Here is a 576,716-nt window from a genome sequence, read left to right as displayed (position 1 = left end):
ATATGGAAGGACAGTGGTTTGGCTAAAGGTTAAGTGTATAGTTGTGGGACCTGAAGGCGTGGCAGCATTGGTAAGATTGGACCCATCGTTGTACACTTTAGCCCGTGATGTTGGAAACATAACACCACACGTTACACTATAAGTAGGTCTTGGGTTTAAGGAGAGCGATGTTGGTAAAATGTTGATGAGAGCCATTGCCAGCATGTGGCTGCCTTTGTATGGATTAGGGAAAGGTGACGTGAAAGTGTCACAGGATAACACCTTAATGCAAATCAGACATTCAGGTCGCTTAACGGGGGAGCCTCAAGAAGTCAGAGTGATTGAGTGAGAGAGTCTGGGGAGTAATATACAATGAGTGAACTTTGCAGGAATCTATACTGTTTATATGATGGTCATGAAGGAATAGTTTTAGTTATTAAAATGTTAATTACATGGGTGTTGATTGAGGATTGTAGATTGGTAGAATGAAATTAGGGGTTTATCTTAAGGTATAGTGATTGGAATTGGATTATGAATAGGACTTAGTAGGAATAAATAATTGAATAGTTGGATAAAGTATGGCTATATGAATATTGGATAATGAATTATAAGGGTTGGTGATTGCTCCTTGCTAGTGGTATGTATTGAGTTTCACACATGGGATTATTAACAGTTTAAGAATATGAAATTAGGTTTACTGGGGAAATACATGTTAATGATGAAATGCATACTGGGTTGAAAAATGGATTTAATATTGGATAAATGCTGGAAGTTGGATAGTTGCAGCTAGAATACAAGAATGTGATTCTAATTACAATATAAAGATTGTGTTATATAGTTAGTTAGGTTAGGGGTTCTGGTTTAAAACTGTTTGATAATGATCTGTGTTGAAATCTCTTTGTTGCAGGCCAAACAGCAGGAGAGAGAGTGAAGGAGATTAGAATATGCGAGGGCATCGGGGGTTGTAGTAGAACGCTGTGGAAATGGTTGATGAGACAGAAGGGTTTATTTATAAGCAAGGATAGGAATTATATGAAGTATGCTATGGTGTAAAGAGTTGATGTTAGAATATGAACTAGGAATAAAAGATGTAATAAATAAGGGGGTAACACATAAGATAAATCCTGAAATAACATTAAGAACAGGGAAATTAGATGTGCATTTAAAGATAGAAGAAAGTGGACAATGGGTAGACAAAGAAAGTAAGAATGAGAGGGTAATGTAAAGTAAGGATGGGAAGGTAAATGGAAAGTTAAAAGAGATATAGAGAAAGAGGAATAGGAGATGTAATGTTTCGCTTAGTTTTCACATATAGATGAGAGGAGTTACAGCGAGAGAAGCTGTGCGCGAGCACAGTGGAACCTGGAGCCAGGTTGCGGGATGGATTGAAAATATTTAAGGTTGTTTTGTGAAACTATGTATGTGAAAATAACATTGTTTTAAGTGTCTTACAGGATTGGTGAAAATATCTCAAGAAAGTGGAGAGATGGTTTGTGTTTTCGTTGGTTGATGGGAAGTAGGAAAGAAATGGTTTGATTATTGATCCAGGTGTGAGTGGGGTACTTTAGTATTCGAGCCTACCAACGTCAGCCTTTGTAATTATAATGTAACTAAGGGGGGTGTGCCTTCATGCTTTGAAAGGCCATGTGTGTATGATGTCTTGCTAAAACAGTGTCCTCAACAATTCAGTTATAGCCAAGCTTAGTAGTAAATTATATTCTGTACATATGTGATGACATTAGGTCAGGGGAATAGACCAAACATATTTCAAAAGGGTTAAAATGCAGGCGTGTTAAAATATGGACTTGCTATTGTGGCCACATGGCAACTTCATACATGTTATCTGCCTTGTCTATTTACACACACTTTTAGTTTTAAGTGTGTAAGGGGGGAGGATACAGAAAATTAGATTTATGGGTTTTTGGTCATTCATTTATGGGAAGTAAAATTTTGCATAATGCTACGGTTGTAGCATCTATATTGATGAATAAAGGAGTAAAGATCGCACCTTGGGGCATGTTATGGGGTGTGAGTACAGGCATTACTCACTGATATGCTTCTTTATTCTTTTTATGGTTCAGGAAATTAAGTAAAATTTGATTACCTGAGCTCAGCGGTAAAATAAAGGTGAAAGCCATATATTGGGCCGCTGAATTTCATTGTTTCCTGGATGTATTATACTGAAAGGTATAAGTGTACAGGTAGTGTACTATATATGATAAGGTATAACTAACATAGACATTGCAGTAGAGTGATGGATATATTTATATGATGGGTAAAGGTATGTCTGATGACAGAACTGAAGCCAAGAGATGGTAAGTGTCATGAGCTGTGGTAGAGATACTGTAGCTGAACTGATGGTAGTTTATTTGAGGAACTGAAGTTATGGTGAGTAGAGACTAATTATGGATAAGATGAAATTGGTTTATATTTATATGTAAGGTAACTAGGTAAACTACTGGGAAGTTTTTAAGTCTACACGGAGCAGTCATGGTGGGACACGAGAGTTAATTGAAGGAGCATGTGAGTGGATGAACTGAATGTTTGTCAGCTGCATATAACAGAGGTGTGAATGGAGAGGAAATGCAGCTGGAAGTGTGAATGTCAAGGAAGGAATGGGGGTGTGAGTGTGCGAAGGGGTTACTGAAGAATGGTTCAGCACACTTGCAGGTAAGTATATGTTTTATGTGGAATCTTTGTTTTAATCAAGCAGTTTGGGAATATTATAGTATAGCAATAATACATTTATGGGAAATATGCAGTAAAGTAATGCTTGCTCTGGATATTGTACAACACACTTTTGAAGTATGTCTAGGAAATATGTGAAAATAATGTGTATAGATTGTTTTTAATCTTTGAAATTATGTATACACAGGTGGACGCATATGGACTGGTCCAGTCGGGAGACTGTTTATGGGTTAAGGTTCTTAAAACTGTGTAGCCTCCAGCCAATAGGGCTGGGAGGTAGAAGGATTAATTGTGTTGTACTGTGTCAACTGTTTTGCAGGGCGTAGGATCACTAGGCGGTGGGACGACCACGATTCAAAGGAGCTGATGCTCTATTGGGGACCATTTGGATGCAACTCGACCTGGCTGAGAGGTTGCCAAGGTCATGGATATGCTGCAGAAGATGGATGGGTCCCATCCTTGAGGGAAGGAGCCTGATGGGACATCTTCAGAGAGTGCTCTCTGGCGGAATCAGATGGAAGGCCTCATCAGTGGAGCTTGAGGGAGATGCTTGTTGTGAGACATCTACAACAATTCTACAACGGCGCAGAACATTCATACATATTAGGACGGATCGTCTGCATAACATTGCATTCACAACTGGAGCGGAATTTTTTATTCAAATATGTTTTTTGTTTTGTTTGTTTTGTATGTTTCTTATTTTGCACAATAATACAGTTAGAAATTGGTGTTCCGAGGTGCAGGGAGTTGCCGCTTGCATCTTGCGGAAAGCAAGTGTCGTCATAGAGAAAATGAGGTAGTGAGTCCATTTTTTCACCTTAAAATAGGTTTTTGTTCTCACATGCAAGGTCCAGGGACTTCGTCACCCCAAGAGATGAACACCAAAACATGGACATAAAAGATGATCACTTTCAAGAACATTCACTGATATGGAAATCACACATGCAAGGCTTTGCATTGAATTCTGTATTTCTGTAAACATTACTGTGTGCTCATTTAGGACTGCCCTAATGAGACCGATGTTTTGTATGGGGGTAATTATTGGACTGTTTAAAATAATGCTAAAAATGGGTTTTGATTTATAGGAGTTAAAAGGTAATTGTTTCATTATATAGGGGATTGATAGTGTGTATTTGATAGAGTAATGGGGATATTGTTTAGTGTGTCTGGTCAGACACAAAGGGGGGAATTATGATGGATTGTAACAATTAAGTAAGTAAGTAAGAAGAAATATAACATCATTTAATTAGTTCAAGGGGTTTTTAGTCACACACACACAGCAAACGTGTAAAGATGAGTTAGAAGGGGAGGGTCATTAGACAGCCTTCTGATTGGTTGGAGTTAGATTACAGGAGGTCATTTGATTGGGGTAAGGGACAGCCAATTATGGCTTGAGTGGGAGTGTCTGTTTATGTTTTTAAATATGAGCCCGCGAACGCAGCTCTGCAGAATTTCTGCCGGTGGTTTTTCTCTAATTGTAGTTTAGGATCTGCAATTAAACCGCACTGAAACCAGCATTTGTAATCCATCTTCTTATTGTGAATTAGTTTATAATACTCAGAATACTCCACAACAATGGCGTTGGAAGAAATAAGTAAATTGTATTTGTCGGAAGCAAGTGAGAAGCATGGCGTTAGCGCTGCATTTTGGTCTCTGGCTGATGACACAATGATAACGGGAGAAGATTATAGTCATATAGCAAAGGAAGATCTGACAAAATTGAGATAAAGATCAGCGCATCACCAGATAAGACTAGAGATACATTTTGAGAAATGGACAGAATCTGGTTGTCCCGTCATGTATCTGTAAGGTATGTGCCACGCCTCTAGGTAGGCTGGCAGCCGTGTTTGTATTTTGTTTGCGCTGGGGTGTTTGTACCTCGGGGTGACCCGTACAGTTTGAGGAGCTCTGATGTCAGAGATGCGTTGAATGAATCGGTGAGTGTGTGTTAGATGAAGGAGATAGATGCTGTGTGGAATACAATAAATCTTGCCACCATTACGAAACCTCCTTTTCATCTCCTGTGTTAAATACTTTGAACACCCAACTACCCGTCAACATAGATCACCAGAAAACAACGTAGAGTTTCAGTGGGCCGTTGACCAACTGGAAATATCAAAGAAAAGGGGGTCATTAACAAATACTATGAGAAGTTTTGGGGTAAGATAGATGAAATAATTGTTCTCATTAATGGATTTGTGATGGAAACAATAAAACAGGATTGCTCAAAGGCAGACATGGAGCACTTGATTACGAAAATTGTGAAAGAAGAGACATTGATTTATAATGCTTTAAGTTCAGGAAAATAGGATTAGGACAAAAGTTATTTGATAAAATGATAAGGCAATTGAGAAGTTTGTGGAGAATGCAGGCTGAGGTGTGGGGATGTCTGAGTGTTGGAGACAGTCCAGAAAAGGGAACAAGCTAAAAAGCATTATAACTTAAAGTAAACAGTAATTGATGGGGATCTGTAAATATAACTTCTGGGTAACTTTAATTCAATTCAATTTTATTTGTATAGCGCCATAACAATACAATTGCCTCTCGGCGCTTAACAGAGCCCAGAGCCTGAACCCCCTTAGTGCATGCACAACGGCAACAGGGGCAAGGAAAAACTCCCTGTTAGGCAGGAAGAAACCTTAAGCAGAACCACGGCACATAAGGGGGGACCCATCTGCTTGAGGTCGGCCGGGTGGAGACAGGAAGGTGGGACGGGGGGAAGGGGGGAAGGGGAAGGGTAGTGTGGCAGAAGGGGAAAGGAAGCAACAGGGGCAATGCACAGCCAGCATTTGGTCACTGGACATATGTGTACATACATCTGGTGGTAAATACATGATACAGACAAGACCAGATTACTGTGGCAATAGGGTTACTGTTACAGGGGTAGGGGATGTAGGGACAGAGAAACATTTCGGTGGAGGCAATAATGTATATTGTACATAAATGCTAGCATAGGGTATTGGGTAGAGTAGGTGTACGGCAATGCAGTGGCAGTGGGTGCGGTTGGCCGAGGGTTTCTCTAGGTAGACCAGGTAGAGAGACTACGTGCAGAGTGGTGGGGGTGGGGAGGGAAAGTTCCACATCCATCAGCGATTGGAACACGCCTGGCTCCGGGGAGGCAGTGGACCTTGCAGGGGCCGCTTGTTGAAGGGGGGGGGTGTGGACATCTCGGACCATGGAGCTGCCGATGACCAGAGTGGGGGTCGTCACATCCAGCGGGAGAAGTCGTCAAGGGGATGATGACAGAGTTGAGGGCCCAGGATGGGGAGCAGGGCGGCGTGGGCGATGCTGGTGTTGCTCTGGAGCCGGTCTGCAGGGGCGTTTCGGGGCGGGCTGAGGAGGGGAGTGATCAGGCCCAGGAGGCTCCTCCTGATCCATCTAACAAACAGGAAATGACGAATCAGTCTGCAGGTCTGTCAGTCGGGAATCAGCACAAACAAACACCCAGATGAATCATTTCACCAACCAGGGACATGTCACCTGTGTGTCGGTTTGCCTGTTGCATATTGCAGTACTTAGATATGTTTAGTTTTTCTGGCATTGAACATTTTGTTTTTTGTTGTGATCTGTTTGCCGGGGCCGTACATGCGTCCACTCGGCAAACAGGAAACACATTTGATGTTGTGGTACTAAATTACAAGTAGTAATTTAATTTGTTTTTTGTTGTGATCTGTTTGCCGGGGCCGTACATGCATCCACTCGGCAAACAGGAAACACATTTGATGTTGCGGTACTAAATTACAAGTAGTAATTTAATTTGTTTTTTGTTGTGATCTGTTTGCCGGGGCCGTACATGCATCCACTCGGCAAACAGGAAACACATTTGATGTTGCGGTACTAAATGCAAGTAATATTTTAATTTGTGTTCGGATATGTCTGGGTGGCTGGTACAGCAGGTGATTGGTTTGTTGGCGCGGTTACTTTTGGCTATAGGATGCACTAAAGAGGAATGTCTTAAGTCTTGATTTGAATATAGGCACGGTGTCTGCAGCTCTGATGGAGGCAGGGAGATTGTTCCAGAGGAGAGGGGCTTGGTAGCTAAATGCTCTCCCTCCTATTGTGGTCTTTGATATTCTTGGAATTACCAGGAGGCCTGCACTCTGGGAACGGAGCAGCATTGGAGGGCAATAGGGGACGACTAATTCCTTGAGGTAGTTTGGAGCCAGATCGTTTAGGGCTTTATATGTTAGCAGGAGTACTTTGAAGTCGATTCTACTTTTAACGGGGAGCCAGTGCAAAGAAGCGAGTACCGGTGAGATGTGTTCATATTTTTTAGTTCTGGTGAGTGTACGAGCAGCAGCGTTCTGTATAAGTTGGAGGCTCTTTATTGTGTTGATGCTGCATCCGGACAGGAGAGCATTACAATAATCGAGGCGGGAAGTAATAAATGCGTGGACTTTAGTAGTGAGGTGGAAGAGGACAAAGTTCCACAGCCAGATTTGTTAACACTAGTGCTCCCATTAAGGTTTAAACAGGAGTAAAAGAGACAGCACATAGTCCATTAGGGAAAGTGTGAGATAATTCAAGAATAGAGTAAAAACAGAGAAGGCAGTAATTAAGAATCAGAAATAGCAGGAAAATGCTTTATAACAGAGCTGAGTAGAAATACATTCTGAGGGGAGTGTAGATAGAAAAGAAAAAAGAAAGGCCAACACATATGAACTATTGACTTTGGGGACATCAGGTTGTGGCTGGGCTGACCTCTACTACCCATATGTGCAAGAAAGTGCTCCAATATAACTCGTCTGGAAAGAGAGATGGAAAGAAAACATCTTGCTTGGATCTATGCCTAAGATCTGAATGCAAAACTAACTGGACTATGTGAGAAGGACAAAGATAGCTCAGGCCCTTGCACCTGGTCTGAGACTGCAGCTCATGCCTGTGTCGGCGTCTGCTCGGCGTCTCACAGCAATCCCCTCCCAAAGAGTGTCATGGCATCTCACGCCCAGCCAATGAACAATCAAACTGGACACAGCCATCTCGACAGTGGCAGCAGCCCTCAGAGGAAAGAGGGAGAGGGGGTGAAGGGAGGTGGCAGGTGAATAGGCCTCCGACATGACCACCCACACAGCAAGGACTTCTCTCAAGTATATGTACTATATGGTGGGACGAGGATATGCTCAGCCATGAATTGGTGAAACCAGGGGGTCTAGTTTCCCTGTACTGGGGTGTGTAGTATTAATAAAAGGCCTAGTGAATTCTACAATTCCAGTATCAATTAAAATGAGTGGGAAGAAAGTAAGGATGCCCATTTTAATTTAAAATCATACTCATATTAATTTATTACAGAAATATGTGTTTTGCCGTATGAGAATTCAATTGAGTGTGCCCTGGATGGACTTTCTTTGACTAATCAGACACCATGCCTCACAATGGTTCTCCAAGCACTTCTTACGCCGCAAATGTAATCAAACCAAGCTGATAGAGAACTTCACTGCAGGTAACATGATGGTCCTTCAGACTTTTGTTACACCTACAAAAACACAGGTTTAGAGTAAATTATCCTTATTGATAGTGAGTATAGCCATAATATGTCATATAAAGATAGGGTTAATAAGGGGTTTAAAAGATGAGATGATGCTCAACACAAACACTTAAAATAGATTTAACTAGATATGCATTTAGAATTTGAAAATTAGACATGGTAAACAGGAGAGAAATACAGACAAAATAGAGACATGGAGAAAAGAGGAGTAGAGTATTGAAAGTTTCTCTTATCAGTATTCTTATTTATACAATGTGCAGGCGTCAGTGAAACTTAGAACTAGGCCATTATGGGTATGGAGTTATATGTTTTATGTGAATGAACAGGAGGTTTGAAGGAGTTTTGGAATGGTTGGCTTGAGATTAAGGGGGTGTCAGGTGAGAACACATATTCCAATAAGGAATCACAGTTTAGGGTGTATATTGGGAGTTTCGGTAATATGAGTGGGATTGTATGGATGTGTGTAATTCAAAGATTTGCGGGTATGCTTGTGTGTTTGTGTGAGGAAGATAGGTATGTGTGGTTTATTGTTCATATATCGCACACTGGATAAGACATGCAGCAGTAGTCAAGTTGCTGTTCTTCTGAGTGATAGGAAGGGGCGTGTCTGAGGGAAGCAGAAAAATGAGAATCTTCCAAACAGTGAAGATGTGAGTGAGGAATTGTGTTAGTTTTATGTTAACACATGAAGGTATATTTGAATATATGTGGTTTTAAGTGTCTCTTACAGGCTTGGCTGTAATATCTACACTAAGGGGTTTTTGTTGAGAAACAGAAATGGCATCAAGGGAAGGTATGCCACGGGTAATTGTACTTTCAGTGGGTGAGGGGCATGAGAAAGGAATGCCATGCCCTGTGAAGTATTAGTTTACTAGTGATATATCTTGGTATTGAGTAGGGTTGATGTAGTATGCAGATTGTGAACATTAATGTAAGCCTTTTGGTTATTATTATGTTACCAAGGGGGGTTAGCCATTATGTATTTGATAAGCCATGTGGGCTTTGGTTGTTTGCCACACAGGATTCAACAATTACTTTGCAGTAAACTTAGTACTAGAGAACGTACTGAGAAATATGTGATGAAGCTTGATGGAATAAGACCATTGGATAAAAAAGGGGATGAACTGCGGGCATGATAAAGTATGAATGTACTATGATGGCCACATGGTAACTTCATACATGTTATTAGCCCTGTTGTTTTGTACGCACTTTGATTTTAAGTGCGTAAGGGGGGTATATGAGAATAATTTTGAATTTGGGGTTATGGTCACCCTATTATGGGAAGTTTGGGATTACAATTTGTATAATGCTATGTTTGTAGCATCTTTAATCAAAGAAAAGGAGTGCGGATAAAACTTTTGGGTAATATTTTACACTAAAAGGTGTAATCGTATAGGTAGTTACGTACTACATAGATATGAAAAGGTATTGGAGATATGGGGCCCTATCTTGCCGATCAGAAACGCAAGTAGGACGGCGCCAAGCGCAAGTAGCTGTGTGGGCGGCTCTATGGCGCAGTTGCTATTTTAACGGCGGAAAAAACACACTTGCGTCCAGCGCAAGTGTCAAAAGGGTTGGTCCAAAGGAGGTTACTCAGCCATAGGTGTGGTTTGGGCGTAATATGCAATAAACCAATCGGAGCGTCATTTCACATTCCCTTTAAGAGCGAGAAGCGCATAGTCCATAGCGGCTTGTTATTTTGATGGCGGAAATACCTGGTGGAAGACCGGAGAAGTTCACAGCCGAGGAGACCGACGTGAGATTTACACCAATTTTTTGGCAAGCCATATATAATTACAAGGAAAATAAAGTATTTACCACTTGAGGAAATCAGAGTGAAATCCATATCCAAGATATTTTAAAAATAAGCATACATGTAGCCTACACATTGACCCAAATGATTCAGGTTAATTGAAGCTGCGTGACATTTGATTTATTGTATGGCTTTGTAAAAAGCCGGGAGATAGATATATATGGGGATGCGAGAAACCCTCCAAAAGTAAGCAAAGTCAAGCAAGCATGTCAAGATATTGCCGTGATTGTTTCTGCAACGGGGCACCCGAAAACGTTGCCGAAAACGCTATAATGACGTCCGGAGACGTGGGACATCCAAGCTGGAAGGTAACACACGTTCTCGTGCCTTCACGGGAGGTGGATCTGCCTCGACCCAGGATCTGACGGCAGCAGAGGACATCGCCACGTCTACCCTCACGCCTGAGAGCGTGCAGGGATTTGGGGGCATGGAAATCGGCACCCAAGCCAGTGCACCAGCTGACCAAACCCAAGGTACATAAATAAAGTCCACATACACAGAGATGAGTTTACAAGATTTATAATAATACTGGCATTAAATAAATGCAACAAAGCCATACAATAAATCAAATGTCACGCAGCTTCAATTAACCTGAATCATTTGGGTCAATTGTGTACGCTAGATGTATGCCTAGTTTTTAAATGTCTTGGATACGGATATCACAATGATTTCCTCATGTGGTAAATACTTTATTTTCCTTGTAATTATATATGGCTTGCCAAACAATTGGTGTAAATCTCACGTGAAGACGACAGAAGTAAAGTGTAGCCTACAGGTCCTATACTGTGCCGGCAAGCACATGCGCCCTTAAAATAGCGTTCTGAATACGCGTTACAGACTTTAGACATTGCGCCTCACATTAGACCAGCTTTTTTTTGGTCAATGGCGCACGGCGCACGGCGTTGTTTTGAAAACTGCAAAATACCACTTGCGCCAGAGAAACGCCTTCTCTGTTCCGCCCCCGCCCATGTCGACGCAAGTTCATTTCGAAGCGGACCTCTGGAGGGAAAATCGCGCTGTGCGCCGGGTGCAAGATAGGAATGATACTTGCGTCGGTGACAATGTCACTTGCGCTGGGTGCAAGATAGGGCCCATGGAGTGATTCATATGATTGATTGAGGAATGTCTAAGGACAGGACCAAAATTAAGAGAGGGTAAGTATACTTCTTAAATATGTGATATTATTTTGTTTTTAGCATTACAGCAATGCTTTTAGTATAACAATAAGAATGTATGGGAAGCATGGAATACAAGTACTGCAAATCATCAATCATAGTACACTTTTAGAGCATGTCTAGAGGGCATGTGGAAATTATGTGTGCCTGTCATTTCTAATTTTTGGAGATTATATACACACAGGTGGACGCATATGGACTGATCCAGTCAGGAGACTGGGGATAGGGGAAGATTTTGAACAAAAAGAGCTTCCAGCCTATGGTGATGTCAAGGTTCTAGGGCCCTATCTTGCCGATCAGAAACGCAAGTAGGACGGCGCCAAGCGCAAGTAGCTGTGTGGGCGGCTCTATGGCGCAGTTGCTATTTTAACGGCGGAAAAAACACACTTGCGTCCAGCGCAAGTGTCAAAAGGGTTGGTCCAAAGGAGGTTACTCAGCCATAGGTGTGGTTTGGGCGTAATATGCAATAAACCAATCGGAGCGTCATTTCACATTCCCTTTAAGAGCGAGAAGCGCATAGGCCATAGCGGCTTGTTATTTTGATGGCGGAATTACCTGGTGGAAGACCGGAGAAGTTCACAGCTGAGGAGACCGACGTGAGATTTACACCAATTTTTTGGCAAGCCATATATAATTACAAGGAAAATAAAGTATTTACCACTTGAGGAAATCATTGTGAAATCCATATCCAAGATATTTTAAAAATAAGCATACATGTAGCCTACACATTGACCCAAATGATTCAGGTTAATTGAAGCTGCGTGACATTTGATTTATTGTATGGCTTTGTAAAAAGCCGGGAGATAGATATATATGGGGATGCGAGAAACCCTCCAAAAGTAAGCAAAGTCAAGCAAGCATGTCAAGATATTGCCGTGATTGTTTCTGCAACGGGGCACCCGAAAACGTTGCCGAAAACGCTATAATGACATCCGGAGACGTGGGACATCCAAGCTGGAAGGTAACACACGTTCTCGTGCCTTCACGGGAGGTGGATCCATAGACATGAATACATGAATCCTATACATGTCTATGGGTGGATCTGCCTCGACCCAGGATCTGACGGCAGCAGAGGACATCGCCACGTCTACCCTCACGCCTGAGAGCGTGCAGGGATTTGGGGGCATGGCAGTGCCCAAGCCAGTGCACCAGCTGACCAAACCCAAGGTACATAAATAAAGTCCACATACACAGAGATGAGTTTACAAGATTTATAATAATACTGGCATTAAATAAATGCAACAAAGCCATACAATAAATCAAATGTCACGCAGCTTCAATTAACCTGAATCATTTGGGTCAATTGTGTACGCTAGATGTATGCCTAGTTTTTAAATGTCTTGGATACGGATATCACAATGATTTCCTCATGTGGTAAATACTTTATTTTCCTTGTAATTATATATGGCTTGCCAAACAATTGGTGTAAATCTCTCGTGAAGACGACAGAAGTAAAGTGTAGCCTACAGGTCCTATACTGTGCGGGCAAGCACATGCGCCCTTAAAATAGCGTTCTGAATACGCGTTACAGACTTTAGACATTGCGCCTCACATTAGACCAGCTTTTTTTTGGTCAATGGCGCACGGCGCACGGCGTTGTTTTGAAACTGCAAAATACCACTTGCGCCAGAGAAACGCCTTCTCTGTTCCGCCCCCGCCCATGTCGACGCAAGTTCATTTCGAAGCGCGCCTCTGGAGGGAAAATCGCGCTGTGCGCCGGGTGCAAGATAGGAATGATACATGCGTCGGTGACAATGTCAATTGCGCTGGGTGCAAGATAGGGCCCCTAGTGTCTAATATTGTACTAACTTTTTGTGGAATTTCAGGACCACAAGGTGATGGGACTACTACAATTTATTGTATCAGGGTTAGAATGGGAAGCATTCTGTTGCAGCAGCTCGACCTGGACGAGAGGCTGTGAAGGTCATGGAAATGCTGCAGTGAATGAATGTTTCTTGTCATTACAGGAAAGAACTGTTGTATGATATATACATGGGAAGTCATTCACATAGAAATAGGACATTTCATGTGGAAAAGGGTGTTGCATACACATTACGAGACCATTGTAAATTAGATGTACACAATTGGCCAGAAACTGATTTAGCGGAACTCTGTGAGTACACTGTAGAAGAATATTTCAATTACAAATGTTTTGACATGACTAATAAAGAGCATGTGGGTATTTTTGAAGGAAATTGTAATAGAACTTGGACACTGGTTACCAGTGGTCCTTTTAACACTTCAAATAAGAAATCCATGTTATACAGGCAAGCATGGGAGCTACGAGGACTTGTTCCTATCAGATGTAAACCGGGCATGACTAACTGTACTTAAATGGATAGATTCCTAGACGAACTTGAAGAACATTTATGTATGCATATCATTTCCCCCATTCTCCGCAGGATGCTCCATTAGCTGATATATGGTGGGCTTGTGGAAAAGAATATGGATTAAGAAACACTCTACCTCATGATTGGACAGGGAAATGTGCTAGAGTAGCCATAATGCAACGCACAAAAGTTATAGACGTGGACAGTAGCATAGACGGGGGCAGATTTGAGGTGAAGTTGGTGCTGGCTTTGAGTCAATTCTCCCTTGGATAAGTATAAACAAAAACACAGAATGGAATAATTACATCTATTACAATCAGCAAAGATTTATCAACTACACCTCAGATGCACTAGGTGCATTGGGTCAGCAGCTTGATGCTACCTCTAGAATGGCTATGCAGAATCGCATGGTTTTGGATTGGATGCTAGCAAAAGAAGGTGGAGTGTGTGCTAAAATAGGGAGTTACTGTTGTACTTTTATCCCCAACAACACAGCACCTGGTGGGAATTTCACAATAGCAATGAATAAACTGTTTAATTTACGGACAGAGCTGAAGCAGAATGCAGGCCCCCCTGAGATGGGTTCTGTATTAGCAGACTGGTTCAAGAGCATCTTCAGGGGATGGGGGACCTGGCTTGCTTCAGTACTTGGTATCATTGCACTAATCGTATTGGTGTTCAAAAAGAAACAAACAAAGTAGCAGGCCAAAATCAAGTGCTAGTCTGCCCTCGCCAGGCAGAGCGATAAGTGGTTTACCACTATCGCAACCTCTGATTCTACGGCAGACTCAAAGGAAGTTGAAGAATCACAACACCAGCATTCATGTGTTATGTATCAAAAGTATAATGCAGTAGTTGATTTACTGATGAGTATAATGTAATAACTCAGGGAAAATGTAATAATGTATGATGTGAACAAAGGGGCGTATTATTATTCTTTAGAGGATTTTCCCTCATATACAGAAAGGCCTCTCAAGGAACTATACTTCCTAGAGATGAATGTAAGCGTAATGTTGAAGTATAATGGGTAAAAAGAAATTGGATATCCATATTGACTTAACTTCTATATTAAAATTGTTTGCGTATCAGTTTATATAAACAGAGAGTGCCTTAGAAAAAATGGACAAATGTGCTTGTAGCTTTTTAGACAAAGCTATATTTCCATACTTGTGTATTTTTTATTTTTCATATGACAGGCCATATGGGAATGTTCCATGGTTTGTGGGTTGTAAAACTCTCCTAGGCGTACCCTAGGGAGGCATTATTGTTCTGTGATGTAAACTACTGGAAGTTGGTGACATAGCTGTATTGGATGTTTAGAGTAATGTGATGTTTAGTATAAGGTTAGTTATAGGCTTTGCTGTAGAAGTAAAACTGTGCTTGTTTGCTGTATAGTATAGTGATAAATGTTTGGGTTATAACATGTGCTAGGATAAGGTGTGGATTAATCCACAAAGGGGCGAATGTAGGCCTGAAATTATCAAGTTTAAGTTAAACCAAGCATCTCCTCTTTCTTTATTAATAAGTGTGGCTCTTGGGTGCTCCAGTGTACCTTAAATAGTAAAGCAGAGTTCAGAGTTCACTGTATTTTAGGCCTAACGGCTAGACAGAGAGTTTTTTACTTACTGTAACTTAAATGTAAATTTAGCAGAATGGCAGCTGTAGCCTACCTAGTCAGACACTCAGACTCTGGCTAAAAGGGGTTGTTTCCCTATTTGGGTAGTGTTAGAGACAATTCATATGTAGAGGTACAATTACATACTATTCTGGGATTTCTGATGGGTATAAGAACAGTTTGTATTCTGTGTCTAGTTAGATCTTGGATTCCGGAGTCCTGTCTCCTGTTCGTCTTCTGTCTCGTGTGTGTGGCATTAAAAGTACCAGCTACCAGTATTCTTCAACTTTGACTCTCACTCTCCTGATTATCGAACTCAGATTTGGCAATAAGTATAGTTTAATTCTCTCCAATACGATATGGAAGATAAGGGACAGAAATCATTGTTAGAGGCAGAAACAATGATGGGCACACCCTTGCAAAATGTATCAGTTTGAGTTTTAAAATTAGAGTGAGTGGTCGTGATCTAGTAAGAGATCGGACATGGTAAGGTCCGAAGTGGGATTGAAAGCCCAACATAACTCCATAGCAACAAATGGAAAAGCAATGTACAATCTGAAGCCTCCGAGGCTTTATCAATATAGCTACCATTTGTAGTGGTGTAGTACTCCACTCTTGCATTGTGATTTTGATGGCACCCAGCCCTTTATTCATGCTCTGACAGGTTTAATGACCCAGAGCAAGGCGATCACACACAGTATCTTCCGAATGACAGCCTCTCCCAGCCAGGGAAAAACACAGAGTTTATATTATTACAAAATTGAGAAAACAAAGTACACACGAATTACAACAGATACATCGGGACACATCGGAAAACCTCTCTCATTGCGTCAGTTGATGCATGACGCATGGTTACTGGTCTAGCTAACCAGCACGTTGAATAGAAGCTCTTATACGAATACATCAAACTACAATATACTACTTACATGGTAATGAGAGTTGGTTACATGCCAGGCCCATACGCATCAGCTGGGGTAACATCTATGACACGACTGTTCTATGACTGACATCATTCACGTTGCACGGGTCCGCCCATAGTGCCTCACTACCCATAGTGCCTCACTACCCATAGTGCCTACCGCAACGGTAAATACAAATATCTCGCGATCTCTGAATCAAAATCTTCAAAATCAAGGATGCACAGGTTCACGACATGCGTAAGCTACAAGCGAAATCTCATACTAAAGTAATTACCGTCAGGGAGATACGCCCTAGACGGACACACTGACACACAGAGATTTCTGGATTAATAGGTAGCTGCACAATGAAGGAGTTTATAATCGGAATGTTTAACCAGCGTGAAAGCAGCACAGAAGGAGGTGAAGTGAGACCAAGCAATGTCATAAGAATTCAGTGTTGGTTTGGCCATCCCCAACCTCATATAGTGTGCAGCTGAAGAGAGAAACGGCGGACTGAAGACTGAATCATTCCCCTATACGAAGTAATTTATCCTCGGGAAGGGAAGCCCGCATAGACGCTACCCAACAGACCCTACGCTGTAATATAACTTGCATGTGTTATGCCAATAATTTTTCAGCAGACACAACTCAAATCCTTCATTTGGCTTCCGACTTGTTATTAACAGTAATCTCAGCCATTTCAGCGATTTACATCGTTAAGTGGAAGAGCTAGTTGACAATACTTAATTGATCAAGTATCAAGCCAGTGAGAAGCTTGATGTTCGCGCATGCGCATTTGCGCCACTACGGGTTCCCCTGAAGATGAACAGACTGCTGCCTCTTCATCTACAGCGCCTCGTGTCGTGTGTGACACGCTCGTGATCTGCAGTAGCACCTGCACATTGGAATTTATGGTAATTAACTTGAAATTAAGAGTTCTGCTAATTTGAAGCTTACTTACTTCATTGAGTTTGCAATTGAACTTGAAAGTTCGTGAAATCGGTTGACTTTTAAATTTCAAGTTGCCCCATCTTTTAATTTTAACATTGTAGGAATTCTGGCTAAGTGCAGGGGCCTGAAGTCTTCCTGCAGAGAGCGGTTTTTTAGTAGCAATAGCCTAGGGGAGTTAGGAACTCCACCACTAAAATCGTCCAATAAATGGAGACAAGGAGCTTGTAATTGAAGTAAGTTGGACTGAAAGAATCTTTCGCAAGATTAGCCTGGTGAACGAAGGAACCACAGATGGAACAGGAGAGCTGGCGGTGCCAGTGAAGTGTCTACTAGTTCCGAATCCAGAGACGACCAGTCGATACGATGATTGAACTTTGGATGTACATGCTTTGCCGGAGACGACTATGATGTAAATTAAGGACCCCCCATAATTAAGCGCAAGGTCGGAATGATCGCTAATAGGTGTCCAGTCCCTGGCGCCTCTCGGGACTCTTCGCAAATCCGAATGCTACACAGAATTCGGCCAAGTAAGGTTTTTTAGAGAGCCTGGCGTGGCGCTCTTTAAGTAGAATAGAACATCCCCGCACGCCACTAGGCGACCACTAGGTACATCATGGCGGCACTGCAGAGTTTACCACTGGTCCCTAGGGGGTAGTATCCTAATAAGACACTGACCGGCTCATTTAAGTTAGGAGTCGGCCAGATTGATAGAAGAAGTGTAGAGCGAAGCATGGTAACATGACAGAAGTGCCTGTTACAAGTTTGGATAAAGCATGTAAACATAATTCATGTAAGTCCATTTTCATTCTTTGTTATCAGTATCATTTATCATTTTTATCATCATAATTAATTTCCTGCTGATAGTAATGTTAGATAGTGCATGTAGAATTAGGCTACTGGTTGTAGCTCATATTGTTATTTATTTATTTATTTAATTGCTGCAGGAATTCATCTTTGTCATTAAAAGTAACCTTACATTGAGGAGTGTATTTCTTCAGGCACAACAAAATCTTAACAAGATTGACATCGTTACCTGCGATTATCTGGCTGCGAAGCGCGTGTGTAATGGCTGCTGCAGAGGGAATGAAGGCTCCTGGGCGGCCATTTGGCACAGCAGACGCATAGGCCCTGCGAGGCTGGATGTCCGCTGGTTTCCGGAAGCGGCACTAATGCTTGGAGCCGCTGCGGTCGCGGGGACTGAAGTGCTTTCCAGGGTGGAGATGCTTACTTTTCGTCTTGGCTTCCCTCGCGTTGGTTGATGTGGAGAGGAGGGGAAACAGCATCAGAGGAGGACATGAACGGAACAGTTCCTCATGGGACATCGCTGGTGGGGGGGGGGAATCCCGCGATGGAAGAGATCCTCCAGGATCTTAGGCACGGGCCAGTCGGCGATCGTTGGTTGTTTGAGCGCAAGCCACTGCTTGGCGAGCCCGTACCGGGAAATCTTCCGGGTTAGGCGATGAGCCTACAGTCAAGTGGCGACATTTCGTTGTCTTCTGGATCCCCGGCGGAGGCGGAATCATCGGTCTCCCGAATCACCGACATAAGTAAGTAAAGTAATAAGTAAGAAGACAACTAGTACACTTACGACAAGAGAAAGCAAGCAAATAAGCTGCGTCATACTCAAGAGCTGAGTGAGCCTGGAGCCCGGAGGCTTTAAACTAGCGCGGGCGTATGAAAGCGAAGGTGATTGGATAGGTTGTGTTGTCACTAATTAGGGGCGTCTCTCCCGTTTCCTGTATGAACTTGGTCATTTCTCAGCATTTATTATGTAAACTTGACAGGCACATCTTTTAAATCAAGTAAGTAGTCAGGTGTCCTAGGGGTGTGTGAGGGGAGGGGGGCGCGGATGGGGGTTGAAAGCGTTATGGGCCTATAGATCATCACTTAATATGGTACCTGGAAAATCAGGAGATAGCATGGAATTTTTTTTCAAGACAAGCGTGGGAACCCTGTTTAAGCATACAACAAAAATTGGAATGTTCCACCTTGAATTGAGCTAAATGTGAATAACTAAATATTCATAACAAAGGAAGTGTTCCACATTGGCTTCAGCTGATCAGAATAACTAAGTGTCCACAAGTAGGGTGGAATGCAAATGCAAAACAATTATCAACACAGATTGTCAACTCATATATTTTTTTTTTTAACGTGACAAACATACACATGTAAGACAGAGGTCCCAGGACATGTCTTACTGTAGGCTAGGCCCTCAGCACCTGCCTTTGTACGTAGAGTACACAAAGTTGAGGTCTTTGGTGGATTTGGTCACCCGACCAGATCGCCTCAGTGCTGGTGATGGTTTTTCTGGAGGCACTGGTTTCAAGGGGACCGGGATGTTGACTGGACGGTCCACAGGCGTTGGTGCATGTGGAGTGGACTCGGTGGCAACCGGATTGGTCGCCTCGCCGTCAGTGGTGCCAGGTGGGGCATCATCGCCACTGTCAGGGAAGCTGAGCTCCGTGCGATGGGGTGCCGCTGGTGATGGGTTGAATGGATATCGAGCCTTGAGGTCACGTTGGTTGCGCCTGAGTCGACTGCCTGTTTGTGATATGATCCAGTAGGAGTCTGGATGCATGTCAGCAATGTCTATGTAACCTGCTTTCCACTCTGATGAGCAGTCCTCGGTGTACCAGATAGGCTGCTGTGACACGTAGCGTACCTGAGGAGCGTGCCGGGGTTTCAGGTGGGCTGCTCTTTTGTCTGTGAGGTTGAGTTTCTGTTCCTCAGTGAGGTGAGTGGAGTTAAGTGGCTGACCGAGCCGAGTGTTTATGCGTCTGTTGAGGAATAGCTCAGCAGGTGATGGTAGGTCTGAACTGATTGGGGTGTCAAGATAGGCCAGGATGGCTAGTGTGATTTCAGTATCAGTCTTGCACTTTTTGAGAATGTTTCGCACCGTTCGAATTGCCCATTCAACTCTGCCATTGCTTTGGTGATGATAGGGACTGGTGGTGGTGTGGTGTATCTCAAACAGCTCACAAAACTTCTGGAACTGGTCTGATCGAAAGCATGGACCATTGTCAGATATGATCTTCTCTGGCAGGCCGAATCACCTGAAGTTGTCATTCAAGCGAGCAGTTACAACACTGGTAGTGCTGCTTCGCAGTGGGTCCATGAAGACATAGCCAGAAAGATAATCGATGGACACCAGGATCGGCTGGCCTTGGAAGTCCATAAGGTCGCAGCCCAGAACCTCCATGGGTCTGGTTGTGGATATCTGCCTCTCTGGTGGGCGGGGTTTCTTTGCACCATGTATTTGACACTCCTTACAGCGGTTGGCGAGATCAGTGATTTCATCCTGAATCTTTGGCCAGTAGACTACGTCGAGCTCGCTTGAGCGTGGCAGATAAGCCTTGGTGGCCATCATGTAGGCGTTGTAGTGTGTCTGCCCTCATCGTTGATGGGATGACTACTCGACTACCCTTCATTATGAGGCCGTCAGTCCATGAGAGCTCGTCTCGGAAGGACCAGTAACACTGCAATGTATCTGAAAGGTCTTGCATACTCTCAGGCCACCCATTGCTAATCAGCTGACCTAGTGTGGAGAGCACAGGATCACACTTGGTCTCCTCCTGCAAGGTCGCCAGGCGCGTATGCCTTATCTTGAGGACCTGAGTGATGCTGACAACCAAGCCTGGAATTGTTGGGTCTGAGCCAGGTTTGACCAGCCTGGAGAGCGTGTCTGCGAGGGGGACGTGTTTGGCACCAACGTATTTGACATTAACATCGTAGGTGCGGAGTCTCAGAAGCATTCTCTGCAAGCGTGGTGGAGCCAGACTGATAGGCTTTCTGAAAATGGATTCCAGTGGCTTGTGGTCAGTGTGAATGTGTTTGGAAGACGCGTCGACATACACGTGCAGCTTCTCACATGCAAAAAGCACCGCCAAGAGTTCTCTTTCTATGTTTGAATACTCACTCTCAGTTGTGGTCAGTGACTTGCTTAAGAACTTCACTGGGCGTCCATTTTGTAGGAGGACGGCCCCAAGCCCTTTGAGGGATGCATCTGTCTCAATAACCACCTCTTTGCCAGTATCAAAGTGTGTGGAGCTTCATTACTTGTGAGATCCCTGTTTTGACACTTTCGAACTCAGTTTGCATTTCAGAAGTCCAGGTATAGCGAACATCTTTTTTCAGGAGGCCACGCATGCTGACTGTTTTCTGGGCCAGATTTGGGATGAAGTTAGACATGAAGTTGACTGACCCCAGGAAGCTCTGTAGTTCCTGCTTGTTTTCTGGAGCGCCCAGTTGTAGAATGGCGTTCACCTTTTTGGGGCAAGGTTCCACGCCATCTGGCGAAATTATTCTTCCGAAGTACTCAATTCGTGTCTTTTACACCTGCCACTTGTCTGGATTGAATTTAATCCCAGCAGCCTTAGCTCGGCTCACCGTCTCAAGGAGGTGGATGTCGTGTCGCTCTTCCATCGATCCCTGGATTTTGACATCATCTGCACAAGGAAATGTGCCTGGGACTCCAGCCAGGGCTTTGTCCATTTGGGCACAGAAGATTTCTGATGACACAGACAGGCCGAATGGTAAGCGAACAAAGCAGTATTTCTTGAATGGGGTGTTGAAAGCGGTCAATGGCCGACTTTCTGGGCTCAGCATCTGTGTCCAGTGGCGGTTCTACACGGAGGCCTGGGGTGGCCCGTGCCCCCGTAGACATGTCCCTGGCCACCCCTGCGGCCGCCCCGTGCTGACCAAATAAAAAAAATATGAATTTATTATGATTTTACACCCAAACGCCAAAAGCGGTACTAGCGACGCAGCGTTCTACACGGGTAAATTAAAGCGGTGCACCCAATCACTGTAGTTTGCCATGTGTGGTGCTTGTTGGAGAGAGGGGCTACGATTGTAATGTTTGGCTCACTCTCTTTCATTAATGGATCGCTGGTTCTTATAGTCTGGTTTAGGATAACTAATTCACTGATATCTGTGAACAAGATGCAATATTTGTGTTAACTAGTTCGATAACAGAGTTAATGAGGAGCTGTGCCTGTAGTGGTAACCATAGTAATCATATACAACTGTCTACCGGCTGAGCTGGTGATTTTTCTGCCACATGAAGGCAGAGAAGAAGGAAAAATAACCACAGCGTTATTTTCAAGAACCAAAAGATGGAAATATCCTATGCCTGTTGACTTTCCCAGATGTTATGTCATAGACGAAATTAACGAATCTGATTTCACAATTCACGATGACAAGAATGTGTGTGGGTCATACAGGCTTTCACGATAAGGTGACCATATTTCTGAGACAAAATCCGGGGATATTATCAGTTCAGACACGTAAACACCCGCAAAACACTTATTTCACGATCACTTAATTAATTCCAAAATAAAAAAAGTCAGTTCTCGTGACACAGTTGCTGTTATCTGCCAGTAGGTTCATCAAAAGTTGAATTGACGCTATTTATTTGCACCCTGTAGGCCTACTGTATTTTTCATTTGCATTTTGTATGGCCCTACCTCTCTTGCACCTACACTCATCTATCTATAAATCCAGGAATCTCTGTGTGTCTGTCAGGGTGTCAATCTGTCTAGGGCGTATCTCCCTGACGGTAGTAAGGTTAGTTATGAGATTTCGCATGTAGCTTACGCATGTCATGAACCTGTGCATCCTTGATTTTGAAGATTTTTGAATTCATAGTTTTCGAGATATTTGTATTTTACCGTTTCCCATAGGAAACAATGGGTTATCGTCTCCCATCCCGTCGGCACTATGGGTAGAGACGTCACAATCAAACGCGTAGCATTATTAAACTATCCTGCCTTCACTCAAAGTTCAGAATACCGTTCGATAGAGGAGGTGAGGTCCGCATTCAAATTCTTCTTGGTGAACAGATACAGACTTTTGCTCAGGTAATCTTAAGACAGTGATTGATTTTATCTATTTGTTTATTTTTAAGCTTCTTTATAATCTAAAGACAGTGATTGATTTCGTTTCGTTTATTTTTAAGCTTCTTTATATTAAGTTTCAAAGTTGATGCGTATGGGCCTCGCATGTAACCAACTCTCATTACCATGTTAAGTAGTATATTGTAGTTTGATGTATTTGTATAAGAGTTAGCTTTCTATTCAATGTTGATGGTAAGCCTAGACCAGTGACCATGCGACTATGCATCTACTGACGCAATGAGAGGTTTTCAGATGTGTCCCGATCTATCTGTTGTAATTCGTGTGTAGACTTTGTTTTCTCATTATTGCAATATTATAAACCTCAGTCTGCATTGACCCTGGCTGGGAGAGGCTGTCATTCGGAAGATACTGTGTGTGATCGCCTTTGCTCTGTGTTCCTTAAACCTGTCAGAGTGTATGAATAAACGGCTGGGTGCCAATCAAAATCACAACTCAAGAGTGGCCGCTACAAATGGTAGCTTATATTGATAAGCCTCGGAGGCTTTCAGATTGTACATTGCTTTCCCATCTGTTGCTATGGAGTCCACGAAATACGCGCAATTCTCGCTGTAAGTTATGTCGGGCCACGTCGTCATGTTATCCTCCCAGTTCTGCACTGAACAACAGCTAGCCTACAACTACGTCTGCTAACACTACAGAATGCATAATTCCTACGGGCACTGCACTAGTTGTTATAATGTTAAGTTAGGTTATACATGTTGTTAAAGTAATTCAAGTTTATAATCTTTAAATATCATTTGTTGTTTTTTTTTTATGTGCCCTGGCCCCTCCTTGGCCCCCCTAGCAAAAATGGTCTAGAACCGCCACTGTCTGTGTCCAGTAGCCACTTTTGGCATCCAGGGTTGAGAAATATTTTCCATTTTTGAAAGTGCGTATGATTCCTTCTGCCCCCATGCAATCTAATTCATCCTTGAGCCTGGGGAGTACGCTCACTGGAACTGCACGAGGGGGGAATTGTACGGGTGTGGCACCTGGTGTCAACTTTAATTCTGCCTCGCCATCGAACTGACCAACTGAACCATCAAACATATCAGGAAATATGCGTTTCAAATCCTCCATGGGATCGCCTGTCTCTTTTCCCAGGGGCAAGTGACGTCGCCATTTCTTTTGGAGAGACTCATAGTCTACATCAGACTCTTCTGTAACATGTACAGCCTCAACATTAATGTTTCGTTGAATGCACACATCAGATATTTGGACAAGTTTAAATTGCTTGCAAAACTCGAGCCTGAGTATAAGCTCAGTACCCACGTCTGTAATGATCATTTCAACAGTGCGGGTGATGCCATTGCATTTGACTTTTGTTTTGATTTTGCCACTGACTGGTATGCTTGCTCCAGTAACACTACGCAGTCGAATTTTGGCGCAGAGTAGGGATTGTTTTGTGATGTTCAATTTAGGCAAGAGTGAAATTGGCATGCATGTTGTCATTGCTCCAGTATCTACCTTTCCTTGTAGGCAATGACCGCCTGTGGTGTGAAAAGTGACATCAGCCATTACCTCACGTGCATGAACATTTGTGGGTTGAACAGTGCTTATGTCATAGGCGTGATCACATGCATCCTCATCTGCACTCAGGTCAGTGTCTGCTATTTGAACTGCGTTAGTGGTTTTGACTAATGTTTTAAGCCTACACACTTTTTCAAAGTGACCTGTTTTTTTTGCAAAAATTGCATCTCACATCTCGAGCTGGACATTTATCACGAGCATGGATTTGTCCGCCACACCATCTGCATTCCCTGTTTGAGTCACCTGTTGCAGGCTTGAACTCACGGTGGACAGCACGGGGATCGGTTGGCTGCTTTGTTTTTGGCTTGCCTCCCCGCTGCTGGGATCGGCGAGATGGATCGTGGGAATACGTTGCATGCACCTGTGTTTCGGTAAAACGCTGCATTGTTGCATCAACAGACTCGTATCGCCGTAACATGTCCAACCACGTTTTTACTGTGACTGTTTTTTCTTTAGTCATTAACTTTCGTTTGCATTCGACATGTGCAGCCATGAATTAATTTATCCACAATGAGGAAATCAGAGCCAACAGGAAAGTCAGCCTGTTTGTGCAGCTCAAGAATGCGACTGTAAAATGCAGTAGCCTAGTGTTCTCACCAGTCGTCTGCTTTGCATTGTAGAAGTCCTCTCTTGCCTCGCAAAAGTGTGTCGAGTGTGTTGAGTTTCCATCCAGGCAAGTTAGCAGCTCATCTACCGTGATAACACTACATGTAGGGTCTTCGGCTTGTTTGGCTTCAACGAGCCGTTCAACCTGCGCACCAGCCCATATAAACACATGATTAAGCTTAACTTCCTCAAATTCCTCGTGGAGGAGGCCATTAATAATTTGCTCAACTTCCTTGCGCCACAAAGGATATTGACTATAAGCATCTCTGGAGTTCCAGTCGACTAGAGTCTGAGGCTTGTAGTGTAGTGCCATGCTCAACTCGTACAGAGATATCTAGCTGAATATTTGCCTCGAAAATGCGATAGACAGTCCATACATATCCCTCCGAGAAGCATTACACACAGCATTCCATCAAGTTATACCCTCGTACTTGCCGCATAGCGCCACAATGTCCAAATTTTGGGGTCACCATGTTCAAGTTTGATGCTGGATAAGACAGCTATTTTATTAAGAGAGAGAGAGAGCGGGTAACAGTAGAGCAGCATTCTGGGTAGAACTGTGGTAATACATAAATCCAACAGAAGGTGGCAGAATATACAAGGTGGCAAAATGTCTAATAATACAACAATTACCATGTTCCAGGTTTATACATGAATTAACCCCATATGATATACTTTACTATACGAGTTAAATTCTCACACTGGTCCATACATACACACTGCTTTTCTGTATACACATTCCTAATAATCGCCTCCTTAATTACCTGTCCTGACTCTAAACAAATGTTATTAAGGATAACTGTTGCCGTCTGCGGCTGGTAGTTAGAGGTGGTCTCCCTGTCCTGATTATATGGCTCAAGGAACTCCAGTATATGGAGGTACTTCCATCTCCTCCTGACTCCCCCCTCGGCTTCACTCCTGGACTTCTCCTGCTCCTCTCTCTTCTCCTTCTTATACCTGTCCCTCAGGTATTTCCACTTTCTGCTGCATGCATGTGCTATGATAAGAACCTGGCATAAGTCTACACTCGTTATACCTATTGTGGCTATCGATCGTTATTCTAACACAACGGGAAATAGCGGAACACACGGTTTTCAAAAAAGTTCAGTTGAAATTCCAAACAAGTTACCCGTCGTAACCAGTCGTAATCTAGACACCCACCGTTACTAAAATATGTAAGATTGATTCATTAAATATTTTTCGATCTATAAAGGTTTATAACGTGTTGTCACTTTTAATAACTTTTAATAACTGGGGCGGATTACGATATCAATTAATAGGTTGGGTTACGATATCAATGAATACAAAGTTACATCAGTTGAATGAGAGTTCACGTGTACTTACCAGAAAAACCCAAAGTCCTGCCGATCTGTTCCCAGATTGACTCTTTGTGGTGGATGTTTGAGTACCTCAAATCGTACAATTCCGTATAATGAGCCACAGCAATTACGAGTGTCTCTACTGGTACCTTCTCCATCTTGGTCTTTTTTAGAGGGCACCGTTAACTAAGATAAAATGTTACTAGGGAAGGTACGCGTGTACCTACTCTCCTCGTCCTGATTGGTCAGCTGTCAAAAAGGCGCTTGACGTTACCCGGCGCCTTTCTGAAAAGTTGAGAAAATTTAACTGAAAACGGCGTCGGAGGTTGCGCTTTTTTATAAGTTTTTAAAAGGCGGCGCCTTTTTGCTTTTTCCCATAGAATTGCATGTAAAAAAGGCGCCGAAGGCGGCGCTTTTTTCTAAAAAAAAAAAAGAAGTCTAGTGTGAACGTAGCCTAATGAGAGACAGGGAAACAGACAGAGCAAGAGAGAGACAGGGAAACAGACAGAGAAAGAAAGGGGGGTACAGAGAGAGAGAGAGAGATTGATAATCAATATATATTTACAAAAAGATATATATACAGTGGGGAAAATAAGTATTTGAACCCCTTGCGATTTCACAAGTTTGGCCGCTTGCAAAGAAATGTGTGATCTATAATTGTAATGGTAGGTGTATATTAACAGTGAGAAACATAATATCAACAAAAAAATCCAGAAAAATGCATTTTATAACATTTATGACTTTATTTGCATTTGATGCAAAAAATAAGTATTTGAACCCCCAAAACTGACTGACAAAAATGACTTAGTACTTGGTGGAATAACCCTTATTGGCAAGCACAGACGTCAGACGTTTCTTGTAGTTGGTCACCAGGTTTACAAACATCTCAGGAGGGATTTTGGTCCACTCCTTTTTCCAGATCCTCTCCAAATCTTTAAGGTTGTGTTTTCAATGGGAGGGAATGAGGGAATGAGGTTCAAGCCCAATATTCCACGTTACATGGCCCTATCCATAGTCCCCTTGATGCGGTGGAGTCGTCCAGTACCCTTGGCAGAGAAACAGCCCCAAAGCATAATGTTTCCACCGCCATGCTTGATGGTGGGTATGATGTACTCTTGGGGTCATATTCAGCATTCCCCCCCCTGTCAAACATGGCAAGTCGAGTTGATGCCAAAGAGCTTGATTTTGGTATCATCTGACCACATTCTGTCTCCCAATCCTTCTGAAGTTTACCAAGTGTGCAATGGTAAACTTCAGATGGCCCTGTACATGCGCTTCCTTGAGCAGGGGGACCTTGCGAGTGCTGCAGTACTTCAAAAAATGACGGCGTGGTGTGTTGCCAATGGTTTTCTTGGTGACTCTGGTCCCAGCTGCCTTGAGATCATTCACAAGCTCCCCCTGTGTAGTTCTGGGGTTATTCTGCACCTTCCGAATGATCACTGATTCCGCACGAGGGGATATCTTGCATGGAGCCCCAGATCTAGAGCGGGTGACAGTTGTTTGGTGTTGCTTCCATTTATGAATAATCGCACCAATAGTTATCTGCTTCTCACCAAGCTGCTTGCCGGTGGTTTTTTAGCCCATTCCAGCCTTGTGCAGGTCTACAATCTTATCTCTGACGTCCTTGGGCAGCTCTTTAGTCTTGCCCATGGTGGTGAGGTTGAAGGTGTGAAGTATGATTCTTTGGACAGGTTTCTTTTATACAGGTCATCAGTTGAGATCAGGTATACCTTGTTAGACCTAATGAGGACTAATCTGTGTGCTTTTTGGGCACATAACTGGCCATTGGGAGCCAGAATTATTGCTGTTTGCTTGGGGGTTCAAATACTTATTTTTTGCATCAAATGCAAATAAAGTCATAAATCTTATAAAATGCAGTTTTCTTGATTTTTTTGTTGATATTCTTTTTCTCACTGTTAAAATACACCTACCATTACAATTCTAGATCACACATTTCTTTGCAAGTGGCCAAACTTGCGAAGTCGGCAGGGGTTCAAATACTTATTTTCCCCACTGTATATATAGAATGATCATCATGTAATCCAAACCTATTAAACTAAATTATTTACACATTATGTGCACTATTTACAGCTCCTTCTGGGGAGTCAAAGAAATTACAGAGGAACTCCCGAGTCTGAAGGGCTTCCCTGGGTCCTCTGTTACCACCCATGTGTCTGACACTTCGCAGACCATCTTCTCCATCCCTTTGACCCTCTACCATATCTCTGTCCTTAGGGTTGATCAGATAATTATGTAGCACACATGCTGCCATGACTACCATTTCTATATGACAAGGCAGCATGGATATTCTTGTAAAAAAAAACTCCATCTGGCTGCAAGAATGCCAAAGGCACACTCCACCGTCATACGAGCTCTTGACAGCCTGTAGTTAAAGTGACTGTTTTGCCTTGACAGGTTGCTGACAGTCACCTGCTATGACTTTTCGTGGCGGTACTCCTTGCCACTCCTTTTTTATTCCTCTTTTTCATCCCCTTTTTTCTCCATAGACTTGCATGGCAGAACTCTGTGCATTATGACATCATAATAGGCTCATTAAACTGGCTTGCACCTGTGCTTCTCACTGACACCTCCGCCAAATCCAAGGAACCGCATTTTCTCTGTCCCTCTCAATTCAACTTTGAAAAAGAATAAGAGGAACCGCATTTCTCTGTCCCTCTCAATTCAACTTTGAGAAAGAATAAGAGTAACTACAGTTTCTAACCTAGCTACCGTATTTCCACTTCGTTAAGGTGAGTTGAATGGCAGCATTTTCAGTGTACTGACTGAAATTTTAATGGAAACTGATAGTGTTAGCCGTAGCAGCTAACATATAAATTAACGTTACGTTAACGTTGGAGACGCCATTTTCCTTAATTCAAGTTGTGAAGTAAACCTTTGAAGTAATTCATGAATTTAGTTGTGTGGATATAGTGAGCTAAGGCTTGTATTCCCACTACGGTAACGTTAGCTATCCTAGCTGTGTTAAGCAGAGCTATCCTAGCTGTGTTAAGCAGCTGTAACATCTGAGTACGGGGCTAAAGGCTAACTAACACTACGTAACAGGAGTATCCACTGGCAGTTTCAGCTAGCCGTAACGGGGATCATTTTCCTTAATTCAAGTTGTTAAGTAAACCTGTGAAGTAATTCATGAATTTAGTTGTGTGGATATAGTGAGCTAAGGCTTGTATTCCTACTACGGTAACGTGAGCTATCCTAGCTGTACGGGGCTATGCAAAAGTTGCTTTTACTGAAAGAATGGTTAACTTGTTGTGACCGATAGCGTGAGTTAACATTAACCCGTGTCCTGGGAGTAATGATTCATGAGAGACCTTGAATCATTAGGTTAACTGAAAAACGTTTGAGGATGTACCTGGACACAGCGTAGCTGTTGTAGTGTGTTTTCTAAAACTAGACTGAAACTAAGAAGGATAACTATGACTAAATGTGACTAAAACTAATATGTAGCCTGACGATGTCATACTCATAATTCTAGTCAGAATATGAGTCTGAGACCGGACTATTGGGCTGTGATTATGGGGCGTGTTTCAACGAACCAGGAAAGAAAATTCCTCTTCGCTGAATTGGATACCTAGAACCAATCAGAGCAACGTAGTATTTCCATCTGATAGATTAAACTTTTACCTGATCCCGTAGGAAGGACGGCAAAAACATCTTTTCAATCGACAAATGCCTTGATCGCGTTTCTCTGTTCCTCTTTCAAAATGAATGCGCTGTCATATCTGTTGCTGTTACTTAATTAGCACTCAAGGCTAGAAGCTACCATTCGTTTGAATGTTTTTTTTTTCTACGCGTTAGCATAACCTATCAATAATGCTCTAGAGTGCTTCAGTTAAGACCCATAATCCTGGGCAACACTCGTTTTGCGTATACACAACTAACCGAGTCAATGTAGACATATAAAAGTCGTGTAGATAGCTTAAATCATATAAAATATGTCCCACTAAGCTTCCGAGACGGCGCCATCTTTGTTCGATGTATACCGGTATTCTCTCTATATCTGTCCATCAACGTATAAAGCCCGCCCTTACAATTTGAATGGTCAGATCACTTTTCGGGGCCGTTTAAACCCTCCCAACTAACTCGACTCCAGACTGAATCTCCAGACCAAAAATTTTGTGGGCGGAGTTCAGGCTGGTATCCAGGCTAACTAATATGCACTGAATCTAAAATAGCTGCTGAATCTAAAATAGCTGCCAAAATGAACACTGAGATGTATTCATTTTGGCAGCTATTTTAGATTCAGTCTTAATAAAAACAACCCCAAGCTAAAGAATCTTCTGTCTCCCTGCTTTTATTGGTTCCACCCAAGACATCTGATAACCTATGTGTATGTTGTTATTTTACTATCCATAACTGAATTCAGTATGAGCAGACCTTTCATTTGAGCCTAATATTAAGGCTCTCTGACGATTTTGAAAAATTGACATTTAAAGAGCCAAAAGTGGCAGCCATCTTGAATTTGAAGGTCAAAAATAGGTCAAATCAATAAATCTACAACATTTGTGAATTTCTTGACCCAAATAGTCTCAGAAACCATGTATCATGCAGCACTGTGGGCAAAACCATTAAAAAGTAAATTTCCAGCTTGGCTGGCAGCAGCCATTTTGGATATAGGGCTCTACAAAAATGTCCCCACATTTTTGTGAGGGGCAACCCGGCTCATTTTTTAATTTAACCTTTATAGATGACAAATCCCGTGAGAAACGAACCTTTCCTCTCCACGGTCACAGAACTTCTATAGATGACCCAACTAACTAGGGAGTGGGCTGCTGGGCTCATTCAGCGACAACATTTCTACTGATTCAGATTCAAAGGACTCAAAAGATTCGGATCTTTTTAGTGATTCACTCAAAGGACTATGAATCTTCTAAGTGAATCGAAATTCCCATCACTACCACCAATGAATGTATATGCTTGGTCCAAGTCAGGTCCTCAGTAATATGGACACCAAGATATTTAAAACTCTCTACCCTTTCCACCTGAGTGTCATTGATCATAATAGGCTGGTAAATCTTGTGCTGATCACGTCTGAAATCTATGATCATCTCTTTGGTCTTGTTTACATTTAAGAGGAGGTTGTTTTCCTTGCACCAGTAGGATAGTATGTCTACTTCACTCATGTAAGCCTGCTCGTTGTTCTTTGAAATGAGACCAACTACTGCTGTGTCATCAGTAAACTTGACAATGATGTTAGAGTCATGTACTGCTGTGCAATCATATGTGTAGAGGGAATACAACAGGGACGTGCAGTCATAGGAGGCAGGGGAGGCAGAGCCTCACCTGTCATTTTGAAAAGTAAAAAAAAAAAATATATTAAAAAAAAATATATTTTTTAAAATTATAATAACCATATATATTTATGTATTATAAAATAAATATTCATATTTCTCTAGTTATCTGTGTTACTAGTTTCATTTCTGCATGATTCCGATCATTTCGAGCATTTTTATTATCAAACTCGCTGAATTTGAGCATTTCCGGTTCCCAGTGACAGTGATCAGCCATAGACGTGCCGTGGACTGAGGCAAATGCATTTCTGTCTATGGACAGCTGAGCCAGTGCCTCAGTAGGGATTGCGCAATCACTCCAAACTGGGTTTTACGCATGCGTGCGCAAGCGCAGTTGAGCTCAAAATGTATTGAAAAATATTGCTACTGAGGCAGGCAGTAGCACGGATTCAGTGAAGGGGGCGAGCATGAGCGCAATTCTCGGACGTTGGACTTCTTCTACACACTTCTACTTGACCTTGACGGCGAAAATGGAAGATTTCATTGCTAACCTGAAGCAGTTCTCAAAACTGGACTTGCAGTCCAAACGTGAAATGATTAATAATGGGAGACCAATGGCAGAGCTAAAATGTTTGCTTCAAAACGACGGGACCGAAGGTATTGACATTGCATTGGAGTGTTTCATGTTTTCCAACGGGACATATTCATGCAGAACACAAACCTCGCTAAAGGCTGCTAGGTGCAGTGGAGCCGTGAATGGATTAGGAGCTTGCGAGTGCAGTGCACCAACTTTAAATTATAGGCCTACCGGTCAGTAGAACATTTTGGTATTGTGTGCTATGTCTGTGGTGTTTAACTGTTTGCTTGTTAATACGTTGTGTACATAAATATGTAAATGTCAACTTCGAATTCAAGTGTCCGAGTTGCAAAAAAAAAGTAGCAAGCTAAGTTACATAAACCTGTCAAAAGTAGTTTGATACATTAGAAGCTACTTTCAGTTAAACAAACTGCATGCCAAGTCAATGCAATTTTAGGGATCAACACAACTGTCAGTCAGATAAAAACGGTTGAATGGATGAAATTTGTGTGTTCGTAGCCTATGTTTGTGTTGGATGTCATTGACGTTGACAGGAACTTTTTCTTTGGATTACAAAGAAGGCATCTGAAAACATATTTAGTTTCACTCGTCGCACGGACTTTTCACTTTTTAACTTTCATCATCTTCAGCTGTATCTAAATATCAACATCATTCTAGTTATCCGGTTGTCTACAATCTGCATGCAAACTACCCATTTAAAATTAGGGGAGAATTCATTTGAAATGTGTGAGCAGCGTCTGGTGTACTTGAAATGACGATATCTATCTATCTATTTTCACTCATCTCGCCTAAAGTGATGTACTGCTTATTTTTTGTGTTTAATGGCTGCAGGGAAGCCTGTTATGAATAAACATCAGAAAGGTCCAGGATAAATTAGCTTTCGAGGACGCTACTGCGGTACTTGATCAATAAAAGAGCTTAGCTACTGAAAAGTTACTTGGTTTTGTAAATAGCGATGTTACTGCCAAGCTACTGACAAATGTAGTGACGCTACTGCCCATCACTGCCGAGTAGGGATGAGAACCTTTACGATTTTAACGATTCCGGTTCCTTATCGATTCCTGCTTATCGATTCTCTTATCGATTCTTATTGGGTAAGGGGTGAAAAAAGAGCACAAACGGGTTTTTTACATTAATGTTCTTTTATATAAATTTCTAGAATGCTGCACACACCATAAACAGAATGTTTACATAAATAACCAAAAACTTTTATTAAAAAACAGACATTCTTGCCACTAAATATAAAACAACAATATTGAAATGCATATGTGGTGAGAGTGTCAACTCTAAAGCTATACATTGACATTGCAGAGCACTGTTGATTGCTATTTCACTCATTCACTCATCTATTCTGTATAGATGAGTGTATGAGTGAAATAGCAAACAACCCCTATACAACCCTTCCTCTGCTACCTACTGATCTTTCTTTTCCAGAGCAGATATACCTCAGGAAATGTCTCATAATTGTTGGAACATTATAATGCATCCAGGTTTAGTTTAAGTTAGTCCAATCTAAACCCCTCCCTCATTGCACTCTTGAGATAAACTAAATCTGGCAATAAAATGGCACTAACAAAATCGTTGAATTTTCTGATCTGACATGAAGCCCTTGTTATTGAGTAAAGGACTGTATATTTTCTTGTAGGTTGCTTGGTTATATAGCTAATCGCGAACTATGCTTAACGCTTCTAATAGCAATGTAGAACCCATTACAAACACAATAACGTACTGAAACATACTTACTTGTATCATGCACACAATGCCTCACATACGTATTTGATCAAAGATGATTCGCAAACTAGGCACTCAGTATATTTAAAACTTAACTATTGCTGCCACTGAATTGAAAGAGAAACTTATCCATATCTAGGGAGCTGCACGGGGTCTTTTGCGCTTCATCCCTGACTTAGCTACCAAGGTAAACTCCTCAAAATGTTTTATCATAACGGTGTTTCTCGTGTGTTATCAGCAAACTTTCTAGAACCAACAGAGGGGAGGCAAGCACTGCCTCTGCCTCAAGCCAACGGCTGAAAATAGAAGATTCTTCAGCTAAGATAGCCTACGTTATGACAATGTCCAACATCGCCCATTCTGTTAAGAAATTAAATGCTAAGTTTAGTTATGGTTAACACGACAACGCAAACGTTTGCTGATAACACACGAGTAACACCGTTAAGATAAAACATTTTGAGGAGTTTACCTTGGTAAGTTAGGGATGAAGCGCCGTCGTTAGTTGAGCTGCTGCAGGCATCAAAAACATGACAATCTTGTAATTTAATACCATGTTGTGTGCTCAAGTGCTTATTCATAGTAGATGTACCTCCTCCCTTTGACGAAATACATGTTTTACAGACGTTACAAGTGACCATGTTTGCATTTGTTCGAGTGAAATAAAGCCACACTTTAGATCGCTTCTGTCTAGTTGCCATTTCTGCTGCGGTCTGATTTTTTTAAAGGAAGAGTTCGCGCATGCGCAAACGGCACAGAGGTCCGTTTACAGACCCGGTTATGAATTTGGCTAACGATTCCAAAGATTCGGCTCATTAGAAACCGGTTCTAAACAAGAACCGGGTTTCGGTTCCCATCCCTACTGCCGAGTTGTGTAAAAGGTTATATTTTCCCTAGACAAATTGAAATGAGCCATATCATTGGTGGGAGGGCTACATACGCTTCCTTGTAACGATTAATATCTTATTTGACACGGTGTAAAAGTTCAATTACCACACTGATTGTACGTTTAACTGTCGTAAAAGTCAGTTAACTATTGAGCCGCATAACTTCTTGTAATAATAATCGTTTAAAAGTAATAGTATTAGACAATAAGACATAACGTTTTTTTCAGTTCTGGTGAGATGACAATTTTTAAACCATAAGCATATATACATGTATGATGTATACATTTCTATTTTTTTTAAACAACTAGAGATCGGAAGTAATCACTTCCGGTTTCTGTGCCTCACCAGCTGTGAACCTCACCGCACGTCACTGGAATACAACAATGGACTTAAAAACACATCCTTGAGGCGCTCCTGTATTGAGGGTAAGGGATGAAGAGGTGTAACTACCCACCCGCACGGCCTGGGGTCTACCAGTCAAGAAGTTGAAAATCCATTTACACAGAGATGGATGCAGTCCAAGATTTTCCTGCTTAGTGAGTAGTTTCACAGGTTCGATCGAATTAAATGCTGAACTAAAATCTATAAACAGCATTCTCACATAATTCCCTGTCCTGTTGTCAAGGTGGGCTAATGCGGTGTGCAGTATACAATTAATGGCATCATCAGTTGATCTATTAGTCCGATATGCAAACTGCAAGGGATCTAGATTTAGAGGCAATGAGGAGGAGATGTCATTTTTGACCAACCTTTCAAAGCATTTCATGGCTATAGATGTCAGAGCAACAGGACGGTAGTCATTCAGGCCAACAGGATGGGAATTCTTTGGAACAGGAACAATTGTTGATTTTTTAAAACAAGTTGGTACAGTTGACTGAGCCAAAGAGAGGTTGAATATTACTGTGAATACAGGAGCAAGTTGATCTGTGCAGATTTTGAATACTCGTCCAGGGATGTCATCTGGACCTGCTGCTTTTCTGGTGTTCACGTTCCTAAACGCTCTTCGTACGTCATGCTCTGATAGCGTCATGAACGCATTCTCCGCTGGGCCTGGCAAGACTGATGCGCACCCAACATGCACCTGGGTGATGTCCTCTGCTTTTTGATCAAATCGTGCGTAGAAGGTATTGAGTTCATCTGCCAGCGAGGGGTCAGCGTTCACAATCGTGGAAGTTGGTGATTGGTAGTCCGACATCGCCTGAAGTCCTTGCCACATACACCTGGAGTCTGACTGTTCAAACTGGGACCGGATCTTTTCCCCATACCTTCTCTTGACTTCTTTCACCATTCTCCGTAGATTGTATGCGGGAGCTTTATACTCCTCCATGTTTCCAGATAGAAGTCCTGAATTGTAAGCAGCAGTTTGTTCATTAAGTAAAGGCGGTGCAATGCCCCCCTGGGCCTTGAGCCTCCAAATAGAGGCCCATTGAGCACCACCTTGCTCTCTCCCCAAAACCATAATAATCATGGCAAAAGCTTGTGTGTTGGCCTCAAGGCTTTGACCGCTTCACGGAACGAAAACGAAAACCAGAAACGTTTGTTGTTTTGCTAGGAACAGAAACGAAACCAGAAACTTTAAAACAAATTATGTTCCGGATCAGAATCGTTTACCTTAAATAATGGTAACCGGTTAATAACGTTATTTTTTCGTTCTTTTACAAGATTCCCAAATGCAATATGATTGGTGATTCACTTAGATAGAGAACCATGCTGCACACCGCCAGCTAGTAGCCTTATCGGATCAAATCTATGCACAAGCTGTAGCCACCAGTCTCTCGAACTCAATCTTAATCAAGTGATTGGATACTGAGGCAGACCGACGCAGTGCTTCAGTGCTCAGTTTAGTTGGCTAATGCGAAAAGTACATTGGTTTCAATGCTTATTATGCTAGTTGTTTCAATTGGTAAGACTAAATATAATTACATTAACCAACTCAAATAAACTAGATTACACCAACTTGATAATTCCAGTTTTTGATACAATTACAACCCAATTTTCAAGACGGAACTGTAGGCCTGAAATGATCAGTTCTAAGTTAATCTAAGCATGTCCTCCTTCTTTATTAATAAGTGTGGCTCTTGGGTGCTCCAGTGTACCTTAAATGGGAAAGCAGAGGTCAGAGTTCACTGTATTTTAGGCCTAACTGCTAGACAAAGAGGGTTTTACTTAAGATGACACTCAGCTGGACGCCACCTGCCGCTTCCCTTTAGACTGACTGTCTCCACCTATTTTGAACAAAACTCTCTCTTATTTGGAGGTAACTTGGGGAAATGTCATATGAGAAGTAGGCAAAGTTACATACTATTCTGGGATTTCTGATGGGTATAAGAACAGGTTGTATTCTGTGGCTAGGTAGATCTTGGATTCCGGGGTCCAAACTCCTGTTCGTCTGCTGTCTTGTTTGCGTGCATTAAACCAGCTCCAGTTCTCCTCAATCTTGATGGCTCTTGGCTCTTTTGATTATCGAACTCAGATCTAGTACAAAGTATTAGGCTACCAATTCTCTACATCATAGTTGGCGACCACGAAGGGACTGAATAAGGACAAAGAAAGCGTCAGGAGATGTGGTTTTCGCCGCCTGGCTCTCGTTCAGCTGCAAGCGCGCATTAATTGGTAAGAATGGCATACTTTTGCTAAAATATATGCAGCTGAGTGAAGTCAGAAGCGATTACGGCTATCCTGACGTAGTCCTCAGTTAAAGAATTCTAAATTAAAGAGTCTTAAGGTTGAGGAACATTGGAATACCTGGTAATAATATGTCTTATGTTTGTAGAACGTGTATGTTTGTATACTAATGTCTTGGTGAAGTTTGTTGAAGTGTATGTTTGTATACCAATGTCTTGGTGTGTACGTATTGTGTATATCGTGTCTAAAGTGAAAGTTTACGAGTGAGAGGAGTTCACAGTGCTTTCGGTTAAAAAGGTATGGTGTTATGCGCTGATAGTGTGTAGGACTCCACTTCCCAGCATGCTTAGAGTTACGCATGCGCAGTAGGAGTACAAACGCTACAGGCATATACGGTAGTAAAAACGTTGGTATAATTATATTTCTTTAGAATAAAGGTTGTGTGTGTGCAGATTGGAGAAGGTCTCTCTGCAAGAAAGAGTGTGCAGGTTGGACAGGAGCTCCTTGCATTGTGAGAAAGTGTGTGAGCCTGATTTACGAGTGGATGATAGCCTATAGTAAAAACGGATAGAAGAGGATCTCTTCGTGAATAACGTGATAATTAAAGAAAGGTGTTGATCAAAGAAAGGTGTAATTAAAGAAAGGTGGTAATTGTTAAAGAAAGGTGGTAATTGTGGGATCTCTGCGTTGACAAAGCGTGTTAAATTGTAAAAGTATTACGTGTAGGCCTATGTTGTTTAAGTTGTTGGTGAAAGTATAGCGCTATGAGTAATGCTCTCGTCGGTAAAGAGTGTGGTATTTATGTTATGTGTAGTTTCAAAGAATGACGATTCGGTGAAATATTGTAAGTTGAAGTATTAAGCATTTAAACTGAAAATAAGTTAAATACATCCAACACATAAGGTATAAAACAAAAGGGTGTTGGGAGATAGTATTGACACATTTCCTTAGGCAACAGACATATAAACACCACACACAGTTGTTCAGTTATGAATTGTCAATGAATCATAAATGAGAAATTGTCATTGAAATGAGAAATTGTCATTGAATATTCCGTTAAAGGTAATTTCGTGACTAGTGGAGAAAGCAGATAAGAGACTGCATTGTGAGTATAGTGAATTCTAGAGAATTTGAGATTGTTGTTGCTATAAAGTTTAAAATATAAGTGATAGAGTTGTTTTTAAGTTTTTGGAAGAAACATAAGCTAAAAAGAATACATTAGGAAATTGAATTTAGAGTTTAAAATTGGAAGACTTGTATGATGATAAGTAGTAGGCTACATTATAGGTTATTGTGAGTATTTTTAAATTGGCAAAAAGATTAGGTGATCGTAAGAAATTTAAATGTGGGGCAGCGAGATAACTAAATTGTTTGTTGAGAAAATTATATGTGGAAAAGACATTGTAATTAATGTTATTTAACAGAATTGTGAGTAGGGGAAAAAGGTTAGGGCCATATCATCCTGCCATACGAGTTATTTTCTGTCATCAAGGGAGAGAGACAGAGGGACAGCGCGTAGGAGAAGCAGAGAAAGGAGGGGTTAGCCCCTCCCGTACGGCTCCTTGTCACACAGAGGAAGAGGAAAAATCCTTGAGTAAGCTTTAAGCAAAGAATTATTTTTCAAAGTACAGTAATATAGTTTAAAGTATACGGCTGTGGTCAGGAAAGAGAGAGAGGAATAATTATAATACATAGAGCTGTGGTAAAATTTGAATTCAAAGGATGGCGTTGGAAGAAATAAGCAAATTGTATGTGTCGGAAGCAAGTGAGAAACTAGGCGTTAGCGCTGCATTTTGGTCTCTGGCTGATGACACACTAATAGCGGGGGAAGATTATAGTCATACTACAGAGGAAGATTTGACAAAATTGAGACAAAAGATCAGCGCACCACCAGATAAGATTAGAGATAAATTTGGAAAATGGACAGAATCTGATTGTCCTGTAAGGTAGTTTATGTGCTACGCCTCTAGGTAGGCTGGCAGGCGTGTTTATATTTTGTTCGCGCTGGGGTGTTTGTACCTCGGGGTGACCCGTACAGTTTGAGGAGCTCTGATGTCAGAGATGCGTTGAATGAATCGGTGAGTGTGTGTGTTAGATGAAGGAGATAGATGCTGTGTGGAATACAATAAATCTTGCCACCATTACGAAACCTCCTTTTCATCTCCTGTGTTAAATACTTTGAACGCCCAACCACCCGTTAACATAGATTACTAGAAAACAACGTAGAGTTTCAGTGGGCCGTTGACCAACTGGAAATATCAAAGAAAACGGGGTCATTAACAAATACTATGAGAAGTTTTGGGGTAAGATAGATGAAATAATTGTTCTCATTAATGGATTTGTGACGGAAACAATAAAACAGGATTGCTCAAAGGCAGACACGGAGCACTTGATTAAGAAAATTGTGAAAGAAGATACATTGATTTTTAATGCTTTAAGGCCAAGGAAAATAGGATAAGGAAAAAGTTATTTGATAAAATGATAAGGCAATTGAGAAGTTTGTGGAGAATGCAGGCTGGGGTGTGGGGATGTCTGAGTGTTGGAGACAGTCCAGAAAAGGGAACAAGATAAAAAGCATTATAACTTAAAGTAAACAGTAATTGATGGGGATCTGTAAATATAACTTCTGGGTAACTTTAGTAGTGAGGTGGAAGAGGACAAATTTCCACAGCCAGATTTGTTAACACTAGTGCTCCCATTAAGGTTTAAACAGGAGTGAAAGAGACAGCACATAGTCCATTAGGGAAAGTGTGAGATAATTCAAGAATAGAGTGAAAACAGAGAAGGCAGTAATTAAGAATCAGAAATAGCAGGAAAATGCTTTATAACAGAGCTGAGTAGAAATACATTCTGAGGGGAGTGTAGATAGAAAAAGAATAAAGAAAGGCCAACACATATAACCTATTGACTGTGGGGACATCAGGTTGTGGCTGGGCTGACCTCTACTACCCATATGTGCAAGAAAGTGCTCCAATACAACTCGTCTGGAAAGAGAGATGGAAAGAAAACATCTTGCTTGGATCTATGCCTAAGATCTGAATGCAAAACTAACTGGACTATGTGAGAAGGACAAAGATAGCTCAGGCCCTTGCATCTGGCCTGAGACTGCAATTCATGCCTGTGTCGGCGTCTGCTTGGCATCTGCTTGGCGTCTGCACAGCAATTCCCTCCCAAAAAAGTTTCATGGCAGCTCACGACCAGCTTATGAACAATCCAACTGGACACAGCCATCTCGACAGTGGCAGCAGCCCTCAGAGGAAAGAGGGAGAAAGGGGTGAAGGGAGGTGGCAGGTGAATAGGCCTCCGACATGACCACCCACACAGCAAGGACTTCTCTCAAGTATATGCGCTATATGGTGGGACGAGGGTATGCTCAGCCATGAATTGGTGAAACCAGGGGGTCTAGTTTCCCTGTACTGGGGTGTGTAGTATTAATAAAAGGCCTAGAGAATTCTACAATTCCAGTATCAATTAAAATGAGTGGGAAGGAGGTAAGGATGCCCATATTAACTTAAAATCATACTCATATTAATTTATTAGAGAAATATGTGTTTTGCCGTATGAGAATTTAAATTGAGTGTGCCCTGGATGGACTTTCTTTGACTAATCAGACACCATGCCTCACAATGGTTCTCCATGCAATTCTTACGCCGCAAATGTAATCAAACCAAGCTGATAGAGAACTTCACTGCAGGTAACATGATGGTCCTTCAGACTTTTGTTACACTTACAAATACACAGGTTTAGAGTAAATGATCCTTATTGATAGTGAGTATAGCCATTATATGTCATATAAAGATAGGGTTAAAAAGGGGTTTAAAAGATAAGATGATTCTCAACACAAACACTTAAGATAGATTTAACTAGATATGCATTTAGAATTTGAAATTAGACATGGTAAACAGGAGAGAAATACGGAGAAAATAGAGAGATGGAGAAAATAGAGAAATTAAGTTTCTCTTGTCAGTATTTTTAGTTATACAAAGTGCAGGAATCAGTGAAACTTAGAACTAGGCCATTATGGGTATGGAGTTATATGTCTTATGTGAATGACAGGGAGGTTTGAAGGAGTTTTGGAATGGTTGGCTTGAGATTAAGGGGGTGTCAGGTGAGAAAACATATTCCAATAAGGAATCACAGTTTAGGGTATATATGGGGAGTTTTAATAATATGAGTGGGTCTGTATGGATGTGTGTAATTCAAAGATTTGTGGGTATGTTTGTGCGTGTTTGTAAGAAAGGCTTGTGTGTTTGTGTGATGAAGATAGGTATGTGTGGTTTTTGTTCAGCTATCGCACACTGAATAAGGACATGTAGCAGTATTGAAGTTGCTGTTCTTCTGAGTGAGAGGAAGGGGCGTGTCTGTGAGTCCGTGAGGAAAAATGAGAATCTTCCAAACAGTGAAGATGTGAGAGGGGAATTGTGTTAGTTTTATGTTAACACATGAAGGTATAGTTGAATATATGTGGTTTTAAGTGTCTCTTACAGGCTTGGCTGTAATATCTACACTAAGGGGTTTTTGTTGAGGAACAGAAATGGCATCAAGGGAAGGTATGCCACGGGTAATTGTACTTTCAGTGGGTGAGGGGCATGAGGTAGGAATGCCATGCCTGTGAAGTATTAGTTTACTAGTGATATATCTTGGTATTGAGTAGGGTTGATGTAGTATGCAGATTGTGAACATCAATGTAAGCCGTTTGGTTACTAGCCTATTCTGTTACTAAGGGGGGTTAGCCATTATATATGTGATAAGCCGTGTGGGCTTTGGTTGTTTGCCACATAGGATTCAATAATTACTTTGCAGTAAACTTAGTACTAGAAAATATACTGAGAAATATGTGATGAAGCTTGATGGAATAAGACCATTGGATAAAAAAGGGGATTAACTGCGGGCATGATAAAATATGAATGTACTATGATGGCCACATGGTAACTTCATACATGTTATTAGCCCTGTTGTTTTGTACGCACTTTGAGTTTAAGTGCGTAAAGGGGGGTATATGAGAACAATTTTGAATTTGGGGTTATGGTCACCCTAATTATGGGAGGTTTGGGATTGCAATTTGTATAATGCTATGTTTGTAGCATCTCTAATCAGAGAAAAGGAGTGCGGATAAAACTTTTGCATAATACTTTACACTAAAAGGTGTGATCGTATAGGTAGTTACGTACTACATAGATATGAAAAGGTATTGGAGATATGGAGTGATTTATATGATTGATTGAGGAATGTCTAAGGACAGGACCAAAATTAAGAGAGGGTAAGTATACTTCTTAAATATGTGATATTATTTTTGTTTTTAGCATTACAGCAATGCTTTTAGTATAACAATAAGAATGTATAGGAAGCATGGAATACAAGTACTGCAAATCATCGATCATATTACACTTTTAGAGCATGTCTAGAGGGCATGTGGAAATTATGTGTACCTGTCATTTCTAATTTTTGGAGATTATATACACACAGGTGGACGCATATGGACTGATCCAGTCAGGAGACTGGGTATAGGTGAAGCTTTTAAACAAAAAGAGCTTCCAGCCTATGGTGATATCAAGGTTCTAGTGTCTAATATTGTACTAACTTTTTGTACAATTTCAGGACCACAAGGTGATGGGACTACTACAATTTATTGTATCAGGGTTAGAATGGGAAGCATTCTGTTGCAGCAGCTCGACCTGGATGAGAGGCTGTGAAGGTCATGGAAATGCTGCAGTGAATGAATGTTTCTTGTCATTGCAGGAAAGAACTGTTGTATGATATACATGGGAAGTCATTCACATATAAATAGGACATTTCATGTGGAAAAGGGTGTTGCATACACATTACGAGACCATTGTAAATTAGATGTACACAATTGGCCAGAAACTGATTTAGCGGAAATCCGTGAGTACACTGTAGAAGATTATTTCAATTACGAATGTTTTGACATGACTAATAAAGAGCATGTGGGTATTTTTGAAGGAAATTGTAATAGAACTTGGACACTGGTTACCAGTGGTCCTTTTAACACTTCAAATAAGAAATCTATGTTATACAGGCAAGCATGGGAGCTACGAGGACTTGTTCCTATTAGATGTAAACCAGGCATGACTAACTGTACTAAAATGGATAGATTCCTAGACGGTCAAAGAACATTTATGTATGCATATCATTTCCCCATTTTCCGCAGGATGCTCCATTAGCTGATATATGGTGGGCTTGTGGAAAAGAATATGGATTAAGAAACACGCTACCTCATGATTGGACAGGGAAATGTGCTAGAGTAGCCATAATGCAACAAATAAAAGTTATTAACGTGGACAATAGCACAGAGGGGGACCTGGTTTGCTTCAGTACTTGGTATCATTGCACTAATCGTATTGGTGTTCAGTCTAATTGTATGTTGTGTTATTCCTTGTTGCAGGTCACTTGCAGTCAGAGCAATAGCTTCTCAATTTACCCAGATGACAGTATTGGTTGATAAAAGTGAAAGCCGAGTGGGGTTAACAATGTCTTATGGTAACGATGAAGCGCTTGAAATGTTACAGGTTATGAGCAACTAAGACATTATGGGTCAGGGAGGCAGTCCTGACTCCAACGGTGGCATATGGGAACTAGGTGACTAGACCATATTAGCCCTGGAAAAAAAGAAACGGTAACGCTTCCTTTTACAGTCCCCTAATAACCAAGTAATTACCAGGTAAATACCTGGTAATAAGATATATTAACTAGGTAATAACCATTTAATTAAATACAATTACCAGGTAATTACCAAGTACATACCAGGTTATTACCAGGTAATTACCCAGTGTTTACAAGATATTTTCCTGACTACTACCAGGCATTTACCCAATAATTACCTGGTAGATACGCAGTAATTGTATATTGTAGATTTTAAACCCGGTGGTTAAAAATATTTACCTTTTATTTATCTGGTAAATACCAACAAGTTACCTGGTATTTACCCTTTCATTACTTGGTAGATATCCTGCTATTGCATATTGTAGACTATAAACCCACTGAATGTGTCTATATGTGACTTTGTTAGGGTGATAATAACATAGCTATTTACCTGGTAATTACCAGGTATATACTGAAAATGATCACACACTTACCTGCTAACTACCACTTATTTACGTGGTAGTTACCTAATATTTACCTGGTAAATACCACTTATTTACGTGGTATTTACCTGATAACTACCACTTATTTACATGGTAGTTGCCTGATATTTACCTGGTAAATACCAACTAGTTATCTAGTATTTACTAAAAATATACTGAAAACTACCAGGTATTTATCCAGGAATTATAGATGACGTATTACCAGCCAACCTGTGTTGTAAGTGACAGTGAGGGTATAACTTCCAACTATTTACAAAGTAATTACTTTCTAATTACCCAGTAGTTACAATTTACATTATCAGGTAAAACCTTGTGAATTACCCTGTAAGGAAGGTGGAACTGTACTGTAAAAGGAAGTGTGGCTTGTTTCAATGATATTACCATGTAATTTCCTGGTAACTATAGATTATAATCCTCTACCACCCATCAGGGTGTGTAGTTTTGAACATGGTACCTGGCAAGCACTCCCATATCTCCATGATAATTATCAGGTAAATATCGGGGTGATATCAGAGTTTCACAGTGTCGTTACCCTGTAAGGAAGGTGGAACTGTACTGTAAAAGGAAGCGTGGTTTGTTTCAATGATACAACCATGTACTTTCCTTTATATAAGGATACAATGCATTTTGTTACACTCCTTCACAAAACCTGTGACAAAAATGCAGAAACAGGTGAACTGTCAAAGAGACTAATTTTTATCTTCTTAATCTGCAAAACTTGACGAGAGTAAATTCAATACTCAATACATAAAGTGCAACACAGTGGCATAGCTTTCTAGTGTACTTTTATTGCAAAACAAGTGGGAAATGTAAATAAAAAATGCAAATGGAATCAATTCAATAACCGTATGTAACTATTCTGTCCTGAGGATACGTGAGCTGTATTGTAGACAGATAGCTAACAAGAAACGACTCAGTAGGCTTGATTCCAGGTTGACTGTTTACTGAAATCTTCTGGTACTTAGTATTTCTGCTTTTTGTAAAACTGCAACACAATGAATACACAGTATACACAATGTCACAACTAAAATAAAATACTTGCCACAGCAATGTCTACATTCCTTTCACATTTCTCTTCCTTTTCAGGTTTTAAATCAGGTAAGTATTACTCACTGTTATCTAAACTTGTTAACTTAATTATCTTTCTTACAGTAGCCTATGTCCACACAGATAAGTAACATAATGTCACTAAATGTTAATACTGTTCACACATAAATTGTAGCATGACTGAGGCTATAAGCCATGACAATGGACTCAAACATAGCTATTTGACTAGCATGCTAATGATTAGCATCGCGGTTAGCATAAACACATTTTACAACTTAAAATAAGTGTCCTGAGCATCACCTAAAACATCACAAGGATATATAGCAACTAAAATAAACGGTTACATTCAAAACTTACTGTTGGTTCCACTCCAAGCTCAGCTAACAACTCTTTGTGGAGGAGCACATGTAAACTCAAACAAACACTGGAAGTTTCTGGCAATTAAAGCTGAATTAATAAAGCTGCAGTAATTCAAACCACCACTAGGGGAAAACTCACTGTCAGGAGTCAGAACAGTAACAGTATTTCAATAACCCTATGTATGTAACGAAGTTTAAAGTGTATTATTTTGTTTGCATTTAGTTAATGAAATGTAACCATATTCTGATTTAATTATGCTTTTATTTTCTATCTTGTACATATTAAAGGTTGACAATACACACTGAGTACGTAAAACTGTACTGCCCCTTTAAGATAATTAGTTTAGTATACTCTTCAGTTTGCGGTTTCTGAACTGAAGACAGGTATGCTTGTTCCCATGTCAGACAAACTTAACTCATAATAAACCAACAAATATTAGATATAATGTTGACATAAGGGGGTTAATACTAGAGAATAGTTAACATGCAATTTACCATACTGATATTGTGATATTAAATATATATATTCCGTTTTGTATCATACCATGAGGTCTCTAGCATATGTTTTCCTTTGCTAGCAGGCTAATGTCCAGTGTATGGAATGACTGCATGTTCATGACTGTCTCTTGTGTGTTGACGTGTGCAGGTATGTTGGATTCAGTGTATGTTAATTGTCATGTATAGTTTCCTCTATTGTTGTTAGAATGTGTAAAGTGATGATGCTATATTTCATGTGCTTTCACATGACGTTCATTGTTGTAAGATGAATGAGTTTGCGGTTTCTGAACTGAAGACAGCAGGCTAATGTCCAATGTATGGAATGACTGCATGTTCATGACTGCCTCGTGTGTGTTGACGTGTGCAGGAATACATTCCAAAAAGATCATTTCGTGGCTGTTTATTGTTCAGCAAAGGAGACAATTAGAACACAACGCAGAAGAGCCCGTTACAATGGTGCCGTGACCCGGATATTCAATCAATTCAATAACCAATCATGTTCAATAACTGTTATTTCTACCTATTCTGACCCTGACACTTTTTTTGATGTTAGATTCCATTTGGTGTTAGGTTCCATTTGCACTTTTTATTTACATGTCCCACTTGTTTTGCAAAAAAAGTACACTAGAAAGCTATGCCACTGTTTTGCACTTTATGTATTGAGTATTGAAGTTACTCTCGTCAAGTTTTGCAGATTAAGAAGATACAAATTAGTCTCTTTGACAGTTCACCTGTTTCTGCATTTTTGTCACAGGTTGTGTGAAGGAGTGTAGCAAAATGCATTGTATCTTTACGTAAAGCAAAGTACATGGTAATATCATTTAATCAAACCACGCTTCCTTTTACAGTACAGTTCCATCTTCCTTACAGGGTAACGACACTGTAAAACTCTGATATCACCCCGATATTTACCTGATAATTATCATGGAGATATGGGAGTTCTTGCCAGGTACCATGTTCAAAACTACAAACCCTGATGGGTGGTAGAGGATTATAATCTATAGTTACCAGGAAATTACATGGTAATATCATTGAAACAAGCCACGCTTCCTTTTACAGTACATTTCCACCTTCCTTACAGGGTAACAACACTGTAAAACTCTGATATCACCCCGATATTTACCTGATAATTATCAGGGAGAAATGGGAGTTCTTGCCAGGTACCATGTTCAAAACTACACACCCTGATGGGTGGTAGAGGATTATAATCTATAGTTACCAGGAAAGTACATGGTAATATCATTGAAACAAGCCACGCTTCCTTTTACAGTACAGTTCCACCTTCCTTACAGGGTAAATCACAAGGTTTTACCTGATAATGTAAATTGTAACTACTGGGTAATTAGAAAGTAATTACTTTGTAAATAGTTGGAAGTTATACCCTCACTGTCACTTACAGCACAGGTTGGCTGGTAATACATCATCTATAATTCCTGGATAAATACCTGGTAGTTTTAAGTATTTTTCTAGTAAATACTAGATAACTAGTTGGTATATAAATATTAGGTAACTACCACGTAAATAAGTGGTAGTTAGCAGGTAAGTGTGTGATTATTTTCAGTAAATACCTGGTAATTACCACGTAAATATTTATGTTATTATCACCCTAACAAAGTCACATATGGACACATTCAGTGGGTCTATAGTCTACAATATTCAATTGCAGGATATCTACCAAGTAAATAATGGGTAAATGCCAGGTAACTTGTTGGTATTTACCAGATAAATAAAAGGTAAATATTTTTAACTACCAGGTTTAAAATCTTCAATATACAATTACTGCGTATCTACCAGTGATTATTGGGTAAATGCCTGGTAGCAGTCAGGGAAATATCTTGTAAACACTGGGTAATTACCTGGTAATAACCTGGTATGCACTTGGTAATTACCTGGTATTTGTATTTAATTAAATGGTTATTACCTAGTAGATACATCTTATTACCAGGTATTTACCTGGTAATTACTTGGTTATTAGGGGACTGTAAAAGGAAGCGTTACCAAAGAAACAAACAAAGTAGCAGGCCAAAATCAAGTGCTAGTCTGCCCTCGTCAGGCAGAGCGATAAGTGGTTTACCACTATCGCAACCTCTGATTCTACGGCAGACTCAAAGGAAGTTGAAGAATCACAACACCAGCATTCATGTGTTATGTATCAAAAGTATAATGCAGGAATTGATTCACTGAAAAGTATAATGTCATAACTCAGGGAAAATGTAATAATATATGATGTGAACAAAGGGGCGTATTATTATTATTCTTTAAAGGATTTTCCATCACATACAGAAAGGCCTCTCAGGGAACTACACCTCCTAGAGAAGAATGTAAGCGTAATGTTAAAGTATAATGGGTAAAAAGAAAGTGGATATCCATATTGACTTAACTTCTATATTAAAATTGCTTGCGTATTAGTTTATATAAACAGAGAGTGCCTTAGTAAAATAGACAAATGTGCTTGTAGCTTTTTAGACGAAGCTATATTTCCATACTTGTGTATTTTTTATTTTTCATATGACAGGCCATATGGGAATGTTCCATGGTCTGTGTGTGTGTAAAACTCTCCTAGGCGTACCCTAGTGAGGCATTATTGTTCTGTGATGTAAACTACTGGAAGTTGGTGACATAGCTGTATTGGATGTTTGGAGTAAGGTGATGTTTAGCATAAGGTTAGTTGTAGGCTTTACTGTATAAGTAAAACTGTGCTTGTTTGCTGTATAGTATAGTGATAAATGTTTAGGTTATAATATGTGCTAGGATAAGGTGTGGATTAATCCACAAAGGGGCGGATGTAGGCCTGAAATGATCAGTTCTAAGTTAATCTAAGCATGTCCTCCTTCTTTATTAATAAGTGTGGCTCTTGGGTGCTCCAGTGTACCTTAAATGGGAAAGCAGAGGTCAGAGTTCACTGTATTTTAGGCCTAACTGCTAGACAAAGAGGGTTTTACTTAAGATGACACTCAGCTGGACGCCACCTGCCGCTTCCCTTTAGACTGACTGTCTCCACCTATTTTGAACAAAACTCTCTCTTATTTGGAGGTAACTTGGGGAAATGTCATATGAGAAGTAGGCAAAGTTACATACTATTCTGGGATTTCTGATGGGTATAAGAACAGGTTGTATTCTGTGGCTAGGTAGATCTTGGATTCCGGGGTCCAAACTCCTGTTCGTCTGCTGTCTTGTTTGCGTGCATTAAACCAGCTCCAGTTCTCCTCAATCTTGATGGCTCTTGGCTCTTTTGATTATCGAACTCAGATCTAGTACAAAGTATTAGGCTACCAATTCTCTACATCAGAACTTTCAAGAAAAACTCGATATCGTGAGAATCCGGTAAATTTAATGACACTGCTTTGCAGGTGGGACAATGCGATGTTTAGTGGACAAACTTGTTAAAGCTCACATAGGCTACTTTCGGTGGACTTAATACAACTTTGTAGACTAATCTCTGAAAATCGCCTTTTATTTTTAAGTTGTGACAGTAATAGCCAAGCGATCATATAACTGAGAGTTTACTACTCTTAATGTATTGTTAATACGGGTGTATTGATTTTAAATGCTCCGGAAATATGAATACAGTCTGTTGTACTCGACTATGTTAAGGTGATGCAATGCTCACTTATACTGCCTTTCTGTATAAATATATGGTTCGAGAGCCATGGCGTCATAGTGATGGTATAAAGAGGTGGATTCACTCAGTTTAACATCGTGTAGGACATCGCTGAAGGCCTAGACGTGAAATGCACGGACCGCCACTGATTCTGTTGCAGTATAGGCAGAATCCTTTTTTCATTTCCCTCTGGGCCCTGATAAGGTTTTGGGCATGTGTTAATGAGTTAAATATTCACAATGGTAGCTTTGTAGATACCATTGTAGTTTTGTAATATTTGTATTGTCTCTGTTGACAAAAATGCACTGATAAGGCCCTGACGAGGTTTGGCCAAATGCTGTTTTGTTTTTGTTTGCCCAACAACATAGCATACATTTTCCTTGTCTTAACTCATGTATAATACTAACAAAATGTCAGACTTACAGTTATGCCGCTTACATAATGTAGCCTATAGTGCTTTTTTAAGGTTTAATAACAGGATAGAGACATATAAGATAATTTTAAAGTCCTAATGATCAGCCTACTTATTTGTATGTACCGCAGCTGACATGGAACGCTATTAACCGGTTTAGGAACTTTATTTTTTTGTTCTAACCGGTTCAGGAACGTCAATTTTAGGGTTGAAACGAAAACCGGAAACGTTAAAATACTGTTTCTGTTCGGAACGAACCAATTTGGAAAAAATTCTGGTTCAAAGCCCTGGTTGGCCTACCTCAGTGTAACCACAAGTCTTTGCTTGGGTTCGACTGCCAGTCTGTAATTGGTGTCCTGTCGCTGTAGAACTGCACCAATCACTGACAGGGGTGGTCCATCTGCGTTGGTGTCATACGAAAATATGCTTGATGGGTTTGAGCGTTAAAACGCAACTCCTCCACCAGGTTGTAAAATGCCCTTTGCTGTTGCCTGCGCTGGTTGATTGCAGTCACCCAGCTCCGTTTCCTCTTTTTAATCCTTTGGAGGATAACAAGTAAGGCAAGTGCCTTCCTCCTATTCACTGCAGGCACTGTAAAACAACCCCCTTAGAGGTTAGACACATCTGTCATCTATGCTAGACTATCTGCAACTAGCCTGTCTGCCATTATCGAATTAATCAGTTAGTTAGTACCACACTAACATACGTTTAAAACAACTCTGTAGAGGTTAGATTATTCACAGCTTTCATCTATGCTAATATGTCTGCAATACCGAAGTTTAACATAACTTGCTATGTATCAAACCTACTTAGTCAGACTAATATTATATTGATCTTTGAAGTGGAAGCTGGTTACCCTAGCTATTTCATTTGCAACTAGTTTGTTTGTATCAAATTAGTTAGTTGGTCACTTACCAACGTAACTTTGTATCAATGGTTTATGGTTTATGTCCGTTGATGGGTGCTTGGTAACTATGTCTAGCTCAAATTTAACGTTATGTGAATCTTGTTTGATTTACGGGTTGCTGTAGACTTAATGCTTACCCATGGTACTCTGATCCACTGTGAATGGACCTTTAAGAGAAAGCTGCAGTCACACAGGTAAAAGAACACCAACCAAGACCATGGCAAACCGCATCTCAGTGGCCAGTCTGGAGAACGTGTGGCCTCAACAGTTTCAGATTGATTTCCCAGAGGGAGGGAAACATGATGAAGTGGAGACGTCTGGAGAAGACCATCAGTTCAATGACATGCTTATGGATTCAGCAAATCGGGTCGATGGCCACTACACGATATGTTTGCCTCTCAAGAACAAGATGGTCAACATGCCAAACAAACGGATAATGGCCGAGCAGCGAACTCGGAGCTTAAGGCGAAAATGATTCAGGAATGACTGCTTTCACAAGGAATACACAGACTTCATGGACGGCATTCTTCAGAGGGGCTATGCAGTACAGCTGTCTGATGAAGAGATGACGCACAAGGAACGGAAGGTATGGTATACCAGTGACGTGCGGCGAAGTCAGTACGAGGGTAGACACTGAGTTATGAAAGCCAGATTACCTTATTTATTGTTTAGGCTAATAGGCTACGTCACAACAGTAGGTACAAGTGCGGCACGGTCGATCGATATATAAAAAAAAAATCCAATCACGATGACGTATCGTGTAGCCTACTACTCTGTCTCGCACACGCACGCACACACCAGTTAATGTCCATCATCAGAATGCAACCATCTTTATCCTTAATTATTGCACAGCGGCCAATTATGTATGTCAGTCAGCAACAATTAGAACACACACTGCTCAATTGAATATGAAAGCAAATGGCTTCCAGTCGGCAATAATTCAACCCCACACTTATCATTTCAAAATTAAGCTCAAAATAGTTTCTGACTCACCTGACTGGTAGCACAGCCACAATGCCAATATTTTTTGTCATACCAGTCCGTTTGAAACAACAATTTTTGGTCCCTTTTTCTGCAGAAGTTCATCTAGTGTTGGCATAGGCCTCCCTCTTGCCAGTTACTCTTTTTTTCTATTAAAGTCGAGTTTAGAGAAATGTCTAAGTTCCACAATATCGGCAGATACCGCTGTTGTCATTTTTACTTTGATTTTCGCGGGGATTACGCTTAGCTGGTGTAATGACGTCAGCTGCGCAAATGTCCAGTAATATTTCGATTTGAATTGGTCCATGTTTGATACGTAACGTAGATGATTACTGGCATAACATATTTACAGGCAAAGGCACAGGAGAGTTGTGCCTTTCGACGTACATGTTAAAGTATACAGAATCGAAGTGCGCATGCGCGACATGACTTTTCCGTTGCCGTTCACAATGAATGGACAGAAAAGGCACTGCTTATTCTACCGGTTTTTTGTATTTGTTTTTGCGTAACCGATACAATTGTCATCGTAACGTCTAAACAATTGTAATAATGTTAGTATTGCATGTATAAATCACAAGAATACTCGGTTCAAATACAAATACAAGTTTATTAAATACAATTATTTAATAAACATTTTTACGTTTGAATTTTGTCAGGGTAGGCCGTGCCTACCTTGCCTAACCTGACTGCACGTCACTGGTATATACCGCACCATGCTGTATATCACTCTGTGAAGCAGAAACTAAGTTGTGTTCGACTGTGCGGCATTCTATCAGGGAACATCACTGAACGAAAACACCTTTGCAAGGCCCAGATCTGACCAGCAGTCTAATTGGGGTTGTCATTCGATTCAGACAAGAACCAGTTGCGATCATGGCAGACGTGGAAGCGATGTTCCACCAGGTTAAAGTGCCTGATGACGACTCCAACTTACTGAGGTTCCTCTGGTGGCCAGGCGGGGACTACAATCAAGCTTTGACTGAACACAAGATGACTGTGCATCTGTTCGGAGCCACATCCTCCCCCAGTTGCGCTAGTTTTGCGCTGAGGAAGTGTGCCGAAGATCTGAGTGGACAGTTCCAAGCCGAAGTTGTTCAGACAGTCTTACAGAATGTTTACGTGGATGACTGCTTCAAGTCTGTTGCCACAGAGGAGGCAGCCATATCAATGTGTCAAGACCTCACAAGAATCTCACCTATGGAGGCTTCCCTCTCACAAAAAGGGTGAGCAACTGTTGGAAAGTGCTCGACTCCATCCCAGAGCCTCAACTGGCTGGAGAGATGAAAACCCTGGATTTTGAGCATGCTGAACTTCCTCTGGAAAGAGCCCTTCGACTCAATTGGTGTGTCGAGTCTGACACATTTAAGTTTAAAATCGCCATCAGAGACCGCACATTCACAAGACAGGGACTTCTTTCAGTTGTCGTTTCAGTTTATGACCCATTGTGCATCCTGTTGCCTGTGGTTTAATGGGATGGGATAACGACTTACCTGAACACATCAAGAAGCGGTGGTCCGGCTTGTTAGCCAGTCTTCCTGCTTTGGAGAACTTCTCATTTCCGAGATGTCTGAAGCCTGAAGGATTGGGAGACTATGTATCTGCGCAGCTACATCACTTTGCGGCAAACAGAGTTTCAGCTATTCTGAAAGGCTCTGATGTGGAGCAATGGAGACACATTGGCACTGACAAGAACCCGGCTGACTACGCCTCTAGAGGCCAAAGAGTGGATGAATTCTTGAAGAACACAAGTTGGGTGTCAGGCCCAGAATTCCTATGGAGTCCATGGCAAAGACTGAGCCCCCACATTGAGCCATGTGCTAGAAACCTCTGTCTCTCTCTCTCTCTCTCTCTCTCTCTCTCTTTTGTGGCAAAGATTGAGCCCCCACAATGAGCCATGTGCTAGTAACCTCTAGCTCTTGCTCTCTCTCTTTTGTGGCAAAGACTGAGCCATGTGCTAGTAACCTCTCTCTCTCTCTTTTGTGGCAAAGACTGAGCCATGTGCTAGTAACCTCTGTCTCTCTCTCTCTACTCTTTTTCTATCTTTCTCTCCCCAGGCATGGTTTGAAGATGGATTGACAGTGGACTTCATATCCCTTTTTTAAAGTTGACTGTAGGACATTGAACATTTAGTATGCCTTTTTTCATGTGCTTGAACATTGAATGTTTAGTAATGTAAATGTCTGTTCATGATATTCATTGAAAGTTTAAAGAAAAGTGGTAATTTTAAAGTGGTAAAGTTATTGCATTAATTGAACAATTAGGGGCCGGTAATGTAGGTGCCATATGTGCATTTAATGATTTTAGGATACAGGCCTCAATACATTATAGTTTAAGAAAGATATTTAGTATTACGTTTCATGATTTGATAATTGTTATTAACATAATTGTATAGTAATTGTACTATTTAGTATTCATTAATTTCATGATTTACCTCCATTGATATTGAATTGATTGATAATAGGTGTCTGTAGCTTTAAGGGCATTGTTTTGTTTTTAATACGCTGCCGTAGCTAGGCAATATACCCGTTGGATGGCTCGAGTGAGCTAGGAGTCTCACGTTTTTTCTGACCGTGTCGCGTAGAGTCGTGAAAAGTGTGTTTTAGATTTAATGATATTTACAGTGTCAGACAGGGATACAAGTCATATATAATATACGGTGGATCATTTAATGTTTATTAACGTCCTAGTTCGAAATAAATATTCAAAATCATCTCCTTTTGGAAGACACATATTTTCTGGACCACAGAACACGCGTCAGCCATAGGCTCCATACGGAAAATTAGAAGAGTTTTATTGGAAAACCCCTTCATTATAAAAAGAAATAAAAAGATCAGCATGCGATGAGCCCTTGGCAGTGGACATCTAAACCAGACAAAACTAAAAATGTAGACAGTCGTGGGTTTGTATCCCCCCTGCATATGTTCCCCAGCTTTATAGTACAATATATAACATAAGTGTATATAAGAATTAGCTATCAGGGCAACAAAATCAACTCTTTTTGTGAAAGAGATTGCCATGTCAAAAACAAAAGGAAAGCAAAAGGTTATTGATATATGAGCTCAGCAGCCAATGTAATTATACCCCTCCCTTCCATATTTCCAAAGCAACATGCTGATTAGCTGGAGTAGTATCAATCTTAGCCACGTTGTTTCCCATTAACAGAGCAAGGACTGGGTACACCAGAGTTTTGTTTTGAGGGCAGAAACAGAATGAGCAGCTAAAGGGCTGTATGAAGCATATTTTGGATCCTGGGTTCAGCCTGAGTAAACCTGACTTCCTCCAGATGTCGCCACTGGCTCTTTTGCCAATTCAGTCATCACTCCAAACTGGAACTGCTCTTTCAGCCTCCAGTTTGAGGTGACAGGTTACTGATCATGTACTGAGTCTCTCTATTTAATTGTGCAGTTGTTGAATCTTCAGCGTGAAGTTTAGCGGAAATGCCTGGAAATTATCATCGGGGCAGAGTTTTTACCTCCATAATTGAGGCTGGGGCTGAAGTATGGATGCAAAGTCTCAGTGAAAACAAAACCAGTAAAAGAGTAGATATGAGTCCCACTGTCCCCATCATAGAAGGAGACAAGACCCTCCTCATAATCCACAAACACTCCCACTATCTCAAGTCTGTCTCTCAGAGAAAGGGGGACCATAGTTTGATCCATTGCTGCATATTCATTACCATTCCGCAGCCACATTGTCCAATATCCATTTTTTGGGGAGAGTTCAATCTTCCCCTTCCTGTTGATTGATTCTGTGGCCACTCCTAAATCCCAATCTGTCTTCTCCTTGACCTGCACTTCGTAGTAAAACCTCCCTGAGTTCAAACCCTCCTTTCCCAGGACACTGACACAGTGGTCGAACCTCCTTAGGTGATTACTGAGGTTATGTCGAGTGTATCCATGCCATAGCTGTTTGCCATCTGATGACAGGATAAGGTCCGGATGTGCTGTGTCAGGATCTAGGGTCACGTCCACTAGAAGAGAAAATTATGTGACTTAGGACATATAAAAGAAACATTCAAATAATGTATACTTCTTATTTTTGCGTAACCGTGAAGTACCTGCATATTGCAGAATCCCCTTCATTTCTGTAGGCAAAAAAAAGCATGTTTAAAGTCTGGTGTGAAATATAGAGTATTTTATCACACAACTTAGATAAATATAGGTTCAACATTTGAAAGGAAGACGAAGAAAAAACATGACATCCATGTAACTCAACAAAGTAACATCAGAGCTTTGATGTATTGCAGATGATATGGACCCAAACTAAAATATCTCAGTCTTTAAACATATTATGGGCTACTCACTTTTCTCTGGTGCAGTTTTGTTCTCATACACCTCCTCATGTTTGGCCAAGGTTGTGTGAGTTACCAACATATTTGTCATCAAGACTCTTACCATGTTCGACAGGTTGCGAAGCTTTTTGTCCAAATTAGTAATGGCCATTTGCACATTCTGCTTTCTTCGCTGAGTCAGCTTTTCGTTTTTTTCATTCGTGGTCTTCACAGTTTCTTGGTTCTTAGAGACCATGTTAGTCGGGGCAGTGCCCTGGCACACGTGTGCTGTGTACCCGATAACCACAGTGAGAATGCAGAGCAACAGAAGTGACCTCCCTGCAACGACCCCAGTGGAGGTGATGGGAGGACTGCCTCGAGATGGTTCCCTGATCTCCACTATCTGCTCCAGAGCCGACCTCCTGAATCGATCCGTCAGCTTCGACAGCAGGACATTCACGCTGAGCCTGGGTCTACTGAGGAAGACCTCTTTACAGTTTGGACAGTGCCACTGCTGACTGCTATCCCAGCGGTCTGTAATGCAGCTCAGGCAGAAACTGTGTCCGCACGGGGTGCAGACCGGGTTAGTGAACACACAGAAGCATATGGAGCACTGGAGCTGATCTCCTGATGAAAGGGAACCCATGCCTGGAATGACATAATCAAAAGACTTTATCATGACAACCTAATTATAGCACTTGTTCTTGTACCACTGAAACTGGTTGACTCACTCATCAGCAGCCGGCTTTTCTAAAGCCATTGTGCACATTCCTTTCAAACCAACAATGTAGTCATACTTGCTTTTCTGGGATGCATTACCTGAAGGCGTGGTTGAACAATTACTGTAGTTAAAAATGTCTAATTCTCACTCCACGAGTACTACAGTGGTTGCTCAACGACACTTCTAGGAAACTTAGTCGTGGTCAACAGTTGCCCCTGGTGCAGTGGCATACAAAAGGTATGTCATTTCGTACTAAGCATTAGGTGATATAACTGTGCATTTAATGTAAGATAATATTAGAAATGTCCCATCTTTGGGCACATGTAGTGTCCATGAAACTGGTATGAGGCTGAATAAACTAAACACACTCGTTCAAACAATGCTTTGATGGTAAAACTAAATGACCTGTGGAAGAACAGTCTAAACTAAAGTTATGACAGTCCAGGTGAAGCCCACAATGACCCCTGACAACAGATCATGATTCAGTTTGTTACCCTTCAGCAAGACTGTTAAAGTCATTAACATGTGTCACTATGTTATGTGACATTCTTTAAAACACAATTGATTTATCTGCACTATATTAGAGTGATACAGTGTTTGATTCCCCCCCCCCCTTGCACAAAAAAAACCTAAGAATGATCATAAATTGAGAAAAAAAGAGACTTTTACATTGTTAAACTCACCTTTAAAAACTCTGTTGTCTCTGTGGTTAAATGGGCATGCAGTTGTTGAAGCTGGGGTTTTATAGTTCTAGAGTCAGGCAATGCAATTCCGAAGAGTAGAGAAACAGGAGAGACCTGTGCATGGTGACATCATCAGCCTGCCCCCAAAAGACAATGTGGGTGTGTGACTGTTGATAGCAGTTGTCATACAGCGCCCCCTAATGGTTTAAGCTGGATTATGCACAATTTTCTGATTTTGTTGAAAAACCTTTGTATTGTTTCCAAGTATCCATATTTTCATGGATATCGTTTTCCTTAAATATAAAGATTAATTTATGTAGACTAAGGCATACAAAATTGTTAACATGTTCTGAATAAAATGTTGTATTCCCTGTCTTGGATGGTAATGTGTGGTTTATATATATTATAACTTTTCATAAGCAGATGTCTTCTCCAGCTATTCTGGGAAGTCCCGCCCCACTTCTTCCGGCCAAATTGATTTTGCCTCTGCAGTGGGTCTGGTCAACTTCGGATAGCCGTTCATTTCAAGATTTCCAGAATCCTTGGAGCCAATCACAAACTGGCTTTTGGCTACCTGGCGCGCCATTGGCGGATTTAAACTTACCACGGCTACGTTACAAAATCTAATGCACGGAGAGTTTTTAAACATTGGACATGGTGGCCGCCAAAGCACCGCAAAACTTCGATAAGGCAAGTTTTCTTTGAAAACAGAACAGAAACTTGCCCTGGAACAATTCATACAGAAAAAATATGTGTTTGCTTTATTACCGATCGTTGTATCGTTGTATAGTATCGTTGGTCTGATTGGTTAAAGGCGTGTCCAATTACGTGAGTGAAGTGGATCGCTAATGAGTAGTTGGCCAGACCAACTGAACAAATGGAATGCAGTGAAGGGGCAGGGAATTCCCAGACAATTCTCCAGCGGCTTTCCTAGGGTTTCTGGTCCTGGTCAGCTACTTTGTGAAACTATATGAACGGAAACTATCTCTGTTCTCAACAAAGGTGTCTGTAGCTATTTATGGTTTCTGCAGTGACAGGAAAAAGACACATTGTATAAATAGAGATTTAGTTTGGACTAAAACGTAATGGTTTTTCTGTCGAACAGTTAGATAGATAAACTTTTATTAATCCCTTGAGGGGAAATTCAGTTGAATTCAGTTTAGTTTGGGTAAGAGTTAAGTTCTCCAACACATTGCAGCATCTGATAGATCCAAAAATGTGATAGACCCGGTGATCTTTAAAGGTTAGGATGCCTGCTGTGAACTGATGAAGAATTTGGACTCAACAAGATACACGATCTTCCCAACACCTGGACTACATAACCCAGATTTACATCATTGAATTAGCTGTTTCTCCTTTTTCGATGACGTGCTGACCCAAAGTGACCCTGGGAAAGGTAAGGCTTAGGCTTTTTAAAACTAATTTTAGTTTAAACAAATTTCAGTTATTAAAGAATGCCTGGTACATAGAAGCCTATAATGTATTTCAAGAAAACCTACTTCTCTGGTGTTAATATCTTTAGGTTGATTATAGCAATAATGTAAATTAATCTACATTAAACCTCAACAAATACCTCAATGTACAAACATACCCTTCTATGTACAAGGACAAACATAAATGTAGGCCTATGAACATGTAGATAGATAGATAGATTGAAAAGCCTTTATTGTCATTGTATTTACATACAACGAAATTTGGAGTGCTTCTCCTGTTGGTGCGACGAGGGACACCATATAACACAACAACAACATACAGTATAACACAACAATATTGCATATCTAAAAACGGTAGGAATAGCATAAAAATATAAATATTAAGAGTGCAACAAAGCGCCGTGGAATATATTAAAGTACTTATATATTTACATACAATATATACAGCAACAACACACAGCATAACAGAATATATATATATATATATATATATATATATATATATATATATATATATATAGTCAAGTCAAACTTTATTTGTATAGCACATTTCATATTTACATAGACTCAATGTGCTTATTAGGTAAAAGAAACACAATAAAAAATAGTAGAAAACATTTAAAACCCAATAAAGTAAATAAAAATGCAAAAGATCAGTAAAAAAGAGAGTAAAAGAGAAAAATCATGAATTATATGCCAAAGAGAATAAAAAAGTTTTAAGACCCTTCTTAAAAGATAATACGGATTGAGGTGACCTTAGTTCTATCGGTAGATTATTCCAGAGGATTGGAGCTCAGTAACTAAAAGCACCATGACTGTTTTTTGTGTGAATTCTGGGGACACTAAGAAGATATTTATTGGAGGACCTTAAGTGACGGATTGGGTTATGAAGAGATATTAGATCAGAAATATAGGGAGGGGCTAGATTATTTAATGATTTATGGACAAGAAGGAGTATTTTGAATTCAATTCTTTGTTCAACTGGGAGCCAGTGAAGAGATTTGAGAATAGGGGTGATGTGGTTATATTTGGGAGTTCTAGTGAGTATTCTAGCAGCTGCGTTCTGGATGAGTTGTAGTTTGTTTAACATTTGCTGAGTTAAACCAGCATAAAGTGCATTGCAGTAGTCTAAGCGACTGGAAACAAGAGCATGCATTAATTTTTCAGAATCATGCTGTGAAGAGAGTGTTGCGTACTTTAGAGATGTTTCAGAGATGGTAAAAAGATGCCTTAAAAATGTTTGATATGTGCTTTTGAAAATTAAGATCAGCATCGAGGGTCACTCCTAAGTTTTTGACCTCCTCCGAAGGTGTTGAAAAGACAGAATTAAGAGTTGGATAAAATGTATTTCTGAGTGTTTTTGGGCCAACCAACAAAACCTCTGTTTTTGCATTGTTTAAAATTAAAAAGTTTTGGGCCATCCAGGTCTCTATGGCAGAGATGCAGTGAGTGAGATCCCCCAAAGGATTGGGATCATCAGAGGAAATAGATAGATATAATTGGGTGTCATCAGCATATGAGTGGTACGAGATTTTATGTTGCCGGATGATCGACCCAAGAGGTAGCATGTACAAGTTAAAAAGTAAAGGACCAAGAATTGACCCCTGCGGCACCCCGTATAAAATAGGCTTTGTGTCAGAAAAAAGATTATCAATAGAGACAGTAAAAGATCTTCCGCTTAAGTAAGATGAGATCCAAGCAAGGGCTGTACCTTGAAGACCAACTAAATGCTCAAAACGTTGAAGCAGAATAGCATGATCAACCGTATCAAATGCAGCACTTAAATCAAGAAGAACAAGGACTGACAATTTATGATTGTCAGTAGCAATTCTAAGATCATTAATAACTCTGACTAGAGCAGTTTCTGTGCTGTGATTTACACGGAAACCAGACTGAAAGGGATCAAAGATGGCATTCTGAGACAGATAGGACACAAGTTGCTTGTAAACAACCTTCTCAAGAATTTTGCCAAGAAAAGGCAAGTTTGATATGGGTCTATAACTGTCAGGGGATCGAAGCTTGGTTTTTTTTAACAGTGGAGTAACAATGGCATGTTTCAAACAGACAGGGAAAATACCAGATAGTAATGATGTATTAACAATTTTAAGTATGTCAGCAGCCACGCAGCTAAAAACCTGCTTAAACAGCTTAGTGGGTACAGGGTCAAGGGAGCAAGTAGCTGACCCTAGTTTCTGTACCACTTCTTCAAGTTCATTTTGGAAGATTACTGAAAATTTTTGGAGAGTAGCTGTGCTAGTGGGTAAAGTTTGGCTAAAAGGTACATGACTGAGACCCACAGTAGTAGATGACATAATCTTGTTTCTGATGGTTGAAATTTTATCACTAAAAAATGAAGCAAACTGGTTGCACTTTTCTTTTGTGCGGAGCTCATCGGGTATCAGACGGGGAGGATTGATTAGTTTGTCAATGGTGTTAAACAGGACTTTAGAATTGTTAGAATTTTCTGATATATATACTTATATACAATATATACAACAACAGTACACAGAATAATAAATACAGAGATATTATGTGTGACTTGCTTGCAGTCAATAAGGTGAAAGTTTAGTGCATGACTGTATTTAGTGTTCTGATGGCCGTAGTGAAAAAAATATTCTTAAGACGTGTGGTCCTTGCTCTAAAGCAGGGGTGTCAAACTCATTTCAGTTAAGGGGCCACATACTGCCCACTTTGATCTCAAGTGGGCCGGACCAGTAAAATCATAGCATAATAACGCATACATAATGACAATATTTCTCTATGTTTAAATCATTGGTGAAGGCTTTTGGATGATAAACCCTATTTTAGGGTCTTTCTAATATATCACAAACATAAAAACAACAGCCCACTGTTTATGTCTCTCCTCCGCATATTCCCTCGCCTTGCGACGCGTTTGACGTCTGCAGAGGAGCAGACATCGCATTTACGCTGTTTTTAAAGCCATTACTGGACCGTTTAAAAAACTGTCAAAACTTTGGTACTCATAAACTTCCATATTCTTAAGAGACATTCTGATTCACAACCCTTGACATTTATTAAGAAAACAAGTTCAATTTCATATTGCAAAAGAGACTGCAATATGCAGTTGAAGGATGTATCCAAAACATCAAGATAAACAACGAAGTGGACACATCAATAATCGACGCAAAAGCATACAGGTCTCAATCAAAAACATTAGAAACCCTACGACCTCTTCATTAAATGCAACCAGCTCCCCCTTGCATATTAGTCATGTTCTTTCACCGCTGGGTAAGATCTGTATATAATATTTCAAACTAGCTAATTACCTTCAAAGATTCTTTATGATTAGTCTTTATTCCGTCTCTGGCGAGAAAATCTGGGGAGGTATCCATCTAGCATAGCTAGCTAGGGTGGTGGCAATCTGTACAGTGCAGTAACGAAGCAGTGTGGAGCAAGGTAGATATGTGCTGGTAACGTTATTGTTCAAGGGATGTGTGTTCATGGAGCCATTAACAAAATGCTACAAAGTTTCAAATAGAAAAGTTCTTAAAGGCCTTTTGGGACGTTTTTATACACATTGATACAGTATTAAGCTCCTTGCAACTACCTGGCATTTGCTAGGACAGCTCACCGTGCAATTTTAGACTTAAGATTAACATTTTATTTCAACATTAACACATTTGTTGGAGAGACTAGTTATATACTAGTAGTGGTAATAATACTAATTGACATGAACCATAGCTGTTCAGGGATGTTCTCTCAACTAGATAGTTAGCTAGATAGCAAAGTTCGCTAGCTAGCTGCTAGCTGCAAGCAGCTTAATTAACTGTTAGTTATGGTCCTCAGTGTAATGTTAGTTTAACAGTGCGGCCTCCAGTGGACTGATTAGGTATTGCAGCGACTTTTGCCATTTATGTCTTTCTTTTCACACTTAGCAAAGTCATCCGACGGGCCGAGCTGAACACCTAGGTGGGCCTGATCCGGCCCGCAGGCCGTATGTTTGACACCCCTGCTCTAAAGGATCTGTACCGTCTGCCTGATGGTAGGAGAGTAAACAGGTGGTGGCCTGGGTGAGAGGAGTCTTTTAGGATGTTATTGGCTCTGCTTAGGTAGCGGGAGCGGGCAATGGATTCCAGGGAGCAGCCAGTGATCTTTTTGCTGTGTTGATGACCCTTTGGAGGGCTCTTTTGTCTGCTGCAGTGCAACCGGAGTTCCCACGCCGAGATGCAGTATTTCAGTACACTTTCGATAGTGGTGCGGTAGAAGGCCACCATCAGTTTACACTCCAGGTTGTTTTTCCTGAGTACTCTCAGGAAGTGTAGTCGCTGCTGTGCTTTTTTAACTGTCACGGAGGTGTTGGCAGACCATGAGAGGTCATCTGTCAGGAGGGCTCCTAAGAACTTGGAGTGGACCTTCTCCACACAGTCCCCGTTGATGTAGAGTGGGGCCGGATCTGCACTTTGCTTCTGTAGTCCAGAATGAATTATTTCGTTTTTGTGGTGTTCAGTGAAAGGTTGTTGTCTGAGCACCACACTGTCAGGTTCTGTACCTCATCTCTGTACACTGATTCGTCATCTTCTGTTATGAGCCCGATCACGGTGGTGTCATCAGCAAATTTAATGATGGTGTCGGTGGGATGGGTTGGAGTACAGTCATGAGTGTACAAGGAGTACAGTAGTGGGCTCAGTACACAGCCTTGTAGAGAGCCAGTGCTAAGCGTGATGGTGGAGGAGAGGTGGGGGCCGAGTTTTACAGTTTGTGAGGAAGTCCTTTATCTAGGTGCAGATGGAGGGGGAGAGGCCTAGTGCAGTTAATTTGCTTACTAGTATGTCAGAATGTTAGTATATATGCATGTGTGCATGTACATGTGTGTGTATATTGATTGAAAATGTGTTTTGTAGGTTAAAGCATACTTCTAAACAACATATCAAAAAGTTTCCAAGTGTTTTGTTATTTAATTATAAATAAAAGAATTAAATATTCCATTTACATAAGTATTCAGACCCTTCACAGTACTTTTTTAAAGCACCTCTGGCATCAATGACAGCCTCATGTCTTCCTGATAAAGATAAAGAAGCTTGGCACGCCCATCTTCTGGAAGTTTCTCCAGGATTAACCACACTAGGCACATACATTTTCAGGTCTCTCCAGAGATGTACTATTGGGTTCAGGTCTGGACTCTGGCTGGGCCACTCTAGGACTTTCACAGAGTTTTCCTGAAGCAACTCCTGTGTTTTATTTGGCAGTAAGCTTTGTTTAATGTTATTGAAATGTAAACCATCACCCCAGTCAGAGAGCCTGAGCACTCAGGATTGCTCAATTGCTTTCTGCATCAATCCTTCTCTCTATCTTGACTAGCCTCCCAGTCCCTGTTGCAGAAATACATCCCCAGAGCATGGTGCTGCCACCACCTTGTTTGTCTGAAGGGATGGTATAAATTAGGTGATGCTCAGTGCCTGGTTTCCTGGGATTTAGTTTGTTTCATTCAGGAGTAGGTTGCTAACCATCTTGGACAATGTCAATTGACAATTTGCCTACATTTGCCATCTAATGAGATAAATGGCTTCTTTTTAACTTGGCAAGAGCAGTGAAGTCAGGTATATAAGTTGAAAAGATTCTCACCGGTTGTATGTCCCTCCATGGGAATAAGTCTAAGCAGATCCTCACGAAAACATTCCCTATCAAAAAATCGCACATAGAGGCACAGCTGTGCAACATCACTGTTATCGGTCGACTCTTCAGCCTTCCCTAGATTGTCCAAAAGCGTCTTGAAAACTTCCGTTGCAAGGGACTCCACTCTCCTCATATTTGATGAGTCAGATATTGGAACTTGCTTGATGGAATCGATATCGCTGTTTTAGGTTTTCTCATCTGCTACCACCTCCTCAATGGATGCTAGCTAAGGTGACCAGATGTCCGGATTTAGGCCGGACCGTCCGGATTTTCAATGCCCTGTCCGGCGTCCAGCGCAGCATCAAGCCGGACGCATATTTGTCCTCCTTTTTTGAGTTGCACTGGGCCTAAAGAGCTGCGCTCTAGAATATTAAAGCGGTGTCTGATTAATATCTGATAGCCTTAAATTAAATTCTAACCCTATATCATTGGTTAAAAATGTAAACAAGGCTCCATGTGCTGGCTACATTGACAGAACAACCGTTAATACATTGAAATAACGACAGTTAACACACAAAGAAGAAACATGCCTAAACACCAGACGTCTTTCAATCCAGAGTGGGCAAAAGAACACGACTTTATATCAAAGAGCGGTCGAGACTCCTTGCATGGCTTCTGCACTTTCTGTCACTGTGACATTGGGCCTCATTTATAAAACGTTGCGTAGAAACCATCCTACATTTTGTCTAAGACATTTCCTGAAATGAGCGTAAGTGAGATCCACAGAAAACAGACGTACACACAAAAAACACGTGTACGCCAATCCTTCGGTTATAAATCACAAATGGTCGTGAAATTGTGCGCAACTGAATCTCCGCCCTCAAAACGCCCCTATTTAATCTAATCAGCATATTATCAATGCACAAACAAAGCGCATCCTCAATGCACAAACTCTCTGTGACAGTGGCAAGCAAGAAAGAAACATGTAAACAGAAGAATTAAAGTGAGGCTGACATCGACGTTCTGCTGATGGAACAGCAGATGCGGGCCAAAACATCGTTAGAAAGCCTGTCTGGTGGCGTAATGGCAAAAGCAAAGTATTTGACATGTAGTAGACACGTATCCGAAGCACCAGCACCTGCGGCAGCAGCACCAAGGCTTTGGTGCGCTCCACTACCAACCTGTGCTGTATTGAAGTGGGCTTCCTAGGCTATCTGAGTGTGCAAAATCTGGATGAGAATACATTGGGAACCCTGTTTTACGCAGGGTTTTGCTGGGCACTGTATGGAAATCTAATAAATTGCGGGCATATGGGATAGTAAACTGCGAAGAACATCGGGCAAAATTCTGCTTAATGATGACGGGGATTGCTCGACTGGTCTCCAATTTCTCATCGGAACGTTCCTGTAGCCAGGAATCCAAGGACGGACAATACCTGAACGTGTATGGCCTGGTTGCCTCTGGTGCGCCTCTCTAGACGAGAGGCCATTTGGGCACAACACTCTCGGGAAGCGGTACCTGCTTATCAGACGTACATCATCCTGTTTCAAAAAGTCTGCGCGATCACAAAAAAACCCTCTCTCTCCTTATTGCCCAGTTGGCATTATCCTCTAACGCCAATGCAGCCATATCTCCTACTGAAAACTAAGCCACTATTAGTCTTTTTATAGGCTATAAGTTTTAGCGAAATGTTTTACACTTGTGAAATTAAAACGGAATACCTATAAGATGTGAATCTCATTCATGTGTAAATTATTCTAATAGTTTATTTGATTTTATTGAGCGAAACTTTATTTTGGCCTTTCACCATTAGCCCAAATGGTGACGGTGGTGCCGACGATGATGATGATGAAACTGCGTGTCGGCTGTCGGCGCTCGGAGAGTCCTGAATTACTGCAGTACTCCAGTAATGCCGCAAGGAAATGTACTTACACAAACTGAAACCAGACGTAGAGATATGTCCTTTTCTACGTCTAAGACGGTTTTTATAAATCTGTACTTATACGTGGATTTGATCGCACGCACAGTTTAAGATCAGTTCTGTGCGTAAGTACGTTTTATAAATGAGGCCAATTGACATAAGCAGTGAAGGTAAAGCTGCCATTTCCTCTTCTTTCTCGTGCCATCTGCTAATGCGAGTGGACGTGCTTTCAATGTATCATGCTAGCATAAAATTAACGTTGTGTTGCTGTGTGCGTTACCGACAATGTAAGTGTAATTCATGTTCCTGCTAACTTTACTTTCTTGTTTACAAGCACTAGCTGCTATAACTAGTAAGTTCTCGCAGACTTGATCTAGCCTGTATACAACGCTAATACGGAGATCCATTTGTTTTGATATTGCTGATAGCTTAGAGTTCAGACTGCCAGGCCATTCGTGGTCTTAGAGTGCCACCTTGTGGTATAGTAATGTAACAGCATTGCAATTACAGTGATGCTGATACACTGATATGCATAATAATGAATTATATTATACATGATTCATAACTGATAGGAAATTGTGTATATTGTTGAGATATGTATATATGCACGTATAGTACAGATTGCGAGTTATGTATATTAATGTTAAATTCTGTATTTCTTTATTCTACAGAAACCACACAAACACTTGATCAACCCGCTGGAGGTTAAACACAAATAAACCTGTTTCTACTACACCTGAAGGTTGTGGCTACTCTCTGACCGGAGTACGTAGTCAGATAAGGGCAAACCAGTGTGTAATGCATACGGACTTCACATCAAGGTTATAATAGTTTTGAATTTTTCATTAGTTTTTATTTTTATTTAGTTTTTACTTTTTTTTCAATTTCAGTTTAGTTTGAATTAGTTTTGTAAACCGGGTTTGCTAGTTTAGTTTAGTTTTTATTTTTTGAAAATGGTTAGTTTGAGTTTAGTTTTTATTAGTTTCAGTTTTAGTTTTAGTCTTTCCCGCGGAATGCAACAGACTGGTGGGGGGGGGGGGGGGGGGGTTGGCAAGTCAGGAAAGCTTAATTTTTGCTTCCAAAACAATCTGCTTAAAATGTATTGTAGATACAAGCTATGATAAATTAAGTAATACAAACTCAACAAAACATACCATTTAAAAAAATGTATTTAGAACAGATGCCATCCAGCCAACCACTGGACACAACACTATAAACAACAGAAAATAAAATGTAGAAATGGATACAAATATGAAACAATCTACACAAGATTTATTATAAGCATTCATGAGCCACACATGATATTGCATGGGAACCTGGAGTCTCAGGGTGCTCAATCTGAAAAATATTAATCTAAAACCCAATAAAAACTCTAGAGGTTTGATTAATTTAAATGAACCAACTCAAAATGAACTAATCAATGAATTGGACTGGCACTAGATGCTGGTGCTGCAGCACTATGATACTTAAAGTGCACATGTACCTGGTATTACACTGAGAGCCAGACAGCTTGGAGATACGTCTCCATCTCAGCTGGAAGCTAATGTGCTTTGCTTTTCTATGTTAAGATAAATAGCCGTGTCCAACATTGTAAACAAAAAAAGTCCCTTACATAATGAATGAATCAGCTGTTTCGAATACAACTTTTCAAGTGTGTGTGTGTGTGTGTGATGGGTGAGAAAGAGAGAGATGGGTGTACTTCAATCAAGCAACAATTTCTTGTTGCTCTTGAGGAAAACACGTTGCTCTAGAGATGTGGTTGTTCTGTTTCTCAGGCCAGATGACAGCTGTCCACACACAGAGAAGATGCGCTCCACAAAGGCTTGTGAGGCAGGGGCACTTACAAGATCCAATGCCACAGGGGCAAGGTTCGGATAGACTGCCTCTCTTGATCTCCAGAACTGCAATGGTGTCTCATTAAAAACACCCTGTTTGACGTTGTTGAGATATTTCTTCATTTCGGTCCACAGTGCATCGGTCATATTAGGCTGATTTGTGGATGACACATTGAGCCCTATACGGGATGCAAGGAAGCGGTATTTCTGAAAGACAGCAGGAGAGGCTCCTGTTGGATTTTGAGCGGCCCTTGCAGTGGCAGTGGCAGTGGCATCATCTAACTGAGAAGCAGTAGCTGGGTTATACTGAGCTGCCAGGTTCTGCACAAAGGACTGTGCTGCCTTCCTCAGTGGCTCTGTGTCAGGCGATTGGAGAACCAGCGAAACACTCGGATCCATTAGGCAGGCTCCTGCTGGTGTAGCACCAAACTGTGTGGAATCAGGGCTAAGAATGCCAGCGAAACGTTCTCTCAAGGACTTCATCAGCACTTGAGCCAATTGCTTCCCAACAATAGTCGTCAGCAGGTGTGCCTCAAGGTTGAGCAGGCATGGCACTACTTGTGAGAGTGACTGGCTGTCAATTTGAAGCTGGTCTGTGTGAATTGCAAAGGGCTCAAGCAGCTTGACAAGGTTCTCCATCTTAGCCCAATCGCTTGTGAGAAGATTGTCCATGCCCAAATCCTCAAGCAGTTGGTTAAGTTCAGCTCTGGTCTCCAACAGTCTTCTCAGCATATCCAAAGTACTGTTCCAGCATGTGCTACAATCCCGGACCAGAGTTTTGCCACACCTTTTGACCATCCCTTCATTTGCCACTGACGATTTCCTCACAGCGTGTACCAGCCTTTTGCTTTTGCTATGACGGAATCAGCACTTGGGTGCTTCATGGCATCTTTCAGTGTAAGCTTTTTTTTTTATGATTTTGTGCCATAATTAACTTTAAGCTTAACATTTAAATTAAACCTGTTTAAAGTAAATACATCATATATTATATTCATCCATATACATTAAATACAACACAAACCAGTTCAATAGGAAATGAAATTGATTTATTCACATTAAGTCTATTTAATCGTTTTAAATTAAACCTATTTAAAGTAAATACATCATATATTACATTCATCCATATACATTAAATACAACACAAACCAGTTCAATAGGAAATGAAATTGATTTATTCACATTAAGTCTATTTAATAGTTTCACTGGATCCACCTGAAGCACGCAGGGGGCACACCACTCTTTCATTCCATAACCAGCAATGCAACAGACCTCGTGCTGATGGATGGACCGAGTTTGGTAAGCTTTTTATCCGTTTAAGTTAACTAGAAACCGATCATTTATTAGATGTCCACATGTTTAATGGGTAACATTATAATAGATTTTCTGTTACTGAATATAAGCGTTTCTTTATTCATTTAGGCGAGTTAGCACTGTAACTAGCACTAGCTAACGATTTCGCTAACTAGCTGGGTAACCTGGCTCGGAAAATAGTAATGAAACACCATATGCTATGTATTGCTTTCACAATGGTATCGCAAATCCCTTGACTTAATGTTGTGCAACGGCTTGTGCCCTTAGCATTTTGGCATGGTTTAAGTCAGGTGGTCTCTTTGGATTTGCGGCACTTTGTGAAAACCAGGGCAACCTATACATAGTAAGTATGAGTGGCATTTTTTTGTTGGGTTTTCTCTACTAAAATATTGATCAGCTAATCTGTCCCTTCCACCCTTTCTTTTTTTTCTGCAGGTTGGTGTGAATTGTGAATTCCTTGTAGAATATCCGATATTAGCTTTGGCGAAGGGATAAGAAGAGTACCACTTGTGCTGAACACTGTATTTGCTTGTTGTAGCTGAATTTCAGCAGAATACGAAAACTGAGGTACAGTGAAGACTATTTAAGCCCAAAAGTTAAAATGTATGCATTTCAAACTATTTTGATCACATAACTCCAATGTAAAAAAAATGACATTTCAATCCATGTTTATTAATCATGTTCATGTAATCTAACCAAATACATTGGGTTTATGCATAATACCTGAGTAAGTCCAATGTAATTGATTAATGTTGAGTTTATCTAATTTATTCATGTTGAATGAACATGATTAATAAACATGGATTCAAATGTAATTTTTTACATTGGAGTTATGTGCTCAAAATAGATGGAAAATTGTCATGTAATTGAAATGCATACATTTTAACTTTTGGGCTTAAATATTTTTTTGAGCAGGGATCATATTTATGTAAGCTTACTTGTTTTATTATATTTCATTTCTTACACTGTGAGCTCCATACTTTTTTTTTCCACAGTTTGACACATTGTTTGAAATTGTGTCTCCAAATATTTTTTTAATCTTGGATATATGAAATTATATGAAATGACAATAACTATAATGTCAAAGTGTAAAATAGGCTATACCTTACAGGTGTATCATACTGTTGGCTACTGATGGAGGCTAATTGAGCAGAAAAGCATTGTTTGAAGGCAGCCTGCATTCTTTTCAGTGGCTTCAGAGCAAATCACTGTTGGTACTCACCGAGGCCTCCACTCTCCTCATCCTCCGCGTCTGACTCTTCCGACTCTGCCTCCGACTCCATATGAGACAAAACATCCTGCCCGTCTCCAGCAGGTCTTGGCTGAGCCTGAAAACCACCACCATCTTCGCTACTTTGCTCCCGCTTTCCCTCCCCTAGCAGCCGCACAGCCTTGACAATGTTGGAGCCGTTATCGGTGACAATGAGCAGCACCTTGTCTTCGGCTATACCCCATGCCTCCAATGTCTGTTCAATGCAGTGGGCAATGGTCTCGCCGGTGTGTGGGTGCTCTATTCGGTGCAGGTTAAGCAGAGCGTGGTGAACCTGGCCTCCAGGCGGATGATAAAAGCAAGCGGAGACACCCATGAAAGATGCCGTTAACCCTCTCTTGCTCCAACCATCTACACAGAGGGTCAGCTTCCTCGCCTCCCTTACAATATCCTTTAATTTTTGCTTTGCCTTGTCCATCTTAGCCCCAATAAGGCTATTGACCCTTGCAGCTCCTGGGGTTTTAAATTTGGGTTCCAGTGTAGTGGTGAACCTTTTAAAGGCAATGGACTGACACAGTTGTACAGACATCCCAGTTTCAATAAACATATTCACCAATGCTTCCTCCCGCTTGTGGTGTTCTGGTGTATTAACTGACCAAAAGCTATCAGGTCGCTGGTTTGAAGCACTGCTGAAGCGTTTTCTGGCCTAGGGTTGTCTCGTGCGCCATCGTGCTGCTACCTGGCCTGGGGTTAGCTGTTCCGGGGAAGGGGGGCTGGGCGTCCTCTGTTAGCTTTTCTAGGTAAGCTAAGTTAGCTTCCTTGTGAAAGCTTTTAAGATGCATTTTAAGATTTGTGGGATTTTTCCCCTTGATGAATACTCCACAAATCTTTCCATTCTCCATTGCAAGACACTTGCTTTTATTCTCGACACATTCATAATTAAAGTAATCCCAAATTGGACTTTGTCGCTTTCTCCCGACTTTTGCCGCCATGACTTTATCTTTATTATTCAAGACGAGGGGCGTGTATTAAAATAGATTTATTAGTATGTATGAAATACATTGACATCTATGACACGGACGTGCGGTCAGTGGGGGCGGGGCAGGCATATATAGATATTTTTCTTCTGATCTGTGGTATAAATTTAATTCCTCCATGATTCAAATCATTTCGAGCATTTTTATAATCAAAATCGCTTAATTTGCTCATGTCCTGTTCAAACAGTAAGGAAACAGCGAGACGTTGAGCCGCCGACGAGCCGTGCCTCAACTCAGATTGCGCACTCACTCACAAACTGGGTTGAGCGCATGCGTAGAACCTATTTAGTCTTGCTGAGCTGACATTGAAGCGCAGGGAAAAAACACAGAGTGGAAACGGTACATCTGCCTCAATGAAATGGGCGTGCAAAAGCCCAGCGGTCGGGTATATGCTTTTTCTCCCGTTGCTTTTCTTCTAGAAGATTCTACAGCTAAGCTAAAACATTTCTCAAATGTGGACTTACAATCAAAATGTGAAGTGATCAATAATGGGAGACCAATGCCGGAGCTTAAAGGTACATTTCAAAAGAAACGACGGGACAGAAGGAAATTCGATCGACTAGTAACATTCAAAGCCAAATTGCTTTGACCATTTTTGGAACCTCTAGAATAGATTTGGTTTCGGACGTAGGCCTACAGCGGAGACTAAATATTAGCAAGGGGAAGGGGAGGCTTCTCACCCCTTATTCGCTAACATTACATTGATATCAGAGTTAGCCCTACCGTTGATTTCCCATTATTTCTCTTAGGATTGTTTAATGTCTATGTGAAGCCATTTTACATCACACAAGTGGTTGTGATCACTTTGAATCCAAGACTGCTTTGTATTGGTGAGCTGATTTTGAGAAAATAAACTTAATGTGCAGCTATTCAAGTCTTGTTTCCTGGTTGTTATGATTATGAAGGTGCTACGCTAGCTAGTAAGCTAGCTTAAGACACTTGGCGATAATAACCATAATGATTTAAATGGAGGAGTTTAATTGGCATGAAATGAGTTGGTTATCTAGCTGATGTTATAGTCTCCTTCAAATGATTATGGAAAAATGTAGAAACCCTCATGGTGCCTGTGAAACTGTATGAAAGATTTCATATTCTACGTGCATATTCACATGAGTTCATCACAAGCTAGCAGCTGCCAACTGTTTGTACCTTACCTATGTTTGTGTAAAGAATGCTGATATGAAAAACAGCCAGTAGTCAGTGTGCAAGCTGCCAATTGAATGGTGATCTTAGATACTCTATTGGGTTTATGTGTTTGTAAATCTGACTCTGAAGGAGTCAGTGCCTTAGACACGAACCACACCGCACGTCACTACCAAATAGAATTCTAGCTTTTGCCGCATGATAGCAGGCGAGGGGCGTGTTTAAAAGTGTTACAGCGGAAAATCCCCATCTAGGCTTTGAATGAAATATATTGACATCTATGAAATACATTGACAAAAACGAAAACTAAGGACATTTTCTCTATAATTCTATTTTATTTTAGTTAGTTTTGTAAAGACACGATACGGTTTCAGTTAGTTATCGTTTTTTTATAAAGCCTTGTTTTTATTTTTATTTCAGTTAACGACAAAAAAAATCACACCTCGTTTTCGTTTTTTCGTTAGTTTTCGTTAACGATAATAACCTTGCTTCACATACATCATATATCAACTAGAAAATGCATTTCCTGAAGGAAATACCAGTGCATGAAATGCAAAAGTTAGGAAAGGAAGAAGAAAAGAAAGAAGAGTGAAAGAAGGAAAGAAGAGTGGAAGAAGGAAAGAAGAAAGGAAAGAAGAGTGAAGAAAGGAGAGAAGAGAGGATGAAGGAAAGAAGAGTTAAAGAAGGAAAGAAGAGTGAAGAAAGGAAAGAAGAGTGGAAGAAGAAAAGAAAGAAGAGTGAAAGAAGGAAATAATAGTTGAAGAAGGAAAGAAGAAAGGAAAGAAGAGTGAAAGAAGGAAATAAGAAAGGAGAGTGAAGAAAGGAAAGAAAAGTGAAAGAAGGAAAGAAGAGTGGAAGAAGGGAAGAAGGAAAGAAGAGTGGAAGAGAAAAAGAGAGTGAAAATATTGAAAAAAGGAGATAAAAATGGAGTGAAGAAGAGAGATTGAGTGTGAGAGAAAGTAGACTGAGAGGGATAGAGAGAAATATGGAGAGATGGAGAGAAAAAAAAGTAGAGAATGGAAGGTGTCTTAATGTTCCTAGTTACAGTTAAATTGAGAGGGACAGAGAAGAGGTTCCTTTGATTTGGTGCAGCTGTCATAAAGCACAGGTGCAAGCCAGTTTAAAGGCCCTATTATGATGTCATAATGGCCCAATGTAAGTCAATGGGAAAATTTAGATTCGTTTTTATTTAATATCTTAAAAAGTATAAAGTTTAGACAAGTGAAAAATACATAGCATAAGTGTCCTTTACAAGGCCTACGCGACAACGTTTGAAGAAGTTTCTACGTTAAGCGGTTCGGGCTGAATTAATCGCAGAAAAAGGTAAGAAGAAGAAGAAGAAGAAAATGCCTAGGAAGAACAATACAGGGCATTTCATCCACTATAACTAGATAATGCATTTCCTGAAGGAAATACCAGTGCATGAAATGCAAAAGTTAGGAAAGGAAGAAGAAAAGAAAGAAGAGTGAAAGAAGGAAATAAGAAAGGAAAGAAGAGTGGAAGAAGGAAAGAAGAGTGAAGAAAGGAGAGAAGAGAGGATGAAGGAAAGAAGAGTGAAAGAAGAAAAGAAAGAAGAGTGAAGAAAGGAAAGAAGAGTGAAAGAAGGAAATAATAGTTGAAGAAGGAAAGAAGAAAGGAAAGAAAAGTGAAAGAAGGAAAGAAGAGTGGAAGAAGGAAAGAAGAAAGGAAAGAAGAGCAAAGAGAGTGAAAATATTGAAAAAAGGAGATAAAAATGGAGTGAAGAAGAGAGATTGAGTGTGAGAGAAAGTAGACTGAGAGGGATAGAGAGAAAGATAGAGAGATGGAGAAAAAAAAAAGTAGAGAATGGAAGGTGTCTTGGTGTTCCTAGTTACAGTTAAATTGAGAGGGACAGAGAAGAGGTTCCTTTGATTTGGTGCAGCTGTCATAAAGCACAGGTGCAAGCCAGTTTAAAGACCCTATTATGATGTCATAATGGCCCAATGTAAGTCAATGGGAAAATTTAGTTAGTTTCGTTTTTATTTAATATCTTAAAAAGTATAAAGTTTAGAAAAGTGAAAAATACATAGCATAAGTGTCCTTTACAAGACCTACGCGACAAAGTTTGAATGAAGTTTCTACGTTAAGCGGTTCGGGCTGAATTAATCGCAGAAAAAGGTAACAAGAATAACTAGAAAATGCATTTCCTGAAGGAAATACCAGTGCATGAAATGCAAAAGTTAGGAAAGGAAGAAGAAAAGAAAGAAGACTGAAAGAAGGAAAGAAGAGTGAAGAAAGGAGAGAAGAGAGGAAGAAGGAAAGAAGAAAAGAAAGAAGAGTGAGGAAAGGAAAGAAGAGTGGAAGAAGAAAAGAAAGAAGAGTGAAAGAAGGAAATCATAGTTGAAGAAGGAAAGAAGAGTGAAAGAAGGAAAGAAGAGTGGAAGAAGGAAAGAGGAGTGAACAAGAGTGAAAGAGAAAAAGAGAGTGAAAATATTGAAAAAAGGAGATAAAAATGGAGTGAAGAAGAGAGATTGAGTGTGAGAGAAAGTAGACTGAGAGGGATAGAGAGAAAGATGGAGAGAGAAAAAAGTAGAGAATGCAAGGTGTCTTAATGTTCCTAGTTACAGTTAAATTGAGAGGGACAGAGAAAAGGTTCCTTGGATTTGGCGCAGGTGTCAGTGGAGCACAGGTGCAAGCCAGTTTAAAGACCCTATTATGATGTCATAATGGCCCAATGTAAGTCAATGGGAGAAATTTATATTCGTTTTTATTTAATATCTTAAAAAGTATAAAGTTTAGAAAAGTGAAAAATACATAGCATAAGTGTCCTTTACAATACCTACGCGACAAAGTTTGAATGAAGTTTCTACGTTAAGCGGTTCGGGCTGAATTAATCGCAGAAAAAGGTAACAAGAATAAGAATAAGAAGAAGAAGCCTAGGAATAACAATACAGGGCATTCCATGCACTGTAATAATAAGAAGAAGAAGCCTAGGAATAACAATACAGGGCATTTCATGCACTGTAATAATAATAATAAGAAGAAGCCTAGGAATAACAATAAATATTAAACATGAGGAGAACATGTATTTGTGAAATGCATTCAATTCAATTGTGATGCCTACTTTATGCCGACGGACTGATGCTGGTAGGCTACAGATGGCTGAATGGACGTGATCTCTCGTGCATATTCAATATCAAAGCCAGCCAAAATTCTACAAAAAGACTAGACCATGAGCTCGAGCTTGCCGCCCTGGCTGCTGGCTTGCTTGCGTGGCGTGTAGGCTACGCAACTAAACTTTTGTTCATATTCCCTTTCTAAACTATTTGTCCCGTGTCTGTTGTTGGTCACAGTGAAAACCAGGGACATTGCCGGGGACAGGCCACCAAAAACGGGGACATCTAGTCATCCTACAATGCTGTTATTTTACATTAAGCCTAGGCAGAAAAACCTTCAGCTCAGCTGGTAGACAGTTGTATATGATCACTATGGTTACCACTCCAGTCACAGGCAGACCATTAATGAAAGGGAGCGAGCCGAACATTTAAATTTTAAGCAGCCAAACGAACGGGGCTACTTAAGTCATCTCCATGATGGGGTCAGCTCATTTTTCCGACGCCCCATTGGTCCGATGCGTCAATATTCCGAAAATGTCCCATTGATCCTACAGCCCTTAGTCTTAGATAGATTTTCACCAATAAATTGAAACCCTTTGTCCCGACAGTTCAATGTTCCGACCAAAAGCTGCTTTAGATCACCGTCGCCTCATGATAAAATAATGCATGCCTACAGGCCTATAGTATTATTATTATTATTGTTACTATAATTATATAGGCTAAATCGATAGAAAACTGTGAATCTCAAAACCAAAGCGGAATCATCTTTCCATGACAGCTCTCGAAAAGCAGCGCAAACAGGGTTCTTTCCATTAAGCTATCCTCCCGTCCTCGAACTGTGCGTGGCTGCAGTAGACCTATGCTGCTGTTAGCCCATCCGTAGTTGGTTTGTTTTGTTTATTTTACATTTGCAAAGACGCTGCTGGCCTAGACTTCTCTAGCTCGACCAAAAATCGAAATAACTTGTCCGTATCTGTCTCAATTGCGTCTCTGGTGTCTGGGCGCAAAGTAGAGCAGCAACAACGTGCGTCTGTCCTTACAGCGGCAGTCTACTTGGCACCGGGTAAAAGAGGGGCGAGGAACATATGACCTGGGGAATTATGTTGACCGACCCCAAACAGCCATTGGTCGGAACATTGAGCTGTCGGAGCAATGGGTTTATGTTAATCATTTCGAATTAGTGGGCTGTAGGATTAATGGGAAATTTTCGGAATATTGACGGGTCGGACCAAAGGGGCGTCGGAATAATGGCATGCTACCCTCCATGATGACAGCCAGGATAACCCCAAGCCTAAAAGCACAAACATCAGCTCTAAAAATACTTAAAATGAGCATAATACTAAATGTATTTACAACAGTGTTGTAGTACTTTGTGTGGCGAACGTTACACACGCTAGCATCATCTAAGCAGCTGTGCAGTAATTAACGGATGCTTGTCGCCTTACGTAGGGAAAGTGGGGGGGACGGATCGGGGTCGCATGAATCTGGGGGGGACGCGTCCCCCCCGTCCCCAGCGCTATCTGCGTCCTTGGTGTTGGTCCACATAGGTGAGTTTAGCACTCAGAAACCATTTGTGGTTTCTACTAATTAAGTCACTTAGAAAATGACTCTATTCACCTAGAGCCAGTGGTGGACAGTAACGAAGTAAATGTAATTCGTTCCTGTACTTTGGCCCTAAGTAACAAATCTATGTATCTGTACTTTACTCAAGTATTTCTATTTGGTGAGACTTTGTACTTTCACTCCACTGCATTTCAAAGTGAAAATTTGTACTTTTTACTCCATTACATTTAGTAAAGCCTCTCGTTCCTTTTTCCCAAAGCGAATCAAATAATGAAAGGTCAGAGTGAGTTCACAATCACACCAATCAGGGATTAGCGCTATTTGCTCTGAAGTCCTTTCGGTTTTGTCAGTTTGGTTCGTTCGTTGAGCGTGAGCTATGTTGAATTCTGCTGCATTTTGAGGCTGTTTTATGCTCAAGCTTAGCCTACGTATCGCTTAATGATGGAAGAAACATACACAATCAACGGAGTTTCTGCTCAGGCTCACATTTGAAAATGCTTGCCTTTTATAAGGGCACAAGATGTCGCAAACTTTTATCATGCAGTTCTTGACAAACTCCCTCGGTAAGGTTTCACTACATACTTCTTTACAGTCTTCGGTGCAGACCGGTATGCTCTAGCCTGGTGACACCAGCCTACGTATTTCCGCCTGAATTGATTTCAAGCTCATACTCAGTCTTGCCCAGCCCCATTGACAATCGTTTCCAGAACTCAAAATTTTGCCGGACCAATCAGCGAACAGTTCAGAGCTGTGACGCAAAACTCGCCTTGCCGAGTTGCATGTAGTCCAGCCGAGTTTGTAGTTTAACAGTATAGCAAAAATGGCTACGGAGGAAGAGACACGAAAAGCTATCGGAGAAGTTGTCTCAACTCTCGAGAACATCAGACAATTAAAAGGAGAACAAGAGGATTGTCTTGTAAGTTTTATGATGAGAAAGGACGTCGTAGCTCTTCTCCCAACTGGCTTTGGGAAGAGTTTAATCTACCAGATGGTCCCCCTAGTAATGGAGAGACTGGGAAGACCGAATGCTGTTACTGTGGTTGTGTCCCCCCTCGTCGCACTTATGGAAGACCAGGTTAGAGAGGCCGGTAAACTTGGAATACGTGCCGGTCAACTCGATGTTGACGACGAGCGAAAGATCCGCGACGGTCATTTCTCGCTTGTTTTTGGAAGTCCCGAAGCTTGGCTCCTAAATTCGAAGTGGCGAAGGATGCTGAACACGACCATTTACCAACAAAACCTTGTTGGTGTTGTCGTGGATGAGGCTCATGTCACGTACAAATGGTGAGTCTGCATAGTGTTGTATTTAACTGCTATTATTACGTAGATCTTATTTGTCAAAGTTACATTTGTTCCTCGAAGTTTTGCTGTAAGTTTAACTTTCTATTACGTTGCTCCGCATTGCCTTATCTTACGATAAGGACAAAGGAGGTAGGCTAAAGATGTATAGACTCCCACTTTCCGTATCCCGTGTAGTTTGTTTGTTGTTTTATATGTATATGTGTATTCAGTTTGTGTGACTAAGTTAATTTGGGCCTGAACTTCCCACTGAGGATAAATAAAGTTTCTCTCGCTCCCTCCCTCCCTCACAGGGGTCAAGCTTCCAAAGGCGACAATCCATTTAGAGTGAGTTTTTCCAAGCTGGGTGAGCTGAGATCCATCGCTAAAGCTGGTACGTTGAAACATATGTATATTTGTTTTTGTTGTTGCAATGTTTGTGGGCCAGTGGTTCCCAAACACATGTTCCCAGTGGTTCCTATTGTGTAATAATGAGCACCTCCCCCACACTTGCATTCATTGCTGAGTCAGAATGTTAAAGTTCTCATTCAGTATGTCAATTATGATGTTGACAGTGTGTTTACTATGTTTATATCTTTCATAAATTGTAGGTATCCCCTTTTTGGCGCTGACCGCTTCTGCAGACCTCCAATCAAGAAGCCGGGTCACTTCAATTCTCCACATGGACAAGGCAGTTCATATTATTGCAAGCCCCAACAAAACAAACATCCGTCTCGGAATATCCCAGGTTCCCAAAGACAAAATTAACTGCCTAGACTGGATTATTAGGTGTGTGGCAGATAAGGGAACGACCATGCAACCAGTGCTGATTTACTGCCCAACCATGCTGTATGTTGGCAAGGTTTTTGGCTACCTGAAGGCTGAACTGCAAAGCCAAGCATGGGTTGACTGTGATCCAGAGCGTAAATCGGACAACCTCCTCATCGGAATGTTCCACAGCAAGACTCTGCAAAAATACAAGGACAGGGTGCTCTCCTCGTTGAGAGGGGAAGGGAATTGTCGTGTGGTTGTGGCTACTACAGCTTTGGGGATGGGGTTGAACTTCCCAAATGTATCACACATTGTAATGTATGGGGCTCCAGGAGACCTAGAGACTGTAGTGCAACAGGTGGGAAGGGCTGGAAGACAAGGTCAGCAAGCGCATGCCATCCTATACGACAACCGCCGGTACAACAATGTCGCTAAAGAGGTGAAACAACTGCTTGCTGTTAAAAATGCCTGTGTCAGGAAATACCTCTATGGACATTTTGAAGAGGAACCCACCAACGTCAGCCCAGGTCATCTCTGTTGCACATTTTGTCACACTGTTTGTGCTTGTTCCTCTGGCACCTGTACAGAGCCCACTCCAAATTACGAACAACAGTTAGAAACCTATGGAGACAGATTTGTCTCAAAATTATTTGTGCGCGCACACACCTTATTCGTACACGCACACACCGTAATCCACACGTATGCTATGTTTTGCAAGTTCAAAGTCAAAATTTGTGACTTGTAAATCGGGATTTGCAAGGGCAAAGACTACATTTGTGACTTGTAAATTGGGATTTTCACACAGGTGCAATGTTTTTGCTCGTGTGAAGTGTTGAATCTGCATGTGTGGATCATCCAACACGCGCATGAACCCCTGGTTCCGCTTGGGTAATTTTGAGACATTCTTCTCGCGTTTCCCCCAAGTTTCACAAGTTCACAGGACAAAATCCACACAAGCAAAGGACTCAATCTACACGCAATATGTGTGACTTGTAAATTGGGGTTTTCACAAAGGTGTAATGTTTTATTCAAATGTTTGTAAACTTGCAAATTAAATCATGCAATTTGTAAAAATATATCACGTTTCGAAGGTGCCTCTGTCTTGAAATTTCACTTGCGAATCTTCCGTTGCTCGTGTGAAGTGTTGAATCTGCATTTGTGGATCATCCAACACGCGCATGAATCCCTGCTTCCGCTTGCGTCATTTTGAGACATTCTTCTCGCTTTTTCCTCAAGTTTCACAGGTTCACAGGACGAAATCCACACGAGAAAATTACTATCTACGCGCAATAGTCCTAATCCTCCCAGTAGGTGGCGGTGTTCATAGACATAGAATTACTAGATACATTATCCGCGTTGCTGGCCAACGGAGTCGAACGTCCGCAGAGGTCGGCCATCTTACCCCGAGCAGATCGCTCACCGTAACATTGTGTTGGTAGTGAAAAATGTACTTTTTAAATAACCATAGCTTGCTCAATTTTCAACCGATTTTTAAAACGGGTTGGTTTGTTTTAAACGTCAGAGATGTAGCTATGACACTGTATACATATAAATACTTACGGGGCATTTCATTGTTATTCCTTCGTTTCTTTATTCTTTGTACCGACTTCTGTGCTTAATTCAGCTCGAACCCCTTAACGTAGAAACTTCATTCAAAATGTGTTGTGTAGGTCTTGTAAAGGAAACTAGGATTATGTATTTCTCATATTTTTAAACGTTATACTTTTTAAAATATTAAAGAAAAATTAATACAATTCCTCCCATTAACTTACATTGGGCTATCATGACGTCATAATATGTCTTTAAACTGGCTTGCAACTGTGCTTCACTGACAATAATGATCTAAAGTAGGTACAATATTTCCCTATACAAATATACATCAAGAAATGATGCATGTTGAAATCCCCACTCTGTACAGAGATGTATTTATGACACTGCATACTTATAACCATGGGTTTTCATGTGAAAATAACATTGAACAGAACAGATAGGTGTAATAAATACACACATGCACAAGGTGTTTTTATTACCTGAATACAGTAAAAGACAGTTAAAGACACAAAACTCAGGAAATCCATGACAATGTACAAGCACCGCCTCGCCATCGAAAGAGGCAGACACAGGCAGACCTGGCTGACCAGAGAGAAGAAGTTGTGGGGGCCGTGGAGACAAAGGTACACTTTCTGACGGGATACCATAAATATGAAACCATTAGCGATATCGATTTTGATTTTAATTTCAATTAACATATATTGGAAGCTGTTTGTTTCGTGTCGCTTTGACGGTATTGAACTGTATCACAGACACCGATGCCCTGATGGTACCGTGAGATTGAGTTTAGCAAAGTAATAAATAACCCTGGATTTATGCTTCTACTTTAACTAACTATGACTAACTAACTATCCTCAGACATGCGAGAATAATGCTAGACATAGACATATATATATATATATACACACACACACACACACACACACATATATGTAATATATATGTCTATGTTAAAAACAGAACATATACAATATGAACAAAAATAAAAATGCACACGACAAATTCACATTTACAAAGACCACTCGAAGTCCACGCCTCTCCGTCGAGCCTTGTTCTGAGTAAATGTCCAAGATGCACCTGTAAACAATAAGCAAAGACAACTTTCAGTTTTACAGATTTTATATTGCATTGTTTATCAAAGGCACATGCAGTGGTGCCCCTTTCCCTTTAACCAAATCGTACACCAAATAAATTAGTATTGAAAGCCAAGCCAGATTGATATAAGCAAGCAAATCAGGTGTGTAAAAATTGCCTTCCATCGTAGGGCAAAGACCTTAAAATACAGTTCATAAATATATTTTAAGAAAATATCATCCTTAAATATAAATATCAACTTTGTAGTGATTCATGAATATAAGCTTAATTTGATCAAAATGTAATTTGCTAGTTTGATGAAACATTCAATGACGGATCAGAGTATAATAGTAAAAAGAGAAACACTTATTTCCCCCCCCCCAGATGAAATCGTTTTTTGACCCTTTGGCAAGGTGTTCTTTTTACCTCAACAGCCTGCTCCACTCTTGTTAACTGCCTCTGAAAAAGAATGGAGAGCAATTACTGACAGATACTGAGAGATAGTAGTCTAGCAAATACTCATGCATATCCTTCCTATTGACATGTAAAGACCACCAAATGAAAACACATAGTTTGCACTTTCCTAAGATATAAAATACGTTATTGTCTGTGATGCAAGCTTTTTGGAGACACACAGCTTTGAAATGACTTAGTTGCTGCAGCTGGAGGCTAACATTAGCTCACCTTGACATTTGCTCATATTTGCACAAATAACTGCGTATTCTCGACCAAATAACTGGCACGTTATGCTTCTTAAAGACATCAGGGGACCATTACGAAAACACGTAATTTGAGCTTTCCAAAGATATGAGGCAAAGCTTCGCGGAGGAAAACGCCTTTAAAATTACTTAGCTGGTTACTGCAGCTGGTGGCTAACGTTAGCTAACTTTAACTTTCACACTAATTCGCGTATTCTTCATCGAATAACTCGCACACTTGATCCAAAACATCGTTCATTTACTAACCCAGACAACAAACATTATTATAAAGTTGTGACAAGCTGTCTGTCAAACTTACCTTCGAGCTCTTCCAACATGTGCTGTATCCTCGGTGCATCCAACTGTCTCTTCTTGAGCCCACAATGCAGCGCAGTTGTTCAACGTACAGTAATTTATTGGGTTATCTCAAAGGAGGATTTGAATAGAGTATTTTACTGTGGAATAACAAAATGCTGTATCATTTTTTTTCACAGTAACTTACTGTGTCTATATTGATTTCACAGTAAATTCTGCATTACAACATGATATTGTGATTATTACTATTAGTATTTCTATATGTCTATGAACACCGCCACCTACTGGGGAGGTTTAGGACTATTGCGCGTAGATAGTCATTTTCTCGTGTGGATTTCGTCCTGTGAACCTGTGAAACTTGAGGAAAAAGCGAGAAGAATGTCTCAAAATGACGCAAGCGGAAGCAGGGATTCATGCGCGTGTTGGATGATCCACAAATGCAGATTCAACACTTCACACGAGCAACGAAAGATTCGCAAGTGAAATTTCAAGACAGAGGCACATTCGAAACGTGATATATTTTTACAAATTGCATGATTTAATTTGCAAGTTTACAAACATTTGAATAACACATTACACCTTTGTGTAAACCCCAATTTACAAGTCACACATATTGCGCGTAGATTGAGTCCTTTGCTTGTGTGGATTTTGTCCTGTGAACTTGTGAAACTTGGGGGAAACGCGAGAAGAATGTCTCAAAATTACCCAAGCGGAACCAGGGGTTCATGCGCGTGTTGGATGATCCACACATGCAGATTCAACACTTCACACGAGCAAAAACATTGCACCTGTGTGAAAATCCCAATTTACAAGTCACAAATGTAGTCTTTGCCCTTGCAAATCCCGATTTACAAGTCACAAATTTTGACTTTGAACTTGCAAAACATAGCATACGTGTGGATTACGGTGTGTGCGTGTACGAATAAGGTGTGTGCGCGCACGAATAATTTTGAGACAAATCTGTCTCCATAGAAACCCCACCGGTTAGCCTGAGGTCCAGAAAGGTCAATGACACAGACAAATCTCTGATTGCCGATTTACTAGATGAGTACAGGGCTAAGCTAATTAACACCTCTCCACAGCTTGTCACCTCATTTGCTGCTTGCACCGGTTTCAGCCAAGAGTTAGTGGATGCAGTATTGACCCATTGTGAATACATCTTTGACCTACCATACATAATGCACAACCTACCTGTATTCAGATTGGAACATGCTAAGGAAATTTTAACTGTCATTGCTGATGTTTTTGGTGATTTTGATCTTAATGTGCAATCTGGTGTGGTTGAGAGTTTATGTGAGCCAGACCTTTACTTCAGTAATTATTTTGATGATGAAGACTTGAGTGATGCATCAAGGAGCCAGGTCAGCTCAGAGTCGGAGTATTAGTTATTGGTAATGATTGTTCTCAACTTTGTGCCTGTTTGTTTCTCCTCTTGCTCTGCACATGCATATCATGCAGTACTCCATTTCATACATAGTTTTTTCTGTGAAAGTACAATACAACTACTTGATTGTAAATAAACTTGCAATTCTGCAAAATATGTTTTCCCTGTGAAATTCTTCAATTGCATAAAAGGTACAAAGGATATCATGAATCATGTTTATTTTACCTAAAACATTACTGCCATTGAAAAAAAAGGATTTGCAACCTGTACTCGTATGACAATTACATGACAGTACTGTTAGATATAGGCATTTTCATAACTTCACAATATGATTACATCCCAACAAACACCTGCAAGATAGTTTGCACAGCACTAGGCCACAGCCATCAAGGTGGCACCTGGCCTTTTGTCTATGTTGATGGGCCATCAGACCTGGTTCCTGGCTTTTGTATGTCTTCGAGCCAGAGCTATTAGACTCTGATTGTTGACCTTTGTCTACAGCCATGACATGATGACTGAAGCAAAGACATTAGCATCCATATGGCCCTACCTGTTCATAGGTGTGTTCTAAGCTAGACCTCCACTTTTGACCTCAAGACACTCATACATTAATTCTTTAGTATAAATGTATGTACAATGTTTATAATGTTTAAGAAGAACAAGCAAGGAGACCGACTCCTCAGCAGCAGACGTGCCTTGTGCTGTATGGAGCTAACCGTGGCTTGGGACTGAATAAACACATTCTTTCACTAAGCCTCTTGTTTTTTCAGATCGCAAAACCTCTGCATGTCTTCGTGGAATCTCCTTATCCAAGCGAAGCATTTGCGGCAGATGCGAATCGATCTCAGAGGAGTGTAGTCGATAGTTATACCAAACCGTGCAACTTCACTACAAACATTCGTGCTTTTCGAGTTTTCAAATAAAAGTTTGGAGTTGTTGATTATCCCCCTTACTCTCATGTTAACTTTGCAAAATCGGCACGTGTCATTCACATCCATCTTTTTCAAGTCTCACAGTCACTACTATTATTACAGAAAATCGGTACAAACTACTACAGCGGTGTGTTTACTACTCAAAGAGGAAGTGGGTGCTAGAAGTTCAAGAACTACGTCGCACAGCAAACGTCATTACCAAACGTTGCTGATTGGTTAAGGGAACTCCAATGATTTTAAACCTCAAGATAAGCACCCGCCCATCTCGGAAACCAAAATGCATTGGGTTGGCCCAGACTGACTGACGGAATGAAATGGAGTCACAGTCTGGTAACGGCCAGGCTAGGTATGCTCTGTAATTTTGTGCAACTTCTGCAAAAAAATAGTTCCTGTAATGACATTTCTTTTCTTCACGTTTGATCTGAGGTCAAGTGTTTTGTTTTTGTACCTAGGGTTGTGTAGGGAGTATCACTGCTAACACTTGTCTTCAGCACAAACTAGCATAACTAGGTCAAGTGTTGTTGTTTTTGTACCTAGGGTGGTGTAGGGAATATCACTGCTAACACTAGTCTCCGTCACAAACTATTTCAACACCACATTCTCTGATTTTTTGGAACTAGTTCCTGTAATGGTATTTATCATACTTTGAAACATAGGCTACATCAGGAATGATGAGTTTTAGGGTAACACAGACAGATGTGATATAGTAAAGGAGCTTATGTTTAACTTCACATTTTTGTATAATTAAATGTGCAACTAAGTTACAAATAAATGTAAAATTAAATAATTGTTCTCTTGTATTTCATAACCACTTTGTCTTACCTAATGGCAAAAGATAGCTTTCAATGTTTTGTGCTTATACACTTTTAAATAGACAGTATTTTCATCTTATATCAGTTGATTGACCCAGAGCTTTGATGTGAAAATGATAAAAGGCCATTAGAACCATAATTCATTAAGGTACTTTTACTTTTAATACTTAAGTATATTTGAAGGCAAATACTTTTATACTTCTTCTTAAGTGGAAATTCAAAGTGCATACTTCTACTTTTACTGGAGCAATATTTTACACCAGGTATCTATACTTTCACTTAAGTACATAGTTAGTGTAGGCCCTACTTCGTCCACCACTGCCTAAAACACTATGCATATTGATGAGAGAGGTGTAAACACATTGGGGCACCTCAGTCAAAGGTGTAAAGACAATGGGCCTCATTCTCGACAGCAGTTGGGAAGACTTTCCGAAGGATTTCAGAAGGAACTCCACTTCGGAAACATTTATGAAAACATTTGCATTCTCGTTATTTTTTTCTTCTGTGCTTTCTTCTGAACTTCAGACAACTTTCAGAACTCGAAATAGCAGTCGTAACTCTACCGGAATCTTCTCAAATGGGATTCCACGGGCCATCTTGTGGTTATTTGAGGAATCGCGTTGAGGAATGACATTTGAAAAAACTCCGTATTACAGTAAAAGGGTTAACGGGCGAATTTGTGAGAACCCGTTGCTGATTGCATTCACGTCAACTCTACAGACATCCTCGGATTAAAATAATTATGATAATAATAAATACGAGAATATTTGTATCATTAACAATTACGTTTCACATTTATAGTCATAATTTTACGAGGTAGTGTTTATTGTTACACTAGGTCTATATGGCTCGTAGCTTGACTGTTCTCTCCCTTGTACGTCACTTTGGATAAAGACCGCGTCTGCTAAGAGACTGATTGTGAATGACATGAACACTGCAAATGTAAGTGAATAAATAAACACTAAGCTCAATCTCTAAGAACTAAGGAATTAATTAATTGCAATTTATACTACTACTGGTGGCCAGTCTTCACCCCTATGGTGGCCATTTCGAACGACAGGACGGACTACAATTTATACTCGTACTTGGGACCGGTCTTCACACCTATGGTGCTTATTTTTCGATTTAAAAAAAAAAAGTGACTACTTAAATGTGTTTTACGGACTTCGGACGTTCAACGTTATACAATATCTCCACCTTATTAATGAACACCTGTTACGAGGTGGATTCGGGAGATTGCGACAGCACACGTTTCTAAAATTGCGTCTCCTAATAAGGAGCTGGCAGGGCGTGTATGTATGCAAATCCACTTTCACGAGAACGCGCATCAATCTAAGAAGCTAATCGGAAGGAACCCAGCTGAGAAGACTTCGGCTGCTTATGAACACATTTTCAAGCGTGCAGGAATGCAGCGGAAGCGTTTCTCTTACGTTGTTTTTGCGAAGTCGTGTAAGAAACATTTCCGAAGAATTACAGAAAAAATTACAGCAGTTGGGAAGACTTTCCGAAGGAATTCAGAAGGAACTCCACTTCGGAAACATTTATGAAAACATTTGCATTCTCCATAGTTTTTTCTTCTGTGCTTTCTTCTGAACTTCAGACAACTTTCAGAACTCGAAATAGCAGTCGTAACTCTGTCAGAATCTTCTCAAATGCGATTCCACGGGCCATCTTGTGGTTATTTGAGGAATCGCGTTGAGGAATGATATTTGAAAAAACTCCGTATTACAGTAAAAGGGTTAACGGTTGAATTTGTGAGAAACCGTTGGTGATTGCGTTCACGTCAACTCTACAGACATCATCGGATTAAAATAATAAATACGAGAATATTTGTATCATTAACAATTACGTTTCACATTTATAGTCATAATTCTACGAGGTAGTATTTATTGTTACACTAGGTCTATATGGCTCGTAGCTTGACTGAATTAATGAACACCTGTTACGAGGTGGATTCGGGAGATTGCGACAGCACACGTTTCTAAAATTGCGTCTCCTAATAAGGAGCTGGCAGGGCGTGTATGTATGCAAATCCACTTTCACGAGAACGCGCATCAAGCTAAGAAACTAATCGGAAGGAACCCAGCTGAGAAGACTTTGGCTGCTTATGAACACATTTTCAAGCGTGCGGGAATGCAGCGGAAGCGTTTCTCTTACGTTGTTTTTGCGAAGTCGTGTAAGAAACATTTCTGAAGAATTACAGAAAAAGGTCGAGAATGAGGCCCAATGGTCAGACAATGGCCAGGGACGAACCTCAAAGACAATGGACAGGGTGATTTACACGTCTTTATGTGTTTTTGTGAGTGTGTATTTTCTATATCAATAACTTTTAAGAAATAAATGACATGGCTTGACCGTGTAGCTATTTGTCTGTTTTGTTACCGAATCTGTTTTGTTACCGACTTTCAACCACGAGAATGAGTAAGATCTTTAATAAGTGTCTCAACATCGTTTATCGTGACTTGTTACCGACTTTCAACCACGAGAATGAGTAAGAGCTCTAATAAGAGTCTCAACCACGTTTATAGTAGGCTATGTGCGCCGTCTCAACCACGTTTATAGTATAGGCTATGCGCCTCGAGTGACTCGCTTCGTGCGCTACGCCTCAGATCGCATGCAATGCGCGTCTCATTCACCAGGTGAGGCGACTCGCATCGTGCGCTACTCCTCTTATTGAATACCGGAACTTAGCTCCACAGTGTGATTAAAATTCAATGCTTAGGGGCAATGAAAACCTACCACGGGAGAAATAGGACACCACTCTGCACAGGATGAAGCGATTCACCATCTATGAATAGTGCAAACTTCTAGGCTTTTATAGCCACACCCAAGCAATGGCCACTAATTAAACAGGTGGGCTAAATGAATGCAGTGACGTGAGAGTGTAGGTGAATTCATCTCACTACAGTGTTTTGGCTGTGATATAGTTGTGAGAGGGACAGACGTTGTCTGTTCATATTTTGTTCACTATTTATTCAAAAGTTCTATTAAATTAGTTGAATTAAAGAGAGTGTTTAATTTGAATATAACAAAAATTAGATAAACCTCACCTTCTCAATGTAAGCCTATAGTAAAAGCAGTTATAGCCTATTCAACATATCACAACCAACCCTATGCACACCTACGCCCTTGGAAAGTACCTACGTACCCTATCTCAAGCCAGTGTTATGTCTTGTCCGTTCCGTCCGTCCGTACTAATGGCATTCTATAGGACAGCCAACTTAGCATTGTTAAGGAGAGGTATGACTTACCCTACACTTTCCCTAACCCTGGAATCAACAAAAATGATTGACCTGAGCTCGCAATGAAACAGCGCAAGTATGTTGTCAATATACACACTACAACAATGTAACTCGTCTCCGGCTCCACACTCGTCACCACCATAGGGAACAGGACAACATAATGATAAAATAAATAAGGCATTGTGCGTAGGTCTTGTGATGTGTCTGGATGTAAACTGAGCAAAGGACCTCGTATGTGCATGAGTTGTGATTTTAAAAGTGGTAGTGTGGTCAGTAGACTCATTTTTTAAAATTATAGCTGCAATGTAGAATATAATATGCAATTTAAGTGCCAAGGTGTCAGTACAGTGCAGGTAAGGTAGCAGCTTCATAGTGTTATCTATCAGAGCCACAAAACCAATGTCCTTCTCTGGAACTAGAGCATAGTGTGGTACGCTGGGGAAAGTGAGACTGTGGGTACTGTGGGACTGCCTCCCTTCTGTGTCTGGTGCTGGCGTGTGTCTGACCATTTCCTCTGTGTGTTATACAGATTCAAGACATGTATTGGTTCATGCAATACCCTGCTTTCTCTTTGGTTCTTGTCACGGCAACTCATTATCATCACAACCACAAAACCAATGTCTTCTTCTGGAGCTAAAACACACCAGTCACTCAAACAGAAAATCCCCACATCAAAACTGCAAAACTATAAAGATAAGCTCAGCCTCAGCCAAAACACACTTTCTGCACAATATCATAGTTCACTTTCTAAGACACACCAATCAGATGGTGAACACATGTGTGCTATTTCAAGGCACTACCCTTCAATCTAGCACTGACAATGTAAATGGCACACAGTCTATGGTCCGTACTGTTGAAAAATTGCTAAACTTTGTTACAGTACTGTTAAGGATGGTTATGAATTAAGTCTTTTGTTACCAGTTTTGTCAGAATACCTTACGAAGCACAGTGTAACAATGTAACTGCAAAGGGTATTAGCCTATGACAGAAGTGTTTTAGATTAATCACCAAGTGTGTAGTTAGTGATTGAAAAAAGTCTAACTAATAAAAGTTGTGTCTGTCATTTGGCAGAGTCAATAGATTTTTAGATGAGATGATCTTTGAAAAAATGTGTTAGTTTCAGAAGAGGTGTGTAATCAGTTGTAATGTAATTGGGCCAGCTGTGGTTTTTAACCACAACTCTTTGTAAGCGATGAAATGCTGTGTGACTTCCTGTGTGAAATTAGTTTCCACTTACAAGCGTGTGAAAGTACCTACGTACCCTTTCTCAAGCCAGTGTTATGTCTTATCCGTTCTGTTCGTCCGTACTAATGACATTGTAGGACAGCCAGCTGAGCATTGTTTTGGAGAGGTATGACTTACCCTACACTTTCCCTAACCCTCGAATCAACAAAAATGATTGACCTGAGCTCGCAATGAAACAGCGCAAGTTGGTTGTCAATATACACACTACAACAATGTAACTCGTCTCCGGCTCCACACTCGTCACCACTATAGGGAACAGGACAACATAATGATAAAATAAACTAGAAAATGCATTTCCTGAAGGAAATACCAGTGCATGAAATGCAAAAGTTAAGAAAGAACGAATAAAAGAAAAGAAAAGGAAAGAACAGTAAAAGAAGGAAAGAAGAGTGGAAGAAGGAAAGAAGAGTGGAAGAAAGAAAGAAGAGTGGAAGAAGGGAAGAAGAAAGGAAAGAAGAGTGAAGAAAGGAAATTAGAGTGGAAGAAGGAAAGAAGAGTGAATAAAGAGAAGAAGAGTGGAAGAAGGGAAGAAGAGCCGAAGAAGATAAGAAGAAAAGAAAGAAGAGTGAAAGAATGAAAGAAGAAAGGAAAAAGGAAAGAAGAGTGGAAGAAGGGAAGAAGAAAGGAAAGAAGAGTGGAAGAAGGAAAGAAGAAAGTAAAGAAGAGTAGAAAGAAGGAAAGAAGAGAGGAAGAAACAAAGTAAGGAAAGAAGAGTGAACAAGAGTGGCTCTGGATAAAGACAGTAAAGAGAGAGTGAAAATGTTGAAAGAAGGAGAAAAAAAAGAGTGAAGCAGAGAGATGGAGTGTGAGAGAAAGTAGAGTGAGAGTGATAGAGAGAAAGAAGGAGAGAGAGAAAAAAAGTACAGTATGGAAGGTGTCTATTAATATTCCTAGTTATACAGTTGAATGGAGAGGTACAGAGAGAAGAGGACCTTTGGAGGCTTGCCGCAGGTGTCAGTGAAGCACAGGTGCAAGCCAGTTTAATTACCCTATTATGATGTCATAATGGCCCAATGTAAGTCAATGGGAAAATTAAGATTCGTTTTTCTTTAATAACTTAAAAAGTATAAAGTTTAGAAAAGTGAAAAATACATAGCATAAGTGTCCTTTACAAGACCTATACGCGACAAAGTTTGAATGAAGTTTCTACGTTAAGCGGTTCGAGCTGAATTAATCGCAGAAAAAGGTAAGAAGAAGAAGAAGAAGAAGAAGAAGAAGAAAATGCCTAGGAATAACAATACAGGGCATTTCATGCACTGTAATTACACAAAGTTGTATTGTAGAGAGTCCTATGTCCTATGTAATTATTTACAGCACCACGAAATTCCGTGTTCCGAAATTCCGCATAGCGTCTCCTTTTTGGCGTTATGGATATGGTCTCGCTAATGCTAGCATACACTCCTTGGCCATCTCGGAGTCTGTGAAAGTTTTTTTCTTTTTAGCCAATATCCATGCCACTCGTGACTATACCACCGTCGCTCTCTCTTGATCCGTAGAGGCCCGAAATAAAGTTTGACATCTTCGCTCATAACAAAATTTAAGGCTCTATATCTTCTGCTTCCCAGCAGCAGAGCCCAGTGGGAAAGTGAAATTAAAGTTGGCATGCGCCGTCTTCAAATGCCTTCTCAAATTCTTATCTTTACAGACGGTGAGGCACCCATTGCAGATTAAACAAACCGGGTTCGTACTAGCCACGGCCTAGTTTCCCGAACTTTAAAAAGGACTTGAAATCGGTCGTAAGAGGGATATTGCAGAGCGGTTTCCCGACACCGCACTTACTGCTATGATGAGTCTACAATGTCGCCAAAATCCACGTAGGCCGTTAAGATACGTCGTTATCGGGAACGAGGCCCACAGTAATAAACTCGTATTTCCCTGTCCATTCATTTTAGAACTGCCTATTTTCTGAGTCGACTATTCTTTTTCTAAGGTGGAGAGAGACATTTTAAGGTACGAGTCGGAACGGTCACAGAACGGTTGACCGCTTGTAACCAAACCCAAGGGAAGTGGAATGCAAAGTTTTAACCTGAGACATAATAGGAAGAAATCGTAATCTCTTGCGTTTGTAGCGCGTCACCCAAGTGGAACTCCCTAATTTAGCTTCTCTGTGGTTTATTACAGTGCATGAAATGCCCTGTATTGTTATTCCTAGGATTCTTCTTCTTCTTCTTATTCTTGTTACCTTTTTCTGCGATTAATTCAGCCCGAACCGCTTAACGTAGAAACTTCATTCAAATTTTGTGGCGTAGGTCTTGTAAACGACACTTATGCTATGTATTTTTCACTTTTCTAAACTTTATACTTTTTAAGATATTAAAGAAAAACGAATATAAATTTCTCCCATTGACTTACATTGGGCCATTATGACATCATAATAGGGTCTTTAAACTGGCTTGCACCTGTGCTTTACTGACACCTGTGCCAAATTCAAAGAACCTCTTCTTTCTCTGTCCCTCTCAAGTTAACTGTAACCAGGAACATTAAGACACCATCCATTCTCTATTTTTTTTCTCTCCATCTCTCCATCTTTCTCAGTCAACTTTCTCTCTCAGTCAACTTTCTCTAACACTCAATCTCTCTTCTTCACTCCATTTTTTCAATATTCTCACTCTCTTTATCTCTTCATCCAGAGCCACTCTTGTTCACTCTTCTTTCCTTCTTCCACTCTTCTTTCCTTTCTTATTTTCTTCTTCCAGTTTTCTTTCCTTCTTCCACTCTTCTTGCCTTTCTTTTTTCCTTCATCCACTCTTCTTTCCTTCTTCCACTTTTCTTTCCTTTCTTCACTCTTCTTTCCTTTTTACACCCTTCTTTCCTTTCTTCTTTCCTTCTTCCACTCTTCTTTCCTTCCTTCACTCTTCTTTCCTTTCTTCTTTCATTATTTCAATCTTCTTTCTTTTCTTCTTCCACTCTTCTTTCCTTTCTTCACTCTTCTTTCTTTTCTTCTTTCCTTCTTTCACTCTTCTTTCCTTTCTTCTTTCCTTCTTCCACTCTTCTCTCCTTTTGTCTTTCCTTCTTCCACTCTTCTTTCTTTTCTTCTTCCTTTCTTAACCTTTGCATTTCATGCACTGGTATTTCCTTCAGGAAATGCATTTTCTAGTATTACTTATCATCGCCAACAACTTAGCTGCAAAGAGTGTTTAGATGTGTGAACACTGTGGGCTTAGTTTTGGTAGTTAGTTAAAATGCTAGCTAGATACAGTATATGCCTTACTTTTACACATTTACTACAATGTTATGTGTTTTTAGAGATAGTATCTGAAGGGATAGCTGGTTAGCATTGGCAGGAATAAATATAGCTTTGTTGACCTGCTGTTACACAACCACACAGAAGGAGGGACATGTATTACTTTGAAAACACTAGTATTTAATTCAGGAAATGCACATCCTGTTGCAAAATGGTTTATTGAATCTAGTCATAGGAAATAGATACATATCAGTCTGAAGTAATTCAATCATTTATTTGAAGTTGCTGTACAAACCAAGTAAATTGTAATATTGAGGAACTCTGTGCAGATACACAATACGGTGTGTGTAAATAATGCACTGAAAACATTCTGTAAAGTATGCAAATTAAGTGATAAAAACATTTAATAAAATATACAAAGTATTGCAAATGTTCGCCTCATTAGAAAAACGTGTAATGTTCTCCTCCTAAAGAAAAGCAGAGAGGTTAAAGGTGTGTGTCGGCTATTGGGATACGTCGCAGCTCCACAATCTGGGACTCAGCCATGGTGCCGTCCTGGCTCCCCTGGATGGACTCATTATCACTGATGTTAAGGCCAGAACCTGTAAAGAAACAACCCCATCCAAAGGTGAGAGATGATTAGATGGACAGAGTGAGCTAAAATTTAAAAGAATTGCTCAGCATAGGAGAAATTGGAGGACTTTGTCTCTCACACTATAACGGAAAGTAAAGGTTTTAGAGCTTAGAAACCTTCATAGTGCATACAGTATAGAATAGGGATGGGAATCTTCACCATCAAGGCGATACGATACACATCTCGATACACTACCAACGATTCGATACATTCACGATTCATGGAATTACCAGTGATAAGATACGATACGATTCTCCTACCTCCTGCGATCCGGTGCGATACAGTACGATCTAATTTTAAAACAATGCGATCCAGTGCGATACGATACAATACGATGCGATGCAATGCAGAAGAAAAGTACACCATGAAATACATAGTTCAAGTTATGGCACTTGAAGCATTAAAAATGGCTGTGCCTTTTATTTTAAAACAAAGGAAGTACAACTTAGAGAGTAATTCATTGTAGGTCTCTGGAACTTTAGGATACAAGTGTAACCTTTAACAAAAATTCAGATTTCTCTTTAGTGCATGTTGTAGAACAATTTAAGCCCTACACAAAGGCATGTTTTCCAGTTAAGCCTTTAAAAGTGCTTTACGTTTATACATGTGGTAAACCAAATAAAATGGGCTAATACAAAAAGGTGCAGGCCAGGAGATTCCATCCACTATAAAAACTAATAGGAAAGCATTAACAGGAACATATTGCATTTTCCCCAAAATATACAATGCACACCATTGATGAGTACACCCCATTTGAAAAGTAACATTCTGAACAACATTTTAATAAGCATAAGTTATTTCCAAAATGTGCATAGGTAAATGTTATGCCCAAAATGTGCATACAATACCTGATGAGCAAAGTAAGGTTAATAATGTAACTTAGGTGACATTTTTTCCATTTACTCAGTGCACATTTTGGAAATAACACGTGTACTTATTGAAATATAGTTCATAATGTTACTTTTCAAAAGGGGTATACTCATTATCTCCATGCACTGTAATATGATTCATCATTATGAACAAATGGCCATAACAAGGGAGTAACAGTTCCCCATCTGGAAATTAAGACAAGTGAATCCAAACACTTAACCCAGATGGGTCTTTTTCAAGTTCTTTTTAAGAAAGATCTCGTTTGTAGAAGCCAAAATCTTTCCATACCATAGACTTAAAGCCCACAACCGAATGTATTACCTACGTTTCGTTTCCCTCCATGCTAACGCGCTATCTGACTAGCTGGCCGCATCTTTTCAAAAGCACGTTTGTTTGGACCCGCCTATTCGCGCGAGCCTTGAGCCGAGATTTGAGCAGAGACTAGAGGGGAAGGGAGAGAAACACAACTGAAACTCAGACACGTTTCTAAAAAGTTATAATAATAGATAATAATCGGTTTGCATCGATGCAGATAATTTTGATACGATGCATCTCGGGTTTATGTGCGGTTTTTAGCGATGCAGACGTTTGCAAATCGATGCAACTGCATCTTACATGTCGTATCGATTTTCCGATGCGCATCGGTGAATCTTCCCATGCCTAGTATAGAAACATGTGTATTCCGGTAATTTTGAGACTAAATTCAAGTGTCTATGACCTTCAGAAGCTGAGATACAGATGCGCTGGGCGCGCCCTAAAAGGGCGTGAAAAAATCTTGCTGTTTGCTCAGGTTACGGTAAATGACAGCAGCCTAGTTTTCTTCCTCATGGTCAAATTAGCCAGAAACCGTTGAGAAAAGTCATGCCGCTCATACTTCATACTCAACCAATGGGCTGCTACTGGAGTACATATGTGTAGAAGCACTAAAAAAGTTACATTTTCATAATATGTCTCCTTTGAAATATTAGTATAGAGGTTCGAAAGTGCCTAATCTAGACCCAAACTTCTAGAGGTTACCTGTAATATTTCAGTTGGTTCTATAATATAATCTTACTACTTCATTTCTGAAGACAGAAGGGAGTGCAGAAAGGTGAAGATAGTTTGAATGAATCTTTTTTATAATACAATTTGAGAGCTACAGTGCAGTTACTGTACCTGATCAAACTGTACAAAAATATGTATGCCTGCTTTTATCTGTTTGAGCTAATGGAATTGTACAAATCGGTCCGGGATAACAGGATGCATATACCTCTCATACACACTCAAACAAACAACTCTAAACTGGGAGTTTTGGTGTCAAACCTTTTTGTAGGTAATTTCATCCCGATCCACAACACTACACATTGCATAGCCAGGGCAGCTATTGGGAACATGCATGTTTGTCTGTTCTGCACATGATCATACACCATGATCTATCTATAAATCCAGAAATCTCTGTGTGTGTGACTGTCAGTCAGTCTGTCTAGGGCGTATCTCCCTGACGTTAGTTATGAGATTTCCCATGTAGCTTACGCATGTCATGAACCTGTGCTTCCTTGATTTTGAAGATTTCTGAATTCATAGTTCGCGAGATATTTGTATTTTATCGTTTGCCGTAGGCACTATGGGTAGTAGTGAGGCACTATGGGTAGTGTAGTAATTCAGAGAAAGAGGGGCGGACCCGCACGACGTGAATGATGCATAATTCCTACGGGCACTGCACTAGTACCTATAAAGGTATGTTTGTCTGTCTGTCCTTCACATGAGTCATTCACCATGATATCTATAAAGATATAAAACATCCTCAGAAAGGGCAAATTGCTGCATGCTGCAAATTGATAAAAACATTTACACTAATAGAAGTGTGTGGTTGACAGTCTCACCAGTCTTTAAGGCAAATATAAGGTCATCAAAATCCTGTGACTCCTCATCAGCTGTGAGGGTGTTCAGTAATTCTTGATCTCCATGGTAAGGCTGGCTTGGGGGTCCTAAGGTGTACATGCCGCTGAGCTGACTGCTGCGCCTCAAGGATGCCTGTTCCCAGTCAGCAGATACCTGGGAATACAGAGACAGAGCAGTGTTTATATATACACACAATATTATGGGAACATCAATTTCATCACTGTGAACATAGGCCCCTTAATTCCAAAGTGCATGATGCGTGTACACACACACACACACACACACACACACACGCACACACACACACACACACACACACTAGTCACTAACTCAACAGCCAAGGGAGGGGAAGAGAAAATCTGCTGTTTGTTTTTATGCTCTCATAGATGCCTATTTTGTTTTTATGCGACATGTAACACAGCAGATTTGAGAGTGTGTCACTGGATTGAACAGAAACGCATCATCAGCCCAGTGAAGCACAGTAATGGCAGATTCATGCAGTGGAATGCTTCTCTGCATCCTGGAGGGCTTCTTGAGGTAGAACGTAAAATGAATGCAGCAAAATAAAGGGAAATCCTGGAGGAAAACCTGCAGACTGCAAGAGAACTGTGACTTGGGAGATTTGTTTTCTAGCCAGACTAGACTGGACTGGCCAAAAGCAGCCTGACAGCTTGAGGAATTGCTTGTATTGTATTGAAAGCTGACGAAAAGTCTACAAAAAAAGCTCTTGCATAGATGTTGGGATTGTCTAAATCAGGGGTCGGGAACCTTTTTTGCCTGGAGAGCCACTTTTACCATTTTTTTTCTTTTTTTATCTCAGAAGAGCCACAAAAAGACAGTTACAAGAAAAAAATTGGGATATTTAACTAACAGTTACTTTTATTCTTCATGAGTTTTTAAATACATTTTCTTCTAGTTTTAAAAGTTATTGTACTAGTAACTTGAAATGTAAATGACAATGGGAAATGACGAAGTTAACAACGTTACAGCGTAACAACGCCATGAAGTTAACAACGTTGACAACACAACACTCGAAATTGAACATTAGGCCTACCAGAGATTAATGCGACTTCTGGTGCTGCATATTGCTGATGGCCTTGTAGTCTGGCTCATATTCAGTGAGGTGAAGATGCAAGCATTGAGGCTTTCGTCGTTTTAACGCGAGCGCAGGTTCGTCTTTATATTTTTCATATGTGAGAAAGATTTCTCGCATGCATAAGTAGAACCAAACATGGGTAACACAGCAATACTAACATATTGCAATGTGCAATATATGGGCAGTTCATTCCAAGTTTTTAGAAGCAGTTCGTCTTCTTGAGATGGAAGCTTTCCCATGGCAGTCCACTTGTGTTCGCTCGCAAGCTGTGCTCGCTGACGTGCGATTCCTTCCAGCTGATCGTTCAGTGATTTGAACTTGCCCACCCAGATGCCAGACGAGGTCAGGTCGGCAACCTATATTTCGAAATCGCCGATAGAAACACCAGAGATGCACAATACGTGTTTTTTCCTTTTCGATATTTTTCTCTAGCCTATCAACTTTAACAATGGAAGTTTTGTCGTTGACGGAAATGGAGGGGAATCTGCGATTTTGTTTGATATTGGCATGGCAACCAGCCGCGAATGTAACAATATTTTGCAGGCTATGGTTACGGAGTCAAGTGAGGTGGAAAGTTAAATTAAATAACTCAGATAGACCTACGTATTTGCCACAAAGCCTTGTCATTTTAATAAAAACTAGTATTGACTGTTATTTAAGCCTTCTACTAGGCCTAGGCTGATCCCTTGATTACACGTTTTTTCTCCGTATTTTTCTCCAACCCATTTCGTCCGAGAGCCCCGGCCTTCAGCAAAAGAGCCAGTGGTGGCTCGCGAGCCATAGGTTCCCGACCCATGGTCTAAATGTTTAGCAACAGCGTCTTTTGACACCACTTGACTAGCAAGCGTTAGCGAAAACCCGTTAGCCACGATTAGCTAACTCAACTAACCATCATAATGCATGTTGTTGAGTAGGGGAGAGCGGGGTAATGTGAGACATTTGCTCCCCTCTAGGCGAGCTCAAATGATATATCAATAAGATGTACACATTTCCCTTTAATTCAGGATGTTGCCTTGCAATACAAATGATCAGAATGTCTTCAGGACAAAGAGCAGTGACTTGTGTCTCACTTTACCCCAGCTTAGGGGTAAAGTGATCCACTTACCTTTTCCACTTTAAAACTAACACAAACAACATATGTTGTAACAGTTGGAATTCTGACAGCTAGATTGACAACCCCACATCCCATAACTATTATCTGACTAGAAACAGAACCATGGGGATTGGTCAATTAAGCACATTTTTAAAACACTTGCAAATAACTCCGAACAAAATCATATACAACATAATATAATTCAAAATGTTTTTATTTACATTTAAATGACAGATATAACCAGTAAGATTAGAACACAGTCATGGGTTTTTGCTCTGGGGGGAGATAATCAGAACCAACTAGAACAGCCTGGGACTCGGAACACAGGACTAGACCCAGCCTGATTAGAACATCAGCCTCTATCCTCTATACTCTATAGCCAGGCCTACTCTCCATTTCAGCCATGAAGGTTTCAGGGAAAGGTGAAGAGTTGCTCTCTCTGTGTGGTTCCTCCAGGCCTATTGGGTTGAGGCAGCTTCTTCACCACATCACCTTTAGGATCATGTGCCACATCATTTGCTTTTATAGCAAATGTGGGTCTCTCCCACTCCTTGTTGGTTCCATGGATCCTTCTGAGGAATTGCGTAAGAATTTCGTCCCCCTCAATTTTCTCAACCATGCCAACGTAACGGAGACTCCTGGTTTTGGTCGCAAAATTGACTAGGACAAAGTCACCCACGGACAGATCCGTGTTTTCAGGATCACTTCTCTCATCCTCAGAGCTCTCTTTGTCATCATTAAGTGGGACAGGGACATCACTCCTCAGAGCTGCTATCTATGATTTTCTTTTTGGGTGCTTTCTTTTTCGGTTTTCCCTTTTCTTTATTATTTAGCTTTTTCCCTGGCCGTTTCTTTTGTCTCTCTTCATATGCCTTTTCTAGTGCTTGCTTCTCAGGAGTATAAGTAAGGATGGCTGTCTTCACTCGTTTGTTTTTGGTTTGTACTCTGGGGGGACATTTGGGTGGTGGTAGGATGTCCCGAGGAGACACATATCCTTGTCGGCTGGGAACACGTGGCACCACTGAATCAGCTGGCGAGGCACATCCATGTGGACCACGAGTAGTGGAAGGATTACTGAGTGGATCATCTGCAGGTGGTTCATAGGACGGGAGTGGACCATCTATTCTAGATCATCTGCAGGGCGTAGACCATCCAGATCATCTGCAGGGGATGGACCAGTGGATGCAGGCTGCAGCTCTATGGAGTTAGATTAGTTTCATAATTCACAAACCAACGAAACGCGATTCAAACCAACGAAACGCGAGTCACAAACAAACGAAACGCGATTCAAACAAACAAAACGCGATTCACAAATGTATTTCATGTTTCACAAATGTATTTTGTGATTCACAAATCAATGACAGCATGACATTTGTTTGCAACCTGACGAACACGAGTTACAAATCCCTGCATTCGTTCGTATGGATTTTTGGTACTTTCCTAACGCTCGTAGTTTCACAAATGCATTTTTTCTAAAAGATATTCTCTGCAGCCTATCAGATCTCTTCTAATTTCAGCCAATCACGTGTTTGTCTCTATATGGACTACAGCCAAGGTTATAAGATGGACGTTGGCTCGGTCCTGCCTGAGATCACGAGCAATGGCATCTGCCCACCAAATGTTAGTGAAATATAGCTTGTTCATTTTATTAAAAGGATTATCATATGTGGTTGAATCATTCTTGAGAATGGCAGGATCCATGTTTAGTCATTTTAAGTGTTTCCTAGGCTAATGTTTGGCAAGCTAGCTAGTCAATGTCTAACATAACCATGGCCATGCTAAAATGGTGAAAGCTACACTTGATGCATGCGTTTTCTCTCTAGCAAGGTAATATCTTACATGGTTAAATTGTGTGGCATGTCAAAATAATTAAATTGCATGCCAGTAGCTTGGTAGTTCAGCATTGGTAGCTAGAAATTGGTCTTTCCAAGCCCAATGTAAATAATAGCAGACATCTGAATGCTTGGATGGTCCATTCAGTTGAATTAAGGCTAATATTCCGTAGAATTCTAAAGCACCTTATGTGTTTCTGTGCATTTATTATCTTCTCATAGCCTGTCTCACCCTAGTATGGTTGGCATTGGTGGCATTAGGTATGGTAGTCGTTTACCCACAGGTGTCATAGCTACAGCCCCAACTATGCTCTCTGCTGCTCGGCTCCCTGGCATTTGGGAAATATTCCTAGCTAGGGCTTGCACAAGTACTTGCTGCTGACTCCACTTGACTTGACAGCCCTTGCTTCGGAAAACATCGTTTTAAAGATCTGTTCACTAAAGTCCCATGTAAGATGTTACCTGGCTAGAGAGAAAACTAATGCAGCAAGTAAGGCTCTAACCATTTTAGCATGAACAAGGTTATGTTAGACATTGACTAGCTAGCTTGCTAAACGTTAGCCTAGGAAACACTTAAAATGACTAAACATGGATCCTGCCATTCTCAAGAATATTCAACCATGTATGATAATCGTTTTAATAAAATGAACAAGCTATATTTCACTAACATTTGGTGGGCAGATGCCATTGCTCGTGATCTCAGCCAGGACCGAGCCAATGTCCGTCTTATAACCTTGGCTGTAGTCCATATAGAGACAATAACGTGATTGGCTGATATTAGAAGAGATCTGATGGGCTGCAGAGAATATCTTTTACAAAAAAATGCATTTGTGAATCTACGTGCGCTAGGAAAGTTCCAAAAATCCATACGAACGAATGCAGGGATTTGTTACTCGTGTTCGTCAGGTTGCAAACAAATGTCATGCTGTCATTGATTTGTGAATCACAAAATACATTTGTGAAACATGAAATACATTTGTGAATCGCATTTCGTTTGTTTGTGACTCGCGTTTCGTTGGTTTGTGAATTATGAAACTAATCTAACTCCATACAGCTCAGGATCTGGGCGGTCTGACACCATGGATGGAGCAAACGCTTCCTCAGGGAAAATATCACGGTTATATGGGAAAATCCCAGTGGACTTAAATCCAGAAGTGATATTTCGGGGTGTCACTGCTGACAAGAAGGCCTCATTTACAATTCTGCAATTTGGTAGATGGAGACTGTTTTGCCAGGGTTAGACCTCATCCACCCATCAAGAGCTGGGCTGTATAGGGTCTTGAACGGGCCATACACGTTCATGTCGAGAGGCTGTATGCGATGAGATGTGTGGGGTGGAAGGGTGAGCAGAACAATACCGTTGCTCTTTGCTTTTTCTACTGCCTTGAGTGAGATGTGAGCTTTAAGGTTATCAAGTATTAGGAGCATGGAGTGGTCAGGAGTGCACTGAGTTTGCTGTATCAGGTGATCAAGGAACTCAGGCCAGGTGTCTTCATTCATCCATCCTGTTCTGGTGGAGGCACCTTTGACTCCTGGAGGTGCTCCTGTCATGAAGTTGTGCTTACTCTAGGGAAGAAAAACATGGGAGGTATGGCATTTCCAGCAGCATTCACTGCACACACCACAGTCACCAGTTCTCCTCTCTCAGCTGATGTGATAGAACCAACTTGCTTTTTTCCTTTCTCTGTCACAACCTGAATCGAAAAGAAAATTTAGAATCAATGGCGTGTGCAATCAGTACGCTACTATTGGTTAAAAGGTAGATTGTATTGAGCTTCAGTCCATTAATTTGTTTCCAGTTCAGAGGTTCACAACATCACTAATAGCATTATTTTCAGCATACTGCCAATAGCTAGTTGGCAACCCAGTATCAGTCTAGTGCTCTCTAGTGTATCATATGTAGCTTACCTGCCGTGGCTTTTGTACTGTAAACACACCTGTTTCATCCACATTGTAAATCATGTGTGGAGGGAATGTGTGGGAAGAAGAGAGGCAAGGTAAAAACCTTATCAGAATCGAAACCAAATCTTACAGGTAAAGCCTCCATAAAACATTTGCAACTGAAGAATTACTTCTGTCACCTGTCCATCACTACAGCCAGATTATCAAAGAATCCCCCCACTGTAGTTTTATTGAAGGCTGTAGCCCTTCCCAGGGATGTTGCCTCCGGAGTTCGGACAGAGAGATGGTGACATGCTAGGAAGCTGCCAAACCACTCTTCTCCTAAAGAATATTATTATAAGATTATTATAAAATTTAGTTTTGTGGCAAGATTAGTTGGCCTCAATTTACCTACAGAATTATGTGATCTCTTGCACACCCTAGCCTACCTGCACATTGTTTCTCTGTCCAATTGGCAGGGACAGGATATTGTTTTCCCCTGTGTATTCAAATGCCAGTTCACGGCACTTAACTGGAGCAAGGCCATGGAACTGGTCAGCTATTTCTTTCAAGTGTTTGGCAAGCTTCTCCTCCATCTCATCTGTGAATATTCTCTTTGCCCCAGCTACTGCACCCCAGGCTACTGATTTCACTTCCCCTTTCTCCTTTTTCTTTATGAATCTTTGGAGGGTTGTCTTGTCAATATTTCTATCCCGTCCAGCTTTTCTTAAGGACTTCGTTCCTGCCATGACCTCAGCGGCTGCACTCTCCATCTCTGCGAGGGGTGTTTGACCCCAGGTTTTCTTTCTGGTGTAGTTAGTTTATTGGCATGATGGCTTTTCTACAATGATTCTGACATTTAAAATAAAACATATGTAATGTAATATTACACTAAAATATGTTTAAGACTTAACTTAACTTGTGCTGAATGGTGGGGTAAAGTGAGACAGTGTCTCACTTTACCCCGCAGCATTTGTCTCACTTTACCCAACAGCCACTATTTTAGAAAAAACACATTTTTTTAGGCTAATCTTCAGCTAGCATAAATCACACAGTTCTATATGTTGGAAGTTCATCAACATGTATGATATAAGTTTTTCTACCTGAATCATTTGCTTTGACACAACAGTTAATTAAGTTAAAAGCAAGAAAATGTACTTTTACATGCTAAAAACACATTTTTGTGAAAAAAACATACTTACCACAGCACCAGCACCAACTTCTCCTTCATGGCAAGGGGGGACTGGGAGGGGCTTGGAAACAGAGTTGTCACATGACCACAATTGTGTTCCGTTGCCAAGATACAGGGGGTATCTCACATTACCCGGTGTCTCAATTTATCCTGCTCTCCCCTACCTTGCAACGCATGCATCAAGGAGGTCTATCCCCCCCATGAAGGTGTTGTACTCCTTCACAATGTGTGGCCTACTGATCTCCTCAAAAGCTCTCTGTGCTTTGCTCCAGCGTCGAGCTTTGTCTTGGGGCTCGACTGCACAGTAGGAGGATATCATGGTGACAGACTTGTTGTCATACCACTTCACAATGGCCATGGTTTCCTCTCTTTCCACCCTGGCATCAACTGATCCTCTGCCTCTCTTGGCAAGACTTTTTTCATCTTCAAGCTGACAACCAGCCAAGCGATTGCTACGGATAGTAACTAAAAAATAGATCTGTCGCTGCAGAAGCTTTAACATCAGTGCTGCTGAAGAAAATAAGTTGTCTGCAAAAACCTTGTAGTTCTGGTCTGATGGAGTGCTTCAAACAGCTTGACCACAACGTCACCTCCCATGCCAAGTACGGTTCTTCTCCCAGTGCCACCGTCATAGACCTCAAAATCATTGAGGATTTCTGACGAAGAGCAGCGGCCCCAAATCTTCAATCCCCAAGGGTGGGGCTTGCCCTTCACATACTGCCTTATTGGGCTGTGTGTCCCTCTGAAAGACAACATTTGCTCATCCACAGAGTTGTGCTCCTCTGGGGTGATAGCCAGGCATTGTTTGCGAAACCTGTCAAGCCATGGGCGGATCTTCTAGCACTTATCGTCGACTTGCCTGTTTGACAAATCAGTGTTGTCAGTGAAATGTAGAGATGTCAGTAGGGTCTGAAAACGAAGCCACCATGGTACACCTTGTGTCATTTACCCAGTAGGCCCGATGTCCCGACATTTGGCAAAGACCCATGCGCAGGTAGAGGCCAGTCAATACTTCCAGTTCTTAAACATTGGTGTTAACATTGCTGAGACTATCAGATTTGTGTACACTGTACAAATTTGTTTGTTCCTTAACGCAAGCATTTCTACTGAAATACTCCAGGGGAGTGTGAATATTGTCTGGAAGTGTGACACTCTGTCCTTTGAATGCGCACTCAGTGGGTTCAAAAGGTTTCTTTCTCCAAGAAAATTGTTTCTTTCCTTGGATGGTGGTATTTTGCTGCTCGGGGTTTATGTTTGGTTGTGGTACTACTTCACTTGACTTACTACTTTCTGAGTCAGACCCACTTGACTCATCACTCTCCATGTCTTTGTTGCTGTCTTTGTGGCTGGGAGTGTAATCAGGGTCTTCATCTGAGCTACCTTCACATCCCTCAAACTCACTGTCATCTCCAGTGATGATCTCCAGTGCATCCTGAACACTTTATCGTTTCTTGCTATTCATACTACAAAAAAATAAAATTACATTCGAATAGGACCAACAAAATTCTGTTTGTATGTTGTATTTACCAAGAAAAGTGTCTCAGCTAAAGCAAAGGTGCCATTTCAGTACTGATATGCAAAAGTTGTTTCATAATACATTTTATGATATTTTAGTTAATTTCACATTATTTTTTATGTTTACATTTCTTAAAAATATGTTTGAGTAGAACAACAGAAAAAGTATTAATTTAAAATATTTGAATCAGCTTAAAGGCATAATATGCAGGATTCCCTTGGAGCTCCCCCTAAAGGTTTTTACTAGTATTAACGTTTACTCCAGTGTCGTAAAAACACATTCACTTGTATACCGGTGAGTGGAGTCAGTGAAGACGTGATCAGAAAACAGCGAATATGTCAACCGAGGTAAGAATATTCAAAGATTTTACAGAAATATGACTGCAGAGTTTTATTCATTGTGATATCGGAGATGAATGCTAATTCAACCAAAAGAATGACAACATTTAGTTTAGAAGAAATACCGATCGTGTTTTGAGCCTACAATGTTTTCTAAGTGTTTGAATGTGGAGTCGCCTACGTGCGATCTAATACAATATTGTAACACCAAAAAGCTACAAATTCAGAATTTACATTAGAAAGTGTAATGACATTGGACATGTAATTTATTATTAGCTAGCCAGAAAGCAGGTCGAACTACTTCCGCCCGAGCGGCGGGCATCGCCAAGAAAGTTACATAGCGTAGTAATTTGAGTACAGACCCCCGATGGCAGTGAAGGAGGCGGAAATCGCCCTATTAAAAGTCATTGTAGCGACACAATTTTTTTCAAGCTGTTATTTTAAGGTACAATTGTTACATACGGTACCTTTAATATATTGAGCGCGAGCAGTTCATTACCATTTTGCTTATTGTGACAAATATGTCACATGGCATTTTCCGAGACTATTTTATGATTAAAAGCCCGATGTAACCTATATGTCACAACAATATTTCCCTGACTTGTTTTATATCAATTTGTTCAAGAAATGTGGTCAGAACAGGTTAATTGTAATATAGGACATGTTATTAATGCAACATAATTCTTAAATGGGTTGAAACTTACCTTTAATAACAAAAACAAGCTTTTTAAAATGAAGCAGTTTTGTCATGTGTGATGACCATGCACACCACCATTTTGTAAATGTTGTCATGGGAACACAGATTAACAAATTGTCACATGACTAACATGGTGTACAGTAGATGTCATATAGGAACTTCATGAGTTAAAGTCAAGGATAAAGCTGCATAAGGAACTTTCCAGAACATTAAAAGGGTTCGCTCGGAGGGGGTCTCGCCCAGGGCGTAATTCGATGTAAAACCCGCACTGCATTTATGCTACCTGCTGTGCAGTCTCTCCCAATTCTTTTTCACTGTTTAATGTTTGCTGAGGTTTTTGCAACAACCTACATTTTTGCTACAAATGAATATGTTGTCCATGTCAGCACCTTTTCTGTTGGACTACACGGATCATAAATATATATATATAACCTCTTCAGCTTGTGAGGCTCTCTGTTCCCGGGAACCTTGCACTTCGGCAAACAATGAGAAACACATCTGGTGTTTACCTTAAGAGTCAGAGATGTACCTCTGTCTCTTGATGTTTGTTTGAAGGGATTGACAGAATTGTTTTCTTTCTATCTCTGTCTTTGCAATCTGTCTCCTACTTCCCCTTCACTCTCTCGGGCCCCCTCCCTTCTTCCTTTCTCCTGGGCTTGTGGGTCACACCTAATCCACATCTTAAGAGTGAAATCTATTTGATAAGGGAAGGTGCCAGCACATTGGTGTTTAGTACTATTAAATGGTTTCAGTGTACAAGGAGTACAAGGGTCTCAGTTGTAGAACAATAGGGTAGATCTTTATAAGGTTTCCAAAAATCTGGGAAACCGCTGGTCTTTTCTCCACAGACACACCCACCTGGGGTCACACTCCCGGATCCCACCACCTGCCACATTGCTAAGGAAGTGTCCCCCAATAGTTCAAAGGTCGCCAGATGTGTAACAAGCACTGTGGGCATAACCATGAGGGAAATTGAAATTTTATCACATGACACAATGCAAATTGTTGAAAGGGCCGCCTAGTAAATAATTTTGTCTCTATCTTTGTTCTGTGTATTCAAGTCTACCAGCACCATCCAGATTCCGGAAATCTGTCTGAGTCAATGAGTCCAGCTTCATACAGATACACACATACAGCTCAGACACATACTATTCATCATCACTTCCCTGACAGGAGATCAGTCTTAGCCAGAGTCGTGTGTGGACAACCCGGAGGGAGGGAACATACAGTGTTGGACTATGTCAACCAAACTCAACTGCATGCACCACCAGTGTGGATACCTGCCCCTGGACTGCAGAGCAGTGTTTCAATTTTACCACATACAATGTCCCAAAGCATCCCGTCCCTCTGGGCGGTCTCTTTAAAGTAACACTATGCAACAATTATACTTCAGGATTAGGGTTAGGATACGCAGTTTTACCTGTTTGAAAAACTGTTTGAAAAAAAATGTGGGCGCTACAATGACTTTTAATATGGAGGATCGCCTCCGTGCCATTGCCATACCAGGGTCCATAGGCATATAACTTCGTTCTGTAGTTTTGCCTGTGGCAGCCCGACTTGTTTACTGTCTGCCGAACTAGTAAGTAGCTTATTTGCCGTCTTGCTCTGTCTTGTGTTGCACTTGCTTGATGTTTGACTGTGTAAGGACAGTCGTTGAGTAACTAGTTTATCATAATGTCAAAGTCCGTTAGTCATTTAACTTTCAATTACATCTGTACCATCAAATGTGACTTGTACAAATGAGTCTGTAGGCAATATGCACAAGACCACTGGCAGACAGAAAATCCTGGACCTTCGTCTGCGTAAGAATCTTGGACTTATAAAAGTGGATTGTGTCAGACAAGCTGTTCATTTTTTAGAGTTACTGTCAACTTTGATGTCCACAGACACTGAATGTACCGATTGTATTGGGTTCTTTGCATTTTTCCACTTCCAGAACAGGTTTATCCAAATTCCACCACTACACACTCATTGGCGCTACGGTTCGGAATCAGGTGCTAAAATGGAACCACATTACATTACTGAGTAAATTACCTTAAAAACACTTCTGCTACTTTTGCACATGTGTCATGAAACTCCATGTTGTATCACATGTTCTTGAAATCTTAAAACCTTTTTAGCATTTAGTTTACATGCCAATATCACCCTTTTCTTCAGTGGTATAAAAGGTAATGCTCTTGGCAGGCTTCCGCCGTACATAGGATTGTCTTTAATAAAATGTAAATAATGAAATAGGAACAATGGAAAGTGTAATAAATGAATCCAAAAGTCATACAATAATTCTACAAGGTTCAGTATTTGGACCTCAGCTCTTCCCTTTGTACGTGCTACCCTGAAGCACTGTAAGGAATAATGGCATTAATTTCCATTGCTATGCAATATGATACAATACTATGATTCTATACAATGATGCAATATAACAGGCTAAACTAGAAGATACAAGAAGAAGACAGTGTGGAAGAACTGACGTGTATTGCAACACTGGTCCTACCTCTTCCATGGCACTAATGAGGTTCTGGGTGGATTTACTGATCTCACTGGCCACTGTAACTGCACCTGTGCCTGGGTAGGTGGAGTGGGTCCTGTTGTGACCATTCATTTCCACAGTATAGCTGGCTTTCGTAGGCCAACACAACTGGTTATGCAGGATGAAATAAACAGCAAACACATATAGACCCTGCCAAAGAAAAAACACAAAATAAAACACTGAGAGATAAACTAGATTAATCTTATTGATTTACAAGCAGAATGTAAATCATTCATCATCATGATCTGCCTGCCTATGACTCCACAGCACCTCATTCTGTTTCAATACCGGACTAACCCTAAGCAAATGGATGCCCCTTTGAGGTGGGTTCTGCATAAAGTTTCTTCCTGTTAAAAGGAGTTTTTTTCTTGTCCCAGTCACCTTAGAATTTGCAGGGGTCTCAAACTCAAATTACCCAGGGGCCGATGAGCGTCCAATCTGGTCAGTGGGGGGCCAGATTTTTTGTATCTGTTGGCTTGCCTATCACAATACTGTTCTAATCTACCATGTGTGATTAGTGGTACGATGGTTAGTGTTGTTGAATAACAATAGCTGACCTGGGTTTCAATTCCTGAGCAATGCAAGATGCTCTTTGGATAAAGGTGTTTGTTATAGTTGCGTTTTTGGATCATTTTGTGTCATTGATTGCCCATGACATACAAAGCAGTAATAGTGAGATAACGTCTTCATCGACAACTACTATCTATATTTTTCCTTTATACATGCACATTTCAAAGCAAATGCTGTACTGCACCACTTTTGTGTAGTTGGTAACAAGGCTGCAAACAAACAATAAAAACAAAGCAGAAAACTCAATAAAGTTTCAGCAAAAATCAGATTTTTTTTTTTTTTTATAAAATAAATGTATATATAATCAATATATTTCAAGTGTATACTTTCAGTTGTCTGTGAAAATACAGCATCTTTCCCTCTATAGTGATCTACATTTTTTTTTATTTTTTTTGGCACAAGTAATTTTTTACTTCCTACTTAGAAAATGTTACATCTTAAAAACTTAATTACTTTATGGATGTTAAGATAAAGTACTTATGACTTATGAAGACTGAAGTGTTCTTACCAGCAAGATGTTGAAGATAATGTAAAGAATCAGCATCCAGAGATGTCTGTAAGCCATATGTAGTCCTGCCCATAGCCACACGACAGAAACCAGAGCAAACAGATAGAGCACCATGGGAATCTCTGGAACACACAGAGAAAATAATATGACACACAGAGAAAATAATACAACACACAGAGAACCCAACACAGAGAAAATGAAATAACACAGAGAGAACCAAACCCAGAGAAAATAATATAACACACAGAGAACCCAACACAGAGAAAATAAAATAACACAAGAGAGAACCAAACCCAGAGAAAATTATATGTCACACAGAGAACCCAGCACAGAGAAAATAATATAACGCACAGACCTAACAAATGCATGTATATTCCTTTGTGATGATGTATTTTCTTCACAAACCAAATAAATACCAATGAATCCCCAGGAATAAATTGTTATATTTGAAAAACCATATACTGGCACACTTTTTTGGTCACTTGAGGTGATTCTCTAAGGTTTTGGGTATGCTGTAAGGATAAGGGCTCTTAGTCACTCCATTCATATGAACAAATGGCCATCAGGTGTTGTACGGCTGGGCAAATTGCATGATTGTGACAAATTGAAGTATGGTTAGTGTCTATCATTCTGTCTATCAGTTTATGTCCCAAATGTATATTAACCCATACCGACTCTCTCTCACACACACTCCATGCAGAGACCAACCTGAGCTGTTGGTACGGCCTCTGTAGATGTCATCATATGCCTTCCACTGCTGTGTAACCTGATAGGCATGGGCAAAGACCACCAGCACTCCCACCAAACAGATGAGTGGAACCAAAGCAGCCGAACACAGCGCAGCATATACATTAGGGATAAAACACCTGAGAATGAAAGATGTTCAGGTGACAGAGTTAAGAACACAGTGCAGCATATACATTAGGGATGAAACACCTGAGAATGACAAATGTTCAGATGTTCAGAACTCCAGAATGATGTGATAACTTTCAGAGCCCAATTCAAAATGGTTACCTATTACCATATATGCATTGCGTTATATAGTACCCAACAGTATGAGTGGCCAACATCTACTCTCACTAATTCACTTAGAAGTTGAGGAATTGTCCCTTACCAGGCAACCAAACCCTATTCAGCCATACATGTCACAATGATTATTAGTTCTGATTAAGAAATACGTTCAGATTAGATCCCTTATGACCTGCATTAAAAGGTAACCAATAGATCAACTACAAGTAACCACTGAAATTATCCTTCCTCTAGCAGCATGATAAGTTAAAACATGATAACTGCTTGGTCTGCTGCTTGGTCCTTTATAGGACAGGCACACTTGTTTTGATTGAGAGTCTCACATTTCACTCGCATTTCAGTTAGCCACTACTCTCTGTAACCCCCAAAATCTAAATACTGAGCATGCTGCATGTGCTTAACTATGCCTTATGGCCTCATGACAATGCCAACTAAATGTGTTCATATAGTGGGCTGTGTTTGTTTGTCAAAATATGTCAGTGAGGAGTAGCAAATGACTCACAGATCTCCATGAACAAGGCCATAGACATCATGGATACTCCAACCATATCCTGCCAGAAGCACAATGACCAGCACGATGATGACCAATGCAGGAAGTCCCCAGCTCAAGAGGAAGAACAGAAGATAACGTCTCTCTGTGTGCTCATCATTCATCACCAGAGTCTGCCAGAAATTAATTGCCTGCAGAGGATTGCATATGGTACTACTGATTTACTGCATATTGGTGACAAACAGCTATAGATGAAAATGTCATACAATCAGTGAGATCATTAAAGAATAATGAACATTTGGTTTTAAGGGATTGACAGGGATCTGACTTACCTGTCCAGCGACTAGCCACAGTTTTTTTTACTGATATGACTTGCACAATTTATAAAAGAAATATTTAAAGAAGCAGTGTGTGATTCTGGTGAAAGGCTGTTGGTATTTGAGCAGCTAACCAAATCACATCCCTCCCTCCTGTGCTCCTGAAGCAATGTATTGATTGGCTGTAATTTATGAGTTTAGAGTTTTGTCTGGATTATAATCACAGACTGCACCTTTAAACATATAAACAGAAACCCATGAAACATTATCACAATATTGTATTTGTATGGTTAAAAAGGGTTTCAGCTATTAGATTATGTTTAGCTATAATCTAAACCAGCACATAAAGCTAGGAAGAGAAAAAGAGAGTAACTGAGCAAGAGACTGGCCTTCCTCCTGTTGGACTAGTCAATAACAACACATTAGCAGTCTTGCTATTTTTTGTGTTGGACTAGTCAATGAAAACACATTAGCTGTCTTGCTATGTCTTGTGTTGTGTTTGCTTGATGTTTGGCTGTGTAAGGAAAGTTGTCAACTCGCTAGTTTTTCCATCATAAACACCTATGCCAATGTTATTTATGGAACAATGCAACGTATGCTGTAATCTTATCTGTGTCATCCCTGTCTCACAGAGATTTGTAGATTTTCAAGATGCCCAAAGTCATCGACCTCAGTCCCGTCTCAGGTTAGCATCAAATACATTTACCTCACGTCAAAAAGTTTGCTCAATCTCACGCCAAATAAGCCTTGTAAATTTGTAACCTTGAAAACCTAACTCAACTAGCTTGTGATAAATCACACTGTCCAATGTATGTTATGCACAATATGTGCCTTTATCATGTAGCCAACAGTATTTTATTAGATTACACATACTTTACTTCACATTCAAAAGTTCAGAGAACCATGTATAAAGACTGAAAACGTTAACAGTGTTTCAGCAAAACTAAATGCACCCCCCTGTCGGAAATGCACCCCTCCCACGAAGTTGCGAGGATATTCGTGTTCTATATAACATTTATAGATGTTTTACAAATGATTTCCTAAATATGTGTAAATAATTTGGGAACTGGTATTTCATTGTTTGTTAACATTCACTTAAGTTGAATTAACTATAATTTTACCATTTATTGTAAAAACAGCATTTTCTGACACCAAAAATACCAGTTTAAGAAAACGCTCTCTCAGGTGCAAAAATCCGAGTTTGCCTTTACTTCTACAGCATTGTTTTGTTTTGGTGTGAACATAGAAAAGTTGGAAAAATTATAGTGTGGATGTGTGGGAGAACATTTTTACATAGAATCTGTGTTTTCAAATGTACCTGGCTTAGGGTGGAAAGGACCCTGTCCTACAGCTTGATTGAATTCCCTATTTTGATGCCTTCTTTAAAATGACAAATACATTTTGATATTGGAACGCGTACGGCAATGTTCTTCTGAAGCACCTTTATCACAGATCCTTAAGTTGCTTTTCCACTCTATCAGTATGATGTATGTATTAAGGGGGAGAAGAATGATCACCTGTATAAGCATCCAGCTGAACTGGCTGAGATGAAAGTAGTGAGAAAAGAGGCCAAGGGCAGCACAGCTATCCTCAGAGAACATCTTCCCTCGGAACACTGACACAAGGAAACAGATCTGTATAGTTTGGAGAATAGAGAAAAATGAAGTGAGCAAAACAGAACGTGTTGATTAACTACAAAGCCATATACCAAGGTAAACAGGAACAAATCATGGCATACTACATTTCTCCAACTTTACAATTTTCTTTAAATCGCATTCATTCTGATGTGAATTTTTTTGAGATAAAATTAAATATCTCCATCCTATTACCTACAGAAGCTCCAACATACAGTTTTACATAATTTTCAGACTACCCTTGTACTGTTGTGGCTTGGAAGGGCATGAAAAAGTCAGTAGTGAGACGTTGGTAATTAATTCATCAAGTACAGACGAATGAAATATATTCACTGTGCTCACCGTGGAAGGCTGACTCTTACAGCCCAGGCATTGACTGCTTATCAGGCAACCGTTAATAGAGAATGAATCATGCCTTACACCTCACAGGAGCCCCCACAACAATCCCCACTTACACTCTTCACCTGTTAACTCGAAAAGGCCCCCTAACGGTTTTAATGCAACTGATTCGAAACTCATTGCTAGTGATGTCTTTTCAGAACACAGATTTAAGTCATTTTGAACAGTACAGTTGGTAGAGTACTCTTGCTGCATCACAGCCTTAAAATGTTTGAGGTAACTACCAGCTTTGCGCATTGTTCTGCCAAGATTCTTCCCTAATACTCCTATCAGAATTTATATAAATCATCTAGATTGGTGAGGTGCCAATTTTGGGACGTGGTTTTCAAACAGTGCCATAGGTTTCAGTAGAATAGGGCTTAGGTTCAGCAGACTGCAGCAGACAGTACACTGCAAAAGGTTCTCTCTTGCAACTCAAGAAAAGCCCCACACTCAAAGAGCTTAAGCAATTACTCTTTCGTGAATGTAATCAGATTTGGTTAAACAAACACAAAGAGCCAGAGAGTGTTGTAACTACATGGCACATTTGTAAAGTTGTAATAATATTGGCACAATCAGCTGAAAGATGACACTGTGGTTGGATAGGTTGCCCAGCTCTCTTTAACTCTTTGTTAAAATAAGCAAATCTTTACCTTTACTGCTCTACTTATATTACCTACCAAATTTCTTGTATTGAGGTAGATTAGATCAGATCACAAAGATGGAGACCAAGAACTAAAATAACTGCTGGGACCAAGTGTATCCTACCTGTGTACCAAGGCAGGCAACCATCATGTGAGTGAGAAGCTTAACAGCAAACATGGGGAACCCGGAGCACAGTGCATGTGATAGGATGGCCAAAGAAAACCCTATCAAGGAGACACAAATTTGTATTACATACAGCAATGGTTTCAGTGTGCACTACAGATAATACTCCAGAAGCTGAGTTGAGGTTTCCCCATCTGCCATAGGAATCCACAGAAAATGCATTAAAATAACGACGGTTATAAAAAAATTTTTGACGGTTATACACAGGGTTGTCTTGATCAGGGAAATGTCTTAAAATGTAAAATCCTAAATCTTATTTAACAGGCCTGGAGTCATGGAATGTCAAGTTATAAAATCTGATTTTGCCACATATAGATGTGATGAAATTAAATATAAACAGCAGAGGGACTCACCAGAGATGCATATGAACCCACTAGCATAGAATGCTGCGTTGTAGGAGGTGCGGGCAGTTTCATCAGCATGTATAGCATAGACAGACAGGTGGGAACAGGCACACTCTACAAAATTCTCACGGTCATCCACAACACGGCAGAACTTCCCATCTGAAAGCCAGCTGGTAGAGAGACAAAACTTGTTACATGCAAGGTAAAAGAAGACGGAATTATAGAAATTATAAAAAACAATCAACATTTAACATTTCTACTACCTCAATAGGGTGGAAGTGTTAAGTGTTAGCATTTTAATTTAACATTTTATTTAACAGAATCGAATGCAGGGTTCTCAAGAAGTTTACATTCCATGGACATTATTTTGACGATTTTCCTAAACCTCTTTCAATTCTCTGCACTGTAGCCTCTTCAGACGTAGAGGCCCACATTTCTTACATTTCTTACAGATGCAGACATTTGCCTTGTAATGTGTGAAAAGCACAGATGCATATTTGAATGTTGAATGTTAAGAAATATTTTGGCCCTGTTCTTGTTTGTCTTTGAAAAGGTTTTATTTTCATGCAATTGTGGTATAATTCTTTAATTTACCATGTTATTGAGGACAAATGTTTAACAGCGACGCACCGCAAAACACCTCTACAGTTACTGTACAAATCACAGTTAAACACTTTTTATTTCATATATGGTGTACCTCTGAACTAGTCTGGGAAGTCCCGCCCCTCTTCTTTCGGCCAATTTGATTTTGCCTCTGAAGTGGGTCTGGCAAACTTTGGATAGCCGTTCATTTCAACATTTCCAGAATCTCTGGAACCAATCACAAACTGGCTTTTGGCTACCTGGCGCGCCATTGGCGGATTTAAAATAGCCACGTCAACGTAACAAAACCGAAAGCAAAGAGAAAGCACAGCAAAACTATATACTGCTCTCGCGGCTGTCTTGGATGATTTCAAAGGCAAGTTTTCTTTGAAAATAGAACAGAAACCTGCTCTGGAACAATTCATACAGAAAAAAGATGTGTTTGCTTTATTACCGATCGTTGTATCGTTGTATAGTATCGTTGGTCTGATTGGTTAAAGGCGTGGCCAATTACGTGAGTGAAGTGGACCTCCATTTAGTACTTCGCCAGAATAACTGAGCAAATGAAATGCAGTGAAGGGGCGGGGAATTCCCAGACAACCTCTGAACCTGACTCAAGACTGTATGCAGTGCATATGTTCAAGTGATATATGTGTAAGTGTAGATTTGCATGATTATGTCTGTCAGGTGTCACCTCTCAGCTATGGGGCTCCAGAGGAGGCAGACTGAGGGTTGGGGTCTGACCCCAACATCTGGGGTGTGGATGCGGTATAAAACTTCAGTTCCATCAGCAAGAGGCTGAGAGCTGTGTCCAGCCAGACTTACTGAAAATACCTAAGAGAGCAAAAGATAGAGTAGTGGTGGTGTGTGTGTGTGTGTTAACATCAAAAAATGCACACGGTAACATCGAAAAAATTTGCTGACTGAAACATGGCCACAATAATATTTAGCGTTGAATGATTAATCCCCTAGTAACCTGCAATATGCCAGACCATACAGGCTGTGAATAAGGCAGGAACAATGTACCACCTTAACTTGTATGTGTTTCTGTAATGCCTGAATTTAGGTTTAAATCCTTTGAAGTCACACTTCATGATCCCTACACCAACTATGCTCATCTCTTCGTTATAATACTACTCTTATAAGTCTGCTCTAATACATCTAATCTAATAAATCTGCCCGAATGACTGGTGAGCCCTCAGAGAATAGGAGCCAGAATGGGGTGACACCCTTTCTTTGGTCTCTAGCCGGTTGTCTTTGCCTTCTCTCTGCAGCAAGAGATTGCAATCCAGATGTTTACTGTACCTCGGTAATGACCTCCCTAATTCAGTACTGAAACAGTACTGTCAAAAGCTTTATGTTTAAGAATCATTTAAAATATACCCATTTCTCCCACATCTCTTTCACATAGTATGGCCCCTATACAATTATAAATATATAATTGCTATCATATCATTACAGTATCAATATAGGAAGTTGAAGTTCATGTGTGCACTTACCCTTTGGGCAAGCAGTTATTCACTTCACTGTACTTTTCACAGACAATTGGACAAGGATTTTTGTCAAACTCTGTTAGGGGGTTAAGGGCACTTTGTCTATTTCCTTCCCCTTCATGCTCTAAATGAAATACTGCTTAAATGGAACTGGTTCTCAAATACATTTGAGTTTTAAAGAAAGGGCTGTTTACCTTTAATCAATGCACATGTATTGATTTGGTCTATTAAATGAGCTTTATTGTTGTGATCTATTTTCATAGTTATTAGGTAGTTGGTGTCGTCAAAGACAAGTTGATGTTAGTGATGCTGCTCTATTTAATGTTACACAAGTGTGAATGCTGCCAACCTCTATTCAGAACTCAACATTTAATTTAATTAGTGTGCTTGCCCGTAGGACAAGCACAACTATTGTTCTTCTTAAGTTTTCTTTATTCTCCTTTCTCCCCGTTTTTCTTGCATCGTATCAGGCCTCGCCCGTTTGAGGTAGAGACGCCTTTCAAACACCGAAACGTCCGGCCCGAACCGGTGCAACCTGTTATATCTTTTTGTGGCGGTACTCCTTGCCACTCTTTTTTTATTCCTCTTTTTCATCACCTTTTTTCCCCATGGACTTGCATGGCAGAACTCTGTGGCTTTGTGACATCATAATAGGGTCATTAAACTGGCTTGCACCTGTGCTTCACTGACACCTGCGCCAAGGTTCCAAGGCTCCTCTTCTCTCTGTCCCTCTCCATTCAACTGTATAACTAGGAATATTAAGAGACACCTTCCATACTCTACTTTTTAGTGTGCTTGCCCATAGGACAAGCACAACTATTGTTCTTCTTAAGTTTTCTTTATTTATTCTCCTTTCTCCCCGTTTTTCTTGCATCGCATCAGGCCTCGGCCGTTCGAGGTAGAGACGCCGTTCAAACACCGAAACGTCCGGCCCGAACCGGTGCAACCTGCTATATCTTTTTGTGGCGGTAGCCCTTGCCACTCTTTTTTTATTCCTCTTTTTCATCACCTTGTTTCCCCATAGACTTGCATGGCAGAACTCTGGGGCTTTGTGACATCATAATAGGGTCATTAAACTGGCTTGCACCTGTGCTTCACTGACACCTGCGCCAAGGTTCCAAGGCTCCTCTTCTCTCTGTCCCTCTCCATTCAACTGTAGACTTGCCTGGCAGAACTCTGTGGCTTTTTGACATCATAATAGGGTCATTAAACTGGCTTGCACCTGTGCTCCACTGACACCTGCGCCAAGGTTCCAAGGCTCCTCTTCTCTCTGTCCCTCTCCATTCAACTGTATAACTAGGAATATTAAGAGACACCTTCCATACTCTACTTTTTTTCTCTCTCCTTCTTTCTCTCTATCCCTCTCACTCTACTTTCTCTCACACTCTTTTTTTTTCTCCTTCTTTCAATATTTTCCCTCTTCCCTCTCTCTTTACTGTCTTTATCCAGAGCCACTCTTCTTCACTCTTTTCTTTCTTCTTTCTTTCTTCCACTCTTCTTTCCTTTCTTCTTTCCTTCTTCCACTCTTCTTTCCTCTCTTCTTTCCTTCTTCCACTCTCATTTCCTTCTTCCACTCTTCTTTCCTTCTTCCACTCTTGCTTCCTTCTTCCACTCTTCTTTCCTTCTTCCACTCTTCTTTCTTTTCTTCTTTCCTTCTTTTCTTTCTTCACTCTTCTTTCTTTTCTTCTTTCCTTCTTCCACTCTTTTTCCACTCTTCTTTACTTTCTTCACTCTTCTTTCTTTTCTTCTTTCCTTCTTCCACTCTTCTTTACTTTCTTCACTCTTCTTTCTTTTCTTCTTTCCTTCTTCCACTCTTCTTTACTTTCTTTATTCTTCTTTCCTTTCCTCCACACTTCTTTCCTTCCTTTACTCTTCTTTCCTTTCTTCTTTCCTTCTTTCACTCTTCTTTCTTTTATTCTTCCTTTGTTAACTTTTGCATTTCATGCACTGGTATTTCCTTCAGGAAATGCATTTTCTAGTTCTTCATCTTATTACAGTGCATGAAATGCCCTGTATTGTTATTCCTAGGCTTGTTATTAGTGTGCTTGCCCATAGCGACCGAAACGTCCGGCCCGAACCGGTGCAACCTGCTATATCTTTTCGTGGCGGTAGTCCTTGCCACTCTTATTTTATTCCTCTTTTTCATCACCTTTTTTCCCCATAGACTTGCATGGCAGAACTCTGTGGCTTTGTGACATCATAATGGTGTCTTTGAACTGGCTTGCAGCTGTGCTTCACTGACACCTGCCCCAATTCCAAGGCACTTGTTCTCTCTGTCATGGCCGCAAAAGAGCAAGCACACTCTCGCAGTTCGTTCACGAAACGCATTCTAGTTATTAATTTGGAGTTTCACATTGATAGTTTAGTATATTTTATGGGACTGATTTGGGACAGATATTTTATTTTGACCACTATGGTAAACACCTCACTTTGTGTTGCGCCTCCATGTGTTCACCTTAACTGATCTGCTGTTGTGTTTAATAGTTGATGGCTATACAATCTGGTGAGATTATCCACATTTTATTAGTGCTGTTGTCAAGATAGTACCAACATTATCTGGGTGGCCTTCGTGAGGAAAGTATTAACATCAATGCACAATTATTTTTCTCCCATCCACAGAGCTATTGTCCTAAGATTATTTTGGTGCCATCCATGTGTGGATGGTCCCACTGTACTGGCTTTGTTTTGATACCCCCGGTGAGGGAAAATAACATAATGCAAAGGTCTATCCATGCATAAATACAGGAGGCATAGTTATAAATAACGTTATAAAGTTATAGAAAAGTATGAGCACCTTGTCATTCAATGCGCTGACTTTGGTGTTTTTGATGAACCAGTGCTCAGTGCTGTATTCTGTGAACTGAACTCTACGGCAGGCGGACAGAGGCAGGCTGCTCAGTGGAAGGGCTGGCACCATTAAGAGGGTCTCTGGCATAGTGAAGGTGTCCAGGTTTCTGCCAGTAAAAGTGTGGCCATTGATCTGTGTGGGGTACCAGTGATGAGCTGCCAGAGTAAAGTATGGACAGCTGTCCAGAAGAGTCCTTCCACTGAGAAAATAAAATGAAAATGTAAACATTGCATAAAATAAACAACAAAAATAAACATGCAAATGACAAACATAAAAGCTATATGTTCATACATCCTTCATTCATAAACTTAAATTACAGATTAGTCATATCCTCTGATGATGTCAGGTTTGATCCAATACTATCCTGGGGCCAAGGTTTTGTCACTAGAGATGAGTGGTCTGTTTTCCCCAAAAGAGGAACTGTGTAGGTTACACATGGATGAATGAATGCTGGAAAGGGAATGCTCTTGAACAACAGACATTTTTAATTTGCAGTGACTGAAAAAACCCCAAAGAGAACTGACCTTTGGCCCTCAGAGCCACAGGCAACATTTGTCACCAAAGAGAAGGCGAAGCGCTCAGCCACCTCTGCCAAATGGTTCAGGCCACGGGTGTCCCTACGGCTGGGGTTGGCCAGAGAGCACAGGAGGTCATAGGTCAAGCTTCGAGTACTGTCTTCAAGAGGAATCCGTTCAGCTTCAGTCAGAATCTGTGGGTGGGGGGTAAGGAAAGAGGTTGAGATCAATCAAAAACACAATTAGAGAAGCGCTGTTCAGAAACATGATTTTTTTTTTAATCAGAATTATAGAATACTGAATAAATATGACATTTTCCCCCTTTTATCAGCTTGTCAACTAATCATGATGTTCATCTGTTTCTCCATCAGTTTTGTGGTGATTTGTAGTATTCCTCAGACCACTAGGTGTCAGTAGTGTTACTAATATAATATAATAGCTACTACTGTTGGGGCTAGGGGAACAAGATGTAGATCTAACAAAGAACATGTGATTCCCGTCATGAAAATAAAAAGATTATATTAAAATACAGTTCTTTATTGAAGAGAACAAAACAAGTTTTACCTTGTCCAGGGCATCCATGACAGCAGTGAGCTGCTCCAGGCTGAATTCACCAGTGGCGACACTGCTGGTGAGGCTCTGCAGGGCACGGTCAATGACATTCTGACTGAGTGGTTGAATCAGCTGGTCCAGCAATGCCCATATTGCTTGAGTCTCTGTGTCGGACACAATCGTCACATGGGCCACCCCATAGTGTGGGTGCACTTCAGCCCCTGGCCCTGCTAACAGTATCACTCTATAGCGCTTTGGTGTGGGCTGGGAAGAGGCCTGGCCAGGTGTCAGTCTCACTTGAAGGCTGGCAGTTTGCTGGCCCACCTTGAAGGACAGTGTTCCCTCGCTCCACACAAAATCCTCTCCTGCCACTGCCGGCCAGATGAGTGTGGGTCCCACTACTTCAGCCTTCTGCAGCATCTTTATGGTTCAGGAAGGTAAAACAAAAAGAAGTTTTTTCTTTTTGTGGTATACATACATTTTATTGTAAATACACAGAGGGAGACACTTGTTGATGGCTTATATTAGAGATTACTTAGAAATAAATTAGAGCAAAGTACAGTAACAAAAATGTGGCCTTGGATATCTGTGAATGTAGAGTGTGTTGAATGCAATTTGTTCCAACAGCCTAGAAGTACATATTTGATATGTTCACATTATATTATTATTATTATTGTGTTATTATTATTCTTCTGTGTGTGGTTGGTCATCTCTCTCTCTCACCTCCATGAGGTACTGAACTGTGAGGGACTCTGTGGTCGTGTCTCTTTGGACCTGAAGACTCAGTTGAGTAGACTTGAGGTGAACAACGGGCAGCCGAGAGCCCACAGCAAAATATACCAGATGCCCCTGTGTGACATCACTCTCCAACAGGGTGATGTTGGCAAACTTGGCACTCTGGTTGATGGCAGCCCCCTCCGTCACCTCATATATCTCCACGAGGAACCAGGACTGGTGCTCTGGGTCCTGTGATGGGGTGTTGCATTACATCACATTATGTAATTTGGTTTTATCAAAAACACTAAGCAAAGCAACTGCAACCTCACTTTGAATTGATGCGTAGATCCAATAAGAGTTCTAGGTGTTTTAAAGCCTTGATAATGAACAGCATGGGGATGACTTGTAATTGGCACAAGCAGTTTTTAATACAAGCATTTTTTAATACCTGTACCACTGTTGCGCAAATTACGTTAATTATTGTACGTTAACATTTAGTGGATTTAGTACCACAAAGGCCAAGATTGGATCTGATATACGTATATAGACAAACTATACAGTGGTTCTGGCTGATGGAAAGTGATCCGGGTTATAATACGAAATCTAGAGGCTGCAAGGACTCCTTTAGCCTGGTGTTTTGGCCTCTAGAGGCTGCAAAGGACTCCCTTAGTGTTTTGGTATTACCAATAGCTGAATACTTGGACAGAAGTTTGCATTCCAATGAAGGCAATGCCAGTACATTAATATAACACAATTTATCCACATTGGTAATTCAAAGAGCTTTACAAATAAGCAGATAAAAGTACATAAAATAAAGATGAAAAATGACACTAAAAGAACATAGAAAAGTAAAAAGTAAGTAAGTATATACAAAGTAGAGTGCATACGAAAAGTTAGCAAAAAGCATCTGAGAACAGTTGGGTCTTAAGTCTAGATTTCAAATTAGTTAGGGTGGGAGTGCATTTGATGTCATCAGATAGTTGGTTAAGAAAGAGAGCAGCATCTCGTTTCACCATGTTTAGTTCTGACAGTAGGTATTACCAACAGATTTTTCTCCAGTAAACTGTCAGGTCTAGCAAGTCTCTACTGCTGAAAATATCTGAGAGGTAATTTGGTCCTGTCCCATTTAGTGACTCAAGCAGCAGTGACTCAAGATAAACAAGCAGCAGTGCTTTAAAGTCAATTCTGTGACTTACTGGCAGTGTAAAGATTTAAGTAATGGGATAATACGGTCAATTCTTTTGGTTTTGGTAAGAACTATTGTGTTTTGTATGAGCTGAAGCAGTAATGTATGTAACTGTTACTTAGTGTGTGGATGTTGAATCACGCTTAATGAAGCATTAATAAATACAATATTAAGCATTTATGTAAGGCTTTATGAATGTGCTATGCAAACACGTGTATTATAAAGTGTTATCAATTTTACTAAATGAACTTAAGGAAAAAACACACCTCACCACAGGTTTTTTTTTTTTTTTAAAGTAGCCTAAAAATAGACACGCATGAACAGATTCACTCACAAACCTGGTCTGCTCTAACTTCCAGAGATATAGAACAAAGGACCTCTCCTCGTTTGCAGAGAGTTTTGCCAGACGTCTGTATTAATTCCTTGGTCAGGTTAAGCCCACGGCTGACAAGAGATACGCTGCTCATGCTTAACGTCACCCGCCAGGACACCACCACATCCTCATAAGCCCTGCAAACACAAACAAATCCTCTGATTGGTAAGGGAATTGATGAGATGACAATATTTCTAAACATTTTCAGTGTTTACTAATCTTAGCAGAAACCTTTCAGCCATATTCACTCGCCATCTAAGGTTGCAGTTTTAAACGACAGTAGGTGTAACTTTTGCTCCTTTGCAAGATCAGAAAATGTGTTCAGAAAAAAGACCATGGCCTAGGTTGCATTGCAATGAAGATAACAATACTTTCTTTTTTTTAAATGACCTGAATTTAATTTCTAATTTGAGTTTTTGTTATTCCTGAACAAAATATAGTATTTGGAGAGGCAAAGTTATAATGAATGTTAACACTATTATTTGGATGTTTTGTCTGTGACTTGTCTGTGTCTGCAGTACCGGTTTTCCTGTCTGTGGATTAGAAGTCCAGCAGTTCTATTTTCTGAGTCCTCATCTAGTGCTTGTCCCAACTGAGAACTTAGACCAAATCCAAGAATGCCATTGTGAAAATCACTCCCTGCAAAAAAGAAAAAAAAACATCAGAACCCATTTAGCATTTCTAAACTCTTTGGCTATGTATTTCACTGCAGATTGAAAAAAATATCAACATCAATGATGTTCAAATTAAAAAAAAATCAAAGGTCAAATTCACAGCTTACCCAGAATAATGATTTTGGAGAATGAGGTGAGGCCATTCTGGTAGACCCCACTTACAAGTTCGGCACCTCCATGTGGCTCACTGAGGAAGATGAAAAACACCTCCTGACCCTCAGGTTCCGTGTCATCCAGAATCCGAATGCTTACTTCAGCCTCACTCTGCCCCTCTGCCAGGGATACCAACACTGTTTCCAGCTCAAAGTCCTGTCCCTCCTCAGCCAAGGTGTGATTCTGCTCAGAGGTGGAAAAGTTTTGGGCGACGGCACTACCTACAGCATACACCCTAACCCTTACACTTATTACTCCTTGAAGTCCTTCTGTTCTCCGCACCCAAAGGATGACTTGCTGCTCTTCACCGTGACTGTCCTTCCAGTCCTCTGTGACATGCACCAATGCTGGCTCAATACTGAGCAGCCCACCTGTTTCACCTACCACATCATTGTCCAAAATAGTAATGCTTACTATAGCATTCTGTTGGTCCACACGAGGACCTGTATCCATGAAAACCAGTGGGGTTCCGCTATCCAGTTCTATGGCTTTTGTCAGGTGGACATAAAACGTCTCATTGAGCTCTATTAGTATATCATCCACTATGGAGACGTTGATCGTGGCAGATGACTGTTGTGCATGGAACAGCAGGCGGCCAGTGGAAATGGGGACAAAATCTCTTTCTGCTTGAGCAGTGCCCTCCATTGTTTCAAAAAAGAGATGAGACCGCTTACTCCGAAAGCCAAAGAGACGCCGTATGTGTAGAGTGACGGTCTGCATGTCCTCGTTGATTACAAGCTGCCGAGAGCCTGGGGCAAACTGGAATATACCCATGGGTTCAATTTCAGCCAAAGTAAAACCATCCCTGTGAGGGTAGTCGAGTACTACATTAATGACATACGTAAAAATGCTAACAATGTGTATATTTGCATTTGTTTTTACAAAACGCTTTTATCAAACCAAATCATTAAGGCACTCAAGGTCAGTTAAACCATACCTGAGTTTGGCTCCCCCTGCTGCATCAGAGTAAGCACGAGTTAGATGCAAAGTATACGCAGCAGAGTCTGTTGAATTGTCCAGAACAATCACAGAGATCACCTTAATCTTCTCTCCATGTGCCAGCAAAATACTTCCTATACATCGGACACAAATCCTTAATTTTAATTGGTAGAGGCTTTCAAATGTATGTGGCTTACATATTTAAACATTTTGAACATTAACAAAAACAAAAATGAATGCATAATGAACACAACAATAGCTGAAACCTCACCGATACAAATAACGATTATTTACAGCAATTACAAACTTTGATTGGATAAAGAATAAGGGGTTTGTGTGTGTATGTGTTCAATATTAACCTGCGTAGCCTATATTATGCATATATTACAAATATGGTAATGTGGTATATGGTAATATTTTGTATAAACTAGCATTGAATATAGATATTATCAATATACCCAGCCATAACTCTAACCACCTCTGACTTCCACCCATTTAGCCTGGCAATACTATATATCTACATTTTTCACCAAATATCACGTTTCTATTTCAATAAAGGCAGAAATAAATACATAAATTAAGATGCATCTCTACACATGACTTGACTACAAACCTGAGCTTGGGCTAATGAGACCTTGCTGGAATCCAGACGGGCTTTGTCCAGGCGGATACCCAGCAGTCCACTCCAGCATAACATCCCCATAGAGCCCTTGTCTTGCAACATGCGCTTCACAAAGGCCTGTCTCAGTGTTGGATACCTCCAGAGCCAGTGATTGAAATCCGACCTGTAAATATTCACATTAGTTAAGTGATACAGGAATATTCCATTTCTGCTATTACCTGTTATCTCCCTCTGGAACGAAATACTGTTTTCTGATTGGCTAATGGGGTGTACAATAAGTTCGTATAGATGGACACCTTGGACGTAGTCCCAGTAGAAAAGTTAAATCGCCGTTCCATATCAATGCTCTTGAATGGTTACCATTGACAACCAACGTAACGTTTATTTTTTGACAGCTAGGATAATTCGAACAAAGTTGGCGGCGTGTTGGGAGACTAAATTGACTCGGTTAGTTGTTTATGTGCTCCACAAATGTTGCAGAGTATTGTAAGTCTTAACTGAAAGTCTCGAATATTATTTGTAGGCGGCTGCTAACGTGTAGACGAAAAACTAATTCAAACAGATAGTAGCTCACACGGCTAACTCGCCGGCTCGATTGTGAGCCTTCGACCAAAATCACCCAACTTGACCTCCCTGTTGCTCTGTCCAACTTCACCATCAACGGAAACGTGGAGTTCAACTTTAAATAGTAAAACCTTATGAACAGCACCTTTGTCCGTGTGTCTGTTTACAGAGGAGAGCTCATGAGTGTCACTTTGCAGCAATGCCCGTGGAAACTAAAGGTCATATGATAAGACCAGTTCCACTCACTACTTTCTCTAACGGGAGCACTAGGCTTCAAATCAAGAATTCATCAGGTTATTATGCATATTAAGTTTCCTAAAGATAAAGGAAATTCTAAATCTATCTATAAATCCAGAAATCTCTGTGTGTCAGTCAGTGTGTCAGTCTAGGGCGTATCTCCCTGACGGTAGTTACGTTAGTTATGAGATTTCGCAAGTAGCTTACGCATGTCATGAACCTGTGCATCCTTGATTTTGAAGATTTTTGAATTCATAGTTCGCGAGATATTTGTATTTTACCGTTTCCCATAGGCACTATGGGTTATCGTTTCCCGTAGCAAGTCCCACTGACCGATTGTGCACCGAAAATACGTCACAATCAAACAATATACGCATAGCGGTATTAAACTATCCTGCCTTCACTCAAATTTCAGAATAGCGTTGGATACGATAAGGAGGTCCGCATTCAAATTCTTCTTGGTGAACAGATACAGACTTTTGCTCAGGTAATCTTAAGACAGTGATTGATTTTATCTATTTGTTTATTTTTAAGCTTCTTTATATTAAGTTTCAAAGTAATGTCTAGAGTTGTACAGTCATTTAACAGACAGGGAATAGTAATCCATCAAAATATTCATATTGTTTATTAGTATAGTGTATTTTTACAGTACATTTCTGCACTTATTTGACTTACAACTTGGCAAACTCATCTCATAAGCATGGTTGAAATGTAACTGTGATTACAGCACTTATTCATGGCATATGCAAAACGCATGAATTTTACTCTATACAACTCTCTCTCTGAATTCATAGTTTGCGAGATATTTCTATTTTATCGTTTGCATTAGGCACTATGGGTTATTGTTTGAGTATACACCGCTACAAATGGTAGCTTATTGATAAGCCTCGGAGGCTTTCAGATTGTCCATTGCTTTCCCATCTGTTGCTATGGAGTCCACGAAATACGCGCAAATCTCGCTGTAAGCTATGTTGGGCCACGTTGTCATGTTATCCTCACAGACCTGCACTGAATTCGGGTGGGGGATAGTAACGCCATCTCCAGTCAGCGCAAATCTCGCTGTAAATTATGTTGGGCCACGTTGTCATGTTATCCTCCCAGTCCTGCACTGAATTCGGGTGGGGGATAGTAACGCCATCTCCAGTCAGAGTATTTAAACTGTGTTCCCATTGTAAGGACATTTATTAGCTTACGATCTGTCTGAGAGTGGGCTGTCAAAGCTAGCATCATCGAAGTCATACAGTACACCTACATTTGAGTCCAACTGCATGACCATTCTTACCCTACACTTACCCTTACAATAAAGAAGTGATCCTATTTCAACCATAACTTCATTTTAAATAATTTCTTTCTTTATGACATTTAGTTCATAGTTTAGACAGCAACGTTGACATCTATATTCAACTGCATCCACTACATAATCTCAAACTTTATTTGTTGGTAACTCTCCAAAAAGGCTACCCTTAACACATTTCTTAATGAAAAGGAAACATGCATCACAATAATACTTCAGTGAAACCTGTACCTATGTGGAGTGCAAATATGTCTTGCCATTACACTACCCAACAGCTCTACGTCTGCTAACATTACATAATGCATACTTCCTACGGGCACTGCACTAGTAATAATAAAAACCTTTTTGGATGTTGTAAACGGGAGATAAGCGGGATAACGGCCTCCGAGCTGTACAGTTCTACAAAGATAATGGACTTCGCGGAGCAACACCACTCCGCTACGCGTCGTGGAGTTCTTTGCCCTGCAGCGTCCATTATCTTTTTAGAACTGTACAGCTCGTCGGCCGTTATCCCTTAATTACCTTTCTGTGCAGCTTTTTTTAGAACCTAAGAATCAAGATTTGATTCCTCCAAGATTGCCTGAACACTGGCCATTTTCATGAAGATGGGAACCCTGTCAGATGACAGAGATTTTAATAATTAATAGATGATAACACCTAAACCTTTTTTAAGGAAAGTAGACGGTCAATTATTCTAAACAGGAACCGTACATTATTCCATAAAAGGTGGTTTGGCTAAACACATACAATCACTGGCCATTCATTAGGTACACCCTACGATGTGGATAAAAGAAGGGCAACACGCTACAGATGACGCACCAACAGGAAAGCCGAAAAGGCCACATGAAGTCCGACATCAGAGAAAACGATTTACTTAGTCTTAGTAGGTGAATTATTAATTTTAAGTCTGATTGAGTTGCCCGTTGGCCTTATTGCCCCCTATCCGTGGTAGATGCCTAATTAAGTTTCAGGACCACGGATAGGGTGGAATAAGGCCAACGGGCAACTCAATCAGACTGTAAAACCAAACCTTATTAAGTTTTGCAGAAAATTCAATATGTCATGTATTTTATATATTTTAGTTTGCATTAAATGTTCAACGTTTCAAAATGTAACCTTATATGGCTACCGTTAACTTGAAGGAATTAGGCCGCTTGATTGCTTGTTTTTTCATGATTCAAAAAACAAAAACAAAAACATCCCACCTCTGTTTTTTTGGACCCCCTTTGTCCTTAGAAATGCCTTAGCTTTTTTTGGCGTATTCAACAAGGTGCTGGAAACATTCCTCAGTGACTTTGCTACTGTTGCCCTGTGCTTGATTTTAGTCTACGTATATTTGGATTGGAGTTGCTGCTGATTTGCGGGCATCTTCATGATGCATATCCACTGTTCCACAACGTCCCAACTATGCTCTATTGGATTAAGATCTGGTGACAGTGGAGGCCATTTGATTATAGTGAACTGATAATGAGCTTTTTTGACATGGTGTGTTATGCTGCTGAAAGTAGCCATGGTCAGCAGCAATACTCAGCTAGGCTGTGGCAGATACATTTTGCTCAATTGATGCTCAAAAGGGGCCCAAAGTCGGCCAAGAAATGATTCCCCACAGCATATGGCATCAAAATGAATTTGAAGATGATACTGTCTGGTGCAGGCCAGCAAAGTTTTCTTTCCACCAGAGGCTCTACAATGAGTACCAGATATCTGTAGTATATTGATACTATAACTGTGTAGCTAGACCTGCTATCTTATTGGTAGTTAAACAGTGCCATCTAGTGGTGATCTAGGTATGTGGTAATCCCCGTATGTTGCCTGTGTGAGTTAGTCTGAGAGTGGAAATAAAGAGAAGCAGACGTGTTTAAATTGGTCTCTGTCATCTTTAGCTGTTAGGAATATATTAACTGTTAAGAGCAGTCCGAATATATTACAGTGGCGACGAGGATGGGATATCTTTTTAGTGGAAAGGGATTCCCAGTTGCAGAGCTAGTGAATTAAATTGTTTTACACGAAAGCAACGTGACTACCATAGAACTAGCTGCTAGCAAGACAAGCCAAGCTAACGTGGAGTGTGTCGAAGTTAACGGCGGCATGGCATATTTCATCGGAAACATTGGCGAGTACAAGGAAGGTAAAGAGGACTTCGAGTCATACCTCGAGAGGTTCGAGCAATGGATGATTGTAAATGAAGTGGAGCAAGGTAAAAAGGCCAACGCTTTCCTGTCTATAATAGGCGCAGAAGCCTATGGACTGTAAAAATGGTCTGCATACCAGATAAACCAAGTAGCCTCGATTATGACGTGCTTAGCGGGAAACTAACGTCCCATTATAAGCCCAAGCCACTAGTTATCGCTGAAAGGTTTAAATTTCAAAAAAGGAACCAACAAGAAAATGAATCTGTGTCGGATTATGTGGTAGCGTTAAAGCACCTGTCCATACATTGTGAATTTGGTCCTCATTTAGACGATGCACTGAGGGACAGATTTGTTAGTGGTTTGAGGGTGGAGGCTATTCAGAGAAAGTTGCTAACCGAACAACAGCTAACATTTGCAAAAGCATGTGAATTGTCATTATCAATGGAAATGGCATCGAAGAATACGATGGAGTTTGCCAGCAAAATGAAAGGAGCTGCCGCGGTGAACAACATAGACCAGAAGAGAGCAAGCAAGAGTGCGTGGAAAAGTGGACCAGCCACCAGCGAGTGGAAAAGTAAGGTCACAAGTGACGGTTCCAGACCACAGAGAACAGAAACGCACCAGCCTTGTTACTGATGTGGGGGTAGCAGTCATGCAGCGCAGGTATGCAGGTACAGAACAGAGACATGTCACAAGTGTTCAAAAGTTGGACACATAGCAAGGATGTGTAAAGCTAAGAGTAGGCAGGGACATACACGGTATGTAGCTGAAAACAGCAGTCCAAATGACACATCAGGAAATGATGATGATGATGATGATGATCTGTTTGGGTCATAACCCATGAATACAGTGTACCCAACCAATACAGTTGGTAATGGAAAAAAGGACATTAGAGTAAATGTGAAGTTAGAAGGAACTCCAGTGGATATGCAGCTTGACACAGGAGCTGCTGTCACACTTGTGTCTGAGATAGTGTATAAGAAACATCTCTCTCATCTGCCACTGAAAGAAAGCAAAGTGCGGCTGTCAACCTTTTCCGGTGAGAACATTCCCTTGATGGGACAAGTGACTGTCAATGCGAAATATGGGAACCATAGTGGTGATTTACCCCTTGTGATAGTGAAAGGTGACAGACCAGCCCTCCTTGGCCGTAACTCACAAACTTCGAACTAGACTGGGCAAGCATATTCTCAGTTATAGCAGCAGGGGGCAGAAATAACGCAGACGTAGAGGAAATGTTGCAGAGACACAAAGCAGTGTTTTCTGAGGAGCCTGGCACTATTCGTGAGTTTAAGGCCAGCATTACAGTGAAGCCAGATACCAAGCCAGTTTTCAGGTTGATAAGACCAGTGCCATATGCACTAAAAGACGCAGTGGAGAAAGAGTTAGACAGATTAGAGAAAGCAGGCATTATCTCAAAGATAGAACGTAGTCAGTGGGCCGCCCCAATAGTAGTTGTACCCAAATCAGACAAGTCAATTCGTATCTGTGGCGACTATAAAGTCACGGTAAATCAGACTATCCACTACCGAACGCTGAAGATCTCTTTGCCACACTGGCCGGGGGCACTCTCTTTAGCAAATTAGACCTGTCACATGCCTATCAACAGCTTGAGTTAGAGAAGGACTCAGAGAAGTACTTGACAGTCAATACTCACAAAGGACTGTATGTCTATCATAGACTTTCATATGGGGTGTCCAGTGCGCCTTCTATGTTCCATAATGTGATGGACCAGATCCTAAAAGGCTTGGAGCATGTGACCTGCTTCCTAGATGACATACTGGTCACGGGCAGAACAAGAGTGGAGCACCTGAGGAACCTAGAGGAGGTACTGAGCCGGCTGGAGAGCTACGGGGTGAGAGTAAAAAGGGCAAAATGTACTTTCATGCAGGAGAAGGTGGAGTACCTAGGGCATCTGATTGACCGAGAGGGACTTCACCCCACTGAGACAAAGGTTGCCGCCATAGGAAATGCACCCCAGCCCACAAACGTCACAGAGCTACGGTCATTTCTTGGACTGTTAAACTATTATGGGCGTTTCATGAAAGACCTGTCGACCGTACTGCAGCCGCTACACCAACTTCTAAAGAAAGAAGTCGACTGGAAATGGACACCAGAGTGCGCAGCAGCATTCAAGAATGCAAAAGAACAGCTAGTGAAGACCTCAGTGGTAGTTCATTATGACACAAAGAAACCCCTGAGATTAGCTTGCGATGCATCCCCTTATGGGATAGGTGCTGTCATGTCACACATAATGGAAAATGGGGATGAGAAACCAATCGCTTTTGCGTCACGCACACTGACAGAGGCAGAGAGTAAATATAGTCAGATAGAGAAGGAGGCTTTGGCCATAATATTTGGCGTGACCAAATTTCATAAATATCTGTATGGCCGCAAGTTCAGCTTAATAACTGACCACAAACCCCTCCTTGCCATCTTAGGACCCAAGTCCGCTTTGCGTATGCAGCGATGGGCGCTGAGACTGATGGCTTATGACTACAGTATAGAGTACAGAACGTCAGCAGAAAATGCAAATGCAGATGCATTATCTAGACTGCCAGAGAAGGGAAAGGATAATACAGCGGAGGAGAACAGTATCTTTTATTTCTCATTAGTTGATGAGCTTCCCGTGCAGGCTACCGAGATTGCACAGAGCACACTAAAGGACCCAGTCCTATGCAAGGTACTGGAGCTGACTCGTTCCGGATGGCCGAGTTATGTCAAGGATGACACACTGAAACCATACTTCACCCGAAAGAATGAACTATCTGTGGAACAAGGATGCATTCTGTGGGGAATTCGAGTAATCATCCCACCAGCACACCGAGACCGACTACTGCACGACCTACACCAAGGGCACCCCGGAGGGTGCAAGATGAAGAACTTGGCCAGGAGCTACTTGTGGTGGCCCCAGTTAGACAGTGATATAGAACGTGCAGTACAGCAATGTGATGCTTGTCAGAGTGTGAGGAAACTACCAGCAGTAGCACCACTACACTGCTGGCAGTGGCCTACTAGGGTGTGGCAGAGGCTACATATTGACTCACTTTGCAGAGAAGGATCAACACCACTTCCTTGTGTTGGTGGACAGTCATTCAAAATGGCTTGAGGTAATTCCCATGGCAACAACCACAGCTGCCAAAACGATTGAGGTGCTGCGGAACATCTTTTCTTCCTACGGTCTTCCCGAGGAGATTGTTTCTGACAACGGTCCTCAATTCACCTCACAGGAGTACAAGACATTCCTGCAAAGCAATGGCATAAAGCAGACCTTGGTACCAGCCTACCACCCCGCTTCTAATGGAGCTGCAGAGCGAGCAGTCCAGACAGTTAAAGCATCACTGCTGAAACAAGTGCTCGATGAGAAGAAACAAAATTTCACCATAACAATTCAGCACAGGCTAGCAAACTTCCTGATGTCCTACAGGATTACACCACACAGCATTACTGGTTGCCCACCAGCTGAACTCTTCCTCAAACGTCGGATCAGAACCAGGTTCAGCCTACTGAAACCAGATCTCGCTCGAGTGGTGGAAGCCAAACAACAAAAACAGAAAGACTAGCATGATCAAACCGCCTCCAAGCTGAGACATCTGTCTGAGGGTGACTCAGTTCTGATCCGAAACTTCCGTGGAGGAAAGGAGAGGTGGACGAAAGGAACGGTGGAAAAGAGACTCGGTCCAGTCACTTACCTGGTGTGGAAAGGAGTGAGCCGACGCACTGTCCACATCGACCATCTGCTGTACAACCGGCCGTCCAGTCCAGAGACCGGTGAGTTCCAGGATAAGCAGTTGGACGTCAACGACGACTACCCTGCAGTGGTTCATGCGGATTTGGGGGGGAAAGGCACACCTGGAGCAGTAGGTAGTAGCCCGTACTCACCTGAAGCTACACCATTGCCACGGATGCAGGCGAAGGAGACACTTGCTACACTTTTACCAGGCTCAGTGGTCTTTGACAAGGCAGTGACACCGGCCAACCGAGCAGCCACTTCCGCTGAGGTGTCTGGGCGCAGGTACCCTCTGAGAGAGAGGGCGCCTCCTAAACGACTGACCTTGTGATCAGTCAGTTCCTGAGAAACATTGTTCCTGTTTATAAAAAAAGAAAATGTGAAAAAGAGTTCCTGAGACTAACATGTAAATGGGTTTAATGGATTGTGTTGGCAGTAATGATTTAGTTGAAATTTCTGAAAAGTAGTTGCCAGGGCAAATGTTTTGTTTAAAATTAAATAAATAAGGGAGTTATTATTAATGGGAACTTCATAGTTTAAGGGGGAGGAGTGTAGTATATTGATACTATAACTGTGTAGCTAGACCTGCTTATTGGTAGTTAAACAGTGCCATCTAGTGGTGATCTAGGTATGTGGTAATCCCCGTATGTTGCCTGTGTGAGTTAGTCTGAGAGTGGAAATAAAGAGAAGCAGACGTGTGTAAATTGGTCTCCGTCATTTTTAGCTGTTAGGAATATATTAACTGTTAAGAGCAGTCCGAATATATTACAATATCTTTTAGCCATTCCTAGCTACGTATGTCATGTGCTCAAGAGAAAAGTCTAGTCTACAAGTCAAGTCTAGAGATGGTATAGAGAGTATGTTTTCTTGAACAGAGATTAGGAGACACAGGAGAGGGTAGAAAACACTTTTGGTAATTTTAGTTGTTTGTGTAATAGGTTGTATAATGTGTTTGTGTAATAGTTTTTTTAAACTAGATTATTTGATTTTTTTTTGTTGCAGCTAACAATTGAATACCAAGGCAGCTAATCATAATCATGTTTTTGAAGACCTTTAACTGGACGTTGAGGTTGATGGTTACTTGATGCATTAGTCTGTGACAAGGTGATTAGATCATGGTAGGATCTCACTGGTACAGTGGTTTTAAAATAATTTCCAGCCAAAACTAGTTACCTCAAAAATTGTTGCTTTGACTTCTTGCTTGTGAATATTCTTGTAATTCCAAGAGTTTTAAAAAACACAGAAACCTTCGCTACTCCTGAGGAATCATTTTCCTATCTCCCTTTGAGAAGTGGAAACCCTCTCCATCTTTAAGTCTAGACAAGAAATGTTCCTCTTTGAGGAGCCTCAGCTGTTCTACCCAAATGGCCTATCCCTAAGTTAATTTTGCTATAGCCTAAGACTACCAAAGACGTCCCAGACACCACGCCACATGGAAGGATTTGTCTAATAGCTGTTTTCGTTATTTGACCTGCGTTACATACTCTTATAATAAGGGTGTGTTGACTAAAACTCATACTTCTTTCTTCAGGATGATAACAGATGATTCCTCTGTTTTTGTCATAGGTTGACGTTTTGCAGACTGGGGAAAGAACTGTTGGAAACACTAACCTGAGCATTAGCTGCTTGCTCTGGAACAGTTACAACAGCCATTTTTGATTCCAGCAAGATACGGGGTGGAGAAGTGAGCAGTGGTCCAATTAGATAAACGTCCATCAGCTCAATGGTAATGTTTGAGCCAAAAGCAAAAAACACCTGTAGTAGAGTCAAAGAAGTAGTAATGACATTTAGCCATGTTATAAAAAAAATAAACAAATCAAGTGAGTCTGACACTACATATATAAAAAGAGACACAAACCTGGATGTTAATGGACACAGCAGTGCTTGCAGCATCTTCTCCATCCATCACCAACATGCTTCCCTGCACCTCTCCACCATCCTCTACAATGGTTTGCCCTACAGCAGCATATCTTACCTCATATTGCACACTAACATTTCCAAAAGTACCTGCATGCCGTGTCACATTCAGGACAATGTGCCTTGTATGTCCACCCCCCTCCTTCCCCACTACAATATGCTGATGTTCAGAGAAGATGGCAAAAACTCCATAGGGCTCATCATTAGCATATACTCTAAGGTGGACGCTACTACGGTTGGTGTCAAGTTCAGCTCCACCCTCCACAGCAGTGAGCTGGACCGTGTACCGTTCCTCCAGCTCTGGGACAGCATCGGGCAGCAGTGTCAGCAGCACCTCTGCCACACGCTGGCCCGCCAGCAGAGAAACAGTTCCGCTCAAAGTAGAGAAGTCAGTGCTGGCATCAAAGTTGCTGACAATTTTCCAGAATACCTATGATAGAGAAAAGAAATACACTAAAACACGGTCACGCTTCAGTTTGCTCCAGGGACATTGAATGAAAGATTGTCACCTTTCACCTTTCATGTCTTGAAAGGTGTCTGTATGTATTAGTTCTCCTAGACCTTAGTGCTGCTTTCGACACTATAGATCATCTGATCCTGTTACAGAGACTTGAACATCACGTTGGCATCAAAGGTTGTGCCCTATCTTGGTTTAGATCTTACCTCTCTGATCGCCATCAATTTGTTCATGTCCATGAGAAGTCGTCAAATCACACCAGAGTAAGCTACGGTGTCCCACAAGGCTCTGTCCTTGGACCACTGCTTTTTTCCCTCTATATGCTACCCTTAGGTGCTGTCATAAGGAAACATGGCATTAACTTCCATTGCTATGCTGACGACACCCAACTCTACCTATCAATGAAACCTGATGAAATTGTACATCTACCCAAGATAGAAGCTTGCCTCCATGATGTAAAATCTTGGATGACTAGCAACTTCCTGCTCCTCAACTCTGATAAAACTGAGGTTATGCTTGTAGGCCCCGATCAACTGAGAACTACACTATCTACTCATTTACCCTCACTCAATGGCTTCCCAACACCCAACACTAACATCAAAAACCTTGGTGTAACTATCAACCAAGACCTCCTACTTGACTCACACATAAAACAGATCTCAAAGACATAATTTTTTCATTTACGCAATATTGCCAAAATTAGAAAGGTCCTATCCCTCCAAGATGCAGAAAAACTAATCCACGCATTTATTACTTCCCGCCTCGATTATTGTAATGCTCTCCTGTCCGGATGCAGCATCAACACAATAAAGAGCCTCCAACTTATACAGAACGCTGCTGCTCGTACACTCACCAGAACTAAAAAATATGAACACATCTCACCGGTACTCGCTTCTTTGCACTGGCTCCCCGTTAAAAGTAGAATCGACTTCAAAGTACTCCTGCTAACATATAAAGCCCTAAACGATCTGGCTCCAAACTACCTCAAGGAATTAGTCGTCCCCTATTGCCCTCCAAGGCTGCTCCGTTCCCAGAGTGCAGGCCTCCTGGTAATTCCAAGAATATCAAAGACCACAATAGGAGGGAGAGCATTTAGCTACCAAGCCCCTCTCCTCTGGAACAATCTCCCTGCCTCCATCAGAGCTGCAGACACCGTGCCTATATTCAAATCAAGACTTAAGACATTCCTCTTTAGTGCATCATATAGCCAAAAGTAACCGCGCCAACAAACCAATCACCTGCTATACCAGCCACCCAGACATATCCGAACACAAATTCAAATATTACTTGCATTTAGTACCGCAACATCAAATGTGTTTCCTGTTTGCCGAGTGGATGCATGTACGGCCCCGGCAAACAGATCACAACAAAAAACAAATTAAACTACTACTTGTAATTTAGTACCGCAACATCATATGTGTTTCCTGTTTGCCGAGTGGATGCATGTACGGCCCCGGCAAACAGATCACAACAAAAAACAAATTAAATTACTACCTGTAATTTAGTACCGCAACATCAAATGTGTTTCCTGTTTGCCGAGTGGATGCATGTACGGCCCCGGCAAACAGATCACAACAAAAAACAAATTAAATTACTACTTGTAATTTAGTACCGCAACATCAAATGTGTTTCCTGTTTGCCGAGTGGATGCATGTACGGCCCCGGCAAACAGATCACAGCAAAAAACAAAATGTTCAATGTTAGTACCGCAACATCAAATGTGTTTCCTGTTTGCCGAGTGGATGCATGTACGGCCCCGGCAAACAGATCACAACAAAAAACAAAATGTTCAATGCCAGAAAAACTAAACATATCTAAATATTGCAATATGCAACAGGCAAACCGACACACAGGTGACATGTCCCTGGTTGGTGAAATGATTCATCTGTGTGTTTGTTCGTGCTGATTCCCGACTGACAGACCTGCAGACTGATTCGTCATTTCCTGTTTGTTAGATGGATCAGGAGGAGCCTCCTGGGCCTGATCACTCCCCTCCTCAGCCCGCCCCGAATCGCCCCTGCAGACCGGCTCCAGAGCATCACCAGCATCGCCCACGCCGCCCTGCTCCCCATCCTGGGCCCTCAACTCAGTCATCATCCCCTTGACGACTTCTCCCGCTGGATGTGACGACCCCCACCCTGGTCATCGGCAGCTCCATGGTCCGAGATGTCCACACCCCCCCCTTTAACAAGCGGCCCCTGCAAGGTCCACTGCCTCCCCGGAGCCAGGCGTGTTCCAATCGCTGATGGATGTGGAACTTTCCCTCCCCACCCCCACCACTCTGCACGTAGTCTCTCTACCTGGTCTACCTAGAGAAACCCTCGGCCAACCGCACCCACTGCATTGCCGTACACCTACTCTACCCAATACCCTATGCTAGCATTTATGTACAATATACATTATTGCCTCCACCGAAATGTTTCTCTGTCCCTACATCCCCTACCCCTGTAACAATAACCCTATTGCCACAGTAATCTGGTCTTGTCTGTATCATGTATTTACCACCAGATGTACGTACACATATGTCCAGTGACCAAATGCTGGCTGTGTATTGCCCCTGTTGCTTCCTTTCCCCTTCTGCCACACTACCCTTCCCCTTCCCCCCTTCCCCCCGTCCCACCTTCCTGTCTCCACCCAGCCGACCTCAAGCAGATGGGTCCCCCCTTATGTGCCGTGGTTCTGCTCAAGGTTTCTTCCTGCCTAACAGGGAGTTTTTTCTTGCCCCTGTTGCCGTTGTGCATGCACTAAGGGGGTTCAGGCTCTGGGCTCTGTTAAGCGCCGAGAGGCAATTGTATTGTTATGGCGCTATCCAAATAAAATTGAATTGAATTGAATTGAATGTATTCTGTATGGAAAGTAGCCTGTATACATTGGTAGTATAACAAGGTCAATAACAGAAGTGGACCATCAGGCCCTGCTAATTTGAGCTCTCTCTAGGGCTCAACATTTTCAAAATGAAGGTTCCAGCTCTAAGTCTGTATGTCTGTAAGTCTATATCTGGTGTCAGTGTAGCTTGGAGGATGAGTAGGCTGCTTACAAACTGTTAAAAATGTATTGGACACAACAGGTCTTGTGTTTCTTGTGATTGGTCAGCGTATTTTCCCTGAGAAGCTGTAGAAAAAAAACTAGTAAAGCTACAAAGGAAACAGTTTTTGAAAACATGGCCTACTCCATTTAATTAAGATGTAAACAGAATGCAAAAAAGATGTTACGTGTGAACACTTTTCACCCTTTTCAAGTTGTACTAGAGTGTGTCATTGACCAAGATAAAAATGATCATCATTAAAGCAGCAATACAGAGTTCTGTTCCAAAACGAGTAAGCTAGCTACCTAAAAGGCATGCAAAATCCTTGCCAACACCACCAACAACCCAGCTGACACTGACAGAAGCTTGCCAACAAAATCACCGGTGTCTTTTGGCAGTATAACTGGCAATGTCATGCTTTTCTTCCATTTTTGCAGGGTGTTTCAGCCTGTTACACAGAACTACATAGGGCATATCTTGGATGGCTAGTGGGGAAGACACAGGTGTTTATCTGTCCTTCACATAACCATATGCCATCAAAATGAATTTCAGGATGGTACCAAAACAAGTTGCCTATAAAACCATACCTCAAAAAGTGTCAAATTGTTGCATAGTGTTACTTTAAGACAATTGTAATGAAATACAAAACATGAAAACATGAAGATAACCAAGGTGTACGGTGTCTTTTGGAAGGCTGTTTTTCTGTGGAAATGTTCTGGCAATTGCTGTGGTAAATTCTTGCAAGATCGCAAATTGCTGGAAGTACTGAATAATAACTGCTGACACTTTCAGATAGTTCTGATGCCATGTTTCCTACTATCACAATGCCACCGTGAGCAATGTTGGGCTGGTACTCATTATACATGTCTGCATATTTATTTACTTGAACAAGCCTCTGATGGGTAGATGACAATGAAGTCCATATGACTTCAATGCTTCAATAGAAGGGATAACCACAATATTTAAAATGTTTACATGTCAGAACTTTTTGTGCTTTTAAATGTTCGTAAATGTTTCAGATTTTTTCCTGGTTTACATAAAAAAACACAGAATTTTGATGTGGTCTCAACGATTAGTATCTCACTGTATATTAAAATGTTTCCTGGATATTGCTTCCTTACCGTGAGATCGCCCACGACTCCCTCTCTGCGGGTGAGGCCCAGGGAGATGTTGAGTGGCCCCTCGCTGTCTGTCGGCTCACTGTACAGCCGCTCAAGGAGATCCAGCTCAGAGAATTGCACTATGCCGTTGGGATCACCAAACTTCCTGATCTGCCTCATTCAGACATATATATCGGACATGTACATATCATGTGTCCTGTTCAGCTATGTTACATCACAGAACATTTGAGACATGTAGATAATGAAAAAGTGGGATCATTTAATGTGGAGCCACATCATGTTTGCTTATGAAGGCTCCTGGATGCAACTTTCTTCTATAGCGTTCCACCTGTAACTTGCTACTCTAGCTATGTAGAAAGGGGGGAAATATTACTGTTGGTTGCTGCCATTAGTGGACAAAAAGGTATTGCTGTATGAGTAAATTGGCTAACTTAATGTACCTACTGAATGGGTCGCCTTAATCATTTTCAAAAAAATTGCCCCCCCTGAGAATTTTTTCAGGAGCCACTGTTAGTAAGGTAAATACATTTCATATTTGTCCTTTATTAGTGAATGGTAAACAACACTATAAAAATCAATAAAGCTGAATTGAATTGATTTGAACATACCACAATTGTGATGCTGTTACCCCGCGGGTCAATGTCCATGTCCCCTTCCAGGAGGTGAAGCACAACCACAAAGGTTTCCTCCACCTCCACCTCCCCATGAGACAAGACTTGCAATGAGATCAAACGCAGCCCTCCTTCTCCATCTCCAAAATGAAATGTTCCATTTACTGGGTCACCAAAGTCTGAATTATTCGATGGTAAAACATCTTTGGAATTGGGGCCAAGAATGTCCCAAGCAATCTGAAAGGAAAGTGTACATTCATAAGCATTAGAGTGTGTTTACCCTTTAACACCAAAGAACATCTAATCTCACCACTGAATGTTCCACAGGATGCAGTCGTTAGATTTTAGATTTAGATGAATCAGATACATGAACTAAACAGAGTAGGCAGGGGCACTCACCGTAGCATCTCCAACCAAACCCCCAACTCTTTCGAGAGACAAGGTAATCCTTTGCGTGACATCTGGGTTGGTAATGAAAACTTTACTGTCGTTCAGGAAGTGCACCTTACCACTGAGGGAATCACTTTTCCTAATGATTACCTGAGCAACAAGGTAACTGCCCAGGACAGCGCCTCCTGTGGCAGCAGAGAGCTGGATTTCAAAAACTTCACTGTCCTCACTGTTGATGCAGAACATGTCAAACATTACAGGATATCATTCATTTGTGCAATCAAGTATGTAAGGCATAATGGACAACATTGTTGGGGTAGTAGAAAATACTTGGAAGGAGAGGCTGTTACACCTTGAAGTGCATTATATTCTATCACCTGAATGTTATGAAGTGCATTATCCCACTTATAACATAGCTCCTACACTTAAATTATGTTAATTTTGCAGATATAGTTTCTACTTTTTCACCTCTAAAGGAACTTGTCTGTGAAACTACTTCTTTCTGCCACTCATTGAACTTTCTCTTCAGTTACAGCCCAAACTTAATGGCCCCATCGTTCTGCTGTGCCTTAGCTTTGTCAAATCACTGTTGACCAGATGTAGTTGTAGAGCATTTGCATGTCACAAAGCAACAGTACATTTTAACTTGAGAATGAACTTGGCAAATGCACGTGTAATATGATTAAAATCCTGGAACTACTTCATACCTTGTGCATTTCATATACACATTTTGATTAGATTTGGAAGAAAAATAGGGATTTCAACCATGCAGTGGTATCAAATTTTTGATGACTATCTTGATTAAAAATATTTGCATTTTCATGGCTTGGGTATCTTTTTTCTAAAGGGTTAAATTGAAAGGACAAAGAGCATACCTATCCAGGTCATCCACAATGGAAACGTTGACATGACTCAGGGTTTGGCCGTGGATGAAGGTGAGTGAGTCATGGGAGATAATGTAATCTAGGTCAGGCAGTGCAGTCACGCCATAGGTGTTGAAGTTGACTTGGACCAGCCCATATGAGCCCACTCCCCTTAAGACAGGAATGGAGACAGCACCTACATCCTCTTCAACTGTTTATGGTACAGTTAGCACACAATGTGTAGATTGGGAATAAAATAAACATTTGAGGTGAAAGAGCAAGGTCATTAGCTTTGTTACTGGAATGAGTGTAATGTGTGAGCATAATATAAAATGATTAAGCAATATAGCACGAGTGGGAGTGGGGTAGGTAAGGGATAATCCCACGGGCGGTGCTCGGCCGTAGCCACCGAGGCCGGAGGCCTAGTGGCGTAGGCAACAACACACGTGGGATTATCCCTTACCTACCCCACTCCCACGAGTGCTATATTGCTTTTATAAAACAATTCTACAGTCAACAAATTAACATTTAAACACGAAGTTATTGATTAAAAATGGTTTATTTCGCCATTGTTTCTCCGCAACAAAAAATTGTTCCATTGTCAACGTCTTGGTTTGGAATAATACGAATTTTGAATTAACGGTTATTATCAATGCGCTATAGAATATTTCATCGCGGAGTGATTTATTATTAGCTATAATAATAACCGTTGGTATGTTGACGGATAATCTATAGCATGGAACGTCTCTCGTCCAATCAGAAACAGCTAAATAACGCGATAGAACCCAATTGTTTAATAATAAGGAATATAAGCAATTAGGTGAACTTTAGTTATAAAGCACATTAAAAAACACAACATAATACATTATACATGTAGTTTCATTAAATTGTTAAAAGTACTTCAACATAAAAAAATTTGCAAGACAAAGAACACAACTTTTTAAGAATTGAGTACCCTATCACTAACCCTTTAAACATTCCTCTTTACTCAAACCTCTTCAAAACATGTATTTCTCCGTAATCAAGCTGTTATTATTATTTGATTATGACAGCTTGTATGGTTACCAAAGAACTAACCTGTAAGGTTGACATAATCAGGGTGAAATTCAATAACACCCTCTGCATTGTCATTTTTCTGAATGACAACCATTACAGAGGAGATGTTCCCTATGGTTGGGGGTTGATCAAACTGGAGGCCATATTCTCTCACTTTGAAGTCCATGTTACTGCAGCCAGAAGAGACACACAATAGTCCACTTTACTGATGAGGCCACATTTTACCCACTTAAAAACAATTATTTACACTTCACCTTCTCTGACACACGCCTACATTGTGAAAGTAATTTTAGAGTAAACCTCATGACAATACAGAACAATGCATACTCCATAATGATTTGACAGTATGAGCTACATCAGGGGTCTCAAACTCAGGCCCCCAAGCGATTTTATCTGTCCGGCAAAGTTCCAATGATTTAAAAATCACCCCAACGTTAACCGTAAAATCTGGCCCCCCAATGACCAGAATAGCCGCTCATCGGCCCCCGGGTAATTTGAGTTTGAGACCCCTGAGCTACATTCTGTGTAGTATGGGAAAACACCAAGGTAAAATGCACATGTCTGAAACATGAATGCCTCAAATTACCTGCTGTTAATCAGTGTGACCTCAGTGATGTTGATGTAGAAATCCTCAGGACCTTCTGGAATTTCATCATCTAAAATCTCCATAATTAGATCATGTGATGTCTCACCTGGTCCAAACAGCAGTTGCCCTGACAGTGGAACAAAGTCCTGACCACTGTCAGCAGTGCCACTGAAGGTAAGGACATTTAACATCACACTGCCATAAGTGCCCATAGAGCGGACCACTGTAACATTCACCTGAAAAAGAAAGTGACAAAAGCTAATTGTCAATATTTTGTTTGTGTTATTACCCAATTGGACAAATATGACCAAAACCACATAACCAGCACCAAGTAGTACTTGTCATATGTACTGTACGTTTAGCAATGGCTTTACGCGGGCACCTTTTTAAGCAACATCATCAGAAGCAGGAGATCATTGAAGTTAAAAAAATGCAGGTTCTATCCAAAGTTTCTTTGCTCTGCCTACAAATGTTGCATTCATGTATGTGCACAAGCATGAACACATGGGTTACATTAGAAACAAAGGATTCTCTTCTCCACATATGCAGGCTGGACAGTCCCAGCAGCTGCTATGTCCAGGCAGATAACTGATGAGTTAGTGAAATCATCTCTGGTACCAAGATAAAAACTTGTCATGTCTTCTTCATATTTTCTCTGGGAAGACCCCATGTAAGAGAGCTGCCACTAACTTGATAAGTACAAGACAATGTCAGTGTGAGAGAGTAGGTGGGGAAGAGAGGAAGATTTGATTGACTGAAAAATCAGGTGAGTCACAGCATAGGTGCAATTATCAGGATGTGAAGGCAGTTCTGTCACTGTTGTTTCATAGTGAGAGTGCCATTTAGATTGCACAGAATGATGGAATTGGTTGTGGAATTCTGATTGCACCTACACATTACAGAGCTAAATAAACAAGTGCAAGACTGCTTGTCTACACAACATAGCTTACATCTGTCCTATGCTACCATTCACCCAATGATGAAACAAAGCATCTAGGTATGAATAGGTCCCAATCCCACCTTACTGTTCCCTTCAATAACTCGTAGAGAGCCCTGGGAGAAGGAGAAGATCCCATGGGGCAGGTCACTGGCTGCCATGGTGATGTTGGCCACACGCTTATCAAGCGTAACCTCTGACCCTGGGCTAGAACTGATTATGAGCTGGTAGGAACTTCGTATCTCAGGAATGTCATCATCGAGTACCTGGAGAGATAGAGATCATGAATTCATTAATGAATACTTCATACTGTCTGTGGGAATGAGGATGAGTAATGATCACACACTATAACATATATATTTCTTCAATCTCACTTTCAGCAGGATGGTTGCAGTTGACTGCTGATCTTTCATTGTGACTATTCCAGAAGTCTGCTCAAACTCAAAGGCCACAACTGGAGTGATGTTCCAGAGGAGATTGATACTCCCAGACACTCCTGGGCCTCTCACCAGACTGGGATGAAGAAACACAAATCCACTTGTCAGTAATTACATTTACTTTGGATGCACGTGTTGGCTAAATAAAAACTATAATGGTAACCATCAATGGGCAGCACAAGACATACTGAGCTTGTTAAGGGTATACATTGCAGGAATAAGCACTCAAAAGCACCTCTCACCAACTTGCTGTAATATGAAACACTTGTAATGTATGTAATAATGCAATGTAATTGAGGTCAAGACTGGATCTTAGTGGTTATTTCAATTAGTTTAATTCCAGCTGTACCTGATCACGGCCGTGCCGTTGTACTCTCCCTTTGGCTCTCCAATAAGTATATTCTGTGAGGATTCTAAAATCCCAACACTTCCTGAGGCTCCACGATCAGCCTGGATTATAACTGAGGCTACACCTGGGACAACATGCACAGGAAGAGTCAATTTATGAATAGAGAGAGATGCCTTCTGCAAATGAAAAAGAAGATTGAGGCACTGACCACTTGTTGGATCAATCATGACCCCATCAGTGATGGCCAGAAGTTGAACAGAGAATCTCTCCTCCCCCTCAAGAACATTATCGGCCACAGCATGAAGTGCCACAATCTTCTTCGACTCCATCTATACAGAAGTCAGAATTGTTCAGTTATAATCAACTAATAGACAGGAATTATGTTAAACATGTTGCATTTTCCTATACAGGCTTTTGCCATCCTGCCATCCTAAAATTGTGTTTTTTTCCCCCCGTAGGTAGATCAGCTGGATTGGTGGTGACCTAAGGTGCTGAAAAAAGGTGAATTGTATGGCCTCTTCAGACAAAATGGGATTTCAATAGAAATATCAATTTCGATATCATCATACATACAGCCCTCTGAGAATAGTATCCAGCATTCTTTTAGACCTGATTGAATGTGATTGTGCCATTTGGAGGAGTGAGGTCTCCCCATCCTTTCTCTTCCAGTAGCCATGCAAGATGAACAGTTCCTTCACCCAAAGGACTCCGCACCACTGTCAGAGTAGCCACAGATGCAGGGTCATCTCTAAACTGTGGCTCAGAGACCATAACCTGAGAAGAAATAGTCAAATGGTTACATTTAAACTGATGCAGGGTCAAGATGAATCTTTTAAAAATTGACCATTTACCATGAGTGCCTCAAAACCAAAGCTTCCCAGGGGTGAATCATTAGGGCCAATGCTTATTAATACTGACGACTCCTTCCCAAGCCTGGCTCCTCCAGACACATGATTCAAAATGACACGAAAAGTCTCCATCGACTCAACTGTATCATCATCAGTGATAGTAATGATGATGATACCATCACCCTATATACCCAAATAGAAAGACACACAAATCATATGAAAATGTTTAAAATGAGAATGAATTATATAAAATAACTTAATGAGAAATAAAAATGCTAATAGGACGAATCATCAGAGCCTAATTCCTACCTGATTATCATAAAACGTAATGTTCCCTGAAGAAGGACTGTAATCCTCAGAGTCAGCAGAGACAGGTTCAACTTCCCAGTATGCAACCACTGTGCCAAACCTCCCACCCCATCGCACAACTGGTAGGTATACGACATTATCAGGTGGAGGGACTTCATAGGCCATCATGCTCCCAGTTTCATCCTGGATGAAGATTAAACCATACCATTATATTATATTCTGGGAAAACATTTAGGGCCTCATTTACGTACATTTGGGAGTACAGCGTAATCAGCACCTTTACCAAACCGCATACAGCGCACAATATGTTTCTGAATTTTGCGTAGTATTTATCAAACAAGAACCTTGCCGCGTAATCAGCGCCTTACTCCTCCTTCTAGTGTTATTAGCGCACCGCTAAAATAGGGGAGAAGGGGCCTGCATGTTCCTGCCACCATGGATGATGAGTTAGAGTTAGAATTAGAGCTTAGCGCTTAGAGCAAACATATCCTGGCAGGCCCATAACCTATGAACTTAATGTTTGATTGATATTTAATATTGTTATACATGCTATACATATTATACATGTATTAACATACATACAAATGTTGCATAATACTTAATTTCTTATATTTAATTGATTTAACTTTTTTATTTAAAGGGCCTAATTTCATTGACGGGCAACTGGCAACGAGCAAAGCAAAGAGCAAAGCCTGCAGTGCATGAACTACAGCTTATTTAAGATCTTCGTTTTGCTGATTTAAAACCATGAGAAAGGTCTTAACAGCAAATATGAGTGGTTCAGTGCCATGCTCCCACACACCACACGATAGCTTTTAGTTAATGCAAAGCGGATGGCTCATTGCTCATTCCTGTTAGAAACTAAGATATATTCTATTGAAATTTCTAGCAGTTAATTAAGTGACCTTCAGAGTATTTTTAACTATTTTCCTAAAAGATTTCTATTTGACACGACATTGCTCATGCATGACCTGCCATTTGCACTCTCAAATAGCATCAATTGGCCATAAATTACCTTTGTGACATTAAACTCCAAGACTCCCCGTGGGTCATCATTCTCCTGGATAATTATCTCTGCCACTTCTTCGCCAGGCCTATTAATGGTTGGCTGCCCACCATCCACAGTCCCACCCACAAGTTCAATTCTTGTGATGTTCACAATAAAAGTTTCATTCAGCTCTGGAATTTCATCCTGTATAGAATTATTTGCAGAAGAAAGTGAACAAACAAGTGATACATGCACAAAAGGATATTCAAAAACAGTTGTTTGCTAGCATTTGTGGCAGACAGGCATGTGCATATCCCATAATAATGGCAGCTACTTCAAAACTAGAACTGTTACTGCAGTGGAGCCACACTGCAACTATTTACATACTTACAATACCTTTAATATTGGTCAATGTAACTCAGCCATGTAAAGGACAAGTATATTCTCTATGCTTGTTGGGATATTAAAACAACATCAGAGGACTACTTCTCCTTATTAACATGAAAACATCTGTTTATAGCTGTTTTCCCCTTTACTAGTAAAAAAACCGACATAGGCATACATCCATTTGGCCTGACTCACACTGAATGACTGTCCACTTTAGCTGTGTGCTGGTGTTTGATATAACCAAATCAATGGTCAAAATGACAGCCTCGTCAGCCAATAAGACTCATATTTCCATGTTTTTATCCTGTAACCCTCTCTGACTGGTCTTGCCTCCATTCATTAAAGAATACATACAACACTGCAGCCCTCTTCTGACTTTGTAGAAAAAAAAACTCCTTATGTTTGTCACTACATAATTAACATAGCGGGGTCCCTATGAAACTGAAATGGATCTGCAATGGATCTGCACCCCGGCTTCTGTTAAAAAATAATCATTATCTTCCTTTTAATCATCATTGCCCATTAAACCATATTCTGAAGGTTGTACATTTCGTAAAATTTTGTGAAACGCTTTTACAGATCGTCCCCCATTCATTTTGACTCCATCCCTCCTACCAAATAGAAAAACCTGAACTATTGCATGGGCAATCATTCATACATATAAATAACACATATGTGAAGATATGCAATTATGTGCACTATATATGTATATACATGTATATTATATCATATATCTCTCTCATATCTCTCTCTCTCTCTCTCTCTCTCTCTCTCTCTCTCTCTCTCTCTCTCTGTGTGCGTGTGTGTGATCACACAAAAACGTACCGGTAGGATGGTGATGGTCACCAAGGCATTGGTGGCACCTTCTCTCATAAAGACGCTGTTTGTTTTAGGCATATAATCTTCATTTGCACTGGCCTGATTGGCTGGAGGCTGAGCGAAGGCAGGACGGGTGTTGTAGTGGACAAACACATCACCCGCTGTGCCTTGATCGCGCACAATGCTCAGGGTCACATTTATGGGATCTGCTGGATCAATGAAATTAAGCAGAGAGGGCTTACAGTGCTTATCCTGCTATTGGCAATGTTCATCATTACAGGCATTACAGCATGCATTACCAATCAGTTGTGCAGCAGTAATAACTCAAGACCAAGTAAAATACTGTGCACAATGAAATACAGTATTATACAGTATACAAAAAGTTTAGGTGAGGCTGATAAAGGGTTTAAAGGAGTGTTTGTATCTGTGGCTAGATAGTTAGCAGGAACCCGGAGGGAGACTTAGTTATAGTCTTAGTTATATATTTACTATGATCAAAGCATTAAAATGTAGTTGTAATGGCAATCCATAAAGGTCAACAACCCTTCATATTTACTTACCCTAACAGAGATAAAAGGGAACAATAATGTATCTAAAAGTGTATCCAAGTGTTCCACTTTGACAAATAAGTATTTTTGGTTTACACTGATTTTCCTATTACACATACATTAATGATACAGATAATACATTCCAAGGATAAACTAATAATAATAATAATGATAATAACAAATAGTTATTTTCAAACATCAATGAAGAACTGTACTGAAAGTGAATGTGAGAGTGATGTTATGTCTCTCCCATAACATAGATTCAATAAGTTTACATCTTTAGTACAGGAGTGTCATTTCCTGTCCAAAGCAAAAATGCTGAAGCCAAATGCAAAAGCAAAAGCAAAAGCATAATAGGAGAATTGCCCACCACTTTGTTACTACTTTCTTGTTTCAGTTTTGGTCCATATCATTGTGAGTTACAACAACCATAACTTAGGATGAGTTGGTTCCTAGTATGTCCTTACTTACATGATACTATGTTTATGACCTCTTTCTGAATGAATCATTTTTGGAAAATGTGAGATTTCAGGGTGCTTGTCAGGGGGTAATGTCATTTGTTTCTTAATTATGTTTTCCTGTCCCAGGAGAGATACATGTAGTCCTCACTAACTTGGATTGTGTTTTCATTGCTAACATTGCTAAAAAATGATAATCAGCTAATCTTTTATTTTCCAATTTCCTATTTAGGTACTCATTTCCAAGTGTACTTTGAAAGCCTGTTTACCGCGAGGTTCTTGTGTAAGAATGTGTTTAGAATCCAAGTGCCAGCCAATCACTCCATAAGAGAAGCCATTGGGTAGAATGTGGATCTCTGCTAGAGAGCTGTGGAGATCCAAAGACGCGCCTCTGGACACATCAGTTATGCCCTCTGTGGTGATATCGGTGAGAATGATAACAACTTTTTCTGCAGGTTCAGGGATGTTGTCAGCAAGCACAGTAAGAGCAATGTCAGCCATAGCTTGGTTCTCTGCAAATGTCAACTGAGAAAAGACAGAGAGATACACAAAATAGAAGTAAGGGAGATATTGTATCTCAGATCTTCGGTCCATATTACACACATTTTGAGTACCTAGGAGGACCTGCTTACCTTGCCAGAGGTTGGGAAGATGTCCCCCTGGCTTCCATTAGCCTTCCAGTACACAATCAGGCTTCCAAATGTTCCTCTAGTTCTCTCTACATTCAGAACCAGTTGAGTGTCCTCTTCCACCTCTTTGAACACAGAGTCCTACCACAAAAAACGATGATATTGAACAAAACCATTCAAGCTCTTTACAGTCAACCTGAATTTGAGCATAATGCAGTAATAATTAAAAAAATCAAGGCTTTAATTCTAGTTGGTGGTATAAAGAGCAGCACAGGTGGCCAACATAGAATCCTGGTTAAATCAGTGACAAAATATGCCTTTTACATCCAGAGTACAATCTACTACCTGTGTGAAGCCAATTACACCATGGGCATCGTCATTGGAAGGGATGCTAACAATCACTTGTCCACTAAATCCGATCTCTGCTCCACCTTTTGGGTTCTTAAGTTTGATGTTGAAGCATTCCTTATCTTCTGGGAAGTCATCATCAATGACATTTACAGAGATTTCCAGCTGCTGGACACCAGGGTGGAATATCAGCTCTCCAAAACTTATACAGATAACACACAGAAAATGTGTGTAAAAATGCGTAAAAACAAATCAAGGACCAGGACATTTAAACTGTGCAATTTATTAAGTTTGTACATGGTCGTGGGAGTCGTAAAAACAACCTCTGACTAGTTAGCTTTCCTGTCACTTTCGATTTTTCTCAAAATGGCGGGAAAATTTGGCAGGAACGGAATGGGAATTCCCATTCCCACAAAACTGTTATATTGTTTTTCTGCTTCATATCTCTGCTCATCCTTATAATAGTAACTAAGCAGTTCTACAACCTATACTTTGAATGCTGGTTACAACTTCCATTTCTATTGACTATTTATCTGCTGCATTTACACTAATATGTATAAATTAATCTCCTTGCTTTTGATACTCTTCTCCTACTAGCTTCCCTCCTGCCCACCCCCTTTCTATCTCTCTACCCAGCCAGCCTTAAGCTGATGGGTCCCCCTTAATGTTTCTTCCTGTTTATTGGGAGTTTTTCCTTGCCACGTCTCCTAAGTGCTTGCTCTAGGGGGTTCATGCTGTGGGCTCAGTGAGGCCATTTTGATGTTATTGGTGTATAAATTCATATAAAACTGTTTTTTATGCAGGTCTATGAATTAACTTTTTATAACCTAGTTATAGTAAACAGTACTTGTCAGGTGAGTGGCCAGTGTTTTGCAAGTGTACAATGTAACACTACAATGGTAAAAACCTTGGACCCTGTATTTTTTGGTGCAATCATCGATTCATATATATATCACATCAGAAACGTTTGATATCCCCTCAGGGAGCAGCTTTGGAAATGTGCATGTACTTCCCCTCCCGAAAGGGATCTGTACCAAAGTCATCTGTAAAAAATAATTCCACTCAATTTATGTACTGGTGTCGAGCTATGGCAATCACCTTGCTTCACCTCCCTTTCTCCTTGGCACTAAAGCCACTAGATAAATAACGTGCAGTTTACAGACAAGTTGCTATTCATATTTAGTGCCTGTGTGTTGCCAAATATTCCCCTGACAAAGAAACTAGTATAATATTGGGATGTGATCACCTTTTCCGTATAAAACCTGATGACTATTGAAAAGATATTATACGTCTACAAATACGTTTTATAGAAAACATGATGGAGGTTTAGAATCATTTACGTAAAAGAAACAATATACAGTTAATTGTCTCTCAGGTCTCAGCACAGTACAAGCCTCCTCTTAGTTTACATATTATGCAAAAAACAACCACACAAGTTAGCAATGCTTACAGGGCAAGGGCTTCTTACTGCAAGGATTTGTACACATAATCTGAGAACACTAAGATAATCCAGTTTATTCATATTCATATCCAGAATAAGATTACCTGGGTATAAAGTCTGATTGGTTGGACAAAGAAATCATTTCATAGATAATGGAGTATGATTGGCTGGTGGTGATGATGAAGTTCTTGGTAGCATTAAAAGAGGAAACGGAGAGGAAAAAGAACTGCTCTGCTGGGAATGTACTGAGCATTTGGACGAACTGTGTGAGATCAGGTCTCCAGGAGTATAGCTGAGAGCCACTGGAAGCAGCCAGAGCCAAGTGAGCTGTAGACAACAAGACAAGGGTGTGAAAGATCAAAGACATTTCGGCATGGTGCAGAGAGTACAGTGCTGTCTGACACTTGAGCTTCGCCATAAGGTATGTACAGTGGGGAAAATAAGTATTTGAACCCCTGCCGACTTCGCAAGTTTGGCCACTTGCAAAGAAATGTGTGATCTAGAATTTTAATGGTAGGTGTATTTTAACAGTGAGAAACAGAATATCAACAAAAAAATCCAGAAAACTGCATTTTATAAGATTTATGACTTTATTTGCATTTGATGCAAAAAATAAGTATTTGAACCCCCAAGCAAACAGCAATAATTCTGGCTCCCAATGGCCAGTTATGTGCCCAAAAAGCACACAGATTAGTCCTCATTAGGTCTAACAAGGTATACCTGATCTCAACTGATGACCTGTATAAAAGAAACCTGTCCAAAGAATCATACTTCACACCTTCAACCTCACCACCATGGGCAAGACTAAAGAGCTGTCCAAGGACGTCAGAGATAAGATTGTAGACCTGCACAAGGCTGGAATGGGCTAAAAAACCACCGGCAAGCAGCTTGGTGAGAAGCAGATAACTATTGGTGCGATTATTCATAAATGGAAGCAACACCAAACAACTGTCACCCGCTCTAGATCTGGGGCTCCATGCAAGATATCCCCTCGTGCGGAATCAGTGATCATTCGGAAGGTGCAGAATAACCCCAGAACTACACAGGGGGAGCTTGTGAATGATCTCAAGGCAGCTGGGACCAGAGTCACCAAGAAAACCATTGGCAACACACCACGCCGTCATTTTTTGAAGTACTGCAGCACTCGCAAGGTCCCCCTGCTCAAGGAAGCGCATGTACAGGGCCATCTGAAGTTTACCATTGCACACTTGGTAAACTTCAGAAGGATTGGGAGACAAATGTGGTCAGATGATACCAAAATCAAGCTCTTTGGCATCAACTCGACTTGCCATGTTTGACAGGGGGGGGAATGCTGAATATGACCCCAAGAGTACATCATACCCACCATCAAGCATGGCGGTGGAAACATTATGCTTTGGGGCTGTTTCTCTGCCAAGGGTACTGGACGACTCCACCGCATCAAGGGGACTATGGATAGGGCCATGTAACGTGGAATATTGGGCTTGAACCTCATTCCCTCATTCCCTCCCATTGAAAACACAACCTTAAAGATTTGGAGAGGATCTGGAAAAAGGAGTGGACCAAAATCCCTCCTGAGATGTTTGTAAACCTGGTGACCAACTACAAGAAACGTCTGACGTCTGTGCTTGCCAATAAGGGTTATTCCACCAAGTACTAAGTCATTTTTGTCAGTCAGTTTTGGGGGTTCAAATACTTATTTTTTGCATCAAATGCAAATAAAGTCATAAATGTTATAAAATGCATTTTTCTGGATTTTTTTGTTGATATTCTGTTTCTCACTGTTAATATACACCTACCATTACAATTATAGATCACACATTTATTTGCAAGTGGCCAAACTTGTGAAATCGCAAGGGGTTCAAATACTTATTTTCCCCACTGTACATACCTTATGGCGAAGCTCAAGTGTTTTGAAATTCTTTATAACATAAGCTTATACTCTTTTAAACAAAGATGCAATATAAAAATTAAACTTATTACACTTGCTCAAAAGGTTCACTAGAAACATATTGCTATTATCTTTTGTTTTGTATTTTATTCATCACACCTAAGTGAGTCAGTGAAAAAGAATTAGTAATCTCAGTTCAGTTCATTATTCAGTCCATTCTCAGTCCTTGTCTCAAAAGGATCTGGAAAACCATGAGGAAAAAACAATAACAACACAAAAAATAGATTCCATTCAGGGTTAGAAAATCCTATTGCAACATCCAATGCAGAGGGGATAATTGACACTTTCCAGGTGAAAAGAGAAACGAAAAGTCACTAAAGCTGCAGAGATGGTTCATGGTCGACAATGAAGGCTGACGTTTTATTCATCCAAAGCGACTTACAAGTGAGGAACAACAATCAGGGAAAACGCAGACAACCGTTTGCAATCATCATGGTTATCAGTGGGAACTCACCAGGGTTGCTCTGTGTTGAACAACAACATTGTGGTAAAAACATAATTACAATGCTCTTGTGCCTGTTACTGCAATAAGATGGAACAATAAATTGGAGAACTAATCATATTCATATTCTCGAAAGTTGATTCGCGAAAGTTTGATTCACCAAAGTTGCCTGAGAGAAACGTCCATCACAGGAAAACGATGCTTTATGTCAATTTTATCAAATGTTGTCTCAGTTTTCATCGTTTTCCTGTGATGGACGTTTCTCTCAGGCAACTTTGGTGAATCAAACTTTCGCGAATCAAAGAGGTAGACTCTAGCGTATCGAGCGTATTGAAAATAGGGCCAAGTGATAACGAGGTGTGACTTTTTCCACTACAACGGTTTTGGGATGCAAATATATCACTCTTTTGAACACATAATGTTTTGGGAAGAGAAACGTTTTATTTTCCTGGGTCTAGAAACCTGCCGGACTACTTTCGGTTTGACCAAAACTGGACGAGAACTTTGCTCACAGGACGCTGTCGGAGGTAAGTCAGTGTGGATTGCATTACACTGGTGATGTAGATGCCATACAACTTCATGTCTTAAAAACCGAACTATCCCTTCAATAAGGAATTATATTACTTACCACTTCCAGAAGGTGTTGTGAATGCTTGCATTGAGATTAGGTCAGGCAGAGCTATTGTCTGAGTGTGCTGGAAGAAGTCGTGCTTGGGCCCCCACACAAATATCTCACACTTAGGAGCTGGTGCTAAGAAATTAAGCACAAATACAAGTTACTTTGCCTGGTATCCAACATCCTACCCACAAGAGAGCCCTGACAATTATTTACAGAAAATCAGGGAGAGACCATCAGAATGCAACTTGGTAGACTTATGAGTTTACCATCAGTGCTTAGCAGGAGGACATTCTCTGCCCCTACAGTCAAAACCTCGACTTGCTTTGCTGTAATTTCAAAGCCTATGGGTCTTGGGTCTTGGAAGTGTCCATCAGCAAAGACGAAAAGGAAGCAGCTATCAGATGCTGTGCTAGAGCACGCCATAAGGTACAGAGTGGTGCCGTGGAGGAACACAGACAGGCCAGATGCATCAGGTAGATCCAGCAGGTGGTCGAGCGAAAAAGAACCTGCTGACAGCATGAATACCTGAGGAGGGAAGATTGTTATAGTAAATATGAATCATGTTAACCATTCAATATAAAAGACCTGGGCCTCGTTTCCCGAACGCGCACTTAGCCTAAGAAGCACTTGAAATCGCTCGTAAGAGGATTCCTACGTTGCAAACGGGTTTCCCAACGCCACACTTAGCTTAAGTGTCTCTTTCGCTGAGAAGAATTCCACGTGTGGTCAGGACCAGTAGTAACTTCACACTTAGCGATTTAATCCACCAGGGGCGTCGTTCGACCGTCGTTCGGAAGAAACGGGAATTAAAAAAAAAAAACATGGCTACTTGAAGCGAGGAATATTTTACATGAATAAAGCTATCTACACAACTTTTTATATGTTTATAATGACTCGGTTTGATCGGAAATGTGCTACGCGACCAATGCAGAGTATTTAGGTCTTGACTGAAGCTTTCAAACAGTAGTTTGATGGCACATTTAGCGCTTATGCCACCACTCCATTGGCTTATATGGTAGCTTCTAGCTAGATGGTTGTATATTATGTAGAAGAAATCCAAACGATGTTTCTGTGTATAGCACATCATGAGAATGTCATTGTTTCACCTGCCTATTCCCATCAAAATAGAAATAAAGAATATTGAGTATTTGAAAATAAAGATTAGGCTATACAAAACTAGTGCATTGCCCGTAGGAATTATGCATTCTGTAGTGTTAGCAGACTAGGGCTGTTGGGTAGTGTAATGGCAAGACATATTTGCACTCCACATAGGTACAGGTTACACTGAAGTATTATTGTGATGCATGTTTCCTTTTCATTAAGAAATGTGTTAATGGTAGCCTTTTTGGAGAGTTACCAACAAATAAAGTTTGAGATTATGTAGTGGATGCAGTTGAATATACTGTAGATGTCAACGTTGCTGTCTAAACTATAAACTAAATGTCATAAAGAAAGACATTATTTAAAATGAAGTTATGGTTGAAATAGGATCACTTCTTTATTGTAAGGGTAAGTGTAGGGCAAGAATGGTCATGCAGTTGGACTCAAATGTAGGTTAATTTTATTGAATGTATGTAGCCTACTGTACTGTATGACTTTGATGATGCTAGCTTTGACAGCCCACTCTCAGACAGATCGTAATAAATGTCCTTACAATGGGAACACAGTTTAAATAGGCTTCTCTGCTGGAGATGGCGTTACTATCCCCGCCCCGAATTTAGTGCACATTGCACGTTCGATGCACGCATAGGCTAGCTAATTTCACAGCAATTAACGTAAACAGGTTAACCTGACGTAAACAGCTCCTAAGAGCTACTTAAGAACTCGTGCACGTTGCGCTCGTGCACCTGACTTTAAGTTGATGGTTGGGAAACGCACGTAAATACAAAGTGCTACTTAGTGTACGATGTCGCGAAAATCCACGTAGGCCGTTAAGATACATCGTTATCGGGAAACGAGGCCCAGAGCCTCGTTTCCCGAACGCGCACTTAGCCTAAAAAGCACTTGAAATCGCTCGTAAGAGGATTCCTACGTTGCAGACGGGTTTCCCAACGCCACACTTAGCTTAAGTGTATCTTTCATTGAGAGGAATTCTATGTGTGGTCAGGACCAGTAGTAACTTCACACTTAGCGATGTAATCCACCAGGGGCGTCGTTCGACCGTCGTTCGGAAGAAACGGGAATTAAAAAAAAAAAACATGGCTACTTGAAGCGAGGAATATTTTACATGAATAAAGCTATCTACACAACTTTTTATATGTTTATAATGACTCGGTTTGATCGAAAATGTGCTACGCGACCAATGCAGAGTATTTAGGTCTTGACTGAAGCTTTCAAACAGTAGTTTGATGGCACATTTAGCGCTTATGCCACCACTCCATTGGCTTATATGGTAGCTTCTAGCTAGATGGTTGTATATTATGTAGAAGAAATCCAAACGATGTTTCTGTGTATAGCACATCATGAGAATGTCATTGTTTCACCTGCCTATTCCCATCAAAATAGAAATAAAGAATATTGAGTATTTGAAAATAAAGATAAGGCTATACAAAACTAGTGCATTGCCCGTAGGAATTATGCATTCTGTAGTGTTAGCAGACGTAGGGCTGTTGGGTAGTGTAATGGCAAGACATATTTGCACTCCACATAGGTACAGGTTACACTGAAGTATTATTGTGATGCATGTTTCCTTTTCATTAAGAAATGTGTTAATGGTAGCCTTTTTGGAGAGTTACCAACAAATAAAGTTTGAGATTATGTAGTGGATGCAGTTGAATATACTGTAGATGTCAACGTTGCTGTCTAAACTATAAACTAAATGTCATAAAGAAAGACATTATTTAAAATGAAGTTATGGTTGAAATAGGATCACTTCTTTATTGTAAGGGTAAGTGTAGGGCAAGAATGGTCATGCAGTTGGACTCAAATGTAGGTTAATTTTATTGAATGTATGTAGCCTACTGTACTGTATGACTTTGATGATGCTAGCTTTGACAGCCCACTCTCAGACAGATCGTAATAAATGTCCTTACAATGGGAACACAGTTTAAATAGGCTTCTCTGCTGGAGATGGCGTTACTATCCCCGCCCCGAATTTAGTGCACATTGCACGTTCGATGCACGCATAGGCTAGCTAATTTCACAGCAATTAACGTAAACAGGTTAACCTGACGTAAACAGCTCCTAAGAGCTACTTAAGAACTCGTGCACGTTGCGCTCGTGCACCTGACTTTAAGTTGATGGTTGGGAAACGCACGTAAATACAAAGTGCTACTTAGTGTACGATGTCGCGAAAATCCACGTAGGCCGTTAAGATACGTCGTTATCGGGAAACGAGGCCCTGAACAATTCTTTGGAAGCCCGGAGAGTGGAGACCAAGTTTATTTGCTATACAAATATCCTCAGTGATAAATTAAGTGATTTTTACAGCAGAATTTTGAGAAATTATAGAAAACATGATGGAGGTTTAGAATCATTTACGTAAAAGAAACAATATACAGTTAATTGTCTCTCAGGTCTCAGCACAGTACAAGCCTCCTCTTAGTTTACATATTATGCAAAAAACAACCACACAAGTTAGCAATGCTTACAGGGCAAGGGCTTCTTACTGCAAGGATTTGTACACATAATCTGAGAACACTAAAATAATCCAGTTTATTCCAGAATGCTTGTCCAGTTTACTTCTGTCTTAGTGACTGACAAATAACTTACAATGTTTTACATTCTTTTTAAACATTTCACCATTAATTAGCCATTCACCCATTTCAAACCAACCTCCTTTGATATGATCAAATATGCCTGCGAGTCCCATGAAAAGTACTCCATTTCAAGAGACCCAGCAGCAAATGTTTGCTCCTGGAAAGAAGTGGACATTGTTTACCATAGAAATGATTTAACTACTGTCATAAGGAATAGATCAAAAGTTATTTCAATACTTACCAGACTTAAGTTGAAATTAGATTGTAGTCTGAAGATGCTTATACTGGGAGAATTAGTGTCACTTCCATGGGAAATGGCCACGTATGATGTACCATTAAGAGCATATCCCACACATTTACTTGGACTCTGTATTCTGATAGACTGTAGAGAGAAAGGATGGAAAAAAGATTAGGCTACAGATGATTTCTTACCTTCAAATCTTTTCTTGAAAATGATGGTAATAGATACACTTTCTGCAGTTAATACATCAATATTGATCTCCTAATCCTGAGGGAATTTGTATTGTAATGATAAATCTCACTAAAATGCTGTACTGTGGGGTTTAAAAAGTTCAGGATGAAAATACATTCATACATATTTATTCCCGCTTGAGAGGTCGACTTGACCAGAGTGACAAAAAACTGGCCACTTCTATCACCAATGATTTAAAGAAGTTAAGAGCCCTCTTTTCATTGCTTCACAAGTCCAAAAAATGTCATAAAGGACATGCTAGACAATGTAAAGTATATTCTGATATTCTGTAAAGATTGAAACAAGAATTGACCTTCCACAAGGAGTTTATTTCTTGTTTGTGACAGCTAACAGGCTTACCTTTCAAACAACAGCAAAGTTGGAACTTTGGCACTAACTTGGAGCTTGCTAACTTATGCATTTTGGCACTATCTTCATTGACATCCTGCTATAAACTCTGCTTTCTAAAACGGATTGTTCAAATCCTTGATTGTGATTGGCTAAAAGTCGTTGTAAAATCCAGCATTACCTTACAATTTGTCCTCATAACATTCTATGATAACATTCCATATAACTGCGCAGCGAATGGCAAGGCAAGGCAATTTAATTCATATAGCGCATTTCATGAGGAGCAACATCATCTGGGACACTGAAGCGTCAAAATCAGGATACCCCTGTCGCTGCATCAGCAAAGAGGAGCCCGTTTGAAAACTATTTCAACAATTGCACTATTAATGGCTATATACAAATTAATGTGAATATATAAGCACCCCTTTTTTGTCGGTAGCGCAAGTGTTCCATCTGGCTGTTGCGTTGCTTCAAGGGTTGCGTGGCAACGATGTATTTAGGAACCATACTTTGTTATGGCGGAAGAATGACGGTTTATCATTAAACTATTGTGTCTTAAATCTAATTGTTTTTATTTAATGAAACCATATCAAATATTTGTAGTGACAGTTTTAGAAAAGCAATAAGCCCCGCGAGTCCGTGCTTTGCGCTGATTTTAGAACAGGTAAGTGGGCTTCGCGTCGTGCCTAACTCCCCTTACCTGTTCTAAAATCAGCGCAAAGCACGGCCTCTTGGGGCTTATTGCTTAATTAAACCCCATGAAAGTCATAGTGGGATGGTATTTCTATGTTCTACTGATTTGTAGTTGTGAAGGTGTGAGGGCTTCCTCAGCATGAACTCAATGCATAGCAAAAGTGTTTGCGTTTAACACAATCAAGCTTTTTTTATACAACATCCACTGTATACAGATCATCAATAAACTTCTATTTTATAGACGCCATGTTGTATAACTGGCTCTGGTTATGTAATGATGTCTTGATATTTTTTTCACAATATGGTGGATACCATCTTGGATTTTGTCAATGGATACAATAAGATTTTTGAAAATAGTCTATTTGTCACGCCAGTGCGAAACCCTGCTTCTGGCACTCCCCCTACAACTTCAACTCTCCCAGCTGCACCACGTCCATGATCACCTAAATTCGAATTGCCACCTGTCAAGATCCAAAAATAAACTCCTCACTTACATCACTCAGTGTTTGGCCTTGTTGAACAAAGGACTAAAAACCCAATGACAACAAGTTCCCGACACTTGGATTCCAGGTCTGTATTGTACATCTGCGTTTATGTTCCCCTACGCCATGTTTTCCAAAGTTTGAATACCTCCTGAGTTCCTTTCTGTAATCTCCTTCGTTTATATTGAAATCTCCTGAATTCGTGTTATTCCACAGTTTGACTTTGACGAACAGTTAAATGAGTTCACAACATACATCTGAGTGTTCAACCCGTTTGTCTGTTAGTTTTATCTGTTTGTTTTACCATTCCCCTTTCTCTGGCTGTGTTCAAAATAAAGACAACAACATTACCAACGTGAAAAGCTGTCTTATGTACCTTACCTCTATAGGCACAAGGACCCCTGCCCAGCGATACAGAGTTGCCTGGCTCTGGCTTGTATGTAGAGCCAGAACATCACTTCCGTGAGAAAAAACGCACCAGCTTGAGGTGGCCTCATGTCTAATCCACTGATATTCTGCCAAATAAACATGTTCACCCCCTGTAAAATATATTTTTAAAGACAATGGCAACTACCATTAAACCATCATTTACAGTTGTATATAGTTGTAGTTAAGGTATTTAGTGACTTACATTTGATACAAAAAATTAGAGTTAAAACGACCATGACAAAATTAGGCAAGACACATAATGCTGACAAAGCTAATGCCTACATTCTGGATGTACTAGCAAGCAAGGTTTTTCATCAGGACTGTATTAGTAGACTGATAAAGTAATTTGAATCACATATTTATAGAGGTCATCTTAAAATGTAAGGGAAGGTTTGGCAGTGGAAATTCCCAAATAATTAGTAAACTACAAGTGATACACAAGCAGTTCAAGCAGAACAAGGGGATATTAGCATTGAAGCTACATAATCAAGCATCTAAAAACTATTTAGACCTCCAGCTCCATTTTGTAAAAATATTCTTGAAAAGGTAAATGACGCTTTAAATATAATGATATAATAAGATTTCAGACAGTGGTAATTTGCTTACACATGCCGACAGCAGAGTCTGATGTTGTCTCCCACTCCACACTCAAGGTCACGTCCAAACTTTGGCTGATGGAAACAGTCAGATACAGGGCGGTATCTCCCTCTTCCACTTCCACTGAAGTCAGCCTACACAACGTAAAGATATTAGTGAAAGACAATATACTCACAACATTTGGTTGTTGGTCAGCAAGAGGAGGCTACCACTGACGAGACGAAGCAGACATAGTGTAGGGTAATATTTTGTATAAGTTCAGAATTAAGAGATGTCAGAGATGTGAAGGAAATGCATTGTTTGTATGTGAGTGAGAGAAAGAGAGAGCATGTTTGTTGTTTAAGTAATTAAATAATAGATATATAGTTATTCAATTATAGTTAGAATTAAAATTAGCGGTTTGCCGGTAAGGTTCAGGTGAATGCATTTGATGCGGGTTAGGCAGATTGGCTCTCATAACGGGTCAGCTGGCTGCAGGTATTAAACATCCTTGACCTGTGCATCACTTGAAGGCAGTGTACGTTTCCCCTCCAAGTTAGTATCAAAGAATTGTGGGATGTCTGCTTCTGTTGTGGTATGGTAGAGATAGCCATTACCATTACTTTTAAACAGGCTCAAAAGTCTGACCAGCACCACCAGAATATTTAAGCATGTTTTGGCATTTATATCACTCAAAGGACTGACTTTTATGTCCTAATGTGATTGGAGTGTATGTACCAATTTGATGCATTCCTTAAATAGGGGAAAACATGAAAGCACAGTATAAAAAAGCATGATCATGATGAATACTTGAGAACCACTTGCCCACTGTCAGATGCTGAGATTCTGAAAAGACTGAGAGGGGCTAGGTTCTCCAAAATTGTGATGGAGATCTGCAGCGCCTCCCCAAGCCTGGCTCCACCCACTGGATTAAACAGCGTCACAATGAATGTCTCATTCATTTCTGGTTCTTCGTCTAGAACTGCCCAAATCTCTAGAATCTTGAACACAATTCAGTTTCCATAATCAAAAACAGTATAACACTTTCAACACATCAAACAAGGTACTTTCCACCAACAGCATGTCATTCATTGATATATATACAGTATATATATATACTGTATATACACACACAGTATAAATATTTCAGACTCAAGCTTCGGACTCATAGACACATAAGAGAAATCTATCCATTCAAACATACAAAGAAATTAAACACAACAGATTAAAACTCATTCATATAAAGACTTTTCAACACATTCATAAAACGACTTTTTAAGTGTTTCCAGAGTTTGGATGAAAAGTGAGAGCTGCTCAAACCAGGGTTTTTAAGAACCTCGATTAAGGAATTGTCTTCATTATCCAGTCAACACATAAATGTATGAATTAGAGTCTGATTATAGTTAAAGCAAAAGTTACAGTATTTAGCAGACACTTTTGTCCTAAACGACTCACAACACATTAAAGCAAAAACTTTTAAAGTAAAAACAAACAAATGATTTTGAGATTCGGCACTGAAAATTATGTAACAATTTTACCTTAAAATAACATATTCAAAATCATTTCCTAAGCACACTGATTTGTAATACAGAGAATGGCATCTGTGCCACTGCCACAGCACGCCTGGTACGGCTGGTATTGCATGTCATTTTGGTAGACAGGGCGCGACATCTCTTGCGAGAACTACGTAATGCTTTTATGGCACCACTTCACACAACAACTAGCGCAGCATTCTCTATATGGACATCATGGTGACAAAGAAACTAAGGAAGAGGTTATCAGAGTAAGCAACGGATAGAAAAAAAAGAGAGTAGCTAAGCAAGAGACCAAAAATAGTTGGTCTGACTGGCTTTTACTCGTTGGTGATAGCTTAAAGAAACAAAAGGATGCAAGTCCTTCTTGCTTGCAAGTGGCCTTCTTTCTGTTGGACTAGTCTGTAATAACTTATAAGCTTCTTGCTATGCTTTGTGTTGCACTTGTTGGATTGTACATTGTGTTGTACTGTAAGGGTGAGTGAGTAATTTGCGTTTTGTAGCTAACAATTGCATTTGAGGATGTGACTGATAAGAAAAGCAGACAGAAAAGTAATGTCGACAAGCACAAAAGAATGGTGTGCTCTCATTTTTTAAATGTAAATTTTTTTATTTTTTTTTATATGGTTATAGTAAAACTCACCTTAAATCTGACTCCATCCTCCAGCACCACAAAACCCTCTGAGGGCATTAGATCACTGGTGTTAAGTGAGCCATTGGTGTCAGCCACTGAAAACTGGACACTGACTGTGCCAAAGGTCCCTTGTGAAGGGTTTCTGAACACATAGAGTTCAGCCACACTCTCCCTGATCCCAAACTTAGAGGATGGCTCCCTCAACAGAAAGTGTTCACTGTTGTTGAAGGATATTACCCCGTGGCCATCATCACTAGCCAAGATGGTCACCGTCGCTATGGAGACAGATTGAAAAAGCACTATTGAAGCAGGCAGTGTATCCTCTCTTTTGTTATCAGCTCATTCAAAACATTGTAGCCTACCGTATCACACAGAAAAAATAACTGATCATATATAAACATACCAGCTAAAACAGTGGCTGTCAACTGGTTAACTATGACCCATAGTGGTCAAAGTGGTTCTCCTGTATGTAATTTTGTTTTCTTTTCCTGCCTGTCAGTTTATAGTATGTTGACACATGTTGGTTTGTTTTTGTTTTCCTTACCATGTGCTGTTTTGCCAAGCGTTCTTGACTCCGCCCCTGTCACCCTTTATCCTACACACCTGTTCCTTGTCCCCTCTTTGCCCTCTGCCTATTTAATCACTAAGTAAGGTGTGTTTATATTTAAAGTTTAAGATCCTAGTAATAGCATTGTTGTTAACCAAAGGGAATTATGGTGACAACTCTATTACTGAGATCTTACATTTTTTAAAGCCTAAGCAAATAAAGGTAATGCAGATTATCTGAAACAAGCTTCTAAACAAGGCCAACATGATCTCCAGATCTGAACCCTACTGAGGTTTTAACCATAAGGTAAAAGCCCAAAAAGGTGTGGGTGTTTTTTTTTGACCTGAATAAAACCAAATTCTGCAAAGCTGGAATTGCAGCAAATGTTTTTTTTTCTGTTTGACAACAACTGCTGAATGTTTGGAGTAAATTTAAGAACATTTGTAGTGTCAATTAAAGCGCCAACTGAATGTGCAATAAGTCTAACATCAAAATATTAGTCACATTGCCTTACAAGAATAAATGTGAGTCATGACGCAACACAGGTTGAGAACCATTGTGCAGCTGAGTATTGTCTGTGTGCATTTAAAACGGCACATGAATGACAGAAAACACATTTATGAATGAATGTGAGATTCAGTAATGTGTAGATGATTATTTATTTATTTTTCAAACTCACAGATAAACATTTTCCTGGGATAATTGTGAAGACACTTGTGCATGGACCATTTATGTGCGGTACCTGTTTCATTTGCACCCAGCTCCAAACCAGAGGATGGGTCGGCCAGAATCACCAGGAACTGCTCATCCCCCTCTGGGAGAGAGTCATCCAAAATTTGTATCTCAATTAACTTAAATCTCTCTCCATGGGCAAAGTGTAAGACCTACAAGAAGTAAGGAAATGGAGAGTGACTTTCAGGATGCATTATTTGTAATTATACTGTGTATGAATGTAAATAATTAATACAATAAATTAAAATTAAAATTAGAATGTTTGCCTTTTATAGTTTTTATAGTACACTCACAATCTTAGCATATATTGTGTCTTACCGTGGGAGTGGTGTTGAAATCCTGTCCCAACTGTGCTTCTAGGTTCTGGGTGTAGAAGAATACAGAAACGTTCCCATGGGCTCCTGCATCTCTGAAGGCCACTAGTGTCAGCAGTCCCACCGTTTCATTCACTTCAAAACTACAGAAATAAGAAAGTTTAATGCAGTTACTGTTCAATCAACAAGTGGGACACAGCTTTTACTGAGACCATGACAGGCTTGGAACCAGAGGGCTGAAAGTGACATTTGACATATAAAGGAGCAAATTATGAAATCATTACTAAGGTCCCTAGATAAGGAACAAGATGAGCTGGCAAAATGAATCACCCAACTTTCCACGAGGGGTGTGTTTTGATGGCTTTGGGGGAAAACAATACTATTCTATCCCTTAAGCTCACATTTGTATAAAACAATCACATCTTATCAGTTGACATTTCAGTTTTATCTACAGTATCAGGCATACATCATCATGATCCTTTGAAGCAACCGTTCACAACAATTTGCCACTTCCTGAGGTATGTCTCCAAATTCAGTTCCAAATTTGAGCTTTAACTTCATTTATTGCAGATAAATACATTTAGTACTCCCCTGAGCCAGTGTCTCAAAACATTTTACTGCTAGTTCTATTTAGATTTTTCGTTATTCATGCACATATGCAAAACAAATCTGACAGCTGGCGGATCAGGCCCACTCTCATACCCATAGAATATAGTACAGTAACTAACTAAGTGTTCCGAATTTGGTCTCTCTTTATTACCTCCAGCAAGGAGGTTATGCGATCGGGTCCGTTTATTTATTTATTTGTCCGTCTGTTTGTCTGTCTGTGGGCAAGATTTCTCAGAAACTACTGGGCGGATCTTTCTGAATTTTCACAAGAGGTGGATCTTGGTCCTGGGACATCCCCATTACAATTTCAGGATGATCCGGATCTAAAGTGACATTTCTCGAAAACCAATGACCAGATTTTAATGAAATTTACAATGAATGTAGACTTTGGGCTATTGTTCAGATGAACGTTTTAGATCTTGCTTTACTATCAACGTCAAGCCTTGCTGGAGGTCAGAAATCTCGGATTGCTCTTGTTCCATATGAGTCTTACCTTATACTTTGCCAGCTCATAATACCGTTGATGCCATCATTAGCTTCAATGATGATTTCAGCCACACGATCCTCAATGTCTGAGGAGAAATGTAAGATACATTTCAAACTATAATCTCAAAAATGGAATATGTTCCATTCTTGAATAATAAAGTATTTAATGTACACAAATAATCAAGTTTACTACCAGTGTATTCATAGTAATCAAGACATGGCTGCTAATCCGCCTTGATAACCCACAGACTGACTGAGGATTATGTTGGGGTTTGTGCATTCTCTAAATCCACCGCATTTATAGCCACGCAATGGGTTTCTTTTGTTATTAATGATGACATGTCAAATAAAATAAGTTTTCCTGCATTTACATGAAGTAAGATCACTTTCAACTGACATTCGCTGAAATTTCCTTTTTAGTTGATTTGCTGCTTGCTTTTGCCATTTTGGAACATAATAAAATAAGTGTAACTGAGGGAGGAGAGAGGGTAGAGTGTAATGACTGTGCATGTGCACAGAATTTGTTGTTGATTGGGATGTGCAAAGAAATGTGTATAGAATTGTGTGTGCTCAATGTTTCATGTATTGGAATTCGTGGGTGCTCACCTCACTTTCTGGCTTTGCACATACGCTATGTTTTAGTATAAAGTCTACACAAGGGTTTGCACATGAGATCCCAGGCTGAAAGTTGTCAAGTGTTGTGTTGATTGTTCTAGCCACAAGCAGGTTTTCTTCCCTAAAGATGCAATTACGTCGGTATACATCACTAGGTCAGTAGATACATCACTAGGAAGGTAGATACAGGACGGTAGATACATCACTAGGACGGTAGATACATCACTAGGACGGTAGATACATCACTATATTATTTACTTTGATTCACTGCCATGGGGCACAGCATTTCAAAATTGCTCTTACTGTAATTTATCAATATATGGGGGAGTCCAAGTCATGTAGAACTTGACCCAGCTTGGAAAGGTTTTTGAGAACCCCTGCTCTACAGCATTAGTAATGTATTTTGCACAGTCCAAATCTGCAGTGAGAGCCCATCTGAACGTTGACACTTCCAACTTCAGCTGAACAATGTTGGCATACAGTTTGACACTAACTGTTGTCCACTGAGCTTGACTAATTTGGCTAAAAATATTAGCATACTTCAGCTGAATCTCTGAAGACAACCAATGGTGCATTTCCAGGTAAAACATATACTAATTTCTGTTCTGCATACTTGGGTCGGCAAGGTTGACACTAAATGGACTCAATTTACAAACGCAATCATTCTATATGTTGAATAAAAACTGACATCCAAATAGTAACATTACTCATGCCAATCCTTAGTTACTACCTATGTATCTATCTTATCGAGTAAAAGCTTTAGAAAGTTTAGAAGTTTATTCAATGTTGTGACAATTGATGGATATGGTTGAATTGCACCAGAGTTTGACATTCTGTCCTCTCTCTGTTGTTGTTCCTCTGGCTCTTCCTCTCTGTACTCTGCATCTTGGACCTCTAATCTAAAAAAAAAAACCCTAAGCAATCATTCAGAAGCATACAAACCTAAATTCGCAAGTGAGGTTAGGAGTACAGCAGACATTATCTTCAGTAGGAATACTTCCTGTAATTCGGGAATGTCATCCTGGAAAGATAGAAATAAACAGGTGTAATAAGGTGGCTACAACCAGAACAAATGTATGGGTTGAACAACAATGAGAAAAATGTTTTTTTAGATTACAACATAAGTAAGCCTCTGCTGATGTTTCTACAATAGCCTGCTAGAGTTCAAAAGGGACATTATTCTACTATGCACTATCATTTTGAAGTTACATAGGAGAGAGATATTCCATGTCGCTTTAGGTAGAGCGGTGTCCCAGAAACTTCAGTGAAGGATTAATGGATCTACGAAAAAGTCCTCTGTATCCATCCTTTAAAATATTATTAGGTATTTTAGCTGGTCTTGTGTTTGGTAACTCAAACCTACTTATATCCATTAGAAAATAACTGCTCACATCAAAAAGATTCCTCCACACTCTTTTCAAACATTTGTTCATAAATCTGTGGGACATGGAAGACACACAGGAGGGAGAAGCATGCTAGTGTGCTGGTGAAGGTATAACCATTTTCCCATTATACTGGCATAGAGTATAGGCAGCCAGACTTTCATTGTGGGGGATTTTAACAGATTAAGTCAGAGCCTAGAGCTGCCAAAATAAAAACTACACATAAATTGTCCCAGCAGGGATGACAACACTCCAAACTACTGCTACACAGTTCTCAAGGACTCGTATCACTCTTTACTCTTCCCATATGCACTCTGTATGCATGATCATCTCCTCATCTATTGGCAGAAACTATCTGCAAAGCCTGGGCTCAGGTCAAGAAAATTGACATGTGAAGAAATCCTGGAGAGACAGGCTTGTTTTAAATTACTGACTGGAGTTCCTTTATACCTGCAAAAGCAAACCTGGTTAAACTTCAAGACTCTATGACATCATACATCAGCATCTTTGAGGGCATGTGTAGGTCAGGTAAGAAAAAAACAACTACAAGCTAGGGCTCACATCAAAGCTGACACCGTTTTCTCAGACCAAAGAATATACCTGCAAAGTGATTAAAAAAAAGACGAGCAACAATGAAAAGCTGAAAAAAGTGTCTTTCCTTCCAAAATTTCATGTTCTAGAGTTTAAAAAACCAGGCAGATTCAGCTTACTGGGGACAATCTTACTCCATTTTCCTCTCTATACTGTGGGAAATAGACAGGGACTGCCGGTGTTGGTTTTACTTGCGTGCTGTAAGATAACATTTCTTTAAAGAGTAAGCTGGTACTGCAATGTCCTTTATATTGTTTACATTATGTTTTGACTGTTTGTTATTTTGACTGTCAACCGATTTTATAGATCGATGCAGCACATGAGAGCTCATCACTGTAAGTAAATATTGAGTGCCATTGACATCAATAGAAATTCTGTGGGAATCTCCCATCTCCTCTCACACAAAGTTTCTGTTTACGTAAATTAAAATACATGAAGCACATGATATTTAAACATCTTACATCTATAATTTCAAGGGGAATGAATGTTGAGGTCTGTCCATCTTGAAGTATGATGGAACCAAAGACAGGCTGGAAGTCCTCTCCAGGTTCAGCCAAGCTCCCATCCATTTCAGTAAAATTTGTCAGGGAGCCACGCACTGTGGCATAACTGATGTTCACCGCTCCTGTGGGTAAACAAATCAAACACAGTGTCTTCAGAGGGAATTTACACCCTTGAGTTTATAACTTCAAATACTGGTTTCTCACAATATACATTTTATATACATTCAACACAATTTTAAACCAAAATATTTTAAAGACAGTATTAACATTGATATTCTTAAAGAATGACTTAATTTTCAGTCGAAAAGTAAGTACTCCCTAAGAGAATATGGGCAGATTATTCTTAAAGGTAAAGTCAGCGACTCTAATCCCATATAATCTTTTTATCGAATTCAGATAATTGCTAATTGCTCCATACAGTCCTTAGCTTTCTGTTGAGTGTTTGTGCTTAAAAAAAACCTCTGCTGTTCAAACACAGTCCTAGCTCTGTAAATGGGAAAACATGTTTGCCATTAACAATCCCAGCCAATCAACATGGTGCTTTAGTAGCAATGAAGGGAAGGGTGTAATTTGACTGTCATAAATATCAGCAACCTTCTGCAAAACTGAAATTGCTTGTCTGTCAACATTTTTTGGTCAGAATTTGACGTCTCTCTATCTGTTCACCTGAGGCTCCAAACTCTCGTCTGATGAAAATGTGAAGAGTAATATCCTCCTCAGGTGTGGTCACCCTCAGAGAAGAGGGCACGATGGTCAACACACTGGAGGGCGCATCATCAGCCTCCACACTCACTATTGCTTCACTGCCTTGTGGGGCCAGGATAGCTCTTCCACTGGATACCACCCCTAGGGTCCATAAAACAAAATTAGGGTATAACAGCAGAATACCAAAAGAAGGCTTAAAAAGATGATTGTCGACACAGATGGCATATCTCTCATTCTGGTCACAAGTTTACTTGCAAGTAAACTCACCAGTGCTCAGTATGCTCCCTGTCTGGAAGTTATGCTACGATGGACCAAAATAACACACATAACACCGCAACACTTGTAGTCAGTGATGTTGAGCAATAACTACATAGTTGTGTATGACTGATATGCAAACATATCAGTCAAGTAAAATCATGTTAACGTCTTATTTGCAGGTTCACTTGTTCCCAGCGAGTGAGCCATGGGACATTTCTGTGCCATTGACATTGATATGTTTTCATATCGTTCATACACAACTATGTAGTTACTACTCATCATCACTGACTACACATATTTATATATACAGTATACGTATTTTGCCAATGCTTTTGTCCAAGGGATCATGGTTTATACCACAGTGAACTTATCAACATGCAGCAGAGCACTAACTGCCAACCACCCCCTTCTACTATGGTTCACACCTGTAACAATGATAGGTACCTTCAGTAAAAATGTTGTAGAGAGTCACTCTATAAACCTCCCTCTCTTCTTGGACATTATTCTCCAACAGTTGTAGAACAATTGTGTCACTCAGCATGCCCTGAAAAAGAAACACTTCACATTTTTTATTTAACCCTTGTTTTACCAGGAAAGTCCCATTGAGCCACAATGGCTCTTCTTCCAGGGAGTCCTGGCCAAGAGTGGCAGGCAGCGAAAGTGAAAACATTAACAGAAAATACAAGGACAGAGGACAAAACTAACAGGACCACAGACAGAAAACAAAGTACAGAATCACATAGAAAAACTAGACAATTCTCACTAACACAATTGATAGTACCATCAAGGACAACTAAAGACAAACACACTACTGAATTTAGATTTTGTTTTAGCTGAAATTTGAATTTGTATGCTGTATGTAAGTCCTTTTTCCATTTAAATCAAACATTTTTTCAAATGTGCTTGCATGCATGTAATGCATGTACGTACGTATATAGACCTATCAAGTGAAATCCATTAGACTTAATACATAAGGTTTTATCATCTTATATCATACCATATTTTGGCTTGAATCAGAAGAATGCAGAATTGGCTTGAATACAGTATGCAGTCACCAAAGTCACCAAAATTGCTAAATGTCAGTCTGTTTTATGTGAACATTGACAGCATTACAGTAGACTTCGACTAGGAATGTACAGTCAAATTAGTTTACTTCAGGGAAGAAGAGTTGTCCTGAAGCTTCAGTGAAGGCTAGAAGGACATTGGCACCAAGGACTCTCCAGTCAACAGTAACATTGCCGATACCAGGAGCTGTTCTGTCCACATGTAGAGTCAGAGTTTCACCTAGGACACACAATCAATTTGACGTTATGTCATCAATACATTTTAAATCATACCTTTGCCCAGGCACTATAGACAGACATTGGGTAGTGGCCTGGGGCTCTGCTTAACAGGTCTCAGATGCTGCAAGTCATGTGCAAAATTTGAACACCAGGAAAGTATGGCTTTCATGTATCGCAGTCTATCTCAACCAAAACCTGGGAATTGATCTAACCCAAAGCCGGTATGTTGCCAATAAATAGCAGAAAGAATTAAAAATATTTTCCTATGTATAACTAAAATGAAAATTACCATGCGAGGCAACTTCTCCCTCTCCTTCCACCTCTTCCCCTCTCCATATATCTTATCTCCCTCTGAAACGAAATACTGTTTTCTGATTGGCTAATGGGGTGTACATTAAGTTCGTATAACCGGACACCTTGGACGTTGTCCCAGTAGAAAAGTTAAATCGCCGTTCCATATCAATGCTCTGAATGGTTACCATTGACAACCAACCTAACGTTGTTTTTTTTTTTTAAGGACTTCTCTAACGGGAGCACTAGGCTTCAAATCAAGAATTCATCAGGTTATTATGCATATTAAGTTTCCTAAAGATAAAGGAAATTCTAAATAATAATAATAATAAAAACATTTTTGGATGTTGTAAACGGGAGATAAGCGGGATAACGGCCTTCGAGCTGTACAGTTCTACAAAGATAATGGACTTCATGGAGTGGAGTTCTCTGCCCCGCATCGTCCATTATCTTTGTAGAACTGTACAGCTCGTCGGCCGTTATCCCTTACATATTGTGCTATGTCGGTGATACTGTTGAAGTGGCCATATTACTTGTCCTCTTTGGGCGCCTAAGCTCACCGGAGTTCCTATACCAGTTTTTCCCCTTCTGGGTTATTATCCAAATCATAACCTATCCTAAGGTCCAAGCTTGTAGGAGGTGCTATAATAAGCAAATTAACATTTTCAATCATATCTCCTACAGGCTTGGACCCCTAATAACACAAATATCAGTAATGCTCCATCGTTAGACTCTGACGTGTTAAAAATTCCTGCACTGCAGCCTGTGCTAATTTATACAGGGCAGGCACAACAGACTGATTTAAATGCACATTGTAGTGGGGCTCAAGTACTTTAAGTTTAATTCTGTATGTTGTATGACTAAGCATTGTAGCATATTTGCTGACAATGATCTCTAGCAGGTACAGAGAGCCAAAGAATCAGAATCAGAGGTAATCAGCAAAGTTATCAGTGCCCTCTATAGTTGATCAAAGACCAGGCACACTGCCCAAGATGCAAGACGCACTTAAATCGCAAAAGAGGCTTAAATAGATCTAATGAAGGACATCCACAATCTTTGTACAATATCGTAAATTTGCGACTGAGACTACCTTTATGTGTGATGACTGATCTGGAAGAGTTGCTGAAGCCCACAACTCCAGCTGCAAAATCATTGGCAAGAATAAGGATGGTGATTGAATCAGAGCCAGGCAGGATACGGCTGCCTCCTTCTGTCCCAACCAGGCCAATTATCAGGGTTTCATTTCCTTCTGGCTCCTCGTCATCAGTGATGAAGACTCTTATGGTCTTTTTCACATCACCTTTGAACAGAATAAACGGATCACAGTCAGTTCACAGGTTGTTAACAGGTACTTTATAGGAATTACATCAGTATGCATTCCATTCAGTAAATCCTAAGTGTCAAACGTCTTTCTCAAGCCCTACCATCTCCAAAAGCAAGTGTTTCACCACTTCCACTGAAATCCAGATTGGGCCTCGCACTACCTCCAACATATTTCCACTCCACCGTCACCTTCCCCAAACTCCCACCAGTCCTCTCAATGACAAGAAGGGCAGATGTCTGTGGCTCCTCGCTTATCTCTAGGTACAGGCCATCCTCTGTTGCTTCAGGGTTAAGGATGTACACCACAAACACCCCAAATGCATCACCATTCATACTAATGGTCACCAGGGCTGAATCTGGTTGTCCCACAGTCGGCAGGTTCTCGTCTTCCACCGACATATTGACCAGGCTAACGTTGAGGATATGTACATTAAAACTTTCATCCATCTCTGCCAATGAGTCAGTGAGGATAGCCACTGTAAGGTTGGCTTCTCCTGAGCCATCTGCCATGATAGCTGTTTGGGCAGTCACATGGGTGTAGTCAGCTCCAGGGATGGCCTGGGAACTCAAGAGCAACATGACAGATGTTGTGTTTTTTATGTAGGTGATGGTTTGGTGGTCAGGATTAAGTTCCCCAGTGCTGTCATCCACCCAGACACACGAGGGAGAACCAGTGGAGGTGTTGGTGAGAGAGAAGGCCATGCAAGCCTGTTCCAGGAGGCAAAATTCAGCACAGGTGCTGAGAGGGTTCTGAGAGGAATTGACACTGACTGACCTGGGGGTGGCACTGAAGGAAACACCTCTGATAGTATCATAATAGCTCAAAGGAGTATGTCCCTCCATCCGGGCAATGCTCACCACATCAAGCTCTGATGTGCTATAGAGGATCTCCAGGAGACCAAAATGACCACCTCTGGAAAACAAACAAACAAACAAACAAATGAATAAATACAATGTAATGCTAAATGTCTCAACCCCCATGAAAGTCATAACCATTTTCTGGAATTAAAATGTAATTACACATATTTTCCAGCCAATATTTGAATGTTTAACATGCTTTTGTGTAGTTCCAAAGTCCAAATAGGTTATGTGTCTGTGTCTAAAACTGAAATATGATAGACTACCCTTTTGCTGCCGTAACTGGGCCCTAGCCTATTTTTCAGAACAATTTCACCACATTTATTTCTTCACCTCTATCTTGGTCATTATAGGGTTGGGGTCCCAAAAAAATATTTGTCACTTTGGACGAAAGCGTCTGCTAAATATAATTTTCATCCTTCGTGTCTCAAGCATAGTTAGTATGAGTTAAAAAATATATACAAACACAAAATTTAATTATTAGGGCTTGGTGTATTCTTGTGGAGTGTGTTAAAACAAAAACTATGCATGTAATGTAATTATTCTGAAGGTTGATGAAAATGACAGCAATATTATTACAAGGAAATAGTGTGGCAGTTGAATAGAGTTGACATGTGAGCTGACTAACAGTTCTGCATATATTTGATTGTGAGCTATATGTGTACTGTACATTTATAATATCATATCAGGTCAAAAACATTTAATTTATGTATACAAATTCAGAATTAAACTACGATCAGAAACTACTTTTGGATTCTTACTTCCTTCGCACAGTGATGTTAGCAATGTAGGCTCCTTGTAAGGGTTCCAGCACACGATACACTGACTGATCAAAATGGACTGTTCCATAGGGATTGTCATTGGCCGGAACAACAATGTTTGCAACGCTCTGTGCTCCAATGCTCCCTCCGTTAGTAGCACCAATGAGTTTCAACTTGATAATCTGCAAACAATGCTGAATGAGCACACTGAACATAATAATGCTCAAAGTTGTTGTCATACTCATGCACATTATGCACTCTCACCTCTGTGATTTCTGGAATATCATCTGGAAGCACTTCAACCTTTAAGATTTTTATGGTTTCACCTGCTGCAAAGTTTAATTGTCCAGACGAAGGTAAGAGGTCTCCCATAGCTTCCCGTTCACTGACCATAGCCTGCCACTGTACAGTCACTTGACCCATTGTCCCAGCTTTCCGCACAATGCGTAATGATATCTCAACTGGAGTAAATTCAGGCTCTTCAATGGTAATGGTATCTGTCTGAAACACTTATAAAGCATTTAGCGTATACAGAGATAAGTAAAATTAGGATATGAAAAAAATGATATAGCAGCTGCTATATATAGCAGTATGATATTACAGCTGAAAGTATATTTGAACTATCCAGTTTCATAATTCATAATGATGTAGATATACTGTGTTTCCATTCAGTCCTTACCAAATGAACCGAAGGGGTCATCAGATGGCAGAATTGTGATAACTGCTTGTGTCAGTTGGCCCAGTTGTGCACCCCCTGTTGTCTGGTTGAGCAGCTCAATACGGAACGTTTCTGCCAACTCAGGCTCCATGTCATCGATGACCAGAATGGGTACAGCCTTACTCGTCTCCCCCTCCAGGAGAACAACATCAGAGGAGGCAATGGTGAAGTCCTCACCTGAATACAACCAGAGACTGTTGAATGCTCACAGATGAAAAATGAATGTACACTTCTATGTTTTAGTTATACATGTATTTACCTAAATACAAAGATACCTAAATAACCCACTGCTCTCTACTGTAATCAGGGATATCACTTTAATTTGGCATGCAGGGCTACAAATAAGCGCCTGCCACCCACCGAATGTGGGTAATTGTCTGTGAGTGGGTAGATTTGCTTGACCTACTCGCCACTGTGGCTGGTGAAAACCACAGCTACAACATGTGTAGAAGTGACACGTGTTCAGGGTAAAGTCACATCACCTTACCCTGATTATTAATAGTGAATTAGAAAGACTATAAAATGAGATTTATCAAATGAGAATTATTTACACAAACCTTTTGATATAACTTTGATATTACAATTTGTAATGTCCACAATTAACTTAAGATGTAAATCATAAAAGTAGCTGGTAAAATGTCAACATTTTGGTAAACCAAAAAGTGTATTTGAAGGTTGCTAGAAGTGTTATTAAGTTAGTGCACTTAAAACTACATATTTCAATATTGTTAATGAGGGCATATATATTGTTTCATATAACTGTCAAAAATCACTTCAAAATCATTTTTGGGAAATGTTCCATTTTGCAGTGAGTCAAACACCAAAATTAGCTAAATAACTACTTGTACTAATTCACCAACTGTACACAGAGATAATAAAAAAAGGAAACAATGCAATCACCCACCAAATGTGGCAGTCAAGGGTACTGCTATGAACTTGACAGACACATCACCAAAGATCCCTCCAACACGAGTCACATTGATAATGGGTCCAACATAATATTCCGCCACTGTCACTGCAGAAGCAGACAGCTGCAGCATTCCAAATGCACCATCACTGGGCTGTATTATAACCTGGGCAACAGTGGCAACTCTTGATCCAAGACTAGGTGCAACTGAGAAGTGAGAGAAAGTTATTTGAGTGTCACATACTGTACGCATTTACTGAGAATACAACGTACTACTAGACAATATTCTCACTTGGTCGATCTTGTCCTCCCTCTATGAGGATGACACTGACGAGCTCCATGAAGATAGATTCTCCCCTTTCTGAGTCTTCATCATCAAGAACCTGCAAGGTCACATTTGCCTCACTCTGGTTAGCTGCAAATGTCACTGAGGACCTAATTGGAATGAAGTCTCTGCCTTCAGTGGCTCGACCGATTCCTGGTGTGTGAAATGGAGCAACATCTGTTTCTTTCAGAGTTTGGTATGCTACCCTCACCCTCCCAATGAGGCCTTTTTGTCGCTCTATGGTCAGGGTGATATTAATGTTGGCCTCAGATATCCATACTGGACGGTTGCTCTCCAGAAAAACAAAGAGCCCATAGGGATCATCGCTTGCCAATATTGTCAGAAATGCAACAGACCTCTCACCCAAGCGGCCATGGGACACATTAGACAGTATCACCTTGAAGGTCTTATCTAGTTCTGGGATTTCATCTTCTAAGACCTGTAAAACAATGTCGGACACAATTTGCCCAACACTGAAGGTCAAGTTCCCCATTATGTGCAACAGCTCTTGCTCTGCAGCTGGCTCCACCTCCCAGAACAATGTCAAATTGGATAGTGCACCAAAGGAGCGCATCACCTGTGGACCAGAAAGAAAGACAGATCATCTATCAGCAGATACCAGGGCCACTTTAATCAGACCGATACAAAGGGGTATGAAAAAAACCTTCTCACCTGAAGAATTACAGTGTTGTGGTTCTGTTCTGGCTCAGTTCCATTAAGTGACAGTGAATTAGCACTGAATTGAAATACTCCATGTGCATCATCCGAAGCAGCAATTGTCACAGTGACGATTGAGGCAACTCCAAGACTAGCTAAAAGGTAAACATTGAGATCTTAAGATTTCCTTTGTATCCAAAGTTAAATACGCACACATAAAGTAAATGCTTGATTTGACGTATATTTTATCTATCACTGCTGATGTGACAGGTTCCAAGATGTGTACAGAAAAATGCACTTGCACAGTAACACAGGTAGAGAGATGCTTTTTTTTAAGTGACTAATGAGAGCATATTAAAGGAACTACAAGGAGTTTTAGCTGACTACCTAAAAGGTATACATAAGCATTTTAAACACTCAGATGAGGGACAAAGGTATACAAGTGTAGGTATAAAAGGTATGAAAGTGTGCTAGCATACTAACTGGTGGAATATGGCATTACAGTTGCCAATATTGTGCAGTAAAAGTATTTTTTTTTTTTTTTACATTTTCATAGTGTGTGCAGCCTGGGCTACTAGTGGTAATGATAGGTGTGTATCTGTCCTTCATAAGACCATACACTATGGAAGTGAATTTGGAGACGATGGGTGACATCAATGGTTTTGGGGCAAAGTGTGGTGGGGCAATTGGGACACCAGGCCATGGTGGAAAGGGAACTGGTGCTCTAGTATCACTTGATGTGAATATGTCCATCGTTTAAACATCTTAACCACTGGCCAAAGCACTTCAGTCTCTTACCTCCTCCAACTGGACTGTAGAGCTCCACTCTGAATACCTTCCCAAGTTCAGGCATTTCATTGTCAATGATGGTGATGTTTATGCACTTATGTCTCTCTCCTTGTATAAAGTCTAGTGTTCCATTAACATCCTGTTCAGGAAATAAAGAAGAAAAAAAGTCTGCAATTCACTAAATTATCAAATTCCCAAAGGTATTTTTCCAATCATGTCTTACAGTGTAACTCAAAAGCAAGTTAAGAAGCATAGATTTATGAAAACAAACAAACACATTTTAAACACTGTTAATGCTTGATGCTTCCTTGTGCATCACAAAGGACGCAAGCATAACATTGTATTTAAGGCAGTTACTTAAATACGTAACTCTTAAGACATAGCCTCATGTAAAAAATAACGTATCGATGCCAAATCAGCCTATTATTCTTTGTTAACTGAAAACATAAAAACCACCCAAGGTTTCTCTTGAGAAACCTGGCTATTTACAGACCTATACAACCTCCCTTTCCAGTCAATCACTAAGATTGCCTTAATTCTAAATGTTTCAATACTTGCATCTGATCATTAGTGCATTACAATACTGGTTCTTCTAGACCTTAGCACTGCTTTTGAACCAAGATAATCATATTGTACTAGAGACCTGAACACCTGTGTCTGTGTTTGTACATGTCCACAATGAATTATCCAGTCATACAAAAGTTATGTGATGGCGTTCCCTTGGGCTCAGTGCCTGGACCCCTGCTCTTTGCTTTGTACATGCTAACCCTAGGTGCTGGAATAAGTAAACATGGTATTAACTGAGTGGATGACTAAGAATGTAATGGTCCTTAACACAGATAAAACTGAGGCTATGACTAGACATTACACTATGGAACTAAAACAAAAACAAAAACCTAAACTGAAAAATAGGACATCGGCATTGAAACATCTGAAATATTTTTCTGACTTACACGAAGAATTAAGATTACTAAAGTTAAATAAAGATGTATTATTATTATTACTATTATTATTATTATTATTATTATTATTATTATTATTATTATTATTAATAAGAGATTTGTAAATATTTGTTAGTTCATGTTCTTGCAGATAAGGGCCAATTATCCTTGTATCCTTTAAACTACCATTAATGAATATATTACCAGCGGAACACCTCACTTATAGCCTAAAGAAGACAGAAACTCAGGGGTATGGGGACTTTTTATGCAACAATTGTAACCCATGTAACCTGCTATTTTGTATGTCTATTCTTGAAATTAGTCATTTTTTTTAAACCTGGTAATCCTCTGGGCTGCTGGCAGTGAAAGGAATGGAGCGGTATCCAACCATAACTTCTCCTATTAAGCCTTGTGCTCGGGCCACCATTAAGCAGACTACACCATCCTCTTCTGCCACAGCTATATGAGCATCCTGGAGCGCTGCTAGGATCATTCCAGTTGGTAATGAGCCCGTCTGGAACTGCATCAGCCCTGGCAGTCAGAAGGACAGATCAGACAGTAAGAGAACATGTTGGTATTGCTGTATTATAACACCAAGTACATGAAGTCTTTAAGATTGGTACAGTAAAGTAATAGTATGTTAAATGTTTTCATGAATGTGTAACAGCACAGTGGCTTTTATATACTGATGCTACATAGGTCTGATCTCTTAGTTTCACCAATGTAGAGGGTTTGCATTTTTGTAGGTACACATGTGGGAATAGATAAAGATCTATAAGCTTGGCCTTGGAATTTCCATGTTAATAAATTGACAAGTATGAATACATTTATGCAGGCCACATGCAATCACTGTTCCATGATTTCAGTCAAGGATACAATCTTCCAAATCCAAATCCCAGGTTGTATTTAAGAGAAACTTTAGCAATTTTGATGACCAGGATTTCTGCATGAGCTTTCTCATAGCAAGCTGTTAGATACACTCCTGATCCCAGATGTTGAGCAAGCCGTTAGTAATTCTACCAGGGTAGTTGCTACGGCTAGTACAGTAAATATAGATATAGTCCAAACTTCTTGACCCATTAACTGCAAAACATGGGGTGTCATATTTAATTGACTGGAAATACATATTCGCCATTGTTTTGGATGGATGTTTGAAAAAATTCTATGGTCAGTCTCATATGCATGTTGTCATTTTATCATTTATTGAGTATTTTTTAAACCCTTATCTTCTTAATCTACCTTAATTGATCTCTTCATCTGTTTATCAAATCTCATAACGTGGCCTTTGCCCGCAAATGCAGATGGCTGTTCTCAACTACAAAACACAGATATGTAGAAATATTAACTTCATATTAACATGAGTTCATATTACAACTTGCTGGTAAAAGTCAGGAGCTTCCTCACTGTTGGGCCGGGGCTGATGCATTATACATCTATTTCTGTGCCGTAAGAGCTACCAGGCGGAAGAAAATGCATTACCATGTATAGATCGCACCTGAGAATAAACCGCAGGGCTGCAGAAATTTGTATAAACCATGGTAAATAGTCAGGAAATACAATTAAAGGAGGCTGGCCTGAATTTTCAGACAGAAGGGAAGTGGAAGTTGTTCATATGTAAGGGCAACGGTGCTCTCCTCAACTGTGGATCTGCAATTCATGCAGGCAGATATATCAAGGAGGGCAGGGGAGTTAGGACATTAGGATATTTCAATAATATTGATATAATGTAGTATTTTTAGTAATCCCCAATAAAAACACTTATAAATGTTCACAGATAGGTTCACAGATATATACACACTGTATATACAAACATACAATATTGATATTATTAGGCAGCTGGATTCCAGTCATACCATAGGGATGATCGCTAGCCTTGATTGTAACCACGGCGACAGCACTTTCAGGGTCAATGCTTGCTCCACTTGTAGGGGTTGTGCCAGGAACTCCATCCCCAGACATGACAGAAACCAGGACCACCTGGAACTGCTCATCAAACTCTGGAATGTCATCATCCAACACCAACAAGTTCAAAACCTTAAGGAAAGAAAAACAATGTTTGCATTACATAACCATTTATTTTACATTACTGTTACATTGCAAACTGTTGCTATAAACCAGTGTAGGTATATCTACAGCTGGGAAACCAGGTGGTGATCTGGTTGTTAATTTTGTATGAGTTAACATCCTACACCATGCCAACCATCTTTCACGCTCATGGTCGGATATATCATGAGTGGAATGTGTCACTTCTCTCTTTAAAAAAGGCTGTGTTGTCTTAAAGACCAAATGCAACATGTTTCCAACTTTTTTATAAGTCTGCGTATTTGGAGGAAGACTAATTCATGGGCCACCTCTCAATTGGGCCTATGTTCCTGACCATACACATTGGAAAAACAAACAACAAACATTACCTCTAAGAAATCACACACGTAAGGGTGAAATGTCCGATAGATTTCAAGCAGTTACCTTAGAACGCTGTTCAGGTTGAAACATGACTATACCAGTTGTGTTGGCAAAATCTGAGGCAACATCAGTTGAATCAATCTGAATGACAGTGTAGTTTATGTACACATAATCCAGGGTTCCAAAAAAGCGTTCAATGACACAGGATATGACAGACCCCTCTTCAGATATCTGATAATAAAGATGCAAGTCAAAGAATTGGGAGAAACATACGTATGGTTATGCAGTAATTGGCACATTGTATGAGCATTGGTTTCATTTTCAAAGAAGACTATCTCTCATATCATAAAAAAAATGTCTGTTCTGGAATCAGTATGTTCAGTGTAACCCGCCAGGTTTTTTCTGTCAACTAGGGATGAGCATCTTCATCAATGAGCCCATTGCAATACACATCTCGAAGCAGCCAACGGTCCAATACATTAAATATAGATATATGGCAACTACTAATGCAATATAAGATGAGCTTTGCTTACTTCTGGCATGCAGTTCCCAGAGAACCCAAATCGCCCATTGGCATTGTCACTTTTCTGCACCCGCAGGATGGCTGTTGGGAATGGCACAGGAAGCCGAGCACCTCCAGAGACGGTAGCCAGCTGCAGGTAGAACAACTCTTCCCCCTCCACCTCCTGGTCGTCACGCACCTCCACCACAATCGTTTTCTTGCTCTCATCCTGTTGATACTCAAGGTAGCCAGAAACAATTTCCAGGTCATGCCTGGCTGGCTGATCGTAGAGCTCTGTGATCATAGTAAAACTCAATGGGGAAGAGTATAGACGTAGGTCCTGCATCAGCCCCTGGTACCTCTCCTCCCCAACTGGGTCTGATCCAATATGAACGGGTGCAGTCACTGAAATGTCAAATATAAAATGTTCACATATACATGTACATTATTTTATATAAGTCTAGTGTCAATTCAGCAATAAGAGGCAAAGCCTGTCTGGCTTACTGCTTTCTACTTTTTACCAAGAAAAACTGTGCTGTTGGGGCTGCTAATTGTTTTAGACAAGTTGTGTACAGCTATGACTTGATAAAAGCTAAAAGATGTCAAGCATAACAGTAAACCACACATAAGCAGTTAGTAAGCAGCAGGTCAAACATGAGGATGACTCATCATGGCACAAATAATGGTCTTCGTTTTTGAGGTTTAGAGCCAAATGCTGTACGTCAGTGTCACTGTTAATGAGAGACTGTACGATTCATATATAAAGGGTATATAAACTGTAATATGTTTCAGCATACCATCAATAATTGCGTCCCCCTTAAGGCTTTTCATTCCATCAGGCATGGGCTTTCCATCCAAAAAGAACTGAATGATCCCATCATCTACTGTGATGACAAGTTGGATCCATGTGTTGTCCCCCACAGATCTGTTTGTAGTGGCCCCCTCTACTTGAGTTCTGTTGGACCCGACCATCATGAAGAAGAACATCACATTCACAAGTGACTCATTGATATGGATTTTAACTCCATAATAAAGAGTTCCATTGCTGTCGCCCTTGGAAACGATAAATCCATTGGTGTTGTGCTGGGGCATTAACCAGGCTGATATGGTGAAATTGACAAGGCTTTGGAGCCCTTCTAATAACTGGACTTCTGCATCAATGGCACCAAAGGCTCCTTGGAGACCAGAGAAGAAAAAGGCATCAGTGCCAGCATGACGACCTCTGCCATGAGGTTGAACCTCCACGGACGGTGGAAAAGAGGCCAATAAAATGAGGTCCTTCATAGGTGGCAAGCCATTAGGGAAACCTCCTGACAAGATTTCCCATACAACACGCAACTTTCCAAACGTGCCCTGCAGTCTAAGAATGGTTAAGGAGATAATGTTTGACATGTCATCGTCAGGCATGAGGTCCTCTGCTACCACTTGATCCATGTCCTCCTCAGCAACGTATAACACCCCAAAAGGGTCATCATTATAGGGTATGATGACTGAGGCACTGAGGTTTGCTGCAGCCAACTGACCACCTTCGCCAGGATACCCACCTATATTGTAATATGAGGAAAAAACATGTTAGTTTGGAGAAAAATGGATAGAAGATAATGGATGAAAGAAAGGCTGTGACTTTACCTGAAATATTTACAAGTATCAGAACATAAAACTCATTGAACTCTGGGAGTTTATCCGATATGGCCTCTAAGATGATGGGCTTGATGATGACTCCAGTGGTGAATATTACAGAGCCTGAAGTGTTGAAGAACTCCATTCCAGGTTCGAGAGTGGTATTATTTGCAAAAAGCTGCCAGAATACGGTTACATTGCCAAAGTATCCCCTGTCTCTTAGAACACTTGAAAGAGAAGTAAAATGACATAACAACTTGATAAAATAATATTGATATGATGCTTTCGAATGTGTCCATTGTTCATTTTAGTTGATATGTTTATGTACAGTACTTAACAGAAATGGTTTAACATGTAAATGCAAAATGATAAAGAAAATGCTGGAGCTCCTCACTAGAAGTTGTTTGTTTTGCCCTCCTCTACAGTCTTCTCAGTGGAATCAAGAAAGAAGATCCCATTGGCATCGTCATTTGCCTCAATTACAACGGTTCCAGTATCCTTTCCATAGACCACTGCATCCCCTGTCCACATAAACAACAATGGTTAATTTATACTTTTGAAAAGGTTCAACTGCAAACTACTTTAGAGGCCAAGGAAAGTTTTGAAGGCTATTTCCAAAAGAAATGCATCCAGTAACTTACCAGTTGCATTAAACAAAATGATGTAAAAAAGTTCATCAGTTTCAGAAATATCGTCATCCTCCACCATAAATGAGATGTTTTTCATCCGTTCCTCAGCATTAAATATAAGAATTGAGTCGTTGCTTAAAGGAATAAAATCACCAGGTGAGGCGCCACCATAGGCAAATTGATACATTACAGTTGCAGTATTATCAGCTGGTCCCGTCCTCAGAAGGGAGAAATGAGCCATTCCTCCTTCTGGGATTATAACAACAACTGGTTCTGTTCGGGTAAAGACAAGGAGAGAGAGAGAGGTCAGTCACACCTCATAACGATGGGACAAGTGTACAGAATCACAGAAACTAGGAGTCAGAAGACATCCTTTGTGCTGGGTTCCACCAACAGAAAAGAAATGTATCTTAAAAGAAAAAATAGCAAGATATCTGTTTATTCTCATGACATTGTATATAAATCAGGAATGCACACTGTAAAGCAATTATTTGATCAATAATAGTTTTTGTTAACAAATGAATGATCATTAGTCAATAATACATTATTAAAAAATGTGAGAAAACCTGAGGAGGTCATGTGGGGACCTCAACTAAGTGATTTGGCATGGAATGACCCCTGTATGAAAGCAGTATAACGCATGGCACACATGGCATTGTTGGTGAAACCCATTTTTCTCCTTTAGGGGAGCACATTTTTGCTATTGAACGTTATTTTGCAAACTGACTTTAACAGAAACACTTTCCAGGAAGTGATGGCTGTACAGGAAAAAACACAAAGAAGACAATAATATAAAGGTACCAGCAAAGTGAATTGGGTAATCATTTTCATAGATCTGTAAGGTTGCATTCCGATTGCTTCCAACTCGAGCACCACCAGATGCATACAGGAGAGTAACAGTAAAGTTTTCCATGTCTTCTGGAACCTTGGGGAAGCAGTAAAGTCCATTTAGAATTTTTTTAAACAACTTACCAGAATCTATCCCACATGCTTTTATCCCATATGCTATCTTTCTGCATGTTTATGTGTGGGGGTGGGAGAGAGAGCATTACCTCATCAGGTTCAGAAAAGAGAGTGAGGTTTTTCAGATATTCCCCCTCGGAAAATTCAATATATCCTTCCACTGGTCTGACATCTTCTGATGTCCCTGGTTCAAGGACCCACGCAACGGATACATTTCCAAACCTGCCCCTGTTTCTCACGATAGGGTAAGACGCTGCGAAAGTAAAAGTACAATTGAAGCTTAACACTAGGGCTGGGCAACGATTACAATTTTTTATCGCGATTAATCGCATGATTTCCCTGATTAATCACGATTAATCGCATTTGTATAAGCAAAATCCGAGAATGAATTCAAAAGAAGTGTACAGCGCACTTTTATTTTATAAGTTCTGCCATATGAACGAAAGTGCATAAGATTTGTTGTGCAAACACTTCTAACATCAGCAGGTAAATACAATATTCAGTGTGAATCTCAAATAAATACAAAATTAAATACAAAATTGCCACTGCCAGGATGTTAATGTTATCTTGTTCGTCATGAAAAAGATAAAAATCTTGCCACAAAATCCAGAGCCACAACATCATCAACATCATATCATTAGAACAGGCAATTTCTGAGGTAAGAGCAAAAGCATTTTACTTTCAGCATAACCAGTATATATTCAGTACCAAATGTCCCTGTTAAAGTGAGAAACCAGAAAAAAACTTTCAGTGCAGTTTGTCAATTCCTAGAGCTTGAAACTGTTATTTTAAATGTACTGCCATATGAACTGAAGTGCCATAACATTTGTTGTGCAAACACTTAACATCAACATTTTTATATAGTAGTTACTAGAATTATTACTTGTTTGAACTAAACATGTAATAATTCAAAGTATTGTATTATATTAGCAATATTCATATTATAAAAGTATACATATATCTCATGTTGCCATTCTGTATGCTGAGTATATTGAATATATATTGATTTAACATAAACTAGACGTAACGCAAAGCGTTACAAAATATGACCGCCGAACTGTTCAGTAGGTTTTGGCACAGAATGAGTCATGGTTGTCAGTGTGTTTGTGTGTTTTTATGTGTTTTGTGTGTGTAAATTGGTTTGTAAATATTTTGTGGATTGTTTTGGTATATTTTTCTTTTGCAATGTAGTTTGTTAAAACAGGTCACATAAAGAGGTGTGGAAACAAAGTGAAGTTTCCAACCAACAACAAGTGGCGCTATAGGTGATATCAGTCAGGCATATGTACGCGTTCGGGCCGGATCCAGCGTCCATCCTAAAACATTTTCTCTGGATCAAACAATGAACGCAGGAGTTATAAGAGACTTTGTGTTTTGTGGCAAGCACTGGCAAGTTGGCAAAGTTTGAGGGTCTGCCACGCCCACACCTTCCGACTAATGAGAAAATCTTCTATAAATTTTAGTCGCCCATGGCTGAAGAGTAACCTGACCACATTTCAAGGCGTTACCATTAAATTTGTCGGAGGAGTTCGATCAGATGCGAGGTGCGCAAACGCCGTCAAAACGCATCTTCCACTCAAAATGGCCGACTTCCTGTGGACCTGCCACCATGGCGTCAAGAGACTTTTTGGTGCGTCCAAGCATTATGAAGACGTGTACCGAATTCCGTCAAACTACGCCAAAATAACCCCAATGCGCAGGTTTTTTTGCGATGTTCTAGGGGGCGCTACAGAGCCATTTTGCTCCATCCATGGACAAATACTCTACCGAAGATGGACGGTTACAGGCTTGATGTCCCTGGCAAATTTGGTAATTTTTCGAGCACTTTGACATATATGCGATTGAGTTATAAGAGACTTTGTGTTTTGTGGCAAGCACTAACAAGTTGGCAAAGTTTGAGGGTCTGCCACGCCCACACCTTCCGACTAATGAGAAAATCCAATATAACTTTTAGTCGCCCATGGCTGAAGAGTAGCCGGACCACATTTCAAGGCGTTACCATTAAAGCTGTCGGAGGAGTTCGATCAGATGCAATGTGTGCAAACGCCGTCAAAACGCATCTTCCACTCAAAATGGCCGATTTCCTGTGTACCTGCCACCATAGTGTCGAGAGACTTTTTGGTGCGTCCAAGCATGATGAAGACGTGTACCGAATTCCGTCAAGCTACGCCAAAATAAACCCAATGCGCAGGGTTTTTTGCAATGTTCTAGGGGGCGCTACAGAGACATTTTGCTCCATCCATATACAAAAACTCTACCGAAGATGGACGGTTACAGGCTTGATGTCCCTGGCAAATTTGGTAATTTTTCGAGCACTTTGACATATATTCGATTAAAACACCTCATTTTTGCTTTTACATTTTTAACTAGGTGGCGCTATACATGTAATGACTGGTTATGGTATGGGTTGACATGGCTCCTTGACACAAACATACAAGAACAATTTGGCCCTCCAAGGCCCTACAGTTCTCGGGATATTCGAAGAAAACTGTGTCGTGCCACCTACAGGCCAGTTGGTGTATAATCATATAAATCAATTTATTGCATGCCCCCCCATGAACGGAATTCCACGAAACTTAACGTGCAGTCAGAAGGTCTCATAATGATCCCACACCTCCAATTTCGTGCAGTTCTGACCTTCTGACCTTGTCAACTTACAATTAAAATGTTCTAAAACACTCCATTTTTGCTTTTTCATTTGTAACTAGGTGGCGCTATACATGAAATAAGTGGTAGTGGAATGGTTGATGTGGCCTCTTAAGACCAACATACAAAAAAAATGTGGTCCTCCTTAGCCCTACGGTTTTCGACTTATTCACAGAAAACTGAATCGCCCCACACTCTTTAAAACGGGTCCAGTCCGAAGGGGGTGCAACGGATCAAAACGAAAATCAATGGTTCCACGCTCATCTAGTGGGCTACATGCCCACCAAATTTCGTGCACCTCGGTGTTTCAGTGTCCCGGGAATCGTTGACAGAAAATCTGCAAACAGAAAAAAAACTCCGACTAAACCTATAGTCTCGCGCGGCGGTCATAATAACATAAATATCCCGTTTAGAAATAAATAGTTCTTCAGCACAAAACCCGTTGCCAAGGACAGCGGTCATTATCTTTTCGCAGCGGTCTGTTAGCAGGAATGAATGTATGGAAGAACGTTGGGATGGCCCATTCAAATCAACGGTACTTTTTGGAACATTCTGAAGAGCCGTATAGGAAGTAAGGGATAATGTATTGTCCGGAGGTCATTAGCCAAAAATAAATGTCGACGGGGCGAACAACACTCCGCTGCGCATTTTTTAATGACCTCCGGACAATACATTATCCCTTACGTAAAAAGTACATGTACCAATACCAACACAATGTTATGGGTGAGCGAGCTGAATGTGGCAAGATGCGGATGTTCGACTCCGTTGGCCGGCAACGCGACGAAACATCTAGCCTTTATATATATATATATATATATATATATATATTATGGCATGCCGTTCAGGAAATTAACATTTGAATATATATATACAGTACTGTGCAAAAGTTTTAGGCAGGTGTGAAAAAATGCTATGAACTAAGAATGCTTTGAAAAATGTAAACAATAAATGTTTTTTTTGAATCCATTTAAATGGTAAGACTGAGCACAGCAACAAGACACAACGTAGTTATACTGCATCAGCAGGGTCTCTCCCAGACAAAGATTTCAAAGCAGACAAGGGTTTCAAAATGTGCAGTTCAAGCTCTTTTGAAGAAGACGTAGAGGATCGTAGACGCAGTGGTCAGCCAAGGAAACTTAATGCAGCTGATGAAAAACACATCAAGCTTATTTACCTTCGAAATCGGAAGATTTCAAGCAGTGTGTGATGCCGCGATTCTAAAGCGCGTCCTCACCGCGTCCTAATGGCGGATGCACCAGACTTTCCATGTACTTTTAAACGTCAACGGAGAAGTTGACCAGTACCAAGACTTTGCTTATGGACCCTCACTCATGTACATGTAAACTGATTTATCTTGGCGGGCGTGTGTGCAAGCAAAGAGATGTATATCTTTCATTGTCTTCCTATGTCAAACATTTCACTACACACGCAGTTTTCCGTTGTTCAGCATTTACGGTTTATTGCATAATTATTATTCACTCGCGTCATTGTTATCCCGTTGTCTATGCATGAATAATAATAATGATATTAGACAGCTTACTTACTAGGCTTGTGCTCCAAATGCACGGGTATGAGTTCTGGCCTCCATGTATTTCTTTTCCGGTATTAGGAAGTGCGTTCCCGTCCTGGGACATATTTATGGTTAAGGCAGGTGTGCGTGGACTGTAGTTTCGCCTTCGCGAAATCAATTAACGGTATGATAAGGTTTCCAGTGTTGCCTGTACCTTATGACTATTGTGAACAGTATTGTGAATGTTTGATTGCATACTAATTATTGTCGGTTACGTTTTAACTCTGTTTAATGTGTATTTCGTATCACGCCTGAATTATCCCCTGTGTTCTTAGCTGATGGTGGTATGAGCCAATTGTGGGTATGTCAGCTACCTGTTAAAAGGGTGTGGGGGTTAGTTGTGGGGAGCTTGGGAGGTGAGAACGTCTTGTATAGAGTTGATGTTGAGCTAGTTTATGCTCTGCTCTAGAGATCTCAGAACGGGAGTTTCTTTTCCGTGAACTGCCTCAGTTTAGTGCCCAACGGTACTACATTGTACTTTTGACTGTACATATACAGTTTGTCTGTATCTAATTGTTTCATTTTATATCAGTCTTTTTTTTGTTTATAATTTTTCTCACTGGATTATTCAATTGTTGGTGGAGTAATAAACTCACAAAACGAGTGCCTTGTCTGCCTGCTGCCTTTTGTGCCTTCACTAAAAGACTGCCGACACGGATACCCTTTGACACAGTGGCATCAGCTCAGAACTGGCAGAAACCAGTGGCACCCAGGTACAGACATTTACTGTCCGGGGAAGTCTGGCCAGAAGTGGTCTTCATGGAAGAGTTGCAGCCAAAAAGCTTTACCCCGACAAGGAAACAAGGCCAAGTGACTGAACTAAGCACGAAAACATAGAAACTGGGGTGCAGAAACATGGCAGAAGGTGCTCTGGACTGATGAGTCAAAATTAGAAATATTTGGCTGTAGAAGAAGGCAGTTTGTTCGCCGAAGGGCTGGAGAGAGGTACAATAATGAGAGTCTGCAGGCAACAGTGAAGCATGGTAGAGGTTCCTTTCCAGTTTGGGGCTGCATTTCTGCAAGTGGAGTTGGAGATTTGGTCAGGATGAATGGTGTCTTCAATGCTGAGAAATACAGGCAGATACTAATCCATCATGCAATACCATCAGGGAGGCGTATGATTGGCACCAAATGTATTCTGCAGCAGGACCATAACCCCAAACATACAGCCAATGTCATTAACAACTATCTTCAGCTTAAAGAAGAACAGAAAGTCCTGCAAGTGATGGTATGACCCCCACAGAGCCCTGATCTCTACATCATCGAGTCTGTCTGGGTTTACATGAAGAGACAGAAGAATTTTAGGAAGCCTACATCCACAGAAGATCTGTGGTTAGTTCTCCAAGATGTTTGGAACAATTTACCAGCCTAGTTCCTTCAAAAACTGTGCGCAAGTGTATCTGGAAGAATTGATGCTATTTTGAAGGCAAAGGGTGGTCACACCAAATATTGATTTAATTTAGAATTTTCTTCTGTTCCTTCACTGCATTTTGTTAATTTATGAAGAATTGATGAAAATAAACTGTTAACACTTCCATTTTTGAAAGCATTCTTAGTTTACAGCATTTTTTCACACCTGCCTAAAACTTTTGCACAGTACTGTATACAAAACTCTGAATATATATACAAAACTCTGAATATATATACAAAAGTCTGAATATATATACAAAAGGCTGAATATATATATATACAAAAGTCTGAATATATATACAAAAGTCTGAATAAATATACAAAAGTCTGAATATATATATACAAAAGTCTGAATATATATATAAAAGTCTGAATATATATACAAAACTCTGAATATATATACAAAAGAAATACAGCCGCAGAAAAATTAAGAGACCACTTCAAAATTATCAGTTTCTCTGGTTTTACTATTTATTTGTATGTGTTAAAGTAAAATGTACATTTTTGTTTTATTCTATAACCTACTGGCAACATTCCTACCAAATTTCAAATAAAAAATATTGTCATTTAGATCATTTATTTGCAGAAAAATGACAATTGGTCAAAATAGCAAATAAGATGCAGTATCTTCAGATCTCGAATAATGCAAAGAAGACAAGCTCGTATTCATTTTTAAACTACACAATACTAATGCTTTAACTTAGGAAGAGTTCAGAAATCAATATTTGGTGGAATAACCTTGATTTAAAATCACAACTTTCATGTGTCTTCGCATGCTCTCCACCAGTCTTTCACATTGCCTTTGGGTGACTTTATGCTACTCCTGGCGCAAGAATTCAAGCAGCTCGGCTTCTTTTCATGGCTTGTGACCATCCATCTTCCTCTTGATCACATTTCAGAGGTTTTTTTTATGGGATTCAGGTCTCGAAATTGGGCTGGCCATGACAGGGTCCTGATCTGGTGGTACTCCATCCACAACTTTACTGGCCTGGCTGTGTGGCATGGAGCATTGCCCTGCTGGAAAAAACACTTCTCAGAGTTGGGGAACATTGTCAGAGCAAAAGGAAGCAAGTTTTTCTTCCGGGACAACGTTGTACTTTGCCTGGCTGAGGTTTGTAAAAGACCATAAGGATTGAAAAAAGCGGACTGGAGGTTCTTCTAAGTTCGTCTTCTCTGATGAGTCCAATTTCACAGTAGGTGCAAGACTCTGTGGCTTGTAGGCCTCTCCAGGTCTCCGTCTAACCATCAGACGACCATGTGTTGGGCAAAGCTGAAAATTGGACTCATCAGAGAAGACAAACTAGAAGACCCTCCAGTCCGCTTTGGGTCAATCCTTATGGTCTTTTACAAACCTCAGCCAGGCAAAGTACAACGTTGTCCGGGAAGAAAAACTTGCTTCCTTTTGCTCTGACAATGTTCCCCAACTCTGAGAAGTGTTTTTTCCAGCAGGGCAATGCTCCATGCCACACAGTCAGGCCAGTAAAGTGTATGAAAATGTACATTTTACTTTAACACATACAAATAAATAGTAAAACCAGAGAAACTGATAATTTTGAAGTGGTCTCTTAATTTTTTCCGCGGCTGTATATATACAAAACGAAGTCTGAATATAAATACAAAACGAAGTCTGAATATATATACAAAACGAAGTCTGAATATATATACAAAACTCTGAAGCTCTCAATCCGTCTGTGTCCGCCATATTGGATTGAGCGCTTCCTATTAAATCAATGGTACCAAAATGTTTGTAAATACGTATTTTCTGCTTCATGAAATACTGTTTTTCTGTTATATTGTAAAATTAAGACATTGATTTCTCACTGGAAATGCAATAATAACACGTTTATTTTACACCGTTTGACTTCACGAAGGATATTTTTAGAGGCAAGTTCCCCATTGACTTGCCTGGGGTCTCGTCAAAACCTTCGTAATTCCTTGTTTTCTGCTTCATGAAATACTGTTTTTCTGTTATATGGCTAAAAATAAACATTGATTTCTCGCTAAAAATGCAATAATAACACGTTCATGTTGCATCGTTTGACTTAACGAAGGACATTTTTACTTTTAAATGACATGCATCGTATCGTTTCGTCAACATGATCAAATAGAGACTTGACATTGGACAAAAAATTGTTACCCAGCAATCCTCATTGCATATACCAATGAAAATAAGACATTTTTCATTGAATTGAATAGTTTTTTAATAGTTTCCATAGTTAATGTAGGATAAGCATATAATTGTGTTATAGATTGCTACTGACTATTTCCCTTCTACAAATTAATACACACCATGACCTAGATAGGTTGGCCATTCCAAGGGTATATATACTGTAGTATAAGGTACTACAATCCGATACAACTAGTCATTGTTCACGGGTGTGTTTCCTCAAAGTTATCTATACTTAGTTACTCGCAGAATAACATTTTGTGAAACACCCGACGAGGCAAAATCCCGGACGATTTGGGAATCCCTGCCGGATGCATTTTTTAGGTCTCAAAAAGAGGACATGTCCTTAAAAGAGCACGTCTGGTCACCCTACCATATAACAGAAAAACAGTATTTCATGAAGCAGAAAACAAGGAATTACAAAGATTTTGACGAGACCCCAGTCAAGTAAATTGGGAACTTGCCTCTAAAAATATCCTTTGTGAAGTCAAACGGTGTAAAATAAACGTGTTATTATTGCATTTCTAGTGAGAAATCAATGTCAAAATTTAACAATATAACAGAAAAACAGTATTTCATGAAGCAGAAAATACGTAATTACAAACATTTTGGTAGCATTGATTTAATAGGAAGCGCTCATTCCAATATGGCGGACAAAGACGGATTGAGCGCTTCAGAGTTCAGAGTTTTGTATATATATTCAGACTTCGTTTTGTATATATATTCAGACTTCCTTTTGTATATATATATTCAGACTTTTGTATATATATTCAGACTTTTGTATATATATTCAGACTTATATATATATATATATATATATTCAAATGTTAATTTCCTGAACGGCATGTCATAATATATATATATATATATATATATATATATATATATATATATATATATGGTTGATCCGTTTCCGGTTTTGCGGCAGACTTTTACAAAATAAAAGCCTTTGGCCAAATAATAAAACCTGCGTTAACACGCGATAAAATAATTGTCGTTGTTAAATGATTGATGAATTAACGCGATAATAACACGTTTACTTGCCCAGCCCTACCTAAAACAAATGTCAATTTCAAATAGAAGCAAATTGTAAAAAATGTCTGTTCATCCAAGGAAAAATTGAGCTGTCTAGCAAACAAAAGAATAATTTGAATGATGTTTTATGAAGCAAAAAAAAGAGTTAATACTCATTGTGTCACTGACCTGAATAAAGATGCATGCCCTTGCTTTCACTGATGATGAATGCCAACCCAGGTTTGCCAAACTCTATGACCCCAAAAGGATCTTCATTTTGACGGACAGTAATGTTGACCATTCTGTTGTTTCCAAGATGACTGGCAGGGGTGCTGTGACTGCTGAGCACCACACAGAACATCTCATCCAACTGTAGACACAGATGGAAGAATATATGGCAATCAAACCCAATGGAGTGTGACATGTTATGAATATAAAAGTCTGAAAATCTGCATAAATATGACATACAATAGGATCTTAATCTAGAAAATAGAAATGTATCAAAAGAAGATGGTATATTATGTAATTCAACACGAAATAACCATACCTATAGATCAAGCACCATCTAATGACTGGTGTGAACCTCTTCAACAACAATGACTTCAAGTAAACTTTTCCAGTAGCTGGTGATCAGTCCCTATACATACATAACTCTATACAGAAGTACTTCAATTCTGTGATTAGCTTAGCTTTTTGTGGGACTCATCCCCTGCCATTACACACATACTACAAACACATAAGGTGGCCTATTAAAGAATGTCTATGAAGCAGGAGGTCTAGGCCACTAACATCACAGAATACAATTGGGAGTAGAGAATGAACAAATCCCTGTACAAAAAATATGATTAACTCTTTTCAGTGGTTTTGTTGTCACTGAACAATGGCAACTTTTAAAAGCCAGATTGGCCACTGGCTTTAATTTGAGAATGGCATGTTAGTAATGCATTTAATATCAGTACAGTTGTTTAATTACTGCTGATATTTACATTTACGGTCTGTAGCCTGGTGGTCTACTGCCACGTAGGCACGCATGCGCATAACACTCCCTATGAGTGGCTTACCTGTCACCACTAGCCCCATGTTACATCGGCCTTGTTCAAGAGGCTTACCGATCGGCGTAGACTACCTCTCTCGATCAGCTCAGACATCGGCGTAAATATAAGCGGCTTTTTTCGTTAGATACATGAGGCAATTATGAGTGGCTTACGAGCTATAAGCAGCCAGGGTTGATCAGAAGTCCACACTAATAAGTTATAGTTTTATGCATCACTTCTGCTACGTTTACGCCTGGCTACTCGAGAGTTTCCGAGCCCCTAAAACTGAGACCTTTGGAAACCATGATGCAGACACCCACATTTGCTTTAAGTGTAGACAATTACTATCACAATACAGTACACTGAAGGCCTGATTTACTAACAGGATTGCGCCCATTTCTGGCGTAAAATAGCGGTTGTAAACATAAAACGGTATTTACTAAGGGGGCGCAGCGCATATTAACGCCTGTGGGTGTGAACAGGGGAGGTTACGTGGACGTGGGTGGTAACGTAGGCGTGAAGCGCACTTTACATGGGAGGAGAGAAGGTAAGTGCGCCTAATGATGTAATGCGTGGTATTTACTAAACTGACTGTCGAGCGCACGTCTCCAATTTGCAGGATAATTCTCCGCCTCATAAAAGCACGTCTTAACCAGGAAGAGCATTTTCATTGAGTCTGAATACGTTGATATGGCAGTAGTAATAAGAGCAAGGCGAAGACATAGACAGAGGCAGCGCACCGAAAGAATTTTTCAACTCGTATAACACTTTTCAATTAAGCGAACCAGAAATCATTAGACATCCAACCCTCCACCCAGCGATCACATTCCATTCCATCAGTTGTTAAAACTAATTTGCAAATATTGGCCTCCGGATAATTTCAACCAGTTTGTGGAAAAGTGAATTCCCCTTTCCACCGTCAACATTAACATTGACTTATAACTCACGTTGCCCCGCAGACACGGGAGAAAGACACTTCACTCTCGTTGCCCGCAGGAGCAAGAGAGAAAGAGAGAGAGAGAGAGGCATTGAACTCGCGCACGCACACACCCACACACACACAGAGCCATGACTATCGCTACTGATAGTATCGGAGAAATAGAACATCATTTATTCAAATGTAATCCACAGTCAAAGCTATAACAATGTTAATTATATAGCTTCCTGTGTATTCTGTTAAAACCCAAATGGTCACAGCTGCTAGATGCCCTGATCACTGTGAGAAGAGATAACACTTCCGGCCAGGAACTCCTCATTTAAATATAGAGTTCCTGGCCCGTCTGTCTCTTAGGCAAATATTAGCATTCTAGTAACCACCCACTCCAACATGTTGTGTAGGTTAAATACAGGAGACTTCTCTTGTGTTAGTTAGTGAAATCAGCCTTGGTGAAACTAAATCTTTAGTGCAGCCTTGTCTTGCTCTCTCTCCTTTGATGATCATCATTGTAAGATTAAAACCTGAATCTTGACATTCCATATTCACTTGACTGAGTCTCCGTTGATTAGGAAGTATTCATATACTTTTACTAGCTACCCATACAATGCCGCGAGTTCGGCTCTGAACGCAATTGTAGACTTTGAAATCGCAAACTCTCCGAACGTAATCGGAACCATTGATTGCACCCACGTCCATATATAATGTAGTGAACCCATGTCCCTTGTAGAAATTATTAATCTCGCCATGTACACATCTCTATTGTTATAATAGACAGTTTATGCATTAATGCCACCAATGGCATATTCTTTATAATCGTGTTCTTTTAAACATCTTGCTGTAGGTGATGGCGGGCAGAACAACAATATAGCAGCGCACACATTGAATCAGGTTCAGTGATTGAGCGAACGTGAACCAATATACTGTATATATATATCTCCACCTCGCTGAACCTTCATTTTCTCTTCCTAAATAAATACCACGGAAAATGCGCAAAAACACCGTGCGTTAATGTGCGACAGCAGTTTAAGCAGCGGTCGCAGTGTTAGTAAATCAGGCCCTATATAGGGCGGAGTAAACACAGATTGCCCAGCGCGATCTGGTTTGATAAATACCAAGTAAAATGCGCAAAAACACAGTGCGTTAATTTGCGAACGCAGATTAAGCAGCGCTCGCATATTAGTAAATCAGGCCCTGAATGTCAACTTGCATAAACAAAGCGTTTATCAGACTAAATCACGAAATATGGAGAACTGGAGCTTTGAGTAAAAAAAAAAAAACATGAAACAGTAGAGACAAAATAAAAATGGCTAAGGCTTATTACCATTCAGTTTTGAAACCTTGGTCCAAAATACTGTGAAAATGTCACCATGGCACTGCACGGGCAAAACATCAGCCAGCAGCCAGGGTATATTACTAGGTCATTGGACAGTGCAGAAATTGAAGAAAGTATCCAAGTTGAGTATGGGGAAGAAAATGAGGGCAATAAAACATTACATTAAATGGGACTAATTTCAAATTCCAGTCATATGAGACTTGGATGCAATGTGTGAGATGCAGCAAATGGCCCATGGTGTTTGTAAGCTACCTCAGTAGAGAGGTAGAAGATAAGTTAGGTAGAGTTAGATTTAGAGTAAGCTACCTCAGTAGACAGGGAGAACAGAAGTTAGCTAGAGTTAGATTTAGAGAAAGCTGCCTGAGTAGAGAGGTAGAAGAGTTATGACTTAAAAAAATTATTTTCACACATTAAATGTAACATGTAACATGCCGATTTTCACACACTTGCCTGTACTTCAAAGTTACACTACTGATTCTCAAAATAGAAGCAGCCAAAAGCAGAGGTAAAAATATTCCCATTCTCTCTGATGTGTCTTATAGGGACGTACCTCAGGCAGGCCATCTGGCTTGGCCACCAATGCCACCACAACTTCTCTCTCCCCTGGTTGAAACTCTAGGATTCCCGTGGCACCGTAGAATTCCTCAGTCCCTCTGGGTTCCAATGTATATCGGATCAATTGTCTTAGCAGTTGACCAAGTGAGCGTACCACACGTAGCTCTACCGCCTCCCCCTCCTAGCAGTGAGAAAATATTATAGTTATATGAATGATATCCAAATAATATAGTTATAGAATGTTAGGAAGCAGCTACTGAGGGATGCACATGCAACTGAAATAGTTCTGAATTTAAGTCTGAAAAGAACACTCCGATGGCTTCCGCTGGAATGTTTTACAGCAATGTCTGATCACTGACCACACAAATATCCAAGGCTTTTTGCAGGGTCGTCTGATAGGTTGGCCACAGATTCTCAGTAGGATTTTGATCAGGGCTTTGAGCAAATCATTCTAAAATATAAATAAAACTGTTTTTGAGCCCCTCTAGTGTGTCTTGGGTAATTGTGCGACTAGTAGGTAATCCCTCTCCCAAGCCTTTGTTTTACAACGGACTGCAACAGGTTTCTTGCGATATTGTGGAGAAAATATATATCCAATCGTTCTTCCTTCAATTCTAAAATGTTCCGTAGTTCCTGCAGACTTGACCTGATCTGCCTTGGGACAAACTTGTTGGACTGACAACAAATGGAGCGCCTGCGATATGCAGAAAAGAGAGTCCACTGATATTTATTTTATTTAGAAATTTGATCTCTGTGTCTATAGGCAATAACTTATAGGCCTAAGATTAAGCCTGCTTGTCCCAGATTCAATAGGCCTATGTTAAACTTAAATTCATGTTTACATATTAAAAATTGAATATGTTCGGACCTCGACTTGGACAGAGTTTTTAAATTTGGCCCTCTGTGTATTTGAGTGTGACACCCCTGCATTATGCCATTTTAGTATGAAATGTACAGTGCATTTGGAAAGTGTTCAGACCTTTCAGAAGTTTTTTCACATTTTGTTGTTTCAGACTCATCTTACAGTAATGAACAATTCACTCATTTCAGGATGTTCCACAATCATTCAAAATAGCAGTGATCAAACCATCTCTAAAAAAATCTAACCTTGATCCTGATAATCTGGCTGACTATTAACAGTCCAAACACTCAGTGCTGTGTACATTCTGTGAAGCTAAATATATCATGTTTCAAATGTATCTGTTCAAGTTTACATTTTTGGCAAAGCACCAGCAAGCTTACACTTACATTGATAGTCCAGGGTCCTCTGGAAAATGCCGAAAACTCAAAGACTCCTCCAGGATCATCGTTCTCCACTATGACAATCTCAAGGGTGGTGAAGCCAGGCTTTAGAATCTGGTTCTGTGTATTTGCACTGTGCAATAAAAGCAAAGACAAACATATTCATAACTATTTGTAAATATGCTCTACCATAAACTGGTATGGTACTACATACTCAGCATAAAAGAAGAGGTCTTCATAATTTAGTCGACAGCATTGTCCTATGATGGACAATTGGACAATCTTGGAGTGCAAGAAGCAATTGCCTCGTCGGCCAATATTACTGACTGACATTGCTTCTGCTTGTGGTTGAATAGTAGGACATTCTCTAGGCTTATATTCAGGTCCAAAGCCTCATGTAAATTAATTGTGTTATGACAGTAAAGGGTGCCCATACGGTTAATGGATTTAGGTTTGCAATAATCAAGAATAGTGAATGGGTGTGATGGATGTCAACATATTTTTATGTAATGGGTGTCGAAATGTTTTTGACTAACAATCAAAAAATGATGAAATTCATTAGAAAGAATTTATACATTAATCGTTAACTGACAATAACTTCCCCGTCAAACCTACCCCAAAGATGCCAACATTTCTACATGGTCTTATTCAGGAACAACAAATACTGGAGTTTCTCCACTCAACACTTACCCAAAGTACACTACAAAACGTGCAGTCACTACCCTGGAAATAGAAGAGAGGGGGGATGATAACGAGTAACATGATCAAAATAAACATAAACAGATCAAAAAATCTTAAAAGAAGAAATAAAATCCACAAAAACATGTACATTTATTTACAATCCACTAATAATACCTCAATCTGCTTAAAAAAAAAAATTATATTATAGCAGATTAAGGTATTATTAGATTGTAAATAAATGTACATGTTTTTTTTTTTATCAAAGTCTGCACGAGCAACACTGCAAAAACTTAAGAGATGTGATCTTTCAGTAAATGCCTTAATTTCATTCTAAAACAACGGCTAAAATGTGACCCAACCATCAGTGACATCACCATAGCCAGCTTTTCTTAAATATCAGCAATTACCTAAACTGTTGCCCCTTATCCCATTTGACCCCAAACACTGGAAGGACCAGAGACTTCAAAGTCTGTATCAACAATTTAATATGGAAATCTCATATATATTCAAATCAATTTAACTTAAGGTCAATTAACTTAAGTTATTTACCTACTTTCCCAAACTACTCATGCTGAATTTCTGACCGCTGTGTAACTTCCCTAGCAGGAGACATTCTAAGTCTTATCTGATGCCTCAGGTCCGGCTGCAAACTCTTGTTTTAGTGGCTGGACACTTTGAAAGCTATTTGCTAGTAGGCCAGTAGTTGTTTTTAAACAATTGTGTTTGTGCAATAGATTAATATTAATGCCATTGATTTTGGTTTAGCCTATAGGTTAACAATAACATGAATATACACCACATGAATATATAGTCTTCAGTAACTAGTAAGCTTACTAAATAAAAAAATAATAATTATAAAATAATTATGGAAGCCATAAGCTAGACGATCAGACATCTCCATCTTATTCAGTAATTATGCATACCTGTCTAGAGTGAGCAGAGCAGTTTCATTGATCTCAGGGATGTTGTCAGCCAGGATGGTGATATTAATCTCTGCATCACTCTCTCCTGCCTGGAACATGACTGAGCCACTGAAGGGTGAAAGGTCATCAGGGGTCACATCTATGGCATTTTCCCCAGTGGGGTGCAGACTCCAGAACACCTCAGCCTGTCCATCTGTTCCATCCCGACGGAGTGAAAGAGTAACCTGGAGGGTAACACAGAATTCACATACTGATGCTCTATAAAGAAATAAATGGGATGAGATATGTAACCAATCTGCTGGTTGTTCTTCACTGGCTCCCTGTAGCTGATACAATTAAACTTCCATTTTTACTGCTCATTTATCACAAAGTTATCCCCAAATATCACAAAAATACATCCAATTGCAAGCTAGCTAGCTTTTAACCCATCAACAGTGCCAACAGTATGGTTGGTTTTGCAAGGAAAGTGTATGGGTTTCAGCTAGCTAGATTGTACAATTATGTAAAGTTTTCACTTAAAACTGGTGAGCCAGCTAGCTAAAAGTCTAATCCCTTGCATTGATAAACAACAGCTCAGTCACACCAATAAAAGCTAGCTGACATGCTGACTGATGTTGGGCCTCATAAACCAATTGACAATATAAAGATCTGGCAACAAACAAATTAGGTACATCCGTGTAGTTGAATTTTATACAATTTAGTTTAACAGTATTTTTTATGTTAGTCCTATTATGTCTATTTCAAACCTTGTCTGGCAAACCAGTTGACACTCTTTCTGAAATCGATAGCTGAAACTGTATTTGAAACCCATTTGACAGTTTTGGTTTTGACTGAAGGTAGATTAACATGTTTAAGAGTTGAAGGACTGAGAAATACTGGAATTTTTCATAGACTAAACTCTATTCAAAAGTAACTAGTACTTAGAAAGTAAAAAAGACTAATGTAGCCGACTAATTTTATTCTACAAAAACAGGATGAGGTTGACAAAGTGTGTCTTAAACTTACCTGGACATCTGACATAAAACAGGCTAACAGAATGAACACTACAAATGCTATGGCCATTAAATGCAGTCTTAAATTATTTTGTGGCACTATTTTGACTATTTGTAGCAGTGCTGATGTTGATAACAGCAATAGTATTATCCTAAATATTAGATAATCTGTAAACAAGCACATTCACACCCTGGATTAGAACTTGCCGCTTTTGCAGGCATAGGAGGCAGGCATGCAAGAGAGGAGGCTAAAACCCTGTGGGCGCCATTGTCTGTCGCTAGCATGTCTCTTAAGGTGTTGGGGAGTGAGGTTTACTCACTGCACAGAACTGTCCCCGCTGGCTACCTGATCTTCCCCATTACAGCAATCTGATTAACCATTCATTTATACTCTCAGCCACTAGTACTCTCACTCTCCCTTTAATGCACGCAGTTATATCCAAGTTGAGTCTATTTCTGCAATTCTAATCAAATACACTTTTCGATTTGGTCCACTGTCCGTTCAAAAACCTTAAGTGTTCATACACAGTCCTGGCGCTGTAAATAGAAAACAAACATGGTGGTTTGGACCAAGCCATAAACAATTCCAGCCAATCGACACGTTTCTTCAGGAGAACCGAAGGGAGGGATGTAATTTGATTGGCTGTTGAGCTCAAATATCAACAATTTTTCCCCAGGATTGCAGACTCCTTCTTTGAGCTAACTGGATAGACACTGTTCAGTCAGATCTGGCTGGGGTGTGCATTGGATCCTTTGGTGTGTTTGTGAGGGCTCAATGCACAGGCCCCTAGCCAGAGACCTTGTCAAGCATTCTTTGATTGTTTGATTAAGCTTGCAAATTCAGACAATAAACTTGTAAAGTATGTTTTACCAAACTGGAATTGGTATCTTCTGGTTCCAGTACCACCACTGTCAGGTTACCGGTAAAGCCAATCTCTCCATTAGCGATTTCTGGAGTGACAGTGAGGCTCATGTTGACAGCCCCTGAGAAACGAGGGCTAATTGATGTCACAGGGGGGGTAATGTTGTCCAGTTTTACACTGATCATCTGAGAATAAAGTAAAAAAAAAAAAAAAAATGACAGGTCAAAGTTTTAGTTTCCAATTAAATTCCTTAAAATCATACGATAAACATCCTAATGATGTATTAATCCAAAAAAACAAATAAACAGATTACTAAGCAATGACATGTCAGTGCCACACTATTGGATCTAGTTGGATTATTTTGCTTAACTCAACCTGAAGGGAAGACATAACAATATAGATTAGGGTCTTACATCTGTAATTCATTTCTCATCAAGAAAAAAGAAATTAGGAAGATCTAAAGTCTGTCTAACAATTGCTTGGATGTAGAAAAATGCAAAAATGCAAATGCTCACTATTGAGTATTAAATCTGCTGAAATATGGCTTTACTTCGTCTATAACTGTTATGGCACCAAGAAGTCAAATTACATCATTCTGTACACACTCAGTATGTGATGCCAAATACTTGTGATACTGCCTATATTTGGATTAATACATCATTAGGATACATTTTGTAAATTAGCAAAGTGTTAAAATACTCTGAATGGTACAACATCATTAAAAGGAGGCTAACAAACTAGAATTTACATGTCATAAAGACAGTTATTTTCATCTTTAGAAAGGTTTAAATCAAAATAGATAAAATCTATCTAAATGTTTACAAAAAGCATCATTAGCAGTGGTGGAATGTAACGAAGTATTTTTTGTAAATTTAAAAGTAAGTTCTTTTTACTTTTTACTTAAGTAGGATAGTTGATGTAGTACTCTAACTTTTACCTTACTTTTATTTTCCTGGGTACTTGTACTTTTACTTAAGTACTAAACTTCAGTACTTCTTCCACCACTGATCATTAGCATTTCTGTCAGACTGGTCAATTCTGACCACAAGTGTAACCATGTTGTGAACACAACATGAGGGTTAAAAGCACTCATTCTTTCCTTGTTCATGCAAATTGGTTAGTCTGTGGTAATGAAACACTCAGTCCATCCTACCTGAATGAGAAAGTGGGCACCATTTTGCAAGAAGGCATCGTTCCGTATAGGTAAAGCTACTTGTGCCAAATGCTGGCCCGGCTCAAAAATCACATTGGTGACACTACTGCCATTTAGCACTCCATCCCCGGGAAAGTCGATGGGCCGAACAGGCTGGTAAAGGACGCTAAGGGCCAGCTGTACTCTCCCCACTGTACCTCCCTCACGCAGGAAACTGAGGGACAAGAAGCGTCCACTAGGATCACTCTGAATCTGCTGGTCTTTATCTGGATGGAAGATAAAGCGACCATATACGTCATCACTGTCCTGCAGATAGAAGATAGTCTGAGAGAGAAGAATAGACAAGTGGCAAGTGCAAGGGAGGAATATGGAAGAAACGTTAGAGAATGAGGACAGTAAGATGAGGAGAAAGAGGAAACAGACAAACAAAGAACAAACAAAGTAAATGTTTAGCTATGTCCTGCTGTGTCTCTAGCACTATGGATTCAAATATGATTGGCCGAATAACACAACTCTTGAACACAAATAAAATGTCAATCAAATGTATCAAATACATTTACAATAGCTGCGATTCCACCACATTCTGGCTGGTGCAAGCTAGGGCTATCTTTGGGCCAACCGAGGCTTGGTGTATACGTCATCCATCCACTCATTTCAATATCGAGTGGTATATCATGCAATAAAGTATGGATGCCACGCATCTAGGACTTAAAGCGGAATAAGTTCAGAAAAGGAATATAATGGCAAATGGCGGTTCGCTGTTTCTTATCTTTTCTCCGTAGAATGTGCAGTAAACCCTCAAATAAAGCATATCCCTCATAAGCTAAACAGACTCATCAGAATCCTCTATTCCTTACAACTGCCATTTACTGGAATAGTTTAACTTTAGTGGAGTTAACACTAGCCTGTTTTTAAAGCACACCATGGCTCGAATAGCTGACCTTAAATCAAGAGAAATGACTGTCACGTAAAATACAACAGAAGCTGAAAAGTAACTTTAACTGACACTGACATTGCTTATGATAGTGATTAGCAATATCCTTTACATAAGATATTGGTATAGACCACTAACATATATGTCCACTAACACCATCCTAACTGCACTAAGCACTGTATATATATATATAATATAATCCATCAAAGAAACAAGCGTCACTATGTCAAAGCGTCATGAAAGAATAAATTTAAAAAAAACATGAAGACAGGCACCACATAAAAATCATATTACAGGACAAACATTACAAACACACAAACACACAAGAAAAGACAGGAACAAGATTTGAAAGAATGCCCAGGAGCAGTAACTGAAGAGATTCTTACTCCTCAACATTGAGGAGGACCTGAGCAGCCTGGGGATGGGGTGAGAGAAAAGGAAGTCTGAAATATCATTTCATTTAAGACTTTAAAAACAAAACAAATAACCCCTTCAAATCTAATGTGTACTTCACCAATTGTAAATGGAGGGCAAGAAGTAAAGGAAATATGAGGATGTGCTTTCTGTTCCCTGTGATAAATGTCACTATTGCAATCTGACCCAGCTGCAGGTGGGTGAAGGATGGTGGGTTTGATTTAATATTTGAACCCACCATCCTTCACCCACCTGCAGCTGTCTTTTCTTAATGTTTGTCCTGTAATATGATTTGTATGTGGTGCCTGTCTTCATGTTTTTTTAAATGTAATCTTTCATGTCGCTTTGACATAGTATGATGGTGTTAGTGGACATATGATGTTGTTAGTGGACATATATGTTAGTGGTCTATACCAATATCTTATGTAAAGGATATTGCTAATCACTATCATAAGCAATGTCAGTATCAGTTAAAGTTACTTTTCAGCTTCTGTTGTATTTTATGTGACAGTCATTTCTCTTGATTTAAGCCCTGCCATTAATGATAGCTGGACTGCAGTGCTCCTTAGACTGTGGTTGGTGTATCACCTTGAGAAAGCAGCTGCCTAGCTATCTGATGTAGCCCCAAGAACTTGTGTCCCTTGGTTAACAAATGAGTGGGATAAAATAGATTTGCATTCATTGCACCACACATCTTTATGCTTTTTCAAGGTCAAGAAATTCAATATTTTGTACACATCCCTTTAGTGGCTCTGATTCATTTAATGCTAGAAAACACATTTCTATGCTCACACAAAAGACCTATATTTATAGCATGGCTATTCACTGTCCAAGAAACAATTCAATTCAATTCAATTCAATTCAATTCAATTCAATTCAATTCAATTCAATTCAATTCAATTCAATTCAATTCAATTCAATTCAATTCAATTCAATTCAATTCAATTCAATTCAATTCAATTCAATTTTATTTGTATAGCGCCATAACAATACAATTGCCTCTCGGCGCTTAACAGAGCCCAGAGCCTGAACCTGAACCCCCTTAGTGCATGCACAACGGCAACAGGGGCAAGGAAAAACTCCCTGTTAGGCAGGAAGAAACCTTAAGCAGAACCACGGCACATAAGGGGGGACCCATCTGCTTGAGGTCAGACACTGATGTTGAAAACTATACTGAGATGACAAAAGACAAACCTCCATAGGTTCATCCACTTCTGCGCCACCCTGTACTGAATCAGGCAGCAGCCGAAGGAAAAAGACCTCAGCTTCCTCTGGGAGGTCATCCTGAGTGATATTGAAGGAAAGGACTGCCGTCATCTGGCCAGCTGCAAATCTCAGAACTCCAAAGGCAGGACTCAGGTCATCTGTTACAGGTGAGTCGTCGCTCACATTTCGGGTTACAGTAAAGTTCACGGAAACATCTCCATGTGTGCCACCATTTCTCACAACCGTAATCTGTTCAAATCTGTGGGGGACAAAGCCATGTAAAAAAAAGTCAAAACATTACGCAGATGCCAAATGTTGATATCAACATTGCATCAGCATAAGTAGTTTTTGTTGGATCACTTACTTCATGGTGAGGTCCTCATTAACAATAATGGGATCAGATGTAGCTATGCTGCTAACTGACAGCACCCCATGGGGCTTATCATTGGGCTCAATGGTGATATGGGCAGAGCTTAGTGCCATCAGCACGGCGTCCCCCTGCAGCGTGTTCTCCAAGAGAATCACCCGGAAAGACTCTGCAATCTCCGGCACGTTGTCATCAATGATCCTGAAATGCAATTGGGCTTTGTGGACTTTCCCAGGGAAAAGCACTACTTGTTCAGACTGGAGGTCCTCAAAATCCACCCCAGCAGTGGCCACACTGGCAGAACTGTTTCCACTGACAACCATATAGGCAATGGAGACCTCATGTTCATCAGAACCAATGAGTTGGTCATCTTCAGTGCGTCCACGGGTGATGGTGAGGTTGATGATACCGGCAGATTCTGGTACAGCCAGGTAAGGCTGAGATATACGGATTGGTGCATCATTACGGAATATAAGGATGTTTACACTGCTGCGGTTGGGGTTTAGGAGTGCACCACCTTTCACTCCTATCAGCTGCACCGCGAACATCTCATCATCTTCTGGGATCTGCCAGAGTTGCATAGAGGATCAATCAGGTCATTGTGTTCCTGCCACTCACTAAATGACACCTTACAAAACACAGTTCTTACCCTTTGGGACTTTCTGTGAACACTCTGTTTATTGATCATTAATTACGTTAATTAATCATTATCATTAATTAATACGTTTTTTTTTATATGTTTTTTTTACCTATTGGATTTAACTTTCAGTGCATATAAAAATCTAATGGGTCGAGAAATAACATGCTTCTCATGAAACTGGTGATATGCAATCCAATTTAAACAAATCTACATTACCTTGTCATCTTGTATTATTATACTGAATACCACTTCAGCCTGTCCAGGAAGGAATGTGATTTCGCCTCTTTCTGGACCCAGGTCCTCAATTACAGGGTTCGAACCGCCAGATATCTGACCAAGCACAAACCATATGAGAACCTTGTACTGTCTATCATAATGGAAATGAAATAAAAGCCAGCATTTCCACATTTCAAACTACAAGTGAACTATAGAAAAGGTGGGAAGTAACGTGCTACTTTTACTCCGTTGAATGCACTTAAATATTTTTTCCCAATATATTTGACTTATATACATCAATACAACATCAATTGATTTGCAATTTCACCTGAATAAAGAAGAGAATGTTTGTATAGACTGTAAGCGTTAACAATCCTTTTTGTGTGTGTGTGTGAGTTACTGTTTACATATTAATTATGACACATTTCAAAGCAATTCCGCTTAAGGCATTCAAATGGCAGCAGCTCCCCAGCTTAAAATTTCTTTTGTATTCTTATTATTTATTTTACTTGGTTTATTCAGAATGATTTACCTGAATGTGCAGATTGTTATTATATTAGACATTTTCAAATTTGATATTTTAAACATAACACATAAAAATATCGTCATGTGAAGTTACTGACTTCTTGAGTTTGCATTTTATAAGATAAATTTGTACTCTTACTCAAGTCATTATTTTGATGCGTACTGTAACTTCCACTTGAGTCATTATTTTAACTTTTGCTTACAGCTTTTGCTTACTCTACCTACCTCTGGAAACAATACATTATTATGTCAAAAATGTCTCACCTCAAAGTTCACAGTAACAGTTCCGTAAGTTCCCTTCTCACGTATCAGATTTAGAAAGACATTCTGGTTGCTACCCTGAGGCTCATTCACAGCCATCAGAGAGGACTGTAGGAGGACAACAGATATTGTGAGCAGTGATCATATCAAACTATAAGAGCAGGAACTGCTTTTGCAGTAGCCACAACATTTTACTGAACACCCTAGACCATTGGTGACCTTTTCTCACAAAAGGTTTTCCCCCTGATTCAGTCACATACTGTATGAATACCCTTACTCCATTTGTTTAACAACACCAACGTTAAAGATGTGCACATTTTAACAACCTGGGCATCACGTTGCAGAATTGTACTGCTCACAAGAAAATAGGGTGGGAGACAGTCAAAACATGCAAAAGCCGACTTAATCAATTGAGCAATATGACACAAGTCACAGTTTTAACAATCATCTATCCAATTATTTCATTTGTTGAGGCCTACTCTATAGTTATAGTTTTGGTATTTATTATAGTTATTGTTAATATTCATAATAATTGTATCAATTGGTATTGATTTTTCATTATATATCTGTTTGTTAATGTGCTAACATGGAATAAGTTGCGACAAAAGCATCTGCTAAATACTATAACCATAGCATCGACATGGCAATGGAATAAGTGTCCATGGCAATACTTACGGAGTTAAAGGAGATGATTCCAAAGGCGTTGTCATTCGATAGAATGGTGATTGTGGCTTGGTTGGGGGTTCCCAGAATAACACCATTAGATGAGCTCTAGAGTCAGAAATATACACATAACTCTCAAAGAAATCCACAAACTGCATTAAGTGTGCACATCAACATAAAATGGTTGTCTTAAATTTTGAAAATGTCCCCCTTTAGGTAACATTTATAGCAGACCATACATGTTTTCAGTTTTCCTTTTCAGACATCAGCCCCAAGTCATGAGAGATCTGAGTCATGAGAGGTACATGCATATAAGTTCAATCAAGAAACTTTCTCTGGCGCTATTAAGAGCCTATCATGTTCTTTATACCTCTAGTGCTTACTTTTTTTAAACGCACCTGCAGCTAGACCCCAAGCAGCGCAGGACAGCGCTATGACCTTTGTCGTTTTCCCACCTCATCCCCTTTCTAGCAGGCTAGGGATGGCTGTCTTGTTTGCACACACTATTCATGTTTCATATTGCTGCGTTCATGCAGCAGCAGCAGCTAGTTACGCAGCAAAACCCACAATGCCAGAAGCAGCTGTATATATATATATATGTATGTCAAAGTCAGTCAGGTATTTTCATATTCCCGCTTCTTCCACATCAAACATGTTAACCACAAAAACAATTGACTTACTTTCAATTATATCACAGACCTTCAAAATATGACCTTGACAAACACAGTAGTTAAAGTGGTGTTTGCTTCATCTGTATCCCCATCTGAATCAGGATACTTGCATCTGGGTGTATTTAGCAAATAAACAGGCAACATTACAGTACATTACTTCAGCAGAAGACTCACAACTACCTGCAGTTTAAGGCTGAAGACAAATGTTTCATCAGCTTCGGGTATGTCATCGTCTCGTATGGCAATGAAGATTGTCTTTCTGGTCTCAGTTGTAAGAAGGAAAGCTGCAGCAGTAGTGGCCTCAAAGTCCTCTGTGTCCTCTCCCTCCAGCTGCAAATATACCATGAGTTAGATCATGCTGTCTGCACTGCATTTGTGACTTTTTCACTTAAAGTGAACCTAGGCTCGTTGAACTAGTTGTGAAAAATAGTATGTTTAGTATTTTTTCCACTTCCATTCAGTTCACCTGCACAAATGTTTAAGGGCATGGATTTCATTATTGATCCAAGGCCATCTGTTTACAATTGTTTTGTTGTTGTTTTGAAGGAAGAAGAGTGTCTAAAAGTTTCATCATTTATAATGTGGGAACACACAACATCTGGATCACAGGAGGGATGTTTTGTGTGAGATGACAGATGTGAGATATGTGAGGCCTGAATCACATTTGCAAAGAGCTGAACATACAAGACCATCTATCATGAACAACTTGTCCTGAATGGCCACCACTTTATTGAAAAAAAATAACTGAACTGGAATACAATTTGGACTGTAAAGCCAGAATAGCAGGACTCAACAAAAAGGGCCATTTTGCACAAGAGGGTTTTCAGGTGATGTTTGTTTTCATGATTACTTGTAAATCACCTCTACATTTGTCCCCCTGTATTATCTGGTCCAAATAATATCATATGGTTTACCACACCTTGCTGAAAAGAGTGTGTGGTTAAACTGACTCCAGTTTATCACCTCAGAGACACTTTTAGAAAAAAAACGTTTTAAAAGGTTAGTGAAGTCAAATAATGTAGGGTAAATTACATAATGTTTACCCAACGTATCAAACTTATAAATGTTGAAGGACAAAGCTAACTACAAAATATTTCACAATTATCATGCAAGCAAATCAAATGAAAAAAGCAGTTGAGAAAATCACTCCATCAGGAGACCAGAGAAGATCTTACCAGAACAAGTGCCGTGACATTCACAGGGTCTCCCACCCTCTCCACTACAAGTCGTACAACAGTTTGACTGGTTTCATTCACTCTGAAGTGTGTCTGGTCCACAAACCTCAGCTCAGCTGACAAAAACTGTGCAGTCGGGAGGAAAAGTACAAGTGCAATCCCAGTTACAGTGAGGGCTGCTGCCATTCCTGTCCAAATGGAACACAAATAAACAAGGTTAGCCAGGGGGATTGATTTCAAATAATTTTCAAATTAGAGTGAAATATACTCACATACTTATATAATCACTTTTTCTTTTCTGATGATAGTTACATTTAGGATGGCTGGCAATGGTGGGCACAATAATTCAGTGTGAGGATAAAAGAAAATTGGAGGAAAAGTGTATGCGCATTTTTCTGAAATGCCAGACTGTTTGAGAAATGCCTGATCTAGTCGCATGGGTATTATCCTCATGTTTTGTTCGTCCTTGTTGTTTCCTCTCACACATGGAAAACATGGACTCGTCATATTTTTTGTCTATTTTATTTCCTTCAGCTGAAAATATATAATGTTTACATGCTTTACAATGCTTAATTCCCCTCTCCTTCTCGTCTTCTTCTCGTCCCTTTCCTTTAGTTTTTACTCGTCATCATTGCATATGCACTGGTCCAAACAGGCAGTTTAGAACTGTTCATTGTTAATGGGAATCCGCATTACTCCTTTACAAGGCTCATATGTCCTTCCGATTCTCAATTAAACTTTTTTTTTGCAGAAATAAAAAAAGTCCTAATCTGACAGTTTCTCCATGGTTGTATGGCCTCAGGTATGTCTGCATCAGTTCAATCTGAATGTCTCACACAGGAGGATCTAACACTCAAGGCAAACACAACTAAGTCAACCAACCTCACAAAAAAAACCTACTGAATTAACAGCAAGTCTGTGTACCATTGGTACATGGTTGTCATGGTGATAATCAGTGAATCATTCATGCTTTCATGCCCTCTGCATTTTTGAATCACATATTAATGATTTCCAATCTGACACACTGGGTTTGAACATGAAAATATTAGCCAACCTAATCTCGCCCCAAAAATGATTGCAATGTTAAGTCCCTAGTTGGTATCTGGTATTCAGGGCTGTAACTTTTGTAAGGCTTTGTCTGAAGATCATCTGTTTTCAACTAGATTTGTGGCCATAGAAATACAATAGTTAAATATTTGTGGATCATGGTACGAGCATTTACAAATAATATTGAGACATTTATCTCTCCATAGAACAAAGAATTGGTGAAAAGTTGGTGTGGTGTGAAGGATCTTCCTTGCAGCAGATCTCCACACACATGCTATGGTCCAGAGCTAGAGCAGAGTTTAGACTGGAGTTTATAATTTTTTTTAAAGTTTTTTTTAATTCAGTTCTATCACATTCTCTTGTTCCTTGACCACAGCGGTGTTTTTCAACCTCTTGTCACCCTTGCGGCTCAGGTGTTCTAAAGTCTCATCTCTCATGACTCAGGCTTCTCTCTGACTCAGCCATAAAACAGCCAAGTGTTTCCTGCATTATCTGCTGTTGGTAGCATCACCAGTGGCGGACCTAGTCATTTGGGGGCCTAAGGCGAACATAGCCAGGGGCCCTCTTCATCCGTCCTTTTAATGCAAAAAAAAAAAAAAAGGGCCACCTCAAAGCAGGGGCGGACTTGGGGAAAAAGTGGCCAGGGAGTTGTCTGTCAGAGCGGCCCACTTAATATACGGCGCGTTGCCCACTCAATGTATGCAAAATACCCATACACTTAACATAATTTTGGATGATTACAAAGAAATAACATTATATATGTTTTTTAATAACATTTGGATCCACAAATTTGCCTAGATGGACACATGGAATAAAATGATACTGGCTATTGTAACACTTCAAGGTAGGTATAGTTTGCTAGATGAATATGCTTAACTCTGGGCTAGTATCAGATGGTTATATGTATAACTACAGAGCCTTTAGGAATAAATGTCAGCAGAGAAAGAGTACACAATTTTTTTGATAATGATTAGGGCGACCTACATTAAGCAATATAATTTTTTTTGTAGGCTGATTAACTCATACAGCAATACCTTTTTGTATATGGCAGCACACAATCAAAATATTTCCCCTCTACCTACATAGCTACAGTATCTAGTTATATGGAAGAAAGTTGCATTCAGGAGCCTTCATAAGCAAACATGATTTGGCTCCACATTAAATTATCCCACTTTTTCATTATCCACATGTCTCAAATGTTGTATGATGCAACATAGCTTTACAGGACACATAAAATATGTCCAGTAACTACGTAAAGAAGGGGGCAACATATAAGTCAAAACCAACTATATTTATTGACTGATCTCGAAAGTATTGGCTTACAAAAGCTAAATAAGTCTTCACAAAGAAAATAACTCAGTGTTAGGGCAAAAAGCGAACATTCACACTGTACAACCTATGAAAAGTGACAGTGGTAGCATACAAATAAAGGAATACAGGCCACTTCACAGCGTGCTAGCCATGATTTTCTTTCATTCCAATTCTGATGTAGGATTCCACCCTTTGTAGAAACCTGTTGAATCGATACATTTGGTGTAGGAAGTCCTAATTGTTTTGTAGTCAATTTATCTTAATTAGTACGCCGACTAAAAATTAGTTTATTTCAAGGAGTGACTCCAGTTGTTGCACTGAATGTTAGACATCTTGACAGAATATGCCTTGACCGTTTTTTTTAAACACATACGTCCTTATACCTATGACGAAAGAATGGAGCATGCCGAGCCCTCCCGGAAGCCATGGAAAATGCATTGAGAGCCCTCTTTTATGAAAGAGAATGGATTTAACATTAGAGTGAGAGAGATCTGGGGCGATTTCCATTTAGCCCCAAATAGGGACGCCGCCTTCTGAAGCACAACTGTTGCGTGACTGTTGCCTGATTCGACATTTGGTAATTTCCGACAGAGAAAAAAAAATCTCCTTTTCCTGAAGGCAGTTCGTCGCCACAATCGCCCTTAAGGTCCGCCGCCACTGGTTTGAACTTTATTGTAGAAATGAACAGAACAGAACATACGATGGGGTGTAAACATCAGTGGTAATGGTAGTGTTGCATGCTGGGTGTGTGATTATGTGTGTGTGTGTGTGTGTAGGGTTGTTAAAGGTGTCTACGAGCGAGACACGCAAGTATTAGGCTAGAGTGATTGACATTTAATAACAAATAAACATAGTAAGACTGACGGAGATTAGATTAGTAAAGAAAATAGTAACCATGAGTGTGAATACAGGTCACTAGGAGTAGTATAAATACCAGACAGTGATTACTATTGGTTATCATTAGAGGTATATAATGTATTCTGTGAAGCAAGGAAAACTGTCGCGACCGAAGACATCTGCGGGAGGGCCGGTTGATTATAGACTTGGGCCATCCCATCGGTGCCTCGGTGGGCAACTCGTCGGGGGGCTTTCTGCTGGGTGGGGGCCTAAGGCAGTTGCCTAGTTCGCCTTACTGGTAGGTCCGCCACTGAGCATCACAGCTGTGTTAGCACCTTAAGGTCTTATCTACACGAGTCAGTTGAGTGGAGAATGGGTTAGTCTGAGTGCTGTCTGGAACTGACTTTTCCAGAACACAGAGATGATTGGTCTGCCTCTGCCCACCAAATCTTGAAGTTCATTAACTCAAACCATACATGGAAAATTATTTGACTGTAGTACAAGCAACTCCAACATGAAGCCAACAGCAGCCATTCAATTCAGTTATCAAAGTATTTTGTAAACATACCTAACTTATAAGTTATAACTCAAGTTATAACTCAAGTAGCAACTCTCACAACAACTATGTGTAAGTACCACATATTAAATAAGACTAACTTATATGTACCTACTTCACACACAATCTTTTTCAGTTTCATTTACACAGAAGGATGGGAAGTAGCAGTCCCCTTCTAAGTGACTGCCAATAGAAGGCCAAATTAAGACTCAGGTAAGCAATGGGGGCCAAACATTATCCTTTTCCTCCTATCCATTTCACAGTCAGCTCCCTTAACTTTTGCCAGTGGGCTTCTCCAAACATACTTTCAAAATCACCTACAGAGCCATCATGCCTTAAGCTGTTCTACGATGGACATATCTTGGGATGCCATACTGAACAGAACACTGCCATTTAAGTAATGAATCTAACTCCACAGGGCTACAACATACAGGCTTTAATGGATCCTTAGCATATGTTGTAAAGATGGCTTCATTAGGCATGATTTCTTTTAACTAAACAAAACAAACTTTAAAGAACTGCATCTCTTAACATTAGAGAGGCCTAGGAAAATTTATGAAAAGACTACCAAATACAGTACTTACATGTTAAGTACAGAAATGACATTTCGTTTGAACATCAAAGTGTTTGGGTGTTAAAAAATATATATCATTAGTGTTTGTTTGTTGAAGGGCACTCTTGATCTGTGTAAGGGATAATTTATAGTTCACCCATCATTGTTGAAAAATACTCAGCAAAAGGATGATAGAAAACTATACTATTGCAACTGTAATGTTTACCAGTGCTCAAATAATTAGGTACCATAAAAACATCTGAGTTACGACTTTAAATTAATTTTTGAGTTGGACTTAATTCATGGGAATAAGTGACTCCAATTTTGGGGATTAGGGTATATTTACCTCTTTTGTTAAAATGGGATTTAAGGGTTTGCAGTGCAATTGCACAGATGGAGCCCATGCAGCTCTACACATCTACAAAGCTAAAGGGAGAGAGAGACTCATCGTATCTTAGCCTTTTATCAAGTGAATAAAGATCCTAGATATCTCACCAAAAAGTGAAGAAAACTATAAAGCTTGGTATCGTTGTTAATTTCAAAGGTAGCCTATGACATAAAAGATAATTTTTCAATAGTTAGGAAATAGCTAAATTGGCAGATACTAAGGAGATGACTAAGCGATTCTTATGGGCTCTGTTCGAACACAGTTAGGCAACACTAAACAATTAAGAGACTTCCAAGAGTCATCATTTAGCAGAAACTGTAGGGGAGGAATCATGTGGAGTTTCGTGGAACATAGCAAAATGTGCTGATGTCACTTACATACACTTTAAGCTTGCATAGACGTGCACATGCATTAAGGCAAAACCAAATACTGCTTTCAAAACAATCCCCAAATCAACATCAATAAAACAATGTCAACTGAACAATTACTGAAAGCAGTCCGATAACCACTAAGTAAAGTAACATTAAACCTTACCCGTTGTCCAGGATAATCCACAGGGAGTGACGGAGAATTCAAGGAAGGAGAGTAATATCTAGGCAGCAGATTCTTATGCAGTGTTGGAGAGTCCGTCTGGAGACCAACGCATTCCTGTGCAATGTGGCATTTTCCTCTTAAAAAATAACCAACCACGCAGGAGAACTGAAATGACGCTGACTTAGAGGTAGCCGTTGCTATCAGGTATAATTAAGATGAGCACCGAAAGGTATTTGTTGAAGAGTACTTGCTGGCATAACACGCTGTAGCTGGTTGTAACTATTGAGCCAGAAGTGGGTATCTGCTTACGGCGTGTTAATCAGATTTAATTCAAGCGTTTTAATAAACACCTCCACGCGATGATTAAACAAACGTCAAACTATTTCGAGTTGCCTATAAAACGGTGTTATAGGCTATATAAAGTTATAGGCTCCCTAATTCAAAGTCACTGATCACCAGAATGAAATAGCTACATCTACCTGCTGACACTGGAACCTGATCCCAACTAGATCAGAGTCAGCTGCTATCGGGGCATATCCTCATATTACAAACAAACTCATATTACAACGAATTCTGCCCTCTGTCCTCCACATGCTGTTTCTAAAATGTCATGGGTGTTGCCCTAGCAACTTTAAATGTAGCACAGACTCTACTGAGTTAGTCTGCTCTGTGTCCTGTAGCCTACCTGATGGGACACTATGTGTAGACAAAGCTAGATGACAGCAATGTAAAGAATCAGTCGGGTTCTGTGTGGCTCTGATTCCAAAATGTCTAATCATGTCATGTCTGCATGTTATTCAATAGAAATGGCATTGTCTCTGTCACTTTACCATAAGACCATATATAACAACGTATATACTATAATAGTATATTTCCAGTCATATTTTACATTTTTAAGTTCACTTGTTTGATAAGGAACTCTTATGAGGTGAACCATGACTTCCGGTTCCACTGGCGTACAAATATGAGGTGACACAGGCCAAATTCCATAAGTCATTCATCACTATGGGAAAGACCCAAATAACAGTGATGATGTGCGACGAAAAGTTGTTGAGCTGCACAAATCAAGAAAGGGACAAAAGAAAATCTGTAAACAACAAATACCCATTTCCACTATCATGGAAATAATTAAGAAGTTTATAGCGACAGGAGATGTTAAGAATCAGCCTGGAAGAGGACGTGTCTGTACATTGACCCCACGCATCGTGAGGGGGATGGTTTTACTGGCAAAATAATCTCCAAGGATCACAGCTGGAGAATTGTAGAGGTTAGTTGAGTCTTGGGGTCAGAACGTCTCCAAAACTACCATCAGACGCCACCTACATCACCACAAGCTGTTTTGGAGGGTTGCCAGAAAAAAGCCTCTGCTGTCAATCAACAACAATTAAAGCGCCTACAGTTTGCCAAATGTAAGTCAGACTTTCAATGGGACCGAGTTATATGGTCAGATGAGACCAAAATAAAGCTTTTTGGCAACAAACATCAAAGGTGGGTTTGGCGTAGACAGAAAGATAGCAATATAGAAAAGCACCCCATACCCAATGTGAAGTATGGTGGCGGAGCTTTGATGTTGTGGGGCTGTTTTTCTTCCAAAGGCCCTGGACATCTTGTTAGGATACATGGTATCATGGACTCCATCAAATACCAACAGATATTAAATGAAAACCTAACAGCCCCCTCCTGTAAGCCTTAAAATGGGCCGTGGTTGGACCTTCCAGCAGGACAATGATCCAAGGCACACCTCAAAATCAACACAAAAATGGTTCTCAGACCACAGAATAAAGGTTTTGCCATGGCCATCACAGTCCCCTGACCTAAACCCCATAGAAAATCTGTGGGATGAGCTGTAGCCAAGTATACAAACGTTGACCTCAGATTCTGAAGGATCTGAAGAGATACTGCATGTAGTAATGGTCTCAGATCCCGTGCCATGTGTTCACTAACCTCATCAGGCATTATAGGAAAAGACTCAGAGCTATTATCTTGGCAAATGGAGGCTGCACAAAAAATTACATTAAGGGGTGCCAATAATTGTGGCACATGTGTTTTGGGGAAAAATATTTATTTAATGTCAATGTTTTTTTTTCTTTTAATAATTTTACTTCAATGAAAAGGTAAGATTTTTGTGTATATTTCGAGTGAAAGACTGAGAGGATAAAAAGCAAAGACATATTTTTTATAGCCTGTTTAGCTCATATTCACTAGGCGTGCCAATATTTGTGGAGGGCACTATAATACAATCTCAACAAATGCAATTTCATGAAGATAAGCCTATTTCCATCAACCTTTTTAACATTATACCCTATGTTAATCTAATCACACCTCTAACAAATGTTATGCTACATTTCAAGTGTTTCCACTTAGGATATCTTATTTTAAATTTGCATTTAAAAGTTGTATGGCAAACTAAAAGAGGTAAAGGGAATATTAACTAGATTTGTTGCTATATTACTATTCACTGCTACTATGTTCTTGAAAGTCAGATAAAACTGACATGAAGGAGAAAAAGAGTTGAAATTGATGAGCAGATTAATGGGAAAAAATTGGTAAGAAAAGTGAAAAGAATGGATATACATATAGACATGGTGAAGAGAGTAAAGATGGAAAGAAGGAGAGAATATTGAGTGATACAGAGAGATGAAGAAATGGGGACAGAGAGAGAAAGGTAACAAAATGCTCCAAAAAATGGGTAAACAATTAGGTAATATGATCACTTTATCAGTATCAGTATTAGCATAATATGATATTGATGTCCGGCAAGGTATATTTCAGTTTTATTAATATTGGGAATTTGATATTAACTACTTACTGGCCGAGAGTGAGGTCATGCAGGTAAATATCAGACAGAGGCCGTAACGTATCGACCGAGCGATAGCGAGGTTGATGCGGCGGGGCCGAAGTCTGATATACCTGCATGACCGAACGGTCGAGGTTAGTAAGTTGTTTATTATATGGCATTTAAGCTCTTTTCATTTTGAAAATAAATGGTAATTGTAAATAGAAAACATGTTGTTTTGTTCAGCTCTCAAGTCTTCTCATGACACAGTGTTTCAGGTGTTGCCTAGCAAACAATGACTTGCTAACTTCAAGTTACAATGATCAATAGAAAACAGACAACAGGGCTCAGCTTAAATGGCTTTAATTTACAGTTGAACACAAGGTTTTCAAACTATAGTAGTCAAGTCTTCATCATCACTTTCAATAACACATTTTCGCTGCTTCTGAAGTCCTATAAAGTATTACCCGATATCAAAATGTTTGCGAATTCTTGAGTCTTTATTCTTCAACTGTAACAACTGTCATGTTACCACGACATTCAACTGGTTTCCTGTTCTCAGATAATTTCATAATAGGAGTCCTGATTCTATCAATACATGCTCATGGCTGTTGATATATCGCTAATTTGGTGTAATGTTTAGTACTTGGTACATGGTATCACTCATTTTTAAGATTGATGGGGTGTGCAATAAGAATACTTATCAGACCACAGACCGGCTACAACGTTAATACGCGGCTGGCATGACTACCCATTAGCCAATCAGAATGCTTGTACTGTCGTTGCCATATAATAAGTGTTTATATTAGTTATTTTTTTATATCTTTTGTATTTATACAAGCACAGTATGGTTGGCTGGATACAAGAGTGCACAACTGGTTGGCGATAGCCGCAATACGCATGCTGTATCCGCAATCCAACCATACAACCAATCCATACAACCAATCCGCAATCCAATCCATACAACATGCGCTGTCTCATTGTTTCTCTCTGTTTGAGGATATAGCAGAAGATAGGGCCTGAAAAGATTATGATCACACTTTACTTATACAGAGTGTACTTTTGGGTAAAGCACAAGAGGCTTATATATTATTGACGGGGACCAAAAGGTGAAAAATGTGAGTCAAGGACCTGTTTTGAAAGCACATGAGTTGGTTCCAGAGACCTACCGTCAGTGATTTAGGAACTGGCATAGAACTGAGAAAACTGGCTCATGCAGAGGTAGCCATGACTTGATGATGTTGGAGCAGTTTAAAAGCATTGTTCTGGAGCATATAGCCACATACATCAATGAACATGAAGTGAAGTCTTCAGCTGAGGCCAGTTTTAGTGGATGAGTTTGTCCTAACCCAAAGGCTGTTATCAGACCGTAAGGAACCACTTCAGAAGATTTCCTGGGGGTGCTGGGCCTGGTATGCCTAGGTCTGATCAGAATCCTAGGTCTAAAGTTGATTCTGGCTCCACCTGTCATTATTGTCTTGAGAAGGGAAATTGGAAAAAAATGAATCTCCTGTATTGCGATCAAGAGATAAAGGTAGGCATGACTCTTGGAGGCCTGTAGCATTGGCCAGTGGCTGCTGGTCTGGTCAGGTGGAGAAGTCTGCCCCAGGTAGGCCTAAGTAAGCTAGGCCACCTGCATTGGCAACTCCAGTGGATAAGCAATATTCTGAGGTAAGTGTAGTGTCAGATTAATGTCCTGTTGAAAAGGGAATAGATGTTGATCATGAGTCTTTTCGATTTATCACTGAGGGTTTTAAGTCTATGCTTGGCAGCTCAGCTATGATCTCTCCAATTGGAGGCATGTTTACCAGAAACACAAGATCCACATGCCTCTGATAGTTCATGTAACCTCTGATGGTTCATTTGTAGCCTCTGATTGTTCATATGCATCCTCTGATTGTTCATATGTATCCTCTGATTGTTCATATGTAGCCTCTGATACTTAATGTGAATCTGCTGAAGCATTAGGTCCTTTCTTTAAACTCTCCTTTCAAAAATAATCGGATTCTTGTAGAATGCACCCCTAACTTTTTCGATCTTCCTCCTTGTTTGGCTTCTCCCCTCCTTAACGCAGCCAGTCTACTCGTTACTCTTTGAATTGATATATGTGATTAATTAAGATTAATTAAATCACAAAGCATGTACTTAGTTACATTGATGTTTTTAATCACTTGATAGCCCTGATTTTATGATTATTGTTTTCACTGTTGTTTTTATCTCAACATTTCTCCCACAATAAGTGTTTTTTGGTTGATTTTATTACTGGATTGAATTTGCTCTTGACAATTACATTTCTTTTGACCTCCAATAATATGCATTCCACCTCCTCAGTCCAATTGGGTTTTCTGTTCTTGTCTGTCTTGGCTTCTTAACGTTGTCACTGCCTACAGCTCATGACTAAATCATTATCGCTACATAACTAGTAATATTTGCATGCTAAATATAACATTTAAATAGCATTCATTGAATTATGTTAATTTAAGAAGGTGCTATAGTTATGAAATAATTATATTACTGCACATTTCTCATTAACTGTAGTGAATCCCTTAGAAATTGCTTAAATCATACTATTGGATGATAAGAAGAAATCATAGTGTCACACTTGCATATGCCTATGCTGAAACAGATCATGACAGGCAAATTAGGTGATGGTGAAATACCTCAATATGTAATATGTAAGATGTATTTATCCTCACTAGAATGTGATAGTGCTGGGGACTGCCAGTCAGTTTTAAATGTGTTTCATTTGTATGTATTAAAGGAATTATTTGTGCATGCGTACATATGTCTACTGTGTGTGTATGTGTGCATACGAATGTCTACTGTGTATGTATGTGTAACTGTTGCAGTTTTGACCATGCATTAGGGTGCAGTTTTGACCATGTAAGCCAGAGATACCTGCAATTACATCACCTCAGGTTTGCTTTTTCATTTTAAAGTAGGTGGCGCTATACATAAAATGAGTGGTTATGGGATGGGTTGACATGGCCCCTTTAGACAAACATACAAAAAACATGTGGCCCTCCTAAGCCCTACAGTTCTGGGATATTCGTAGAAAACTGTGTCAACCCACCTACAGGCCAGTTGGTGTACAGTCACATAAAAATTATTGTATGGCCCCCCCATCCACAAAATTGCAAGAAACTTGGCATGCATTCAGAGGGTCTCATAATGATCCACCACTTTCAATTTAGTGCACTTTCGACAATATATGCATAAGTTATAAGTGACTGGAGTTGTGAAGAGTTCATAATTTGAGGGTCTGCCACGCACACATCCTTCAAACTCTGTAAAAGACTCTCATAACTTTTAATTCCCCATTGCTGAAGAGTAACCTGACCACGTTTGAAGGCATTACCATTAAATCTGTAGGAGGAGTTCAATCACATGCGAGGTGTGGAAACAAAGTGAAGTTTACAACCACCAACAGGTGGCGCTATAGGTGATATCAGTCAGGCATATGTACGCGTTCGGGCCGGATCCAGCGTCCACCCTAAGACATTGTCTCTGGATCAAACAATGTACGCAACAGTTATAAGAGACTTTGTTTTGTGGCAAGCACTAACAAGTTGGCAAAGTTTGAGGGTCTGCCACGCCCACACCTTCCGACTAATGAGAAAATCCAATATAACTTTTAGTCGCCCATGGCTGAAGAGTAGCCGGACCACATTTTAAGGCGTAACCATTAAAGCTGTCGGAGGAGTTTGATCAGATGCGAGGTGTGCAAACGCCGTCAAAACGTATCTTCCACTCAAAATGGCCAACTTCCTGTGGACCTGCCACCATAATAACCCCAATGTGCAGGTTTTTTTGCAATGTTCTAGGGGGCACTACAGAGCCATTTTGCTCCATCCATTCGATTAAAACACCTCATTTTTGCTTTTTAACTTTTTACTAGGTGGGCTATACATGTAATGACTGGTTATGGTATGGGTTGACATGGCCTCTTAACACAAACATACAAGAACAATTTGGCCCTCCAAGGCCCTACGGTTCTCGGGATATTCGAAGAAAACTGTGTCGCGCCACCTATAGGCCAGTTGGTGTATAATCGTATAAATTAATTTATTGCATGCCCCCCCGTGAACGGAATTCCACGAAACTTAACTTGCAATCAGAAGGTGTCATAATGATCCCACACCTCCGATTTCGTGCAGTTCTGACCTTGTCAACTTACAATTAAAATGTTAACAACACTCCATTTTTGCTTTTTCATTTGTAACTAGGTGGCGCTATACATGAAATAAGTGGTAGTGGAATGGTTGACGTGGCCTCTTAAGACCAACATACAAAAAAAAAATTGTCCTCCTAAGCCCTACGGTTTTCGACTTATTCACAGAAATCTCAATCGCCCCATCCTCTTTCCTTTCAGAACGTATTGTCACACCGGTGTGACAGCAGCTAACTTTCCGTAAAAGCGTATTGTCACACGGGTGTGACTTAGAATCTGGCGACACGAGCGTTCCAATAGCAGCGTAACAATTAGCCTGTGTGTGGGTTACTACTAACTTTGCTAACGTGCGCTAACATTGTACATTCAGTCACCTTCATCCATGATGCCTCTTAAAATCGTCTTGTCTCTATCATTTTGTTAACTATATGTAGTCTTATGATATGTGTGGTCCACGTCCAATTGTACATGACAAAGTTACAACGTTCAGTCAAATATCATGGCCAACGACAGCTCGATATGAAAACAAGCATCGCAGCGGGAATATACCGTACATGAAATGCTTCACGAGAGCTGACTAGTTTAGAGGCATACACTCCTCAGGATACACATAATTGTAGTCTCATCATTGATGCAAACAAACTGCGCAGACAGTTTTTCATATTACAATCACCTGTCACTCACAAATCATATTTGCGAACTATCAGCGCATCCACAACATGTAACAGTTAGAAAAAAAATAACGACACACCGATTCCGGCATCCCATTCATTCATTATTAAAGAAAAACAAGTAGCGTAAACGTAAACTCACAAAACTAATAAACATGACAAGACATTCTGAAAGGAGGCGTCAGCTCACTGATGATAAAATTCGGGACATCTTCACCGTCGATCTTGAATATGCTTATGTTGATGCTGACTAAAATGACGAGCCTGAATCTGACAACTCGTCTTATGAGGAGCTGTCAGATAATTTGGCAGCCTTGGATGAGGAAATGGAGCTGGAGGACAGACTCCACTCCCCTCAACTGATCCCCTCCTTTTCCACCCCAATAATTAACTCTTTTTATCAGATTTTTTTACCCCATTGACATCACATTGACTGCTTAGTTTTAAGTGAAACTTTGCATACAAAAATGCTAATATATTAGATTAGATTCAACTTTATTGTCATTGCACAGCGTTCAAGTACTGAGACAACGAAATGCAGTTTAGCATCTAACCAGAAGTGCAAAATAGCAATAAAAGTGCAAAGAATGTGCATATGTAAAGTGGAATAAGTGAATAAATAAGATATATACAGTAAGAGTTAGGTATGCAATATGAACAGAATTGGGACTAGCAGCAATTGAGGTAGGAAGTGTAAATAGATATGAACTATATAAAGTGCAGGTGTAAGTCTAAGTGGTGGTATTAACTAAGTAAAGAGAAGTGAATGAGGTAGCAGTAATATATGTTGTAGTGTTGTAAGGTGTAAGTACAGTTAGTACAGTAATACAGCAAAGATGGATTGTAAGTACAGTTAATACAGTAAAAAGTGGGCCATATACTTATGTTACCCTTCAACTATGCAAACAAAATAACAGGATATGTCCACGACATAATTGTGCATACTTGCAAGTCAACAGACACAATGGTCACAGACCTGGGGATGTCAGGGTCAGTCGTGACCACTTTAATGTAGCCTTTCCTTGGCAAGGGTCATGTTTTGTATGTGGACCACTGGTACAGCAGTCCCACCCTTTTTCATAATTTACTGACAAACATAACTGGTGCCTCAGTGACTGGTTAGATCAAAAAGGAAAGGGATGCCAAAGTTCAGGGAAAAGATGTCCATGGGTGACCTGGAGCATTTTAATAATGGACAAATGTTGGCCAATGCCAAGATGCCCTGTGACCTTCTTGTGACAGGAACTGGAGTAGGCTACTCCAGGCACTTGGTGTCCATGAAGTACCATTCCTTCCGCACAAGCTTATAAATATCAGCGCCCATAAGGTTGCCCCCAAAACTCCTGAACAGAGCCCGGTCCAGCCCGGCCCACTACTGCTGCTCGCGGCGGTCATAATGACTGTATAACAGGGTTAAACGTGTTTCCCTGAATTTCCTCATAGCCAAGTCACATTCCCCCTATAAAGTCCATGCAACTTCGCTCTGCATAAACATCTCCCCATGTCTCTAGGAAAGGGGCAAGGGGTGCGGCATCAGCTTTCACTTTTCTCCCTCTTTAACCCATAGACATGTCTATGCTTTAACCCCCTCTTCTGCCTCTTTTTCAGGTAAGGCCAAAGCCGCGATCAGGCACAATTCGCATGGGTGAGAGTCGCCACTTCGCTTCACACTCAATTGAAGATCAATGTAAAAGGTAGCTGCTAAAATGCTATTAGCGCTGCACTGCAGCCGAATTTGCTACTTGACACTCGCTACATGACAGCAAAACATGTTTTTTCTGACCACGACCCCTAGGCGAAATATCACGTCACGGTACGTTTCCACACAGACGAAATTCGTCCCGCTCCTATTGGGAATGAATGGAGACGAAATTCCGTCTGTTGAGCACGAAAACACAGCCACCTGACTATCAAAGTTGACGAACCTTTAACTTTATGCAAATGTGTACCAGGCGGTAACCAATCAGCGCGGCGTGTGTCAGAATTGGAGCTCGACGTAGTGCAGAAGCCCGGTGAATTCAAACATTTTCAAACAAGATGGCGGAGCCTCGCAAGTCTCTTATTGGAAAATATATGATGTGAATCAAGCTGAATAGTCAAACAGTGCACGTTCATGTGTTTTGGAGGAATGACTTTGGAGCAGGTAAGGCCAAAAGCCGCGATCAGGCACAATTCGCGTGGGCGAAAGTCGCCACTTCGCTTCACGCGAATCAGGCACAATTCGCTTCACGCGGATCAGGCACAATTCGAGTTGGCGAGAGTCGCCACTTCGCTTCACGCGAATCAGGCACACGGTCAAGCAATGTAATTTATTACGTTCTACGAATCCAACTTACATTACCACTGCACACTCACAACCTTACAGATAATGTATTGTACTAGCATTTGTATTCAAAGTTTACACTTTAATCTACTAATCTACGCAGATACGATACCGGTACAGGTGAAGGTAGCAATATAAATTATGAATGAGGTAAGAGACATGATAATATATAATGAATATGAGGTAAGAGGCATGATATATATACAATGAATATGAGGTAGGAGGCATGATATGATATAAATACAATGAATAGGGACAACTATTTAAAATAAGTAGCCTAGATATAGATATGAATACACTATAAAATGTTAAGTGGCTGAACAAAAAAAATAACAAAATACCAATTCAACCCCCACAAGGTAGTTTACAAAGCACCAGGTTAGAACCATCAAGGCGGCTCCTGGCCTTTTGTGTAGGTTGATGGGCCATCAGTTTTTGTGTCTTGGAACCAGAGCCATTAGACTCAGATTGTTGGTTTTTGAAGTAAATTACATTAAATGACATGGCTTAACCGTGTAGCTATTTGTCTCTGTTTTGTTACCGGCTTTCAACCACGAGAATGAGTAAGATCTTTAATAAGGTTCTCAATAACGTTTATAGGCTACGTGCAGCTATTTGTTTTGTCTTTGTGAGAATGAGTAAGATCTTTAATAAGAGTCTCAACAACGTAGGCTATATGTCTCATATGCGACCGTCTCGCAATTCAGATCGTGTCCTAAGTGAAGCGCGCTTCATTCACAAAGTGGTATATAGTAGGCCAAGATTTTTAAGAGTCTCAACAACGTGTATGTCTCATAAGCGACCGTCTCTGTGCAATTCAGATTGCGTCCTAGGTGAAGCGCGCTTCATTCACAAAGTGGCGAGTCTCGCCCACTCGATTTGAAGCGAAGTGGCGACTCTCGCCCACGCGAATTGTGCCTGATCGCGTCCCGGACCTTAGCTCTCTTTTTGGGCTGTCACGCTACAGGTATCTCCCTGTTTGGAAATATAATGTATTTGTACTCTTGTAATATGTGATTGTGTTTATAGCGTATGTTTAGCTTATTTTGTTTTTCCACACCAGTTACCCCACGCCGCAGCCTGTTTTGCTGCAGGTGCAATGGGATAAAGCTAATTATCTAGTACAGGGGTCCCCAACCTTTTTTGCACCACGGACCGGTTTAACGAGGCAATTTTTTTCACGGACCGGCTTCAAGGTGTAATTTTTCACCACTTGTAAATCATGTCATCCATATTGATGTGAATCAATCAATTGCACCCGTGCACTCTAAAAAATACTGAGTTGAAAATAACCCAAATTGGGTTATTCCCAACCCAGTACCTGAGTCAATATAGGACAGAACACATGCTGGGTTGATTCAACCAAACCAATTGGGTTAAAATTTTAACCCAGTTTAAGGGTTGCTTCACCAAACCAAATATGGGTCATTCTGACACAAGTGTTGGGTTAAAATGCAACCCATTACTGGGTCAGACCCATTATCCCAATAAGGATTTAAATTGACCCAATTGTTGGGTTGATATTTAACCCATTATTTTAGTTATTCTTTAATCTATTAAATTACTATATTTGTAATAATAATAATATACAATGCATACCATTAATGTCACCGATTTTATTGAATAGCATATAACAACAAGCAATTACAATGATCAATATTTAATTTACTATTTAAAGAGATATATCTAAAAAAAAAAAACACTTTTATCACTGGAATATACACACTGGAATAATAATTACAATGATCAATATTTAATTTACTATTTAAAGAGATATATTTAAAAAAAAAACACTTTTATCACTGGAATACACACTGGAATAATAATTACAATGATCAATATTTAATTTACTATTTAAAGAGATATATTTAAAAAAACACTTATCACTGGAATACACACTGGAATAATAATTACAATGATCAATATTTAATTTACTATTTAAAGAGATATATTTAAAAAAACACTTTTATCACTGGAATACACACTGGAATAATAATTACAATAACAACAAGCAAAAGTATTCAAAAATAAATGATTTACAAATGAGAGAGAGAGAGAGAGAGAGAGAGAGAGAGAGAAAGAGCGAGAGAGAGAGAGAGAATTCACTTAACGCAATAGTGTCTGCAAAAAAGAGACGCATGGGCCCACATTACCCCCCCCCATTCCATAGACCGCCTCCTGGAGGAACTGCCAAGCAGTTGAACACTGTTTTGGAAAATTTATGTCAAACACATAAAAGGACTTAAAGCACACATCGACGGCTTGGACAACACTGTCCTGCTCCAGGGCCTGCCCATTGATGATGCTGAATGCCTGTGAGCAGCAATCCATTGTTCCCAACACAAGGGTATATGGGTATGCCCTGGTCTGCTCTGCTGCCTGAATGTATTCAACCAGGTTTGTTCCGACCTGCAAATAACAATATTCCACAAATAAGGTACTTGAATGACAAAGACTCTGACCAGCAGATAGCTGATGTTTTCTAACATATTTCACAATTACAAGTCCTGCATCGTACTAGATCTAAGGGGCTGTGTGAGTCTAGAAATACTCACAGGCTTAAGATCTATGAAGGCCATCATCGCGTCAGACACGGTAGTCCTCTGAGTCTTTCGACCCATCTTGAATACAGTTGGTGGCATCAGGCTGGGCAGAACCCTGAGGGCAATGTAGTCTTTGGAGGCTGTACAGAAAGAAAATTGTTTGACATTGTTTGACATAAGTATCATAGTTTATCGGATGAGTAGCTTATGGCTCGAAAAATGCACAAATCCAAAATATACAAATCTAAGGGTTATGTTGATGTTATAGTTTATACCTTGTGACAAAGACTCTGTCCGCACATGGAGCTTCCCCTCCTGCTCAGCCACATGGAGAAGCTTGTCGCTTAACCTCCTCCAGGTCACAAACATTTTTTCAGATTCCTCTGAATGAAGCACATTGAAGTCCTGTGCAATCTGAGAGGAGAGATGTAGACTAATTTATTACATCATATATAATTTAAACAAAAAGAATAAGATCTGTGAGAGAGTGAGAGAGAGTGTGCGTGCGAGAGAGAATGTGTGTGTGAGAACGTGAGACAAAATGAGAGAGAAATTGAAAGAGAGTGAGAAAGAGTGCCAGAGTGTGTGTGTGTATGTGTGTGTGTGTGTGTGTGTGTGTGTGTGTGTCTCAGAGAGAGAGAGAGTGTGAGAGTGAGAAAAAGATTAATATTGAAAGTGTGAATGTAAGTGTTTTGTGTCTGACCCATACAAAATTGCAAGACTGACAGAAAGATTTGAGGGGCACTGAGGTCCATACCATGCCTGGACACAGGAGTTGGGGGAACTCTTGTAGAGCCTCTGCAATAGATTTGCCAGTGTTAGTGCGCAGCCACTCGGCACGGTACACCGCGGTTGCTTCCATGTAATTTTCAACCTGGTTCCTCGGCGCAGAGTTATGCCTCAGCCATTCAACCATCTCCTCCGCTCTCTCCTGGGGAATGGGCGAGGCTGCAATGTCCAAATCAAAGAATTTAAATAAAAATTAAAGAGCCCAGCACATCTTTTTTGCCTTTAGCAGATAGGAATATCACCATGTAAGTACTGTAACAGTTCAGGATCAATGTCGGGGTTAAGGTTAGGATTAAGGTAAGGGTAAGGGTATCTTCGATATTGATCCTGGACTCTTAATTACTTGGTGGTATCAGATTGTGCGTTAGGACCCGTGTTGCCGGAGTGGTAAGCTGGACATTTGTTAATAAGAAAATTATATTTAAAGTATTGCTGTGCACAATGGTAGACAGAAGTGTAGTGGTAAAATAAGAGGTAGCTAAACTATACATTCTGTGGCCATGGTAAGGTTGATCTCATTATTCCAATCTCTCCACTCACCAAAATAAAGATAGTCAAAAAAGATGTAATGGTTGGTTCACCTGGAATAGAAGTAGGACATGATTGAAATCGGGAGTGTGAGTCCTCTCCTACTCTTTGAGGGCGATTCGTTGCCCTTATCCTTTTGCGGATGTTGCGCAGCCTTTCCTCCAGGAAACCAGTTGATGGCATGGCCTTCCTGCCCTTGGCAAACCATGAGTTCTTCACAAGGACAAAATAAAACACAATTACCCCCTTAATTGTTAATGAGCTCAGCTATCACATACATGAACAGGGCTGGAACAGATCATTATTTACAGCTATTTTAAACATACAGTCATGGTCAAAAGTGTTGGTACCCCTCCGGATTTGTGGATTTTTAGCAAAACTCACACACTTTTGAAGGTTTTCTTTGAAGGGACTGCTATTTGTCAGGAAAGCTACAAGATCTAACGCCTGACTACACATAACCTTATTACTGGATTTGAGCAATGAAAAGTGTGCTTTTATTAGTACAAAAGGCACTTGCTGTGAAGGGTGCCAATACTTTTGACCATGCAGTATTCACTTCCTGCGGCATTTTAGTGGTATTTTGTGTTGAAATTGGGGAAATCAAAATATAACAACATAAAAGTAAGGTACTCACCCTGCCAGTGTCAGAGGAATCCCTGAGACATGGGAATGTCTGGATCAAGGACAATGCAAGGGCAATTTTTGCATCAGTTGAGGGTCTGTTAAATAACAATAAAAAAAAATGCCAGGGATGTAGCCAAACAATCATTTTCACGAGTTGCTACCATACAACTTACAATACAGGTACAACACATTTGAAAAGGGGAAAGCAAAAGTTCATCTACTAACAATTTGAATTGCATACTAAATGTCAAGTTGAAAATGAGGTATTGAAGAACGTTATTGACATAAATGTACTTACGTTTCTCCAAGTTTCTCCATTATGTGAGAAACTAAAATTCTCACCAGGCATCTTCTCTCCTTAGAGAACAATAGACCAGAATGGTCTAAGGTGGCGAGAATTGCCCTGCCCTCTGAGGTGGCTGATATTATCAGTCTAATGTCCTTGAAAATAGAGAATTTACAAATAATACATTACATTTATACATTTATTAGTGCAAATAATCATATTTTGTCTTTTTTTAAACAACAGTCAGTCCAAAGGTTTTATATGGCTCACATTTGGAACTTGTTATACATTATAACCAGCAACCAAGATGGTAAAATGGAACTTACAAAAACAGGAATGATCTGTAAAACAAGGGGGGGGAAATTCTCCGGTAGGCCAGTATCTCCAGGAGAAGTATGTTGTGGTGGTGGCTCTTCTGCGAGGACTGCAGTTAGCACAGCACTATTAGTCTGGAAAGAATATAAAGAATTAGAAAGCAATATAGCACTTGTGCGAATGGGGGTTGGTAATGGATATTCCCACGGGTGTTGTTGCCTGCACCACTTGTCCTCCGGTCTCATTGCTACGGCCGAACACCACCCATGGAAATATCCATTACCAACCCCATTCGCACGAGTGCTTTATTGCGTCATGTACAGGTAAGTAGAGGTAAATAGTGGTACACAAGTAGAAGTCTACCATATCCCATATCACCAGGATTTACCACAAGTATATAAATGTTGTTATTGATATTTACTTACTTAAAGGAGAACAGACGAAAACTCATTCATGACCACTACTTACCTGTACATGTTTTGAATTTGGGGATGTGTAGAAGGGGGGGGGGGGGGGGGGGTAATTTGTAACTCAAAACAGAACAAAAAATAGAAACAATAGAACTAATTACAATGGCAATTTTGGCAACATTAAAAAACTCTGTAGCGGAGAGAAATGAACAGCCTGTCATCATTCTCTCTGTACGACTTGACCGCATGCAGTGGATGGTGATCAAGCAATTCTTCAATGTTTGTTGCTATTAAGCTTGAGGTGGGGACAACGGTGTACGCAAAAAAGTGCCTCTCAAAACCGGTTGTCTGCCATTTTTTAATGACCAGCTTAATTATTGGTGATTTTGTGCTTGCATTGAGCACCAGCACAGTTTTAATTAAACCAAACTGTGGGTCACCTTCAGAATCACAGGAGAGGAGTACCGTCATCCCTGATCTGTACTCAGTGCCCTTATATTTGAACCATGCTGGCACATAAGCCTCACTGAAAAGAGGGACATCTAAGGTACCCTGGATGTCTTTTAAGCCCTCAATGGTTGAAAGGAATGTGCTATGCCCTGGCCCAATCTCTGGGATATGTGTCAACACAGAGTCTGACATGAAATTGTAACATTGCATAATTTGATGCCGGAACGCCATGGTTTTGGCAATGTTTTTAAAATTGCATGTCACATGGCTGATACGTTTAAAGAACCCATGTTTGGCCTCAAAACGCATTGCCCAATACTGCCTTAATGGCCCCAACTGTTTAATGGCCATGGGGTAGTGAAGCATGAAGTGATGCTTTGGCCTCAAGTGCAACTCAGGGAAAAGCTCAAGGAAGAGGCTGTGGTGTTCCTGTATGATTTTCTCAAGAAACAGTATCCCCGGTGATGTAATTGACGGTGAGAAAATGAACTCCATGCAATTGAGGAGTATCAGCAGAAGCTCCCACTGTTCATTGTCCTCTGGTATCAAATCTCCAATTAGTAATGGTAACAATCGGAGTAGACACCAGGTTTGTGCAGCTGACTGCCGCATGGCTTTATCAACATTTTTTAAATCATGGCTACTCAGCAAGGAAGGCTTGTTCATCCTGTCTGAAAAACCGTAATCAAAGCTGGTTAGTCTATAATTGAGCTGATCTAGACTCATAACTTTTTGATCGATCAGTGCATTCAAGACCAGCTTGATTTCATACGGTCCAACACCCTCCAAAATGTCATGCATTATATCAGGTGTAAAATTGGCAGTGACATGATAAAATGACAATTGGTTCAGTACACTGTCCCTCTTGAGTCCTGTCATGGATGAATTTGCCAGATCTAAGTCTCTCTGATGGGTAATGACAGTGCGAGTGAGCTCAGGTTCCAAAACAGTCTGGACTCGCAGTGTCTCTCTGTGCACTTTGCACCACCTGCAGCAATGGTTGCCAGAAAAGCTCTCGTTGTACCCCAGCATAGCATTGAGTCCTAGATTATCCCCCAACATCTGAGCAACCGTGAACTTAACCACACCCCTATATTCATCTGTGTTAAGCACAATTCCTTCCTGCTCTAAGTGTTTGATCTCCTTGACAATGGGCTGCAATACAGCATCAATACCGTACTGTTTGGCGTCATTTGATTTATAAACTGCCAATAGAAATATTGACCGCAAATTAGACAGAAGGTCGCTTGGCAGACTTTTGATGGCAAAGTATATAAATCCTAATTTATGTGTGCCTGTTTTGGAACCTAATGGATTGACAGTTTCACAGTCGTCGGCATATAATATCAGAGGGATGGAAAACTCTCTTGAGAAGAGAGGATGACTTTTACAGTACTCTCCATCGTAAAGATCCTGGAGGACATCCCTTTTTTGACGCTGCCAATCAATTATAGTTTTCAGAATTCCGGGTATTCCAAGCAACTTTGTTAGAAGGGGCTGGAGAGGGACATATTGGAACGTGTCCTTCACAGCCACCTGTCTTACAGTACCTGTTTCACCGTCTGTCCTCTGAACATATGACTGTCCCGGGAATTCCTCCTCAATCGGCTCAATAAAATTACCTGACTCTGTGAAATATTGCATTTGTTTAAAATCACTTTCAAGCCCTTTAAAGGGCTGACGGGACATTAAAAAGTCCTGATTTAGAGCCTCAATTTCAGGGTCCTGCCCATGGCCAAACTTGGAGAAAAGGGCCATGGTTTTGGCTTGCAATGCTTTAACAATGTCGTCAATCAACTCTGAGGTGTGGTGTACGACGTTGTTCACTGACGACAGTGTGTTCGTGGATGACTTGAGGTTTGCTAGAAACATGGCTACTCTGTCTTGTAACCCCTTACTATCAATGGTGTCTTCTCCACCCCCCTCTGCTGCATCATGTCTTACTGTTTCAACCTCATGATGGCTGACATCCATCATTTGGACATCATCCTCACTTCCTACATGTTCACATTCGTAAGTCTGCTCATTGCCACTGTGGCTAAGGAGATGTCTCCTGTAGGACCTTATATATGAAAATGTCCGGCCACAGCCATTTTCACAGCATTGAAAGTATTTTGATGCTGCATTTACATTATGGACTGCTCTAAGGTGCCTGAAGATGCCCTCCACTCTCACTTTACATTTAAAACAAACATACCCCATTTTCAGTAAATACTCAATACACCTCAACTCAACTCAATACAATGCATTTCCAGATTTGTAAATACTCACCACAAATTCTCTGAATCTCTTTAGAAACTTGAGCCTCAACCCGATCCTGGGCACAAGTGCTACAATGGTTGCCTCATCCAACAGGAGAAAACTTTCCTGATCGATAGCCTCACCTGAAAAGAAAACAGAACATTTACATTAAATGTTTTTTTACAAAGATAACAAACATCATCACGCAGACACAGAGACTGAAAAAGGACTGATTAGTGACCTTTAAGACACATCTATTAAAACATAAACATGATAATAGGCCTATAGTACAACAATATAACATAATTACCTGAAAATGTGTCGATTAACTCTGAAAGCTGCCAATCGTTTAATTTCTCCTTTACAAATTCATCCATATTCAATTGCTATAGAGGAGAAGAAAAATATCTGTTTTTTGTCTATCTATCTATCTAGTCATTTGAAAATATAACGAAGTTGCTGTAATCTAGTGGTCTTTTAAAATACCCCATATCATTTTTGTCTTATTCAGACGCGGCTCACTCTAACGGTAACTGTAACATTTCCCAGGTTTTTCCTCAGGCAAGAAAAAAAAGGGGAAATGTTCGTGCGCTAACATATTCGTCGGTTTAATATTCGGAACAACAGTAACAGTTATCGTACATATTCAATCAATTTAATGAAAGCTATGATACAAATATTATCGTATTCATTATTTGTATTACTATAATTATAAAAATCCGAGGATGTCTGTAGAATGACTCAGCGCCCTTAGCAAGCTAGCAAAATACATTCCCTCCCCCTCTAACAGGCTATTATTTGTCTACCAACACTACATATTTAGTTCTGAAAGCTGTCAATCGGTTAATTTCTCCTTTACAAATTCATCCATATTCAATTGCTATAGAGGAGAAGAAAAATATCTGTTTTTTGTCTATATATCGTCATTTGAAAATATAACGAAGTTGCTGTAATCTAGTGCCATCTAGTGGTCTTTTAAAATACCCCATATCATTTTTGTCTTATTCAGACGCGGCTCACTCTAACGGTAACTGTAACATTTCCCAGGTTTTTCCTCAGGCAAGAAAAAAAAGGGGAAATGTTCGTGCGCTAACATATTCGTCGGTTTAATATTCGGAACAACAGTAACAGTTATCGTACATATTCAATCAATTTAATGAAAGCTATGATACAAATATTATCGTATTCATTATTTGTATTACTATAATTATAAAAATCCGAGGATGTCTGTAGAATGTCTCAGCGCCCTTAGCAAGCTAGCAAAATACAGTCCCTCCCCCTCTAACAGGCTATTATGTATCTACCAATACTACATTAAATGGGAAGATCGGTCAAGAGAACAAGCTTTTGGAAACAGCTTGTGACATTTCAACACAAAATATTATATTCTATACAATCATTATTTTATGTATGATATTATAATATAGACCACACAAAGTACATGACGGTTGTTCCGAATATTAAACTGACGTATGTAAGCACTACCAACATTTCTAACTATTTGATCAACTGCACATTAAACCACGCTTGCTTTAGTTTTACTGTCTCAACATGAATTTAGAAAGAAGAAGCCAGCAGATATAATAGTCATCTTAATTTACACCACTCAGACTGACACCATGGCATCTTACCTTCAGCGTAATGTTGACTGTCAATCCTCTGGCGTTTTGCCAACTGTCAATTCCCTGAAGAGTGATTGTTGAAACAACGTCGCGAGCATTCTGAACGCGTTGATCCAATGGATGCGATAGGAGGACTCTGGCGCGTGGGGTTGTGTTGGTAACGGAGACGTTAAAGTGAGACTGACAGGTAGTAGAGGGGTAGATTAGTAGCATGCTAACATTAGCTAGGTGTCTCAGACAACTTGTAAATCCTATCAGACGTATTTTTCAGTTACAATAACGAGGTTTTTACATTGTACGGTGTGTATTTCTCGGTAACTTTATGAAAATATAAGCAAAAAAAAGTAAAACAAACTCATTTTAAGAACAAATACGTCCATCTACGGAGTTTGGTCCGCCATGTTTTTTTTTTAGTTCCCACTCTTTAGATGTGAGCATAACCAAACCACTGGGTTAAAATAACCAGTGGTTGGGTTGTTTAAATCAAGGAAGCTTAAGGGTACAGTCCCAAACCATTAACCCAACAACTGGGTTACTGAAAGTAACCCAATATGGGTTGAATCAACATAATACAGGGTTACACAGCCTCAACCCAGTGGTTGGGTTGATAAAACAACCCAGTATTTTTTAGAGTGTGAGGAAAGCGCGAGTTTGATAGAATGGAGTCTATAAAAGCTTACATTAACGTGAAGTGGCGTTAACTTGCGACCAACACCATTGTATTACGAATGTTAAGTGCATGAAAAATACAAGTCACCATAACGCTGAATCAGTGCTTGGTCTCCCTGTGCCGAAGCAGTTTTGAAGGCTTCATTGGCTTATTTGCTAGCTTGTCGCCACATATTATACAGAGCAGACTTGTTGCGTGAGAATCACCTGTTGCGATAAACCCGTATTTTAAGTATGACTCCTGGTATTGTCTGTTAAAAGAAGCTTTATGTTTTGGAGGCCGTAGGCTCCTTAGTGGGCCTTTTCAAATAAACTCTCCAAAGATTTTAGTTTTGTACTCATTTTCGCTAGTTTGCAGGATTCTTTTTGAGTGACGTATCACTTGAACGAGACAAGCGTCTTGACGTGACAAGAGGCACAGGCGAATGATACGTCCTAGAAAATCCGGTAATTTTTCAAAATAAAACACCTCTCAGACGCTAATAATGAATACAGCAGAAATTATATAAATTATTTATTCTTTCTGTGCGGCCCGGTAACAAATGCCTCACGGACCGGGCCGCGGCCCGGTGGTTGGGGACCACTGATCTAGTACGTACCGTCTGTGCCTGTAAGCATTGTAAAGGGGAAATGTGTTAATTATATCATTAATACATGATCCTAGCGGTCACAATTGTGATCACCGATAAAACATGTCCCACCTACTTTTCCACGAAAAAAAGAATAATGATTTATGATTTCACAGGGTAGCTAATAACACGTGGTTTGGATTTTCAGGTCGGGTGAAATGTGCGATTAAACGGGTTTATTGTGGAAAAGGTTTAGAAATGTTTGTGGACCTATTGAACTATTTCTAACACTATCAATTCATAACTTGTTTTTTTGGGGGGAAAACAGGTAAGAGTAAGTAGGGTAGCTTACAGTATGAAAATACTCGGAAAATTCCAGACACTTTTGATCTAACCAAAGACCGTGAACCACAAACTAAAGATTGTAGAGCGCTCTGTGTCTGCTACAACTCTGTCGACATGGCAACCAGTAGCTCTTCGATGTTTGCGTGTATGATTGGGTATCCTATGTATAGCTAACTAGCAAACTCGGCTAAGCAAAGACATTCGCCCCTGCAAATCCACTGTAATAATACACCGCAAACGATGCCTAGCCGATTAACCTTTCTAAAGAATTGACAGTTTAATATGTCAAGTCGCTTAATCGTAATTTTTTGCTCGTACTGCCCTGGAAAAATCTAGATGATGGCCGAAACCCGGGTCCTTCCGAGTGGAGAAGTGTACCGGCAGATGTTTGATGCGCAGGTAACGTTAACTTGTAGCTAAGTTGGTTGTTTGAACGTTAACCGATAATATCCAAACTCTACGTTAGTCTCTACCATTTGAAACGCGAGCAAGCAAACGTTATCCCCACTGCGCTATCCAGATAATAACGTAACTTAGGCTCCTGCTTTCTCAGTCAAATTAGTCGCCTAAAAATAACTGTTGAGAAGATTTAAGTTTTATTTGTGTGCTTGTTTATTTTGGCCATGTAACGTTAATGCGACGACATTGTAGTTCATATGACTTGTGTTATTGTTAGTTCGTTCTATCAACAAGGTTGGGAGCGTGGCGTGAACTGCGTATTGCAGCCTGTCTTTGCAAAAACCTTCTTATCCAAGCAAGCTTCCATCATGTAAGGCAGAGCGAAAACAACTAAATTAAAAAAAAGCATTTGGTGGCCATTATTTTCCTCCCTTAGTTTGAGCCATTTCCAAGCGACATTGTTAAATAAAAAAAAGCATGTGGATTACAAACTGACCATGGTTCGGAAACAAAAAAAATATGGTCAAGGCCATTGCTCACTGTTTATAATTTATTTAGCCTATTTTTAACGGGGCACCGCCCACTGTCGGCGCCGACACCGAAGTTTAGAACACGGCTGAACGTCATCTCCATATAACTGACTTGGATCGGTGAAAATCACGTATTTTTTCTTACCGTATTCACACAATTTGGGCCAAATTCTATGGCACTGTGGATTAAGAGCATGACTTTTAACCGTTTCCACTAGTAAACAAAACTTACTAACGTTGCCCTGCCCTGCTTGTAGCAAGTTAGTTGTTAATAAAGCTAATACAAATGATGACTCAATGGTGTAGTACTATTGATCTAGCCATTATAAACTTGGGAAAAAAGTTTGGTCGATTATTTATCTGTTGCAATGCTTATTGGAAAGCCTGTCTATTTACCTTTACAACGATTTCCAACTTGTAAGGACCATGCATTTGTGGGATGAGCAGCATAGCTGATTATGTGGGTAGTGGCCCAAGTGACTTTTTCAAAAATTCTCTGCCAATGCTTAACAGTTTTCTCCTGTTGGTTTTGAGTTGTTTGGTGGATTGGCTGATTGCCTTGACACTGGATAGATTTGTGATTTTTAAGAACAAAAGACTGTTTTGGTGACCTGACTTACAAAAGTTTGAGAACCCCTGACATAATACCAATCTCCTCATTGTATAGGTCCAGCTGTCTTTGGCGCTTCATGATGGACGAAGTAAACGTGCTGCCAGTGGTGGTTTTCAGCTTAGCTGTGACTACCATGGGGGTCAAGAGGCACACCCTGGAGGGCTGCGGACTAGGGTTCAGACGGAATGTTCGGTGTGGTCCGAAGACACCACTGCAAGGTGAAATAGCTACGATAACCAAGTTCACTTCTGCAGTTCGTAGATACACCATGTACTATCTAACCTAGCCTTAGTCTATACGATTGCTAATTCTTTTATCCTAAGGTCACCAGAAAGGATGGAAGACATTTCTAAATGGTTCCCAGTCTTTTTTTTTAAATGCTTGAAAGCAGTATCAGAGGTTCAAACTGGTGCTGTACTATATCTGGCCATATAAACTCCTCAAAAAAAGTTTGGAAACATTTCTTCAGTCGATTAGCCCTCCCCTTTAATAATACCAATTGGTATTGTATTGTATATTGTTGGAAAGCCTGATTAGTCACCTTTACAACGAGGTACAACTTGTAAGGATCGTGCATTCGTGGAATTAGCAACACAGCTAACCGTGTGGGTAGCGGCCCACATTTTTTTGCCGAAATCCCCTGCAATATTCTTCTGTTGGTATTCACTCTTGTTTTGAGTTGCTTGGTGGATTGGATGATTCTCCCACAGTATTAAGGAAAAAACAACACATATTGACCATTTTTACACTTTGTTCATTTTATACTGTCAGGGATCTCAGTAGCATGTGGAAGATCCATACGCAGCCAAAACAGCCTGGCAACTCCTGTTGGATGGCATCCCATTCCTGAACCAGAATTTGTAGCAAGTCAGCCAACATGGTTGCGTTGGTCACTCTGGCACGTACAGAAAGCCCAAGCTCATCCCACAAGTATTCAATTGGGTTGAGGTCTGGACTCACGGCAGGCCTTTCCATCCTCTCCACTCCTAAGTTCTGGAGGTACTCTGTGATGATCCTGCCTCTGTGGTGTTGTCATCCTGGAGGATGGAGTTAGGTCCCAGATTCTGGAGGTATGGGGTCGCCATTGGCTCCAGAATCTCATTCCGATATCTCACTAAATTCCAACAGAAGAATATTGCAGGGGATTTTGGCAAACATTTTTGGGATGCTACCCACACGGTTAGCTGTGTTGCTCATTCCACGAATGCATGATCCATCCACTGAGGTCCCTGACAGTGTAAAATGAATAAAGTGTAAAAATGGTCAATATGTCTTGTTTTTTCCTTAATACTGTGGGAGAATCATTACATCCACCAAGCAACTCAAAACAAGAGTGAATACCAACAGAAGAATATTGCAGGGGGTTTTGGCACATTATTTTTGGGCCGCTACCCACACGTTTAGCTGTGCTGCTCATTCCACGAATGCACGATCCTTACAAGTTGTACCTCATTGTAAAGGTGACTAATCAGGCTTTCCAACAATATACAATACAATACCAATTGGTATTATTAAAGGGAAGGGATAATCGACTGAAGAAATGTTTCCGAACTTTTTTTGAGGAGTTTAGTATATATTTATTATAGTCCAATATATATATAAAATTGCGGCCAATATGCGATTATATTTTTTTCTCTCCAAGTCCGATTGTTGATTTGGTCACAAGTCAATACCAATGTGTTTTGTCAAAATGGTCCTTCAACTCATGTTAACCAGTTGTCCAGTTGATGTATAACAATGTATAGCAAAATAGAGTTGCAACAATTTAGTATGAAACTTTTGAAGAAACTGTTTGAAAACTTGATTTGGAAACTGCACCATGGATAAAATGGAAACTGCACAGGCATACTGCAACATCCTGACACAGTCGAAAATCTGTGTTCCTTTCAAGTCGCCTCTTAGACCTTCAGCAGAGCAACAAGTACTGCTGCTTGCTGCTATATGTGACCTTTTGTCTATTTTATGCCGCCTTTGGGTTTATATTATTTACCCAATTTATTTTGGATTTATTCATTTTAATATACCCAGTTTGGTACAGTGGTTAGCATTGCTGCCTTCTGAGCAGTTGAGCCGGGTTCAATTCCCAACCGAGGCAGGATGTCCATGTTAGTCACTTTTGGACAGAAGCGTCTGCTAAATACTTCACCCTTACCCTATTGAAATGTCATGTTGTGGTCTCTATCAGGGCCCAGCTGTTCTCAAGTGGCCTGACCGTACAGAACGATCATCAGCTGATGCAGGAGATCAGTGGGCTTCCAGATACAGTTGGTAAGTTGTTTTCAGATTTTGTCTGTTTCATGTTTTCATCTTTGAAACTTTGAAATAAACAGTTTTCTAGAGCTAAGGTCCGGGACGCAATCAGGCACAATTCGCGTGGGCGAGAGTCGCCACTTCGCTTCACGCGAATCAGGCACAATTCACTTAGCACGCTTCACTTAGGACGCGATCTATAGAGACGGGCGCATATGAGACATATACGTTGTTGAGACTCATATTAAAGATCTTAGCCTACTATATACGTTGTTGAGACTGTTATTAGAGATCTTACTCATTCTCACAAAGACAAAACAAATAGCTACACATAACCTATACACGTTGTTGAGACTCTTATTAAAGATCTTACTCATTCTCGTGGTTGGTAACAACAACAATAACAAAACAGAGACAAATAGCCACACGGTCAAGCAATGTCATTTATTACGTTCTACGAATCCAACTAATACAAACATGTACTGTTCGGGTAGTAATTTACAGCAACTCTTGTCTTCTATTGAAAGAGATTTAGAAATCCTCAAAACCAGGTTTGATGTTAATAGATTGTCACTCAATATATATAAAAAAAAAAATAATTCATGGTCTTTGGAAATCGAAAAGAAATAGGTAAGGACATTAAATTAAAAATAAGTGATGCTGAAATTGAACGAGTGACCGAGATAACATTTCTAGGAGTGGTCATTGACTATAAATTAACACGGAAACCACTTCTTTATTATATCAAAGGAAAGATTTCTAAGACGATAGCAATTTTGTACAAATCAAGAAGCATGTTAAACTAATATTACATATTATTACTGTTCATTTATACTTCCCTACATATCATATTGTGTGGAAGTCTGGGGATTGACATATAAACTGTCAATGAAATAATTATTTTACAAAAACGAGCCATAAGGATAATAAATACGGTTGATTATTATGCACACACTAACCCATTGTTTATGAAATCATTTGTTATGAAATTAGTAATGATCTGGTATATTATAAAATAATGCAAATAATGTATCGAGCTAAATCAAACCAACTCCCAGTCAGCATACAAAGGTTTTTCTCATTTCAAGAGACAAAATATAATCTCAGAGATGTCTGTAAATTTACTTTACCAAATGCCAAAAAAGAAATTAAAAGGAGATGTATATCTGTTGTTGGAATTTCATTATGGAATGATGCTAACATAATCTTAAGAAAGTGTAAGACATTTTTTGTTTTCAAAGGGATGGTAGCTAAAGCCATTTTTGAGGGCTACAAGTGTCCATAATGTATGCAGGATTGTGCGCTGTTTATTTGGGATCTTGCTTCATTGCTCTTCTTGTGACTAACTTTTTGGAGGCAATTCTTTTGTTTGTTTTTTTATTTCCATTACATGTATTACTTGTAAAAAAAAAAAATGCATATGTTAATGGGTAGCTTAAATTGGTCAAACAGGACAGGCTTAAATTCAAGCATTATGCTTCAGCTTGTGCCTTTTCAGTCACTTTGAATGTATTATTATTTGTGTTGAACTTGTTTGTTGTTACTGTGTGTGACTGAATACAAACATATATCAATATATCAATATCAACTTACATTACCACTGCACACTCACAACCTTACAGATAATGTATTGTACTAGCATTTTTATTCAGTATGATATGACAGCGCAAGATATATGGGGTATGAGCAGTAGTAACATTGGCAGCAATAGTAGGTCATTAGTGCAGATATGATACAGGTACAGGTGAAGGTAGCAATAGAAGTTATGAATGAGGTAAGAGACATGATAATATATAAGTACAATGAATATGAGGTAAGAGGCATGATATATATATATACAATGAATATGAGGTAGGAGGCATGATATGATATAAATACAATGAATAGGGACAACAATTTTAAATAAGTAGATATAGATATGAATACACTATAAAATGTTAAGTGGCTGAACAAAAAAAAATAACAAAATACCAATTCAACCCCCACAAGGTAGTTTACACAGCACCAGGTTAGAACCATCAAGGCGGCTCCTGGCCTTTTGTCTAGGTTGATGGGCCATCAGACCTGGTTTTTGTGTCTTGGAACCAGAGCCATTAGACTCTGATTGTTGGTTTTTGAAGTACATTACATTAAATGACATTGCTTGACTGTGTAGCTATTTGTCTCTGTTTTGTTACCGGCTTTCAACCACGAGAATGAGTAAGATTTTTAATAAGAGTCTCAATAACGTTTATAGGCTACGTGTAGCTATTTGTTTTGTCTTTGTGAGAATGAGTAAGATCTTTAATAAGAGTCTCAACAATGTATATGTCTCATATGCGCCCGTCTCTGTGCAAATCAGATCGCGTCAAGTGAAGCGTGCTTCATTCAAAAAGTGGCGAGTCTCGCCCACTCGTGGAGTGCCAAATCGCGTGAAGCGAAGTGGCGACTCTCGCCCACTCGAATTGTGCCTGATTTGCGTGAAGCGAGGTGGCGACTCTCGCCGACGCAAATTGTGCCTGATTGCGGCTTTGGCCTTACCTGGTTTTCTATGCATGGTAGAACCCTGAAGTAAGAAAAAAATTGTCTGTTGTCTGACAGTTTCTGTAGTAGGAAGCAGGTGAAGTTCCAGTCTGTTTTCTTGCAAGTCCTTTTAGACACCCACGGCCTGATTTACTAACAGGATTGCGCCCATTTCTGGCGTTAAATAGCGGTCGTAAACATAAAACGGTATTTACTAAGGGGGCGCATTTGAGTAGAGTCGCATATTAACGCTTTGAGGGTGTGTACCTGCCAACAGGTGGGATGGCACGGAGACGTGGGTGGTAACGTAGGCGTGAAGCGCACTTTAATGGGAGGAGTGCGCATAATGATGTATTGCGTGGAATTTACTAAACTGCCTGGCGAGCGCACGTCTATGATTTGCGCGCTAATTCTCCGCCTCATAAAAGCACGTCTTAACCAGGAAGCGCATTTCCATTGACTCTGAAAACGTTGATATGGCAGCAGTGATAATAGCAAGGCGAAGAAAGAAGACAGAGACAGCACACAGAAATAATTTTTTCAACTCGTATAACACATTTTCAGTTAAGCGAACCACAAATCATTAGACGGTACAGGTTAACCAGCCACGCAATACTTCAATTACTGAACCAGATCAGAGACGACATCGAACCCTCCAACACATTCCATTCAATCAGTTGGTAAACTCTGGGCAACATTGCAAATATTGGCATTGGATCATTTCAAACAGTTATAGCATCAGTTGGTATATCTCAGCCTTCACTCAGCCAAATATTCACCCAGGTACTCAACGCATTGCTACGGGGCACTGGTCAATATACATTTCCCCACTACGATAGCTGAAATTAAACTTTCCGAACGTAATTGGAGCCATTCATCGCACCCACATGCAAACAGCCCCATCTTCAATCCACGAACACGTTTAACGAAACAGAAAGCACACATATTCAATGAATGTCCAGGTCATATGTGATGCCAACATGACCATTACTTACGTGGTAGTGGTCTGTCCATGACAGTTTTATCTTCCGGAATAGTGCCATCTATCCATGATTGAGCAACAGTGATTTTGGAGAGGCCTGGCTACTTGGTAAATGTATTTGTTTCAGTGGGGATATATTGTAGTAAACCCATGTCCCTTGTAGAACGTATTAATCTCGCCATGTACACATCTATATTGTTATAATAGACAGTTTATGCATTAATGCCACCAATAGCATATTATTTATAAAATCGTGTTCTTTTCAACATCTCGCTGTAGGTGATGGCGGGCAAAACAACAATATAACCCATTGAATCAGGTTCAGTGATTGAGCGAACGTGAACCAATATATCTTTCTCCTCTTCGCTGAACCTTAGTTTTTTCTTCCTCGAATCTCCATGGTGGCAATAACTTGCAAGCAATTTCTCCAGTCTTTTAACGGTGCGCTAAATAATGATTGCCCATGCAGCACGGATCTGGCTTGATAAATATCACGTTAATGTGTGCCTCGCAAAGGCGCAGATTAAGCTGCGTTCGCAAATCAATGTTAGTAAATCAGGCCCTTTAAAGGGCGGAGTAAGCACCCCAGTGCCCAGCGCAGATGTGGTTTGATAAATACTACGGAAAATGCGCAAAAACACTGTGCGTTAATTTGCGAACGCAGATTAAGCAGCGCTCGCATATTAGTAAATCAGGCCCCTAGTTTTTCCACTATTCTTTGCTCAGTCAAAGCACATCATGCTAACACTGAACTTTTACACAGAACCCTGAATGTGTTTCTGCATTGACAATTCAAATTAAATTCTGTTCACACAAGATGGTCAAATCAGCCAATGTCAAAGAAGCGTCTCGTCGCAAATCTCTTTTGAATCTGTGTGTGTAAACTGGGGAATATAAGATTGTCCCACAACCATCCAACAGCGACATACACCTGTAATGAATGAATACATTTGATGAGTTAAATTATTTTTTAAATGAATAGAAGAGATTGGTCCCTGACGCCCGACTCACATTGTTGCGTTGGAATGCGTTGATCCAACGGAAGGCAGAGGAGGAGTCTGGCGCATGGGGTTCTGTTGATACCGGAGACGTTATAGTGAGATTGACAGGTCATCAAACCAATCAAGTCACTAGCAAGCTTTTCCCCTTTCAGTAGTAGCATGCTATCATTAGACAGGGTGCTCAGAGACCTCGCAAATCCTATGATACGTATTTTTAAGTTACAATAAAGGGGTTTTCACATTGTACAGTGTCTATTTCTCGGTAACTTTTAAAAAATCTAACCAAAAAAGGTCAAACAACCAACTTGTAGGTACAAATGCGACCATCTACGGAGTTTGGCAGCCATCTTTTTTTTTTTTGAGTTTGCCGCTCTGTAGACGTGAGCATATACGGGATATGATTGGCTCGCGCCTGTGCTGTCAATTATGCATGAAAGGCAATATGATTGGCTGACGCATGCAGTGCCTCTCGAGAAGTTCAACCTTCTTCAACTCTTGCCGCAAGCAAAGCATGAAACGCAACGCACGCGAACCAAACGGAGCCACAATTCAGTTCGGCAAAGGATGACGTCACCCCATGCAAAGTGAACGGGGATGCGTTTACCCTGACGCATCAACGCCTTCCAACGCAACAATGTGAGTCGGGCGTGACTTCCTGCCCAGTGGCTCTGTCTACCTAGCTTTCTCGTTTTGTTAGCTTGGCCAGCCCAGCTGCAGAGGTAAAAGTTAATTTGTGTTAATGAGAAATTCCAACACAGTTACAACAGGGCGTGGCAATCAGGCATCCCCAACCTTTCCACTACATGTAGCAGGTAGATTTCTTTTTTAGGTTTAGGTTATATTTTAGGTTGACGTGGCAAGGAGTAATGTCTTTGCCTTGCCATCTCCCAAGGTATCATCATACACAAAAATCATATAAATTGGTATTAGGCAAGATGTCTGTGTACTTTGGGTTTACATTGTAGCAATTTGTTTGCACATCCCCAGGAGAGGGTCCTGGGGTCATGTACCACGTTAGGTAACAACAAAGCATTGCTGAGAGATGACCTCCTCTCCTGTTTGGCAGCGCTATCCATCTGATAACATTTGTGAGGGTTCATTTCCATTTTCACTTCTCAATGGATAATGTGACCTATTCCTATTACAAGGAGCAACCAGTTTTGCGCTTTTGGAAGGACTTTCTTTATAGGAATAGTGGTTGAGTCTGCAAGGTGTTGTAACTTACATTCAGACAGCAGGTTCATTATTGTATTTATAAGTAGTATTTCATGAACAACAATGGACAACACTGTAGAAAATATATCCTATATGTTTAAAGACATGCATGTGTATTGCATTAACTGGATGCTATGGGACAGCCCAATTGACACACCTTGTTTTTGAGACCTACACTGTTCAGTGAGGTAACAAAGCTTCAGGCACGTGCACAGACATTTTGGGGGGCAGGTGCTCAAACCAAAAAAAAGGGCACCCATCGCAAAAATGATTTTTGAAATTAAAATGAGGACCAGCTGAAGACCGAGTTAAAGGTGTTCCACTCCAGCTTTCCCTCAAAGAACCTGCAAGAAATCCTTGCCATTGTGGAGGGAATACTCCAGCCACCCATTTCCAGAAAACCAATGCTTTTGGAACCCCAGCCCTTCATCATTTTTTTTTTGGGGGGGGGGGGGGGGGGGGGGGGGGATCTGGTTGAGAGGGCCCTACACTGCAGCACATAGCTATATAGCTCTCATTGCACCTGATGTTAAATGCGTCAACATGGGACGGATCTGTAAGATATGGCATGGTGGCTATTTTGGAAATCGCATCCTCACTTTCAGCTCTTTCCTCCTTGCTGTGATGTAGAGAGGGCTGCTGTCACTTCACCCTCTTATTCACTCATCTCCTCAGGCAACACTGTTTCTGTTGCTGCCCCTGAACATAACTTAGTCGTACACTTTGTCTATCCTTCCTCAACTGTGATGGTCTCCTCTGGACCAGGTAGGGTAACTGATTCTCCCTCACTTGATTGGCTCGTTGATGGCCTGATCCAAGTTTAAGGGAGTTGCTTGCTGCAGTTCCCTGTCCTTCTGCTTCTTAAGACTGTCTTTTTTTGGCATTATGCTGCAAATTTAGTAAATGAGATAAATTAATTTTGTGGATAATAATTGTACTGTTGTCTGAAGGTTAAAGCATAAGAAGCATTACACTAATTATGCTGTTCTCAACCTGTGTTTCCTTTTGGCAGGATTAGACAGCTTCATTTCCCTTATTTTACTCTTTTTCACCCTCAACAATTACTCATACAAGTTTGATCATTGTTAAACAGACAAAACGAGGAGATACTTAAATATCACGTTAAACAATGTGGGACAAGGATAGCATGACACCGAGAGTAGCATAGTTTACCTGCTATTTTCTAGCTGTGAATTCTCGTGACATTTATAAACATAAATTCAACATACTTTCGAAATCACAAAATATGCACTTTCAGACAAATAATGCCATTAAACATGACAAACGTCAGTAAACAGCTGGACAATGCTTAGAAATCAAGTTATTTTTTTTAGGAAACGTCAGACCAGTTATGTTTTCAAACGTAATGTTTTCAGCGGCACTAATGTTGTTGTTAATTTATAACAAACAACGTCGGGGGATTGCACAAACACTGTCATTACCTGTTTGTCTGCTGCAGGTCAGTGAAGAAGTAGGCTGCACCGGTTTAGGGGATGTGGGGAATGAGGAGGGAGAGGCGCAGCGGGGGCTTGTGAGCACCGTGGACGTAGGCATAGAATACGTATTCTATGTCTATGCCGCGGAGCATGTCGGGGCGAAAATTCTCACAAGAACTCAAATAAATGCCCCCCTCAGATATCAAAACACATTTGGGGAAATTGATGACAGAGGGACTAATTTGTATTCTAAAAATATTGATGAATGAAAAATGTTTTGGGCTCCAGCCAAAAAGGGCACTTTTTCTCAACCAGGGCACAAGGGCTGGCGCTTGAGCACCACTTGGGGTCTATCTGTGCACGTGCCTGCAAAGCTTCATTTCCATAGGTCACGTTACAGCCTTGTTTCAAGCCGAGCACTGTTTTGAAGTACCAGCGTAACTCAAGACGTATCGACACTTATCCGTAGCATAATGTATGCTAGTAATGATGATGGCGAACGAGTAGATAGCCTGCTAGCACCATTACACCAAATCCGATATATATATATTTTTTTAAGCTCAGCAACGACTGGCAAACCGAGCCAAAATTGTGATGGTAGCAGCAACACTTACACACTCTTCAAAACCATTTAAACGTTTAAAACCGCATAACACCAGAAAGACATGACACTTCTGAATATGATAGAAAAGTATGCATTTTAGATGGATGGCTAGCATATTGCACTTATGCTGGCATTGTCATCAATAAACAAGTTAACAGCAAGTTGATGAATACAGGATCCCCAGGTGATGACAAACACCGGGTGATGAAATGGTGCCATTGGCATATCAGAGAGAGCTTACTTTTCAGTACCTTTATGTTGTTCAAAGAGAATATGGTGCCAGACAGCTGCCAATTTCAGGGAGCTTGGGTCTATTGAGACATAAGTAAGGCAACTATCCTCCCTTCCTGTGCATCTCCCTGGACAGCAATTCCTTAGACAATGTACACAAGAAATAGAAATGTACACAAGAAATAGAAATGTGCACAAGAAATGCTAGACGTACATCATGGCGCCATGGTATTGTACATAGGCGGGCTCTTTGTGAATGAAAAAAAAAGAAAAAACCTTGTATGCAGTATGTACATAAGTAGCATTATCATTATCTTTTTTAATGGGTGTGATATAAAGAGCGGCATTAAAACATATTCACTTCATACCATCTTTGTATATATTTTAGACATGTCAGAGTTTCTGATATTTGTTCATGTTTGTATGAGAAACCGACACACAACTTTTACATTTCTTGTCTATCTATCGCCATCTTAGATGGTTTGGCTTTTGAAATAGCTATGGTTAGTTTGTTCATAATTTTGCCACAATATGTTCACAGAGGCAGAGGTAAAAGGATCTGACATTATTGAACGCCTCAAGGAGAAAAAACTAAAGGATCACGCAGAGGCTGTTGTTCAGATGCATCAAGATCTTGCTGTGATAAGCATGGTATGGATTGCTGTGTTGCCACCCCTTTGTAAAATTGGGACACATTCATGATGTTACTATATTCATACTTTATAATTAGTCAGTTTAAATGCAAGAGAGTTATTTCTATGATTTCTATTTCATTCTATGGTTTCAGAAATATGAATCCTGCCTCAGGCAACAAGCAGAGAACACCATGTGTCAACTTGCAAAATATGATGCCACTATTGAGAGTCTCATGAGAAAGATCGAAAGTGTGTCCGATTTGGAAAGCTTCAGCATCCAGGTATACATTTTCTTTCAATTATTTCATTTGTGTTTTAATATTTTGTTATTTAAACACTACAATTCAAAGCCTTAGGATTCTTGTATTCCAATGCAATATTGATTGCAAACAGGAGAGCATATGAAATGTGCACAGGTTCTGACGGTAGCCTGCATTCCTTTTAAGTTGGCTGAGGTGCATACATATTATTCTCCGAGACATTGAATAATTGAAGAAATCTGAATACATTTTTTATTTTTATTTTTTATCTAAAATAAGTAAAATGTAGTGGTATGCACCTTTGCCAATCACTGTGCAGGAAGGATAGTGTGAAAACCCACCCTTAGTGGCAGTTCTATTCACATGAATTCCAAGAATCCAAGAATTGGATTTCATAGGGACAAGGTCATGTGGGAGATTGTTCACAGTAAACAAAACATGAAAATACACTTTGTTATAAACTTAGGCCTAATCCTATTTCTGCAGGACCATCATAAGGTCTGGGACTTGGTCAGCAAGGAGTCAGCAAACAGAAGGGAGTGGATCCAGAAACTAGATGAGAACCTTGAAAAATACATTTATGAAAGAACAGCTGTGGTATGGTGAAACCTAAACAAACTAATTTCTATTAGCTCTGTTTTAATTATTACCATATTACTATTGTAAAAGTCTTTGTTTATTGTGTCCAGGTTTCCACATTGCTCAGAAAATACACACAGATTCTGAAGAAATTCAGCTATGTCTTGCCTTCTGATGTTCATCGACTAATGGACAGTGAAGCCATGGTATGTAGACTTTGCAATTCAGTTCGTTTTTATTAAGCTGTATATTGCCATTTAACAGTTGACGTTGTTTCAAGGCACTTTACAGAGCCTAAAGCCTGAACCCCCTGGAGCAAGCCCATATGCGTCAGTGGCAAGAGAAAGAAAATGTCCCTTTAACAGGAATAAACCTTGAACAGAACCCAGCTCAAAAAGGAGGGACTGATCTGTCAGAGGCCGGCCTGGTAGATAAGTTGAAAGATTGGAGGAGAAGGGAGAAGAGAGACGATTATCTGCCAAATTAACCCTTCTCTTTACCCGTCAGATGATAAACCAGGCTGTGCTGTCTAACAGAAGGGCTGTGGCCAAACTCATCTTGAACCTGATGGAGGAGGACCTGCAGAAAGAGGCCCTCCATCGTCTGAGATGGGAGGACAAGCTGAAAGACTGGAAAAGAATCAAGGTCCTTGCTGCAGTTAACCGATTCAAGTAAGTTTGTCTCACAGTTCTTCACTTTTTGGGTGGGTTCTGAGTTTAATTGCTTTTTTCTGTGTAAAATGAACAGTATTAAGGTACATGCTGTTCAACCCTCTGAAGTTGGGTTTTCAGATCAGATTCAGGACATTATTGGTCTACTAGAAGAAAGTAGAAAAGAGGTTATTGCCATTTGCAGTATTCGTGTAGTGCTTTTATTTATCACTATGCCTGGTAGAATCATGACTATATAGATGTTCTATTCTTAATACAATAGGACAATAAGACCGTAAAATAACCCAAAATGACTGAAGTTTTGCCATTGTGCTTTCCCGCTACTACTATGCTGCTGCTGCTTAATCATTCCCTAATTGTCAGTAGAGTCATGCAATTTTATATACCGGTAACTAATAATGAAATTTTGACGAGACTTGACCAGCAGAAATGATTCACTTGGCAACCTGATGGAACTTCTGGCTGCTGCTATTTTGCTTCTGTAACTTGACTTGAACTTAATATAATTAATAAAATCATCTGAGAATTAATTCCATTGAATTCATTTCATTTTCATTGAGATTCTCTTTTGCTCATTTGTCAGTCACTTTAGTATGTACTGCAATACTACATCTAGGCCAGTGGTTCTCAACCTTTTTTCAGTGATGTACCCCCTGTGAAATATTTTTTGAGCCAAGTACCCCCTAACCAGCGCAAAGCATTTTTGATTGAAAAAAAATATGTAATACACAGCGCTATGCCATCATTGTCTGATTTATTAAACTGTCAACACTGAAGATTGAACATTGTTGCATTGAACTGAGGGCGTTTGCAATTACATTTTAGTAAGAAACTTGTGCTTGTGCTTCACTGAAAATCTTTGTCAGTCTTGGTGACAGGGAGACAACTGCTGTGATCAAGCTCTTCTGCACAGTCTGTTTCTCTGCTTTGTTTTGATCACAGTCATTGCAGAGAAAGAGGCCTCACATAAATATGTGGAGGCAAAGGGTAGCTGCTCCAAAGCACTCTCTCCCAGGTCAGGTTGCTCCTGTGTGAGTGTGGATGTGGCAAACTTCATCTGGAGGCCACGGTCAGATGACACTTCCAGGAGTGTTTCCAGATTAGTGACAGGTAGCTTACTTCCACATGCTTCGGACAAGAGAAATGGGGTTTTCACCCAATCCAGCTGTGTAGACTTATCCTCCATATCAGGAAAGTAGGAAATTGAAAATTAAATGTTTTAACCAAATTCGTCAAATGTCCCACGATGTCCAACTTGACTGGAGCTCTGTCCACATCCTCACTAGAGAGAAAATCATCCATCTGAGGAAAGCAGGTAATATTCCCCTGTGCAGAGGCTCTTCTCCACAGCTCTGCTTTCTTCAGGAAGCCTCCCACCTTGTCATACAGTTTTAAAATGCTGGTGTCCTTTCCCTGCAGATATATTCAGTTCGTTCAGTTTGCTGAATATATCTGCCAGATAGCACATATTTGCAACTGTGTGGCATGCGGTGATCTGTGCTCAATCATAAAGGTGTGTACTTCAGATCGTAATTCCCACAGCCGTTTGAGTATTCTCCCTCGAGAGCGCCAACGCACTTCTGTGTGCAGCAGGAGTTGTGTGTGTTCAGGTCCCATGTTTTCGCGAAAACAATTGCGCTTACAATTTGAATATTGATGTTTTACGATAATAGTATGGATGTTTACAATGTTGTCAATACATATGTGTTCTATTCAGAGATTTCATCAACGGTCCAGACTTAAACGACTCTAAGGACATCCGGGACACATTGGAAACTTTGCAGATGTCACAAGCACAGTACAATAAGGAGAGGATCACTGTCCTACAGGCAATCAAGTAAGAGTATATTATTCAGTACCTGACCTTCTAAAAATGGGATGTGCTCAACTATACATTGTCATACTAAAAAATCTTGCATTGTTGGGTTTTGCAGAACGATGACACCACCAAATTGTTCCCAGTCCTTGATTACAGCGTGGTATTCCAATTTATCTGCAGTCAATGACAAAATTGGTTTGAACCTTACCCCCATTACCATATCTTCTAAATATTGTGAAATAGTTTTAAAAACGTCTTGCCTGATAACTGTGTTCTTCCACAGATTGCGTGCATATTGACACGATGAAAAAATTGCAATGCTACTATGAGCACATCTGGCAGAACTGCCTAGATAAGGTGGAGCGCTTCAAGGTAAAAGTGTTTTTTCCATTTTTGGTCTGGTTGAAGATGTGGGTCAGCAAATTCAATTGCAAACCTTCTTTTTAATATTTGGCACAATTCTTATTTCTTCACATTATTACAGGATTTGTAAAGATTGGAAAAAAAAACATTTTTTTGTGATCGATTTTTTATTGACACCATTTATGCAGTCAAGACATTCATGCAGTTACGACATGCAAGACAAAAGTATCTCAGAACATTAATTACCTTTATCATTTGGTGTACGATTGGAAACATTTTTGAAAGTTTTTAAATATAGGAATGCAGTTGAATTATAGTGCTTGCAACTACCATAGCAGCAACCTCAACTACCATACCAACACCCTAACCTGTAACCTAAAACCAACCATCCTGGTTTTGGTTGCTTTCTCTTGGCAAGATCTATGCCAAAGATCATGGAAATGTGAATGGGATTTATTCTCCTGCAAAGAAAAGTTTGATTTGTGCACAAATATCTATTTGTGTGTACTCAATTGCCAATGTAGACTATCTCGGACAACGTCTTTCTCCCTAACTTGATGCCTCTTCTCTGAGCATGCCCAACATGCCCTACATACGCTTGCTCAATTTAGAAAAGCATTAGAATTGTGCCACACATTCTCTTCTTGTGTTTATTCATAGTGAACACATAGATAAGGTTACCATATTAGCCAGGTAGAACATTCCTGACATACAGCAAGCAAGTGGCACTATATGTTTGATAGCTGTGGGCATAAATTAATTCTGTTATTTTTGCAATAGCATTTATAGTAAATGAAAGGTTTAAGTACCTTGCAAGTGCTTAAATGTTACTCTTTAAGCCCTTTACAAGCCCTATTCTCACCAATCAAGACAAAAATCTTCCTGTCAGGTGTGTCCTGACCAAGGTTGTGGAGGTGGTTGGTGGAGGTACTTGAGAGAGTGGCTGTCATTTTTTGGTATTTGATTTTCAGAACCAATAACTACTTACTTAATTGCAGACCTGGCTGTTCATTTACTGTAAAGCACTTGAGGTCAGTGCACAATTATAAAAAAAAACTGTGGTTAATTTGTTTAATTAATAAAAGCTTTTGTTGCTGAACATGAACAGGATGAAGTGCACACCTTTGGGTTGCCTGTGGAAGAAATTCAGGATGTTGTTGATACTAAACTACTGTCTTTGGTTGGAAAATGCCAGAAACAAGTAGAGGAGCATCTGGAAGTCTTGGATGTAAGTTCAACCAACTGTCCGCTAATGGTTATAGTCAGAGTAGTGGTGATCAGTTAATGAAAGGATTTCGAAGACAATTAGTTTAGCCAACATCTATAGACAGAGTTGCGAAAAAACTGTCTTGTCTGCAAGAAAGCCCATGGGTTTTAGTGTTTAAGAATACATTGGCACTTGAAGAAATGCTGTTTGTGTATGTTTAAAATTATTTTCACTCTTGGATGGACTTTGCATAAAAAGACATCTGCAAAATAACCAAAAACATAAAATAAGAGCGCTATAAAAATTGAATTATTAAAGGATTGAAACAGGTTCTGGTCGGCTAGCTAGTATTTCTTCATAACTTCTTCATAGTTTGCTGTGTTGGTTATTTTCACTTATTCCACTGGTTAATGTTGTTGAAGTAAATGTCCTGGGCAGACACAGAGCCGTAACCCTAACCCTAACCCTAACATTGTTAATTTGATACATGTCCACTTATTCCACTGTTAATGTAGTAATCGTCTTGGGCAGACACAGAGCTATTATTATCAATATTACAAATTATTTTTTTCTAGTAGTTGAGCGATAGATATTTCAGAGGAGGGTGAAATGGAATTCTTGAAGGTTGTAGTAAAGACAGCCTTCCGAACGTCACTTCACATCAAGGGCAAAACACGGCACTGACTGTGGCTTGGAACACAGCTTGAGAATCATCTGTAGAAGATAACCCGGTCTGCTGAGTTAAGGGAGGGGTAGTCTGCTGCAGGTGGGTGCTGCCACCCTGTCAATTGTCATCAAATGGGACAGGGAAACTAGCAGGAAACAAGGGAGAGAACAGACAAGGACAGCGAGAGAATGGGAGGGGCAAACAATGAACACAAGGCAAACATAGAGTGAGAGAGGAAAAACAGATGTCAAGGGATGTAGCATAGGATGTAACAATACCTTGAGGTGGCCATTTGTTAAATGAGTTTTAAAGTAGTGTACATTTCATTCTTAATGTTGATAAGTCTAGTTATATTGTTATTAAGTAGAAGTTTAACTCAGTTTAAATTCTTATTGTCTGCATCTCCATCCATCTGTATTTCTATAGAGAGCTTTTGAATATTTGGCCAAGCGGGCTGCTAGCCTGAGTAAGCTGCTTTTCAAGTTCATGCGCTCAGCATCTCATCTTTGGGAGGTGCATACTGTGGGGCTCAAACGAACAGAACAGCAGCTGCAGGGCCAGGTGGAAGAGCTGCTTCAGATTTACAAGCAGGAACACTTGGTAAGAAAGCCTCTATGATCCATCACAGACATATCAGGGAGTGGTCAATTAAAGGAAAAGATGAGATTTTACTAAGGTAGTGTGAAGTGTAGACTTAAAGAGCATCATCATTAACATTTAGCCAATTAATACATTATTATTATTATATGTATTATTATACAGTATTGTTCCCATGTTGACATGATGAATATATAAACATATTAATATTTAATATTTTTAACAGATCATGGTTGGTTTGCTGACCAAGAGTCAGTTCTCGGACTTCCTACCCGTAGTGGTTAAGATCAATCAAGTGCTTACATATACTGGCATTGACTGACGTCAAAAATAATAGCCTTATAATAGCAAGAAAGCGTTGTTAGTGTTTAAGAATACATTGGCACTTGAAGAAATACTGTTTGTACAGGTTTAAAATTATCTTCACTCTTGGATGTACTTTGTATTACAAAATGAAACGGTACGTCTAAGTCTACAGTGAGACCCTCTGTGAACACTGTGACCCTATCCCTCTAAGTGTGGACACACAAGGGCATGTTCCTATCACTGTTCATTTGATTATGGCCATGACTTGTGACTTGATCATTGTTTACTGATCTGTTTTGGGTGAATGTTGCCTCAAGTGAATTTCTTGTTTACTGATCTGTTTTGGGTGAATGTTGCCTCAAGTGAATTTCTTGTTTCTGATAGATTGAAACTTTAGCTAGCCTGCAACTGGTCGTATAAGAAACTAGGTCCTACTAGAAAGAATATGCAGGTCTGATAGGGGTATAAGTGGCCAACAGTTGCTCTGTCTATTTTCACCTGCTTTCTCTCTCTTTTGCTGGCATCCAACTAAAAAGTAATTGCTGTACTGTACTGTCAACTGTCTTACCGCTGTAATAGCATAATATAAAAATACTTCTGCAATAGTAGTTGTAATTCTTTATCAAAATGGAAGAGGGACCTAGTGTACTCCCACAGATTTGGAAAGACAGGGTTAATAGGGTTTAGTTCTCTACATCATATACAACAGGAGCCAGAAACTTCCTCTGGTGAAGGAGGACACGGGATTAAGGCTCTTACTCTAAACTTAGGTTTATCTTATTTGACAAAACCATGAGTAAATCCTCACAGTTGTTCAAAGGACTATAAGGATATTGTATGAAAATAATAATGATATATTATTAAATAATTTCCATTTCTAGAAAAAAGACACTCAGCTAGACATGTTGATGGACAAACTCAGACAGGAAAGTTCGGAGGATGTCTTGAAAAGCACCCTGGATAGAATTTATGGCATTTTGGGAGATCTTAAACAAGGGTAAGTCAAAGCATCCTAATTGTCAAGTTCAGAGAGGCCTATGTACTTCTTCTGTGCTTACTTCTACGTCTCTACTGTAGGTATATGACTCTTCATAAAGAAGAAATTGATACAGTGGAGATTTATCCTTCCTTGGTCCTAGAGGAATTGCAAATCTATAGCATGGCTATCAGCAGATTCTTCGGTGTCAAACAGGTTCATTGTCAGGTACTGAATACATTTTATATCTGTAATAAAGTGACACAAAGAGGAGTGGCTACGAAATAATTAATCAGCCCATGAGTATCTTCCTTTACTACCATAACCTGGGAGGAGTGGACCTGCATGACCTTCAAGTGTCAAGAAACAGAACCACACTCACCTTGTGCATTGAAAATTATTATCTGCATATTGCAGGTGTCTGAAGAATTTAAAACCCTTTATCCTTCTCTGCAAATGGGTAAGTGTCCTGAATTGAAAATTTGTTTTTTAATGAAAGTGTCAAGAATTTCTACAATTATTGTTTGAAATTGAGTTTGCTTGTCCTAGATGTCAGTGGCAAAGTCATCATAAAGAGAAGGAAGCCAATTCAGGTCCAGGGCAGGAAACACTATAATAGCCTTGGGGGGTCTGGCAGTCCAAATCACGTGCCTTCTCCTGAGGTATGTGTGTATACCATAGGAAACAACTTCTCTTTTTTCATGTTTATTTTCGTCTTACTCAACACAGCGTACTATACAGTATATTCAGAGTAAAAGCACATATCTCCTATAAGTTCTAGTAACCAGTGTGGTTTTGTTTTCTTTGTGTGGTAGGAGGATGTTGACTGCCATGAGGTGTTTTGTGACTCTCATAGTCGGGACTCCTTCACCAGTGCCAAGGGAAATTGTTATAATGCTGTGAAGTTTGTGGATCTTTCTGCGGAGGATGATCAGGAACCTGATATTCCAGAAGTTGAGCTGGTGAAGTATCCCACTGGCCTTTTCATTGAGCTCCTTGGAGAGTAAGGACATAGGCATAAGAGAAAACAGAGAAATAGAAATCCTTTTGAACACTTTCACAAAACTAAAAAAGTTTAACAACTTCTTTTGTTCTCACTTTTATATAGTGTACGCCTGGCCTTTTTTAATCACCTTGAAGAATGGTACAATTCAGTTTTGATGAACTCTGTTGACATTACCTCAGCTAAGAAGGTGGAGCGGGAAGCTGAACATGCTTTGCGCTTGCATCTGCACCAACCACGGGCAAGGAGGATAGAAATGGATATCTACTACGTCCGTGCAGGTGGAGCATTTAGTAGTACTAAAATATTTAGAGAGTTGATGCTTGTTTCAGGTTTACAGTCTTCTTCTTCTTTTTTATTTCTACATAGCTGAGCTGGTGTTTCATAGAAATCATGTAGACAAACACTGTAAAGCTGTGCTCCAGTCCCTGGCCAATTACCGCAGTGAATTCCAAGATCTTCAGGCCCAACATAACATGCTCACTTCAGACTTTCGGGTGCTTATCTATGGCATGGAGGATATGTTCAACTTAGCGACTAAATCTGATGTGTAAGGATGTCAACCATACAAAATACAGCGCTGGCCAAAGATGGAATTACTATTTCTGCCTCCTTTGGTGCAGCCAAACCCTTGCTGACTGGTTTTCTAATTTTAGATACAATTTTGATGTCAGGGTTCAAAACAGTTGACCTTTTCTTTCTTAATTCCTACAGCTTGGTTAAACTCTCTGGTACACTACAGTTCGACCTAGAGAAGCACACCAGTGCCATCCAGGAATCACAGAGACAATTCAGAGAAAAAATTGAACAGAAATCAGAGGACCTCAGAGGAGCAAATGCAAAGTTTTTGAAATCTATCAGGTCAGTAATTTTTGTCCTTTTTAGCCCCCAAACTGGCATACTGTGGTGTGCTAAATCTTTTTCCATACGGTTCCAGATTGTTTTCTGAGGGAGGAAACTTCGCACCCAAAGAAATTGAGCCCTATCAAAAACGTTTAGAGAAGATCGCTAAGCGCATTGACTCTACTGAAGAGGCCGTGTTCTTGGACATGGAAAATACCGAATACAAATGTCTAGAACAGGTAATGGAATGTTTTGCTTTGTTTAAGGATATTGGAACTGAGTGTACTTGATAACTTGAATCACTGTACGAAATATAGCTGCAAACAGCGATGAGGGGGCCAAGCAGTTCAGTAAGGCACTGTCGCCATGGCAATTGTCATTATGTTAAGGGCAGGGCTGCAATCACTCGCAGCAAGTTTCATATCAGTTGACCAAAGATGGAACAGGATATGACCTCGTTTTGTGAGGCTTTGTCTTGAGTTCATCTGTCCCGAATGTGATAATATTACAATAGGGCGGCCACAGATGGTTGACAAACACAGGTAATCATGTCCTGTCCTTGGCATGTCCCAAGATTACACTAGACCTAACAGTCGTGCCAATTGAATTAAAAAACAATCAAGGCCATTACAATTATATATAGGTTTAGAAGGCAATTTCTTATATGCAGTAATATAAATCATTCAATTTTATTCAATTTTATTTAAAAAAAAATAAACTCAAATAATCATTTAAAACAACAGCACTGAGGCACATCCTTAGCATCTAAAAGGCTCTTAAATAGGTTGACAGACACATACTTGGTTAGTTTCAAGTCCTCTTGAACAGTGTTCCATTTATGGGAAGCAAAGAACTTAAAAGCTATTTGACCGATTTTAACAACCAAAAATGTGGTTAAAAAGGTCCACAGTAGTCAATGCAAATATGAAAAAAGAATGAGGAAAGATTTTGCTCTGCTAGAAATGTTTTTCACGCCATAGAAAACATTTAACTTAGTCCTGTTTACATTCAGCCACTTACTAAGACAGACCAGTCAGACCAGTGTTTACTTTATCAGGGGACAAAGCATCTCTGTTCGTTGACATTCCCGGACGGTAGAGGGAGAAAGCGAGCTAGTGCGTGGTAGTTTCAAGTTAACATGAACAATGCATCGGTTTTTGCTACCTAAATGTCCAAGTTTGGAAGAATCATTGAGAAACAAGAGTAACGTAGAAGAAGAAGAAATGCCAGGGGTATTTGATGTGAATTCTGAAGAAGAGGAACATTGTGGTCAAGGAGGTCAACCCTCCACCGCTACTTAGGGTGCTAAAGATGGTGCTAGCAGCATTGATGGCATAAGCATGAACACCCAGGTTGGTCCGAGAAGACCAATACTCCAGAAATATCCACCTTGCATGTTTTGAGTCCAACTAAGGTTCTATGTGATTATTGATGATTGTGAACTGAAATAATACATACTTTTTGAACGCATTTAGTTAATTATATTTGCTTTTCTAATTTGCCCTCTTTAGTTTCAAATTAAATGAACAATTTGTGTTTAGTTTAATTTCACTCTGTCTGACACGGTAGTGGTGACCTGATGGTTACCTGGTGCCCAATTTTAAATTCCATTGAAGTAAGTGGAATATTTGGGATTGCGGAATCTAGTTAGTGACCGTCGCAAATTAACTCTGCTATGTGCGCGTCCGTCGGAAGGAGCCTAATGATAACTAGAATGCGTTTCGTGAACGAACTGCGAGAGTGTGCTTGCTCTGTGACAGAGAGAACAAGTGCCTATGAATTAACATGTATTTACATCTACTCAATCAGTGTAGTGGGGCCTTCTTCCAATATATTTTAGCAAGCAACCAAGCTCAACCATTATATTTTGGCTCCACTGACGTTTAGACATATGAGGGTATCTCAGAGTTTCGTTATACTGACTTACTGAGCTAAGTGAATTGTTGAAATTGCTATCTTGGTAAAAGGAAACATCTCTGCAACAATATTGGAATGAATGCGGTTACATAGCCAGCTTTACTTAAAGTTTATTGTAAGATAGGCCTATATGTTAGACTTAATGCAGTTAGAGTTAGACTGTAGGTCTAGTATCAAACGTAAGCAACACTTTTACTGTACAGCTAGAGAGCACGTGTATCACATTGGTTTATAGTCTGTCAAATTAGTTCTAGTTATTGGTGTTCGTTGGCATAAAAAGTTAGTCTTCTCTTATAAGCCTATAGTACATCTGATTAGAGCTAGCAACCATGAAAAACCTCTTCTGAAACTAAGAAGGATAACTATGACTAAATGTGACTAAAACTAATATGCATTTTTGTCTTAAGACTGAATCTAAAATAGCTGCCAAAATTAATACATCTCAGTGTTCATTTTGGCAGCTATTTTAGATTCAGCAGCTATTTTAGATTCAGTGCATATTAGTTTTAGTCACATTTAGTCATAGTTATCCTTCTTAGTTTCAGTCTAGTTTTCGAAAACTGAGCACACTACAACAGCTACATCCTCAAACGTTTTTCAGTTAACCTAATGATTCAAGGTCTCTCATGAATCATTACTCCCAGGACACGGGTTAATGTTAACTCACGCTATCGGCCGCAACAAGTTAACCATTCTTTCAGTATAAGCAACTTTTGCATAGCCCCGCACAGCTAGGATAGCTCACGTTACCGTAGTAGGAATACAAGCCTTAGCTCACTATATACACACAACTAAATTCATGAATTACTTCACAGGTTTACTTAACAACTTGAATTAAGGAAAATGATCCCCCGTTACGGCTAGCTGAAACTGCCAGTGGATACTCCCGTTACGTAGTGTTAGTTAGCCTTTAGCCCCGTACTCAGATGTTACAGCTGCTTAACACAGCTAGGATAGCTCTGCTTAACACAGCTAACGTTACCGTAGTGGGAATACAAGCCTTAGCTGACTATATCCACACAACTAAATTCATGAATTACTTCAAAGGTTTACTTCACAACTTGAATTAAGGAAAATGGCGTCTCCAACGTTAACGTAACGTTAATTTATATGTTAGCTGCTACGGCTAACTATCAGTTTCCATTAAAATTTCAGTCAGTACACTGAAAATGCTGCCATTCAACTCACCTTAACGAAGTGGAAATACGGTAGCTAGGTTAGAAACTGTAGTTACTCTTATTCTTTCTCAAAGTTGAATTGAGAGGGACAGAGAAATACGGTTCCTCTTATTCTTTTTCAAAGTTGAATTGAGAGGGACAGAGAAAATGCGGTTCCTTAGATTTGGCGGAGGTGTCAGTGAGAAGCACAGCTGCAAGCCAGTTTAATGACCCTATTATGATGTCATAATGGCAGAGACCTCTGCCATGCAAGTCTATGGAGAAAAAAGGGGATGAAAAAGAGGGATAAAAAAGGAGTGGCATGGGGTACCGCCACGAAAAGTCATAGCAGCTTGCACCGGATCGGGCCGGACGTTTTGGTGTTTGAATGGCGTCTCTAGCTCAATCGGGCGAGGAGTAGTTAGCTGCAAGAAAAACGTACGGAATAAACTAGAATGCGTTTCGTGAACGAACTGCGAGAGTGTGCTTGCTCTGTGACAGAGAGAACAAGTGCCTATGAATTAACATGTATTTACATCTACTCAATCAGTGTAGTGGGGCCTTCTCCCAATATATTTTAGCAAGCAACCAAGCTCAACCATTATATTTTGGCTCCACTGACGTTTAGACATATGAGGGTATCTCAGAGTTTCGTTATACTGACTTACTGAGCTAAGTGAATTGTTGAAATTGCTATCTTGGTAAAAGGAAACATCTCTGCAACAATATTGGAATGAATGCGGTTACATAGCCAGCTTTACTTAAAGTTTATTGTAAGATAGGCCTATATGTTAGACTTAATGCAGTTAGAGTTAGACTGTAGGTCTAGTATCAAACGTAAGCAACACTTTTACTGTATAGCTAGAGAGCACGTGTATCACATTGGTTTATAGTCTGTCAAATTAGTTCTAGTTATTGGTGTTCGTTGGCATAAAAAGTTAGTCTTCTCTTATAAGCCTATAGTACATCTGATTAGAGCTAGCAACCATGAAAAACCTCTTCTGAAACTAAGAAGGATAACTATGACTAAATGTGACTAAAACTAATATGCATTTTTGTCTTAAGACTGAATCGAAAATAGCTGCCAAAATTAATACATCTCAGTGAACATTTTGGCAGCTATTTTAGATTCAGCAGCTATTTTAGATTCAGTGCATATTAGTTTTAGTCACATTTAGTCATAGTTATCCTTCTTAGTTTCAGTCTAGTTTTCGAAAACTGAGCACACTACAACAGCTACATCCTCAAACGTTTTTCAGTTAACCTAATGATTCAAGGTCTCTCATGAATCATTACTCCCAGGACACGGGTTAATGTTAACTCACACTATCGGCCACAACAAGTTAACCATTCTTTCAGTATAAGCAACCTTTGCATAGCCCCGCACAGCTAGGATAGCTCACGTTACCGTAGTAGGAATACAAGCCTTAGCTCACTTGACCACACAACTAAATTCATGAATTACTTCACAGGTTTACTTAACAACTTGAATTAAGAAAAATGATCCCCCGTTACGGCTAGCTGAAACTGCCAGTGGATACTCCCGTTACGTAGTGTTAGTTAGCCTTTAGCCCCGTACTCAGATGTTACAGCTGCTTAACACAGCTAGGATAGCTCTGCTTAACACAGCTAACGTTACCGTAGTGGGAATACAAGCCTTAGGTCACTATATCCACACAACTAAATTCATGAATTACTTCAAAGGTTTACTTCACAACTTGAATTACGGAAAATGTCGTCTCCAACGTTAACGTAACGTTAATTTATATGTTAGCTGCTACGGCTAACTATCAGTTTCCATTAAAATTTCAGTCAGTACACTGAAAATGCTGCCATTCAACTCACCTTAACGAAGTGGAAATACGGTAGCTAGGTTAGAAACTGTAGTTACTCTTATTCTTTCTCAAAGTTGAATTGAGAGGGACAGAGAAATACGGTTCCTCTTATTCTTTTTCAAAGTTGAATTGAGAGGGACAGAGAAAATGCGGTTCCTTGGATTTGGCGAGCGGAGGTGTCAGTGAGAAGCACAGCTGCAAGCCAGTTTAATGACCCTATTATGATGTCATAATGGCAGGGAGCTCTGCCATGCAAGTCTATGGAGAAAAAAGGGGATGAAAAAGAGGGATAAAAAAGGAGTGGCATGGGGTACCGCCACGAAAAGTCATAGCAGCTTGCACCGGATCGGGCCGGACGTTTTGGTGTTTGAATGGCGTCTCTAGCTCAATCGGGCGAGGAGGAGTTAGCTGCAAGAAAAACGTACGGAATAAAGAAAACTTGACGATAACAATACTGTGCTTCCCTTCGGGCAAGCACACTAATAAACTAGAATGCGTTCGTGAACGAACTGCGAGAGTGTGCTTGCTCTGCAGTGCAGTGGCCGAGTGCGCATATGTTGTTGAGGGGCCTCACAGACTGATATCTGAGAACAAAATCTGTATAGTACTGTGTTTTCTGTGGTCATAGTCATAATAGTTCCAGAGTTTCGTTATACTGACTTACTGAGCTAAGTGAATTATTGAAATTGTTATCTTGGTAAAAGGAAACATCTCTGCAACAATATTGGAATGAATGCGGTTACATAGTCAGCTTTACTTAAAGTGTATTGTAAGATATAGCTTGTTAGACTTAATGCACTAAGAGTTAGACTGTAGGTCTAGTATCTAACGTAAGCAACACTTTTACTGTATAGATAGAGAGCACGTGTATCACATTGGTTTATAGTCTGTCAAATTAGTTGTAGTTATTGGTGTTCGTTGGCATAAAAAGTTAGTCTTCTCTTATAAGCCTATAGTACATCTGATTAGAGCTAGCAACCATGAAAAACCTCTTCTGAAACTAAGAAGGATAACTATGACTAAATGTGACTAAAACTAATATGCATTTTTGTCTTAAGACTGAATCTAAAATAGCTGCCAAAATTAATACATTTCAGTGTTCATTTTGGCAGCTATTTTAGATTCAGCAGCTATTTTAGATTCAGTGCATATTAGTTTTAGTCACATTTAGTCATAGTTATCCTTCTTAGTTTCAGTCTAGTTTTCGAAAACTGAGCACACTACAACAGCTACGATGTGTCCAGGTACATCTTCAAACGTTTTTCAGTTAACCTAATGATTCAAGGTCTCTCATGAATCATTACTCCCAGGACACGGGTTAATGTTAACTCACGCTATCGGCCACAAGTTAACCATTCTTTCAGTATAAGCAACTTTTGCATAGCCCCGCACAGCTAGGATAGCTCACGTTACCGTAGTAGGAATACAAGCATTAGCGCACTATATCCACACAACTAAATTCATGAATTACTTCACAGGTTTACTTAACAACTTGAATTAAGGAAAATGATCCCCCGTTACGGCTAGCTGAAACTGCCAGTGGATACTCCCGTTACGTAGTGTTAGTTAGCCATTAGACCCGTACTCAGATGTTACAGCTGCTTAACACAGCTAGGATAGCTAACGTTACCGTAGTGGGAATACAAGCTTTAGCTCACTATATCCACACAACTAAATTCATGAATTACTTCAAAGGTTTACTTCACAACTTGAATTAAGGAAAATGGCGTCTCCAACGTTAACGTAACGTTAATTTATATGTTAGCTGCTACCATTAAAATTTCAGTCAGTACACTGAAAATGCTGCCATTCAACTCACCTTAACGAAGTGGAAATACGGTAGCTAGGTTAGAAACTGTAGTTACTCTTATTCTTTCTCAAAGTTGAATTGAGAGGGACAGAGAAATACGGTTCCTCTTATTCTTTTTCAAAGTTGAATTGAGAGGGACAGAGAAAATGCGGTTCTTCCGATTTGGCGGAGGTGTCAGTGAGAAGCACAGCTGCAAGCCAGTTTAATGACCCTATTATGACGTCATAATGGCAGAGACCTCTGCCATGCAAGTCTATGGAGAAAAAAGGGGATGAAAAAGAGGGATAAAAAAGGAGTGGCATGGGGTACCGCCACGAAAAGTCATAGCAGCTTGCACCGGATCGGGCCGGACGTTTTGGTGTTTGAATGGCGTCTCTAGCTCAATCGGGCGAGGAGGAGTTAGCTGCAAGAAAAACGTACGGAATAAAGAAAACTTGACGATAACAATACTGTGCTTCCCTTCGGGCAAGCACACTAATAAAGAAAACTTGACGATAACAATACTGTGCTTCCCTTCGGGCAAGCACACTAATAATACATTTGATTTGTATAGAGCTTTTCATGGACCCCAAAGACGCTTTTGAGAGCAAGCATGTGACACGTCACCCTCATTTCATAACACCCTCAGTAAAACGCAGAGCTCCCCCATAGCACCTACAGAAAAAAAATCGCTGGTGACAGCACTGGACATACCTTGAGTTAAATATCAGAAATGAAAAGCACAAGAGGTTTGAAACATGCAAGTAAATTGGTACCAATTGCACAGAGTGCAATTTGTGTTGCGCAGGTAAAACTGCTTCCCTTGGATTCAACTTCTTCCCTGACCATTGGAGTAGTGTCATTAGACTGTGACGGTCTCTAGACATGGTCATTCCAAAACATTTTCCTATACTATGCCACGCCACTGTACCCCAAGCAATTTCCTAGTTGCCTTATTCATGTGTACAACAAAAAATCCTGACCTGTTGGACAAATTCTGAATCAGCACACATGCTTTAGTCAGAATCACATGTTCTGCTATTATTATTATTTACTTTATTATTACCATTGACCATTTTATGAAAGGGTATAGCAATGCCCCATGTATTGTATTGTGTTTAAACTCAAAGTTTGATCAGATAATTGTGGTGAGAGTTTTGTATATTGAATTATGTTTGGTCATGTGCATGTTTCATTTTGATGGGCAGTGGCCTGGTCCTGCACAGTTATTAAAGCATTGATGAAGCATTTCATTGATCCAGTTGTCAACCGTAATGTATGTTTGCAGGCCAAAGATGTTATTTCGAGATTTGAGGAGAAATTCCACTTTTTGACTGTGGATCTCAAGTTTCTGGAGAAAATCCAGGGGATACTAACCAACTCACAGGTTCAGATTAAAACAGAGGTATTCACAATATACTCTATTCTCTGCACCAATATTATAGGGACTAAATATAATCATTAATTTCTATAAAGACAAATGTTTCAATCACAGGTAACAAACAGCAACATGCAAAAGAAAAAGATAAGCAACCTTCTTGATGAACTGGAGGTGATGGTCCAGACCTGTTCAAATCCAAGCCCTGATAAGGTATGCAGCAGTAATTCATCCTAAGTGTGATATTTGTTGTCCTAAATAAAATGTTTTCAGATTTACCAAATGATGGCACTCTGAAATGGCACCAATGTCTTGATTCTTTGTGTCAAGTCTTTCTACATTTATTTTCATATTTTAGATACAGAAAACTTACATATATACAGTAATGTGCAAAAGTTTTAGGCAGGTGTGAAAAAATGCTATGAACTAAGAATGCTTTGAAAAATGTAAACAATAAATGTTTATTTTGTATCCATTTACATGGTAAGACTGAGCACAGCAACAAGACACAACGTAGTTATACTGCATCAGCAGGGTCTCTCCCAGACAAATATTTCAAAGCAGACAGGGGTTTCAAAATGTGCAGTTCAAGCTCTTTTGAAGAAGACGTTGAGGATCGTAGACGCAGTGGTCAGCCAAGGAAACTTGATGCAGCTGATGAAAAACACATCAAGCTTATTTACCTTCGAAATCGGAAGATTTCAAGCAGTGGCATCAGCTCAGAACTGGCAGAAACCAGTGGTACCCAGGTACAGTCATTTACTGTCCGGGGAAGTCTGGCCAGAAGTGGTCTTCATGGAAGAGTTGCAGCCAAAAAGCTCTACCCCGACAAGGAAACAAGGCCAAGTGACTGAACTAAGCACGAAAACATAGAAACTGGGGTGCAGAAACATGGCAGAAGGTGCTCTGGACTGATGAGTCAAAATTAGGAATATTTGGCTGTAGAAGAAGGCAGTTTGTTCGCCGAAGGGCTTGAGAGAGGTACAATAATGAGAGTCTGCATGCAACAGTGAAGCATGGTAGAGGTTCCTTTCCAGTTTGGGGCTGCATTTCTGCAAGTGGAGTTGGAGATTTGGTCAGGATGAATGGTGTCCTCAATGCTGAGAAATACAGGCAGATACTAATCCATCATGCAATACCATCAGGGAGGCGTATGATTGGCACCAAATGTATTCTGCAGCAGGAACATAACCCCAAACATACAGCCAATGTCATTAACAACTATCTTCAGCTTAAAGAAGAACAGAAAGTCCTGCAAGTGATGGTATGACCCCCACAGAGCCCTGATCTCTACATCATCGAGTCTGTCTAGGTTTACATGAAGAGACAGAAGAATTTTAGGAAGCCTACATCCACAGAAGATCTGTGGTTAGTTCTCCAAGATGTTTGGAACAATTTACCAGCCGAGTTCCTTCAAAAACTGTGCGCAAGTGTATCTGGAAGAATTTATGCTATTTTGAAGGCAAAGGGTGGTCACACCAAATATTGATTTCATTTAGAATTTTCTTCTGTTCCTTCACTGCATTTTGGTAATTTATGAAGAATTGAGGAAAATAAACTGTTAACACTTCCATTTTTGAAAGCATTCTTAGTTTACTGCATTTTTTCACACCTGCCTAAAACTTTTGCACAGTACTGTATATACAAAAATAAATGTGTTTAAAAGCCCGAAACAGACAATCAAGATGCCAAACAATATATTTCAATTGTGCTTTTATAATTACATTTTAAAGTCTAAAAACATTCTCTGTGTTTGACAACAAAAGTATATATTGTATAAGACAACGACATCAAATGAATGTGTGTATTCTTTCATTCAACAGACAGTGACGCTAGAAGAAGTTCTCACTTTTACTACAGTCTTGATGGGAGACCTGAGAAAGAGATGTTTCTACCTTGATTGCATTTTAGTAAGATACCATGATATAAAGTAAAACATGACCAGTATAACTTATTGTAATTACAATTTTAGATTGTAATTGTAGGTTTAATATATATTAATATGGGCCATTCTACCGAATTGGTGCAAAGTCAGGTCGGAAATAGTTTGATTTTTTTTATGTTTTATTCCCAAAACTTTGTCCGTATGTATATTGTACCATATCTAAAGTACACATATCTAGTAAAAGAACAGTCCATTTTTATATTGTATTTTCAGAATGTGTTGGAATGTTTTTCCTCTTCCAAAAATTGTCACTACCGAAACATTACATTTACTATAGTAAAAAAAGTATTATTGTTGACCTGTTCAGATTGTGTTTCCTTCCCTTATCTGAAGAGTATTTTTACAAATATTTCTTGAAGGTTTTCACAATGAAATCCATAAAAATGAAATTTTTACCAAATTTTCAAGTTCAATTTATACAATTCATCCAAATCTAAGTGCAATATTTCTTTGTAAAATGCAAAATACTGATCATATTGATTCCAGAGTTGTTGATTGATGAAATTGAACATACATTAATCCAATCAGTATCATAACATTTTAGTTGATTACTCAATATACTACATTTTTTTACAAAACATCCAGTGTTTCGGTAGATGCACTGTTTCGGTAGTGACTGCACTGTTGGATGGATGTTCATTTCTCTCCCAAAATTTTCCAAAAGGTGCTCTGGGCCGCCCTTTAGTCCACACAACACATTTATTTAAAAATGATGGGATTGAACTACTTACCATTTCATTTTGTCACTACCAAAATCATCAGGTCACTACCATATGTTTCGGTAGTGACTGTTTCGGTAGTGACAATTCTAGACAACTTTAAGCATAAATAAAGATTTCTAGCAAGCACACGGCTTTGAAGAGTTGTACACACATACAAACTTAAGATTTTGCATGAAACCCCAAAAGGTTTACTTAATTGAAGAAAACGTGGGTTTCGGTAGTGACAATTCTTCAGGTTACACGTCGATTTTCAGACAAATCTTTGAAGAGTTGTACACACATACAAACATAAGATTTAGCATGAAACCCCAAAAGGTTTACTTAATTGTAGAAAACGTGGGTTTTGGTAGTGACAATTCTTAAGGTTACACGTCGATTTTCAGACTTTGGAACACATTTATATAAAAACTATGGGATTTAGCTACTTACCATTCAACCATGAGGGACGGGGATGCAGTGTCACTGCATGGTAAAAAATGCAGGGTTGTGGCTAAAACACAGGCTCAGCCAATGGACTAAAACTCTTGTGTTTCGGTAGTGACATGAAAACTGGGGACATGATTTTTTGAGTATAGTTTATTTATTTAAAAATTAAACCCACAATAAATTTAAATATTCCAAGTTCTGTTTAAACCCAATCATAAAGATCTTTGAAATTAGATCATTGAAAAAAATTGGGGATATCTACTTCCCAATAGAAAGTACCCTATAAATGATGATTTTGTATATATTTAGCTTATCACTATCTCATTTAATGCATTAGGTTTATATAGACCATAACATTTTCTTCAAGGGACTGCATATTACACGAATTCGGTAGAATGGCCCATATACCGTATATGCTGATGTTATATATTATTCTTTTATTATTTGTATTAACTTTTCTGACACACAGTTGTCCTTAATAGAATGTAAGTGCAGTGAATACGATGCTGGCTTGAATTTGTGTGTAGGACCCATCCATGGCTGCTCAACTGCTAGATTCCCCACTGCAGGGACCATTTGCAGTAGCGGCTCGTCCCCATTCCCACAAGGAGGAGAAAAGCACTATGCTGGATGGTCTTTTAAATCCCAGCAGCATAGGAATATCCTTTATGGATGATGTGGCTGTGGGGGTGGTCAAGGGGCTCTTGAGGTGAGTAGAAACCCATGACCATGTAATTTATCAAGTTAAAGTAACTCACAGTAAAATGAAACAGATAAGAGAATTGTGGTGCACGATATATTCTCCTTGCATCCTTCTTGCATTTCGCCTCCTACTGTCAACTTCTCATTGTTATAATAATGCACAAAAAAATTACACACTGAGAAGAATCCATTTCTCTCATATCACTTCTTTTCTGAGTTGCAGATTAAGCAAACCAAAGGTTCTTCCGGATAATCACACTGAGTCTCCAGATCGGGCCTCTACTGCAATCACGGGTGTGTTGCTTTGCAGGGATGAATTGTGATATTTTCCAGCATGTTACTCCGTTCCATTTATACTGCTCTCAAATCATTTCCACTGAGTTTCTGCTGAATATAAGCGTGTGTAGCACAATGGGATCAATGGTTTTCGATAAGTGAGATATCTAAGAATTTCAAGAATGCCTGACGGGTTTAAAAACTCCTGAGGGTTAACCTTCTGGGGTTTGTCAACGAACTTGTAATGTATTTAAGGTTATATGCTACAACATTATGTCTTGACTTATGAGCATATGAAAAATCTTATATACTTATGAGCATATGAAAAACCAAATCTAAATAAAAAAGTAATCTAACTGTAAGTGGGAAGTCTTCATTTTGAGATGTTTACTCTCTATGCAGCAGTGGGTGGGCTCTCTCCTGCTGCCCAGAGATGGAGTAATATTGGGCTGGATAATCTTCGCAGGAGGTCTCAGGACTCCATAAGCGCACAGAGGTTAGATGACACTTTGGTTATAAGCTGTGCTCACCTTTAGTGTTGCATATCTTCCCCCAGACAGGCAAGTACAATTGAACATGTAACGTACAGACAGTCGAGTACAAATGAACATGTAACGTACAGACAGTCGAATACAAAAGAACATGTAACGTACAGACAGTCGAGTACAGATTAACGTGTACAAATAACCTCTCTGACTCAACTCGGCTACAGAGTGAAAGTATCCGTTGCTTGGCAACGTTTAATGCCGAAAAAGTACTTTTAAGGGTGGAAAATGAAAAAAACTAAATGGAAATCACAATTAGATGTCTTTAAACTCAATTACTTGGTAGTGGAATTGTATGAAAGGAATATGACACCCGAATATAACTCCACTCTCACTCGTGTCATACTGCTTAAGTATACAAAATGTGTAAAATGTTCCTCCCAGTATGTATCATTTACACCAATAACTTTTGCGGTTACTCTAAAATACTATTCATTTATAGTTTATACAGTTCCATTTCCCTCCTTAGTGTGAAGAGATTCATCAAGCCGAATCGCTTTGACAAGAGATTTCAGGTGTTGGGCTCCAGGCCTGTGGAACAGAACATGTAAGTACTTATCTGACATATCCTTTGGAATTGTTATTTACAGAATTACCATGTAAGTAATATCTTGTATGTGTATGTATATGTGTATTTATCTCAGAACCAGCTTTAAAGGGATAGTAACAAATATCCTGTGGAAAGCTAATGACAGCCTTCTTCTGGTGGCAGAGGTAAGAAAGCTTCTTCTCAAAGGATTCTTCTCACTTGGTTAGTCTGCAGAGCTTTCACTGTATATATCACAAACAGGAGTTCTACAAGAAGAAGGAACGACGACCGATTACACGGCCACAATACCTACAGGAGACATTTGAACAGTGTGCAGAGGAGATGAACAAGAGACTTTTGCAGTACAAAAGCCAAGCACAAGACTATCATAACTGTTGCCTACAAGGTAAGTGTTCAGTGAGATTTCTGTGCTTATTCAGTCAAATAGGTATATTTATATAGTTTTTTTTTTATTATGCATTTAAACTAGCAATAAGATGTTTTGTTCTAAATTTCAGTAAAAGGCATTAAGTGACCTTACAAATAGCTGATTTGCCACTGATAAAAATGTGCTAACGTGCTAATTGGTGTCTTTTGGCAAAAATTGGCAGTTTTGTGCAGTCTTACGTTTTCATGGGGTGTTCTGTCAACATGTTTTAGCAGCAATTTGAGAGTGGAAAAACCACATTTGCACTGCACTCTTAGCTGGAGGATTTCCCCCACCCCCATGACCAAGTACTAGAATGACTATAAATTTGTTCATCAGTACCTCAGTACATTAGTAATTTGAAAATGGTGAAATTCATGAGCAAATTCAGTGAAATTGATCCGATCTTCTCAAATTAAGCAGGGTGGTAACTGACATGTATGGGTGACTATAGAAAAACACAATATTTCATGAATGTATCTTTAACAACAAACCTTTTCTGTTGTGTTCTAAGAGTTAAGGGAGCAGCTGAAGGACTGTGAAGACAATTTGTCTACACTCCCAGAGAAACTCATCTCCAACCTCACCACACAGTGCTTCCACAGCTTAAGTCAGGACATGGAACTTGAACGACAGAAACTTGCAGTCGCCTTAAAGGAAAGCGAGGATATTAAGGTAAGATTAAAAACATAAGTCACTATTTCCATTTTGTATTTCATTACATGGGTAGGAAGGAGATGCCATATGACAAACAGATTTTCCCCATGATGAGACCTGCATGTTACTTCATCATTTTTATGTTTTCCTTTGAAGTTTACATCTATGTAGAATTTGGCCAAAGTTGAAGTTGATAACAGCAGACATATTTAATGACTAATATTCTGTATGTGATAATGCCGATGTCCGAATCAGGTGGACGGGACATTTTAAGTGACTCTACACTGCCAGCTCCCTAGTACAAAGTCTGTGTAATGCAGTGGTGGCTGATGGTTGAAACAGAGTATAAAGCACAGAAATCTGAACCCTTGAAAGCTAGAGGGTCCGGGGCCTATTTGCATGTGGTGAATTTGACTGAGGTATCTGTGATTGCAGTGATGATGTGACCTGTGATAGTGAATGGTACATGTGATGAAATTGTATGTGGTAATGTTTCCTCTTTGTCTGTTGGTGATTATATTGTGTACACAATGACTTGTCTTGATGTTATAATGGGTGTTTGTGACTGGTGTTTCAGAGAGAGTTGAGAACACAGCTGACTGTGCGTCTGAGCCACCCGGCCTGTGCAGGGGACCTAGAGGGACTGCAGAAGGTGGAGGAACTCAGGCAGGTGGAGCAGAGCAGTGCCATCAACAGCACCACCCTCCAACTAAAGGTTGGCTTTGGTTCTAGTGATTGTTTTATTATGTAAAATTAGGTTATATTTGTTATACTAATTATATTTAAATATATGGCCCTGACCCTGTAAAGCACCTTGAGACAATGTCATTGTTTTGGTGCTATATAAATACAACTGAATTAAATTGAATTTAAGGTCCCCACAGCCAGAAGCACAATCAACTACAAGATGTTCCCTTAACATTAGCATAGTAAATTACACTGCACTGTAAATTCCCTAAACATTAGCATCGTTAATAACACTGCACTGTAAGTTAGTTAACACACAAGCACAGCTAATGACTCTACACTTCAGCTTACCCCTGACATAAACACATGGAATCACATGGTATGCTTATCTGATAGACCTTTTCACAGAGTTGTTCAAATATAGTAGAAGTTGTGTGAAAAGAAAACATCACAGGACATGGAGTTCCACAGGTTTAAAAAATAATAATAATCTGCCTTAGATGGAAGTGTTTTTGGGCTTTTGTTGGGTTAAGAGAGCAGATAAAGCAGAAGCTGAGAGCAGGAGCTGGGATGTGTATTGTCCGACTGGCCATTTAAGGAGGGGGGGGGGGGGTATCATAGTGCTAGGGGAACCCAGCCTGGGATAACAATTCTTTGATTTTATCTGCAAGCCGGTTTGCCAATTAGGACTGAGGTTGGTTAAGACAAACATTATCTCTTGGAACAGGAGTCAGAGATGGTTGAATGCCCGAGTAAAGAAGAAGAGGGCCTATTAGATTTAAGACCAATTTAAAGAACTTTGAAAGATGAGATGCACACAGAACTGAATTGAGATCTGTTTTTATATGTTTCATGTCCTATATTTCTTTCTAGAGATCATACATTTTTCAGAGCTTGACCTGTGTGCCATGTGACAACTTAATAGATTTGTACAAATTGTTGTGCAATGACAAGAAACATGATGATAACAAATGGCAAGTGCCTACAAGTATACCAAACACTGAAATGCAAACTTAAAAGTCTTGAAACTTGAAATGTCACAGTGAAATGTCTGAGTTATCCACATTACCCAATTATTACATTTAAAAAATATTGTAGGCTATGTCTTCACCCCATCTCTGCCCCCAAAATGAAGTTCTACCCTGTTAATTCAATTAAGATCTACCCTGTTACTTAAATTAGGTTCTACCCTATTCATTAAATTAGGTTCTACCCTGTTTAATTAATGAAGTTATACCCTGTTAATTAAATGAAGTTCTACCCTGTTAATTAAATTAGGTTCTACCCTGTTCAATAAATAAAGTTATACCCTGTTCAATTAATGTAAATGAACATCCAGCTGACTCTTGTGGAGCTCCATGAGTACATACTAGTGCTGTCAGTTTAACACGTTATTAACGTCGTTAACTAGGGATGCTCCGATCTGATCGGCGCCGATCGTAATCGGCAGATATCCCCCTTATTGTTATCGATCGGAGTTCTCAAAACGGCCGATCAAACCGATCCGATCAGATTACTTAAAATCTGCGAGAGAACTACTATCAGAGACGTTTCAATAAAACGTTAGAGACAGGCATTTCAGGCCGCTACTGGTAGAAAATGATTCTTTAAAAAAAAAAGAAGCTTGTGATTGGCTGTGTCTCCATGTTATGAAATTTCATTGGCCCCCGTTGTCGGTGGCGGGTAGGTCAAAGTCAAAATCGAAAGTCGAGACAAAATGGCTTCGCCGTGGTGTCGGAGAAAGATAATACGTTTGCAATTTGCAACGCCTGCTCCAAAGCAGTTCTCCGTGGAGGCAGATTAAATGGCATCACGGAGAAAGTTAAAGAGAAACTGTCATTTGGAGAGTTTAAAATGATACTAAACGAAGGGAAATCTACTGTATGGAGATATTTCTGCTAAGTAGACGATGCAGATTCTTATTAGGCTGTTGGATATGTCCAATGTAGGAAGTGTGAAGTTTTAATGAAATATGATTGATGCAACTCTCGTTCTCCACAACAACATGGATTAAACCCCGATGATTGGATATAGATAGTTTTAGAACGAACGTCGGCGTGCTAAAAGATCTTCAATGGTAAGACTTGTCTGTTGTGCCTCCGCTGATGTAGCATAAAACGTGAGTTTTATTAAAGCATACCGTGTGTAATGTGTAGCTATTTCATTCCGTTTGTTAACCGTTCCTGCTGCCTGTATCTGAACGTAGTTGGAGATTGCAGGGGAGTAAAATGCTCCACGGCCGAAGTAGATTATATGTTTTTAACTTTGGGGTTAAATCCCTTTCCTTTACGTCTGCTGCTGGTTAGATACAGACAGCAGGAAAGGTTAACAAACGGGATGAAATAGCTACACACGCTATGCTTTAGTAAAACTCACGGTACTCGCATACTGGTTAACACTGTTACAGGGTCAAAGTGTCAGGCGGGAATCGAACCCGGGTCGCTGGCGTCGTGCACCAGCGAGCTACGGAGTGAGCTAATACACGGATCCAATCGTGGTCAACAGTTAATGTACTTGTTTTATTAAACAACAGAAATCCAACGCACAGAAGACAAACGAGAAAGTTCAAACAGTTCCAAAAGCACAGAAGATAACTCCAGAATGCAAAAAGAAGCAGCGCAAAAACGGCAGTTCAAAAATCCCAAAAGGTACAAAGTTCAAAAACGGCAGTCCATAAATCCCAAAAGATACAAAGTTCAAAAACGGCAGTCCATAAATCCCAAAAGATACAGGTGGTCAAAAACGGCAGTCAATAAATCCCAAAAGATACAAAGTTCAAAAACGGCAGTCCATAAATCCCAAGAGATACAGGTGGTCAAAAACGGCAGTCAATAAATCCAAAAGATACAGAGTTCAGAGCGGCAGAGAAAATCCACAGGCAAAAATACAATTGGTTCACGAGGCAAAAAGTACGGCAGAGAACCGCAAACCGAGAACAGAGAAACCAATTACTCACTTGCAGGGGCGTAGCACCAGATTCTGGGCCCTATGCACAGTAGGTTCATAGGCCCCCCCCCCCAAAAAAAGAGTGCCACGCCCCCTCCCCCCTGACGGTGAAACTTTGCAAATTGAAGGTAGTTAGGAAATGGCTTCCCTTCCTTGTCTTTTGCTGTAATTTTATTTGTTTTTATGTTGCTTGCCAGTCTGTGAACAATTGTGTCTCTCTCTTCATTAGTTCATTTCTCTGTCCATAGTGCTGGATCTTCTGGCATACACTCCCTGGCGCTGCTCTGACTACTTTCTGACCTCTCTTCATCCCTTTCACTTTTCTCAGAATCTTCTCTGCTATCACTTCCTTCACTTGTGTCATCCTCTACCACATTTTCTCCATCTTCCTGGACAGAACCCTCTACAAGCATGAAGCATCTGATAGATATTACTGTAACAGGCAATTCCAATGTAGCCTAATTTGTGTGACTGAACATGTTTAAAGGTAGAGTATGGGATGTTTTCCTGGAACACTTTTTACTATATTGCTTCAAATCCCCTTCACACCCTGATTGCAACAAAAAAAAGTCACCTTTGGATGGAACAGCCTGTGTTGCTATTTGCTCAACACATTAAGCCTACAGTATAAATAGCTAAAATGATGTACTTTCATTTTAAACTGCTCACCTTGCCTCAAGACCACAGTGTCAGAGGATGAGGGGTCTGCATCACTAGCTGCTTCTGAAACTGAGTGCCATGTTTCACAAGTTAACTTTGCTAGCCAACTAATTTGACAGCCTAACCTTATGAACTTATTGAGCCTAGACTAGCCCTACTTAATAAGGCTATTAGCCTAATTATGTTATGGCCTAACAAATATTAATTTAGCCAAATGTTCTAATTAGTATAGACCTACTATTGCAATGGTGTGGTAGGCTATGCATAAAAATGAAAGAATACCCGCACACTGTTGCTGCAGCTCCCGTGTATTTTATTGGCACAACGTTTCGACCATTGTTGGTCTTCGTCAGGTGTCAGCAGCAACAGTGTGGGTATTCTTTCATTTTTACGGATCTCTTTTTACCCTGCACCTGGATGGATGTGCGTGCAACACACTCTGCAACTGTGGAAGGCTATGCAAACAAACATGTATTTAGAGTTTACCTCAGATTACAGATAGGGCATGTTATTTCTAATTTTGTGTTATGCCGTTTTTAGCAATGACAATCGCGGTGGTATTGATTCGTTTTATTACCACATCATGAGTTCATTTAATGTAGGGTGTTTGCTTTCACATTCGGGCTCACCTTTCTTAGGAAAGAAGTCTGTTAGTAGTTGCTTTCCCTCGTCTCTTTTTCTCTCTCTTGCCTGCCTTTCTTTTCTTTTCTGAAACCCGGATTTAACGTTCTTGGACATCTTCAATGCGCACCGTTGCCTCAGTCGAATGAACGTTAACATTCGTCAAATGCGCCTATAGGTAAAAAGCACACTGAAGGCGGACTAAACCATTTTGTGCGTGAGCCGGGGGGGTGAGGGTCTCCAGACATTATATGTAGACTAGGACACACAATTCAATCCATCATTCAACCAATTTATTTACCCAAAACATTAAAATTATATTAGTTAGCAAGAAAATTTGGCCCTTTAAATGATATTAATATTTAAAGGAAAAATAAAATTCCACACTCCTCAAGGACCCTCCCCCAAAGAGGGCCCTGGTAACTCAGTCCCCTTTATCCCCCCCCTACGACGCCACTGCTCACTTGACTTGAGACTCCTAACATCGCAGAAAAGAACAAGTGAAAAAAGCCCACTACTTATACCCTGCTTAACAAGCACCAACACAGAACAGGTGAGAACAGAAAATGAGAATCAGGTGGGCAACAGGTACACAAAGTAAACAATCTCCACTAGATGGCGCCAAAGTCATAGAATCTGTCACCGAGCGTGACACAAAGACAAAACTAGGTTTTCAAGCCTCAAAAATATAAAAGTATTCAACAACTAAAAACTTTTTACAGCACATTAATGTTTGTCGCTACATCCAAATTATGCGTCACCGTTGTCCTTCCTTTTAAAGGAGCCGCACCATTTTACTAAACGTTCTCGCAATGTGGATCATTTAATTGAAATATGCTTATTGGCCTTATTGTGTACGCTTGTGCGTTTAACAGCGCTTGTTTGTGAGAGAGAGCATTTAACTGTTGATGCCCCAGTTTAATAATGCCAGGATATTCTTTAAAAAAACGTACGTCAATGTGGCATTAGTACTATGAACAGTTGAGAAATTGATTACGTCGGGCTCGGTTCGGATTCGAACATTTTTTAATGGCAGGTTGACTAAAAATGCTGAGATGCTTATATTTATCAAGGCAAATCTGCCAGTGATGCTGCTTAATCAGAAGTAAGGTTTGAATACTCTACTCTTTTCCCGGGAAAGCTACTTTTAAGTTCCAAGAGCGTCTAGACAGTGGAGTGTTGCATATGTGCTTCTATTGTTGTGATATTCATTTAAAGATTTATATTTTTATTACTAATAATATTTATTATTTATTATTATTTTCACATTTTATAGTAAGTGAGATCTTCTACACTGGAATGTTGCACGTTCCCTGCAATAAAGTTGATGGTTGTCAATTCATGATACTCTCTCGTCTTGTTATTTAAATACTTAAAATACAATACCAATGTTGTTAAAAATAATTCATTTAATAAATAATGCTACACAATAAATAGATTGCTTCAATCGACACCGTGATCGGTGATCGGTTTTATCTGATCGGCAGATACTGATTTCAGTGATCGGTGATCGGCACCAAAAAACCTGATCGGAACATCTCTATCGTTAACGCAAACCCATTTTAACACCGTTAATTTTTTTATCGCGCGATTAACCATTGTAAAAAAAAAAAAAAAAAAATGTTTTTTTTTTTTTTTAGATTAACGTTCTTTTTGCCCTCCCAAACTGTGTAGTAGGCTAACGTCACATTTCAGTGAATGATGAGCGCGATACGGCGAAATGGATGATATAAAGCTTCTGAATAGAAAGTTTACCTTTAAAAGTTGTGTTGTGCAAAAGAAGCGAGCTTCACTGTTGTCTGAAAATGTCAACATGCAGCTGGTTGAAAGCACAGAAGTAGTTGGCTTACCTTTTATTGGTAACCTAACTGTTACGGTTCATTGTTTTTGAAATAAGAGGCCTGACTCCTATGTTCACAGCAAACTTGAAAAAAAATATTAAGCCATGCTTTAACTGCACTATAGGCTGAGTCCTTGTTTATCTTAAATGTGCACTTTTTATAATTTTATTTTGTACCGCCCTGTTTGGCAATGTTGTTTTTCAATAAAATAAAATATTGCTTAAAGCAAGCCAATCCACTTTGATAAGAGCATTAAAATAAAATAAAAATGATGGAAAAAATAATTGAAGGGACATTTAGAATAGATAACATTTTGCGATTGCGATTAATTTAGATTAATTTAATCGCGATTCATTTTGAGTTAACTATGACAAAAATGCAATTAATCACGATTAAATATTTTAATCGTTTGACAGCACTAGTACATACATACAGTATATTCATATTATACTGCATAACCATACTCTAGCTCAGGGGTCTTCAACGTTTTTCAGGCCAGGGACCCCCAAACTGATGGCGAGATGAGCAGGGACCCCCTACTATATAAATTGCATAACATTTTGTTTATAATATACTGGGCCTAGTGCCAAATTAACATAGCTACCCTGTTATTGTGTATTCAATACTAAGCTATTCAAATAATACAAAGGTTAATATATTCATTAACATTTTTATTTTTTAACATTTGAATTTAACCTAACATTTTTGAACAACGAATTTAACTTAACATTTTTTAACATTGAATTTAATTTAACATTAAACAACATGAAAGGTACAGGGTGGCCGTGCCACTGCCATTTATAAACATACATCTTGCAAACAACTCTGAGCTAACAATTAATAACAACTTATTCAAATAATTCACAGATATGTATGTTTTTTTTTTCATCATACATAAAAAAGGGACAGTGAATCCTCAAGCATCTGTCGATGGTACACATCCTCCCACATCAGTGAGATGTATCTTCTTTTCAATAACTCCTGACTGACACGATCCAACGGATGACGGAGGAGGAGTCTGGTGCATGGAGTTGTGTTGACAACATAGATGTTATAGTGAGATTGACAGGTCAACAAACCAATCACACCGCTAGCAAGTTGTTAAGTTTGTAGGTAGTAGCATGCTAACATTAGCTAGGGGGCTCATACACCTCGCAAATCCTCTCAGACTTATTTTTCAGTTACAATTAACGTTTTTTGACCTTGTACAGTGTCTTTTTCTCTTAATTATTATTTTTTTTAAATCTAAGCAAAAAATTGTCAAACTAACAATTTATAGGTACAAACAAGACCAGCTATGGAGTTTGGTCCGCTTTTATTTTTGATCTTCGCGCTCTTTAGACTTGAGCAGAAACGCGATCTGATTGGCTAGTGCCTGTGCTGTCGTATTTGCATGAAAGGTGTTGTGAGTGAACCGGTGCCCAGCTTGAGAAGGCTCCTGTGTGTAGCTGAATGTATCGATTGGACTGAAAGATAACGTCCTCTCGATCAATTTATACGTTCGCTACAATATGTTGGATTTATGTTAATTAAAATTTAAAGGGAGTAAATACAATTCTGATTCGGAAGAGATTTAAGAATGTACTCATAGAAATATAAAAAAAAATTGTCTTATCAACCAAAGATTTCGCGACCCCCCTGCAGTACCTCCGCGGACCCCCTGTTGAAGACCCCTGCTCTAGCTGTTCAGATACTATTGCTGTAATATAACCCCACACTTTGAGATCACCCAATGGTTTGTATATGTATGACGTGCTGAGAGTAAGCTTACTGCCATCTCTTGTATCTCAGCACTGTCTCAGGAACCACGGGGAGAAGTTTGTGACCTCTCTTGCTGCACTGGTGGAGAGCCTGCTATTCCAGATGGATAATCTGCTGACCGCTGATGATGTTCACGGAGGGCGTAAGTTGTCTGCAAGGGCTAAGTGTACATAACAGATAGTAGAATTTCACAGGCTTTTGTAGCATCACAGGTAGGTTCAACACAACATGCATACTTTTCTTGGATATTTCTTTTTCATATTTCCCCAATGAAGTCTGCCTCAAATGGTGTTGTAAAGATAGCAAACACTCACTAAAATAATATTCCCTTGTTACGTAAGGGATAATGTATTGTCCGGAGGTCATTCTCCAAAAAGATTTCCCGACGGGGCGAACAACACCCCGACGCGCAGCGGAGGGTGTTGTTTCGTCCTGAAGGGAATTATTTTTGGAGAATGACCGACGGACAATACATTATCCCGCTTATTATACGGTTACTTGCCAAAAACGATAGAAGACGTTCCTCCAACATACCTATTTTTAATGATTTAGTTGCCGTTTCATGAGTCCCGTTTAGAAATAAATAGTTCTTCAAGCAAATAGAACTTTGAAGTTTCAGGTGTTGCATAGCAACCCATTACTTGCTGACTTCAAATTACCATGAGTCTGTTACGTTAAAATGACTGGACTTCTTGCGGAATGATATGAAAGAGGTGAATTAGAAGCACAAAACCCGTTGCCGATGACAGCGGTCATTATCTTTTCGTAGCGGTCTGTTAGCAGGAATTAATGTATGGTATGACGTAGGGATGGCCCATTCAAATCAACGGTACTTTTTGGAACATTCTGAAGAGCCGTATAATAAAGTGATGTAATACAATAACTAAAAGGCAAGGCAAGTTAATTTATATATCACAATGTATACACATTAGTAATACAAAGTACACACTCTCTTGTCATATTTAGTTCTGACAGTTCAGTTTAGTTTTCTTCACTGTTCTCTGAAATGTTTGCTGAATATAAAACCTGGTAGGACTCTTAGATTTGCTGGAGCTGGTCAGCCAGTGGTGCCCAAATTAAAACGAAACAGGGTGAAAGTGTAAAGCACATTGCAGTACCTCTGGGTAAGATGATGTGCTATATAAATAAGCTTGAACTTGCTGCATGTAGATCAGCTCAGGAGAGGCAGGTTATGTTTTGCCAGAATAAAGACAAGGACTTATGGTCTGTCAGCATTATTTTTACTGATGGGAATGATTTGCCATATTTTTAAGTTATGGTTGGTAACTTTTATGTTCACCTACAGTGAGGTGAGTTGAGCTAAGCTGAGTTCTCAGTTAATTGTGTGTTCTCAAATGGTTCAATAATCCAATGTAACAACTTACCCATTATGTGGGACAATTTACCCCTGAAAAAGTGGGAAACATGTCCCACCCTTCCCTATAGCTCAAAGTAAAGTTCTGTTTCCTGTGATTCAGAGACTGGACTGAAGAAGGACAATTTAACACCTGCTGGGGCGACTGCAGAGGAGGGGAACTGTGCCATGAACAGAGGCAGACAGTGAGCAATTCTAATGAATACAATTATAATGTATGATAGTTATGTCATGTTTTGATTGTCAACATATGGTTGCTTTCCAAAGGGTGTGGCAGGGGCTGGTCTACTTTGAGTCACCTGATGGTGTATCCATGGAGCAGTCCAACAGACAAACCACCTCAGTCACCACAGCAAAGACAACATTGGTCCACCTGCAAGCTATTCAAGCAAGAGATGCTGCATACCAGGTATAGCAATTGTATATATATATATATTCATATATTATATAATTGTATAGCAAGCAGGCAGACAGACAAGCAGACATATAGAGAGACTAACAGACAGGCAAGTGGATAGACCAACAAACAAATACACAAGACATTCTATAGTTTACTAACACATGACAATAGGAAAGATAAGAGTCGACAGGGAAAGAGAAGAAATTGATGGGGGGAATCTGTGTGAATTAAGGGAGATGAGATGTGCCTACATTGATGGGGATTGTGTTGAAGACTGCATGTGGGTGTATGTGAGAGAAGGGAGAGTAAAGCTGGAGAGAGAAAGCAGGTATAGCAATTTATCATTATCATACTTGGCATGGGATACCAGGTAGATCAGCTTATGCAAAAACAACACGCCATACCCGTCTTCACATACTACATACACCACGTATAGTTGCAAGGGACAATACATAATATACAGCACAAATGGAGACATTCTGGGAAGCAAACTTAAGCCTGACTGACAAACACATACACACCTTTATGCTACTCCTCTTTCCCTTGTGTTTTATATGTCATGTGTCATCTGTTCTTGGGGATTCAGTCTTACCTGCAGAGATACCAAGAGGAGCTGGCCCAGGTGAATGCAGACATGAATGCTCAGATGGCTAAACTGCTAAGATGGCAGGAACATTGGATGGAGCAGTTGAAGATCCTTGCCAGATTCAACTCTGAGTAACCAGAACACCCATATCTGACTGGAATATGTCTATGATGGTTAATAAGCTTCCATATTTAAATCTCCCAATAAAATATGCTGAAGCATGTACTGGTGCTAGAAAAACTAGCATGGATTACTAATGTCATTGTTTTCTTTATGATCTTGATTTTACACAGATTCCATCCATATTAACAAATAGTTTACAATAAACATGACCCTGTATCAGTTATCCTTCTCTTTTTTTTATTAAGAACTACTAAAACTGTACAAACAAGAAAAAAATATAAACATCAGTCAGGAGGTTTTTGGATCATACTGCAAGACAAGACAGGAGACCATTTTATAGCTATGGCATTTGAGCCAGATAAGCGCTAGTGGCGACCAGCCACTGTCCCCAAATTGATCAGTCCTCAAAGTCACTGCCTCATTTCTTTGCAAATGCACTCTGGATTCAAGTTTGGTGTCCATGTCCTACTCCATTAAAAGACAACCTTAGGTGAGCATTAGTTTGGTGTCCATGTCCTTCTCCTTTAAAGGACAACCTTAGGTGAGCATTAGTTTGGTGTCCATGTCCGACTCCATTAAAGGACAACCTTAGCTGAGCATTAGTTTGGTGTCCATGTCCTTCTCCTTTAAAGGACAACCTTAGGTGAGCATTAGTGTTTCCGGAGCAGGATATCCCAGCTGTCTCTCCAGCGCAGCGTGGCCAACTGATCCGAGGTCATCTCCACGTGACCATAGGTGAAGGGGGAGATGGTGTGGTAGGCCAGGAACATTGCAGACAAAGCTGCTGAAACCACCCCACCAAATGCCCAGCGCTGTGATGGGGACCTGAACGATGACAAATGATTCTTAGATTGACAGTTATACACCTTGGCACTACAGTAGTTTGGTTGGTTTCCTCTCTCTTTTAATCTGTGATGCCCAACCCTTTTCCTAAGGATGTCTCAGTTGATTGTTTTGCTTAATTGACTAATTAAGCACCCAAATATGTTTCACCGAATCTGTTACCTGCTTGACTTTACCAATATAGCTGGGGGTTCACTTACTTTTGAAAATACACTAATTCCATGTTTCATGTAGTTTTTTGGCTACTCAAACTATTTCCTCCAAACAAGTACATGCAAATGAAAAACATAAACCTGACATTTCATCTATGGAAAATTGGTGATAAAAAAATGAAAAATCATGGTAAAACAACAGAAAACGCTAAACTGCTCAAGGGGTTCACATACTTTAAAGTGGCACTGTATTAACACAATTCACCTAACCTGAGGATATGAGAGTGGATGTGTTCCAGCACAACTGGGATGAGTAATATCTGGAAGGTGAGTGCCGGCAAGTAGTGGTAGAGAAAGAGTGTTTTCTCCATAGTGAAGAAGGGGAGGTAGTTCACAGCCCAGCCTCCAGCACACACAGTTCCAGCCTGCACCATCTGAGTCCAGCTAGCTAGAGTTTGGGTTAGGAGATATCACATGATTAATTTGGTCACACTCTTCCAAAGCATTACAGCATTATAGCAAAGAATCTTAGTTATTATCTATCTAACTCTGGTCTTGGGCTGAAGACCCTGTGTAAATTGGGCTAATTTTTAGAGAAAATTCGATTTTTCATTTAATAACTCAACGTTATGCATAATCGCTTCAGGACACTCGAAGGTCTGAGCTGCAGTGCCATTTAACGAAAGTACTTATTATGCAACATTTGTTATCTGCTTGTAATACCTTCAGGAATATCTTGTATTTTTCTGCGTCTTCTCAAGAGATATACCAAGAACATCAGACCATACACAACCAATGCAATGTTTGCCATTGTCCAAGTCACAAAGTTTCCAATGAGGTGGATCTGAGCCTGCAACCAGGAATACAGAAAAAGGATAGGATATGATTAATGTCATGATTAAAAACAAGGTCTTTCAGACATTAAATATTAGTCACCAAACCTTACATTGTTTGAAGGATGAAGCCAGTATGCAATGTTGGTATCCATGGTGATCCATTCGACAGGTGAAGAGCTGTACTTGTGCTCTGACTCCTCAGCTTTTACAGACAGCATTCGCCACTATTGAAATACAGTTATCAACATTGATATCATAGACTACACAAGTCTCAAGCCAACCACCAAACAACCCAATTCTAAATGAGTTCACTATCCTTTACCTGCAGTTCTACAAATCTGGCGATGAAGCTGAGGTTGTAGCTGGTGTCAATATGAGTGGGAGAATTTAGTTCCAGTTCCCTCTCTTTCTGTTCATGACCTGTGCGCAATGAAGTGGCAAATGGACACAGTCTTAAAGCAAAGCATCTCTGTAAATCTAATAGTAAGCTTTGTGGTAAACATACACAAATAAGTAACACTGGTAAACATACACAAATAGCCAACACTGTGGAAGAAATACACAAATAGCTAACACTGTGGTAGAAATACACAAATAGCTAACACTGTGGTAGAAATAAACAAATAGCCAACACGGGTGTAACCCATAAGCTTATAACAGTAATTGCATACTCCTTCCGTAGCGGTGCTCCTCAACATTCCACATGCCATTCTGTTGGTAGCCCTTATAGACTTTATCTCCAATCACCTCCAGCTGCCTGAAACCCCAATCTGGCAAAGAAGTTCCACTAAGCTGTACAAAAACAATAACAGTATGCATCAGTAATAACTAAAGACTAGAGAGTATTTTTTTTCCTGACAAGGTACAAGAGAGAGATTGGGACTGACCAAACATGAAACAAGAAACCAAACACAGAATGTGGCCCACCTTCAGCACAGCTGATGTGTTGACATGGACCAACCGCACCTCTGATAAAATAGTCTTCCAGGTCTCTCTCTCTGACTCTCTGTTCAGTATATCCTAGAAAACAGCCATTCAGTCCTTACATTTTAAATCAGCTACCAAATAAGACAATTTGAATGCATTCCCCCACTGCTCGCTTATCTTTTGTATGTTTTGTGATAAAGGCCTTCATTCCTTACCTCCAACACATCTTAGGCTCTGATCACTCAGCAGACCATTTACATTTTCTGGTAACCTTTTCACCATTTTAACTGACTGTTATCACTGTTGTTTGCAAATGACCTGCAACTCTGATATTTTTCAATAATGAATAGTGCACATAATTTTAACGAATAATGCAAACAAATCGGTGCACAAAAACACATTAGTGTCTTACCACTCTCCAAAGATTCTGGACCTGCATGGACACATTGAAGTCTACGTAGCAAGACACCTCCTGGGAGTGAGGACTCATGGGAGCAGCAACATCGTGCCTGTGGAAGCAGCAGGAGGAGAAGAAGGAGTACAGGTAAGTCAGCAGGAGGAGGAGAAGGAGCACAGGTAAGTCAACAGGAGGAGAAGAAGGAGCACAGGTAAGTCAACAGGGGGAGGAGAAGGAGCACAGGTAAGTCAGCAGGAGGAGGAGAAGGAGTACAGGTAAGTCAACAGGAGGAGAAGAAGGAGCACAGGTAAGTCAACAGGAGGAGGAGAAGGAGTACAGGTAAGTCAACAGGAGGAGAAGAAGGAGCACAGGTAAGTCAACAGGAGGAGAAGAAGGAGCACAGGTAAGTCAACAGGAGGAGAAGAAGGAGCACAGGTAAGTCAACAGGAGGAGAAGAAGGAGCACAGGTAAGTCAACAGGAGGAGGAGAAGGAGCACAGGTAAGTCAACAGGAGGAGGAGAAGGAGCACAGGACAGTCAGCAGGAGGAGAAGAAGGAGTACAGGACAGTCAGCAGGAGGAGGAGAAGGAGCACAGGACAGTCAGCAGGAGGAGGAGAAGGAGCACAGGTAAGTCAAGAACATGATGTCCTATGCATGAATACTCTAAACCATAGAAGATGTGGACATACGTATTGAGGTACCGTGAGGTCATCCCATGGAGAAGTTGAATGATGTCCCCATGATGGACCACTCTGGGAGGACTGCTCACCACCAGATCTTGTCTTGGGAGTGTGAAAAGTATGGAGTTGTAATAGAATTAAAGAAATGAGAAGAATATAAAAACAGAAAACAAACCTCATATAACAATCTTAAAACTAAAGGAAGTACCTTCTTGGATCTTTGATGATCCACCAGTTGTTGACATCTTTAAAAGGGTAACAGGTTACCTGCTGCTGATGTGAACTGCCACGGCCATTTTCATACCTTCACAAGCAGAACATGTAAAGGGTCAGACAAAGCACATCAGACTAAATTAAATGGTTACTTCACTTTATCCATGATGTTATTTTACTTTATCAATGATCAATTACAAGCCAATAATATTTCAATATAATAATAATATGTCAATAATTATGTCAATAATATACACAAGTGTTGCACAGTGAACCTGATAGGGTAGTTGGCCTTGTGAGAATGTAGCCAGCATGGCACGGGTTTGCTGGAGACACCGCGGAGGGTCACCTGTGAACCATATGCCACCTCCAGAGGCTGACCCTTGGTGATTCTGGCCAGCCCACCCTTTACAGAAGAAATGCACAACTGCACTATACAATGTGTTGACAAGCAAAACTAAGGATGTTTCGTATCGTAAAAAGTGATACAGTCTCAGGGGTCTTGTACTGTGTGGAATTGAGTGTTTGATGCTGACCTCCAGGCTGGCCTGAAAGGCACTGCTCATCATCTGGTCATGGGGCCCACTGTGGTAGAGGAGGCTGAGATGGCCATAGAAGAAGGCCAAGTACAGGACCAGCGGAAGCACAATCAGGGCCAGAAACTGAGTCACACCCTGCCTCACAACAGCTGCCTACTGAACCACAGGAAGGAGGTCAGACATGTCAAAAAATAAAAGCAATTTACTATCTGAATCTCACTTAATTAAGCTAATGAATTCATTTGTTCAGATCTTACCAAGTGTAATGACTTGTCTCCAATGAGCCGCCAGACATGAACAGTTGCTAAGCCCAGAAGCAGCAGGTAGGTGAACAGACCCATGTATTTTACTCTGTAAGACAATAGAGGATTATGAAACCAGGAGAATGTTTTTTTTCCATAATGTTGGATTCTAAATGAACGTGTCTTTTCTAAATAATGTGCCTCTACACAAATAACCCATTATTTCCACACAAATCCCATTTTACAAGATCAACTCACCCAACTGCACAAGCACTTGCAACACCTGACAGTGTCAGCCACACCCACCTCATTGATGAACTAAACAGATAACACAGTACTGGTTAGCTCCAGCATGCTAGAGGCTATCATGTCATTCCATAATAGCATTTCAAACTGCCTCCTTCACAGAAGACCATGGTACCCACCCATTTGGAGCTTTACAAAAACGGAGGTAGGAGACCACAGCAAGCAGCAAAAAAAAGATGAGAATTGACTCCAGTAACATGAAGCGAGACTGGACAATCAGTGAATTCTCTGTTAAGAGATGTACAAAGAAATAAACACTTCTTGTGAGAAATATTAACCTCATGACATTCAAACAAATATCAAAGAGAATGGAAAGTTCTATTGTACGAGAGAGACCTTATTTTCAGCTTACCAAGTAAGAGAAGCACAGATGCCATTAAAGCAATAAGATGGGAATAACCCAACTCCTGCATCAACAGATACCCCAGTGGCACACATAGAGCACCTGCCACGGCAGGGAGTATTCTCAGGCTCCAAACAGGTACATTACTGGAGTATTCTACAAAAGAACATAACCAAGCAAAATCTTAGTAAAATAGGTACTGTGCATACAAAATGGGAACCGGTCTTAAACATTCATTGCTACTTCTTGTCTTGTCAGCAAATATATAGAAATAGTATTTATGAAACAACTACCATTTAAAAGTTTGGAATCATCCATACAATGGAGTTAGGAACACTCATATTTTATCCATGGAATAAGGTGCAAAATGAATAGAAAATATATTCATAATGAGTTTTTCAAAGTTGAAATCACATTTTTGAAATAAAATGTTTATCAACGAATTTACATACAGCAATTACAAACTCTGCAGCATTACAGTTTGACGGCTTCCGGTTTGAATAGCTCTTGCATAACTGGGATCACTGCTGGGTTATTGTCCTTTTATAGGATGAAAGTGGCTCCAGTGCAGTGATTTCAAAGTACTCCATATAAGAAACAAAGCTACAAATGACCTGGATCGAAATTGTAATCGAGGCCAAAGTGGGAATAAAGTCCAACGTAATGACTGCTGACTGGCAGTTCTCCATTTGACTTAAAACAATAGAATGACCAGGGACTTCAAAGACTATATCACAAATTGTCAGTGCCATACATTTTGTGTCAAATTGTGCAAAGAGCATACATTTTGTCCTAGTGTGTTGACAGTTTATTAAAAAGGCATGAATGACATCACATTACACTGAAAAATATGAAATATTTTCAACATTGTAAACACTGACCTGCTCCAATTCTGTTCCAGACAAAGTTGCCGTCAAATCCTCCCAGATAGGCTGTATGAAAGCAAATGGCAGATTTAGATTACTTGGCATTACCATCACATGGGTCTTTTGGCCCCACTGTCAGGTTTTAACATTAACATAAATGCCTTACAAATCATACCTCACAAAGTATATACAGTGCCACTTGAAAGTATGTGAACCCCTTGAGCACTTAAGAGTTTTCTGTTGTTTTACCATGATTTTTCATTTTTTTCATCACCAATTTTCCATAGATGAAATGTCAGGTTTATGTTTATCAATTGCATTTACTTGTTTGGAGGGATTTGTTTGAGTAGCTCTGCCTAAAAGTGGACGCCCATCAAGACCATCACCAAGAAGCACCAGAAAAAGAGAATAAATCAGGTAAAAGTCAACCCACACATCACCTCTAAAGAGTTTCGGACCTCTCTGGCAGCATCTGGGGTAAATGTACATGGGTCTACAATCAGACGAAAATTATTGGTTTTGATCGTGACCAAATAAATCTATCTCTGACTCATCTGTCCAAAGAAGGGACTTCCGGAAGGCCTTTGGTATATCCAAGTGCTCTCTGGCAAAGTTGAAACGGGCAGTTTTGTTCTTTCTTGAGAGCAGAGGCTTCCTTCTAGCAACCCTATCATGAATGTCATGTCTATTCAATTTCCGTCTGATTGCAGACCCATGTACATTTACCCCAGATGCTGCCAGAGAGGTCTGAAACTCTTTAGAGGTGATGTGTGGGTTGACTTTTACCTGATTTATTCTTCTTCTGGTGCTTCCTGGTGATGGTTTTGATGGGCGTCCACTTTTAGGCAGAGATGCGGTCATGTTGAATGCCCTCCATTTGTAAATAATTTGTCTTGGATGGATGGATTGAGCTGGAATCTTTTGGAGATGGTCTTATAGCTTTCCCAAGACTGATGGGCTGTCAGTACCTTCTTCCTGATGTTCTCGGATATCTCGTTTCCTCTCAGCATGGTGGATCTGTGTGGGTACACCTTGGCACTACAGTAGTTTGGTTGGTGTCCTCTCTCTTTTAATCTGTGTTGCCCAAACCTTTCCCTAAGGTTGTCTCAGTTGATCGGTTTGGTTAATTGACTAATTTAGCACCCAAATAAGTTTCACCGAATCTGTTACCTGCTTGACTTTACCAATTCAGCTGGGGGTTCACTTACTTTTGAAATGGACTAATTCCATGTTTCATGTAGTTTTTTGGCCACTCAAACAATTCCCTCCAAACAAGTAAATGCAAATGATAAACATTAACCTGACATTTCATCTATGGAAAATTGGTGATGAAAAAAATGAAAAATCATGGTAAAACAACAGAAAACTCTTAAGTGCTCAAGGGGTTCACATACTTTCAAGTGGCACTGTATGTTTATATTGTTGAATGCAAAAGTGTGGGCAACCCTGATCAAACTTCATAATTGTTGATTTTGAAAGTGAAAAAAAAAAAAAATTCCACAATCATTCAAAATAGCAGTGATCTCTCAACCTAATTATGGCATTAACTTCCATTGCTATGCTGATGACACCCAACTTTACCTAATCATGAAACCTGACAAAATTCTCTTGTTATGGCAATATGTTAAGGCATTAATACTGATAAAATGGTAATATTACCTGCTGTTATGGTTTATCTAAATTTCTCTCTTTATCTGTTGATGAAATAAGCTGTAACAGTAACCTTACGAGCACACTGTTTACCCACTCAGCTGTTGAACAATACTTGAATGCTCTCTCTGCCCTTTTTATCCACCATTAATCTGGTATATATTATGTCATATGAACTGGCCTCATTACCCAAAACCTCTCCTCCAACCTACGGCTGTGAGTGTTCTTCGAACAACCATTACATGTTTGCTTCACACTATGTGCCTTTGGGTGTCCCCCCTGAATGTATGTCTTCCCCATAAGCCCAAGTTCTGTAAATTAAGTTAAAAACAGAAAAAAAATTGTTTTTGTCGCTTAGCTTCTATGCTATGCTATGTAAAAAGATTCACCTCACGTTTTTTTTTTTAAACTCACATTTAGAAATATTAGTGCCTTAACCTTTGCACATGCCACATTTAGGCCACTTTTTAGTTTTTATCTAGTTTAAAGTTGCTAAGGGTTGTATTAAGGATACTCCTTTTCACTTCCAAAATCAACTATTTCCAGACTTTTAGAGAATAATTACCCTATATTTAAAACAGATAAAACATATGGAAATCAGACTGCAAAGGGTCCCTTTTAACAAATGCAGGGGTTTTGTACGATAACTGGGGGAGATCAACAGCATAGTGTATTGGGAGGATTCAGTGTTGTGCATCAGGCTCAGTGGTGCATGCCTATAGTGTATTAGGAGGATTCAGTGATGTGCATCAGGCTCAGTGGTGCATGCCTACCTCCAAGTGCCAGAATCATGTGGCCAAAAGGTGGTCCACTCTCGTCAACGAAAAACACTTGTTTCATGTACAGAGATACAAACTGTCCATAATACACTTCATCAAACCTACAAAAAGACAAACAAAAAATGCAGAATAAGTGTGTTCAAATAGTTTTTTAGTAAATAATGAATTTCCAAATTAGGGTGTGGGTTGGGGCTAGCTGTCTACTTTACTCTCTGAGATGAGGAGTTCTAGTCAGGTAGCTCATCACATTTACTCTCTGAGATGAGGAGTTCTTGTCAGGTAGCTTATCAATTTTTTTTCATGGGATGGGAATAGCCTGGACAAAAGCAAGTTTCTTTGTGTCCTGAAGAACTAAATTTTTCTGCTGAGAAAAATAATTATATATATGATCAGATCAATGACATTGTTTCATATATAACTTTGTTTGCCATGTGTATATCTACTATTTAAAAGATATTACAATTTCACATCTATATTTTCTATATGTTCATTTGTAAATACCACACTACGAGCAGCACTGCTCATTTTCAAATTGGTAAGTAGCGAGGTTTAATGTATAACAGGGGACAACCATGAGGAAAATTACTATTTAATAATACAAAGTATTGATAGTATGTGTCCAAGTAAACCTTCCCTTCTGGCATACGCACTAACGGGCAGACAGGGTGGGGTCAGAGTACTGTGAAATGTAGTCAGCTAATTTAAATTACATTGACATTTTTGTAATTAGTCAAGTGATCCATTGGATTACAAAGGAATATGTAATCATATTTTAGCTGAATATTTTTGGATTGCTTCTTAATCAAACACTGAAAATACTGCATCTTATACTAACAAAATAGACAAAATGTTAAAATCCACAAATATGTTTTCTCTTTAAACAATCCCTCAATGTTTGTTTCCTTTTCTGTCACTTGTTTTTTCATAAAAGAAATGTAAAGTATGAAAACTTAACAGGAAATGTACCAGGGATAATACTGCCTTAGTGATACTTTCCACAGATCATGTTTAATCAGAGCCACACACTGGATTAAGCACTCCCATTTTCCTGTATGGTGATATTTTTAGCATGGCTATATGAGCTTGCCACTGCTTGCTTATATGCATTACTCAGGACAACTATACATTAGAGCTCAGAGAGGTTGCGGCAATAACATTAGTAATAATAATAATAATGGGCCTCATTCTCGTTCATTTTCTGAAATTCTTCTAAAATGTTACTTACGCAACTTCGTAAAAACAACGTAAGGGAAACGCTTCCACCGCATTCCCGCACTCTTGAAAATGCGTTCATAAGCAGCCGAAGTCTTCTCAGCTGTGTTCCTCCGGATTAGTTTCTTTAATTGATGCGCGTTCTCGTGAAAGTGGATTTGCATACATACACGCCAGCTCCTTATTAGGGCATGCAATCGTAGAAACGTGTGCTGTCGGAATCTCCCGAATCCACACGAAAGCACCTCGTAAGGCAAGTCATGTCTAAGCGGAAAGTGAGCAAAAAACGCAGATTTAACTTAACCGGTGCAGACATGGAGGTACTGCAGGATATATATGTGTCCATTCTATTCCACTATGGCTATTTAAACGCGATTGGGTTTAGTGTTCATTTATTCATTCACTTACATTTGCAGAGTTCGTGTACATTTACATTCACATTCAGTCATTTAGCAGATGCATTTGTCCAAAGCAACGTACAAGGGAGAGAACAGTCAAGCTACGAGCAACAGAGACCTAGTGTAACAATAAATACTACCTCGTAGAATCATGACTATAAATGTGAAACGTAATTGTTAATAATACAATTATTCTCGTATATTATAATTATAATTATTTGAATCCGTGGATGTCTGTAGAGTTGACGTGAACGCAATCACCAACGGGTTCTCACAAATTCAACCGCTAACCGTTAACACAAACAGTTTTTTCAAATGTCATTCCTCAATGCGATTCCTCAAATAACCACAAGATGGCCGACGGGGCTATCTTGTGGTTATTTGAGGGATCGCATTTGAGAAGATTCCGGCAGTTACAACTGCTATTTCGCGTTCTGAAAGTCTTCTGAAGTTCAGAAGAAATCCCAGATTAGAAAACTATGGAGAATGGCAAATGTTTTCCTAAATCCACCAAAGTGGAGTTCAGAAGAAAGGTCTTCTTAAAGTCTTCTCAACTGCTGTCGAGAATGAGGCCCAATGATTTCTACTGTGAAATAGCGATTATAGCAAGCAATATTACAAGCTAGCAATAATCTTCCTTTAAAAAAGTAAAAGAGGGAATACTGTCAAATGACTTGTAACTGACCCAATGAGACAAAGAATGTGGTGCTTTTGTCCAGCGTTACCCCAAAAGGTTGCTAAGCTACCTGATTACAACCACTGGCATGGAGCTAGGAGAAATGAAGACAACATTTGAATTGGTTTACGCCGACAAAGATTTCAGTTGTTTGCCTTAACGAAAATTGCACATATTCTACAAAATTAAAAAAAAATTTTTTTAAAAAAGTATCAAAAGGGAATTCAGAATTACACTGTAGTCTGCATAGAGGTGGACTGGGGTATTTGATATGAGCTTCTCTTTATCAATTTTTATGACTGAGATCTGGGGCCGTATTCACAAAGCCTTTTATCTTACCACTAGGAGTGCTCCTAACTCGCGCTAAAACCTTTTACGTAGGAGTAATTTCTTAAAAGTGATTCACAACGGCTCTGAGACCTACTCATACTAAGGATAATACCAACTCCTAAGCTTAAGATAAAAACTCCGTTGCTATGGATGACGTCCATTCTCATGCACGAGTTTAGAAGCGGTGCGTACGGTGATTGGTTGCTGACAGGCGCTCTCATTCAAAACTCAGTCCTAACATCCCCCTAACGATCCCACTAAATCAACAGAAAATAAGAGAATAACCTAGGCTTCAAATGAAGCCATATTAAATAGTTATGGATAGTGCACTTAGCAGAATGCACACGCATGATGACAAGTTTGTGCATCCAACGTGAATGACGCTTTGCACGTTAGAGAAAGAGAAATTGCCGAAAAAAACACGGAAATTGCATGAAATCAAGGAAGTAATAATTAAAGCTCCCTGCAAACTATTAGGTAATCGGCATATTTCCAGCCCTTAAACACTTCAAATATCAGTCCATACGGCTCTTTAAGTCCTCCTGACATAATGGACGAAACGAGGGCGAGACAGAGAAAGTCGAACTGGTCCCAGGACCAACTGTCCATGTTGGCCCAGAGTGTGCTGGAGAGGAAAGGAGTTATAAAAGCTAAATTTGGCTGTGGGGTGACCACAAAAAAGAAGCGTGAGGCATGGGAGGACATATGTGTTAACATAAATGCTTCATTCCCTGCCGTGTGTCGCTCTGTCGATGACTGCGAGAAGCGGTGGTATGCGCTCCAGTCACAATGTAGGATGGAGATTGCGGAGTGGACTTTAAAAGAGCCGTCGCGGCTACAGGTATTGTGTCACCAAAATAGGCCTCATGCGTATACTTGCATGTTGTAGTTCAACTGTGCTCCCGGTTGTGGATTGAGGAAGGGTGTCAAAAGCCATGTCTTGCATGGTTGCCACTGTCAACAAGTGGCATCCAGCAGGTACACGGTGCCGCTCAAAAAGCTGGCGCAGACCGCGCTCTCCATTAAAATGCGCGAATCGTGAGTAGATCCAGGCCACTTCGCAACAATATCCATGATTGTGAAATTTGGATCAAACACTATCTGTGTATTAATTCAATGTACCTTTTTGCGGTTTACAAAGACGTCCTCATCTCTGGATGGAGCAATTATTTTAATGTGTGTTCCATCGATGGCACCCACGACACCGGGCATTCCTGCAAACGCCATGAAATTGACCTTGATCCTTTGAAGTAGGCGATTGTCCATAGGGAACCGAATAAACTGTTGTACAATGTGTGGTCTACAGAGTGCGGTGATTGTTTGATGAATGAATACGCTTACTGATGATTGCGATATTCTGAAGTCGTCTGCGTTGCAAAGTTGCATTTTCCCCGTAGCCAAAAATCTTAATGTTATCAAACATTTAACTTCCGGACTGATTGGGTTGTTTCGGATAGTTGGAGACGTGATTGCATGCCGCACTAATTCTAGTAAAATGTTGATGCCTTCACGGTTTAAACGATATCTTCTCAACAATTCAGAGTCGTTCATTGTCTCCAACACGTTACGTCTGGCTTCAGCCATTTTAAGACTTTTTGTGAATAGGTCTTAGTGATTTAGGAGTCCTCATGAGGAGTTTTAAGCTGTCCTAGACTTAGGTGCTACTTTTAGGGATAAAATATTTTGTGAATTGCTCTTAGTAAAAAAAAATAGGAGTCCTACATTTAAGACTGACACGCCCATTATTTTTAGGAGTTTCTCCTAAATTCGCCACTTATGAGCTACTTTTAGCCCTAAGATTCTTTGTGAATACGGCCCCTGATCGCTTCTCAGTTGAACTACAAGCAGATATTCATCTCCTGGGGCTTTACAACTTTTGTAACATCAATGGATGTGCCATACACATTAGAGTTGTATACAATTCAGCTATGAAATGCCCTTTCTAGTGTAGCTAACGATGCATGGCAACTCTTGCTACATAACTTTAAACCAATCTGGCTTTGTGGAAGTGTTTTACCTCCGCTTGCCTGTCTGGGGCCGTATTCACAAAGAATCTTAGGGCTAAAAGTAGCTCATAAGTGGCGAATTTAGGAGAAACTCCTAAAAATAATGGGCGTGTCAGTCTTAAGTTTAGGACTCCTATTTTTTTTTACTAAGAGCAATTCACAAAGTATTTTATCCCTAAAAGTAGCACCTAAGTCTAAGACAGCTTAAAACTCCTCATGAGGACTCCTAAGTCACTAAGACTTATTCACAAAAAATCGTAAGATGGCTGCAGCCGACTTGGAATTGATAAGACATTGCTTAAACCGTGAAGGTATTAATATTGTCGCAGAATTAGCGCGGGATGCAATGACGCCTTTAAACAACAAAGTGAAATGTTTAAAGATAGCCTATTTGGCTTCGCGGAAAACGCAAATGACGACACTGGGAATCATCAGTCAGCCGTTTAATTCATCAAACTATCAACGCACTGTAGACCCTACAACATCCAACAGTATATCCAGTTGCCTTTGGACAATCGCCAATTACACAAGATCAAAGTAAATTCCATGGCGAATGAATGTCCAGTGACGGGACACACATTACAATAATTGCCCCATCAAAAGATGAGGACGTTTTCGCCCACCGTGGCCTGGATGTACCGATGACTCGTGCATTTCAACGGAGAGCGGTCTGCAGCAGGTTTTTGAGAACTTACCAGCTGGATGCCGCTGGGGTGACAGTGGCTATTGGTCCTGGGACCAGTAGGCTTTCGCTTAGGCTACGTTTCACGTTCGTTTCGCTTGAAGGGCCGTATGTGCCGATATTTGAAGTGGTCAAGGGCTGGAAATATAATAGCCTAACAGTTTGCTGGGTGCTTTAATTATTACTGCCTTGATTACATGCAATTGCCATATTTTATATTGATCGCTTTCTTTTTCTCTTAACGTGCAAAGTGTCATTCCCGTTGGATGCACAAACTTGTCATCATGCGTGTGCATTCTGTTAACTGCACTGTCCATAACTATTTAATATGACTTAATTTGAAGCCTAGCTTATTCTCTTATTTTCAGTTGATATAGTGGGATTGTTAGAGGGACGTCACAAATGAGTTTTTAATGAGAGAGCCTGTCAACAACCAATCACCGTCCTCACCCCTTCTAAACTCGTGCATGAGAATCGACGTCATCCATAGCAACGGTGCTTTTATCTTAAGCTTAGGAGTTTGTATTATCCCTAGTATGAGTAGGTCTCAGAGGCGTTGTGAATCACTTTTAAGAAATTACTCCTACATAAAATGTTTTAGCGCGAGTTAGGAGCACTCTTAGTGGTAAGATAAAATGCTTTGTGAATACGGCCCCTGGTCAATATTTGTGGTGCTTCAGATTAGACTGAATTTCGACTGACTGAATTTCAGTCACACTTTATGTGGATGGTCCCATGTACATCATCTAAAAACACTCAGATTATAAATTAGCTCTGTTAACTTTTTCAGATTAACAGATTATGTTGAAACTCTGTTAACTACAATGTGTGATTAAGGTTAGGGTTAGGTTAAGGTGATGTTCAGTGAACTATTTGAAAGACTGAACTTGAATTTCAACAAACCATCAATAGTAGATTGTAGTGTGCTATACTATCTTTAGGTGGACCATCCAAATAAAGTGTTAACAGAATTCCTTTGTGTATAGTTCTGATGGCAACAAATGTGAAACTTTTATCTGGATTACTGTACCAGAGGTTTTAGAGGCTACATATGCAGCACTCCATCTTGGTGTCTGTGGTATAGTATGGTGTTGTCTGCACGTGCTGCCCAGAATGAATGTTTGGTTTTAGTTAGAGCTTATCGCCAACCATAAGACTATTGAATGGGGAATTGATGAGAAATGTGGATTTTTTTAATGTGTTCGTAGTTTCAGAAGGTTTAGATGACAAATTGTGAGTCTTTTTGCATCAGGATCCCACTTGTTCAAGCCAAGTTATGTCAGATATCTGTGCAGAGCAAGAAAAGGACGAGTATTGGATATGTGTAGGCTACTATGAATGTCACCTCACATCCATTGTCATTAACCTTGGGTCAATGAAAAGGTTATTCAATTAACCTGCCTCGGTTTTGTATAGCCTGCGCCAGGACGATTATTTTGCAGGCAGATGTCACTCGCAAACTAACCGATTGGTTTAAGATTGGTCACAAATTTCAGATTGGCAAACGACTAAACGTATGAGTTTTGATTGGATTAAGCCACATAGCTGACTCCGATCAATGACTGAACTACAACCTTAATGCACGTTTATTTTTAAAGATAATGTGCAACTTCTAAGCTTGCCAATATTGTTACCGTGTTCATAGCAATGTTCTCGATCTGTAAGGAAAAACAAGGTAGTTCCATGCCACGGTCGGGTGAATAATATGCCTCGAATGCTTGGCCACCGGTATAAACGAACATCACTGATTCCCCGACACGTTTCCTACTCACACAACAGCTCTTGGAAACTGAATCCCGCGCAGCCTGGTCAGAAGTCCGAGAAATGTAACAACCAGCAGTAACACATTGATCTCGATTTTAAATGTTATCGGTAGCTTGTGAAAACTGAACATAATGTAGAGCTACCGATACTATGAGAAGTAAATTATTGTCGTTGGCTAAAGTGGCCTCCCTATCTGTATTAGCTATGGCTGTAACTGTCAACCTGAAACAGTCGACCAATATTGAGTAGAGTAATGTATTTCCAAACTTAACGCATGTTGCTACTACGCCAAGACAGTAGTCTAGTTACACCAGCCTGATTAGAAAACCTCTTTTCCGGTTACGATTTCTGGATGGGAGACGGTGACATTTCAAAGTAAAAGCCCAAGGGTATAATGATTCGCTGTGGTATGATGGCTGCACGTAAAAAGAAAACACAGCTGCTTAATCAATGTAGCGGATTTTAAGAAAGAAAACGAAAATGTTTGCTTATTAAATTCCTAATGTTTTAATATTTGATGTCAATATAAAAAAAAAATGATACAGCCATAGCTAGTAGTTGGCAGACACTTTTGTACAAAGCGACTTACAAAATATTAAAAACAGACATTATAAAACAGTTATACAAAGTTTGGTGCTATTTAATGCATGCAGGGAGAGAGAGAAAGAGAGACAAAGGGGAGGAAGGTAAAAAAGGAAGAGGAGCGCAAGATGTGTGGGTGTGTCAAGCCAAAGTCAAAGTAGCTTTATTGTCAATAAAGACATGCAGACAAAAAAATAGGTAGATTACATAGATAGAGAGAAAGGAATATAGAGAGAGATGAAGTTATGGAGTGTAAAGAGAAAGAAATATAGACAGAGGTTGGGAAAGTGAGAGACATAACGATACATAGATAAAAATAAATATAGAAAGATAAATACGATAGAAATAGATAGAAACAAAGACAGATAAAGATAGGTTAAGACAGAAAAACAGGCAGAGAGAGTGAGAGGATATACAGAGTTTTAATAGCCTAGGAAACAAGTGTACCAACACTGGTATTTTACAACCCTAAATCAGAAAAGTTTGGACGGTACACAACACTAAGGATGTTTAGAGACTGAATACACCAAGTGATAATCGTTTCAGGTGTAAATTTGTCCCTTTCTTCCTGCAAACAAGCCTTAAGGTGTGCAAAGGTACAGGGTCTTCGTTAAAATGCACACATTCTCTTTTGGGGACGTCAGGACAGAACCACACACTCTTCTTCCTCAGCCATGCCTTTGAAATGTGTGAAGAATGTGGTTTTGTATTGTCTTGTTGAAATATGCATGGGCGTCCTTGGAAAGGATGTCATCTTGAAGGCAGCATATATTGCTCCAAAATCTTTACTTTCGGCATTAATGGTGCCATCACAGAAGTGTAAGTTATCTTTGCCAAGGGCACTGACACTACCCTATAACCATGACAGACCCTGGCTTTTTGACTTGTTGCTGGTATCTGAAAAAACTACAAATCTCCATGAGACAGGGATGACACCAATAAGGTTACAGCCTACGTCAAATTATTTCATAAATAACAACATAAAACAGCATCTGACTTGCTTGGTTCCTTGTTCGGTCAGACGCCATTTTCCGTATTACAAGTCAGTGTACCACCAAAATGATTTTGAAGCTGTTATTTTAAGGTCAAATTGTTGCATAATGTTACTTTAATACACATGTGCGGTCAATACACAGGGTCTGTTTCAGACAAAAATGCATTAATACAGTTTATATACGGAACAGTTTTATAGCAAGGAAATATATGGTATCGTATAGCCTATATTGGTTAAATGGTTGAGTAACTATTTTTCATCTGAAAAGTAGATAGATTATTATTATCTATTTAAATTACATTTCATGTATGTGTTTTTTTTTGAGTACTTGGTGCCCTATGCACAGCAGGTGACCAGGGTGTACAACGGTAGCCCAGGATGTATGACTTCAAAACTAAGAGTATTAGTACTCACGTATGACACTAAGTACACATTAGTACACATGTATGACAAGTAAGCTGCACTGGTATTGTTCAGCAACATCATTTAGATAATTGTATTGATCTTAACTATTTGACAGGTATTGACATCAATTACTGCAATGTAAAATAATGACACATACTTTGTGTTGTTACCAGCACTTAATATCGGTGCAGTAAACATAACTGGAATGTTCATAGATGATCATCAACTGACATTCACTGTGAGCTTTAAGCAGGAATCCTTTTTCCCACTCTTTAATATCACAAGCCATCTGTGTCTGTGTTGTCACTTCCACTGGTGTTGTCCAGCTCACAGGGCGCATTTACATTGGCTGCAGCTTTTGTCCTAAGAGCGCGCTTTCTGTTTAGGAAAAGATTTATGGAACAAGTTAGAGCAAGTTAAATCAGACATGTTAGCCTACTATTACACACACCAACTAATGAAGCCATATTCATTACATTTAACTATTTTGAGGTATGAGATGATAATATTATATTGTAGTGATTACCTTCTGTAGTAAAAATTTGCCCTTGGTCTCATCTTCTCCTGCAAAATACATCAATTGAAAAATGGATTGGGCACTGCTCAGTGATGTTTATAAAACAGTTTAAACCAAGGATTCTTATTTATGCGAGTTAAAAAAAAAAACCTGCTCTGGCCTTTAAAACAGTTTAAACCAAGGACTCTTTATCATGCAAGATAAACAAACCCTGCTCTTGCCTAACTGCATAACTGAATTTCTATAAAAACAGTGTAATGATCTAAATACAGTTATAAACACGTAAAACAAACAAAGAGGTTTAACGGACACGATTCCATCACATCTCACCGCGTCTTCATTTGCTTTCTTGTCTGAAGGAAGACCAACACCATCTGGAATAGCTGTGCAAACATTACGTTCCCCTGATGCTTGACTCTGCGACTCCTTTTTGGCTGCAAAAACACAAACATTAAAGTACACACTGAATTCTACACACCCAGTGACAAACCCTGTGTTATGTCTGTATGTCATCACATTGTGTGATGAAACAAAGGGAGAGAACAATTACCTTTAGTTAAGCACTCTTCCTCACTGGTCTGGCTTCTCAGCTGTAGAAAAACAACAATTCCACTGTTACTGTAAGTTGATTCCTTGGCTTCATGAACATTCCAGAATTTCTCAAAGGAAATTATATATATATATATATTTTTACCTCATAAGAACTTGCCAAGGAACTATCCTCAAGGTCTGATGCCTATGGAAATCTGTTTATATTATTCAAGATTTTTTTTATAAATGTTAAACTTATATTTGTCTAATTGTGTTCTTGATTAATCCCAACCCTGGATACATTAATTAACTACTTTAATTAGCGTGTTCAAGAACAGACAACAGAGGGCTTCTCTGAAAACCTGGTAAGTGCAGTTCTGTCGTCGCAGCTGGGTCTGTAGTGACAGAACCTTTCCTTGGGCACGCAGGAGCTGGACCTGCAGTTCATCACATCTCTCCCCCAGCTCACGGATCTGCTTGCGATACTGGTCCTTTTCCTGAAGGTTCTGGGAAATCTCCTTGTGGTATTCCTCTCTAGTCGACATAGCCTATTTACATTTTTCAGACATGGGATAAAATCATGGAACAAGTCACAATCAATACAGAGGATCCTTGGAAACAAACTACAGCTTGCGTAAAAGTGTTAATATGATCCTATGCCCAACCAGTCGCTGGGATCCTCCTTGCCAAACTGAACTAAAAAACACTGCACACTTTTGATTTCAAGTTGGCGTTTCAAGATGGAGACGATATTTTTTCATAGGGGCAGGAAACAGCCTAATCTGTTTCCCATATGTGATTATACCTACATTTTAGCATAGGTTGGCCACAATTTTCATTGTTAATTTTCATTCATTGTTTTGTTGTCACTGTACCTAAAACAGTACTCATCTATCCAACGTAAGTTATATTTGCGTTTACAACAATAATACAATTATGTGACAATAAACGTTCAAATTTGGCTGGTAAAATATTTTTTTCCCGAGTTTCCTACAAAAAAAGATATGTGTGAAACCCTGCCTCAGAAACTAGTTTTTGTTCATTTTTATGACAATTTTTGAGTGGTATCCGCTAACAGTTACTATTTACATCCTGTTCAGATTCCGCTGTGTGTAGCATTTCTCAAATGAGTGTTCAAGAATCAATTTTTACCTTATTCCTCTCATTAATGACTTGTTCCATCTGCTTTAAAATGTCTTCCATGCGATCGTGGTACATCTTGGAGTCTTTCCTCAACATGGTACACTTGAGCTCAAGAACCTCCTTCTCCTCTAAGTACTAGAGATCAAACAGAAAATGACACATTCCCCCACAATCATTCCAAATGAGTTTTTTCAGTATAAAGAAAGTCTAGTGTATATTCTCAATAATAATTTATTATTATATTCATATGATACTAATATGACAATGACACATTCCCCCACAATCATTCCAAATGAGTTTTTTCAGTATAAAGGAAGTCTAGTGTATATTCTCAATAATAATTTATTATTATATTTATATGATACTAATATGACAGACACAAAAAGCACAGAAAAGAGGTGCATGTGGAAGATGCTGGTTAACCTTGCTGCGCAGCAGTTCTGCCTCCTGAAGTTCTCTGCGTAATGTGTTGAGGCTGTTCACAAGTTCTTGGTACTGAGTGCAAGCGTGCTGCTTGTAGTCTTCCATTACTTGACGACTTATCTCTTGTTCATCGGGTTCTGGTGGTTCCTGTGGTAGCATATAGTAATTATGAGCATAATATGAGCGTATCATTCTATTTTCAATCACTCAAATTACTCCCGTGTTATGTGTATACAATCAAAAACATGTTCAACTTGTCTAGAATTTTCCAGCTCTTGAATGCATGCTGTGAGAAGCTCATTCTGTGTCTGCAGTTCCCAGATTGTGTCCTGGCTGGGTCTCTGTTCCATGGCGTTTTTAAGTGTGATTGTACGCTTGCGCTGGATCTTTGAGTCGCTTTCAGCATTCATCAAGCTGTGCTTAAGCTTTTCAATCTGAAAAAGAAAATAACATTCTGTGAGTATGATGTAGTTTCAAAATCAAAAATTCTCATTCTCGCTTTTTTCTTTATGTGAGTACACATAACATTTATGAAAGTAGGACTGTTGATGCACATTAAGCTAAAATAATTTGCAGTTAACATAATTATTCGGTGGCCAATATCTCAAGAACATTCCGGCTCTCTCACACTCAGCTGCAGGTCTCGGTTGCTCATGAGCGCACTGTTTTTCTCCTCGCTTAATCTGGTGAGGTCGTGCATTAGACTGTAGTTCTCATCCTTGAGTTGGCGGGCCTCGTCCCACAGACGGTCACGGTCCTCCCGTAAGCGGCGCACACGCTCCTGTTGCTTCTGGAGCTCCCTCTCTCGTACCTCCTGCTGCTTTACAGTGTCATCAAGTGTGGCAACACGCTTGGATGACTCCTGCAGCCGCCTGTGCTCCTCTTCCACCAGCTTCTGCAGTCGGGTCACCTCGCTCATCAAGTACTGGGTCAGGCCCGACTCACCTACTGTGTCTTGGAGAATGAAAAAATATGCACTTTGTTGTTAGAGAGCTCTCTAAGCATTGCTGATATAGTGGGACCACAGGTCTGCCCTCGCCGTTCCCTTTCACATCCCCCTTTTCACTTTGAATAAAAATTCTTGGAAAGTCGAAGATAATCAATGTATTGACCTTATTTATGGATACACATGGTTACAACAAGGAGAAAGAACTTATATAGAATGAATGTAGAGAAAATAATGCTGTCTGTGAAAGCTTTTTGTTATCCCATTTGTTTTTTTCTCATGTTTAAATGGCTTAAGATAGTTTATACTCTGAGAGGAATCTAATGTCTCTGACTTCCCTAGTTGTCATGATGAGGAACTAGACATACCGCATAGCAGTGTGTAATATGACTGCCTCATGAAGTGAGATAACGAGCAAGAATTAAATGAAACTAAAAAATAAAAACAGTGTTGGAATATATATATAGAGGCAGAATAATACACATGTAAGTTAACCCTGTAAAGACTGACAGATCCAATGTTAGCCAAAAAAAAATCAAATTTTTTATGTTGAACTGTTTACTGGACATTTTGACAAAATAACCATGACATTTTTTACCCGTTTTTGTATCATGTTTGACACATCAACCCAAACCAACCCAGTAACATTTTGGGCTGCCTAGGTTAGAAAACATGTGATTCAGCAAGACATTCAGACTTGGTTCGGCCTTGAATCTCACCATCCAAGCTCATTACAATTACAGCTTGAGAATTTACCTTTGCAAAAATCCGCCATGTTTTCCTCACAAGTACCGTAACCAGATAGCATTATCTAAATGAGTAAACTGAAATGGGAACTGCTCTGCTGTTGACTGAGCAGACCAGCACACATCGTTACATCGACAGCCCCAGAGGACAGAAGAGCTGAGTGGATCAAGTTCATTTTTTTATGGCAATGTCAAAGCTACAGTCTGCAAAAATCTGTTTGTCTGTCTGACTGCTTTTCCAACCTGAGTCCCTACAACAATTTGTAGTACATTTTAATATGTAATAAACAAAGACATGCATACAATCATTAGGTAAGAATAAATATTAATACATATTTGGGAAACCCTAGTTGGTGAATAAATTCACATTCCGAAATTATAAGTGATGTTTGTCCAAGGACAGCGTTTTTATACGTTAGCTTGTGGAATCTGAGTTGACCTCAATTGATCTTTACCAACGCCAGGTACCACACAAGAAAGTGTATTCTTCATGACGTAAACAGACTTGTCAAACTCCTCCATTGCTCAAAACTGTCATGAAATAGAAAATAAGTAAATTTAGGCCATCCTTATCACAGGTAGACTAAAGATGCAGCTCTAAGGCCAAGTTTACACGGAGCCTAGATTCACTGAATCGGGTTCACTTTTCACACGAATCAAATCTTTTAATTGTGAAAGGATGGAGCCTGGTAACGAGATTTGCGTAAGGACGAACCCCAGCCGATTGGGATGAACCGGCTGTAGTACATACCCCACGCCTGTTGGTGGCGCTTTAGCACTGCTCCAGACAACTGAAAAAACGTGAAAAAACGTAGAAGAAGACAGGAGGACACGGGTAAACAGCCAGTAGACAAACTACAATTAGCAACGTTTAGCCTAACCGCATAGCATACATTTAATCTGCACAGTAATACATTATGGTGGTTAATAAAATCACTGGTCAGCAGACTATAGGCTATGCAAAAATGAATTCTATTTTCTATCGTCTGATCAAGATAGGAGGCTAAACAAAAACCAGTAGGCTGGATTAATGAGAGTGAGTTCGAGACACACCATGAGTGAGATGTTTAGAGACAACAACTGTTATATACCGTAATTTTCGGACTATAAGCTGCGACTTTTTCCCCATTTTTCGACCCTGTGGCTTATATAACAGTGCGTCTTGTCTATGGATTTTTACAGCTAATGGCCACTAGGGAGAAACCTAAATCTTTTTAGAAAAAAAAAATGTACCATCCACAATGTTTACACATTTGCTTCAACACGCAGACTTCTACCGCGAGTGGTACGAGACAGAACGAAAGCGAGAAAGACGGACATTGCGAGCGCAAGACAGTTTGTGAGACACCCTCATTATGGAAAACAAACGTAGAAATGCATATGATACAGCGTTTAAGTTAAAGGCAGTCAATTTGGCAGTAAACCAAGGAAATAGAACAGCTGCACGTAACCTTGGAATCAACGAGTCAATGGTGAGACGTTGGAGACGCCAGCAGGAAGAATTGTCTCAATGCAAAAAGTCAAAAAAAGCTTTCCGAGGTCACAAAAGCAAATGGCCCGAACTTGAAGACGTTCTCGAAGATTGGGTGAACACTCAAAGAACAGACGGCCGAGGAGTTTCCACCGTGCAGATCCGACTGAAGGCCAAAACAGTCGCCACCGAAATGAAAATTGAACATTTTAGAGGTGGACCATCCTGGTGTTTCAGATTTATGAAGCGAAAAGGACTGTCCATCAGGGCACGGACGACTGTGTGCCAGCAACTCCCTCCCGACTACCAAGAAAAAATAACAAACTTTGGCGAATTCACACAAAGAAAGATAGAGGAATATTCCATCGGACCGGACCAGATCATAAATATGGATGAAGTGCCATTAACATTTGACCTGCCTCTCACTAGGACTGTTAACAAGAAAGGTGAATCGTCCGTCACGTTGAGAACCACTGGACACGAGCGAACAAATTTCACTTGTGTTCTTGGCTGCACAGCATCAGGAGTGAAGCTTCCGCCAATGGTGATTTTTAAGAGGACTACAATGCCAAAAGAAAAGATCCCAAACGGCATCTCCTTTAAAGTCAACAAGAAAGGGTGGATGATGGAAAGCGTAATGAAGGAGTGGCTGAATGAGTGCTATGTCAAACGCCCTGGAGGATACTTTCGGCAAAAAAAAGCTTTGCTCGTTTTGGACAGTATGAGGGCGCATATCACAGATTCGGTTAAAGCAGCCATCAAGAGCACAAACTCCGTTCCAGCTGTGATTCCTGGGGGCACAACGAAGCATCTGCAGCCACTGGACATCAGTGTCAATCGTGCGTTCAAAGTGGCACTACGCGTTCAGTGGGAGGCGTGGATGACAAGCGGCGAGAAATCGTTCGGGTCGCATGAGAAAAGCCACTTTCGCACAAGTTTGCGAGTGGATCCTGATGGCGTGGAGGAGTGTGAAAAAATCCACAATCACCAACGGGTTCAGAAAGGCTGGACTGCTGCGTGATGGAGAGGAGGACGCCATCACACCTGAGGCCTTTCAGAGGCTGTTCGATTCCGACAGTGACGAAGAGGAGTTCGTTGGTTTTGAGGGCGACATCGAAAGAGAGGGGAGAGTGGCTGACGAAGCCCTGAACCTGTTTGTTTCCGACACTGAAGATGAGGACTTTTGTGGTTTTAGTACGGAGGAAGAAGATGAAGATGAGGATTAATGACTTGACTTTTCTGGTTACAGCCGTGTACTTCACCAAAGATGAAGAGGAGGGTTACGGTAGGCTAATAACATATTTTAAGCAACCGTGTTACTGCAATTTTAGGTTTACTGTCGTGTTACAGGCACTTTATTTGTTGATGATGTTTATGAAGATGAAGAGGAGGATTACGGTAATAACTTTTCTGGTAGGCTGATAACCGTATATTTTAAGCAGCCGTGTTACTGCAATTTAGACTTACCGTCGTGTTACAGGCACTTTATTTGTTGTTGTAGTTTTATATGTTCTGTAGCTTCTGTAGCTACTATTGCACTAAATGGTTGAAAACGTTATGCAACTTGTTTGTTCAAATGTTAATAAATGGGAGCTTCCCCAAACAGTTGCCTCTTTCCCGACAATCCCCTCTGTGCACGAACCATATGGTAATTAAACATAAAATACCTGCGGCTTATAGTCCGGTGCGGCTTGTATATGTACAAATTGTGCAATTTAGCTTCTGCGGCTTTTATTCAGGTGCGGCTAATAGTCCGGAAAGTACGGTATATTGGTTGGAGATCACGATGCAATCACGTGGGACAATGACTTCATCAGGTTGCATGAATCCGTGCACACGAACACCAGCCCCCGTACCGATTCAAATCTACTCACTTTCTACCCCCGATTCGAATCGTTGCAGATACCGTGTGCGGATAGAGATTGTTCGTCTAAATGATAGGGCTATCTATATTAGTTTCAGCTCGGACGTAGACAAACTCGACTCCGTGTGAACTAGGCTTAATATAATCCAGAAAATAAGATCGGCATACTTAATAATGCAAAGCTCAAATCTCAATTGTTTACATAAGTAACGTTAAACACATTGTGGCCAGGATAGAATGTTTTTTTTAGTTTTTTTTTAAGATTAACATTCTTTTTGGCCTCGCAAACTGTGTAGTAGGCTAACGTTACGGTTTGAGTGAATGGTGAATGCGATACGGCGAAATGGATGATTAAAAGCTTCTGAATAGAAAGTTTACCTTTAAAAGTTGTGTGCTTAGTGTTGTCTGAAAATGTCGACAGGCAGCTGGCTGAAAGCACAGAAGTAGTAGGCTTGCCTTTTATTGGTAACCTAACTGTTACAGTTAATTGTTTTTGAAATAAGAGGCCTGACTTCTATGTTCACAGCAAACTTGAAAAAAAGAAAATATTAAGCCATGGTTTAACTGCACTATAGGCTGAGTCCTTGTTTATCTGAAATGTGCACTTTATAATTTAATTTTGTACCGCCCTGTTTGGCAATGTTGTTTTTCAATCAAATAAAACATTGCATAAAGAAAGCCAATCCACTTTTCCATGATAAGAGTATTAAAAGTAAATAAAAATGATGGAAAAAAATTATTGAGGGGACATTTAGAATAGATAAAAGTGTGCGATTAATCGCGATTCATTTTGAGTTGACTATGACCAAAATGCGATGAATCGCAATTAAATATTTTAATCGTTTGACAGCATTAGTTTCTAATTGTCTATCTGGCCGACTCCAAGCAGATGAGACCCCCTTATGAGTTTTTCCTTGCCCCTGTCGCCAGGCGCGGATTCGGGTTGTCTCAGCGCTGCCATCTCAAGAACGAACTGGTGAGTCTGATTTCTCTGCTAGTCTAGGTCCCCACTCTTACCTCCTCAAAGGCAGAATAGGTCTTCCTAAGGTTTTTAAAAAAGGTTCCAAGGTTTAGAAGAAACCTGGGTTGACACTGACAAGTGTCTCCAAACGTGTTGTAAAACGCCTGGGGCGTAACACAGATGACAAGGCCTGTGCAGGAAGAAAAGAAACGAAAGTGAAGTGGACAGAGAGAGAGAAGTATAAAGGAGATAAAAGAGGGGAAACCTAGTCAGACAGGGTCCTAGATAAGACAAATGGAATAGATAAAGGTAATTAAAAAGAGGGAAACCCTAGTGTCAAGATCAGACAAAGGTAATTAAAAACATAACGGATACAATTTTAACAAATAAAATGACTTAATATGGGAAATTGTTATAGCATTGAAACCAAGGACCATGGAGGTGTAGACTGCCCCAGTCTGAATGTAATGTTTAGGAGACAAAATGATGGGGAACTATCAATAAAACAATACGGCATATGATTGAAGTAAATGGCCTTTCCTAACAGAGGCAGTTTATAGTATGAGACAAATTAATCAGCTAAATCAAAGACTCATTGAAAAGGAAAAAAGAAGAGGGAAAGACTAGACCCGACTGAAAATCTGTGTGTGTGTGTGTGTGTAAGACTCAATGGAGGTATAGTTTACACCCAGGGGATTACTGGACTGGAGTACAAGTGATATAAAGGGGGAAAGGCATTAGAAATGATGCATATTGCCATCTGAAATATTAAGGCCTGGGGTCGTTGTTTTGGTCCTTGAGAACATCGTGTGCTGATATTCTGTGCCCTGTTGTTCTTATCTCTGTAACTCTGTTAAATAGACATTGCCTGTGAGATAATTAATCTGACTCTCACAGACTGATTGTCACTCTGTGTGTTTATGCTCCTTTTGCAGAAAACAAATAAACGCATAACTACAAACTTATTAAAAGACTGGTCTCGCATTAGACTGGTTATTATCAGATTTCCACCACAAGCCCTACGTAACCAATTCAGGGACTCAATAAAAGTTGTATTTCGTATGGATATTAAATGTCTATTCATGAATTGAAATATTAAAAGTTTAGGAGTCATTGTCTAGCCTACACTAGAAAGAAAGCTGCCTTTTCTTCTCCACTGCACCATGCAATCTCAGTGGCTTCTGTACGTTTCTGTGTCATACACGCAGTGGATAAGCTACCAGAATAAGCTTTAACGAACGATCAATAAACATGTGATGGGTGGCTTAGACATAATAAATGTTTTTTAATGATGCAAAATTGTTAGAAATGATGAATCTCGAGTTCATCCCAAATTGTATTTGTTGCATACTTTTAAATCTGGGAAATTGCATTGTGAATACATCTGCAAATCCCTATCAATGAAAATCCCTATCGGGCTCCAAGCACAATGGGCAAACAGCCCCAGGCGAAGACTGAATGATTTTGTAAATGTTGCATAAGGACAGACCAGACTGTCATAGGAACAGAGGAAAACATGGTGTAACTTGTTGTAGCAACATGATTTGTTTAACATTGGATATGCCATTAGATATGCCTTCTATATGTCATTATTAATAAGCCTCTCATAAGAGCATGTGTCCAAAGAATGTGCTAGTGATGCAGCGTGTCAAATTTGATAAACCTTTAACCTTTGTAACACAAGATATTGGTTAGTGAAGCGCTTAATATTTGCATTGAACATATCACTAGGTGGCGCTATTTCACACATGAGATGTAATGAGCTAGGATATGTGCCTCCTAGAGGCCAACTCAGAACATCCTCATAACATTTGGTGAAACGGCTGTCAAGCTATTGCCCAACTCACATCAACTAGGGAAACAAACCTTATATTCCTTATCAACCATGTCGGGCTACAATTATACCAAGTTTCATGTGAATTGGTTAAGTCTTACAATATGATATTGTCAATGAAACATCGATGGTGCAGTGATGGTCATAACAAAAAAACAAATGGGATGACTACATAAGGACCAACAAATAAGGTCATGATCTGCCTGCAAATTCTATGTTTACTACTACAAACACTCAAGTCAAGGTAGGTACTCACCCACTAGTATGGAAAAGACGCGTGCAGGCTCCTTCCCAGTGATCTTTTGATACAGTTGAGGATAGTCTAACTCCAGGCTCTCAAGAAATGCTGTATATCCCTTTATGCCAGTTCTTTGGAGAATATCTAGCAACACACCTGGAATTAAACAAAATAACTAAGCATGTTTGACAGAACTCAAGAAATAAGGTTACAAAACACCAACCATATCTTACCAACTTTTCGTCTTCGGATTACAAGATTGGGATCATTATAGATCTGCTCCTCGTCCTCGCAACTCAGTACCCGGCACTGGCGCAGGTATGGCGTTATTCGCGTTGGCTCAATGGTCTTGATGAGCAGAAGCCTGTAGTCTTCAAGCTGAGACCAGCAGTCATCCTCCAGGTCCAAAACATTCATATCGTCAGTCATGCCCACGGTACCACAAGAACAGTGCTCTCTTGTAAGAGGGCTTTGTGCTGTTTTACCATCAGTTCATAAGAGTTGAGGCCCCAAAAGAGGAAACTATGTTTTATTGAGCAAGCGTGGACTTCCCTTTAAATGGTTATTTCCGTTTTCACATTTCCCTTTATTCAACAGATGGACTGAAAGCTTTAACAATGTAGTCTTTTGAGTGATACCTTGCTTGACATGTTCTAACAATGCTATAAAATATGTTATATGTGAGTACATTTTATCCATTAAGAAAAAGCCATCAGGACTTTTTTATGGCCAGCTGTAAGATAGCCAACAGACTGCTTTGGGATTGCACAAGGGAGCTGCAATGGTCAAATATTATTCTCACTATACATTCTGACACTTGGGGACATTATTAGAGAACACAATGTTTCCATATGCAGATAACGTAACACTGTACATCTCTGCTGAACCAAAAAATGCTGCAGCTACAAACTCCATTACTACCTGTCTTTTGGCGATAAATAAGTATATGAGCAATCATTTCTTAAAGTTAACCGAGGACAAAACTGAGCTCCTACTAGTCTGCCCTAAAACACATCCTGTTTAATAATCTGGGGAAATTAACTGGGGGAAATCAATCTGAGGTTACGTCTTTGTTATCTTAGATTCAGATCTAAGAAGATTTACAGTGCCTTGCATAAGTATTCACCCCCTTGGATGTTTTACCCTTTTATTGTTTTTATAAATCATGTCATGGTCAATATAAGTTGTCTTTTTGGACAAAAAAATAAATCACAAAAAAGCCCTCTTTAATATCAAAGTGAAAACAGATTTCTACACAGCTATGTCAATTAAATAAAAATATGTAATGAAAACAAGTGATTGCATAAGTATTCACCCCTTTTAAGACTGACCTTATTCAACAGAGGTCCAGCCAATTGGTGCTAGAAGTCTCACAATTAGTGAAATGGGGATCAGTGTGCAGTGAATGTGTCTCAAGTGAATGTAGTATAACGACACCTGTGTCTGGAAGGTCCATTCACTGGTCAGTAATCAGTATTTCTGGCTACTGTTACACCATGAAGACCAAAGATCACTCTAAGCAACTCAGAGAAAAGGTTATTGAAAAGTATAGGTCAGGGGAAGGATACAAAAAAATGTCCAAGGCACTAAACATCCCCTGGAATTCTGTTAAATCCATTATCAAGAAATGGATGGATTATGGCACATGTGTAAATCTGCCTAGATCAGGCAGTCCTCAAAAAAACTGAGTGACCGTGCAAGAAGGAGACTAGTAAGAGAGGCCACCAATAGACCTATGACTACTCTGAAGGAGTTACAGGATTTCAGCAGCTGAGATGGGAGAGACTCTGCATACAGCAACTGTTGCCTGGGTTCTTCAACAATCAAAGCTTTATGGATGGGAGCCACTGTTGAAATAAAGTATCGACTACAGTTCGCCAAAAGGCATGTGGGAGTCTCCATGGTCAAGTGGAAGAAGGTTCTGTGGTCTACTGAGACCAAAGTAGACAATTTTTTCAACAGTGGCTCTCTTCAATGAAGCTTTGATTGGTGAAGAACCCAGGCAACAGTTGCTGTATGCAGAATTTTTTTTGTATCCTTCCCCTGACCTATACTTTTCAATAACCTTATCTCTGAGTTGCTTAGAGTGATCTTTGGTCTTCATGGTGTAACAGTAGCCAGAAATACTGATTACTGACCAGTGAATGGACCTTCCAGACACAGGTGTCGTTATACTACATTCACTTGAGACACATTCACTGCACACTGATCCCCATTTCACTAATTGTGAGACTTCTAGCACCAATTGGCTGGACCTCTGTTGAATAAGGTCAGTCTATTTAAAGGGGGTGAATACTTTTGCAATCACTTATTTCCGTTACATATTTTTATTTAATTGACATAGCTGTGAAAAATATGTTTTCACTTTGACAATAAAGAGGGCTTTTTTGTGATTTTTATTGTCCAAAAAGCCAACTTATATTGACCATGACTGAGTTATAAAAGCAATAAAAGGGTAAAACATCCAAGGGGGTGAATACTTATGCAAGGCACTGTAAGTCCCACATTAACAAGGTGACAAAAACATAATTTAAACATAATAAAGTACTACCATTTATAAATAAAAAAGATGCTGAAAAACTGATTAATGCCTTTATTTAAAGCCAGCTCGATTATTGTAAAGCAATTCTAACTTGCCTCCAAAAAAAAACATCTGAGACTTCAGCTCATTCGAAACTCTGCAGCTCAGCTATTAACCAGGACCAAGAGAAGAGAGCACATGAGTCCAGTTTTAGCTGCTCTGCACTGGCTTCCAGTACCATTTATAATTGATTTTAAGGTCCTTCTCCTTATGTACAAAGCCCTTAATGGGCTAGGACCAAGTTACATTGAAAACTCCCTTGTGAAATACTTGCCTTTAAGAACACTGGGATCATCTAATGCTGGTTTATTGGAGGTTCCCAGCAACAGCCGTAAGAAAATCGCCTTACCACATCTGATGGAGATAATTTCCAAGCACTGTTAATGACTTAAGAATATATGAATCAAGTGTCTTGTATTAATATATTCCTTGTATGAGTCATGTGCTTATGAAACAGGATCATGGCTTTTTTGTATGTGTGTAACTTAGGTGCCACTTAGTCTGCATATGTACAAGAGCATGTTTATACCAGAAGTGATAAGAAGGGTCGAACTGTGCTTCTTCCGACCTTGTGCAAAACTGCCATCCTTTCAAGACAGGGAGCCTCGGACGTGAGGAATACACCACGTGGTTATCCCTGCTGAAAGCTAAACTTCTGACTATATTAACCTTGTGCGATAGGTTTATCATTGCTTCACTTACAGCCTTGTGCTGGGATGGGAGCCCGATTGCAATTGTTGTTGTTGTTTGTCTAGTAAATATACTTATATGCAGCTCATGAGTCCTGAACTAACTAGGGTGCATTTTCACCTATCAACATCCATTGACAGGAATTGATCATTGAATTTAAACGGTTTTATTTACATTTTTTACAAATAGAATGCTGAAACACAACACCTGAAGCAAAAACTGTGCAAATGTTCAAAATATTTCTTGACAGATAGACACGAGGTAATAGGCCAGTGCAACACACACACACACAAACTCTTTAAACAGGGCAGTGAGTGAAAAAAACATTGCGAACTACAACATGCAAACAGCAAGATACAGACAATTATAATTAATACAACATATTCAATACAAGATCAATGTGTCTGTCTCTCTATTAACCTTACCTTAACCATACATCCAATTAAGTAAAACATAGAGGAACAACACCTGAACAATGCTGAATTGGTCATTGTGTACTGGTTAAAACTGACTGAGTCCCAATCTTTTTTATTTTAAAAGACAAACAAACAAACAAACAAACGTACACACTGCACAGGTCTGATTCCATAGTGGTATTCCATAGCTGTACACTGTTGAGCACCAATAATGGAAAAGAATCAGTTGACATTCCCATGAACTGGGCCAGAGAGGGAACCGACATTCACATCTCAGAGAAAACACAGGGCATGGCTCAGGAATTAATAAACATAGTTTTAAGGCTTGAAAGATTTTCAGGAGTATTCAATTCTATATACAAGAGCATTTATACAGTTGTTCCTGAGCAAAATGTCATGACATTTTATTGAGGGGTTTAAAAAAAACTAAATATTATACTTTGAGTTCATCATGTTCACTGGTGTCTGTGAAAGGAGGGTCGGGGTCTAGATCCTTGGCAGGATCAATGGTTGCAAGGAGGGCAGGTACAGTAAAGCAGGACAGGAAACGAGCCTTAAGGGACAAGTAGGCTGGATTGCAGCTAAAGCGCTCAACAACTATCTTTCTAACAGCCACCAACTGCTCCTCTGACATGCCATCACCCTCTGCCTCTCCTCGACTGTTGGGCAGGACCCTTAAGGAATGTTTTGACAGTGTCGTCGTGGCCTTAAGAAGACACTGCAGGGTGTTGATGTTGCTCACAAAAGGTGGAAGGTAGGGTTGAGGTTTGTCAGACTGAGGTATAACAATGCCATTTCTCCCCTTCATCCAGTCTTGGATAGTGACTTCATCCTCCAGGAACATTAGATTTGGGTCAAAATGGGAGTTTTGGGGTGGATTTTGATTTACCGCAGGTAGAGGTTTAACAGCATGCTGAGGGAAAGTGGCAGCTGTAGGCTGGACAGGTGCAGCTGGTGAGGGGGCAAGGAGTCTTCCTTTGGGTAGGGGCGCCCTCTGTACTGTTTCAGATGTTGAAGGCAACGCTGGCGATGAGGAAAGAAAGGGAACAGTGAAGAACAACGTGGATTGGGATCCAGAAGAGCATCCACTTTGGACACTGGGCCAAGAGGTGGTCACTGTGGTGCTGGGCACATTAGTATTGACTAAGCTTGGGATAGTAACCGCTGGCATCGTCATGAGCGGGGTAAGCACTGGGACATCAGACGAACCGCAGAAAACGGCGCTTGGGAAGACACTGGGCGGGTTTAGAGGAATGTTGGCTTGGGTAGTATGATGTGTAAATGTACCAGGGCTGGAGAAAGTGACACTGCCAGCTGCTGGAAGAGTTAGCATACTGTTGCCAGCCAGCATACTCTTGTCTTGGGTGTTCAGAGATGTTGGTGCAGAGGGAGTGATGATCCAGGCGACTGGTGAGACTGCAGGGAAGGTCTCTTCCAGACGCGGCCTCTTATGTCTGGATCGATTTTTAGCTTTGGTATCTTCCTCTTCTATGAGCTCCTTGGCTTTCACAGTTGGTTTCCTGGCGCGCTTAGAAGGTTTGATGGCACTGGCATCGGCCTCTTTTATCAGCTCCTTGGCTTTAACAGTAGGTTTCCTGGCACGCTTAGATGGTTTGGTGGCATTGGCATTAGACAAAGGCATGCTACATGTGGACTGAGGGGGTCTCCAGGACATTAGCACAGGCTGTCCTAGTTGGTTACTGTGTGGAAGCAAGAGCTGCGGCATCTGAGTAAACCTTGGCTGAGGCTTTGTGAGCTGGTCTCCACAGGGCTGTACATGCAGAGCAGTCTGAGGCTGTGCCTCTTTACCGTCTAAATGTGGAGGCGACTGTGTGGGCTTCGGCTGATGGAGCTGGACCTGCTGAGGGTGCTGAAGCTGAAACCATGTCAGCTGAGGCTGCAGCTGCTTTATGTGACTGAGCTGTGAGGACACTGACGCATTCTTTGTTGGCTTCTTCAGTTTCATGTTCTTGTTGAGAATCATCTGCCGAGCTGTCGATGGAAATACTCCTATGAGAAAAAGTTTGGTGGATAATCAGATGTATGTCATTCAATCTGCACAGACATATACATATATATATATATGTTCTTAAGATGGTACATTTTGCACACAGTGTTTAAAAAGTGCATGCCTTGTGTTTATACTTGGAATGACTTTGTTTAAAGGCACCCAGTGCAACATTAGAGGCTTGAGACTCGAAAAATAAACATTTCAATGCCCTAATGTTGCACTGGGTGCCTTTAAATTACTTAAATGCACAGTCGCAAAGCCACCAATTTGTTGTTCTTGTTTCTGTAATGAGCAGTTAAATACAAATTTTAAATGTGGGAAAAATATTTGGCACGAAATGTATCTTATGTTGTGTTGGTCATATTTAAATAATTCATTACGTAAAGAGGATAAAATACAAAAATCGCACATTAAATCGCGATCGCAATATTGGGGGAAAAGTTTGCAATTACAAAATAAGGTACCACTTTACAATAAGGCTCCCCTTATAAAGGTTTATAAATGGTTTATAATTAGGTTATTAATCAGGTTGTGAACATTCTATAGATCATTTTGTAAGAAATTTGTAGAAAGTCGTTGTGGTTTGACTGTTGTTAATGTTCTTCTTGTAAGTTTATGTGCAAAGATGGATTATTGAGTTCCAAAACTGTACCTTACTTCTATCTTACAAAAGCAACAATAGCGATGGACCACGCTTTCCTCCGTGTAGGAGAATAGCTAACGTGACTAGCAGTATTTCTACATTTGAAAATATTACATATATAATATTAACTGCCAATACAAACACAAAACACCTCCTTCCACTGCCCTGACGTAAATGTGAGCATAAATCAAGATATTTACAACACGCATAAGGATTGCAGATAAAAAGTGCTTTTTTAAAAGAAAGACAGAGGACATCAGGTCGATAGCTCTAAGGATGTTAACACGTAGCTACCTCCTGTACCATCAAGCAGCACACTCTATTTATTTAATAATGATCTATAGAGTGTTTACAACCTACTTAATAACCTAATTATAAACCATTTATAAATCTTTATAAGGGGAGTCTTATTGTAAAGTGGTACCCATAATAATTGCCACATTGGTGCTATAACTGTGACCGATAATGACCACATTGGTGCAATAACTGAATGAAATTTTTGCAACACTTCATGTACATTTTTTTATATGATTTAAATATATAGTCACCATGGATAAGAGGATGTGTTATGTAGCTAAAACCTACGCTCAAATACAAATAGACTATTTGATTGTTCATGAAAGGTCTTGGTTGGGATATTTTGTCAATGCCAATACCTGGGTTACGATGGGTTCCAGTAAGAGCCTACAGGAGAAAGACAAAACAAGGAGATTATAAAACCGCCACCACAATAATATTATTGCAATGTGTGTTATATATTTTTGTACTTACCGGAGTCTTTCGAGCTGAAATCACTTTCTTGCAACCCCCTGTATCAATATGAAGAGTCTAATGCAGAACAATAAGAAGTCACACTATTACAGAAACATGTAACCACACAAAGATCTCCAAAAAGTACTTTAGGGAGGCAGATAAACTCACCTTCAGAAGCAGCAAGAAAACTGCAGTACTTGAGAGCTCAACTTTAGCTGCCCGCTCCCTCACAACATCCACTATAAATACAAAAAGTGGAAATACAAAACCATCAACTGCAAATTAAGCATATGCCCTGACCTTCAAATCATGTGAAATGTCGATAACAAAATGTATTTGAAAAAAAAAAATGTAATGTCCACACACCTTCCAATGTTTGTGTCTCAGAAATTGGCAGAGGTAGGAGTACATTGCCCATCCATAAAGAAAGGGCTTCCTTGAGTTCATCCTGAAAGGAGATGAGGAACTTGGCCTCAACTCTTCTCTTCTCTTGCAAAGTACCGGCATTAGAACACTTTATGGCACCCTCACCAGCACCACGGTCTGATGGTTCTTGCTAGAATGACAAAACAGGGAAAGCTACAAGTGACATTAAGCAAGTAAACCTTATTTATATTTTACATAAAGTAACACTATGCAGCAATTTGACACTTTTTGAAGTACGTTTTTATAGGCAACTATGGTACCATCCTCAAATTTATTTTGATAGCATATGGTCATGTGAAGGACAGATAAACACCTTCTTCTTCCCCACTAGCCATCCAAGATATGCCCTATGTAGTTCTGTGTAACGGGCTGGAACCCCCGGCAAAAATGGAAGGAAAGCTTTCACAAGCATGACATTGCCAGCTATACTGCCAAAAGACACCAGTTAGTGTGTTGGCAAGCTTCTATCAGTGTCTGCTGGGCTGTTGGTGGTGTTTGCAAGGTTTTTGCATGCCTTTAAGGTAGCTAGCTTGTTAGTTTTGGAACAGAACTCGGTATTGCTGCTTTAACTATGTCTAGATTAAATAATGACAGCCAATCCTTGGATGAGCAACTGTAAATATTTCAGTTATAAGTCATACACCATTACACAGGAGATTTGCATGTTGTGTAGGCTTATGCTATTTTAAAAGCATTGCCAAGAGAACTAATGTGCGCACAGTACTTAGTATTTAAGTTTTATGTAATTTTGGAGGTGTTAGGAAAGAAGGTGACTTCAGAGGATATGCGCTTTCAAGAGTCTTGACTGCAGACAAGGACGCCCCTGCATTTGGTAGCTTATTCCATCACTAAGGGAACCACAGATGGGAACGGTCTGACCTGTGGTTGCCTTGTTGTAAGCCTGCCATCTAAGACAAACTGGCTTGTCAAAATGAGTGAATTTCTTAGGAACCAAATCGTCAATAAATCCACTGCAAACCTTCAACACCCAGAATATCTATTCTATGAACGATTGATAAATATACACAACTGGCAGCTATCCTTCCCCTGCCATGGAAAGTCAATATCAATCAGCAATCCATTGCTCCATGTGGTGAATGTTAAGTGTATGGGCTAAGTCTACACTAAAAGCCAAGAGGGATTGCTGACTGAGCACTTAATTGACAGCTTGTTAGATGTAAAATAACGTTCCAATTTTGCGTTCTCGTTCTTGGTTATGCCAACTTTATTTCTCACAGTAAGATCCAATCCATAAGCATGTCCATACATCCAAACTTGCATCTAATTAACATGTAACAGACCTTTGGTAATACAAATGAAGCGGTAAAAAAAGCTATGTGTGCTCTCCCTCCGTCAAGCAACACCTGATACCCGCATGAAGTTTCACACCTATATTGTGTGAGCCCAATTAAGGTGAAGCGCCATCTAGTGTACCAAACAAGATTAAAACATGAACCCAAATGGCTCCTACATTAGGACTTTGTTTTTTGAGTCAGTCTGCCAAAACTCAAACATACATACTAAAGCTTCAAGCTGCAGTGTACATATTGGGGTACCTGAATATCCCCATTTCCCATGTTCCCAGCGTCATCACAAGACAAATGTCATTATTGCTCTTTTGTAATTGAAAGATGACCCTCCACACCAGGTACTTACCAGTTTGAGAACTCTGGCTCCCACCAAGGGAAAGAGGTTTTTAATATCTGCTTGTGGAACTAGGATCATTTCTTCGTCGAAAGTCTTTAAAAGGACATGAAAGGGAAATGTGAGAGAACACCAAATTAACCAAAAATTGAGGAAATGTTGGCTTTCTAAAGAAATTAATTTGTGAAGGTAATCTGCAATGGTCAATGATATGTTTACTGTACCCGTCTCTTTGGAGTCTGATATTGCTTTGCTTTGTAGTGGTCAACAGGACGACCAGTACGGTCCAAAACAGTGTAATGAGCAGATGGCGTGTATATTGGTTTCATAGTCTGGCTTCTACTCTGGACCGGATCCTCACTGATGGGGGGTTTGAAGAAAATAATCCTGAGAATGTCTGTAGTCGCCAAGGCTGTGTCAGTTTGTCTAGGTATCCACCCAGACAAGATAGGCTGGACATATTTTGGCTTTGAAGGCTCTGGCTCTTCTTCTTTTTCTTCAGATTCATCGCTTTCCATGTACTCAATCTCTTCTTCTGGGTTTTGCTCTTCGTCATCCTTTTTTACAATACTCTGGGCTTTCTTCCTCACAGTCCTTCTCTTTGCCTGCTTATTCATTAGAAAGTGTCTTGGTCTCTGCAAAATCAAAACAGACCACACAAAGTGAGACAAAGTAAAGCTGATACCTAATCACTAAACACTTGGGTAGCTTTGGATAAAAGTTTTCAACTTTTTCTCTTTTATCAAGACAAAAGTTGTCTTAAAACACTTGATCTCCCCAAAATGGCTGAAAATGCCAGGCATATGCCCCAGATGAACACACAACAGGCACACAATAGCAGAGCAATATCAAAAGGCATATTACTTTGAGGGTGACATAATGTATTGGTGTCTTCTGAGCCAATCAAACCAAAAATGCAGACATAGGGAATATCTGTCATTGGTACCCTACTAGTTGTTTGAAAAGATAAATAATGTGAGTCATATACTTAAATATTACTATTGCAAGTTTGTGTGTGTGTGTGTGTGTGTGTGTGTGTGTGTGTGTGTGTGTGTGTGTGTGTTGAGAGTGAGGGCACACTTCCAAACTTACTTTATATTTACTTATTGATCGCCATTTGTGCAGGCACTGACTGTCAGTACGATGTGGAATCTCAGTTGCAATCTTAGCCCATTTGCCTAGACAGCAAAATAGACACAAAAAAATACGATTTTACCAATCGAACACACCAAATATGCTTTTCGCTACCTACAACTTCAAGAGGTCAAATGTGTTTGTTAGGATTTTCATTAAAAAAAAATGAACATTACTCTTAGTATAGGTCCTGGGGAAGATTTGTATGTGCTTCATTTAGCGGAGAATATCTCAACTGTTCTTTACTAATATGACCCCATTGAACAACGTGGGATGTGTGCTAGCTTTTCTAAGTATTGCTGTCAACACGTCATCACCGCCAACTTTTTTTTCACATTTTTGATGTTCTAGTTGAAACAGAGTTTTACAGTACTGATGTCATTAAGACCGTGATCTCCGGTTCTCACTATGCTAGGGCCCGCACTGTCCATTCAATGATACACGAGGTCCTCACATCCATGATCTTGGAAGCATTCCTCTCCAAATACCCTGACAGAAAAACAGAGATAGAGGCACTGCAGGTCAACTGGAAGTCCCAAGAGCCTACAGATGAAGAATGGAACACCAAAAAGGAGCTTTATGAAACCATCAATGCAGCCTTTCAAGTCTGCCTTAAGGAACAGGCATTGCAGACCCAGTCCTTTATTTACTGGAGCACATATGTTTCTGTCCTGTTACCAATATTGAGGGATCTGACCAATTCTCTGCACTCTGGAGATTATTCCTGCAGGACTGCTATCAACTGAAGGAGAAGTTCCCACTCCTCTACGACTCATACATAAATGGTGGATTTGTTGTGAAAACCACCAAGAAAGGTAGTGGAGTGCCATTTGACCAGGCACTAGAGCAGTGTTACAACCGACCTGCCAAAGTGAGTGGAGGCATAATTGGGGTCAACAGGAAGAAGGAAGCAGTAGCTCTTTGGGGAATCATCAAGCATAAAAAAGAAAGTATTTTGATCTCCTTGAGATGAGGGATGATGTTGGAAGAGAACTCTCACTTCATCATGACTTCCACCCGAGCACTACAACTAAAATAGTAAAAATGCTGCAAGAAATAGAGGAATATCTCCTCAAGGTTTGCAGTTCTTTAAGAGACCAGGTAATGCTTAAGAATGTTCTCACTGGAGAAATTGTGATCAAGGTAAATGTAGACAAGTTGTTGAGCTGTATCACAAAGGACAGTGCTGCTTGTGCTAAATTTATCGATGATCAAAATAAGTCGATATCAATACACTCAACTATTAGTAAAGTCAAGTTTACTTTGCCAAAGACCACCTTGAATTTGGCTTCCAAAGCAGACATCAAAGATGAGTCAATCTAAGCTCTGATGTTTATTGAGTATGGGTGTCACCGGGGGTTCACAGTTGAGGAGCTACTCCAGCATGAGATTACCAAATCTGCATTTTTCTTGGTTGACGAAGACGGTTAGTTGAGGAAGAGTGCCAAAACAGAACTTGGGACTGAGCTGTTGAAGTTGTGTCCACAAATAGATATAAAAGATCCAGATGCCCCCCCCCCCCCCCCCGTACGCCATCTTTATCGACTTCTTGGCATTGGTGAGAAAGGTCTCCTTAAAGAAACTTGATCCACCCATCAAGACATTCCACAACTTTGCAATTGCTTTGACATTTATGGTCCCACAAAGCTGGAGGCAACTGTGATGAGATCAATATCGTTTTTGACACTTAGAGAGCAGACAGCATCCAACATAGAGAGAGGGAAAGAAGAGGAAAATCAAAAAACATGGTTGTCCTTGATGTTATATCACCAAACCAAAATGTTCCAGTGTTATTAGAGAACTTTTGGTCATCTTCCATTAGCAAAACTGACTAACTATTACAAAGGCACCAAACCTCTATACCTTGGTATGATGATGATAAAAACTTTATTGCCACACAACAATGTTGGTGGTATTCTTTGTCATAGGTAGCACAGGCCAGTAGGAGGGGAGAGAAGGGGTTAGGGAAAACAAAAATAAAAATAAAACTCCAGGTCAGCATTGAGAGTTCAGGAGTCTGACAGCAGAGGGGAAGAAGCTGTCTGGTAGAAATTGATGAAGATATCTTTAAAGGATAAACGCATACAAATCTTCCCCAGGACCTACACTATCTTAATGGCATGCTACTCACCAGCTCCATATTTCTGCACAGCTATTGTCAGTTTGTTCTCCTCCTCTGGACTCCAGGGACCTTTCTTCACATCTTCAGAGATGCAGTCCACATATCTGCAAAACCATAACCAGAAGCTGTCTGTGAATTTCACATTTTCAGTCCAAAATCCCATTTTAGGATATTGTAATAGGCGATAATAAAAATAAGTATGTTTTCTTAGAGAAAGACCAAGCTACAGGTTCATCTTGATATTTTTAAGGAACACATTTCAGTCTTTAATGAAGCAATAACAAATGCTAGGAAGGATTCAAGCGTCTACGACCTTCAGAAGCTGAGATACAGATGAGCTGGACGCTAAAAGGGCGTGACATAATCGCTATGTTCCTAGTTTTGTTCCTCGTGCTCAAATTAGCCAGAAACTGTTGAGAAATGTCATGCCGCTCATATTTCATCAGCAACTTATGGGCTGCTACTGGAGTATTTGGGCTTTTTTGCCTTTTTAATCGATAGTGCAGTGAAGAGTGGGACAGGAAATGAAAAGGAGAAGAGGTGGGAAGTAGACAGGAGAAACGACAACGGGCCGGATTCGCAATTCCGTTTCCATTCGATGACGAACTAAGAGTATTCTCAGTAACCTGTACAACCTGAGATTACTGTGCTGTGCGGTAGATATTCCAAGGCTAAACTTTGTCTCAACTTTGTGAAATCAACGGAAAAAAACAGAGCATGTCACAATCTCCAAATGCCTGGATCTACCTCCAGGGGGTTCATAATTGAAGCACATGCAGAATGTGTGCAGCAGAATTTCCCCTCATGGAAATGAATTTACTCTAAAACAATATTGGGGATTTTCAAATTATTTTAATTAAATGAACAGCTGCAATCCTTTTGCATTGTCCTCTTTGCTGAATATCAATAGCTGAATGACAAGATGTCTAAAGAACAGATAACTATTTTCTACACACACTGTTTAAGTTCAGAGACAGCATCTTGAGTCAACACCAGGTATCACATAAGCTCCCTCCAATTGCTTTGTTAAAAGCCTTGAACCACTGCAACTAACCACCCAGGCATGGCCTTGAGAGTTACATTTATTTCCACTGTATTCTTTTCCTATAATTGTGTAAGCTGCATTGTTTATGTCAAAGCATGTCTGCTCTTTGATAAAAATCGCAGTTGAAGAACCACTAGCAAGTGTAAGAAATACTTACACAATGAAGAATCTTTCATTTCAGGGAAAGAAAGGAAAAAAAGATTCTTTACCACCACACTGGTTTTCTATAAAGTCTTTGCCCTGGTCATTGGACAGGTCCCAATCAATCAATGTTAAAAACACAACAGACTGCAATGGTATGTAGTTCACCATATTCCAATATGTGCAACATTGAATACATGAATTGTCCCTGTGTTACCTGTCCCGGCACTGTGCATCTGTCCGCCCTGGTACGTCATATCGGATCCTCCACCAATTTGGGACACCGTGCTTCTCTATTGCTTTCAATAATAACTGCAACAGAAACAAACACACCAGTAAACACACAACTCATCACTAGTAATGTTGAAAATGTTGAAGATGTTGAAAATCACTGAGAAACTTCTTTGATTTGCTGAAAAGTTAGTACTTTCTTTCAGAAACAATTTAATTGATCAAGACATTGTCAACTAAAAAGAGACCAACTTCTTCCTCTCTTTCAAGCTCTTCATCTCTCTACCATATTGATTTCTACACAGTTACCGGTATGTCAATTAAATAAAAATATGTAATGAATATAGAGCCACTGTTGAGCAAAAAAACCATATCAAATATCGACTAGAGTTCGCCAAAAGGCATGTGGGAGACTCCATGGTCAAGTGGCAGAAGGTTCTGTGGTCAGATTAGACCAAAGTGGATCTTTTTTTCAACAGTGGCTCTCTTCCATAAAGCTTTGATTTGTGAAGAACCCGGGCAACAGTTGTTGTATGCAGAGCTTTAAACTTCTTCAGAGTAGTCATAGGTGTCTTGGTGGCCTCTCTTACTAGTCTCCTTCTTGTACGGACACAGAGTTTGTGAGGGCAGCCTGCTCTGGGCAGATTTACACATGCGCCATATTCCTTCCATTTCTTGATGATGGATTTAACGGAATTCCAGGGGATGTTTAGTGCCTTGGACATTTTTTTGTATCCTTCCCCTGACTTACTTTTCAATAACCTTTTCTATGAGTTGCTCGGAGTGATCTTTTGTCTTCATGGTGTACCGGTAGCCAGGAATACTGATTACTGAATACTGACCAGTGAATGGAACTCTCAGACACAGGTGTCATTATACTACAATCACTTGAGACACCTGCACACTGATCCCCATTTCACTAATTGTGAGACTGCTAGCACCAATTGGCTGGACCTCTGTTGAATTAGGTCAGTCACTTTGAAGGGGGTGAATACTTTTGCAATCACTTATTTTACATTACATATTTTTATTTATATCAACATTACTGTGTAGAAATCTTTTTTCACTTTGACATTAAAGAGGGCTTTTATATTGACCATGATTGATTTATAAAAGCAATAAAAGGGTAACACATCCAAGAGGGCGAATACTTATGCAAGGCTGTTGATACAGATGAAGTGGCCATATTACTTGTCGTTCTCTTGGATACAAAGCCTGGTCAACTTGTGCACTCTAAATTTCTTCCCGTACCCTAATCTGGGGTTGTTATCCCAAGGGCTCTCTAACCTCAACCCATACCCTTACCCTAACCCTGGTTCAAGGGGAGATTTTCTAAAGCCACTCCAGTGTTTTCTTGGCGCTATAGGTTGTTGTCTTGTTGAAATGTAAACCTAAGCTCCAGCCTAAGATCCTGATCACTCTGGAAAAGGGTTTCACTCAGGATTGCTCTATATTTTGACGACTTCACCCCCTTCATTTGTGTCAGAGTAAGCCATTGATCTACTGATGTCCCATTATTTCTCTCAGGATTGCTTAATGTCTAGATTAAGCTATTTTACATCATCTGGAAGTGGTTGCAATATCCCTGGACCTAAGACTGCCTTTTATTGGTGAGCTGCTTTTGAGAAATTAAACTTGGTAACTATGAGTACATATTCCACGTGCTAGCATCTACTAATGGTTAAGATGGTTCCCTTAGATAGAGACAGCAAGTAAAGGTCATAGCTATATTAATAAGTCCTGTACAAATAAAAGATTGCTAAATTAAAACAAAGATTCAAGCACAAGCACAATTTAAGTAACTTCAGTTTTGAAGGGTAGCGCACATAAGAAAGAAAATATGAATGAATACCTCATCCTCTTCTTTACACCAGGTACCTTTCTTGATGGATGGATCAAGAACTTGAGTCCAACGATACATTACTTGGCCAGCGTCCCTCCCATCAATGAAATAGGACACTGCAAAAAAGGGCACAACACACATCAAGGCAAAGAAAAAAGGCTGTGAAACAAAACACATCAAGTAAAAATATGATCTAGAATTTTGAACAATAATTAAGAACAGCTCACAATTTAAACAAGCAATTTTATGTTGTGTACAACTTCTTACAATATGTTGAATATAACAACAGCAACAACAACAACACCGCTGGTAAACACTGCTCTTTAGCTCTCCCTTCTATCTTTTCAATGAGATTCTATGACCATGCTACCACATGACATCAGTAACAGAGTTTCCATAGAAAAAAAATATGTTTCAATGAAGTTGTTGGAAATGCAAATCATCTCCAAAAGATAAAGACCGACATAAGCTTTTGAAGGCATTTTACCACCTTCACAATTCAAAGACTTACATACTGTACATTTCAGAAAATATCAGTATCTGTGATACAGTGTCTTTTAAAAATCCATCAAAATTAGACCCAAAAGACCATTTGGTTCGGCCAGTATTTTCCAAAGTTTTTGTCAGAAAACTTACTCTGTGTGTATGGAATGAAGTTTCCAATTCGTTTCTTCTGCACCAAATCTCTGAGTTGAGCGTCCTCCTCTTTAGTCCAGGCTCTCCTCCTGAACTCTTTGTAGATATAGTTTTGATATGTCTGGAAGCACATGAACGCTGTTCTGTTGGTCTAAAAAAAAGGGATCGGCCAAGTTAGTTAGAACGATCCCTTACCAACAGTAGATACTTCTGACATTACAAGGATTTTTGTTATAGTGAATTAAAGATGTTTGTTCAGTCTGCCCCATGACATACCTCCATCTTCTCTGCAATCTTCTCCCAGTTGTAACCTTGGTACTCCTCCGCAATGCACTTGAGTTTCTCAATCTCTTCTGGCTTCCACGGGGACTTGTTAATAGAGGGATGCAAATAATTCTGCCAGAACGTTTGCAAGTCCTCTGCAAATCGCTTGCCTTCAAACTATATGTTAAGGATGGACAGCATGATTGATAAAAAGTTAACACAACATCCTTAAATATCCTAATAATATACTTATGTTCATATTCATTTGGAGTCAAACTATTCAAATACACTTATTACACTGAATTTAAAAATGTAATCTTCCATTTCTTAGTGGTTAACGGGTGAGTGTGTTGTAATGGATATACTGTGTGACGTTATTCTTGTGAGTGAAAAAGAAGTTCCAGTAAGTTTTGTGTAGCATACCATGTTCATTGGGATGCTCCCACTTATAACTCGATTAATCAATAAATCCTCTAAAGGTAATGTGTTCGTAACACTACAGCCAGGATCAGATTACTTACATCAATATTTGAAATTTTATCCCAGTCATGGTCATCATTAAGTTCTCCCATCAGGTCCTCTTCTTTCAATGCACTAAAAAGCCAAGAAAAAGAAATCACACAACTAAACAAAGAAACACTACTTATTCCTCCAAACATACTAGGCTTAGGTGGCATCATAACTGGGTATTTAGAAATTCAGAAGGTATGATTTTCAATACAGTAAAAAAAAAATGTAACTGAACAACTTCCAACTTTTCCAACTGAAGAATTATTTAGATGCAGAAAATAAATAGTTGGCTTGTGTTGACTACTTGGATGCAGGACTAAGATCTTCTATGATTCACTCTGATCTCACCCATGTTCTGATGTGGTTTTGCATTCACGTGTCTGTTAGTAGATTGGCTTACTACGTTTCCCATACAACCTAGGCGGTGATTACAACATTTTTTGCAACAGTCGAGTGGAGTTGAAATAACAATGGGTAATATATTTTACTCTTCAACAAGGAGATGTCTATCTTTCCCTAGCCCTCAATTTCCACACTGGTGGCCCTGTTTGTTCTGGGGCGAATATGGAGTTGAGGGTACATGATGGCTAACGCAGCTTCACTCAAATCAGGCCAGCAATATGACTAGATAGATAAGAAGCACGTATTAGCCAGATGATTTTATTCAACTGCCCACTGTGTGTCTGTATCCACTTCCGCAGTGAAAACACAGGCTACCGCCAGCAAGGTACGCTGCATCTATGGTAGAAGGGGGCTTATTCTATGAGCCCATAAGTATTTAGCCCCAGCAAGACTTCTCGAAGGAGGCAAATTGGATATGGAAGCTAGACAATGTCAGATATGCTACTAATTCTTTGTTGTTTTTACACAAATACCTTCACTACCGTATACCCTAGTGAAATGTAAGGAAGGTAAGACAGCATGAAAACAATACATAGCGCCTAAGCCTAAGCATCAGCTCTGCTTGACTAGAAGTGAAACTCAGTGGCTTGTGGTGCCACAGATTCAGATGTTAAGATATTTGGCGGACAGACACGTTTTTGAATGCCAATGTCATACTCCCTGAAGTCAAATAATAGAAACTCAAAACTGGTAACAATAACATTGCCTGTCTTTGAATCTATAAAGATTTTATAAAGTGTGTCATGGTGTATAATGTACAATTATGTGGCTTTTTGGAAGCTGGTTACTATGGTAAAAAACAATTGTGCATCTGTTCCGCAAATGTTGCAAGTCATGTCTAAATATTCAAAGTATTCTTTGGTTACAGTGGTAGCTTACTAGTAGTAGCACTAATATTTTTGATAACTTAAATGAGACCTCTACAAATATATTGTGATTTTCTGTCCAAATGCATACAGATGCTTTGTGCATAACTTACACAGAGGACATTGTAGGTAGAGCATACAGTGCCCTCCGCAATTATTGGCACCCTTAGTGAATCTGACCAAAACAGGCTATGAAAAAATATATCTATCTTCATGGTCTTTCCCTCAAAATATTCACAAAAATCTTACCTTTTCATTGACGTAAAATTCTTGAAAGAATAAATTTTTTTGACATTACATAAAATATTTTTCTCCAAAACATGGGTGCAACAATTATTGGCACCCCTAGAAAATCCTATAATTAAAATCTAACTGAAGTATATTAGCAGTAATTTTTTTTACATTTTTGAGTTCACCTGTTTGATTAGGAACTCTTAAGTGGTCAAACATGGTTTCCTGCTTCACAGAGGTATAAATATGAGGTGAAACAGGCCAAATACCCTTAGGGTGGCTTTACACGTCAACGCTCCCGGGTGAAACCGACAAAATATTTTATCAGATGTGTCTTTTGTTTAGACGGCGACAGCGTTTTTGGGGCTTAAAAACGCAAAAAAATGAACCCACCCTCCAGAGTGGAAATCTTAAAAACGCTCCACCGTCGCGTTCCCGTCTAAAGGGTTGAAAACGCAAAAGTGTGCTCTGAGCTGCTCACGCTGGCTATCCTCGCATACGCGTTGACATCATATCCATGTGCATACAGCCAAACAACAACAAACATGTCGGATTATTTCCATCAGTCGGAGATTCAAGCTACTTTGATATCTATCCAGGAGTCATTTCAGCAAATAAGCCGAGTAATCACAGATAAAACAGAACAGAGAAGGCGCATTAATTACACTAGGTCTCGAAGCTTGTCTGTTCTATCCCTTGTAGCCTACGTCGCTTTGGCCAAAGGCGTTTGCTAAATGACTAAATGTAAATGTACACGAACACTGCAAATATAAGTGAATGAATAAATAAATAAGCACCCAATCGCGTTAAAATAGCCATAGTGGAATAGAATGGACACATATACATCCTGCAGTAGGTACCTCCACGTCTGCACCGTTAAGTTCAATTTCACACACTTTTGCGTCACGGTCTGCATGCAGATTTCCACCCAAAGACTCTCGTCTAAACGCGAAATAAAAAGTGGGAACGCAACGCCACTTTTGCGGTTTGCGTTCAGATCGTTGTCGTGTAAAGCTAGCCTTAGTCATTCATCAAGATGGGAAAGACAAAAGAACTCAGTATCAAAGTGCGCCAAAAAGTTGTTGAGCTGCTGGAACCCGGATTTAGGGATATGAGAAAAATATCTAAACAGTTGGAAATACCCATTTCCACAATCAGGGCAATAGATAAGAAGTTAAAAGCGACAGGAGATGTAAGGAATCAGCCTGGAAGAGGACCTCTCTGTAAATTGACCCCACGCACCGTGAGGAGGATGGTTCGACTGGCAAAAGAATCTCCAAGGATCACAGCTGGATAATTGCAGAGGTTAGTTTAGTCCTAGGGTCGGAAAGTCTCCAGAACTACCATCAGACTGCACCTACATCACCACAAGTTGTTTTTGAGGGTTGTCAGAAAAAAGCCTCTGCTGTCAATCAACAACAAACTAAAGTGCCTACAGTTTGCCAAATGTAAGTCAGACTTTTATATTAGAGTTATATGGTCAGATGAGACCAAAATAAGGCTTCTTGGCAACAAACATCAAAGGTGGGTTTGGCATAGACAGAAAGATAGCCATACAGAAGCGCACCCCATACCCACTTTGAAGTATGGTGGCGGATCTCTGATGTTGGGGGGCTGTTTTTCTTCCGAAGGACCTCGACATCTTGCTAGGATACCTGGTATCATGGACATCCATCACATACCAGCAGATATTAAATGAAAACCTAACAGCCCCCTCTAGGAAGCTTAAAATGGGCCGTGGTTGGACCTCCCAGCAGGACAATAATCAGAAGCACACCTCAAAATCAACACAAAAATGGTTCACCGACAGCAGAATAAAGGCTTTACCATGGTCATCAAAGTCCCCAGACCTAAACCCCCATAGAAAATCTGTGGAAAGAGCTGAAACCTATTGTACCAGCGTTGACCTAGGAATCTGAAGGATCTAAAGAGATACTGTATGTAGCAATGGATCCGTGCCATGTGTTCACCAACCTCATCACGCATTATAGGAGAAGACTTGGAGCTGTTATCTTGGCAAAGGGAGGCTTCTCAAAACATTAAATTAAGGGGTGCCAATAATTATGGCACACCTGTTTAGGAGAATAATACTTATTTAATGTAAAATTAAAATGTTACTTTCAATAATTTTATTTCAATGAAAAGGTAAGATTTTTGAGAATATTTTGAGTGAAAGACCAAGAGGATAAAAAGCAGACAAATATTTTTTCATAGCCTGTTTTGGTCACATTCACTAAGGATGCCAATAATTGCGGAGGGCACTGTATATTGGACAAACAAAACAAACATGCAAAATAAAGTCAGATGAAGACACAGCCAGGCACAGTCAAACATACCATATGAACAAGTCATATCCTGAAAAACTACAGTTAAAAATGATTTCACAAATATCACTGTAATCAGCGAGACAAATACCTTATCTTTGCAATTTCCACATCTAGCTGTTGGATTTGCTTTTGTAGTATTTCTTTTTCCGTTTCTCCAACTTTCGTGATTTTGTCTCGGAAGTACTCCATTCTTTGAAAAAATGTTATGGAAATGAACAAGAAATAATAAAACAAATAAATGTACTGTACAGCATAAAATAAGAATCAGAAAGGTAGTTCATGGTGGTCTGTAACTCACTTTGACATTTTGGGCTGAAGAAGACGCTTCATTGTGTCCTGGACAATGGCACTGATTAATAAAGATTTCTGCCATCCCTCCCCTGAGCAGGCATATAAACATATCAGATTACAGAGCACTGAATCCATAGAAATGAGGAAGGTTGACTGAATAATGAAAACTTACATCTTTTGATTTTCTTCTCATCACAAGGCTGTGTCCCTGAAAGCATTTTCTCTCTAGTTTCTGGATTGGCAGGAGGTCCCTGTAGAAAAAATGATGTGTTATGGGTGCATTTATTTCACTGTTGCAGGTTGCTTTCATTTTCAAGAATGTCAATGTGACCGAAACACAAAAATACATCCTTCTGCCCGCCATCTCCAGAAGGTTACAGGTTACGCAAAGGTTCCAAAGTGAGGCTGCAGCAGCTAATCAATTTAATCGATTATAAAATAATTGGCAACTAACGTATTTAGTTAGTAGCATCACTGAGCACATTGTTGCATGCATTAACTAGGTCGTTAGACACACAAGGATCTTTCTAAATCTTTGGAGTAGCTAGACATGCTGTATTGAGAGACAAAACCCATCTAAACATGCTGGCTCATGACTTCACTTAGACGATTCAGTTGTCATAGACGCCGAGTGTAAACCTTATGATGAACCCATAAGATTATGTTATTCCTCACTTCAAAACAACATGTACAACAACGCAAAATTTGGTTGGACAGTCTGTTTTATTATACCCTTAACGGATGTGTCGCCAGTGTTTTGTGGGATCATTTCTGTTTTACAAATGTATTCAGTCGAGATGAGTTTTTTTATTACCATGTGTAAGTTTAAAAAGATACTCTTCCTATTTTGCATCATACATTTTGGTGTGTTCCTCTTTCTTATAAGTAACACAAGGAACATATCAGGACGATGGTGATTTCCAACCTTGTGACATACACGGCCTTTACATCTGCAAGAATGGTTAACCACACAAATAATGGAGACCACGGGATGTAGCATGCGACAGAGAAGGACAATAACAGAAAGGCTGAAGGAGCCATACAGTTAATTGTTTTGTGAAGCACCACTTGAGTCACCTTTTTTCTGAAGTCTTAATAGAAACCTGCCAAAACTAGTTTTTCTGATATAGGTCTGCATCCACGAGTATTTCACCACACATAGCTTTGGACTTTACGTGAGCCTTGTGTTGCTTGTTACTCTTCCCCAAGAGCTGTGAATAAAGGGATAGTCTCACACCTGAGGTGTCTGGAATTATTTACCATAATCATAACCCAGTGTAAATATAATCTGCCATCAAAAACCTTTACCAATTCACTTAAGTATTAGCAAAATTTGCTGTAGACAAAGCACCAGATTGCAGTAGACAAAGCACCAGATTTCTTTCATTTTGTCATAATTTTGTCCACAGATTATGCTAGCACCAAACTGCACTGCCCACATAAACACAACTGCAAGAGCATTTGTGCCTTGACCAGCTTGCACCCGTCAAAACAAAATCTGTCTCCTTCCCACACTCTGTCCCCTGGTTTACTGACGAGCTGCACCACTTAAAATCTAAGGGACGTCAGCTTGTGCGGCTCGCCAGGAGAACAGGTCTTACTGTTCATGCAAAGGCATAAAAAGAATACCAACATCATAACAAGAACACGCTCAACTCATATTACTCAGGAATAATCCTGTCTGGCTGTGATAACCCAAGGACACTTTTCTCCACCATCAACAAACTTACTTAAACCCATGGACAACCTCCTTACTCCTTCACCGTTGACAAATGCAATGAATTCTCATTTTCTTCAAAAATAAAATTGACACTATCCACAAACAGCTGGCTTCCCCCACCCCTCGTGGAACCAAACATGACACCCCACTGTGGACACATCACGGCTTCTCATCATTCAACAGGCATCTGACCTTTCCTCAGTCAGTGCGGTTACATGATGGCAAAACCCGATTTCGGTCAAAGCCAGACTTCTCTATCCATGGGGGGTTAACTGCGTTATCTCACGGTACATGGCAGTAACAAATCCAGATCTTGGCCGCGTCAGTTCAAATCAAATGTGGAATGTTTACAAGCGGGCATCTGCTACCGTTGATCATACAGTAAATAAGTTGTGAAATGAAACAAAAACACATCTCAGTTGTATTAGTATTGATTGATTCACATCGATATGAATGGATTACATGACTAACAAGTGGTGGAAAAGTAATATGAAAATATTTGTTCAGTGAATAAGTGCGTTCTGTCCAAAACAGTCGCAGTCAACGTTTCAGTTTCAACGTTTCAGTTTCGTTTCAGTATTTCAAAGTGAATGAGAGGGAGCACAAGAACAGTGAGCGTCTAGCAGCGATTATCATATTAAAGACATATATGATGCATGTATATATGTCTATGGGCAGGATCTCAAGCATGCGCAAAAGTTGTTGTTGTCCAGTTGTAATCTAGTTTCGAGAGTTACATGCGCGCGTTGTCCGATTTCCAGTGTAATCCGATCACTTATCTGAGGGTGTAAATCTGATTTCAGTCGGACACAGGAAATCTAGATTTGGGGAGTTACATAAATTGGATCTTCGATTGAAACCCGACTACGCTCGAAAACTGGACAAATGTAACCGCAATGATTGATAGCTGGTGTGAAGTCATCTACCAGTGCCTTGGACCCGTTCCCCTCCACCCTCGTCAAGGCCCGTCTCCCCGCAACTCATCACCAAAACTGTAAACTTCTCCCTGTCTTCTGGCTATGTCCCCTCCACCTTAAAGCTTGCAGCAGGTACCCCCATACTACAAAAAACCTGGACTTAACCCTTACTCCCCCAATAACTACAGGCCAATCTCCAACCTGCCCTTCCTGTCAAAAGTACTGGAGAGAGTTGTTGCCACTCAGATAAAATCCCACCTCAATTCCAATGACCTCTATGAGCCTTTTAAGGCTGGTTTCCGCTCAAAACACAGCACTGAGACTGCTCTGATCAAAGTCACAAATAATCTACAGTTATCATTAGACTCTGGTTGCATAAGCATCCTCATCCTTCTTGACCTCAGCGCTGCCTTTGATACCATTAACTATTCCACCCTCATCACACTCCTCAAATCCACCCTTGGTATAACTGACACTGCCCTCTCCTGGTCCCAGTCCAACCTCACCAACAGACATTAATTCATTTCAATCAACAACTGCAAATCGACCATAGTTCCTGTCACTCATGGCAGGGTTCAGTGCTTGGTCCCCTTCTCTTCATCCTCCACATGTTCCTACTTGGACAGATGGCAACCATGGCCCCCAGTTTCACTGTTACGCCGATGATACTCACCCCCCCTTAGCCTTATCTTCTTACCCACGATTCCTTAATTCTCACAAGATAATATTTTATATTTTTCAACTGCTTCTGCCGTAAAGACAATAAAAAAGCAAGTGATACTGGATCATCAGACGTGAACACTTACCAGAGCAGTGTCCTTGTCCTTAAAGTAGGGTTTCATAAAGTTTCCAATAAACAACCTTGAAGATGGTAGGGCTGGATCTGGAGTAGCAGAGCCATGTATCTGAGACTCCATCTCTCTCTGTAGAAACAAATAACAGTTACCAGGCACACATATTACAGTTAAGAAATGTACATTATTTTCAGACAAACAAATACTTAGAAGACTTTGGAGAGTTACCAGCCCCCATAACACTCTCACATTTATAACACACCAAAGGGGGTTACAGAGGTGAAATGGCTGGTTTCTGCAACTTTGAGAGGATACAATTCTCAAAATGACAATATGATGTGCAGACCTCATACCCTTGTTAAAGAATTTTAAGAAAAGACCCCACTCATGTCCTGTCTCTCTTCATAGTTCTATCTAAACAAAAAAGGCAAAAACCCCAAAATAATCTTAATTCTTTCTACTGTGATAAATCTCACAATCATTTCTTCACCTGTTGTTGTCGGTTACCCTTCAAAAGTTGTTCAAGTTCTGACAACTTCTCTTTCACCACTTCCTGATATACCAGGTTCATTTCCAAGCAAGTTTCTGTATCCAGAGGTATTTCCAGATCTTCCTCATCACTGTATTCATCACTCTTTAATTAAAAAAGGAGAAAAAAAGCAGTTAGTGTTTGTCTTGTATTTCTTCTCACTTCTAATAGCCACATTTCCACTGAACAACAGTTTGACAGTATTCAAAGGAGCAACTAACTGTGGACCTATCAGGCATAGGACCCTGGTTTGAGGGAAGAAAAAAAAAGTGTGTGTGTGTGTGTCAGTCACTTTTTTCAGGGCAGTTCTGTTTGCCATTTTTTGTTGTCCTTTTTGTCTCAAAAAACTAGACAAATGACTATAAAAAGCATACACAGCACATTATGAAGGAACGACGTGAGAACCCGTCAAAATGAGAGTTGCCATATTTTGTTCTACATGTAGATTTGTAGACCGTAGTGACGTGTGCTGTCGGAATCTACCAAATCCACGCGAAAGCAACTCAAAAGCGAGTCATGTCAAAGCTGAAAGCAAGCCGGTCGAGAAAACGCAGATCTAACTTCACCCTACGAGTTGCTTTCATGTGGATTCGGTTGTTTCTGACAGCACACGTCACTACGGTTGCATGCCCTTATAAGGAGCTGTTGGGGCGTCTATGTATGCAAATCCAGGTGAACGATAACGTGCGTTCAATTTAAGAAACCTCATTCGGGGGAGATTGGCCAAGAACACTTTGGCTGCGTCAGAACAAATTTTCAGGCGTTCATGAATCAGGCGGAGATCTTTTCTTACGTCGGTCTTCCGAAGTCCGTAAGAAAACATTTCAGAAAAAAATGAAAATGTTCGAGAATGAGGCCCATTGTTTTTGATTAATCAGATTATTAAAATGTATCTAAAAGGTTGCTTGTTACCTAGATTGGTAGCCTTTGTAATTTGCTAACTCTTGGTCAAAGTATGAGTTTTACACATTGTATACACTTTCACCTGCCACAGGGCCTTGTAGGTCAAACAAATATACCGGTCACTAATTGATATATACCAACATTTGGCAGGTGCTAATTTGCATCCCTGTGTATGACACGTTCCTGTACACAGCATTACACTGAAGTACTGTGTAGGTAACTACTGTACAGAGTAGGGGTGTGCATCGCTCCCTTATAAGCCAGTCCAGTGCATATATAGCCTTACCTTGAAGGTTTACGTGCAAATTTTTGGTGAGTCTCAACTCATGTAACGATAGTCAATGTAAAACACTTTCATGATTCACTAATTTGAATCATGCTCATATTTCAACACACGGTCCTACACTAAGTTGTATGCAAAGTAGGGCTGGGCAAGTTAACACGTTAATCTCGCGTTAATTCATCAATTATTTAACGCCGACAATTATTTTATTGCGTGTTAACGCGGGTTTTACTATTTTGCTCAAAGGCTTTTATTTTATAAAAGTCTGTAGCGAAACCGGAAACGGATAAACCATAGATATATGTCTCGTTGCGTTGCCGGCCATCAGAGTCGAACGTCCGCCAACTTGTCACAGTCAGCTCGCTCACCCATAATATTGAGTTGGTAGCGTACATGTACTTTTTAAATAACCATAGCTTGCTCAATTTTCAACCGTTTTTTTAAACGGTTTGGTTTGTTATAAACGTCAGAGATGTAGTTATAACACTGCACTATAATTATAACTATGGGTTTTCATATGAAAATAACATTAAACAGAACAGATAGGTGCAATAAATACACACATGCACAAGGTATTTATGTAATTTGTGTTAAATCAACATATAATCAATTTACTATTCTGTTTAGCATACAGAATGGCAACATGAGATATATGTATACTTTTATAATAGGAATATTACTAATATAATACAATAATTTGAATCGTTTAAACAAGTAATATTTCTGTAGTAGTAACAGCTACTATATAAAAACTGCACTGAAAGTGTCTTCTGGTTTCTCACTCTAACAGGGACATTTGGTACTGAATATACACTGGTTATGCTGCTCCCTGATGAAAGTAAAATGTTTCTGCTGTCACCTAATAAATTGCCTGTTTTAATGATATGATTGTGGCTCAGGATTTTGTGGCCAGTTTTTTTTCTTTTTCATAACGAACAGGATAACATTAATTTTAATTTAGTATTTGCTTTGATAACATTGTTTAAGTTGAGATTTACACTGAATATTTTATTTACCTACTGATGTTAAAAGTGTTTGCACAACACATGTTATGGCACTTTCGTTCATATGGCAGAACATTTAAAATAAAAGTGCACTGTACACTACTTTTTAATTCATTATCGGATTTCGCGTACAAATGCTATTAATCGTGATTAATCATGGAAATCATGCGATTAATCGCGATTAAAAATTGTAATCGTTGCCCAGCCCTAATGCAAAGATTTACACATTTGGTTTTATGCGTGTTAACAATGGAGAAAAAAACTGCCTTACAGTACAAATACTTCCAAGAGCCATTTCGGTGCTGCCCACATTATCTGTTGATACATAAAGACAGATCATTTGCATGCAATTGTTATGTAAAGGGTACAAACTATTTTATAAATGAAAGATCAGATGTTCTCTAAGCAGTGAAACGAAGTAAAACATTTAAACAGACAGTATTCACATAAAAAATAGGGAAAAAGAGAAATTTACCAGATTGAATATCCTCAGCACCCAGGCCAAGTGATTCCTCCAATTGTTTTATCTCTCTCTGAATTTTCTCATGCTTGGCATCAAGGCCTCTTTCATTCTGAAGACAAGAGCAGAGTGTTAATTAGATAAGCACTTTAACCATAGCTTGTTTAAATTTAATCTATACATTGTTCATCTTCTTTAGAAATGTCACTTAACTTTTGATATTTGCAAACCTATGTAATAGGGGTGTAGCGTATGTATATGGGTCCCAAACGGACACCTTAGAGAATTCACAGTTCAGTGAATGCAGGCGAAAGGAGAATATGCTGTAGCCTATGTGAAGATTGATGAACCTAATGCGGAAGCAAATTTTTTCAAAAATAGAGGAGTTTCCATTAAAATAAATACCATCTCCTTTTTTTCAAATAAGATTAAGGGAAAACTCCTACTTTGTAGTGCAAGGGAGGCCTTAATATTTTTTTTAAAATTGTGTTGCCATGGAAAATGCAGATTGTTCCATCAAGTGCCACACAGTACTTGTGTTCTGCATTACGCATTTTTACGACCCTGGCGGGTCTAGGCCACGCCCTGTATTATGTGCATTCCTGTTCTGTCTTCTCTGTTACAGGTGATTGGAGACAGGTGTTGAAGGTGATGGGAGACAGGTGTAGCTGATTGAATGGGCTACAAAAGACCTGATCAGCCGGCAGTCGAGAGCTTTTGGGTTACCTGCATTTGCGTATTGGATAGAGATTGGATTGTGGAGTTTGTTGTATTGGATTGGATTGTGGATTGACGTCGGCGTCGTTTGTTTTGCTTTAACCTTGTACTGACTTTACATTACATCTTTTGTTTCTATTTCACAACACTGACATTCACCACACGTTTTGTTTTTACTTATATATTTGTAAACCTTTAATAAATAACTAATACCAATATTATTATATAAATTCTGCGTGGCCTCCCCTTTGTGTTCGTGCCTTGAGCCGGTACGTTACAGCATTTGGTTACGCATTACGTTCAATCTTCACATTTTCAAATTCCATGTGTTTATTATTATACCAAATGTAGGACCAAATTAACTGGGTATTTAAGGGGAAGATAGTAACAAGCAAATTAAGAGTATTCTGTAGCCAGTAGTCCAACATGCTGGTAAGCCCCGTGGCAGCACTGTAGCCTCAGAGTTATTCTCCAGAACTAGTAACAGATTGCGTCTGTGGAATATGAACAAATCTAAAAAACGACCATGCCAATATCCTGAGCGACACCATTCCTATAAGGAACTAGTTAATAAAAAGTAATTCAACATAACAGTTTGTATACATCCAAAAGAAATTACCCTAGATCAGCCTACCCTAAAATATAACAATATAGCATTAAAATAACAGGGACTAAAGCTGAGTTATTAAGATACAGGATACAGATTAATCAAGTTTACCAAGATAGGGTCCTTTAAAAAAATATTGTATTTCAGCAAAGCACAGAAAGACAAAAATGCAGAAACCATCGCCCACTCCCAGTTCCGTCGTTGGTCTGGAAAGTGGTTCCATACTACACTTTTCTGCTATTCCGTGCTCTGTCAGACGCTAGCCTGCATTATGTTATTCATAGTGCTGTCAAAAGATTAAAGTATTTAAATCGCGATTAATCGCAAATTTGTATCTATTCCAAATGTCCCTTCAATTATTTTTTTCCATCATTTTTATTTTATTTAAATGCTCTTATCATGGAAAAGTAGATTGGCTTGCTTTATGCAATGTTTTATTTGATTGAAAAACAACATTGCCAAACAGGGTGGTACAAAATAAAATTATAAAAAGTGCACATTTCAGATAAACAAGGACTCAGCCTATAGTGCAGTTAAACCATGGCTTAATATTTTCTTTTTTTCAAGTTTGCTGTGAATATAGAAGTCAGGCCTCTTATTTCAAAAACAATGAACCGTAACAGTTAGGTTACCAATAAAAGGTAAGCCTACTACTTCTGTGCTTTCAGCCAGCTGCCTTGACATTTTCAGACAACAGTGAAGCACGCTCTTTTGTACAACACAACTTTTAAAAGGTAAACGTTCTATTCAGAAGCTTTTTATCATGCATTTCGCCGTATCGTGCTCACCATTCACTCAAACCGTAACGTTAGCTTACTACACAGTTTGCGAGCGGTAAAAAAATTGACGGTGTTAAAATGGGTTCGCGTTAACGCCGTTAATAACGCGTTAAACTGACAGCACTAGTTATTCATAACAGAATTTTCTCTGTCATAGAAAGGATTAGGTGCAGGACCTAAGCGTTTTTTGCAAAGCAGCTAAAGCCGAATGAACATTTAAAATACATTTACAGTATGAAGAAAAGCCAGCTGATTTTTTATGTTCAAAGAAAATCGGAAACAAATTTACAAAATTACTATTCTGAAGAATGGGAAACAGTAACATGTCTTATTTACACATTAACAGTTATTACCGGAAGAGGTCTGGGCAATTTCGACATGGCCAATAGGGAGTTTCTGTGTGCACGGAATGACTACATTGTAACCTCTGCCTTTCAGCATCAAACTCAGGGTAGGCCTAAAAATGTATTCTGATCTTACATCCAACACGTCATCACCACCTTCATCTTCATCATCATCATCCGAGTCAGCATCTGCCAGATAACAGAAAACACAAAATTGGGTTTACTGTTTGAATTCAATGGATGCAAGAAACCTTCTGGTCAACGGTATTCCATTCACAGACAACAGCATTGGCACCTTTTAAAACTCACCTGTGGAACTGCACGGTGACATGTCTGAATGCCCTTCTGCATCAAAATAACTTTCAAGGGCTGAAATTTGTTGTTGAATCTTATCCCTCTTTGTTATTAAGTCGAGTGATTCAGTAACACTGTTCACAACATCTGCAAAAAAAAATAAAAAAAATGCCAAATCAATCACCAGATCCACCAATCACAGATAAAACACTGACATTATTAACCTTATTTCAACTTTGAATATGGTTTGCAAGAGACCACTTCAGCTGTGTTAGCTAGCTAGCACCACCACCACCAAGCTTTATCAGAATTCTGCTAAGCTGTCAGATAGCTAGCGCTTGTTAAAGACAAATGTTTAAGGACCAAGATGTAATAAATGTACTGTACTAAATCATAAAATGATTCTTCAGAGTGCTAAAGTGCACACGTGTTACAGTAGACTACAGTAGATTATCAAATCAACTTCATATAGGCTACAAAATAGTTTTAGGTTTGTCACCTATGGAAGCCTTCTCAGTCATATTGTGTAAGTGCACCTAAACTTTCTCACCACCCCCTTTTATGCAGCAATAACAAATTGTCAGTTTCTATACCCATTGCTAAATGAAATACCGGTATGTTTTAAGGTTGTAATGTCGCTTGAGAAGGAGTACGAGGTGCTGTCACACACACATTGTTTTCCCCACCCACATACAGTGAAGTAGAATATCAGGGTAAGAGTCATGCCATCATGCAACCACAACTAAGTGTTTCACTGTTCACCCATGTGATGTGATGACCTTTCCACCCAGCTCCACAATCTTTCAATAGTACATACACTATCTGCCATTTACACATTTAAAACATGTTATTTGGAAAGAAATGGCTGTAGGAAATACCCGTAGCAGCCAGGACTTTGGGTACAGCCAGCTAAAAAGGGTACACTCATTATTAATAAGTTACCGGTTAGGGAGTTGTTCAAATTGACAACCCACTTATCTATCTGTGTATTAGGGATGGGAAGATTCACCGGTTCGCATCGAAGCACCGGCATAAAAGCTCACGATGCGATGGCCCGGATCAAAAAAGAGTGCACCGGATACAATGTGGGATGAATCCCGATGCACCGTTTCTAAAATGTTTGCATCGGTATAATCCTAATATAAGTCCAATCATCATATTTAGATAGATTCCTCCTCTCTAACTGTTTCTTACTGTAAGCGCGCTCTCATCTCCACTGCTCTCAATGGCCGATTCTCGTGAAGTCTACACTTTTTCTAAAATCTCTATCTGTCTGCAATACCGCTCTTGGCCTCTACGCAACTTTGGCGCTCTCACAGGCAAAGACCGTGCGGATAAAGGACTGATAATGGTTTATTTTCACCTGGAAGTCTCTAGAAATCTGGCACCTTATTGAACGAAATTAAAAAGAGTGAACTTGCCATTCACAGACACCAGATTGAACATGTTCACAGTATCGGCCATCAGGCAGTAATACAGTACGTTCAGTTCACGTTCAACAAAATTATGAACGAGTTCATGCACTTTCTTTTAATGAACGCGTTCAGACACAACACTGGCGCTTCATCCACGTTTCAAAGACCTGGCTTTCTTGGAAGCACCAAAGACATGATATTGATTAAGATAATAGCAGAGGCGGTGATGATGGAGGAAGAGGTAAGAATATACTCCATATAACGTAGCTAAGCTCTCTATTTGTTACTTGAATTTACCTGTCTTCCTTAAATAGGAAATGGAAATCTAGCAGCTAGTCTCCATTATACTGATTTTTGTCAGGCAAGTGACAGTGGCACACTGAATGATGGCCAGGCAGATGAAACAGAAGTTGACAGAAGCCCACTCAAAGAGGAAAATAGAGGTTTGTTCTGATAGGAAATGTGCCAAAAGTTATAAAACAATGCTTTCAGCCTTGGCAAAGAGCCACCTATCCATCCCAGCAACAAGTGTACCCTCTGAAAGAGTGTTCAGCACAACTGGTGACATAGTTACAGCCAGTGGCGGCTGGTGACATTTTTTTGAGGGGGGGCGCAGTTTGGCGGCGCGGTTTAAATAGCTCTCCACAGTGAGAAGAAAACAGGTTTTGAGTAGAATATTTGCAGTGATGGACAAGCTTCTTGATATTTGTAGTGAGCGAAGCTATCAGCTACTCTACAATACATTCAGCTTCACTACAAAGAAGCTACACCTCATAAAGAAGTAGCAAGCTAAGTTACAAAAACCTGTCAAAACTAGTTTGATAACTTAGTAGCTACTTTCAGTTAAACAAACTGCATGCCAAGTCAATGCAATTGTAGTGATCAACACAACTGTCAGTCAGATAAAAACGGTAAATTAAATTCAATCACCTGTACGTGTGTTCGTATGTTTGTGTTGGATTATGTTGACAGGAACTTTTCTTTGGCATTTTCCCAATTCGACTCCCTGAGCAGACAGCACGGACTTCCTTTATTTCTACTTTATTTTATTTTAACTTTCATCATCTCTAGCTGTATCTGAATATCCACAGCATTCTAGTTATCCGGTTGTCTAGAATGTGCATGCAAACTACCCATTTAAAATTAATTAATTCTAAATGTATGAGCAGCGTCTGTTGTACTTGAAATTACGATACCTAGCTTTTCACTAGTCTCCACTAAAGTGACGTACTGCTTAATTTGTCTGTTTGATGGATACAGGGAATGTATGAACATTAGAAAGGTCCAGGATACATTCTTTCGAGGACACTACTGCGCTACTTGATCAATAAAAGAGCTTAGCTACTGAAAAGTTACTTGGTTTTGTAAATATCAACGTTACTGCCAACCAAGCTACTAGTTCAGCTAGTAGCTTCGCTACAAGCATTACTCACTGAACAGCCCAGCTCCGGTCGAGGTACGTCCTCCCGCGGTCAGTGCTTAAATCCATACATTCTGGTCCCATGTCTTTTAGTCTCTTCTTATCGACATCTGATCGTCGTTTAAAAGGTGTTCCACGAATAGATACTAAGGAGTTTTCAGTCGCCATACTCTCAGATTCCAATTCTCTGCTAGCCTAGCTATGGTGCTCCAGTAGATATGTGATATTTAAATGAAAAGAGATGTGAGGGAATAACAAAAGGTCTCTGATTGGACAGTCCTGTCAGGATGATATATAAGAAGCCCTGTCATTGGCTGTGGGCGCAAGTGATGTGCGCCCCGGGCTCGAACTGTCATCTGCCAATGAGAAGCTGTCCTTGCTCAAATGTTCCTGCCCCTTTTTTTGGCTCCCATAGACTTCCACTTGGCCGGCGCCCACAGGGAGGAGTGGCTTCTCTCTCAATGATAACGAATGGCAATATATTATATTTGGTCACATTTAAGTGTTTTTTGACAGGGGCTTACGGTCTCCGGCACACATTTAACGCTTTAAAACGGTACATTTCTTATTAAATTATTTGATGTATAATGTTTTTTGACATTTAATTTTTTTTTTTTTCATCTCAAAAAATTGTAGGGTGGGCGGCGCCCCAGCGCCTTGTATTGACGCACCGCCACTGGTTACAGCACAGCGTAGTTTGCGTCATCCTGATCATGTGGATCAACTCATATTCCTAAAGAAAAACCTTATAATAGGACAAATTAGTTAAATTTAGTGTGTGAGGCAGTTGATCCACATGTTTAGGATGAAGCAACTGTGTTGTGACTGCCAGGTATAGTTTAAAAACATGTTCCATTCAGAGAACACTTACACACATACATGTTACCTTGTTGATGATTTGTTGTATGACAAATAAATGAATCGTTATGTACCATATTAAATTGCATAGAATTATATTATTTTGCATCGCATCTTGTTGAATCGCTGTGTGGCAAATCGCACTGCATCGCAATAGGGGTGAATCGTATCGTATCGCATTATAGCTGCTTTTATGTATCTTTAATGTATCGGATTGTTGGCAGTGATGAAGACAGGGCCGTAGCCACCATTGACGACACCGAGGTCATGTCCTCGGTAATTTTTTCCTTAAGTTTCGTTTCATTTTAATTTTCCCCCTTATACTTCAGCAAGTAAAAATGTTAACATAAAGCAGGAAAACCATAAAGCCCAACTGATCATGTTCTGCCTCTGCTTAGGCCAGCAGTAGGTAACTGTTGTCATGGACACGAATATAATTACTTATCATACTGTTATACACCACATGTAAGTCACCTAAGATGAATATCTACGAACTAGTGTTAGTTGTAATATAGGTTACGTTCGCGAGATAATATGAAAATTATTCTTTCATAATTCCGTATTGTAGGCCTAACAGTAACGCTTGTTAGCCAAATGTACGGCAATACTGCTGTAATCTGTAGACTACTTGCTCTGGTTCTCGATGTCATGATAACTTGTTCTGTTTTGTATAGGTTCTAAGTATTTTCCGTTTATTTTCCGAAGATATAACACGTAACGAGAATAGAACAGCAAAGATGCAACGTGGTGGCAAGAGGCTGAATCAGTCAAAGTTATAGTTTGCAAGAAAGACAGAGGATGATGACCAGGCAAGCAGAGGAAAGGTAAAAATTGGCAGTCGCAGTATGAACTAGAAAATGCATTTCCTGAAGGAAATACCAGTGCATGAAATGAAAGAAAGGAAGAAGAAAAGAAAGAAGAGTGAAAGAAGGAAAGAAGAAAGGAAAGAAGAGTGGAAGAAGGAAAGACAAAAGGAAAGAAGAGTGAAGAAAGGAGAGAAGAGTGGAAGAAGGAAAGAAGAAAGGAAAGAAGAGTGAAAGAAGGAAAGAAGAAAGGAAAGAAGAGTGGAAGAAGGAAAGAAGAAAAGAAAGAAGAGTGAAATAATGAAAGAAGAAAGGAAAGAAGAGTGAAGGAAGGAAAGAAGAGTGTAAGAAGGAAATAAGAAAAGAAAGAAGAGTGAAAGAAGGGAAGAAGAAAGGAAAGAAGAGTGTAAGAAGGAAAGAAGAGTGAAGAAAGGAAAGAAAAGTGGAAGAAGGAAAGAAAAGTGGATGAAGGAAAAAAGAAAGGCAAGAAGAGTGGAAGAAGGAAAGAAAAATGGAAGAAGAAAATAAGAAAGGAAAGAAGAGTGGAAGAAGGAAAGAAGAGTGAACAAGAGTGGCTCTGTTTGAAGAGATAAAGAGAGAGTGAAAATATTGAAAAAAGGAGATAAAAATGGAGTGAAGAAGAGAGATTGAGTGTGAGAGAAAGTTGACTGAGAGAGAAAGATGGAGAGTTGTAGAGAAAAAAAATAGAGAATGGATGGTGTCTTAATGTTCCTAGTTACAGTTAACTTGAGAGGGACAGAGAGAGAAGACGTTCTTTGGATTTGGCACAGGTGTCAGTAAAGCACAGGTGCAAGCCAGTTTAAAGACCCTATTATGATGTCATAATGGCCCAATGTAAGTCAATGGGAGAAATTTATATTCGTTTTATCTTTATCTGTAATTATCCATCAATAATATTGTTTGGATGGACAAGTAGTAATGTCACTATCTAAATATGGCATTAACATATTAGGTCAAATTATAGTAGCCTAATTATGACTCAGTAGTATAGTACTTAGACCTTTCATTTTAAAAATCCAACAGAGGATGAGACAGGAGAGAGAGATGAAGAGGTTGATACAGGAGGAGAGGAGAGAGAAAGAGCAGGAGAAGGAACCAGTGAAATGCATACAGAGTCAGCAAGCTCATTATCAGCCCATGACCCAGCTACATATAAAGGCCAGAGTCACTACTCTGATGAGGAAAAATTATTGGTGCAATGTACTCCATTGCTATATTGTTCTATTCTCACCAGAAGTCACAATTTAAAGGGTTATTTTTCTTCAGGGGGTGCATGCACCCAGACCCCCTATTGTTGCTAGGTTACTAACTCAGAGTGGAGTTAGTAAGTAAGTAGGTTTCATTTATAGAGCACATTTACACACAGCATACACTGACCAAAGTGCTGTGCGGTGTAAAATTAAAATAATAATAATAATTTAAAAAAAGTGAATATAATACAACAATACAAAAAGGGGAACATTCATTATCAGGGCACACCACATAGACATGAACAGGAGGTAAAAGGTCAAGGGGCAAGGAAGGCCAGGGAGTAGAGGTGAGTTTTTAGTCTAGATTTGAAGGCAGACATGGAGTGGGTGGGTCTAATGTCCAGGGGGAGCTGGTTCCACAGATGTGGAGCAGTGACGGCAAAGAGTCGTTACAAAAAAATATAGGGGAAACCCTTGACCTCGGTATTTAAAAAATCCTGGCTACTGCCCTGGATGAAGATGCACATCCCTACTGTGTATATGTTTGCCGGTTTCTGCATTGTGAGCAAGTGTCATCTGTGGGTATTTTATCTTATATTAGTCTATACTGGCTTTGACCACGACGTTTTGCAAATTAGGTGATTAGGTGAGCTTATTTGAGCTTTTGTAGTTGAGATATGAGATATGAAGCAGTTCCAGTTGAATACATTAGCAATTACAACAATTCTTTGCACTCATCCCGCAAGCTCTCTCATAGACTCGCACTCCAGCAGTAGTCAAACAGTGCACGTTCATGTGTTTTGGAGGAATGGCTTTGGAGGGGTCTAAAAGAATGTTTTTTCCCCCGCCTGTATGCTTTCGAAATCTAGGGTTGAGGGTTCAAATGCACATATTCCAGAAAATACTTTGTAAAAATGAAAAAACTGTCAAATAAAAATACCACAATATCTATGCTCAAAGCAAATTTAAACTTCAACGGTGTTAAAATCCTTCTACCACACAGCATCCCATGAGACCACAGGTGATCTCCCGACTCACCATTATGATTAACGTTATAGGACTCCGCAAGGCTGCTGTTAACCACCTCAAGTACATTCTTCTTTTCATCCCGTTGAGCAGTTAAAACATTTGGCTCCATATTACCTTAACACTAATGCTGTGAGGGACGAAAAGGAACAAATAATTCACACAGCAACAATGAACCTTTAGGTTTACATTAATTAACGTTAACGTGAGATCTGGCTTCACCTCGCCTCCAATTTAAATATTTCCAATTTTGAGAAGCAGGTGAAGTTGCACACCAGTTAGACCATAACCTCAGCTGTTTAAACAAGGGTCAATAACTTTCAAGCACAATTCAATTCAAGCACATATGCTATTGTTTCTACTGACTAAAGTTACTGGCAAGTTAAATCTGGTTAATGCAAGTTTCACCATTAGCATTACATTAACTTACCTGAGCACGTAGCTAAACACAGATGAGTAGCTAATGTTCACTTAGCTATCCTAAGTTGTTTGACCGGCAAGACCCAATTCATCAAATGTACATCTTTTCTTCATTCGATAGACTACCTACTTATCTGTCCACAGCTAGTGTATAGTTGTGCCGACGTGAGCAGGACGTAGCTGACAGCCATGAGTGGAACCAACCGGAAATTTCAGTATGACCATTCGTCATTTTGTCAAAATAAAAGTCCAAACATTGTCAGTGGTGTGCGAGATGGCAAATAGTATAGGGAGGGCCGTGAATAGAGTCGCCCCCTGGTGGTTTTGTTCCTAACGCTGAGCAAAATAAATGGGATGATCCTTTATATAGTATTTATAAGGCAGTCGACACCGTTTACTAAACGAAAAAGTAAAGGTCCAAGGTATGGAAGCTTTTCCACTAACTGTATATCTCGCTACACTTCGAAAAGTCAGTGGAATGGCTTCCATACTTTTAGATACACCTTTATTGATTTCATGAACCACAATGCAATATTAACTAGAAAATGCATTTCCTGAAGGAAATACCAGTGCATGAAATGCAAAAGTTAGGAAAGGAAGAAGAAAAGAAAGAAGAGTGAAAGAAGGAAAGAAGAAAGGAAAGAAGAGTGGAAGAAGGAAAGAAGAAAGGAAAGAAGAGTGAAGAAAGGAGAGAAGAGAGGAAGAAGGAAAGAAGAGTGAAAGAAGAAAAGAAAGAAGAGTGAAGAAAGGAAAGAAGAGTGAAAGAAGGAAATAATAGTTGAAGAAGGAAAGAAGAAAGGAAAGAAGAGTGAAAGAAGGAAAGAAGAAAGGAGAGTGAAGAAAGGAAAGAAAAGTGAAAGAAGGAAAGAAGAGTGGAAGAAGGAAAGAAGAAAGGAAAGAAGAGTGGAAGAAGAAAAGAAAGAAGAGTGAAGAAAGGAAAGAAGAGTGAAAGAAGGAAATAATAGTTGAAGAAGGAAAGAAGAAAGGAAAGAAGAGTGAAAGAAGGAAAGAAGAAAAGAAAGAAGAGTGAAGAAAGGAAAGAAGAGTGGAAGGAGAAAAGAAAGAAGAGTGAAGAAAGGAAAGAAGAGTGAAAGAAGGAAATAATAGTTGAAGAAGGAAAGAAGAAAGGAAAGAAGAGTGAAAGAAGGAAAGAAGAAAGGAGAGTGAAGAAAGGAAAGAAAAGTGAAAGAAGGAAAGAAGAGTGGAAGAAGGAAAGAAGAAAGGAAAGAAGAGTGGAAGAAGAGTGAACAAGAGTGATAGAGAAAAAGAGAGTGAAAATATTGAAAAAAGGAGATAAAAATGGAGTGAAGAAGAGAGATTGAGTGTGAGAGAAAGTAGACTGAGAGGGATAGAGAGAAAGATGGAGAGAAAAAAATGTAGAGAATGGAAGGTGTCTTAATGTTCCTAGTTATAGTTAAATTGAGAGGGACAGAGAGAAGAAGTTCCTTGGATTTGGCGCAGGTGTCAGTGAAGCACAGGTGCAAGCCAGTTTAAAGACCCTATTATGATGTCATAATGGCCCAATGTAAGTCAATGGGAAAATTGATATTCGTTTTTATTTAATATCTTAAAAAGTATAAAGTTTAGAAAAGTGAAAAATACATAGCATAAGTGTCCTTTACAAGACCTACGCGACAAACTTTGAATGAAGTTTCTACGTTAAGCGGCTCGGGCTGAATTAATCGCAGAAAAAGGTAACAAGAATAAGAAGAAGAAGAAGAAGAAGAAGAAGCCTAGGAATAACAATACAGGGTATTTCATGCACTGTAATTAATGTTTCGTTAAAGGCACCCAGTGCAACTTTCGAGGCTTAAAAATAAACATTCAATTTCTAGTCTTTTTTGCACGTAGTAAGTTTCAATAACTCCATACCATTACATACCGACATTCAAGCAGCAAAGATGAGACGTCGTTGTGTGGTGAGAACTAATAGAAAATCGATAACAACAACAATCGCCGCCATTTTCTTTATTTTTTGTAACCTACAATAAATAAACCAGGCTTCCAGTCAATGGAAAAATGGCTTCTCCCCACCAGCGATTGTTGTTGTTTACGATTTTCTATCAGTTCTAACCACACAACGACGTCTCATCTTTGCTCCTTGAATGTCGATATGTAATGGTATGGAGTTATTGAAACTTACTACGTGTAAAAAAGAATAGAAATTGAATGTTTATTTTTCATTGAATGTTTACATAAAGTTGCACTGGGTGCCTTTAATACCAGGACCTTTTCTTTTTTGGATTACCTTGAACAGGTTAATCTGACAAGAATCAATTCTTACTGTTAGATATTTTCAAACGTGAATAAATACTTCACTGAAATTTACTTTGTCCTCAACTTTCAGATCAGCAGTGGCGATGACTGAATAACGATCAGAACAGTGGAATTCCTCTTCAGGTTAATGATGGAAATGAGTCTCCTTTCACAGCCAGGTTATTTTATAAAATAAAAAATAATATTTCTGTGAGATGTTTTATTTTTTTGCAATGTGTTTGGTAGTAGCTATCTACATTAACCTACTAATTGAGCTATCTGGAAAATGTAACGTTATTACTTGGCTAGCATAGTACATTATTTTAAATGTTGATGAAGCCCCTTAGAGCTGGACAGACAGAGATCTGGTATGCGGACCCGTGCCGCATTTGGAACACGGAGGACCATACTGAAATGGAGCTGGACCAGTCCTGGCCTGTATCTGATGCAGATCGCTTGTGCGGATCCTGGCCAGTTTTGGGCCGATGTGCGTTTGGCAGATCCGTCCCAGTGTCTCTTTGCTATCTGGTTGGACAGACATGCAGAAAGCTCAGAGATTTAATACTAATGGGAACAGCAAAGGTAAGACAGACCCTTGCTATTAAAACAAAAAACTGTTAAGACCAATTTATGAGGTTTTATTATCTTAGTTGGTTTCAAGCTGGTTGAAGAGATAGACTGGCTGGTGACCAGCTCAAACCAGCGCATTCCAATGATGTGGTGTTTGTGCCACTGCCACATCATGTCTGGTGCGCCTGGTTGGGATCAAATGAAATCAACAGAAGGGAACGCAATTGTGTACAATGCAGAGACAACAAAAACAACACAGGACTGGAGGCAGACCAGGATCTTACTATCGATAAATTAGATGTATTGATTAAGATGAATTATACTCTTGTTATGGTTTGTTATAGTGGGAGGGACCAAAGTGCATGTCAAGAGAACATATGTCCAGAAATGAGGGTGTCACTGATTGTAAAGGTAATACCTCAATCATGCATGCCAAAATATTAAATATATACATAAATTGCTTTAAAATGCAGTGAAATAAAAGCAACCACATTCTGAATTGTATTGAAGAGCACTGCTACCCAGAGACCATGATTACTCTTCTAGATTCATGTCTCAGCTATGTTCTCAGTTATCTTGTCAATTGAGTTGAGCATCTGATTTACAAGACATAATGTTTCTGCTCCCGTCAATAATTGCCTAAAGAGAAAAAGAAAGAGAGAGAGAGAAATGGTCATATTGGTGGCAACTTTTTGCTCATCAGACAGCTCAAATGATTACATTGCATGTATTATGCAGAAATGTATTCAAACATACCAACATTTGAAATGCTTTTAGTCATGCTAACCTATCTATAATTTAGGAATGCTGCAACACTCACAAAGCAAATTACATAATTTTTTACATCTACAGATGTTGCTGGACTTAAACATGAGCTGTTCACTCATGATACTCATGCAATTGGACGAAGCTTGAGCAGTTTTGCAAAGAAGAATGGGGAAAATATTTGCAAAGCTGACAGAGACCTATCCACACAGGCTCCGAGCGGTAATTGGTGCCTAAGGTGTATCTACTAAATACTGATTTGAAGAGAGAGAATATTTATACAATCAATTATTTGTGATTCATATTTTTATTAAATTTAGATTACTTGATTCATCATGGTCGATATAGTTAGACTTTTATCGTTTTATAGTGTTTTTAAAATTCAATTGAATCCACCCCCCTTCCTATCTCCACCCGGCCGACCTCAAGCAGATGGCCCGTGGTTATGCTTAAGGTTCCTTCCAAACTAACAGAGAGTTTTTGTTTGCCCCTACTGCCATTGTGCTTGCTCTGGGCTCTGTAAAGTGCCTTGAGACAATCATATTGTTATGGCGCTATATAAATTAAATTGAATTGAAGGTTATAAAACAATAAAAGGTGAAAATGTCCAAGATGGGTGAATAGATGCCTATTAGGATAACATCAAGGTTTGATCAATGACAACAGGGATGTTGGCATTTAGCGGGTTTCTGCATGCCGTATAAGTAGTTAGCTCACTAGTTTTAAACTTAAACTCTTTACTGCTGCTTTAAGCAACATTGTAAAAGGAACATAAGCCGTTACTCGTTACCAACACTGTGGAAACCCCTTGAATAATCCAGCACTTACTGCTAAAGCACAGTGATGTTCTGAAATGACTGATTTGCTTGACTCAATTATACCCAATAGATCAAAACAAAGTTCATCTGTTCATACCAGATGGTGAGTGCTTAGTACATACTTGATAGAAGTTTCAGCCTCCCGTGTTGCTTTGCTGAGATACTCTGAGGCTACTTGTGCATTGCGTTTCATAGCATTCATGGCAGCCATTTTCCCCCTGTACCCTTCCAGTTGATCCTGTAAATCAGTTCATCACACATGAGACATTTATTCAGTCACTGTTTTTGTATTTGATTGCCTTTAGTCTGCCCGATATGCAATGTGCAACAATGACAAGTTGATATGCAAGGGACTCTGCTTATGATACATACTGTGTGCCAGCCTATTAACCCGTAGTATAAGCAAATGCCATCATTGATATATTTTTCTGCTTCATTGCTCTGCTTGTCCTGCTTGTATAATAGTAACCTTATGAGGACACTGTATACCTGATATATGTATGAATCCATCTTCTTGCCTCCCCCCCCCGCTTTCTTTCTCTATCTGGCCACCCCGAAGTAGATGCCCAACCCCCTCACAAGCTAATATTCTGCTTTTTCAAATGTTATTGGCGCTATATAAATACATTTCAATGAATTCTCAGAATAAATGTAGTTAAATTAAAGGTTGGATTTTTTTAGACTTGTGTTGACTCCAGTAGAAGGGTGTAACATGCCAAATGGACTTTTCTACCAAATTCATGGTGATAAATTTGGCAAAACCAATCCGACCATCAATATCTGGCACCAGGTCCTTTGGTCACAACTGTTACTTTACTATTAGAAGTGTAGTACACTACTAGACAAGAGATAAACACATGTTTAAACCTTGGATTGAGTACACTAATATACAAGAGATTAACACAAATTTAAACCTGGGATTGAGTACACTAATATACAAGAGATTAACACATGTTTAAACCTGGGATTGATGTACTAATAGACAAGAGAGATTAACACATGTTTAAACATGGGATTGCATAAGACTCTCAAACCTGTAGTTGATGCATTTCCTGTTTCAGTTTTGTCACTGTGCTTTCCGCCTTCGTTGCTCGTTTCTGAGAATCAGAAAACAGATTTACTAGAAATGTTATTCTATTAATCTCAGTTGAAAAAATGAAAGATTTTGTAAACTCAGGCTCCAACACCGACAAATAACTTCCTTACATTAGATCAGAGATTCCCAAAGTGTTCATGGCAGACCCCCCTTTGACAATGACAAAAGAAACGGTGCACACCCCGAAAGTGCCAAGACACATATTACCTGCAATTTAACTTCTAAAAAAAATAAAACAGACACCCATCAGCTGTTGCATAGCTTTTCTTAGACATGGTTTCTACATTTGAACATGTAATACAAAATTTAAAAAAACTCTCACTAAGTGATCAATCCATACAATGTTTATTTTAGGTGCATTTAGGTGCTGTATTAGTAATTTGGCTGTCCTTTCTATATAGGCTAATCTATAGGCCCTGACCATATTATGAAAGTACAAAGTAGGCTATAAACCATCACCATATAGGTTAGCTATGCTGTAAGAGCACTGCCATACAAAGCTGTGGTTGGTCATTTAGGTTTCTCGTATGTTTTTACACCCTTAACCCATGTCCACCTCGCTGAAACTCTGCCCCCCACCCTCAAACCATGCCCACCTCGCTGTAACTCTGCCCCCCACCCTCAAACCATGCCCACCTCGCTGTAACTCTGCCCCCCACCCCCAGAGGGCCTGCCCCACACTTTGGAAAACCCTGCATTAGATGTTCCCTGCATAACTGATACTAAACAGACTAAATATATTACAAATCAATATCTAACAACACACTTGACATTTGCATCTAGATATATGATTCATGCAAATGGCCAAATCCACTTGTAAGGGGAGATCAGGAATAACAGAAAGAAAGACAGAAACATTCCAATCCATGGAGTTCTCCACAGAGCACATGGACTTAATGGAGTGTGCTAGTGGCAGACAGAAAAAGTGCACTTGTGCACAATTTAACTCATGTTAGGAACATATGTTCAATGTTTTGTATCAACACAAGGACAAAGAAAAATCCATAAATATATGGGAATATAGGAACTTGGGTGCAATTCTTTCTATGCAATACATACAGTCATTAACTGAAGATTCTGCTCCACAGAGTGAACCATGGTCTCCAAAGCCTTCGCCTCCCGTTCATCCTGGACCTTCTTATTCTGCAACTCCTCAGTAAGGCGTCTGATTCTGTAAAACAGCAGTATTGACAGCACTGTTGACCCTAGTCCAATGGATAAGAAAAGCAGTGTGTGTGTGAGCAATCAGAATTCTACGAAGTAGACCCCAAAAGACAAGCCTTTGAAATTTTTGAATGAAAATGAAAACCATATTTACCATACCATTTTTGGAACCAAAACACAAGCTATTTATTATTTGGGGGGGGGGGGATATTCATCAAGAATTGACCATCACTGACGAAGGAACCATAAGTTAAGCATACTCCTCACTGTTTTTCTAGTATGATCAATCGCATTGCCCCCCCACACCGAGCCCCCTCTCCTGTGGAATAACATTCCTGCTACCATCCGAGACATGCTTTTTCATCTGCAAATTGAGACTAAAGACATTCCTCTTTTGTGTATCCCATAGTGAGGAATTATGCATCAAAACCGGTCAACTGTCTCAACATTCTTCATATTTCTTGTCAGCCATGTTGTTGTATTTAGCAGGAGTGAACTACAGACAGTGCATGTTGTACTGTAAAGGTGGGCCTTTACGGATCCCCGGTACAGCATGCGGTGCGTACTGTGGCTGTCGCCAGCCAGTTATGCACTATTGTTGAATCCTACCATCCTTCCTATGCTTGTATACAGTGCATCCGGAAAGTATTCACAGCACTTCACTTTTTCCAAATTTTGTTGTTACAGCCTTATTCCAAAATGGATTCAATTCGTTTTTTCCCCTCAAAATTTACACACAATACCCCATAATGATAACGTGAAAAAAGTATTTATTTTTTATTTTTGCTAATCTATTAAAAATAAAAAACGAAAGTAACATGTACATAAGTATTACCAGCCTTTGCCATGACGCTCAAAATGAAGCTCAGGTGCATCCAGTTTCCACTGATCGTCCTTGAGATTTTTCTACAACTTGATTGGAGTCCACCTGTGGTAAATTCAGTTGATTGGATAAGATTTGGAAGACACACACCTGTCTATATAAGGTCCCACAGTTGACAGTGCAAGCCAGAGCATAAACCAAGCCATGAAGTCCGGGGGAATTGTCTGTAGACCTCTGAGACAGGATTGTATCGAGGCACAGATCTGGGGAAGGGTACAGAACATTTTCTGCAGCATTGAAGGTCCCAATGAGCACAGTGGCCTCCATCATCTGTAAATGGAAGACGTTTGGAACCACCAGGTTTGGGTGCATTTGTGGTGTATTTAGACTGCATGGCTAGTAGGCAGGAGCGGTCTGTTTAATGATGATAGCATGCGTGTCAACTGAACTTAGTGTTCTCTGCAGTGTTCTGTCTCCAGTTGGCGTTTTGCTTACTGGTGCATATGGCGCTGCAGGACTCTGAGCGCATGATCAGATTTGTCTAAGGCTGAAAACGGCAACCCCTTCTGGCTACAGCCAATAGGAACATGCTTAGACATAACCTGTCAAATTTGTAAAATGGTACTGGCTTGCTGAAAGTGGCATTTTTAAATATAGCAGCCAGCCGTTTGTGTAGATCAGTATGTATCTTTCACTTCAGGAGTGGAAGCTTGACACCCTCTGCGATTTCTACGAGACCCTGACTATTACTCAGACCTTAATCTTTGTGAACACACACCGAAAGGTGGACTGGCTTACTAAGCTGCATGGAAGGGACTTCACCGTCTGCCTTGGTGAGTTGGATAAAGCTTTTTTGGAAGTGCATGTCGACTAGAATTATGTATTGTGATTTGAACTCCCCAACCCCTATCTACTGGGCAAGGCCATGTCTGTTTGTGGCATTGAGTCCTGTATCAGTTAGGGGGAGAGTAAATGAGCTCCATGTTCATCCCAGGCACCTCCGTTTAATGAGCAGTAGTCTGGTTCATGCTATGGACACAAGATATATCTTGCGCTAACTTAACAAGTTTTGTCTGTCTTCATTGGGTTTCATTCTTGAAGTTTGTCATTTTCAGCATGGTGACATGGAGCAGAAGGAGAGGGATATAATCATGAAAGTTCCGTTCTGGTTCCAGTAGAGTTCTCCTCACTACTGACCTGCTGGTAAGTGACGCTCTCCACCACCTACATACTCACATTTTCATGCAAAATACAATTGCACAGCATCATGCTGTGGGGATGTTTTTCAGCGGCAGGAACTAGGAGACATCCTTGATGATAACCTGCTCCAATGCGCTCTGGACCTCAGACTGGGGCGACGGTTCATCTTCCAACAGGACAATGACCCCAAGCACACAGCCAAGATAACAAAGGAGTGGCTTTGGGACAACTCTGTGAATGTTATGTGAGTGGCCCAGCCAGAGCCTAGACTTGAACCCGATTGAACATCTCTGGATAAATCTCAAAATAGCTGTGCACCAACGCTACCCATACAACCTGATGGAGCTTGAGAGGTCCTGCAAAGAAGAATGGGAGAAACAGCCCAAAAATAGGTGTGCCAAGCTTGTACCATCATACTCAAACGGACTGAAGGCTGTAATTGCTGCCAAAGGTTTTTCAACAAAGTATCGAGCAAAGGCTGTGAATACTTATGTACGTGTTATATTTTTGTTCTTTATTTTTTAATACATTTGCCAAAAAAACTAATCCTGTTTTTGCTTTATCATGGGGTATTGAGTAGATTGATGAGGGGGGAAAATGGATTTAATTTAGCATAAGGCTGTAACATAACAAAATGTTGAAAAAGTGAAGGGCTTTGAATACTTTCCTGATGCACTGTAGCTAAAATCCCCATGGACTTACAAAGTGATCCTTCAAACAGCCCAAGTCCACCACTGCTCATCTGTATTGATGGTACTTCATCACAACCACTGAGAAGTTTGAGAAGTTTGTATGTTTTTCTGGAATTCTCAAACTCGAAAACAAATTATTGCAATGCAGACTATAGCTGAGCAGTTTTAAGGTTGTACCCAGTTACCAAGTATTGTTTAACCAATATAGATTTTTCTCTGATTTTAACAGAATTATTATGAAACAAATTTCCATGACACTTTGGAAACATTTTGGCTTTATTCCTCTCCAGGCCCATTACTTTTCCAGGTTTGTCATGATGTGTAAATATAAGAGGAATCATAACAAATACAATAGAGATGCAGCAGCTTTTTTGCTTGGACCCCTAAAGAGGTAGCGACACAATGGCCCTCTGTTTTCTGTGTAATGCCGGTTAACGGAAAATGGGGCCTACAAATTGGGTAGCAGTGTAACAACCCATACAAGTTTGCGGCAAATTTAAGATTCAAATTAACTGCATACACAGAAAATGATCGGTTTTGAATAGGCTTTACTTTCCTCTATTTCCACAGTATGACAATATGCAATTTCATCATCTATATCACAGTAGCACATTGCTATGTGGCCTTGATAGTTACCTTTGGTCATCAATCTCTGATTGTTTCAAGAGCTCCTTAACGTGCTTCCTGAGCTGAGCATTCTCCTCTCTCAGCTGGAAAATAGTAAGCAGAAATCAGTATCCTGTTGAAAGTAATTGATATAATTTTGTACACTGCACCCAGAAAGTTCAGACCCTTTCATGTTTTCCACATTTTGTTATGTTTGAGATTCACCTTGAAATTGATTTATCATTGATTTCTGATCATTCTATACAGAACACTCTACTATGACAAAGCAAGGAAGTTCACATTCATAGTGCCCATTGGGTTCTTGATTCCCTGTCTGAGAAATCGTGGATGAAGGGCTTTGGTCAGTTTGGCTGGGCAGCCAGACCTAGGTAGGCTGCTGGTGTTCCCAGATCTCATCCGTTTGAGAATGATTGAGGCTACTGACTCTTGGGCACTGTCAATGCAACAGAAATGTTCTTGTATACTTCCCCAGATCTGTGTCGACACAATCCTGCCTCACGGGTCTACGGACAATTCTCATCCTCGTGGCTTGGGTTTCACTCTGACATACACCATCAACCGTGAGACCTGTTATATAAGGTGTGGGCTTTTCATATATATGCCCAATAAATTAAAGTAGGCACAGATGGACTCCAATCAAGTTGTAGTAGCATCTCAAGAACCATTGATACAAGAAGGATGCACCAGAGCTCAGTTGCAGGTGTTACAACTAAGGTTATGAATACCTAAATATAATACAAATGGAATATTTATTTTATTTTTTTAATAAATTAACAAAAACACTCCCAAAACCAGCTTTTGCTTTGTTTTTTTTAGAGTATTTTGAGTATTGACTAATGACATTGATTTTTTTTAAAGATGATTTTGAAACATAAAATGTGGAAAACTTAAAAGGGTCTGAAAACTTTCAAAATGCAATGCATAGAGAGAATACATTCAAAAACTTAATAAAATGTCAAAAATGCAAAAACCTTTAGTTGGCTTCCATTTCCAATTTCAGTATTGCTTTTACAGGTCTGGTGCGGTACGTCGGTCATGAAAGTCTCTTTATCAGCTTCATTATTCCTAGAGTTTGTAGAAGGATGACGGTCAGGGCAAGCATTCCAATCCATTGTTCCACAAAGACCCAGCTTGTGTGCCTCTTCAATGGCAAGTGGTTGATAACTCCCAACCCACTCCTCTTCTGGCTCATTGATCTCCGTGTGTGCTTGTGAGATGCTGTCAATGAAGAATTGTCCTTGTAGATCTTGATCAAAGCTTTCAGCGGTCAGTGAGTAGTCCCGCTCCGGTAGACACGCACCAGTCATCTGCAAAGATGATATAACACTGGTTTTACAAAAAGATTTTCTGTCTCATTCTTCACTCTTTGCTGTAAACCTACTGGAACTGGGGGCCTGATTTAGGCAAGATTGTCATTCTGACATGCTCCGATAGCCTTGCACATTTTTGTGATTTAGTGACAAGCTCACCTACAATAATGTCTATGTGTAATAGGCATACTTTTCTAAATCGGCTAGTGAACAATTATATGGTAGAAATCATTTTGGAATTCTTGGAGCTTTAGTGCTGGAATATATGAAAAAAGTCATACTGAAGCATAGTGACAAACTGTTTTGGTCACTGGAGGTGATCCAGAAGAGCTCATCCAGGTATGCAGATCTTGGTCACAGCACCGGTAGTAGGGCATAAACACCCACCCCTTATTAATTAGGTTTTTTCATGCTTAAGTCTTCCATCATTACAACATTTACAAAAGCAGATAGACCATGCAGGAGAAAGTACACAGTAAACAAAATGCCACCAATGTCCCTGCTCTAGGGGATGTTATTTCTTACCATTGTGTAAATAAATGCTTTGATTTACATACGCTCTAGTTAATGTTAATGAATAGTGCCAACCTCTTTTATTCAAAACTCCAAAGACCTTCAATCTTGCTATTAATAAATACATGCTGCCAAAAACATAAGGTAAGCTAAAAAGTAACCTATTATGAAAATCTCCAAGTTTGATAGAAATATTGAAAGAGTTATGCTTGAATCAGGTCCCATATCATTTCACTCTTCCCCAAGACCAAATCTAATGAGCCAGTCACTACCATGCGACTACAACAATTAATGATAGGAACAGCATATACACTGCCCTATTGATGGCAGAGAAATGTTCATGCTTCAATTATTTTGGGTACTTTATCTTAAGACAAATGACCACAAAACATGTTAGTGAAAGTAAACACTGGAAGGAAAAGGATCCAATGTTTATATGAATGTCAATGTCATCATGTATGTATATCAATGACACATGTATGATAGTGCTGAGAAGACTGGAATGGAGATAAAAGACAAATTTGGTCTCATTTTCTCCATTTTAGTATGTGTAAAAAAAAATACTAAAATAAACGCTGAATGAAATGGTAAAACTGTACCTTTTTTGTCAAATGACATTTCTCATCTGAGGCCTCTGAACTACTTCCATGCTGCTCTTTGCTTCTGATGAATTGCTTGTAGGAAAATGGATTTAACTCATCTTCTTTTTCTTGAAGGTCATCTAAATTAAATATATATACATTAAAAAGGATGAAATACAACCTGTTAAAACAATTTAGAACATTCAAACATTAAAAAGGCAGGCTAAACAGGACACTGTCAGTGCATAACTTTAGACAACAGCCTTTATGATGATGTAAATCTTGTCTGTAGGACAGTTTTAAAGGGAACACTGGCTATTGAAACAGGATGTTCTTATCAGGATTTTTAAGCTGATCATCGCCGATCTCATCTGCTGAAAAGTGGCTTCCTATCTGCACTTGTGCACGGCGCACAGGCGTAGGCTCCTGAGGCTCGTGCTGCGCCTGCAAGTGCAAGAAAACAGCTTTTATTGTCCTGCCAGAAAGCAAGGAGCTGTCCAGGTTAATTTGCACTGCGGTTTGGATGCTGGTCTCTCTGTCACCATGTTCCACACCTTCATCCAGTAATTCAAGAAGGTAATATGTCTTCGGAACCTTCCTCCTCCATCACAGAAAGAGGCTGACGATCAAGGCCAATGAATTCCATTATGTTGTCTGATATTTTTTCTGACTTATTACCGTCCCTGCTACATGGTTCCTTCTGCTTAAATGTCTCACTAACTGTCAATGGAGTAACAGATGACTGATGTGTAAAAGAGTTAGCTTGCTCTACTGATTTTGCGCTGGTTTGTCTTTTATACTCACCATATTCTTTGACCTGACAAATTCTCAAATTTCAAATAAGGATCGTAGTATTAAATTGTCGTTGTTGCTTTTCACCACGAGGGATTTATGCTTTATATTATTCTTTAAATTATGCTTTACATATTCTGCTTTAAATTGTATTGTCTTTTTCAGACACCTTGTAGAACTGCCAGATGGGTGAGGCCATTTTATAAAACTTGCCGTGCACAGAGAAAAGGGTCACGTATTATGCCTCATCTGATCAGCTATTCTGATCGACCATTATCAGCCAATTCATTCCAAAATAGTTAGGTCGGGGCACAACTGACTGCAAAACAATGGACTTCTTCATTTATCCATCAAGTGACCACCTTGCAATCTCTGACATAACACATTCAAGGCTCTGCAGTGCAATATTTTCAGCAAACAGGCGACTTATACTCTAATCCTAATAAATGTAGGATCAGACTACTACAATGACATCGCACCAATAGCTGTAGACCTTTTTGGAAAGCTTTACTGAACTAACTTATAAGGTAGGTGAAAACTACTAAATGAACCAGCACTTCCAGAGCTCTCAAAAAATGATGGGCAGACTTTACTTCTGACAAAGCAGTGACACCAAAAATGACTTACATTTAAGTGGTTTTCCTGCTTAACATTTCAGAGTGAAATCAATTTTGAACAGCCAATCAGTGTGATTTCACTCACCGACGGGCTCTGCCGCAGAATCAACATGCTCAATCCGTCGAAAATCCATCGGCAGTGGTCGACTACGGCCAACAGTGCAGGACACACTGCACACACACCGACAACTGACTATGTCAATCCTTTAAATGCAGGGGACGATCCGGTTGTTGAGTAAGATCCTGTGATGAGTGAAGATGAAGAAATTAGAGAATTTAAACTTAATTGAATTTAATTAAGAAGAATCCACCTGCTGCTGTACTTGGGAAACAATATTCAATCTACTGCAAAGGTGTGTTGGTGAGTTAGTGGAAGACCTGCACTTTTCATCAGCTTAAGGTCCTATTTTAAACGAGATTTTAGCACTGCTATGTGAGTGCAACCCAATTACATTAGCTCTAAGGAGTAATGGCCCTCTTTTCACATCCTAGAAAAGAAGAATGGATTCCACCATGGAAGAATACTCAATGCTTGAAATACTGAGTATTTGTAAAGTGTACAGTACATTTGTACCTATTTTGAAGACCTTACATGAGGTTTTAAAAAAGAAAAGAGAGAGAGAGAGTTCTAGGATTTGTACACAATTTTAAACTAGACAGGCGATCTGAAACTAAAGTAATTTTGTGATGGCACAAATCTATAAATTGCCTTTAAAGTGTGTAATCCACTTGGCACAACAAGAAAAAGCACAAAATTACTGCTGTGTTTTAGGTTTTGGCTAATGTGCCACTTTTGCTCAGATCCTCACTTACATCAGGGCAGTTTGGCTCTACCAGAGCTAAAAGATCTTGCCAGCCTAGAAGTGAAAGGATTTTACATTCCTTCATCATGGATTTAGGAGCTGCTACTCACTTTTTCTCCCCCTTTTCACAGAGCACTTTAACTTAACCTAGTTCATTTACTAATTTGATTTGTTCACTGAAAATGACTGTTGGAATATATTAACATGCTAGGTCAACTAGCCATCATGTCATATCAAGTTATTTAAACATTTCCTTTAGCTAGCCAAGTAACCCAAGTAACATTTGCTGCATAACCTGATGCAAGTTAAATTCATCAAAATCAGCTCACCAATAAAAGGCAGTCTTGGGTTTAGAGTGATCCAACCACATGGATGTTTAATGGCTTCACCTAGACATTAAAACAATCTTGAGAGAAATAACAAGACATCAAATTAACAAAGGCTTACTCTGATTACCAATGTACTGAATGAAGGGGATTAAGTTCTTTCAAATTCTATGAACACATTAATTCAGTGGTTGTCAGGGGATCTATTTACGACTTCAACATTTGGCATCCATTCCCACACAACACAATAACACATAATAAATGCATGGTTTTCATAGGAACAAGGTAGTGTGTGTGTGTGTGTGTGTGTGTGTGTGTGTGTAAATGGTCAATTTGGCTTCATTGTGAAATGTTTAAATGCATGGTATATTGAACACCTTAGAAGCTATGAGCTTGAAAACACAATAAGTGTTAAACTCACTAAGCCAAGTGAGTTGTCTGACATCTTCACAACGGCATCATGCTCAGTTTCAGGAAAGCGTATGGTGACATTAACCTAGCGGTACTAACCCTAACCCTTGAATCAAGACCATGCTGATTCTCACTGCAACTCATGGTATATTTGAAGGTTTATTGGTATAGTGCAATATGTATAAAACAGAATTAAAATGTCAACTCAAGGGGAAAATGTATGCTCTATACAAATTAGAATTTTGGCTCAAAGCTTCATAGACCCCCATTCATTTTAGACTAGCTCGCGAGCATCCCCGTGGAAACCCGGAAGTTCTCCTCCTAGTATAAATTATCTGGATGTACTCTAGTTTCCGCGTCAGTTGGATGACTTTGAGAAAGAAACCACAAATTAGCGTTGATGCGAGGACGTGGTTTTGAAGGTTTACAACGTTGAGAGAACCCCAAGTATAAAAACGTAACGCAAGGAATCTGGAACAACCAGTCACGTCGTCGATTCAACGTTGAATTAGGTTAGCTGGCGAAACCGACCAACAAAAACAAAAATCGACGTTGATTCAACGTGTTTTTTCTATCCTGGACAGGATTAGAATTGCTGGCTTCTTTATTTGTTAAACCAACCACATCACTAACGCTGGAGCCATTACCACAAGTTCCCATTACCACGAGTTCGAGTCAAAAGATAACACTTAGAACTGTCCCTACATACATGCATGCATACCATATAATCATGTGAGTTTGTGTAAACGAATTAACATTAACGATACTGAATGATAACAAATCACACACGACAGGCCAACTCTATTCTATTGGTAACATTGCATGTACACACCTTATGTGTGACATAACAACAAAGCAAAGTAGCTTGTAATAGGCTGCGACTTACCATCTGCATCAGCCAGTCTCTTGATTTTTGACATTGCAACAATCCAGCAATTTAGCTGGTCGCCTAACTTAATTGGACGCTTCACTAAATTAGCAACAGCTACAACTAACTAGTAAAAAAGTTTGCTTGTCCATTATATAAATTAAACCACCCTAGATTATATTTAGCTATATAGAGCAAATAGTGACATACTACGCGCAGCTTCGAAGAAGTGACTGATGCATACCAGAAACAACATTACTTTGAGGTTATTCTCAGTTTAAAAGTTACAGCTCTGTACCAGGGTTTCCAATATGGCAGCGGTAGGTCAAAATAAATGTTCTTCAAAATAAAAGTTCTTTATATAGTAGAAAAACATGTCAAACGAGAAAAAGTGTGAGACAAAAATAAACGATGACGAGCCTACTGCTTTTATCACAGTTCATGCAATTTAACTTTTCTTTGGCATGCAATGCACTGTATTGTACTGCTTTTCCATAGCATGTTTTTCTTGTCAGCTAACAACTATAAATGTATTCAAACTTGCAGCGCTTCAATTTCACACCCTCAGCGCTTATGATGTCCCAGCCAGAGCCAAATCTGAATGGCTTGCTGAATCAAATTATTTTTGACCTAGGCAGCCCAAAACAAACTATTTCAATACCCAAAAGTAATATAATATGGATATAAATATTTAAATTCAGCTGTGCATAATAATTAGGCAGCTGCTGAGAAAAAAATGGGGCAAAAAACTTACTAACAAAATGATGAAAAGGTAAAAATACTGACTTTCACAAAACAACTGAAATGTCAACACGTTGAGTCCTGATCACTACAAAGTCCACCGGGATGCAAAACATGCTTTGAAGAAAATACAAAAGATGCACAGTACTTTGCATGACTGGCAAGGTCAGAAAGATAGAAAAACCAGACTCTGTTTAATAAAAAACACAACTTGAAGACAGGTCTTTCAAAGGTTTTGTGAACGCATGAAGTAAGAGTGACACTGGAGTGATTGTTGATCTGAACCTCTTGCTCACCTGATTTGATCCCAATTGAAAACCCGCTCTCCTAAAGGGGGAGCTTTACAGCCAAGAAAAGCAGCATAAAGTATATATCTTTAAAAGCTTTAGCTAAAGTTGGGCACGATCATATAAAAAACTGACAGAATCATTGGATATGAGACAAATACAAGTACAAGGCGAAAATAAACGTACTTCCAAGAGTAAAACATTTTTCGGTAGCTGATCATTCTGAAACGATGAATTCAGTAGTTTATTATTAACAATCACGTAAAAAAACTTTTTTTTAATGAAATAAATTCAACAAAACCACTCAGGCTTCCGACTTGAATCCTGCCTGGTTCGTCATGTAGTGTTTCCATAGCAACCTGCCTCTGTACACCTTTCACCTGGTCTCTGCTCCAAGACCACACAGTAGACAGCAAGCCTCCATCTCTTGAACCTCAATGAGGATCATTCATCTCGAAAACTAAACACAACACAAGGCTTTGGGCTTGTGCTATTGAATATTGGGTGGGCCATAATGACCAGATGACCATAATAAAATTAAAAGAAAAGTTACACTCGTGTTGATAGACAATGATTCCAGTTATAGTAGTAGCCAGTGATGGACAGTAAGAGGTGGTAAAAAAGGTTTTGTAAATAAATGACATCACTGGATGTTCTGTCAAAAATGTTTATCATGTTTATAGACACACACACCCTACAAAATGCATTTATACAAAATATAATCAATTGTCAATGATCAATCCGCAGGTCTGGAAAAGACCTTATAAAAAAAAAAGAGCTAATTAAGCAGCAAATGGGTTTGCGTGGATGGTCACATCCTTTATGTGGCAATCAGTTAAGGGTCGAAAATTCTTCTCATTAACTGGGAGTTTCTCCAATTCATCAAGGGTTTCCAAACCATCTATAATCCTGAAAATCAAAAGATGAGGTAAAGTAATTATCAATGGCAAACTAGAAAATGCATTTCCTGAAGGAAATAACTTTTGCATTTCATGCATTGGTAAGAAAGTAAGAAGAAAAGAAAGAAGAGTGAAAGAAGGAAAGAAGAAAAGAAAGAAGAGTGGAAGAAGGAAAGAAGAAAAGAAAGAAGAGTGGAAGAAGGAAAGAAGAAAAGAAAGGAGATTGAAGAATGGAAAGAAGAAAAGATAGAAGAAAAGAAAGGAGATTGAAGAAAGGAAAGAAGAAAAGAAAGAAGAAAGGAAAGAAGAGTGGAAGAAGGAAAGAAGAAAAGAAAGGAAAGAAGAATGGGAGAAGAAAAGAAGAAAAGAAAGAAGAGTGAAAGAAGGAAAGAAGACTGGAAGAAGGAAAGAAGAGTGGAAGAAGGAAAGAAGGGAGATTGAAGAAAGGAAAGAAGAAAAGAAAGAAGAAAGGAAAGAAGAGTGGAAGAATGAAAGAAGAGTGGAAGAAGGAAAGAAGAAAAGAAAGGAAAGAAGAATGGGAGAAGAAAAGAAAGAAGAGTGAAAGAAGGAAAGAAGACTGGAAGAAGGAAAGAAGAGTGGAAGAAGGAAAGAAGAAAGGAAAGAAGAGTGGAAGAAGGAAAGAATAAAAGAAAGAAGAGTGAAAGAAGGAAAGGAAAGAAGAGTGGAAGAAGGAAAGAATAAAAGAAAGAAGAGTGAAAGAAATAAGAAAGGAAAGAAGAGTGGAAGAAGGAAAGAATAAAAGAAAGAAGAGTGAAAGAAGGAAAGAATAAAAGAAAGAAGAGTGAAAGAAGGAAAGAAGAGTGGAAGAAGGAAAGAAGGGTGAAAGAAGGAAAGAAGAGTGGAAGAAGGAAAGAAGAGGGAAGAAGGAAAGAAGAGGGAAGAAGAGTGGAAGAAAGAAAGAAGAAAAGAAAGAAGAGTGAAAGAAGGAAAGAAGAAAGGAAAGAAGAGTAAAAGAAGGAAAGAGTGGAAGAAGGAAAGAAGAGTGGAAGAAGGAAAGAAGAGTGGAAGAAAGGAAAAAAGAAAGGAAGGAAGAAAGAAAGAAGAGAGGAGAGAAGAGAGAACAAGTGTGGCTCTTGATAAAGACAGTAAAGAGAGAGTGAAGAGGGAAAATATTGAGAGAGAGAGATTGAGTGTGAGAGAAAAAAAAGTAGAGTATGGAAGGTGTCTCTTAATATTCCTAGTTATACAGTTGAATGGAGAGGGACAGAGAGAGCCTTGGAACCTTGGCGCAGGTGTCAGTGAAGCACAGGTGCAAGCCAGTTTAATGACCCTATTATGATGTCATAATGGCCCAATGTAAGTCAATGGGAAGGGAAAATTTGTATTAGTTTTTCTTTAATATCTTAAAAAGTATAAAGTTTAAAAAAGTAAAAAAAAATACATAGCATAAGTGTCTTTTACAAGACCTACGCGACAAAGTTTGAACGAAGTTTCTAAGTTTAGCAGTTCGAGCTGAATTAATCGCAGAAAAAGGTGAGAAAAAGGTGAGGAGGAGGAGAAGAAGAAGAAGAAGAAGAAGAAGAAGAAGAAGAAGAAGAAGAAGAAGAAGAAGAAGAAGAAGAAGAAGAAGAAGAAGAAGAAGAAGAAGAAGAAGAAGAAGAAGAAGAAGAAGAAGAAGAAGAAGAAGAAGAAGAAGAAGAAGAAGAAGAAGAAGAAGAAGAAGAAGAAGAAGAAGAAGAAGAAGAAGAAGAAGAAGAAGAAGAAGAAGAAGAAGAAGAAGAAGAAGAAGAAGAAGAAGAAGAAGAAGAAGAAGAAGAAGAAGAAGAAGAAGAAGAAGCAGCCTAGGAATAACAATACAGGGCATTTCATGCACTGTAATTAAATCCAAATGTGTCTAAAAGCTGCAGACTGAAGACACAACATACTTTCCAAAGACGGTGTACTTCATGTCCAAATGAGGCTGCTTGGCATAAGCGAAGTAGAATTGGGATGCATTTGTGTTTGGACCATTGTTTGCCATGGCGACCACACCACGGACATTATGCTGAAGGAAGAATCAGAGTCAACCACACCACAGACATTAGGCTGCAGGAAGAATCAAAGTCAACCACTATTCTGGCACTGTGCCTAATCAATCTCTTGACATAAATATTTCATTCCATACCTTCAGGTGTTCACTGAATTCGTCTTCAAATTTCCGGCCCCATATACTTGTTCCACCCTTTCCAGTTCCTGTAAGAAGTCAAATTGGAGTCAGTCAGCAGACCTTGCAAATAGAAAAGTGACTCAAAAATAATATTCTGCAAATGGAGTTATGACAACAATGAAGACTACTTATTGATCTTAAACACCACAATTGCAAAGGTATGATGCAATGTTTCACCATTTGTGTAAAGCAATTTTACATTCATGATATACAAGAATGACATTCTCAAAATATATTGTATTTTGTACTTTAATGTAATTATTTGAAAACATTATTTTTATTTTGTACGTGAGAACCATCCGTTTTTCTTTCGTTTAAATAAAATAGGACTTTTATATTTAGGCTATACAGAATGTATACCAAGGAAACATGGGATTTCATCTAATAAGAAGCCAACCCTGTTAGTGGTACAGATCCTGAACAGCCAGACCAGCTAGCTATCTACAAAATCCCTTAAAATGGTCAAAATTGTAAAAGACACAACTGCCTTAAAAAGACAAACTAGTCTTATGGTGTAATACTATGTTGATCAGCTCCACATCCTAACATTAACTGTATGCATACAAATCTCTTTAATAAGATTAATCCAATGGACTGCATGAACATCATGATTAGGCTGACCTTATCACTTAATTTAACCTAATTCTTACATACCGTTCCATGCTGACGTGAACCCTATCATTTTTAAAGTCAACATGAAGAAGGCAGGAGGGGCAGGAAACTGACTGGGAGTCCTCACCCAATATGGATAGGATTGGCACAGAAAGTATGAGTGCATTTGTTTAATTATTGCTAATTTCCTGACCACTGATTTGTTGAGACTTTTAAAAGATTAATGTTTTGCCATTTAGGGCCTTGCCCATTTTTTGCCCGCTAGTGTCTGAATTCCTTCTTGATTTTACTAGCGGACTGCTCTGCATTCTTTATTTCTCACTGCTCCTAGTTTCGTGAAGTACATTCTGGTGCCCATAACATTTGCTTAAACTGACCATTTCATCATCCTAACAGTTCAAGTCTCAGTTCTGTCTTTTCCACAAGTAGTGTTGTCTTTCAGTTGCCCACATCAAACACGATAATTATTCCAAATAACAAGATAAAGATGAGGAGACCACATCAGTTGTTACTGAAGATGAGACTGAAGGTCCAGGGAGACCCAGCAAGGTATATGGAATGTATAACAGGTGCATTGGGAGGAGCGTTTAAATAGTTTTCCTTCACGATATCACCTCCTTGTTACTGTCTAACGCAGTATAGCTGGGCAGTCTAATGTGGAAAACCAATCTTCAAGCAGCATTTTAGTACAGTAGGAAATCATTCATATTCACCACATGGCTGAGTAAATAAATTAGGCTATATTGACCTTCATGTCTGCAAAAGAGTTGTTTTGACATCTCCAGAGACAAATAAACATGTGACGTGGAAAAGCTGTTAATAAGGAAGATGAAGGTTGAGGCTGCTTGAGTTTCTGCTTAAAGTGGGAACCTACTGGGAGTCCACGGAGAATTTAAAGGAATATTTGTTGCCTTTTATTCTTGCTGGCAGATGACCCCCAAAATATCTTGAATGTATATTTATTTAAAATAAAGGTTTTTTTAGATTGTAGTGTCTTTTTCTAACATTTAAAAAATGAAAGGGAAAAAAACCTTAACACAAACCCCGCTGTCTACAGTGTCTGATTCCAGTAGAGGTTAAAGTTTCAGCAATGTTCAGCACGCTGCCTGTGCACTCCTATTGGTAGTCGTCGTGTCACGTCGCTATAAAATAGACCTCTCGCCTTTTTGGTGTTGGTTATGCAACGGCCACTTGTCTCTGTAAATCGACGACTCTCATTGAAAATAAACAGCAGCAGGTTGCTTTGTGTCTACTCTGTAACTAGTCTGACCAAGGAGTTAGAGACAAAAAAAGCATCTGTTTCCATAGTTACTACCCTATATTCTCCTTGAGTGACTCTTACACTTCATTTGAGTGGGTCTGGCACTACTGTGAAATCACAATTCATGATGGCATTACTGTCTCAGCCATCAGTTACCTGTGGGGTCCCCAGTCTGAGCCATAAAGCCTTTGATGTTCCGGTGAAAAATGCATCCGGTGTAGAAACCACCAGCACACAGAGCCAAGAAATTCTGTTGGTGAATGCAAAATTTGTCAATACTTAAGGATACCAACACATGCACAGAGTTTATACATAATTCCTTTACGGTTTTAAAAATAGATTATTTGAACACTTATTTTGTCTAGTATTTGTCTAGTATTCAGACTGACCATTTCACTTATTTAAGGTAGTATTCAGACGGAACATTCCATTTAGGTTATTTTATGGTCACTGACAACATGTCAATGAAACTACATACAAATCTAGCCTACTCCAAACACAAACACACCTCATCAACATTGCTGAGGGAAACAATTGTTCAGTTAGTAAAAAGTGTCACCAAAATGCATCACCTACTAAGAGAGATCACATTAGGCCTATCTATGAGCCAGACATATGAATGGCTAGTTAGCCATTGCTTGGGAATAATACCGAAAGTTGCATTTGTGCACTGATAGAAATACAACCAGAAATGAAATAACTAATAGAGCAGACCCTATGTCATAATTAAGAACTCCCTTGCTCACAGAGAATGCGATCATGTAACCAGACATCGGCGGTCGAGACTGAAGCTTATCAGTTTTACAAGGTGGTGTACTAAATGTAACCAATTGTTTTCAGTGTTATGGCTTTCCGTGCCAGGCGCCAATAGTAATTTGTGTCACAATACTAACACTGAGATCATGTGCACCAGTTGACTAGGTTTTGGGAGCCAAGCAGCAAAGCTGCACAGACACCCACTGTGTTTTGTTGTGATAAAAGTCCTGATATATGAGCATATATTGAGCAAAGATATGGTTGATTTCTTCATGTCCTCTTCCATTTTGCCTAGGCTAAAAGTAGTTGAGAACATAAGTTTGATAATTGATGGTAAACTGCATTGCCATAAAGGACGTCTGGATAAATGTAATTATATTATTATTTGTGTCCCACCGCTAATTACTGAAACCACGTAGAACAAGCGTCCAGCATTTTCAACTGCTAATCTTGTAAAACAAACGCTGTGGGTTAGCCCCATGGATAGGCTCACCTCGGGTGTGACGCCATCCCTAAAACATTGCATTGCTGGCTGGAGAATTCGCTTAAAAGTGTTACGGCCCCTATACATCATATAAATATATATGGTATACATGCCAGCAAAGTGAAATTCTATATCCCATTCATTTCTGTTGGAAGCAGGAGACGGGTCAACTCAAACTCGTACAACCCATTTGGATTTCTCAACACTCATCGACTATAGGCTACAACAGTGATATGACTAGCATCCTTCCAAACAATCCTTCCTTAGTTTGTGATGGTAGCCTTACCTCGCATGCCTTTGGAGCACGTTCACAAAACAATTCAATCTTAAAATCCCCCAGGTCTGTATTTAGAGTCACTGCCTGGAAAATAAGAATCATGCATACTGTTATAACAAATCAAGATGCAACAGTCAAAGTTAGTTAGCTATGTGCTTTCACTACCGGTTGGTGAACAAAACAAATGCACCAAATTGTTTGCACCTAATTGTTTGTTTGACGTACATAAGTGCTACACGTATTTTTTAAATTAACTCAAGCATGCTTAAAACAAACTGAATTGATATTAAACTTGCCATTTGGAAAAAGAGCAGCACAAGACTCTGACCATGGACTAACTAACTAATGACCCGGAAAGAAAGCTGCGCGAAAATTTCAATATGGCCGCCATTCGTCTTTTGTTTTTCAAAATAAAAGTCGACACTTTTTAAAATATTAGTTTTTTTTATTCCAGAACGAAGAAACCAATTATTGCTCTTCAGCCGAAAAAGGTCATTCATCACAGTAAATCAGTTACGCCACGTGCTTACCGTTGAGTCCCATCAGTTGGTGCACAGATGTTACTTTTAGCTTATTAAGCTGAAGGCACGAAGCAACCCCTGCAATGTAGCCTATGTCCCCTTTTTAATTGCTGGAGCTCGTGGCAAAAATGTGTGTGTGGGTGTCAGTGTTATAGTGGAGTCACAAAACCTTGAGTCCAAGTCGAGTCCCAAGTCTAGTCACCAAAGAAGAGTCACTCCATTACCTGAGTCCGACTCTGAGTCAACAGTGTAACTAATAGATGGATAAATAGGAATAAAGAAAATGGGCTCTTCATTAAATAAAGTTCATTAAAGTACCTGTTGTTAACCACAAAGTTACTATTACTCACATTAATGTCCAAGCATCCGACATGGAAAAACAAGTTTAACTTCCAATAGCGATTGAGTCCCTACTTGACTGTGGGCAATTTCATTGGTGATAGTTGACATTAAAAGAGACAGGCAAGTTACATTCTAAGCTATTTTGAGGTGGTAAATAGGAAAACTGTATCAAAAGTGTTATTTCTTTCTTTTTTTATCATCTGTCTCTTGAAGTGGACATAGGGTCTTGTTTGATCACAAAAATGTAATGCTGTGAAATTATATTGTACCTTTCATGAACATTAAAAAACTAGTTAATTGAGCCAAACACATCTGAACACTGAAACATAATTTTTAAAAATAACACCATTGTGGAGCTTTTTAATTTAACTACATTCTGAACTCTTGATAATCTTCTAAATCTGGGCTATAAGGGAATGTCACACAAGGCAATAACAAACATGCATGGTATGACAGGAAAGAGGTTTTTTCCTTTAACACACACACAAAAACATGTTACATTTAATACATTGACAAATGTTTTGCCTTTGCATCCTTCTCTCCTGCACCGTGATGCGTGCCGTCTCCTGCCTCTATACTATCTTTGGCAAGTGGAGTGCCCCATATTTTTTACATTGTAATTGGGCTGTGGTTCATCAGGCCTCCTCTTCCTTGTTGGAGTGTACCATTCATCATCAGTGCTCATCATTATCTCTGGTAACCTGTTGACCTCGACCACCCTGTGCCTGAGCAATCAACTGTTCAGCCAACAGCAGCTTGAAATCTAAATACTGCAGCCTCTCCTTCTCTGGTTTCCCAGAGGCTTGGTGTTCTGCTCTGTACTGAATCTGTTTGTGGCAGCCAGGTCAAAGAAATGCAGGACAGTGCAGACTTGACATGGGGTAGAAACTGATCATGAGAGGTCACACAACTCAACCCCTCCCATGTTTGTTGTAGCCTACTTAGCCTCAACAGTGGTTCAGTTATATGACACTTTTCATTTGCCATCTTACAGCTATGGTGCTCTATCGATAGAGCACCATAGCTGTAAGATGGCAAAAGAAAAGGCCATCAGAACGGCCTTATGTCCTGCCACTTTGTCACAGCAACATGTGATGGTTTTCCGACCACCGTTTCAGATGCACCTCTTCCTTGTTTTTGCATTTTTTTTCTCATCTGGCATCTTTGCTTTGCACATTGCAGGAATTCTATTTTTCATGATGGTCCCTGTACCCATCTGCTTGTAATTTATCCAGTAATTTGGGGTTTTAGGAGGTTAACTGAAATTGTTCTAGGTCAATGCCATGAGTATTAGAAAATGTTATCTGACAACAACAGTAAAATAAGTTGTCTTTCGTATACCTTAAATAAAATAACTATAAAATGCAAGAAACACATCTTCTTCTGTTTCCTGTGTTAAAACCAATAAGGAAAGACAAGCATTTTCTTTTCCTCATTTTGAATTTGAATACATTTACATTTAGTCATTTAGCAGACGCTAAAAAGCGACATACAAGAAGAGAACAATCAAGCTAAGAGCAATAAGACCTGGTGTAACCATAAATAGGCTACTGCTTTTTTTTTTGTGCGGGACTGTCAATGCTTAAGTGCAAGTTAAGCCGAGGTGCCATGAAGGGAGGTGCTCTCTAAAGAGTTTGGTCTTACGGTACGGTAGGAAGTGTTTAATTTCTATTAACAATATAATGCAGTAACAAAGGTAATTATAAAATATAGCTGCAAGCAGCGATGGCGGTTTCCTCCTCCAGACATTGCGAACCAGGGAAAAATGTATTTTTGTGACAATTTGTCATTGTATAGAAAGATCCATGCTGCAGACTTGCCAATGGGATATTACATTTCAAATGCATTACTTTGAAGATCCTCAAGGGCCATGGCTTCAAGCTAAGAGTGAGAAGGGGTGTGGTCATCCCTACATTTCCTTTAATGTTGTGTGTGTGTGCTTCAAAGGAGCCTGTCAGTGTGTGTGTGTGTGTGTGTGTGTGTGTGTGTGTGTGTGTGTTTGTGTGTGTGTGTGTGTGTGTGAGAGAGAGAGAATCTGGAGCACACACGCGCAAAGGAGCAGAGAGAGAGAGTCCTTCTACTGAAAATCACCCTAGAAATTAGCCAAGCATGCCTATTTCAAATATTCACCAAAAATCTACTTTTCATCTTACAGTCAATTTTTTTTCAGATTTGTGTTCTAAACATTCTCAAGTGTCTTCACATGAACTTGTGATTCAATCAGAGTATCACTTTTTGACCTGTTGATGTGTAAAGCATTGTTTAAGCGTTAACAATTTATCCAATTTGCTTTATATCAATCATTTTTGAAGATATGAAGTTGCCTTTGAACATGGCAACATGATGTAGTGTCTGCCAGTGACATATCAAGTTTGGTGTTGATTTGTCAAAGATTTGCCAAGATATGACTTCACTTCCTGTTTGGCGACTTTTCTGCTGAATTTGAGTTGCTGTACCGGACAAACGGTTGTGAGGATACAAATTCTGTTGATAACTTTTGTGAGGCTAGGTCTGAAGATCATCTCAGGATATTTTGAAGAAGATTTGCCAAAAATTGTAGGAGGAGAAGGCTTTCAAAGGTTTTTGATAAAACCGGAAATAGCGGAAAATCTATATAACCGGAAATTGACGCCATTGGGTGGGTTTAATTCGTCTTGATCCAGGGAATCCAATGGTACCTCATTTTTGAAAATCGGTCATACGGTTCAAAAGTTGTGTGTGTTACAAAAGTCCAACTTTGACCTGTTGGTGGCGCTAGAGTGGTGTAATTAGAGCCATGAAACTTGGTGAGAATGAAGAAGGGACTGTCCTTAATGAGTGTGCCAAATTTCACAAAAAGTTACCATATGGTTCTAGGGGCTGCCATTGACTTCCATTGCAGCAACGTAATAACTAGAAAATGCATTTCCTGAAGGAAATACCAGTGCATGAAATGCAAAAGTTAGGAAAGGAAGAAGAAAAGAAAGAAGAGTGAAAGAAGGAAAGAAGAAAGGAAAGAAGAGTGGAAGAAGGAAAGAAGAAAGGATAGAAGAGTGAAGAAAGGAGAGAAGAGAGGATGAAGGAAAGAAGAGTGAAAGAAGGAAAGAAGAAAAGAAAGAAGAGTGAAGAAAGGAAAGAGGAGTGGAAGAAGAAAAGAAAGATGAGTGAAGAAAGGAAAGAAGAGTGAAAGAAGGAAATAATAGTTGAAGGAAAGAAGAAAAGGAAAGAAGAGTGAAAGAAGGAAAGAAGAAAGGAGAGTGAAGGAAAGAAAAGTGAAAGAAGGAAAGAAGAGTGGAAGAAGGAAAGAAGAGTGAAAGAGAAAAAGAGTGAAAATATTGAAAAAAGGAGATAAAAATGGAGTGAAGAAGAGAGATTGAGTGTGAGGGAAAGTAGACTGAGAGGGATAGAGAGAAAGATGGAGAGATGGAGAGAAAAAAAGTAGAGAATGGAAGGTGTCTTAATGTTCCTACACTGTAAAAAAAAAAAAAAAAAAGTTGGGTGAACTCAAAATTTTAAGGCAACAAACTTCAGTAAAATTTTAAGGCAACAAACTTCTGTAAAATTTAAAGTTTTGCTTTTGAGTTTGCTCAACTCTGAATTCTGATTTTGGTCAACTCAAGAGTAAGTTCCACTAACTCATAATTGTACATTGTAATAACATTTAATCCTTACTTGTGCCAACTCTCCCCTAAGTTGTACTTACTTATTATTTAACATTGTAATAACATTTAATCCTTACTTGTGCTAACTCTCCCCTAAGTTGTACTTACTTATTATTTAACATTGTAATAACTTTTAATCCTTACTTTTGCTAACTCTCCCCTAAATTGTACTAACTTATTATTTAACGTTGTAATAACTTTTAATCCTCACTTCAGCTAACTGTCCTGTAAATTGTAGTAATTTATAAGTTTACATTGTAATGAGTTCTTATACAGAATTCACTTTAAATGGGTTTAATTAGTATAGCAGAATAATTTAAGAGGAATTTAAAATCACACACTGCAATAGTTTATAATGTAACTCAACTTTATAATTTATAACCAGGAACTTCTAATCAAATGTATAGATAATTACAGACGCAACATATACATTCAAAACATTTGTTTTATTTATACTGTATCAAATCCCTTCCAAAAGGGGCAAGTAAATGCAAACTATCGAGACCATGTAACATGTTTCAGAAAAACCAACCAAAAAAAAAATGTTTCAGAAAAAAATAAACAAAATAAGATGCAAAATAAATGTAAAGTGGGAGATCGAGATACACAACAGTTGATTAATTAACATGGAGTTGGATGGACAGAAGGGAACAATTCCAGATCCAAGTAAATGTAAAGTGGGAGATCGAGAATACACAACAGTTGATTAATTAACATGGTGTTGAATGGACAGAAGGGAACAATTCCAGATCCAACACTTTACTTCACTGAAGAAGTTTGTTTTTTAGGGATCTGACCGTTGCAGAGAGGTCCGACCCCAGTTCCATTATGACCTTTTGGACAGTTTCAAAGGTGTATTTCAAATCCTTTGGGTAACTAAGGTTTAATGTATAGATCAGTCCAACAAGGTAGGCAAATGCAGTTGGCAGGTAAGGGAGATCTTGGAGGACAATCTCTTCTTCCAACACAAGAGCAACATTCCTGACACTTTTAGAGACTGCTCTGCTATCATCCTCCAACACAGTGAGGATACCCACAATGAGGCCTTTCGTCTGTCCCTCTTCTGGGTCAGTGTCCTTGTGTTGACAGACAGAAAACACCAAAACATGAATTGCAAGACATTAGTAATTAAAATACTGTAAATCAGAATAAGCTCTTAATCTAAAATAACTCAAAATATTGTATAAACATTTTTTTTCCAAATAGAATTAATTATGAGTTTGACATATTAACTATTTCCATCCCATACACCACAATCAAAAATGTAACCCTCATACACACATCATATGACATCAATTAGGCTACATCAAGTCAAGGGCAGGACAGTGAAACTACAGAAGACACTCTGGACATGCTTAGGGAACCAGGAGGACAGAGAGGTTATGGTTGAAGACAACGTTAAATACAGCACTATAAATACAGTATAATAACATATTTACAATTTCTATTCATAGCCACTCACAGTTCCTGAAGAGCTTCTCCTGACTCTCACGGAGATACAAGGGAAGGCCCTTTAAAGCTGCAGTTTGTCTATGTGCAGTGATGTCAGATGTCTGAAACAAGAGTTGCATGAAACATTACAAGATGTAATTGACATATAAGAAGTAGAGTAAACATGCAGGCAGCTGTCCTTTTCAATATCCAAAATGATTGCTACGATTACGATTGCTCACTGTGAAGGTATATCCACTGGAGGTGCTTTTTGTGTCACTGACAGGCTCATATCATTATCAGTGTCTGACAACATTATGAAAAGGCTCCCCACAGAGCAATGTCTTTTTGTTTTTAAGATTACAATACCCTTTGTTTAACAAGAAAAAGGCGCTATATCACCTCGATTTGAAAACTGAATCAAAAACGTCTAAAAATGACCCATATATTCCACAATTCACACTACATGGACAAAGATGTAAACAGTGTTGTTGGACTGATCATTAACTTCACTGGAGCAATTCCAAGAACGCGATTGGATAACAACGACAAAACGTCACGATTATCGGACCCAAAGTGTAGCTGCCCTCTCCATTTGCCTCGGGAATAAAGTTATCGATAACGACTTAATAAGCAATAACTGCAAGTGGCAACAATTTTTGTCTAAACGTGAATACAAACGTAGAACATATTTACAAAAACATGGCTTCTCCATATCCAGGGAACGTTAAAATGCACGAAATCGCACCTCGGCCCACCACCTATTAGGGGAAGCCAAGCTTTAAAGAAATCGCCACTGGTCGTAAGTGTGAACTAGCCAGGTAACAAACTACACACGATGGCAGACAATGCTAATATTTGTATGATGTACGCAAAAAATGAGCTCCCCCTCTTTGAAAGATCAGCAGCTGCCACTGGTGGGGCAGGCAGCACACTGACTGCAGAACCGAGCAGCAACCTGTCGCTGGCCCCGCTCTCTCTCTGTCCCTACTAAACCAGCCTGCTCACCTGCTACCTGGAGCAGAGACGGAGCATGACTACCACTGTGTAGTAACACTACACTTCTGAAAGATGGCATAAAATGTCAGCTAATGTTGCAACCACAATTTTGAGTTAGCATTAATACCATAATGTCTTTTTTGTATCTGTAACAAGCTGGCAAACACGAATTAAAGCAGCACAACGGATCAATAGCTATACGCTAGCTATATGCTATCAGCTAAAACTGACGAAATCTCTTGAAATGTGCTGACTTTGACATTATTACAAACTAGTTATTCAACAACTGTCCTTACACAGTCAAGCAAGTGCAACACAAGACAAAGCAAGATGGCAAATAAGCTTACTAGTTCAGCAGACGGTGGAAAGTTGGGCGGCAAAACTACAAAACGAAGTTATGTGCCTATAGACCCTGCATAGCAATGGCGCGGATGCAATTCTCCATATTAAAAGTCATTGTAGCGCCCCAATTTTTTTCAAGCTGTTATTTTTAGGTTAAACTGATTATCCTAACACTAATCATGACGTATAATTGTTGCATTGTGTTACTTTAACACAATACCAACAGTCAGAAGATAACATGCCTGTCCTGTTTGAATAGGTTGCCTGACTGATGCTAGCTTTCGCTAATGACTGAAAAGCTTTGTGTAAATGTCTAGGTCGCTTTCTCCATTAAACGACGTACAACATAGGCCTACTGCACAACACAACTCAGAATAAAATTCGCGCATCATTTTAATTTAATTAAAGGTTGATTTAAAACGTACCTGTTTGGACTCCAGCAAGAGGCAGCAGCACAGCCAGAATGATACTTCAATTGACCTATCGCTAAGCCCCGCCCCCCATTGTGACTGTTGCTAACTCGGACACGTTATCAGAGCTGACTAGAGTTTAAAGTGCCAACGGACAGTTGGCTATTTGGCGCAGCTGTCAGTAAAGCACAGGTGCAAGCCAGTTTAAAGACCCTATTATGACGTCATAATGGCCCAATGTAAGTCAATGGGAAAATTTCGATTCGTTTTTATTCAATATCTTAAAAAGTATAAAGTTTAGAAAAGTGAAAAATACATAGCATAAGTGTCGTTTACAAGACCTACGCAACAAAGTTTGAATGAAGTTTTTTACGTTAAGCGGTTCGGGCTGAATTAATCGCAGAAAAAGGTAACAAGAACTAGAAAATGCATTTCCTGAAGGAAATACCAGTGCATGAAATGCAAAAGTTAAGAAAGAACGAATAAAAGAAAAGAAAAGTGAAAGAAGGAAGGAAGAAAGGAAAGAACAGTAAAAGAAGGAAAGAAGAGTGGAAGAAGGAAAGAAGAAAGGAAAGAAGAGTGAAGAAAGGAAAGAAGAGTGGAAGAAAGAAAGAAGAATGGAAGAAGAAAGGAAAGAAGAGTGAAGAAAGGAAATTAGAGTGGAAGAAGGAAAGAAGAAAGGAAAGAAGAGTGAAGAAAGAGAAGAAGAGTGGAAGAAGGGAAGAAGAGCCAAAGAAGATAAGAAGAAAAGAAAGAAGAGTGAAAGAAGGAAAGAAGAAAAGAAAAAGGTAAGAAGAGTGGAAGAAGGGAAGAAGAAAGGAAAGAAGAGTGGAAGAAGGAAAGAAGAAAAGAAAAAGGTAAGAAGAGTGGAAGAAGGGAAGAAGAAAGGAAAGAAGAGTGGAAGAAGGAAAGAAGAAAGTAAAGAAGAGTAGAAAGAAGGAAAGAAGAAAGGAAAGAAGAGAGGAAGAAACAAAGTAAGGAAAGAAGAGTGAACAAGAGTGGCTCTGGATAAAGACAGTAAAGAGAGAGTGAAAATATTGAAAGAAGGAGAAAAAAAGAGTGAAACAGAGAGATGGAGTGTGAGAGAAAGTAGAGTGAGAGTGATAGAGAGAAAGAAGGAGAGAGAGAAACAAAGTACAGTATGGAAGGTGTCTATTAATATTCATAGTTATACAGTTGAATGGAGAGGTACAGAGAGAAGAGGACCCTTGGAGGCTTGCCGCAGGTGTCAGTGAAGCACAGGTGCAAGCCAGTTTAATTACCCTATTATGATGTCATAATGGCCCAATGTAAGTCAATGGGAAAATTTAGATTCGTTTTTCTTTAATAACTTAAAAAGTATAAAGTTTAGAAAAGTGAAAAATACATAGCATAAGTGTCCTTTACAAGACCTACGCGACAAAGTTTGAATGAAGTTTCTACGTTAAGCGGTTCGGGCTGAATTAATCGCAGAAAAAGGTAACAAGAATAAGAAGAAGAAGAAGAAGAAGAAGAAGAAGCCTAGGAATAACAATACAGGGCATTTCATGCACTGTAATAATAATAATAACTAGAAAATGCATTTCCTGAAGGAAATACCAGTGCATGAAATGCAAAGGTTAAGAAAGGAAGAAGAAAAGAAAGAAGAGTGAAAGAAGGAAAGAAGAAAGGAAAGAAGAGTGTAAGAAGGAAAGAAGAGTGAAGAAAGGAAAGAAAAGTGGAAGAAGGAAAGAAGAGTGGATGAAGGAAAAAAGAAAGGCAAGAAGAGTGGAAGAAGGAAAGACAAAAGGAAAGAAGAGTGAAGAAAGGAGAGAAGAGTGGAAGAGGGAAAGAAGAAAGGAAAGAAGAGTGAAAGAAGGAAAGAAGAAAAGAAAGAAGAGTGAAGAAAGGAAAGAAGAGTGGAAGAAGGAAAGAAGAAAAGAAAGAAGAGTGAAATAATGAAAGAAGAAAGGAAAGAAGAGTGAAGGAAGGAAAGAAGAGTGGAAGAAGGAAATAAGGAAAGAAAGAAGAGTGAAAGAAGGAAAGAAGAAAGGAAAGAAGAGTGTAAGAAGGAAAGAATAGTGAAGAAAGGAAAGAAAAGTGGAAGAAGGAAAGAAGAGTGGATGAAGGAAAAAAGAAAGGCAAGAAGAGTGGAAGAAGGAAAGAAAAATGGAAGAAGAAAATAAGAAAGGAAAGAAGAGTGGAAGAAGGAAAGAAGAGTGAACAAGAGTGGCTCTGGATGAAGAGATAAAGAGAGTGAAAATATTGAAAAAAGGAGATAAAAATGGAGTGAAGAAGAGAGATTGAGTGTGAGAGAAAGTTGACAGAGAGAAAGATGGAGAGATGGAGAGAAAAAAAAATAGAGAATGGATGGTGTCTTAATGTTCCTAGTTACAGTTAAATTGAGAGGGACAGAGAGAGAAGAGGTTCTTTGGATTTGGCACAGGTGTCAGTGAAGCATACTAAGGCAGAAGGCAGTAACTTCTATGTTAAAGCTCAGTGGTATGATAACAATGGAATAATGACCCTATTAATTAATCAGTAGTAATACTATTTCATTTATCACAATTACCAATACAATGATTATCACACACACACACACACACCATTGAATTATCACATTAAGCACATAAAACAATGAACTTGAATTGTCACATGAAACACATAAAACATCTATGTCAGTCCATTGGGGTGTGTGTGTGTGTGTGTGTGTGTGTGAGAGAGAGAGAGAGAGAGAGAGAGAGAGAGAGAGAACGATAGAGAATGAGGCCCATTTTCCCCCTCCACATGCCCCCGCTCGCCAAGCGAAGTTACCCGATTTAGATGCACCTTTTTCGGACTAGCCACAGGCACTGGGTGGGGGAATAGCCCGATAGCTTAGCATATCTGCCATGCAATTCTAATGGTAATGCTACCTAGCTTGGTATGCTAACTGTCGGTAGCCTATACATCGTGAAATCAACCAAAATACTGATGTCACTGGCTTTAATTTGATAATGGCATGTTAGTAGTACATTTAATATCAGTACATTTGTTTAATTACTGCTGATATTTTACAAATACGTCAAAAACTCATTTTTGACCAAACTTGAAGTTACAGTCTTTTGCCTTAGCACGGCAGAGTAAAGCACAGGTGCAAGCCAGTTTAAAGACCCTATTATGATGTCATAATGGCCCAATGTAAGTCAATGGGAGAAATTTATATTCGTTTTTCTTTAATATCTTAAAAAGTATCAAGTTTAGAAAAGTGAAAAATACATAGCATAAGTGTCGTTTACAAGACCTACGCGACAAAGTTTGAATGAAGTTTCTACGTTAAGTGGTTCGGGCTGAATTAATCGCAGAAAAAGGTAACAAGAATAAGAAGAAGAAGAAGAAGAAGAAGAAGAAGAAGAAGAAGAAGCCTAGGAATAACAATACAGGGCATTTCATGCACTGTAATAAGAAGAAGCCTAGGAATAACAATACAGGGCATTTCATGCACTGTAATAATAATAGGAAAGCCTACAATAACAATAGGTTACCTCCTACCGGAGGAAACCTAATTACAGTGCATGAAATGCCCTGTATTGTTATTCCTAGGCTTCTTCTTCTTCTTATTCTTGTTACCTTTTTCTGCGATTAATTCAGCCCGAACCACTTAACGTAGAAACTTCATTCAAACTTTGTCGCGTAGGTCTTGTAAACGACACTTATGCTATGTATTTTTCACTTTTCTAAACTTTATACTTTTTAAAATATTAAAGAAAAACGAATATAAATTTCTCCCATTGACTTACATTGGGCCATTATGACATCATAATAGGGTCTTTAACTGCTTGCACCTGTGCTTTACTCTGCCGTGCTAAGGCAAAAGACCGTAACTTCAAGTTTGGTCAAAAATGAGTTTTTGACGTATTTGTAAAATATCAGCAGTAATTAAACAAATGTACTGATATTAAATGTACTACTAACATGCCATTATCAAATTAAAGCCAGTGACATCAGTATTTTGGTTGATTTCACGATGTATAGGCTACCGACAGTTAGCATACCAAGCTAGGTAGCATTACCATTAGAATTGCATGGCAGATATGCTAAGCTATCGGGCTATTCCCCCACCCAGTGCCTGTGGCTAGTCCGAAAAAGGTGCATCTAAATCGGGTAACTTCGCTTGGCGAGCGGGGGGATGTGGAGGGGGAAAATGGGCCTCATTCTCTATCGTTCTCTCTCTCTCTCTCTCTCTCTCTCTCACACACACACACACACACACACACACACACACACACACACACACACACACACACACACACACACACCCCAATGGACTGACATAGATGTTTTATGTGTTTCATGTGACAATTCAAGTTCATTGTTTTATGTGCTTAATGTGATAATTCAATGGTGTGTGTGTGTGTGTGTGTGTGTGTGTGTGTGTGTGTGTGTGTGTGAGATAATCATTGTATTGGTAATTGTGATAAATTAAATAGTATTACTACTGATTAATTAATAGGGTCATTATTCCATTGTTATCATACCACTGAGCTTTAACATAGAAGTTACTGCCTTCTGCCTTAGTATGCTTCACTGACACCTGTGCCAAATCCAAAGAACCTCTTCTCTCTCTGTCCCTCTCAATTTAACTGTAACTAGGAACATTAAGACACCATCCATTCTCTATTTTTTTCTCTCCATCTCTCCATCTTTCTCTCTGTCAACTTTCTCTCACACTCAATCTCTCTTCTTCACTCCATTTTTATCTCCTTTTTTCAATATTTTCACTCTCTCTTTATCTCTTCATCCAGAGCCACTCTTGTTCACTCTTCTTTCCTTCTTCCACTCTTCTTTCCTTTCTTATTTTCTTCTTCCATTTTTCTTTCCTTCTTCCACTCTTCTTGCCTTTCTTTTTTCCTTCATCCACTCTTCTTTCCTTCTTCCACTTTTCTTTCCTTTCTTCACTCTTCTTTCCTTCTTACACTCTTCTTTCCTGCTTTCACTCTTCTTTCTTTCCTTATTTCCTTCTTCCACTCTTCTTTCCTTCCTTCACTCTTCTTTCCTTTCTTCTTTCATTATTTCACTCTTCTTTCTTTTCTTCTTTCCTTCTTCCACTCTTCTTTCCTTTCTTCACTCTTCTTTCTTTTCTTCTTTCCTTCTTTCACTCTTCTTTCCTTTCTTCTTTCCCTCTTCCACTCTTCTCTCCTTTCTTCACTCTTCTTTCCTTTTGTCTTTCCTTCTTCCACTCTTCTTGCCTTTCTTTTTTCCTTCATCCACTCTTCTTTCCTTCTTCCACTTTTCTTTCCTTTCTTCACTCTTCTTTCCTTCTTACACTCTTCTTTCCTTTCTTCTTTCCTTCTTTCACTCTTCTTTCTTTTCTTCTTCCTTTCTTAACCTTTGCATTTCATGCACTGGTATTTCCTTCAGGAAATGCATTTTCTAGTTATGGTCTGCCACAAACAGAGATGCGCTGCCTTTTTCAGCTGAGATGAATGAAGGTCCCAGTCACTACTTGAGGAAATGCGATAGATAGACATTCAACGAAGGCGATGCTCAGCGCCACTATGTCTTATTATGCATAGCCTACCTTAAGTATTGCCTATACTCCAGCACCGATGGTGGCGGTACAACACCATTTAAATCATGTGTCAGCCGCAAGTGAATACCAGAAGGTTGAGAAAAACAAAACCTATATGCAACATGGTTGGAATTACTAACAATAATAACATGCTAAGATACTGCAACGATCAACCAGGGGTTTCTGGTTCAACCTTGCCAATGGGTTTCACATTTTATTTTCCTGGCAAATAGCAGAGTTGGACCACGTACCATATAACCCTCAAACATAAACTGGTGTTGGAAAGGTGAAAGACTGGGTAAGTTGAGACATTTTAGATATTGTTAGCTTGATAGCTAACCTATAATTAGCTAACGACCTGGTTAGACGTCTAGCTAGTGACCTCGTTATGTGGAAATAACGTAATGTCACTGGCTGTTTATACAGTGTGGACTTCTATTATAATCCTAGCTGTTACAATAGTTAGCTAGCGAAGTTTAAATATCCAGAACCCGCTACTGGTCCGCCTGTGCTCATTTTTGCTATCTGCTATTGCGATAATTTCCCGTTCATTACACGTTATTGCCCACCGTTATTTCACAAATGCCTGAACGATATTAATCGTTGAACGTTAGTACGATCGTTGTATCGCATCCCCTTGTGTGACACGCGAAACAGACCTAATTTGTGTCAAAATTTAAGAACTGGCTGTTGTATGGGTCAAAGATGAAAGCACTTAACAATGAAAAGGACAACAGAACTCAAGATGTTGTCTTTTGGCTACTGTACATTTCAATGGGCCTAATGTTAATTGAGCAAAAACTGTCTCTTGTATGATTTTACAAATTATGTGGTGCATTTGGACTTGGATTTGCCAGAAAGTAAGGCAAAAGAGGGACAGTTCCCATCAGAACAAAAAGGTGTAATATATATATATATATATATATATATATATATATACGTCAAAGATGAGACGCGGACACTATAATCGACGCATCAAAAAAGATTTTATATCCTAAAAAATATATTGTATGACACTACTGCTCCATTTAGTGTAACGGTAATACATCTTTTAATGAACTTATACAATACCAAGTGAAAGTGTATGTTTTACTTTTCTTGGCATTTTCAAATTAATGTTGACAGTGTTGTATTAAAAGGATAATGTCTTTAGTTTTTTTTTAGTATTGGAAAAAGCAGGGGACTTCTGTCCCAAATACGCAGTTCATTAGAGGTGTAACAAGGTCAAGAGACCAGTTTGAAATTATATAAAAAATTGATAGTCATGTGACTTCATGAAAAGGACCCCAGAGAAGCAGACAAGCTGCGTAGGCACTCATTGTCACCATCGATGTCTCTATAAAAGTTTGAAAGTTGGCGTGCTGATAGGGGACAGTCATCTGATTACACCAAGTTTCATGTCTGTGTTTTGAGCGCTCTAGTGCCATGAACGGGTCAAAGTTGCATGTGTGTTTATGCATGTAACCTTTGAACCAAGAATGAGGTACTGTTTGGATTCCTTTGATCACGCAGAGTTCAACTATGATGTCAATTTGTGCCATATTGGATTTTCAGCCATACTGGATTTTATGGAAAAGTCTTACACATTTTCACAGGCCACAAATATATGTATGTAGGCAAAGGTTACTTATAAGGCATAAGAAGGATCATTTCTAATAGGGCACAGCTTGTCTGTTGTAGTGTAAAGTTATAGATAAGTGATTGTCTTTTTATTCATTCTAGTTTTTTATTGTGGAATGTTATCCCCATTAACCAAAGTTCCTCATGGATTTGATTGATGAATTTAGTTTTTCTAAGACAATGTACTAATATTTATGTATATTCTTCCCTCTAGGTAAATCATGATACCCATTACGGAGCTGCGTTATTTTGTAGACACCCAACCGGCATATCGAATCCTGAAACCATGGTGGGACGTTTTCACGGACTACATTTCTGTGGTTATGCTGATGATCGCTGTGTTTGGCGGAACGCTGCAGGTCACTCAAGACAAAATGATCTGCTTGCCTTGCAAATGGGTGGTAAACAAGACGTGCAGGAAGTCTTTCAACTCCACCCTTTCTTCAGCTTATCTCTCAGAACCTAAAGGTATTCAGTACAACCTTGACCGTCACCAGTACAACTATGTGGATGCAGTCTGTTATGAGAATAAACTCCACTGGTTCGCAAAGTATTTCCCATATCTCGTGTTACTGCATACCCTCATTTTCTTGGCATGTAGCAACTTTTGGTTTAAGTTCCCATGGACAAGCTCCAAACTTGAGCACTTTGTATCCATTCTGCTGAAATGTTTTGACTCCCCTTGGACAACGCGAGCACTGTCAGAGACTGTGGTTGAGGAGAGTGACCCTAAGGCACTAGGAAAAATGAATGGGTCCTTCGACAAGAAAGCGTCGTGTCTCAGTGATGATGTGGAGGCAAGTGTTCCAATGCTGCCACTCATGTCTCGTTTTGAGCAAGGCATTGTGGACCACTCAGAGAATGGCGTTCTGGACAAGAAAGAGGGCGAACAGGCTAAAGCTCTCTTTGAAAAAGTGAAAAAATTCCGTATACATGTTGAGGAAGGGGACATAGTGTACAGACTGTATATTCGGCAGACCACCATTAAAGTAATTAAGTTCATTGTGATCATCTGCTACACAGGCTTTTACGTGCACAACATTCAATTCCATGTTGATTGCAGTGTGGATATCGAGAATCTCACAGGCTATCAAATGTACCACTGTACCCACCCCCTTGCAACCCTCTTCAAAATCCTGGCTTGCTTTTATATAAGCCTTGTATTTCTTTATGGCATTATCTGCATGTACACCCTAGGTTGGATGCTCAGTCGTTCTCTTAAAAAGTACTCTTTTGAGTCCATCAGGGAAGAAAGTAGTTATAGTGATATCCCTGACGTGAAAAATGACTTTGCTTTCATGCTTCACATGATAGATCAGTACGATCCCCTTTACTCTAAACGATTTGCTGTTTTTCTGTCTGAGGTCAGCGAAAATAAACTGAGGCAGCTTAATCTGAACAATGAGTGGACGCTAGACAAACTCAGGCAGCGAATCACAAAAAATTCTCAGGAAAAGCTTGAGCTCCATCTCTTTATGCTTGGTGGTATCCCAGATACAGTATTTGATTTGGTGGAGGTGGAGGTCTTAAAACTTGAGTTAATACCTGATGTTACAATACCTCCAATCGTTGCTCAACTCACCAACCTACGGGAGATGTGGCTTTATCACACACCAGCTAAAATAGAGGCACCCGCCCTAGCTTTTCTGCGTGAGAATCTAAAATCACTACACATTAAATTCACTGATATCAAGGAGATTCCACTGTGGATCTATAGTTTAAAGAATCTCGGTGAGTTGCACCTCACAGGTAATCTTAGTGCTGAAAACAATCGTTACATAGTTATTGATGGACTACGGGAACTGAAGAGGCTGAAGGTCTTGCGACTGAAAAGCAACCTCACAAAATTGCCACAGGTTGTTACAGATGTTGGGTTGCACCTGCAGAAGCTGTCAGTGAATAATGAGGGCACAAAACTGATGGTACTGAACAGCCTGAAGAAGATGGTGAACCTTTCAGAACTGGAACTTGTACGCTGTGATTTAGAGCGCATTCCTCACTCAATCTTCAGCCTCCACAATCTTCAAGAGATTGACTTGAAAGACAACAATTTAAAGACCATCGAGGAAATCATTAGCTTCCAGCATCTCCATCGGCTTGTTTGCCTTAAACTGTGGTACAACCAGATTGCCTACATTCCTATCCAGATAGGCACCCTGACAAACCTGGAAAGACTCTACCTGAATCGAAATAAAATTGAGAAAATACCAAGCCAACTCTTCTTCTGCCGCAAATTGCGGTTTCTTGATTTGAGCAACAACAACCTTACTTGTATACCAGCTGACATTGGGTTCTTGCAAAATCTACAGTACTTCGCTTTGACATCAAACCGGGTAAGGTTATTTTTTTTTCATATAGATTATCTATAATAGGGTAATGCTGTGATCACTTCCATCACTATACATACTGCTGTACTAATGTTTTTTCACCTTCCTCAGATTGAAACTCTCCCCCCAGAGCTGTTCCAGTGTAAAAAGTTGCGCGCACTAAACCTAGGCAATAACTACTTGCAAGTTTTACCGTCTCGCTTTGGTGAACTCACTAGCCTGACGCAACTGGAGCTCCGAGGCAATCGATTGGAGGGTCTACCTGTCGAGCTGGGGGAGTGCCACCAACTGAGAAGGAGTGGAATAACAGTTGAAGAAGACCTTTTTAACACCTTACCCACTGAAGTCAAAGAAAAACTTTGGCGCACAGACAAAGACGCATCATGAGTGTGGCGCAGGTCTGGTGTGAAGTAAGAATTAGCTATGAACAAGATATTAACTCAATTATAGCGATACTGTCCTTTTGACCTGAGAATTTATATGCAAAATGCATTTTTTTAATTTAGGCAAATGTACTGAAGAAACTGTGAAAAATGGTTTGGTCTTTGCAGGTCTCATTCGTGATGACGTGTCAAAGTGATTTGTCCTTTTTAGTTTTCGGAAAAGTTGGGTCAGCACATTGGATTGTTACTGTGCCCGTTTATTTTTCAGTGCATGCCAGGGAAGAGTTTGTGATTATTTCAGAGGATAGCATGGTAGATTTGTTTAATTGCTCTGGCCAAAATTCTTACAGTGTACGAAACTACCATACAATCGGTGTTAACTCTCAGTATGTGTCAGCTTGAAGAAATATAGTTATTTTTATAATAACCCCAGTGTGAGGACTCTTCCCTGGCTGTGAACCAATGTGAACCAATTCAATTCAAATGGCACAGATTGAACGTGTGTGATGTCAATTAAGGCTGTACGATTATGGCAAAACTAATAATCGCCATTATTTTGGTTTATATTTAGATCACGATTTTTTAACACATTTTCTAATTCAGTGTGTTTCCCCTAGGATTTTTTTCAGCAGTGGTATGATTATGCATGCGGACATGATCCCGCAACACTGGACCCTCAGTACTTTTTTTGAATTGTTTTTTACTGTATTAGTAGTATTATTATCAATGCATATTATGTTTACGATATGAGATCTTTTGTCTTGTACTTATTAGGAATAGTAAAAAGAGCAATAATACGAACAGACAACCGATTTTTTTATTTTGTAAATCGTTAATTTGTGTACTGAGGGTTATTTTGTTTGTTTGTTTGTTTTTTCAATATTCAGATGAAAAGATTATGTATGCCTACATTGTTTAATGGTGCACTGCCAGATGTGGGGATATGACATCATCAAGTATTTATTTTAGGACTTTAGCACTTGGTAAATAAATGTGGCTAAACACGTTGGTGACTGATGACAGATCAGACGAGATGCTAATGCTAATCTGGGATTGACTGAGGCTAGCCTTTTTAAACTGGTATGCTACTATGTTTGACGAAACAATGCTTCTACAAGGAAGATCTATCCACTTTCTTAGCATTATCCTCAACAGCCCTGTTCAAGACCAGATTTACTTTTTCTCAGAGTTGGATGTTGAAAAGTGTATTAGAACTGTTAATACTCAACATTACAGGAAGGGTAGGCATTTTTTGTTAAATTTCTTGAAGAAAAGAAAGACAAGAGAAATATTTTTTTTTTACGTTTACCCACATGCAAAATTAGCTGATACAGGGTTAACTATCAAGTTTTCCCCTTTTCCTCCCCTCTGTGAATTACCTTTGATACATGTGGTGAAAGGAGATTAGCCAAAAATAAGCAAAAACATTAGCGATATGATCAAGTATGATCTCTGTCAGGACCCGTAAACATTCAAGATCCTCTCCTAACTCTGTCGTTACCATGGTAAACAAAAATCCCCATCACAAAATCAAATTGATTTTATTTGTTCCACAGTGGTTTGTACCCACAGAAACGAATTGCAGTCTGGTACACTTAATTACGCTGTACAACTGTATTTGTTTGCACACATTTAATTTAAAAATCCATATGGGGCTGGAGTTTACAGTGTTCAAAATCCCTTCTCCTGGTTTGCAGAGAATATAAAGAATATTAAGTAGGATGTAATTGTAAAGGGGTAGAATTGGGGAAGGGGTGGAAATATGGCACTGTTTGAAATAACTAACTTTGAACTTACCCTTTTATATAATCTATAAGTGTATGTGTTTGCTGGTGTCTACATTGTAGTTGTGAGCAAGTGTCATTTGCAGGTATTAATCTTATGTTAGTCTTTATTGGCTTCGACTGGGTCGTTTTACAAATGTGATGATGCAGTTTGTTTTTGACCAGAATGAGACACTGCACTCCACTCCACAACACTGTCTCGTCCTCTGGAAGTCAGGCAGTGTGCGTTTATTTGTATTTAATTTTCAGTTGTAAAATCTAGCTTCCTCTTGCTGGTTTCCCCAGCGTTGACTACCCTACCTATAATATCTGTGTTTTAAAAATTCCAAGTACACCACTAGTCTTACACAGTAAGCTACTCCCTTGTTAACAAATGTAACAGTATGTTACGTCATGAATATTAAACCTTGTAAAAAATAATCCTTTCTGCATGTTTTGCTAAATTCATTGTTTCGTAAAAAAAGCATTTCAATTAACTTCTGTTTTTGGCTTTGAGCTCATGTTGTTTAAATCTGCTTTTTGACAGGTTTAAAATTAAAGACAAAATGTTTAATGTTCTTTTGTTAGGTTTAACCAGACGAACTATAACATTAGATACAGGCAAAAAAATCTAAGTTGTCTCTGATTTCAGTCTCTTTACTCTTAAGGTGTTCAGGTGTTACACAAGTCTAATTGGGATTTAGATGCATTGCTGGCCATTTTTATAACAGTCCAGTGTTTTAATTGAGGGTAATTAGGGGCTTTTGAATGTGTGTTTTGGATAGGGAAGGGAGGCACAGCTTGATGACACTTAGTGGAACTTCAACACTAAGGTAACTTTGTAGCCTCTTCATTTCATGATGATACACAAAGACTCAAGGCACCCAGTACCAAGCAAGGTGACCCTTAAACATAAGGAATCTCTTCTTTTCATGAAACTTTTTCCAAAAAACTCTACTTTGGTGTAATCTGCCCATAGGACATTCTACCAGAAGAATTTTGGCTTCAGATGTGTTACCCTTTGGATGTCTAAGATGTTTTCTTTTCACAATTAAAAGAGGAGGATGCAAGGGTGCCAATACTTTCAGCCACGACTATATGTGTGTTTGTGCTTTATTTAAAATACATTAAAAATTGACATCTACTTCTACCATCCTGTCTACGTGTTGTCTATCAGAGTCAGGTGGGAGCGGGAAGAAATTACATCAGGGTAATGCTACGGAGAACAGTCCCTGAACGCAGTTTAGAAAAAGTTCAGAAGAAATATATATCATCCTCGGATTTAAATCATTAAAATAATAAATACGAGAATATTCACATTCATAGTCATGATTCTACACTACAGTCTACACTGCAAACTGGGGAGCCATGGCAATTGTGGATGACATCCTTATACATGGCAAGAGTAAACGGGAGCATGATGAAAATCTCCATGCCATGCTGCAACGCTCCAGAGAGAGAGGAGTGAAACTCAACCCAGAAAAGAGAGTCGCCTGTACCACCTCCTCACCAAGGGCCTGATTTACTAATATGCGAGCGCTTCTTAATCTGCGCTCGCAAATTAACGCACGGTGTTTTTGCGCATTTTACTTGGTATTTATCAAGCCAGATCTGCGCTGGGCAAACTGTGCTTACTCCGCCCTTTAAAGAGCCTGATTTACTAAGATTGATTTGCGAACGCATCTTTGCCAGGCGCACATTAACGCACGGTGATTCCCCGCATTTTCCGTGATATTTATCAAGCCAGATACGCGCTGGGCAATCATTATTTAGCGCACCGTTAAAAGACTGGAGAACTTGCCAGCAAGTTACTGCAACCATGGAGATTCGAGGAAGAAAAAACTAAGGTTCAGCGAATAGATAGCGAATAGATAGCGAGATAGATATATTGGTTCACGTTCGCTCAATCACTGAACCTGATTCAATGGGTTATATTGTTGTTTTGCCCGCCATCATCTACAGCGAGATGTTTAAAAGAACACGATTATAAATAATATGCTATTGGTGGCATTAATGCATAAACTGTCTATTATAACAATATATATGTGTACATGGCGAGATTAATACGTTCTACAAGGGACATGGGTTCACTACAATATATCCCCACTGCAGTGACGTGCGGTGAAGTCAGTACGAGGGTAGGCACTGAGTTATGAAAGCCAGATTACCTTATTTATTGTTTAGGCTAATAGGCTACGTGACAACAGTAGGTACAAGTGCGGCACACAGGCACGGTCGATCGATATATATAAAAAAATCCGATCACGATAACATATCGTACTCTCAGTCTCGCACACGCACGCACACACCAGTTAATGTCCATCATCAGAATGCAACCATCTTTATCCGCACAGCGGCCAATTATGTATGTCAGTCAGCAGCAATGAGAACACACACTGCTCAATTGAATATGAAAGCAAATGGCTTGCAGTCGGCATTAATTCAACCCCACACTTATCATTTCAAAATTAAGCTCAAAATAGTTTCTAACTCACCTGACTAGCACAGCCACAATGCCAATCTTTTTTGTCATACCAGTCCGTTTGAAAACGACAATTTTTGGTCCCTTTTTCTGCAGAAGTTCATTTAGTGTTGGAATATGCCTCCCTCTTGCTAGTTACTCCTTTTTTTCTATTAAAGTCGAGTTTAGAGAAATGTCTAAGTTCCACAATATCGGTAGATACCGCTGTTGTCATTTTTACTTTGATTTTCGCGGGGATTACGCTTAGCTGGTGTAATGACGTCAGCTGCGCAAATGTCCAGTAATATCTCAATTTTAATTGGTCCATGTTTGATACGTAACGTAGATGATTACTGGCATAACATATTTACGTGCAAAGGCACAGTAGAGTTGTGCCTTTCGACGTACATATTAAATAATACAGAATCTAAGTGCGCATGCGCGATATGACTTTTTGGTTGCCGTTCAAAATGAATGGACAGTAAAGGCACTGCTTATTCTACCGGTTTTTTGTATTTGTTTATGCGTAACTGATACAATTGTCATCGTAACGTCTAAACAATTGGAATAACGTAAGTATTGCATATATAAATCACAAGAATACTCGGTACAAATACAAATACAAGTTTATTAAATAAAATGATTTAATAAACATTTTTACGTTTGAATTTTGGCAGGGTAGGCAGTGCCTACCTTGCCTACCCTGACTGCACGTCACTGCCCCACTGAAACAAATACATTTACCAAGCAGACAGGCCTCTCCAAAATCACCGTTGCTCAATCATGGATAAATGGCACTATTCCGAAAGATAAAACTGTCATGGACAGACCACTTCCACGTAAGTAATGGTCATGTTGGCATCACATATGACCTGGACATTCATTGAATATGTGTGCTTTCTGTTTCGGTAAACGTGTTCGCGGATTGAAGGTGGGACTGTTTGCATGTGGGTGCGATCAATTTCTCCAATTACGTTCGGAAAGTTTAATTTCATATATATGAATATATGAATTATACGAGTTGAAACAAATATTTCTGTTCGCTGTCTCTGTCTATGTCTTTGCCTTGCTGCTGCCATATCAACGTTTTCAGACTCAGTGGAAATGCGCTTGGTTAAGACGTGCTTTTATGAGGCGGAGAATTAGCCTGCAAATCAGAGATGTGCGCTCGCCGGGCAGTTTAGTAAATACCACGCAGTTCATCATTAGGCGCACTCCTCCCATTAAATAGCGCTACACGCCTACGTTACCACCCACGTTTCCGAACCATCCCACCTGTTTGCAGGTACACACCCTCAAAGCGTTAATATGCGCTGCGCCAGCTTAGTAAATACCGTTTTTCGTTACGACCGCTATTTTACGCCAGAAAATGGGCGCAATCCTGTTAGTAAATCAGGCCCCAAATACGGGGTCAAACCGGATCCAGGCAAAATTGCAGCCACCAAAGAGATGAAATCACCAGAAGACAAAGGTGAGCTAGCAACAATCTTAGGCAGGGTGAACTATTTGTCAAAGTTTTTCCCCAGGTCTTGCCGGCATCAGTGCGCCTCTAGCATATTTCGACCCCAGCAAAAAGTTCACATTACATGTCGATGCCAGTAAATAAGCTCTGGGTGCCGTTTTATTACAAGGGGGCAGACCAATTGGACCAAAAACACACACAGACTGTGAAGTAGATTATGCTCAGATTAAAAAAGAGCTTTATGCCATTCTGTTCGGATGCAAACGCTTCCATCAGTATGTCTATGCACATCACGTGTAAGAGTATTGTTTTGTACTCTCTGCGTGATGGTTAAGGACTTGGAAAAGTACGCCAGTACGAAGTTTTTGTTGTAACAAGGTACAGCTCTACTTGATAAGTTGAAACACAAATACAGTACAGTTGAGTTTAACAAGACCAATTTCATCAAGTCAAACACAACAGGAGTCTCCGGAGTCTGATCTGATACAGAGAAAGTCTCAGTTCTTATAGCCTATCTTTACAGCGGTCATCTGTGGGCATCTCGTGGTCAACAGAGTGGGGGTCATGGGCTCCTTACCCTGGTGTATCTGTTATTCGTAAGAATCGACATTAATGTCCCATCTATTGGTGTGAAACCCCTGCACTCTGCCTCTCAGGGATTAATTGACCATGCTATCTCCTGAGAGTCCTTCAATGTATCGAAAGTCACATTATATCCTGTCCTGGTCAGCTAAAAGCTACTGCTATGGTGACCCGACCTTCCCAGGCCTGTGCCTGCAGTGACCTGACCTGACTTAGGCCTGTTTTCCCACTGAAGAGACATTTCAAGGATTTCTAATAAACCTATACTGAACTGAACCTATACTGAACTGAAATTATCTTACACACGTCACAGTAGTAAGTGACCACAAACCACTTCAATCTATCATTCACAAGCCTCTTGCAGAAGCACTCCCCAGGCTGCAACGGTATGACTACCATCGTCCACAGACCAGGCAAGGACATCCCTGTGGCAGATACTCTATCCAGGAAGTCTCTGTCTGACCAGGATAAGAGCCTCAGAGTGGGCATGGATATGCAGGTACACATGCTGTACAGAGAAACTTACACGTCAGTGATGCAAAGCTGGAAGAAATCAAAGCAGAGACTGACAAGGGCACACAGCTACAGCAACTAAAAAGAACAATCAAGGAAGGATGGGCTGAGGAGAGGAAACTATGCCCACAGAGCATTGCAGAGTACTGGAACTACCAGATGAACGACATCGTATTCAAGGGTGAGAGAATTGTGGTTCCAACTTCACTGCGTGCCGAGATGTTGTCAAGGATACACACTGGTCACATGAGTATCGAAAAGTGCAAGCAGAGAGCAAGGGACATCCTCTTTTGGCCAGATATGAACAAGCACATTGAGGAAGCAGTTGGAAAGTGCTCCACATGCCTTGAACACAGACCATCCAACAGCAAAGAACCCATGATCAGCCATAAGATCCCTGATCGAGCAAGGCAACAGTTGGTACGTATTTGTTCACCTGAAACAATTAACAATACTTCATCACAGTCGACTATTACAGCAGGTATTTTGAGCTTGACAAACTGCACAGCACAAAAGCCTCCGCTGTAATTAACAAGCTTAAAGCAGCCTTCGCCAGACATGGCATACCTGAGACTGTTATTATTACACATAACTGCCCTCAATACAAATGCAGAGAATCCAAAGCCTTTGCTGACAAATGGGAGTTTACCCACATAACTTCCAGTCCGCATTATCCTCAAAGCTATGGCCTTGCAGAGAAATCTGTGCAGAGCAAGGTCAGTGGAAACCTGCAGTAGTTATCAGACCTGCTGAAACTGAACGTTCCTACCACATACATTCAGCTGAAGGACAGGAATACAGGAGAAACACTACTCCTTTCCACCAATGCGGGGCATCACACACACATTGACAAAAGTCCTGAGGACAACACACAACAGACTCTACACAACAGTACACTTACTTCTTTACAGACAGCAGATGAGATTATCCCTCATACCACCCCTTACACGACAAGATCTGGAAGAGAAAATCAAGCCTACAACTGTTCTGGACTTGTAATACCATGTAAAAGGGTGTAGGCTGATCGCTGCCCTTACAAAAATAATTTAAAAAAATTGTGATGTATAAAGACAAAACAAACAAACAAAAATAAATGTTGTGATGTATGGTTCAGATTGCATTCGTGTCAGTTTGCAATTTTGTGATGTCTGATATCTTGATGAATGTGTTCATTCACTTAAGTGTAAGTATTAAGATTTTAAACAGGTACTTGGCTGTAAGTACAACACTACAGTATTTCTTTTATTGGTGAGAACCTAGTAAATTATATTCTGTTCCAGTGACTAACCCATACTGACTATATACAATAATCTAAATTGGAACCTTTTACATTTATAAGGAGATGGATGCAATATTGACATTGAATATTATTTGAGTTCATGATATGTTCCAGTTGGACAATCAGTGCGCTTCTTGATTTGTATGTTGCATTCTTACTGCGCATCCTCAGTGTGTGCTCAGATTGAGACGTGACACAGCCAGGTCATACGTTATATTGCTCCCGCAACAGTTATAATAAAATACATTTTATAGCACGTCATTGTGCTCCTGTTTTTAGTACATGTACAGTGGTGGCCAAAATTATTAGAACACAGACATATTTAAGAGTTTTCAGTTGTTTTTGTTGAATTGGCCATTAAAATACCATAAAAACTAATGAAATATCTACAGTCATCATTATGCTCTATAAACCATAGAATAGAGCCATCATAATGAGATTTAGGTCATTTTCCGTACAAAAACAAGATAGGCCTATTTCACTGTCAATTTCACACAATCATGTTCCTGCACAGAAGAAGCCAAATTACTTGTGTAATCATTGTCAGGTGTTATTGTGGTTAAATGGATGGTGTTGCAAGAGTCTTAGGACACAGCTTGGCGATTCTTTTGAATGTACAAGGCCTATCCTGCTCATTAAGTGATTGGTAACATCAGGGTTTTGTCACTGAGGCCACACCACCAAATGGTATAGATCCAAAGCCTCTAGAAGCAGTCTTGAAGCACATGATGCTCTTTGAACATGGCTAAGGTGAAGAAGGAGCTAACAAATGAGCAACGGGTTCGAATAAAGGCTTTTTTTTATGCTGGCTGGAGTTACTGCCGCATAGCCAAGGACTTGAGATGCAGTCCAAGCACTGTAAAGTACACTTTAGACTACCATGGCACCAGAACCGAAAGGGGAGAGGTTTCAAAAAGAAACTCTCAGACACACAAGTGAAGCATCTCAAAATTCTCAGTCTTCAGGACCGAAGAAAGACTTTACAAGAACTGTGTGACGAGATCAACATCACAATGAGTAATGGTGCAACAGTGTCTTCAAGAACTGTCCGTCGGACACTGGGAGAAGAAGGACTTTTTGGCAGAATAGCAGCAAAGAAATATTACTGAAAGAGAACAATTGAGTGTAACGCCTGAAATTTGCAAAAGAACACAAGAAATGGACAAAGAAAGATTGGTTTAAGTGTTGTGTACTGATGAGTCCAGGTCTGAATAGTTTGGCAACAAGCAAAGCGTGTATTTTCCACGAAGTGAGGGGGAGGGATATAAAAATTAGTGTCTCTTGCCAACAGTTAAACAAGGAGGGGGTAGTATTATAGTGTGGGGTGCAATTTAAGCCTCAGGAACAGGTGACTTTGGCTAAATTGATGGCATCATGGATACAAAAGTATACCACAACATTCTGGTGAGGCACGGATTTCCTTCTTGGAGACATCTTATTGAGCCTGGATTTATTTTCCAAGAGGACAATGACCCTAAACATTATTTTAACTATTGCCGGATCTACTGGCGACAAGGAATCTGCTGGAACACTGAAAATGATGGACCGGCCCTCTCAAGGTCCGGACTTCAAACCCAGCAAGCAAATTCGGGGCAAGTTGGAAAATAAACTCGACAGATCTATTGTAAATTCCAAGGAAAGCCTTTGGCTTGAGTTGCAGAAGGCATGGGATAACATTTGTGTTGAAGTTCTCAAGAAATATATGACTCTATGCCAGAGAGATGTGCTGCTGTAATTGCTGCAAAAGGTGGGCGTACCACTTATTAAAGTTAAAAGTGGATAAAAACAGTAGGACTCACTTCATCTGATATTTGTTGTGCTCAGAACAGCCATCTGCATGTTTCATGAACATTATGAAATTAAATCATGTTTTGGAGGCAAAAAAAAAGGTAATTATTCTCAGATCTGTCAGGTGTTCTAATAATTTTGGCCACCACTGTATATCAAAACACCACTATGTTGTAAAACCATAATTCGGAATGATGTGCCGTGGTTCTGCTTAAGGTTTCTTCCTGCCTAACAGGGAGTTTTTTCTTTCCCCTGTTGCCATTGTGCATGCACTAAGGGGGTTTAGGCTCTGGGCTCTGTTAAGTATTTTAATGGCGCTATATATATAAAATTGAATTGAATTTAATTGAATTGAATTCACACTATAGCCTATCAGAAGAGGATTATTAAAGATTACAAGTAAAACATTACTTCACCAAAAAAAAAAAAATTGTTACAATACCCCCTGACAACAAACATTTTTTTTCTTCTGTGGTCGTCATTCTACAACAGACACAAGGAAAGAAATTTTCCTGAATGCAAGCACTGTTATGATGCGTAATAGGCCAAATAAGACTGTCACACAATCACAGAAAGGCAGTTAGGCTACATAATGTAGGCTAAGCTAAGAAAACATAAAAACGTCGGTGTCCAAACACAGATTCGGCGCTGTCCACAAAGAAATGGAAGAAACAAGTGTCTCAAAGCTATGGACTGTTGTTGGTCTTTTTATTTACACCAACATGATAATGGTGTGGCTCCTTTAATCTCTGATTATGCTCCTCCTCTTCAGTTCTGTGTCGGTTCATACAATCTGCCATTTTAGAATTTGAACGCAGTGTAAATTTCAAGTCGCATTGGTGTCAGTATTTACATAATTGTAGTTTAACTGAAGGCTTATCATCGATAGATAAGAGAGGTAGGTTGTAGTTCATCTCGGTTTCCTTTTGCACAGAATCTTTGGTTAACGTGAAACGTATTTTTTGGGTTGAGGCATCCAAACTGACATAGCCTACCTAAAATGACCATACCCTAGTATACAACATTTCTACATCGTGAATACGTTTTGAGCTACTTTAAAAATGAAAAATTAAACGAAATTCTACTTGCTCGGCTGCTAATTATGTTCCTCACTAGTGTTATCATCGCTGCCTTAGAGATTCGTAGACATATTTTAGCCTTTGGTTAACAGACTCGGGAACTCTTCAATCGTTTGAAGTATACCGGCAATCAAATTTGTTTGATGAAATACACGTGAATATGGGCGAAGTTTAGATGGTGTTTGTTGCTTCATCGTCGCAGAGGTAGGACAAATAGGCTAACGTAAACAGAGATTGCACAATAGACTAGGCCGGGAGACAACATAACCATATTATAGGATAAATAGTAATCTAAAATAGCATTGGTCTAGCCTAATATGCTGCCTTCAAGTGCTATCGGAAATGTCTCGAGACTAATTACCACACAATTGGTTTGTTGGACATAACAGCACTGTGTACATGCTAGCAACCTAGAAACACTTGGCTGCATGGGGCTGACGCAGAATTTCATCGTCGCATTTGACCGTCGCATCATTTGACATTCCTGTTGCCTTTACGCCACTAAATTAAAATGGCTATATTGGCATGACTGCATACAAAACAACATTTCCAAAGAATACTAACACAAAATACACAATCAAAATTAACATAAATAAATAAAAAATAAACAGTCCATAGGGCATGCAGAACAAGAGGGTATATGGAATTTTGGTAAGTAACATAATATAAACATATAACACGTTCATTATTAATTAGTAAACATTAAGTAGGCTATTAGTCATGTGGGACAGGGAGTTCACAGAGCTGTGGAGCTCATGGCAGCCTGCTACATATCTTGCTGCCAGTCCCAGCAGTCCTTCCTCTCCCAGTAGAGCACAAGTGTAACTCAGATAAAGGATTTTTTTTAAAAATAATGTTTGCCAAATATTGGTCTCTAAGACTTTTGTATTGGTTGCAGTGAGTTAGGAAGTGCAGCTCTGTCTCTACTGTTTCCTGGTCCCAGAAAGAACAGCCTATCCTCTCTGGGAAGCCAGGTCTGTCTGTGCCAGCCTACTTCTACTGCCAGGTTGTGGTCACTCAGTCTGTGTTTAGTCAGTGTTCTCCTTAGTTTTGTATTAGACATTGTGTGGTCAAGTAGGTTGCCACAGTGTACTGTCTGTTCAGAGTTTCAATGGTTTACTTTTTGGTCAGGAAGTTTCGTTTGGCGAGTGATCTCTGTATTTTTTTTTCTTTTATCATAATTGGGTTGGGTCTAATTATCTGAGTGAGTCTTGAGGCTGAGGTGGTGGTGGTGTAATTACCTGAGTGGTTGATGGTTCGCCCAGCCTCAGCTCAAGTAGGCAGAGGGGACTCCCTTGTGGGTTCAACTCCTGGCATTATAGGGCTTTGTAATACACAAAGGGATACATGGGCCCCCAGCCTGAATCCAAGTGTTCTAGAGTCTGATCCAATGGCGTTATTAGGTCTTATCAGTCAGGGCTATACTTTGGATTTTTTTAAGCCCCGAGTATTTTTGCCCTGAAAATAGATGTGTTCATAGCAAAACAACAGACAGACTGTCTAACAGAGAAGCTAGAAATGGCCCTGGTTTGATCAGCATAGACGTGTATGGTTTTAAATGTATTATTTGCACAATATGTGTGGTACTATATGTCCTTGAATGCCTAGCATGAGTGTCAGTGACAAGAGCAGTGGGAGGAATTCTGGAGTCCCTGACAGGATTTTCTGTTAGGACCCTACAGCGAGAGTTTCAGATTAAGATTATAAAGGTTTCTGAGGGCCTCTAGTGGTGATAAGGGACCTTCAGATTTAGAATTCCCTTTTCCCCTATAAGTCTGGTAAGTTAACATTTTGTAACTTATTTGCTTACACCTACTTACACATAGTTACCCAATCAGTATTTTTATTGTGAACATTCATGCTGCAATATATTTCCAAAGGCAAAATAAGTTATTTGTCTGCTAATATGAAAACTAACATTTTAATATTATCAATCTAACACTGTCCATGCCTCAAAAAAGACCTTCCCTTTAATGAAATATAGCATGGGTAACATAATGCTGTGGGTATACAGTATGTCTCATCTGCAGAGACTGGGACACTTTAGAATTGAATGACAAATTAATGGGAACACATTATACACAATATCAAGACCACGTGTTGCAGTCTGTTGCAAAACTAAGACTTGGTAGTGGGTTTCAGCAGGATTATTGCTCTTGGGCACAAGGCTAAAGAAACACTGGAGTGGCTTAAAAACAGTAAAGTGAATGTTCTAGAAAGGCCTGGTCAAAGCCTTAATCAAAATCCTACTGTGGATCTGTGGACCTATAGGCCAGGAGCACCATCTCACCAACTTACATTATTTAGCCTATATACTAAGAAGAATGTGAAAACGCTGAATTCATATTTAATCTATATACCAAGAAAAATGGGAAAACGCTGCCCAAATATGTGCAAAGCTCATCTTCAAAAGGCAAAGGGGTATTAATGTTTAGTGGTTGAATACTTTTTTATTTATCTATTTAAAATGAATTCAGTCATTATTTGATTGAATAAAATAGACTAGAAAAAAATATCTATTTTAGTCTATTAGAGTCTATTTTAGTAGACAAGTTACTTATTTTGCTGTCAGAAGTACAAAGCATAACTGTTTACAAATAAAATACTGCTGAGGAAAATATGTTTCACCATAAAATGGTGATGACTTTCAAGGGGGCTGAATACTTTTGCAAGACACTTTATATTAACCATGAAAGTCAGAAATTATTTTAAATGATGAACTTTGAATTATGGCTGAAGGTTAGGAGTCAGAACAATTTTGAATAAGGATTTCAAAATATGTTTTACATTCAAGATCCATTTTGAATTTGTTTCAAGTAATTATGTACTTCAGAAAACAAGTTGTGATAACAATGCAGTGCTTTAAACTGCTAGCATTGTTAATAACTTCACTTCTATAAATGTTTATACTTTTCATTATGAAAACTCATTATTCCTCATTACTCTTACAGGGGCACATCTCAGGTTAAACCATGGCTGAGAAGCAGGTGATCCTCCAGTTCCGCTTTGCCAACTTTGGAGAGTCAATGTTACAGAAAATGGATGCTCTGCGCAACCAAAGACGCTTTTGTGATGTACTGGTTCGCATTAATGATCTAGAGGTACCCGGTCACAAAGTGGTATTTGCAGCAGGATCTCCCTTTCTCCGGGACCAATTCTTTCTCCAGGACTCAACGGAAGTTCAGATCAGTACTTTGCAGGATGCAGAGGTAGGACAGAAGCTACTGCTGTCTTGCTACACAGGAGTACTTGAGTTCCCAGAACTAGAGCTTGTCAATTACCTCACAGTGGCAAGTTTTCTCCAGATGGGGCACATTGTTGAGCAGTGCACTCAGGCACTTAATAAATTCATTAAGCCACATCAAGTGAAGGACAATCAAATCACACGGGAACCTTCTAGCAAAATTGGACAGTTTCTTCCCACTGTAGAGGCAGAACAAAATAAGATGGAGAATGAAGAGGTAGATGAAAGGGAGGAGGATGACAATGCCATCATTATAGATCATATGATGTCTCCATCAGCCACAAGGAAAAGACACAAAAGCAAAACCTCTGAAGAATGTGAAAACAGCCCCCTCGCCATCATAAAAGTGGAGTCAGTTAGCGATAGGGTGGCGGACAGCATGCGCGATCTCATCTCCCAATCACCTACTCTTAATTCTCCTGAACCACAGCACTCCCTTATTAACTCCACTGTAGAAAGTCGTATTGGTGATTCAGAGACTCAAATGGTGCATCTTGCCGATTACCCTACAAGTCCTGTCCCAGCAGGATCCTCCCGTGTTTGGGGGGGTCTACGTACCAGTGAAAAGGGAATACAGTGGTACCACCAGTGCCCCAAGTGTTCTCGTGTCTTCCGCCAGCTGGAGAACTACGCCAACCACCTAAAAATGCACAAGCTGTTCATGTGCTTGCTCTGTGGCAAGACATTCACTCAGAAGGGGAACCTTCACCGACACATGCGTGTCCATGCAGGGATTAAGCCATTTCAGTGTAAGATTTGTGGGAAGAACTTTACCCAAAAGTGTTCCCTGTTGGACCACCTCAACCTGCACAGTGGAGATAAGCCCCACCGCTGCAACTACTGTGAAATGGTCTTTGCACACAAACCAGTGCTCAGAAAGCATCTTAAGCAGGTACACGGCAAGAATAGCTTTGATAACGCCAATGAGGGCTGCATGCAGGAACTTGAATTCAGTGGACTGCAGGAATCCAGCACAGAAAACAACATTGATCAGTTAGCCTCAGAAACAAGACAATATGGAGTCACACTGCAACACTGATTAATTGCTAAGAGTTTGTAACTTCACTTCCAAAGTCATGTATTTAAAGACATACTAATCACTGGTATGCCATGAAATGATTATCCAGTGTATTGAACAATAGGACTGGGAATTAAAGGCACCCAGTGCAACTTTATATAAACATTCAATGAAAAATAAACGTTCAATTTCTAGTCTTTTTTTACATGTAGTAAGTTTCAATAACTCCATACCATTACATATCGACATTCAAGGAGCAAAGATGAGAAGTCGTTGTGTGGTGAGAACTGATAGAAAATCGTAAACAGCAACAATCGCCGGTGGGGAGAGGCCATTTTTCCATTGACTGGAATCCTGCTTTATTTATTGCAGGTCACAAAAAATAAAGAAAATGGCGGCGATTGTTGTTGTTATCGATTTTCTATCAGTCTTCCGACGTATAGTCGCCCCAGCTTTGCACTTTACAACTTCCGGTGCAGTGGCTTCTGGGATACGAAGTCTTAGTAGGTCAAAAAGCGAAAATGTGTCAAAGTCGGAATAAATGTTACTGTACTCGGTTTGTTTTTGATAACACATTGATGGCACCCATACTTGATGCCTGACAGGACACTGTATTGTAAAGTCGTGCACGTTTATAGACAGGGCACGCTGGTTTTCTGCGTACGTTTATTGCATAGTCATCAAAGACGCTTGCATCCCAGTGATTTCGCGCGACCTCTGTTGGACAGTCAGTGTCAAGATATCAAACTAGAATTGCCTCATATGAGATGGAGAGACGATATGCATAGATGTCTGTATGACTGTTTATTGGGCGAGACAGTGACATCGTAGACTACGCAAAGCAGTATCTGAGGGCTATATGTATGCAGGCTAGAGGAAATCTTACATTCAGATTTGAAATTTGAATTTTGGCCCATATGCCCAAGGCTTTTTCCAGGTTCATAGTGAGCATTGGTATGAGAAACAGATGTTGAGGTAATTATGACAGGTCACAGGTGCATAGCTAAGTCAAAACTGTGCCGATAATCAGGGGAGCAGAAACCTTGTTGGATGGGGTGTAATGAGAATGAATAATAATAATAATAATAATTCATTTTATTTTTAACGCACTTTTCATTCAAAACAATCTCAGAGTGCCAGAATAAGTCTTTTCTTGCATTGGAATGTGAAAACATCAGAATGCTATGTTACATATTTACATATTAATGACTTTGTTAGCTCTGAATACCTTACAAGATATCAATATCCTGTTCACGCTGACATAACTAAATTCAGGACTAGGTAGAGCCTGCTATTCAGGTGAAAGATCAATGATGTTCGACCTCAACAGACAATGAAGTTACACCCCTCTCTTCCATTCTCCTGAAGCAATGCGTTGATTGGCTTTGTTTCCCCTTAACAGAACCGGTTTTTCTGAGTGCACACTCTAAATAGACAGCAGAGAGAGGACTGTAAGGATCAATTTTCTTAATTTGACAAGCTAAGTGTACTGGATCAGAATCACAGACTAAACCTTTAAAGATTTTTGAAACAAAGACATTTAATTGCAGAAACCAGGCCTATTTTGCACAGCAAACAAACAAGTAAATAAAACCAGAATAGACCCAAAAGATAGCATGCACTGAAAACAAGTGATGAAACATGCAAACAAAACCATTCAGCTAGGCCTAATTAGGAGTTGCTTCAGACGTGCAAACAAATAGGTCCAAATAATGATTCAAATCATTTAAATAATGATTTAAATCTGTTGCTGCAATCTATTATCAACATAAAATAGCACCAAGTATTCCTGGGCAGTAGTTCGAGTTGGTAGCTTTCCACAGAAAAGCATGTCCTCTCGTAGAATACCGCTCCAACGATAACGAATTAGAATTGGTTCTAACATAGAAAGGTTAAAAAAAATACATCATAGCTAGAAGCTAAACTAAAAGATTCCGGGACACTGAGTCCTGGCACTAAGTTATAGCTTAGTTATATAGAAACGGTATGACTGCAATAAAGCTAGGGCCCAACAGTTATTTATTAAACAGTGATCTGAAGCTCAAAACTGAGGCTGTTCTCTAATTTTCTAAGAGACAAAATATAGCAAGTAGCAAATTTTGGTCAACCCATACCAATCTCAGGCTTAAAATACCAATTTCCAACTCAATCAATCCATTTTCTATGTTTCAAATGAAATTGCAAAACAAAACAACTCCCACTTTAAGCCACACCTGCTTCTATAAGACACGCCCATTCCCTGTCTAGGGTGGTTTACTTGCCACACACAGAGCAATTCAACAAGCAGTGTCAGTGTTATTCAGTTTAATAATGATAGTTTTGTATCTGTTTAATGACCATTTCAATCAATTGAGAACCGTTTTTATTAAATATATGAAAATCTGTGCTACAGCAATACTGTATTGAAACAGGGACGTGATCTTCTTTGCCCTTTGCCAGCTTGCAAGAGGGCCATTTGTTTAGAGGTTAACTCAAACAGTACTGCTCAGTTTGACAAGAACCAGAACATATCTTTCAGGAACCAAGTATTTGTTCTACGTGTAACAGCTGCATTACTGTTCTAACCTGTCCGGACCTACTTGGGAAACAGACAAACACTGCCATGTTTACATATTGAAGTAGATGCGTTAGGTTCCCCGCTGGCCAGTGGCAGAGCCACTGAAGAGGGAAATGAGAATGCACCCACAAACACAATGTTTGAAATTTTATTCATATGACACGTTACACTCGTTTCCCAAAACTCATTTTTGTGGTTATGTACACATGGTTTTAAGAAAGTATTAAAAAAAGAAAACACCACCATATAATGGTTTATTATTATTTTTTATTATTTTTATGAATGCATCGCAGGAGGGGATTGGTAGAGATGGGAAGTGATGAGGGAGATGAAGATGGGACCGGGGGCAGTCATTTCATATTCTGTTCTTCATTTCACCAAAAAATATTCAAGGTCATAAAAGTGTCCCATTATGTACTCAAGGACATCTGCCACTTTATCTTCACTTCATATATTTTTCATATATTTTTTCTGCAGCACTGAAATCATAATGTATGTGAATAAGCTTGGCATTGATACATTGAGCTCCCTCCAATTGTGAGTATCTTAACTATAATGACTCATTATTAGAAACATAATATTAGACATGATAGATACATTGTAGGCTATTGTTTCTACCTATGACCATACACACATCTACAGTCTTTATGATATATACTTTCTGAAATCATCCACAGCAATCCCTCCAACTCTCCACTTTTTCTAAGAGAAAAGTTTCAAGGATGAATGAATGCTGCGAACTGTACTTACGAGGATTGGGGTGAAGCTCTCGTTCATGCTCAATGTCACATTGGTTACTTCCATTTTTATCGTTTCCAGGATTCATTCCACTCAGTCTTATGACTTTATTGCTAACGTACTCCTAGATAAAGACATGAGACCTTTATTGTAAATGAATTATCAAAATTTCACACAAAATATTAATGAGGTAATACCACCTGCTATCACTGTGTTTTCCCCCTTCATTGAGCCACATAAAGGTGAACTGACAGTTTAAGGTAGGTGTATCTAAGTGTTTAATAACTTCATATAACTGTGATATAATGTCCTTTATGAGAGTTATTTCTATTTCAGTTGTCCTGACTGAACAATACTAATTCAATCTGGCATCGGTGGGACCGTGGCAAATGCAATGCTGGTTGTGCTGAAAAGCATTAATCATTCAGTCATTCGTGAAATTTTACCTGGATCTTGGACAGGTCACTAAAGGATTTGAATTGTTCCTCAGGCCGTGGGTCTGTCCAAGCAGGTGATGCACCAGGCTTTTTGGGATAGATACCCTTAAGGATCTCCCAGCAGAGTTTAAATTTATCCTTCAGAGAAGAGGGCAAAAAAAATTGCTTTAATGTTAAAGTGGTATTATTTTGTAAATGGTTTATGTTGTCTAGAAAACTGACTTAATCACTTTCGTTTTAGCCATATTTTCACCCTTTTATAAAGTACACCTAGAGGCCGAACCTTGAGGTAGCTTTGCCTGTCACTTGGCTCGATGTGATGCGCACAAGTTAAGGTTTGCATGAAGTAAATAGATGGACTCGGTGTAGGTATTCCCGATAAAACCTTTGGGCCTTCTCCAAGGTCATATATCTTCCATAGCTCCTTGACCACAGTGTAAACCAGCTTTTGCAGTTGAAGATGAGGCTCTTTCACAGTCTCTTTCACAGTCTCTTTTTTCCCTTGTTGCTTTTTCACTTTTTGTCGCCTTGGTGTTTCAAGATGAGGCACCTTCTGCTGCTTTGGCCCTTCAAGAAGAGGCAATTGTGAGTATCTTGATTATACTGACTAATAATCAGAAACATAATATTAGATATGATAATATATTGTAGGCTATTGTTTCTACCTTTATACATACACACATACAGTCTTTATGATATATACTTTCTGAAATCCCCAGCAATCCCTCCAACTCTGAGAGAAAAGTTGCAGAGATGAATGAATGCTGCGCACTGTACTTACGAGGATTAGGGTAAAGCTCTCGTTCATGCACATGGTGACATTGGGCACTTCCAATGTAATTCTCATCAGGATTAATTTCACTCAGTCTTAAGACCGTTTTGCTTACAAACTCCTAGATAAAGACATGAGACCTTTATTGTAAATGAATGATCAAGATTTCACACAAAAAATGAATGAGGTAATACCACCTGCTACCACTGTGTTTTCCCCCTTCATTGAGTCACATAAAGGTGGACTGACAGTTTAAGGTATGTGTATCTGAGTGTTTAATAACTTCATATAACTGTGATATAATGTCCTTTATATAAATAAATATTTGTATTTATGTTTCAGTTGTCCTGACTGAACAATACTAATTCAATCTGACATCGGTGGGACCGTGGCAAATGGTTGCGCTGAAAAGCATCAATCATTCAGCCATTCGTGAAATGTTACCTGAATCTTGGAGAGGTGGTCACTAAAGGGTTTTAATTTGTCCTCAGGTCGTGGGTCTGTCCAAGAAGACCAATCTTCTTTGGCATACATATCCTGAAGGATCTCCCAGCAGAGTTTAAATGTATACTTTACACAGAAGACAAAAAACAAAATGTAAACGTTAAAGTGGTATTATTTTGTAAATGGCTTATGTTGTCTAGAAAACTGACTTAATCACTTTCGTTTTAGCCATATTTTCACCCTTTTATACAGTACACCTAGTGGCCGAACCTTGAGGTAGCTGTGCCTGTCGCTTGGCTTGATGTGATTCGCACAAGTTAAGGTTTGCATAAAGAGCATAGATGGACTCGGTGTAGGTATTCCCAATAAAACCTTCGGGCCTCCTCCAAGGTCATATAGCTCCTTGACCACAGAGTACACCAGCTTTTGCAGTTGAAGATGAGTCTCTTTCACAGTCTCTTTATGCCCTTGTTGCTTTTTCACGTTTTGTTGCTTTGGTGTTTCAAGATGAGGCACCTTCTGCTGCTTTGACCCTTCAAGAAGAGGCACCTTCACAGCTTCTTCATGCCCTTGCTGTTTCTGTTGATTGGATGCTACTTTCAGCTCTGCTAGTGACCGAATAAACATCTAGTAGAAAAGGGGAGAAAAAGGAATAAACAACAGATGGTTAATTAAACACTGCTTCATCAAGTGAAGCTTATTGTATAAATGGACGCAGCATGTGACCCTGAATGTTTAATAAGGGCTATATCAACGGATATGTTGCGTTCATTATGCCACACATATAAGAAGTTAAATCAGGTCTATGAGGTGAGTCCCATTCTATAATTCGGGCAGACTGAGAGCAAATGATATCCAGCTGAGCTGTCAGTGGAGCAAAGGGCGACCAAATATCCAAAATGTGCTACAATGTTTGGTATAGTCCTATACAGTATGAACACTCAAATGTGGAATTATAGGAGTTGCATTAAATCTGTAAAGACACAGTAATGAGTGAGTGAATAGTAAGCTATTGTGCCGGATGTGCTTCTTAAAAAAGTAATTCAAATGATAGTTGCAGGAACAACAATTTTACCGGTATGGCTGGTGGATACAATCCAGCAGCAGCTTCAAACCTCTTGATAGGTGAATCACTCTCAAATGTCTTGAGATGCTCCCAACTGCTTATATTCTGATTACACATCTTGATGTTCCCATGTTTAAATTGCACTTCTGACACTCCATGTTGGAGTTTCTCAAAGCTAGGAGGTGGCCGTGAAGTCTGCATGTGATTCACTTTCACCTCAGGGCCATTCACCTTTGGAGTTGTTTTAATAACCAAATCAGTGGCCTGCTGAATAGAGAATAAACAATCATTATTTCATCAAATACTGAAGCTAATTCCTTTGATGCTTAGCAATCCATTTCACGTTTTGGCTTTCGCCATTCTAAGGTAGTGGCCATCTTACTGTTGCTGGAGTAGACGTGAACATTTCAGAAGCAGAGAAAAGCTGTACAGCCTTTGGGGTCAATTCTCCCACTCCCTTCTGAGCACCTGGGAGCTTCAGTAGCTCAGGACCATCATTAGGACAGTCATTGAGAACAACAGCCATCTCATGGTTTGGCTTAATTAGGTTATCATGTATCTGCAAAATGTGTTGTTACAATGATCACATCAGTCATTATTAATGATACAGCTTTCAGCTAAAAGTATTTGCTTTCACACTAATGACATATGTATCATTTGTAATATGTCATATGTTTTTTGTAATGATGCAATATACTGCTAGGTCTTCTGATCTTGGTAAAGCTCTAAGGCGCTTCACTAACCTGTGCAGCCGCATCTTGGCCCCTCATAATCAGGCCATCACAAATGGTTCTGTTTCCCTCAGAGTGACTTCCCCCAGATGAAGACATTTCTATAACCAGACATGCAGGAAGGCTTGAGTCAACATGTGTCTTTATTCTATGATTCACCCAAATAATTACATATCCCTTTGGAAATGCTTTTAAACATAAAACAATCACACCTGATGAGCTGCTCCATGAGGTCACAGCCTTGATATTCTGAGGTTGAGTCCAGACAGGAATGCCACACAAGGGGGTGTTGGTCTCATGATGACCGTCTATTTCCTTTGGTTTGTTATTCAAAGGCACAACCTCAAGGTTTTCAAATGGCTGAGCAGCCTCCATATTTTGCTGTGGGCAATCATTATGATCCTAGCAAAGAAAAAGGAATTTTCCTCATTTTATGAAGGTTCCAAATAAATGTTTGTCCAACGTTTAGACGAGCAAAATTCTTCACATCTAAAAATAAAATGGTTGCCAAAAGGTGATTCCTACCAGTAGGACTGCAGAGGACAGGTTGGCATCATTTAACAGCACTGTTGACATCGCTGCATCCGTCAGTGCAAATTTGCACATATTTACCGGTGTGGCTGGTGGATAAAGTTGACCTTCAGATAACACTCCTTTCTCAAAAATCTGAAATCTGCTGTCAGGTGAAGCACTCTCACAGTTCTTGAGAAGGTCCTCACTTTCAACTGTGTCTATATTCTGATGATATAGCTTGATGTTTCCATGCTTAAACTGCACTTCTGTCTCAAAGCTAGGAAGTGGCTGTGAAGTCTGCATGTGATTCACTTTCACTTCAGGGCCATTCACCTTTGGAGTTGTTTTAATAACCAAATCAGTGGCCTGATGAAAAGAGAGAAATAAATCATTAGTTCATCTTAGCCATCCATTTCACATTTTGACTTTTGCCATTCTTAGAAAGTGGCCATCTTACTGTTGCTGGAGTTGGGGTGAGCATTTCAGAAGCAAAGAAAAGCTGTAGGCCTACAGCCTTTGGCGTCAATTCACCCACTCTCTTCTGAGCACCTGGGAACTTCAGCCCAGGACCATCATTATGACCAATAGACACCTCATGGTTTGGCTTACTTAAGTTATCAGGTATCTGCAAATTGTGTTGTTACAATGATCACATCAGTCATTATAAATAATACAGCTTTCAGCTAAAAAAGTATTTGCTTTCACACTAACGACATATGTATCACGTGTAATATGTGTCATAATGTAATTTGTAATGATGCAATATACTGCTAGGTCTTCTGATCTTGGTAAAGCTCTAAGGCGCTTCACTAACCTGTGCAGCCGCATCTTGGCCCCTCATAATCAGGCCATCACAAATGGTTCTGTTTCCCTCAGAGTGACTTCCCCCAGATGAAGACATTTCTATAACCAGACATGCAGGAAGGCTTGAGTCAACATGTGTCTTTATTCTATGATTCACCCAAATAATTACATATCCCTTTGGAAATGCTTTTAAACATAAAACAATCACACCTGATGAGCTGCTCCATGAGGTCACAGCCTTGATATTCTGAGGTTGAGTCCAGACAGGAATGCCACACAAGGGGGTGTTGGTCTCATGATGACCGTCTATTTCCTTTGGTTTGTTATTCAAAGGCACAACCTCAAGGTTTTCAAATGGCTGAGCAGCCTCCATATTTTGCTGTGGGCAATCATTATGATCCTAGCAAAGAAAAAGGAATTTTCCTCATTTTATGAAGGTTCCAAATAAATGTTTGTCCAACGTTCAGACGAGCAAAATTCTTCACATCTAAAAATAAAATGGTTGCCAAAAGGTGATTCCTACCAGTAGGACTGCAGAGGACAGGTTGGTATCATTTAACAGCACTGTTGACATCGCTGCATCCGTCAGTGCAAATTTGCACATATTTACCGGTGTGGCTGGTGGATAAAGTTGACCTTCAGATAACACTCCTTTCTCAAAAATCTGAAATCTGCTGTCAGGTGAAGCACTCTCACAGTTCTTGAGAAGGTCCTCACTTTCAACTGTGTCTATATTCTGATGATATAGCTTGATGTTTCCATGCTTAAACTGCACTTCTGTCTCAAAGCTAGGAAGTGGCTGTGAAGTCTGCATGTGATTCACTTTCACTTCAGGGCCATTCACCTTTGGAGTTGTTTTAATAACCAAATCAGTGGCCTGATGAAAAGAGAGAAATAAATCATTATTTCATCTTAGCCATCCATTTCACATTTTGACTTTTGCCATTCTTAGAAAGTGGCCATCTTACTGTTGCTGGAGTTGGGGTGAGCATTTCAGAAGCAAAGAAAAGCTGTAGGCCTACAGCCTTTGGCGTCAATTCACCCACTCTCTTCTGAGCACCTGGGAACTTCAGCCCAGGACCATCATTATGACCAATAGACACCTCATGGTTTGGCTTACTTAAGTTATCAGGTATCTGCAAAATGTGTTGTTACAATGATCACATCAGTCATTATAAATAATACAGCTTTCAGCTAAAAAAGTATTTGCTTTCACACTAACGACATATGTATCACGTGTAATATGTGTCATAATGTAATTTGTAATGATGCAATATACTGCTAGGTCTTCTGATCTTGGTAAAGCTCTAAGACGCTTAATATCCGCAAGCATGAAGTCACGTATTGAATTACAAGCCATGTCCATTGGCTTAAAATTAGGATGGAGGCAAAAATTAAATTCCAGCAATTATATTAAGTTATTTATTTTGCTGCTTAGCCATCCATTTCACATTTTGGCTTTTGCCATTCTAAGTAAGTGGCCGTCTTACTGTTGCTGGAGAAGGGGTGAGCATTTCAGAAGCAAAGAAAAGCTGTACAGCCTTTGGCGTCAATTCTCCCACTCTCTTCTGAGCACCTGGGAACTTCAGTAGCTCAGGACCAGCATTATGACCAACAGACACATTTGCCTCCTTCTCTTCAACTTTTTCCTCAGCATATTCGATATCCTGATCAGTCTGATGAAGAGAGAATGAATGTGCTCAAATTGAAAAGTGAGGCTACAGTACTTAAATACTATGTGGCTTCCACGACGCACCAACATTTTGTCAGAAAACTAATTTAAATGTTTTTTTCACCCTATTTTTCAGCAATATAGAAATGGTACATTAACCTCACAAACCTGCACAGCAGCATCTCTGTATCTTGTGACATGATCACCATTGATGTTTGTGCACCTTTCTGTGCCACTGCCCTCCAGTGAAAACATTCCTATGACAAAAATATGTATTCAAATGTCATGACTATACTTCTGTTTGCCGGCCACCACAAAGAGATGCTTATACACTATCTTATAGCTTAGCGCTATCTCTTATGGTTTCCCTGCCCCTCTGCCACACAACCCCTTCCTATCTCTTTCAGCCTGACCACAAGCAGATCAGTCCCCAATCAGTTGGTGGTGTCACCCCCCCTATGTGCCATTGTTTTCCCTTGCTCTTGTTGCCATTGTGCTTGCCCTAAGGGGTTCCAGGCAATGGGCTCTGTAAAGAGCCTTGACACAATTGTATTGTTTTGGCGCTATATAAATAAAATTGAATTGGACAAGTACGTTTATTCACAAAAGTAACACCATACCTGGTGATGCCTGGGATATCCTAAGCATGCACTCATGACAGAGATGCACCTCCTTGGCCTTACACTTTTCCAAAGCAATGTCTACCTTCTGATAAGGTTGATCCACTACTCCTTCCAAGTGAGACCCACTGCCTTTAACCACGTCCTTGAGGCCATACCTGGACGTAATCATGGCAATCTTACAAATTACAACTTAAGAGAGAGCTATGTGTTTTGTGTAACAGGCTTATGCAAGAATTACAAAGTACAAAAAGAATAACAGTACCTCTCAGTATCATCTTTAGTCTCATTCAAATGTGAAACCAGAATTAGAGGGCTACACGAAACTGCCTCCTGAAAGAGAGTTTTAGGTAGAACATACATTTACGGGGATTTTACAGGAAATTAGAGCAGCAGTGTTGGGTGTTTCCTGGAAAAAACATCACCTCTCCCTGAGATTTCATTTCCTCCTGCAGGCGGGATGCAGAGCTCATAGTCGTCTCTATGTGCTGAACCATCCCGGTGAGCCATTGTCTATTACTAGTGGCTGACTGGAGGAATTTTTGATAGCTCTGAAATAAATTCTAAAGATAAAACAGATTCACAATCAATATCTCCGTAAAAAAACATTTCCATGACAATTTCTATCAGCTCCATACTAGTAGTTCACATATAGAGACAGAAGGATCTTTACAATATCATCTTTCAAACATTATCAGTCATTCACAATGACCATTTTTACAATTGTAGTTCACATGATTTGGTTTAAATATCAAAGGTGCACCTGGTTCTTCTTGAACTCGAGTGTGAGGTGATCTATCTGCATTTGGATGACTCCTTCATCTGCTCCACTTTCCTTATGATATCTGCCAGTGAAGGGGGGAACAGTTACCAGCAGGACCACGTAGAACTACAAATACCGCACAGAGGTGCACAGCATTCTATCCCCTTGGAAACCAATTCTTGATGGTTGGGGTGTTACACCAATAACGATTTAAATCGGTCCAGTATTGAGTAAGAACACTATAACCTGCAACCAAAAAATTGTAAAAATCTGGACCCAAAATGAAAGAAACAAAACCTGGTTCTCCATAATTTCTGTGATTTTAAATATCCACTATTACAAGCTTCAGTCTGAAGAAGAAAAAAATTTGATTAATTGTGAATCCTCACCGCAAATTTGTCAATTCATTTGTAAGCCTATTTTTTGTACCTACAGCAGTAACAAACATACAGTACATACATATTAGCTCAGATATATTATTGATAAATAAACCACCAACTTTTTCTTCCTGGCGAGCTGACAGAGTTGGGCCTCTGTAATCCTCCTCTGACCTTTTTCTTGCAGCTGGAGTACTTCGCTCAAATGGAGGGCTTGCGACTCATCCATAGCTAGCATCTTCTTCAGCATGGTCGAGTGCAATAGGTCATCTTCATAACTGGTATAAGAGCCAATAGCGACTTCATTTACCTGAGGAGAAAGGTTGTGGAGGTTAGGCAACAGGCCTTGTTGTAATGCCACATAAGAACACACATTTTGGAGTGTTATGTGAATCTTCATTAACTGGACAGTGCTGCTCCAGAAGTCCTGATGTCATCTGCACAATTTGTATGCCACAAACATTATTTTCCCTCTCCTGTTTTGGCACGTGTTGTGTAGAAACATACTTGTTAAAACCTTTTTTATATACAAATCTTGATTTTGAATGGCCTTTAAAGCCATTTAAATCTATCTTATTGCATTTCTATCTCTCTGATGGGTCCTTTTCCCAATATTAGTGGCTTAGGACCCTTTGGTATGATGGCCAACATTGGTATCAGTGTTTTCTTATTATCATTGATATGGGCCAATCACTAAAGGTTATGGCACTAATACTTTTTATTCTTACTATGGACCTATCTGAGCCATGTAATGAGGTTAGGTAGTTTCACACTTTCTTAAGTAAAAAGGTCTTGTTCTGTTCAGACAATGCGTTTAACTCCTTTAGCATCTCATCATCAACTTATTTCATGGCCAATCTAGGGAAGAGGTAGTAGATTCAAGCATAATATTTGATCTCATATCCCTAGGTTTTGGCCCTTTCATTGGTCCTTGTTGAATATTCTTACCTTCTGTGCTGTAGACTGGTTCTTGCTATTGGCATCTCCAAGGCTTCCCCATAAGGTTGGCTTTAGTGGAAGTTTGCCATGTGGCTCACCTGAAAGCAAAATTATGATAGATTGTAGGATCATGTAGACATAGAAGATCATGGCTTATGGTAAATCTAGCTCTAGACCTAGGGTTTCAATTCAATTTTAAAAATGAATAAAACTGTCTTTAACAAAAAAAGATGTATTTTAACCTACTTCCAGTCAATTGCTCCATCCTGAGTATAACCACTCTGGAGGAGTGCTAAAACGAAACGTTCAGTGTAAAAGTTGGTTTGTCCGATCAATATTTAAATCTAAAAATATGACTAATTTCTAATGAAAATGAAACAAGTTGTCTGGACAGAAGGTTGCTCCAGAGTAAACTAAACTTTCTTACTAACGTTCTAGAGTGACGACATAATGTAAAAATTCTAACACAGCCAGCCAGGTAACAATAGATGTCATCTGTGGTTACCTTTGTGCTTACGTACGTAGCTATGGGCCTACGTGCTTAATATTACGGGGGAATGTAAACCCATACTGACATAGTCTTACAAAGATTTCCACTCATTTATGAAATACTGTAACAAAAAGCAGAAAAAACAGTGAATCAATTATATGAATTCGCTTCGCAGTTTCATAAACCATCATAATCACCCTGCAATCCTTCTTGGGGGTGCGGGGAGAGAGAAGTGACATCAGAATTGGTCTGACTCGCTATTGAACACCAAAGTTAGGTTTTCCTTTTCATTAGTTTCAAAATTAGAAAACATACTCAAGGATAACCCGCCAATTTTTACGACCGGGAGTGGAGTGGAAAACTGCAAAGAATGAAAGCAAAATGAAGAGAGAATATCTATTAACCGTTCTCGAATTGCTTTGTTGGCTAGCTGCTGACTTTACCAACATAGTCAGTATACTGTATGAGCTAATTGCAGTTGGTTTTATTAGCCACGATATGATAAGCTAGCTAGATACTAGCAAAATCTCCATTGCCACTATTCCTAGGCTCAACAACTTCACTTCTTAGACCATTTCTTAACTGTTCAAGTTGGTTATGTAATTGAAATCCCATTTTCGTCTGAGATTGAAAGGTGGTTAATAATACTGTACTGCCGAGGTCCGGGTGGGGACTACCAGTGACAGAGTTTCAAATGTGTTCTGGCCTGGTATATACGAACTTGATGAATGCATCTAGGAGAAATATGTTGACTCACATGACATCTAGCAGACTTCAATATGCTCAAACACAGGAAATAAATTAGCAACACCACTGCTTTGCCTTCAGATGTTTTACCGCACAATTTGTTGGATGAAGGTGTTCAAGTAGGTGTCTGCTGTTGTAGAAGACACTATACTGTGGCAAGAGAGGGCCAGTGTTTTAGCAACTTTGTTACAGCTATACCTTTTGGGAAATTGAATCACAGACTGCATCTCTAACACATATATTTGTTTTATATATTAGCATATCAATACAATTCACAAAACAGGAAAGTGTTTTTTTTTTTTTTACTTGACTTTATTTCGCAATTGACATTCAACACCAGTGAGTTACAATCTTACGTTTTCACAATTTTTTTTATTCCAAATCAGATTAGACTACAGAATCTTAGATCTTAGACATGATTTATTGTAACTAGGCCAAAAGAAATACGTATAAGTACAACAGATTTTAAATAATACTAGGGATACTAATGTTATCTTTGTGATCATCAAAATGAAGTGACACCAAATGTTGTTTACATCGAGTTGTTATTATCCTTGATGTCAATTTTATAGCAGGTTATAACAATTGTCAAAAGGCAGTAGCATAAAGCCGCTTGGTGAAACAGCCCAACAAATGAATCATGTCCCATTATAAACCTGATGTTAAACCATTAAAATACTCTTTGCTACTAAAAGCTGTTAGGGGCCATAATAAGTGATGCTATAGGCCTATATCCTGCAACAGAATTACTACATTGGTTGAATGTGTCTCACCTTTGTTTAATTACTGTGTCTACAGCACATTAGTACACAATGCAGATAAAACAAAATCTGAGGTTAACAATTAAATTAAAAAATTGAATGTGTCCTCATACACCTAGCCTTGCAGTCTGCCTTGGTTCTTAAGGCACTCATTTAGCATTGTGTCATAATACCACATCAGAGTGAACTCTCACCTTGCCTCATCTTTTACAAGGGTGCACACATCTGCAAAAGAGAAGCAAAAAAAAAGACATATTATGGTGTGTAAAGCTAATACAGTATGTGTTGCAGAAATAGGATATCAATGAGACTGCATTGTTCTACAAATTCCTGGGGGTGCACATCAATGTTATTTGGAGAATTAGCTTTCCAAATTCTGCTGCCTCTGAATTGCAGCCTGACCTATGAGACAGTCATAGACTCAGTCAATGTGGTGCATCCAATGCCAGTCTCGTCTATAGTACTGTCAGGCAAAGTAGATAGACTACAACTACAACATGTAGCACAATGCATAATTAAAAAGAAAGAAACTCAAATACCAGTTTAAATCGATTTCATTGAATGGGCAGTTCAATATCCCAAGGAGGTGAGCGCATTCTGTCCATTCACCTCTCACAATGGAAATTAATTGTAACTGGGGGTCAAGTTATTGCAAGTGATACGTTGCTACGCAACACCTGAACATTTAAAGTTCTATTTGTGTGAAGAACTATTTTTTTTCAGTGAAAGCCACAAAGCGGCAACACAATGATATTTTTAAGTTATTTTGGAGGCATGCCTTTTATCGTTTTGGCAAGTAACCAATAGTAACGGGATAAAAAGCATTAGAAAATGATCTGACTACAAGAGCAGTACCTCACAGATCTGACTACAAGAGCAGTACCTCACAGATCTGACTACAAGAGCAGTACCTCACAGATCTGACTACAAGAGCAGTACCTCACAGATCTAACATGACGCTGCACTCCCTGACATCCCTCAACCAGGTCTTGACAATCAAATCATCCAAGTGAGAGCTCAAACGACACAGCCCAAGGAGGAGCAGGCACTCATCCTACAGTGTCATCATGTGAGATCCACTCAGCAGTAGCAGCAGCAGTACCAGACAGGGAGTCAGGACACACATTTAAATCATGTGCTGACCAACTAACAGGGGTTTTCACCAGCATCTTTACCTTCTTCCTACAATAGTATGTAGATCCCATAGGTGCACCTTCACTTTATTCACCCATGACTGCAACCCCATCCACTCCTCTAACGCTATAGTGAACAGACACAGAGCCATCCATGCCCAAACTAATAGACTGAAGAACAGCTTCTTCCCCAGAGCTGTAACTTCCATCACCCTCACATGGCTGTTTAAGACTGAAGAATGCTGTAATATGTAGCTGAGACTATATGGTATGAATGTGAGTGTGAGTGTGAGTGCTAGTGTGAGTGCAAGTGCCAGTGTGAATGTGAGTGTGAGTGTGAGTGTGAGTGTAAATCTGAATATGGTAGAATGATGTGAGCTAGTATTGTCACATCAGCTGCATAGCAGCTAGGCAACCACCAGGGAGCAGCATCCAACAAGTCCTCCTGCTTAAACACCTCACCTGTATCTCTCTCACACCTATTTAAAGCCATGTGACTTCTGATTTGTGCCCAGTCATGATCAAAGACTGACACATTAAGGAACACTAGGTTCAGTTAAGGTCACATACATAATGTGCCTCCAACTTTGACCCATTGGCGAGACTAGAGTACTTGAGAGACTGACATCAAACTTGGTAAATAGAACCAGGGTAGTAGCCCCAATATGTGAGCCTAATGTGCCAACTGTTTACTGTATGGTTCTGGGGGCTGCCATAGGCTTTAGTGGCAGAAGAATAAGTTGTTAAATAATAATATGGGAGGGGAAAAACACAATGGATGCCTATGCCGCTTCAGTGCCTGGTTCTCAATAAAACAACATCCCAACCATTACACACATAAATAGAAATAATGGTCTTTACAGCTAATCTCTTCTCAGGTCCATCAAAAACAAAGAAGGCAAAATAACAACAGCAAGGTAGAACACACTTCTTGTCCACACAGATTTGCATCACATCTACGCAGAGGAAGGGAGGGGAGAGAAGGGGAGGGGGACAAAACAAATAAGGACCACAATACGGCAGCAGGGTGTGCAATCATGTAACAACTATTAGGGTGGAAGTCAAATAGAAGCCTTTCAAGGGTTAAACTACTAGGGTGGAAGTCAAATAAAAGCTATTCAAGTTGCTTTTGACTTCACAGTGATGCACAGATGGTCATTGTTTTGTAGCATTGACCTTTGTCATTCTGGCGTGACAGATGACAGATAAAGCAATGTAAAACATTTACTAGCAATCTCTTGCTATGTTTTTTATGGAAGACCAGGGATCACTACTGTGGCATGTGTAATGGTCGCATTACAAAACTGGAAGATAAACATACGATACATATTTGAAACATTTTAAAAATGTAATAATAAGTTGAAATACCACGCTACAGTGATAATAATCTAGGACTCTTACAGTACTGCATGCGAAGTTGCCACAGTGCTGTCAGAGTGTGTTCATAGGCCATTGATCTGTGGTACACTAGCCAACTCTGAAACAGGCTCTAGCAGAAGAATAGTCAGTGTTGACCTTAAAGTTATACTTACATACTTTAAAGTTATACTACATACTTTTGGTAAAAAGTGTGAAAAAATAATTAAGTCTATTAGTTTTCCATGCCACAAGGTGAGAGTGCACCAGCAGGACAGAAGTGCACACACCCCTTGCACTGGACTGCAGTGTGGTTCACAGCTGTTTCATAAACTGATGGTGGTGTTCTGGTGAAAATCAGCTATTTGAAAATCAGCTTTACATATCTTCTGATGATTACTGTATGCTACAATTTCAGTCTAGTGTGCTACAATGTGTATATTTGTGTGGATTTTGGTGATGAGCCTAGTATATCCAATGTTAAAGCTATTACAGGATCATTTGTCTGCTTATCTCACACAGAATCAAAGACAAGACAGAAAAAAAGCTTTGCGTGATGTAAGTACAGACATTGATTGTTATGCTACCTGATTTACAGTTTGCATATTTCCAAAGAAATTGAAAATGTATTACTGTATGTCCATTGAGAGACCTGCTCAAACTCATGGTTTCAAAATCCCACCCACTTAAATGGCAATTGTTGCACCATCAGAGTGTTTCCCTCAGAGCATGTTGCGCCGCAGGCATGTGCACAGGACAGTAACCATGGGATTGCCCTGTTGCCTAGTTCTTATCTAACATGCAGTATAACTTAAATTACCTCATAAAATCTCTCAAACAGCAGAGCTATAGTACAGCTGGGCTAGATTGGCAAAGGACCGTAGTCTCACTGTATGTCCACATAGTCCCTTGAAAGAAGGTAAGCTAAATACATTGCTCACTTCATTGGTAAATAGGTACATGCTTGATTCACACAGAGTCTTGCTGTGAGTGATACCTTCTCAATAACCTTTACATTGGTTTTCACATGTTTTTTTTTTATTGCTTGTGTTCAATCAACAATGTAACTTCCCCGAAAATCAGTTTGAAAATGAATCAAACCATAATCAAAAAATGTCTTATTTGTCATATAAATGTGATATTAAAATGTCCTTTTTAGTAGGCCTATGCATTTGTAAACTTACAGAAATCAAATGTACACAAGTAGAAACCGGGCGATGTATTTTATTTCGATACCATTGAGAAATGATGAGAAATAAACCATTCTATTCTATTCAAAATGTGTTTATTTACCTCTTCCAGGCTTCGTACTTGAGTAATGGAATGATTACACACGCACGATGTGAACGTTTCTTTTCGGACGTGTTGACATCCCAACAGCAGTCTAGCCTTCAAACTGAAACGTTACTTACAATATCTGCATTGAGAGGTCGTAGCATACAGGTGTGGCTGACACACTAGAATAAGAGGCCCATGCAACAGGTGACTGATTTTGGACACTGATCATGGCGCGATTAGCCAAGTTAGACGCGGACAGTTTAACAGGTGACGATCATAGTTTGTAAATTGCAGTCATCATCACTGCGTACAAACTATGTTTAACACGTGTTTAAGGCTTGAATGTTGAGCAGAAAACGCAAGCTAAATATCCATTTTAAATGTGGCTCTAAGGCTGAATCCCATTTCTCCCGCTACCCCTTCGTCTTTCCCCTTCCCCTCCGTTTTGCGCGTTCATGTGGAGCGGTAGGGCTGTCCCAATTCACGTTAAGACAGAGGGGTAGGGGAAGGGGAAGCGCTTTCTACCGCTCCAAACGGAGATTTTCCGAGGGCACACTTCAAACGGAGGGGTAGACTGATTTCCCTCAATGCATTGCGAACCCGTGATCATTAAAGAACAAACATCGCGCGAGTCCATTTAAAAATGTCGGAAACAGCAGGGAAAGCATCACACAAATGAAAGTATTTTCTTTGTAATTCATGATTTTAAAACTTGTTTGATGAAATGTTGCATTGTGTAAATAACAGCTGCAGGCGCCATGTTTGTTTATGTCTGGTGAGTGACAGCTGTCGCTCTCCGGTAACGTAACAGCCAACGCTTCGTACTGATGACGTACGTAATTGTTGAAGTGCTATCCCAATTCGAAGGGCTAGCGTTTCAACCCCTTCCGCTACCGCTCCGTTTGAAAAAGCGAAGGCGAAGGGGTAGGGGTAAGGGTAGCGGTAGAGATGAGAAATGGGATTGGGCCTAAGTGTTAACTGTTACTTTGTTAACCATATCTGGCTACATTGTACGTTTCTGTTACATTTTAATCTTCTGTATAATGCAAACAAGGAACTAATAACAGAAATAAAAGTCTCTCATAAACATAGAACAATGAGGTCACTCTCGGTGCCTGGAAATATCAAACTAAGGCTTTAACATATTCATATTTTGTAAATAAAATGAATGGTAATTGTAAATAGAAAACATGTTTTTTTTGTTCAGCTCTCAAGTCTACTGTCGTTGCCATATATTAAAATGCAATATCAACCTACACAAAACAAAAACAACTCTAGAACGAGGTTGGGTCATTTACAATTAGTGTAGTTTAACAAAAAGTAGCTTTTTACAGAAAAAGCTAAAGATAAAGTAGATGAAACTAATTAAGAGCTAAAGTAGTTCAACACAAGAAGAAAGAAACTGCTTATATATTCTTGGTTATCTGCTGTGTTTTTATTCTATTATTAACTAAACCATGAAAGCTGCATTTGATTAATGTATGCCAATACCAACCAATACATGTTTTGGCAAGTTATCTAACTAACTAATCAAAGTGTTTTTTTTTTCTGGCGTTTTCATTTGTGATAAATAGCGATAAAAAAATATTTTGTTAAATTATGATGGAGAAAATATTGTTTAGTTCTATTCACAGCACACAAAACTTTTCAATATTTAACTGCAGTTTTTTTTACTTGATTTGTGACGGTTTTCTGGTATTTCCTTATCAGAGCACAGTCACTACCATCTGTGTATTGTGTATTGTAATTCATATCTGTGTTATTTCTAGATGCACTGTTTGACTTGATGTTTGATGTTACAGAACAGCACAGATGTCTGTCTCTATGGCCATGGAGACTGTGACTAATCCTCCACATAACAGTAAAGGGGCAACTGTCAGCTTCCACAACATCCAGTACAGTGTTCAGGAGAAGAGAGGCCTATGCTGCTCGAAGAGCCACACTAAAAACATCCTCATTGACCTTAAGTAAGCCATAAACTTTCATCCTTTAAATACTAACCTCTACCCTTAATCATGTCATGCCAAGATGATTATGTCAGACAACCTCACTCTGCATGTTGCAAGTTGGTGTATGCCTGTGTATAACATGCTTACTGATGCCCTCTAAATCTCAGCATCAGCCTTTGGGGCTTCCCATGCAGCAGACCTCTAAGGTTGCCACAAGGCATCTGCCTCTTCGATTGATCTTTATCAGATTGGACTCAAAACCATGTCAAAATATAGCTGTGATGAAAGGGAAATCTCTCAATGCATGGAAGGAAGCCAAACACACACAAAAACACACACAAATACGGATCCCCTGCTGACTATGACCAATTGTATGAAAGAAAGATGAAAGTCAAAAGGACAACAATGCCTGAAACAGACAACCTTGGCTTAGAACAGGGGTTTTCAACTGATTTCGTCCCAGGGACCACCATTCTGACTAGAAAGTAATTTGCGGCCCACTGATGTGCCTGCACACGCTTGTAACCGCTGCCGCCCCACCCCCGCATAGATATTCTGCTTATAACAACATATATGAATTTATCAGGGTACATCGCTTGCCACCGCAAAGCCCCCTCCCCCTGTGCATATATTCTGCCTATAACACGATATTCAAGAGTAATCTGGAATTGTGTTACAAAATCAAAGCGAATTTATAAAAATTCAATGGTTAACTGATCAACATAGGCTCATGTCGCGGACCCCCTGCAAGGCCGCCTCGGACCACCAGGGGGCCACGGACCCCTGGTTGAAAACCCCTGGCTTAGAAGATCATATACTCTCACACTCGTTGCCCTTTTCCCTTACACATAAGTGTTAAGGTACACATTACATTAAGATGTTTAGCAGTAGTGGCCAACTGCTTTTCAGCAGTGTTAATATTATGGTTTGTGAAAGTGTTGTGTGTTTTAATGTACGTGTGTGATGAAGATGTATATTCTAAATGAGATTTATCAAACCTGATGATACAGTTGAACACATCATGTCAAAATGTCATGCTGTGAAATATGTGTTTCTTTTTTGGCACAGTTATGGCTACAGTTGCTGTTGCCCAGAGAAGACATCAATGTCTTAATGTTTGATGTCTGGGGAAATCATCTGAAAATGTATTGCATGTCAAGTGATGTCATCCTAAATGCTTTAAATGAAATAGCCGGAAAACCTGTCTAATGTAGCAGCAATGTTATTTTCCACACAAAATCAGTGGCGTAACTATAGGGAGTGCAGGGTGTACTCGCAGGAGATGATGAGCCTGACCACTATGACAGGAACATTGCGCCCACGTTTCCAGCGCAACTCCTATAGCTCAAACATGCTTTTAAAGGCACCCAGTGTAACTTTCGAGGCAAAAATAAACATTACATTTCTAGTCTTTTTTACACGTAGTAAGTTTCAATAACTCCATACCATTACATATCAACATTCAAGGAGCAAAGATGGGACGTCGTTGTGTGGTGAAAATCGTAAACAACAACAATCTTTATTTATTGGTGCCACCAATAAATAAAGCAGGATTCCCGTTGGCAATTCTCTGAGTTTTCCGATGAGTCCCGAACGCTTCCGGAGATTCTAACACACAAGGCAGTGCTGTCTGTTCTAAGGTATTTGCTGAATGTTACACAATGATATTCCGCAAATGTGGCCCATGCATTGAAAACAGTTGTTAGTACTTTCATGCATGTAATTGAATACAGTTGTTAGTAATTACAAAATGAATTATTATTATTATTATTATCTGTCCAACAGCACACGTGGAAGTTCGCTGTCCCTCTGCACCCCGAGCTTCTCGCTTCATTTCCTCCATTCGTCAAATGTGTCGCCCAAGAGCACACGACACCCATATGCTTCTTCGTCTCGGAACAACTTAGATCCGCCATCATGAAATAGAACCATGCGCTCGCAAATAGTGAAGTCACGCGTTAGGAAAACTCAGAGAATTGCCGACGGGAATCCTGCTTTATTTATTGGTGGCACCAATAAATACAAATTGTTGTTGTTTACGATTTTCTATCAGTTCTCACCACACAACAACGTCTCATCTTTGCTCCTTTAATGTTAATATGTAATGGTATGGAGTTATTGAAACTTACTACGTGTAAAAAAGACTAGAAATTGAATGTTTATTTTTGCCTCGAAAGTTGCACTGAGTGCCTTTAAACCAGCAATTTCTCAGCAGTCATGAGTGCAACAGATAGCAAAAACTCAAATTGTTGATAACCACTCGGTTACTTCAGCATTTGGCGAGGTGTGCACGGCTCTGCTATTGTTTCTTACCGTACCTGTGACCGTAGCCACAGCATAGCGATCATTTTCTAAACAAAAGATGATTTTAATTTTAATCTTAAAAGACCTACTTAAGAGCAGTATTGGGCAGTAGATACTGAGTGGATTAGCTACCATGTCCATCGAAAGCATCCGGGCCAGGGAGTTGAACATTTCTGAAATTGTTGATAATCTTGCTCAACGCAAGGCTCGTCCATTCTAAACGTCATGCATGTTATGTTTTTTTATACGCCTAATGGTACTTGAAATGTATTTTTTCGCTTCAATGTCGTTAAAAGGATAACTTACTTTGTGCATAGGTCTACGTGATATTGTTGGAGGAAGTTTGTTTTGTAATTGATTGCAGCAGACGAGGCGCTGTCGACGGCTGTTCCCATAAATCCATGTAAATGTTCGTAATTCACAATAATGTTTGATAACCTCCTGAAGAAGTTGTATAAATGTTTTCCCATGTGTTGTCCCATCTTCTCATTATACACTGTTTCTCCAAAATCAGTTTGATCGATGAAATACTGTGTTCATTGGTGTTTTCATGACAACATATTGTACCAACCCTTAATGTATTGTACATCATAGGTACATTTGCCTGTGCCTCTCAGAGTCTCACAATCATTGGTTTCACCTGACAATACGACGGTAACGGGGCCTCCGATGGTTTGCACTCGGCCCCGTTAAGTCGACATTACACTGCTGCACAAAATGACAATACATGATGACCCACAGCAGTGACTAAACAAATAGGGGTGAAAAAATGACGATTATGTTTTAACCAATGATACCCAACACCCAGGCAAAACAATATACAAACAGTAAATGAAAATGAAAGAGATCATAAACCCAAAAGGGGAAGAGGAAAGAAACTCAAGCTAAACAAACAACAAAAGCGATGTGTACGGACTAATAACAAAAGAACCACAATAAACAGAACAGTCTCAGCGCACTCTCAGTGGCGGTACCAATGCACGTAACATGCTCAAAACAAAGAGCCCCCCTTGGATCCCACCACAGGGGGTTGAAATAGTCCAACCGGACATTCAATCATACGGCTCATATGGCTCCGCGATAGATGGGGAACTGGCCCCTGTGCACGTCCTGTGCAAACCAAAATAGAAAAAAGAAAATGTATGGATATGACATAGAAAGCATATGGTCACGCAGAATTCACGTTCACCTGAATTAAACTGTTTATTAAACCCAAGAGAAAAGCAAATCTAAATAAAACAATTAACTATTAAGATCACGTCACATTGTCACAAGCGGAAATGCAGTACAATAACTTCAACATAAGAAAAGAGGTAGAACTGGGGTGATGGTGGGTGTTGGAATGACTGAGGACTGGCTTTAAAGGGCCAGAGGGTGACTGTGGTTGGAATTACAGGACTGGCTTTAACCCAGAAAATGACTATGGTTGGAATGACAGGACCATCTTTAAAGGGCCAGAGGGTGACTGTGGTTGGTTCTGATGGATCAGATCTGCAGTAGGTGGACCACCATGACCTGCCTGAACCAGTGCAACAGTGCATTTGTTTGAATTTTTCCCATGTATATCAATACATTAGTATCCAAGTATATTAGACATTTTTAACTAGGTCTTTTTTTAACTAGATTTTTCTTTCTCTCCAGTGGGATTATGAAGCCTGGCCTCAATGCCATTTTAGGAGCTACAGGCAGTGGAAAATCCTCGTAAGTTGTACATTTTCACATACTGGTGTTTGATCATTTGAATATTTTGTAATGTTTTCTGTGGAGTAATGGTATGGTATGCGGTGTAGTGCTGATTTGCTGAGTTCTTAATATTGTGTTGCTGTCTTTTCTTGCACAACATTGTTGTGGGTGCCGCTGTATTGTTTAGCTTTTTAGATGTGCTCGCGGCCAGGAAAGACCCAGCTGGTCTATCGGGGGAGGTGCTCATTGACGGAGCCCCTCAACCACCCAACTTCAAATGCCTCTCTGGATATGTGGTTCAGGTATACACATGGTTTAGATCCAGTGTGCATGTTTAAATGGATGTGTGGTTCAGGTAACCACATGGGTTAGATCCAATCTGCATGTTTAAATTGACCTTTCAAGTGTGACTAAGATCTGTTTTTATGAAAATGTGAACGGCTAAAGTAAATCCTAATTTGGCCCGCTTTTGTATCTGGCTTTGGAATTGAAGACAAAATCAGATTTGGGCAAGGAGACTTTCATTCAGACTTTCACGTCACTAAAGCTCAACATTCATTATTTTTCTTTTTTTCTTTCTAAAAAACAAACATGGAGAATACAGTGACTGTCTCACAGTGGTGACATTTTACACATTTTAACAGATGTGGGCCAAAGCCTCCAAACTCCTTTAACATCCTCTATGTGTTATCAATATCAAGTTGGCAGTAATCACACCTCTGCCTTATACTTTGTTTGATAACATCTGACTGGACTGAAGTCTTTTGTACAACAAAGTCAGTAAAGAACATGTGATATGTTCAGACTGTATTAGAAACAGGAGATATTGAAAAATCTTAACAACTCAAAAATATAGATTTGGATATTAAATCAAAATGTTGTATATACAGTAGGCTTATGGCGTGGGCATACTCATAGACTCAGTCACAAGCATACCAATATTTTAAAGAGACCTTGGCAGTGTGTTCATGTTTCATGTGTGTTTTGTGTCTAGGATGATGTTGTCATGGGAACACTGACAGTACGAGAGAACTTCCGTTTCTCCGCGGAGCTACGGTTACCTACTAGCATCACCGGGCAGGAGAAAGAAGAGCGGGTGGATGGACTCATCCGAGAACTAGGCCTAGAAAAGGTGGCCGACTCACGGGTAAGACCTTAACTGTTATTTGTTTATATCCATCTGCTTACTCGGACTGAATATCTTTGCCAGCTTTTTGACTTAATGAGTTCATATAGAAATAGTGTTGACACAACCACAACATAGAGATGAGACCCTGAAATAGTGTTGACACACACAACCACAACATAGAGATGAGACCCTGAAATAGTGTTGACACACACAACCACAACATAGAGATGAGACCCTGAAATATGACCCTGTTATGTGCTCTTTGTGTTCAGGTGGGAACTCAGCTAATTCGAGGGATCTCGGGTGGTGAACGCAAGCGCACTAATATTGGCATGGAGCTTCTAATTGACCCAAGTGTTCTCTTCCTGGATGAACCCACCACAGGCCTCGATGCAAGCACTGCAAATTCAGTTCTGGCATTACTTAAAAGGTACATGCAAACAACTCCCTTGGACAAACCTATGGAATCAGATCAATGCCATAAATATTTTGTAATCTGTAATATAGATTTTGTATCTGTGAAACCATCTACAGATACGGATTTCAAATACGAAATGTATCTACACTTTCAAAAACTATCTACACTTTCAAAATCTATCTGCAGATACGGATTTCAGTTACGCATTACGGATACGGATTTCAAACTAGAAAATGCATTTCCTGAAGGAAATACCAGTGCATGAAATGCAAAAGTTAGGAAAGGAAGAAGAAAAGAAAGAAGAGTGAAAGAAGGAAAGAAGAAAGGAAAGAAGAGTGGAAGAAGGAAAGAAGAAAGGATAGAAGAGTGAAGAAAGGAGAGAAGAGAGGATGAAGGAAAGAAGAGTGAAAGAAGGAAAGAAGAAAAGAAATAAGAGTGAAGAAAGGAAAGAAGAGTGGAAGAAGAAAAGAAAGAAGAGTGAAGAAAGGAAAGAAGAGTGAAAGAAGGAAAGAAGAAAGGAGATTGAAGAAAGGAAAGAAAAGTGAAAGAAGGAAAGAAGAGTGGAAGAAGGAAAGATGAGTGGAAGAAGGAAAGAAGAGTGAAAGAGAAAAAGAGAGTGGAAAATATTGAAAAAAGGAGATAAAAATGGAGTGAAGAAGAGAGATTGAGTGTGAGAGAAAGTAGACTGAGAGGGATAGAGAGAAAGATGGAGAGATGGAGAGAAAAAAAGTAGAGAATGGAAGGTGTCTTAATGTTCCTAGTTACAGTTAAATTGAGAGGGACAGAGAAGAGGTTCCTTTGATTTGGCGCAGCTGTCAGTGAAGCACAGGTGCAAGCCAGTTTAAAGACCCTATTATGATGTCATAATGACCCAATGTAAGTCAATGGGAAAATTTCGATTCGTTTTTATTTAATATCTTAAAAAGTATAAAGTTTAGAAAAGTGAAAAATACATAGCATAAGTGTCCTTTACAAGACCTACGCGACAAAGTTTGAATGAAGTTTCTACGTTAAGCGGTTCGGGCTGAATTAATCGCAGAAAAAGGTAACAAGAATAAGAAGAAGAAGAAGAAGAAGAAGCCTAGGAATAACAATACAGGGCATTTCATGCACTTTAATAAGCATTACGGATTCCAGTTACGAATTACAAATTTACTTTTGGCACTGTTTTTACGTCCTTTCTAAAGAGCCAATCAGGGCTTTTGGCAGATTTTCTAAAGCGCTAATCAACACATTGTATCCTGTACTGACTAGCCAATCAGCGCTAGCTTGCTGGCAACTGCTGGCCTGGGAGAGTTTAGTGAAACGGTACGGTATGCAGCAGTCATGTATCAGAGACCGAGAAATGGCACAAGTAAGAAGTCCTATATTTGGAGTTGTTAATAAGGTCATTGTAACCTTCGCGTCGTGCCTAACAACTCCCCTTACCTGTTCTAAAATCTGCGCAAAGCACGGCCTCTTGGGGCTTATTGCTTAAATCACAGTCAGTGGTTTTCACTCCACACTTCGTTCCACCTGTTTCAAAGATCCTTGTCGTTGTATGGAAGATATTAGGATCTGCTTTGGTAGCTAACGAAAGCTAACGTTAGCATTTTCGTGACATATCTCCTATTCACATTTAATTAAGTTAACCATGAACAGTATTCATATGACCCATTATCACGTTGAGAACATTTAGCAGACAGACTGCTATTGTCTTGTTCTCCAGACACATGCAAAGTGGTGGTTGGCGTATACCGTTAAGTGTATGCATCCTCAACAACTGCATAATGACCAGCCTGATTTCAAAACCACCTTGCAATGTCATTTTCGTTTCTTTTCATGGCACTTTGGGGTAGCCTATTTGTAACCATTTTCTGAAGTCCTTGAAAACGCTTTATTGTGTATTTTGTGTTGAAGCGAGTTTTATAGCGTCTCAGTGGAAGAGATATATGAGGCAGCAAGCTGAAGTTCTCGCCACACTTTCATTAGATTCTATTTGTTAGATGTGGCTGAGACCAATTCCTTAGTTACAATGCGTTCTGCAGCCAAGCGATCTCTGAATCGCCAGAGCCTAAGATTAACTAAATAGTACAGTTGTTCATCAGCTCTTACGTGTTAGAAGGCAGTGGACAGAGCCCTAAACGTTGAAAGGTTTGGAGTATTAAAAATAACTCTGTAGTCTGACGATCTCCAGAGCCTGCGGAGAGTTTTGTGCCAAGGAAAACTACACTTTGCTTGCATGCAGAGCTCATGTCAAGCACAGTAAAATTATTCCACCAAGCACCGCACTCCCACATGAGTGCCATAACCACTGCCCCTTTGAGCCAGACATAAGGCATGCTTGTTTAACTTTCCCCACGACGTTCGTACACCCAATTGTTTTCAAACCATGCGGGGCTAACCCCAGATCTCTCCCTAGGCAGAACCAGGGCTGTAGTGGAGGGTAAACGCACGTAAACGCAGTTTACGCACCTATGGAATTTTGGATATAGCGTTTACGCACCTGTTAATAGCGTTTACGCACCTATTAATAGCGTTTACGCATCTCAAAGTGGCATCTCAAAGTTCTCTGCGCCTTGTATTCTGCTAATAATAATAATAATAATCCGAAATAAATTTGGCTTCATTTTAAATCACCTTAGACTAAATTTCATATTGTTGAACATGTGAACATCAGTGCCTTGCGGCTGCGGCAACACCAACAAAGATCCAGGAAGTATGTAAAAACATACAGGTTGTGGATAAGCCTTTTCGAAATGGATTCATCAGCCATGGATATCAGGCGATTTTTGAAAAGACCATTTAGTGCTTTCACTCACACAGATGCCTGCAAAAGGCCTCAAGATCAAAGTAAGACTGAAAAAGATCAATTCACATTTTTTTTTTACGTTGCTTTGGTTTGCACAACATCGCATTAAGGGCCTGATTTACTAACAGGATTGCGCCCATTTTCTGGCGTAAAATAGCGGTCGTAACGAAAAACGGTATTTACTAAGCTGGCGCAGCGCATATTAACGCTTTGAGGGTGTGTACCTGCAAACAGGTGGGATGGTTCGGAAACGTGGGTGGTAACGTAGGCGTGTAGCGCTATTTAATGGGAGGAGTGCGCCTAATGATGAACTGCGTGGTATTTACTAAACTGCCCGGCGAGCGCACATCTCTGATTTGCACGCTAATTCTCCGCCTCATAAAAGCACGTCTTAACCATGCGCATTTCCACTGAGTCTGAAAACGTTGATATGGCAGCAGCAAGGCAAAGACATAGACAGAGACAGCGAACAGAAATATTTGTTTCAACTCGTATAATTCATATATTCATATATATGAAATTAAACTTTCCGAACGTAATTGGAGAAATTGATCGCACCCACATGCAAACAGTCCCACCTTCAATCCGCGAACACGTTTACCGAAACAGAAAGCACACATATTCAATGAATGTCCAGGTCATATGTGATGCCAACATGACCATTACTTACGTGGTAGTGGTCTGTCCATGACAGTTTTATCTTTCGGAATAGTGTCATTTATCCATGATTGAGCAACGGTGATTTTGGAGAGGCCTGTCTACTTGGTAAATGTATTTGTTTCAGTGGGGATATATTGTAGTGAACCCATGTCCCTTGTAGAACGTATTAATCTCGCCATGTACACATATATATTGTTATAATAGACAGTGTATGCATTAATGCCACCAATAGCATATTATTTATAATCGTGTTCTTTTAAACATCTCGCTGTAGATGATGGCGGGCAAAACAACAATATAACCCATTGAATCAGGTTCAGTGATTGAGCGAACGTGAACCAATACATCTATCTCGCTATCTATTCGCTATCTATTCGCTGAACCTTAGTTTTTTCTTCCTCGAATCTCCATGGTGGCAGTAACTTGCTGGCAAGTTCTCCAGTCTTTTAACGGCGCGCTAAATAATGATTGCCCAGCGCGTATCTGGCTTGATAAATATCACGGAAAATGCGGGGAATCACCGTGCGTTAATGTGCGCCTGGCAAAGATGCGTTCGCAAATCAATCTTAGTAAATCAGGCTCTTTAAAGGGCGGAGTAAGCACAGTTTGCCCAGCGCAGATCTGGCTTGATAAATACCAAGTAAAATGCGCAAAAACACCGTGCGTTAATTTGCGAACGCAGATTAAGAAGCGCTCGCATATTAGTAAATCAGGCCCTAAGACAGGGACACACGCTTTTAATAGGCTAGGTGCACGAAATACTTAGTGTGGGCTGTTTGTTTCCTGTTTAGCCAGGTGTGTTTGAACCTGCCACTATTCTGAATGTAATTAGTGTCTACAAGTCCTTCTTTATCGTAATGCTGATTCACTAGGTGCAACACCTAACCAGGTCCGTGTAGACGCTAATTACATTCAGAATAGCGGCAGGTTCAAATACACCTGGCTAAACAGGAAACAAACTGCCCACACTCAGTATTTCGTGCACCTAGCCTATAACGTGCTTTCAAATACGATGATGCAGGTAACAAGGCAGCCTTCCCGGTTCAATCTAAATACGCCTAATAAAACGTAAATTCTTTCAGCAATTGAAGATGCATGAGTAATTATCACGCATATCACTCTAATTCATTGAAAATTGTAGACAGATTCTTTGCAAGCCAGTTAGACATAGCTAAGTGAAATGTTTTAGCTAAGCTATAGAATCTACCATTTTCGCAGTCATGGTCAAATATAAGAGTTGGAGAAGAGCCTACATGAGTGTTCAATCCAACACAGTATATGAAGTCCTGGCTGGTGAAGCACAGGAGAGGCATGAACCCCAGAACACGCCCATTCTCCAATGGTTAAAGAACAGGGGAAGTGTTTAATTGCAGCATGGTACTTTCTTTTGATATTATACTTTTCAGCTGTAACACCCTGGGCCTGTTTCCAGAGGCTTTCATTTTTTATTTAGGTCCTATAGAGTTTCTTTCTTTTGTCTCCCCCACCACCCCCTTCGTTTTTGTGAGGCCTACACCTACTTTTCTTAACTGTTTTCTTGACATTTTATCACCTACAAACTCCAAACACATATATTCACTGTCATTGATTTAATATGACTTAATGAACATAATGAATATAGCCAGGTCAGCCTAACAGAGTTGCGACGCTTTGTGTTGCGTTGCTTCGTGCCGTGTTTCATCGGGTCGAGGACTGTCTGATCTCAAAATTCATAGTTTACCCACCTCTAATTTTACAGCACTGGGCAGAACTATTGAATAATGAGCGGACAAGCAGTTGCCAGCAAGCTAGCGCTGATTAGCTAGTCAGTACAGGATACAATGTGTTGATTGGCGCTTTAGAAAATCTGCCAAAAGCGCTGATTGGCTCTTTAGAAAGGACGTAAAAACAGTGCCAAAAGTAAATTTGTAATTCGTAACAGGAATCCGTAATGCGTATTTGAAATCCGTATCCATATCCGTATCCGTAATGCGTAACTGAAATCCGTATCTGCAGATAGATTTTGAAAGTGAAGATAGTTTTTGAAAGTGTAGATAGTTTTTGAAAGTGTAGATGCATTTCGTATTTGAAATCCGTATCTGTAAATAGATTTTGAAAGTGAAGATAGTTTTTGAAAGTGTAGATACGTTTCGTATTTGAAATCCGTATCTGTAGATGGTTTCACAGATACAAAATCTATATTACAGATACAAAATCTATATTACAGATTACAAAATATTTATGGCATTGATCTGATTCCATACAAACCTTCTCTCACAAAATGCAAACAAACAAACCAAATACTGAAACAATGTAGGAACTTCACAGTGAGTCTTGTACAGTACTACATACAGAACATAAAAAACATCATATTACAAAGACACTCACATACATGCTTACACATCTGACCTACAAACAGGTGCAACACACAACCTGGGTATGTACAGAGACCCATACTACAGCCATTTAAATACTACACAGACATAGATCATCACTGTCAAAGGACATACACCGTTCACTTGTTCTGATGCCAATCTTGCTATACACATCTTCAACTCTCTCCAACCCATCAGGATGGCCTGTAATGGTAGAACCATCATTATGTCTATCCACCAGCCTCGTTTCTCCATCTTCAGCAAGTTTGACCACCTCACTTTGTTGGTAGGGGGTCGACAGGTTTACCATGGCAATGCCAACAATGCACTGCAGTACTTCAGCGACATTGGTAAACAATCATACACTCATGCAAGAAAGCAAACACCATATAACCATGTTTGTTTTACAGAAATCAATACTTTTATTCACCAAGGGGGCATTACATAGATTCATATGTAAGGTGAAGACATTACTAATAGTATGTATAGATTCATATGTAAGGTGAAGACATTACTAATAGTATTTATACATTCATATGTAAGATAAAGACATTACTAATAGTATGTATAGATTCATATGTAAGGTATTCATATGTGCAATATATGTGATTGTGTTTGCATGCAGGTTATGAATGTGATTGTGTTTATTTGCAGGTTATGAATGTGATTGTGTTTACCTGCAGGTTATGAATGTGAGCCACACAATAATCCTGCAGATTTTTTCCTTGACGTCATAAATGGAGATGCCTTCAATCAGAGCACTTCAAAAGGCTCAGGTGAGTTGTGTCCATAATGCCCAGAATGGGCGTCTGTATGTTCTCTTCTGTATATTTAACCATAATGAAAGTGTACCACCTCACTAAATATTCTAATATAAATGTACAGTAAAGCACACTGTAACACTGTCTACACAGACAGCACAGAATGGGTGACTGATGCTCAATATGTTTTTGTTCCAGATACACTTTACATACAAGTCAAAGGCAAAGCAATGGGTGCTTGCTTTTCTAAGTTATGCAATTATACAAACCTGTCCCATGGCTTGTTGGACCAACATTCAATTGAATGATGGGACAGGTTTATTTATGATATATTTCAGATATGAAGGTGGCAATAATTTGAAGTTCGGATTGAACTACTCATTATCAGAGATAAACTTTCTTAAAGGAGTTTTGTGGCTCTCTTAACCATATCCATGCATTTTTGTTAACTGTATGTCTAAAGTGATATGACAAAACATTAATATAAAACCAGGGCCCCATCCTTGAAACAATTTGCTCATTAGAACAAATCACTGCACTTCAGGTCAGAATGGTAGTGTGTGTGTGTGTGTGTGTGTGTGTGTGTGTGTGTGTGTGTGTGTGTGTCTGTTTCCATTTTAATCCAGAGCTACATTAACAATAACAAACAGTCATTTCGTTGTGATTGTATAGATTATTTTAGCTAAAATGTAAAAATGTAGCCTGGCTATGCCTGCCTATCCCCCCAGCTCACTGTGATTATAATGTGGACACAGGTGATGAAGGGCAGTATCAGCAAAAGTACAGTTTGATATTAAACCAGGTAGCCGTGCTCTGGATTCAGGCCCACAAATGTTTGGCTTTTATAAAATTATACAGTAACTGGCCATTGGGCGGGTGAGGGAATATATGAATGTAGCAATATATAAATTAATACAATTGAATTTTGTGAGTGTGTAGTTTATTAATATGTGTCTTCTATATATGGGTGTTTTGTGTCTCAGAGACGGTTCCAGATGGACAAAACTCATCTCTGCAGTCAGTAGAGCACCACCTGGTGGAGGAATACAAGAAGAGCAGCGACTTCCGTCAGACACAACAGGAACTGCAGTGCATTAATCAGGGCAAAGCCACTGGACATTCCACCAAACGCACCGTCACTTACAACACCCCTTTCTGCCACCAGTTCAAATGGGTCCTCAGCAGAACCTTCAAGAACCTTATGCTCAACCCTCAGACTTCCTTTGCTCAGGTAATTTATTTTATGTGTATGATAATGTTTATGTATTGAGCAGATGCCTTTAACTAAAGCGTTTTTTAAAAAAAATACAATAATGCATTTACATTATTTTAAATTGGGGCATATCACAAATAGATAAGAATAAAAGTTTTGAAGAGGTAGGTCTATTTTTGAAAATAACAAAGCTTTCTCCAGAAAAGACCGTAATGGATAGAATTGGTTGGTCAGAAGTGAGAAATAAATGGCTTGTTGTTGAGAGAAGGCAAAGACAAATGTTGATCATTATAGGAACAAAGTGGTTGAGCTAATCCATCATTAATACCAGAAGCAGAAAGACTGTACCAATTGGAGATCACAAGTGTTTTCACAATAACCACACAGTTAACTTCAAGTTTTTTTTAACCATCTTTTTAGGTCCAACTTTTACTAATCAGTCCAGTATTGAGTTTAAACGCTATAATCAGCAACTGCAAAATGGCTATACAATGTTATCATATGGGCAAGCATCGGTGTCAAAGTAAACTGCTCACAATATCATTCTAAGTGTTTGACAATGTGGAAAGGAATCCTCTAGAGCTAGACCTGTGTCTGTGTGTCAATAACTCAAAATCTCTGTAAAGAAAGTGTAGGATAGGACGGATTCTAAAGTTTCAGTCATATAAGTTTCTGTTTCTGTAGAAAATGACTGTAGAAGTATGTGAGTAAAGAGTTGTGTGTAAACATGGATACCACTTAAGAGACCTATTTCGATCATTAAAGTCCCTAAGCTTTGGGGGGCACTGTGGCGCAACCAGTAGCCCCAACCAGATTCGGCTTGATGCCCATGGAGAACACAGGTTTGATTTCGGCCTGATGTCATTTCTCCTGTCCACTCCCCACCTCTTCTCCCTCTCGTTTCCTGTCCCACTCTGCACTAAAATCTATTAAAGGCCAAAAAATAAATAAAAAATCCTGAACCTTCCCTTTAATGCAGCCTTGAACAGTAGGTTTCCTCTTCCCTCCTGACATTTCTTGTTTACACATAGGATACTTTTTTAGCAACTAATAACTAGATTGCTGGCCCCATCTGCGTTACTCATGTTTCTATAGGCTACTATAGGCGCTCTTATGTTAATATACTCACTTGTAATTGGCACATTCTCTCCACCCGTTTTCTTTTTCTGAGCGTGACCTAGCTTGGAAGGTAATAGTACACCTTGAGTGGCCCATATGTGACACTTTTTGTGCGTAGGGTTTTGTTGTATGTGCAATATTTAGGCTGGAAGGAGGATGCAAAGGTTGAGGCCCATTGTCCAGATGTGATACACACATTGGGATTTGCTCAACTCAATGAGAGACTTTGCTATTCCAGTTCTTAGATAGGATCCAAACTCTAATCCATTGTATAGTGAAGAGCAATGCCTTCTGGCTTGGAGAAAGAATAGTCATTTATAAAAGTCATGTCTTGTGTGGTTGAATAATAATAATTTCCTTTAGAAATCTGGTTTTGGTCTGGATTTGGCCTTAGGAGTGCTTTGACAACGTTTTTTTTGCTTTTATCTCAGATCGGAGTAACTATATTCTTGGCATTAATTGTGGGAGCTATTTTCTTCAGTGTTAAAGAGGATCAAAGTGGAATTCAGAACAGGTAAGTGTTTTCCTGTCTTATCATTTCTCTTTCATCTTGTTATTTTTTTTAAATCTCTGAACAGCTCATTTTTTAATTAGTATCTGAGATCCTCCTCTAACATATGGCTTATTTTTGCATGTCATATTTCAGAATGGGGGCTCTTTTCTTCATTACAATAAATCAGTGTTTTTCCGCACTGTCCTCAGCTGAACTCTTCATCACAGAGCGTAAACTGTTCATGTAAGTCTGGAAATGAATATCACTGCTTTATGTTTACAAGATCATTGGTTAAGTGTATATTTTTAGAACAGGTTAGATCACATGGTTAGAGAAACCACTTACTGACAGGTGGATCTTTAGTGATCTTGCATGTCTTACATGTCTTAATGGCATAAATGGTGTCAATAAAAAGTTGATCACGAAATAAAAAGTACACCTGTCCTCACCACATGACTCACAGTTAGTTATGAAACACAGGACCCTGTTCCCTCCCTTATTAAGGTAGCTACACGGGACTCAGGGGAACTGTGGCTTTTCATCTAGCTGTTACTAGCGTTGCAAAGAAGCCACCAGACAGTTGGAGCGAGAGGTTAATGACCTCACTGGGTTCTGCCAAGCCGACACAAAACTCGTGTTAGCTCACATTAGCGCTAACTGTTTTGAGTTGCAAGCTGAGGAGGGCTATCTGTATTAGCCCGAGACAATGTAGCTGGTCATGCTTCCAAAAGCCTTCTTAACATCAGTCGTAAGATATAACCTACTTTTTCAAGGGTATTCCCAGACCAGCCTTTCCTTTGTTTATAATAATGTTGCATATACTGTATGTTTATACCAAATGTGACCCGGTTGTATATTATTGCTCACAAGTGGCACTGATTGCATATTTGTATGATGAGTTAGATATTTGATTTGTGCCACATTGATACTGGTTAGGAAAATACATTTGATATAAATTGGATATCTGCTCATGTGACCATGTTTGATTCAAATGTCCATTTCTAGAATGACGTGCAATGGTATAGACAACTGCTACCACAACATTTCAGCTGCTTCCCTTCATGTTCAGAGAGAGACAGCAGCAAAAAATCCTTTGCTTTAACCATTGCCTCATTATTTGAATTGAATGTATCATGAAATAGCTCTGAAGAAATAGATGTGTATGTTGAAATTCCATTTGTATGATGTCATCTCTTGATGTGCCGCAGACACGAGTACATCAGTGGCTACTACCGTGTGTCCGTCTACTTCTTCAGCAAGATCTTGTCTGACATCATCACACTGCGTACATTTCCAGCCATCACATTCAGCCTTGTGGCCTACTTTATGATAGGTAACAAACCCACCCATATGCAGTGTGTATTCATGGAAAAGAGTCATGCAAGGGTCTAGTGATACTCCATGTGACCCCACTGTGAGTAGTGTACTCGTGTCTCACTGTTTTTTTGTTGTGCTTCCATCCTAGGCTTCAAAGGCACTCCTGAAGCCTTCTTCGTGTTCATGCTGACGGTTGCATTAGTGGCATACACAGCGACTGCAATGACAATGGCTATCTCTGCGGACCAGACTGTTGTTGCTATTGCCAACATCTTCATGACCATCAGCTTTGTCTTCATGATGGTACATCCAACACACCATACATAAACATGTGTGTATCTGATCAATGCAGGATCAGTATAAAGGGCATAAAGTATCTGCAGTGCTGTAAATAGCTAGACTTTAATTGGCATAGCCTATAGAGAAAGCTAAATGGATGCCTTGTAGACTAACCCCATCAGGGTTCCAAACACAGCTGCCATCTTGGAATGAGGTAAGCACGATTACCAGCCCATGTATGGAAAGATTAGATGTAATAATAACACAACGCTACATCAGAACTTCTCACAAGATTTTGTGTTCCTTACATACATATCATTGTTGAACAGCTATTAATCAAAGGGAGGACTAGAAGTCTTAAGAGTGCTACGAAAGATAGAGTATAAATCCCATCAATTTAAGACAGCATTAAATGGACAAAATTACATTATGAAACCGGAATTTAAAGAAAAACTAAATTACATTTTATTTAAATAATTTTATTTATTTAATATTTTTCTAGCATCCTAAAACAGCTAGAAAATACTGTGGAGGGTTGCCTTTGTTTAGCTCTATCATGTTGGATTATGCACATATGTTGTTTCCTAAACTTATGCAATATAAACTTTACCATATACAGTACTGTGCAAAAGTTTTAGGCAGGTGTGAAAAAATGCTATGAACTAAGAATGCTTTGAAAAATGTAAACAATAAATGTTTATTTTTTATCCATTTACATGGTAAGACTGAGCACAGCAACAAGACACAACGTAGTTATACTGCATCAGCAGGGTCTCTCCCAGACAAAGATTTCAAAGCAGACAGGGGTTTCAAAATGTGCAGTTCCAGCTCTTTTGAAGAAGACGTTGAGGATCGTAGACGCAGTGTTCAGCCAAGGAAACTTAATGCAGCTGATGAAAAACACATCAAGCTTATTTACCTTCGAAATCGGAAGATTTCAAGCAGTGGCATCAGCTCAGAACTGGCAGAAACCAGTGGTACCCAGATACAGACATTTACTGTCCGGGGAAGTCTGGCCAGAAGTGGTCTTCATGGAAGAGTTGCAGCCAAAAAGCTCTACCCCGACAAGGAAACAAGGCCAAGTGACTGAACTAAGCACGTAAACATAGAAACTAGGGTGCAGAAACATGGCAGAAGGTGCTCTGGACTGATGAGTCAAAATTAGAAATATTTGGCTGTAGAAGAAGGCAGTTTGTTCGCTGGAGGCTGGAGAGAGGTACAATAATGAGAGTCTGCAGGCAACAGTGAAGCATGGTAGAGGTTCCTTTCCAGTTTGGGGCTGCATTTCTGCAAGTGGAGTTGGAGATTTGGTCAGTATGAATGGTGTCCTCAATGCTGAGAAATACAGGCAGATACTAATCCATCATGCAATACCATCAGGGAGGCGTATGATTGGCACCAAATGTATTCTGCAGCAGGAACATAACCCCAAACATACAGCCAATGTCATTAACAACTATCTTCAGCTTAAAGAAGAACAGAAAGTCCTGCAAGTGATGGTATAACCCCCACAGAGCCCTAATCTCTACATCATCGAGTCTGTCTGGGTTTACATGAAGAGACAGAAGAATTTTAGGAAGCCTACATCCACAGAAGATCTGTGGTTAGTTCTCTAAGATGTTTGGAACAATTTACCAGCCGTGTTCCTTCAAAAACTGCGCAAGTGTATCTGGAAGAATTGATGCTATTTTGAAGGCAAAGGGTGGTCACACCAAATATTGATTTAATTTAGAATTTTCTTCTGTTCCTTCACTGCTTTTTGTTAATTTATGAAGAATTGATGAAAATAAACTGTTAACACTTCCATTTTTGAAAGCATTCTTAGTTTACAGCATTTTTTCACACCTGCCTAAAACTTTTGCACAGTACTGTATGTGTCTAATAATACTGAATGAAGGCTGAATGCGAGAATTTAAATAGATAGGTCATGATCCAGTGGCTGTCCTGTAGGTCACTAAAGGGTCACTAGCAGAGGAGGGACATGTTCTTTTTGGCATATCAAAGACCAAACATGCTGCCGCACTCTAGATTATCTGCAACAGTTTCACCAAACACGCAGGCAGGCTTGAATAGTCTTGCTATGGTCTAGCGAAGAAATAGCCAACAAAGGTCTGAGATAGGGTCTGATCTTGCAAATATTATAGAGGATTAACTGTCAAGACCTTGACAAAGATTATGGTGTTATAATAAATTCAACATGAAATAAATGCAATACAAATACATGATAAATGATATTAGTTTCTGTACTTTTTTCTGTACATGGATGTATGTTGTGTGTTGTCCTGTGTTGCTGCCTTTGTGAGTAGATCTTCTCAGGACTGCTGGTTAACCTGCCCAGTATTGTGTTTGTTGTGTGTTGTCCTGTGTTGCTGCCTTTGTGAGTAGATCTTCTCAGGACTGCTGGTTAACCTGCCCAGTATTGCGGACTGGCTCCTCTGGCTCCAGTATTTCAGCATTCCTCGCTATGCCCTGACTGTAAGAATACTTAATGAATGTATTACTTTACTGAATAACAACAACAATTTAGACTTTACCGTATGTAGTGATTTCGTACTGCATGTAATGCATATAGTGTACATTTGTAATGAGCATATACTGTATGAGCTTCTATAATGTGAGAACACATATTCATATGTATACATGATCTGTAATTTTTGTATTTTGCTTTTGTTTTCCATTAGGCTCTTCAGATTAATGAGTTTACAGGATTGAAATTTTGTGACCCAGCACTCAATATCACCTTGCCACCAGGATTTGCGTGAGTGTTATCTTAATTGTGTTTAAATTATGTACACTACTATTTCATTTAATTACAAAACATCACTTAGTTATTATGAACCATTTATATAATGGAACATTCTGGAGTTTGGACTTAATCTGTAACGTCTGCATTAAAAGGAAACTGAAAGCCCGCTGAAAGTCCTTAAAATATCCTTAATTGCTTCTTAATTTTGCATTAGGTAGCCAATGACTTGACAACATTAATTTTAAAGTTAAAGTTAATTTTAAATCCTCAAATTAGCATATGAGTAGTTGAGCTCAATAGGGACATGGCTATTCCTAAGAAACTGAGTGTAGACCCATTTGTCTTGAACCTTTTCCAGTAGTGCTTTAGGCTTTGTCCTGCTCTTGGTCCTTGATGTTTTGCCTCCAGCCATCTTGCAGAAAAAGCTTCCTGATGATTTTTTTTAATTTTTAATTATTTTCTATTCAAAATATCTATGAAAGACTGAATATAGAAAATTACTTTAAAGAGAGAGAAAAAAACAAAATGGGGCCAAACAAACCCTTCAAAACATAGCTACTTCATTCTAATTTCGTTTCATGCTTCTAATCTCTGCAATGGGCAACCATTTGGGCAACCTTTATAATTAGTTATGTGTTTGAGTTGTCTGCTCTTGTCAAGTTTACTGCTCTGAAACGTATTATTTCGTTTACTTTCATTTCACGTATACACAAAGTTTAATTTCACGTAGACACAAAATAAATGTTTTATAGCAACAAAAATGGATAAATAATGAAAGTAGCTTCTGGCAACATCGGTACTAAAGTCACAGGTCTACAGTCAGAGGCAATGGATTGGTCTCCCATATGGTCTTCAGTTTTCTCCTCTGGGTTGCTGTGAGAGACAAGAGGAACTTATGTCAGTGGATTGAACTTTTGAGTATGCAGGGGATAGTGACTGTGCGACCCACGCCAGTTCTCAGACTCTGGGGCAGTTAGTGAATTACATCCAACTCTCTCATCCTCCACTCCTCCACTCTCCACTCGCTAGAATCCACCCTCTCTCCCTCAGAAGCATTTCTCCACTCACTTCATTCAACTTGGGTTTCGTCATAATTTGAGTCAGTGGATTGTAGTCTGGCCATACAGTGAAAACATGGCCCTTTAACCAGTGGCTGAACTTGTCACTGATGGCCCACTGCAAGGCTAAGAATTCCAAATGGCGAGCCGGAGACTAAGAAAGGGGCTTACTGGTTGAATGCGATTGGCCATACTTTGGCTTCACCCCTCCTTGATCTGAGATAGAACAGCACCAATACCATAAAGGGACGCTTCTACAGACAGACTTAAGGGACGGGCGAAATCAGTGTGAGCCAGGACAACAGTTTCACCATGCTCCATGTGAGGGGTCCTGGCCTGACCACAGAGAGAAGAGAGGCCTAGCGATGGCAGAGTAATTGGGCACAAAGTGCTGGTAGTAGTTGATCATTCCCAAGGAAGTTTGACCTGTCTAAACCAATCATATCATCTGCTTCCATCAGGTAAGCACTTGTCATCTTTGTGATGCTCTACGTCATTGGACACACCAGCTTCATTAACTATGCGCCCAAGGCTAGCTTCAGATTGTGACCACCATCTCCAAGCGCTCCAGAGCAGTGTCCTCATCAGGGAAAAAACTAGAAAATCATCTATGAAGCTCAGGTAGTTTGGTCTCCAAAACTGCAAATCATTATGTGCACAAAACCTCTGGGACCACTGTAGAGGCCTTGCAGAAAACGGTTATAGACCCATAGTCACATCACAGGAGTTAAAGTCATTCCCACTCAGTCCAACTAACTTGAGCTTCTCATCAGTAGAATATGCATCGTCTTCAGTGGGTCTGGCCTCTGGAGAACAACTGACCAACAGAACCTCTGAAGAGCTGGTGTCTCCCATGTCGTCATGAGTAATACAAAGGAAGACGTCAGCTGTCTTAGCATTGTGCCTCACCAAGACGAGGGAGTTTTCACTTTGGGAGTTTACATTATGACCCGCTCTGTCTCCCACTGAATACGTAGTTTCCCTTAGGCTGAAGCTCGGAGGAAGACACTTTGTGTGGCCTGAAACTAGGAAGCTACAGTAAAGCTTAGCTGACACACAAGGGGGGACAGTGGTGTGTCATTACAGACTCGTAAGGCTTTCTCACTGTTACCACCCTGGAATCTTTGAACACAAGGAGCACCGCTACGCTGCTGAACTTTACTCATCATCTGTTCCAGCACGGCCATCATGCAAGTGAGAATCATATCCTCTGTCTCCTAAAGGTACAGAGGACTATGAGGGGGAATATGGAGAGTCATGGTCCTGAGTTGTGATGGTGACAGTGAGGAGGGTCACTGCATGTGATCCACTGGACTATGAGCTGGAACAGAAGGGTGACACTGCTCAGGAATAGGCTGATTGTAAGTCTCTGGCTTAGACTGCATGCCAAGAAAGGTAGTGGTATGGCTCTTTAACTGCACAGACTCTGCCAGAGGCTCTCAGCTCCCTCTGATAATCATCAATCCTCAACAGTTTGACTCGATTGGCTTACACTATAAATATGTCAATAATACCGATTACAACTCTTTACATTCATGGGGACATTCAGGCCATTGCTGGCCACTATATCTAGAGGACTTCTGCAGATGCAGAAGGAGAGAAGGGTTGGGATTGCGTGGACAGTGTGCGGGAGAAGATGAGACATGGGTAATCGACACCAGTTTTTGTATCATCAGATGTGAAAAGGGAAAAGAAAAAAAACAATACTGGGACAATGTAAACACAGCCTTCAGACTGCCTTACCATATACATAGACAACTCTAACCGTATACAGTCAGCGATAACCACACAGCCTTCAGACTGCCTTACCATATCAACCGCTCTTGACCTGGGACACTTTATCTGGAACACTTTACCTTGAACACTTGACCTTGAACACTTGATCTGGAACACTTTACCTTGAACACTTGCATCCACAGCAACATCCACAGCAAAATGACAGTGCTCTTCCTCATTTATTCCTGGTGTGAAAGACAGACAAGTCTTGGTGCCTAATATAGCCAATCTAATATATAATCAAGCATACGTCTTCTGCCTTTTTCTTTATATAATGACGTGAAGAGAAATGTTTACAAAAAGAGTACAATTCTCTTTCAGATACCAGATACAATTAAATAAGTTGAACAAAATCCCTTTTTTCACAAACTTTTTTTCCAGTCAGAATGGGTATAGATGTCTTTACTGGTCCATATGTAAGGGTAAATATATATTATACACTGTGCGTCGGGGTCCTGTCCGTCCTGTCGAGGATTTATTTTCTGATACTGACCGGCGGACTATATATTTTCCCGCTTATTATATGGCTATTTGCCAAAACGATGAAAGACATTTGTCCAAAATGTCACTTTTAAGTGATTTTGTTGCCGTCTCGTGGCTACCACTTAAAAAAAGAAAAGAAGATTCCTTTACGAAAAGTGAATGCACAACTTGCGGAATGATATGAAAGATGTGAATTAGAAGCACAAAACCTGTTGCCAGTGGAAGCGGTCATTGATTTTAATCCCAACACCACATCAGTACACCTAAAGGGGGAAGTGATGTCCAAGAATGGTTGGAATGCACAGCCAATCAGCTGGACCCTTTCTAGCACACGGAACCAATCAACACTTGGGACGTATTGGAAATATAAAGAACAGAAACAAAACTAGAAACTGGGGTAGAGAGGTGGCGGCAAACACTTCAACTTCGTACTGGAAATATAGAGAACAGAAACAAAACTAGAAACTGGGGTAGAGAGGTGGCGGCAAACATTTCAACTTGTGCTTCTCACACGTAGCAGAGCGGAACAGAAGATTGTTTTTGGATTAATTTAATATAATTTAGTTTAGTTTGATACAAACTGAATATTAACCAATAAAGAGTTTTTTACTATGATACTTTTGCTGGATAGAAAGTGTGAGTTTGACATTTCTGGTTCTGACTGCTCCTATCTCCTGTCAGCTTTGATTGACAAGTTACTACAAATCTGAAATAACCCATGAACCACTCATGATAACCCATGTTAAGACAATAACCGAAATGTTGAAGTATTCAATATTACCTTTCATTTAGTTTGTTGTTGATGTTTAATGTTTTCTAATGAATTAACTGCTTGATCTTTTTTATGTGACAGGTGTACTGGGGAAGATTTTCTCAAAAATCAAGGCATTGATTTTTCAACTTGGGGACTTTGGCAGAATCATGTTGCCCTCACAGTAATGACTGTAATATTCCTGGTTATTGCCTATCTGAAACTTCGTTTTATCAAGAAATTTACATAAAAGAGAACAACACACTCTCTTTTATCTGTACCCACATTCATTATGTAGACCCACAAACATATTTGCAATGGCAATTAAATGTGCAGTACATCCTTGGGCAAAAAAAAAATAATCATTTCTACAAAATATGTAGATATAGTGACATATGGATATAATGACATGGATATATTTTCTTTCCCATAACATTTGACAAAACCTTCTGGAGATGCTCTTACACATTGTTGTCCATATCATGTGATGTTTGGATTGGATTTAAGGGAAACTTTAGGATTTTTCAACCTGAGGCCTATTTTTAGATCTTTTTGGGTCCAAATTTTAACTAAGGACAATTAACGATCGAAATCGGTCCAGTATTGGGTTGCTCACTTGCTCACATATACAGTATGCTCACTGAAGATATTGAGCTTGACCTAGGGAGAACATGTGTGCACAAGCTGTGATGGACACTACTCCTCCAGACAGACACTCCTCCTGATTGCGATTGGTTGTTTTGATTTGGTTGTGGTGTAAGTTTGCAAATGGCATTATGAACACTAGGAGCCAAAGGAGCCTGATTTTTTTTCTCAGATTATCTGTTTCATGTACTACTGTCAGATCATAATCATAATGACAGTTATAGCAAATACGACAAAAAGCTATTTTTATAAGGGTTTCTACTGCAGCTTTAATCATGGCAGCTGATGCCATATTGTCAGTATAATCTTGATTTTTATAGGTTTGTTATGCAATTCTGAATAGCCACTTAAGGAATATTTTAATTTCATTTGCACACCTTAATAAACCTCACATTACATACTTTTATTTATGAAGGGTCAAAATAAGAAAAGAAACATGAATGACACTTTTTTGAGTTTATGATGTCTGTTTTACATTTTGCATCATGTTTGTGTACATTACCTTTCTTCAGAAGATAACTATTTGCCTGTATTATCCTATTACTTTCAGAGGGTTTTTGATTATGTGTTGAAGCAAAAGAAAAGCCATTTTTATGTGAAAGTCAGCCTACTGTAGCCCTACCTCAAACAGCAATTCGTATGTCACTAAAGATTCGTTTTTTTATTATGAAATTGATTGAGTCAATCAAGTTTTATTTGCTTTTTAATTCATTAAGAAATACTTTCTGTTGGATTATTAAATAATTCATGTTTTATTGTATTATTAAATGGATTTTTACATTATTGTTTAGTAAATGTGACATATATGATTTTCAATGACTTCAATTAAACTAGATGAAGCAAAAGTTAAAGCAAATAGTTTTTGTTTATTAAGACTTTAACATTGTAATTACGCTTAGTTTGGTTGTTTGGAAAGAATTCATTATCATTCTGAATAACTTTTTGTGAGCTTCATATGAAGAAAGTGACTGGTGAAAAGTCTCTGCAAATTAAATATGACTTTTTTCAGACTGTATTTTTTGTTTAGATGTGACCAAATCTGATACTAGTTTGAACTGACAGCAATCTTGAAAAGACTGAAATGTAAAAACAGCATAAAAAAAATCGGTATGATCACAAATGCCATACTCTATGTGGAATAAACATAGTAAGCGAACTGTCTATCTATTTAATTAGTAACTTCCATACCGATGGGCCCAAGCTAATAACAGCTGAAGTTGAAGTGATACAGATATTCACCAATACCGTATTGTCTGCACTGTATTTTTCTTTTCTAATTTGTTGACATGATGTGTAAGGCTGCATTTTTTTTTTAAATGATTAAGGCAAACCATTCAATAGGTACATTAAGCAAGACAATTGTATCAATTTGGTGTTAGCTGATAAACTCATCCATCAATACCTTTTGTCCACTAGATGGCAGCACACAACAGAAAGATGTCCCCTCTAGCTACATAGAGTATAGTTACAGGTGGAAAGCTTTGAAAAAAAGTTGCATCCAGGAGCCTTCATAAGTAAAAATGATGTGGCTCCACAATAAATTATCCCGCTTACATTACTCAAATGTTGTATGATGTAAAATAGCTTGTGATGTCCAGTAACAAAATAAAGAAGGGGCAACATATAAGTCATAACCAACAATAATTATTGACTGATCTTGAAAGCATCGCAATTTCATGTTGAATCTGTTGTATAAAGACCAATGAGCTGTCATCACTGATAGTTGTATTATTGTAATCTTAAAGTTGACATAGTTTTCTGCTTTGTAGCTCTGCTTATACTTATAATAATGACCTTATGACACACTGTATACCCACTAAGCTGTTCTTCAACCAATACTTTGAATGTTGGCTTTTTCCATTTCCATCGACTGTCTATCTTGTGTGTACCCTCTTTATTGCATCCTATAGACAGCACTGTTGAAACTTCTGTACACATGGAGTAGGTCATGACCCGCTTTACAGTGGGGGGAGGCTGTGAGGGTGTGTGTGAGATGAGCCCAGATAGGCTTTTGGAGATTTGTCACCTAGGCTCCCCAGCCTGCCTGCCTCACTCCTGTCTCATCAGGGAGGTCAGTGTGGTGATTAGAGTCCCAGAATGACCAGTGGCATTGACACTAATTCAGTCTAAGTCAAGTCTTTCTTAATCCAAACCTGGTCATTTATTTCAACCCAAACCCAGAACGTCCCCAATAAAGAGCATGAGGAATAAAACATTGTTTCCTGTGAAAAAAAAAAGTTGTAGGTCATTGATACTGATGAAGTGGCTATGTTACTTGTCGTTGTTTTTGGGCGCCTAAAGTGACCAGGATTCGAATCCCATTTTTTCCCTTACCCTACTTCGGGTTTATAATCCTGAGGGGCTCTCCAACCCCTTCCATTACCCTAACCTGAACAACCCCAATTAAGCCCTTGAGGGAGGAGGTGTTTTTATAGTTTATGGATCTGGTTGGAGAGTAAGTGATGATGGACTCTGGAACATTAGTTCTGTGCATCAATATGATCCTCAGCTGTTTTGACATTTGAGTGGCATGGTGTTGATTTGCTGTCTGCTCATCCAGAAATCACCATTTTAGTATTTATTGATACATTTATATAAATATTTCTTTACTGAATGACATTTATTCAGACATCTACAGTTTGTCATTATTTATTGATTGAACGATATATTGACATATCAGCATGATATTTTGAAATATGGCCCTTTTAATCCTCTTTAAGGTGAACATCTTGTAGGCCTACATGTTAACGAGTGCCTAGTTGAACAGCAAGGCACAAGACTGGCCAATCATTATCACACCCCTTGCAGTACATTTAGTACATTTAATGAAGATAAGAAAGGAAATCAAAATCAAGCAAAAAATATTGTTCTGTGACTGTGATCTTGGATTTGACTAAACTACTTGGTACTAAAAACATGAGGGTGTGTTTTATGTGTCGATAAAGTGATCGTCTTTACAGCTCTGTATGTATTACCATTACAGCTCAGACTTTTCAGAGTGTGATTGAGAAGGGACTTTGAAAGCTACATATGGACACCACTTAGTGTTCAGGCATACCAGTCTTTCAAGTGAGGCAGAATTGACTACGTCAAAACCTGTCTGACCACCAAATGTGCTGGGTTTCCAATACTCAGGAGAACATATTGGATTTCCCAAAAGGCCTTTTAAAGAAAATGGAGCTCCCATCTCCACCATACTTTCTCCAAATATGGCCCCGGGCCGAGTCTTCTCCAGCAGGAGACCAGGGTAAAACTCAAGAGCATCGATGTCCCCATAGAGCTCCTCCAGCTCATGTGCAATCTCAGCATTTCCTGTAAAACATATAATGTCACAGAAAGTCAAGAGAAGTTCATATGAAGGTGTTTTTTCATGCCATCTACAGTGTAATTCATCCTACACTGGTACACTGATTTCCTTAACTGACAGTAATGCTCTTAATTACATGAACAAAGCTACGAATAATCTAAAAACACTAATGAAGTTTAGGGCTGGCTTTACAGTCAGGTTACCTTATAATAATACACTTATAATATTTTTTTTTCATGTTTAACATTCATTTAATTGACATGTCTTAATACTTTGTGTCAAATGTAGTTTGAGTGGTCAAAACTGTTGCCAGCTAACAAAGCTGCACATTCCACTATTAGCATGATCCACTATTAGCATATGGAGCCCTTCACCGCCCTATGTGCTTCTGGCAAACACACCACAACCCAGGTTGATGTTGAAATCTTATTACATTGTGATATCTGACACATTCAGTTTACAGCCAATGCTATCTCAAACCACACATTCAGTTTAAAGTCAATGCTATCTCAAACCACACATTCAGTTAAAAGCCAATGCTATCTCAAACCAAACATTTCACTAATGAACTTGGCCTGGCTCTGCCCACCTAGTGCATTTAACCACATCTTTAATATTCGGCTGAAGCAGGTTTATTCAGTTCTACAGTCTGTCCTATGCACATCATTCACAGTCTGGATTGAAGTAGGCATCAAACAGGACATTGACATTGCAGCCAGTCCACTGATCCCCGTAAAAAGTTCCTAGATTCCTGCTGCTAATTCCCACCCAACCTTCCAATTTTTTACCACACGCTACTTACAATGCTTCACACACACCCACACCCACACACACACACACACACACAAACAAACGGTGTGTGAAGAACTGTTTTCTTCAGTGGAACTTTCCCATGAAATGGCAACAAAAAATTATTAAATATTTGGAGAAATTCCTTTTATCTTTTTGGCAACTGCCAACTGGCACAGTGCATCAGGGTCCTGTTCGTCCTAAAACTAATCCAATTTAAATTCACTGAGTTCAATGTTTTGTTTTTTTTAAGTTAAAGGTTTTTTCTTACCAGTTAACTCAAAGAATGATGCATATGGCTCCAGGTTAAAACGTTTGCGGTACTCGTTGAAGGGTTGCACACGGAGTTGTCTCGATTCCCGAATGACCCCCGCTGTCACCTTGATTATGACTGGGTGAATATTTTTACCACCACCTACCTGCAAGAAGAACAATCACTACTTTAGGGTTTATGCAAACAACTGCAATACAAAGACTATTCAAAGCCCTTATATAAAAACTATTCAAAGCCCTTAACCATAAAGACTATTCAACGACTATTCTATACTCTAAACAAGCTTTCACTCATCGGTTCAGTTCCTCATGCACTGACTGCACCAAATAGCCTACAGTTTGTTCCCAGGATAATTCCAAGTAAAAAAGCAAGAGTAATATTTCAATCTAATTCAAGTTGAATATTAGTTAGAAAAAGTGAGCTTCAGGTCTATCCTCGTTGGTGAATAGGTCTAAAGTCTTAACTTAACTTAAACCATATTTGCTGTATGAGTTTTTTGAGACGTCTATGTCATCATGATCAATGCTTTCCTGTCACTGTTTTATTCTGCCCTCTGGTGGACTTTTGTGCACTGCAGGTAGTAGTGGGCCTTTGAATGCTATTTGGTAGGGAAATCTTCCATTATCCATTAAGTACATGTATGGATTTGAGGCAGCCAAGCTCTACCCACTCACTTTATGTCTTTCCTCCCTAGTCTAGACTGTCTCTGCTGCACTTGCAGAAACCCTTGGCCTACACCTACTACCCACCACACTGTTATGCACTTATTCTACCCCATACTCTGTTCTAGCATTTACCTGCAATGTAAATCATTTGCCATCACCATAGTTTTCTGTTTCATTGCTCTACTTACCGTTGTTAGGTTACCTAGGATTTCATATATGATTTCATATAAGTATCAGGATAAGCATGCTAGCACACGCGGTAAATGTACACGACACATACAAACATAAAGATGGTATATGTATTATACGTACAATATTAATATTAATTAATTAATTAATATCAGTGGATACAATGAGGAGAGAGCATTTAAGTACTGTATAACTGCATAGTGTATATACAGTTGTAGGTACAATGGGTACCTGCCTCACACGGGCAACAGAATAATGTAGGTACCTTATCCTATCCTGACAACAGCACCAATAATATGTTGGTGATCTCACATGACTGGACAGGCATCAACCACTTAACACAACAGCAGATCAATTCAGTTGAACACATGGGAGAAATCAGTCTCATAAATCAATCTAATAAATCTAAATCAGTCTCATAAAATATATTACACTATTAATTTGGAACTTTGATTATTAATTAAATTAATAACTACAACCAAGTTATCTTAGTAGTTAGTGAAGGTTGTGAGTTATTAATAGCAAGTGAAGGTTGAAAGTCTTAGGAGGTCTGATTAGAAGAGGTTGGCAGCATTTATTCTTGTGTAACATTAAAGAGACCAGCGTGCATTTATTCACAAAATGATCAGAAATAAAACACACCATATTTAATCTAACTAAATGTATGTAAATAATGTCTAAAGGGAGTGTGTGTGTATGAAAGCGAGGGAGTGTGTGTGTATGTGGGTTTGCTGTGTGGGGACAACGACCGCTACGTGGTGAGAGAACGGAGCAAGGAGTCATGCTGGGACATGTGGTACACTATGGTACACTATCTCCTAATCTCTCATTCTCCCTCTCTATTGTAGTGCGTTATTTGTGCCCCTTGTCTGTTCCATGGAATATACCAACACCCTAACCATCAGACTAACTAACTACTAACGCCAGAGCTAAAATAGAAGTCTGTTATATTAAAGTATAACAGGTGTTTTCACATGAAATCCATCGGAACACACCACTCTTTCAGTTGGAGTTTCCACCCAGCGTCAACAGTCTTTAAGTTGGGGTTGATCCAACTAATCTTTCAATACATATGAGATGAACAAAGGACAAGCCTATGTGAAGCGTGTAGTTTGAGTCTTCTCCTCGCGTGTGTGGCTATGTTAAGGCCAATGTAATGGTAACCTGTGTGATTATCATGCCAAGTTAAAGGAATGGTTAGCAATGCAAGCAAGATCCTATGTCTTTGGCAAGCATAATATTAATAACCCTTGTATGATGTGGCAAACGCAACTACCAAATAATCATCAATATATATCCCAAGAGTCACTTTCAGTGAACACAATAAATCAATGCATGTACAATGGCAAAGGTCAAACAGTCTTGATTATGCTAAGGTAGCTGTAAATGCGAAGTTACCAGTCCTTGGGGAAAAGGGTTTCTGATGTTTTGATGAGCCAAACTGAAGAAAGTATGTAGATGAAGGGGGTTGTAGCTCTGATGACGTCTTTGCTGCGAAATGTAGAACAGAGGAACCAGTCACTCCTTTTTTTCAGCAGGCAGAGTTTGCGGGTCGTCTTCGGGATCACTAGCTTTGCTTGCTTCTGTCGTAGAGTTAGCTAGCAGGCTATCTGTTGTAGCTGCCCTCGCTTAACTAGCGTACTCTCGGCCATCAGGGTGTGCCTGGCTACCAAGGAATCTTAGGCAGTTGTTGCTGTGAGACAAAGAGCACCTGCTCGAGGGCCTGCTCTTCCGAGCGGGCTGAGAGAAGAGAGTGTTCTCTCTTGGAGCAGGCATGAGAATCACTCCCCTTTAGGCGAAATTCGCCGTTTTGAAAACAAAATAGGTGACATACGTGAATCGTGTAGATTCGATGAGTTTTTATTTTTTTGGGGGGGGGGAACTGTGAACTGCGAACACGCAGACCTGCCAACCTGCACGCATTTTGTGTACCCGCGACAGAGTTTTTGGACATCTTTTTCATATTCAGATGACATGTACTATTGTAAGCATGCACCTAGTGGTGGCGACGGCAAAGTGCTCAGTGTTGCCAGATTGTAAAGATAAATAATTATATCTAGCAACACTGGGAAAGCGGCTGATCAATGACAGTTCTGTCTACACTCAGAGCTCGCGCAAGAAGGTGGATCGAAGATATCCTTTCCAAAACGTGTAAAGACGTAATAACTAATTTGTGAAAGACCCAGAGAAACACTAATATCCGACGAGGCAAAATTCCGGACTCGAAAGGAGAACATGTCCGGGTAAAAGATGACGTCTGGTCACTGGCATTTCTGAGGTACAATGGGGAGTGGGGGAGTAATAATCAAGCACATAAATGTGACCGTAATGTTAGCATATAAAACGTTGTGTTCGGTAACTTAACGAGATGATTCATTTCAAGGGGTAGCCTATAACCTTCAGATACATTTGTATAAAAAAGTTAGCCGTAGTAGCAAGCATATGATGTGAGTAGCCTGGTTACGAGACGGCTACGGTGTGAATAACTGATGGAGTAGGCTAATTTAGCTGCAGTAACGTGAACTCAAATGCCAAGGAGACTCCCTGTTCTAACTTTGAATCGCTCTGTTGGGGCAAAGTGACCATTGCAATAGTCTTTGCTAATGTAGCAAATAATTCCTACTATTGCAGCCAGTCAACCTACAAGCCTTGCAGGTATAAAACAAATCATGACGTCAGATGACGATTTTCAGTCTTGTTACCATATACAAGACCCAATACAGAGCAACCCTGAGCACTGACATGATAAGCACTTTGGTGACAAGAAAGGTGAGCATGGCTGCAAAGTCACATGGAAGGCTTCAGTTGTGCTCTGCTCAAAAAGGCCAATATATATATATATATATATTTACATATACAGTACCAGTCAAAAGTTTTGACACAACTTCTCATTTTTAGAGAAGTTTTTTCATTACTTTTCTACATGGTAGATAACACTTTTTTTATTGCATCATTCTATATGTGTTCTTTCGTAGTATAAATGTATTCAGTATTAATCAACAATGTAGAAAATAATAAAAGTAAAGACAACATTTCTCAAAATAATTAAAGGTGTGTCAAAACTTTTGACTGGTACTGTATACACTGTAGCCTATATATTCTTGAGAAGTGCTTAATGATGCAAAATGTAAAGATCTCTTTTCATTTATGGAGTTCTTGTCAAGAAAATATGGTTGTATCGTTTTCTTCGCTGCTGATTTATTATGTTGAATAACTGGATGATATGGCTGTGAGTGGGGAATTGACCACATGCAAAGCACCTGCCAAACTGAACGCGAAGGGCCTTGCCAATAAAATGTATTGAAATCTGAGATACATAACATTGTATAGGCTGTCAATCATGATGAAAGAGTAGACCAGTTAAGTTACAGCATGTCCAACATCTCTTGTGGGGGTTATGCATTAAGCCATTTGTGGTGCCCTTACCACATTGTGCCTCATATACTGTAAATGTTAGACCCAGTGACAGGCTGGCATGAAATGGCTTGCATAATACTAATAAGGCCATAATCATTTTTGACTCATGGCTGAAGTTAAGTTTCTCCAGCTCTCTCCAGGTTGGAAAAACAGCATCTCAAAATGCATCCGATTGATGCTTTGAAATATGGAATATTTAAATTTTGCTTACGGAGGAGCATGCCCCCGGACCCCCCTAGAGGGGTAATGTCCTCCTCACCTTTTTGACCCCTGACCCGTTTTCATGCCTGTTGGAGAGTCGGAGGGAGAGAAGAGGGGCCGTAGGTACGTGATTTGAGGTCTTTGTCTACTAGGTCATGGGGCATAGTTCAAGTAACCTCAGGCTAACATCAGGAAACAATTAGTATGATTGAAGGAGAGGCTGACTGCTTATGTAGGTTCCGGATTAATCCACATGACAATTCATGATTAAAATCACACAATGGACGAATTCAAGGGGTACCAGCACAGTGTGCTCGTAAGGGTACTATTATAAGGGTAAGTAGAGTGTGCTTGTAAGATTACTATTATCAGGGAGAGTAGAGTGTGCTCTTAAAGGTACTACTATAAGGGTGAGAAAAGTGTAAAGATTTACAATTTGTTACAGAGAGTGAGACACTGAAGTGTCTTTGATAAACAAACATAGGGACATACATAAAGAAAGAGCAACAATAGAAAGGTAAATAGAGAGAGTAAGTGAGTGAAAGAGAGAGAGAAAGACAAAAAAAATTAAACAGAAGGAATAGAGTGTTAGTGAAAGAGAGAAAGATAAAGAAATTAAACAGATCCAGACATTAGATATTAAGATGGAGAGAAAGAGAGAAAGTAAAAAAGACAGACAGTTAGAGTGATTTAGTGACAGTGATTGAGTGAGAGTGATTGAGTGGTAGGGAGAGAGCAGGAGTGTGATGGAGTGAGAGTGATAGAGTGGTAGGGAAAGAGCAGGAGTGTGATTGAGTGATAGTGGTACAGTGATGGTGTGATAGAGAGATAGGGTGTTAGACTGATTGAAAGAGAGGGTGAAAAAAAGAAACATTCAACATAAAACAAGTTCAATGACAATTAATGCCTATGTGATGTTATTATTTAATAAAACATAATTTTGTTGTCCAAGCAAAACAGTTATATAATATAAAACGATTTTAAGGCAGTGCCACTTTTCATGTAATAGCCTACCACCTGTATTAGGGCACAGGGAACCGCACAAGAGCCTGAACGTGCCCAATGTTTTGAAGCCAGTTCTCAACACTGTATTCCTTTATGTATTTATTGACTTACTCCTGCACTCCAAGCACTTTTTAAATCACACTCTGGTTCGTTTTCCCCCTTGGTGCGATTCGTTAGGGCAGTTGTGAACATAGGCATCGTAGTGTGGTGCTCAGTCTGATGTTGTTCCATGTTAAATTGCATAGCAACGTTTCTCTCACATACATATGCACTGCCTTTACTCTTAGAGTTCCACTTTCCCCATGGGGAATATTTTGGATGTAGTGAATTGTTGTCAACCCTCATGTACATCTCCTCCATGTCTGAAGTATTTGCTTGAGTCTATGTATGAATGACCTGCTTGCCCCATGATTCTCTTGTCTTACTTCCCTTCCCCTCTCTACCAATCCTGTCCCCCTGCCATGCTGACCTGAAATAGATCGGTCCTCTTTCTGTGCTGGGTTCTGCTCAAGGTTTCTTCCTGCTAAAAGGAAGTTTTCTGATTCTGCCGTTGCCTTGTGCTTGCTCTAGGGGGTTCAGGCCTCAAGTTCTTAAAAATACTTTGAGACAATACAATTGGATTCAATTCAGCCTAGTTTGGACTTTGTGAAAAAGACCATTTTTATGAAAGGTTATCTCAAGGTCACGTGTCCCACAAGATCAATTTCAAGGCCAAAAATGTAGGTCACATGTAATTACACCCAAGTGTACCTCTATGTCACATTTGATGACATTTGTATTCTTCTTAAAAAACATCATCAAACAAAGTCATGTTTCTAACAGCTACATCTGTAAGCCATATTTATAAGAATCACAAATCTCCATTTTCATTGCTGAGAGTACATATAAAAATACTTTAAAATGGCTACCTGTCCAGCGTGCTGGTTAGCAAAGGCCTCAACAAGTTTCTCCACTCCATAGTGGATGAGAATGGATGTATTAAAGATGAACTGGGAGTATTGGATCTCATCTCCATCGATGTGGAAGCTGTCAGGCATGAGAGGATGCCAGTGGTAGAGGTGGTTGAACTCCAAAGAGATACGGTTCTGGTACTGGAACTGGGAATTGAAAAGTAGTTCTGGATCAAACTTCAGCTTCAGTAGATATCCACTTAGATGCTGGACATAGTCTTCAATCACAATCCTGATGGTCTCACCTAACAAGTGGCACAAATGTATTATTAGTACCATGTGATATGCAAATGCAAGAAGGAATGTTGCACAAGAGGTTTTCTTCACAGTTTTATGATGGAACTGGATACATTTCTAATTTAAAGAATTACATTATGTAACACTCAAAAGAGTGCTGAGTACCAGTGATTGCATGAACGATGTACTGGAGGCTCATATCAGTTATAGGTTGCCAACTACCAACGCAACTGCCTCCTATGATTTAAATTTCACAGAACATGTGAAAGACAAGGGCATGCTGTAATGCTGTCACTTTGGTGTATCTGAACACATTTTGGTAATTTTGGTAATAAATTAACCTGGACAGACTTGCCCTGATATGTCAACCTGTATCAGGGGCGGAGTGGGACACAAAAATCCACCGGGACTTTTCTGACTGCACCGGCCCACCACCGGCCCACAACGTGCCCAAAACTGTCCCAACCCATCTCCTCCACCTCCCATATATCAACTACACAAACAATTATTGTTAGATTTAGTGTTGATGTGTGGGTGACAGACATGTGTATGTACATTTATGGAAATACGGAACCGATTGCGTCCCGTATTGGCTCAAATGTTATGCTAATTCGCAACAATGTGTCCTGTCAACTCACTCGCATCACTAGTTGACGGCTGGTTGAATAAATCCGTAATTCTTGTACATTTTGATGCACTCTCCTCCAGCATCCGCTTCTTTTTCAGTCTGGCCTTTTCGGCCCCTCCTTTCTCCTTTCTCTTATGTTCCTCCATCAGGTTCGCTTCACCTGCTCTCTCTCCCTGATAGCCGCTAATTTAACTCCCTATGTTCACTTGATAAAGGCAGAACGATACACATTTCCCATGAGGCTCTGCTCCGACCATTGTAAATTAATTTATGAACAAAAAAACGAATTAAATCGCTGGCCAATTTATATTTGTGGTCATGAAAGTAATGTAGCGTCTGAATAAAAATAATTACATCAATATAGGAGGCTAAACTAAAATCAGTACGCTGGATTAATGATGAGTGAGTTTAACACCAACCGTGAGTGAGATGAAGAGAGACAAAAAGTGCAATAAATATTGGTTTGACCAGTAAGTTGTGTAACTCTCGGAGAACATGGAGATTTTAACGCTACCAAGATTTGACGGACACGACAACTCAATGGGCCGCTCATACACTTTACACGGCTGCGAAGGCCGGCCTGCAGGGTGATTCATGTGAGTTCATTGGCCGACCGGCCCACCGGGAAAAGTCCCGGTTCTACCGATGGCCACTCCGCCCCTGACCTGTATGTTAGTCAGTAACCTGTGCTACCAACAAAATATATATTTATACATAGTGAAAACAAAACAAATATTTGGCTAATTAAAATAACCTCAATGTAATACTATTAATAGGAGTTGAAGAATCCCCCCCACAGGCACGGACAGTAGTAAGGCAACAGCTGCTGTGGTTTAATGCCATGCATGAAGTGGCAGTACCGGTGAGTCGAACTGGTGAGTCTAATGTTGTCTGGAAATCACTTTGAGGAAGTAGTTTTCTATATCATTGACTCTCCTTTAACCTTTAAGAACGTACGGACACAATGGTGTGACGGCCGCTGATTTTCCGTAAAAGCGTACGGACACACCAGTGTGTTTAGAATGTAGCTACACGAGTATTCCAATGGGTGCGCAACAATGACTGTGTGTGGGCTAGCACTATGGGTCAGTGGCGGAGTGGCCATCGGGAGCACTGTGAATTTTCGGAGATACTCATCGTAATGGTCCAACCAATATTTAAACTACTTTTTGTCTCTCTATATTTCACTCATGGTGGGTGTTAAACTCACTCTCTTAGCCTACTGTTTTTGTTTAGCCTCCTATATTGATGTAATTCTTTTTATTCAGACGCTACATTACTTTCATGACCACAAATATAAATTGGCAGCGTTTTAATTAGTTTTTTTTGCTCATAAATTTAAATACAATGGTCGGAGCAAGGGCTCATGGGAAATTTGAGCCAATACGGGACGGGATTTGTTCCGTATTTCCATAAATGTACATATACAAATACACATGTCTGTCACCCACACATCAACACTAAATCTAACAATAATTGTTTGTGAAGTTGATATATGGGAGGTGGAGGGGATGGGTTGGGCACGTTGTGGGCCGGTGCAGTCAGAATATTGTGTCCCACTCCGCCCCTGCTATGGGTCAATTGCTAACACAAGCTAACATTGACTGAAGGAGAACAATCTCTCCACATGATCTTGTTATCATTTTGTTTACTCGGTGTTACTTTTGTAATGATTACAAAAGTTACACCGAGTAAACAAATGAATGCTTCTGTGATACTCAACTATGCATGGCAAGTGCTTTACCTCGAGGGAGTTCGCTGGTTTCATAGCCAGTGTCTTCCCACAGTACTGGTAGTCCGTCATTACCAAGCACAATAAAACAGTGACACGACTGATTTGTGTTACATTACTTAGCATCAAGGGAAATCTCACGTCCAACGAGGGTTCGTAGGATTAAACATTTCAGCCAAATGTGGTACGTAGAATAGCTGCTAAGTACGCCCTAAGATGAGCTCTGAATTTTGCGTGCTCTGAATCAGATGTAGTGCTAATTCCACAAGCTTAACCAAAACCCTTTTTGTTCTTGGAGAGATACTCTGCCTTTTTCTTGAACTTTTGCTTAGAAGAAGCTTTTTGCGTTTTTTTCGGCGTAGATGCCTACAATGGTCGTGTGCCCTGTTTTTGTGTTTGCCTTTTTGCCTTGTTTTTGTGGAATAAATCCTGCTTCAACTGATCTGCACTTGGGTCCTCCTTTGAAATCCTGACATGAAGCACTTGGGGAAATGCATCCGTTCAGCCTCCCACTCTAGTTGCCTCATGCTCGGCACCAAACCATGGTCAGACAGGCTTCTGAAGCCACATTCTCTGGATGTGAATCTTCTTCTTGTCTTCACGCCTTCTCACTCCCTAGTGGAGCATAGGCCATTAATAACACGTTTCCACCGGACTCAAATTTGCGACAGCTTTTCCAAAGTCCTCCAGCTATCTCCCTCCAACCTCAACGCCGCCTCCACTCCTCTTCTCTAAGTGTGCCTGGGTCTTCACTCCTCTACTCCATGTGTGCCTGGGTCTTCACTCCTCTACTCCATGTGTGCCTGGGTCTTCACTCCTCTACTCCATGTGTGCCTGGGTCTTCACTCCTCTTCTCCATGTGTGCCTGGGTCTTCACTCCTCTACTCCATGTGTGCCTGGGTCTTCACTCCTCTTGTCCATGTGTGCCTGGGTCTTCACTCCTCTTCTCCATGTGTGCCTGGGTCTCCACTCCTCTTGTCCATGTGTGCCTGGGTCTTCACCCCTCTTGTCCATGTGTGCCTGGGTCTCCACTCCTCTTGTCCATGTGTGCCTGGGTCTCCACTCCTCTTGTCCATGTGTGCTTGGGTCTTCACCCCTCTTGTCCATGTGTGCCTGGGTCTCCACTCCTCTTGTCCAAGTGTGCCTGGGTCTTTACTCCTCTTCTCAATGGCCCTCATTCTCGATCTTTTTCTGTAATTCTTCAGAAATGTTTCTTACACGACTTCGCAAAAAACAACGTAAAACGCCTCCACTGCATTCCCGCACGCTTGAAAATGCGTTCATAAGCAGCCGAAGTCTTCTCAGCTGTGTTCCTTCCGATTAGTTTCTTAGATTGATGCGCGTTCTCGTGAAAGTGGATTTGCAAACATACACGCCCCGCCAGCTCCTTATTAGGGCACGCAGCCATAGCCAAGTGGCTGTCGGAATTTCCCAAATCCACACGAAAACAACTCGTAACAGGTGTTTATTAATAAGGTGGAGATATTTTCTTACGTTGAACTTCCGAAGTCCGTAAAACACATTTAAGTTCACTTTTTTTTTTTTTTTTAATGGCTATCATAAGTGTGAAGACAGGTCACAAGTAGGAGTATAAAGTGCAGTCAGTGCTGTCAGCCAAAATAGCCACCATAAGTGTAAAGACTGGTCACGAGTAGGCGTATAAATTGCAGTAAGTGCATGTAACAGTTCTTAGAGATTGGGCTTGGTGTTTATTTATTTATTCACTTACATTTGCAGTGTTTGTGTACATTAACATTCACATCCAGTCAGCAGACGCCTTTGTAAAAAGTGACGTACAAGGGAGAGAACAGTCAAGCTACGAGCAACAGAGACCTAGTCTAACAATAAATACTACCTCGTAGAATCATGACTATAAATGTGAAACGTAATTGTTTATGATACAAATATTCTCGTATTTATTATTATTATAATTATTTTAATCCGAGGTTGTCTGTAGAGTTGACGTGAATGCAATCACCAACGGGTTCTCACAAATTCAACCGTTAGCCTACCCTTTTAACACAGAGTTTTTTCAAACATCATTCCTCAACGCGATTCCTCAAATAACCACAAGAGGGCCCCGTGGAATCGCATTTGAGAAGATTCCGGAAGACTTACGACTGCTATTTCGCGTTCTGAAAGTCTTCTGAAGTTCAGAAGAAATCGCAAAAGAAAAAACTATGGAAAATGGCAAATGTTTTTCTAAATCCACCGAAGTGGAGTTCCTTCTGAAATCCTTCTGAAAGTCTTCCCAACTGCTGTCGGGAATGAGGGCCAATGTGTGCCTGGGTCTTCCACGCTTCCTCTTACCCGACGAATTCCATTCCAAAGCCTGTTTCATGATGTTGCCACTTCCCTTTCGCAGTGCGTTCCCAATCTATGTCCACTTCCATCTGCAAATCAGCTTCTTTGGTGGTTCCTGCTCTGCCAATTCTGGATGTGAATAGCCTTCAAAAATGTCCCTCCTGCCTAGCACAGATAGTCAGGAGTCCATGCCCTCCAACTTCAAATAAAAGAAACTTAGATGGAGTTGTGTTCATTGGAAGAAGTCAAATGCAAAGCTCTTCAGTTGCTGAATGAATAGAATAGTATTGTACAGAAAATTAACCGCACCGTGTATTAACCACATGATAGTGCATTTTTCAGGACTGGTTTGGCCAAAACTATACTTTTTATACAATGGTGACAAAATGTCCTAACTTAAATTACCAGTTTCAAGATGCTAGCTAGCTGCAGTTGTCTTGTACACTTCACAGCACTCATCATCACTGCAGGGGATCTGCTAAAGGCAAACACTAGCTAATGCATCTGAAACGACTCCACAGAGGTCAAGGCCTTCTTTTGACATGGTTTCGAGTGAGGTTTACAAAGTAATGGACATTGTTGAGAAGTTATGTTTGTGTGATTTTCATTTTTTTTGTGTAATTTCAATTATGTTATCATTTTTATTTGCCATATGCTTTTTTCCCTTCCCATGTGGGTAGTCCACTGTCCTGCAAACAATATGGACATTTTACTAACTGCATACAACTTCAATGATAGAGCTGAAAGTCTTGCTGAATATCTAAAACAACTCTTAAATATCAGGTTTTAAGATAATCAAAACTTGTGTTTCAATAGAAAAGACACTTCATGGTGACACCATCTGAGTTTTTTGAACTCATAGTTACCAATAACAATGAGACGGGCGGTTTGGAAGAGTTGTTCATCATCCCAGGTGGGGTGTTCTTGAAGAAGGATGTCACAGATGCGGTTGTGCTCACGCAGCCATAGAGTGGCATACATACTCAGACCAGGCAGGAGCCCAAACACCTCCTGCCCAATCGCCAGTCTGTGCTCGGGGGGCACTGTTGGTGGGTAGCTCATGTTAACCTTTGCCTCGGCTACTGTTGGAGGGTACATCTCACCATTCAGCAGCTTTTCAGAACAGGAAGATAAATGACAATTAGGCCATGCTTAAAACAACTCTGAAGTTAGATCAAAATTCTGTAGAATGATGTAATGTTATGTCATTCACTACACACATCCAAACCACTATGAGAATAATTTACTATTACATAATCTTAAAAGTGGTGTAATGCATACATACTACATGTCAACTCTTGTAAATTTTCCCTAAATTATACAGATCTTCTCCAATTCAAATTGCTTACGTGTGTAAACATGAAACCTTACAGATTTATGGTTTTGGTGCATTGCCTGCTATTCATTTTGAACTATTAATTTCCATTCCCAACACGTGAACACACGAGCACACACCACAGAAAGCAAAGAACCACAATGGAAGCTGGTTTCCTGAAGTCTTTTTGTTTGGCCGCTGGCATCATTACTGTTGCATTGCTGCCACCACCTGAAAAAATCTATTACACAAGTTTCCTGCACAAGTCTTGCACAATATTCCATGGTAATGACACTTTGAACACAACATTTTAACTTTGCATATGAAGTGCCCTCCAACAACCAATCAAATTTCACAATATTGGGTGTTATCCAAGGAATGTGCTGTTGATCACTTGCCTGGGATGATGCAGGTAATAGAAATAACAGGTTCTCTAGCAAGGATCCCTAACTCACTCTAGGTCACATTTTAAAGTGGTGTACTACGTACTGCACCTAAGCATGGGATAGAACATATACAGAGCACTGTGAATTCACTTAGCTAGAATACTCACTTGGTATTTCAGCTTTCCATCTTTGTGAAGTCTAAGATTGAGCTGCCGTACCAGATTATCCCCATATATGTGTCCTGCATCCACCTGAGGAAATATGATATGAACAATAACTTGAAATAAAAACTAAAGAAGCTTCTTTAACAGTATGGTTTAATTAGTATTTTCCAGAATGTTTATTTGTAATATTGATGTGAATGGCATAATGAGAACAAAAATGTAAATATGTAAACATGGCATAAAAAAACAGGTAAAGGAGGGGTGTGTTCAATAAGTCTTCAGACTGTTCTTGCATCAGATCTAACATGTATGCTCTGCTATGTTACCATCGGAGTGAGCTCATAACTCATCTATCAGATTCCATATAATCCAACAGTCAATCTGTCACGTCTTAAGTACATATAATTCATGACGGAACAGTCAATCAGTCACTTCTGAAGTACCAACAAACTAAAGCAATGGGATATGCAGTTTCCTTTTTCCAAAGTAAAACAAAATCAGACCTCCACAAACACTTTGTCTTCATCTCTGTAAATGCTTAAGCACTGGTTTGCAAAGGCAATAGCACCAATCAGGCAAATGTGCTGATTCAAAATCATATACGGTAGCTTATCAAATAGTACAATTATTTTACCGACAAGTAATACATATGTCTAACTGAAATTATCTGTTCTTTCAACATTGACCTCAATTAAGTCAAAAGTAACACTTTCATTTTATGTTATTTACAAAGAGATCATATGACCTGTCATACGACTTGTCTCAATACAGTTGCATGTACAGACCAGACAGTTAAAATATAATTTTAGCAAAAGCAACACTAAGGCTGGGCAATGTGGGGAAAACAATATTATTCAGAGTTGTGGAAAACTCACGATTTGAATCGATGTTTTTCTGTCTACATCAACTCAAGACAAAACATGATTCAAGAGTAGTTTGAGCTCAGTAAACTAAAATGCTCTCAGTGTTTGTATTTTTTGAAGGGAAACCAGTATGGTGATGATGCTGTTACTTACCCCATGACCTAAGGCTTTAGTGAATCCCAATCCCATTCTGTTGTGGGTTTTGAAGAACTGATGCGTAAAATGTTGAGCAAAGAAGGCAAACATAAGATTGGTTCCCTGAGGGTCGGGTTTGAACGTCTGCCGAACCATAAACCTCTGCACCAACAACTCCACGTCTGGAAGTTTAGTTTTACCTACAGAGAGGAGAAGGCATTTAAAATACCTTATTTATTCTTGCTGTGTTGGTCATCTGAAAAACCTATATTATGTATGAAAATTCAGTACAATTATTTAATTTTATACAGTAACATCATAAAAAAATTGTGAATATTCCAAGGACTGAACCCCCATAGAGGAAACACAAGGCAGCGGTGACAAGGAAAAACTCCCTTTTAACAGGAGGAAACCATTAGCAGTACCTAGCTCAGTGGGGGGACCCATCTGCATGAGGACAGCCAGTAGAGGGATTTAAAGAGAGGGGAGAGCATAGTGAGGAAAGTAAGTGAGCCAAGAGAATCAAGAGGCAAGCAGATCATTTATAAATACATCATATAGAACACATGAAGCAAATGTACATAATGCATACATACAATATTGCCAGTGAGTCGAGAGTAGGTAGCAAGCAAATTTGGCAAAGTCATTGTTCAGTCATCTAATTTTGCTAAAAGGAACATCTTAGCGGGCATTTAAAGCAGCACGACGGATCAATAGCTATTCGCTAACGGTATGCTAGCAGATAAAACTAACGAAATCTCTTGAAAATGTGCTGACATTATGACAAACTAGTTACTCAACGACTGTCCTTACACAGTCAAACATCAAGCAAGTGCAACACAAGACAAAGCAAGACGGCAAAATAAGCTACTTACTAGTTCGGCAGAAAGTAAACAAGTCAGGCTGCCGGGCTGCGGCAGGCAAAACTACAGAACGCAGTTATATGCCTATGGACCCTGGTATGGCAATGGCACAGAGGCGATTCTCCATATAAAAAGTCATTGTAGCGCCCCAATCTTTTTAAAACTGTTATTTTAAGGTTAAACTGCTTATCCTAACCCTAATCCTGAAGTATAATTGTTGCATAATGGGGCTTTAAAGGGGTCCGTGTTACCGTCTCCTTCACGCTCTGCGTGTGTGTTTCAGAGAGTGAAGATTGAGAGGAAGGGAAAGGAAGAGAAGATGGAAATTCCACTATTAACCGAGAATATTGCATGCAATTAGACGCAACTATCAGAACGCTGCTTTGCAGCTTTGTAGCCCACAGTATTTTCTGCTGATATTACCCAATCCCACCTGACATGCGGGTCAACCCACAGCATAAGGGTCGGCCCACTCATCACTAGCGGCTGGGAATCAATAGATGTGTGAATAATACTGTCGGTGTCTAAAAAATATTGATTCATGTTACATTTTGTCACTGTGCCCGCAGGGTACAAGGCACCTTGGCAATATGACATTTTAGCTTTGAAAGCTATACAAGAAAAGAGCAGGCAGAAGCGCAAAAGGTTTGTGTGCACATACTGCCGTTGGGGGGGGGGGGTTCTGTTGAAACAGTAGCCCCTTATACATGTGTCAATGTGATCCGATCACATCGCGTCTGTTCCGATAGAAACTCGCGATGCGGTTACAATTGCCTCATGTAGCACTGGCTTAGATGTGATCCGGTCGTTTTTCCGCCGATGTCTGAGCCTTTCGAGAGAGGTGGTTTACACCGATCGTTCAGCTCAGAAAAGGGTGTGTCAAATAAGGACGATGTGACGGCGGTGACAGCCTGCGTGGAGATGACCCCAGCCTCTTATAGGGAGTGCCAAGGCAGGGCTCACTCACAGCGAGTGATCTCAGGGGAGTCAGGTCTCATGTGCAGAACATATTTTATGTGAATAAAGGTCATCTACACGACTTTTTATACCTCTAATCGACTCGTTTTGTTGTTTATATGCTTCACGAATGCCGTGAGGTCAAACAGAATAGTGTAGGTCCAGGGGCGAATCTAGGTTCCGACTTTTGGGGGGGCTAAGCCCCTAGAGAAATCCTATTATTTGTCCTGTAACCCAACAGAACTAGGGGGGTCTGGGGGCATGCTCCCCCAGAAGATTTTTTTTGAAAATATTCTTTTAAATAGTGTCCTCTAGTGGGTTTTAGGTGAGAAATTAACAAATTTAGATTTAAAATATGGCACAACAACATATTGAAGACATCTGCTGAGAGGTGCTTATTATACTGTAGCATAATCATTTAATGAAAAGAGACAGATTAGTTGCCTGTTTCACAGAAGACAATCAAATTAAATGTGACATTGTGTCCCAGCTATTAACATTGTTCGGTTATGTGTTCTAAGATAAAGATCCTAAAACATGCATATCTACCCCAGGTGAATTAATGAAAGCCAATTAATACAATGTTGATACTGGAATTTTATTTAGTTATGTATAGAAAGATACACTTTTTAGAGAAAACATTTTAAAATAACAGCAGCTGTTGTAAGAGAGATGAGGGAGTCAAAGATGTACGCCTTTATGGCTAATGAGGCCAGAAATGGAAAGACTGAACTGCTGGCCCTTTCACAGGATGCTGTTAGGGAAAGGCTGCTATCCCTTCACAGAACTGACTCACTTTGATGCTGTCTTAATTAGCACGGCAATTGAGGATCAATTAGTTGCTCATGGTATTGAGGACCTGAAATGTGTAGCTCAGACTTACGATGGGGCAGCTGTAATGGGCGGGCCTTGTTGGGTGTGTGTATTTACGATGAAACGTACCTTGTGATAAAGGCAGTCCGAGTACTTTTCTCCGGCGCTTTCTCCTTCCAATCCTCAGTATAATTCAAACTATTAACATGGGGCGGCATCAACGGTTAACGTTGTAGGCTGGAATTCACTAGCTAGTTATATCTGGCTGAGCTACTGAGTAGGCTAGCATACCCACAGGATCAATGATGATCACTGGCATGATCAAAAGAGCCACGACATCTATAATAAATCCGCGATGATTTAACCATTTCGTTTAGTTTACCATTTTAAACTTAATGCGCTATATATACCTTTGTATCGAGCAGCTGATTATGGCAACTTTCACAGCTTTTTTCCAGCTTGAGTCGGACAGTCGCTCCCAGTCTGTTTATTTGACGTTGTCACCGTCTGTCTGCACGCTCTGTCTCACTCACTCACTCACGCACGCAGGCACGCACGACCAAACAGAGCTGTGCGCTTGCCACACAACAGTCTCAAACAGGCAGGAGTCCTGTGCAACTCGAGACTATTTTATTTCTAACCCTAAAAATGAAACTTAATACGTTCACAAAATCGGTTGATAGGTGTGAGTTTGACGATCTCAGAATACAAAAAATTAAACCATTTTTGTTTGGGGGGGGCTAATGAAACTTTTGGGGGGGCTAGATCCGCCCCTGTGTAGGTCTTAACTGGAGCTCAAGTCAACTATTACAGCTAGCTTGACGCTATCAAACACATTGGAACACATAGTGGCTAGGTAGCTAGCTGCTAATAAGTAACATATTATGAGTAACATATAAGTAACACATCAGCAGTAATGAATCAACTGTACTAATATTAAAGGTACTACTAACATGCCATTCTCAAATTAAAGCCAGTGGCATGAGTATTAACGATTAACGAGTTAACAATGGATACCGACAGTTAGCATACCTAGCTAGGTAGCATTACCATAGGATGTGAATGACAGTTATGCTAGGTCTTGTTAGCCCTTGCTATGCCCAAGAAGGAGCATTGTATCCGGGGATTTTCACTTGACGAGTGAGGGCAATACAGTCATCTGGAGGGTTCAAAATGCTACTAAACGAAGGGAAATCTACTGTATGGAGATATTTCTGCTTACTAGACAATGCAGATTCTAATTAGGCTGTTGGATATGTCCAATGTAAGGAGTGTGAAGTTTTAATGAAATATGATTGATGCAACTCTCGTTCTCCACAACAACATGGATAAACCTGGATGGTTGGATGTAGTTTCAGAACGAACATTGGCGTGCAAAAAGATCTTCAATGGTAAGACTTGTCTGTTGTGCCTCTGGTGCTGTCTCATAAAACGTGAGTTTTATTAAAGCATAATGTGTGAATTGTGTAGCTATTTCATTCCGAGATGGCAGGGGAGTAAAATGCTCCGCTGCCAAAATAGATGACATGTTTTTAACTTCAGGGTTAATTCCCTTTCCTTTACGTCTGCTGCTGGTAAGTAAATACAGACAGCCGGAAAGGTTAACAAACGGAATGAAATAGCTACACATTACACACGCTATGCTTTAATAAAACCCACGTTACTCACATACTGGTTAACACTGTTACAGCGGGTGTATCAACTGTACCCATGTCTCAACTGTACTAATACCACTGTCAATTATGAGTTCAGTAAAAGACGGAGCAAACACAGTTTTCTACCGTTGTTGAAACACATCCACGCGTAGACTCGTTTTCTTTCCGTCGGAGAGTGGTTATTCAAAGAAAATATTAAGAACTATATAGCCTACTGATAAGAAGGGAACTTTTAGCCACTACACTGCCTTTGCACAATGCGGATCCACGTTGATGTTGTTAGTAAACAAACCAGGTGGGAGCACATCTCCGTCGTCTTTGCGCATGCCCAAGGCAATGTAAAGGGATCACATTTTGCACATGTAAACACGTAACGACAAGAGCTGATTCCCTTGAAAACTTTCACACCTACACGCGAATACGATACAATAAGTTGACCGGATCACATTGGCACATGAATATGGGCCTAGTGGTTTAGGTTTGTGTGCACATACTGACCATGGGGGGGGGGGGGGGGGGGGTCTGTTAAAACTTGCTGTGTTGGTCATCTGAAAAACCTATATTATGTATGAAAATTCAGTACAATTATTTAATTTTATACAGTAACATCATAAAAAAATTGTGAATATTCCAAGGACTGAACCCCCATAGAGGAAACACAAGGCAGCGGTGACAAGGAAAAACTCCCTTTTAACAGGAGGAAACCATTAGCAGTACCTAGCTCAGTGGGGGGACCCATCTGCATGAGGACAGCCAGTAGAGGGATTTAAAGAGAGGGGAGAGCATAGTGAGGAAAGTAAGTGAGCCAAGAGAATCAAGAGGCAAGCAGATCATTTATAAATACATCATATAGAACACATGAAGCAAATGTACATAATGCATACATACAATATTGCCAGTGAGTCGAGAGTAGGTAGCAAGCAAATTTGGCAAAGTCATTGTTCAGTCATCTAATTTTGCTAAAAGGAACATCTTAGCGGGCATTTAAAGCAGCACGACGGATCAATAGCTATTCGCTAACGGTATGCTAGCAGATAAAACTAACGAAATCTCTTGAAAATGTGCTGACATTATGACAAACTAGTTACTCAACGACTGTCCTTACACAGTCAAACATCAAGCAAGTGCAACACAAGACAAAGCAAGACGGCAAAATAAGCTACTTACTAGTTCGGCAGAAAGTAAACAAGTCAGGCTGCCGGGCTGCGGCAGGCAAAACTACAGAACGCAGTTATATGCCTATGGACCCTGGTATGGCAATGGCACAGAGGCGATTCTCCATATAAAAAGTCATTGTAGCGCCCCAATCTTTTTAAAACTGTTATTTTAAGGTTAAACTGCTTATCCTAACCCTAATCCTGAAGTATAATTGTTGCATAATGGGGCTTTAAAGGGGTCCGTGTTACCGTCTCCTTCACGCTCTGCGTGTGTGTTTCAGAGAGTGAAGATTGAGAGGAAGGGAAAGGAAGAGAAGATGGAAATTCCGAGAATATTGCATGCAATTGCATGCAATTAGACGCAACTATCAGAACGCTGCTTTGCAGCTTTGTAGCCCACAGTATTTTCTGCTGATATTACCCAATCCCACCTGACATGCGGGTCAACCCACAGCATAAGGGTCGGCCCACTCATCACTAGCGGCTGGGAATCAATAGATGTGTGAATAATACTGTCGGTGTCTAAAAAATATTGATTCATGTTACATTTTGTCACTGTGCCCGCAGGGTACAAGGCACCTTGGCAATATGACATTTTAGCTTTGAAAGCTATACAAGAAAAGAGCAGGCAGAAGCGCAAAAGGTTTGTGTGCACATACTGCCGTTGGGGGGGGGGGGTTCTGTTGAAACAGTAGCCCCTTATACATGTGTCAATGTGATCCGATCACATCGCGTCTGTTCCGATAGAAACTCGCGATGCGGTTACAATTGCCTCATGTAGCACTGGCTTAGATGTGATCCGGTCGTTTTTCCGCCGATGTCTGAGCCTTTCGAGAGAGGTGGTTTACACCGATCGTTCAGCTCAGAAAAGGGTGTGTCAAATAAGGACGATGTGACGGCGGTGACAGCCTGCGTGGAGATGACCCCAGCCTCTTATAGGGAGTGCCAAGGCAGGGCTCACTCACAGCGAGTGATCTCAGGGGAGTCAGGTCTCATGTGCAGAACATATTTTATGTGAATAAAGGTCATCTACACGACTTTTTATACCTCTAATCGACTCGTTTTGTTGTTTATATGCTTCACGAATGCCGTGAGGTCAAACAGAATAGTGTAGGTCCAGGGGCGAATCTAGGTTCCGACTTTTGGGGGGGCTAAGCCCCTAGAGAAATCCTATTATTTGTCCTGTAACCCAACAGAACTAGGGGGGTCTGGGGGCATGCTCCCCCAGAAGATTTTTTTTGAAAATATTCTTTTAAATAGTGTCCTCTAGTGGGTTTTAGGTGAGAAATTAACAAATTTAGATTTAAAATATGGCACAACAACATATTGAAGACATCTGCTGAGAGGTGCTTATTATACTGTAGCATAATCATTTAATGAAAAGAGACAGATTAGTTGCCTGTTTCACAGAAGACAATCAAATTAAATGTGACATTGTGTCCCAGCTATTAACATTGTTCGGTTATGTGTTCTAAGATAAAGATCCTAAAACATGCATATCTACCCCAGGTGAATTAATGAAAGCCAATTAATACAATGTTGATACTGGAATTTTATTTAGTTATGTATAGAAAGATACACTTTTTAGAGAAAACATTTTAAAATAACAGCAGCTGTTGTAAGAGAGATGAGGGAGTCAAAGATGTACGCCTTTATGGCTAATGAGGCCAGAAATGGAAAGACTGAACTGCTGGCCCTTTCACAGGATGCTGTTAGGGAAAGGCTGCTATCCCTTCACAGAACTGACTCACTTTGATGCTGTCTTAATTAGCACGGCAATTGAGGATCAATTAGTTGCTCATGGTATTGAGGACCTGAAATGTGTAGCTCAGACTTACGATGGGGCAGCTGTAATGGGCGGGCCTTGTTGGGTGTGTGTATTTACGATGAAACGTACCTTGTGATAAAGGCAGTCCGAGTACTTTTCTCCGGCGCTTTCTCCTTCCAATCCTCAGTATAATTCAAACTATTAACATGGGGCGGCATCAACGGTTAACGTTGTAGGCTGGAATTCACTAGCTAGTTATATCTGGCTGAGCTACTGAGTAGGCTAGCATACCCACAGGATCAATGATGATCACTGGCATGATCAAAAGAGCCACGACATCTATAATAAATCCGCGATGATTTAACCATTTCGTTTAGTTTACCATTTTAAACTTAATGCGCTATATATACCTTTGTATCGAGCAGCTGATTATGGCAACTTTCACAGCTTTTTTCCAGCTTGAGTCGGACAGTCGCTCCCAGTCTGTTTATTTGACGTTGTCACCGTCTGTCTGCACGCTCTGTCTCACTCACTCACTCACGCACGCAGGCACGCACGACCAAACAGAGCTGTGCGCTTGCCACACAACAGTCTCAAACAGGCAGGAGTCCTGTGCAACTCGAGACTATTTTATTTCTAACCCTAAAAATGAAACTTAATACGTTCACAAAATCGGTTGATAGGTGTGAGTTTGACGATCTCAGAATACAAAAAATTAAACCATTTTTGTTTGGGGGGGGCTAATGAAACTTTTGGGGGGGCTAGATCCGCCCCTGTGTAGGTCTTAACTGGAGCTCAAGTCAACTATTACAGCTAGCTTGACGCTATCAAACACATTGGAACACATAGTGGCTAGGTAGCTAGCTGCTAATAAGTAACATATTATGAGTAACATATAAGTAACACATCAGCAGTAATGAATCAACTGTACTAATATTAAAGGTACTACTAACATGCCATTCTCAAATTAAAGCCAGTGGCATGAGTATTAACGATTAACGAGTTAACAATGGATACCGACAGTTAGCATACCTAGCTAGGTAGCATTACCATAGGATGTGAATGACAGTTATGCTAGGTCTTGTTAGCCCTTGCTATGCCCAAGAAGGAGCATTGTATCCGGGGATTTTCACTTGACGAGTGAGGGCAATACAGTCATCTGGAGGGTTCAAAATGCTACTAAACGAAGGGAAATCTACTGTATGGAGATATTTCTGCTTACTAGACAATGCAGATTCTAATTAGGCTGTTGGATATGTCCAATGTAAGGAGTGTGAAGTTTTAATGAAATATGATTGATGCAACTCTCGTTCTCCACAACAACATGGATAAACCTGGATGGTTGGATGTAGTTTCAGAACGAACATTGGCGTGCAAAAAGATCTTCAATGGTAAGACTTGTCTGTTGTGCCTCTGGTGCTGTCTCATAAAACGTGAGTTTTATTAAAGCATAATGTGTGAATTGTGTAGCTATTTCATTCCGAGATGGCAGGGGAGTAAAATGCTCCGCTGCCAAAATAGATGACATGTTTTTAACTTCAGGGTTAATTCCCTTTCCTTTACGTCTGCTGCTGGTAAGTAAATACAGACAGCCGGAAAGGTTAACAAACGGAATGAAATAGCTACACATTACACACGCTATGCTTTAATAAAACCCACGTTACTCACATACTGGTTAACACTGTTACAGCGGGTGTATCAACTGTACCCATGTCTCAACTGTACTAATACCACTGTCAATTATGAGTTCAGTAAAAGACGGAGCAAACACAGTTTTCTACCGTTGTTGAAACACATCCACGCGTAGACTCGTTTTCTTTCCGTCGGAGAGTGGTTATTCAAAGAAAATATTAAGAACTATATAGCCTACTGATAAGAAGGGAACTTTTAGCCACTACACTGCCTTTGCACAATGCGGATCCACGTTGATGTTGTTAGTAAACAAACCAGGTGGGAGCACATCTCCGTCGTCTTTGCGCATGCCCAAGGCAATGTAAAGGGATCACATTTTGCACATGTAAACACGTAACGACAAGAGCTGATTCCCTTGAAAACTTTCACACCTACACGCGAATACGATACAATAAGTTGACCGGATCACATTGGCACATGAATATGGGCCTAGTGGTTTAGGTTTGTGTGCACATACTGACCATGGGGGGGGGGGGGGGGGGGGGTCTGTTAAAACAGTGGTTTAGGTTTCTGTGCACAAACTGACAATTGGAGGGGAGGGGGGGGGGTCTGTTGAAACAGTGGTTTAGGTTTCTGTGCACAAAATGACAGTTGGAGGGGGGGGAGGGGCTCTGTAGAAACAGTGGTTTAGGGTTCTGTGCACAAACTGACCGTTGGAGGGGCACTCTCTTTCCAAAGCTGTTCTTCAAAGGGCTGCCATGTATTAGGGCCAGGACATTTTAATGCCCAAAACACCAGATAAGGACCCAGATAGCAAAGAAGGCCCTATCATTTATTATATTGTTATCTCTTCGATCTGTGTTTAGCACACGGTGTTATACGGTGTTTGTGTTTCAGCTTCTGTCTCGTGATCTGTGTATTAATTGACTTTTGTGCTTAATCCTTTTGTTATAAATGGTGGCCACTTAACTATATGCACACTTGTTCTGTCTGGTGTGGGGAGTCCTGTATATGCATGCGGTTGAACCTGAGGCTGCTACATTTTGTCCGCTGTGTAATTAGAGGCTTAGCAGGCTTTTTTCTGAAGAGTTTGAATTGGGATTTTTCTTTATTTTTTATTAAAAAGCAGTTTTAGAAAGGTGGCAGGGTTTGAAACAGACTTCATGACATTCCTTCTCACCTTTAACACCCATAGGAGTTGGGCAGTCTTCTGGCACAGGAGGCAGGATCCGAGTGTAGTAGGTGGTGTTGTAGTATGACTCCCAGTTCAGATACCCATACTTAGAGTTGTATGTTGGAGGACTCGGGATAAGATGGGATCTTGCTGGGTCATAATGGTGAAAAGACAAAAAACAGCAAATTGAAAAATTCATTTATATTTTTGTTGCTTTGATTCATTAAAATCTACTCATATTAAAGCACCTTGATGCTTCCATTATTTTATTTAAAGCAACTTACAAAACATATAATAATGATAATAATAATACTTATATACAATAATATTATATATGTATACACACACACATTATCTTTACAATAAGGGGCCATTTTTTAAATGTGGTGCAGCTAATCTAGAGACATTAGTGGAAGGTTTGAAGGTATCATCCTCTTAATGGAAAGATTTGGAGAAAATGAATCGGGAACTTTGTGATGTATAAATGTACATTAATGCACAGCAACCGATACTCCAAGTCATGTAATTTTAATGAAACACAAAGATAAAAGACAACCACATGAATAACATCTACAGAGGAACCGAGAAAACTATAACAGAGCATCTCATGCTTTGCGTCTAGTAGTCCTTGCCAAGTTCTTCTTGTAAACAATAATTTCATGCTCAATGCCAGCAAAACTAAACATATCTAAACACATGCAATACCCCCCTAATCAACAAAACTGGGCTACAGACAGCGTATGTTGTATCGTGTAGGAGGGCCTTTACAGATCCCGGGTACAGCATACGGCGCGTGTTGCGACTGTCACCAGCCAATTGGGCACTGCTGTATACCCTGCGACCCAAATTGCCAGCATTACCAAACATATCTTTTCCCTTTCTCTTTCTCTCTCTCTCTCTCTCTCCTTCCATATCATATTGCTAATGCCTATAATAACACTGATAAAATAGCCATATTGCCTACTGTTAAATCTACTACCCAAATGTTTCTCCCTATCTGTTTCTGAAATTGATGTCTACTAAAATAAATGTTCTCTCGCCCATATAGCATGTTCCAATCGCTGATGGAAATGGAAATATTGCTCCTCACCCCCACCACTCTTCATCACCTGGCCTACCTGGAGAAACCCTCGGCCAATTGCACCCACCGCCACTGCATTGCCGTACACTTACTCTACCCCATACCCTATGCTAGCATTTACATACAATATACATTATTGCCACCACTGAAATGTTTCTCTGTCCCTACGTCCACTACCCCTGTAACAGTAACCCTATTAGTACAGTAAACTGGTCTTGCCTGTATCATATATATACCACCGGATGTCTGCATACTATGTCCCGCGACCGAATGCTGGCTGTGTACAACCCCTGTTGCTTCCTTTCCCCTTCTGCCACACAACCCTCCCCCTCCCCCCCTTCCTATCTCCACCCGGCCGACCTCAAGCAGATGGGTCCCCCCTTATGTGCCGTGGTTCTGCTTAAGGTTTCTTCCTGCCTAACAGGGAGTTTTTTTTTGCCCCTGTTGCCATTGTGCATGCACTAAGGGGGTCTAGGCTCTGGGCTCTGTTAAGCGCCTAGAGGCAATTGTATTGTTATGGCGCTATACAAATAAAATTGAATTGAATTGAAAATTGAATAATTTGCAATAAGAGGCAAGTCAGGATCAGAGTAAGCTAGGATGGGGGCTGTGGTGAACCTGCGCTTCAATTCCTCAAAAGCTTCCTGAGTTTCAGGGGTCCAGATGATCTTGGAAGGAGTGCTTTTAAGTGCTGTGTTTGTGGCAGCCACCGTGCTGAAGTTACGGTAATTACTGATTGCCTTCACCTTGTCCAAGTCCATGGAGGTACCCTCTGGATCCACACAGCAGCTGGTGACATAGTGCCCACTAGGAGTTTTGAATGCTGTTTTCTATTTATCTCCTCTTCTGAATGTGCACCAGATTATATGCATTTCTCAAATATAATTTAGAGAAGATTCTGCACCCCACCACCCCCAAATCGGTCAAAAGCTGTGGACATGAAATTAAATTAAATGAAATTAAAGGCAAGACCTTTATAATCAATACAAGGACTAAGCCCACCAACTTTCTTGTTGACAAAGAAGAAACCAGCACCAGCAGGAAATGTGGATGGCCAGTTGGACGCGTTGCTTAGATCCTCCTGAATGTATTTCTCCATGACTCTAAACTCAGGTGCAGACAAGGAGTTCAGCCTCCCCTAGGAGGCATAGTGCCCGGCAGAAGCTCAATACAATTTCTCCTGCATCAGTGTTGGAAACCACGTCCACCAAATCACCTGCATCAGTGTTAGAAACCACGTCCACCAAATCACCTGCATCAGTGTTAGAAACCAAGTCCACCAAATCATCTGCATCATTGCTAGAAACCAGGGGCCGTATTCACAAAGCCTTTTATCTTACCACTAGGAGTGCTCCTAACTTGCGCTAAAACCTTTTACGTAGGAGTAATTTCTTAAAAGTGATTCACAACGGCTCTGAGACCTACTCATACTAAGGATAATACCAACTCCTAAGCTTAAGATAAAAACTCCGTTGCTATGGATGACGTCAATTCTCATGCACGAGTTTAGAAGGGGTGAGGACGGTGATTGGTTGTTGACAGGCTCTCTCATTAAAAACTCATTCGTGACGTCCCTCTAACAATCCCACTATATCAACTGAAAATAAGAGAATAACCTAGGCTTCAAAATTAAGTCATATTAAATAGTTATGGACAGTGCAGTTAGCAGAATGCACACGCATGATGACAAGTTTGTGCATCCAACGGGAATGACACTTTGCACGATAAGATAATTAGAAAGCGATCAATATATAATATGGCAATTGCATGTAATCAAGGCAGTAATAATTAAAGCACCCAGCAAACTGTTAGGCTATTATATTTCCAGCCCTTGACCACTTCAAATATCAGCACATACGGCCCTTCAAGCCCTCCAATCTTAATTGATCAAAGCGAAACGAACGTGAACCTTAGCCTAGGCGAAAGCCTACTGGTCCCAGGACCAATAGCCACTGTCACCCCAGCGGCATCCAGCTGGTAAGTTCTCAAAAACCTGCGACCGCTCTCCGTTGAAATGCACGAGTCATCGGTACATCCAGGCCACGGTGGACGTATAATATGTGTCCCGTCACTGGACATTCCTGCGATCGCCATGGAATTTACTTTGATATTGTGTAATAGGCGATTGTCCAAAAGCAACTGGATAAACTGTTGGATGATGTGGGGTCTACAGTGCGTTGATAGTTTGATGAATTAAACGGCTGACTGATGATTCCCAGTGTCGTCATTTGCGTTTTCCCCGAAGCCAAATAGGCTATCTTTATGTTTCCAAACATTTCACTTCGGGACACATCGTTGTTTAAAGGCGTCATTGCATCCTGCGCTAATTCTACGACAATATTAATACCTTCACGGTTTAAGCAATGTCTTTTATCAATTCCAAGTCGGCTGCAGCCATCTTACGATTTTTTGTGAATAGGTCTTAGTGATTTAGGAGTCCTCATGAGGAGTTTTAAGCTGTCCTAGACTTAGGTGCTACTTTTAGGGATAAAATATTTTGTGAATTGCTCTTAGTAAAAAAAATTAGGAGTCCTACATTTAAGACTGACACGCCCATTATTTTTAGGAGTTTCTCCTAAATTCGCCACTTATGAGCTACTTTTACCCCTAAGATTCTTTGTGAATACGGCCCCAGGTCCCCAGTATCAGCTGCATTGTTACCCAGCAGTAAAGAAGTTGAAAAATCTGAATTACGGGTCAGAGTTAATAATTATTGACAATATTCAATAATCCAATTAATCTTTTTGTATCTTATTTGTATTTATTGTTTTTTTTTTTTACTTAGGCTAAAATGTAAGCATTTCTGGTTGAATATATAAGTAGATGGAATGACCTGAGAGAGGTATAAATGAGTGTTCTCACTTCTCCCCTCCTTTTAGTCATATCAAAGTGTCTTTGAAATCCCTTCGTTCATGAATACAGACCTCTGAGACATTTGCCCACAGCAGGATCTCTTATCCAATTTCCCCTGTGGACAAATGTTTCTGAGTTTTCCTGTCTCAGAGGTTGTAATCTGATCCATATTCATGAAGGGATAGGGGTTATGGGGTGACACCCCTTGTGCTATGGAAGATATAAGAACTGTAATGTTACAATGGCTGACTAGATGAGACATAGGTGAAGCTTTTGAAGGAAACCTCTTTCTCTCTCCCTTGATGCGCATCACTGTGCAAGATCACAGGAGGCGAAGAATTGGCAAGCGTCACCACAAACACACACACACACACACAGGTTTGGCAACATTGTGTGCGCCCACACACACACACACACACACACACACACACACACACACACACACACACACACACACACACACACACACACACACACACACACACACACACACACACACACACACACACACACACACACAAGCTGAAGCTGGGTGGGCCAATTACTCCCTCAGTGGATTCTACTAGATTACTGAAATATTGAGAACAATTGGATACCAAATCTGGTGGAAACTCTCTATCAATGGCCTATGCTCCACTGGAGTGAGACGGCCAACAACAACAACACACACACACACACACTCATATACACACACACACACACACACATTCCTGTGTTAACATTGACCCGACCCGACAGAGAGTGGCTCTGTCAAGCTAAGAAGGCACCGGATGCCTAAAAGAGCCCGGGTGACGTAATGTTGATTCTTGAGTGACAGTTTCTATGCCAACGTTAGCATTACGTAAGCCGGTCACCGCGTACCCCGCATCTATATTGCTAATAGCAATTCCTCCTTTTGTGCGACAATATTAAGCGACTAAAAAGTAGCTGATGGCTTTCGAACAACTCTTGAGACTCTCTGACTGATAGCCAAAAAGTGTCGGGGTACAAAGTGTCCGTTTAGGCACAATATTAAGCGACTAAAAAGTTTTAGCTACACCTGCCTGATGGTATTCTGTAAGTTAGCAATGTCCGCTAGCATATCAAAGCTAGCAATCCCCCGTTATTCTTTAGTAAAATGTTGTGCAAACAATGCCCTGTTTTGTTCAAATGTAACTGTGGGTGCCGTCAGATATGTCTAAAAATCACAACACATTAAGGAGTGTCTTAATTTAAGCACAACAACAGATGAATAGCTTCAAGCTAACAAGACACTAGCACGAGCTAGCTAGCTGATGGAATGTGCTTACTTTGATACATACATTTGATTTATAAACTAGCGAATCAACAACTTTCCTACCAAAGTCAAACATCAAGTACATGGTTGTTTTGGTTGGTTTATTGTAGGTCAAATACAAGCAAGCCGGTCTCAGGTAGCGAAGTTCAATGCAATATGCTCTGAAGTAAATCGCGTTATGAGCGAAGACCCGGGTGACGTATTGGCGTTGGCATAGCAACTGTCACTCAAGAGTCGTTCGAAAGTCAACATTACATCACCCGGGCTCTTTTAGGCATCCGGTGCCTTTTTAGCTTGACAGCTCCATCACACTACACCACTGCCGCCTATACCAGCTACAGTCCCACATTCCTATTAGACTCATGTGACAGTACGTTTGATCAGTTCCCAGGAAGGAAAGATTCTTCAGAAGGGTGATGACTTATGATGGAATACTCTTGCTGTTATTCCACTGTCATGATCTGGTATCTCTTGTACCATCCTAAAAGGCCTAAGCAAAACACAGCAGGATAGGCTAGACCACATTTCTGGGAAACTGGATAAGAGAATTGTTCAATCTAAACACATTCATCTTTGAGTTTTGTCTTTTAGTCATCATTTGTCTTTGAGTTTGTTCTTACTGTTTTAATTTCATTTCCCTGATGGTAACCATGTTCATGTACTTTTCAAATCAAATCAAATCAAACTTTATTTGTACGGCACATTTTATACCAGGAGGTAACACAATGCGCCTCACAGTAGAAAAAAAAGGGGGAGTGGGGTTTACAAACACTTGTTAAGATTTTCCAGAGATAAATAAACAGGAAATTACGTACTAACTACACTGGCACTGTTGAGGACTGCTCAGCATGGTTATCCTCAAACTAAGAGACAGATGCTGGGGAAAGGGGGGTGGGGGGGGGAGTTACAAACACTTTTAAAGAGAAACAGATAAGTAAACAGATAAATGTTCCAGTGAGTGATAAGCGAGATCAAAGAGGCATGTCTTAAGGCCCAATCTCAATTCTTCCCCTTGCCCCTTATCTTCCCCCTTACCCTTGAAGTTGCGCGTTCATGTGAGAGCTAGTGGTGTCTCAATACCCAATTTGATCAAGATTAAGGGATAAGATTGAGGGCTATATGGCCCTTGGAGTTAAGATGATCCGAGACCTTACTTGCTCCTCCAAGGGCTATCCCAGAGCACACAGCGAAACCAGATTGGGAATTTTCAAAAAAACATGGCTGCTTGAAGCGAGGACATTTTTACATGAATAAAGCTATCTACACAACTTTTTATATGTTTATAATGACTCGGTTTGATCTGAAATGTGCTACACGAACGATACAGAGTATTGTAGGTCTTAACTGAAGCTTTCAAACAGTAGTTTTAGGTTACAGCTAGCGCGTATGCCACCACTTCATTGGATTATATGGTAGCTTGCTAGGACTAGCCTGACTCCATGCATGTGTACAGATAACTTTATTCTCCACGAATTATGTTTGATATCTGTGAATGACAGCACTTGCTTTGGAGACATCGATCCGTGCTTTACATGTACCGTCCACAAAACAATTACGACAGTCTAGTTTTGTGCTCTATACAGTCGTATATATATTTGCAACCATAATTGAAACTTTTTTTAAATCGCCTGTATTATCCAGGGACGCCAAGTGACGTACCCGAAACCGAGTGGCGTCTCATTTCATAGGGGAAAGTTTTCAGCCCTTGGCCCTTACACTTGCAAGTGCTAGGGTTAAGACAAAGACAAAGACAAAGCAAAAGGGGCAAGGGGAAGAATCGAGATTCGGCCTAAGTGTATGTTTAAAGGTTTCCAACATTCTTAGGTATTCTGGCAGAATATTCCAAAGGCTGGGGGCATAGAAACTAAAAGCTGCTTTTCCCATGTATCTTTGTCAACCCCCTCAGTGATCTTCTGGGTGTGTACCTTGAGAGCATGTATGTTATATATTCAGGTGCATGACTATGGAGTGATTTATAGACTAGAGAATCTTGAAAGCTATTCTGAAACTAACAGGTAACCAGTGCAGTGATTTTAATACTGGTGTGATGTGTGCTCTCCTTCTTGTTTTAGTGGGGACTCGCGCTGCTGCATTCTGTATTGTTTGTAGTTGACTTATGGCTTTTTTTGGTAGACCAGGAAAAAAGCGAGTTACAGTAGTCTAGCCTGCTCGTGATAAACGCACGCATCAGTCTTTCAGTGTCACCCTAAGAGAGAAATGGTTGCACCTAAGCAATGTTTCTTAAGTGATAAAAAGATGTTTTAATTATATTTTTGATATGGGTTCAAAATTGAGATCTGAGTCAAATATGACACCTAAGTTTCTGGCTTGGTGCTTGGTGTTAAGTGTTTTTAAATGTGCAGATAGTTTCTCTCTCTTTCGGCTTCTTCACCAATGACTAATACCTCTGTTTTATCTTGGTTGAGCTGGAGAAAGTTTTGTGATATCCATACATTTATATCAGAAATGCAAATTACTAAACAATCAATAGAACTTTTGCTTCTGCTTTTACCTGGATGCACTCACGACTTGTGCTGTCAAACGAGTAAAATATGAAATCATGATTAATCGCATTTATGTCATAGTTAACTCAAAATGTCGCGATTAATCGCACATTTTTATCTATACTAAATCCTTCTATTTGTTTGCATAATTTTTATTTTATTGTAATGCTCTTATCAACATGGAAAAGTGGATTGAGAAAGAAATTGTGCTCTGCCTATCAGAATATACTGTATTGCAGTGTTTATGCATGTTCAGAGTCGACTGTATTGCAGTGTTTATGCATGTTCAGAGTCGACTGTATTGCAGTGTTTATGCATGTTCAAACTAGACTGTATTACAGTGTTTATGCATGTTCAGAGTCGACTGTATTGCAGTGTTTATGCATGTTAAGAGTCGACTGTATTGCAGTGTTTATGCATGTTCAAACTAGACTGTATTGCAGTGTTTATGCATGTTCAAACTAGACTGTATTGCAGTGTTTATGCATGTTCAAACTAGACTGTATTGCAGTGTGTATGCATAGAGTTTTATGCATGTGTTTATGTTAAGAGTAGACAAATGAATTTACATTTCATCAACTTCTTTGTCAGCGCAGCATATCGGAGAACTGTATCAGAGGCTCTGGACCCTACTGCAGCCAGCCACACTAGCCCAAAGCAACACTGGCTGGTTTTCTTCTCTCTCCAATGTGCTATTATAAGAAATCCCTTTTTATGGACTGACAACTTTTATTGTTTCATTCCAGTTTCCAGTGTGTTAGCCAACTCCAGCAGTGCAGTGTGATTGCATGTTCTGTTAATTACAGTCGGATCTATTGCAGGTTTGGATTTGGACTGCAACATTTTCAGTAAACTGTCAAAAGGCCTCTATTCCCTCTTCCTTTCTTACAGTTCACACTGCCTTTTTAAAATGGGTGTATGGGCCAGAGAGGGACACAATGACATTACACACTGATGTGCTATGCCATCACCAGTAACACCTCTCATCCACATGCATCACGTGGGTCACTAACTTTTAAAAGAAACACTGTTTGCATTTGAGTACCCAAACTACCTTGATCTTGATTAATACACCTTTATGATTGTAACAGCTGTGTCAACAATAGCCAGAGTTTGTGGTCAACACTATTATCGTGTATAAAAAAATACCACCCCACCCCCACATCTCAATTCTTGCAGTGGCTTCCTTCATTTCACGAAGGATCTGCCCCTACTAGTGATCCACGTGAGAAGGTTTGAATGGAATCAATCTCTGAGAGGTATACAGCACCTTCATAAGATAATAGATCTTTGACAGCTTATGTAATGATTTCTCACAAGCAGTCTGTAAGGTTCCCCTTTATTTTAGGTGGATGTAATGCTTAATTAATCACAAAATAATGTAGTGCCATGGCTCCTTCGAGAGCACATTTATGCAGATTTGTGATTGTGAATTGTGATATGAGTATTCTTTCAGTATGTTACATAAGTAATCATGGCCTTCATCGTGGAAGACCTATGACAGAACAGACCTCAGGAAGTCTGGGTATCAAGGCAAACTTCATGAGGACTAAAATAACAAGGATCTCAGAAAAAATTCCATTGTACATTGAAAACTAATAACCCGCTTGACTCTGTCAGACGCTATTTTGGCAGGATGCCTTCTCCTTACCCAGACTTCTCTGTGTGTTTGCTGTTGGCATAATTCATTTGACATTCCTAGCGCACCTTCTGTGAACACTGAGCAGGGGTCCATACCCATTGCAGAGACATGGAGGGAAGCGATAAAGGAGAGTTTTTCACAAGGCTCTGGACTACAGACCACGGGCCGTAACTGAATCAACATCTCCAGGATGTAAGGTCATAACCAACACACATGCATGGCAGCAGACTAACAATCTGACTCATCTCCTGTGATGTAACTACGCTTGCCTTACTTCTTTCCTAGTAACTGTTATTCAAGATGAACACAGACAACAAGCATGAAACTCCAGTTAAAGGAACTCTCTACACGTATTTGACTTCTTCAAGGGAGTTCTTAAAACTCTAGGGACACACCATTAGAGTTACAAGAAACTGAATAAAATGAAATGGTAACAGACAGATTTCTTTCTCTCTTGTTTTTAGCATCATGGAAGGATTAAAAGAAAACGTTAATAAACTGAGTGAGAGTTAGCAGAGACAGGGCGTTCATGGTATTCAGAACCAGACTGTGTATATCTGCTTTCTGTAAATATTTACTTTTACTTTGTCAAGCATTCCAAAGACAGTCTATAATATGGTTTGTTTTTTCATCCACCAGACCACAACAGGTTATGATGAGGTGTGGTGGTGCAGAATGCATTATTACTATTTCTTTGTGAATTTTGACATAACTGCATGACAACAAGAAAGCATCCATCAAACTTCCATCTTTATCAGGGTATTCGTCACTTTTTGTTGGAGGTGACGCAACAGTACCTCTGTGGCTTTGTGATTCCACAAATCTATGACCTAATGTCCTTTGTAGCATACTGACCTGTCAAGACAATCCTCATGAGCCAGTCCCGCAGGCGGGTTCCGTTAATGATGTCCCAGAGCCAGTGGAAGTGGGTGAGGACGTAGTGAAGGATATCAGGCTTGGGCTTTATGTGCTCCCGAACTCTGGTCCAAAATTCCGCTGCAAAAATTAAAAAGAAATTCAACTTAGAGAGTTCAACTCACTGCAAAAACTCATTGCAGCTTTTTGTTACAAAGTCTGAATAGCTGAAGTAAATATGTTCTTCATCTGAAAGAGCAAAGGAGTCTGAAAAAGTCTGAAACAAACGTTGTTACGAAGACCTGATTTTTTAATTGAATCTCTTTGTTGAATCAGTACCGACTTGAAAATGTATCATCATCATAATACTCAACTGGGTTAAGAGGAACTTTGGGTTTCTTCAATCTATCTAATATATGCTCATTGGAAATGTAAACAACCTCTGCTGCAAGTTTAAAATGAATCCTTAACTGAAATTTAAATTTGAGTTTCAAGTAGTGGAGCAACAGAATTTGAAATAATCCAGGATTACTGTAAAAACTCAAACAAATATTTAAATGTAAATCTGATTTTGTTTAAACCTAACTTCAAGTTTTGTGTAACTGGATAAATAGAAACTTTGATTTAATCCAGGTTAAAGATGAATCCTTGTTGGAGCAATCCAGACATAACATTTTAAAAAGTTGTGATCCAGAACCGATATCTAGGACCTTCTAAGATAGCTACTGGAAATCTACAGACAGCGGAACCAGTAAATGTTGTTGGGTTAAACCAAACTGAGTTAAACTTATCTGGGAGTTGAAATGTAAAGTTTCTTTTCTATTATTTGGGCAAATCATTGTCTCTATTTTTTATGAAAAATTGCCCATTTTTATCATAAAAGACACAAAGTCCTTGGCAGCAAATCCTTTATTTTACTATACTCATATGCTGAATTTATGCAAATGGAATGACAGGAACATTATCAGTGATGATGACCTCCCCCCTATACGTTTGTAAAATAGTCATACACATACACATATGTATATATATAAATATATATATACATACAGTATATATACAAATATATATACATACACACACACACACACACACACACACACACACACACACACACACACACACACACACACTGCATCTAGGAGAAATAGGTTAACACAAATGATATCATTAGCACATTCTCAGACCACCCATAAAACACACATTATATCATTAGCACATTCTCAAACCACCCATAAAACACACTTTTTCATGAAAACATTTCCATGAAAATTAAAAGAATAATGACTGATTAAATGATTAAAAGGCGACTGTGTAAGTAAAACAAGAGCTAGACGACCAATAAAAAACAACAGCATGACTGCTGAGCAGAAGGGTTTATCAAACTCCACATGATGAAAGCAAAGCATTTAATGGGTGAATCGCACGGTGGCTCAGGTGCTTGCACTGGTGCCTCACAGCAAGAAGGTTATGGGTTCGATTCCCGCATGGGGCGCTGTTGGCTCTGGGGGGCAGGTCCTTCCCAGACCTTCAGTGCTCAGGTGGGCTATCTCCTGTGTGGAGTTTGCATGTTCTCCCCGTGCTCACAAGGGGTTTCCTCCACAAAGAACCCCAACAGAAAAAACATGCAAAATAACAGAACACATGTCCATCCCTGACCAAAAAATTGAGAGTTCACTCCACCTGGTCCCCGGGCGCTACAAGCTGCACACTGCTCCTTGGGGGTCCTTGAGGAAGGATGTTCCAGGATGGGAAAATGCAGAAAATAAATTCACTGCGACCTCAGGCCTGCGTGTGTGTGTGTCCTGTGTCGCCTCCATATGTGCACCCGTGTGTTCCAGGGTGTCGTGTGTGCCATTAAAAAACCTGACAAAGGTCTTAATTATTAGTGAAGGTTTAGCTGACACAGGAGTGGTGGTGCACCGTTCCACTACAGCATTGCATCCCAGAAGCATAGTGGACCTGTTTCTGCTGCCGAAGTTTAGTCAGAAATGTCTCTCAATATGTTAATAAGACAATATACCGTATATTAGATGGTAGTAAGTTTGGTGTAGATTTGCTTTAAGCTACTGCTAATAAATTATGCTGCAGCCAGCATTGTGGCTATCAAAGACCAAGCAGTGTATGCAAACAATCCCACGCTGCTCACTGTAGAAAAATGGTGCTGGGGATAGAGGCAAGAAAAGTCACAGCACAGTGCAGAACCGCTTGGCATTTAGCTGCAGGTGTGATTCCTTAACAATATAGTGTTGAGAAGAAAACCAACCATCCTTAGTCCTAAATATACTTAATTAATTTGTGATTGGCCACATTTCAATTTACATATACAGTACATACATATAAACATATATAGGTTTGTTTTACTCACGAATAGTGCAGTTCTCTCCATAGAAACCGGTACGGGTACAATCACATTCATAACTGTCCATCCCAGATCTCACACAGATTCCCATATGCTGGCATGGATAGTAGCAGCAAGGGTTTACTGAAATAGAACATATGTAATATACATTGGTTAACTGAAATAAAACATATGTAATATACATTGGTTAACTGAAATAAAACATATGTAATATTAAATGGTGTTTTGTAAATTTAGATAACAAGTTCTTCTCTCACACACAATAACCCAACATATTGGGATACATATTCAAGTGAAACAATGTCAAAAACACATTCTGGGTCATGTCCTGTGTGCATGTATGAAGGAAAAATATAGATGTAGTTGTCGATGAAAATCGTCCCACTATTACTGCTGTATATGTAATAGGGGTGTGCAAAAAAAATTGATTCACATTCGTATCGCGATTCAAGTGCTTCCGATTCAGAATCGATTCATAGAATTCCAAAAATCTATTCATATTAAAAAAAACAAAAATTAACGTTCTTTTTGGCTTCGCAAACTGTGTAGTAGGCTAACGTTACGGTTTGAGTGATGGTGAGCGCGATACGGCGAAATGGTTGATAAAAAGCTTCTGAATAGAAAGTTTACCTTTAAAAATTGTGTTGTGCAAAAGAAGCGAGCTTCACTGTTGTCTGAAAATGTCAGCAGGCAGCTGGCTGAAAGCACAGAAGTAGTAGGCTTACCTTTTATTGGTAACCTTACTGTTACGGTTCATTGTTTTTGAAATAAGAGGCCTGACTTCTATGTTCACAGCAAACTTGAAAAAAAAGAAAATATTAAGCCATGGTTTAACTTTACTAGAGTCTGAAATGTGCACTTTATAATTTTATTTTGTACCGCCCTGTTTGGCAATGTTGTTTTTCAATGAAATAAAACATTGCATAAAGCAAGCCAATCCACTTTTCCATGATAAGTGCATTAAAATAAAATTTGCGATTAATTAATTTGCGATTAATCGCGATTAAATATTTTAATCGTTTGACAGCACTAACATTTACATACTGTGAATCCATTTTTTTTAATCGAGAATCGTTTTTGAATCGAAAATCGATTTTGAATCGAATCGTGAGCCTAAAAATCGGTATTGAATCGAATCGTGACATTTTCTGAATCGTGCACATCATATAGGCTATTAATGAGACAAATTTACCTAAAAATGCAACTATAACCAACACCTTTATTCAAAGGTCATCTTTTATATTGCCCAGAAATTAAGATATGTGGACATGTATCATGATTTGTTATGAGCTAATTAAGATTACATTAGCTGTTAGACATGTGGGTTATTATTTCAAACATTACCACGTTACTTTGAATTTCACGTTGCACAAACAGAACATCAGCTGGGATGTAGGCTGTGTAGGAATATTTTTTTTTATAAGATATTAGTTGATTTATTTAACAAAAGATGGCAGCGATGATTGTTGCTTTTTGAAATTGGAAGGGGTTTTTGGTTGACCAGGGTCTTAGAAAATGGGCGTGATACCATACAGGTGAACGCATTCTGATTTGGGTAGGGGTCAGATGGGGAGGTTAGAGGTCAACCAAACAAAATATAGGTGATTACTTTTTAAAAGACTTCATCGAGCTAAGATTCTTCCGGTTTCAATCTTCTTATTGTGGCCTAAATACTGCAATAAAATCTGTGAGAGCAACACAAAGGCAGAGGGGTGCTGGCAGTGTACAGAACAATAGAGATGGGCACCGAGGTGTTGGGCTTGTGTCCAACTGGGATGCCCTCAAAAACGGAATGTGGGGGAAAAAGCATTTAGATGCTTTGCCACAGATGGGTGAACCCAGGGGCCTGGTTTTCCCTAGGGGAGGTGAGTATAATTGATAGGATATAGAGAATCTAAGGGGGAGAGTTAGGTTGTAATGTAAACAAACCAATCTGATAGGTAACTAGGTTTTGGGTAACATTATAGTCCTTCAGAGGTATACAGATGAGTGGAGAGTGAGAGAGAAGGGGGGGCCGTGGCGTAAAACTTAGAAGCAAGCCAGTTTGATTATTCCATTATGAAGTCATATGGCCAATGTCTAAGGCTTATGTGAGGGGTGGTGTTGGTGTTGTTTTAACACCTTAAAGGTAAGTAGGAGAATACATAGCTTAAGTGTCTTTTACAGGTTTGGATGAGCTTTCTATAAGTAAGTGGTTCGGCCTGGGTCAGGTCACGCTCAGTTTGAGTGTGCAGGAACTGCAGTAGTATCAGAGGATGGTGTACCACTTGTAATTGTACTTCTTTTGGGTGATGTGCACGGGGGTGGATTGCCATGCCTTTTAAAGTGTTAATAATATACTACTGATATATCTTGGTGAGTGGGATGATTAGTATCCAAGCCAGGTGGTAACCATCAATGTAAGCCCCTTTGTCATTGCACTGTAACAAGGGGGGTCACCTTTTGGGAATATTTTATACTGGAAAGTGTATTTGTATAGGTAGTCATGTACTTCATAGATGAAAAGGGAAGAGACGGCAGCTGTAAAAAATCTACACTCTTAGTTTTGTAAAATTGTTCCAGAAAATATTTTATAGCCAGACACATATGTAACATAATGTGGACACTGGCTGAAATAAAGATGGTTGTACATGGCTTGTTTTTAAAAAAAGATTTTAAGCTTTTAAATCTTTGGTCTAAATGGCTCTGGTCCGTAGCTGGCAGAGCAAGTAACATCACAACACGCAAACGTTTGACCATTCATTTAAAGTAACACTATGGAGTTTCTGGAGCTGGCAGGTATAGGGGGCTACTTTCAGCTGGACTATTCAGTAACTTATTTGCTGTCTTATTTTGTCTTCTGTTGCACTTGCTTGATGTTTGACTGTGTTAGGAAATTTGTTGTCTCGCTTTGTCATAAACAAAGTAACGAGTTTTGCAAAGGGGGTAGTGCAACTATTTTTACAAGTGCACTACAAATCAGGACAGACATGTCTTAATACATATTTAAACATTGTTAAGAGCAGAAGCGGCACCAAAAAACGGGTGGAATAATACCTAATAATATGCTTGTCACACTAAACAATCACACTAAAAATATAAATTCAGAAGATCAATAGTGTTAGTGCTAAGGCTAGATTGCTTACACAAGCACATGCTTCACAATGCTGTGTGATTGAGCAATAAAACTAAAACTTGTGTTTTTCCACCCATTATCGGCAATATTACTATAGGCAAGGCTACAACTTCTCACTGGAAGTAGCCATCTGTCATTCTGGGTTTACCAGTGCTACCCAAACCCTTACATGACCTCACCACCTCAGTACAAACACATAGCTGGTATGCATTACACCCTGACATGACTTCCTGCTTTGCTCACAGTTCAGCTGTGATAGCACTGGAGTGCACAATTTGAATGAAATGCGGTTGTGATCGAACGGCATGGAAACGCTGATAACACAACTATCACTTTGTGTCAGATGCATTGCCGCTAAATTGACAAATAGATGCAACAAACATCGCCATTATTGTTTTAAGTTCAAAATGAAGCTTATTTTTCTCAAAAAAAGTTTAGACCTAGACAATGTTGCAAAAAATTAAGGTCGCTTTATTTATTAGTTTAGACGGAATTTAAGTTTACCAGTTGGTTTGAGTCTTTATTTTAAGCTTGCTGTGATGGGTTTTAAGGTAGATTAGCACAGTCAACGGGGTTTGTTTGTGTAGCAAGTGAAAACAATATAAGAGTATAGACATTTAGATAGGCAATTTAAGGACGATAGGGAAAAATCGCCATAAATGTAGTTCGTGTTTGGTCTGCAACTAATAGACCGAGGACTGAACTTACCACTACTGCTAGACACTGTTTTGACTTTCTCATCTGGAATTGTCTGTCCGTGTGACACCAGGATTAATGTGCAGGTCTGCAAGAAGCTTGATACTGATGGAGAGGAATAAGTAAATGAGGCGATGTCCAAATTAATCGGCAAAGCTATCTACAGCAGTTTTTCTAATTATATTAAATATGGTTATCAATTAGCCTACCTTTCATTGTTAGCTTCAAATCCAGTGTACGCGAACACAGTAGTTAAAGTTTTTGCCTTCGCGAAGCTGCTCCAGGATGATCCGGTGGAATCTTTAAAATAAAAAATTACAATCACCCTAATAAAGGTTAAGGTTTTCACTGCATTTCATCGGAGAGGTTTCTGAGGTCAGACAGCTCAATGACAGGACCAACAATTGTTGCTGTCTCCACGGTCTTTCCTCCGGTGAACTGCAGCCTTCGAAAACATTGAAAAAAGCTCATCATAGGCGAGGGGAAGGAAAGAGGGTGGCGCAATTTCTGTTGAGGGAATGTCGTGGAGTAACTTCTAAGCAAGACCGGAATTGTTGTAGGATATTTGTGCGTGTATATGAGCTGGAAATCAGTCTGTTAACCCCTATATAGGCTAAATCCATATATATATCTCTCTATATATAATTTGACAAATTTAAAAAATGTCTTAACAGTTGCTACAACAGAGGATTTCTTATCATACTAAATTTAGGACTGACCTTAAAAGAAAACGTAGCCTACTAAATGGCTTAAATGTAGTAGTTGGCATGAAAATATATTATCAGATTTGGTACACACATTTTCCATTGCTCATATTTACATAGAGCCTAGCACATAAGGCACATCATAACATTCTGTTTGGCATAAAATATTTGTATGACAATAATATTACTCTCACTCTTTGTTCTACTTCTTAAATCTTTTTTAGTTTATTGTATTTTTGTGCTGTTATTCATTGTCCCTCATTGCACCAACAGAAGCAGCGCTCCAAATTTTGTTTATGCAAAGCAAAATGACAATAAAGACTTTTATTCATTCAGTCATTAATTGAAAATATAGATTCAGGCCCGTTCATGTTGGCATTGTTTTCAGTGGGAGTTTAGTTAGTGAAAACACACACACATTCACATTCTATTTACTGTATAGAAGATAATGTAGCAAGAAGCAACTCACAGTCCAACTACCCTGTGCTTATGTGCCATATCTAAGTTGGACGTGGGGGCTGGGGAAGGTGGTGGGTGTATTTATATCATACAGAGGATTGACTACAAATTTGCAGTGGTGCTGTCATGACTATTATCAAGCCAATTGCATGTTGAGTATATCCATATACCTTCACTATGGGGTCAGTTTAGTGACAAAATGTGATTTATAAAGAATTTGCAAATATGCACACCATGTTTTACAAAAACAACACACATCTCAAACAAACACAATGTGCTTTGCAAATACAGGATACGCCTATCAAAAACATACAAAACACACCTCTCAAACAAACACAATGTGCTTTGCAAATACAGGACATGCCTATCAAAAACATACAAACGTACAAAAATGCTACTCACAAACAAATAAAGGACAGTTTCCACAAATGTAAACAAGTAATGGAAATAAATAAACCATGTTTTGTATGTCTGTATAATCGGTTTAACAAGTGCAACAACTATTTTTCTACAAGTACACAACAACCACATCATTTGTGGATAGGGTGATTTTCGGCACGATTTTTTCCACTTGTACGAGTTGCAAATGTAAACGCTTGTGGGACGTGTGCCTAGAGAACAATACATATGTTTCAGTTGTCTTGCTTAATGTACCTACTGAATTGGTCGCCTTAATCATTATCAAACAAATTGCCCCCCCTGAGAATTTTTTCAGGAGCTGCCGCTGATCACCTAATATTATAATGTTAATGATTATCAAGGTTGAAGACTTTATATGTCATTATACTTGATGATGCATTATAGCATTTTGCCTGCTGGTGAGGCTCCATGTCGTGCAGTAGGTGCCTTGCCCACCACTGAGGAAGGAACTCAATGGTTGCATCCCAATACAATATGCACTAATGTTGGTTAAGAACCTACTACCCGTCCGTTACTGTAGTACGTTCTATGGGTATGCAAGCAGTAGGTACACAATTCCGATATACTCCACTGCTATCTTACCAGTTTTTTTGGCACAGATGGCGTATGCTTACGTATGGCAAAAAATGCCTTACTAATGCTTCTCCAAAATCTGTAGCTTGACTTCCAACAAACAAGTCATATTTGTTAAAACTCATCATGCCTTACTAATGCTTTTCCATAATATGTAGCTTGACTTCAAACAAACAAGTCATATTTGTTAAGGATCTCACGTGTGGCAAAAAATATGTAAAGACACCTCAAAGTCTCTTTTATTTAGCTGAAAGCCAGTGAAAAAAAATCTAACGTTACATTCTAACATCCAACATTCTACTGCTGCCTGAATACAGCAGTTCCCATCCTGCAGTTCAGTGATGGAGACCTGAAACTGGATGTCCGCCTGTCATGGCAGACCATCACTGCTCTCACAGGGCACTGAGGTCTGGCTCTGACCATAGATGGCAAGGACACATTAACGGTCCTTGTGTTTCTTTATTGGCTTATCAATGCCACATCTTACCCCGAGGTGTCCAGGGCTTTTGATATTCTAAAGTCTACAATTCATGACATCGTCCACCGGATCTGCAAGGCTGTCCTGGTTATTTTCCGGAGGGTGATTTCACTTCCTGTGGACCTGGGAATGGTGGGCGCTGGTGGCAGGTGGGGCCATAGACTGGCAACCAGTTGCTAATGCAATCTGTTACTTCAATAGGAAATAGTTTTATCCAGATGCAGGCCATTTGCGACTACCTGGCCAGATGTATTGATGTTTTTGTTGGGTAAAAACAGTCCTGTTTATACAGGTGGCCTGTACCCACCTGCAGGTACATCCTTGGGGATGGTGGGTATCCGTGTCTGAACAAACCTATTTGTCTCATGACCCCATACAGGTAACCTGTTCCGAACCCTGTATAGGCCTGCTACAACAGCAGGCACGTTTGGGCCAGGATGAGGGTTCTGCAGACGTTAGGAATGAGGAGATGACTCCTGGTGAGAATGTTAGGGACAATCTGGCTGCAGCCATCTCAGCTACAATCAGTCGTAGTTCATTCTCCACAAAAGTAATAGTTCCTTCAGGAGACCAGAGGTCACATGGGCCCTGAAACCCTGCACCAGGTAAGCCCCACTGCTCCAGGGCTGGCCCTTGAGAGACCCTTAAGGGCTCCATGAAATACTCAATGGGGTACATGGGCCCCCAGCCTGAATGCAAGTGGTCAAGAGTCTGATCCAGTCGCATTGTTAGGTCCAAGCACTTGGGGCCCAGAGTTTGTTTTGCTCTGAAAACGGAGAATAGAATTGATTCCAAACAGATTGGAACCTGACTTGCAGGAGGAGTAACCTATGAAGGAGAGTGAGTAATCAAGCGCTGCACAGTGCACACAAAGTTGGAATAGAATAGAATAGAATATCTCTATTTGTTGTTGCACAAGTACAACGAAATTGAGGTAGCAGCTCTCAGACACAAAAACAATACAAATAAAGATTGAAATATGCAGATTTACACTATAAATATTTAAGTATTTAAGTAAGAACAAGTAAAAATACAAGACATATTACAAAACAGAGAGACAGGTCAGTTTTGTTTATGGTTCAGTGCTATAATGGCTCTGGGATAGAAGCTGTTTCTGAGCCTGCCTGTTTTTGCTTTGGTGGTCCTAAAGCGTCTCCCTGAGGGCAACAGTTCAAATAGGTGGTGACAAGGGTGTGCTGAGTCTCTTAGGATGCTGTGGGCTTTCCTGAGGCAGCTGTTTTATAGCTGTTTTATAGATGTTCTCAAGAGGTGGAAGAGAGCAGCCAATTACTTGTTGTGCAGTTTTAATGACCCTCTGGAGTACCTTTGCTGCTGCCGTGCAGCTGGCAAACCACAGAGAGATGAACACTGACTCCACAGAGCAGTGGTAAAAGGACACTAACAGTTTCTTTTTTAATTTGTTCTTCCTGAGTAACCTCAGAGAAAAACAACCTCTGTTGTGCCTTTTTCAGCAGTGCAGTGGTGTTTCTTGTCCAGGAAAGGTCCTCCTCGATGTGAGTGCCCAGGAAGCTGAAGTCTGATACCCTCTCTACTCCCTCCCCATTGATGGCAATAAGCTGCATGTCCGATTTTCTCCTCCTATTCCTCCTACTACTATCAGCTCTTTTGTCTTGGAGGTGTTGAGGACAAGATTGTTCAAGGTGCACCATGTCGACAGCCTTTGCACTTCCTCCCTGTATGTAGTCTCGTCCCCTCCTGAGATGAGCCCCACCAGGGCAAACTTAATGATGGCATTGCTCAGGTGGGTTGAGGTGCAGTCATGGGCATAGATGGTGTAAAGTAGGGGGCTCAACACACACACTGCGGGTAAGCAGTGCTGATGCTGAGAGCTGAGGAGAGATGAGATCCTACTCTAACCCTCTGGGCGGGGTCTGTCAGGAAATCTCTGATCCAGCAGATTTGATATGTGAGCCCTAAGTCCATCAGTTTGGTGACCAGTCTGCTTGGTATGATCGTGTTGAAAGCAGAGCTGAAGTCTATGAAGAGCAGCCGGGCATAATTCCCTCTGTTCCACGTGTGTAAGTGTGGTGTGGAGAGCTGTGGCAATGGCTTCCTCTGTAGCCCTGTTTGCTCTGTATGCAAACTGGTGGGGTGAAAAGTGGGTAGCAGGCTTGTTATGATGTGACTCCGGACCAGTTTCTCAAAACACTTAATGATAAGTGTCAGTGCCATATATGCATGTACCCAGATGAAAAGCTGTTATACAAAAACAATTTAGCATTCTTGGCGATTTCAAGGAGAAAACTCAAGGTAAACCATTGAGCGTGGGTATGTACAATGTATTCCAAAAAAAAAAGTTATATAGCTGTAGATTGAGAAGGGTGATTACATACTGCCTTCCCACTACAGCTGTCTCTGACACAAAAAAAAACAGAACAACAGTGTCAAAACAGAAAACAATCAAATGCAGTATTGTGCACGTTGGTGCAAATTACATTTACAGAGAACAATATTACATCCAAAAAGATTCTAAGGAGTTTTTCTCTGCCACAAATGAGCTAAAACAAGTTTTGTGTTTTCTAGGCTGCTCGGTTTAACACCTGGCCCACAGAACTCAGCTGGATAGAGACCAAAGTATTTGATTCCCAACTATCTTCCCTCATCAACCAACAACCTTGGGGCCATCTGATAAGCACTGGGCAGCTTTACAGTAAAGAAAAGAAGAAAAAAAAAGGACTCTGTGGAAACAAAACACAAGCCCCAACAAGCTGAAACTGAGGCCCACCTACGTCGCATGCCCAACCAAATCCCCTCAGCAGTCAAATGGAAATTGTGAGCTAATGGAAACAAACAACATTGAAGAGCAGCAGTAGTCTTTATCACCATAAAGCTGAGCGTTTTAATTGTATATATATAACTGCCGCCTGGCACATTTCCTAAGTCCCTAAAAACAGCTATTATAAAGTCCCTATAAAAAGAATAATCTAGATGCTTTCATTCTAAACATTACCGGCTCAATTCCAATCTACCATTGTTTGAATTAAAACAGCTCTCATAAGGATTTTAAATGACACACTCCTTTAAAGGTGCCATAGAATGCAAAACTGTATTTACCTCAGCATTGTTAAATAAGGAGAGTTTGGTACATGGAACTGACAGACCATGAATCTAAAACACTGTTGTCTCGCCCTTAAAATGCAAATCCTGTAAGTACAAAAGAGGGCAGTAAAACGAGACTGTTCCCCAAATTCCCCACTGTGACGCACCCAATTCTCTCTGTCCCTCTCTATTTATTACACGGCTCTTCTTAATGCTGTAGAATGCTCCATTCACTTGAATGGGGCTTCCCAACGTTCTGCGGTCAACTATTTTCCGATAACTGACCGTTGCTATGGACTTAATGACCGCTGTCAAGGAAAGTGGCCTTTTTGCCTCTAATTCACGTCTTTCGTAGCACTCCGCAAGTAGTACGATAACTTATCAATGGAGTTTCAGCGGACGGTTGAGCAGCTGTGTTCTAAAGAATGTTCAACTGTCTTTGAAGTTCAACGTCTTTGGCGAACTATTTCTCTCCTTTTAAACACTACGTATAGTAACAAATGCATTGTAAAAAGACACACGGTGTTAAGTAATTTGTTTGTTTTATTTGTAACCGTATAATAAGCGGGATAATGTATAGAACGCCGGTCATTGTCGGGAAAATAAGCCCCTTCAGGGTGAAGCAACACCCCTCCGCTTTCGCGTCGGGGTGCTGTTCGCCCTGTCGGGGCTTATTTTCCAGACAATGACCTGCGTTCTATACATTATCCCTTACATATTGATGAGACACCTTCCATCAGCGGCGTAACAATGTCTTAACGGCCCGAGTGCAAACCATGTCAATGGGCCCCCCTTACCTTCCTAACATCAGGTGAAAACAATGATATGGCAGTCTAGTGAGACGCATGTACAATACACATTAAGGGTTGCTACAATATGTTGTCATGAAAACACCCATGTATTTCCCACAGTATTTCATCGATCAAACTGATTTTGGAGAAGCAGTGTATAATGAGCTGATAAACAACACATGGGAAAACATTAATACCACTTCTTCAGGGGGTTATCAAACATTATTGTGAATTACGAACATTTACATGGATTTATGGGAACAGCTGCTCGACAGCGCCTCGTCTGCTGCAACCAATTACAAAACAAACTTCCTCCAACAATATCTGTTAGACCTATGCGCAAAATAACGACATTGACGCGAAAAAATTTCAAGTAAATGATGGGAGTTGACAGTATATCAGACAGTTAACGCTATGTGATTAGCCTACCATGGTGGGCCTCATTGCCGTTGGGCTGGGGGTCAGAGACGTAGCGTTCTCCTGAACACTCTTCGCCACAAATCCAAATGAAGATAATTTTGGCAGTTTTGCCACCCTTTCATCCTGCTCGTTGCGTTCATGCTTCCTGCAGCCACTTTTGTGTTTGAAGGGCATGGGGTAGCCTACTTATCGCTTACTCAACACGCAATGCAGCACAACACAGGATGGGAAACAATCGCAACATGTTTGAGTGGGCTATAGAATCTTTGACAACAAAATTACCCACACACCCTTGCTATTTTTCGATGGCAATATTACTTAATAAAAACGAGACTCGTTTCATTCAGCAAAAGGCAAATGAGGCTAAATTAATTATTTGCTGTTGTCAAGACTGACTATTGTTAAAATGGTTATTGGGCAAGTGATAGCTCATATTTGTGAATAACTGTCACCGTAATTGAGAAATGTTTGCGAATTAATCGGACTGGATCATACACAAACTTCGATGTGCCGGCAAGCATGCCGGGGGGCCCGGTCAGTTCTTCAATGACTCGCTTCCGCGTTGAGCTCGGTGACGGGCCCTCTTTCGCCACTGGCCCTGTGCAGCTGCACTCCCTGCACTCCCTATAATTACGCCACTGCCTTCCATACTTTACTCTTTCTTCTCTCCATCTCTCTATCTATCCATTTTTATATCTATTTCTCTCAGTTCACTCTTTCTCACACTCAATCTCTCTGCTTCAGTCAATTTTTTCTCCTTCTCTAAATCTTTTTCCTGTTCACTCTCTCTTCACTGTAATTGTCCATAGCCACTCTGTTCAGTCTTTCCTTTCTTCTTTCAACTACTCTGTCCATCAATTCCCACTCTTTTTAACACCTCTTTATTCCTGTAAAGTGCAATAACGAGGCGCTAGAAACATACTCTGGATTCAGCTGTGCAGAACTAAAATACAACAAACATCTTCAACTCTAGCCATTTATTCTGAGTAAGATACAGTACTGTGCAAAAGTTTTAGGCAGGTGTGAAAAAATGCTGTAAACTAAGAATGCTTTCAAAAATGGAAGTGTTAACAGTTTATTTTCATCAATTCTTCATAAATTAACAAAATGCAGTGAAGGAACAGAAGAAAATTCTAAATTAAATCAATATTTGGTGTGACCAGCCTTTGCCTTCAAAATAGCATCAATTCTTCCAGATACACTTGCGCACAGTTTTTGAAGGAACTCGGCTGGTAAATTGTTCTAGCATCTTGGAGAACTAACCACAGATCTTCTGTGGGTGTAGGCTTTCTAAAATTCTTCTGTCTCTTCATGTAAACCCAGACAGACTCGATGATGTAGAGATCAGGGCTCTGTGGGGGTCATACCATCATTTGCAGGACTTTCCGTTCTTCTTTAAGCTGAAGATAGTTGTTAATGACATTGGCTGTATGTTTGGGGTTATGTTCCTGCTGCAGGATACATTTGGTGCCAATCATACGCCTCCCTGATGGTATTGCATGATGGATTAGTATCTGCCTGTATTTCTCAGCATTGAGGACACCATTCATCCTGACCAAATCTCCAACTCCACTTGCAGAAATGCAGCCCCAAACTGGAAAGGAACCTCTACCATGCTTCACTGTTGCCTGCAGACTCTCATTATTGTACCTCTCTCCAGCCCTTCGGCGAACAAACTGCCTTCTTCTACAGCCAAATATTTCTAATTTTGACTCAACAGTCCAGAGCACCTTCTGCCATGTTTCTGCACCCCAGTTTCTATGTTTTCGTGCTTAGTTCAGTCACTTGGCCTTGTTTCCTTGTCGGGGTAGAGCTTTTTGGCTGCAACTCTTCCATGAAGACCACTTCTGGCCAGACTTCCCCGGACAGTAAATGTCTGTACCTGGGTACCACTGGTTTCTTCCAGTTCTGAGCTGATGCCACTGCTTGAAATCTTCCGATTTCGAAGTTAAATAAGCTTGATGTGTTTTTCATCAGCTGCATTAAGTTTCCTTGGCTGACCACTGCGTCTACGATCCTCAACGTCTTCTTCAAAAGAGCTTGAACTGCACATTTTGAAACCCCTGTCTGCTTTGAAATCTTTGTCTGGGAGAGACCCTGCTGATGCAGTATAACTACGTTGTGTCTTGTTGCTGTGCTCAGTCTTACCATGTAAATGGATAAAAAAAAACATTTATTGTCTACATTTTTCAAAGCATTCTTAGTTCATAGCATTTTTTCACACCTGCCTAAAACTTTTGCACAGTACTGTATATCTTGGTTGATTCTCACGAAATACAGCCGCGGAAAAAATTAAGAGACCACTTCAAAATTATCAGTTTCTCTGGTTTTACTATTTATTGGTATGTGTTAAAGTAAAATGTACATTTTTGTTTTATTCTATAACCTACTGGCAACATTCCTACCAAATTTCAAATAAAAATATTGTCATTTAGATCATTTATTTGCAGAAAAATGACAATTGGTCAAAATAGCAAAAAAGATGCAGTGTCTTCAGATCTCGAATAATGCAAAGAAAACAAGCTCATATTCATTTTTAAACTACCCAATACTAATGCTTTAACTTAGGAAGAGTTCAGAAATCAATATTTGGTGGAATAACCTTGATTTAAAATCACAACTTTCATGTGTCTTGGCATGCTCTCCACCAGTCTTTCACATTGCCGTTGGGTGACTTTATGCTACTCCTGGCGCAAGAATTCAAGCAGCTCGGCTTCTTTTCATGGCTTGTGACCATCCATCTTCCTCTTGATCACATTTCAGAGTTTTTTTTATGGGATTCAGGTCTCGAAATTGGGCTGGCCATGACAGGGTCCTGATCTGGTGATACTCCATCCACACCTTTACTGGCCTGGCTGTGTGGCATGGAGCATTGCCCTGCTGGAAAAAACACTTCTCAGAGTTGGGTAACATTGTCAGAGCAAAAGGAAGCAAGTTTTTCTTCCGGGACAACGTTGTACTTTGCCTGGCTGAGGTTTGTAAAAGACCATAAGGATTGAACCAAAGCGGACTGGAGGGTCTCCTAGTTTGTCTTCTCTGATGAGTCCAATTTCACAGTAGGTGCAAGACTCTGTGGCTTGTAGGCCTCTCCAGGTCTCCGTCTAACCATCAGACGACCATGTGTTGGGCAAAGCTGAAAATTGGACTCATCAGAGAAGACGAACTAGAAGACCCTCCAGTCCGCTTTTTTCAATCCTTATGGTCTTTTACAAACCTCAGCCAGGCAAAGTACAACGTTGTCCCGGAAGAAAAACTTGCTTCCTTTTGCTCTGACAATGTTCCCCAACTCTGAGAAGTGTTTTTTCCAGCAGGGCAATGCTCCATGCCACACAGCCAGGCCAGTAAAGGTGTGGCTGGAGTACCACCAGATCAGGACCCTGTCATGGCCAGCCCAATTTCGAGACCTGAATCCCATAAAAAACCTCTGAAATGTGATCAAGAGGAAGATGGATGGTCACAAGCCATGAAAAGAAGCCGAGCTGCTTGAATTCTTGCGCCAGGAGTAGCATAAAGTCACCCAACGGCAATGTGAAAGACTGGTGGAGAGCATGCCAAGACACATGAAAGTTGTGATTTTAAATCAAGGTTATTCCACCAAATATTGATTTCTGAACTCTTCCTAAGTGTAAGCATTAGTATTGGGTAGTTTAAAAATGAATATGAGCTTGTTTTCTTTGCATTATTCGAGATCTGAAGACACTGCATCATTTTTGCTATTTTGACCAATTGTCATTTTTCTGCAAATAAATGATCTAAATGACAATATTTTTATTTGAAATTTGGTAGGAATGTTGCCAGTAGGTTATAGAATAAAACAAAAATGTACATTTTACTTTAACACATACCAATAAATAGTAAAACCAGAGAAACTGATAATTTTGAAGTGGTCTCTTAATTTTTTCCGCGGCTGTATATCTATGTATTGTTATTATTTATGTCTATGGTTTTGACCAGGGACGTGCACAGGAATTTTGAAGGGCAGTTGCTCTAACCTGGAAAAAAGATGCAACACAATATAGTTTTAAACTGTCACTTACCGCGGCTGCCACGCCCCCGTCATGTGATCGCAAATTTTCACAATATCATTTTAAACTCTCACTTACCGCGGCTGCCACGCCCCCGTCATGTAATCGCAAATTTTCACAATATCATTTTATACTCTCGCTTACCGCGGCTGCCACGCCCCCGTCATGTAATCGCAAATTTTCACAATATAATTTTAAACTCTCACTAACCGCCGTTGCCGCTCCCCCGTCATCTGATCGCAAGTATATATATTTCCTTCGGAGGGGCCACTTATTTCCTTCAGAGGGGCAACTTCAGTCGAGGAGGGCAAATGGGCAGTTGCCCAAGCAACCTTAGCACACTCCTGTGCACGTCCCTGGTTTTGACCTATGCCAATATGAAAGGCACGATTTGACACATTTGGCAGGAGGACAACTCGATTTGAGGAAGGTTGCATTCCGAAGTGGCGTTTACAGTTTAACTACCTGCGCTGAGCAACATTTGTTTCCACAAACAATAGTACAATAATAATACAATACAGTTATAATAAACGTAATATATAAAATGGGAAAAAACTAGGTAGACCTTATTTTTGTATGGTAAAATCTTTAACCTTGTTTTTTGTTCCAGAGCGCACGATCCCCTCGGCACCGACTCCATTTCTTGATAACCATGTCTTTGACTGACAAAGTTGTCGGATTCTTTTGTCTCGGAAGACATTTGAATGTATGTTTAAAGCAGCATAACGGAAGAATTGCTAATCGCTAATGAGATGCTAGCGGCTAAAATTAGCGAAAACTCTTGAAATGTGTTTACTTTGACACTATGACAAACTAGTAAGTCAACAACTGTCCTAACACAGTCAAACATCAAGCAAGTGCAACACAAGACAAAGCAAGACGGCAAATACGCTACTTACTAGTTTGGCAGACAGTAGAAACCGGGCGGCTTCAGGCAAACCTACATAACGCAGTAATATGCCTCGGACCCTGGTATGGCAATTGGAAGCAATTCTCCATATTAAAAGTCATTGTAGCGCCCCAATTTTTTTTTAAGCTGTTATTTTAAGGTAAAAATATCCTAACCCTGAAGTACAATTACTGCATAATGCCACTTTAAAATTATGGTCTTAAATGTGTACTTTTGGCTATTTTAAAGCATTTACATTTTTTCGTGATTTACTTAATATTTCTCATTACAGAAACATACTAGATGATTTGCAACTTATTTTTTTCAGTATTTTGCTAAAAAGATTACATGTCCTATTTTTAAGTAGCATACCCTTCAACAAAATATTATTATCTAATAAAAAAAAGAATGCTGTTGCGGTAATGAGGTTCAATATTTCGGAAATTTTACATTCACAGTTCACCAAGAGTCCTGATGCCTAACCTTCATATTTGACATATATAACACATATTTATTTCATGAACAGGGCTTTATTTTCTCATTTTAAGTGGTCATAACAGTACCATGTCTTCTCTTAAACCAAACAACTGAAACAACAGTTCAAGTTCAACAGAACTTGAATCGCAGCAACTCAATTTATAATCGACTCGACCAAACAACTTAACTTCTGTGTTCAGCACAGAATCGTCGATGGAGATTGGCTAGGGTGTCTGTCTGTCAGGGCTCTTTTTCTACATATTTATCCTTTGCGACGTATCTCAGCAAACTTACCATTTATGAAAGTTGAGACATCATCCCGGTGCAGGATCATGCGGACAACCTCACAAATAAATTAATGAAACTTTAACTATGAACAATTGCCCTTTCTCCATATTATGATCACTAGGTGTGTGTGTGTGTGTGTGTATGTGTGCCTACCCACATGTGTGGGAGTGAATGAATGTGTGTTTGTGAGAGTGTTTTTGCAGTGTGTGTGTGTGTGTGTGCATGTCAGCATGGGTTTGTATGGACACAAGTGTATGTGTGTGTGATGTACTGTTTACTTGTATACTGTATGTGTGTGTTTGACGTAGTCTAACTTTTGCAAAAGCCGAGCTTGACTTCCCCTGGAAAGTTACCGGATATTTTCGCCCCCCTTGAAACACTAGCGCAAACACTGAACAGACAGTGAGGAGTAATTCTGTTATTCCTCTTTTGCAGCCATTTGTGTAAATGCCAGGGCCTTATGGTGATAAATGCAGAAAAAAAGTACTTCAAAATGTGCCAGATAGATATCAACAGACATCACCATGGACAGAATACAGGAACACATGTCAACTGCTACACCTCAGATGTTATTATTCCTGAAGCATTTTTCACGACCAAAACTACTGACTGCGTCTTTAACAGATGTCGATGGTGTAAACGGAAGTGAACTTGAACGCGGCCATCGATTAGCTTCACAGCTGAGACCGTCATTGAAGGATATACTACCTTGGCTGCTTTTGCGGAATACTTGTTGTAAAGTGTTATAAATAAATTTGACATTCCTATTTGGAAAACATTTAAGCGCAATCGAGACGATTGGACCGGTAATTGAAGTGATGGCATCGGACGGAACCTTTAAGGTAAGTTAGCCATGTGGTTTACTAGCTGAGGCTACTTGGCCACGGACACATCTGTCTATTAACAAGTCCATGGTTTCCTATCGCGGAAGAATTTTGTTCAGGCAGTATATTCCAACGAAGTGACCTCGTTGTGGAACGAAAAGCTTTGTTGTCATCAACATGGACACCAACTACCCCTGCTGTGGGACGTCTACACCGGAACAGCCTATCAGTTCGACAGGGCAGAAGTGTTTGAGTGAACGTCACGTGGGACGGCACTTTGTGGGCTAGAACTCTGCATCTAAGCCAGATAGGATAGCCTCTAACGGTCTTCCAATGGGTCATTCAGTCATCTCCTAGGAAAAAGCGAGAGGTCATACAACACATGCGTACACACACACTCACTCATTCCCAATCTCTCATTTGTACAAAATCTATACCAATGTGATGTTTATTGTTTGTTCATTACTCTGTGAGTACTCATTCCAGGTGTTGTTAATTTTTTGCAAATATATACAAACAATGATTCAAAATGTTGGTGTTTACAACTGGTGGTATACTTGATAAAAAACAGAAATCTATGCCACTTGTGATTTTTGTATTACTATTGCCATGCTATTACTAGTACAAATGACCAAAGGCTGTATTTATATTTGTTTCTACGAATATAGATGATTGTTTGCGTGATGCTGTTAGTAATTTAGGAGGATACTTTTTTAATGTTTTTATATTATTACTATTATTGTAACCTGATAAAATCATACTGCCTTCCAAAATGTCCAAACCAGTGCTGATGTAAGAAAATACGAGGCAAAAAAGTGCTTCTCCTGCTTCAGAAAACCCCAATTGTTAATAGGTTTTATAAAAACGTTTATGAGTAGGCTACTTTCCTTGTGTGTTACAATATAGAACATTACATTTGAACAATGTTTATGGTTACATTTAGGTGAATTCACTGAAAGACAAAGTGACCCTTATCACCGGTGCCAGCTCAGGAATTGGGGCAGCAACAGCTGTATTGTTTGCCAAGCTTGGTGCTCAGCTTGCATTAAACGGCCGTGATGTGGAAAATCTTAAGAAAATTGCTGGACAATGCACTGACTGTGGCGCTACCCAGGTATGCTTCATTGTTTTTCATCATAATGTTTTGTTTGGTACTCTACTCCCTTTTAATGGACCAACTGGTCCAGGACAAACTAAACGTACACTTCCTTCATCTATCCAGCCACCTGGATTTCTATTACCTCTGTCACGGTTAAGGTTGAATCCGTCATGCCACAATTTGCTATATGCTGTGTTTTTTTGCACAACATATCTGTATGATATTGTGTTGTTATTTCATCTGGCAATGCTGTCTTATAAGAAGAAGCTTAATTGAAGAGGATTGATTGCACATTGCTGTCCGCCTTTGTGCCAAGCCTCCAGCAAGTACTTTATACTTATGCATTTCCCTCCGATGCAGAAACTAGAACATGAAAATGGATCGTCACTAATGGATTGTCAGAATAGGGAACTTTACAGGAAGCATTGATATAGAGAGTATGTCTGTTAGCGAGAATCTGATTCAGGGCAGCAAGGCAACAGTTCTGTCATTGTTTCAGTGGAACAGTTACTCTGTTCCACTTTGGGACGAGAAAGAGTAACCACTGGAGGAAGACCAGGTGAAGAGGCGGATACAATCCCTGAGGACCACAACTACACTTCAGCTCCAAATCCCACAGTTGTTCATTTAACTCCAGAGGAAATATGTATCTCAGAGAGGAGACCCTCTAGCTGATGATAGCTGACAGCTTGAAGAGCTCGCTCTGAAGCAGCAGTGGCATGGCATCCATCGTTTTAGCTGGTTCTGACTTATGGTTCTCCCACACTCAAAGGATATTTTTGAGCATTCCTTTGACCCAATAACCATTAGTGTAACATTTTCAAATTAAGAAATCATTCAACACAGGCCTTTCCTTAAATAAGACCAGGATAAAGGGTGCTACACATAGAATGCCATGTTAAGGGGTTATAAAGACCTTTTGAAAGGACCATCATTTGTCCCCATTCTTTTTTTTTAACCTATCCTTGTTCAAGGTGTCAAAGGCTGGAAATTATGTTTTTCCTTGCCACTGTTGCCTGGAGAGCTGTATTAAGTTATATTATACAGATGACAGTCAGTTCAATTTTTTCTCTTACAGCCCTTGCTTGTTCCTGGTGACCTTACTGATGAGGAGACTGTGAGGAACACTGTCGACCAAACTCTTGCCCATTTTGGCAGACTTGATGTCCTTATTAATAGTGCAGGAATCCTGGCCATGGGCAGTATTGAAACAGCTGATTTGGCACAGTATGATAAGGTCATGAATGTCAATGTCAGGTGAGTAAACTTCGAAGATTACAGGAGAGAAACTGTGGCGACCCAACTATAAGTAAAGCTGTGTTATCAGGATCTTCTAATCATGCTGATTAATGCTGCATCTCTAATATACTGCTGTCATCAATTACTTTTTATTGCAAGTGACAAACACATTCCCAGTGCCAGATTAAGTTATTCAGTCAGGTAACTCAGTGCAGCTTGTGGGTTTCTGTTAAATGAACAGTAAGACACAGGTAATGGTATACTCTTGTTCAAAGTTCCCAGAGAAGAAGATGGGGAAGGCAGAAGGCACAACAAGTAGTCGGAGAGTTTTATTTCCAGTGAGTTTTACAGTGGTGTGAATTTCCCTCCTTCAGTTTGGTGAGTGTGGTTGTACAAGTTGCCTTATCCTTAAAGTCAGTGCTCCAGCTGGACACTAGTCCTTCTAACGGTTCACTCTTTCGTTCTTTTTCCCTTTTTTTTTTAAGGCTATTTTAGGGTGGGGGCATACTTCAGGTTCTTGCAGGAGGCTGCATCTTTAGTTTAACTCTGAGTTTAGTCTTTAAAGTTGCGTCGGGCCTGGAACGCTTCCATAGACAGTTAGCTAAGCTAAGTTAAGTTTAGTTTGATAGGTATCTGGGGATTGCTTTATGTGCTTATGTTTAAATCTGCACTGCTTTTTGAGAATAGCACTTCACAAACATACTCACCTTCTTCTTGCCTGGGGGAGAGAGGACGAAGCATTTGTGTAAAGTTAGGTGAGTTCTTGTGCTTCTTGAGGCATTGTTGTGTTGGGTCCATGATCCGAACCTCTGTGTGTTTAGTGGCTATTGGTTAAGTTCTAGTGAGAACGTTGTAGGTTGGACCCTAAGTGTTAATGCTTGAAAATTAATAAGGATTACTAGCAGGTTCCATTTTGTGCTGGCGTGAGGCAGGTCATCTTTGGTGTGTTACTTTATTGGCTTGAAGGGTACTTTCCAGGCCTACTTTAGACTATGGTGTTACAGCAATTTTGTGTAATTTTGCCACTTTGTGTTCGCTGTGTGCTATATTGTACCCATTTTGTGTTTGTTTCTGCATATGTAAAGCAGCAGCAGTAGTATTGCGTAGAGTCTCATAAGTGGCTGCTGCTGCTCTGTGCAAAATTTAGTTGGTGATATAATGACGACTCTCAAAGGTTTTTGAGAACAGCTTAGTAGAGAGCTGCTTGAGAATTTCACTAAAGAACAACTACTTCAGCTGGCATCTAATGATCAAATTGATATTCCTAATGATGATAAAAAGCTGAAAAAGAACATCAAGGATGTCATTAAGAAAGCGCTTGTGGCCAGGCATATCAGCTGGTTCCTGTGGCTTATCGTCAGCGTTTCAGGAACTATATAAAGCAAGATGGGCAAACCTATGTTGACTTTGCAAGAGAGAAAGAAAATGTGTTCAATAGGTGGTGTTTATCTCGGAAAGCTGACTCTAAAGAACAGCTCCGACAGCTCATACTACTTTGTAGAAATTGTCAAGAATCTTATACCAGATGTTGGGTGTGTGTGTGTGTGTGTGTGTGTGTGTTCAAATGAGCAGAAGGCGGTGAATTTGTATCAAGCAGCTATACTCAGAGGAGTTTGTCGTCACTCATAAAACATGCCTTACTCTGGGACAGTACCCAGATGATGGGGGAGGAGGCCTGCTCTCTGAGAGGCTGCCTTTGAAATCAACATTTCCTGTGTCTGCCTCCTTTTCCAAAAAGTCCTCTGTGGAATTTTCATTAGACTGTGTCTCCTAGTGCAGGGGTCTCAAACTCAAATTACAGATGAGCATCCTGTCTGGTCAGTAGGTGTCCAGTCAAGTGCAGCATTTTAGAAAAAAAAAGTCCAGCTGTTCGGAATGTTTCAACATTAACTAAACACATTCTTGCCTAATGCTTGCTGTCAGACACCTGACAGCACTTCTTCTCAGACAGCTGAGCCACATTTGCTCTCAGGGAGGTGGCAGTTGAAACCCTCAGTATGGCTTGAAGATGGACATCACTCAGCCTGGACCTGTACTTTAATTTGTTAGATTTCATATTGGAGATCAGTTTCTCACATGTATATGTGCTTCCAAAAAGGCATATGGTCTGCTTGAATATCCGCTTGAAGCTCTGGGAAGGATGCAGGTCATTCTCTCAAACATTTGCCAAGCTTGTCTGTTTTTCCATTTTCCTCTCTGAACTTTGCTTTGAGCTCAGAGTTGCACCGTAGGTCACTGAGTTCTATTTGTAGCACCCTGGGGGCATTTTGCACATCGATGGAGAAGGGATCTGCAAACATTTGGAATGTGGCACTGTGTGTTTTGAAGGCTGCAATCCACCGTTGAAATTCCTACTTTAGCTTCTCAATGGCATCAACATACTTCTCACTACTGAATGCTATGCCCTACAACACACCTGAATGCTGGAAAAAGGTGGAGTTTCTTCTCAGACAGATGGACTTCCCATGACATCAGTTTTATGGAGAATGCTTTGACATTTCAAAAGCTGCAGTAATAATTCAATTCAATTCAATTTTATTTATATAGCGCCAAAACAATAAAATTGTCTCAAGCAATTATTCCTTTTTTTTTTAATGCAGACCCAGAACATAAATAACAACAAAAATGCATGTTCATCCAAATTAAACAAATAACAATTAGGAAAAATAAGTCCACACATAAACATCTTTCAAACTTTTAAAGAAATAGCCCATACAACCTTCATAGTATGCACTCCGCCCCTTATCAAAGGCTTAAGTGAACTGATAATATGCACTCCACCCCTTATCAAAGGCTTAAGTGAACTGATGGTCTGGGTGTAAATCAGGGATCAAAGTGAACACGCCATCTACAGGAGAATCTTTAAAGCTACTATATGTACTGATACTCAGATGTAGATGGGGTGGTACTGTTTGTGTGTGAGCTTTTTGTCTACAAGTTGGTTAGGTGTGGGCATGGGCAAGGGAGTCCCGTAGGCATTAACTTGAGAACGTATGACCACATTGAGTGGACACTCTTACTCAGCATCTCAGGAAAGGTATCAAAGAAACAAGCTGGCCTGGGCCCTGCAAGGTTAGATTGAGTGCGTTCAGCTCCTGCGTGATGTCAATGAGGAAAGCTAGGTCCATCAGCCAGCTGGGATCATCAAGCTCAGGAAGATCCATCCTGCCATGCATGAAGGTCTTCACCTCTTCTCAGCTCAAAAAACCTTTTCAGGACATTCCCCCAGCTGAGCCAACGTACCTCTGTGAAGTACAGAACATCGCCATATGCTGAATAGATTTCCTCAAATGCATTTGACAATGATAGACATCACATTCTCAAACGTCATGCATTTGCTGCAGAGTGCCTGCTGATGGATAATGCAGTGCAAAGTAATTGCCCTATCTGCACCTTCCTCCACCAATTCTGTTTGTCCCTGTCATTCCTCGGAGCGACTTCCATGACAGACCAGCATGCTCCATTGTTTCACACAGTTGCTTAAATACATCCTTAGCTGTGGTACGACCTTGCATTGTTTTCACACAAAGTAATTCCTCTGTCACTTCAAACCAGTTTTTAGTTTATTTTTAGTGATGCCCAATTGAGCACTATTGAATCCATAAGAGGAAAGTGAAAGTTCATCACACCCAGATGCTAATAACTTATATTGCCTTTGGAAATATACTAGAGCATATATGTTTGCAGTAAAAATACAGATTGGGAAAATATGTGTTGGCATATTTTGTGATGACTTCTAGGGGGGGTTGAATACTTTGTATAAGTGAATTTCCTCTTTTCAGACCTACTTATTTATCTGTTTCTGTTGCAGGTCTGTGTTCCACCTGACTCAACTCTGTGTGCCTCATTTAATTAAGACAAAAGGCTCTATCGTGAATGTTTCAAGTGTCAATGGGCAGAGATCGGTAGGTGTGCACATGTGTATACTGTTGTCTGGCTAGGGTCATAACTGAGAAAGCTGGTGACAGTTTTGCAAGGGATAATGTGAAGTCCAGCGGGCATTATCGAAAAATAAATCTTGACGGGATGAACAGGTCTTGTTTTGTCCTGAAGGGATTTATTTTTCAATAATGACCGTCGGACTATACATTATCCTGCTTATTATACTGTTACTTGCCAGAACAATGAAGACGTTCCTCCAAAATACCTATTTTTAATGATTTGGTTGCCGTTTTAGCAACCCATCACTTGCTGACTTAAAGTAACAATGACTGTCCGTTACGTTAAATTACCGGAGTACTTTCAGAATGGTATGAAAGATCTGAATTAGAAACACAAAATCCCGTTGCCAATGACAGCCATTCATTTTTCGCAGCAGTCATTATACAGAAATAGCAGAACTGCAAACGTTGGGGCGGCCAGATCAAATCAACGGAACCTTTTGAAACATTCTGATCAGCCGTATGGGATATGTCTTTGCATATATAATATGTAATATGATAATAAGTATAGCAAATAATTCTTATGTTGATTTCTTGTATCTACTCTCATTGGTTATACCTCAGTTTCCTGGTGTCCTTGCCTACTGTATGTCTAAATCAGCCATTGACCAGTTCACTCGCTGCACAGCACTTGGTAAGAAATTATCAATTTCTGTGTGTTCAAGTAACTGTAAATAAATGCTGTATGTGAGGTGTATTCTGTCTTCTATATGGTTTGTTTTGTTCTACGTAGAACTGGCTGAGAAGCAAGTGCGGGTCAATTCAGTCTGGTATGTGTATTTTTATCTTTGTGAACAAACAATTGTTAAACATATTTTGTTATTTGTGAAAACATATTAAGGTTGTAACTGAACTTAACATTTTATTTATAAATCTTGATATTCTTTGCAGCCCAGGAGTGATTATAACTGAAGTTCACAAACGTGCTGGTTTGAATGAAGAGGAATATGCAAAGGTACTGATTTGGTACTGAACACCTTATCTCTGTTGCAGTGATGGTATATTGTCTATGTGCGGTTTATACTTTCATTTTGTAAACTTTCTGCAGTTAGTTGACAAGCCTAGTCGATAGAGTAGGCTTTAAACAACACATCTATGCCAGAAGACACTGCTGACAGTACGTATATTCAGAGTATGCTATACTGTACTTTAAGATATATTAAGATGACTATTTTCATTTTCCTAATCTTACTATCAGTTCCTAGAAAAGTGCAAGGTGACCCATGCCCTCGGACGACCAGGGGAGGCGGATGAAGTTGCTCATTCCATTGCTTTCCTGGCATCAGATGCTGCAACCTTCATCACAGGGGTCAACCTTCCTGTGGATGGAGGTCGGCATGCCATGTGTCCAAGATGAAGAGCTCCTCACCTGAAGCTGATCTTGTCCAACTGAAATGGTCGGTGTGATTTGCTTTCCAACAGGTGAAAATAAAATGTGATTTTTAAGTGCCTACTGTACATAGTTTCTTTCTTGGGATTGGTTATCGTGCTATCTTCTGTTTTCAGTGAAATTCTAAGACATTCTAGCTCTGTATCCGAAAAGGTGTTGGGTCAGTCAGTAACAACTCTTCAGTGCCTCCCTGGTCATATCATGAAGTTTGAGCATTTCAACTGTTGGTTTTTGTTACAAATTATTGATGTTTGTGTCCCTGAGGTAAAAAAATTGGTCATTTTGGCTGCTCGGAATCCATATCTAACTCACCAGGGGATGACATCTTAATGGATTCAACTGGATATTATGTCTGTTATATTAGTAATATCTTAAAATACTAATAATTCCCCCCAAATATCAACTTCATTTCCTGAATTCGTACAGCTATTAAATAGTAATTGTTAAAAAGTAAATATGGACTATGGTAATCTCACTGACACAGCAGTGGGGGTGACTTTGAAACAGTCTCTTGGAATGACTGGTCTATGTCAGGGTTCACACTGGGGACCTCCAGCATGTCATGATGTGGGGCTGATCAGACTGGAAGCAGTCTGGACTGCACGCAGAACACACACATCTATAAAATGTGTGTAAGAGGGAGTTAAGATAGGTGGGTGTTGAGGCAGGCAAACATCAGTGCCTTCACCTTTTTGCCACTGCATAAAGATAAACAGTGATGTGGACAACCCTTTTTGACTGATCAAAAGAGGTTGGTCAGTATGGCATTCCAGTAGTCGAGGCCAGAGATGACGAGTGCCAGATGACGAAGGAATCAGCATTGGCAGCCATGAGCTTCTTTGCCAGCACACCCATTGAACTGCACTTTTGGTCCATCACAAGGAGATCCTCATCCACAGGTCTTTGCCAATGTTGCAACAAAAACATGAACAATAATAATAATAAATATAAGACTGAAAGAAAAAACACATTTATTGGTAAATTAATGAAAAATATGCCATCTCATTCATCAATTAAATGTGTTTGACCCTGTGGTGGTTGAGGGAGAGTGGTTGAGTGCTCTTTGTAGTAGGGTAGGGTAGTAATATCACTAGAATGATTCTTGGAGATGAGCTTTGTGGTACTCCTTCTCCAAAGTCGTCTACCACATTATGGTCATGCATTTAGTGAACACTAGTGTTGGTGGATCTCATTTATTCAATGTACACACTAGCACCTCAGTGCAGGGAAGGACCAGGAAGGACCTTCACCTTCAAGTACCTTCACCACATCTGTTAGACTTTTTGTGTCAAGTCTTTAGTTTAAGCAGTTAACCCTCATCTCATCTCTGCCTGTTGCTCCTCCCGGGACTATCTATTTGCAAAATAGATATGTACGTATTAAAATAGGCATTTGACTTAATTCGATATGAAAGTCAAAACTTTCTGGTGGACTTATTCACATAAGTGTAGGCTACTTTAAAATAGGATTGTGCGCTTCAAAAAAATGTTTTAATCATGTAATGCAATCAAAACTATCAATCTATGTATACATACTGTATATAGCCAATCATATTTTAAAACAGCTGTTTAATAAAGTTTGAGTCATTATACATTGTATTTATGAGTAAAGAACATAAAGGACAAGATTAAGCGTTATGCATCGAGAATCCAAATCGTTTCCCTTTGAATCATAATCTAATTACATTTTGAGGAAAGTGAAGATTCACAACTATATTACAGTTTTTCACTATTGTTAAGAAGTAAAAAGCGAAAATTCGGCACAATCTGCACAACCTTCACGTCATGTATCAATCGCTCGCCCCAAGTGGGAAATACTTAAGATTCCCTTATCTACATTAGACTCTGATTTTCCTTGTGAACACACTGATGTCAATTACACATCACGTTGTTGTCAAAACACTGTACACAAAGTTCTGTTGTTGCACACAATTTTCAAGTAAAATCTCAAAGCATCAACCTGCAAGACACAAATAGTCAAATCTCTAAACTTTCAGGTCTTTTGACCAATTTGCAGTGAGGACGGCACCATAAAAGTGCCTCTGTTTTGTTTGGTAAACTATTGAAAACTTTGAAAAGATCGACAATCAGAGAAGGAGAGGGGTAAGAGTGAGAGGAGGAGGAAGAGGAGGATAAGAAGGAGGAGGAGTAGGTGGTTGAGGAGTAGGAGGACAGGGAGAAGGAAGAGGAGGACAAGGAGAAGAAGGAGGGGGAGGAGGAGGAGAAAGAAGAAGGAAATGGTTATCTCTAATGACATTTGGGCCGCTGTGGTAGACCATGTTTTCATGGTTTTTCATTAGAACCTTCAGGATGGAGAACAAGTACGAAATCTGTTTGCCTTGTGTACTGTAATACTGCATATCAATAGAATATAGTGTGCTCACAGTATTTGTATTTTGCAGGACTGAAAGAGAACCACACTGTGGAGGAAGAAAACACACTTTCAATATTTTTTTAAAGCAAAGTAGCATTTTCCAGGAGATTTAAAGGGTTTAGCATTTTTTGTTAGTTGTTTTGGGATTTGTGTTAAGAGTTTTGAGAAAACGAGGCATGCTTTCAAAAAATGTGTGTAAGCAATTGAAAAGAACTATAAGCATTTTGTATACAATTTTATGTCAATACAATCTAGTGTTTGGTGGAACAGGAGACTGAAATTGTAAATATGGGTTGTGAGAACAACGGTATTGCTGTTTTATGTTTGACTATGAAAAATGTAGGCCTACACTGATACATTTTACAAAAGGAGAAATGGCTCAATGAGTCATTGTCATTACAGTAATATGGTGTGTTTCGATGATTGTGTTTTCAATTTTTCACTTCTGTGTGCTGTAAATGCTTGGTAGTGTGCAGCAAATGCTTAGCTGTGTGTACTAAATGAATGTATGTGTGTGTGTTTTGAAAATATGGCTGTGTGTACCAAATGAAAACACGAGTTCCATTTTGTGAACAGTTAAGAGATTTGATAGCAAAGAGTCATCTTGCAAAGGGAGTGTCAGGTTTAGCATTTTGTGTGTGAGGTTTTCAATTTTCTGTGTGCAGTTTTGAGAAAGACGTTACTGTTTTGAAAAACGGGTTTTAGCAACAGTGAAAAACTGTAAGTAGCAATCCATCCTTCCTGAGCAATCCAACACGCTTAATTTTCAGAACAGGGAGGGTGAGACAAAAAGAGTGATTCCAAAAACTATTTATTGCCTTTGCACTCGCAAGTAAGTATAAAGTATATTCGGTTGCACTTAACTTGAAGCAGCCAAATTTGTAATAATGGCAAATAAATTGATACTTTTCTGTTGTTAATGTAATAAAAGCTGATGGTTGTATGAACGTACAAATAATGTAATAAAGTTTCTGAACGAATAATGTATAACATTTTGTAACATTTTAATCAGCTATTACATTATTGGCTGCTTATTATATTATTGCCTGGGTTTCATTACTGTAAGAATATACTTCTATCACTGTGTTTAGGTGTTATTGTATAATCAAATGTCAGAGTTCCAGAGCACTAACCCTTACTGTTGCTTCTTTCAAATTTAGTTGCTTCAAAACCAATCCTAACTCCTGAACTGTAATACTACCCCTGAGAAAACACACACACACACATATACACACATTATGGTTAGACACTGAGTACTAAATGAAGTGGGAGCACATATGTTTGCAAACACAGACAATGTTGTATAATATGATATCAATGCCTGTGTTCTTAAATAAAAAATACCAATTTGTGAAAAAAAATCAGAGCAGTGGGGCATATTTTGGAAAAGTTTTTATTCATGAAAATAAATCCTGAACCACAGTAGGCTATACACAGTAGACTATGAAGGATGTTAGGCTGTTAGCTATTCTGCGCTAAAAGTTATTATGATATTGGTTCAGAAATGTTATTACAATATTGGTATGTTATTACATTATTGGCCTCCATTACATTAAGAACAGAAAACATTATTATTATTACATTATTATATATTATTACTTTATATACTATTGGCTACTACAAACCTTCCTTCATAAGCCCGACAAAACTTTGTCGTAATTACACTACATTCCTGTGATCTAAGAGTGTCATGTTGCTATTAGTAATACATGACAATCACAAGAAGGTTCAAGTAAGTTGTTACTGTATATGCTTCTTTATTTATTTTATTAAAACGTTGAATTAAGAATGGAAATGATTTTGTCACTGGCAGTTATTACATAATTGGCTGCTACAAACCTTCCTCCATAACCCTAACCAAATTTTGCAGTGAATACATACATAAAATATGGCAGACACCATCAATACTTTAGATGATAGATTACTTCCAGTGAGCTATGAGTGTTATGTTGCTATTGTTAATACATGACAATCACAACAAAGTTCAACTAAGTTGTTACTGTATAAACCCATTTGTTTATTACAGTATTTAGTGCAGTCAATGGTTAGTTTATTTATTATATTATAATCATTTACAGAGACATTAGATAATCCAAGTGTCAGGGAAAAGATTTCTGCACTGCATTCTTTATTCATGACTCCATCAGTTTCTACTGACCCGACTCTACTGACGTCACAACTGCAGGTGCCCAGGTAGAAACATTTAATCAGATGTTTGTTTTCCTTCGTTGTGTTATTTTCAGCATCTACCTCGCTAAATGATATCAGCCTTACCCTGCTCTAAGTCCTCCCAATATCCTTGATAATCACTACTTTAGTGCGGAGCATAGCAAGAAATAGTTTCACTGACTAATGGATAACTCCTCCTTCAGTAAAGATTCTTGCTGTTGTGATCCAGTATTTTAGTTGGTGTGCTTTAAATGTCTGCTTTATCATTCGTCACTCTCTCTTCTCAAGTATTCTTGGTAAATCCCAGTCAAGGCTGTAGCTGCTTCCAAGGAAACTTTGAGCTGACCCATGACCTCTTCGTCTTCACTCATGCTTAAAACTGCGTGAGTGAGAAAGAACATATCATAGCATGTGATGACATCATCCAAATACAACTGAACATGAACAAAGTCCTAATTTGACATTTCACTGCCAGCAATGCATTTTCTCAATCTCTCTCCTCGACCAAGGCAGGATTATAAACAATTTAAGAAAAATAGGGTGATCTTTCACACTATGCAGTTGTATGCAAACCCCTCGCAAAATCTGTGCTCTGTTGATTTCAAAGGAAGTTAAAAAAGAAAAAAATATCAGTAATTATGGCATGTGGAAAATGCTGGCCACAATTTCATTTTAAAGTCTCAGAAAATAACATTAACCCTAATGTATAAAAAATTGCCACCATTAACATAAGTTTCATTCTACTAACCCTTGCAATAGTAACCTTACTAGCACACTGTATGTCCACTAAGCTGTTGTATAATACTTTATGCCCTCTTCATATCTTATCTACTATTCATTTTGTATGTATCATGTCTACTGTATACCATCTTACTGTATGGTCTATGTATTGTGTCACATGCCATATTTGCCAAATGTATGCTAGCATGCTTATCCTGATACGTGTATGAATTCCTCTGCCATGTTTCTGATAAACCATTGTTAATAAACCATTGACAAGGTATTACCAAATAGTTCATTAGATATTTAGTATTGCTGCCTTTCAAGTGGTAGACCTGAGCTCTATACCCCGCAGGATGCCATACAAGTGTCTGCTAAATACTTTATCATTTATAAGCTTAAATAAAAAATAGAACTTACTTTAGGCTGCAAAGAACTCAATAAATTGAAGGCATTAATTAATCATCAGCCATTTATTATTATCTTTCAAAATAATAAACCATCCATTTATAAGTTTATAGTTTTAATAAATGTATTTTGCATGAATTAAGGGCATTCCCAACCTTTTTTAAGTGTAAATATCAAACTGACTGTTTGGTAAGTGTAAGTTTAAGTGTAAATATCAGACTTACTGTTTGGTACTACTTTGTAAATGGTTTATTAAATAGACTGCATTTCTATAGCGCTGTTGTACTCATAGAGCACTTAAAGGGCTTTAAAGATGAATGCCTCAGACATCTTGCCATTCATACAGTGATGGCAGATGCTTCTATCTAAGGTGCCAGCCTGCACATCAGGAGCGACTCCTCTATCTACTGAACCACGATCACCCCTTAACACACCTAATTATAAAGTGTTACCGAACACATTTATCAAATAAATCATCAAGAAAAATATATCAACAACTTACTGTCAATTGGCTTCTCCGTGATATCATTCCCAGTTAACAGTAAGTCCTTTAAATCCAGATAGGCATATCCAACATCAATACATTCTTCTTGTTCATTTAGTGGCTCACTTACAACAGTAAACTTCAGCCTACATGGGGTGAAACATATGTAAAGTTAATGATATTACAGCCCAACTACAGGCCTAGCTCTTAGGTGTTAGTCATGTGCAGCACAGATGTCAGTGTGAACAGCATTGCATGACATCAAATTGAAAGCACATAATGCAAACCAATGTAGGGATAGTCTCTTCTCTTTAATCAGTTTTTGGCTTGTCTGTACAATATCCTTTAAGAGTTGGGGTCCATTACTCTAAAATTCTTGTAAGGTAACTTAAGCACCAGTATGATATTGAAGTTTATATAATGATCTTACATGACAAGATAAACATGCATCCTAAATACTCAACTTCTCAAGGGTGTATTTTCCTTCTATACTTGGTGATTTTTGTGGCATTTTGTAACAATGTCGTTTACTTAATGTAAAATCAGTTTGATTAAATTTGGACTTTTTCATAGTGACAATGGAGTTTAAAGCCTTTTCCTTCCAGTAAAACATGTCGCACAATATATATTTAAAACCTTTTCCTTCCAATATATGGCTCACAAGCTACCTTAAATAAAGTGAATGTCGAGGTATGCAGTCACAGCAACGCTATTATTCACTGCACAGTATTTGAATGACAGAAATTACATTTATATTAAAGATGTGTATACAATCCCTAGCTAAAACACCTAATTTTAGCCATCTTGCAAGCCCACTGCAGTTTATCCCATAACAATATCAGTGGCAATATAACTAGATCCTTATTTTCTCTTTATTTTGGATCTTAAGCAGTCCATATAGGCAGGTGTAACCTCGCGCAAAAAGCGCTTGTAAAGGGACCAGTTTCACATTAATTAACTTTAAAAAGCATAGAATGGCATTAAAAGCCCTTTATCAGTATTCTTAGCAGTAGAAATGTGTATTTGAGTTGTACTGCCCTTTACACACAGTGCCCTCCACAAATATTGGCACCCCTAGTGAATATGAGCTAAACAGGCTATAAAAAAAATATGTCTTTGCTGTTAATCCTCTTGGATTTTCACTCAAAATATTCACACAATTATTACCTTTTCATTGAAGTAAAATTATTGAAAGAAAGAAAAAACAGTTGACATTAAATAAATATTTTCCCCCAAAACATGTGTGCCACAATTATTGGCACCCGTAGAAAAATCTTTAATTAAAATCTAACTGAAGTATATTTCTAGTCATATTTTACATTTTTAAGTTCACCTGTTTGATAAGGAACTCTTATGAGGTCAACCATGTCTTCCAGTTCCACTGGCGTACAAATATGAGGTGACACAGGAAAAGACCTAAATAAAATAACACAGTGACAATGTGCGACGAAAAGTTGTTGAGCTGCACAAATAAAGAAATGGACACAAGAAAATCTCTAAAAACAGTTGAAAATACCCATTTCCACTATCATGGAAATAATTAAGAAGTTTAAAGCAACAGGAGATGTTAAGAATCAGCCTGGAAGAGGACGTGTCTGTACATTGACCCCACGCACAGTGAGGGGGATGGTTCTACTGGCAAAGTAATCTCCAAGGATCACAGCTGGAGAATTGTAGAGGTTAGTTGAGTCTTGGGGTCAGAAAGTCTCAAAAACTACCATCAGACGCCACCTACATCACCACAAGTTGTTTCGGAGGGTTGCCAGAAAAAAGCCTCTGCTGTCAATCAACAACAAACTAAAGCGCCTACAGTTCGCCAAATGTAGGTCAGACTTTCAATGGGACAGAGTTACAGTGGGGAAAATAAGTATTTGAACCCCTTGCGATTTCACAAGTTTGGCCACTTGCAAAGAAATGTGTGATCTATAATTGTAATGGTAGGTGTATATTAACAGTGAGAAACAGATTATCAACAAAAAAATCCAGAAAAATGCATTTTATAACATTTATGACTTTATTTGCATTTGATGCAAAAAATAAGTATTTGAACCCCCAAAACTGACCGACAAAAATAACTTGGTGGAATAACTCTTATTGGCAAGCACAGATGTCAGACGTTTCTTGTAGTTGGTCACCAGGTTTACAAACATCTCAGGAGGGATTTTGGTCCACTCCTCTTTCCAGATCCTCTCCAAATCTTTAAGATTGTGTTTTCAATGGGAGGGAATGAGGGAATGAGGTTCAAGCCCAATATTCCACGTTACATGGCCCCATCCATAGTCCCCTTGATGCGGTGGAGTCTTCCTGTACCCTTGGCAGAGAAACAGCCCCAAAGCATAATGTTTCCACCTCCATGCTTGATGGTGGGTATGATGTACTCTTGGGGTCATATTCAGCATTCCCCCCCCTGTCAAACACGGCAAGTCGAGTTGATGCCAAAGAGCTTGATTTTGGTATCATCTGACCACATTATGTCTCACAATCCTCCCTAGAATCATTCAAGTGTGCAATGGTAAACTTCAGATGGCCCTGTACATGCGTTTCTTTGAGCAGGGGGACCTTGCGAGTGCTGCAGTACTTCAAAAAATTACGGCGTGGTGTGTTGCCAATGGTTTTCTTGGTGACTCTGGTCCTAGCTGCCTTGAGATCATTCACAAGCTCCCCCTGTGTAGTTCTGGGGTTATTCTGCACCTTTCGAATGATCACTGATTCCGCACGAGGGGATATCTTGCATGGAGTCCCAGACCTAGAGCGGGTGACAGTTGTTTGGTGTTGCTTCCATTTATGAATAATCGCACCAATAGTTATCTGCTTCTCACCAAGCTGCTTGCCGGTGGTTTTGTAGCCCATTCCAGCCTTGTGCAGGTCTACAATCTTATCTCTGACGTCCTTGGACAGCTCTTTGGTCTTGCCCATGGTGGTGAGGTTGAAGGTGTGAAGTATGATTCTTTGGACAGGTTTCTTTTATACAGGTCACCAGTTGAGATCAGGTATACCTTGTTAGACCTAATGAGGACTAATCTGTGTGCTTTTTGGGCACATAACTGGCCATTGGGAGCCGGAATTCTTGCTGTTTGCTTGGGGGTTCAAATACTTATTTTTTGCATCAAATGCAAATAAAGTCATAAATATTATAAAATGCAGTTTTCTGGATTTTTTTGTTGATATTCTGTTTCTCACTGTTAAAATACACCTACCATTAAAATTCTAGATCACACATTTCTTTGCAAGTGGCCAAACTTGCGAAGTCGGCAGGGGTTCAAATACTTATTTTCCCCACTGTATATGGTCAGATGAGACCAAATTAAAGCTTTTTGGCAACAAACATCAAAGGTGGGTTTGGCGTATACAGAAAGATAGCCATATAGAAACGCACCCCATACCCAATGTGAAGTATGGTGGCGGATCTTTGATGTTGTGGGGCTGTTTTTCTTCCAAAGGCCCTGGACATCTTGTTAGGATACATGGTATCATGGACTCCATCAAATACCAGCAGATATTAAATGAAAACCTAACAGCACCCTCTAGTAAGCCTTAAAATGGGCCGTGGTTGGACCTTCCAGTAGGACAATGATCCTAGGCCCACCTCAAAATCAACACAAAAATGGTTCACCAACCACAGAATAAAGGTTTTGCCATGGCCATCACAGTCCCCTGACCTAAACCCCATAGAAAATCTGTGGGATGAGCTGTAGCCAAGTCTACAAACGTTGACCTCAGATTATGAAGGATCTGAAGAGATACTGTATGTAGGAATGGTCTCAGATCCCGTGCCTTGTGTTCACTAACCTCATCACGCATTATAGGAGAAGACTCAGAGCTATTATCTTGGCAAATGGAGGCTGCACAAAACATTACATTAAGGGGTGCCAATAATTGTGGCACACATGTTTTGGTGGAAAATATTTATTTAATGTCAATGTTTTTTTTTCTTTTAATAATTTTACTTCAATGAAAAAGTAAGATTTTTGTGTATATTTCGAGTGAAAGACTGAGAGGATAAACAGCAAAGACATATTTTTTATAGCCTGTTTAGCTCATATTCACTAGGGGTGCCAATATTTGTGAAGGGCACTGTACGTATATGCCCATAACTATTGTAGCCAGCACAGTCTTACCTCCCCTGGTTGGGATCCATTCCTTCCAACATAGTGTACAGGTAGTGTCTGAGAGGTGCTGACTCGGCACTGTCCACATATATCACTTAAGGAAGCACAACAAAGATGGAAATAGGAATACAAATAGGGAGAAACAGAATGAAAGATAACACTTTATATACATTATTTGACAAGTATGGTATGTGTGGTGGCATAATGGACAGTATCACTGATCACCAGTATCGCTGATCCGGTCCTGTGTAGTTTTTTGTTTATCATACCACACCTGTTTCTTTGGCTCTTTGATTGTACAAATACATTATATGTATAATACTAATCTGGGTTAACCACATCTCTCTTACGAGCATCCTGTATACATTTTGAATTATGAAACAAATGTATTTGCATTGGTCCTGCAAGGACAAAAATAGTTCAAGATAAAGGACAGGTATTCAGCAGACACTAAGGGCAATGGGTGGTTAAGTAGCTTTGAAGGGATGGAGTCTAGTAAACACGTTGATCATTTAGATAAGGGTATTAGGGAAGTGAGTTCAGGGAGATACGATTCTAGCAGTACACCAGATATTGGAGATGTTGCAGAGGGGGACCCAGTGCTTCCTGAGAGACTACTTGGTCATTCCCATATTGATATCATTTTGTTATTGAAAAAGGTCATAAAAGCATTTATTTTACAGGTTGTAGGAACAGAGTGTTTAACTACATTGTGTTTTCTGTTGTTCTAGAAATGGTGTTGAAGTGAAACTTTTTTTTGGTGGAGTACCATTTTCTATATTTTAGTTTTCGAGTAGAGCAAGCAACCTCAAATGTAATTCGAGGGTTCATCATAACTAATGCAAAGTAAGATGAACACAACTACATTTTCTATTAGCCAGCCTGGCTAGCCACTCTGTGGTTTTGTGCTCTAGACACAAACCCCAGTGAAAATGTACAGCTGTTACCGCACAACGTTGTTAAATACGTCAATATATCGTCAAAACATATTACCTAGCAAGCTAGCCAGACTTTATCAGTGCCAGCTGTGCTGTTCTTTGTCAGAAGGCTGTTATCTATAGAACGCTCTATCTCAACATTGCCAAAACTGTCATGTCATTAATAGTACATTTGTCATGTCTGTGGTTGCTAAGAGGAGCCTCGGGCTTTCCCTACATGGAAACTCCTAGGTTATGGTGTACTACCAGCCTCATGTTAGGCCAGAATGCTCCATTGTACATAAAGATACCTAAATATGCGTGTGCCATATTCTGTAAATGTGGACACCTTTCATGACCTAAAACTTAATTTCAAGACTTGGTTTCTTACCCCTTATGAAATTGTAATGGATTTCCTCTCCATCAGTTGGCTTACGCAGAGACAATGGTGTCTCTGTTGTTTCCATAGGAACACCAAGGAGACGGTACTCTACATACACGCGTTGTACAGATTTGTCCAAGGCAATCCGGGAATTGGGATCAAATGAAAGTGAAAGAATCTCCACTCTAAATTTGTCCCCCTGAGACAAATGACACAGAACAAATGAGTTTCTATCTTAAATTAAACCTTAACTAAACCTAATGTAAGATATCTGCAAAAACTGTAAATGCAGTATTCATAGGTTTTTTAACTCCTAAATTCATATCTAAACTACTTTCATACTTCCTGTACCTTCCTCTTTGGTTTTAATGATGGTGGAATAATGATGACATCACTGCTACTGGAGGATCTTGATTTGTCAGAGTCTAAAGCTTCAGTTTCCTCATGATCTGATGCACAGGAGAAATATGGATGTATATATGATACAAATATGACAAATAATTAGAAGTGGTAGAAGAATCTATAAGTCACTCATTAACAGGCTGCAAGTAATAAGTTCAACATTTTCAACAGGTGAAATGAAAACACAGGAATTGTAGGAAATACGAGCTTGTATCTACCAAACCGTTTACCGTTTAACATATTATAATTCCTTCAGCAACTTCCGTTCCGAAAGGTCTGGAGGTGATGCAAATATAAAATTCCCGCACGTAGACAAACGTAGGAGTAAGAACATTCAGAATGGCAGGAGAATTTAGCAGTGGTGCCAATGAGTCCATAACCTCCCCATAAGGTAACCCATGAAGATGCTACAAAAAGAGTTACCTTTGCTGCTTTCATTGTCATGCCGCTCCAGTTCTGGCTCAACTCTGATGGCTCCCTGTTTAGAGGGGAAGGTTTGTTTTTATTCTGGTTTGTTTAACACATTCTTGTTTACTACATAATTCCATATGGGTTTTGATGTCTTCAGTATTAATCTACAATGTGGAAAATAATAAAAATTAAAGAAAAAACATTGTTCATACTCCTTGGGGGCTATCTCTTTTTTTCTGGGGTAGCAAAACAATGATCTAAGAGTTTTTTATGAACAAAAACAGGCCAACAGGCAATTTACGTGGGTGTGTTGCTATGGTGGGTGGAGTTTGTTTCCCCATGGATAGACAACAACTATATTGTGCTAACTGTGAAAACTTTTCATTCTATGCAGGCGTTGCGTTTTGTTGTCATTAGGGTTTAAAGGACCCGCTACATCATTAATCTTTAGTTTCTCAAGTTTCCGCCAGCCAAAGCATACTACATTAGATCAGCTCATTGGTGTCAAATAGAGAATTCAGTTAAGAGCTGTGTCCTGCTTATCGAAAGTATACACAAGGGAAGTTATGGGGATGAACCCATTGCCGTAGTGGACAGACTGGTAAACTATTCTACACCTGAGATAAGCAACAAGAACATCATAACAAAAAGGAAAGGAAACACTAATAGTTCATATATTTAGCATAACATAATTCATATGAAAAAATTACCTTTAACCTAGGTTTTGCAATTGGCCTCATTGTTGCATGTGGTCCTTTGTCAGCCAGTACCTTCCTTTTGACCTCTGGTATTTCCCTCTCTGGTTGATCCCTCTCTCTGTAATATTGTGGTGCTTTCACTGACTGAAATGGGTACTTCCATCTCAGTGACACTCGAACAATTCCCCTGGTACCTCCAGTTGAGTCCCACAGCATGTAATCTCCTATAAACACAAACATTATCATAGTTAATACTCACACCATAGATGTTACCATGGCATCCTCTAATAGGCTTGATTACTGAGTGGGTACACTGGGTACCTGCCTTTGGGTGTGTTACCACATAGGATCCCAAGTCTTTCTTTGTGTTCATGTAGACATTAAAACAATATGTCTTTCATATGTCTTTCATCCAACAAAGCGTAATAGTCCTGGTCAAAGCTTTTAATTCATTTGGATTAGATGGATACATTATTAATCCCGAGGGAAATTTTAGCAATTAGCATTGAGTAATCGTTAATTACGTGATGCTCGTGTAAGAATGGAAAATGTGTCTGTTTCAAAATATAGTTCATTGTTATTATTAATATATTCTACATTTCCCCTACTGCATTGTTAGAGTCAGGATGAAGCAGGTTTGAGAGCCGAAAAGAAGAGTTGAGTGTAAGAGTGTTTTGCCTGGCACTAGAGAAGTCAAGCGTTTCAGTTATTTACTGCATAATGGATGTTGTCAGTAGAAATCAGCAGTTGTGAGTTGTGGACGGATTTGCTCAAACATTGAGTCTGTAATATAATAGACTAGGAAACAACACTAACATGGATAAACAAAATAATGTTATATATATACACATCTACATATAGAACATAGAATCTGTCCAAAATCTACCGCACCCACCCCCCCACTACCTCTGAGTTCCGAGTACACACCTCTTATTGGTCTACCAGTTGCCAGGGTCTGCAGTGGGATGGACGTCTTGGCCAAGTAAGCAGGTGGAATCTGATCTTCACTCTCATCAAACAAGTAAACCCACAGTTTGGTGCGGCACAGGTACTCGCACACATCTGAGGTCATAGTGACTGAATAACTTGCCACGTCTTCAAACACAGGATCTGCACTGGAGTGTATGATGGGAGATGAATGAGGTGGCAGGTCAAACAGCTGGTATGTTAAGTATGCATCAGGAAGCAGCTCCGGCCAGCGGGCACTGAGACCAATACAGCGATCTAGCACCACCTCCAGTTCATTGGGTGATCCCATATCATATCTCTGCAGCTCCTGTGACCCCCCAAAAAATACAAGATACAAACATAAATACAAACATACACACACAGGGTGCAATGTATCACTTTATCATAGTGATTAATGCTACTTCAACACTAGGCCGTATAAAACACCTAAAATACAAATATTTCTAAATCGTATCTAAGTAAAGGGCTGCAATGTGAGAATAGTCACACAATAGTATAATCAGAAATGACTATCACTGTCAGCGCACCCGCTGGTCCGACCATAGAGATAACACCACGGCTGTGTGATGATCCTGATCTGACCATAGAGGTGACACCACGGCTGCGTGATGATCCTTGTCTGACCATACATATTAGTATTGAGAATGGGGCAGATTCCTATTATGCTGCACCAAGTGTTTAACCTTAATGATTGGAATGTCTGACTGTAACCAACTTGACTCATTAAAGTTGCTGTCTAGCTAGCTTTCTGGTTAACAATTTGTGGAGGGGAAAAAGAAAGCACTCTTTTGATCCATCAGTTCAGCCAACTCTAGTCTAAATAAAATCTCATAGTAACCGCCAAAAGAAACAGCTGGCTAGCGTTTGCAATGCACACCTGGCCTTTATGTTAGCTATTTAATTAATAAGGCTAATTTAATTGATGGTTTACTGAAAATTATAAGCATTAACATTTAATTTAAAAAGTGAATCTACAGTTTGTGTTTATTGAAAACGGTTTAATTGTAACGATACCTCATAGATATGTTCTCTCCTGTGCAGTGGCTGCTGAGTCACCCTAGTCTCTGTTAGTCCCTCCAGCTGTCTGTCTGCCGCTCTCTCCAGCACAGACTTGGTTGGTCCAGTGGGGGGCTGCAGTCGCACCCAGATCTCCAAGACCCCAAGGATTTCCCCATCCTTCCCTATTTACAGTGTACATATTAGATATGTATTAATCATTAAGACAAATGCAATAACCAATACAATATATAATGACATGGTGTAAGATCTGCCTGGGACTCATGGTTCTACTTGGTTGCTGTGTTTACATGTTACTCTCATATGTTTGATCAGGCATCTCAAAACTAGGCATTGGTCCAGCATTGTCCAGAAGTGCCCCAGATTTTATGCATGGTATGCAAGCCTGATGCAAGAAGTCTTCTGCTTACAAGACATCATATACACCAGCCTGTTTACCTATACACTTACAAATGCCATCATTGACATTGTTCCCTGCTTTATACTGCCACTCATCCTATAATAGTAACCTTATGAGCCCCTCTTTGTCAATTCTAAGGGGAAACTGTCTTTTATTGTAAAATAGCACTCATTTGAAGTTCCAGAAACCCTGAAGCAGGGCACAGTTACATCAGTGAGGGAATTTCAAAAAGGTTTTCTTACTTTTTTCTTCTGAATTTTAACTTCTTTTATTATTTTACTTCCTTCTCAATATCCTTTACTATTGTTATTAGTGTACTGATTTTATCACTGCTCCTTTATCAATGAAAGTTTTAAGATTTTTTGTATTATTTTGTTATTTTCTATTTTAGTTATGTAGAATTTTTCACAGTTGTGCTGCTCTTTTCTTTGCACCCTCGCCATCATTGGAAATGAGGGTCTTTTCCTAAGGCTTCAATTATTAATTCTGAATTTAAAAAAGTATAAAAACTTGCAGTTTACATTTACATGGGAGTGTTTCTAAGAGAACATATTAAGTTAATGTGAAAAATATTTCATGAAGACACATACACTATTTCTTCATCAAAAACTATTTATATACTGACCTGTGATGTTTGCAGTACCACTTATTCGCTCCCCTCTGTATTCCATTGCATCCAACAAGGAGATCTGTGCTCGGCCACAGGTTACAAAGAGCACCCCGCCAAGCTTCTGGTGAAGGTCTGCAGTCATAATGCCCCCCTGTCCTGCGAGTTTTCCCAGGTCAGAAATAGACAAGGCATATCGAGAGGTGAAGCCATAGTGGGGCTGCACTCCAGACCCCAGTGGTGTTGAATGGGTCTCAAAATCCAGGACAGAGTATGTGCAGAAGGTCGTGAGCTCCGTGGGCATTCCGCATTCCCTTGACTGTGCCTGTCCCATGAGTCTTAGACCAAGGGGTGTGAAGGTCACCCCTCGAAGATGAACCTCAAGCAGAGACTCCCCTCTTTGCAGTTGAAAGACTACATTATCATCTTCAACTGGAAACACATTCTCTTGATCCTTCCCCATCCAAGAGTATTCTGTCGGCGTGGTCCGTTTGTAGACCTTAGGGCTGTACACCAGTTCCCTGAGCTGAGCTGGAATACAAATATAATGGTTGTCATCAGGGGCACATGTTTATCACTTCAACAGCACTACCTTTCTTAAGACATTTACAGTAAAACTACAGATATAATTTACAGTACAACTACAGATATAATTTACAGTACAACTTAAGATATCAAGATATCAAGATAAAAGTATTAGAATACAATTCAACATGTACCAATTTAACCTGGCCTATGAACTTAGCAATTTAACACTGTCCTCGAGGAAGTCTTTCTTATCATCATTTATCAAGAGAGATATTACCTTGAACACCTGTTATACAAATATGCATATTAATAAGAGATTTATGGCCAGAGGTCATAAGGTCACATACCAAGCAGATCTTGTCAGAAAACTATGTGGGGGGCGTGAGGGGTAAAGAAAATGTGTGTGCTTGTGTGTGAGTGTGTGTGTGTACATGGCAGTCCCCCTCTCCCTCTCTCCTTTCCTCTGTCAGCCAAATAAAGACCTTTCGTAGAATTTTTGAAAAAACTGAAACTTACATAAAAAAAACTGCTTTATAAAAAAGGTGGGACTTGAAGGGTGTATTGCATATCTTTATAGATATTTAGGTTAGGAGGTTGAGATTAGGTTGAGAGGTGAGGAAAAGATACTTTCCAAGCATGCAAACCCATGAATCAGCAACACTGACTCTTGGTGCCCCAAACTTTGTGCCCTATATGGTGAAATGTCATGTGCGATCATATGGTTCGGAAAAGGGCTGTTCGCCCAATGGAGAGATGCAGCATGTTTGTATGCAGACTGGCAAAATGTTGTGCTATCATTGGTTGGCGGCTGGTGGCTCTGGATGAAAATGTTTGGACCCCGATGGCAGCTGCTTGCAGTTATATTCAAACTTAACATGATGTTTACATTGTAAATAAATGGCAAGTACATTTATACTTGCCATAGCTTGCCAAATTGTAAAAAAAAAAAAAAGGAAAATGGTAGATGGGTAAAGCGTACTTGTGTGATTCTGAATCCACTAGTAAGATAACACACTATGATGGATTCTAAATACTGCATATTGGAATATATTTTTGTATATGTCTGTTAAAGAAGCATTCCGGATCAATTGCTATTCGCTAACGATATGCTAGCGGCTAAAACTAACAAAATCTCTTGAAATGCGCAGACTTTGACATTATGACAAACTAGTTACTCAACAACTGTCAAACACAGTCAAACATCAAGCAAGTGCAACACAAGACAAAGCAAGACGGAAAATAAGCTACTTACTAGTTCGGCAGACAGTAGAAAGCCGGGTGGTGTTAGGCAATCTTACATTTAGCGGTTATATGCCTATGGACCCTGGTATGGCAATGGCACGGAGACGATTCTCCATATTAAAAGTCATTGTAGCGCCCCAATTTTTTTCAAGCTGTTTTTTTTTAAGGTAAAACTGCTTATCCAAACCCTAATCCTGAAGTATAATTGTTGCATAGTGTTACTTTAAAGGGTGTTGTAATTTTGCATTAGTAAAACAATGTGTTCTTTACTGCTGCAGTTGTTGGAGCTGTTGGCTTAGAAAGCTAAACCTGTTACCAGGTTACGGTGGTTATGGTGACAACTCAGTCATTAGTTTCAAAGTCCACTGTAAATACATCAAATGTCATCCGGGTTTGATTAATTTAAGGTAAGTGTTATATAGCATGTAAGCTGGAGATGTAAGAGAGCTTAAGTCCACTTGGCACACACCACCTGACAGCAAAGGCACAGAGAGAGTCTGTGTGAGAGGAGGTTACATTGGAAAGCGTTCAGATTCTACTGACAAATAGACATGATATAAATTTAAACTTCAACTTGAAGGTGAAACTGAATTAGTATAAATATTTCAAACGATCATATTGGGAGATCTGAATGTTGTGTAGGCTACTGTGTAAGTGTGCTTTTATTTGTGCTTTAAGATCAGTGAGAGGTTCAATGGTTTTGGTCAAGTCTTTTCTTAATTTTAACCTGTTAGTCTTTTTTGTGTTTTATTTGGTAAACGTATCTATTGTTATGGTTGTTAATATTTATTTACTTCTATTTGACCTAATTCTAACTTGCTATTCATTTTGGTTTTATTGTTTGTTTTTCATCACCCGCTTTTAACTTTTTTCTTGTTTTTTATTTGTTTCTGTTGTTTTATTTCCTTTACCTTTTGTCTTCATTTAATTTAAATCTACTTAAGTTGACTGCAAAGCACTTTGATACAACTCTGTTTTCTTAAATGTGCTATACAAATAAAGTTGACTTGACTAAGAAACAGCACCTGCATAACAACACTCACCCTGTAATGTGATGATCTGCCTCATTCTGCTTTTCAGCATTCTCTCTTTCTCTGAAACTTTTTTATGGAACTCTTGTTTCTCTGTATCTGCTCTGAATATGATGGTTTGCAGCTCAGCCTGCAAAGGCAAAACAAAGGTACAATCACATGTTTAACAGAAAGAGAGATTGGCGTATATGGAGATGAATGACTGAGTGAGTCTGCCAATATCTGTGTTCATTAGTGTGTATGCAGACATTAACTGTGTGTGTGTGTGTGTGTGTGTGTGTGCGTCGGGTATGTGTGTATGGAGGTATAAACCTGTAGATCGGTACTAATCCTGTGTTGTAGCAATAGCAGGTCTCTTGTTTTCTGCAATTCAAACACTGTCTCAGCATAGGATGCCTGTAGATTGATCATCTCACGATATGGGTCTTCCCCTCTCCCATTGGAGCTCAATAATTGCATGCCCTCTTGGCTCTCCTTCTGAAGCCTGAAAGCCTGACACAAACACAAACACAAACAAATACAATGACATCGTGCTACTACCTGACCTGTGCTAGCATTTTAATGTTTAGTTATGAAACAACTGTCAAGTGACAAATGCTTGGGGGGAAAAAAACGTGTGTTCCACAAGCTGACCTTAATTTGGAGTAAAGTTTCACTCAGTTCTTCAACACTCATGTCAAACACCTATGTGAGAAAGAGATAAGACCATTTTCATGACACAGTATCACTAATGTTAGATTAGTAAAGCCTGTCATTTGGTGGCACATTATAACCTCTTACATGAGTCACCGAGTCAAGCCTCTCTTGTAATGATGTCATCTCCTTTCTGTACACGAGGACTTCATTCTCCAATCGGCTGTGTTTTTCTCGCAGAGCTTTCACCAAAACTTTATATATATGAAGACATAATACACATTAAGAGACATTGATGAGTTATTTCTGAGTCTTCTCAAAACAAAATGACCCTAATGTGTTGTTTTATGTGTTTTATGGGGTATTAATGTGTTTATACCACCCATGTTTATCCCTAAAATTACATAATAGCTAGCTTCCAATAACTATCAAAAAAGTAAACAATTGTGTAACATTGTTAATGTTAATACCCTATTACATATCTCAAAACACCATCATGTACTGTATTATCATGTACCAATCAAATCAGACAAGTTTAGGAAGTCACACCAGAAGTTTGATGATCAAGCAGTCCAGTTTCAGGTTCTTTGCATGTGATGGATTGACCAGATGGCTAAATGTTCAAAATCTAGATTAGACTGGCATTATTAGATGTATCAGTTCATTCAAGAAACCCATCATGTCATGGGTTACGGGTATATACAGTATTGTCACATTTGGGTATCTGTTTCATGACTGGTCGTGCTAACCTGATGTATATTAAACCAAATCCACATTTGTTTCATGTTTGACCAACTTGAACTTCATGCCATTTTCTTTATCAAATTAACCCGTTTTCCAAACAAACATGTTGATTTCCAGTGGCTTTCATAGTCTTCTCTGCAGGCCTAACCATTTTAAAAACTGAAAAACTGAAACTTTAGTTAACTGTTTATTCTTTGCTTAGCCTTTCCCCGATCACTTCCTGCTCCCATTATGTAGTCTGTTCATACAGTCTGACAGAGGGAACAGACAGCGATAGGGAGAGAACAGTTTTTGTCCAATCAGTTAATTTAAAAATTAAATATCCATCTTAATGAGGTAGTTATTTTCAGATTAATTCAGTAATCATCAGAAAACATCACATAGAAGCTTTGCATTTATTCATAAAATGAATTTACTTTCCTCATAGTTTCCTCATGAAAGTTCCTGATGCAAACTGCCAATCTATAAATGTGTTGTGTGGAATCACCCCTTCATACCCCTCACTGATGCTTGCCTCACCTTGCTTTTATCAATATTACTCTACCATGATGACAGTAAAAGGACGTATACATTGGAATAACCTACACAGATATTATTCATTTGATAATTTGTTAATAATAACTAGGTAAAGTAACTACCAGCTCATATCACTAAACCTCTCTCTATCTCTATCTTCATCTACGAAGTGCTGGAGAACTGGGTTGTGCTTTCGATTCTTACCTCTTTCTTGTTCCCTCTCTTCCTCCAGCTTTTCTGCTTGCCACCTCATCTCCTCTTTCTCTTCTTGTAACTTTTTTTTCTCTTTGGTATCAGCAGAAAGCCTCTCTTCTAGGCTCTGTGTCTGCTGTCTCCAGTCTCCACCCTCAACCTTATCTGGTGTGCTCTCGTTTTCCACAGGCCTCTCTTTCTGGCCTTGGGTTGAAAGAGTACTGAAAGAGGAGAGGGTAGAGGTCAGCAGTGGAAGAACTATTCAGATCCTTTACTTAAGAAAGTGATATGAATTTGAGTGGGCAGATGTAATGCCATGGACTTGGTCTTGGTAGTTTAATCCATGGCATGGGACTCCACAGAGTTTACCCATGCCATCGGGGGTATTATGAAACTGAACATACAGTACTGGTCAGACCCAAGTCTCAACTGACTCAGCAGGCTTGACGAGCAGCCAGTGAAAGTCCCACACAGAAGACAGGCAGAAATATTCATATACTATGCTTCATTTGTATTTTTTCTCGGCCCATAAATCAGAAGTAGTGATTTTCACCTTTCCACTAGTGCATTATAACACTGTTTCAAGATATTGCGTTCTTCCTCCAGGTCTGACACATGTTCCTTGAGCTAGAAATAATTAGGGATATAATACAATTCAGTGATTAGGGATAGAATTCAAATCAAATGTATTAAATACAAGCTTTAAATAATCCAGGCATTAAAACAACATATACTGAGAAGGAAAAGTTAGATAATTCTAGAGCCTTTCGACTGCAGTACCTCTTCTTGGCTCTGGAGGGACATGCTGGCGGTGGTGAGTTGACTCTCCAAAGTCAGAATCCTCTGTCTCTCTTGTTTCAAATGGATATTCAGTTCCTCCACCTTCTCCAGGAGAGTCTCTTGACTTTCTCGCAGAGCCCTTTCACCCTAAAACATCATTTTATTCTTAGTGAAATAACTTCAAAACTAAACAGACAGAAGACATTTATGGAACATTCCTATATTTTTGTAAATCAACACTGTAATGAAATAGTGTATTTAATAAAACTCAAAAGTCATATAGGTCATGGGACATGCTAACATTTAGAATTGAGTTGATGGCTTCTTATCAAAAGTGTTATGCTATTATGCCCTGGCTGTCTGACTCTCAACCTTTCTAATGTTAATTAGATTTTTAGTAAATTTGGTTTACCCATTGGACCACTGCAGGATTCATTGTTCTGTCAATAATGACTTCCTGTTCTGGCTCTCAAGCAGCGCAAGATTCGAAACAGTACCATATTATCAACATCCTGTTTCACATTTGAGATCTTCTTATTTTAGCCAAAAGGCTTTATCTTGACCCATGCAAGTAGTCCTCTGGCTCATCAAGGTTGCCTTACTCTTTTGAAAGCAATAGTTTTCTTGGAGATAAGTGCCTTTCTTCTCGCTACACACAATTCTGTCTAGTTTCCTCCTTGTAAAGGGCTGATGAACACTTGCGAGTGTGCTAGGTGATTAATTAGGTATTCAGGTTAAAGTGTGTAACACAACAGCTTTAACAATGTGAGTGTATACTGGTTTAAATGTGCAACACAACAGCTTTAACAATGTGAGTTTGTTAAGTGTTTAATTAAGTATGCAGGTTTAAGTGTGTAACACAACAGCTTTAACAATGTGAGTGTGATCTATGTTAAAGTTGTCACTCTGACCTGTTAGGAATGTGCCATCTTTAAAATGTGTTTTGCACATTTTGTGTGCATCAGAGATTTCTAGGACATCTGAAGCAATGAGCTACCTTAAGGTCTTACCAGCCTAAAGCATTTAACTGCAATAGCAGTACTAATAGTGATCCATAAGAAGACTAATCTTTCTTGTGAAAGATTGACGATCACACTGACCACCAACATTCCTAACACAGAGAACAGGATTCCAATAGCCTCAGAGCCACCAGAGCTTTTGGTGGAGTTTACAGACTGTGTGATTTTAGAATTTCATTCTTTCCTTACTTCTACCACCAAAAAGCAATTGTTCTGCAGGGTTTGACTTACCTCTTGTGAATGGGCCTCATATGCCTGTTGACAAATAACAACATATAGGACACCATTTAGAATACATGCAAAACTGTACATGCGTAAAATAGTGCTTTTCAAAGACAAAGTAACGCTGATTTTCAATATAATTATCATCCAGTTGATCATCCAGTAAATTTAAAGTAGAGGTTGACCAATCTATTTATTTAGTGAATTTCTTCAATTTTGGCCCCATTAACACTTATTGGACCATATTGGTCTGTTGTGGCTATTGGTCAGTTTAAAGCCCTTTACCAGAGTAGAGCCCAGATGAGCACACTTTAAGGCCAATGACAAAGAAGTAAAACCTTTCTTCATTAATGTTTTATTGTTTCTTTGTTAATTACATTTTAATTAAAGTGTACTGTATGTCCCACCTCTTGAAGCATGCTGAATTTCTCCTGTACCAACAGCAGAGCAGCACTTTTGTCCGATAGCTGTTTCTGAAGTCGAATAAAGTCTACATTTTCCCTGATTGTCAACCTGAGGGAATGCAGAAAGTGACAGATCAAAAGGAGGCTGCTCATTTAAATATATTAACAAATTCAGAGTGTTTTGTCTATTGGTACCTGTGTCCATCTGCTTGTTGTCTTTTGAGTTCTTTCATACTTTCTTCAGTGTCTATGAGAGACTGTGCTGCCAACTCCAACTTCGTAACTCTCATCTGCTGAGTTTCATGCATGCTTGATTTGCTGTGGGGAATTGAAAAAGAATAGAATAAAATACGATTTCAGAACACAGACAGTTCTTTGATCTTTGATGCAACAATCATGGAGGCATGAACAAGTTTGTGAAGAGATGTGATGAGCAAGGTGACATTTTTATGAAACTGACAAAAAACAATTCTCATCAAGGATTAATAAAGTACAATCCACTCCAGCATCCAATGCTCCTGTTAGAGCACCACACCATATCATCCCAAGCAGGGATGTGCACAGGAATTTTGAAAGGCAGTTGCTTTGCCCTGAAAAAAAAAGGGCAACACGTTGATTTTTAAGCTGCTGCCACTCCCACGCCTATGGACGCATATTTTGCCTATACTATTTTAAACTCTCACTTACCGCCGCTGCCACGCCCCCGTCCCCTGGACGCATATTTTGCCTATACTATTTTAAACTCTCACTTACCGCCGCTGCCACGCCCCCGTCCCCTGGACGCATATTTTGCCTATATCCTTTTAAACTCTCACTAACCGCCGCCGTTACGCCCCTGTCCCCTGGACGCTTATTCCGAGATTATTTAATCTGAGCATACATGAAGTTCTGCAGCCGTAATACTATTTAAAATATTTATATATTTCCTTTGGAGGGGCAACTTCAGTTGAGGAGGGAAAACGGGCAGTTGCCTGAGCAACCTTAGCCCCCTCCTGTGCAGGTCCCTGATCCCAAAGATGAGGGACGATCAAGTAGAGAGAATGAACCACAATATAAGGGACATGATTCAAGCTCTACCACTTAGTCTCAGATACAAAAATGCATGACCTTTAAAGTTGCACTGTGCATGATACCAGAGGTTTTCCTCTTTTTTACTCTATGTGGATGTGCTGTGGCACATGGAAACTTGCAAGCTAGTTAGCTGTTAGGCTATCCAGTGTTTTTGTCAGCACTGTTATTCTGTTAAAGAAAGACCAGAATGAAGTATCTAACATACCAGGAACAACCACAACCTCTTACGAGGCCCTCCAAGCTGTTCTTTTAGGCAAAATAAACAACCAAACAACATCATAGTATTGCAATTTTCCTATTGGCCATTGCAGCATGAAATTCACTGTTAATCAATGTATAACTTTGTATGGCATTTTTGTCATCCCATGAAGTAGCCTAAAACGAATACGCCAGATGAAAGCGGCAAGCAATAAGAGAAGCTGCCGTACTTGGAGCAGGGAAATGTTGGCTTTGAGAATAGGCTGGGGACGGGTGTGGAGCAGTGGGTTTTGTTTATGCTCTTTTGTCCTGTTAGCCTTTTATAATTTACAAAGGCTTGCCATCGGTGTGCTGACAGTTTAGCAGTGAAACATGGCCAAAAACTGTACTGGAAAAGAAGCTATTATAGTTGAGTAGGAAAGTGCCTCTGTATAAATGAAGCTGTGCTGTGTCAGATATGTGTACTGATGGATGCCAGTCAGCTGATAATTTTCCTTTCAACCGTGTTACCATCACGTCAAGGGTTTTAGCTAGTTTTAATAGATGTGTAGCACGCACAAGGTGGAGAAGACTAAGCTCTGGACAGGCACAAACAAATTGTTTGTATAAACTATTTGCATATGGAATCTTTTCAAAGGAGGTCACCAGAATTAAATATATTTTACATCTACTAAGATTTTATTTTTCATTTTTTGATAGGTTGCCTTTCTTTATATTTCAATTCATTTATATATCTCTATACCCCTTTTGACATTGGGGGGAATGGAGAATCAACCATTCCTGCCTATTGTACTCGACAATATCCATGATTCCACTATCTGGCCAGTGCGAGCTAGGCCTTCTTCAGGCCAACCAGCGACCAGCCACAACAATAAAACATTTGTGTTTCTACTATTGTCCCCACAGTGTTTTCCCCTTAACCTGCCGGTAACATGCTGTCTTGGTGTAAACGTGCTCAGTTGTTTACATAAGTGAGGTTAATGTTAGCCTGTGTTTAAAGTACACTGTGTTTCAAAATAGCATGCTAATCATTAATTGCAGGAAATTAGTTTCAACAATCATGCAGCAATTTGATGTTATTTAAACATCAATACATATTGGGCCCTATCTTGCCGATCAGAAACGCAAGTAGGACGGCGCCAAGCGCAAGTAGCTGTGTGGGCGGCTCCATAGCGCAGTTGCTATTTTAACGGCGGAAAAAACACACTTGCGTCCAGTGCAAGTGTCAAAAGGGTTGGTCCAAAGGAGGTTACTCAGCCATAGGTGTGGTTTGGGCGTAATATGCAATAAACCAATCCGAGCGTCATCTCACATTCCCTTTAAAGCCAAGGCCAGACTAAGCGGATTTTCATACTTTCCGGAACGTATTCGGGGTTAGTCAATCGCGGCCAGACAAAGCTGTGCTGCGCTGTTCTACGGCCACACACACCCATTGAAACTGGTGAATATGCTGTAGTACATATGCAAGGCCTGTTGGTGGCGCTGTGAAGGGTGCTACCGGAAATGGAGAAGAAGACTCGTAGAAGAAGACGACAAGTTACAACTAGTTAAGTTGGTGACAGTTCAGTTTGTCGCCAAGTAGTTGACCATACTGTGCCTTATACATTTCCTATGCTTAAATCATCATTGTTCGACCTGTATGTGATGCATTATGTGCATACCTAATGAAAGTAAGGGTTTTCATGAAGTTGCTACTGTGATAGATCGTGTGTATTAAATACCACATTTTGGGCTACCTTCTAGTGCTATTAGTAGTGATTAGCATGCTAAGCGGAGATTTAGCTATGTTCTGTTCTTATGTTGATACGCTGTAATAAAGATGTGTTCAATCCTGCTAAGATTTCGACTGGATGAGATATGAATGAGATCCATGTTGCCTAGTGTAATGTCCACTATTATATGTATCTAGTAATATTAGTTGTGTAATTCAGTGCAGTGTAAATTAGTCCCCATAAAGAAGACTGCTTTGGTAACTCAGTGAATAAAACGTGCCCTTCTTAGATCGTTGTTTGCCAGCCATAAACAGAACAGAAGACTTACATTTTTTTGTTTTTATTGCGATTGGGAAGATGTACGTGACTACTTGACAGCTTCCAGCGTTCACGTGGGATAATTACGTCATCAGATTCGCGGATTCAAACCCGATTTGCGGCCAGACAGGCCCTGATAGCAGGGTAGATTGCAACCTTCCCACTCTGGAGAGGGGATTCTAAAGGGCAGGCCACACTAAGCGGATTTTCATACTTTTGCGGAAAATAACTTGACAAACTGGCCTCCCGGCCAGATAAATCTGCCATTTGGAGCGTTGCTTTCCGTCAAGGTTAGAAACCCCTCTCCAGAGTGGGAAGGTTGCAATCTTCCCTGCTATCAGGGCCTGTCTGGCCGCAAATCGGGTTTGAATCCGCGAATCTGATGACGTAATTATCCCACGTGAACGCTGGAAGCTGTCAAGTAGTCACGTACATCTTCCCAATCGCAATAAAAACAAAAAAATGTAAGTCTTCTGTTCTGTTTATGGCTGGCAAACAACGATCTAAGAAGGGCACGTTTTATTCACTGAGTTACCAAAGCAGTCTTCTTTATGGGGACTAATTTACACTGCACTGAATTACACAACTAATATTACCAGATACATATAATAGTGGACATTACACTAGGCAACATGGATCTCATTCATATCTCATCCAGTCGAAATCTTAGCAGGATTGAACATATCTTTATTACAGCGTAATATCAACATAAGAACAGAACATAGCTAAATCTCCGCTTAGCGTGCTAATCACTACTAATAGCACTAGAAGGTAGCCCAAAATGTGGTATTTAATACACACGATCTATCACAGTAGCAACTTCATGAAAACCCTTACTTTCATTAGGTATGCACATAATGCATCACATACAGGTCGAACAATGATGATTTAAGCATAGGAAATGTATAAGGCACAGTATGGTCAACTACTTGGCGACAAACTGAACTGTCTGCACCAACTTAACTAGTTGTAACTTGTCGTCTTCTTCTACGAGTCTCCTTCTCCATTTCCGGTAGCACCCTTCACAGCGCCACCAACAGGCCTTGCATATGTACTACAGCATATTCACCAGTTTCAATGGGTGTGTGTGGCCGTAGAACAGCGCAGCACAGCTTTGTCTGGCAGCGATTGACTAAACCCGAATACGTTCCCGAAAGTAAGAAAATCGGCTTAGTCTGGCCTTACTCTAACCTTGACGGAAAGTAACGCTCCAAATGGCAGATTTATCTGGCCGGGAGGCCAGTTTGTCAAGGTTACGTTCCGGAAAGTATGAAAATCCGCTTAGTGTGGCCTTGCTCTAAGAGCGAGGAGCGCATAGTCCATAGCGGCTTGTTATTTTGATGGCGGAATTACCTGGTGGAAGACCGGAAAAGTTCACATCCGAGGAGACCGACGTGAGATTTACACCAATTTTTTGGCAAGCCATATATAATTACAAGGAAAATAAAGTATTTAGGAAATCATTGTGATATCCATATCCAAGATATTTTAAAAATAGGCATACATCTAGCGTAGCCTACACATTGACCCAAATGATTCAGGTTAATTGAAGCTGCGTGACATTTGATTTATTGTATGGCTTTGTAAAAAGCCGGGAGATAGATAGGCCTATATATGGGGATGCGAGAAACCCTCCAAAAGTAAGCAAAGTCAAGCAAGCATGTCAAGATATTGCCGTGATTGTTTCTGCAACGGGGCACCCGAAAACGTTGCCTTAAACGCTATAATGACGTCCGGAGACGTGGGACATCCAAGCTGGAAGGTAACACACGTTCTCGTGGCTTCACGAGAGCGTGCAGGGATTTGGGGGCATGGAAATCGGCACCCAACCCAGTGCACCAGCTGACCAAACCCAAGGTACATAAATAAAGTCCACATACACAGAGATGAGTTTACAAGATTTATAATAATACTGGCATTAAATAAATGCAACAAAGCCATACAAAAAAATCAAATGTCACGCAGCTTCAATTAACCTGAATCATTTGGGTCAATTGTGTACGCTAGATGTATGCCTAGTTTTAAAATGTCTTGGATACGGATATCACAATGATTTCCTCATGTGGTAAATACTTTATTTTCCTTGTAATTATATATGGCTTGCCAAACAATTGGTGTAAATCTCTCGTGAAGACGACAGAAGTAAAGTATAGCCTACAGGTCCTATACTGTGCGGGCAAGCACATGCGCCCTTAAAATAGCGTTCTGAATACGCGTTACAGACTTTAGACATTGCGCCTCTGACATTAGACTTTTTTGTGGTCAATGGCGCACGGCGCACGGCGTTGTTTTGAAACTGCAAAATACCACTTGCGCCAGAGAAACGCCTTCTCTGTTCCGCCCCCGCCCATGTCGACGCAAGTTCATTTCGAAGCGCGCTCTGGAGGGAAAATGGCGCTGTACGCCGGGTGCAAGATAGGAATGATACATGCGTCGGTGACAATGTCAATTGCGCTGGGTGCAAGATAGGGCCCATTGTGTTCATTTGAGCCAGCTAGAGTTTTGCACTGAAATATGTTGACCCATTCTTTAATGGATTGACTTAAATGTTTAGAGCTCCAGTCTTCTTAACCCGTCTGTTGATATTCACTTCACAGATGGATAATCTGACATTCTACTGCAGAAGTTCCTGGCACAATGCAGAATAGTTCTTCTGTTTGGTAGAATGGGCCATAAGTCCTTTCAACCGTTTTGTGAGCCTGTGGAAAAGTTGGATAGTAGTCATTGTTGCCAATGGCTACATGAACTAATGGGGTTATTCACACCATTTATTGGAGAGAAACATCATTTTTGATCATTTGGTCAATAAAGGAATAAAAAAGTAAACACTACATTTTAAGAATACATATTTCATTGGATTCTCTTTATCATTTTTATGATTTAGTTTATGCAGATTTCCTGACATTTTAAAGGGGTTGACACATTTTCTACCACCACTGTATAAAAAAAACATTTGGAATTTGGAACCCTGTTCAAAATACCTTAAAACCTGTTTAAATACTTCAATGTTTTTACATTTTCTGCCTGAATTTGAATATCCTAAACTAAGGCCTATGTCTCAGTCATACGGTGGCAGGTTGTTAATGTTATGTTAGAGAAAAATCTGATTTGTATACAATCATGATCAATATACTTCTTGAAATCTGAGCTCCAGTGATGTATGCCACTCAATTTGAGGGACCAATTATGTCTCACATTAAAGGACTTAAAAAATATATATTCTGCAGGTTGAGCAAAACTGACGGGTCAGGGTAGTCTTTCCGTACATAACTGCCTGATTGGTCTGCTGATGCATGGGAGGTCATTGGAAAGCTGAGAGCATGACTGTTCCAGTGGTGTATACACCATTGTACAGCAGTATATCCACACATTCTGGTGAATTTCTACCGCTGCACCATTGAGAGCATCCTTACCAACTGCATCTCAGTATGGTATGACAGAGAGGGCGCGCAGCATCGTCAAGGACAGTTCTCACCCCAACCACAGACTGTTTACCCTCTTCCCTTCTGGGAGGTGCTACAGGGTCCTCCAAATGCAAATGTCTCATTTTCATTTCACCTACTACCACCACTTATACTTACACCTGCACTTTATATATACTTATATCTACACTATATCTACACTACCTACTTATTTTGCTGCTAGTCTTGTATCAATACTGTTCTATATCTATTTCTTACTGTACATATCTTATTTATTTACATATTCCACTTTACATATGCACATACTCTGCACTTTTACTGCTTATTTGCACTTCTGGTTAGATGCTCAACTGCATTTCGTTGTCTCAGTACTTGTACTCTGTGCAATGACAATAAAGTTGAATCTAAACATCTACAGAAGTAATTTACTTTTTAAAATATCCCTCTTCACTGTATAAATAATATAATCATATTGTTGATGTGATCCATTGCAGAATATGTAGCTAGTATTTATGGTCTGATAATAAATGCCATCAAGACTACAATACATTTCATAGTTTTGACAGTTTTAAATGTTTAATAATTAGTTTACTTTGGTATTCATTTGAACTTACAGTCTCTCAATATCTCCTCTGTTCTCCTCCAGAAGGCTTAGTCTGTTGCGGGAAGATGTCTGGCCTTGATGCAGGACTTCTCCCTCACCAATCAAACACCCTAGAGAAGACAGAACAAGGAGGAAACCTTCTGAATCCTGTAGTATTTATAATTATTCCAATTACGTGCCATGGTGCCTGCCACACTAGTAACTTTAAAGTCATAGTTTTGAGAGATCTTATTCTGTATTGATCACAGGAGGATAAATATATAGAATAGGAAATCTCCTAAGAATGATCCAACCACACAGAGGACCCATCTAACAGGGAAGACAGGGAACATGCGTGTAGAGTTTAGAAAGGTTATGTAACATGGAGCTGCATTGCTTATACATGCCCATCCATGTGTGGCTAATAATAATTTTGACGGCGGTCCAATCTTTTACATATACAGTGCCTTGCATAAGTATTCACCCCCTTGGATGTTTTACCCTTTTATTGCTTTTATAAATCAGTCATGGTCAATATAAGTTGGCTTTTTGGACAAAATTCACAAATTCACAAAAAAGCCCTCTTTAATGTCAAAGTGAAAACTGATTCTACACAGTTATGTAAATTAAATCAAAATATGTACTGAAAACTAGAATGCGTTTCGTGAACGAACTGCGAGAGTGTGCTTGCTCTGTTGCGGCCATGACCGAGAGAACAAGTGCCTTGGAATTGGGGCAGGTGTCAGCTCTCCAGCTCTCCCTGCTGGATGAGCATGCACAAATGAGTATGCACAAATGAGTATGCATGAGTGAGTATGCATGAGTCAGTATGCATGAGTGAGTAAACATGAGTGAGTATGCACGAGTGAGTATGCATGAGTGAGTGAGTATGCATGAGTGAGTAAACATGAGTGAGTATGCATGAGTGAGTATGCATGAGTGAGTATTCATGAGTGAGTATGCATGAGTGAGTATGCATGAGTGAGTATGCATGAGTGAGTATGCACGAGTGAGTAAACATGAGTGAGTATGCATGAGTGAGTATGCATGAGTGAGTAAACATGAGTGAGTACGCATGAGTGAGTACGCATGAGTGAGTAAACATGAGTGAGTAAACATGAGTGAGTATGCATGAGTGAGTATGCACGAGTGAGTATGCACGAGTGAGTAAACATGAGTGAGTATGCATGAGTGAGTAGAGCCCTGGTATGGAAGGTGTCTCTTAATATTCCTAGTTATACAGTTGAATGGAGAGGGACAGAGAGAGAAGAGGAACCGTGCGCAGGTGTCAGTGAGAGTTGTCAGTGAATCACAGGTGCAAGCCAGTTTAATGAGCCTATTATGATGTCATAATGCCTCAAAGTTCTGCCATGCAAGTCTATGGAGAAAAAAGGTGATGGAAAAAGAGGAATAAAAAAGGAGTGGCAAGGAGTACCGCCACGAAAAGTCATAGCAGCTTGCACCGGATCGGGCCGGACGTTTTGGTGTTTGAACGGCGTCTCTATCTCAATCGGGCGAGGAGTAGTTAGCTGCAAGAAAAACTACTAGAATAAAAAAAATAGTAAAAAACGAAGAACAATAGTGTGCTTCCCTTCGGGCAAGCACACTAATAAGTGATTGCATAACAGTGACGTGCGGTGAGGTTCCTAGCTGATGAGGCACAGAAACCGGAAGTGATTACGTCATTCCGATCTCTAGTTGTTTAAAAAAAAATTAAATGTATACATTATATATTTAAAAATGCATATGGTTTAAAATGTGTCATCTGACCAGGACTGAAAAAACGTTATGTTTCATTGTCTAATACTATTACTTTTAAACGATCGTTTTTTTTTTATTATACGAAGTTATGCGGCTCAATACTCAACTGACTTGTTAACCTCACTTTTACAAGGCTATAGGCTTACAGCTAAACGTACAACCGGTGTGCTAATTGAACTTTTACACCCTGTCAAATAAGATATTTATAGTATCAAGCGAGCGTATGTAGCCCTCCCACCAATGATGTGGCTCATTTCATTTTGTCTAGGGACAATATAACTACGGTTTTGGGATGCTAATTTAAATGACTCTGACAGAGTTTTGAATTTGCAGTTTAGACAAAAACAATTGCATATTTAACTAGAATGCGTTTCGTGAACGAACTGCGAGAGTGTGCTTGCTCTGTTGCGGCCATGACCGAGAGAACAAGTGCCTTGGAATTGGGGCAGGTGTCAGCTCTCCAGCTCTCCCTGCTGGATGAGCATGCACAAATGAGTATGCACAAATGAGTATGCATGAGTGAGTATGCATGAGTGAGTAAACATGAGTGAGTATGCACGAGTGAGTATGCATGAGTGAGTATGCATGAGTGAGTATGCATGAGTGAGTAAACATGAGTGAGTATGCACGAGTGAGTAAACATGAGTGAGTATGCATGAGTGAGTATGCATGAGTGAGTAAACATGCATGAGTGAGTAAACATGAGTGAGTAAACATGACTGAGTATGCATGAGTAAGTATGCATGAGTGAGTATGCACGAGTGAGTATGCATGAGTGAGTATGCACGAGTGAGTAAACATGAGTGAGTATGCATGAGTGAGTAGAGCCCTGGTATGGAAGGTGTCTCTTAATATTCCTAGTTATACAGTTGAATGGAGAGGGACAGAGAGAGAAGAGGAACCGTGCGCAGGTGTCAGTGAGAGTTGTCAGTGAATCACAGGTGCAAGCCAGTTTAATGAGCCTATTATGATGTCATAATGCCTCAAAGTTCTGCCATGCAAGTCTATGGAGAAAAAAGGTGATGGAAAAAGAGGAATAAAAAAGGAGTGGCAAGGAGTACCGCCACGAAAAGTCATAGCAGCTTGCACCGGATCGGGCCGGACGTTTTGGTGTTTGAATGGCGTCGCTATCTCAATCGGGCGAGGAGTAGTTAGCTGCAAGAAAAACTACTAGAATAAAAAAAATAGTAAAAAACGAGGAACAATAGTGTGCTTCCCTTCGGGCAAGCACACTAATTACACAACATATTCACAAGCAAACAGTTAAACACCGCAGACATAGCACACAATACCAAAATGTTCTACTGACCATAATTTAAAGTTAATTAGAGGTGAAACAAACGTAATCCACTCACGACTTCCAAGGCATTTTTCCTGCGCCAGCAGCCTTTAGCGAGGTCCGTGTTTCGCATGAATATGTAGTCCCGTTGGGAAACGTGAAACACTCCAATACCTTCTGTCCCGTCGTTTGAAGCAAACCTTTTAGCTCCGGCATTGGTCTCCCATTATCAATCATTTCTTGTTTGGACTGAAAGTACAGTTTTGAGACTTGCTTCAGGTTAGCAATGCAGTCAGCCACATAGCCAATCTTTTCGGGAGTACCACTCCGTCTGAAAAGAACGATTTACCTTCTGTCCCGTCGTTTGAACCAAACCTTTTAGCTCCGGCATTGGTCTCCCATTATCAATAATTTCTGGTTTGGACTGAAAGTCCAGTTTTGAGAACTGCTTCAGGTTAGCAATGCAATCTTCCATTTTCGCCGTCAAGGTCAAGTAGAAGTGTGTAGAAGAAGTCCAACGTCAGACTACATACCCGAGAATTGCGCTCATGCTCGCCCCCTTCACTGAATCCGTGCTACTGCCTGCCTCAGTCATAGACATCCTATTACGTAATAGGATGTCTATGGCCTCAGTAGCAATATTTTTCAATGCATTTTGAGCTCAACTGCGCTTGCGCACGCATGCGTAAAACCCAGTTTGGAGTGATTGCGCAATCCCTACTGAGGCACTGGCTCAGCTGTCCATAGACAGCAATGCATTTGCCTCAGTCCACGGCACGTCTATGGCTGATCGATTTTGATAATAAAAATGCTCAAAATGATCGGAATCATGCAGAAATGACACTCGTAACACAGATAACTAGAGAAATATGAATATTTATTTTATAATACATAAATATATATGATTATTATAATTAAAAAAAACATATATTTTTTAAATATTTTTTTTTTTTTACTTTTGAAAATGACAGGTGAGGCTCTGCCTCCCCTGCCTCCTATGACTGCACGTCCCTGTTGCATAAGTATTCACCCCCTTTATATAGACTGACCTAGAAATGAAAGGAATGGAAGGAATATGGCACATGTGTAAATCTGCCTAGATCAGGCCGTCCTCACAAACTGAGTGACCGTGCAAGAAGGAGACTAGAAAGAGAGGCCACCAATAGACCTATGACTACTCTGAAGAAGTTTCAAGCTGCAGCAGTTGAGATTGGAAAAACTCTGCATACAACAACTGTTGCCTGGGTTCTTCACCAATCAAAGCTTTATGGAAGAGAGCCACTGTTGAAAAAAAGGATCGACTACAGTTCGCCAAATGGTATGTGGGAGTCTCCATGGTCAAGTGGAAGAAGGTTCTGTGGTTTGATGAGACGAAAGTGGAGCATTTTTTCAACAGTGGCTTTCTTCCATGAAGCTTTGATTGGTGAAGAACCAAGGCAACAGTGGTTGTATGCAGAGTCTCTCCCATACCAGCTGCTGAAGCTTTAAACTTCTTCAGAGTAGTCATAGGTGTCTTGGTGGCCTCTCTTAATAGTCTCCTTCTATCATGGTCACTCAGTTTTTTAAGGACGGCCTGATCTAGGCAGATTTACACATGTGCCATATTCCTTCCATTTCTTGATGATGGATTGAACAGAATTTCAGGGGATGTTAAGTGCCTTGGACATTTTTTTGTATCCTTCCCCTGACTTTTGCTTTTCAATAACCTTCTCTCTGAGTTTCTTAGGGTGATCTTTGGTCTTCATGGTGTAACAGTAGCCAGGAATACTGATTACTGAATACTGACCAGTGAATGGACCTTCCAGATACAGGTGTCATTATACTACAATCCCTTGAGACACATTCACTGCACACTGATCCCCATTTCACTAATTGTGAGACTTCTAGCACCAATTGGCTGGACCTCTGTTGAATTAGGTCAGTCTTTATAAAGGGGGTGAATACTTATGCAATCACTTATTTTCGTTACATATTTTTATTTAATTAACATAACTGTGTAGAAATCTGTTTTCACTTTGACATTAAAGAGAGCTATTTTGTGATTTTTTTTGTCCAAAAAGCCAACTTATATTGACCATGACTGATTTATAAAAGCCATAAAAGGGTAAAACATCCAAGGGGGTGAATACTTATGCAAGGTACTGTACATATGTGTAGTGCACGGCTAACGGACATTGAATTGTGCAGTGAGTAGACCTCACTCCCAGGCACCTTGAAAGACATTCTAGCAACAGACAACAGCATAAGAAAATCTGACACCTAGATGTGATCTCATTATTGTTTCAATTGTATTTCTATTTAATCACATATATTCCTCCTCAAATTCCTTAGGAGAAACAGTTTGAGACAGAATTGAGATGAGTAGCCGTGGCCTACTGGTTAGGGTTTTGGGCTGGTAACCGGAGGGTGGCCGGTTCGATCCCCGACCAGTAAGAGAACATGTTGGCGGGGAAAGTGGTAGAGCACTGCTCTCCCATGCCCACATCCACAGCTGAGGTGCCCTTGAGCAAGGCACCTAACCCCGATCACTGCTCCCCGGGCGCCGCCAAAGGCAGCTCACTGCTCCTGGTTAGTTTGCTTAACTGTGTGTATCACTACCCTGGATGGGTAAAATGCAGAGATAAAATTCGGAGTGTGTGTGTGTGTGTCACTATCTCTGCCATGTCACAAGTCACTAGGGCTCATTTCCATTGTAAAAATCTTCCATAATTGACAAAGAAGATCTCCTAGAGGTACTCAGGTAAAGCCAAATATGAATATAAACAGCGCTTTGAGTATCACTTAAGCGACGCATGTGGCAAGGACTTCAATCCATCACTGATTTTAAGCCACATAAAACTAGTAGTAATAGTAGTAGTACCAAACTCAACTGGCTTGGAATCAGCCCCTCCCTCTGTAACTGGCTTCTGGACTTCTTGAATAACAGACCCTAGTCTATTAGGATAGACATCCTTCTGTCATCCACTCTCACCCTGAGCACCAGCTGTGTGCTGTGCTCTCTAGTGTGTCTCCTCTTCTCCCACGACTGCGTTCTGATTTATGGCTCTGACACAGATTACATCATAGTAGGAGGCCTGATCATAGACAGTAATAAGACGGCCTTCTCACTTCAATCACAAACTGTTTACCTTTTACCATACAGGCAGGTAATACAGGTTTCTCCGTTCCCATACCAGCAAGCTGGGGAAGAGCTTCTTCCCTAAGGCTGTCACCCTGCTAAACTGTCAAACACGGCACTAACTTATTACCGCACTGCAATACAGCACTTTTGGCACAGACTCCATTCACTGCCCCCTTACTCAGGGTCTGTTTCTCATACTGTAAACTGCTTATATTGCACATCCATTGTACATTAACTGTACTGAATTATATTGTATTCACCCTACTCTATCACGGCATGCTGTGTCCAGTCATATATCTACACAGATCAACAAGAGCTCGTCTGACAAGTGGGACACCTGGGTTCAACTCCCAAGTTAGTCAACCTGAAAGCCTTTTAAATAGGCAGAAATATGACTGCAGGGTCTCCACAGGTCATATGTTCCATACCTCTGTGCAGGCGAGAGGGGCCACGGCCTCCCATGTCAAGTATGTGCTGCCTGGCCAGGCTCAGTTTGCTCTGCAGTAATGCCTTCTGGCTCTCCAGGGTGGCAACACGGGCCTCCAGCTCTTGGATGGCATCCTCCGTCTCCCTGTCCCTTCCTAGAGCATTGCCTGGCCTGCCCTCCCTCAGGCGGAGCAGCTGGGTAGAAAGCCTGACAAAGAAAAACGACCCCTTTACTGAAACAGGTATTGAACAGAATAGAAAGTTTTCCAGTTCCTGCAGATGGCAAATATCCACTGCCATTTTTCATTATTCAGATTTTTTGAGGCATTGACAGTGTTTGATTTGATTAGCTTCGAGAATTGTCCAAAAACCATATTTTGGTAGTATATGAGCATAAAACCGTTAAAAACAATAAAATCATTTTTGGGGACAGCCTTTCTACAAGGTGTCAGTGTGACGCCACTTTCTTCTTATAGATCCAATGGTGCTCACTGCTCAGTTGGACATCTAAACACTTGGATATTTTCACACTTAAGCATTTAAATCACTTTCACTAGACAGAGTGATTTTTAGATCCAGAAGGCAATCTCTACTTTAACTACTCATAGGTAGTACATACTGTAAATACCATCATATATGGTGAAATAAGAACCACATCTGTATCATTTGTCACCTGTCTAAATCTTGAACTGAGGTTTGGATATTTGTTTGTGTAAATATATTTTGCACTTGAGAAAATACTGATGACTTTTAATGTATGTGTTTGATTTTGGGTGACATGTACCTGCGTAGCTTAAGTTCTTGTGTCCGAGTGTGTTGCTTCAAGAGAGCATTTTCCTCCTGCAGTCGAAAACATTGGTCTTCCAATTGCTCCCGTGGTACAGAAATAACACGCTGACGATCTAAGAATGATGTGAGGAGGGGGGGCAAAGACAGGATAAGTCAGGACAGAAGTTTTCAAACAAGATTTGATAACAGGTGTGGTAAGGTTTAACTAACAGTCCAAGAGATATTGTTCTAGCTCCTAGAACACCCCTGCACCTCATTGTTAATTTCTTAGTAACGTTGTAAGAAGAAAACAATCCTGCTACATTATGTTACAATTTCCCCTTAAAATAACAGCTTCAAATGAATTTGATGGCACACAAGCTTAAAGCATTGAGATTGGCCTCTTTTTTTTATGAATTTTTTAGGCTAGACCTAGGATCCTGTTAATCTACAGCAAAGATTTTTTTTTTTTGGTCTATAGTATTCTCTGCGCTTTCTGCCCATTCTCTATAAAGCAAAGCCTTTCTGGAAGGTAAAATGGCATATTCATTCATATTCGTTCATGGCTTTCTTCCATAAAGCTTTGATTGGTGAAGAACCTGGGCAACAGTTGTTGTATGCAGAGTCTCTCCAATCTCAGATCCTGAAGCTTGTAACTCCTTCAGAGTAGTCATAGGTGTCTTGGTGGCCTCTCTCACTAGTCTCCTTCTTACATGGTCACTCAGTTTGTGAGAACGGCCTGCTCTAGCCAGATTTACACGTGCCATATTCCTTGCATTTCTTGATGATGGATTTAACAGAATTCCAGGGGATGTTAAGTGCCTTGGACATTTTTTTTTATCCTTCCCCTGACTTATACTTTTCAATAACCTTTTCTGTGAGTTGCTTGGAGTGTTCTTATGTCTTCATGGTGGAACAGTAGCCAGGAATACTGATTACTGAATATTGACCAGTGAATGGACCTTCCAGGCGAGGGTGTCGTTATACTACAATCACTTGAGACACATTCACTGCACACTGATCCGCATTTAACTAATTGTGAGACTTCTAGCACCAATTGGCTGGACCTCTAATAAATTAGGTCAGTCACTTTAAACGGAGTGAATACTTATGGAATCACTTAATTTTCATTACATATTTAAATTTTATTGACATCTGTGTAGAAATATGTTTTCACATTCAAGAGGCACTGTATATCGTACATATGGAATACTTAAACTCATACCTTCTTCCCTAACTACTAATGGGGGGTGGGAGAGGGAAAAGGGTGCAGACAAAAGGCATCTGCCTGTTTATCTAAGATAAGGCATCTGCCTGTATAACAAAGATAAAGCATCTGTCTGTATATCTAAGATCAGGCATCTGTCTGTACAGTATATCTAAGATCAGGCATGGTGATTTCCTCTGAGTCTGGTAGTGTTGATTTAGTTAAACAAACTTTGTCTTTCAATAGGAAGCAACTGCTTGATGATAAATGAGTACTCTTACCTTTCATCTTGGAAACCTGAGGCCTTCGCAAGAGTCTCGTATCACGACTGGAATCTGTAATTTGGGGCAATACAAAGAGATTCTGGTCAACACACACACGCTCTCACTTTGGCTTGCACACACACACACACACACACACACACTCTCTCTCTCTCAAACACACTATTTCTCTCTCTCTCTCACACACACACACTCTCTCTTTCACACACTGTCTTTCTCTCTCTATCCCAATCTCTCTCTCTCACACACACACACACACACACACACACACACACACACACACACACACACACATACACATATATTTATATACATACACACACACCTTGCATGGCTGCCATCACTCCTCCTCTTAGGCCAACATCTCTCACTGGGAGATCACCTGCTGTCTCATCCAGAGCGAGTGACATGTCCAGGACTGTTGCCCTTCAGCCAATCAGTGGCTAGTATTTAAGACCATCAGGATAGGCTCCAGAGATGACATTACATCAGATGGAATGTGAGTTTGCTCTGTCAAATCACGGTAGCCACCTCAGCAGATGAACTCCCTAAACAGGAAACATAAACCTTGTTTTAATGGTCCATATCACACTTCAGGCTACCTGATGACTGATTGGTTATGTAAAGTTATCATGGTTATCAAAAGTATGTATTCATGGCATTTACACACATGTAATACTTCAGACATACAGTTGTATTCAAAAGTTAAGGCTGAGAAGAAGTAGATACAACCCCTGTAGCAGACAGACATTTAAAATTGAGAATTTCTACAAATGTGACTGTTACTTTGCACTAAGTTTCCACTTGTACAGTTTAATAACACAATATAAACCTGTATAGGCCTTGTTTGACTCATTAGACTTCTGAGGCAAGTGATGAGTTGCTATTTGGAGTGATGAGCTCATGTCAATTCCAGGAAATAAGACATTGTCTGACTTTGCCAAAACACCTAGGGTCCTCTCAGCAAAGTATTTCCTGCTTGCAATTTCCAATGGTTGACATGTCATTAAGAAATGGCTATTAAGGGGTAACTGTTGGAATCAGGACAAGGTCTAAATGATACAAAATGAAATTGTGAATAAAAATGAAGGGGCCATGTGTAAGCTTGTAGGTGACTTGCCACAGAATGTCCCCAATATATAAGCTTAAATTCATTTTTGTAACACCTTTAAATCTGAGCACATACTTTGCCTAAATGTGTGTAAGTAAACTGTTCAAGAACCGATTGAAGAAAAAAAACACCTTACCTTATAAATCTGAGGTATAAGGGTCTTCTCATCTCTACATTGCAAACACGTCCTTAAATCCAATAGATGAGAGACGTCTTCTCTTTCTTGAGTCAGACAGTATGTCTCCTGCTTAACTGAGGAGTCTAATCGCAAGTAATCCTAGTTAACCCCTCCCCTCTTCATGTGAGCTTGAGTTCAGATGGGTCTCTCTGCCTCATAGATACACACTACACTAAAACAAACCATCCATATCCTTACAATAATGTTTTGACATGGTTGGGGGCTTCTGAGTGAACAAAGCAGCACACTATATACTATACATACTACATATTCTATTAAGGGCTCTGTGCTGACACAACAGGATTATTCCCTATAGCTCTTTCACAACTCTTACACAGTTTACTCTTGTCTTTATTATGGTATGTTCATGTTGTCAAGGAACAGATATTCAGTGAGGCAGAGAAGTGAGAAAGGGGGTAGGTCTAATCTGATTAGTAGATCTCTGACTAATTTGATTGATACAGTACTGTTTGTTGCTAATCTGCAGAGGACTCTTGCTGGGAACAAAAATTGCAGAGCAGGTTGGATCAGTAAGCAGATTAAATGGGCTGTCCATTGCAAAGCTCTGTCGGCAATGACTTATCGTTGCACAATGAAACATATGTGCAAGATAATGTAATTATTCAAACTTTGTTTGAGGATGAGTTCAGACTATCTATTTCATTTTTCAAATGTATCCTTAATTTTATCTGACAATATGGAACAAAGTTAAGATTGTTTACACATTTAATGTGTTTATGTATTGCTAATGTTAATGTGACTGTGGGGTTTACTGTTCCCTGGTGATTAACATCCAGACCTATAATACTTGTAGAGGCTATATGGGCAATGAGCAAAAACTAGAGATGAATTTTCAATTAGGAGTGTGATTGCACCGCAGCATCAGATTTCTTACCATATGCTACATGGATGTGAATGCCTCAACCTGGTTTGACACTACTTGTTGGACAAGGTGCAGGAGAGAACACTTCTTGTTTGCTTAGTACTAAAAATGCTTGCATGAGCCTTGCCTAACTGGACGTTACAAAACGCTCTGCGGTTGAACGAAAAAGAACCCTGCGCAGAGCCCGAGCCCTAAACCCTAAAGAAGTAGCATGTGGTGTTATTGTAAGGTTCTATATTCCCAGGAACCTGTCACTTGGGCAAACATGGAGAAACACATGTGTATTGACTGAGGAGAGTCACTTATATTATAATACACCTGTCCCCTGATGTTTGTCTGAAGAAATTGACCACTGTTTTCAGATCCTTCTCTTACTGGATTTGCCATTTGTCTCCTGTTTCCCCCTCACTCTCTCTCGTGCCCCCCTCCCTTCTCCTGGTCCAATCTGGGAACACAAGTGCAGCCCCAGTATCAAGATCCTACCTCCTGTCACTGTGATGGGGAAATACCCCCTATAGTTCAAAGGTCCCCAGATGTGTACATACATCCATACAAATTCCCATTTGCCTTGTAATTTAAGAACATATTTATTCCGCCTGGGAATGTAGTCATCCCTGCCAGGTATGCCAGATCATTGACTTACTTTCTATTTGATATGACTGTTTTGTAGCTTTATGTTTCATTTTGTTTCTAATATTGATTTGATTTTTGTATTGTATTTGCTCATTCCTGGCATTACAATAAATTATTAATAGTTAATCTGTAGTATTCTGTATTATAAAAGACTTTGTGCATCAAGCTACTACTGGGCAGAGTTGTGGGATGATTACTAGGCTACTGACGTTGTCAGGCTACTAACTGTAATTGTACCATGACAGCAGTCCATTAACTAGTTCACAGACTTTTGGCAGAGTAACCTGGATATCCTAAGTGATTTCTAAGTGAGCACAGATAAGTCCTTAATGAACAAGTAGTAAACGCTTAGAGGGACATAATATTACTATAACAGATTCGTCAAGAGACAGCTTCAACCTACTGTAAGTAGTCTCACTGAGGCACCGGATAAGACAGATCATGCATTAAACTAAATTTGGCATCTAACGCCTCAAACTTAAAAATACATGTTTGTGGACAGTAATATACAGCCGCGGAAAAAATTAAGAGACCACTTCAAAATTATCAGTTTCTCTGGTTTTACTATTTATTGGTATGTGTTAAAGTAAAATGTACATTTTAGTTTTATTCTATAACCTACTGGCAACATTCCTACCAAATTTCAAATAAAAATATTGTCATTTAGATAATTTATTTGCAGAAAAATGACAATTGGTCAAAATAGCAAAAAAGATGCAGTGTCTTCAGATCTCAAATAATGCAAAGAAAACAAGCTCATATTCATTTTTAAACTACACAATACTAATGCTTTAACTTAGGAAGAGTTCAGAAATCAATATTTGATGGAATAACCTTGATTTAAAATCACAACTTTCATGTGTCTTGGCATGCTCTCCACCAGTCTTTCACATTGCCGTTGGGTGACTTTATGCTACTCCTGGCGCAAGAATTCAAGCAGCTCGGCTTCTTTTCATGGCTTGTGACCATCCATCTTCCTCTTGATCACATTTCAGAGTTTTTTTTATGGGATTCAGGTCTCGAAATTGGGCTGGCCATGACAGGGTCCTGATCTGGTGGTACTCCATCCACACCTTTACTGGCCTGGCTGTGTGGCACGGAGCATTGCCCTGCTGGAAAAAACACTTCTCAGAGTTGGGGAACATTGTCAGAGCAAAAGGAAGCAAGTTTTTCTTCCGGGACAACGTTGTACTTTGCCTGGCTGAGGTTTGTAAAAGACCATAAGGATTGAACCAAAGCCGACTGGAGGGTCTCCTAGTTCGTCTTCTCTGATGAGTCCAATTTCACAGTAGGTGCAAGACTCTGTGGCTTGTAGGCCTCTCCAGGTCTCCGTCTAACCATCAGACGACCATGTGTTGGGCAAAGCTGAAAATTGGACTCATCAGAGAAGACACTGTATATATATTGTGAGAAGGTGAATGCCCCCCTTCTCACCCACGGCCGGATTAACCATATGTGCAACTGGGCAACTTTATATATAGTAATGATAATAATAATAATAAAACATGTAATTGTAATTATACAGTACATACATGGGACAACAGTGACCAAAAAAAAATCGTTATCATTAACGTCCCACTATGTGTCCCAGTTTGTCTATGGTTCCTCCTGCGTTGGGTCTGTGCAAGCAGGGCACCCAAGTATTATGATTTCTAATAACATAAGTTCACATTAAACATAATTTACAGCATATGCATTAATTACTTTCGCAAGTAAGCTGTGATCAAAGTGAGAAAATGCAATAAAGTACTGTATGTATAAAAAAACAATCAAGTAAAGTACAGATACTCAGAAATAATACTTGAGTAAAGTAAGAAAGTATTTTTCTACTCAAGGACTAAAACACCCCTGTGGATAGGTATGGTTTGTGTTCTGCGGGTGGGGTAGGTTGGCACCAGAGTCACTTTTGCCCAGGGGCACCATGAGCTTAATACGGGCCTGTTCTCACCGCTTCGCAATGGAGTGGAGTTTGGCACACGTTGCCCCGCAAGAGCGGGAGACATCGGACTCACTCACGCAGGCACACACACACACACACACACGCCTAGTTAGGTATTTCGAGAGCCACCTGTTCCATACTGCTTTATACCTTCTTAATCAAGTGAGAGTTGGCGCGAGTTCAGGCGTTGACTCCATTACCTGATAGCAACGCGATTTTACCGTGGTAAAACAAAAAACACGTAAACCACTATTGACACAGTTCACCTGTTTATTATGATTAGGCCTACCATCCACAGCATATAGTGCGGTACCCTCTATGTCATTTTCCATTTACTCACTATTTACATATACAACCCTGGATAATTCATACATCCAGTTACTCACTATCTCACATATCACTCCTGTCCTGCTGCTCCTATTCGGAAGCGCACGCCGCTGAAGAGTAGTTTTTCTCCACATCCCACGTGGGAGGGAGAAGGGAGCTGTCTTTGGGGGTGTTTGGTGTTACGTTATGTTATGTATGCAGGAGCGGTGCGGACGAACGGGCAAACCGGGCAGTTGCCCAGGGCCTCGGCCACCAGGGGGGCCTCGTTGTATTTCCGTTTTTTTTCCTCTTCTTTTTGCTAATTAAAATAAATCACTTGTCATTGCAAAACAATGACAATTCATAATAAGCATGAAAAACGATAATTTTATTGTCAGTATCAGCCTAAAATGCTTCTTAATTCCATACAATTCCAACAAATGATTCCAGGTCACGTGACTTTTCTGTCACTGACAATTTTTCGCGTGGTGACGTGTGTGGTTGCAAAGTTAAGCGTGAACCGATTTTTAAGTAGCAGTGAGAAAAGAAAGAGGAAAGGGGAGGATGCGATCTTCAGGGAGAAATCACCTAAGGTAACACACAATTTCCAATCAAGGAATTCGTCCGTGGAAGTGGAGGAAATATCTGTAAATGTGTCGAGTTCATCTGATAATGTTTTAAGTGCTGCTAAGCCAAGTTTAGCGATTGCTAGCAGCACAGCTTGTAGTAGCACCAACTAGCTCTGCCTGCTTTGCTTCTACAAACGGTGAGCCGCATGTACCACAGCTGCCCATATCCGAGACACTGACACACCCGCACTGACGACGCGCATGATACTGCCATGGTCATGAACACAGCTCAAGTACAGCTGGCTGATAACGACAGCAGTGATGTCAACAATGTGAGTAACATCCATGGTGGTGATACAGTGATTAGTGAAGACCCATTATTATGCCGTGGGGGGGGCATTGTTCTTTTTAGCCCAGGGCCTCCAGTTTGCTAAAACCGCCCCTGGATGTATGTCTATACAGTATAATATGTGTTGTGTGTGTAAGGTGTATATATATTGTAATATATGGCTTTGGGTGCATTAGTGAACTTGGTGGTGGTGGGCTTATGCATATATGTATCCAGTGGTGAAATGTAACAAAGTATTTTTACTTTGTTACTGTACTTCGTTAGCCTACATTTTTACGCATCTGTACTTTACTTAAGTAAAAATAATTGTGCATACTTTTTACTTTGTTACATTTTGCAGCTATTATCTATACTTTTACTCCGCTACATTTCTACAATATGTGTCGTTATTCGTTACATTTTATGAACACAGTTTCGCCAAAATGTTGCCTTCACAAAAATATGGATTGCGTAGCTTTAGGACATTTCAACCAATCAGGTGGCTCTATCAGCTCCAATGACAGCAGAGTGTGTATTTGGCAGCGGCACTACGGTAGCCTTGCCTGTTTTGCTTAAACATTCGACAAACAGCCTGACTAACAAACAACTTTTCAGCATGGATTCAGAGTCAGCCTCATCTGAGCCCTCGGATGAGCCACCCTTGGCCCTATTTAAAAAAAACATGTTCGCTTTCAAAGGCCCAAAGAATGACTCTTGGAGGTTTGAATGGCTCTCCTGTCTACCTCAAAGAAAGGAGTTGCTAGCCTTTTAAGAATTCGCCTTCGAATGTAAAGAAGCATATCGAGGTAAGAGGAGTTCTTGCTATGACTCTTATCTAGCGAAATGCATGTTGATATACAGCAATTGCATCAATAATAATATTATAGAACCTTAATTATTTATTTTACGTTGTGGTAAGATAAATCTGGTAGGTTAGCATGCTAGCTCGACCTCATGGTCTGCTTGGTACACTGGTGCTTACCGCCTGTCTCGTGGTCAGTGGCTCGAGTTCTTGCTATGTTCAGTTAATGTCCCTGACTTTTTGAAAATTAATTTATACATTTAATTTGGTTACTGACATGATATTATACTGTTAATAATAATACTAATGTTATATTATACTATCTAGCGAAATGCATGTTGACATACAGAAATTGCATCGAAATAACATGATTGTACCTTTATTATTATATGGGAAAAAATACCACAGCCATAGTTTTCACGATTATCATGATGGTTATAGAGACAAATAGTACTCTTAAAATAATGTTTCCTTTATTCTGTGTTTGGGTTGGTCTGTGTAGGTATGGACTATATCAATAGAAACATGAGGGAGGATCCGCTCCCATCACCAGTTAGCAATTCCGGGTCAGAGGAGGAGGACTTATTTGGCCTTATGAAGGGAAACGTCCAGGAAACCACTAAACAACTGGATGCCTCCCTGGCGAACTCAGCTACCTCCATGGACACCCTGAAGTCAGTGCCCACAGTTGACAATTTGTCCCATAAGCCCAACTCGCCGTTGCCTGCCTCTGCGGCATGTGAACGGCTCTTTAGTACAGCAGGGCATATTTTTTCTGCAAAAAGAGGCAGAATAGGGTCAAAGAATTTTGAAAAACCAGCTCTTGTTGAAATTGAACAAAAGGTTCTGTTAATGCGAAGTTGATGAAAGGGCTCTGAATGGCACTTTCACTGCCATGTTCTTGTGATGGCCATTGTTTTGCACTAACCTTTGGCTTCCTGACCAATGATCAAATTTGGGTCTTAATTTAAATATCTCATTCTAAGATCTGCCTTGTTCTGACCAGTTTCACAATTGTTTTTCATGTTCCATGTTTCCATTTTTGACACTTTTACAATTCTATAAAATATTTAAAGACATAGCATGTTGTCTTCATTGGTTCGGCTTAATGGTTCATTTTACAGATAATCCCTGGTAGATAACTTCATCCGCAGATCTGTAGATAACATCATCTACAGAATTGTAAGATAGAGTGTGAAAAGTATAATACATACACTAACAATACATACACTAACCTTTCCAATAAACAAATGTTGTTGCTTATAATAATTATTAGTAGTGACTTCTGTAGAGGCATAAGTATTACCAGTGGCTATATCTGCATTCTGTATCAAAATGGCCCAGCCCTAGACATTGAGACAACCCATTGCGTGAGTACTTTTACTTTTAAAGTAAATTTAAAAGTGAGTACATTTTACTTAAGTAGGATTGTTGATGTAGTACTTTTACTTTTATTTTCCTGGGTACTTTTACTTAAGTACTAAACTTCAGTACTTCTAACACCACTGTATGTATCCCATGATTATGTTATCTATATCTCTATTGGATTAATGTGGGGAGGGCTCCCCCACGTCAATGGTTGGGTCCAACTAGTGTTGATTGGACCTTAGCCCAGAGGGCAGGAGGGGAGGGTTACCTGCTGAGAGGATAAGTAAAAACTGTGTAAATAGTTTTTGTAGTACTACTTTTTGACTTATGTTTGTTTTGAGTTTTCTGACAAACCAATTACCACATGCACCGTTTTTTCCCGACTTCACCACCGACTCCAGTTAGCCCACATCCCAAAACGTGGAGTGGCCGCCTTAGCTTATACTGGAGTATAATTTGGCTGCCTTCTTTTTTGAAAATGCAATCAATTCTCCATGTCCCTAATAGCCTGGATACCAGACCAGCCCCGACCACAACATTTTTTGGTCTGGAAGTTCGGTCTGGCACTGCTCCGTTGGGGAGAAATTATTCCCGGTCGAAAACATGACAACCAATCAAATTGTCAGAGTGGGCTTTATACGATGATGGACAGATGGCTTGAGTTGAATTAATGGTAGATTCGAAATCATACCAAGATGGTGGTGTCTCGGAAGCCCGTTAGTAGGAAATATTTTATGTGAATTAAGCTATTTACACAACTTTTTTATGTCTACATTGACTCAGTTAGTTGTGTATGTGCAACACGAATGTTGTAGAGTATTGTAGAACTTAAAAATGAAGCTCTCTAGACATTTATTGTTAGATTATTGCTAACGCTTAGACCAAAATTCCATTGAAACACATAGTAGCTAGCTAGCCTTGCTGCTAATAAGTATAACGTGAGTGCATATCTCACAGATGTTGACAGCGCATTCATTTTGAAAGAGCAACAGAGAAACACGATTAAGGCATTTGTCGATCTAAAAGATGTTTTTGCCGTCCTTCCTACGGGATCCGGTAGCCTAAAAGTTGAATGTATCAGATGGTCATACTACGTTGCTCTGATTGATTCTAGGTTTCCAATTTATAGTTTTCAGCTGACGTCAGAATGACCAGCTGGCGGGCAAAAAAGACGTTCCACAGCTGTTTAACACGGGAGTTAATACAGGAACCACCCACCTTTCAAGCTCTTTTAATATAAGTTAGTAAAATGCCAGACAGTTGTTGCTCGGTTGGCTGTTAAAATCGGCGAGGAGACAAGCCCGGATTTAGTTTTTATCGCATTTAAAATCCGCCCACGTTGATGCCAGCTGATAAAAAAATATATATATTTCGCTGTTGCTGCCAGCTGATTGTACATAGACGTCTTCTGGGTCAACGTTTCTCGGACACACAGTAAAGTAGCCTTACTTTTGGAGCTGGAAATAAAAGCAGTCATCCTGTTCTGGTTGCCTAATTTATCAGTAGGCTAGGCTAGTGTATTTTGTCATTCAACTAGTAATACTACAATGTCAGTAGAAAATATATGGTAAGATCATTTAAGTTGTCATTAGCCAGACCAGGCGTTCGTACTTGTTAAAATCAGGGAATTGTGTCAAATAATAAAGAACATCGTTGGGTAGGCCAATGGCTGCTAGCTTTGAGCAGGTAGCTCGCTAGCTTGTAGCTAGCTATTAAATGGCACTCATCTTTGCTCTGATTATGAAGATGTTTTTAGTTTTCACCTTCCAGACGACATCGTTGTCAACCCAACCACTCCTGAAAATTAGATAACTATCTGTGCTTTTGTTGGCTTTCAGTTTTTGAGATGTGTATGGGGACGGATTTTTCTATTAGATAGATGTTAATATCTCCACACTGGAGCTCAGACAGGGACTTCATCGAGGTTAAAGAAATAAAAATGTCAGGACAGCTGCAGTAAATGTATCACAAGTTCCTAATTGTTTTCCCCTTCTAAATATTTCTGTCTGGCTATAGTGGGATGGTCTGTGGTTGATGGCGATCGTAGTTGAGTAGGCACTGCTCGAAGTTTTCCACTGTTTCTCGCTTTTTCGCTGACCCTAACTAACAATTTTAGTGACGACACTGAAAACTATCAATTGAGCGAAGAGGCATTTTCTTTCCTGGTTCGTTGAAACACACCCTATAATCACAGCTCAATGGAGCAGTATCAGACTCATATTCTGACTAGAATTATGACATCGTCAGGCTATGTCCCTAATAGAGCTACACAAGAAATTGTTGAGCACAGTGAATTCCAGAAGCTGTCTGCTGATCAGTGGTGGTCCGTCAGGGCCAGCAAGGCCTTCTCTGCTGGCCTAAACATCATCAGAAAATACATTTCATTTTAATGTTTTCTTTTCATAAATATGTATTAAATTATTCCCATAGTCCATTCTCTTCATTTCATAGCTCCAGCATTGTATATTTACATTAGAGCTTTAATCCAATCATATTTCAGCTATCATGTGTTGCCAGGCTCCAAGAAATCTTCCCTGAGGCCTTCAGAATTAACAGCGCCTGTACACTTAAATGAACTGAAACAGACAGTTGTGATTACCAATCATATTTTGAGTTGGCGACATCGGGGCCAGCGTATGAAATGCTGCGAATGAAAGTTATTTCGGGTTTATCAACTGTACCAATGTCATATAATTATGAGTGCATCGCCGACATTACAAAAAGGGAAGACATGCAATGATCTACGGTGGTGTATGCAATAAATGACTCGAGAAGGTCTTCTAAATTAATTATTCCTTGTCGGGTGGATCGGTAGCGCTCATACAAGAACTCATCATGATGGAAAAATGGATCTTCTTGGCGATCGCAAAGAACTTTTCCTACGCTAATCAAACTTTATGACTCCTTGTCAATGGGATCTCTCCTTTTGGCGTGGGTGTGGCAAGTTTAGCCAGCTAAACTTTGGTTAGCCTGCCCTGGAGCAGGTTAGTGCTAAGCGATTGGTTACCATGGTTATTAATAAAAAGTTGCTTCAGCGAACTCGCTAAAGGGATGTTGTCTTTTTTTTGCCTGGAATTTAGCTCGCTAAACCGCTTAGCGAGCGTCGCCGAACAGTACCCAGACAACTGTAGGTCATTTGTTTAGATTGGAGAGCGACAACTTCTTAAGCTTACCTTTTATGATTAAAAGTTACGTGCTTAGTTGTAGCCGAATTGTTTAGGGACTTGCTTATGTATTGATAGGTAAATTGTTTAGATTGGAGAGCGACAACGGGTTAAGCGAACTGATTGAAAGTTACTTGCTTAGTTTGTAGCCAAATTGTTTAGGGTCTTGCTTATTTATTGAGAATAATTGTTTGGAGTTTTTGTTTCGTTCCGTTTTCTCCATTCTGGCGTGTGTGCATTACTACCATTGGAAATTAAACCTTTGCCATTTTTACTACGTCTGAGACACTGCCTCCAGTTCATTTTACATAGCCGCGAGGCCGGCCATCCTCCAAAAGACCATGAAAAATGAATGTTTCTCTCCCTTCTCGACCACCAGCACTTTCATACATACGGGAGAAAATTCCCGCAAACAGCCTTCTCGAGCCTAACACCGAGTCACGGAACACTGTTCGAACTGTCCCGGCTAAAAACAGAACTGACTGTAATGTATGGCATGACTGATTTTGAAGGGAAAAGTCCCACTGATCTCCTTGATTTCCTTAAGAAGAAAAATCTGAGTAAGAGCAGGGGGCAGCTTGACACACTGGCCTGTTGGGAAGTGACTCTCCCTGTGTCCACTGCTTCTGCAGAGCGGTCATTCTCAGCGCTTAAGCGAATCAAAACAGAAACACGACTGGACTGACTCGGCTTTCAGCATTAGCCTCCATGTCGATAGAAAAGGACTTATTGGTGGAACTGAAACGCACAGATAAAATGTACAACAGATTCATTGAAGTCTTCTTGAGGAAAGAAAGGAGGATGGATGGCGCACTGGCACACCTGTGTCTTCAGTGAAGGGACTGAATTGTTTTGCTTTAAGGAAGGAATACACTATTTCACCACTGTCGGAAATGTATTCTCAAGAACAAATACAAATCATGTTTACTTTTATTTTCAATGAATAGTTTGTTTCTTCTACCTCACATTTCTTTAATGAAACTGTTTTGCCGATGCGACAATGCAATGTTTAGTGGACAAACTTGTTAATGCTCACATACACTACTTTCAGTGGACTTAATAAAACTTTGTAGACTAATCTCTTAAAATCACCTTTTATTTTAAAGTTGTGACAGTATCCAAGCGATCATATAACTGAAAGTTTACCACTCTTAATTGTTAATACGGGTGTATTGATTTTAAATGCTCCAGAAATATTATTACAAGTCTGTTGTACTCGACTTTGATAAGGTGATGCAATGCTCAGTTATACTGCCTTTCTGTATAAATGTATGGTTTCGAGAGCCATGGCGTCATAATGATGGTATTAAGAGGTGGATTCACTCAGTTAGGACTGTGTAGGACATCACTAAAGGCCTGGGCGTGAAATGCACGGCTCGCCACTGCTGCTGATGCAACAAACCATTTCCTTGAGACGCGAGGAAATCTTCTGATCCTGTCACCTGATACACCTAGCCGCAGAGAGGGCATCCAGGCAGCTTAGTGTGAACATTGAAGACTTCCTTATCACCATTTATTAGTATCTGGACAAAAGCAGCAAGAGAAAGTCAAGTCTATGTGACATACAGATCATGTGTGATACAGAAGTGGGGAAGATCCTAAAGCTGGCCTCCACAAGATGGCTGTCTCTGGGGCAGTATGTGAACCGTCTACTTCATCAGTGGGATCCTCTTACGGTTTTCTTTGAAAATTAGGTGGATACATGAAGGAAAAAGAAGACAAAACCCTCTGGTTCCTCCAAGCAGCTTATGCCTCCATCTGGCCCTACCCAGAGGCCTAAAGCCCCACCCTCCACCAGCATTCCAGCTACAGAGTTTGACTTGTCCAGATTCCTCTTCAAGCTAAATTAAATTGGAAAGAGCTGCAAAAGAATAAACGAAACCCCAAAGAAACAAAAAAAAGAAGAGAAAAGGGATCTGACAAAACCTGAGAAGGTACTTCAGTTCCTCACCAACCCCATGTCAAAATGTATTCACTCTTTCTGAAGAGGCCCAAATACTTAAAAAATAGGAGCCATGCATTTAGATCCTGCTTCCAGCTTTGGAGCTGCAACTGCAAAATGTATTGCTTTCATTCTGTAAGCCTGAGCGTGGAATTACTATGATGAATGAAAATGGTAGAGGTATCAAGCCAACACTATACAGCACAAGGGAAAATCAGGTACATGATGAGGAACTCTCAATTGGCCAGGACTTAATCTTAAGCCAGGGTGACCTAGAGCTGAAGCCATTTTTCAAGATTTTAGGAAGTTCTTTTCATCTGCAGCTGACTACATGGTTTCCAAATGTCCAATTGGCGATTAACTGCTTATGCATGCTGTTGTGGAAGGCATAGCTAACAGTCAGTGAAAATCAGTTCTCTCCGGTTCTTTATCAGCCACTTTCCTACTAATCTGCCTGGAAAAGTCACTGTGGATCAAGTGGAAGATGAGTTCCGGATGTTTCAAACCACCAGCTTTAAGTTTGAGGAGAGCATCCTCAGCAAGTGCACTGATGAGACCTTGCGAGACATTGGCCTGTTGAAGAGAGGAGGCAAGGAGGTCTTCTCCAACCTGTCAGCAGTTATACTTGGGATATTGGTTGTCTTCTATAGCAATGCTGATTGCGAGAGGATTTTCAGTCTCGTCACTAAAAACAAGACCCAATACAGAGTCAGTCTGAGCACTGAAATGATAAGAGCCTTGGTGACAAGAAAGGTGAGCATGGCTGCAAAGGGGACTATCTGTCACATGGAAGACTTGAGTGATACTCTGCTCCAAAAGGCCAAGTTGGCCAACTATGAGGCAAAGCACTCAAGAGCAAGTGCCACTGATTTTCCCCAAGGGGTAATTCTAAATGTGCTAAATGATGCAAAATGTAAAGATCTCTTGTCATTAGAGGATTTTTTTTATGTCAAGAATATATGATTGTATTTTTTTTATAGTTGATTTATTATGTTGAATAACTGGATGATATGGCAGTGAGTGGGGGGGGGAAACGTGTGAAGAACAAAAATGTTCTTCAAGGTTGGCAGGTCTGCCGTTACAGAGAATGCCTCAGCAGTTCCCTTCCCTACAGGTGGCTGTCATTCTGGAGGATCAGGTTGTTCTATATTGGGCAGATGCACTTGTCATTTTATTTGGCCTGATCTATGCTCTTCATCTGGAATACACAGAAAAAAAATGAAGGTATTCTTTGAATTTATTCAGATTTTTCTGCTGAATTTAGATGATTGCATTGGCAGGAGACATTTTAAGCCAAAATTGCGGTCACTTGAGAATGAGTTAGACCCCCAGTGTTTAGACAGAAGACTAAAAATCTTGTGAAGTTGCGATGGTGTACACACTGTTGTGCACACACACTTTCTCTCTAACACACTGACAAGCACACTCAATCACACCCACACTGTCTTTCACTTCATCACTCGCACACACACTGACAAGCATGCTCAAATCTCATGCACAATCAATCGCACTCCCTCCCTCACACGTGTGCGCGCACGCACACAAACACACCCACCTATAAAGTGTATATTATCACGGACACTCTTGGTCTCTCAAACACACAGCTACACACTAACCAGTCTCTGCGTCTTTCACACTCCCCCCTTAATATTTCTTACTTTTTCTCATGCTTTTTGTGTAGGCTATACACTCTTCCTCTTTCTTCTTCTATCTCTGTCTCTCAGTCTTTCACACACTCACACTCTCAACCATAACAAAGGTATTTCTGTTAAAGCTTTTCATTTAAGCTGTTTCTCAGAGTGCAAAGACATGTTTGAAATGTTTAGAGAAATACCTGATTGTTAGTAACCTATTTGTTCCTCTTTCAATGAGATGTTGGTGGCATTTGAGCACATTTTATCAAGGGTATGAAAATGAATACATCATTTTTTGTGAATCGGTTTTGATTTTTTTTTATGCTGAACCTTTTACATTTGGTATGCGTAAACACATTGGTGTTTTTGTTTGTTTGTTTTCAGCTAATGAAGATTTTCAAATGTGTATGGAAGTTTTATGGAACAAATGTTAACAAATGTCATGTTACAAAAATAATTTCAATAAAACAATGTAATTGATCAGTGTCTCCAGCTAAATAACTTTTGTGAGTTGGAATACCTCAAATAGTTTAAGGCACCCTGTTTCCTCAAAAAGATTGAGTAGTAAAGTTGAAGTGCTGAGAAGTAATCGCTTAAATGGTAGAAGTGAACATAAATCAACATAGAAGATAAAATAAATCAAAATACACAAGTAGTGATAGCCTAACTCTGCTATTCAGCTCAAATGGTTTAAGGCACCTGGTTTTCTCAAATGATTTGACTTAACTTAATTAAGTCACCAAACTCAAATTATTCTTCTCCTTAAATGATTTGTGTTTAATTAACTTCTCAGGTTTTACAGTGTGCCTACAAGATGCAAAATCTTGTATGGCTAACAACTTTCTGCTCCTTAAACTGAGGTAATGCTTGTAGGCCCTAAACAATTGAGAATGACACTATCTAGCCATCTACCCATACTTGATGGCATCTCATTAACATCCAACACTGGTAACAAAAACCTTGTAATTATCAACCAAGACCTTCTTCTTGACTCGCAACATATCTCAGACATAATTTTTTCCTCTACGCAATATTGCCAAAATCCTATCCCTCCAAGATGCAACAAAACTAATCCAAGTCTCTATTACGCTGTGACTTAATTACCGCAATACTTTCCTGTCCGGATGTAGCAACAACTCGATAAAGAGCCTCCAGCTTATACATAACGCACTGCTCACACACTCACTAGAACTATAAAATATGATCATATGTCACCTGCACGAGCTACCTATCAAAAGTAGAATTGATTTGCTGCTGTAGTCCCTCCACCCAATCTAGAAACCCTTGGCCTACACGTACGCACCCCCCACCATACTGTTAAAGCACAAACCTGTTAGAATTGTGTCCACAAAATATTGTGGAGAGCACACTCTCTCATGCTTTATGCATTTTGTGGACAAAATAAACTCATTTTGTAGACAATAGTAATTCTGTCCACATGGAATCTTCATGATGTCCACATATAATACATATATACTACAAAAAGTACAATGTGCACGAAACGTACACAAATTCTGTGACTCAGCGGTCTTCGCAGTTCTTAGAAACATGCTGCCGTAGGTTACAGGAAGTTCATCACAGAGAGGAAGAGGAAATGTGTGTATTGTACAGCATGAGCAAGACGAACTGGTCTCAGTTGTCTATAATGAAGCCCCTGCATAACCACCATGGCTGCTTGTTCCTGTCTTTTCTGTTTGCACAAGGTTAGTCAACATCTACCTTAACCATTCCCAGTGTATCCACACATGCAGATGTATGTAAATGCAATATAGGACATTTCATTCTGAATTCAGCTGTTACGACATGATGTATGTAAATGTTGAACAAGATGCATGATAATGGATTACTCTATCAAGCGCTTAAACTGAAATGTGTCATTTTCAAGTTATAATAAATTAACTTCAACTGAACCATTTTTAAAATGTGGTTCTCTCCGTTTCTCACCATAGGCACTATATTAGCTGCCACTGTTTGGCGCTAATTCACAATTTAAAATCACAGAATCACTGCATTGGAACAGAAAGACCTATTTTGTTAACTGATTCATTTATTTCTGAGAATATTAATAAAGATATAAATTGAAAATTTAGAAAGATGAATAAGCTTTACATTTAGACATGTAGACATCCCTACAGCATTTTACATCAAACAACACCAGGGAGGCTACTCGTAGGAGCTTAAGCCATATTTTATCTCAAAATGTGACCCTACATGGTTACACTTTATTAAAGGCATATCTAAACTTGGTTGCAATATTAGATATTTGATTCTGAATTCAGCTGTCATGTCATGTATTTTTTTGCAGTGCATTTCCTTTCAGGCACTAATGGGAATCTCACAGTTTTGCAACCAAGCCATCTAAGTCTTACCAAGGGAGAGAATGCAACCATCCAATGCTCATGGAAGGCAAGTGAAAACCAAAACAAAGTAAAGTGGTTAAAAAAAGGATCAACAATCAGCAGTGATGAGAAGACCAGGATCTCAACTGAAGTGAACTTGTCAGTCCTGGTTATTCACAACGTATCTAGTGAGGATTCAGGTTTATATGTATGCAAAGTGATACAAGACATTCCCAAACTCCACGAGTACTTTGGAGCTGGAACACAACTAACAGTGAATTCAGAAACAAATCGTAAGTGTTATCAAACGTATTACTCTATCTGTGGTGTTTTATAAGCAGTTAATATTAATTAAACAGAAACAGAATTTAAAATCTTAAACCAATTTTACATATTATTCCTCTTCTCTTTTGTCTCACCTGTTATTTCAGCAGCATAGAAAAACAGGAGCATGATTTGCTGTTTTCTTCATTTTTAGCTGCTTTGTGTCAATGTTGTGTGCTTAATTGTTCAATTTCATCTTGGAAATTAAACTCTGTGGTTATCATCTTACTGTTGCAGAAAAGAATATCCGGTTAAAAACTGTGCAACATTCTTTAAAACAACTGAAATACATGTTTGCAGAATGAATTCAGTGAAATAGTTCAATTTTATTGAATATATTCTTTTACAATTTATTAGCCTTTTATTCCTAAAATATTGACTTCATCTGAAATTCACTTCCCGTCTTTCACACTCACAAAATTAAATCCCCTTAATCTATGTCAATGAGAGGTAAAAAGGAGCTGCGTTCAATTTGATCTGACTTGTTTTTCCATGCAGGGACCACAACAACTGAAATAGAAAACTATGGAAAACCTGGGTTTCCCCTCCCAGTTACAGTGTCTTTGGCTGTTATTGTGGGTCTATTGGTGACCTGTGTTACTTTGGGTATCTGGAGAATAAAAAGGACGGGCCAGCAACTGGGTAAGATACACTTCCAAATGGTTAACTTTGCAAAGTGATCTGCATACAGCACTAATAGCACAGTATTCAATACCAAATGTAATTTCATATTGCCATTTGTTTCTTTTAAATGGAGAAAATCAAGTCATCAGAGAAACACCCATTGATAGTGAAGAGCCCAGGAACATGGATGAACATGGAG

The 576,716-nt window shown here is 39.8% G+C and overlaps 13 protein-coding genes across 13 annotated transcripts; 5 read left to right on the top strand and 8 right to left on the bottom strand.

Annotated features, from left to right (window-relative positions):
* Window positions 1-95,026: 95,026 nt before the first annotated feature.
* On the bottom strand, window positions 95,027-235,476 carry adgrv1 (adhesion G protein-coupled receptor V1; the record flags this gene model as incomplete). Its single annotated transcript, XM_080839814.1, has 93 exons — window positions 95,027-95,142; window positions 97,907-98,078; window positions 110,062-110,247; window positions 111,176-111,297; window positions 111,884-112,041; window positions 112,707-112,885; window positions 114,529-114,645; window positions 115,792-115,892; window positions 116,205-116,365; window positions 117,472-117,611; window positions 121,065-121,317; window positions 121,643-121,827; window positions 122,198-122,605; window positions 122,909-123,151; window positions 124,427-124,598; window positions 124,983-125,100; window positions 125,243-126,093; window positions 126,226-126,361; window positions 126,841-127,012; window positions 134,769-134,889; window positions 134,955-135,148; window positions 136,418-136,561; window positions 136,665-137,153; window positions 141,327-141,476; window positions 141,935-142,174; window positions 142,337-142,556; window positions 143,203-143,401; window positions 144,268-144,416; window positions 144,833-145,068; window positions 145,853-146,035; window positions 146,144-146,282; window positions 146,556-146,679; window positions 146,764-146,884; window positions 147,165-147,329; window positions 147,407-147,586; window positions 147,713-147,895; window positions 148,728-148,904; window positions 149,913-150,112; window positions 151,182-151,437; window positions 151,545-151,682; window positions 151,887-152,091; window positions 153,435-153,657; window positions 156,331-156,453; window positions 156,588-156,827; window positions 163,050-163,174; window positions 163,830-164,020; window positions 165,195-165,460; window positions 166,475-166,616; window positions 166,783-166,921; window positions 167,881-167,959; window positions 169,431-169,509; window positions 170,923-171,086; window positions 171,631-171,810; window positions 174,592-174,801; window positions 174,926-175,737; window positions 176,444-176,625; window positions 176,708-176,952; window positions 177,123-177,338; window positions 178,066-178,275; window positions 178,361-178,970; window positions 179,066-179,205; window positions 179,849-179,978; window positions 181,118-181,311; window positions 182,634-182,814; window positions 183,247-183,414; window positions 183,717-184,090; window positions 184,483-185,229; window positions 185,315-185,532; window positions 185,700-185,826; window positions 185,947-186,207; window positions 186,736-186,859; window positions 186,987-187,150; window positions 195,894-196,074; window positions 199,559-199,744; window positions 200,812-200,938; window positions 201,496-201,528; window positions 202,410-202,633; window positions 204,273-204,449; window positions 205,418-205,741; window positions 207,960-208,230; window positions 208,336-208,904; window positions 209,195-209,308; window positions 209,984-210,088; window positions 210,656-210,751; window positions 211,495-211,644; window positions 212,490-212,615; window positions 229,910-230,065; window positions 230,212-230,339; window positions 230,475-230,613; window positions 230,957-231,147; window positions 231,570-231,729; window positions 234,460-234,809; window positions 235,155-235,476. The coding sequence occupies 93 exons, from the start codon at window positions 235,474-235,476 to the stop codon at window positions 95,027-95,029; spliced, it is 19,596 nt and encodes a 6,531-aa protein (XP_080695940.1).
* Window positions 235,477-239,386: 3,910 nt separating this feature from the next.
* ccdc180 (coiled-coil domain containing 180) lies at window positions 239,387-286,109 on the top strand (the record flags this gene model as incomplete). Its single annotated transcript, XM_080840021.1, has 37 exons — window positions 239,387-239,449; window positions 240,647-240,810; window positions 242,778-242,860; window positions 251,355-251,464; window positions 251,601-251,729; window positions 252,195-252,305; window positions 252,398-252,493; window positions 252,795-252,958; window positions 254,676-254,795; window positions 254,893-254,972; window positions 255,061-255,149; window positions 256,249-256,368; window positions 257,441-257,614; window positions 258,799-258,914; window positions 258,995-259,121; window positions 259,311-259,353; window positions 259,443-259,555; window positions 259,709-259,896; window positions 260,002-260,177; window positions 260,266-260,446; window positions 260,611-260,757; window positions 260,834-260,978; window positions 268,726-268,842; window positions 268,933-269,028; window positions 270,639-270,725; window positions 272,436-272,617; window positions 272,834-272,904; window positions 273,292-273,382; window positions 273,901-273,978; window positions 274,076-274,145; window positions 274,222-274,366; window positions 274,902-275,062; window positions 275,622-275,759; window positions 283,591-283,702; window positions 285,039-285,120; window positions 285,203-285,344; window positions 285,922-286,109. The coding sequence occupies 37 exons, from the start codon at window positions 239,387-239,389 to the stop codon at window positions 286,054-286,056; spliced, it is 4,446 nt and encodes a 1,481-aa protein (XP_080696147.1). The 3' UTR covers window positions 286,057-286,109.
* A 382-nt stretch (window positions 286,110-286,491) lies between these two features.
* pomt1 (protein-O-mannosyltransferase 1) lies at window positions 286,492-302,017 on the bottom strand. The gene is made up of 19 exons (XM_080838257.1): window positions 301,894-302,017; window positions 294,812-294,918; window positions 292,404-292,454; window positions 291,532-291,678; window positions 291,299-291,407; window positions 291,132-291,191; window positions 290,889-290,982; window positions 290,629-290,784; window positions 290,368-290,498; window positions 290,088-290,183; window positions 289,889-289,981; window positions 289,215-289,311; window positions 288,803-288,895; window positions 288,547-288,667; window positions 288,198-288,295; window positions 287,986-288,099; window positions 287,763-287,889; window positions 287,310-287,487; window positions 286,492-286,869 (listed from the first exon to the last, which is right to left on the bottom strand). The coding sequence occupies exons 1-19, from the start codon at window positions 302,013-302,015 to the stop codon at window positions 286,695-286,697; spliced, it is 2,169 nt and encodes a 722-aa protein (XP_080694383.1). The 5' UTR covers window positions 302,016-302,017; the 3' UTR covers window positions 286,492-286,694.
* Window positions 302,018-304,144: 2,127 nt separating this feature from the next.
* On the bottom strand, window positions 304,145-314,969 carry card9 (caspase recruitment domain family, member 9; the record flags this gene model as incomplete). The annotated part of the gene is made up of 12 exons (XM_080839813.1): window positions 304,145-304,244; window positions 304,393-304,430; window positions 304,714-304,817; window positions 304,934-304,973; window positions 305,078-305,119; window positions 305,277-305,462; window positions 306,067-306,192; window positions 306,481-306,627; window positions 306,726-306,914; window positions 307,109-307,434; window positions 314,559-314,696; window positions 314,774-314,969. The coding sequence occupies 12 exons, from the start codon at window positions 314,967-314,969 to the stop codon at window positions 304,145-304,147; spliced, it is 1,632 nt and encodes a 543-aa protein (XP_080695939.1).
* Window positions 314,970-318,067: 3,098 nt separating this feature from the next.
* Window positions 318,068-352,378, bottom strand: snapc4 (small nuclear RNA activating complex, polypeptide 4). Its single transcript, XM_080839173.1, has 25 exons — window positions 352,262-352,378; window positions 351,844-351,961; window positions 345,114-345,245; window positions 344,941-344,993; window positions 342,373-342,469; window positions 342,169-342,212; window positions 339,669-339,812; window positions 339,191-339,307; window positions 335,920-335,998; window positions 335,755-335,836; window positions 335,545-335,646; window positions 331,642-331,714; window positions 331,133-331,297; window positions 330,857-331,007; window positions 330,230-330,336; window positions 328,364-328,458; window positions 326,970-327,064; window positions 324,797-324,882; window positions 323,929-324,339; window positions 323,717-323,800; window positions 322,001-322,190; window positions 321,803-321,873; window positions 321,653-321,709; window positions 321,538-321,565; window positions 318,068-320,237 (listed from the first exon to the last, which is right to left on the bottom strand). The coding sequence occupies exons 2-25, from the start codon at window positions 351,941-351,943 to the stop codon at window positions 318,661-318,663; spliced, it is 4,140 nt and encodes a 1,379-aa protein (XP_080695299.1). The 5' UTR covers window positions 351,944-351,961; window positions 352,262-352,378; the 3' UTR covers window positions 318,068-318,660.
* Window positions 352,379-355,262: 2,884 nt separating this feature from the next.
* entr1 (endosome associated trafficking regulator 1) lies at window positions 355,263-368,759 on the bottom strand. Its single transcript, XM_080838336.1, has 10 exons — window positions 368,502-368,759; window positions 367,208-367,284; window positions 366,161-366,318; window positions 364,685-364,806; window positions 363,234-363,569; window positions 362,272-362,345; window positions 358,816-358,927; window positions 357,695-357,757; window positions 356,783-356,898; window positions 355,263-355,716 (listed from the first exon to the last, which is right to left on the bottom strand). Exons 3-10 carry the CDS (start codon window positions 366,207-366,209, stop codon window positions 355,626-355,628), a joined length of 963 nt encoding a protein of 320 aa, XP_080694462.1. The 5' UTR covers window positions 366,210-366,318; window positions 367,208-367,284; window positions 368,502-368,759; the 3' UTR covers window positions 355,263-355,625.
* A 950-nt stretch (window positions 368,760-369,709) lies between these two features.
* ppil3 (peptidylprolyl isomerase (cyclophilin)-like 3) lies at window positions 369,710-376,057 on the bottom strand. The gene is made up of 5 exons (XM_080838223.1): window positions 375,977-376,057; window positions 374,607-374,700; window positions 372,536-372,603; window positions 372,297-372,415; window positions 369,710-370,420 (listed from the first exon to the last, which is right to left on the bottom strand). Exons 2-5 carry the CDS (start codon window positions 374,629-374,631, stop codon window positions 370,294-370,296), a joined length of 339 nt encoding a protein of 112 aa, XP_080694349.1. The 5' UTR covers window positions 374,632-374,700; window positions 375,977-376,057; the 3' UTR covers window positions 369,710-370,293.
* A 13,266-nt stretch (window positions 376,058-389,323) lies between these two features.
* On the top strand, window positions 389,324-396,334 carry lrrc8ab (leucine rich repeat containing 8 VRAC subunit Ab). The gene is made up of 3 exons (XM_080839473.1): window positions 389,324-389,460; window positions 390,997-393,115; window positions 393,221-396,334. Exons 2-3 carry the CDS (start codon window positions 391,004-391,006, stop codon window positions 393,494-393,496), a joined length of 2,388 nt encoding a protein of 795 aa, XP_080695599.1. The 5' UTR covers window positions 389,324-389,460; window positions 390,997-391,003; the 3' UTR covers window positions 393,497-396,334.
* A 7,818-nt stretch (window positions 396,335-404,152) lies between these two features.
* Window positions 404,153-408,731, top strand: zbtb26 (zinc finger and BTB domain containing 26). The gene is made up of 2 exons (XM_080839492.1): window positions 404,153-404,238; window positions 407,371-408,731. Exon 2 carries the CDS (start codon window positions 407,392-407,394, stop codon window positions 408,700-408,702), a length of 1,311 nt encoding a protein of 436 aa, XP_080695618.1. The 5' UTR covers window positions 404,153-404,238; window positions 407,371-407,391; the 3' UTR covers window positions 408,703-408,731.
* A 19,960-nt stretch (window positions 408,732-428,691) lies between these two features.
* Window positions 428,692-452,413, top strand: LOC308365340 (broad substrate specificity ATP-binding cassette transporter ABCG2-like; the record flags this gene model as incomplete). The annotated part of the gene is made up of 15 exons (XM_080838729.1): window positions 428,692-428,846; window positions 432,774-432,833; window positions 433,003-433,117; window positions 433,810-433,962; window positions 434,217-434,374; window positions 440,366-440,517; window positions 440,851-440,943; window positions 441,912-442,159; window positions 443,692-443,774; window positions 443,907-443,996; window positions 444,962-445,086; window positions 445,219-445,373; window positions 447,735-447,824; window positions 448,031-448,107; window positions 452,266-452,413. The coding sequence occupies 15 exons, from the start codon at window positions 428,692-428,694 to the stop codon at window positions 452,411-452,413; spliced, it is 1,902 nt and encodes a 633-aa protein (XP_080694855.1).
* Window positions 452,414-455,785: 3,372 nt separating this feature from the next.
* Window positions 455,786-501,989, bottom strand: ptgs1 (prostaglandin-endoperoxide synthase 1; the record flags this gene model as incomplete). The annotated part of the gene is made up of 12 exons (XM_080839812.1): window positions 455,786-456,120; window positions 457,176-457,323; window positions 463,564-463,850; window positions 469,373-469,619; window positions 470,375-470,458; window positions 471,388-471,569; window positions 481,395-481,538; window positions 491,600-491,740; window positions 493,968-494,084; window positions 497,785-497,877; window positions 500,988-501,172; window positions 501,859-501,989. 12 exons carry the CDS (start codon window positions 501,987-501,989, stop codon window positions 455,786-455,788), a joined length of 2,094 nt encoding a protein of 697 aa, XP_080695938.1.
* A 9,060-nt stretch (window positions 501,990-511,049) lies between these two features.
* LOC308365799 (3-oxoacyl-[acyl-carrier-protein] reductase FabG) lies at window positions 511,050-519,105 on the top strand. The gene is made up of 8 exons (XM_080839397.1): window positions 511,050-511,198; window positions 512,124-512,294; window positions 513,358-513,536; window positions 517,330-517,423; window positions 518,024-518,093; window positions 518,193-518,229; window positions 518,351-518,414; window positions 518,658-519,105. Exons 1-8 carry the CDS (start codon window positions 511,175-511,177, stop codon window positions 518,814-518,816), a joined length of 798 nt encoding a protein of 265 aa, XP_080695523.1. The 5' UTR covers window positions 511,050-511,174; the 3' UTR covers window positions 518,817-519,105.
* A 4,549-nt stretch (window positions 519,106-523,654) lies between these two features.
* rpgrip1 (RPGR interacting protein 1) lies at window positions 523,655-558,783 on the bottom strand (the record flags this gene model as incomplete). Its single annotated transcript, XM_080839811.1, has 25 exons — window positions 523,655-523,770; window positions 525,022-525,149; window positions 529,122-529,206; window positions 530,421-530,610; window positions 530,763-530,860; window positions 531,237-531,291; window positions 531,995-532,146; window positions 532,850-533,198; window positions 533,906-534,072; window positions 534,934-535,446; window positions 537,729-537,846; window positions 538,029-538,208; window positions 538,350-538,400; window positions 538,497-538,603; window positions 539,814-540,022; window positions 540,355-540,428; window positions 540,582-540,728; window positions 541,832-541,855; window positions 542,230-542,335; window positions 542,422-542,544; window positions 549,562-549,661; window positions 556,120-556,325; window positions 556,902-557,019; window positions 558,374-558,427; window positions 558,699-558,783. The coding sequence occupies 25 exons, from the start codon at window positions 558,781-558,783 to the stop codon at window positions 523,655-523,657; spliced, it is 3,555 nt and encodes a 1,184-aa protein (XP_080695937.1).
* Between the last annotated feature and the right edge of the window lie 17,933 nt (window positions 558,784-576,716).

Source organism: Sprattus sprattus (genome assembly GCF_963457725.1).
Source record: "Sprattus sprattus genome assembly, chromosome: 5".
NCBI lineage: Eukaryota > Metazoa > Chordata > Actinopteri > Clupeiformes > Clupeidae > Sprattus > Sprattus sprattus.
This window is presented reverse-complemented; position numbering and strand designations above follow the sequence as displayed.

Excerpts from the sequence above, each read along its gene's own strand:
- entr1 (XM_080838336.1), bottom strand. The coding sequence starts at position 366,209 with ATGGATTTTCGACGGATTGAGCATGTTGATTCTGCGGCAGAGCCCGTC. Across the intron at positions 362,346-363,233 it reads GAAATGGAAGCCAACTAAAG|CTGAGAGAGGAGAATGCTCA; the intron begins GTTTTTGCATTT and ends ACTATTTTCCAG. Across the intron at positions 355,717-356,782 it reads GAGGCTGAAACTTCTATCAA|GCAATTATTGACGGGAGCAG; the intron begins GTATGTACTAAG and ends TTTTCTCTTTAG.
- pomt1 (XM_080838257.1), bottom strand. The coding sequence starts at position 302,015 with ATGTTCAGTTTTCACAAGCTACCGATAACATTTAAAATCGAGATCAAT. Across the intron at positions 288,896-289,214 it reads TCCAGAATCTTTGGAGAGTG|GATATACTGAACAGAGAGTC; the intron begins GTAAGACACTAA and ends GCTGTTTTCTAG. Across the intron at positions 288,100-288,197 it reads CCAGATTTGTAGAACTGCAG|TGGCGAATGCTGTCTGTAAA; the intron begins GTAAAGGATAGT and ends GTATTTCAATAG.
- snapc4 (XM_080839173.1), bottom strand. The coding sequence starts at position 351,943 with ATGGAGCCAAATGTTTTAACTGCTCAACGGGATGAAAAGAAGAATGTA. Across the intron at positions 342,213-342,372 it reads TGCTGAGGATATTCAATCTG|ATAATGTGGGCAGCACCGAA; the intron begins GTAAATTTCTCT and ends ATGTATCAACAG. Across the intron at positions 331,715-335,544 it reads GTGGAAATTGCAAAGATAAG|TGCATTGAAAGAAGAGGACC; the intron begins GTATTTGTCTCG and ends TTGGCTTTTTAG.
- ppil3 (XM_080838223.1), bottom strand. The coding sequence starts at position 374,631 with ATGGCTCAGACTGGGGACCCCACAG. Across the intron at positions 372,416-372,535 it reads AATTCAGTGAACACCTGAAG|CATAATGTCCGTGGTGTGGT; the intron begins GTATGGAATGAA and ends TTCTTCCTTCAG. Across the intron at positions 370,421-372,296 it reads AAGTACACCGTCTTTGGAAA|GATTATAGATGGTTTGGAAA; the intron begins GTATGTTGTGTC and ends TTTGATTTTCAG.
- lrrc8ab (XM_080839473.1), top strand. The coding sequence starts at position 391,004 with ATGATACCCATTACGGAGCTGCGTTATTTTGTAGACACCCAACCGGCA. Across the intron at positions 393,116-393,220 it reads TCGCTTTGACATCAAACCGG|ATTGAAACTCTCCCCCCAGA; the intron begins GTAAGGTTATTT and ends CACCTTCCTCAG.
- zbtb26 (XM_080839492.1), top strand. The coding sequence starts at position 407,392 with ATGGCTGAGAAGCAGGTGATCCTCCAGTTCCGCTTTGCCAACTTTGGA.
- LOC308365799 (XM_080839397.1), top strand. The coding sequence starts at position 511,175 with ATGGCATCGGACGGAACCTTTAAG. Across the intron at positions 511,199-512,123 it reads CATCGGACGGAACCTTTAAG|GTGAATTCACTGAAAGACAA; the intron begins GTAAGTTAGCCA and ends GGTTACATTTAG. Across the intron at positions 512,295-513,357 it reads CTGACTGTGGCGCTACCCAG|CCCTTGCTTGTTCCTGGTGA; the intron begins GTATGCTTCATT and ends TTTCTCTTACAG.